Here is a 565,955-nt window from a genome sequence, read left to right on the forward strand (position 1 = left end):
CTCTCAAAGAAAATAAAACTTTGTTTGGATGAAAATTTTTCATGTGTTCGCTGTGATGTTGGTATTGCAGCTTTGTAAAGTAGCTTTGTACTGATGTTTTCTAGCGCAAAGGTCTAATCATCAACTAAAACAGAAGGGTTTCGTCTAAATTGGTCATTACTTCATAATTGTAATGCCGCAGTTACAAAGTCTGTCTATTTTACTCCATTTTGAAGTCGTGGAAAGACAATGAGGATCCATTTGAGTTAAAATAGATCTCCTACAAGGTTTACATGTTGTCTTAACCAATCTGAATAAAAGGCAGAAGAGCCTGCGACTAATACGTTGGTTGTTCCAGATTGCTTGGTTTGCTCCTTCTTTTCCATTCAAACTACACTGTTTTTGAAAGGCGAAAAATCTGAGCATGCTTGTAAGATGGTTCTGAAAAAGTATGGACGTGTACATTTCAGTTTATTAGCACGATACCTACATGTCAGGAGAAATTCAAGACCTCTAAATCTATTGAAATACAATATGCTGTGAATATATTAATAGTGGAAGCCATTTCAGTTTAAGGGCTTTGCTTAATGTAGATAAAACAGGTATGCCAAGACCCCCTTCATTCTTATCAGCAATGAGCTTTATTTTTATTTATTGTACAACACCATAACATTACATAATAGTTATAATATATAAAAAGGAATCGACGGACTCGTAAATATATTTGTATATTGGGATCATGTTCAAAAATGTTTGACATGGGTATAATGTGTTTTCCCAAAGACTTTAGGGAGAAACGCCAAAAGCAACAGCAAACAATAGAAAATGGCCCAAGACAACAAAGTTGTCAATTTGCAAGAGGCAACTATTGAGGGCGCTAATTAGCGTGATCATAAAAAGGTGGAACGTCGACTGATACCGTGGCAGAGGATGCTACTCAAAGACAACACCATGGCGTGTTTAACTGTACTGGACAACGAGGTGAAAAGGTTGACATTATGCAGGTGACACAACATAATGCTTTTACATCCCTTGACAGTTAACGGTGTAAAGTTTGGGCTGGGAGTTTGAGGTGCACTCAACTCTATTCAAGGTGGCACTCACACCTAGAATCTATTTAAAATAGCAGGAATTGAAATGACAAAATTTATCAGCAGATATTATTTGCTTTATCACTCCCTGAGATCTCAAGAAATACGCAGTGTGAAACAGAAAAAAAATCAAAATGCACTTGATAGGAACAAGTTCGCCCTTCAATCCTGTGTTATGTAACTGGAATGCCATTTGTCTTTATGACTGAAAACATTGTACTTTGTTTATAAGATTAGGAACAAATGTGATGATCTTGCGGCATAATTTAGCTTGGTTAGACTTGAAGTTAATTTATGCGGCGTTTACTTGTTCAGTATATTCTTTTCCCTCTGAAATTCAGCCCCCTGTTCTTTTGCGCACTTACAGGCTTTAACATCAGTGCTGTTTGATCTTTGACGGTCGACATATTTTATTTTGCATGGAATCACAGTTTCAAAGTTTCATGACATGATTTATATCAGAAAAGCTGCACATTATCAGTGCTAACAAATCAAAGCTGTTAAACAAACGCTCGTAGTTGGTTTCAAAAGGTCGCCACCAAAACAAATATCATTTATCAACTTTTAACACCACCTACAAATAGAGTGGTACGTCTCAAACATATAAATGAGAGTGCAGGGCTAAGAATCCTTTTATTTCTGTCTGAAGATTGCAGGATGCATGAACCTTAAGTAACAGATATTATTACTTTGTACTTTAAGTTATTTGTGTGTGTATGTATATATATATATATATATATATATTATATATATATATATAGATAGATAGATAGATAGATAGATAGATAGCTAGATAGCTAGATAGATAGATAGATAGATAGATAGATAGATAGATAGATAGATAGATAGATAGATAGATAGATAGATACATGCATACATACATACATGTTTACATACATGTATACATCATGACAGTAGGAGCCTCTGGGATAACTTAGTGGTGGTCGGCTCTAAAATGTTGGCAGGAGGGAGGCCACCAAAATGTTTCTTGCCAACAGCGCGCAGCGGGGGCTTTGAAATTGTGGCTAACTTCTTTGGGGGTCGCAATATAAATACATTTATTAATTTTCTTACACTCTAGCTATGACTGATATCGCCCTATGGCCCCTTGGCTCTAGCAGGGTAACGTGCCTTCGAGCGAAACAGTTTACACCATGGACTTCTATGGTCTAACACGGTAATGGGAACTTTATTCTGTCAAATCCTGTTTGATGAACGATTACATAGAAAAAGACAGCGTCATGATTTTGTCTTCTGAATACATTTTTCACAAATTATATAAAAATATCAAATATACATTGGTTGAGATACTCTTATAATGTGTAAAGGATGTGATTGGCAATCATTTGACAATGTGTTTCGAATGTAAATTCCTAAAAAAGTTTTCGTTCCTAAATGAGGTGGCCGAGGTGTTCAAGGGTGTGGCTTTATTTATTGATCATATTCATAACTTACAATTTATCGATAATGATTAGACTTATCAGGACAAAAGCCGTCGACTCAAGGTCATTATTGAAGTGGAATAGAAGGGCGTACTGACATAGCAAAATTCGCTCATGTTTTTGGATCGCAACTTCCTGTCAGTAAAATACTGTAAATGGTATTTAGGAGAGCGGCAGAATTTCATTGACAACACTAGAAATGTGTGTAAAGTCGTAAATTAGCAGAGGAGACTTACGAGAGAAAAGAAAGTTGATACGAATGAAGGGCAGCCGGGACGCGGGAGTCAAATCTCTGCGTCCCCCCCCCCCCCGCGTCTACAACGCCTACTACACAGTTTCCCGTTCGTGTCTGCGTGTTTATAACGAACCACACTATCTACAACAAACAATTCTTTCCGTAATAGGCCTGCTGGTGAGGTCAGCTTCGCAGAAATTATGACTTAAGCTGCATTAATTTACAAACTTCTCTGGAGGGGGATTCAAAAAAGTTCTCTGATTTTTTTCTCATGGAAGGAGGGCGCTATTTTGTCATATTTTCTCTTACAGGAAAACATCTTGAAACACAGAAAACTGCGATCACAAAAAAGGTCTGGAAACAGGATGACTTCCCTCAGCTGTCAGGAAAAATGAATGTAATTAACATGATTGTATAAGGGGAAATTAATTGTACTTTTTGGCCAATTTTTCTGTACTTTTTGTTCTGTGTGTATCAGCTGCAGTTTCGTGTACTACTCCCCGCAGCATGCCAGAATAATCATTCTGTCTGGCAAAATTTTCAGAATACTTGTAAACACCGTAATCGATATCAATGTTATTGATGATAGATGAATTCTAGTCCGGACTTGAATTCAATCTTTAAAAATAACAATGCTGACTTTACACATACGGCTTTGTTGATAAGCTAAAAACTTGACTTTTCATCACGCTTCAGCGCGTAGAACAAGAAACTGCAGTAGATACACAAAACAAAACCACTAAAAATAGCCGAAAGCTACACCTATAATAATAATAATAATAATAATAATAATAATAGTTTATTTGTAAAGCGTCTATATCCACTGTGATAAAAAGTGATCAAAGACGCTATAAAATTACACCACTATTTCAAAAATGTTAAATATGCAAGTAAAATGAGAAAAAAGTTCACAACTAAAAGAAAAATATACAAGTAATAAAAACTTCAAATTCAACAAAAACAGCACTTTGCACAACAACTCATCTGGAGTAAGGCCACCCTTAGTCTCGTAAATGGCCTATTCTCACCCACAAATCTGACGTGTACCCGGTCAGAGTGTGTATGCTGTTCTATTTGTGTCCTATTAAAAGTGACCCGGTGTGACTTCCTTTGTTCCTGTGCCAGGGAATTACGGTTATCAGTAGCTGCCATTTAGTCTTATAACTTTAAGCTCAAACTTTCGGTTTCATGTCTCTGCTATAGAATGCTGCAAAAGTTGTGGACGGGCTGTTTCATATCCTTAAATATTGTGCATTGGAACAAGCGGCTCACTGCAATCTTTGCACTGCTCTATAGACATAAGGGAGCATTCGTTATTTACGGGGAGGGGGGGGGGGGTTGGTGGAATTTGAGCGACAAATGAAACGTAAAAAGCGACCCCCCCTCCAAATCAAATTTCTAAAATTTGACCCCCCCTCAATTCATCAATTGTAAAATGTGACCCCCCCCCCCCCATGAAAAAAAAATTTCATCAGATTTGATTCATTAACCCTTCGCACCCTGTGGCCCGGGCTGAAAAAGTTTCCTCACATACTAGAGAATCAACATTTTTGGTGAAATGCCAAAATCAAATTTTTTGCACACACATGAACTTGTAATCGCTCTAGTCTAATCAAGTACACTAATATCAATAATCAAGAGTACATAAATACACAGATTTACCTAGTTTTATATTGGAAAAAAATTATTCATAGTTTCCATATAGACAAGATAGTGAATCAACATTTCGGTGACATTCCAAAATCAAATTTCTTGCACAAACATCCACTTGTTACCACCCTAGTCTAATCAAGTAAATTAATATCAATAATCAAGCGTACATAAATACACAGATTTAACTAGTTTTGTAATGGAAAAAAATTATTCATAGTTTCCTCTGACAAGATAGTGAATTAACAATTCGGTGAAATTCCAAAATCAAATTTCTTGCTTACACATGCACTGGTAACTACCCTAGTCTTATCAAGTACATTAATATCAATAATCAAGAGTCTATAAATACACAGATTTAGCTAGTTTTGTATTTAAAAGAAATTATTCATAGCTTCTCTTAGATTATGTATGGAGGACCTGTGTATTTTCTATTTTGCCTGGGAGTTCTTGTGTGTTATCACTGTATACCTAGGAAGTCCAAGACGGGAAACTTTCCAGAGAGTGTTTTACATTGCATGCTGCACTGGCACTGGAAGGTTTGAGTGTCAGCGTGTGCTCTTTACTCTATTTTGAGTCTTACTCAAGTCAGCAGATATGTAAAGAAACCGGTGAGTGGCAGAGATCGAATTTTATGCGGATCGGACTGTTATTTAAACCCTACGCCATCCTCTACTTTAGTTGATGGAACGAACATTGCTCACACAAGTGAAAGCCGTGCCGTATATTTGCAATATACGCACTGGCACGCTAAGATGATAATATCACCACAAGTTGAAAGCTGATCTTTCTGCAGCAAATTGTGTGTTAACTGTGAACTTTATTCCGTTTATGAGTTCAGTCAGATGTCTGAGATTGTCATGAGAACATTATTTATGATCGTTCCATTGAACTTTTGTCGATGCGCGGAGTTAGCAGAGGAAGACTTCAGATTAGTTTGGCATGTCCCGACCGGAAGTAAACAAAAGATCTACGATGGCTGCTCCCGAGGTAGCTGAACTGGACGCTGCTTAGCAGTGAATTGCGTGTGTTGTCGCCGACTTTCATGTGCAGACATTACACGGGACTTACAATTGTGCTCATCATCGAACATTAGTTTAAGTCGCATGTGAACTATTTGTGTTTCCCAGCCGCGTGGTCAAGTCTGAGGTACCTCTGCGGTAACGTTAAGTTTTCCATAGAAATTGTTAAGCATTTAGAAAGGGTTTGAACGGAGTTTTGTTCTGAAATTGTGTTCGACTCCTGCCGTCGGGAGGTCGATCAGTACGGTTACTGTTACCATGGAGTAATATTATAGTTTTGAAGTACGGTTTTACTATTTTATATGTAGACCCCGATATTTGACACAATATAGTAATATACAGAAGTTGTTTGTTACATTATATGACTGTGTGTTGTTCCTCATTTCATGCCCCATGCTGTGTAGCCCTGCGTACAGGTGTGTGCACGTGTGTTCCCAGCATTATATGGCCTCTACCAAAGCCCTGCAATGGTCTTTGAACAGACTTGAGGTCTCTGCGGCCTGGATCTGGACCGCAATGAAGACTAAAGGGTCTTTTTGGCCGAAATTCTGCTCTATTGGGCAAAATCCTTTCCCTGCCTACCTTTACCTCCTAACCAATCCCAGAAAAGATGCGATTGACTTCTCCTAACGTCCAAAACCGCTCATTTTCTGAAACATAACATACTTGACAAGTTGTTTACCCATGGAGATCCCCATTTTGAATCTCGCTGCAGAGACCCCAGTTGTCTCCACAGACCTTTGCAGGGCTGTGGTGGAGGCCGTATACGCCAGGAACACACAGACCTGTACTCAGGGCTACATGCTCCGTTGCTGCTCTAGAGAGGTTAACGCCAGTCTCGGACTTGTTGGCCCTGCCAGAGAAATAAATTTGGCTGAGCTTCGGTCGGTTATTATTCTGCCGTCTCGAAACATCGGTTACACAAGCAACATTTCGGTGAAATTCCAAAGTCAATTTTGTTTTCCATAACTCAATACAAACCTTTGTAAAATTTGACCCCCCCTTCAATCATTGATTGTAAAATTTGACCCCCCCTAAAAAGCGGTTTTGTAAAAGTCAACCCCCCCCTGATTTCCACCAACCCCCCCCTCCCCGTAAATAACGAATGCTCCCTAACATTAATGTTTCCGTTGACACATAGTACTGGTCCCTTTATACCCTTGTGGTGGTTATGTCTTAGTACAAAGCTCTTGAATAGTGTAGCTCTAGTCCCACGGACACAGCTCTCTTCTTTAGTGTGATACCAGTTTCATTTTGGTGATGTCTACATGACTAAAATGTGGTTACATATCAACTAATTCCTAATTTCTACACACGAACTCTCAATAACTTAGTAATTCCAAACTGTAGGTTAAAGTGGCCTTGGATCAGCGTTATTGTAGTTCATGGCTGTGGCGAAGTTGACAGTTTGGCAAACAATTCTTTTTTGATTCACGGTTCTCAGAGCGCGCTTTCTTATTTTCCACTGATTGTAGCTTTTTTAGTTTATTTACTTGTAGACAAGCTGACAATAATTGAATTGCATTACTTCGCATATTGCAAAGTTTAAATCTCAAATGATTCAACAAACTGTGACCTCAGTAAAAAGCAGCGATTTATCATTGTAAGGGTCAAAGGTAAATCAAATTGTAAATATTACCTAGCTCTAACTGCAGATTCATTCTGTTTTGTTCCTTTTCCTCATTGGATTCACCTCCTAGGTTGGTATTCCTTCCCTGACATTATATCGATTCACCTTTTGAGTAAAAAGCTCTGTCGTTGACAACGTAACGTTTGTGAAAGTTGCTGCGTACTACTTAACGACCAATAAGACTTTTTTGACCAACCTGTGCATGCGCACTTGCACAAAACTGGAGTGGTTGAACAGTTGAAACCCCAGGCGGAAACGAAATCAACAATCTTGTCGTTTCTAAAGATCTTGTGCACAGTTGATTGTATCCACACGGCTGAGGTCCTGCAAACCCACATCTATCCTAATTGTTGCACAATCTGAACGGTGAGTACAAGCATTTAAGCACATTCTCACACATAATGACAATATGTGGTTACATAGCAAAACTTCCTAGTTTCTACACATGAATTGTAAATAACTTACCAATGCCAAAGGTTAAAGTGGGCTTGGATCATCGTTATCATAGATTACGAATGTGGCGAAGTTGCACCAAAGCATATCGTCAGTTCTACCTCTACTATGCATACTAAAGCCTTATGTACTTCTTCACGTGATTTTGTCAGAAAATGAACACTTCGTCGGCGCTGGCAGATAGGGCAGCAAAACAGTGCTGTAACCCAAGGAATGGCCATAGTGAACTTCGAACTTGGGATGGGAAATTGTGAGGGCTTGAAAATTCCTGAAGAAACTGAGGAGAGCCGCCAAAAACTTTGAACTTTGAGTAAATTGTGAATGAATGAATGAATGAATGAATGAATGAATGAATGAATGAATGAATGAATGAATGAATGAATGAATGAATGAATGAATGGCAAATGTTTAGAATCTGTTAAGAAATACTGTGATCTAGGGTGACCCTACATCCAACCTAGACTGAAACACCAATATCGATGGCATCAAGTCCAACAGATGAGAAAGCGTACTCGCGGTTATAATATAAGAGGGACACAAAAACTATTAGAGTTCTTTATTGTTCACTAATTACTAGCCATCTGGAGTATGGGAGTGTTGTTTGGACGGCACATTCTAAACGAAATCTAGTCAAATTACAAAGGATCCAGAAAGCGGCGACTAGATACATGCTCCAATATCCTACAGGTGTTGATTATAAACAGAGATTGGTTTATTTTAACCTTTTACCATTGTCATTACGCAGCGAGGTGCTTGACCTTATGCCCTTCATGAATGTATTACTGGGCTATTGTTATATAGGTATTTTCTCATGTGACACTATATTCTGTGAATATATACAAGTTTGTTGAATTTTCATCTTCTAACATTCATACCATACGCCTATTTATTGTAAGTTGGGGCTTAAGCCTACCGGCTTTCTTCTCCAAATTTGATATTTCCCCGTCATATTATAGCCGATGCACCAACTTTTTCGACTATGTTGTTAGTTACAGCGTATACCGTCTGACGGAAATGTTAGATTTAATATTTCATCAAAACATAATTTATTTTCGCATTTTCTTGAATATGCATGGTTGCAATAGTATGCACCTCGAAAGTGAAAGACTTAAACTTTTGCTCTAACTTTCCTCAAGGAATCTTTCAATCATTCTCTTTCAAAATCAAGAGTAAAAATACGGGGTCACCGTGCAAATTTTGGTACTAGAGAAACAAATTACCCAAGATTTACCGATATTAGAAATTCAAAATGGCCGCCATCCCTGTGTTAACTCTATGGAGAAAAATAAAATTTTCAAATATCGAAAAACTAAGCCGGTGAAAAGTTTTCTTTCACCAAGTGCTTTAAAATGAACCCCCACATGTGGTATATCAGAAGAGAATTGTAAAAGTTTGAGAGTCCAAATGTCTTCCCCGAGGTGCGTTCTACCTAAGTTCAATAACGTTCTTGAACTTGCTGTATTCCAGAGCATCAGTAAACATGGTCAACAGAACTACATGCATTAAACAAAAACAAAAGATGCGCACTTACAGGATCTTTAAGTTCTTGCAAAAATCAGGGATGTATCTTTTTTGAACAGTAATCGTAAACAGACAGGCCATGGAAACGCTCTCGTTCCTCTTCGTCGATAGAGGAAGGTCGACAAGAGGGAATCTTTAGCATACAATGCAACACAGGTAACGTTGTAAATGAGCATTACTGCAATCATAGAATGAAATATGGTCGTTTAAATACCACGAGGTGCTTAGGTTTTATTAAATTTGTTCGATATAGGAATTCTTTTCACTGTAGATTTGGAAACAGTGTAACGGGGCGATGGGAACAATGTCCTTTCCTGTCGAATGTAATATGATAATGTAAAATTGCAACTGCTTTAAGTTTTGTGAATTTGTAAATAATTTAACGAAAAGGAAAGGTACGATAATTTGCAGTATTTTTTGTGTGAAATAAAACAGGATCAATGTTAGCCACTGGTTGAGTGTATTTCTTCCTATCAAGGAACTCAAGTATAAAATCAGGGGTCACCGTGCAAACCTTGGTATTAAAAATTAATTGCCCAGTATTTCCAAACATCTAATATCGAAATGAACACAATCAAAGAGATAAAATCACGGAGAAAAATGTAATTTCCGATTAAAAACGTTATTTACTCCAAAGGTTTCAAAATGAAACCTCACAAGCGGTAGACAAGAAAAGTACTTTAAAAGTTTGAAACCCCGAATATTTGTCCATTGCAACGCAGCCTATGTACTTGATAATTCGGTAATCTTAAATTACAAATTAAGTTTATTGATTTCGATACTGAATCGTATAATTATTTTCTTCCTTAAATAAAAATCCAGAAAGTTTGAGAAACGCGTACAAATATCCTGATGTGTTTAGAGCAATGCGTTTGTGTATACGTAATCTCGTGGTAATTTAAAAAAAAAAATAAATATAGCTTGCCAATTAAATAATTTGTCAGGAAATCCAGGACCCTCTTATGATCTACTTAGCTAAATATGTCAACAGGAAAAGTTGGCTTATCGATAAGTCTTGTGAGTTAGTATCGTGCTATTGATATGTAACTTTATTTCATTTTCCCCTTCTCTTTGTGTTTATACACTGCGAAAAAAACATGTCACACTACACACCTTATGGTGGAGTAACTGTTGTCATAACATAAATAGAACAAATTTTTATGCTCTATCATATCCCGATACTACAGTGTAACTAGCTTTTGCAGTTCTCAAATTTTCTCCCACAAACATATACCTGCCCAACTCCCCAGCTATTTCATAAGTACTCTGATAGTTTTTTGTGTGTAAATCAGCGCACAGATTACAAGAACATTACAATCATCACCATCTTCGTTTTCACTGTGACAGCATTTGTTCGCATTATTAATAACTGTCTAAATTTTATTCTGATTTTTTAAATATTCTTTTCTATTGAAGACAGTTAGCCATCATTGATTTCATTTCATCTAACCTTCCCCGCTGTCCTTGATGCTTTTCAAAATATTGATGAAGTCTAATTATTTGACTTGGGCATGCGTCTCATCTCTAGTCATGAAGGTCAATTGAAATGTTTATATATTTCTATCCGCTTTCTGTTGAAAACCATTGATGAAAAGCAAGAAGATTTTATCAATACATTCTTTGAAAATTTCAGATTACAATAGTTATACGGACAATTTACTTTACGTAAGAATAGCTATAACATGAACGGCCACACCATACCCACATCTGAAATATCGCTACTATACAGATACAAAATATCGCATCACAGAACTTCTACTGGCAATGATGCCGACAGTGAAATAAAAATACATGTTTTTGTTAGTAATTCCACATGTGAATTTATAATCGTAATTTGGTCGAAATGAATAGCAATGAAGTTTGACCTGAGAATATACTTTAACTATCTTTAACAATTATTCAGCTAGAAACTTTGGTATGTCATCTTCATCGTCCCTGGTAACAAGTATTTGCGGCCACGCTTCATATCAGTGACCTACAAAACGAGTATTTGAGTAATCGTGTACTTGTTTGACTTATCCGATGCCCATAAATCTATTTTGCAAACTTGACCCCTGTATTGATTAGTGTTTGACATCTTAAAGTGTGGGCAGCCGTTAGTCTGGCAGAGACCCTGCGATTCGCGTTCTTCCCAGTGTCAGTCAGTTGGAACACGCGCGCGCCCTTCAGAGACGCGACGCGAATCCCAGGGTCTGGACGTTCTTGCAAGCGACCGGTCGGATTTCTGCCTGATCCGGGTACTTTGTAGAACTCCACACATCTGTTAATCGAAACAACAACGACACGTACCATAGCCAAATAAAATTAAAAATGAAAAATAAAACCATACCGCGTATATAGGTTTACTAGCTACTAGTACAAATTCTCTCCGCCCAGTTAGATAGGTGTTTCTTTTGAAGTCACAACCCTTATGAATATTCATATACTTGCAAGAACCGACAGTCGCTGTGTCTGGCAGCGCGTGCTCACAGCTGCACAGCGTCGCCTTCGAATGCAGGCCCAACTTTGGCGCGCACAAAACAAGGCACAGCGACTGTGGAAAGTGTGGGCAGCCGTCTGCTTTATTCCATGCTTCAGAGATTCAGTAATTGTCCTCTTCACCACCGTATTTTGCAACACAACACCTGAAGTTGACCTCAAATTATCGAGTTGTCGACTTCTTTGCTACCTTTAATGTTTTGAGTGAACTTAGTCCATTTCAGGGTTATTGTAGGTTGTGACTTGTGTTTAGCTTAGAGCAGAAGCAATTTGGCTCCTTGGTAACTAACTTTTCTTCAGTCATTTGACATTTATGGAAATTTGTGGTTAATTAATCAAAATCCTGAAAATATGATCAAACCTCGAAATATCTCGTATGTATTTACCTGCTTCTCCAAGCATAAAATTTGCGAAGTCGTTCATTATATCATTGCGAACTAAAAGAAGAGTATGTTCTTCAATTACAACTGAGTTTAAAGGTGAATCGGAATCTTAGACACTGAACAGAAAATACAAAAGGGCCATCATTTTAGAAAAAAATTGTTTTAAAGGGACATGAAATATTGCCCATGCATTGAGGGGTAAGGCATTGTAATTCAAACATATTAATAAACATGTATATCAAATCACTTAAAACCGGTCCGAAGGACTGATATATGAATTGAGGGAGGTTGACAGGTTCGAATGTTGACTAACAGGGAACTAAGATTAAAATCGCGTGATTTAACTTTCAGCAGTTTTGTGCGTGGCAGGTAAAGCGGTCGTAACTGTCAGAGTATGTAAACGGAAACGAAATTAATGTGGGTACCGGCACAATTGATATCAACTCCCACTTCAGCACTGGCTCTACTGACGACTGATATCATTCTGGCGTCTCTGTTACAAAAATCAAACCGGTAAGTAAAACACTTAAACTTTCTCAACAAAACATTACTGCATGCAAGGATGTATTCTTTCTTTAAAGCTTCAGTATTCTTGCTGAAAACAAATTGTAACTTCATAACCCATTACATTTCTCAGTTCGACATCATCATATGTTGATATGCGTTGGTACAACAAATTAAACTTTAGAACCGTGTAATATGGTTTTGCACAAGTTGAACAAGAACGAATACGATCAAGGCTTTTGGAACTTATTTTCACTCATTCTCAGTTATACGACGTACATATTAATGAAAATTCTCTGCAGCACAAAGACGTTATTTAGTTCAACAGCAGGCCATTATAAATACCGACGTTGTTAGGAATCATGCTATGAGTAGGAACAAGCAGTTCACTAGATTTTCATAAATGTCCATGCAGTGAATCACCTCTTGTTTTCTGGAATAGTTTTACACTCTCCAAGAAGGCCTTTTTAACTGAAGATTGTGCTCCCCGAGGCTATTTCACCGTGGTCTGCATATGAGTATAACTGTCTTATGAAAGTCTAGCTTTGTCACGTCCCTAAAGGCTTATCACAAATCGTGTCATTATAGTTAGATTGAGATGTTTGTAGCAGGCTTCGGCTTTGTAAGGCAAGCCCACAGGTGCAAGCTGCATATTAAAGGAAGACCTGGCTTTGTTTAGAAGCTAGCTCTATCTTGCTTTATTGATAGCTGAAACGGTAATACGAAACCGTTATTCAAGAAACAGAAGAATATTTTTCTCAAGAAATATAAGGAGAAAACATGTAAATTATATAAATGCTAAAATGAATAAAAGATCTAAGACTTCGTTTTAATTGTTGACTGATTTAGAACACCATGTGAAAGAAATATTTTAAGTGTTTTTGTATTTTAATCCCCCATTTCATTAATATCAAATACACAAATATATTGTTAACGGTATTTCGATGGCATTACCCTGCTGTGGTTAAGTAATATTCTCATGACAGCAATATTGCGTCCTTGTAAGTGATAGTTGCTTCACCTCTCTCTTTTTCTCACCCATTAGTAGATGGTAGCTTATGTCACCGTCATCAGTCATTTTATGATCCCTACATTGCCTTATATTCTGATAGTTTCGCTGTTAGGGCGTGTATTCAAAATTGGTTTTTTCCGAAGGAAAATGAAGCTATATGAAAACGCAAGGTTTAATTTTGCTAGATAGTGCCAGGGATGGTGGCCTGGAATATTTAAGTGATAAACTATGACCTGGTCAACGCAGAAATACTGAAAACAGGAACATGACGATGCAAAATCTTAAATGCAAAGTGTCTATATTTACAAAGATATTTTAGCCATTCAGAGATCTACCAGAACGACGATGACGTTACCGTGATCATGGAAAATTGGAACAGCAAAAAGCGATGAAGGAATATTTGAACTTTTTAGACATACTGCACTATATTTTATACTAGAACTGGAAGAAGAGCAGGCTTTTCAAAAAGAGCTCTGCGATGCCGAGCCAAAATGAGGGACGGGTCTTAGATTTTTATCGAGTAGGGAGCTCACTGATTTTGACAAAGACAGAAACAAAACTGGCCGTGACATAAAAATCGAATACTCTCGCACTTAAGGGAGTCCACCAGCTAAACACGCAGTGAAAAAGTAGTGGAGTATTTGTTACTTGAACGAGCTCTTGCAAATTAAGCTATTGAGTTGATAACACTTTTCTGTGTGTTCACAAGGTAAAGTTATTACTCAAGTATTTTCTTGACCTTGAAAGTTATACTAAGTCGCTATAACATCGAGAGTACATTTCAGTAAAGCTCTATAGTTTAATTTTACTTTCGTTCCCGCGATGGAATCAATTCACTTACCCTTAGTGTCTTGTTTATATTCGTAGGCACAAATCAATGTTTAATGCTTTACTTGTCAGTTCAGAAGCATGGCCGATAAATGACCTAGTCCCCGTAGCCAACCATGCTTGAAGAATTGTAAGGTTCCAAGAAAAACAAAATTGTTGTCACCCTTTCGCAAAAGAATCTGAAGAGAAATTTGGATAAGTAAAAGAAAGCAAAACAATCGTTTGATATTTTTCAAGAAAGTCCTAAAACCTAAGCAGTCGCAAGAAAGAAAATAACAACATAGGCAAAAAATAAAAATGTAGATCTAGCACTTTGAAATCTCAGTAAAGTAAAGAAACCTCTACCACAGCATACATTTTGCTGTACATTGTATATATGCGTTTATTCTATGCTTTAGTCTACACCACACCCATACGCTTCAATTCATTTCCTCCTCTGAATGTCTGTGTGAAAAATTTATTTTATTAATCAAATAGTAATTTTTCTAAAACAATATTCTATGTTTTGTTGGGAAGCAGCTTAGAGATTTAATTTTGACATCGATCAGAAGCTTTAATTTGAATGGAATTGCATGAATTGAATTGAAGTGCATGAATTGAATTGAAGTGCATGGACAGTGAATAGGAGATCTATATACCATCATAATTTCACCAACAATGTAAATGGTAATCATTGCTGTGTTAGAAAAAAACTTGAACAGTAATATCTATACTGTCTGAAGACAAAAAGTCCGATACGTTTGCACACGACTGCTACGTTGCATCAGAGGCACCTCGGTATAGATAAGGTACCGGTAATTTTAGCATTTTCGGATCCGACAAGATATTTAGGTGTGTTGTTATGTCCTGCACTAACATTTTAAAGTGCACTTACTGTATTCAGCCGCCTTTTGGGATTAATCCCTAGGACTTAAATTTAAATGATTGTGAGTGGTCCCTTTTGATCATGACATCGCAATCCAAAGTCGCTCGGTACTCGGACTAAAAATTACGAAGCTGTATAGGTAGGGACTCTACAAATGAAAAGCTAGAGTGGTAAAACGAAAGAATGGCCCTATCTTTCGCCCAATTCGGCACAGGCCCAGTCAAGCAGCGCCATTTATCATTTTAGATATCTCTGTTACAAAATCTGACCTTTGTTACGACTACCAAAATAGAGTCTCGCGCACACATGCCAATACGATGAAAATAAATTCACCTGCATATCACCAAGGCGTATCGCCATGTATATTTTCTCTTTAGGAAAACCTCAATCACGAAAACTTTCCAGTACCATTTATATTCGGTAATGCGAAATAATACTCATGTCAGGTATAATCTAATCAGGAGATGTCGCTGAGTTAACGGTTTAACACATACTTGTGCATAAGCTTTTTCTATTTTGAAATAAAGTGCATATCTCTTCCTTACATTGAGACTTTAAAGTACATAGTGGAACATGAATACCGATAAACTGATATAACAGCTAGTTTGTACACGCATGCCAATAAAAAAACCCTCTACAACAAGCTTCTCTGAATTTATTTCATTTTCGTTTCCAAGGGAAGGAATTGCTGCTAAAAACTCTTTGGTTGATGCAATTTATTTTAAGTATTACTATTCCTCAGCGGAATTGTCCATAATCCAATAAGTTAATATGACTGGCCTGACTGTGTAGTCACACCAGCGCACAGTCCTGCCAAATGTGACATCATGCTTATTGTTGTGTGTGTCGCAGCTACTTGTGTTAGGTTAAAGTTCGACGTCAATGAAGGATCTAAACGAATTGTAGTTGTATGAGGTTAAAGTACGAGTGTATCTCTCGTCTTCGACCAAGTAATTTTTTATTTCATTTGTCATTTTCCAAACTCAGGACGCCGTACCTAATCTTGGACAGAAGTAGCACGCATTTCTATGGCCTGCTTTTCCTAAAATTAAATGAAAATAAAGGCGAAAATGAAAGTTAAGATTTGAAGCGTTTCTGAGTATTGACTGCATTGGATAAATACAGCAGACAGTCCTCAAGGGCTGGGCGACTCGTCAATTGCTACTGTAAAGTGAATTCTATTGATTCATCACCCTATGACGAACCCTGCAGATGAATCTTTCCCTCACCTAGGGGGTCCTGTACATGCACTATATAGCAGGCGACCCAATACACATCCTCTGTTACTGCCTCTGTAGACTGCTTAAGTTAATAAACGAGTAGGACCAGAGGGAAGTAAAAAGGGGCGAGGCAAGAAGGAACCGTTATGACTTTCCTAGTGTACTATCTAAACCGTCATGACTCGCCTCTCACTAGCCATGAAAGGTCATTGTGACTGGGTATTAACTTTCGCATTTTCTGTTCATGGATGCAAAATAAATCAAACCGGTTTGACTATACTAAGGATCAGAGTTGTTCCACATTTGAGAAAACACTGCTAATTATACAGAGCAGTATATGCGATTATCCGTCTTGACGCTGCTTGCATTATTTATTCAGAGAGTTTGAATACACAAAATGTGGTTTGATTTTTTTGGTCATAAAAGCATGTTTATCGACCAAGAGAGAGATTTTCATAGAGAGTTCAACATCACAAGATTGATGCTGATTAGATGTATGAAATGTCCAAGCATTGCTTGCTTGTGGTATTGCATGCTACACAGAAGAGTGGATACAGTGAAAGTTTGTATACAACCTAATTATCAATCGTTAAATATAACAGGACTGACGCTATATGTACCACTTCGTTTACCTGAAATTATGAAGACACAAGCGCATTACGTTCGTAATGACTGGACGTGAAGAACGTAAAGCGGATTTACAACTCCAAAGTCAGCGATCAATTTTCACTCAACACCTGCATGTCTGTCTGTCCTTGTGTGTCTTCAAATATTTGCTGTCATGATTTTGTCGTTTTTTCCCTTCTTCTGGCTTGACCGCAAAATCTTTGTTGTGATAATTTGAAGTGTATTTCTAAGGTTTAACGATTACATGTGTTTTGACTGGAGGAAACCATTTGATGATGTACTCGCAAGCTGTTGTTTTGTTATGTCAGTATAGCATGGCCATGGTATGCTAGAACTCGTAGCTACGCAAATTACTTTTTAGGGGAAGCCTAGAGCTACGTCTGACAGCATGTAAACACGATGACCACCGTTCGTCTTTGGACATTACCAGTCTCACAGAACTGTCTTTGGACATTACCAGTCTCACAGAACTGAAATGACAGACTGCTGACGACATTGCAAATGTTAAGCCCTAGAGTCGGTGCAAGGGTCATTCAAGGGGCGCAGATGCTATCATCTCAGGTTGTGTTTCGAAGTGGAGGTCACGACTGAGGTGACTGTACTGACGTGGCGCATTGGTCTCGTCCTATAGTTTTACGTAAAAATAACGGTTTCCGGATAGTCATGTCGGTAAAAGTTAGAAAAAAGGTGGTATTTGATGAAATTTGTGCAGATTTCTGGTCGTATTAACCAAGCTGATGAGTGTTGGCAATTTGTTATTTGGATGTAAACTTTTCGAAATGTCGCCGATAAGGGTGCTATCCGGCGGATTTGGACGTTTTTCTGCGGAGTTTCAAATAGTTGTGGCTGTGGGTTTAAAAGTTGTTAAAGTCAAAACCAGCCCCCAATAGGCCGGAATCTCCTGTGAAAACACCACAAATATGGACCCATAGGCTAGGTCGTGTGCCCTGCCATACACGTAGAATACGAATCAATCTCAGTCCCGAGCTCAGCTATTCTTGATCATTTATATGTAGACAGATACATAACACTTCATTGGTCTGAAGATATCGTGAGACAATCGCAAGTTTAGGGTCAAAGGTTGAAAAAAGAAAATGGAAGAGACAGTGAAAACGATTTTTGATTCGCAAATCGAAATCGAAGTGGAGATGAAAGTCAGTTTTGAAAGTGAAAGTGAAATGTATTGTATGTATATTCATATCGAGAAAAAGGCGGAAGAAGATGACTTACTTAATGTGAAATTCGGTTACTATTCTCCATGACTTCTGCATTCCGTTACATTTCTCCATGACTTCTGCATTCCGTTACATTTCTCCATGACTTCTGCATTTTAGCGCGACCCCGGGGTCGGGAAATAGGATGGTGTTAAAAGGGACACACCAATTTAATCTAATTGATTTTATTCTAGTAGGGTAGAGTACTGTGTCATTTATGCTAGTCATAGCTCACTGAATGTGAGTTTTGGAATGCTCCATCGACTGTCGGACAGAAAAAATATTCAGAAGTGGGTGACAAAAATACCTATTAGCTTGACTTTCTGTTCAGTATACAGTATTTTCCAATTTTTTTACGATCGGGAAGTGAACTTCCTGTTTCAGCACGTACGCAGTACTTCCAGGGCGGCGCATGGCCTCGTCTTTGCCATCTTCCTTTGAAGCCCCGGTTACCAGGATATATTTACATGTAAGCTCTAGGTATAGCAGGAACACAACGCCATGTGGGATGTCTGGCCAGAATTTCATCATTAAATTTGATCCGTTGCGAACTTGCTCAGTCTGATCATTTGTCCACCGATGTCGTGTGATTGTAATGTTGGCAGATTGTTGAAAACGTTGAAATGGTAACGAAAGAATGTGAATTTGATTTTAAAGTGAAAATAAAATCAAAACGCAAGCGAAACTGTATTCCAGATGAGGGTAAATTTTGTCTGTAAACAAAAATAAAAATGAAATCAGAACATTAGGTAAAATGGCAATCGGAGCAAAGATCAAAATGAAAATAAAAACAGAAATTACTTTAATTTTGAAACTAAATATCAAAATGAAAATCAGAACGAAATTCATAATGAGAAAGATTTTACGCATGAAATCAGCACAAAATCAAAATAGAACTTGCAAATTAATTTCATTTTGAAAACATAATTGAAAATAAAACTGAAAAGTAAAACGTAAATAACTTTAATTTCGAGAAAAAGTCAAATTAACAATAAATTTAATTTTGAAAAATGAAAATGGTAGTAACTTAAAATGAAATCAAAATGTAAAGGAAATCTAAAATCGCCATTAAAATAAAAGTGAATTTAATTGTGAAACGGACAACAAAGTTAAGATGAAAATGCAATTTAATATTCAAACAAAAATGACAGCTAGAAGAATTGTCAATGCTAAATTTTGAGTAACTAATAAAAATGATTTCATTCTCATTCTCGGTTGTCGTAGACTAAGCAGCCGGACGCGAATCATAACGTCACAATGATACTGTAGACACATGATCTCTTTACATTCTAGTCACACAATCACAATTACACGGAGACAAGTAAGTACAAATACCGAAACGGATCTCATACATGGCTGTTCGGGAGGAAATTTATTCCTGTGGGCCGACTTTAATTTCAAAGTATTTGCACAGAGGTTTTCCCATATCACTATATCTTTTCCTCGAATTGATGAAAATAAATTTATGTGAAACAATCGCACAATGAGTAGGTATATTTATTTGCCATTTTTCAGGTCGTGATGGTGTTCTGACAAAGGCTTAAGTCATTGGCACAGATGAGTCAGGTGCATGAATATCTCACCTTGACATCACAAGCAAATGCATCAACTATGCAAAATACACTGCCATTGGAAGAGGGTCACTATTTTTTCCGTAGACGGGTGAGCTACCGACCCCTGTAATTCTTGTCTAGCTCCTTACAGGTTGACCCTCGCTGCATTTTCATACAAATTTTCCATCGTTTCCTCGTTCGAATACCCTCACGTATGCATTTGATTTATGTTTGTGCCAGGGGTTTCTTGTCTCATACCCTGATTTTACGCTAGGCTTACAGCGACTTGCCACATCAATAACAATGTACACTGTGAGTAAACATGCATTCTTGACAACACCACAATCTGTACTCCCCGGGTCAAGATATGTTTGACAAATCAGTGCATGGAGCCTTGCACACTTATGTTGGTCGAATTGTCTGCTTCGCTGACGGAAACAAGCGATCGCACGGTCTGTCATTCATCTGCCACCCTCGGCCCTACCGACTCACATGTCTGTCGATGTCATAGTTACACAATTTGACTGGTGAGTACAAACACTTAAACATAATCTAACACATATGGCTTTTAATATGCGTTGACTTTTTAGCAAGAATGCATACGCCAGTTTCTTTCCACGCATCGGTGTTCTAGCGTGCCATAACCTAACCTACTCACGTGATTTTTGAAATGGATACTCTGTCTCTTTACGTTGGTGTCCGCATATTGGGAAGGAACACGTACTGGGATATGTGTTAGTAAAACAAATTTTGCGATAAAATGAATGAAACGTTGATCACCATCTTATTTGAGAATACCTTACAGACTGAAATATTCTAAAGCTTCGGGCATTTTTAAACCCCGGTATATGAAGGGTTAGCACTGTGCAGCAGGCGGAAACGATTGACTATTTGAGCAAAGCTTACTACGCACCAATAGAAATCCTTCAACAGCTCGTTCTTAAAGTGACGTGGAGATCATGGCAACTGAGTATAATTGTCATTCCTAGCACGTTTCTGTATGTAAAGTTGTGGCGGATCTCTTTCACCTTTTAAATGTTTAATCACATATCCTTAAGGTTAAAATCTGTGAGCTAAAAACTGAAAAATGCTAAAACCACCAGCAACCAAGAAAGCTGTTCACTTGCATTACCCAGGGGTAGTTGAGTGTGGACAATACGGAACAACATAAAATTATGTATTGTAATTCTCTACTCAGATAAGCAATGCGCATTTTGTGATTAAAAGCCATGGGGCTTCTTCTGATTGATTGGTGTAAGGAATGAACTGACCCTGCCTCTAATACATACACGTTCTTTTCTTTAACGGTAAATATTGGAACAAGCGATCTTTAGGAGTGAGCGCTTGCCTTTTCAGGAGCTTACTCCTTTCTATATAATGATTACGGAGCTATAACAAGAAAGTATTTTTAATGCAGTCGTCGAGCGATAGCTTCTCGACGGTCGACTTGCGACACTCCTGTTTTCTAGCGTTAAATTTTTAACCCGCGTTAATGCTGTTAGTAGGCAGCCTCTAAGGCCGAACAAAAAAAATTGTGCTGTTCCGATAACCCGACCTACCCTATTTTTACCTGCCGACCCTAAACTTTTTAGAGCTACGTAAACACGGAAGTAAAAAAAAAAAAAGAAAGAAAAAACCTGTAAAATCACGCGTTCGTTACTTGGCATGTGATTTTTGCTTGAACGAGGATGTCTTTTATGTTTCTTTTCCTTTTATATGTATGATACATTTTTCTGGAAATGTAGTGGCCAGTGTTTGACCGCCCTGAAACCCTGAAAAATGCATATTTAAAAACAAAAATATTTTGGAAAAAATCCTTGCCGACCTACCTACCCTATTTTTGAAAACCATGTTATCGGAGCAGCAGAATTTATTTTACTTTTTGACCAGAGAGTTATTTTGTCAAAATGCTTACCACGGTATCGAAACACTTACGATCAACAGTGTCGAGTTTTTTTTGAAACTGTATTGCATTAGCATCTGGTATGAATTTTTTTTGTACAACAAAAATGTTCTGAAAACCTTTTATTAATAAAGTCCGTTTTGGATCATTCATGTGACACAGTGTCTCGGTTGGGCTGTAGTGCATGTCAAATGAGTTTAGCAACAATGAATGTTTGCCAACAGACTCGTGCAACAATAGGGAAACGGCCGCTGTGAGTTAAAAAGTATGATATGACGGGACAAGGCACTCAAAACGTCTACTTTCATTATGAATCACAAAAGTTTAGGGCCTTCAGTTACCAGCATGCACTTTTTCGTTGTTTTATGCACCAACTGCTCGAGCGTGTTTGTTTGGGATTTGGTCGAATTCTGATGAACACATTGAAATTGGATTTTCGAACACATTTGCAAATTTAAAGAAAACATGATGTTAATTGACGCTTCTGTTTCGTTATATCATGTTCTATCACATATACTTTGTAAAATCTGATTTATTTGGTTTTATAAATTACTTTTGACCCGGACAGATTTGATAAGGAGAGATGGCTGGTGCTTGTCAAAAACCAGTTGCATGTAAAATACTGACCCTCCCCGATAGTTTGCACAAAACAAATGTTGACCCTCCCTTCTCCTTTATCAAACAACAATGACCTCCCCATTGTTGCGAACGACGACGTCACGACGTCACTTTTTTTCTCGTAAATACACGAATGTTTGTTTGAAAATTTACATGACAACTTTGGAAATTTATATGCAAGAACGACAGAAACATTGAAGCGGCTGCTGATGCTATGATATACACTTGACAACATATCGACTACTCACACTACAAGCGGCAAAAGAAGAAGATGCAGCATTGAAAAAAATTGTCGGAATTGCTAGCCGCAGTGTCCGAGGTCTCGTGCGTAAAACTAGATTTACAAATATGCCACCACAAAGAGCCCCATAGCGAGCCAGGTAGACTTGGTTCAAGTCTGTGATTTGTTAATGTCTGAGAGGGGGTGAACGCAATAACTTGTCGTCTGTTTTCATGTGAAACGCGTGACTGGGGTGAAGGCAATGAGTGGGGTGAACGCTATACAGGCAGAGGAGTTTCTCCCGGAATCCGGCAGAAACTTACTCACTGCTGCGCAGACTCAAAGGTGACGCGTTTAATTAATCGCAAGGAAAACCTGGCCTAGGCTGTCATAGTCCAAATAGGTTTGTATGAAATAGGAGAGACACAAGAGAAACCATTAAAAAGGTTTTTTAAAGAAATTCACCGACTTGAACCAAGTCTACGAGCAAGGATGTATTTCCTTATTTCGAGATACCAATTGTAGCCGATTATTTACCTTGTCAACACAGTCTGTACATGTATGTGTTGCCAGTCAGCCCGATTATTTACCTTGTCAACACAGTCTGTAGATGTATGTGTTGCCAGTCAGCAAATTCACATTAAAGTTCAATTATGACCAAGTATGATATGTTTTCATTCCAACCATTGTACTGTAATATTGTATTGGGAGAGGAAGAGAACTTCTTGTATAATAACAGAAAGCTAAAAAGTCATCAAAACTTGCAAGTTTGCTTTTAGATAAAGTAATATTGTAATCTACTGATCAATGTTAGTTTTCGTATGAATGTATATATTCGAATGGTGATGTAATGATGATGATGGTTGCGCTGATGGTTGTGTGGTGGTAGTGGTGATGATGGTGATGATAATGAGGAAAAGGATTAACTGAGGAAAGGCAATGGGGAGAAGGAAGAGAAGGAAGGAAGAAGGGGAGAAGGTGGAGTGTGGTGATAAATAGGATATCGTGAAAGTAATGATAGTGACAGTAGTGATGCTACTGAAGTGATATGGCAGTTGCGATTTTATGGTAGCGGTAGTAGCTATAGAGATCGATCCCGTAATTATTTTTTCACGCTTTTTGTAGTGAGGGTGATGGAGACTTGATTTTTGTTCACTAATTGATGTAACATTCCTAAAGACTGACTCAGTAGTTCATCGTGTGTTGTTTTAGCAACGCCAGTGATTGAAACTGATTGAGGAATTTCTGTTTTTGGCATGGTCACCGACACTAATATATATATATATATATATATATATATATATATATATATATATATATATATATATATATATATATATATATATATATATATATTTCCCACAAGGACATCTGTATATACAGGGCTAGAAATTAACTTTTTCCCTAGTAGTCCACTTGGGCCAACATTTTCTGAAGTTGGTAGCCCAGTGACAAGGGCTGGTAGTCCATGCATATTTTAGTTAAGGGATTTTTTTCATTAACTAGAAAAGAAAAAGCTATTTTCAAGATTCTGCCCATGAAGTGAATATGTTAGTCATTTTATGTGAATACCTGCACACCTTTAATACCCAAAGAAACTGGTACAATTGACAAGTGACACTCAAAGGTTTGGTTACCTATCATTGTATTGACAACCCGTTTCATTGTATGCAAATTTTGATAGTCGTCATTGCAACGACCATGATCGTCTTAGCACAACTCTAGCAGGACTAAAAACAGACCATGGGCTTTCTGTAGTAGGGAGGAGGCACAGTTTTCGTATGACCGCATTTAGCTCATCCCAAAGAGATGGTCCAGACATGGCATGCCTAGTACTGACTGAATTTCATGTGCCAGGCTTTGGTAGTCCGTGTGGGCTACCATTTCATGGACTTTGGTAGCCCCAGGGAAAAGTTGGTAGTCTGTGGACGCGGGACTACCGCTAATTTCGAGCCCTGATATATATATATATATATATATATATATATATATATATATATATATATATATATATATATATATATATATATATATATATATATATATATATATATATATATATTATGTGTATCAGCGTTTTCTCTGCATGTGCACCGAAGGGTCGATTTCTGCCCCATTCATCAAAAGTAGGGGCAGACTTGACATTTTAGGGGGCAGTATTTTTTAATGCTTACTAATGACATTAAACAACATATCCTATCAAAACATGAACATAAAATGGCACTAGTATCCATGGAGACTGAACCACAACTATGTCCTTGGCTGTTCTTTTCGATGCGTACACTCCACGTTATGCACGTCACTAAAGTTGAATGACAGGCGATATTTTGTCTTTTCCGAGGGAGTATGCTGACCAGAAGCAACAGCAAATTTACAGGTCACTGCACTATGCGCTAGGGTCACCATCATAGGGGCGTATTTGCGCCCTGTGTCGCTTGCGTGATTTTCGCGTAGTTCATTAGCTTTTAAAGGGCTGAAAATGGCTCGAAATGCGCAATCCCGCAGTCGAGAGAAAAACCTGATATATATAAGAAACTGTAGAACATCAGACGATCCCAAGTGGAGCATGGAAAAATGCATATAGAAAAAACTTGGTTGAAGCACACTGTCTACCTCACTCACAACGTTTAGCTCTAAAATTAGAGCTTCTTCAGGTGTTTTCCACAATGAAAAGTACGAACAGAAAAATTAAAATGGTTGGACTGTTTAAGAAAATGTACAATGCAGAAGTACAAAGATATGATAATCTGTACAAAAATGACAGGAAAGAGACTAACTCGAGGCTGCAGAAAAGGTCAAAACCTTCTGGACCGACGCAAAGGGCTGGAACCATGCGTACAGATGTCCGGGCGTGTACCTTTAATACCCATTATTGACTTGTGGGGGCGCTATTGAAATCTATTTAAATCTTCGGCGATACTTATGCAAACATTCCAACTTTTCCCCACACAGAAACTGGCAGTTTGGATTATTCATACCTATCTTAATCCTACTGTTCGTAATGTTTATGTCGTAAACACATCTATCGCACACTTTTAACACCTTTCCCGGGTTCTTGAACCCGGTTGGTCAAAATTGGCTGTTCTGGCCTTTTTGATCACCCCTCTGAAAGTGCTTGGTAGTTGACTTTTAAAACAATTAAAATTAAAAGTTTCATTAGCAATTAAGCCAAACACCGGAAAACACAGAAAACATGGCTCATTACGCGTTCTCAGTAGGTGAAAAAGTTGAGGCCCTCGATGACCTTTACTGGTGGACAAAGGGTGCAGTGAATAGCCAAACACACAAATCAAACACAAACACCAATATCCAAACACACAAAATCAAACACAAACACAGAGAACGAAAAAATAGTGTAGTGATGTGTGCAGCCGCTTTCCCTTTATTACATTCCTAATCTTCATTGGAACTGAACACGAACTCCACGAATTCATTACACTAATCAACAAAATGCATCCCACTTTCAAATTTTCATATGAAAGTTCCTCACACGAAATAACATATCTTGACCTAGTCATTTACAAAGGTCAACGATACAACAAGGAAAACATACTAGACACCAGAACACACACAAAACCAACAGATACATTCCAGTTCCTACATAGAAAATCATGTCATCCAAAATCAACCTTCAAGGGCCTAATCAAAGGCGAAACATTAAGGTACATGAGGACATGTAACAATGAAGAAGACTTCAACAACAAAGTCAAAACATTTAATGAAAAGCTATTACTGCGAGAATATCCACAACAAGAAATATCAAACATCAATGCGGAAACAAATTACGCTACACGAAGAACACATTTAAATCACAAACAAACGCACAACAACAACAACACAAATAAATTGATATTTGCTACCAAATATAGTCCACACATCAAAACAAAAGACATCAAACAAGCACTCCTGAAGAACTGGGAAGAAATAGAAAAAGACCAAACACTAAATAATTTATTCACGATGAAACCGATCATCGCTTACAAAAGAAATCCAAACATTGGCGACACACTCATAAATGCACAAGTACACAATCTTAGAGAAACGACCGAACAAAATGCAACACAACAAACGGACCCAAACATAAGTATTCTAGCCTCCTTGCTAGACAAACAAAACACTGACAATAATTAAACCACGAACAGTGAAACATAAATCTAAGGAGAGCAATCTCCAAAGAAAGCGACTGAGGAAGAAACCACACACTGGTTTCGAAACGTCAAAGTATCACCCTGTCATTCGACAGCCAGATTACGGCTACGTCTCGCCATGGCTTATATCTACACCAATAGCCAAACACACAAAATCAAACACAAACACAGAGAACGAAAAAATAGTGTAGGTGATGTGTGCAGCCGCTTTCCCTTTATTACAATTCAGTTTAGGCTACCCTCGGCTTTTCCAGTAACCGCGAGTTACTGGTAGTGGTAGCCTGCGGTAACTTATGCACTCAAATACGATCACGGACGTACCACGCACGTACAAATACCACGATAGTAAGCTTACGATGTTGTGTGGGCCGCTGTGTGCATGTTTCATTCACAGCGTTACCGACGAACATATCACTGCACACGGGCACGAGCTTTACAGGGATGCTCAACGGAAAGTAGACGATGAGATTAAATGATACCTTACTCAATTACTAATTTACATCAGACACTTTATTTCTAAAACTACACTAGTACTTCACAATATTGCTTGCGAGCGGCAAGTATTCAAAGACAAGAATAACAAATACCAGACCTAAATGATTCCTTAACATAACAGTCGCTTGCCTGCTTCTCTGCCGACATGAGTGCCTTATCTCTTTCCACTGGTTTATTGCCGTAATCTTATACCACGATACTAATTACACAGCGGGCCAAAAACTGCAAGTGAATGGTGCAAAATGTGGCTGGTACGATGCATTTTATGCTAGTATGAGCAAGTGTCTAATTCAAAAACAAACCGAACCCATCCCGATTTGAGCATTTCAAAACATAGTGACCCTCCTCACCAAAGTCAAAAACAGGGTGACCCCCATGAATCAACCGCCACCAGTCTGAAGAAACTGACTAGTTCCCTAGTGAAATCGGGCTTAGTTCACCAGTGTTGTCAATATCCGAACGGACTAAGAGATCGTTGAGATTTACATTGCGGCGATATGATATTATTTGTATATTGGGGATGGCTTCTTTACATTTAGATGACTTATGCAGTGTTGTAAAATTGGAGGACATGATGAGTTTCAAGTTAGGATGGCAGGGAAATGTAACTAGTGGCAGTCTGCCTGTTTGTCTTTGTATTGAAGTAGAACTGACCTAGGCATAGATTTTGCTCGATTTACTTGTTCTTTGAGGAGACTGTAATAATTGGTCGAAATGGAATGCCCTGTTTGTGAATCTTTGGTAGTATGTAAAAGTTGCCAGGTCGAGGGTCACTACAGTTGAGGAATCGCGGGTCTGTTCAGTAATATTACCTCATTTAAACTCCTCATTTATAGCAGCTTTGATAGCAGTATTGATTTATTTGTTGGGTCAGATTCGAGTCTTCTATAGTGTCCTGCATTTTTCAGGATCTAATTGGATTCTGTGATGTAGTGTGCTTTATTCATGGTCACTATGGCTGAACCCTTGTCGGCTGGTTTTATGACTTAGCCATTTCTGCTCGTTATTTATTTGCGGCCTCTTCGTTCTGATTTGGTGAGACTGTCCTTAAATTTGGTTTTCTAGTTTGAGTGTTCCGAGATTGATTCGTTTGTAGTGGTGACAAACATTTCGAAAAACTCACGATTGGGCTGTGGCATGATAGAACTTTTTTACGAAATGGATTGTCTTGTTTCTTCATATATATCTCATCTGCGTAGCTATGATAAAACTCGGCCAGACGGAGGCGATGATGGAAAATGTTCACATCAGTTTCTTGTAGAACCTTGTTTATCTTCATAGGGATGGGAGAGAAGGACAGGTCTTTTCTTGCAAGCTCTTTTCAGCATCTGTTAGTTGAATTTGGGCTAGGTTGACGATGGTAGAGGGTTTGGTGCCTGCTGTGCGCTGCGCGGTTGTCGTATTTGGCGCGCTAGAGTCATCTCTACCTATAGTGGTGCTTGCTAGTTGCTTGCGGATATGTTTGTGAATTCTTGGGGTTTGGAATTTGATATGCATACCATCCTGATATGATGTACGCTATTTTTGAAATGCCAGTCTATTGATAAGTGGTTTCTGCAGCCTCTAGGTTAGTCTTTTTTCCATCATTTTTGTAGGATTTGATTTTGTAGGATGTAAGATTCGAACCCACGTCGCCCGAATTCAGTTCGGATGCTCTACCAACTGAGCAAACGGATCAGTTGGTTTTCGGCGTGAGGTAACCTTGTTGGGCTTTTTGCACGACAAGTCAGTGGATTTGAACGCGACTCAAACACCCCAATTAGCTCATGTGCCTACCACTAGAGGCGTATTGCCATATATGTAGGCTACATTAGGAACACCCTCGACCCCAAGACGTTTTAAAATATGTAATGATATGAAATTATAGTAACTGACTGAACTGCTGCAGACACTATTATGTTAGATTGCACTTTACAATGTAAAAACTATATATGTCTATACCTTGTGTTCAAACTTTGCAGTGATTGTTGAACGCAATTATCAAGAGACTGGTATAAACCAACTAATCTTTACACAGATATCAATCAAAACTCCATTGAAAGCAAGCCTCAATGCATTTCCTCGTGCGTGTTTCATAGTATTGATGTATTGGTGTTAAAACGGTGAAACTTCATGCAAATTAAGGTAGATCGCGCCTCGGTGGACAGATATTCGGACTCTCAAACTTTTACAATTCTTTTCTGATATACCACTTGTGGGGATTCATTTTAAAGCTCTTAGTGTAAGAAAACTTTTCACCGGCTTTGTTTTTCGAAATTCGAAAATTTAATTTTTCTATATGGAGTTAACACAGGGATGGCGGCCAATTTGAATTTTAAATATCGGTAAATCTTGGGTCATTTGTTTCTCTAGTACCAAAGTTTGCACGGTGACCCTCGATTTTTATTCTTGATTTTGAAAGAGAATGGTTGAAAGACTCCTTAAGGAAATTTTCAGCAAAAGTTTAAGTCTTTCACTTTCGAGGCGCGTCCCACCTTAAGACAGGTGTTACCATTTGTTTTCTCAGCAGAATCTTTACTTATTCTCATAGATATTGTCCCTTCACCCACCTATACACACCCTTCACCCATAGTCGGTGGGTGGAGGGACTGCGTCATAATTGTAATTTTTTGTTCTCATACCTAAGCGTTGTTTCTCATGCTACCAGACAGTGTAGTTTCACATGGACAATGGTCAGGTGAATAGGACATTATGTGACTTCTTAAATTGAAGCGTTATGCTTTGACTTTACTATCCCACTCATAAATGGAAATAGTAATAAAACAAAGGCTAAGGATGACTTGAAGAGTAGATGAGTATCGATCGACAACAGGCCAAGGGTGCAGTCACATAATTAGGAATTTTGGTGACATTTATGCTGTTAAACTCTTACTTTTCAAAACACTTCAGTATAACGCTACCTCCAGCAACTTTTGTTTCAACACACTCAATACATGGAATGGTCGGTGCTTTTAATCTGTTGTTCGGGTTTAATTAATGGTGTTATACGGTAAAATATACCACATAAGGATGACTTTGTAAGGAAAACGCATTCTGATAATCAGTCAATGATTTTGCTGTATATATTCGACAGGTGTTCTGCAGAAGCCTGGATATGTAATTTCAACTAAGGTCACAAGCTTTGCTTTTGTATTAAAGCATATGAATAATCATTAAAGCCATGGTGGGCAAGCATACAAATAGGTAATTGTTTTATCATTTTGTTAGAACAAAATTTTGGTTATAATACCTGTAATGTCTAAAGACACAAACTGCAATTCATGTTGGCGTATCGGCGTGATTGTAATCTTTGTAGACGCTTTTCAAATGACAGCGATGCAAGTGAACAATGTCAACAGCTATTCAGCGTTCGTGTATAGAACTGACAAATAGTGGGATAATGGTTTGCTGTCCCCTACGCTGATCTCTTGGACAACCTTATTCACCCACCCGTTGCAATTTGATCACATGCATGCCAAAATTAAACTTTCGGTAGACATTTGCTATTGACAACGTCTGACCCTATAGTCACATGGTTCCAGAACTAAATTGTACATGACGAAGTTGTGAAGCGGCTTTGCACACGACAAGGCAGAGTGGTTATAGTCAGCCATATTTCTACACAGTCAGAAACGAAAGATCGGTAGTGATAAAGTAAATGTGGCCGCGACTGGACACCCAGATCACCTCATGCTCCTGTAGTGCTCATATTACGCTTGAAATCTCTGTCATCTACAGTAATAGGTTAGTATTAATGCTTCTACAGATTAAGACTGACATGGGTATTGTTCTGATTCATCTGTCTTACACTTAGGCGTGGTGTAGTCTTTATAAGTACATCTTCGTCAACAAAACATTTTCCACTACATATCTAATGATATGCAGTCATAGTTACTCAGTCAACTGTTGCAGACACTGTTATGTTAGTTTGCAATGTTTTGGATAAAGCAAATATGTCTATCTCGCATTGATGTCACTGACCTCAAACACATACCTCTCGCAGTGCTAAAGTCAGTCAGATAATGGGGTTATACTCAACTATGGCAATATCTATCCTTTAATGGGGCACTTTTGAAGTCATATCCACTTATAGAAGTCAAACTTATGACTGCTATTTAATACTTCAAGTCGGATATACAAATACAAGATAAGGGTAAGGGACAGAATTTACAATTCGGAGGGGTAATATTTATGTAAAAATAAATCTCCTCATTTGAATCCATATGGGCATTTTTGAAGTCATGCTTATCACTTCTTTTAATACTAATTGCCTCTTTTAAAAAACAAGAAAAAACAAAAAAGCCAGGAAGGGAAATGAGAATAAAAGAATATGGCTCGAGACAGATACGGTAAGATTTCAATCGGGTTCGAACTCACAACATACGACAACCAGTCACCTAGCGGAGAAGCAAAAGACATTCGCTCGGTCAAATCCCCACTTAGCAACTAACATTTGTGAAGTTAAGATATTTCCTTCCCTTAAAGATAAGTAGTGGATTTTGCAGTGGAAGCATATAATCATCAGATAATCAAGAGGTCATTTTGACATTTTGAAGTCAAACATTGTTTGCATTGAATACAAGTTGTTGGATAAAACAGTGGAACAGAGCAATGATCAGATCACAAATGGTCAATTTTGGAGATTAACTTGGATCTTGGACATTTTTGAAGTCAACGAAATTTATGGGGCCGGATATTTGCCGAGATTTTTGTTTCCACTATCATCATAATGTCCTGAGAGACTGTGTTTAAATTCTCTTTCTCCCAAATTCAAAAGACAGGTATACCAAATCAATCTAAATTGACCAACAGAGATACGACAGCAAGGAGAGCATACGTGTTTTTAACATCGCTGAATGTTAATGTTGTTCCCAATCGGCTGCCTGAGCTTGTACTGCGCTTGATAATACCACTAAGCCCTTAAGCCAGTGAAAAAATGATGCGTAGTAATCACAAAAGATGCAGACGAAATAGTTTGTACAAACATGTCAAACAAACCCCCTTTACTAAAACTTCATTTCATTTCCTCGATATTGCCTCAAGAAAACGATGCAGAGTTAACACAGATTAAGCTCCGTGTTTTTTCTTCTGAACAATTGCTTTTTCTAAAAATATTTTGTTTCTGTACCACAAACTCGCATGGTTGTTACTACGCTACCAGAAAATGTACTAGGAATATAAAACGTTTTTTCATGCGCGACGACTGATTACAATCTGTACAAACTTAACAAAGCCTAATTAAAGGTATACCATGACACTATGATTATGACTGATGACACCCCCCGATTATAATGTAAAATTATTAGTTTTTTTTTCATTCCGCACAATTCCTCTCACGTATACCCTCGTACAGCCTTATGAGGGCGCCAAACTACTACATATATGACTATGCACAAATTAGATTGTGGCAGGTTATTTATTATCGTACACCTACTTACAGCACTGGCTCCTGTATTCTTCATCTCTTAATGTATTTCAAAGAACAGTCCCTAACTACATAATTAACTGATTTTAGGCATGTGTTCTTCATGTAGGGTACATCTCAGCACACTTTCGTTGAATATTCTCCGAATTCTTCATGCTGATTTTCAAGAAATTAGCTTATAACTTAAATATTTCAAAACCAATAGCTTTCATTTTGAAGGTGTCAGCATGACGCTGATGGAACCTTCATTATTTACGGCGGGAGAGTCAGACGTATTGTCTCTGGCAGAAATTTCTTGTAGCCCTTGCCTCACTAGTGAATCATTAACAACCCCTTGTTGGTGGCTTGTTGTGACAACCTCTCTGTTAGACTGCCGACAATCCCTTGTGCATTTTATTTTGTATTATTGGTATAGTCTTTCTCACGTATGGGCCCGGGGAATGCCGCAGGCATAAGCGCAAGTGCCGAAGGCACGAGGGACTATTCTAAGTTGCACGGCTTGCGCTGCTGTTAAGTATTGATGAGATATTACGTCGAGAACAGGGTAGAGGCATTTCCTGCCTGATTTTTCTTGTAAGTCGTCTCAGCTTCTTTCAGACAAGCACAACGCAAGATCGCGCAGGTCCAATCCCGCGCTTATCTAGGCGAGAGTAAATCCGTCTGACTTCGACGTCAGTAGTTCTAGCCCTTACTAATGGCCATTGTTTGGCTGGCCCCAGGTTTTCAGGCATATGATGCAGACGTGTCTATCTAGCTCAGTGTCTCGAAAGCTCGAAAGTGATTGCACTGAGAGAAAAGTTCTATCTATAGGTGATTTTATTATGAGTAAATACATACGTTTTGATTTTCTCTAAATCACTAAATAACTTTCTCAAACCACAAGACAGTTTACTTTATTCTAAATCAGAAATCATAATCAATGGATTCTGTTTCGATATAGCTTGTCTCTGAATGTCTTTGCAGCTCGAATATCCGAGTTCCTCCAAGGCTTTGCTGTAGTCAAGCTGCTTCGCCGTCGCCATGTTGTGTTGGTATATTGTTCGGTACCTATTGTTTCCAGCCTGTCATGCCATGACCGGCTGACCTACGACCAACTTCACGTGTCAATCATTTCATCTGCGTTAAGTTACAAAAGGTGTTTCCCTGTTGTTGTTAGCGAGGGGCGCAGCGGCTGAGAACTGTACAAATAATAGAAAAGAACAGGCACAAAGGACTGTCGACAGTTTAGAAAACGAATGTTGTTCACTAATGTTGTCTATTTCACCTTTATAAAAAAATGGAACAATCACTCAATTTCATGTTGCTCCAGGTACTAATCTATTTGCCTTAACTGACTTGTCAGTTGCCACTCGGTAACTCGCCCGAACTTATCAATACAGTTGAAGTCATTTTATCGACAATGTTGAACTCTTTAGTCACTCGGTTCTAAGATATTAGCAAGGAGATATCATCTGGCAACTTTGAGCATAACAAAAACGTGCAATAATTGGTCATGAAACGATATTCTTTCTCAGTGCTGACAAAAAGGAACGATTGACACTTTTTTTGGGTACTTAAGTTGTTTTATTGGTAAGATTTTCTTTAGTAACAGTAACTTAAATTAAAATGAAGTACAGTGCGTAGTTATCTACAATTTTGTGTAAACTTTAAATCCATTTGCTGCAATTTCTCTCTAATTGTCTTTTTTCCAGAGCTACTTCATACTCTAGATGGTACTTGAATTTCACTTGCAACATAAATGCTGCAAAGTGTGGTTTACTCTGTTTCATTTTCATGGCATAGATGTGTCTTTTGGCTTACAGTAGCAAGTAATTATTAATATTTGAGCAACCGTCAACACCAAAGAGCACTTCATTTAAGTTATGTCTCGTTAACAAACTGAAAGATTCCTCGAAAAATGAGTGAAACTTGTTCCAGAAGGTCTCAGTGAATTTGCAGGTGTAGAAAAGATGATCTAGTGTCTCGTTGCTGTTTTGGCAGAATGAACAGAGCGGTGATTGGTCCATGCCTCTAGATAGATCGTAGTTTGTGTACAGAATATGATGAAGAAGTTTGAACTGGAATTCATGTGTTTTTGTGTCTATGGCTACCTTAAATGGTAGGCTATATGTAGGAGACTATTGTCCAGTAAAGTCATATTCTCTTTCATAATAGCGTTCATTAATTGGACTTAATTCCTCTTTACTGTACATGGCGTTTCTGATGCTCTCCCTTGTAACTTTGTGGGAGGGTCGAAAGTTACAATTAAAAAACACATATTCGTACTCATCTTTAAACACTGGCTCAACCAGCAATGGTTTTGGCCACTTAATTCTGAGACATGTGATTGCTCCATGAAGAAGGAGAACTTCGTTCCCTTGGAGGTTTTTGTTTGCTAACTTATCCAATAATAGCTACCCCTCCTCGGTAAGTAAATCAAATATTAATTCAAACCCTTTCTGTCTTAGCTTTGGATTATAGATAGAATTCCCTCCAATTAGAACATTTCTGTTGCTCCAAATGTCTGACAAGTAATGTCATCTCAGAGTCATTGACCGCGACATTGCAGGCCGACCAGGATTCAAGCATTTCTTGGTAGAATCTCGGTAGGCGCAGGCTGAGTGAGTTAATATCGAAGTTACACTGAATAGGTACTTTCCACCCACAGATTTTAGGCGATGGTCTAGAAAGTGTTTCCAGGGTGCTCTATGTTTTCATCTAGATACCTTTTAATAAGGTTTATACGCATAAGCTTGTGTGTAGTTTTCACATCGGGGGCCTTTAAGGGACTGGTCAGTTTCTTCGGCCTGGGGGGGGGGGCGGTGGATTATTTTTTGCCGACGTCAAAAAGTGGCTGACCCCCCCATTCCAAATTTTGAAAACAGGGTGACCCCCCTATTCCCAATTTCGAAAACAGGGTGACCCCCCCCCCGCGCGCGCGACATAAGTAAAGCAAAAGGTGGACATAAATTATATATATATATATATATATATATATATATATATATATATATATATATATATATATATATATATATATATATATATATATATATATATATATATAATATATATATTATATTTTACATTTTATATATATTTATATTTTAAATAGTCATTCTATGTTTTAATGAAATTGTTGACATGTCAGTTGTAAGATAGGAATTTCAAAGTGTCAATCTTAAAGTTTGAATACAGTACATTTTGAATGAGCTGTGAATGTATTTCACACTTTCTATGCTTAACCAGATGTCCTGAACTGTTGTACAGAAATGGATGTCAATCATTAATATCAAAGAGGAAAAAGCAGTGAATCAAAAACTTTGATGGGTGTTAAGACTTGCCAACTCCTGAGGAGCCATAGAGAGCTTTTTTAGCCAAATCTGATGTGTACAGTGTCTGAGAGGACCTTTCTTGTAACATTGAAACCATAAAAGCACAGCTAATAATGACAAAAACTGCCTTTTTAACTGTTATTTTGTTCATAAAAAAGCATCTTTCTACAGAAAACCTGAGACACAAAGGAAAATAATTGCATCAATGAGAAGGAAAGATATCTTGTCATTTTTCTATCTCTAAAATAAGTCATTGTATCAAATATATATTGTGAAATATTTGTGCATGTTGCTTTCTCATACTGAATTCTCATAGAGAGAACAGAAAAGTATCAGGAATTTGTCATCCTTTTCATATGAAATGCAGATTTCATAATGGTACACTTTCACTTAGCAAACATCAAGATATCTCTGACATATATCTCTGAATTATTAAAGTATGGCGCCCGAAGGGCGCGCCGAAAAATATGAAACATCCTGATATCTCTGATATATATGCCTTGTATATTAAAGTCATGCACCTGAAGGGCATGCTGAAAAATGTCTGATATATTAAAGTAATGAGCTTGAAGAGCACGCTGAAAAATATTGAACATACAGATATCTCTGATGTATGTATGTTTGATATGTTAAAGTTGGGCGTGCTGAAAAATATGACTGATTATTAAAGTTACGCGCCCGAAGGGCGCGCCGAAAAATACAACTGAATGATGAAATTTGTGGCTGACACTAGCATTTTAGGCAATGATGAGCCTGTGTCAAAATTCAAAAACACACTGACCCACCCCTATTGGGCATTTCAAAAACATGGTGACCCCCCCCTATCACCAAAGTCAAAAACAGGGTGACCCCCCCATGAATCCACCGCCCCCCCCAGGCTGAAGAAACTGACCAGTCCTAAGCCCCCCCTCGGAAACCCCTCTGACCATTACCTTCTGGTTATTCTATCTTTCCCATTCCAGAGGAAATTGAAAATAAGCTGTTCAAATCTCTTAAGAATTTCAGGTGTTATTGTGGTCATTCTCATGACGTAATTAAGTTGTGATAGGGCGAAGGTTTTCAAAATCTGAACTTTGCCAATGAGTGTCAGGGATCTCTTTTTCCATGTTCGCAGAGTTCCTTCGATCTGCTTGAGTGGTGTTGCAAAATTGAGAGTGGTGTTCAACTCTTGGTTATACGGAATGTAAATTCTGCAATTTTGATCGGTGATGTCGGCCATTTGATGCCAAATGGTTTTTTCTTACGTCTTTTCCACTTACCAAGGCAAATAGCTTCTGTTTTGGTAGGGTTGACCATCAAGCCTGAAAGTGAGTGGAACTCATGCAACATTTCAAATATTCTCTGACATGACTGTTCATCTGCTACAAAGGTTGTCAGGTCATCCGCAAATGCGGCATATTTGCATTCACCTATCCCTGTGCTGATATCCTTGACATTGGCATCAACATTCAAGCTAAATAAGATTATTTCTAACGCTAGGGTGAACAAATAGGGTGACAATGGATCTCCTTGTCTCACCCCCTTTCAATGTTAAAATATCCGGTGCTGTAACCATTGTTCATAACGCAACTGCTCAAGTCTGTGTAAAATGTAATGAACCATTGTTTAAAGAGTGGGCCAAACCTGTATTATTTAAACATTCCATAATGTAATCCCATTCTAAACTGTCGAAGGCTTTCTCAAAGTCTATGGCAAGCAGTATTCCCGGAGGTCGTTTCGTCTGTATGCCAGAGAATTTCCTCTATCAGCCTGATGTAGTCGCTTATATCTCTGTCTTTGACAAAGGCACTCTGCTGACAGTTAATGAGGCTATAGGCAAAACATTTTTAGACGATTGGCGATACATTTTGCAGCTACTTTAGCGTCGGCGTTGATGAGAGAGATCGGTCGCCAATTTTTGATGTATTTGGTATCTCTCCCTTTCTTTTCTATTAGTGTGATCACACGTTGTCTCTGAGAGTTGTAAAGACTCCCGTTTTCGAACCCATAGTTGAGGGAGTCAACTACTGTTGGCCCTATTGTCGGCCAAAATGTTGTGTAGAATTCTGCTGGCAATCCATCATTGCCAGGGGTCTTATTTCTTGGCATCATGGTGAGGGCACAGTAAATTTCATTGTGGGTTATTGGTGACTCACAATTTTTCATTAGCTGATGCCCGAGTTTGGGGATGTTGTCATTTTTCAGGAAGTGGTGGTCAGTAATATCCCTTTCTGGGTTGGTTTTAGAGGAGTAGAGAGTACTATAAAATGTCTTCAGCTCAGAAAGAATGTCTTTCTGCGATGTTTTCAGTACATTGTTTGCGCCAATGATTCTTTTGATATGCCCTTTTCTCCCCCTCCTCTTCTCCAGCCCTAGAAAATACTTATTGTTTTTCTCGCCCTTTTCATGCCATCTAACTCTTGAACGAATAATTGAACCTTCAGTTAAGTAATCATATTCCTTCTCGATCTTTGCTTTTGCATTTTGGAGTCTTAGGATGTCGTCCTCTGGTGCATTTGGCCTGAGGGAGGCCTCTAGATCGGAAACTGCTCCCTCAAGTTCATTGATTCGTTTCTTTTTGAGTTTCGCAATTTGTTTTGAGTATGAGATTGAAATCTCATATTTCAGGAGGTCCCATTTGAGGCCTTTGTCCTCTATTCCGTCATAATCTTGGATTCATAGTGTAAACTTTTGGGAAAGTTCGTCAATGTAAACACTGTCCTGTAATAAGCTGGTATTTTGTTTCCAAAATGACAGACCAAATGGGGTGGTGACAGGGTCAAAGGTCAGAGTCACTGCTGAATGATCTGTGCTAACAGAAGGGATAATCTCGGTGGAGCTGATATCTTGTTGCAGTTAATCGCTGATAAGGAAGTAGTCTAAACGACTTTGTGTAAAGGAAAGGCCTGTGTCGACACCAGGTGAACTGAGTGACCCCGGGATTACATACTAGCCATATATCAATCAAAGTGTGATGTTCTAACAGTTGCAATATGCTCTCCTTGGCTTTTTGCCAATTAGGACCACTGGAGCCCGATCTGTCGATTTCATTATTAAATGTAAAATTAAAGTCTCCGCCAATGACAATTTCTGTGTCTGGTTGAACTTCATGAGACGACAGTATGTCAAGAAGTTCCTGTGTGAATTGAACATGTGATTTTTCATCATTGGGTGCATAAATATTTAAAAGCAGGAAGTTTCTGCCATCAATTGTTACATCTAGAAAAATGTACCTTCCATGCTCAGATGTTAGTGTTTTGTTCACAGTATGATTACAGTTGTGTAAAATAGTCATGACACCTCTACTATTGTGTGTCCCATGAGAATAAAAACAGTCGCCCGAAGCCTGAGATGACCAAAATTTCTCGTTATCTGACGTGCTGTTTGTTTCCTGAAGAAAAACCATATTTGGCTGTTTGTGTTTTAACCATGTTAACACCTTCTTTCTTTTCTTAAATTCCCTGAGACCTCTCACGTTAAGTGATAAGAATTTCAACTTCTGCATGCTTGATGAAATTGGAATATTTTAAAAGCACACTTACTTCCATTCTGTTGGTTGTTACCTTGTTTGGGATAGAATAGTGAAGACTAAGGATAAGAAAAGGACAAAAGGAGAGAAAACAGTTCCTACTAAATCTAATAAAAAAAGTTCTGGCAATAGTTAAAGATAGATGTTGTCGCATGACTTGAGTGAAGATGATGTGGCAGTGTAGCTCTCCAATCTGCTGGTCGAATGTTCATGCAGTCGCATGGGTGGTCTGAGGCGCGGTTCTTAAACCACATCGAGTGTTGGTGGGGGTCCTGAGTACTTGACTCCGTCGATATACAGCATTCCATTCCGGAAGATTGGTTTCTTTCCGTCCTTGTAAGCTTGCGCCATGATCTTGTGGTACAGGCGTTTTTCTTGTAATCTGCGGGAGCAGGTCTTGTTTGATGTAGATTTCTGTTCTGACTAGGGCTTGCTTGGCTTTGCGTAATATCTGTTGACTTTTCGCCAGTAGAGTGAATTTCACAATGATAGGTCGTGACTGATTGTTAGTGATGCTCCTCTTACTGGGGCTCGGAAGGCTTTTTCTATTCCGTGATCACTTATTTTGAACTTGTCCATTAGCAATTGTCGGGCACCTCCATTGGCTTTTCGTTTCTTTCTTCCTTTACACCGTAGAAGCGGAGGGAGCATTCTTTTAGTCGACGTTGTGCTCGAGTACTTTCCTCCTGAGTGTTTTTTTAAGTTTTCTGTAAGTTGACAGACTTTCTGTTCGAGGGAGGCGATCCTGGTTTCATTGTCGTCGGCTTTGGTAGCAGCATATTCACACGATTTCTCGAAGTCTGTTTTGCCTCTCCTCGAGTTTTGTTACTCGATCTTCGACATCTGATAATACCAAGAGTTTGGTTTTGATCGTGGTGACATCTTCTTGCAATTTTTCCAGGCTTCTGTAGAGTATTTCCATGATGGTTTTATCTGCAAAAGGTTCCTCCCCGTTGCTGGACTCATGTTCGTGTAGCTGTAGGGTGTCCGGTTGGTCTGAAGCAGTCCCAGTGAACGATGTGATGCTTCTTTGCTTCATATTGCTGCCTGAGGGTGGTTGAATTTTCGGCATTTCGGTCTGTGGGGTGACTGGGTATTTTCGGAGGTTATGATTGAGTATTGGTACTCAGACTTTCTGAGATGAGCAGAAAACTGTGGCAGATTTGGAGAGCTGAGGGGTTAACGCACTTGCCTAGTTGCACATGGTCACGTGACTCCACGATTGACACTTTCTAAGCTGATATCAATGTTCTGTTTGACTAAGGTTCTGTTACTTGGCCGTAGTACTCTTCCCTACCTTCACATTATTGCTACATACATATCCAGTAAGCATCGATTTTCAAACATGATTAAACAACTTGACTTGCAAAAACATCGGTTTTTCTCTTTACTTGTGATTTAGAATATCTACACGAGGCTTATTGTCAATGCTTTTGTTTTTCCATTATTACTTAAAAGTGCTCTGTGCTATAGAATACAATTTGCTGCCAGTAGGCCATTTTGATAAAGAGTATTTGTTCACAGCTATTACATGGGGCTGAACCGATTTTCATAAACATGAGCACGAGAATACGTGAGTTTGTCAGGAATAAATGTGCAAAAGTTCACCTACAAAGAGGATGCACCAGTTTGGAGACATGGACTTGATATAGAGTAGATTGAGTTTAATAAATGAAACAAGTTTTGCCATTTGCCTCTGTTCACCATCATAGAGCTATCATTTTCAAAAACTTTCTATTATTACCTTGGAGAAAACTTCCCGAGTGTGGTCGAAACGTTGGTATTTTAATAAAGGCTTACCTGTAGACTACCAGACTTGTTTGAATCATCAAAATCATGAAAATTAACCAATTAAATTATTTGTCTCAAGGTAATTCGCTCGAATAAGTTCATTTGAACCAGGCAAATGTCTGTCTGTTCGTATGTCTGTCTGTCTACCTGTATGTATGTATAAATACGTAATGTATAAACGTAAATATGTATCAATATTAGTTTTCCCAATTTGAAGGTTTGCACCTGTCAAACATCACCTTCAATTCCGAGAGCTGATAACAATGCCCGACAAACAATTAAAAAGTTCCTTTTCTCCTTTTACCTTTCACCCTAATAAAGTGGACATAGGTATTTATACAAATTTGCACTTATTTTTTCACACATTAAATATAAATCATTTCTGTTAAAATTGTCTTAATCAAAATGCGAGCGGAAAGTCGTTGACACCGTTCAATCCAGTTGTAAAATTTGCTGACCCTGGAGGCAGGCCAGGTTACAAAAGAAGTTGTCATTGCATTACGTCATTAATGGGACACATCATGAGCAGTTCAATAAAATAGACGTCGTTTTGTTACCAAATCATCACATCATATCACCAAGAGATTTCAAAGAACAATCACCTCTATACAAAACGATTGGCATCAAAGGCTAACATTTAGCAATAATAACTACTATATCAATATGGGACATTGGCCCTTACTTCAGCCTTGGCAATGTAATTTATTTTTCATGATGTGAGAGAGCGTCCAACAAAGTAGGTCCACTCAGGAGATGACGGATCATGTCTTTCGGGTCTTGCTTTGAAAACTTTATTCTGTGTTACCTTTCATTATGAAAGTAATGTCGATTATATGACGGAGTATATACTGCTAAACTAAGGCCAATGAATTGTGTCTCCAAATTCTTAAATGACCTTTATTCCTACTTTTTTCTACTCTAGATCCTTCAAAGAACAATCATTATATTTCTTTTAATGTGGATGCAAAACTAACAATGGCGAGCGGTGACCTCAGCAGACTGCGTGGGGAGGCTACTCGAGCAACAGAAAGTATCGCAATGGAAGAACATGAAAATAAGTCAGGTACGATATATACATATATTTACATATAGTACAAGGGAACCAAGACTGTTTTGACATAGGTGTTGTACTACTGGACATGTTGATGTATAAAGAACTTAGAGTCGTCAGATACCATCGCCTAGTGCTAGAGTACTTTACGCAGTACATGCTGCAAAACCTCAACTGTAATATATATATATATATATTATATATATATATATATATATATATAATATATATATATATATATATATATATATATATATATATATATATTATATATAAAGTGAAAGAAAAATTTAAAAAGGAACAAGAAGTGTTGGTAAAACCACAAATTATGAGATACTTGCTCATGAATATGGTGCACAATCAATTAACTGAACCAATAAATTCCTGGATTGACGCTTCATCTGTTGTTGATCGGCACTATTACATTGATATTACTTCTCGTAAAATCTCACCCTCTACAACTTGCTCGCTGTCTCATACTACATGTTAAAAGTGGATTGGCACTGTTACATTGATATTACTTCTCGTAAAATCTCACCCTCTACAACTTGCTCGCTGTCTCATACTACATGTTAAAAGTGTTAGCAATCTCTTTTGATTTCAATTTCAGAACCTGAAGTGCATACGTCAAAATACGTTGCTGGCCGTGATGCTTCTGGTGTAAAATCTGTAAGATTTGATTTTACAATATCTAACTATTTGTGATCTTTTGTGTTCAAAAAGTGAGACATTAACTTAGAACTTCTATCGTAAATCACGTAAACAATTTTATGACAAGGTACAGTAGTAGTAAAGGGTACGGTATAGCACCGTTGGGTAAGTTAGGGGGTCTTTTTTGGGAAAGATATAGAACACTTGGGTAACTTAGGGGGTCTTTTTTTTCTTTTTTTCATCATCTAGGGGACGTACTTCATTTCACATGCTAGGGGCCCTCATTAACCCGCCTCTCCCATTGGTTCATTTAAATGCCGCAAGGGATATTGGGATAGCAATGTGCTTTCCTGATTGGTTAGTTGCTTAATATATGCAAAAATGAGGGTATATAAGTTTTGAGAGGGCCATCAAAGGGCCAGTCTTGCTCTAGAAGTCCCACCCTCCACAACAACAACACTCAACTCTTCATAACCATGGCAACTCCAATACTGTCACCAAGACTACTGGAAGAGGGATGGCGCAAGTGTTATTCAGTGAAGGCAGAACTGCCGTACTACTTCAACGTTAAGACTAACACCAGTGTCTGGACAATGCCCACCGTCTCTGACCAAGATGAGAGGTATGCTGATGTTCCAGGAAGGAAGAGCCCTGACTTGCCAGAGCCTTCTCAGGAAGTGCCCCTGCCTCATAAGACTCCGTCCAGTCAGCCATCAGCAGCTGCTTTGGTCCCTCCACCTTCCAAGCCTGGCACCACCAGTCAAGCAAATTTCTTCTGCGTGACACAGAGACGTCAGCTCGGATTGTGAGTGTGCAGGTGTTCAAGGAAAATGTGTACGTGGGGATACGTAAATTCTTCAAGAAACCTGACACTGGAGAACTGATATCGACAAAGAAGGGCATCAATTTGAATTTGGATCAGTGGATGGGTCGATTGAAAAGTATTGTGCAGAGTATCGATGAGGCTGCCAAGACACTGATGTGGAATTGAACTGGTACTCACAGACCCGTCTTTCATCCCTTTTTCAGAGCCTTCCTTCAGCGATATGCCAAATGACTTGGACAGGAAAGTAGCAAGAAGAGTGGCAAAATATGTCTATGCCAAGTTTATCCTGGACCAAGTCAATGCCATCATCAATGAAAACTGTGAGGGTGCCGAGAAGACTACCCATCTCAGAGGGACCATGAGTGCCTGTACTATGGCGATACCCCTGCAGGTCAACGAGAAGTCATCATCAAGTACTTTACGGATGCTGCCAAACGAGTCAACATGCTGGCTGTGCAGAAATCTATTCTTGCCATGGCTGAACTGTGCTACATCACCCTGGATCATAATGTTCCCCTTGGATTACTTGATCTTGATGACCTCCTGGAGTTGTTGTACTACCGCTGGAGTGAAGACCCTGAAAGATGTTTTGAAGCTCTATCGGACAGTCTGTCTATTTATGGAATGGTCTTGTGCAACGACATGATCACTGCAGTTTGTTCCAAATTTAGTTCTGCAAGCACTTAATCATTTCAATTTCCTTCACTTTATAAATGTGTTTTTCTTCGGACATAACAAGTTTGCCAAGGACACTGAAAGACACTTGCAATAAAAAAGGTGTTGTGTTTCATGTTTTTTGCCTTGTTAACTTTGAGAAAATAAAATTTACTGTTATTGTTTAAAATGAAAACCAATATCTTGTCTGTCTATACTCTTTGTGAGCTAGTGAAGTATGATTGTGTTATGAATGAGTATGATTGATTGCCCCTCCCCTCCCCTTCCCCTCCCCCCTTTATACCCATCATCCTTGAGAGAGAGAAAAAAAACACAGACGCACATGCTTTGTATTTTCAATTGAACAAGTTTGAAAATTTATTGAACACCAACAGGAAAGCCAACACAAGAACTAGTAACAATGTAATGAATATGACTTCTAAGTCAAACGAGTCTGTAAAAAGTTAACATCATAAATGTCAAAATCAACACCAGTCAATTTTTCAATGAAATCATTCACGAGAAAGTCATTAAAAGTCAAGTCCTCCGTAAACTGCTTCACAATGTTCGACATGGACCATCCCCGGCAACGATGTAGCAGATAGTAAAGGACGTATTGTCCACACACTGAAGAAAGAGGTCCCTGGAGCCTTTGTCTGTTATAGATCCAGTCAAGAGAGTTCCTGTTGAGGAATGCCTTGAAAGGTGTCCTGTTGGGTGGACGTCCGTACGAATCGAAATATTCACCACGGTTGCTATCGGCAAAGTAGAAAGCCACCCAGTGTTTCCCTGGTACTTGGGTCCACATTGGCCACAAATACAGCAGGATAGGACTTTAGTCTGGTCTTAGGCAATCGGTCTAATGGTTCCACCCCGCCAAAAGATGATGCAGTGTATCGATCTGTACTCAAGATCTCTTTCAACTTTAACGTGTCAATCTTTCACTGGAGTCGATGAATCAACTTCAGTAATCAAAGAGGACGTTGCGGTCTCTGTCGATTTCAATGATGTTATCCAGTTCGCAATACACCAGTAAATTAACAGTATTTGGCAGGGCTTGTCTGAACTGCAGTTCGATGCCCAGGTTGCCTTCTTTGACTAGGTTCAAATGTCCTCCGTCGGCAGACAAGTCCGGTGTGAGATCAAATGCAAACAGTGTGATCCATTGTCGTATTCATAGCGATTGATGTTGATTCCTTCATCCCTGCCTATTTTATTAGTCCCAGTGAACAGGGAATAGTAGGCCATGATGAATGATTGACCACCAGCTTGGGTGAAGTCCAGTTTCAGGGGTTTGCTCGGAACTTGCTTTCCACTGACATTAAGGACCAGCGACGTCATGTCGTAATGTTTGAAGTTGAAAGGATTTTTCTTGTATGAACCGTTGAAGGCATCATTGTCCACCAGACCCAAGACCACACGTTTCGGTAGCTGTCCCAGAAAGATGTGGTCTTTGTTGAAGGACATGGTGCCTCCAGGAATAGACAGAACCTTCATCACACAACGTTGTATTGGATACTTGGACGGTCCCTGCTTTAAAGCTTCTGCATTGCCCAGCTGTACCGATGAACTGAGTTTTATTTTCCTGACCAGTAGTGTGGCTTTTGTTACTACAGCTTTGAAACCTGGATTTTCTGCAGCGCTCACAAGGGAGAAGGCATTCTTGCTTGTAATGAGTTTGAGACGTAATTCGACACTGTTCATCAGATACTTGGGCTGAAAGAAGAGATCCGAATGGATGGGTCCTACCATATCAACAACTTGACTGCCCGACATGAAGGCATATCGGTTTTTCAGTCCCTTGTTCACTTCTCCACCTTCTTTAGTGGGGTCCACTTCATCCATTTTCAAGTGATAGTCCTTGAAGAATAGGGCTGAACCAATATGGGTTTCTTTGGCCTGCTTAACATAATTCAACAAGGTCTCCAACACCACTCGGCAGGGGTAAGTAGGGGAAGGTTTGGATATCATTTTGCCATTGAGGTGTACATCCACCTGACAGAACAGTGAATGGAGCCACAAGTTGACGGTACCCACTGCTGCATCTGCACCGAGGTTAGTACCATCAACTTTTGTAATCTTGGCCTTGATCAGAAGGAGTGTTGAGGACAGATCGATGTAGTCTTCCCCTGAACCCGAAATCACAAATTCGATGGGTCCCGATTCCACAATGTGGGTCAGGGGATGCACTTCTTCCCATTGTCCCTCTTCCACTCTGGTCTGCGTTGGAGGAACTGTGAACAAGTCAAGTTCACTCTTGGTACACTCGCAGGAGTGTTCGTGAAGAAATGCCATGTTAGTCAAAAATGTCAGGAGATCTTCTCTTTCGCTTGGCTTTGGAGGAAATGACTCTTCGTTTCGGAGTTTTACGTTTTATACCACCGCCTTGGGGAACTGAGTATCTGGAACCCCTGCCTGCCATTAACTGTTTCCCGGCTTCCACCAACCGTCGTTTTGCCGAGTGCTTGATGTTACGTCCATTGAGTGCATCACCTGCAATGTTGAGTCCCGTTTTCAACATCTGTCTCCCTAAGACTTTGGCACCTTGTTTGAGCAGTGGTGTGGCTGCACGGAAGAGGCCTCCCAAATACCGCCCAAGCCATATCCTCTCTGCACGGCTGCCCCCTGGAACGATGCTCCATTTCCCACCTGATCCAAATAAAACTTCTTGTATGTGGCCGGATTGCTTTCATAGATTTTACGTCTATACGGCATGGTTCAGGCTACAATAGTGTAGGGCGTCATTTTCTGAAGGCTAGTGTCACGATCACTTTCCCACCTTGAAATGGCACTTTCTGACCCATGTTGTCTCTTATGTAGACTTCTACCGTATCAAAGTCGCGGTTTCTCAGGGGAAGAAAGTATGGCGTGTGGAAGGTGCGGTTGATCATCTGTCCATGGATCCCTTCCACATTTTCTATTCTCAACAGGGGTGCAAAGGTATCTCCCACCAACTGGTCGTCCACTAGGTCGCAATACACATACAGAGAAGAGAGGTTTCGAACACTGAACATGAAAGGTGCATCGTTCTTCTGCCTCAAGATGGTATTGGGATAAAATCCCTGATTTCAGCCAGACCTGGTAGAAAGTAGAGGCTGGTACCCTCACTCACATCAGCGGTTACTTTTCTTGACACCAGGTCGAAAGTCAACTGGATGTTGTCGGGTAAACCTTGCTCTCTCAGAGTGGTCAGTATACTTCCAAAATCATCGTAGTAACCTGCAGGTATTTTGACAAGTGTTTTTCTATGGTCTTGAATTTTGTACGCCAGCAAGTTTCTGCCCTCGACCACATTGTACCAAGAGAAAGGGTAGTGTATGTCCATCAAGGCCACTTCCCAGTTGCCCCGCAGAGAAATGTGTTTGGGTAATTTCACAGTGTAGCCTGTCACTGCATTGTCTGGGAAAACATCCATGGATGCATTGCTCGGTAGTGTCATGAAAAACGGATGTTCAGCCATGATGAAAGTGGGGGTCAGACTGTGACTCTCCAAACAGAGTCATCCTTCTTATAGTTTTGCCAGATCCCTGACCCAACTATTGAATTTGGATGGCCAACCATACCACTTGACCAGATATTCAGTCTTGCCTTTCTCTTTCTTGTTTTTAGTATTTTTTCCACTCTGAAGACATCGTCCTCTTTCTTGACGACTTTTTGTAGTTCTTGTTCATAGAAAGTACCTTCTAATTCCTCTTCATCAAAATCTTTCAGCTTGTAAAGAGGTGGTCGACTGGAAATCCTTTTCGACACAGTGAAGATTTCTTCTGTCCAATTTGGCAGATAACCTTTCTTGAACATACGTTTAGTTTTGCTGATTCTCACTTGTTCTCCCACACTGAATTTGAATTTCACCGTTTTCTGTTCATAGTCACTGTACAGAGTATCCCACACCTCTTTTTCATTGGTCTTGTTGACAGATGCTGGTTTTCTCTTGATGCTGCGATGCCAAGTGTTTTTTTGTAAGATTACATTAGCTGAGGAAGCACCGATAGGTAGCTTAGGGTGTTGTTTCTGGTAAAGTACTTCCACATTTTAGTTTTCAGGGTACGATTGAAACGCTCAACCACAGAAGCTTTGGTTTCGTTTCCGGTAGTGAAAAATTGAATGTCTTCACTCTTCAGAAATTTCTGAAATAGGTGGTTCACGAATTCTTTGCCTTGATCCGTTTGTAGTTTTTCTGGTTTTCGTCCAGTCTTCAAAATCTGTTCAAACGCTGCACCAATGTGGCCCTCGTTTGTCTTTCAAGGGAATGGCCCAGGCATACTTGGATAAAATGTCAATGCAGGTGAGGATGTATCGGAACCCTGAATTGTATTTTGCTAGTGAACTGACATCTGCAAGATGGGTTTGCCACTGTAGATCCATTCCACCGACAATTACTCTAGCCCTTGGAAACTTCCACCTCACTGGTTTGTGTAATGTGTAAGTGTCTGATGTTGCATCCATTCTCTCACTTTCTGACGGGTGGTCTTTATTCCCTCCTCTTTTGCAGCACGGTAAACAGCATCGATTCCTCCAAAACTTGCGGATTGACTTGGATCGTAATACACCTGGCTGAGGTGCTGATCCAAGTCCGTCAATTTGGTCACAGGTTTCATGTTTGATGACGATGGATCCAGAGCAGCAAGCACAGAGGCACCTCACCCGTTTGAGGACATCACCAAGGGATAGAGAAGGTGGACAACACTCCATGACAGAGGTCTCCTTTGGAATGACTGTCATCAAATTGTCGAGTGATGTTTTAAAAGTTGAGCCAATTACCTGTCATGGATGATCGATGTCGTGGTCTTGCAGCAGTTGAAATGACAGGACGTATCTCCCTCCTTATCTTTTTCTTTTTAGCAGATGATTGTCCAGCAAATACTCCATGATCACTTTCTTCATCATCATCACCTCTAGGCTGAAACAATCCTTTTGATGTTCGCTGAGATTAAATCCAGTTCCATCTTTCCTTGTTGCCAATCAGATCATGGGGTACATTCATGTCAGACAGCACTCGGGCAAATTGTTGTCACCCTCTAGGAGTGAAGGTTTTTCTCCGATGTAAGGTGTCGTTGATGAGGTCTACCATATAGTTTCAGGTAAGGGATTACCATCGTACGTTAATTCCCTTTTCTCATTTCAATCCACAGAGTCATGCTGTTTCACTTTCTGAAGGAGCAAGTGTGCTTTTCTTCGGAGGGATTTTGGCACACTTTCCATCACATCCTGCTCCACACTACCTAAGGGCTTTGGCTTGTCTATGCCTTCCTCTTCCGTGCCCTTAGCTAATGGAGACCCTGAAGAAAAACACGGCGGTAGTGGTACCCGTTGAAGTTTCAGAGGGGAGGATGCTGATTTGAACAGGTTCCTTCCTTTTATCAATGTAAGCCCTGTACTGCTGAAGAGTCTGTTGGTACATTTTGCCTTTTCATCATCGATGATGTCTCTTCTTTCCAAGATTTGTTGCATTTCCCTATCCAGAGAGGACAGCATCTTAGTCACGGGGTTTGTTGTTTGATTCTGCTGTAGTTGTATGGTATCTAGTAATTCCTGTGGCACAAGTGCCATCTTCTTGGCATGTTCCATGGGCATGGTGACAATTCACTTAAAGAGGAGACTTCCCAAACACAGACAGCACAGGCCCTAGGACGGCCGAGAGAAATCCACCCTTTTGCACAAGTATCTTCTTCTTCTTTGATGTTGAAACCTTTTTATTTGACAGTGTGCGAAGATGATGTTTGTATTTGCTCAATTTCTTCTTTTGAGCAGATGACAGTGGAACACTTCCCCGAAGAATGTTCAGACAACATTCACAGAGGCAATGGATTAAATCGTTACTGGCTCCCTCGATGATCCCCCTCTGTTGCTTTGGATTGCCCTTGGCTAACACAGAGAGAAAATGAGCATGTTTTCTCATTGCTGAGACATGATTAAATGATGGCATTCATCTCATCATGTCTATTTTATGTTTTCCTGACGTAAACAAAGGCAGTCTCTCCTGGAAAGACGTTCGTGCGCAGGCGAAGGACTTCCGGTGTGTTGGGTTTCAGGTCAATGAGGAGATAACCATAGGGTTCACGGGAGGCATCGGTGAAAGCTTCTTGGATGAAACGGGTGTGTCCTGGGTACATCTGTTTGGCTAAGTGAGTGATCTGTGATCCGTCTCTTGGATTTTAAACAAGACCAGATAATGTGAATTCAGACTCATGGTTCGTGTCTCTCTTCGTTGATGAAACAGATTTTGTAAGATAAGCATGACAGAGAGATTACGATGATGAGAACCTTTGGTGAACAGATTGGTAATTCTCTTGTCATTTCCAGTTTCTGACATCAGATCATCAATAATCAATAAGTTGGATTGGTGGGGGAAAACATACTGTCCAACTCTTCAGGAATGCCGTCAACAAAATGAATGCTAGGGATAAGGGCAGCCAGTTCCGTATAGGCAGGTTGATATTCTCCATAGCACCAGACAATACGCTCAGGAGATGGAAAAATCATAGTTTCCCGTTCCTTCAGCAGTCGTTTGACGAATTCGGTTTTGCCAGACTGGTGGGTCCACATATGAGCGCAGTGAATGGATGTTGTAGTCTTGCATCCATGATTGACTTGATTGATGTTGTTCAGACAGAAGACGAACGATTCGTATCAACTGGCACATCAATTGATGAGTGTCAGATTGTCTGGCCAGTTTCAAAAATCTCTGTCTTTCAACTTTATCTTCAATATTATGCACTTGTGTGAGATGATTTGCCAGTCTTACGAGATGTTTTGCATGACAACCAGGGTAAGGACAGTTCTTTCGCATTCGTGGCATGGTATACCAAGTTGACCAACTTGATCTTCACCGTGATGGGACTTTTTGGTTGATTTCCTTTCAGTCAATCTCTCCACTCAGATCAATGCTTTCATAACATGAAACTGGCTTCCTTTTGAAAAATTTATCATAGATGATGTATGGCAGCACACACAAATACAGGAAGAACATAGGATTGGAGAAATCTCGATTATTGATGATCAGCTTCAAGAGTGTTTGCAGAATGAGACCCATCACGTCAAATGAGCCTTACTCTAAAATGGTACTAGCTTATACTAGAAAGGATGTTCTCATTTCTTGACAGAGGGAGGGCAAAATAAGGCCCGAGGGGCTGAGGGGCCTTCAAAGGGTCAAGACGGGTGGAGGGAGTCCATAAACAGGGAAAGTGTGATCTCATTCATCGACAAAGACCGATCTTCCTAGGTGGCCCTCGGGGCAATAGGGCCCATTTTTTGGCCTTCGGGGCAATGGGACACACACACACACACAAACGCACACACACACAAACACAAAACAACTACTTCCTCACTCAACAAAGGTTTACACATAAACATGCACATATAAATTCAAACAAACCTCAGAATCATTTAAAGTAAGCGAAATTGATGTCAGTTTATTACTTTACAAAAAGATTAATCAGGAACTTTTGTTTGGATCACATATAAGAAGTTTTTAAAGATGAAAGTTGACATCTACAGATTATTTGATCTCTCTCTCTCAAAAAACCCGAAAACAAATCCAAAGTCAATATTAAAGTTTCATGGAGTAAATGTACATTCTTATCTCTTTCATTTGCAAAATTTCATTTCAAAACTTCTTTCTCAAAAATTCAAACACGTACATTTCAAGACTTTAAAAATGAATGAAATTTACAACTCTAATAAACAGAATGATCAGATTTCTTTTTTTTCTTTAAATTGCCGAAACTACCTGTATACAAGATCACAAGTTGACATTTTTTGTTTTTGTTTTGTTTGAATAGGATTTATACAATAGATTCATTGATTGCTGAAACACGCGAGAATTGTGAAAACAGCTTCACTAAAATTCTTTACATTATTCTCCTAAAACAACTTGAAATGCAATACTAAAATACAACGAGTTCATGCCTAAGTATAAACATTTACAATTCTTAAATTTTCTTTAAATGAGATCTTTAAAACCTCTTGAATTGCAAAATACAATACCTGACAAAGCATTCAAAACTAGTTTGATAACACAATGTTTTGAAATACTAGAAAACATTTGCCAAATATTTAGTGACATTCATTAATTGATATTTCTTGGGGGGGGGGGAGGGTTTCAAATACAATGTACAGTTTAATAACCGTAGGGAAGAGTTTTGTAATTTCCAATCAGAGCCCTTTTATCATAAACTAGGGCATACTTTTTACTTTCGCTTTTGGATACTACATTACATCCAACACGTCGGATTTTGACGGGGTCATTCACGGTGATGGTTGATGTTGGACAGGTGGTGACAAGACGAGTGATGGCATCAAAGTTGACGTCTAAGCTGTTGCGGTAATTTAAGGTGATTCCCCTGACTTTACACAGAGTGGTGTTACCTTTCCTGTCGGGCTGTGCTAGACAGAAGGCGTAGTTTTTTGCTCCCCCTGACACGAACTTGGTGATGAAATTGCTGGGAGGATCCAGTTCGTTGGTGAGATCACCCAAGTAATCACCAAGAGGTGGTTCGTACTGGTCTGGTTTGCTTACAAAGATGACTGAATCAGTGTCAAAGTGCAAGACCCGTTCACCATTGGCCTCAAGGAGATCATACAACTTCTGACTAGCATATGCAGCGGTAAATGCAGCAATGACAACATTGGTGTTGACAGCCCCCTCAACACATCATCGAAGTGTATGTTGAACAGCAACCATGTCGTCATTGACGAAAGACAAGTTGTTGACAATGTGTTGTTCACTTGTAAGCAGGCGGAAGAGTTCTGCAGGTTCTTTGATATACTGCAGCTGTGGAAAGTTGTTGCGTTGTGCAAACTTGCCCCACATAGAATTCATCATTAGTTTTGCCAACGCTCGTTAGCCTGGATTTTGGTGAATCTTCGTCTTGTCAAGAAGGATTCCCTCTCTGTCATAGTACTCACGGATGTACCGATCTTGGTCATCTTCTGTCTGACACCATGAAGGCCAACCACTACTCTCTTGTTTCAACTTTAAGAAAGTGTTGATGTAATCAGTAAAGAGCCCACCTGTGTGCGATTCTCTGTTGTACACTTCTCTTTCTCTGTAGTGCCATACCTCAAACACTTTGATGATCTTGTACCCCTTCTCGACAGCTTTGGCTAATTCAGGTGTTGTCCAAGTTCCCACGAAGGACCGTTGTTCGTCATATGCTCACATGGTGACTGTGTTTGGTGTCAGCACAACTTCTGCAAAGGGGAAACATCAGCTTCTTTTCCACTCGGAGGGGGAGAACAGGAAAGTAGAGTTTTCGAGGAGGCAGAACTCGACATTTCGCCAGACCAAAGTATGATTGAACGGGGAGTACAATGTTCCTGGTGCGGACTACTGGATGTTTGATAGGGTACTTACAGTACTTGTTGACGTAGGGGTAGAGGCTTGTGAAATCCACGTAGTGAATTTCTTCATCATCAACACATTTGTGGTATAGTGGCATTGGTTCTACCGCCAAAGAATGCATCTCGTGGATGAAGGGGCTCCTGTAGGTCAAGTGACTTGACGAATTCTTGCAGTTCTTGGTTTTCATGAATTTCTTTCTTGAAGTCACACTCCAACTTTTCGATCACTCTAAAGCCATGGCAACGTAGAAATCGCATCTTATCTTGGTACTTTGGTAAAGGTCTGCCATCGTCTTCTCGACTTTAGTGTTGACAATGTCATGGTCTTCATAGCATCGAGGACAGCCATGGTAGCAGCAACCGTGCATCTCATACTACTGTGTTGCTTTCTTCGTCATAACCATCTACCCAATAGCGGTCAATTTTCTTCTCACCTCCATTGTGGACGTGTTGGATGTTGACATCATTCTTGAATGTAATCCATTCTAACCACTGCAATGCAATGACAGATTGATTTCTTCGTTGGATGTAACCATGGTCTGGAATGACCCCGATGGTATCTTTCTTGAGAAAATTCTTGCGTAAAACGACATTGCAGGCTGATGCGATGGTCACACAATCTCTGAACGGATCTACACCATTCTGTTGTTTGAACATGTCTTGAAATTTCAAACAACTTCTCCTCAGGATGTCTACATCACTTCTGCAGTAGTCTTCAAGCTCTTGTCTCAGGTTGAAAGGATGGTTTTCAATCTTTCGTCTTCATACCACTTTAGGAATTTCTCTCTCGCATGCTGTTTCATGCCATCAGGGCCGTAGTATCTGGAATCTGGGAGAGGACAGATGTAATCTTGATTCTCTGCTGTGTTGAAGAAATGGGGGAAGTAGCCTTTGTGCAGTTCATTCAGCTCAAACATGTCAGGAAGTTGAGCCAAAGCCACAGGTAGGAAATTATAAGAGTCAATGAACTTGATGTTTAAGTGGGGGATGTAGATGCGCATGATTTTGGTTCCATTGATGATGACTTCAGGTTGAACGTTGTTCTCATGGCAGTATTGCAGTATGAATTGTCCGTCATAACCTTGTAGATTGTGTGCGATGAAAGTACTGACGGCGTTTTCTTCTGTGAGGGCCCAATCGCAAAACTCTTGCTTGGTGTTGGGACCATAGAACACCTGCTCTGAACATGACTCGGACTGGACAATGCACAAGTTGGGTACATGGACGCCCTCATCTTGGGTACATTCAAAGTCAAAGAAATAGTACTTCATCTCTTCTTCACTGCCTTCTTCTTCTCCTTCTTCAGCTTCAAAGTCGAATAAGTCAACATCATCGTCATGACTACTATCTCTAGTGGACTTCTTCTTCTTTTTAACTGGATGGGCTGGATGTAGCATAAATGACACTGTCTTGGTACTGTTTACATACTCTGCAGTATTTTTCACCACAATTGTGGTCATTATCTTTTTTTCGTTTTCCCATTGATGGTAACACCACACAATTGCAGCGACGAATGATTTGACATGTTGCATATTGAGCGAGGGGACCATGTGTTTTATGTTGTTGAAGCATTGTTGACCTCGAAAGTAGCGATGACAATCTTGGCAGTAGACCTGATTATCTGTTGCTGGACATACAGATGGAACATAGCAACACTTGCAGAAAACTTCACAGATGTGATCATGTTTTTTTGGTACCCTTTGTGACAGTGATGACAGTAATAGTTTCTCTGTAGAAATGCGGGCATTGATGTGATGACATCATAGTGATTGTTATGATGGTACAGGTAAATATTGTGTTCAGCGGCGGCCTTTCCCTGATAAGCAAGTGAACCCGACGTCTCATCTGAAATAACATGGATTCGATAGGATGGAAGGACAGCTTGTAATTTGTCAAGTTCTTCATGTCCGCATGGCCCTGGTGAAATACCTGCTTTGGCCATGAGATTGGATGCACGTATTGTCTGCTCTTGTCGTCCCGTTCGCACATTGTCCCATCCTGGATCACTGTTACGGTTGATGTGGGCAGTTGCTGTCACTATTGCTCGTGCACAGCATAATTCATCGGTGTTAGTGATGCGAATGATACTTCTCATCAGTCGGAGGCGACGGGCTATGTTGACAGGTCTCCATCCCCACGTCTTTCCCGTCCCAACAGGCATGTGCACATGAATGAAGTTGATATGAACACTGTCATCTAGGGTGAATTCTTCATAGGACTGCAGTACACGTTCAATTTCGCCCAACACTCTGTCCACAGTCAGTTCTTGAACAGGGGAAAAAGGTAACCAGATTTGATAGGGAAGGGACGAACTTTCAAGTGTAATGCGTACTCTGTCCCTGGGAGAGATGCCATGGGTGAGTCGGCTAATAATACTCTCAAAGACATCTTGTAGCACCACCATCACTTGCACGAAACCACGCACCGGTTGGATGTCATTGAATTGTATCTCGTAGTCATGAGCTGTAGCATTGAATTTCTTCACTTGTCGTTCACGGACACGTATGATGCTGTAATACTTTGCGCCGCTGTCTTCATCTGATGGCGAATCTTCTGACGGCAGGTCATCAGTTGACCCCCGCCAATCTGACGTGTTGGATGTGATGAGGGGGAAGAACTTTGTGTGGAAGGCGGATGATTATTTAAGAGGAGGGCCTGCCATTTGGTATTAAATTCTTGGGTATTCATGGGGACAGAAGAATTGGATGAACGCTGAGTATCTTGAATATTTGAGGGGGAATGAGGAATGTAGGAGTGTAGGAGGTCTTTTAATTTTACATTGAAATCCTGTGTGGCAATATTATCCTCGCTTTCTGTGATTTGGCTATGATCACTATAACAACTATAAATATCTTCGCTTTGACAACTAGAACTATCACTATAATGACTATCAGTACTATCACTATCACTATCATGGGAACTATGACTGTCACTGCTATGAGAATTATAACTACTGCTACTATTACAACTGCTATGAGAATTACAACTACTACTACTACTACCAGTTAATGTTGATGTTGATGTTGACCCACAGTACCGTTTTCTTCGCTGCTGTTGGTTTCTTCTCCCCATGGAAAATCCCATGTTTTCTTGACCATGACAAGATTTCTTCTGAGTTTGATGTACTGCTTTCTGGGTTTATGCGGAATTCGTCTATAAAAAAAATTATCAGAAAAATATTACTTTGGCAGAAAAGGCACAGCAATCATGAATACTGATTTTCTAACATTACTGTTTTGTTCAGTAAATATATAATACAAGTTTGTCAAGAAATAAAATTGGCTGTTTTTTAACCTATTTCTTTTTCTATTATTACTTTTTAATCATTAAATATATAATGTAGAGTTGTCAAGGAATACAATTGCTGTTTTTCCCTATTTCTTTTAATGAATGAATGAAAATAAAATTTTAACTTACGGAAATTGATTGAGACCACCACCATCCTCCTCCTCCTCCTCATCATCATATATCATGCATTTACTGAGGTCCTAGAATAGAATAAATGTAATCACACTCAGTATGATATACAAAGCTTTTAAAAAAAAATATGATTTTTTTTTCTCCTATACTTTTCCTCTTTAGAAACACATACACACAAAATAATACAAAGAGCAATCAGAACAAAACATATTTTGTTTACTCAAAACAGTTGGATTGAACCCCAACTTGAGTTATATGTACGGTCTGCAGAGGTCAACGCATGATGAAACCATAAACAAACGTGCACTGTGTATATCCGTGCAGGCGAGAGCCCTGTTCAGTGCATAACGACGATTTCCAATGAAACACGTCTGAAGAGATTTCAAAGACCGATCGACAAAATTTATTGATCTGTTAAAATGTCTATGCGTAGTTTACGAACACACTACCATTACAGAACTCCCTGTGATCATGTCCGGACGCACACTGAGTAACTATCGATCAGAAATTTACACCAAAGTTGAACTCTCCATACAATAACAAATCATGACCTGATCGAGGTCGCCTGTGCGCGCACACAGAAATTCTCGAGCACTGTACACTACGGTACTTCAACAGTTCAAATTCCAAGTTGTTTATAAACATATTCCTCGTGGTCCGGTGGAAGAGGTGATATTTTTTTAGTTAAATTACTATTTGCACAGCATACTCCAGACTTCGTTTTTTATTTATTTATTTATTTAGTTTAGTTTGGGGGGGGATCCCCGCTCAAAACAGAGCCAGATACGGGCGAGAAGGTTTGTCTGTTGCAGAACAAAAGACGGAATTTTACACTTCCCCCAGGGCCGGCCCAATACCCAAACAGCACGGCAATCTTTGACTGTCAATCAAAAATTTGCTACAAAGTTTCTGCATGGTAAGATCACGACCTGGTCGCACGACCTAATTTTGAGAAGGTCATATTTACGTGTGACTGGCTAATACAGTATTGCAAAAGATCATTGACCTCAACCCAGTCGACTGATCACGCATCGAGTGACGGGTCAATGGCACTATGGCTGATGACAAGATCGACAGAGTGCAATTCACGCACCATATACACCGCCACGCAGTGTTTACATGCACGGCGGCATCGAATTTGAAATGAAAATTCTATCCAACTTCAACTATTTTGCCTTTGGTTCTTTTTTTTACAGCGAGGAAAACGTTTCCGTGTAGGGGTAGGGGTAATCAGACAACACACGACAGAGTGCAATGCACGCACCGTATACACCGTTACGCAGTGTTTACATGCACTGATTTTGATCACGCACGGCACGGCGGCATCGAATTTGAAATGAAAATTCTGTCCAATTTCAACTATTTTGCCTTTGGTTCTCTGTACAGCGAGGAAAACGTTTCCGTATAGGGGTAGGGGTAATCAGACAACACAATAAATGTATTTGTAAATGTTACTTACATCATGATCATGATTTTTCGGCGATCCCAATACTGCCATTACTGGTTGTTGAACGGGTTGGTGGGACTCCGACAGAGGCGACTCGTTCTGTAGAAATGAAAAATGAAAAATTACATGAAATATTTTCCTTCAAAGGAATCCCTTCTCAATTTAAAAAAAAAGTTTACATCAAATATATAGGGAAAAAAAACGGACGTGAAATTAAATTATGTCAATTTGATTACATGCACATGCAGCACGGATTTGTCACTTCTAACACAACAGTACGGAACCCCAATCCCTGAAAAGAAATCACCGCAAAATAAAAAAAAATGAAAAGAAAATCGATTAAATAAACAGAAAAATAAATGAATAAATACTTACAGCATTTTCATAGTGTTGGTCTGCCAACGCAAATACTGCGTCCAATTGGGAATTTGTCAGCGAAGGTCATCCCACTCGGCGTCCATGGTTACATTCTGTAGAAATAAAATTTTAAAAATACACATAAGACAGATTTTCCTTGAAAGAAAGGGGTTTACGGTGATTACTGCGATCAGCAAATTAATATGTACACGAAGCACGTCTTTTCGATGAACATTTGGACTTTATATATTCTATTACTAATGAAGCTTAGCTAACAAAGACAAAAGCTACTATTTACCTTAAAAAGGGGCTGAGTTAACCTCCGTGTCAAAGGTCTTGAGTGCACCCAGAGTTCATAATTTGACCTCTATTTATAAACTTTGGGCGGATCATGTCCATATTTGCCAAGATTAAACCCTAAACGGAAACACTCATTGTCAAAGTCAACCCTAAAAGGAAACACTCTTTGATACAAAGTATCTGGATTTTTGGAACTCTGCCAGTGAACGATAAAATCTGTCAAATCTGGCCGCGCGCGCGAGGGACTAAAGGCTAAGGCAATGACGTAATGTTGTAAGCCTCACGCATGCTCAGACTGATCTATCGTCACACTCGTAACAGATCGATAAATACTTACACAGTGTTCATAGTGTTGGTATGCCGGGGCAAATTACATGACAGCCAACCAACTGAGACACATCAACACAGCCGAATGTCCGCCTGGAATGCCACGGCCCTGAAGGTACTCCATGTTTATATATAGTGTACAAATGAGGGCCCCTAGCATGTGAAATGAAGTACGTCTCCTCGGTGATGTGATGGCAAAAAAGACCCCCTAAGTTACCCAAGTGTTCTATATCTTCCCCCAAAAAGACCCCCTAACTTACCCAACGGTGCTATACTGTCCCCTTTACTACTTACAGTTTTTCATTCTATGTATTTGCATCTCGATTCATGTATCCTCATCAGTTTGTCTTGTGTATAATATGACATTTCATATGCCCAGGGGTACCTAAGAAAGTGTAGCTTTTGAATGAAAACGATAGCTTTGACACCGTGCAGGATAGCTTGGGTAGGGAAACGATAGTTGCTGGAATGGAATCCGTAAGTTTGGTCATCTAAAACGATAGCTTTGAACATATTTTGATGTTGAGGGCATAAAACAAGATGGCTGACAGCAAAAGCAGTGGTAGCGGCGGTAAATATTTTACCCGTTTTCGACAAAAAATCAGCAAGTTGTGTTGTGTAAGATGCTGCGTTCAGTGAGGTTCAGGTTCGATTACACCTCTGTAAAGTTTCCGCCCCCATTTTACAAAACTTGCAAAGAAATCTTCTTTCCCGTTTTCGAAGTGAACAAGCTATTAGGACGTCCTATTCTAATACATGTACATGGATTATGTTGTGATAGTGTATAAAAAGTGCTCGTGCATACATTGAGGTAGAGAAGATAACTATTCATCTTATCTGAAGCTAACTTTGAAATCTTGGTAAGTCTTAACTCTGGAAAACAGACATTGCCAACACTAACGACTACGTCTTTACACTATCATATACATTCTCTTCCCTGTACATGTATTAGAATAGGACGTCCTGATAGCCTGTTCACTTCGAAAACGGGAACAGTGATTTCTCTGCAAGTTTTGTAAAATGGGCGCAGAAACTTTACAAAAGTGTAATCGAGCCTGAACCTCACTGAACGCGGCATCTTACACAACAGAATTTGGTGATTTTGTTGAGAAAACGGGTAAAATACTTACCGCCGCTACCACTGCTTTTGCTGTCAGCCATCTTGTTTTACGCCATTAACATCAAAATATGTTCAAAGCTATCGTTTTAGATGACCAAACTTACGGATTCCATTCCACCAACTATCGTTTCCCTACCCAAGCTATCCAGCACGTTGTCAAAGCTATCATTTTATTCAAAAGCTACACTTTCTTAGGTACCCCTGATATGCTAGATATTTCATTCATATTTGGCTCTGGACATACTCCTGTAAATCTGCTTTGTGATTCCACTCAATAGAGCCATCGGGCAGTTATTTTTGTTATAAAATTTTTACTTATTAAAAGTTTACGAAGGTATGCCTTCCGTTCATAGTTTGCACAAATATTACAAAGTACTGTACCTGAAAATGTGACTTGAAATACCGATGACAATGCTATAAAAATATTTAGCCTACTGGCCGAAATTTAGGAAAGCGTTTGGATACAACAGGTAGAGTGACTTGTACAGGTTTTGATCACAGGATTTGTCATGCAAATTTATCAATTTTCCAGCTGCATTATTAATCGCCTTGCTAAGCAAGTAACCTGAGGTAAAAAATGTAAATATTTCAGCCAGATTGGCTGCTCCTAATTATTAAAACTTAATAAGGTGTATCTTTTGACTATTTTTTCAGAATTTTTTTTTAGTGGTCTCCCGTCACTTTCTACAGTGAACCCCTAAACTGTAATTTAATCCTAAGTATTTAGCATATCAACACAACCTATATGAGTATAATCTCGATTGGTATTGTTCGAAATTGTATTCAAGTCCGGACTAGAATTCATTTGTAAACAATAAACAATGATCACTACACATATACAAGCTGTGTTGACAAAAAGAATACTCGAAATTTCAGCATGACAAACGGATTAGGGTCAGACACCGTAGTTGATATACAGAAGCAGAATACTGAAAAACTTGCCACAAGTTACAGCTTATGTCCCTTCAATACCATCTGCTGACCACATTGTCACCTATTACAACCATATATTTATTATCAATATCAGCTGATATTTTTGAAACCGAACTCTGAGACTTTATTAAATGTTTATAAAATCAAATACTTAGGAAATGCAGATGTCTCTTTAATATCAACTAGGTTCGTTGATATGGAAAAGTGAGAAATTAACCGAAGGCATAAATGAAAAATTAAATATTAATGCCTCGACTTCCTTTTTCGCTCTACATGCACCAAGGTTTTCAATTCGACTTATTGTTTTATTTCATGTGCCATTTAGTAGAATCAACTGTGTTCGTGACTCTTGATGTAGTAGAATTCCGAAATAATTTAATTAGCTTCTAAACGACTACAATGCCAACCTATCCTAGGGTCTTGTAAGCGGATTTGCCTCACTTCTTCCTTACAATAACGGAATACAGGATTGCTTTGACTTTGAAAACCTGATTGGTTCAGTAAACTCAGTTTTCAAAAAACATCTAGACCATGATATTCCCAATGTCGCCACCATAATTGATGAACAAATTTCTATTGATATTGATATCAATAGTGTCAATAGAGAATTGCTTTGCATTAACACCAGCCAAGCTATTGGATGTGATGGCACTCCCAGTATATTTTTTAGGTAATATGCAAATGATATGAACTCGATATTACAATTACCATCTTATTAATTATGTCAATTAAAGGGAGATGTATCCTGACATTTGTAGACGTGCCAACATCATTCTGATTTTAGAATCAGGAAGTCGTTCAAAAGTTGAAAACTACAGACCTATTTCTATTTTACCTCGTGTAATCTTAAATCTTTGAAAAGATAGTTCACAGACAACTTTCATATCACGTTTCTAAAGTCGTATCTAGCAATAAGTGTGGCTTTGTTCCGGGCAGATCATGTGTCACAAATTTATCTAACGTTATGTAGGTCTCCTCTTAGTAATTTACAGCAAATCACAATGTGATATTATATACACTGATTTTGCTAAAGCATTCCATAGTATTAATCATCAATCACTGCTTTAAGTTGATATCTTTTGGTGTTCAGGGCACTTATCTGAAATGGTTCCATCTATCGATCATCATAATAGGCAAAACAGAGTGATTATAGAAAATGCCTTTTCTGAGTGGACACTTGTTGTTTCAGACTTTCACAGGGATCTCGCCTCGGTTCGCTTTTATTTGTTCTTTTCATTAATGGATATGTAATTACTTCGTGTCAGACCCGTTACGTTTTGCTGATGACATGAAGATTTATCGTATTATTGATTCCAATAATGACTCTTTAGCCGCAATCTGATATATATAGAATCGTCGGCTGGTCTGGCACTTGGTTAGGCTGCGTTCATAAATACTTGTGAGCGAGGTGGGCCAGGGGACTCGTGCTTGTTGTTTATTTGTGTCTGTTTGTTTGTTTGTGTGTATGTGTTTGTGTTTGTTTATTTGTTATTTTTAATAAAATAACAGCGAAAAGCTGTTTTGTTAATATTTGTCAATAAAGAGCAGTTTGTTTGTTTATGTATGTTTGTTTGTTTGTTTGTTTGTTTGTTTGTTGATACGTATTTCCAATGGTTAGGGTTAGGGTTAGGCTTGAGTTAGGGTTAGGGTTAGGGTTAGGCTTAAGTTAGGGTTAGGGTTAGGGTTAGGCTTAAGTTAGGGTTAGGGTTAGGGTTAGAGTTATTCACTCCCTCTATATATTGAGACAAGGGGAGCAAGTGGGATTCCAACATCTGTATTTTCAAGTCAAGAAAAACACACCAAATAAACGCCAGACAATTGAAATATTGGGTTCGTGGTTGCATCATGTCCTGTACTTACCACACCTATCCTTTAATTCGATGGAAAGGGCAAAAATCGGCGATATTTAGCATCTTTCTCCTTTGATTCGTACAGTTTGTACGGCAAAACGTAAGTGTCACACTTTGGCGGGTTAGTACGTCAGAGAAATTCAAATCGGACCAATCAGGCAGCTTGTTAGACTCACAACACTACGCGAACGCCAGTTCTCAAGCGACTATACCACAGCAAGATGCAGTCGTGCCTGTGACTAATACGTGTTCGCAGATAACGAGAATGCAACAAAAAAGTAGTTGAGTCACTGTTCATGACAACGGATCATACTTTAAAATAATAAAGAAACCATTAAAAGATGTTAAAACATTGGGAAACTCGAGTTCCCTTGACAGCAACGTAAGGAAAATGACACGTTTTCTTTGACCCTGCTCACCCCGTCGCCTAAATAGAATAGTCTCACACACGTTCGCCATGGTTTATTTTCATTGACGGCCACGATCTATGTTTTCATCTTCTGCTTTTGTTTGAAGCAATTATCCTTTCATTTGTGAAGCCTTTTTCCTGGCGACTATTACAATCACTGCTATGTTGTTGTTTTCACAAGATGTATACGGTTTGATACAGGAATATTGAGTTGCCTTTCCGTGTAGGCAATATACATGCCATGCCAGTTCACATTTACACTCAGATCAGCAGCATACATGTACATGACGTCTTTGTTTCAAGTTTGGGGTTTTTTCGACGCTGAAATTTTACCAAAATGTCACTTCTGTATTCAGAGATTGTGTAATCAATACCTTTGGATAAAGATGATTTGGAAAGCGATAGACACATCCAGAGGAGTTGAAAAAATCGTGCATAAAATTAGTAAAAGTTAAGCGTCCGTGGCAGATGCTCGAGCCCCTCCCATAGTTTTTACCACCGTTCAGTGTTGCCGAACCGGGGGCTTATAGTCACAGGCGCTCCCTAGCTGGTCGTCTGCTAAGTAGCTCGATTTTCGGATCGATCTATTGATCCGTAGGCGATATGCCCGCCACTGCAACCTAAGGTTGCAGTGGCGGGCATATCGACTACGGGATCAATAGATCGATCCGAAAATCGATCTACTTAGGGGCAACGTCAAAAGTTCAATGAAGGATAAAAAACTTAATTCTTTTAGTTTGGGGGTGGAGGTGGGGGGTTTTGACCTAAAAAAGTTTCTATCCTACAAATCGATTTAAGGTAAAAATTTTCAGGGGAATGAATATTTTGAAAAAATAGAGCAGAAATGCACACTTTCGTGTTGAATCCAGCGGAGGGAGTTGTTTTAACACAGTGCAGAGCTGCACCTGGCCTAGTTAGTGTAAACAATGCAGGCTGTTGGCTTCTGTTGCACCATAGACGGTAGTTTCTCTACTGTTTCTGGTTGCACTCGGAATTTATTTTTAATTATATCTTGCTACATTTCTGGTGCATGTGTAGTCCGCCTGAATGGAGCAGTGTGAACTGAGTTGTTACAACCACCAGGACAGATGAGATAGTTTTTATGCCTCTGGAAGGAGAAACCTGGACTTTATTGTTGTTGTTCTTGTTCATTCATTGATAAACTTCAAGTTTGTTGTTAGTATGTTGTATTTACATTGGATGAAACACAAAGTGTGTTCCCAATCTTAAGCCCCACTAGCTGTATCTTTTAGCATTATTTTTATGATTTTACTTTCAAACTAAAATAAGTTTGTGACAATGTAGTCATTTAGGTCTGTGTACACACTGCTGGGGCTATATATGCAATTTTGAACAAGATAAAGATTACACTGCGATTAAATGTTCGCCCAAACATTAAATCACAGCCCCATGCAGAAAAGCTAAAACCCTTGATACTATGCATATCTGCATTTAAATCTTCATATAAACTGCACAGAGTAGTCAATGTAATGCATAGGGGTGAATGTTTTCAACTATGACATTGTATGTTCTGATTCTTTTTAATATTACCAATTTTTGAAAATGCCAGGAAATCAAAATGACCGTTAATAAATTTTATTTACATGTCAAATGTTTCTGAAAGGAATGGTTTCCTAATGCAGTAAAAGCTCATATCTCTTCAGAGGGTAGAATTCAGAGAGGAAAGAATAGGTAGATAATTTGACGTCAACAAATTTCAAGAGTTACAGCTAGTGGGGCTTTAACGATGCGTTACTTTATTTCACCTCTAAATTGACTGATCCTTAGCTTCGCTTTACATAGAAAGAGCCTGGCAACAGGTTCAATATAAGTCAATTAAGTTTCTAAGGGGGATGGGGGGGGGGGGGGGTTTGGGGGAAACTAAGGGAATTAAGTTTTTTATCCTACATTGAACTTTTGACGTCGCCCCTTAGCAGACGACAGCTAAGGAGCGCCTGTGCTTATGTATACTCCGGACGAGTACTGTATTGTTCGTAGTTGGAAGGTTACTGCCCGTAGTTTACTTTCGATAGCTAGAAAACTATCAGAATTGAACGATTACCAAGAACAACTTTTCCAGCCGCGGAAATTCAACCGTGGCGACGTCTCTCTGTATTTGTTTACTTCCGGGTTTACGCTCATGTTTTTGCATTTACCACCATAGGCTCGTATATCTCACGAACTGATTGGAAAAGAGTGCGTTCCGCACAGATGTATAGTTGAAGTACTCTAGTGGAATCTTCTTCTCATAAGACAAAAGTGAATGTTGCGGCATACAAAGTTGTGTCGACGATTCGTAAAGGGAAAATGAACATGGCAAAATGCGCCAAAGTAAAATCATCCTGGTTCGAGCCCCACAACGGTAACGTCCCCAGTTCGGGCCAAGGCAGGGCTAACAAGCTGCCTGATTGGTCCAATTTGAATTTCAGTGTGACGTACTAACCCGCCAAAGTGTGACACTTACGTTTTGCCGTACAAACTGTACGAATCAAAGGAGAAAGATGCTAAATATCGCCGATTTTTGCCCTTTCCATCGAATTAAAGGATAGGTGTGGTAAGTACAGGACATGATGCTGCCACAAATCCAATATTTCAATTGTCTGGTGTTTATTTGGTGTGTTTTTCTTGACTTGAAAATACAGATGTTGGAATCCCACTTGCTCCCCTTGTCTCAATATATAGAGGGAGTGAATAACTCTAACCCTAACCCTAACCCTAACTTAAGCCTAACCCTAACCCTAACCCTAACTTAAGCCTAACCCTAACCCTAACCCTAACTCAAGCCTAACCCTAACCCTAACCATTGGAAATACGTATCAACAAACAAACAAACAAACAAATACATAAACAAACAAACTGCTCTTTATTGACAAATATTAACAAAACAGCTTTTCGCTGTTATTTTATTAAAAATAACAAATAAACAAACACAAACACACACACACAAACAAACAGACACAGACACAAATAAACAACAAGCACGAGTCCCTGTGTGTGGGCTTGAGGAATTGCGACCCTCCCCTCAAAACGTATAGGAGCCTTCACAGTTTTGAGTTAATTTCCATCCTAATAACTTGGTGAAAGACCATTCCATCACTCAGTATCAAAAGCTTTATGAATGCTAGACTGCACATAAAGACTTTCCACGACGCTCAACATGGTGGTCAATAATTTCTTTTATGCAGAATGCTGTCGTGACATTGCTCAATTCAGGTTCATATCCTGCTTCAAGTTGATGGGAAATCTGCATTTTATGCAAGATATGATTGCAAGGCATTCAATATACACAATTCCAAGAGCTTCTGCAAGGACGACATTAGTGAGATGCCACGATAATTATTGATATCATAGCTGTCTTTGTTACCATCCTTTAACAAACTGGCATTAGAATGCATATTTGAAGCTCGATGAATGTATTCAACATTAATCATGGCATTATAAATGCTTGTAAGGCAGTTAAGTAATACTCGTCCACCGTAGGTAATGTGTTCGTATGTGATAAAATCCGGGCCATCAGCCCTTCCACGCTTTAGTTTGCGCACTGCAAGTACTATTTCATCGGCTGTAAAAACAGATGACAGAATATATTCTCATTCGAAAAGCTGTTTTCAGCTAATATATCAAAGCTACCTTCCACTGTTGCATAAAATTCGGTAGAAAAGGTCCGGTCTTCGAAGATGTTTGAAAAATTCGGCAAATGAGGTTACAACATCCTCAGGTTAACTGAGTCTAACATCGTCAATCTCTAGAACTGGAAAGCGGATTTTTGCGATTTCTAAGAAGATTTACATGATGTTCAAATGAAACATGATCAATTTTCAATGCCGTTACAATAAAATCATATTTTTGCCTTTTAGATTCCCTTTGTTTTTCCCTTGAGTTCTCTTCGAAAATTGCATTTAGCTTCCTTGTACAAGCGGAACGTTTCATGTTCATCACCTCTCGGTCTTATAGCTTCAATCCAGAGTTTCCGGCATTCCCAAAATTTACGATGAAATAGTTTCAGTTGAGCCAAATTGTGATGATGGTATATTATCATCAGCAGCGACACGCATAGAGTTAATCAAAGATGCAGAGTATTATTCAATGTTGGCTGGGTATGTTAATGGGCTGTTCGGTTAAAGAAAAATTAGCTTATTTCACAAGTGAGTTTCCATACGTCTGCTCAATTACACTTGTATCTACCTTCGACCGCACTAAGGGTGACCGTGGTGAAGGAAGTTGTAACATTGGTCTGAGTAATTTCAAGTAACAAACAATAGGAAGATTATCCTATTAATTTAACACATTGTCACTTATCACCTCGCACTCGACTTATGCATAATGGCGTCGACGGGTCGACACGCACTCAGTCAGGCTCTGACACTTTTCACCGTTTGTGTTTTATGTTTCGTAAAATGTACGGTAAATACTGACAAATGGGTAACTTTCTGGCAAGAAGTTCCTGGTGATGCAAACTTTTATACCAACCAACTGGTAATTCTGCAATGTACGGGAATCGAACAGCGCTATCGAAGTACATGTAAGTATGGTGGGCCACTGCCATACTATGCAAATCACTGTGCAAGTTTCCGTCTCCTACTTAGTGGTGATATTCAACAAAACCCTGGTCCAGTAAGTAACAGTAATCGCCCAAAATTGCAGCTCTACTACCAGAACTGTCGTAGCATTGTACAAAAACTTGACGACGTGAATGTCCATTTCAGTGAACACAACTTCGATATAGTTGTACTAACGGAGACGAGGCTACGGAATGATATCTTTGACTCAGAAATAATGGATCAATTTTACCTGATCCACAGAAGAGACAGATCAGCAGATAACAGCAAAAAGACACGGGGTGGTGGTGTACTGTTAGCCATCCGACATGATCTCATTTCCATCCGTCGAATGGACATCGAAACTAACATGGAGATTGCCTGGGTGCAAGTCACTCTACGTAAGATCAACATGTATATTGCAGCTATGTACATTCCACCAAATTCACCGTCGTCAGTGCTGGAAGAGCTGGAGAAATCACTTGAAAATGTACTTTCACTTTGCAAACCCGATGACCAAGTCCTCATTTGTGGTGATTTTAATTTATCGGACATTACTTGGGACAAGACTAATGGCGGCCATAATATCCAGCCTTCTTGGAGCAGTCGGAACTCCAACCTTTTCATTGAAATGCTCAATGAATATAATTTATTCCAAGTCAGTACATTTAACACTTGCAATAACCATCAACTGGATTTTGTATTGTGTAACGACCCTGATTGTGTTCAGGTCTCTACAACTGATCCAGCTATTTCATCAGACCATCTCGCATTATCTTGCTCCATCAACATACCTGACACTGAAAAAGTGTTAAATGTCCGGAGAGATCGATACATGATTATCGTGAAGCTTTTTGACCATCTTTGGGATCTCATCAGCGTGTGTCCATGGACTTATACTCATAGGAACAAACAACATCGACGAAACAACAGATCTATTCTACGACATGCTGACTGCGTGCATCGACGACTGCGTTCCAAAAATTAAAATTCGCCCAAGAAAATATCCGCACTGGTTTACATCTGATATTATATGTCTGTTAAGAGAAAAAAATGCAGCACAAAAACGATACAAAGCATCAAAAACAGAAGACGCGTACACAGCATTCAAAGAACTACGAAAGGAATTTAAACAAGCCAAGAAGCTCGCATACAATGATTACCTCGATGACGTACAAGATCAAATAGTAACAAATAGTAAACGCTTTTGGTCTTTCATAAATAAAAAATGCAATTCTCGTTCTTTCCCAACGTCTCTTACGCATGACGGGATCAGTGCTGTTACACCACCCGATATGGCTGAACTTTTTAATAGGTATTTTAAGTCTGTTTTTAGTACTGATGATTGTGATGTTGTCCCTGAATGCGAACCTTTTGTTAACGATTGTTTAAACAATGTCATTATTACTGTTGATGAAGTGACTAACATTTTGAACAACTTAAACCCTAATAAGGCTCTAGGTCCTGATGGGATACCCGCCAGAGTCATTCGTACTTGTTCACAACCGCTTGCTCTACCGCTTACATTGATTTTTAACAAGTCACTTCAGACTGGTGTTTTTCCGTCTCTGTTCAAAAGAGGTAATATTGTTCCGGTCTATAAATCTGGCCTTCGTAATGAGGCCTGTAATTACCGGCCAATCTCACTCCTCCCTATTTTTAGTAAAGTTTTTGAAAAAGCTGTCTTTCCCCACGTGCAGAATGCACTGGCCGACAATCAGCACGGATTTGTTAGGGGGCGCTCCACTGTCACCAACCTTGTTAGTCATACACAGACCATTTATCCAGAGTTATCAATGATCGTGGCCAAGTTGATTCTATTACCTTGATTTCAGCAAAGCCTTTGACTAAGTCAATCATAGACTTTTACTGCATAAACTCTCCCACTTTGGCATTCATAGTAACATTTTGAATTGGTTCTACTCATATCTTAGTAATAGAGTGCAGAGTGTGGTACTGGTACTTAATGGGCACTTCTCCTCATGGAGTAAAGTAACTTCTGGTGTACCTCAAGGGTCTCAGTTAGGTCCGCTTCTATTTGTTCTCTATGTTAATGATATCAGTTCTTCAGTTTCAAGTTTCATGTCATTGTATGCAGATGACTCAAAATTGTATAGGCAAATTTCTAACAACTCGGACTGCAGTTCTCTTCAACAAGACCTTAACCACATTGAGAGATTGTGCACGACATGGAAACTAAAACTGAATTTTAAAAAATGTATGGTTATTTCCTTTACGAACAAGAAAACTCACATTATGCATGATTATAGTATTAATGGTGACAATTTATGCAGAGTAACATCAGTTAAAGACCTTGGTGTTCTTCTCACCCAAAATCTAAACTACTCTACGCACATTAATACAATTACTGTTAAAGCTTTCAAGCTGCTAGCTTTTATAAAACGTAACATACGTAATTTTAGCAATGTCAACACTCTCAAAACCCTGTATATAACACTTGTCCGGAGCCAGCTTGAGTATGCCAGTCAAGTATGGTCTCCACACCAGCTGTATCTCATTCACCGTCTCGAAAGAGTTCAGTGTAAATTTCTCAAATACTTGTGCGGTAAAACTGGCATAACCTACTCATCTGGCTACTACAACCAACTCTGTACCTTTTTCAAAATCCCATCTCTACAAGAGCGTAGGAGTTTTATGGATGCCACCTTCTTTTACAAATGTATGTTCTCTTTTTATAACAGCTCCGAAATTCTAGCGCGTATCTGTCTGCATGTGCCTTCTCGCACTCTGCGCTCAAAACAACATTTTAAACCTAATGTATCAAGAGTCATTGCTCATTCTTCAGCATTTTTACAAAGAACTATGAAAAATTTGAATAGTATTTTAAACAATGAGACTTTTGATATTTTTAATTGTAACTATAGGCAATTTCGCAGATTTTTATTTAATAATGTTTATTCTTTTTAGATCTGTATTTTTTTACCAATGATTGCTTTTTTTAACTATGATGTTACTGTCTTTGTTTCTTTGTTGTGCTCTTCGTAAGTTTCTTTTTCTTTTGCTGGAACTCTAATTGGGCGAAAGCCCGTTGTTCCCAGCCAGTAAATAAATAAATAAATGAATAGACAATGGCATCCATGATTTATCAGTTGGCAGTAATATATAGTCGATTGTTGAAAGGTATAAACTTGCGTGATGAGCCTCGACAGAAACTCATGGCTGGTTTGGTTCATGGGATGCTGCTTCAGTTGGCGATAGGATGTCATCAATTTGGTGTACCTGCAAAACTTGAGGCTGCCTGGGTTTGCTTTAATTTCTTTGTATATCGCTTTTTATTCAGTTCCAGTATATTCCAAGCTTTGTCGCCATTGGCACGACAGATATGTTTTCACACATGCAGGTAGCTTCGAGTGAGTCGTACAATGATCGAATTCTTTCGTTATGTTTTAGTAGACTCCATAATGCTTTCATATGACTCGAAATTATCTCGTGCTGCTTACCATACCGGTCTTCAAGAATTTTCAGTGTTTCCTTGTAGTAGCGTTCAATAGTTGAAGCCCTTCTATGGTGTGAGCTGCATCACAAGCTAGCTGTGCTGTTATGCACTGGAATTTCCATGTATCTTAAAGGTTTGGGTCGACGTCAACGGCTGCCTTAAAAGTATCGATGAACGTGGTCCATTTCAAACAGTCACCACTTAATATCGGCAGTTGAAGTTTTGGTAGTTTTACCTTTCGTAGATATGCTGATAACGCGTGCGCGGTCTTCAAGCTCCATTCTTCTCTCCATATTAAATATGGTTGTGGTCAGTAAGTCTAGGTTGCTCTGCTTTAGCTTGCTTTTACGAAGGATTTCATCAGCTTTCTGCAGCTGTTTAGCCATCTGAGGGGGTTGCTTGATCTTTTTCTCGTAGCTTGCTGGACATCCTTATAGGGTTGGTTTTCTTGCTTCTCACCTGAGACGCTAGGAGGTGGGTGGGTCCCTTAGATATGTACTGTTGTCTCTCAAAATTCCACAAGCAAGGCATATCCTCAATCGTAGCCAGCATATAGTGCACCTCCATTTATTAAGCCGTGCATTTTATAGTACCTGATCTCTGTAGCTGCTGCAATGGACAATTCCATGGCAATTGCAAACGACCTCACATACGGAGAGTTTTCAACCTCGCCATCCACTAACAAGTGATGATGAGCCTGACCGTCGATGCGAAGTACTCCCTATGACAGGCAACACTGATTTAAGATACATCATCTAGGAAGAAATCACCACAGTAATCATAACTTTTAGTCAAACATTACACTCTGCAACCACAACACAAAGCTAAGCTTACCAAAGGGAACAACACTTTCTCACGCATTTCAGTCATCAAGCTTACTATCGCCTGCCTCTGTGTTTCTCTGATGAATAACCAGCATCGATCCTCCCAGATTCATGTGGTACAATCTCAGTGCAGTATCCCCTTCCTTACAAAAACAGAATATAAAATTTTAATGAGTTCTATAGCTTATAGAAACTCTATAGATATGTAATAAAGATAGGAAAACAAGACTGTAGAGAACTTTATAGAATTCTATAAAGCGTTTTCTTGAAACAGATGTGGACCCTTCTGTAGTAGCCAATCATCCAATGGGGTGAGACAATACCGTTGCTCGTGAGGGCACTAGAAAATCGTACCTTCCTCTCCTGTTTGCTCTTTGAATTTGAGCTGGGTGTCCGGCTCACATCATGTGACCTCATAGTGGACTTGCTGAAGATACTCTCTTCATCTGGAGCAACCAAACTGGCCACTTATCTGCCTGTAGTCCACATAATTCAATGCATACATTCAATCTAGACAGGGCATTCCTTTAACAGGTACTTTTTCTTTAACAGTGATACGATTGGATGACACCTTGTAATCGATGGTCTGCTCTCACAGGACATTGCTTTCTCAGTTAATTAGTTACAATGTCTTGACTGCTCACTACAACAATATCCAGAAAATACATTGGACAGTGTGTTTAATAGCAGGCAGCAAACACTACACAAGGCGATGAGGTAACCTATTACAATTTAATAGGGAGAACATCGGTAAAGAGATTCTGTAACGTTCTTTTGACATGACACTCGCCACAGTTTATCCCCTATTTGGAAATAAAAATGAACAAAAACTACGGTGAATGTATATGCAAATTGCATGAGAAATGGTGCATTTATTTATCATCTACCAAACTATACGCACAGTGTTTCTTCGGTAATTTGTCGTCTTAAGAGTCTAGTGGTCTGGAAAAAATTAAAGTCATTTTAACAGTTAATCGTTGTGTGAAGAATCCTTCACTCCATTTTTTGGTAGCAGAGCATAGTTGAAATTCGCATGGAAGATTTGGCCGAGAGGAAAGCTAAAAGTGGTATTGAAGAAGCATTATAAGAGGAAAAGGGTGAGACAACAAGTAAAACAAAAACATCAACATCATGAAAATAAAATAGATATGGTGTTTTCATATGATTATCAAGGTATAAACAAACTGATCCAAATGTTGTGAATGTTGACGATGATATGACATCAGAAACACTCAATGCTCTTTATTCTGCAAACATTAATATTGTGGCAAACCAGCCAGCATCTTCAACTGCTATTGAACACGATCCCAGGAATCAATTACAGCGAGTATCGATTCGTATGTTTTCTGGTGATAAACGTACATACAAAAGTTGGAGAGCAGCTTTTACTGCGTGTTGGCTAAGCTCCCACCATTCAAAGAACTAACCTTTACAACCGCGTCAGTGCCTTTATGATGAAGCACTCAAATTATAGTAAGTCATGGACACTCAGCTACTGTTTACGAAACTAATTGAAAGTATGGAGGAAAACGTCGCAAGATTGCAATTCAAATTGAAGAACTTCAAAACTTTAGACCAATATGTTCAGGTCATCGTAGACATGTTGAGAAGTTTGCTGATTTTGTTAGACATTGCAGTCATATTATGAGTTAGGTCAGGATGACTGTCATAATATCGTCAATGGCCATTTGAAAGGGGAAAACAGAAACTGTAGACGTTCTGACAAAGTAGGTCAATCAAGAGACAGAATTCTAAACTATTACATTTGATACTGTGGAGGGCTTAAACTACAAGGCTGCTATTGGTGAGTGTAAAAATCCGAAGAACACTAATAAAGCAATCTTTGGACATATTAAAAGTGATGCAAAGTTCCAAAAATAGGTCAAGAAATGTACACAGACTCTATGAAGTTTGCAACAATCAGTATGTTGTCTGGAAATGTGATAAACTGGATAAATGATGTCGGTGGCACACGGGACTTTACAAAGCCATCAATATTGTGTTATCTTTGTTTAAGAAATGCTCAATATGATAAAATGTGTCCTATGTGGTATAAATGGCTGAAGTGACACCAATAATACTCTGTTATATAGAAATAGTATTCAGAACTGGCATGCAAATCCGAAAAAACAGAGAATGGTACGATTTATGATAGTGGCAAAAAGGTGATGTCTTACATTGCTTCAGCGCAAAGAGATGCTGCAACTTCTAACAATATGGCTGCATCCTTCAAAGAGGAGGAACATCAACACAAATCAGATCAATGACCATCAACCACAATGGTGTAAAACATTCCTTAGCAAGAATGTTCTATGGCACTTTGTACTGTTCCAGTCATCCTTTAAAAACTCAATCGAAGAATTAAAGCAAAATGTACGATTAGATGATGTTGGTACGAAGACTTACATTCATGCTGACATTGCTGTTGATTTTGTTCTGCAAAGTAAGCCTAAAAGGTACAGTCTATCCATGTGTTAAATGGACATATAGAAAATTTTGAGACAATGCAGGTTAAATTTTTCTTGAAAGCGTATATTGTAGAGTTGATATTAATGTTAGGACATTCAGTACATATAAAGTAACAGGCAATATGGAACTGACGGGTTGGAATAAGTATGCAGTAAGATGAAAACATCTTAATTGTATAAACTCTCCAAAGCTTGCTCCACATTCGGCAGTTGATGTTCTTACTGGTACTGACTATGCTATCTTCACTATTCCTTTCGAGACACCAGAGGATAACATGGGGAGGCAATAGCTAGACTTACTCCTCTAGGTTGAACATTTCTAGGCAATACTAAATGCAGTATACCAGGTGACGTACTTTGGTTAAGTACTCATCAGAACTTGCGGAAATTGACAATACTCTTAGGCAATTTATGGAGCAGAAAAACCGCAGAGAACACTTATATTTAACTTAGTCATGAAGACCAACTTTCGTTAGACAAAGATAAAAGGTGCTCAGATTTGTAGATGGAAGATACCAAGTAGCTAACCGTGGAGAAAAAATGTCCCAAAACAAGCAAATAACCATGAAATGGCACAACAACGTCTACAGAACACTGAGGAAAGTATGTTAAGGGATGATGACATTGCAAAAGCCTATGTAGCAAATATTGAACAGTATATGAATAAGATCAAGTCGTCTGAAGAGAACTTGACCAAACGGTTTCTCCTCACTTCATATAAGAAAGACTTGCATTATAGTTGATCCTTCACCTTTGTATAAAGGTGTATCTCATAATGATGCTATTCATCAATGATGAAGAGTACAAAATGAGCTCTTTGATGTCGTCCTTCGTTTTCGGAGAAATCCAGTTACACTGGCTTCTGATATTTTTGAAACGTATTTGAAGATATAGATAGCACCACAAGGCCGGCCATATTATAGATTCCTTACGGAGAGAGTTGGAAACAGACAAATCACTGGTGGTATATGGATCAAGCGGTAAGTCTTTTAGAGTAAACTGTTCACCATTTCAAGCAGTTTGTCACTCAAATACAAGCAAAAGCAAATGAAGAAGAGTTTCAATTGGCTGCAGGAACAGTGTTAAAATCGACATGGACTAATGATAGTGTTGACTCTGTAATGAATGATCAACAAGGCATCGAACTTAATCGATTGCCATCTGAACTTTGGGAGAAAGCTTGTATGCATGCTCACAAGTGGCTATCGATTTCAGCAACAGTGTTGGCACAGATACCCACAGAAGACAGGGGATTTAAAGTAGACTTTGACAACAACCCAATAAAAATGAAGACTCTTGATGGCCCAAAGAGGATACAGATATCACCACAACCATAATCAATCACATTACATTTCAGGTCAATCTACCATTGATGAGTTTGTTTTCACTTAACGCAACTTCCTGATGAAGATTGCTATGCAATTTGATCCACTTGGCATGTCTACACATTAAATCGGTGCAAAATCCCTTTCCGAGAAATTTGGGCAGCTGGAATTGACTTGGATGACCCTCCTGATAGATATTTGGAACTGAAATTGTCTCTGCCCTTGATATGTCTAATATCATTGTTAAACTCCTGTAACATTAAACTCCATCTCAGCAATCGAATTTCCACCATTTCATCCTAGGATTACAGACCAGCTTTTAAACATATCATTAAGCTATCAGGATGTTTTACATGAGCTAAATATTATTGATGTTAACAAAGCAGTAGGGCCAGATCTTCTGTCTAGTGTCATCCTGAAAGCATGTTCTCATGAACTTGCTACTCGGATTATGTATCATCTTCAACAGGTCTTTGCATTTGGGAGTCTTTCCTCAAGCATTCAAAGTTGCAAATTTTACACCAGTTTATAAATCAGGGGACAAATCAAAGGTAGTTAACTACCGTCCAATATCTCTTTTGCCATTAGTATCTAAAGTTTTTGAGAAAGTAGTTTATGCTCGCCTGTTTCCCCATGTCAGGGAATATATTTCAGAATCCCAACATGGATTTATGAAAGGTCGGTCAACTCAGACAAATTTAGTAAGATATGTTGATTTTATTACAGGAGCTATCGATCAGAAATTTCAGGTAGACAGCATTTATACTGATTTCAGTAAGGCTTTCGACACTGTATCACATTCCTTATTGTCACATAAACTGAGCAGATATGGTTTCACCGGCAGCGTTTTGTCCTGGCTTACATCGTACCTCCGTAACAGAACACAACGTGTAGTTATCAATGGTCACATGTCATCACCATGTGATGTCACGTCAGGTGTACCCCAAGGTTCATTAATTGGGCCACTTTTGTTCATTCTGTATGTCAACGACTTGCCAGACATTGTTCATTGCCATGGATCATCATCACTGTGCTCAATGTATGCTGACGACGCTAAATTTTTTCGCACAATTAGCACACAAATTATTGTATTTCCCTCCGAGCAGACATTGATAATGTTTACAAATGGTGCAATACATGGAAATTAAAGCTTAATGTCGGAAAGTGCAGCATCATTACATTTACAAACAAAAAGAATCGGATCACCTACAATTACAGTATTGCTGGTGGGCCACTGGCCCGCGTTCATAGTGTTAAAGATCTTGTATTCTTCTTACCTCGAACATGTGTTTTAACACTTACATTGATAGTATTGTTAGAAAAGCTTTTAGAATGATGGGTTTTATTAAGCGTACATGCGCTAACTTTTCAAATATTTCTACTCTGAGGTCTTTGTATGTGAGCCACGTGAGAAGCCACCTAGAATACTGCAGTGTTATATGGTCTCCATGGCAAGTAACACAAATTGATAAAATCGAACGAGTGCAGCAAAAGTTTATTAAATTTTATGCTTTAAATCAAATCTGCAATATACTTCAGCAGAGTATTATTCTCTCAGTACCAGGTTTAAGCTTCCCCCACTGGTAACGAGGCATAAATTTTTAGACGGCATTTTTGTTTCAAACTTGTCATGCACACTATAATTGCTCGTCCATTTTGTACAAAATACCTTTTAACGTACCATGCAGACAGCTGCGTAATAGCTACATTTTCCGCATCAGTGCCTCTAGAATTAATCTCAGGAAACACTCTCCAATTTAAGAAGCTTAAATACTATCAATGGAATTTTAAAAGATCAATTAAATCTTGATTTATTTAGTTCTACTTTCACCTTTCGGCAAGCACTGCAGGGTGCATGTTTTTACTAGTTTCCTTGATTGTTGTTTTTAAATATTTCTTTGTTTGTTAGTTAGTTTGTTATGATTGCGAGATCACTTTTTTTTTTGCGAATAGTTTTCTTTTTTATATGTTAAGTTTTATTTTCTAGGTGCCTGTAAATGGGCTTTATGCCCTATGGTTTACCTAAATAAATAAATAAATAAATAAATAAATAAATAAATAAATAAATAAATAAATAAATGATTTTTGCCTTTTAATTTCTGCAGAAAAACAAGGAGTTGTGATCAATATAAACTACTATTGACTGATTTGAAGAAGTAACATAAACTTCAAGACGCTGTAAAGCTAATATCAAAGATAAATACTTTTTTTCAATTGTAGAGTAGTTTCTCAGGGATTTGTTAAATTTGCATGAAAAGTAGCAAACAGGATGATCTATCCAATTCTATCCTTGTGCAATAAAACAGCACCAGCAGCCGTATCACCAGCATCTACAGCTAATTTGAATGGCAAACTGTAATCTGGTGCAGACAAGACTGGGGCACTTTGCAGTATGGCTTTAAGTGTAACAAATGTCTGTTAGCATGGTTCTGGCCAAACAAACTTTACTTTCGTTTTAAGTAAGTTAGTGAAAGGGTCAGTAATTGTAGAGAAATTTAAACAGATCTTTCTGTAGTAACCATGCAGCCATACCGAAAAAGCACATCAGTTGTCTCTTGCAGTTTGGTATGGGAAAACTTGAAATGGCACTAAATTTGGCATAAAGTATGCACTGCGAACTCCAGTTACTTTTACTTAGTTCAATTAAGTCATTGTTCGGCAAATTTTGGACTTCTTCCTGGAGATAATTCGCTTTCGTTGGATTCAGTCTATATGGATGTTTTCCACAGGATTACTGTCGCCGACATCAACATTGTGATAGATGATGTTTGTCTTCGTTGGAACATCTTGAAACAGGTGTTTATATTCATGGATCAGTTCTTTCGACTGTTGCTGTTGTGACTGCTGAAGGTGTGCCAGCTTTGTAGATTCAAGATTCTCCAGGATTTCTGGATCCTGGAGTCTGACCGAGCCCAGCTTTGAATTTAGAGTATTTTCACTCAAGTCAGTTTCAGTATCGCTACTTTGATAATGGTTTGAACTGACTGCACTGACAGGTTGTGTTACAGTAGGATTATTCCTATCAAAATATGGCTTAAGCATATTTATATGGCATAATTGTTTTTGTTTTTGCCTGTCAAGTGTTGTTATTATGATGTAATTTCAATCGCTTAATTTCTTATCAATTAGATATGGCCCAAAGTAACGAGCATGGAGCCGGAGTGGTTTGCCAGGAACCGGAAGAAGAATAAGAACTTTTTGACCTGGTTCAAACTTCTGTTTTGAAGTGTTTTATCGTATTTGACTTTCATAGTCTGTTGAGATGACTCAAGGTTTCCCTGGCTAATTCACATGCCTTAGAGAGTTTTGTTCGAAAATCTGAATCATATTGTAAAATGTTGAGACAATCATTACCGTTTGATAGAAATTTCTCTTTAAAGAGCTTAAGTAGGCCAAGGACTGTATGTCCGAATACAAGCTCAAATGGGCTAAAACCAAGAGACTCTTGCTCTTGAATTTACTCTCTAACAGCAAAGAGCAGAAAATGAATTCCTTCATCCCACTGCTTCTGTGTGTCAAACCAGTAGGTTCTAATCATATTTTTCAAAGTTTGATGAAATTGTTCGAGAGCACCCTGACTTTCTGGGTGATAGGCGGATGATCTATACTGTTTAGTGCCAAGCTGATCCATGACTTGATGAAAGATTCCCACTTAGGGAGGCTGAATAAAGTGAAAAATTTGAATAAAGCTTTCACTATGTCTTTGTCTTTATATTTCTCAGTGGTATGGCTTCTGGGAACCGAGTAGATGTACACTACACATAATTGTCAACATGTACTCATTTCCTGATCTTGTTTTTGGTAGGGGCCAAACACACTCTATTAGTATTCTACTAAATGGTTCTTGAAATGCAGGAATTGGCTGCAAAGGGGCTTTTGGAATGGTCTGATTTGCTTTTCCTACCATCTAACATGTGTTACAAGTTTTACAGAAATGTGCTACATTCTGCCTGAGATTAGACCAATAAAAGTGACTGAGAATTTTATGATAAGCTTTCCTGACTCCTAAATGACCAGCCCAGGGGGTTTCATAAGCCAGGCTCAATACTTCAGCACGATAGGACTTTGGAACCACTATTTGATGTTTTATAGCCCAATCGTCATCAACCAAGACATCTGGAGGTCTCCATTTACATATGAGAACACCGGACTTTGTATAATAAGAAACAGGACTATTTGAAGTTTCACCTTCGTCATCAATCCTGTCAAACAAACACAAAATATTTGGATCTTTGTGTTGTTCTAGAATGAGATTTGATCTAGAAAATGTCTGACCTTGGTCAGCTGAAGTTTTAATGGAAGTTTCAAATCCTCGAGTGATAACGGAATGATCCGTGTCAAATACCTGACTAAGAAAGGTGTTATTTAAGTCAACGTCTGTGACATCATTTTTGAGAATATTTTGATTCTCGGAAGTTTTCTTTGACATGGCTCGAGTAACAGCACATGAAGGATACAGCAGGGATTTCTTGCTCAATTAGCTCTGGATCCTGATCTAAACTAGGTTTATCAGTCACAAGTGGATTAGTTATGACCTTCTCCCCAGCAAGGTTGTTTCCAAGGAGAAGGTGAATCCCTTCAAAAGGCAAAAAAGGCCTAATACCTAAATTCACAGGTCCAGAAACAAAGTCCGAAAGGGAATGTAGTCATTACAATCTACCACCTTAATAAGAACTTCAGAACCTGAAAATGACATTTCAGAAAACGGCAGGGTATCTGCAAATAAAAGAGACTGGGAAGCCCCGGTATCTCTTAAAATTTTGACAGGGGTAGATGAAGACAAATCACTAGAAAGTGATATAAAACTATCATGAATAAATGGTTCAAAAATACCCATAATGCTATCTTGAGAAGAATTGACTTTGACCTCATTAATTGAGGATAAGAGGGTTTAACCTCGGAAAGTGTGTTGCACATTGAGATGATGAAGAAATAAGCCGGTGTGCTTAGATCCACTTTGACCACTTTGACGTTCATGTTTTCTTTTCAATTTGAAACAATCTGACAGTAAATGGCCGTCTTTCTTACAATAATTACAAGAAATTGTACCAAACTGTTCCAGAAGGAGATTGACACTTGGGATCTGATGGTGTGGGCGTGTTACTTGAACTTTGTGAGCTGTTGTAATTTGATTTTCTACTGTCGTTTGAAAAATTCTTGCATGAAAAGGAGGATTTATATTTTCCTGCATTGTTTCAGTATAAAAAGGACTGGATGGTTTGTTGACAAATGAAGTTTTGTGGGTCAATGAATAATCATCGACCAAACGTGCAGCAACCTCTGATGTATCTGCCTTTTGTTCATTGATAAACGTCTTGATTTCTCTCCGGATGCACCTTTTTAATTCCTCAATCAATATAAGTTGACGTAATTTTTCGTGACTTTGACTGACCTTTTCAGGAGCACACCATCGATCAAACAGATGTTCTTTCGTTCGAGCAAATTCGACATAGGTTTGTCCCTACATTTCTGACGGTAAGCTTCAGATACCAACTCATAATGCTTGAGAATTAATTCCTCCACACAATCATAATCTAAAGCCTGCTCTACTGACAACTGAATGTAAATTTATCTGGCTTTACCCGCCAAAGCACTCGGCAAAAGCATAGGCAAGGACTCTCCAGGCCAATTCAGACTCTGAGCAATTTTCTCAAAATGAAGGAAATATTTGTCAACATCCTTTTCTTGGAAAGGGGAACTAACCTGAAATGCTTAGTGATGTCAAAATTGTCTGAAGGGAAGAATTTTCCTGACTGTCCAAGCTCTAAACGTTTTATTTCTACCTGTAGTCGATGTTCTTCTAATTCTCTTTCCTTTTCTTTTTCCTCTCTCTTTCTCTCTTTGTCTTTCTTCCATTTGCAATTCTTTTTCTCTCTGTCTTTCTTCCATTTGTAATTCTTTTCTGTCTTTCTTTCATTTGTAATTCTAGTTTCTTAAGCTCCAAATTTGCCTGCATTTCTAATTCTAATTTTCTGAGTTCAAAGGAAGACTCAGGCTCATAATCATGCAAGATGGATTCATCAAATTTGCCTACACTGACTAAATATTTGACAATATTGTACTGAATTTCCTTCTTGCGCATACATCTTTTAACTTCTACTTTAAGGAAATTGGCCAGTGCAATGAGGTTGTCTTTTCTGAGGGAATCAAATGCCTTATCAAGGTCTTCCATCAATTCGTCTGGTTTGAATACCGCCATGATTAATTTCACCAGGTTCACAATATACAGTATTTTGGAAAAGGCTGGCAAAATCCTGTCAAACGGCTCAAATGTTTGTATCCCGGACAAGCCCCAAATCTTGTTACATGAAAGAAAACGAACAAAAGGTGAACTCAGCAAATTCTGTATAAAAACCAAATTTATTACAAAAAAACTAATTGCTAAGTCAAGGGATAGAATACAAACTGTAAAAGTGTACAAGGCTACTTATCTCAGCTGGGACGGCAAAGCTCCAGTCTCAGAGTTGTAACAGTCAGTCGGATGAATGAACAGTCCTTTGGCTGTTTGCACAAAGTAAACAGTATAAATCCAGCGTGGCAGTGAAGGTTTGAAAAGTCATGAAATTAATACCGCTGGAGTTTCCAAAGAGTATCACGCAAGAGACACAATCCCAAATGTCTGACTGCAAGCTGCGCCGGTTCCTATTTATACTCATGTGGTTATATAAGAGAATATAAGATCAATCTAGAACTTTTATTGACATGCTAATTACTGCTCTAAAATTATCTCTCTTACACAACTAATTGAATTTCTAGAACATTCCAAACATGACTAATTGAATTCAAGGTCGTGAGGTCGTGAAGGGCAGTGACCTTGAGAATGTTCTAGACTACTTAAACTCAGGTTGTGAGTGGGGGAAATGACCTACATAACAATATATATATATATATATATATATATATATATATATATATATATATAATATATATATATATATATATATATATATATATATATATATATATATATATATATATATATATATATATATATATATATATATATATATATATATATATTATATATATATATGCCAACCTGTACAACAGGATGCTGTCTCAAGGAGGAGAACAACATAAACTCATGAGACCCATCATAAAGCTATGCCAAGATATCCTCTTCTTTAAAAAAATTTAAATACAACACCTAAAGACATCATACATCACATCAGATTCCGAATAACTTAAGGTGTGGTGGTACTTGATCAGTACTGCTTGGGGAACAAAGGCAGTTGACTGTATATTTTTCAAATCAAAGAAACAGTGGCCTCGGTAAATAAATGATTAACAGTTATGGAGCTTTAATGATGTTCATTCTTTGCTATTTGATAATTGTTATATCTTAATCATTAACTTGATACCAACTTAGAGAATAAATAATGATCCACCCTTTGCATTTGCATGACGTTACCATACATCATTGCTGTAATTAAGGCCGTTCGAGTGAATTTAAACTGTATGGCTACTTTTGAATATATATATATATATATATATATATATATATATATATATATATATATATATTCAAAAGTAGCCATACAGTTGTGTTAAGTTAAATTTCGGTTAAATATATTCAAGAACATGATTCCTATTGCCATGTTGATTTGAATGAAGCGGCTCATTTATCTCATGAGAGCATCATTGACGGGCAGCATTGGGCACGCGAGTATGACCCTGCCTTGACTAATTCCTTATCAAATCATATTTTCAGCACTCACGTGGAGGTCTTGAACCTTTGCCTGCAATTGAAGGACACACTGAAGTTCTAGAGAATTCTGAGTAAGTGCAAGTCAGCAGTGTTCTCTATTATTGACAAAACTACATTCATACACGTATTGATTTTTGATTGGTCACATTTTATAAATCATCATGAAATGTAATTAGGCTCACATTGCATTTCTTGCTTCAATAACGTTACAGTAAAAAATCATCGAATTAGATCTTTGGATCAGTTTTAAGAGTCTGTCTAAAAACGCCTCGAATTATGGTGTATAGTACATGACTACGCAGAAGTAAGACTACTATCATTTTTTGTAGTTACATTTATTTAAGATAGCAGTTAGTCAATTCAAAAGTCTACGAAAATGTGGTTTTCTCTTCTGGAATTTTAGATACATCGCAAGGGCAATAGTCCTACTGTATAATTTTGTGCAGCCTACATTTCTTAAGGAGAAATTTCAGTTTCCAAAGATGTATGATCCTACTAAACACAATCATTGTCGTTTCCTTTCAAAGTTCATTTATAGAAGCTTTCTCTCCAAATGCATTTCATAGTCTAATGACATTAGCGGGTTACCTACAAAACAATGGACATAATAAACGGGTTAATAACAAAACAATGGAAATCTCCGTTATGCAGCGCATTCTTTCATGTAGAAATTCTTGATTTTCCATTTTATTTTGAAATCTACCACCAACATTGCTTGACTGTATATTTGAAAATAAACATCAATTTATAAAGTGGTTTCGTCCATTTCTACAAGCCATGAAAATAGCCTTGAAAATAATCACGTTTCACCGATAATTAAAATTTATCTCTTTATTCTTTGTACCTTACAGGAAGATGACTATAAATCTACATATAATTTTCTGTAAAGACATATATGTCCCTAGCTTTGAAAAACACGAGGTGATAGCTTACATTTGGAAAGGACTGAAGAGGCCCGAACAGAAAGAAGACAATCTGGTTCACATGGTCAAAATGGGTGTCAAAAGGTAAGCAAAAGCAAACGGTACTTATGACAGCTTGAATTTCGAGTTTTCACCAAGGAATACATATGCATGCTATTTCTTGATTGTGCCTTTTCCATGTTTCAAGTGCTCCAAGTTTCTTACACTTAGATGACGAGATGCCTTGTAGGCACATGTGGACAAGTATGTTGTCCGTGACCTTCTTTGCATGCAAATATCACAATGAAGATAGCTGAAGACAGTACTTTATGTTTTTGTCACCTGTATTTGGTGCTTGAATCTTTGAAGATTCACACATGTATTTATTACTATTTAGGGATACATGCATTTCGGTGATTTTCAATATGGAAAGTTGATATATGGATTTTCCTTGCCATGCATATCTGGTGTAAAATGTTTTTATCAATCTCCAGGGCAATGAACGGTTACACTAATGTAATACTGCAATTTAGATCCCTGTGGATAAATGCATCAAGATATGCACATTTTAAATTGACATCCATAAAATAATGGGCAAAAAACAATATGAGGTTATTACCAAACTACTACAAAGGATGCTTGAGAACTTTGGCGCAGTCGATTACCCGCCCTGAAGCGGAGGGTGATGCGCGGCGCCGATGTCCGAGTGTATTCTTTGCTGTATTTTCGTAATGACCTTGTTATTATACATCTTACATTTGTAACTTGAGAGAGCGAGACGTAGCGTGGCACACGTCCAAAGAGTACCTTGAAATCTTTCAATAGTGAATATGCAGATGTAGCCGCAGGGGATGGGGCGCCTGGAAATGGTAAATGTGATGGAACGGGCGGTAAAGTGTGATTGTATAGGTAATCGAGCTAAAAGGATACTGAGATCATCCTTGTTTCTTCTTGTTATCGAAAGGATCATGAGTTCACCTGTTGTAAAATAAGATACAGTTTACATGTAAATAATTGAAATGTACCCAAGACAGGTATATTACAATAACACTATCCCTTCTTTCCTTGCCAGTGAAAGATATTTATGTCTTACTATTACATCAACGTTACTATTGGTTTTTTCTACTTAAAGCCAGTTAGCAGGACATCATTTGAAGTCATATTCATCTGCTGTAGACACTGGTTGTGTAATCATACGGTATTCGGTGTACATGATCATCTGGCTACAGTGACCTCAATGTCTGTAAACACACCAGGCCAGGCAATTTATAACATTGCTCTCGTGAATGATTGCTATCCTGCATTTCCTCCATGATGTCGGTATTAGCATTACGTCACCAACAAATATTAGTCTATCGGTTTTATTTATTTCATTTTTCATAGTATAGTGTGATCTGACAGGACCATATATCTGGTACTTGTATTGCGACAATCTGTTTTTGACAATCTACGCAAGTGCTTGAAGGATTTCATCCTGCGAAGTGGCGGCTCTCAACTCTTTCAGCTTGTCGGGTGCGGCTTGGAAATTTTCGACCACGCCTGTACAATGAGATCCGTTTCAGCTTTCAGTTCTTCGTGTTGTTGTATTTGTCCTACGTCTGCTCGTGTCAGCTACATACAATTTCTTTCCTGGCATATGGGCTTGCAAAGATATCAATTTGCTGTAAGATGTATGCCAGGAAAGAAAATGTATGTAGCTGACACGAACAGACCTAGGACAAGTACTGAACGCTGAAATGGATCACATTGTACAGCAAAACAACATGGTCCAATATCAACCAGTATACAAGAGTCACCTCTATGTTTAGTGACTGCCTTTCAGCGTATCTTCATTATCATTCTGTCCCATCATTGGGTCTTGCCTTCGTTTAACCAAATCAGTCTGGATTGTCCTTGTTGACCCATGGAAGTTTCACTTGTAAACTCTGTTCTCTTCCTTATTTAGCCAGTCTAAGTCTTTTCCCGGCACAAGATTACGTCAAGGGGGCGCAATCACAGCATTTCCTTCAACTTAGCACACATATCAATCATAAGATTCGACATGAAATTTGTACCCTGGTCTGACAGAATTTCACAAGGTAGTCCCATATGACTAAAAACGTGTATCAATGCCGTCGCAACAGTTTCTGCCTCTTGGTGTGAAATAGCCAGGGCCTTGGGATAGAGAATTGCATTATCCACAATGACTAAAATAATCTTGTTTCCACGTCAAGTTCTTTTCTAAAGTCCAACAATATCCATTGCGATTAACTCAAACGGTATATTTGTAAAAGGCTTCGAAACAAAAGGTGCTTTCTCAAATGCTCTCCATCTAGTAAATTTTTGACATGGGCCACAAGTCCTGCAGTATTCTGCAACATCCTTGGAAATACCAGGCCAGTAATAGTATTGTAGCAACCGTCAGTTAGTCTTTTCAATACCGAGGTGTCCCGACAGAGGTATGTCATGTGACACTCTTAGCAATGCATTGTGACATTCTGCAGGCACTACAATAAGTCTAACTTCACGCACCTTATGTGAAGAAATCCACTTACGATACAATAATTTCTCATGCAAGAAAAATTTGATCTGATTTTCCAACAATTGCCTTGCATCTGCATGCTCTCGCCCCTCGGCAAGAGTAGGATCGGCTAGTTGAAGTTCTCTTAACTTATCCTGATCTATAACCTTAATATTTCAGCATATTCCTGCTGACATTTTAATCCAGTGGAAATGTTCTTTTTTTCTTTCGATGTGACGTCATCACTTGCCTCATCATCACTGATGTCACTCATGTCTGATGAATTCTCATCAAACGGTTGGTCAAGGGCTGATGCATCATTGAAGGTATCGTTACAGTCACCCCCACTATTTACATTTGAATAGTCTTCATCAAACAAGCTAGAGATACCCAGTGAATCATCGTGTTTGTCATGTGACCCATTTACCACTTTTGTTTCATTGACAATGTCAATGTGTCCTGAAGCGCTGTTACTTTCATCAGATGACTCAACTTCCTCATCGAAGTCATCATCTATTTATTCCGCTTCAACAAAAGTTGGCAATTCATCAACAGGTTTTGCTCTCACGCCATACGCCATTTCATTTTTCTTGACTATAGCCTCACGCTCATCTTGCACTTTCTTTTGACTTCTTGTGACCACTAACGCACAGGGATCCTGCAAGGCAAGCGCACCCTGACCTAGCTGAGCATCTTTAGGTATACCTTTCCATACCGCCATACGTAAAGGTCCAGTCACTTTCAATCTGGGCTTTGACAACAGGCGTTTTGTGCACTGTTTCATCTGCACAACTGATATTGCAAATCTCGCCACGCAAATATGAGAGACTGTTGTAAAAATTTTGGCTTTACCAAAGTGTTACAACAAAGTTTTATAACAAAGTTTTACAACAAAGTTTTACAACACCCTGTGTCTCTCTGAATACCCACTGCTTTACCGTCTAAGCAACCAATGTAAGTATTTCTCAAAAGTACATACTCATTACAGAATTCAGCGCAAATGGCATTACCTTTGTCATCCTGACATTACCAACTATCTTTGTATTTGCTGAACCAGCATTTTTATCCGACTTTATTCAGGAAAATTCTTGCCATATGACCAGTCTTCCCAAAATATAACATGCACCTGAGGACTCAGACCTCTCACTGTCTTGGGATGAATTATCAATCTTTTTCCCCTCACTCCTTTGCTGCTTAGTTTTATTGTTAAAACTTTTGAAACTTCTCTTCCGCTGAGTGTCATCGCTAGCAGCGCCAGTTTGAGCAGATTTATATTTCTCACCAAGTTTTATCAATTCTTTAAAGTCTGCGGGACCCCTTTCCTTAAACCACGCTTGCATTATTGGTAACCACTTAATGAAAGAATCCCACTTGTTTTCATCCTGTGGTCAAAAGTCTTTGCAACAATAATCACCCAACATACAGAGTGTCTTTTCATCTTTGTGTTTGCAAGCTCTGAGTTTAACTAAGTATAACTCTCTGGTGAGCTCGTACTTCCTAAGTATAGCCACTTTAAGCTTATCATAATCTAGGGCTTCATCTTCCCTCAACGTACAATATGCCTCCAGGACCTTAACAACTACAGTCGGAACTAATTGCTTTGGCAAAATCCTTTTAGACCAACTGTAAGTTCGGATAGTGTTGGTAAATCGTCACTTTCTACTTACAAGAAATTAAGACTTGCTCTGTGGTACTTATTGAATAACTTTCTTAATTACTCGCGTAAGTACTAACATAAGAACTAACGTAAGTACTAACGTTAGTACTAACGTAAGTACTACGTAGTTCTAATAATATTTTCCTCTGGCACCCAACTATTGAAACTTTCTGGATAACCTTTCCATTTTATCAGGTAGTATTTCTTTCCCCTGACTTTTTTCCTCTTCAGAATTCGTTCGACTCTGTACAGCTTGTTGGCGCCAGCTCTGCCAGTTACGCTCTGCAGTTCATCGGAATAGAAAGTGCCGAGTATTTCCTCTCCATTCAGATCTTTTATTTTGTAAACGGGCGGCGTTCCCAGTCCAGCTGCATACACCACTTTTGTAACTATGAAGATCTCCTCTGTTCAATTTGGTAAATATCCTTTCCTGAAAGTGGTCTTGTATTTTGTAATTTGGACCCGTTCTCCCGGCTTGAATTAAGGCCCGCGGCCGCCAACTCAGGACCGTATAATGTATAAAATGCCTGCAAATCGTTGTCCTCTGTTATGTCGACGGGTTTCATTTTGATACTTGTGTGTACAGTGTTGTTGTAGAATAGAGAGCCATTCACGTGTCTGTCAGTATGTGAGTATTTCCACATCATGGTCTTCAAAGTACGATGGAATCGTTCCACAACACTGGCTTTTTTATCACTAAACATGTGAAACCAGTGAATGCCCGACTACTCCAGCCATTTCTGTATTTTCCGGTTAGTAAATTCCCGCCCCTCATCTGTCTGAAGTTTGTAGGGTTGCCTCCCACTTTTCTTAATTATGTGTTGTAGTGCCTCCAGAGTGTCATCTGCCGTTTTTTACTGTATTGGCCTGGCCCATGCATATTTACTGAGTACATCAATTACTGTTAGCATGTAGCGAATGTTGTTATTCTTTTTGCGAACGAGACGGGCATCTCCACAAGATCTGTTTCCCACTGGGCGTCTATCGATGATACAAAGATGCGCCGTCCACCACCACTTCGACTGTGAGGGACCGGTTTATGTAGATTATAAGTTAGCTGAGTTTGCAACCAGTCCTGCACCTCTTTCTTGGTCACTTTCAATCCGGCAGCACGCGCTGCCTCATGTAATTTTTGTACACCTCCGATACCAGTTCTCGGGTTGTAATATAGTTCTCTTAGAGTGCCTTCGGCGGAGCCTTTGGCCTTCGGGTTCCTTCGGCAGAGCGTTCCATGATTGTACATCATACGGTTGCCGTAAATGAAATACTAGTTTACTGAATGGTGTATTTTTCAATTGTCTGACTAGGTCCGAGGCCTCCCGTTCTGACACCTCCATTCCATATTCTTTTATAATAGTCTTGTTGACTGTCTTGCTTGGTGTGTAAAAAAGTACTAACATCTGTATGTTTTCCCTGAAGGGTTTACTGATACTAGTATATTGTTGGGTCAGAACCCAGACAGATAATCCGTCGTGTCTTGAGCTGAAACCAAGTTTGACTAAAACGTCACTGCGCTTCTTCATATCTTTGGACGAGGCGCAGTCATCTAGGATTATGAGTGTTCGTACCGGCCCATTCCTTATGTACTAAGGCTAGTGTATCATCCACAGCATCAAGTCCGACCTAAAACACAAATACATTATCATCCATGAAAATGAATTTTTAATTATACGTTTTGTTGTTCATGAATGTTGGACAAATGAATACTACATATTCAAATTTCCCTAGGTACGGTCCGGTGAGGAGATTCATTACATACTCCATTTTGCCAGAATTTGTCGGTCCAGTTACAATCATGTTGAATGGTGGGGTCGCGTACAGTTTATCTATATACTGTACATAAATGTAATGAATATGACTAAAGATAATAAACCGATTTTGCCAAATTCGTGAATGGGAACCGCGCTAGCAGTTTTTGCAACAGCAGCGATTGCTGTGTTAGGCGGTGATCCGAAGCGTTCCCCTAGTGGAGCCCCCTTTAGGAATGGTTCCGAAGGCGAAGGCGGCTCGTCCTGCCACTTCACAGCATCCTCGTTCCCATCCATCTCATGTTTAGCACTTTCTCGGCTTTCTGTATTTACATCTCCATTTACCCTGAAGACCATAGATTCTGTTGCATATTGCAATTCATTATTATAACCTGTGATTGCTGGGCCCGAAAGGATTACCATTTTAGACGGCAAGAGAAGTAATTGGGCGAAACGGCCATATCAAGTTTGACACCAGTATTCATTATTGTGTCTTGATATCGCCTATAACTGATTACTTTGTCGGTACTACGAATTTCATCTTCAAGGAGAACGCCGAATTCTTTTCGACTTGCTCTGCACTGCCAGTATTGCCCATATGGTACTACAAATGTTCGCATGTGCGCCGAGTGTGCAATATACATATGCTTCAAGGCTTTCATTAAGGCGGGCGAGACCGGCCTTTGTTAATCCCCTCAGGGGACCCGAGTCTCCCTTCAGAGGGATGTATCTATTGCATTGCCCCTCCGATCCATCATTTCTGAAGAAATAATACTGTGATCTGTCTTTGTCGGGTAGTACATGGCTTTTCTTTCAAAAAATGGTATGTGTGTAATAAACGCCTCCGTCGGCGGAGAGGAAAAGTTATGACCATTGTATACAGCGCCAGGCTGCCGAGCGGGGCCGCGATTAGTGTAATATTCGTAACCATAACCAAGACCTGAGTTCTGCGACTTCCCTTGGCGATATCGAAAGTTTGACTTCGTGGGGCTTATATTTCCAAATTCGGTACAGAGAAGTTCATATTTCACGAGATTGTATGGATTGTCGCCGGCTTTGAAGACCCCTCCAGTATCGTCTGGAAGTGCAACCTCCATTTCATGAAGGATGCGACGTACTGTAAATACATGAAAATGACAGAATGAAAGTATTTGCGGCGGAAATTTGCTGTCCAAGAGATGGGCGAATGATATACCACAACCAGTAGTGCTGCACCATACGGCGAAATTTAATTGCTGGTCCCAGTATTTCATGTGCGGACCGCCCAACCACACATTACTTTCTTTGGCTGTTCAATGAGTGATAACATTATCTTTGAATATATCCCGCAGATGAAAACTAAATTTATCTGTCGGCGTTACATATATTTCTAAGTCCATGAGAATAGGTTTTATGTCGTTCGGTTTAGGAGGAATATCAGTATGCTGTAATATCAGTATATGTTTTTTATTCAGTTGAAAAGCAACCGGGAATGCGTCTTTACTTATGATTATATGTGTTTCTATTTCCAGATAGATTTTAATGGAGGAGAATTTTCATATTCATTATCTACTACCGTATTTTACCTTCGGAATCCCTATCGGAACGGTCCTGACATTCCAAACTGTGTTAATACTGTATTTTAGGTTCAGGTTTAAACGGATTTTTTATTTTTACTAAGAATGGATAACATATTGCATACCATGGAAAATTTAATAAAGTCGTCGGCAGCAGTGAATACATCGACAGTGCCTTCGGAACGAGCACCGACTGCAGCATCGGATGCCCGATCCATAATAGAGATGAAGCGTGAAAAAATACTCTGTGTCATCGCAAGTGGTCAAAGCAAGTTATTTTTTGGTATGGAGATTTCAGTTGGAGACGTAGAAAAATGGGAGATGAAACGGTGATTAAAGCCTTTAAAGTCTATGAAGCGAAATACAGTTCTCTTATAAGTGATACCGTCACTCAAAGTTTCATAGACCTAGGAGCCTGCGCAATCAGTCAGGTAGTTCCAATCGATGACCGAGAAAACTATGCCACTGATCTTAAAAAGGATTTTATTCTAAACAGTGAAATAAAACAATTATCAGGATGGATAGCATACACGTGGGGCCCCATACTTGCTCTAGTTTCCAACGATTTAATTACGGGTAACCATGTAGATTTTAAAAAAATCGGGTTTAATAGAATACCCGAAATAAATTGATTCAACTTTGCCACCGACCCCGCAAACAAAAACAGCTCCATCAACTCTGATGGCTACGCCGCAGCACAACATAGAGAAAATTACATTACTTACAAAGCATCCAGGGAGAGTGGCTGCAGGGAAGAGATTAGCAGAATGGAACAGACAGAACAAGAAGAAGAAGCAGTGCCAACCCTTACCAAATTATTTGGCCTTTGGTTGCACCCAGGGTGTACTTCAAAGGCACCACAATCACACCATATTGCATTTTATACACCTTATACACATATCAAAGACACCATATCAAAAGTGGGTAGTTGGGAGTGTATACACAATCCCCCCAAACAGACCGTTGTAGCTGAGTCCACCCCTAATACACATCAGCACAAAGGATCATGGAAACACCCACCCAAAACACACCAATACATGACTTTCACTGCCATTTCACTTTAATGATAACCATCCCCATCACACCTACTTTTTTCTGAAATGGTATACACCCCAAACACACCAAAACTGGATTCTCTTTGTAATTCACTGTGTCTGACAACAAGTGACTTATAGTGGCTATATAGTGACCGATAGTATTGTTGCCACTTTTAGTCACAAAATGTATTTATCAAAAAGTACTGGTCTGATAGCTTTGAAATTTGGTAATAATAATAATAATAATAATAACAAGGCAGTATTGCTGAAGGCAATGAGTACTTGGGCCGAGATAGAGTAATTTTGAGGACAATATATACTACTATTCAAATATGGTCTTGAATTTCCTCCTGTCAATTAGGCATTTGATTAACTGGTTATTAAACGAAGCAATCGCATGACAACGGCAAAATATGTCTAGCAACTTTTGTGGAGTTTGAGGCAGGGGTTCTTTATTTATAGTGAAATTGCTTAAACTCCTTAAATATTCAAATTACAGCAAATTTCTTTTGTTCTCGATGGTAGATGTCTAATATTTAGATGGGCATATTTAGATTTCTACCCTAAAGTTATCCCTATATACCAAAAATCGGACATCTAGCTCTATTGGCTTGCTCAGAATTAGATATGTGAATATTAATGAGGTACAATATGTGGTGTCATAAGGTGTCCCATCATACCAAATATGAAGGGTGTAGCACTTGTGGTTACTGAGTTGTGGACAAATATATATATTTGAGGTCAAAGGTCATTGAGGTCACATGACATTTTGTCAAAATAATTGTATTGCTAAGTTATTCCTATATACCAAAAATCAGACCTCTAGCTCTATTGGCTCGCTCAAAATTAGATATGCGCATAATTAATAAGGTACAATATGTGGTGTCGTTAGGTGTCTTATAATACCAAATATGAAGGATGTAGCACTTGTGGTTACTGAGTTGTGGACAAATATATATATATATTTGAGGTCAAAGGTCATTGAGGTCACGTCACATTTTGTCATAATAATTGTATTGCTAAGTTATTCCTATATACCAAAAATCAGACCTCTAGCTCTATTGGCTCGCTCAAAATAAGATATGCGCATAATTAATGAGGTACAATATATGGTGTCATAAGGTGTCCTATCATACCAAATATGAAGGGTGTAGCACTTGTGGTTACTGAGTTGTGGACAAATATGTATATTTGAGGTCAAAGGTCATTGAGGTCACGTGACGTTTTGTCAAACAAATTATATTGTTAACTTATCCCTATATACCAAAAATCAGACCTCTAGCTCTATTGGCTCGCTCAAAATTAGATATGCGCATAATTAATGAGGTACAATATGTGGCGTCATAAGGTGTCCCATCATACCAAATATGAAAGGTTTAGCACTTGTGGTTACTGAGTTATGGACAATAATGTATATTTGAGGTCAAAGGTCACCAAGGTCACATGATATTTTGTCAAAATGTCTGAGATATCTGCGTGAACTGATGGACTCACGGACGGATATGACCCAATCTATAAGCCCCCTGGACTTTATCCGTGGGGACAAAAAAATGTGTCACTGCATCCTTTAGGCAATATGAATATGATGAGAAACTAAACTTTCATTTTTCTTGGCCTTATACATGAAAGTCTATGGAGAACTGCCTTATACATGGGAGTCTATGGAGGTGTAAACTAAAAAGTCCTCTAACACGGCCAAATTCGATCGCATTGTGAAACAAATCGACATGCATCTGTATGGGGTTGGGTACTATTCTTGTGCAAAGTTTGAAAGAAATTGACCAGGGCATGTCTGAGATATCTGCGTGAACGGACGGACGGACGGACTGACATGACCAAACCTATAACTCCCCCAGGACTTCGTCCGTGGGCACTAAAAACAACGCAACAGTTATTACAGCTACACCGGCGGTAGGTTCATATCCAGAGCCCCGTACAGTCTGCCGCCGTCGCTTGAAAACAATCTCATAAACCTGGCCATATGGGCAACTGTGTATGAGCAGCTGGATACTTGACTTCCCGGAGAAGGCGAGCTGTCACGTTCAAGCTCAGGATTATTGTCGATCAAATTTCAGTAAATTTACCTTACCTAGATGAAATTTTGTCTATAGGCTGAAATTTCGCCGAAGTTTGACAAAATTGCATCGATTTTTCAGGTTCATATCCGACATTTTTGAGTATTGAGTGCAGACAGAAATAAGTTTTGAGGCAACATGGCTGCGACCCCATGTTGACCCCTAGCCCTGCGTACGATGCTATGTGCTACAGCTAACACACAGCATCGTACGCAGGGCTAGCGAGAGAGTTGCCGACATCGACGGTTATTTACGAGAAGTGAATAAAAGACTGTCATTTTTGGAAGCGATCGAGTAGCTGAGGTAGGCTGGGATACAACTTGGGCCCAAGAACGCTGAATTTCGGCAGTAATTTGGCTTTTTACGTCAAGTCCCAAAATGGATTTGAAGTCACCGACCCTACGTACGCGTACGGGTCTTTGCAGGGCTGTGGTGAGCGGGGCGATTAGCTGTAGCGGAACACACAGCATCGTATGCAGAGCTAGTTGACCCCAAGTGAAAATGTGTTCGCGATCAAATCTTCCTATATTTTTTTCAGAATTTTCGACAAAATCATTGCTTCTTACATCTTTTGTAAAATATAAAATATTAAAATAAAAATGCGATGTGCCATGTCTCCAGATTTCTAAAATATCGTTCGTTGACCGTTCGACGGAATACTCATTTCGCAAACTGTTGTGACGCAGTTGAAATTCAATACTGACCGCCAAATAATCTTAATGAGACGAGATCATTCCAGACATCCTCCAAATTATCCAACCATTCGCGTTAGAGTTCAGCTCGCTTAGAGGATCATAACATTCTTCGGCCTTCGTTTAGATCGACCCTAATCTCTCCCATTTAGGAAATAAATACACAAGCTACCTTGACAAAACTTCGTGCACCATCCAGGACCAAACACACTACAAATCTGTCTTGACGTCATCATCTCCTTACATGGTAATCGGCATACCGTATTTTTTAGCAAAGGAGACACAGAATACGTCGGAGTATTCAGTTTCAAAACGTATTACATTGTGTGATGTTGTCAAAAAAAGGTAATGTTACTGCAGTGGTATAAATTACAAAACACAAAAGTTCAAATCAGTTTATTTTGGACTGGCTTTACCCAACATTTCGTATTGTTTCTTACGCCAGATTTGACCACGTGCTTACTGGCGACCCCTTTACATGCAAATTTTGTGTCAAATGGTGTGTTCTCCTGGAAAAACAAACGTACGATTTCTATATGAAGGAGGCGAAATTTGCCCTCAAAACTCGAAACCACCCCTTTATGGGGTGTACCTAGCTATTTTGAACGAGCTTCTCGAATCTGCAGCTCTATTTCGAAATGATGGTCTGGTTTTCTCAGCTCAAGGATAAGTGTTCTCCATCGCTGTGGGCATTACTATTCTCAACTGGGGGTACAGTTTCCAGTCGTAATGTTTTTCATTGTGTCCGGGATATAAAACCTTTCCTTTTCACAATTTTACTTCGATTAACACTAGTCCACATCTTGTCAGCGATTAAACATGTTTCAAGTTTATATGTTAAATTCTGGTCTCGAGCCCTCTTGTTCGACCAAACTGAAATTACCCCTCCCACTTTGGCTCGTCCAGTGGATGTAGCAAGGGTCGTGCCATCGCCTAGGAAACGGAGGGTGCATTAATTGTTGCATTTCGATGCACATTTTGATTATATTCAGAAGATTTTGTGGCAAAAACTCAGATAGAGAAGCATTAATATTCACATCTCACTTATTCAAGACTGGCTGAGAGCAGCACTTCCATTCAGTTAACATCATTACGCCATTTATTATGCCAAGAAAGATGAAGCCAAGACATTTTGCCCTCCCTGGTCTCAGCCAGGAATGGTTATACCTTACAGAGTTTTTTCCCACGGAATGAAAACAAATGTACTTGGGCTGAGGCCCAAGTACAATAATAATAATAATATTGGGTTCTTATATAGCGCACATATCCACAAGTACATGTGCTCAAGGCGCTTTACAATTATTATTACCCCTGGTCACTGGACCTTATATGATACCACTCAACTCCCTGGGGAGCAAACTACAGCTCGCATCAAAGGGTCCTCAGGCTCCGATGATGATGATGTTGTTGTTTTTATTATTGTTGTTGTTGTTGTTGTTGATAGTATTTGCAGAAAAGAACAAAGTATGTGCTGCGAAATTCAATACAGCCTAACTATACATGTGCGTTGCAGCCTAAACTATGCGTTGCAAATTCAATACAGCCTAACTATACATGTGCGTTGCAAATTCAATACAGCCTAACTATACATGTGCGTTGTTGCCTAACTATACATGTGCGTTGCAAATTCAATACAGCCTAACATTACCCAAGGGTTGTCACTTCATTGCCACACACTTTTTTTCAATCGCCAAAAATGCACCTAGCAAGCATCGAAATCGGTAAAATTCGACGTAGGGTCAAAGCACATTAGTCCTTCTCAATCATACTCAGACATTTTTACTTCTTGCCGATGAAAAGTCGACAAATCGGCAGGTTTTTCAATGCATCTAGTCGTCTCTTGATTCCAGATTTAAAAGGCCCCGCGAAAGATCTAGTCACGTGGGCGCATTTCAAATCAAACCAATAGCAGAGCTGGATGGGCCCAGCGTGAAAACCCGGCAGTAACGTAAGTTTCTTATGTCTTTTGAAGACTATGGGTGACACTGTCTGCGTTCGTCTGCGTATGAAATTCTGGTAACTTTAACAGTTCCAGTTCACCCATAGCAAGAGAACGTTCTTTCCAAAGACGTGAGAAACTTACGTTACTGCTGGGTTTTCACGTCGGGCCCATTCGTTCAGTACGTGCTCTGCTATTGGTTCAATTGAAATGCGCCCACGTGACTAGATCTTTCGCGGGGCCTTTTAAATCTGCGGGGCCTTTTAAATCTGGAATCAAGAGACGACTAGATGCATTGAAAAACCTGCCGATTTGTCGACTTTTCATCGGCAAGAAGTAAAAATGTCTGAGTATGATTGAGAAGGACTAATGTGCTTTGACCCTACGTCGAATTTTACCGATTTCGATGCTTGCTAGGTGCATTTTTGGCGATTGAAAAAAGTGTGTGGCAATGAAGTGACAACCCTTGGGTAATGTTAGGCTGTATTGAATTTGCAACGCACATGTATAGTTAGGCAACAACGCACATGTATAGTTAGGCTGTATTGAATTTGCAACGCACATGTATAGTTAGGCTGTATTGAATTTGCAACGCATAGTTTAGGCTGCAACGCACATGTATAGTTAGGCTGTATTGAATTTCGCAGCGCATACTTTGTTCTTTTCTGCAAATACTATCAACAACAACAACAACAATAATAATAAAAATTAAAGCTGCAAGCAGCGTTGGCGGGGCCCAAGCGATTAACCTGGTTTCCAAATCTTCCACTGATTATATTATGTGCAAAATTTTAGCTTGAAGACAGTCAAGTTCTTGTAAAGAAGAATTTTGAACATCATCTCACATTTATCTGTTCCATGCAAATACAACATGGCGGCAAAAACATGTGAGCGATCTAATTGCCTTTCACAAACCTGAAAGAGCTCTCACTAAGAATGACAAAAGTGGAATTTCAGTTCCATCAGTGTTTTGGTTCAGGAGAAGAAGATTTGTAGAGATAAATTGCGATTTTCAAGAAATCAAATATGGCGTCTTAAACTGAGCACGGTGACCTACCAAAAATTTGTTTCAAAAGTACAAGACATATATGATTTAGATACTACTCAAAATTTACAATACGGGAAGGTTAAAATATTCCATCAAATAAATGTATTAATCTCTGAAATTTTTGGCGTAATAATTGCAAATTTGGTTAAAAAATAAATAATTAGTCATATATTTTTTCATTTCATCTTTACTGTTTAAAGTTTTACTTTTGTATAATGTTTTGACAAAACTGTGAAAATTTAGAAAATCAAGCACAGTGACCCCCTCTTTTTTCTTTATATATTTGATTATTCTCATATGCTAGAATGCAAAAATTTTCATGTGTTCTTCCTTGTGTTGCTTTCTGGCCTGATCTTGTTTAGGTAATGTTTTACTGTCATGAGACACAAACTCTTCTTCAACTACAATGTATATCGGAGTCAGAGCTATCTCTGTCACTGCTCACGTATATACTACAGTAGCAGGGCGGTATCTGATAGTGACAGTTGCCCATAGGAAGAAGTTGTATTAACTTTGATAATTTTGACACTATTTTTGTTCAGTTTATCATACAACTGCGTTCTTGCCTGATCTGGCCTGATCTTGTTTAGGTAATGTTTTACTGTCATGAGACACAAACTCTTCTTCAACTACAATGTATATCGGAGTCAGAGCTATCTCTGTCACTGCTCACGTATATACTACAGTAGCAGGGCGGTATCTGATAGTGACAGTTGCCCATAGGAAGAAGTTGTATTAACTTAATTTTGACACTATTTTTGTTCAGTTTATCATAAAACTGCGTTCTTGTTCTACTCTCTACAGCATGTTGAACTGTCCAGTATTCAGCTTGCTAGCAAAGCCTGTGTATGTGTACCACGTATCAGTGCTGACAACTGACTGTCAGTCTGGACTCTAATCAAACTATCACCTAAATACATATTTATATATACAGGTTTTGTCGACAAACTGAACATTGTGTGTTTGAGCATGCTGTAGGGAGACAGCAGGAAACTGTAGTTGATATATTAGATAGATTGCAAAAATCATCAACGGTTGCAGCTTCTGCCCTGTTACTAGGCTCAAGTTAGATTTTTTTACGACAATCACACATGTTTAGATTTTTTCGAGATATAAGTCATGGAATGTGACAAATGGTTCTAGATTCTGTTAAATTATTACTAACATAACAACATTTGAATGACATAAAAATGGTATTCACTTCATTAGATTACCTACAAAAAAACTTGGAATCGGAAAATGTAAAACATAAAAGGGAACCAATAAATTTTCAAGTGCCCCCTGCAGGTAGAGCAAAATTTTCAAGTCCCCCTCTACTACCCCCAAAATTTTCGATTTCCCCTTCCTGAATGAATACCTCCAGCCCCCCCCCCCCCACCTTTTTTTGTGAACGCAGCCTTTGTAAAAAACCTGCAATCGCTATCACTGCTGGACTGTACATATCGCACTATAACGGCACGAAACCTGTTTCAGCATACCAGTTTTTCAAACGAATTATACGTAGATATCCATTTTCATAGCAGTTCAAAAGTAAAATACTCAAAGACTTGACAAATTTGTGCATGTTAGACTTTCGATACATTTGCTTTACGCTTGAATTTAGCATGGAGCTTTGGTAGCTCCATGAATTTAGCAAGCGATGCTCGGACAGCGCACAGCGTATCGATGACACTTGGGTCAGGGGTCATCACCAAAAAAGTCAGTGCGTATCCACGGCCAGGTTGAATCATGCCACGGATCGCGGAAATCACGGATCATAAATCCAAATGTTCATGTCTATTACTTAAACAGAACCCTAAATATAAAACACATAATGTTTTGATATGGAGAAACATCTTTTTGTTTCACTGACGATCAAGTTAAATGCTCAAATATCGCGACAAGACTTGCGGATTTGCACAATATGAATGCGGAAGTACGTTGACTGTACTCGGCGGACGAGCGGGCGCCTTCTCTGAAAATCTGTTTCCGATATAACGTCACAATAGCTGAAAAATCTTGCGAATTCATCTTCAAGGAAGCCATTCACACAAGTTTCTAACATCAGTAAGGATATTTGCTTATTGGCAGCTATACACCATCAACATTTTCGCCGTTCAGGAGTGCCTTACTCGCTCTACCTTGTTAAAAAAGCCGTATGCTTTGGCCGTTTAAATTTACCCATGGAGATCGCCATTGTGAATCTCGCCGCAGAGACTCAAGTTAACCACAGACCGTTGCCGGGAACAAACACACCTGAACGCAGGGCTACTTTTGCACTAATAAACTTCACAAATTAAGGAAGTACATGTTTACTGAGTGTTCCCACTGTAATAAGTTGTGCAAACAATTCTTCTGAACAGCTACACTATCAACTGAAATGGTCACACCTATTTAGACCTAGAACTATGGCAAGAGCGTCCAGCTTTGAATAGCAATTTTACCGACAGGCTGTGAGTGAGCAGCCATTTTAAACCTAGTTTCCTTCCCAACTGACAACAATCAATAAACTATTTGTAGTTGGTAATTGCGGCCGCCTGCTAGCCGCATCGTAGACTGTGATTTGTGAATATTTTAGTGGGGTGAAGGCGATGTGAGACACCTGAGTGTGGTGAACGCGATAGGCGGGGTGAGTGCTATATAATATCCCGGAATCCCGAGGACACCGCGACATTGCACTTTGATATGATATCCGATATTTACGGCTATTAGACTATACAATACCGAAGTTAGATTGGCTCGACTAGATCTATAAGATGGTGAAATCTCCAATCTATATCGGATATTCACCCTCGATTTGACAGAATCTAGTATCGCCTGGTATCGAAGTTACAGTCGGTCCTTCGCAGTCGGGTTTGTAAGGTAAGGTGATGAAATGTCCGAATATATATATATATATATATATATATATATATATATATATATATATATATATATATATATATATATATATATATATATATATATATATATATATATATATATATGATATTTACCCGCGATTTGACAGAATCTAGTATCGCTTAGTATCGAAGTTAGAGTCAGTCCTTGGAAGTCGGATTTGTGAAAACCTGTAAGGTGGTGAAATCTCCGATATATATGTCGGATATTTACCCGCGATTTGACAGAATCTGGTATCGTCTAGTATCGAAGCTAGAGTCAGTCCTGGGAAGTCGGGTTTGACAAGAAGTGTAAGGTGGTGAAATGTCCGATATACATATCGGATATTTACCCGCGATTTGACAGAATCTGGTATCGTTAAGTATCGAAGCTAGAGTCAGTCCTTGGAAGTCGGGTTTGACAAGAAGTGTAAGGTGGTGAAATCTCCGATATATATCGAACATTTACTGGCGATTTGAGAAAATCTAGTATCGTCTAGTAACGAAGCTAGAGTCAGTCCTTGGAAGTCGGGTTCGACCAGAACTGCATGTAAGGTGGTGTATTCTTCGATATATATCGGACATTTACCCGCGATTTGAGAAAATCTAGTATCGTCTATTATAGAAGCTAGAGTCAGTCCTTTGAAGTCGGGTTTGGCAAAACCTGTAATGTGGTGAAATCTCCGATATATACCGGATATTTACCCGCGATTTAACAGAAAGTATATAGTCTAGTATCGAAGCTAGAGTCAGTCATTGAAAGTCGGGTTTGACCAAACTGTAAGGTAGTGCAATCTCCGATATCGGATATTTACCCTCGATTTGACAGAATCCAGTATCGTTCAGTATCGAATTTACAGTCAGTCCTTGGAAGTCGGGTTTGACCAGAACTGCAAGGTGGTGTATTCTTCGATATATATCGGATATTTACCCGGGATTTGACAGAATCTAGTATCGTCTAGTATCAATATTGGAGTCCCCAAATCGCTGATAAATATCTGGTAAATATCGGCAATTTCACAGACCTTGTGTGCCGAGGCACAGGGCAAGTCATTCTAGTATTGTGTGCTATTTATATTAGAGTCCCCAAATTCCCGATAAACATGCAGTAAATATATCGACGATTTCACAGATCTGGCGTACCGATGCATAGGGCAAGTCATTCTACTATTGTCTAGTATCGATATTAGAGTCCCCGAATCGCTGATAAATAAAGGGTACATTTTGGCGGTCACAGACCGGGCGTGCAATGGCACACAGCAATTACAGTGAAGTTAGATCAAGCTGCAGAACTTTATTAAACAAGGTGTTGTTTTAATAGATGTGTATCAGCGATTTTTATGACATTTACAGCTGGGCTTGATGTGGTCTTGTTTACATTTTTAATCAGGTACATGCTCTCAGTTACACAACACACCAGGGCCACTCCATGCATGTCAGATAGAGAAACATAAACAAATCACCACACCTTGCAATGTCATGTATCTTTCTTTTTTATTAGTGATGAACAAGTGAGCGTGTATTGAGACAACTACATATAAATTACCCAAATAGCTTCATTTATGATCCTTGACACTCACATATCAGCTGTGCGTAGACCCCAGTAATTGTGCCCTGGCGGGACCTTGTCTCTTATTCAGTCAATCACAGCAGTCGGCCACCCCTTAAAGCTAGTGGCACACTCCTCTAAGTACTTCCGTGGCAGTATACTCGACAAAGTCACCCGGCGTACAAAGCTGGTCGCCAAAGTTGCCTTAAACAGGCGCCGATATTAGGGTTCGTGTGACTGCTAGCTGAATTTGACAGCGGGCATTGCAGTCTGTTGTGCCGTCTTTGACTTTCAAGTGTACAATATAACATACATCACTGATCGATCTTCTGACTGACGAGGTTTTACACTGCAGCCTTATGCACATTGTGGCGACTTAACCGATCCAAATGCCTTTCGCAAACTTGAAATTGCTCGCACTAAGAAAGATATGAGTAAAATTTCAGGTGAATCTGTGTGTTGGTTTTTGAGAAGAAGAGTTTTAATGATGAAATTGCGATTGTCGCTATATCCAATATGGCAAACAAACCACTTGACCGACCCCAACGCCTTTCACAAACTTGAAAGTGCTCACACTAAGGGTGACAGAAGTAAAATTTCAGTTGGATCGGTGCGTTGGTTCTGGAAAGAATAGTTTTAAAGATGAAATTGCAATTTTTCACAAAATCCAATATAGCGGCCAAAGCACATGACCGATCCAAATGCCTTTCGAAAATGTAAAAGAACTGCCACTAGGGATAATGAGTGTAAAATTTTAGTTCAATCTGTACATTTGTTCTGGAGAAGAAGATTGCTAAGGATTAAACTGCGATGTACATAAAATCCAATATGGCGGCCAAATACGTGACTGATCAAAATGTTTTTCTGAAACTTAAAAGGACTACCACTAAGGAAATAAATGTGAAATTTTAGTTCAATTGGTGTATTTGTTCTGGAGGAGAAGATTTTTAAAAATTGCATTACGATTTCACAAATTCAATATGGCGGCCAAACCACGTGACCGATCGAAATGTTTTTTGCAAACTTGAAAGAGATCACCCTAAGGATGACTTGAGTAAAATTTGAGCTTAATCGGTGTTTTGGTTCTAGAGAAGAAGATTTTTAAAGATTAAATTACGATTTTTGCAAAATCCAATATGGCGGCCAAACCACGTGACCGATCCAAACGCCTTTTGCAAACTTGAAAGAGATCACACTTAAGATGATATATGTGAAATTTTAGTTGAATCGGTGAATTTGTTCTGGAGAAGAAGATTTTTAGAGATTAAATTGTGATTTCACAAAATCAAATATGGCGACCAAACCACGTGACCGATCAAAATGATTTTTGCAAACTTGAAAGAGATCGTTCAAAGGATAACATGAGTAAAATTTGAGCTTAATCGGTGTTTTGGTTCTGGAGAAGAAGATTTTTAAAGATTAAATGAGTATTTTAGAAAATTCAATATGGCGGCCAAGGTCACGTGACCGCATGCGATTTTATGTGCAAATTATGAAGACCTTAGGTCATGCTTGCTATACAAAAAAATTCAAATCGACTAGACCCCTAGGTCTTCTGGAGAAGCCATCTTTAGGTTTTTGGAAAATCCAATATGGTCGCCAGGTCACGTGACCAATCAAAATTTCAAGGGTCAGGTGCACGAGTACTAATTAACACCTACTAGCTCTGCAAATTTGAGAAGTTTTCATTCAGCCGTTTAAGAGATCTAGGTCGACAAAGAATCGGCAGAAGAAGAAGAAGAAAAAGAGGAAGAAGAGGAAGTAGTAGAACTTGAGCAATAACAATAGGGTCCCAGCCGGTCGGCTTGGGCCCCTAATAACAACATCATCATCATCGGAGCCTGAGGACCCTTTGCTCACATGTGCAGCCAATAAGCGCAGCAGAGGTAAACACACACATAACAACCACTGTCCTACCAGGTACCCATCACTCCTGGGTGGGGAGAAGCAAAGAGGAATAAAGTGCCTTGCTCAAGGACACAACACCATGGCCATGCTGGGGCTCGAACTCACCATCCTGTGATTGTGAGTCCACTGCTCTAGCCACTTACCCATGATGCCTCCAAATGTTTTTTATTCAGTTGAAAAGCAACCGGGAATGCGTCTTTACTAATGATTATGTGTCTTTCTATTTAACGATAGATTTTAATGGAGGAGATACAGGTTTCTACTGATGAACTTAGTAATATATATTGAGTTTTGATGATAGCTGTAATTTCTATTTTTGGGGGGCAATTTTTGCCTTATTTGGTGAAAAAATGTGTATTTCCGAAACTACTCATCTGATAGCTCTGAAATTTGGTATACAGGTTTCAAGGAGTTATTTTAATATGATATAGTGAAATTATGATGAAATGTGCAATTTCGGTATTTTTGGAGCAATTTTGGCCATTTATGGTCAAAAAATTATATTCTCAAAAAGCACTTGTCTGATAGCTTTGATTGACATGTTCTTAGGGATGATCTTAGTGTGATATGTTCAAATTATACTAAAATCTTCAATTATGTATTTTTGCAGCTATTTTTGCCATTTTATCTCAGGCCATCCTAAAATGAGGTATCAAAGATTTCCACCTTCATCAACACATTTGTCACAAATAGCTATTCTCTACATAACACAGAGGAGCTATATTGGCTGTTAGGTTGCTTGTTTGTGTATTTACGATATTGCCTTTTATTACAACTATTGTTTTGAAAATACCATTTACAGAAATACATTATAGCTTGATCAACCTTTTACAGAAATACAAAGTAGCTTGAACAACCATTTCAGGAAAAACAAAGTAGCTTGTCACTTGTGACTACATGGTTTACATGGACTTTTTCGAAATATAATATACTACACAGTCTATCTGTGTTGAAATACGGTTACTTTATATTGATAAACAGTAAGTGTTTTCCTTTGTTCCATGGGTATTATTAGAATATCCTCACCCCTTCTCTTGATCTAATATTGTTGTCAAGCAAACAGGTACTTTAGAAGGCAAAATGGCCCAGTAAATTAATGTAAGATACATGAATCTGGGGTCTCTAGATGACAGTCTAGGTTTAAAGTCATAAGTGTAGGGCATCATGAAATTTTCATAGCAAATTTAAGTGGGTTTTTGATCAAAACTCAAATTTGCCGTGGAATTATCTTGATAAGACACCCCAAACACACCTGATGCAAACACCTCCAATACACCTGAAAAGGCACCCAAAAGACACCTAAAGTGCCAATTCAAGGTGTTTCAGCTGCACCCAAAAGACAGCTGTACTCTTTAAGTGGGTGCCTTTTAGGTGCACCTGAACCACACCTATGAACACACCTAAAATACACTCCAAAAAGGCACCCAAAAGGCACCAAAGGTGGCAAATTCAAGTTAGTTTTTGGTGTGTTGGAAGGTGTATTTAGAGTGCACCTACATGCCACCTGGTTATGCTCACTGAGGTGTGTTTCAGGTGCACCCAATTTTGGTAAGGGAAGCAATAGTGCAGCGTCAAGCGATATCGGTGACGGCAAAATCTCACTCGGTGGCTAAAATTAGGGGGAGCGGCTGCTTCTGCAGTTGCTACAAAAGATCTCCTTGAACAGTAAAATATTATTCCTGCAGAACCTTATACTTTGTAATGTTTATAGAGACAATTAACCAACAACCTGGCTGCAGCTGTAGGAATCACAGTTCTCGGTGCTGTATTTAATGCAATGGCTTTATCTTTCTTGTGTGTGGTATCATATTGGACTTTGCACAACAAATCATAAAGACCCTTTTCACTGATCCCTGTGCTGTTTTAGGCCATTCCATATCTGTGAGTACATGTTTTGTAGTTAGGAAGTCTATAGGGGTATTAATCACTATCAATAGGCCATAGCTCTCTTATTAAAGCCATGCATCCAAATCAATTACAGCTAATGGTTAGACTGTACTTGTTGGCAAGAGACGCATTGTTAATCTTAAATCTAGTATTCACAGGAGATATTATTATCGGTCAAAAGTTTAGCGGGTATGGTGGGGCTCTGATGGAAGAACAAATTAGACATGATAAGGCATTAGAAAAATTTGAACATGATCGTGCCGTCTGGTCAGAAAAAAGATTACTCCAGGCTGATTAGGAAAGAGAAAATCAGGCTAAAGATATGCATGCTGTGGCCGAATTAAGAGATAAAGATGCAGAAATCCTCGAAGAAGCGGCGGCGCATTCCGAAGGGCAAGCCAACTCTGCATCAGCGCCAGTTCAATTCTCAAATTATTGTCAACCCAGTCCCAAGCAAAAAATATTAAATGATCTATATTGCTGTGGAATTGGTCATAGGATGGTTAATATGATGTTCCGATAGGGTGCTACAGCAATTTGATACAAAATCTAGTTGGCCAGTTATTGAAATTGACTATATTTCCGACGAGATCTGTTATCCAAATAAACATTGAACTCATCCATCCTGAGCCCTTTCTCAATGGCATGGTGATAGTAGAGTTGCCACTTTTTAAGTCATAGGTGACCTTTTTGCTTATTTCTTTTGTATCTCGGACAGGAAGTTTTTGTAAACAGTCCGAGGTTTTTCCTTGTATGTATTCACCCGAGCCGCTTGTAACGTAAATTCCAGTCACATCGACGGTATCTGATGAACTATGTATTCGGTGACTGTTATAAAATCCACTTGTTTTGGACTCATGTTACTTTTTGTCACGGGGTTGTCCTCTGGACTATCTGAAAAGCCGACAAGGTTGGCGAAGCTACCTGTGGCATTAAAATAAACTTTAACATTTTTAGCCAGTGTTAGATAAACGCGGCTTGTCGCCAGACTTTTTTCAAAATTAATTTTTGGCTGCATCCCGATTGCTTTATTGAGGGTATCAATATTGTTGTTACCTGGACGAATTGCTTTAGTCTTCTTCGGTTGGTCACCTTCTTGATATTTTAGTACATTATTCGCCGATGTTATGTTATGCCTTGAATTATAGAGTCCGCACTCTGGCAGTCTTATTTAGTAAACTGTGCTGTGTCAATGCAAGGATTAAAATTAACAGTAACGGGTTCGCCCGTTTTGCTTTCAATCCAAATGATCATCCTTGAGTGATGTATATTATTATAAGGTATGTATTAAAATTTTCACTGTTTATACTACAATAATGTCAGAGCCTGGTAGGTGTAATTTACGGACAAAATCTTGAGCTACAAGATCTGAGTGGTGTTAAAGTTAACAATAATACTAAGATCGCAGGTAACCCTAATAAGGATTACGTCCTTTGATACAAAGTTCGCGAAAAAGTTTATTTTAGCCACTGCCTCTGTACAAAACATGAAAACTCTGTAGAGTTTTCCGAACTGAAAGATGTAGATGAAAGTATAGACACTACAAAGGCTGCACATGATCCTACTCCCTTTGCTCTGACATTGGATGGACTTAGTCAGAAATTTAGACCGTATAATGTGCCACGTAACATCGTAGAAATATTTGATAGTGAAATTGCAGGTAGGGTGAGTGAACCGCCGGGGACTTCAAGTGTGTTTTATTTTGACAGTAATGTTAATAAATATAAGTTGCGAGATTCTCGCCATTGGCTTACGCCTAAGAACCCATACACCATTTTACTCGGTATACCAATTCACCTCAAAATAAGTTCACATACAACAATAATAAAGTCAGATAATAAATGCGAAGGAGGATAAACTTGGGCAACAATTAATGTTCATATACAGCTAGCGGAGTTCCAGTAAGATCATTTTGGGACACAACTTTGCAGAAACTGGGCCTGAAAAGTATCGGTGAGGAGACAGCTGAATTACCTTTACAGACAGCCAATCAACAGATGACTGATAATATGAAAATGCTTCAGCATGGTACAGTCCTCATTAGATTTGTAAAGCTAGCTACAGGAGGCGAGTTTGATGATTTGGTTGGATTTTACGCTATGAAAACAGATAACAGAACATCTTGTAATATTATCATAAGTATCGATAAAGATCATAATGATATAAATATTGAATATGTTTTGTTTGTGGGAATAGAGTAGAGAACGACTCCCGAACTACGTTTGTACTTAAAGACAAGAGTGTAAACACTTTAGATATCAGTGTTATTCACTTGAAGCATCTCATTTTATTTGAACTAATGGTTGTCTGGCACATTTAAAGTTCAGAGGAAATTTCTAAAATTTTATCCATCTCGTGAGCAAACGTTCCAAAGGTGAAATGAAAGTTCAGAAAAAAAATTCGTGAAAGCCATAGAATGTCAGACCTCCGTCATGACATCACAGGCTGCTAAGCAACACTTATTGCAAAAGCAGTATTGCGCAACACAGACTCCGTAGGTCTACAGAATTCTGAAGACACTCCATAGTGTTCCGAAGGGGACTCCGTAGGGATAATAAATAAAAATTATATATGTTTACATCACAGCTAGAAGAGCTAGAATGTGACTCCGTAGGGATGTACCATTCTTTTGCAGGCAGATTTTTATACTTACATCACAGCCAGAAGAGCTAGAATGTATAGTCCGCTCCGTGACTCGGTAGGGGAAAATGACAAAATGGCCTCTGTTGTAATACTTATTCGCATGAATGTTGCAGGGGCTGGAGGCCACTGGGCAGGGGCTGGAGGGTTTTCCCCAGTGGCCTCGCTTTTACTTCAAATTCACTATGGCCACAGGAGGGCGGTAGACTTATGAAAAGGGTCTATACCCAACGTGAATACATTCCCCCACTGAGTCATATATAGGTCACTCTGACTCCGTAGGGACTTGCACAATGCACTGGCTATAACTCACTGCCAATGTTTGCTTGCTCAATCCGCTACGCGCAAGCCATTTATGTGTCAATGACCATTGCTATGTATGCGTGGCTACAGGGAGGGGGATTGTCCCTCCCCTCCCTGTAGCTATTTTCGAATAAAATGGGGAAAAATATTATCACAAATAACACATAAGTCTTACTACTTCCATCGATTCTATTACTTCTATGTGTACTGCTGTTGTGTAGAGTGAGACAAAGATCACTGTCCATCTCTTGGCTTCAGATGTGCGGGCTCTGGTTTTGTGGGAAGCTACAGCCCAGGGGCCGTCGCAATTCGTCCATGACAACGTTGGTGAATGGTGGGTAAGTCGAGGGTAGGTCGGCCATGAGTTGAGTGAGTGGTTTTGCTCTTAGTCTTCTACATATTGCACATTGTGTAATATACTTATTACCATGTCATGTACACCCATGATGATATAGCCATTTGCTCTGATGTTCGACACGGTGAGTTGTCTGCCTTGATGTTGTACTTGTCGATGTACATGATCAATGATCAGTCGTGAAATGTGGTTGTCCTGTGGGAGGATGGGGTGCCGGCCGCAGTGGTTGAGGTCAGACCGGCGAAGTCTTCCTCTAACAGGGATGAGTCCTTTTTCATCAATGAATGGGTTCGTCTGGTTTATGGGGTTTCTGTGGTTTGTTGTTGTCAGTGCCTGCTGACTTTGCTGCAGATAGTATCTCATATTCTTTATGAAACACCTTTTACTGTACTGAGCGCAGGATAACGGTTTCTGCTTGTGCCATCATTTCAATTTTCATTCTTCTAGAGACTTTTCTTTCTCCCTTTTGTTTGTCTTTCCTGGTCATTTTCTTTGTCTGATTTTGCCTATTAAGTTAGTAATACTTCTCTTCAAGGATTTCCATGATGAGAATCGTTGAAATCGGTGAGCACCTAAGTCGTCTTGTTCTACTTCTTTTGTTGATGTGTTGAGGACAGTAAGTTGTTTGTTGACCTCAGGGTCTTCGTCGCTCACTGTGTAATTGTGTTCTGTTTCTTTGTGGTTGTCTTGCTCGTCTCGTTGCCACTGGAATGCTGATCCTGATATCCAGGTAGTTGAGTTGAGTTTTGGGGCTGGCACGCTGCGTGATGCGATGTCAGCTGGATTTTTATGTGTAGACACATGTCGCCACTGGTGTGGTGATGAAATGTTGTGGATCTTTTCTACTCTGCTCGCTACGTATTTGTGGAAACGTTTCGAGCTGTTGTTGTTTTCTCTGTCCGTGTGATGGCACTGTCGATGTTCAGGCCGATTTCTGATGAGCTCTTCTGTGCAAGTTCTGTCGCTAGGACGGCTGCACACAGTTCTAGGCGAGGTATGGAGACTGCATGAGTCGGGTTTACTTTTGCTTTGCCAAGTATGAATGATACATTGACGTTGTCTTCATGGTTGATCAACCGCAAGTACGCTACAGCACCTATGGCTACATTGCTTGCGTCAGAGAAAATGTGACACGTACTCAGTTTTCTTGATGGGTCCGAAGGTGGGTGGAGCGTAGCATTGCCGTAGCTGTACCTTTATGATGTAGTTGAGGTTGTTGCACCAGCGTGTTCATCTGGGCAAGTATTTCTCTGGTAATGGTTCATCGCAGCCAAGGTTAGATGAGTTGCGTCCTTTAGTTCCTGTCATGAGGCCTCGTTGTATTAGTTTACCTTCTATGGAAACCAGTGCGAGTATACCGAGTGGATCGTATATTGAGTTGATGATCGCCAGTACTCCCTGCCATGAGGATGGCTTCTCCTTCAAGTCTACTCTGAATGTGAATGCATCTGCCTCTGAAGACCACCTGACCCCTAATGACCTCTGTGTCGGTAAGGTGTCTTGGTTGAAATCCAAACTCTGTAGATCTTTGGCTTGTACTTTGTTTGGTAGTGTGGTCATGACCTCTTTGTCATTAGAAACAATCTTGTGAAAGTTGACGTTTATGGTCGTTAGCAAGTCACTTGTTCTGTTGATGAGACTGATAGTTTTCTTTGCATCTGGTGCTGAGGTTAGTTCGTCGTCGACGTAAAAGTTCTTGTCTATGAACTCTTTCACGTCTTCTCCATATGTAGATACGCCGTCTTCAGCGATCTTTCTCAGTCCGAAGGTAGCAATAGCTGGTGAGGAGACATCGCCAAACAGGTAAACGTTCATTCTGTACTGAATTACTGGTTTCATGGGGTCGTTGTCTTTTAACCAAAAGAAGCGCAGATAGTTCTGGTGTTCTTTGTTGACGTGGAAACTGTGAAACATTTGTTCTATGTCACTCATTACTGCTGTCTGCTGGCGTCGGAATCATAGCAGGAATTCAAGGAGGCTGTTCATTTTGTCAGGTCCCTGTAGCAATGCGTCGTTCAGGGAGACTCAGTTGTACATACTACTCTGATCTGTTGTTTCTTGGGATGGTAGACACCGAAGTGAGTAAAAATAGGCTGTGAAATTATAACAAGAAAATCGAAAATCAAAATCGAAATCGAAAATCGACTGCACTAATTAAATGCATTTACTACTTTGTTGGCCATTTGAGCAAACCATATGATGTGACTGTTGGTTATATGGGTATTGTTGACCACATCCCATGTTAAAATGCTTTTCGATCATTTCCATTCTATTAGGATAACTAGGATATCTAAGGTCAGAAAGAGTCTTCTTGGAAACCACCAAATCCTTCTATAATGACAACTATACTATGGCGTTTCCTCCCCACAACTCAAGACAATGACTAAAAACTTTACACGATTGATGTCAATTACTTGATTTGAGTGTATTACAAGCTATGTATTGAAGCCTAAAGTTGATTGTGTTTCATTTAAGAAATATATGCAAACGTTTTCCATGTTATCACTACTCACATATGCAAATTCGCCGTCAAGGGAAATGGAGAAACAAAAAATTAACAGAATATTTCTGCAACCTGTATCATATTTTAAACAGCTGATCACGCAATGAAAGCAAAGAGCCCGTATTTTAATGAACGCCCTCCGTGAGTTTATAATGTGATATTTTATGTTGTCTTCTTTTTTGCTCTCTTTTCAACGCTTAAGAACATCAGACAATGAGACCACATACTATTTAGAAGGCAAATTCAACAGGGACATTTTGGGCCATGATGATGTGCTGTGTTATAAGTACTGCCTCCTACCAACAGACAAGTATTCAGAGAAGAAGTTTGAGTACCTTCACAGTAAAAAGCCTCATGGACAAGATACGCTTTTCAGATGGTTGAAATTACCTAATAAAAGTCAAGGTAAGTTAGGATGGTGAACAAAAGCTCGGTGAAAGGGTTTTAAAAGCACCATAAAATACATTTGTATGCCTAATATGACACTCCATTGTGTTGCCCCATTCTTTAAAAAATCTCCATATATCTCTTTGGTTTATTATTCTTTCTCTATACACACAAAAGGTTGCTAGCATTAGAATAAGATTTAGTGCCGCTATACCGTTCATATTTAATGCATATCCATATATGACACACTGCCATACCAGCTTTATATGGTTTCTGTAATTTATATTGATATTTCCATCAATTTGTTCCAAACGTTATTTACAACCTTTCAGTCAAATAGAAATTCAGACAGTCATGTACAACATGGTATAATTTACATTATGGGTATTGCACTTTTTCCATTTCCATAAATTTAACTTCTGTGGTATTTGGCATTCAACAAAATAGCGATACTTTATGAAGGAGAGACTCCTTTTCATTTAAAAAAATGTACAAACTCTTGATGAAACTCTGACTGGAGTCATTTTATGAAGCAACATATTAGTTGGTAAAATATTGTGCGTTAATTTCCACTGGAATCAACGTAATTGTTTGTCCAGGGTTAATTTAAATGGTTACTGGTAAATAGATTCTCATTCCCGAATAAGGCTGTCCAGTGCATTGATGAAAACTATTTCAGACCTTGGAGAGATAAAATGCTGTTTCACAATACCTGGGACTGTGTGTTTTGTGGTAGACTGATCGAGATGATAGTGAATATCTTTACTGTGAGCTTTAAATAAAATACCTAATATGGGCTTATTATCCTGGTCAACAGTAAATTTCGACATATCAGAATTGTTTTTCTAATTTTTTGACTGTGCTGAGACTATAGAATACCACTTAAAGATATTCCTGGTGTTGTGCTCCCCTGTGAATTACTTAAAGCCCCCACTCAATTATCAGATTTATCTTATATCAATATTATTTACTTGATAAAATATTCAATGGAAAACAAAAGAATGACAAACTGTTAATGGGCTGTTCACTCATTCGCTAATGCGAGAACCAGGGATTGAGAAGGGCGTCTTTAAGCTCATTGAAGAACGTTGCCATGGACATCAAATAGGTGTCCAACATATTTGAAGCCCAATTCAAAAAGATTATGGTGGAAAATACTTTTCTCGCCCACTAAGATATGCATCGGTTTAAGTAATGAACCTCCGTTACTGGAGGGGATGTCACCATTTTCCATGTGTTTGAAGCATATTGCAGAGAATGATTCATAAAAACAGGCAAAGATTTGTTATTGAAATTTGAGCGCAGCACAAGTTCAATATCACCTATACGTTGACATTGCATGGCGAAACCACTGTCAAGGTTGTACAACAGAATTATCCCAAAAGCGAGCCTTGACAATTACGAATATATCAGGCATGCCTAGACCTCCATCTTGTATGTTCCTAATAACAGTTTTCCTGGCAACTCTATAAGAGCCGTTCCAAAGAATCTTAGATAGGAGGGTGTTAAATTCTTTGACATATTTACCATGATTGTCAGTGAGATTTAGGACGTACAGGACTTGAGAGATTCCCAGTGCTTTCATAATTTGAACTTTTCCGAGTAAGGTCAGACCCCTCATTTTCCAAAGGTTAAGAGAAGCTTGTAACTTGGCCAAAGGACAGATAACGTTCATCTCTAAAGCTAAGATTTCGTCATAGGCTAAAAAGATCCCTAGGAGTATTTGGCCATAATAATATTCAGAGGTTTGTCTTTTCGGAACCAGTATTTTCCAAGCCAAAGGACTTTTGTTAGGATTAACTTTAAGTCCAGAAATCTCATTCAACTTTTTAAAAATGGTTTTACAAGAGGCAATGTCACTGAGGAAACATGTCAGATCATCCGCATATGATGTTGATTTAACTGAACCGAAACCTGGCACTTCTATGACATTAATAGTTTGTTCTGACGCAGGGAGCTTAGAAAAACTTCAATCACTAAAATAAACAGCATGGGAGAGATAAGGTCACCCTGTCTCACTCAACGACCCAGATTAAAGTAGCCTGTACTGAAACCTTTGTTCATCACACAACTTGACATGTCAGTGTATAAGACTTTTATCCCATGTAGGAGAGAGGGGCCGAAATTAAATACAGAAAGTGTTTAAAAGAGAAATTGCCATTCCACTGAGTCAAAAGCTTTCTCAAAATCGATGGTTAACATAATACCGGGTAGATTGAAATCTTTTTTATAATATTATTATAGGATGTTTTCGGCAAGTCTGACAACATCAACAATGAAGCAATTTTTGACGAAAGTTTCTTGAGTAATATGAGGGAGGGCCCTTTCCAGTCTTTTGGCCAGGCATTTTGTGCCGATTTTGTTGTCTGAATTTAAAAGGGATATAGGTCTCCAGTTTTTAATCAACCTCCTCAGCTTCTGTCTCTGCCCCTCTTTTCAAGCAACGATTGTTTGCGAATTGTTTACTGTCCAGACCAGCGACAGCATACTTCAGCGAGCGAGTACATTACCATTAATTGTCAAGACTGCTTGTCTAAGTCAACTGAAGATTCAGCCACTGCCCAGTTCATCACATTTATGCCAGGGAGAACATGCCTTGTAGATCTCGTCGCGTGATAAATACGCAAAGACGTGTTTCTGCGCCGGCAGACCAGTCACACATCGGAGCGATGAGGACGCCCGGTTAAGCCATTACATAATCTTAACTTCGACCGTCATGAATATTGATGCTGTATGTGGAGGAAGTTGGACCAAATCTTTTTCAGTGTTTCCTCTGCCTGTCAGCTTTACCTTGTGAATGCACAAGCAGACGAGCGAAGGTCACATCAGGATAGTCCTTGAAAGATTCAGGGTCTCATCTTGGTGGTCCCTGAAAGTTTCAAGGACTCATCCGAGTGGTCCCTGAAAGTTTCAAGGTCAAGTCAGTGTGGTCTCTAAAAGATTTAGCGTCTCGTCTGAGTGGTGCCTGAAAGCTGCAAAGACATCTCTGTACAGTCCCTAAACATTCCAGACAAAAACTGTCGGTTCCTGCCGTTAATATTTTAAAGTTTCAACAGACAGATGATATTGATTACATTTCTTTCCATCTACCAAAAATAGTTCATTTTTAATAGAAGGGCTAAAATAGTTCAGTGATTTTTTGATATTTTCCAGCATTAATTAGCACACTCACAAGAAAAGGGTAGTTTAATCAAATTTACCAGGTCTCATTTCCTTGTATATGAAATAAATGTACAAGACATTTTCTTAACATCTAGCAAATCATTTTAAAGAGAGATCACCAAAAAAACATAAAGTGCAGCAGAACTGATTTGGGTAAAGGTAGAAGGCCATTTTCCCATCGAAAAGTTAAAATTTTATCATGCATCGTTTGGTTAGAATAGCAAAGCCTAATAATCAATCAGTTACATTTAATGGGTTCTCCTTTCCTGAGAGTGCAAAAAGCTAGACAAAAATGAAAAATTGTTAGAGATGTATTTGATGATTGTGCAATTATCAATAATTTATGACATTTGTCCTCTTCTTCACACAAAAAACACTGTTAGATTGATGATTTTTTATAGATTATAACAAAATACTCAAGATCTTATAATTACAAAATAGTTGTAATTGTGTTTTCGCTTTTTTGAAAAGCAAAATGTAAAATAGAAACAAGAAAACAACAAATTCCCCCTCCCCAGAGACCAAGCAAGGGTATCAACGAAGTTTACATTGGCAACTGCAATACGTAAGACGGTACGTACAATGACATGTTTGCCCCACAGACTAATGTGAAAAATGGAACATGGTCATGTTTATGAAAACATGGCACAGCCAGAGCAAGCAAATCTCCCGCCCCACCTCCACCCAACCCCAAGTCTAGAAATGTAAAAGGGGACAAAACACTAAAGTGTTCCTTCAGTAAACCTATAAAACTGTTGTTGCTATGTTTGTTTGGGGGCGGCGAAGCGGTGAACCAGCCGCCAACGGCTGGCCAAATGTCACACAAAATACTTCGGGACCTAGTTCATCTACAGAGTCCTGAGAGTTTATAGATAGTATCGTTCACTGGTAGTAGACACCAGAGCAACGGGTCAGCATTACAGAGTCTTGTCTATCTTTTACTTACAGTTTATTAGAACATGAGTTCATTCACGATAGAGGCGACCATCTATTTAAAGTTTGCCATTTGTGAAACGAGGACGTTTTCCTTTCTTGAAGGCTTCTTGCATCACTGATTGCAGTTGGCGTTTGCGTTTATAATCCTCTGGACAGTAGTCTTCAGTTATGAAAACGTTGGAGTCCTTCAAGACATTTCTGGCTTTCCATAGTACATATATTTCCACTCTGTCCGAGCGTCTCAAGAATTTGGCAATAATGTGAGGTGGAGATGCAATGCTGTTTCTGCGCGTTCCGGTGATGGGGCACTCTATGGGCGTTTTCTATCTACATGATCGGGTCGCTGATATTAAACTTTGTGGCCAGTAAATCTGACACGATCACCAAGCACCGCTCATCTTACTGAACTTTGATGCCACCGAATCGCAGGTTGTAGCTTCTCGAATATCTCTGTAGCTTAAGGATTTTTTTCTTTATGTTCGGTGTGTAGTGCTTCAAGATTCTCAATCTGAGCTGTTAGGTCGGTCATGCGCCTTTTGGTGTCTATGCCGCTATTGCATAACTCCTCCCTTTCGTTGTCTGCATGGTTGAGAGCCGTTTTAATCTCTGCTTGTTTTTCTTCAACATTTCTCAGACGCTCGTTTATCGCTTGAATTTCTGCAAGTTGTTTTTCACCAGTCTGCACCAGTGCCGTCAGTTTTTCAAAGGTTTTTCTAAGTATTTTAGATGGGGAGGTCAGAGGTCACAGGCATGTAATTGTTTCTCTAATGGGTGTGCTCCACGAACTCACCAGAATTTTGCCACTGAGAGTTCACCTTAGGTGGTTTAAGTACTTTACATCTTAGTCTAACGTTCCTGGCTACGGGCGGAGATAACCGATGGTACGGAATGCCAACTGGTTAATCCAAGGCGAAGCAACATCATAGGGGAAACTGAGTTGTTTTTTGATAAGTTTAATGCATCTTGTGACATATAATCACTCGCTATGTACACCTGTCTTATGATTGGTAGAATATGTCTTCTTTATCATGTTACAGGTGACATTCACTATTACGACGGTATTATCAGAATTGAAAGGCCTTCTAGTGCCTGGCCTGATCACAGACGAAAGGATGCAGAGAAGGCACTAAAATTGCTAATTCCGCCCTGGACTGGATTCCTACCTTCTGGTGGTAATAAGATGAAAGCGGCTGATGCTCTGAGGATATTATCTGATGTCGTGACAAATATATCAATACGCCGGCGAGTAAAACTTAATAAGAGTGGAAGTAAAAGGTCAACAGAAAAGGATATAAAAGGAATAAGAATTAGTGAGGTAAGACCGTATAACAAATACGCACGCCTTTCATATACTAAGTAGCCTTCCAAATGTGACGGACTTTTTGAAGGGAATGATTCGTAAAGTTCAACTAAGCAAATTTATCATGAAGGTTTTTTAAACTTTTGAATTGGAAGATTTTGATTTTTGGAGACACAACGTGAAAATTTCATTTTATCTTCATTCCTACCAGATATTACTGGATCTTGTAATGACGAAATGTGCACTCTATCGAGCAACAAGAAATGTCCACAGGGAAAGGGCTGAGCCAACTTGTGCAGAAAAGGATAGGATCGACAATATGGTTTCGGCAATTGCAATGACGTTAGTGATTGAACAACACTGTTACAAAATGATAGATCATGCTAGTTTGCAAATTCTTATATGGTCATTAAGCATATTTAGCGATTCTGCAGAAGAACAAGAAAAAACTGTACAAGCAATTAATCAAAGTTATGATGACACACAAATCCGGTAAGTGTGCATCTGATATCGATGTGTTATGTTCATTACAGCTAGGAAATAAGCGACTGCGAAGTTTAAAATTTTATTTCAACTTGCTAAAATTTATTTTCAACAATTTAATTTAAACAATATTCAGTCCTTTCACGCTTGATACCATAATTAACTCCCGTTTACTGCTGCTGTCACAAATACATTATAACTTTAGAAATCCAGAGGAGGATAGAGTATGCTGATCAAGGCGAAATTATACAAATAACATTACACATACCATTATTCACGGAAAACCGCTGGTTAGTTGCACATGAAATATCGCTTTCCTACTACTACCTAATTGCAATGGCAAAATTAAAATGCCGAAATGGTACCACTGTTAGTGTTGAGAAAACCACACTATGATCTTACCCTAATTTTAAGAAATGTACTACAGTTACGGGAATTCATAAAACACTGCTAATAAAAAGGCAACAACAAACAAAGAACCCCAACACTCAACATAATGCATCGATCGAGTTGGAAAAGCCAAGTATGTGGCAAAATTTGATCTAGTCAAGGGCTTCTGGCAAGTCCCTACGACTGATTGTGCTTATCAAATATCTGCCTTTGTTACACCTGACTGATTGTTCCTATACAAGACAATGTTATTTGGAATGAAGAACTTGCCGACTGCATTCCAAAGGATGATTAATTGCGTCATATCCTCTTTAGAAAAGATGTTAACCACCTTTATTTATGTTGCATCATCATATCTTGACTGTACAAAACAGTTTTCTTCAACTTTGGTCTAGTCAACTCCGCTAATGTATTGGTAGTCAGGAAACTTCGAAAAATATGCAAATGAGCAGTGCCGTGGTCATTAACTTTGTACGAACTTGTAACGTTTCCTTGGAATGTGTCATCTAGTTCCTTCCTTAACGACTTTAATACGATTCGTGCGATTTGATATGGTCATTTGGCAAACTCTTATGCAAACCCGCCAATAATTAATCTGCATTTTGTCCTTTTTTAACCAAATGTATGCAAGAGAAGATGGCGATCTGAATAGACTTTCTCGAATGCAAACATAGAGACACAAGAAGAGACACGTGAAAAGCCACGTCGCTGACAGATATCAGTACGACATTAGCTCAAGCGCGTAAACACGTGAGCTAAAACTAGGGGGTATACTCAACGATTTCGGATTTTCAAGGCCACTTCTCTGATCCCGGGTCTAAAATAAAGACAACTCCCTAGCTACAATCAGTCAGTCTTAGTACGTGCAAATCTGTGATTTGGTGGGGCCGGTTACGTGTTTAGAATACAGTTTGATTCAGTATCAACAAAGAGTCCTACGAGATTGTGTTTAATCTCCTTTCTGCCCGATCCCACAGATAGGGAGAACAAATAAATCTAAGTTTGCCAAAAGAGGTGGCAACATCATTAACAGCGCTAACGCTTTCACATAGCAAAATAATCACTCCGTCAGGTCGATGGATTATTCGTGCCTTATAATTTGGCTCGATTTGTTATGGAAACAGTTGACAGTGCTGGCAATGACAAATATTTGACGTCAGGGACACTTTTGGAGTTTTATACACTCGTCTTTTCGGAAAGATTCTAACGTGTCCTGATTAGACTCTTCAATAAATTGTTCTGGCTTGAATTCCGACACAATATCAAGGCACACAAAAGGCTCACAAGGCACTGTGGAATGAATTCATAGGATTAATGAAGAATGGAAACCAGTGTTAAGATTACACAAAATCGTTCTATTCTCGGACGACAAAAAACGCGATGAAATCAGGATTTTCTTTTAAAAAAATTTAATAAAAATAATATCCAAGTCCAGGGGATATCAACAAGATGATATAAAAACATCTGATAGGTTACAGTACTTAGCTTAACAGGGACCGTACAAAACTCGCTAAAACAGTCACCCAGTAATTGAGTACAGGCAGACACTGTATTGTAAGAAAAAAAGACTCCTTCCCTGGCAAAAGGCTTGATTAAAGTTTTGAATTCAGTGCTACATTCACAGAGTGAAGAATACAGACTGAAAGTCTCGAAGTCGATACACAGCGAAATTCCAGTCTAATTAATCGACTGTGCCTTCCCGCATTCATATAGGGAAAAGGAACTAATGCTGAGGTCACTGTGAAGTCAAGAAGATGTCACAATCTAGCCTTTGTTAAGATCCTTATAGATGTATGACACAGGTCAACTGTCTTTTGCACAATCGCATTATGGCAGCCATATTAGAGTGCAGTGCGCATTTCTTATGAAGCGTATTTAATTTACAAAGTGAATCTCAACTAGAGCTTTATTAACTCTTGTGTACAATTAACGCATATTTCTTAACAAATTTTAGTTGAAAGTAAATTCATGAATAAAGGCAAACGTTGCAGTTGATGATTTTTTGAGTGAGCTTTCATAGCTTAAAGTGGCACTCCCACTTGGTTACATTTTTAAAACACCTTTTTAATGCCAACGGTCAGTATCTGACGTGGCGACTGCGCACGGATCGCGAGATATCGATAAAAACATGTCATTTCCCAAGCGTATTTCACATCCCGACTATGACCCGAAATCCTCCGAAGGTTTGTTGTCGTGCTGATTGATGATATCCTAGGAAGTCCATAATAAGTTTGAATGATGCAATAATTTACCTCCCACTGCAAAGACTTTATGTACAGCATTACGCCTTTATCTCAGGTAAATTTTTAAAACTTCTCTTTTGTTTTGTCGTTTCATTATTCTCAATCAGGTGTATTATATTTTAACCAATACCACAAAATATTTGCCTTCTCTGATTTTACTACATTTTGTCGTCTGCCAGTGCAGAAACAGCCTGTCAGCCGAAACAAGTTCCGTTTCGTAAAATATTTCCAATCCAATTTGGAAGAAATGTACAGTTCAGATTTATATCACTGATATCATTTCCTACCGCATCAATGTAGTTTTGGCCATATTCAGTTTCAACATGTTGAAATCCTGTCAATGTTCATCGCCACTGTATTGTATTTTATGTCGACTTGAGTCAGCTATCCGTGCAGTACGCTCTCAGCAACTTGAAGGCAAAGATGTGTTGTACTTAGGTGTGCCGACCTAAGTATAAAATGTTGGTTTTTATCAAGTCAAATGTACTCTAAATATTTAGACAGTTTAGACAGAAGGGTTAATCTATGTGTGACCAGAATTGAGTCGCAGACCATCTATGCATCGATTATCAATGGTTGAATGTACCCCGGGTTGGTCGCGGCAAGACGGATGCATTGACCACCTCAGCAATAGATTTGGACACGTATGATAAACTACGATTCCTGACACTTATTTCCCGTGCTGTCAGTTACTTTATCTAAATTGCCCCTAGAAGATTGATAAATGTTATAAATTTATACATTGACTTTGGTTTTCGAATTGAATAAAGCCTGTGCAAGAAACATTTACATAGGGCTTACCGCTCACAATGTACATTTGCGAGAGTTTCAGTTCTTGGTCTTGGGCCAAGTCGGGTGCCAAAAATATGGTCAATCCATGAAAAATAATTAATGATGATAACAATATGATAAAAATAATGGTCAGAATCCGAGCTGTCAAAAATCCCCACAAAAATGGCCATCGAATTCAACTCAAACGCCGTGACTTGGTAGGTTAACAGAACTCACCTGTCTAATAACTGCTTCGCAAAATCTCTATGGGTAAGAATGCCAAGGCGCTCCAGATTGTTTTCCCAATGGCTATGCGAATAATTCTGGTGGAATCAGCAAATTTTCTCTTTCGTTTTTTTACCGAGTCAGTAAGACTTGGCTTTCTCCAATGGGCTATGACTGATCACCGACGCGAGTGGTACTATTGCGTAAGCAGCATCAGCGTAGACTAGTATACTCCCTAGCTTAGTTGACAACGGCCCCAATGTTGAACGTTCGATGTTCAGATGCTGAATTTAGGTGGGCCACCGGAATTCAAACTTTTGCTTTACTGAGGACATGTTTTTATCGATATCTCGAAATCCGCACGCAGTCGCCACGTCAAATATCGAGCGTTGGCATTAAAAAAATGTGTTTTAAAAATGTTACCAAGTGAGAGTGCCACTTTAATGATCTTGTAGAAAATGTTACCGAAATCATGAACTCACAGCGTAATTGCATATAAATCAGCATGACAAAACACTTAACTATGTGTCATTAGGGAGTGCTACTATCTCTCAACCGGAGACAGGCATTTTAATTTGCGCTGTTTTTAGTCCCCACCGACGAAGTCCAGAGGACTTATATTTTGGGTCATGTCCGTCCATGCATGCGTGCGTGCGTCTGTCTGTCCATTCACGCAGATATCTCAGACATGCCCTGGTCAATTTCTTTCAAACTTTGCACATGGATAGTCTCTACCCCATACAGATGCACGTCACTTTGTTTCACAATGCGATCAAATTTGGCCGTGTTACAGGACTTTTTAGTTTACACCTCCATAGACTCCCATGTATAAGGCAGTTCTCCATAGACTGCCATGTATAAGTCAGTCGCATAGAATCCCATGTATAAGGCCCAGTAAAATAAAAATTTAGTTTCTCATCGTATTCATTTGCAAAAAGGATGCAGAGACACAGTTTTTAGCCCCACGGATGAAGTCCAGGGGGCTTATAGATTGGGTCATGTTCACGCAGATATCTCGGATATTTTGACAAAATGTAACGTGACCTCGGTGACCTTTGACTTCAAATATACATATTTGTCCATAACTAAGTAACCACAAGTGCTACACCCTTCATATATGGTATGATGGGACACCTTATGACGCCACATATTGTACCTTATTAATTATGTGCATATATAATTTTGAGCGAGACAATAGAGCTAGAGGTCTGATTTTTGTTATATAGGGATAACTTTTTTTTTTTTTTAGCAATACAATTTTTTGACAAAACGTCACGTGACATCAGTGACCTCGGACCTCAAATATACGTATTTCTCCATAACTCAGTAACCACAATTGCTAAACCCTTCATGTATAGTATCATGGGACACCTAATGATGCCACATATTGTACCTCATTAATTATGCGCAGTATCTGATTTTGAACGAGCAAATAGAGCCAGAGGTCTGACTTTTGGTATATAGGGATAACTTAGCAATACAATTTTTTGACAAAATGTCACGTGACCTCGGTAACCTTTGACCTCAAATATACGTATTTATCCATAACCTTGGTAACCACAATTGCTACACCCTTCATGTATAGTATCATGGGACACCTTATGATGCCACATATTGTACCTCATTAATTATGCGCATATATCTGATTTTGAGCGAGCAAATAGAGCTAGAGGTCTGATTTTTGGTATATAGGGATAACTTAGCAATACAATTTCTTTGACAAAATGTCACGTGACCTCAATGACCTTTGACCTTAATATACGTATTTGTCCTTAACTCAGTAACCACAAGTGGTAAACCCTTCATATTTGTTATGATGGAAGACCTTATGACGCCCATACTGTACCTCATTAATAATGCGCATATCTAATTCTGAGCAAGCCAACAGCGCTGGATAGTCTGATTTTTGGTACATAGGGATAACTATAGGATAGAATTTTTTGACCAAATGTCATGTGAGCTCTTTTACCTTTTACCTAAAATAAACGTTTATGTCAATAATAAGTAATCACAAGTGCTATGTCCTTTATATTTAGTAGGATGGGAGACCTTATGACAACACATGCTTTATCTCATTAATTATGCACATATCTAATTCTGGGCAAGCGATTAGAGCTCGAGGTCTGATTTTTGGCATATAGGGATTGATTAGCAATACAATTTTTTTCAAATGTGACGTGACCTCGATGACCTTTGACCTTGATTGTACATATAGATGCATAACTCAGTAACCACAAGTTCTATACCCTCCAATTTTTATAGGATATTAGACCTTAAGAAATCACATCTTGTACCTCATTGTTATGCACATATGTATTTCTTGGCTTGCCAATACAGCTAGAGTTTGATCTTTTTTTTTCCGATTTAGAACCATTAATTTAGACATGCCTCATGTGTTTCAAATTGTGAACAACGACATAGACCTATGTGCCCATAGATCTCAACATATACACTCCATTGATATCTTCTTAATGACCATATTTCCCTGGCCCATCAATGACTTGTGTATTGGTATTACAGTAGACGGTTGTGAACCCATTTCACCTTCTTTCATTTCTTGGTGTTCACTATACTGCCACACATAAGAATATAGATTAAGCTGCGGCATGGCATTAAAGCATGATCTTATTTTTCTTACAGCAACAGAGTTAAGGCTGCAGTTATAAGTTTATGTAATTTCCAAATTGAGGACAATAATCTACAGTGGCTATTCTGCCTACCGGTCATACATATCCTCGACGGCTCATATAGGTCATTCAACCAACCAGCAAGACTGTCATCAGAAGAGGTCATCATAAAACAACCATGGTGGGGGCTTGAAGGCATACATGCGGAGAAACAGGTTTCTAAATTGAAGCAACAGCACATAAAAGGTAAACACTCTCATCAATTGTGTACAATTTATAGATATGTCTATGCTAGTCTGTCTCTGTATTTGAATTGATATTGTTGAGGTAGGTGCGTAAGCGAGGAAATACGTACCATGTACGAAATTAAATATGTATTGAATACGACACCTCTCAAATCCAATTTGTAGTTTTAACTTATTACCTTATTCAGATTCGCATGGGAAATGTAGGAATTTATCAATAATAAAGATGGAAGTGTTCAGGCCTAGTCAACACTTTTGGTTAAAATATTAATCATCCAAAGTACTTGATTTTAGGCTTTGAAACTTTAAATCAAGTTATTTTGGAGCGATATGTGAATCTTCATCAAATAACAATGTCTGAATTTGCATTATATAAATGTTTGTGGCTTATATTTCAGTTTTGTAGTTTAAAATATAAATTCCGTCAACAAAAATACTTTTATAGCGTGGTTATTTGGCTGTGAGCAATTCATATATTAGCAAATATTTCACTTAGGTGTGAAATTATTAGTATTTCACAACGCCTTTGAATAAGTACGAGTATAGCCCAAACAGAAACAAAGTATAGCAACAAGGATACTGTACTTTATAGATCTCAACGTGATTTCACCTTTGTATTCTGCTTTCACATGTTTTGTACAATGATCTCTTAATGCTTTCTTCCTTTTAAAGGTGCAACATATATCATTAAAATAAAAAAAATCATTTTTATCTTTAATAAAAACAGCAACTTCCGGGAAATATTGCTGAATTTGGTACCACTTTACAACATGGATGACGTGTTACCACGATCATTAGCATTTCTTGTGAATTCACAGTCAGCATTGCTCCAAGAAATTGCAGAACACCAACATATTCCAGATTATGTTGTGTGTGCCAGACTCATTCTCGGTATCCAAAGGCAAGAATTAATAGAGGTATAGGTCTCTTTTGGCATTACATACATACAAACAATCCTGAATTTTGAGGGAAATAAAGATTTAAATACAATTTCAAATATTTTTGCTACACATTGTGCTATTGCGTCTTACATCAATTTTTCTCGAGCGTACACGGTAAGAAATACAAAATACCATCTCAACGTTCTACATGAAGTGTTCTGAGCACTAATTACAGTTAAGTAAAACAACGGAACCTTATTCTACGTGTTAGCGTATTGCGTTAATATCAATTGAAACAGATGCATGTTTCAGATAGTTATTCCGATGATATCGCTTTTCCCTTCCGTTACAGTTCAACGGAAACATGGAGGTTGTTATCAAAACACTAACTAGCAATGCAAGGAAACTTTTGCCGTCAGAGTCTCATGAGAGGTAGGTGAGATCCTAAACAATTATTTACTGTGAATCCAGCACGACCTTACAAAAATCAATAGTTTGGACAAAGCATTTATGCCTGCAGTTAGTAAGTAGGGTGTAGATTCTCAAAGAATCACAAAGCTGTTCAGAGACATTCTGTAATTCAAACATCTTATCATTTGGAATAACCTCTACCTCAGGTCAACATATGTTGCCCCAGTTATAATTACCTAGTTACATGTCAAAACCTACAAAATATAAACATACGATTATGAAATAAATTCCTAGCTTCTTATCTTCGTCAATGCCTATGCAATGTGCATAAAAAAAAACCATGGCTAAATAAATGCTGAAGTTATGATCATCCCCGATTGTTGTTGAATATGGACTTCAGTACGTTAATGCTTACTTAGGAACATCTATAAAGTGGTTTCAGCTGCCATGTGAAGATGTTGTAAACATATCAGGTATTTTAAAAGCTATTATCTCAAAATATATAGCGCACAACACCGTTCTTCAATACGGCTAACCCTTTCCGTCTCATAAGAACAAACAACAATCGATGTCGCTTCAATAAATCAAAGTGATATGAACATCTGCAAGAAACCTTTAGTAGGCTGGAAGATTCTGACACGGTTGCCATAATATATACATGTTATGGCATATTATGTACTATAGCCCAACATGGGACTCTGTGTCCTTGTTTAGGCTGTAATATTTTTATTACATGTCTCTCTTGCACAATTTTCACTCCAAATTTTTGGGTTTACATAAAAATGACAATCATATGCGTTATTTCCATGTCATGTTATACGAAAATCTGTTGAAAAATTTAATGATTTTCATCATCGAATAACGCATTGATATATTTAAATCCCCGTTATGGGGTTTGTCGAATTTAATGTAAAACATGTAATTTTATCTTTTAAAACCCGAAGTTGTTAAGTTGAAAATAGTTTTGGTTTACTTTCAGTCAATTCATGACTATGCGGCCCGAGACGTCATCAACCAGTTACCATTGAATCCTATGGAGCTCGCGGCATTTGATATACGAGGCATGTAATAAAGACAACCATAGCTTGCGACTACTTCTGAAATACTTCTGAAAAATCAACTGATTCAACTCTTCATTGCACGACTATTTCTTTCAACATTTAGACCCCGAATCTAAAGAATGTCAACAACAAAGCTGTTGTTTTTATTTTTCCGAGTGTCCTCTTAGTTTTATGAAATGACGGTTTTACTATCGTTTAGCTACTTGTCTCTGCAGCCACATATAAAGAACAACATAAAGAGAAGAGACCGTTTCCCGTTCCAAGTAAACTTCAAATGGTAATAGATATAATTATAAAGTTTACATGTAAATGCCTAAGGTTAAGTCAGTAACATGGCTATACTGAAAATGATTATTGGACCAGTTTTATGTCATATTATTGCACTGAGCACACTGTTCGCGTTTTGGTCGTTATATTATATGCAATAAATTGATAAAAGGTTGGCTGACGTAGCCTGCAGGTAAGAAATATGCTTTGCAGAATATGAAACACCACGGCGTACAGTCAGCCCACAGTGCTCTTGTTGTAGTACCTGACAAGAGTCTATTTGACATAAATCCAAAGCTCCTCCATGAAAGTTCTATTATTTTGTCTTGATTAATTCTATTATCAATCCTATCATCGACTGCCTAAATGTCTTTCAATGCATTTTCACCTTGTCTAAGATCAATCAATCTGTCCTATGTCTCCCTTTGTAAGCTTATCAATAGTGTGTTGTCCTTGGCTACAATTCCTTCCCACTTAGTATTTCTAGTAAATTTAGCACCCATGCCATTCGATTTGACGTACTCTTCCCCTTGTTGTACATTAGCTTCATGACGTCTGTTATTATGGTTTATCTGTCAAGGAATTCGTAGTACTCATCTTCAGGAAACGGTTCATGGGGGTCTCAAAGTTCGATTTATCTCCATTTTGAATATAAATGTTATAATGGAAATAAATGCCATATTTCATTACTGCATGAACTCGTAAGGACAGTACATCCTTAATCGGTATCGATACCAAAGTGAGGCTCATGACGTCAGAGCTCGTGTACTACATCTTTCCAGTATGGCGTTTCAATAAAGTTCATTGTCACTGTACTCTTTTGTTCAATGTGTCATGTCCGACCACCAGTCCACAAATCTAAGCATGAAAAATGGTGGCCGTAGTCAGCAAAAAGCCTAGGATGCCTCAACAACTAGATTAAGACTGAGAATGAAAAATCGATCTGCCAAAATTGTAGAAATCGTATACTGAGTAGACACTTAGTGGAAAAACATAGCTGCACACGTGGTCACCCCTTATTGTTGTGTCTGAAAGACAGACGCCGTCATGTCTTCTCCTCAGGAGAATGTATAGAGTAATGGCCCCTCTCCAGTTTGGCTCCTGGAAACCCATTTTACCACAAATTCAACATCGACAATGTCTGAACCTATCTAGCTGCACATATATGGTTGGGAAATGAATACTTTTGACAATGTTGGGAGAACTACAGTATTTCTGCACCACTATATAGTCAGGCTTCAGCAATATCAGCCTGCTTTATTTGTACACTCGATTGCTCCAGAATCGTTCAACTATATAAGAGTCACTGCATAAAATCCTATAATACTTACTGTATTAGCATGGATTAATGTCTGTATTTTAGCTGAAGAGTGCATATACAGATGAATACAGTCAAGAATCCATTTCTTGTATTCAGCAAGCCTGTATTCATGTGGATTCATGTGAATTCACGTGTATTATACTATAATACAGACAACTCATTAATGTGAATTTATCTGTATTATTGCGTTTTCATGCAGTGAGTTTTGATTATTTCCTGGCGAAAGCAAAACTCTGCTCGCTACTTTACTAAGGAAGTTTGACAACCACTTTATTGGCTGGACCAATGAAACCTATGAGCGATATTTGTCCAACAAACAAGTTCAAGACGCGGGTGAAACCATCGTGCTTACGTCACCGCACCGAAACAACTTCAGGTCTTGCAATTTCTGTCAGTGTTTGCATTATTTGCTTGTCAGAGACCGAATTGTCATTGGTATAAGAGACAACGCAGCCAGAAAACAGTTCACAGAAGAATGAAAACTTACTCTAAGTAAAGCAATTGACACATGCCGAAGTGCTGAAGTGACCAACTCACATATGAAAACTATGGGGGACAGCAGAGTCTACCTATATATAAAGTGAAGATCAAACAGAAACCTAAGAATCCCATACAGAGGAAAGGAAACAAGAAAGAATGCACTGAAGAGTCAAACGTGCTTCTGAATGTTAATTTTCTGGCTAGACTCATGTCTTTAAGAAAATAGAGTGTCCAGCTTGGGTTAACATATCGAAATCTGGCACTGCCAAAACCCACTTTGCAAAAAAGAATAACAAGTCACATAAGACTGACAATGTTCATGAACCAGATAGATCCAGTGACTCTGATCAGCCTTAGTAGGCAAGCACTTTGAACATAAACGCATTCAGCACAAAGATAAAGAAGATCATGCTAAAATGATTGTCAGCGGGAAGGCAGTAAACTTCTAGTTGGACTGTGCAGCTACAGTAAATATCTTGCCTGCAAAGTACCTCAAAGAATAAGAGATGAAACCCTGTGAGAATACACTTTCCATGTGGAAAGGTAAAACTGTCAAACCGTTGTGTGTGCCTTGTCTGAAAGAGTGCAATCCGAAAATAAGCAAGAATTACTCAGTGGAGTTATCATATATAGTCAATGGAAACCTCACTTCATTTCTTGGTCTTCGTGCATCTGAGGAGATGAAATGACTATCTGTACACCGAGAAAACTTTAAAGCAATTAGGTAAAGGGCGCCGAATTCGGACGCGCACACACGCTTTAGAACGTTTCTGCGCAGATTTAACTCAGGCCTGCCGCAAATTGTTATTTTGCAGTGCATGTATTTAACATCACCTGTCATTGTTGAAATTGCGCTTTTACCAATTTTTTGACCCAGTCTCTTAGAAATACATGTGACCTATAACCTTGTCATATTTTGACCCCCTAGGAAGCTGGTTTTTATTCAATATGAGCGAAAATTAACATTTCTCTCCCATTTACATGGCGCATATCACCATTCAACTGGAGATATTGTAAAAAGTAGCGTGGTGACACCCTTTTATTAAAGCGTAAACTAAATGGAATTATGTCAGGATTTTATTCGCCAAGTTTGGTCAAAATGACCACCATTCAAAGCGACAGGAAGAAAGTTCGAAAATTATGTAGTGATATGATTTCGATATCGTCATTTTGTAATCGATACTTATGTTAAAATATCTTTACAAACATCATGAAAACTATACATTCGATAGATATGGATCTTAAGTCTTGGTATTTATTAAAATTAACTCATTTGTTAAGCGTTTTATAATTGCTGTCTTTAGTTTAAGTGAATTATATCATTTTTATCTATTTCTAACGACGCATTTTAACGTCCGTTTCCATGGAAACGAGCGTGGTGACCCCCATTTTTATTTCATTTTTGCACTTGCACAACTTCCAAGAATATTTGTGCAAAATTTCAAGAAAATGTCACCACAACCTAATTTTGACATAATTCGTAGTACTTCACCTTAAGTGTGTAAGTGCTCACTACAAAGAAGAAAGAATTACTAGATATCCTGATGTAAGCAACATAAGCCTGAAAAGCTAGACGTTTAGGCCGCATTCAAAAAAAATGGAGGGGGCTGGAGGAATCGCGATTGAAATCATTAATTTTTCATATCCCTCCTCGATACCCTAATAAATTTTAAGTCCCCCGTCTAATTGTAAAAAATGTTCAAGTCCCCCAAAATTATCATATAGCCGCATATTTATTAGGAATGCACGCCGAGTAAAAATAAACGTGCATGGTATAGTTCTGCACACAGATATTTGACACTACCTCTTATGGGCAGAAAGACTAAGAGCCATATTCCTAAGGTAAGTTCTTAAACCATTCCTTTCAAGTTCATGCAGTGAATAAAATTTTCTCAACTCATCGTACTATAACACAAAAATAAAACTTGAAAAGTGAAGACTCTAAATTCAATGAAAAAAATGTGCCACTAAATGGAATCATTTATTTTTTACCAATTTTGCCATTTTACACCCACAATTCTGAGATTAAAACATTTATATTTGTTTGATTATTGTAACTTCCAGTATTGTAGCATTTAAGTAGCATTTAAGTTGTATATTCTTGTACTTTTGAAAAAAAAACTTTATTGTAGGTCACTGTTTTCAGTTTTTCACACTTTGGTAAAATGTAGCAGGAATTCACAATTTGCATAATCTCTCATGATTGTCATTTTGTGTGCTCTTGAACTGATGCCATTAACCTGACCAGAGTTGGATAAACTCAAGTCGGCTTAGACTGATAAATCCAAAAAGTCCACTGATGCATTGAAAAATGAATCAATTTATATATTGATATTAAGTGGTTTGAGAAAAATTGACTTTTCCTCATACATTTGTATAACATCAAATATGATGATTCCATCTTTTTCTCTAGTATTTGATTATTCTCTCTTTCTCATATGACAGAATTCAAAAATCCATGGTAACTGTCAAGTCTCGTGGTCTTTTATATGTTGCTCTCTAGCCTGATCTTGTACCCATCACTTTGCCAGCCAGATTCAGATCAGTCTCGGTGAGAAAACGATTTAAGGCAGAATTTGACTGCCTTACAAAACTTGGAGTAGTGACTACAGTAGACCAGCCTGATCTGTGGACAGCCAGTTTGTCATCACTAAAAAACAGTTCTGAGGAAATCAGAATCTGCATTGATCACAAACATTTTGATGAAGCCCTAAATCGAGGGAGATACCAGCTCCCTTCCTTGGGACGAATTCCTATCAGAGTTGTCGAACGTCAAAGTTTTCGCAAAAGTTTATCTGTCATCAGCCTATTGGCACTTAGTCTTTGATGAAGAATCTAGCCTGTTAACTACCTTCATTACACTATTTGTAGATTTTGTTGGCTCAGGCTACCTTTTGGTCCGAAGGTCTCCAGTGCGATTTTCCAGAAGAAGTTAAAGACGCCCCTCGGGTACTTCTAGCGGATTACTTGAATGGACTCTCATTATGCAAACGACGCTGAACGAGTAAGACAAAGGGGAGCTCCCGAAAACGTATCATTTTCATCGTTTATAAGAGACTACTTGCCAAATTTAAACACCTACGGTAGCGTGAATATACTACCCAGCAGTTGAGGGTCTCAATTTAGACACTAAATAAGTTTAGAGGTAGATTTCGATGTCTAAATGTAAAAAGGACAAATGTCGTCGATTAACATATCAATGCATATCAGTACACGTCAATGACATCGACTGTCGATCAAACGCTTCTTCAAACTCAGCCTCGTATCAACGCAATGTTTGTAAAATCTCTGGAAGCGTTTGTTCAGTAAATCTAGAATAAACACTTGTTACCACTTTGCCTTGCTTGATCTTCTAACGGTAGCCAGAAACATAAATGTTCCTAAGATCAACACGGTTTTGTAAACTGTTGAGGTAAAAAAGTCCATCCGACGAACATTTCCTGGACCTGCAAAGTACCTATTTTCGATGCATTCTGAAAACAAAACGTAGTAACATTAGCATCTAGGTCAGTATAGTTCGGTATACTCTTTTTGGAGATGTGGTGGCCCTAAAAAGGGCCGTTTTGGTTTGGATTGAACGTAAAGAGCAGTGTTCATAACCACCTATGGCCAACGTACGGTACCCCGGGCAAATTAGGATACAGTGACCGTACAAGGAAAGTTACACAGAGGGGCATAACTTCCCTCATTGTGACGACGACATCATCTGCCTGCATAAGTTGTTGCTTTCGCAACAAATACCGCTCGTCCCGCCAAGCATTTCTCCGATCCAACGTGTTCCAGAATTTTCGATAATGTCGATGTCGATGACCCATATGGCCTATAAACTCAAGTGGATTTTTCCTGTCTCTTTGGGACAGGATTTTAAAATCCCAAGTCTATATGGTTACTGGTCGTTTCGGCACCAAGTCGTTTCGGCCCGAGTCGTTTTGGCCTCTCGATTTCCCGCCCCAAGTCATTTCGGCACCGCAACCCAAGATGTTTCGGCATCCCTGTTTCTATTTTTTTTGCAAACTATTTAGTAATTGACTGACCGTCACATTCGTAAGCATGACCTTTGCGTTCTGACCAGTACTTTTATGTGCATGTTGTGTGACTTTTGCCGTGCTGTACGGCACCGCGTTCAAACTTTTGCCGTGTTGGCGGCTATTGCTGTCAATAAACTTGTGTCACAGATTTGAAAATGTGAAGCTTTTTCTTACGGTCTCTTACCATGTTCTCACAAAGATTAAAGCATGCACATGAATGTTTATAGTTGACCCTATACTTTTTGTACATTAATTTGTAAAATTACGCTCAAGCACTAGTTCCCACAGGTATTTTACAATTTACACATGGTGTGACTAAATTCATGCGACGTGTCATGTGGCATGCCAAACATGTAGCTTGGGGCCGCAATCCCAATACTGGTGCTTTCAACGAAGGTCCTGTCTTTTCGGTTGATGTTTCTTTTTCCGATTTGTTCGATGATGTAAATTGCGACAACAAAGCCTGGCTAAACCGACATGCAGAGAATAGCTACCGATATCCAGGCGAATACCCTATCCGCTTTCTACCAAGAAGTACTCCATAAAATTGCTATAGTTTAGGCAAAATGTGTTTCCTCCATGAAACCACCATCCTGTGGAGGGACGGTGACGAAACAATTAGGAATGGCGCTGTTGAAGTCGCAATACACACAAAACACGCTCACGCCACTGACATGCTAAAAAGACTCGTGCGGTGCGAAATCGGGCGCGTCAGTGGCATGCAACGCTGTAATTTATAATTAACACGTGTAGATTCTAATAACACCAACCGAGCGAGGTAGTTGCAGTTTCTATGAACTATCATTTTCAACAAAATGTCTCAATGAGATAGTTTGGCTGTTATAATTGTCTATGTTCAAGTGATCAGCGTCTCCTCAAACTGATGGATCAGCATGGCTTGTCGTCGTCTACTCACCAACGACCTCGCCGTAACGCGAGCGAACCTCAAACAAGATAGAAAATAACAAATGTAACTTAGCTTGCTCAAAAATCAATGGTTACAAAGCGAGTTTTTGAAGTTCATGGGGACAACTGGGGATTTTACATATTGATCGATCAGTTTGTGAGGTCATAACGCAGGCGCAGACAGCTGACGTATAGTGACAATGAATGGCACTGGATTGATAGCCAGGTATAGGCGTCATATCAACTCAAGTCTCTGATCACCTCTACCCCAGTGTTAGCCTACTATGATCCTGCAAACACCTAAAAATACAGTATGACTGCAACAAAATCTGGTCTTTGGGCAGCAATTATACATGAAGGACAACATATTTCATATGCAGCAGAACTTGGCAGCAGCTGAAGTCAAGTGTGCACAAAGCAAAAAAGGAAATGTCAGCTGTTGTCTACTAGTCCAGTCAAAATACAAAATGACCCACGACAAATTTCAACAGAATTTATGTTCTCACTACTCACCTCAGAAAAACCCATAGAAAAACATATCAAAAGTCTTCCAAAATCCAAGGAGTGGAAAATGGCCTAATTTGCATAATTCCAAAATGGCCGCCCCGGTATTATAGGTTCATTCTTTTGGCCACTTACTGCCCAATATTGGTCCGATTTTGAGAATTTTTTTTTTATTTCCATGTACCTTGTACATTTTCATGATATTTTAGACATGTTTAAGATAATTCCATTGTTATTATTTACAAAACAGGAATATAAGTCTGAATTTTACGGTAAAACAATCGTGTTCTCACACACTATGTCTTCTAATCAATAATTGTTTCATGATTTTATAATGTGCAAATGTCAGTAATGTTAAATCAATCAATCAATCAATCAATCAATCAATCAATAAATAAATACACAAGGAGTGGAACAATGTGTAATTTGCATAAATCCAAATGGCCGCCCCGGTATTATAGAATCAACACTTATGACACATTTTGGGCGATATCAGTTCAATTTGGACATTTTTTTTATTTTCTAATAAATTGTACATTCTCTTCTAATTTCCAACAATTTTAGGGCATTTCTAATTGTAGTTATCAATAAAACAGGCACACAAGTCTGAATTTCAGGGTAACACAATGGTACAAACACACACTTCACCTTTCAATCAATACTTTTCTAATTTTGCAAGATGCTAATGTATATGGTGTGAAATATATAAATAAAATTGAAAGCAATCTCAGTATAACTAATACAGAATATGTATCCATTTTGTTTTTGGTTGTTAATTTGCCAATAACCTATTCCCTATTTCACATTAAAAGCCACCGGCTGAACTTACGTATTGTTTAGAACGTTCGTTTTATAAAAGTGGGCGGTTTATTCATATCAAACACAGTTAACATGGTTTGAAGTCTAGTTATATCTAGTGTGGTGATATTGTGTTACCAGGGTACACTGGTTGTCACCACAGTTGTGAAACTCAACATGGGGTTCAATACTAGCTGGTAATTGTAAAATTACCAGTTTACCAAATGCTGTTTATTTTACCCCAAATTGTAGATAAACAGCCGTGCCTGAATTGACAGGGTGTGCCAGCGCGGGAGAGCCGAGCCAAGGGAGATGGGGTTTAAAGTCTCCTTGAAGGTGTACAGATCACACGGGAATTAAATAGTATTGGTAGTAAAGGGAAAGCAACTCCACACATCGTTCATATTTGGGTTGTTTGCGTTTTGTGTATGATATTGTTTATAATATAAGTGTATATCATGTTTAGCTGTTTTATGTAAAATGTTGCTTAACCATGGCGAGACGTACCGTTATCTACATGTCTTGTGTTAATCCGCATTGGAGCAGAGAGATTGCTGCGACACTACGATCCTTCGGCGCTACGTTTCGAAACGGAATTTTCTTCATCAGCCGCCTAAAATTCATTTTTGATTGGTGAGACGTGTTGAATGGTTGATTGTTTTTATTTGGTAATATGTTGTTCCACTTACGTTTGTTGTTCAAGTAGGGAAGCTAGAATGTCTACTGTTTGATCTCGTTGTGGTTGTGTAGGTTTGAACCTGAGTTTGAGCTATTGTAGTTTTTGTGAAGTCTGGCGCTTATAAGTGTGTCGCCTATATTTCTGTTCCTTCTATATGCGATTATTGGTTGGTTTTGGAACAGTTTTTTTAGTGTTTCGTCTTTTTCAAGTTCACTCCAGTTTTCTGTCAGGGCTTGCTTGATTTTTGTCATTTCTATGTACGGGCTATATGTTGTTATGAAGACTATTGTATTGTTTGTGGCGTTATTTCTTTCTTTTTGTTGTTCAAGCAGTCTTTTTCTGCTTTTATGATCTGTCTCTCTGATAATGCGTTCTATTTCATTTTTTTGTATTGTCGGTCTTGAGCGATATGTGAAATGCTGGACTGGAGCATCCACTTATGATTGGCCGTCTTACGAACATAGCTCCTGGTGGCGGCATTTTGTGTATTTTCGGTAGAAGGTACCAAAGTGGTGTTCTTATTTTTCTATTGACTGGATTCAAATATTCATATGTGTGATGGTCAATATGTTTTTCATTGTACATTTCTGTTATGAGATTGTGTATGTCTTCTATTGTATTTTTTGTGTCATCTATTGCCAATTTTGTGTAGTATTGTTGATCGTTAAGTTGACGTTGGCATTATCTTATGTAATCATCAGTGTTTAAAATTAGTGTCCCCCGTCCTTTATCAAAGAGTTCGATGGTTATGTTCTTGTTTTTTGATAGCGTTTTCAACGCTACGTGTCATGTTGTTTTTTGTGTTTCGAATAGGTGTGTTAACAATAGCAAATTTTGTTGCTTCCAAATAATTTTCTAGTCTTGTCTTCTCGGTTGTATGAGGGATTAATTTACACTGTAGAGTTCATTTTGAATGGGTGTTGTACGGTCTGTTTGTGTCTCATGATATATCGGAGTCTCATTTTCCGAATGTATTTTTATGTCCCCTAACAGGTGGATTCTGTTAGGACGATATGGTGTGGGAATGAATTTTAAGCCTTTGCTAAGTACTTTGATTTCAATGTTGGTGAGTTTGTGTGTCGATAGGTTCTTAATGAATCTGAGATTGTTGTTTGATACAGTGCTCAATTTTGTTCTATTGCGACGTTTCATTATTTTTGTCATACTATGATTCTTGTTTCTGTGTTTCATTTTTTTAGCTTTGAACTTGGTCATACTAAGACACAATACAAAGCTGTCTCCGGCCATTCTGTCTCTCTCTAACCCGAACCTATCTCCAAGTGTGTACCCCAGAAAACTCTGTTTTCGAAACGTAGCGCCAAAGTATCGTAGTGTCACAGCAATCTCTCCGCTCCAGTGCGGATTAACACAAGACACATAGATTACTTGTACGTCTGGCCATGGCTAAGCAACATTTTACATAAAACAGCCAAACATTACAGGGCTCGAAATTAACTTTTTTCCCTGGTAGTCCACTTGGGCTACCATTTTCTGAAATTGGTAGCCCAGTAACAATGGCTGGTAGCCCATGCATATTTTAGTTTAGGGATTTTTTCATTAACAAGAGAAGAAAAAGCTATTTTTCAAGATTCTGCCCATGAAGTGAATTTGTTAGACATTTGATGTGAATACTTGCACACCTTTGTTACCCAAAGGAAACTGGTATAATTAACGACAGTGACACAAACGTTTGGTGACCTATCATTGTGTATTGACAACCCGTACCATTCTCAGAGAACTTTGCGTGCCAATTTTGATAGTCTTCATGGCAATGACCATCACCTTCTCAGCAGGGCTAAAACAGACCATGGGCTTTCTGTAGTAGGGACGAGTTTGTGATTGATACCTTTTGATCAAAATGCAATGAGAATACGTTTTCATTGGCTATCATTTTCTGTGCCTGTCATCCAAGTACATCGGTTGAGATATTGAAACTTTCTTGCAAAGTTCCATCGCAAGGTCGTCTTTGTAATTTGCAAAACAAAGTCATGGTCTGGCCTTACTGTGTCTAGCTTGGTTTAGCTCGTCCAAAAGTGAAAGACCGGACATGGCACGCCAAGTACTTACTAAATTTCATGTCCCAGACTGGTAATCCATGTGGGCTACCATTTCATGGACTTTGGTAGCCCCAGGGAAAAGTTGGCTAATAGCTGTTCCTGACCTGTAAATTATACTTGAAGTATTGTTATTTTCTTTATCACGTGTCCGTGTGTATTTCCTTTGATTTTGTAAGTTTATGGAAAAGATGGGTGGTGGCCCTTGCTTTTTGAGAACAAATAAACTGTTATGAAACTGTTATTTTTGCTTGTTGCTGACAAACCTTCACCGCATGTTCTTTTGCATTTCTCCAGAGAGCTGCTACGCTCAAAAAAGTCCTCTGCGTGGTCATAATAAAGTTCCCTGAGACACAGCTCGACCTCCAGCACTGCCTCATTGCTCTGGGCCATGCTGTACCATTTTTAGACAAAAGGTGCAATGGAAATCTTTGAAGTTGGTGAGCTGACTGTCGTGATTTCTAATCCATAGCCTGATACTGCTGAGGTTGCTAACCCAATTTAGAGGGGATTTCGAGGGGGTTGCTGATATCGTAGATTTGGGTTTTTGCAGATTCCTTCAGTGTATTTCAGGGGTTGGGTTTGCATATAATCTTTCAGAGAGGTGCAGGCGTGTGCCAACTGCCTTGCAGTGGAGTTTTGCCTAAAGGTAGTCCCTATCAGCTATGTTGCAGTGGATCACATACTCCTCGGCATTAACAAAATCCGCCCTTCAGTGGCTCTCTCTGTTTCTATCCTAAACCAAGTAGGACTGTAAAGCTCTTGTCAGCACTAAAATTGATTTTCCATTCTTTGGCTAGTTCTAGGTAGACTTTGTCCGTTGGCTTTATTTTACAGAAGGAAATCTTGTCTGGCAGCCAAATGATCTCGCTTAAGGTGTCGATTTTGCAGCTGCCAGGTCTCAGAGTCCATTTTCCCGTTGCCAAGTTGAAATGTGATAGTGAATGGTGTTGTTCTCTTCTGTCATATTGTACCGAGAGTTGGGCAATGCCTCAGCCAGAAGCAAGTGAATCGATACTGGGGTCAAAGTGGACCACTCCACTTGTCCCATACTTATTATTACCAATGATGACCATTCTTGCTACGTACATATATACATAAAACATGGCAAGCAACTACGGGCTTGGAGCGGCAGTGTTACCCTTTAACGTCAAGCATGATGATACGAGATATCAGCATGGGATACCCCATTGAAGACGCAGAGAAACAACAACAAAAACTTTCCCTTGCAATACAGCAGGACATTTGTTCTCGTCCTGGCCACTGTTGAGTAGAATAGCCATCAGACTGCTTTGGCGGACCTGTCCGACATGACTTACTTTGCTGGAACTAGACAAGCGGCTGGAGACTCAACTCCTTTTCTCTTAATCTGATGGGAATAAGTGTGAAAATCTATGAAATTAGTCTGGACTGTGTGCTTAAAGTCAAATAACTTTAAGCTTAACACTTTCAAAAGATAGATTTGCAAGAAATGGTGCCTGACTATCAAAAAGTGATAAAGTTCAGAATGAAAACAAACAGCAGCTCAAATACAAAGAATCAATGGCTTTCAGTTCACGTAAAAATACATTGCATTATGCACACAATTTCAATATCCTTAGATAAATTGCCATTCTGGCAAACTAGCATAAGGCTGAGCCTCAGGCAAAACTTGACTAACGCCAAATGCACTGTATTGTAGATTTGTCGTTGGTTACAAAATTGTCCCAACTGTATTAGAGGGTACTCAAACTGTTATGGCCTAAGGCAACCTTATATCTTGAATGATGTTATCTTTATCTTCAACAGGACATGCGACAAAGACTTCAACAGGGAAGTGAAAACTACAGCCATGATGACCAAACTGCTTTTAATGTACTTGCAAGATGTCATTTTCGGAATGAAAAGAAAAGAGAAAGCATTATTCGATTTGACAGCAGATGGTGTTTTGATGTTGAAAGATTGTGTTCTCTTGCGCCTTCAATTAAAAAAGGACATAATATCGGACATGGTTACTGGCAGAGAAGCAGAAGAAGCAGAAATTATTTGCGATGTAGCTGTGATTAGTATAACACTTGCATATCTCCTGGACGGAGTGCTGGGTAAGGTTCCTTTGGATGAGAAAACTCAAAGGAAAGAGATCTCAGTAAGTAAATTGTACTCCTCACTAACCGAATAAATAGTATTCAAGACTTTCAGCCGGCAATGTTAAATGTTTACATGCAAACATAGTCGAGCAATCAATGCGTATACAAAATAGTCATGTGCTCATAGCAAAGGTAAATTTATACATAGCTCCCTCTGATATTACATTAAGCGTTTTCTTAAAGAATCTGTTCGAAAGTCTGTTTCCGATTTACAGCAGACAACAACCATCTTGCCGTGATTGCATTTGCGAAACACACGTAATACAGTACATGTTGTGCTTATTGATGGAGGCCATATTGTTTGTAACGTATTTGAAACGATGAATGACGTCACATGTTTTGCGCTAATTCTCACCTGATTTTCTCTTTATTTTTCGCGTGCTTGATATTGCAGGTTTTTCTTTCTTTTTTTCTCTTTTACGTCTACATAGATCTAAAAAGTCTAGGGTCAGCGGGTAAAAATAGGGTAGACTGGGTTATTGGAACAGCACAATTATTTTTGTTTGGCCTAATGAAGATTCCCTTTGTGTAATCTCAACGTCAAAGTTTAACTCTATTTTGGAACAGCCTTATTTCTTATCCTCTCTCCTTCCCTTTCTTGTATTTCGTGCATATATTACTTGTAATAAATTATAAAATTGATTTCCACTTTCTGTAAAAAGATCACCCTTATTGCCTTGCATGGGTGTTCCTTTAAACTTTCCCCATTAGTTTGTGTTAGGATTTCGGTATAACTTCTTTTCCTATCTATTTAATAAACGAGGCGGTATTCCTAGAACCTGATGACTAGCAAGGTCGCAGGAAATCTGACAAAGCTGAATTATGTTAACATTGTAATAATTTTGTCCAAAGGGTTCATGTAAGCTTGCATATTTCAAGTTGAGCAAACAAATGCTTCATGTATCAATCTGTTGCCGTAATCAAATCGATCTACCTCATGGTTTTTCTTATTAGGGGCCCAGCCTAGCGGCTTGGCCCCTATTGGTTTACTGGAGTTCATATTCTTCTTCTTCCTCTTCTTCTTCCGTCACTTTTTTGTCACTCTTGTTCTCAGAACCGCTTAGCATAAACTTCTGGAAATTGCAGGGCTAATAGGTACTTATGAGTATAAGTGCATATTATTTTAAAAATTTTGATTGGTCATGTGACCTGGTGGCCATATTGCATTTTCCAAAAACCTACAAATGGCTTTTACTGCTGCCCTAGGGGTCTAGTCAGTTTGAAATTTTTTGTATAGAAAGCATGACCTTAAGTGTTAAGAATTTGCAAATAAAATTGCATGCGATCACGTGACCTTGGCCGCTATATTTGATTTTCGAAAAAATACTGAACTGAAATTTTACTCATGGCCTCCCTAGAGTAATCTCTTTCAAGTTTGCAAAGACATTTGGATTGGTCACGTGATTTGGCCGCCATATTGGATTTTCAAAAAATACCAATTTAATCTTCAAAAATCTTCTTCTCCAGAACTAAAACACTGATTGAGCTGAAATTTTACTCATGTCATCCTTAGAGTGATCTCTTTCAAGTTTGCTAAAGACATTTGGATTGGTCACATGATTTGGTCGCCATATTGGATTTTCGTAAAATACCGATATGATCTTCAAAAATCTTCTCCTTGAGAATTAAAACACCAATTAAGCTTAAATTTTGCCGATGTCTCCTTAGAGTAATCCCTTTTAAGTTTGTAAAAGACATTTGGATCAGTCACGTGATTTGGCCGCCATATTGGATTTTTGATAAATACCAATTTAATTTTCAAAAATCTACTTCCCCAGAACCATAAACACTGATTGAGCTGAAATTTTACTCATGCTATCCTTAGAGTGATCTCTTTCAAATTTGCAAACGACATTTGGATTGATCACGTGATTTGGCCGCCGTATTGCATTTTTGAAAATGACAAATTTAATCCTTAAAAATCTTCTTCTCCAGAACCACACAGTTATTAAGCTGAAATTTCACTCATGCCATCCTTAGAGTGATCTCTTTCAAGATCGCAAACGACATTTGGATAGTTCATGTAATATGGCCGCCATATTTGGTTTTCAAAAAAATACCAATTTAATCTTTCAAAATATTCTTCTCCAGAACTAAAACACCGATTGAACTGAAATTTTACTCATGTCATCCTTAGAGTGAGCCCTTTTAAGTTTGCAAAAGACACTGGGATCTGACAACGGTTTTGCCGCCATATTGGATTTTGCTTAAAACTTATGTTTACTAGTAAAACCAACAGTAACTATGAAATCATGTTCAATTTCCTTCTTAACAAGAAGCAAAAGACTTTACCAAGCTCAAATTTTGCACATATTATGATCAGTGGAAGAACTTCAAAACAATGTTAACCGCTTGGGCCCCGCCAATGCTGCTTGCAGCTTTAATCTCTTCCTCTTCTTCTTCTTCCGTCACTTTTTTGTCACTCTTGATCTCAGAAAACGCTGATCATACACTACTCAAACTTGCAGGGCTAATAGGTACCTATGAGTACTCGTGCATATTATCCCTAAAATTTTGATTGGTCACGTGACCAGGCAGCCATATTGGATTTTCCAAAAACCTAAAAATGGCTTTTCCTGCTGACCTAGGGGTCTAGGCAGTTTGAATTTTTTTATATAGCAAGCATGACCTAAGGTCACAAGAATTGGCAAATAAAATTGCATGCGGTCACGTGACCTTGGCCGCCATATTGGATTTTCGAAAATACGTGATTTAATCTTTAAAAATCTTCTTCTCCAGAACCAACACACCAATTCGACTGAAATTTGACATGTAAGATCTTTAGTGTTATGTCTTGCAAGTAAGCAAAAGGCGATTTGATCGGTCACGTGGTTTGGCAACCATATTGGATTTTGCAAAAATCGTGATTTAATCTTCAAATATCTTCTTCTCCAGAACCTACACACCGATTCGACTATAATTTCATTCATCTTTGACCCGATTCAGCATATTTTAGACCTGGCAACATGAAAACACCTTGACTAATCTGCAAATCTACAGCTGATCAACTGGGCCCCGCCAACGCTGCTTGCAGCTTTAATTAAAGTTGGTATCAATACCCTTGAAATTGAATCCCATAGATATATTTTATCGTATGCCTAGTTATTTTGTAGGATCGGATGGATGACGAGTCATTGTAAATGACACAGTCTTCGAATGCCATTAGGTGATTATATAAAATGGAATAAAAGTCAAAATAATATGGTACCTAGAGTGTGTGACTTGGGGTATAAGTTTGTATAGTCATAGGTATATTTAATGACATCTTGTGGTTGTGCTACAATAAAATTAAAGTAGTCTTGTAATCAATCCAGCCTGACACAAATTAAAACAAAACAGCTAAGGTTGCTGTCATATCAAACAAAACAATTGATGTGCGTCTGTACTATGCCCTCGTGCCAAGTTTTATTAGTCTTACAGCATTTCCAGTAATTGCTCTGGACAGACAGATATTAAAACATTGTGACCACCAGATGGTTATATTAAATCATCTCACAAATGCATTTTAATGTCTTTGAAAACAGAATGACACTGCCTTCTTTCTATAGAGATATCAAGTGAGATAAGCAAATTATGGCATGTCACATTCATCAAACTTTGAATCTAACTTGAGATATGTGTAAAAGCGTATCTAAGATTTTGATCAAATTCAGAGTGTGCATTTTGATGTAAGGCCTAATTATAGAAAGCATTTAATATGCAAATGATAACTGTAACCAGCTTTGATGTATTTTGATGCCTGCGTACAGCAAGGTATTAAATATACAAAAAAATTAATAATTCGAATACTGTGATCATTGGTCATTTTGCATAGCCGGACCTAAAAATGATCAATCAATATAAGATGTTTAAATAAAATAAGTGCATTTAGTATTGATATTTGGCAGAGTATGAGCAATTCATTAAATATGCAAACGAGATTAAAATTACAATGCCGTGTTCATCAAAGTTACAGTAAAACTGCGCCTTAAATGATCAATAAATAACAGGTGTTTTCAAAATCACTGCCGTCCGTATTGCAGTATCATCCTATTACAGAAATTCACTAAATATGCTAATTGAGCTTAAAGTCGGAATCCAATGCTTATCAAACTTATTGCATAGGTAGACCTAAGTATGATAAATAACAAGAATAGGCCTTGTCACAATTAATGCATTCGTTATTGATAAATAGCCTAATTATAGAAATTCATCTATAATCTGAATATCGTATTAATCAAACTGAAAGTATTAGTTGGACTTATGATGACAAATAAACGGCACAGTATGGCTTAATTATAGAAAGCCATCAAATATGGAAATGAGAAAAAGGTCAGTATGTCAAACTTTCGGCCTAACTTTACCTACTTATGACCAAATTCTTCAGATGTTGGTGAAATTCAGTGAATTTAATTTCAATGTTAGGAGTATTTTAAAGTAATTCATTAAATTTGCCAATGAGCTTATAATCAGTATGTCACACTCACCAGAATTTTAATATAGTAAGATCACAGAACATTTTTACTGCCTGCACAAATACATCAAATGTCCATGGGTTTGAAAGTTTTGAGATACAGCCTTACAGTACAAATTCATTTATTATGCAAATGACATTATTTATGGCGATCACAACCATCAAGATTTAATCAGATTATCCCTTTTTCTAGCATAATTTTGTAAACACGGAATTTCCTCAGTTGCAGTTAGATCTAGTTGAAATGATTCCTTTTGCAAACGAGAACAAGGGTATTCGATATTTGCTGACTGTAATCGATGTGCCTAGTAAACATGGAAAAGCGAGGCCAATAAGGATAAAAATGGCAGATCACACTCTTGCTACCATACAAAACATAGTTCACAAAAGTGGCTGCCAGCCTGATAGACTTCAGGCAGATGGGGTGGGAATTCACAAACCAGAAAGTGCAGAAATGGCATGAGGAGTTTGGTATTCATGAGTTTCATAAGTACAAAAAGGAAGTGTTGTTTAACGATTCCATTATGTTTGGCAGTGAAAACGTGACCTCTTCCATAGATTTGTCGACATTATGAAGCCTGACTTTGAAGGAATGTATTTTTCATTTTGGGGACCAGCAATAATAGCCCTTTGTGTATGTGGGGAGGGGTTAATAACACCTTTGCATTCTGTAAACCGGTAACTGATTGCTCGATGATAACTTGTTTGCTTCATTTACATTTCCATCTTTTCAGTTGCTTGGACATTGAAATATACAGGCAGATATTTTGCTGAGTCATAGGAAATAAAATCTGGCTATGTCAAACTTAGTATACAGAGAATTAAAGACCAGATTCGATCACTTCTTTTTTAGTCGTCTCATTCCAACTACGGAATGACAGCTCGGTGTGTTTTGGCCGCTCCCCTAACCATAAAAGCGATGGACAATGTGCTCTTCAACTTTTCTGGTCATTTCATTAATTCTGAGAATACTCTCACCTCTTTCATCTGTACACTATTACTTTAGGTGTCGTATCGCACAGGCATTGGGTTTACACTTACTATTCTCTGACATGAGAGATTTTCGATGGTCCAAGAGCATTGAACGGATGACACGGATTCTCTTCTCGAAGTTCTCGGCAATGCTCACGTCAGTGCCTTAAATTTTGCTACAATGGGCTTGTATCCACGTACAGAAGGATTACTTGTAATTCTACGAACGCGTCAAATTCCACATCTTATGAAATCACCAGATTTGTTTTCAGAACTCTCGCCTTCTCTTCCAATGTATTCTAACTTTCATTATCATCTTCCTTTATAAGCCCATAGCAAAGAACATTGTTTCTTCGTGACCTGTTTTCCAGTTCGTCCTTCAGTTGTTTTAGCTTCTTTCATAAGTTATTCCACCATAATTTCAGCTCCAGTTGTGTTTCTTCTATCTTCGTCATTGTTCTCTTTTCCTTCATGAAACCATCTTCATGGCATCCATGCTTGACTGCAGCCGGTTGCGTTTGTTTAAATATTTCCCTTTGTATTTCCCTTGTGACCAACCAGATATCGGTTGAAAGCTCTTCACATAAAACACACTGCAATTCGTTTTCACGACACCCTATGTTTGTTTGTATTACTCAAATATATTCTATTGCTTTGTTCAAGTATGTTGTTTTCAAAAGTTTTAAGTAGGGTGAATATATGCGATGATTTGTGTTCTATTTTGCAATTAAACGTATGAGTTGGGGTGAACGCGATTGGTTGGGTGTATGACAAGGTAGTTTAACCTGAATATGGGCAGACACTAACACACTACTGCGCAGACTCATAGGTAACGTGTTCGGTCGCTGGGAAAACTTGACCTGGGCCGCCAGATTTCCAATTGACTTACATTAATTAGAAGAAAAAAGAGAAACTGTTGCAAATAATTTAATTTTTGAAACATTCACCATCGTGAACAAAGTCTAACCTATCCAAAGAATAAGTTTATGCATAGACCTTTAAAAGAGGAACTGGCAAGTAGCGGTCTTTTCTTTTATGTGTTGGTGTTATATCATCCGAAATTGAATTATCATAATCGCCTAGTCCGGCTAGGACGGGCCGAGATGGTCACCTTGCTTTCTGTGCATCCATGCTTCAGACTTGAACCAACCCAAATAAGTTAATATGGCGACTTCCTCAACATGCATGTTCAAACCACACAAACTGTTCTCTGATTTTCAAGATAATTATGCATTTGTTGATTGGGCGAATCCAATATTTTCTGCGAATATAAAATTAAATAATGAAAAACACATTCCTAAACTGCCACGCATTATTTAAAATAACTAAAAAACCCTACAGGCTAATATGGCTTCATCAACATCAATGTACTAATATCGAAATTATGCATAAAATTTGTTTTGATTTGTAAAACCGTTATGATTTCATTCCAAGAAAAATATGTGCCCTAGTCTCACGTAGTTAAGGAAATACCCCAGCCTGTATCGAACAATACGGTAGCTTTGATCGTATGGACCTGCGGAAGTTTTCCATATGTCGAGTTTCTGTTTCGTTTACCCGGGTTACTTTTCCTTCTAATGAAATTTACTTGAATTTGAATGGCAGGTTGCGCAGAAGAGGTAGGCTTGTTGTTATGTTTATTTCCCATAGCTTGCATCCGAGTGTCCGCATCCTGATTTGTGGGACTTGGTACATGGCTGCTGATGCTGTTGTAGCATGAGGGCATGACTCGATGCTGTGGTACACACGAGGCATGATGCTTCCTTCCGCAGCGGAGGCATTTTCATGAAGTTTCGACTTTTAGTCTATTAAGTGGAAAACAATTTATTCTGTTTAATGATTTCTTGCCGTCAGTGACTACCGTGCAGTAAATGCCAGTTTTGGGCTTTTTCGGCCTCGGTGCTTGACAGCTTATTGCTTTATCCTCGGCATTTGCAAAGGAAGTCAGGACAACTATTGGCGTTTCCGTAGATTTGGTTTTCTCTTCGACGTAAAGTATGTGTCTCCTTACTGCTTTTGGAAGTTGATCACTGTGCCACTTTTTGTTTCCTTAATGCTCATTGAATACACCAAGTGTTTTATCCAGATGGCCCTTATATAACATCATATAAGTCGACAGTAACTCAGATACTTTCCATAGCACAAATGTTATTTTATATGGTATCGCATAATCTTATTAGACCTTCCAATCGTAACTTGGTTTCTGAATAGCTAATGGCGTATCCATGTATTCGGAAATTAGTTTGTGTTCTTGTCTGCACCAGTATCTTTGCAGATCAATGGCGCTTTTGTAATTATAGACCGTAGAGCTAAAACCAGCCATGAAGTTTGCGGCTTCACCCGTAAATCGACCACACAAATAATGAATTTCTTAGCAGATCCGAGAGCAGTATCGCTATCGATCACCGACTTGAAGCTATCGTTGAAATTCATCCCTTAATGAACGTCGCCATTAATCGTAGACAGTTGGAGTTTTAGTAGACTTACCGTCTTGTGAGGTGCTGAGAAATTGGGTGTGTGTTAGCTTGATGGTCGAACTTGGGATTGCTTCGGGGATGTGGGTTCCTTTTCTTCGATGAAGTGCTGGATTCTCTATATTTTCTCTTGAATATCGTCGTTGTATTGCTGGACGTCGGTAAATAAGTCATCAGTGTTTCCTCATTATCAGCCTTAGCGTTAATGATGCTGTGCTAGTATCATTTGAGTACGAACAATTGTTCGGGCTCATCCTAGCGAAATGTAGACATGGCATCGGCTTTTTTAGTCGTCACTAATCCGTTGTAATCTCTTCATGACGTTTCTGGGTTAGTAGCTCTCTCTCTGTTTGCTTTTCCTCTGTCTGCTCTGACTTCGACTGTCCTTTGTTTTATTAGTCACGGCACCAAAAATGTGTGGAATGTTTTTTGAAGCAAGTAACTTTAACTTCAAGTGATAGCGACACAAATCGCGGCTCTGTTTCTTCAAACCTTATCGCCAGAGCTATGTTGTACAACTGCTACGATAACTATAGCATGTGGATAGATAAGTGACGACCAGTTCCTGTAGATTGTGATGTGTCCCGAGTGTACCCCTACGCCGTGATAAAATACGTTCACTAAACATACAGAGAATATTTCAGGCAGTGATAACCTTTTTGGCGAAAAAGTATAGGGGTGTGTTTGACTTTCATTGGTTAAAGATGAATCAAATCAGAAAGAATTACAAATATTGGTAAATACGAGATATCTCGAAGGAACTGAGAAAGTGGTAGTTTGTCTTCATTATCAAGGAATTAAGAAGTAGCTATCTTTGTTTAACATTCTCAAGAAAATATTATTACTAGTGCAGTTCAAGAGATATACCATGTAGAAGGTTATGTGGAATATGTCACGCGTTATGCTTTGTGTGACTGCTATAATATAGCATCAAAGATGGAATGGTGGCCTCTAACTGCCTATATTACTACATAGGAGGTTTTTCATTCAGTCACAAGTGAAACAAAATGATCTGATATGACTGTTCGCTTTGTTGACATTTCTTCCGACTGAGTTAACATTTATGTCAGCAACGGCTGCTTGCAGATTCTGTACTTCTATAACAGTGCAGCTAAGTCTTTGAAAAGTTTTTGCATCTTCTTTCCATCGTATTACGAAGTTACTATCTGCTGTGTCCAAGTATGATCTAGCCTTATGCTTATGTGATTGTCATACCATGTATGACGTAATGCTACATACGGGTCATTAGAATAAAGTGGGACATCGAGGCTGAGGCTGTACCACGAGGTCATAAGACATGCCGTACCAACTGTCTGGGTAGTCAGTTATTTCTTTATTTATATGGATAACATGGAAAGTCTGCCATCAATGCCAGGTTTCCCTGTTCATACAGACCCAACGACCACAAGCACCAGATGTTACGTGCAGAGAAAACGAACAAAAGGGTGAACTCAGCAGTTAACGTTTAAACAAAATTTATTACGAAAATAAAACTAATTGCTAAGTCAGGGATAGAGTACAAGTATTAAAGTGTACAGACTACTTATCTCAGCTGGGACGGCAAAGCTCCAGTCTCAGAGTTGTAACAGTCAGTCGGATGAATGAACAGTCCTTTGGTTTGCAGGCTTGTAGTTGCACAAAGTCCACAGTATAAATCCAGCGTTGACAGTGAAGGTCTTGAAAAGTCTTGAGAATGACTACTGCTGGAGTTTATAGTAACACACAAGAGACACGATCCCAAAAGTCTGACTGGAAGCTGTGCACGTCCCTTTTATAAAGGCATATAAGAACAATCTAGAACTTTTATTGACATGCTAATTACTGTTCTAAAATTATCTCCCTTACACAACTAATCAACTTTCCAGAACATTCCAAACATGACTAATTGAATTCAAGGTTGTGAGGTCATCAAGGGCAGTGACCTTGAGAATGTTCTAGACTAATTGAACTCAGGTCATGATGAGTGTGGGGGAAATGACCTACATAACACACCCCCTCTTCAAAAAAGAAAATTTTTCAATGAAAATCTTTCTTTTACAAATGTAATCTTAAAAGTGTGAACAACAATAAGTTCTAAATACGAGAGAGACAGTCTGCAATTAAATTGTCTCTGCCTTTGATATGTCTAATGTCAAGATTAAACTCCTGTAACATTAAACTCCATCTTAGCAATCTCTGATTTTTGCTTTCTGCAGAAAAACAAGAGGGTTGTGATCAATATAAACCACTATTGGCTGATTTGAAGAAGTAACATAAACTTCAAAATGCTGTAAAGCTAATATCAAAGATAAACACTCTTTTTCAATTGTAGAGTAGTTTCTCTGGGATTTGTTAAATTTGCGTGAAAAATAGCAAACAGGATGATCTATACCATGACTATCCTCTTGCAATAAAACAGCACCAGCAGCCGTATCACTAGCATCTACAGCTAATTTGAATGGCAAAGTGAAATCTGGTGCAGACAACACTGGGGCACTTTGCAGTATGGCTTTAAGTGTATCAAATGCCTGTTGGCATTGCTCTGACCAAACAAACTTTACTTTCTTTTTAAGTAAGTTAGTCAAAGGCTCAGTAATTGTGGAGAAATTTGGACAGAATTTTCTGTAGTAACCAGCCATACCGAGAAAGCGCATCAGTTGTCGTTTGCAGTTTGGTATGGGAAAACTTGAAATGGCACTGATTTTGGCATCAACAGGTTTTACCTCACCCTGTCCTACAGTATGTCCGAGGTAAGTTACCCTTGCCCAACCAAACTCAGATTTGGCAAGGTTGACAGTCAACATTGCTTTGCTCAGTCTCTCAAAGAACTTCCGCATGAGCTTGATGTGTTCCTCCCAGGTGTCACTATACAGGACGACGTCGTCAACATAGGCTGCACACCCGTCTAGCCCGGATATGACGTCGTTGATCATCCGTTGGAACGTTGCCGAGAGTTCTTCATTCCGAATGGCATCACCTTGTACTGGAACAATCCGTCTGGTGTAACAAAGGCGGATATTTCATGAGCACGATCCGTCAGAGGGACTTGCCAAAATCCCTTCAGTAGGTCAAATTTCGTCACATACTTGGCTTTTCCCACTCGGTCGATGCAGTCATCAATCCTCGGGATTGGGAAAGTGTCTGTCTTTGTTAAAGTGTTGACCTTCCTAAAGTCCGTGCACATACGATAACTGTGATCTGATTTGGGAACAAGTATGCACGGCGAACTCCAGTTACTTTTACTGGGTTCAATAAAGTCATTGTCCAGCAGGTATTTGACTTCTTCCTGGAGATATTTTGCTTTTGTTGGATTCAGTCTGTATGGATGTTGTTTTACAGGCTTACTGTCCCCAACATCAACGTCGTGATAGATGACGTTTGTCCTCGTTGGAACATCTTGAAACAGGTGTTTATATTCGTGGAGCAGTTCTTTCACCTGTTGTTGTTGTTCTGGCTGGAGGTGTGCCAACTTTGTAGACTCCAGCTTCTCCAGGATTTCTGAGTTCTGAAGCTTGACCGAGCCCAGCTTTGAGTTTAGAGTATTTTCACTCAAGTCAGTTTCAGTATCACTATCTTCATAATGGCCAGAACTGACGGTACTGACAGGCTGAGTTATAGTAGGATTATCCCTATCCAATATGGCTTAAGCATATTTATGTGACATAGCTGTTTTTGTTTTCGCCTGTCAGGTGTTATTATGATGTAATTTAAATCACTCAATTTCTTATCAATTAGATATGGCCCAAAGTAACGAGCATGGAGTGGTTTGCCAGGAATCGGAAGTAGAACAAGAACCTTTTGACCCGGTTCAAACTTCCGTTTTGAGGTGCTTTTATCATATTTGGTTTTCATTGACTGCTGAGATGACTCAAGATTTTCTCTGGCTAATTCACATGCTTTAGAGAGTTTCGTACGAAAATCTGACACATATTGCAAAATATTCAGACAATCATCATCGTCTGATAGGAATTTCTCTTTAACGAGCTTAGTGGGCCACGGACTGTATGTCCAAATACAAGCTCAAATGGGCTAAAACCAAGAGACTCCTGAATTGACTCTCTAACAGCAAAGAGCAAAAAATGAATTCCTTCATCCCACTGCTTCTCTGTGTCAAAACAGTAGGTCCTAATCATGTTTTTCAAAGTTTGATGAAATCGCTCAAGAGCACCCTGACTTCTGGATGATAGGCGGATGACCTATACTGTTTAATGCCTAGCTGATCCATTACTTGTTGAAATTTCCAGACATAAAGTTGGAGCCTTGATCGGACTGGACACATTTAGGTAGGCCAAATAAAGTGAAAAATTTGACTAAAGCTCTCACTATAGTCTTTGTCTTTATATTTCTCAGTGGTATGGCTTCTGGGAACCGAGTTGATGTACACATAATTGTCAGCATGTACTCATTTCCTGATCTTGTTTTTGGTAGGGGCCCAACACAGTCTATTAGTATCCTACTAAATGGTTCTTGAAATGCAGGAATTGGCTGTAAAGGGGCCTTTGGAATGGTCTGATTTGGCTTTCCTACCATTTGACATGTGTGACAAGTTTTACAGAAATGTGCTACATCCTGCCTGAGATTAGGCAATAAAAGTGACTGAGAATTTTATGATAAGTTTTCCTGACTCCTAAGTGACCAGCCCAGGGGGTTTCATGGGCCAGGCGCAATATTTCAGCACGGTAGGGCTTTGGAACCACAATTTGATGTTTTATAGCCCAGTCGTCATCAACCAAAACATCTGGAGGTCTCCATTTACGCATGAGAATACCAGATTTTGTATAATAGGAAACAGAGCTATCTGAAGTTTTACCTTCATCATCTACCCTGTCAAACAAAGACAAAATATCTGGGTCTTTGTGTTGTTCTGCAATGAGATTTGATCGAGAAAATGTCTGACTTTGGTCAGCAGAAGTTTTACTGGAAGTTTCAAATCCACGAGGGATAACGGAATGATCCATGTCAAACACCTGACTGAGAAGGTGTCATTTAAGTCAACATCTGTGACATTATTTTTGAGAGTATTTTGATTCTCAGAAGTTTTCTTTGACATGGCTCGAGTAATTGCACACGAAGGAAATAAATCGGGTATCTCTTGTTCAATTGGCTCTGGATCCTGATCTAAACTAGGATTATCAGTCACAAGTGGATTAGTAATGACCTTGTCCCCAGCAAGGTCGTTTCCAAGAAGAAGGTGAATCCCTTCAAAAGGCAAAAAAGGCCTAATACCTAAAGCCACAGGTCCAGAAACAAAGTCCGAAGACAAATAGACATTATGGAGAGGAACAGGAATGTAGTCATTACAATCTACCCCCTTAATAAGAACTTTAGAACCTGAAAATGACTTTTCAGAAAACGGCAGGGTATCTGCCAACAAAAGAGACTGGGAAGCCCCGGTATCTCTTAAAATTTTGACAGGGGTAGCGGAAGAGAAATCACTAGAAAGTGATATAAAACCTCATGAATAAATGGTTCGAAAATACCCATAATGCTATCTTGAGAAGAATTGACCTTGACCTCATTAATTGGGGATGAGAGGGATTTAACCTCAGAAAATGTGCTGCACACATTATTAGACTCTAATTGAGTTGATGAAGAAATAAAGCCGGTGGGCTTAGATCCACTTTGACCACTTTGACCTTCACGTTTTCTTCTCAATTTGAAACACTCTGACATTAAATGGCCGTCTTTCTTACAATAATTACAAGAAAGTGTACCAAACTGTTTGTCAGAAGGAGATTGAGACTTGGGATCTGATGATGTGGGAGTGTTACTTGAACTCTGTGAACTGTTGTCATTTGATTTTCTACTCTCCTTTGAAAAATTCTTGGATGAAAAGGAGAGTTAAATTTACCTGCATTGTTTCTGTATGAAAAGGACTGGGATGGTTTGCTGAGAAATGAAGATTTGTGGGTCAACGAATAATCATCGGCCAAACGTGCAGCAACCTCCAATGTATCTGCCTTTTCATTGATAAACGTCTTGATGTCACTCCGGATGCACCTTTTAAATTCCTCAATCAAAACAAGTTGTCGTAATTTGTCATAATTCTGACTGACCTTTTCAGAAGAACACCACGATCAAACAGTTGTTCTTTTGTTCGAGCAAATTCAACTAAGTTTGATCTTTCGCCTTCTCACAATCCCTAAATTTCTGACGGTACGCTTCAGGCACCAACTCATAACCCTTGAGAATTAATTCCTTCACAGAATCATAATTTGAAGCCTGCTCTACTGACAACTGAATGTAAATTTCTCTGGCTTTACCCACCAAAGCACTCTGCAAAAGCATAGACCAGGACTCCTTAGGCCAATTCAGACTCTGAGCAATTTTCTCAAAATGGAGGAAATATTTATCAACATCCTTTTCTTGGAAAGGGGGAACTAACCTGAAATGCTTAGTGATGTCAAACTTGTCTGAAGGGAAGAATTTTCCTGACTGTCCAAGCTCTAAACGTTTTATTTCTACCTGCAATCGCTGTTCTTCTAATCGCAATTCTTTTTCTTTCTGTCTTTCTTCCATTTCTAACTGCATTTGTATTTTTTCCTTTTCTAATGCCTGTCTCTCTTTTTCCATTTGTAATTCTTTTTCTTTCATTTGTAATTCTTTTTCTTTCTGTCTTTCTTCCATTGCTAACTTTTCACGTGCCAAATCTGCCTGTATTTCTAACTCTAATTTTCTGAGTTCAAAGGAAGACTCAGGTTCATAATCTTTTAAGGCAGACTCCTCAAAATGGCCTGCATTAACTAAATGTTTTGCAATCTTGAACTGTATTTCTCGCTTGCGCATAGATCTTTTGACATCTACTTTAAGGAAATTTGCCAGTGCTATGAGGTTGTCTTTTCTGAGGGAATTAAATGTGTCCTGATCAAGGTCATCCATAAATTCGTCTGGTTTAAATTCCGCCATGATTGAATTTCGCTGAGTTCACAGTATACAGTAGTTTTGAAAAGGCTGTCAAAATGTTGTCAAACGGCTCAAAATATTCGTCTCCCGGACGAGCCCCCAATTTTGTTACGTGCAGAGAAAACGAACAAAAGGGTGAACTCAGCAGTTAACGTTTAAACAAAATTTATTACGAAAATAAAACTAATTGCTAAGTCAGGGATAGAGTACAAGTATTAAAAGTGTACAGACTACTTATCTCAGCTGGGACGGCAAAGCTCCAGTCTCAGAGTTGTAACAGTCAGTCGGATGAATGAACAGTCCTTTGGTTTGCAGGCTTGTAGCTGCACAAAGTCCACAGTATAAATCCAGCGTTGACAGTGAAGGTCTTGAAAAGTCTTGAGAATGACTACTGCTGGAGTTTATAGTAACACACAAGAGACACGATCCCAAAAGTCTGACTGGAAGCTGTGCACGTCCCTTTTATAAAGGCATATAAGAACAATCTAGAACTTTATTGACATGCTAATTACTGTTCTAAAATTATCTCCCTTACACAACTAATCAACTTTCCAGAACATTCCAAACATGACTAATTGAATTCAAGGTTGTGAGGTCATCAAGGGCAGTGACCTTGAGAATGTTCTAGACTAATTGAACTCAGGTCATGATGAGTGTGGGGGAAATGACCTACATAACAGATGGAAGAAATATCTGAGTCGAGTGGAAAATGCATTGATCGCATTCAACTTATTGATGACAAGCGACCACGTGCATTGCTACTGCACTGGTCAGATGAGGAAGTTTCCGAAATCTTTGATACATTACCAGAAACTGGAACTGATTTTGAAACAGCAAATCAAAGCTAGCATCATATTTTTCACCGAAAAAGAACATAGAATATGAGCGATTTGTCTTCAGAGACACGATGCAAAACAGTGGCGAATCGATTGATGCCTATCATACTCGTCTGCAACGTCTTGCAAACACATGTGACTTCACAAATAAGGACCAAGAGGTCAAGTCGCAAATAATACGAGGTGTACTTCAGCTTGTCTAAGACGTCGTGCCCTAAGGAGGAGACGACACTTGAAAATTATTTAGTATAGCTCGTTCATTTGAAGTGTCAGAAGTTCAAGCTTGTGGGATTCAAGAGAAATCAACAAAAAATACTATCACCGACACAGACACGGTAAACGCAGTAAGAAAACAGCACCATCAACAGTCGAAACTGAACGAATCAAAACAAGTGCAACGCCTCCAATGAGGTCGTCAACTTCTATAACTGTGGATGTAGCTTTCAACATGAATCGGTCTGCCCGGCAAAAGGCAAGTCATGCAGGAAATGTGGCAAACCAAACCATTTTTCCAGATGCTGCCGTTCAAAGGGTAAAACAAAGAAGTCAGACAAAGGGGAAAATGTCAAAACTGTACACACACAAGTGGAGAGTTCAGAAGATGAATACTGCTTCACTGTACAACAGACAAATGGCAATAGACCTAGAGTAATAATACACATGGGAGAAACAGAAGTAACTTCTCTAATTGATACAGGGTCTACCGTAAACATTATGAGTATGGATACATAAAATACCCTGAACAATAAGCCAAAGTTACAGAGACACAGCAGCAATATCTATGCTTACTGCAGCAGCAAACCATTGAACATAATTGGTTCTTTCCAAGCTAAAATAAAGTACAAACTTCATGACACTGAGGCTAAGTTTCTCGTTACTGAAAAGCCAGTAGATACGCTACTAGATTACGATACAGCATCGAAACTAGGCTTAGTTTACATTGCAAACCAAATATCACCAGGCACATCATGCTGTGATCGAATTGTAGCTGAGTACGAAGACAGGTTTCATGGCATTGGTAAGCTGAAAGGTGTACAATGCAAACTACATAAAGACAAAACAGTACAACCTGTAGTACAACCACACCAGAGAGTCCCATTCCATGTTCGTAAGAAAACTGAACAAGAATCGGAAAAACTACTGAAACTGGACATCATCGAGCATGTTGGGAATGAACCAACCCCGTGGGTGTCACCAAAAACAGTGGTTGAGAAACCAAACAAACCCGAAGAGATCAGACTTTGTGTCGACATGCACCGAATAAGGCCATACAGAGGAAATGTCACATCACACCTACATTAGACGATGTAATTGCTGACCTAAATGGGGCAACTGTATTTTCCAAACTTGATTTGAATGCAGGCTATCACCAGATTGAGATAGTACCAGAGTCTCGTCACTTGACTGTATTTTCAACACACAAAGGACTATACAGATACAAGAGATTGAATTTTGGGGTATGCTCAGCAGCGGAGAAATTGAGAATATCATCAGCTCGGCATTTTAGGGCCTGAATGGTGTTTTCGACATAAGTGATGACCTCCTGGTCTATGGTCAAGGTCAAGATAAACCATGATACTTACCTGGAAGCATGTATGAAGCGAATATGTGAGAGAAACTTACCACTGTATCGACAGAAACGTAAGTTCAGAGAGAGCACTGTAGTGTTCTATGGCCATCTATTCGGAGGTGGAGGAGTGTCTCCAGATCAAAAGATGGTTGAAGCACTGAAAGAAGCATTAGAACCACAGAGTGTAGCAGAAGTAAAGAGCCTACTTGGCATGGCGTGAACTGACGAATAAGGATACACCTTGGCAATGGGGCAAACGCCAACAACAAGCACTCAAACAGATCAAAGAAGAGATCACAAGCAACTGTGAGATGGCATATTTTGATCCACAGAAATGCACAGAGCTACTGGTAGATGCTAGTCCCGTTGGACTTGGTGTAATCCTGACTCAACGGGATGGTAAGGGTGATGTTTCGGTAATCACACTTGCAAGCCGATCACTGACAGAGGTAGAACAGCGCTACTCACAAATAGAACGTGAAGCTCTAGCAATAACATGGGGAATTCTTCATTTCCACCTATACCTGTATGGGCATAGCTTCAATGTTATATCAGATCACATGCCGCTGGTACCACTATTTAATACACCAACTGCAAAGCCACCAGCCAGAATAGAGCGTTGGATTCTCAAGTTGCAACAGTACAATGTTCAAGGTGATATACCACCCTGGTAAATTCAATCCCGTAGACTACATGTCTCGCCATCCATTATCATACACCAGACCCAGCTGTAGAGAAGAATTATATGGATTGCCGAAAAACACATCAATGTTGTAGTACAGCACGCTACACCTAAAACCATACAGCTAGAAGACGTACAAGAAGCAACAAAGTGTGATCGTGTTCTACAGTCGTGCATACAAGCCATGCAGACTGGTATTGGCACTAAGTAAAGTTACAAAGCATGAGCACTAAAGAAAGAAATGCTTTACACAGTCTCTACATGGTACGAGATGAGCTCACTATGTTACCATCGCATGATCTAATACATCGGAAAGACGTATTATTATCCCTGAGTCACTACAGCAACATATCATTGATTCGTACATGAGGGACACCAAGGCATCGTGAAAACAAAACAGCTCCTTAGAGAGAAAAGTTTGGTTCCCTGGAATTGACAACTTGGTACAGAAAACAATCGATATGTGCATTCCTTGTCAGGCAACCACAGTGGAAAACAAGCGAGAACCATAACAAATTTCAGAATTACCAACTGGTCCATGGGAGGAGGTCAGTATCGACTTCAGTGACCCGCCAAATGGTAAATATCTTCTTGTGATAACAGAGGACTAGAGTCGATATCCTGTTGTTGAAATCGTCCACTCTACATCAACAGCAGCAGTATATTCGCAATATTTGGGATACCTACAATTGTCCGTTCTGATTATGGTCCATCATTCTCAGGTAAAGAGTTCACAGCTTTTGCCAAAGACTTAGGCGTCAAGCATCGCAAAACAACACCCAGATGGGCTCGCGCTAACGGGGAAGTAGAAAGATTCATGCGTACCATCAAGAAAATCTATAGTACATTACACGTCGAAGGAAGAGCATGGCGTCAGCAGCTTTATCATTTTCTATGAAACTATAGGACAATGCCACATTCCACGACAGGTGTACCACCAGCTCTATTACTATGTGGTAGACCAATTAGAACAAGACTACAAGAATATACTACACAGCAGAAGGATGAGGGAAATCTACGCCTTCGTGATAAAGAAAGAAAAGCAAGTATGAAGTGCTATGCAGATAACCGTGAAAATACCCAGAAGAATCAAGTTAAAGTGGGTGACACTGTTCCAGTCAAGCGTGATGGACATGTTAAGAAAAAGGTAACTCCATGCTTAACACAACCATATCGTGTAATGGATACCAAAGGCTCCATGGTAACCACCTCAAAAGGTGACCATGCAATAACTCGAAACTCGTCTCAGTTTAAGATCCTAAAAGGAGATCATAAGGTTAAAGCAGATAACACAACGTCATCAAGTAGGAATCGCTGAAGACTTGTAATTGGTGAGTTAGACACATCTTCACCGTCACCTGATTCATTAATCAGTACTCAACACAGCAGCCGTCCACAACGTCATCGCAGACCACCCTCCTATCTGCAGGATTATGTGAGATATGTACAGGTGGATGCTGAGGATCTACCTGAGGGGTGAAGTGCTAGTAAGCTCTTCCCCTCATAGTGTTCAAAGCCAAGTTGTGTTTTTGGCACTTGATTTTTATGTATTGATAACATTTCAATGAACCATCATTTGAACACTTGCAGTTGAACACTTGTTTAAGACAGGCACTTTCGGCTGATAGTTTATTCTTTATTCGATATGTTTGTGTTTGAAATTTGCATTCCGGATATATGGCACCAGAGACAGTTCAAAATGAACAATGACATTCTCTATCTATTTTCGTGGGAAGGGATGTAGTGTCCAAGAATGATATAGCCTTATACTTTATGTGATTGTTATATGTATGACGTAATGCTACATACGGGTCATTAGAATAAAGTGTGACATCGAGGCTTAGGCTGTACCACGAGGTCATAAGATATGCCGTACTCACTGTCTGAGTAGTCAATTAGTTATTTCTCTTATTTACCAACCCACTATTCTATACTATCATTGATGCTATCAGTTTTTGTATCTTTATAACGTTCTGGGTTAAAAGCTACCTCGTTCTTTATTGCTTGCCGTGTGTATTTGTTTCTGTGTTTATCTGTCCATTGTATCGACTAAATACAATGTATTTGGTGAGATTTTCTGCAGGGTAAATAGTTCCTGTATCTCAAATGAGTGAAAAAGTGAAAGTAATAAAAATCTCTGATTTTAATATACAGTTACGTCGTTAACTGTAATTCCTCTTTATGGAAAGCAAAACATTTCAGTAGGCTTGTTAGAAACAATTTGCTTCCAGATTTTTCATTGTAATTTACGTGAATAATCTCAGGAAAACGTAATCATATTAATGTATTAAATTTCTCTCACAGGTAATTTTACCTTGTGAAATTTTTTATGTATCTCACTGAGAGTAAAGGTCCATTAATGTATGTACTGAAAGCGGACATTGTTGGACCACACAAACCATAGACTGTAGGCCATACATATGTTTTAGTTTACTTATGGAAAGGAACTGTTCAGCATCTGATGATATGATTTTAATATCGTTAAACAACTGAATTACACCTGGTGACATATGTTTTAATATTGAGAAATTTTCGCTGTTCACATATTTGTTCACATTTCTGTGTAAACACCTTGATCACACATTTAGTTTTGAAATTTGCGATATCCGTGCGTGTTCAATCAAGATCTTAAGAAGAATGTGTTTTATACACATCAAGATTAGAGTACAGTTTGTCGTCAACTTGTTTAGTGAGGTAGCGGAGATTCATATTCATTAAGAGCAGACTTCAAGAAGTTTTAGTTGCTACGTTGTTACTGAGTTTCTAATTCTAACTTATAGTATAGTGTTCAATGCCATTCAAACTTCATGCGTTGCAGCCATTCATCGTTTCCCGATTACTTTCTGTAACAGTAATCATTTTTCTACTGCAGTATTTTAGAGTTAATTTCCGATTTATTAAAGCATTAAAACTAATTTCAATTTCATACAGATTTGGTCTAAGATATCTGATGTTGGCCATGGAAATAACGATACCGGCAACGGTAATCACGATACCTTTTGGTCTTTGTGGGCAGAGAAGGCGATGGTTATTCTTCATTCGCGTTTGTCACGGGTATTGTATACTGCTGTTAATGTTACGGTTTATCTCATGTAATAGATGAAGTAAAGACACAACATTCTGAAACATTCTAATCGATGATTTATCGAGAAAAAATAACTCCATCAATTCATTCATTCTCGAATGTTATGATGCTGACTGAAGCATCATCAGATTGTCCCCTACGAAAGACATTGTGGATTGTTGATTGGTTTTCTTCAACATAGCTAACGAATACGTATTCCAAAACAGCAATTAGGTGAACAGACTGACTTTTATGGCTCAGGTGATGTCGAGTTCTCACAATTAAAAGATTTGAAATATTCACCATTCCTGATCTTACCCGATCCCCGATCTTACCCTTCACAGTTGAATGATTTGGAGTCTTCCTTACATATTTTGCTCGGTATAGTGGACGAGATAAAATAAACATAAATATATTTTTTTCCAGTGATGTAGGTCTAAAAGAGTGCATTAGTTCAACTTCTACAAGTCTTTTAATTATCCCTGGATGCAGAAAATCTTTGACCCAATGAACAGAAGGAAGTGTAAATGTCTGCTTCGTACTATTCTAGAATTTACCATGTAATTTTTGGCGATTTTTTTAAAAAGCAAATTAACGGGTGATCCATTTTAAATTTTGTCTTGTAATCTGAAGGTCTTAAACGGATTTCATTAGGTTTTATGGTATGTTGATGCTATTCCCAATTGCTGGAAAAATGAATTATCATGTTCATATTTATCAACATATCTTTTGCTTATATTACACCATAACTTATTCAATGTGCATTGCAGTAACTGTACATGATTTAACTTACGTATGTCAATGTTTCTAGAGAAGTAACCTTTTTGAAAGGCCAGATTGACTATCCATATTATCATATATATATATATATATATATATATATATATATATATATATATATATATATATATATAACCATTATTGCCCCGGACAGAAAGGCTGGCATTGCATGTCAACGTCAAAATATTCTCTATTTAAATCGACCACAGATCATTAGGGAGGGAGTCATGAAATAAAATATGAAGTTATGAATATACATCGGATAGCAAGACTTATCTACTCGGTAGCTACAAAGAACTGCTTGAAGCCAAAGCATGTTGTGTATCATTTGAGAAAAACCGCCCCAGAGACAGCATTAGTGAACTTTTATATACCGCAATGAATTTGAAACAATAAATATACAGTAGTCCTAATAAATTTGCAAATACGCTTTATGGCAACATACCCCCTACATGCACAAAGTGTCTGCAGCTGACTGAATCGAAAACGATATCGCTGACAAGTTAACAAAGTCGCTCGCTAATTACCAAGTGAATTCACTATATGGCCAGCAATACAGCTGGGTAATTTGCAAATTAGGTGTCCCATTTCCAGTTGCCTCAGCAGTAACATATTGAAAATAATCAAAATCATACCCTTCAATAATCCACTAACATTAGGTCAAAATTAAATGAGTCGTGTTTTCAATGTACTCAGAGCTATCTATGCTCACTTGATATGCAACAAAAACAGCTGAGCGAACATAACTTATGACACTCCGAAACGTCATTTCTAGTTATCGTCAAATATTGATTGTTTTAAGTTTTGATGGATGGTACATAACCACGTGCACAGTTTTACCCAAAACAACTAAACGAATGCACTATAACTTTGTATTTTTTGCAACCGACATCTCAGTGTCGTCGCCCTTGGTCGTAGCGTGTTTTTGTGTCATCCATGCTGTTGAAGTGAAGAGTACAGTCCTACTCGACAGTGTATCATGACAGAAGCGCTATACGACAAGTTTCCTGTTGACGAGTTAGGAGTTTTGATATCAATATGAAGAATTACATCAAGTACAGTTATAAATGATCAACAAAAAATAAACGACAAAGAAAGTATACAGGCCTTATGTTTCCGATTCGTACAGTGACCTTGGGAGGTAACGATAGTTTTCCGTGTCAGTTTCGGATAAGAAGTAGAACATACTCCTAAGAAAGTCAAACTCGCGCGTAGGTAGTTTATACAAGCTTACTTCTATTACAGTGTCTATTCTATGCCCCAAACAATATTCCTTACAAAGCCTGGAAATGTTACACGGTCGGCCTTCGGCATTGTTCGGCATTGGTCGGTTACCTATAAGGCTTTGGTATTAATAATACTTATGGTGGCTCAGTTACGATGCGGCTTGAAACTACGTTTAGTTTCCATCGGGTGCTTGTTCATCACGCATCTACTAATGCTGGCGAAACTGTCACGTCGGAAGATAAATAAATTCCTCTAAAAGAGGGAACCGTGCTTTGCCTCACGTCCATTTCGCTTTAGCCAATATCTCATTCACACCTCTACCTTGGCAATAGCATTGCCGTCGTGTCAATCGCTCAAGCAGGGCGAGCTTTGAAAGTAGGAACATCGACTGTAGCCTATGATCAATGCAATGCGACGTTATATGGTTTAGTACAAAAGACGCTGATTTTACGAATAGGTCATCGGTTGGTTGATAAAGTATCGGCAAAAATTAAAGATATCAGGCTCGGTACTCTAACAGTTGCGGTTGACAAGATATATGTCACACCTTGACGATTTAGCCAGCGTATGCCGCCGTATCAAAATTTCTCTAAAATTCTGGCTTACACGGAACTTTTGGGTGTATACATAGTGTATTCATAACTGGAAGGTCGAGCTGATTAAAACTTACAAATTTAGTGGACCTACCTATATTGAAGAAATGACAGGCGTCCGGTCAAAATCGGTGAACTCAGTATTGATGTAGGGCCTAATTACAGAAAGTCATTAACTATGCAAATAATATATGAATAAGGACCTACTGTTCATAAAATTTAAAGCAAAAGTAGACCTATGTATGATCAAAATATAGCAGACGTCCTGTTAAAACATCGACGATCTCAGTATTGATATATAGTCACTTTACAAAGTCTATTAAATATTTAAATGAGCGAATAATTAGAACGTCTTGCTTATAAAACTTAATCGCAATCATACCAATCCATACTCCGAAGACATTAGGTCAGAATTCGTAAGACAATAGTTGTAAACATAGACACAAAACAGCACAAAACAGACAGTAAATAGACGGTACACAACAAAGTCATATTCATGAAAGAAAGATATATGGACCTCTGGCCAGAAGACCAAGAAGTGATGTCAGGTGTTTCGAAAATAGTAAGCGCATCCTGCCCCACATGTGGCACCCGCCATATATCAATCTGTAAGTCAGATAGGTAGTGGTCACTAACTAAGGCCCAATGTCACCGATGCCATTAGCAATCATTTGTCGAAGAGAGATATTGTATTTATCTACCAGCTTGCGATACCTGCCAAAAAGGGTTTGAATGTAGAGACAAGTTACATTATAAGTCGACCTACGTACTATCAGTATATACCATGGGTTCGTCATAATTTGTGCACTAAGTATTGATATACACTCAATCATAGAAATTCATTAAATAATGTTTTTTGTGTTGCTTAAATGCTTTTTGTGTTATGTTTCGTTCATTTGTTTGTTTTGTATTAAAACGGTTTCTGTGCATGTACTGTCCCTAAAAGCTGAAAGCATAAAATTTTGACATTGATTAGTGCCTTAAGTTCTGTTCTCTCAGCTGTTTTCTGTGATTATAGGCATTCTAAAGCGTACGCCTGACAGTAAGCGGTTCTGATTAGAGTTAAATATGACTCATATCCTAACAGTCACGGGTTCATATCAGTGCTCCCTCACAAAATGAGAATTTGAAATACAGGCGTAGCATGTATGACAAAGTACAAAACAATACCACTTAGTTTGATAAAAAATTTTTATTTGATCTGTATTACAGTTAACAGTTGACGGCCTGGTTGCGATGTATCTCATTAGCGAATCTCTTCAGGTGAATAGATTTGTGCATGAGGCGATCGAAACTTCAGTTTTTGAATGCTACAATACAAAGGAAGAAGTAAGTTTACATTGTATGTATGTATGTATGTATGTATGTATGTATGTATGTATGTATATATGTATGTATGTATGTATGTATGTATGTATGTATGTATGTATGTATGACGTATGTATATATCTATTTATCTATGTATCTATGTATCTAGGTTATGTTATGTACGTATCTATGTATGTATGAATATATGTTTCTGTTTGTAAGTGTGTATGTATACATGCGTGCAGGTTTTTTGATTTGTCATTTATTTTTTTCTGATTCCTTGGAATCACTGGCATTTATTAGGAATGATTACATGGCTACTATCGCTTGGATAGTAAGAGGCCGCCCTGCATGCGTGTGTGTATGTATGTATGTATGTATGTATGTATGTATGTATGTATGTATGTATGACGTATGTATATATCTATTTATCTATGTATCTATGTATCTAGGTTATGTTATGTACGTATCTATGTATGTATGAATATATGTTTCTGTTTGTAAGTGTGTATGTATACATGCGTGCAGGTTTTTTGATTTGTCATTTATTTTTTTCTGATTCCTTGAAATCCCTGGCATTTATTGGGAATGATTAGATGGCTACTATCGCTTGGATAGTAAGAGGTCGCCCTGACGCAATGCATGCCAGCTTTACGAAATGTGTCTCAAAATACTGACCTCGTCAAAACTAACATCAGTATCATTTAGAGAATACGAAGGATTTCTCATATCAGGTTGTGAAACATTTTTATCTGAAAAAAACAAACAAATTAATATAGAAGATTGACACTACTCATGTCGCTCATTTCAGATACGTTTGACCAGAATTATGTAGTTTTTGGTCGCAATTTACTTCCTTTTCTTTAAAACAATTATAGTGTATCTGTTACAAAATTACTTCGAATCAAATGAAATCAACCACGTTGATTAGCGAAGGGACAAGGGGACCAGGAATGGAAGATGGGCCACTCAATTAAGTAATGTCAATCAAGAAAACTTTTAAAAAGTAATAAACACACCAAAAGTAGGTAAATAGAGGCAAATCAAAATGCATTTCTCCTTTACACTTCGTGTGAAAACAGCTGTCTCACTTTTATCGTAAGAAACTTAACCTCCAGTAACAGAGACAGGTTTCTGTGGCCTCTTGAAGCAATACCAATCTGACATTAAAGATACGTTAACCAAACATCAAGGCAGTATACTTAATTCTCTTGAATGTCAGAGATATTCCACATTAAAAATGAAATAATGTACAGATATTTGGCAGACACGTCTGCCAATTATTTTAGTCCTATCCAGGATGATACCTCTGATTTTATTATCAACACGTAAAAAAGTAAATTGTTTGGAAATCAAGTATGATTATGTAGACAAAGGTTTACCCTGTATATTCAGTAATCCAAAGTCGTTATTGCTCCTGCAGCTGACTGACTACGTGTACGTCGATTTAATATACTCAGCGAGTAACCGAAAGTGTACCCATCTAAATTTATGAGCGCTACGTCCCTTATAGAAAACAATGGGTTTTTATCATGGAATCAATGCAAAATTTTGGACAAAAATTGCCGTTTATGTCCAACTTGTTGAAAAATTGAACCGAAAATCCTTACCTTTTCCAGGTCTGACAAATAAAGCGTATAGCTGTGCGCATTAGTGAGTAGCCAAGTACACCAGGCGTTTGACTTCAATGTCTATGCAATGCGTAGTGGTACTTCTAATATATATATAGCAAGAATAATTACTTCTTATTTACCATTTCTTATCACGAACCAATGTTATTATTTACCATGTAAGCGTTGACTTGTGCATCCCTAGACGAAAATAAAATTTCTAATCATAACCTCTCTCGCATCACCAAGGACTGAGCTCTTATGACAGGGGAAAAAGAAGAAACAATCAAACCTTTAAGAATTATTAGTTATCTGCATAAAAAGAATGTTTTACTTTTTATAATTGCACAACAAAATCATCTATGTAAACGATAAAAAAAGCAAGTCAAAAACTGAACCGAGTGGTTCCCTCACTTAACAATAAAATGTGGACAAATATCACCTTTTTACCTTTTGAATGATTTCGTTACAATAAATATAATATGGTGAAATGAAGAAAATAATTTTACAATTCTGCAAAGGCTTTGGAAAATTCGAATTCACTTTTCTCATCCAAGTTATACATTTCTTTTCTTCGGTGTCGTCTGCTTTTTACTATAAGTAGAAAACCATGCCAACACTCTTAGGCTACTGTTCAACATACAGCTTCAGCTGCTTGTGAATATGGATCTGAGAACTTTGGTACAGATAGGCGAAAGGGCAACAGATATTTTTACATCGACTGTTACACCACTTTTTAAGTGGTGACTACGATGGTATATTTAAAATTACTGTTTCCTCGTAAAATATCCAAAATGTCAACAGAATGGTATACAAGAGGGAAACAAGTGAAGAAAATTAAGTTTCATGAAGAATAATCTTGTTTTTTCAGGATATTGAGGCTAGTCTTCAACAAGCCCCTATGGAAACAAAAGGCGAGCCACTCGTTAAGTTGTTTTCAGTATGGCTATCAAAGAACCGCCCTGAAAGTATTTCCAGTATGTCTGTTGGTGATACGATAATGTGCCTTCTCAACAAAAAGCTGTGGCCAAAATGCCTTGGAGTTCTAGGTTGGTGATCGATCTATGTTTTAAGAATGTGACTTACTTTCACTTTGCTAACGTTAAGTAACTTTATGCCCTGCTAGGATTATTGACTTGCCATATGTCACACGGGCATGATCGATTTTGATACTGCAGGGAAAAATTATTTACAGTAATTGCGATTGAAATGTCCATGAATAGGAAGGTTGTAAATGCTGATTGTATTATTCAAGATTCAAAGAATCAATGACTGTGCTATATTTTGTTATGTATCCTACCTTCTAGCTTTTCGTATTTGCATCGAACCGCCGATCTGTCCAATGACAATATTACCACTATTGTTCAAGAGAATTTTATGTAAGGATATAAAATCGTTCACGCTTTCTTTCAGAATACTATAAAAGAGGGGAAAGAGTGTTTCTATTTCTTTGAAGCATTATTATTAGTGATCGGTAATTGCACCTCGTCATCTCAGCAAGTAAAACCCGAACGATACACTTCCTTCCTTTTTTCGCTTAAAATGAGTCAAATATCGACATTGCGTTCAAATTATGAGGTTACTAGATATCACTTTATTTGATATATAAGCTTACATTACAAATATAACTGTCTTTAGTTGTATATCACTTATTGTAAACGTTTTTTAATGTCAATGATTAATTAGTTGACGTAAAAGTAAAACATGACTGTCGCTATCGTCATATCACTGCGTTATCAATAGCGGAGAAAGTTAAATCACTTTTAATCAAGTTCATCAGTAACCGTGAAAAATATGCAAATGTACGATGACATGGGCAACAGGTAAATTAGCGTGAAATTAATAACTATGAGTGTACTGAATCATGTAAGATATATCATGGAACTAATGACATGCATACTATACTGTAATTTAAAATATAATAACAAATCAACATTGAAGTACCAGATAAAGGGCGTAGCTTATGCTTTAAGCAACAGGTACCATTGCTCAGGACGCATGAATACATGAATATCTTTAATGAGTACATGTTTGTAAGAGGCATAATTTCTCTACATAAACATGTGCAAATATGACAACGGGGATGAGTAGTATACACACTGTCGGTTCTGGACTACTTCTCCTATTTTATGCTTTGATTTTAAATATTAAGCCATCAACTTCATTTGGCTGTCAAGAGAGGAGGTTCTGACGCTTCCTTCTACTCCCCAAGCCCTTGCAGCCTGCGCCCCTCCTGCCACACACAGGGAAAACCAGTTGTACTGTCCTTCTGCTCCATCATTTCTGAAGAAATAATTGTGGGCCCTCTCACTGTCTGGCCTCACGTCTTTGTGTTTCCAGCCGCAGAAGTCATTGGTGTAGGAATAGTTGCTGTCGAGGCTGCTGAAAAAGTCCTGGCCATTGAACTTTGTGCCTTAGCTCAGCAAGGGACCTCTGCTAGTCAAAGATGTAGCTGTTGCCAAGGCTCCCATTTGCCCTTCTTGTACCTGAAGTTTTCATTGTTACTGATGCGCACTCAAGGCAGGGGGGCTTCATAATTAACCTTGTCATAGGGGTTGTTCCAAACCGTGAAAGTGCCATCTTCAGCCAGTGCAACCCTGATCTCATGGATAACGTGCCTGGTGGTGAAATACATATTGAAACGGAGAAGGGATCTGATTTGAGGGGCAATGGTGGAGGCCAACAAATGGTCTTGGAATGTTATGCCACAACCAATCGTAGCACACCAAACAGAAGAGTTTAACTGCTGGGGCAAATACTAGATGTGTTGGTTGGCAAACCAAGCATTTGCCTCCTTTGCATTCCCGGGGGAGGGGGGACGAACTTTTCTGTCCTGGTCATGTAGATTTTGAGCCCTGCCAGCAGTGCCTTGAGATCACTCATGAATTATGCTTCTCCCTCGATGGTTGGGTCCTTTCCTAGTACATCTCTTAAAAATTATTTCCCTCTTCTTTCTCTCCTCAATGTCGAACCTTTGTATTGTCTTATTCCTCCTCTGAAAGTCAACCTCAGGTCCTTGTAGTACTGCACTCTACCTATAACCCGTGCATTGATCCTTAAGCATTCTACACCTGATGTGTTGATACCTATTTGCTCGGCATAAGTGTCAACTGCCTGTTGTTAAAGTCCTGCGTATAGTGGTGTCAGTCTGTCTATCTCAGGTGCAGTCAAAGCCACCCCTAAAGCAGTGTCTTCCCCCAACGGCTTATTCAGAGCAACCTCATAAGGGTCAACTACAGTCCTGCGAATTTGACATTTTTATCTGCCTTTTTATCATATGTATTCAGGGCTCGAAATTAACTTTTATTTTTATTTATATCTAGACAATGAAAGATTTATTTAGCATGATTCTATCCAGGAAGTGAATTTTCTAGTCATTTGACATCAATACCTGTAGATCATAGCCTTAGGACGGTATAGCATGTGTAGTGGACAACGGTGACGCCTCAAAGTTTGAGGACCCGACCTATTCACACATACACAGAGCTTATATGCAAATTCTGATGTTCGCCATGACAACGACTTTTCACTCTGCACATGCAAACATAGCATGGCTAAATAGATTGGCTATGAATTTCAGGATGACAACTTGGTACAGTCATGTTCTCAATACTTTCGTGGCAATTTTGGCTATATTTCTCCACCATAGTACACTTTCATGGGATGGTCTCGTACACTTCGGAAAGCGTAATATCTGGATGGCCCGATAGCTTCTTTCATTGCAGTTTGAATAATATTGTGTTTAATTGTGATCGATACATTGTGATTAAATAACTCTGAAAACGAATTTTCATTGGCCATCATTTCCCGAGCCTGTCATCCAAGTACATCATTTCAGATAATGATATTTTATTGAAAGTTTGTCGCAACAAATGCGACTGCACTGATGCCTTTAACTTGCATAACAAAGTCATGGTCTAGCCTTTCTGTGTCTAGTTAGGTTGACTGTATGTGTATGAGCGTCGGTCATCTCACAGCGATCAAAATCATGTTGTCCACTGTCCAAGGCTTTGGTAGTCCATGTGGGCTACCATTTTATGGGTTTTGGTAGCCCCAGGGAAAAGTTGGTAGTCTGTGGACGCGGGACTACCGCTAATTTCGAGCCCTGTCGTGTATTATATGCAAAAATGCCATACAACAACTCTCTAACCCCCATGTTTAGCAACAAGACTAAGTAAGGAACAAAAGCAGCTAGGACTCATCATGTGATCACTCATTATTCCAGCTAAGCACAGCCAGCGACATGCTATACACCTTGTACCCGAAATTAGAATCTACTGTCATGCTCATGTCCAATTCTTCCAACCTGGTGTTTGACCTGGAGATAGAAGGCCATTCAACAACAGTGTGGTGCAGAATGTGACCAAAGTATAGTCTGAGGCTGGCCTTTAAGTTCAAAGTTGTTATCCCCCAAAATTTGTTGCAATACCATGCGATCGGGACATAGAGAGCTCTAATATTACCCTTTTTGGCATCCGGACCCTAAACCTGAGAAAGCTGAGCAGCAATACTGGCGATGCCAACGGCAAAGACGATGATTACAACCGCTTGCATGGCGTTAATCTGAAAAGGTATGCCATCATGCTCTTGCACCCGCTCACAAGCGACCATGGCTCAGTGCCACATTGACTTGGAAATCACCCTGCCGCCGGCCGTTCAAATGGTAGTCTGAAGAACCCATTGATTTGGGATAATCACTATAAATATCCAGATTAAATATGAAAGGATCAAAAACGAAGGTTTCGCCCAAGAGGTTGCTTGCAACTATAACAGCAGCAAGAGTTTCTTGTTCTGGCATGTGCACCATTTTTGTACGTCCCCTTTTAGAAAGTGACACCACCATCAATGAGAATGTCAACATTCCCGTTGAAGTATGGAAGGCTGCTCTTTCTGTTAACAAAGGCAAAGGGGCAAGCTCGGTAAGACAATGGGCTGTCAGTGAATCCACGCCTTGAAACCCCCAGTTTGACAATCAAAGGGCTTTCTTGAACAAAGTCTATGCCTAGGATATGCTTCATTGGCATTTCTTGAAAGAGGCTTTGCAGAGTTAGTTGAAGATAGGACCTTCTTCTTTGTGAGATCAATTCGTGAAGAACAGGTCCTGTCTGTTCGTTGACTTGAGAAGCTTCAAGGATAAAGTTTTCCATGTCAATGGCCCGAAAGTGAAGTACATTAAGGATAGGATGCAGCTGGAAATATGACCACAGCAGATAGTGATGACAGGCTGCCTGTGCAAGTCTACGTGCTGGTCGATGCATAGGTTTCATTGGAACAAAACCATCTCAGCAGTATCATCTTCTAAGTATTGGCGTGTGTGGCTAAAATTGGATGGAAGAGAGATGGATGGTGATTTATGGGTAGAGCTGCCCTTCAACATGATTATTAAAGGGCCTACCTGTTGCAGCAAAACAAAATACCTGATAAGCCTGTTGACTGGGCCCTATTGTCAGAAGTTCGAGCACATTGTTTTCTTGTGCCCCACTTATCTAAACAACAAAACCCATGACAAGAGGTACCTGTTCACAGATGATGACATCATCATCATCCTGATCCCTGCAAAGGTATGAGTGACTGGCTAAAGATTGTCCATAAAAAATATGGTCAGATACTGTCGCAGATCGTTTTAGATGACTACACCGCATCAAAAGATGAGGTCGCTACCTCACTTGAAGGGGCACCAAGAGGAGTTGCTGATGTCTTAGACCACTTTTGTGTAGATTTCTTTATTGTCCTTCAGGGGGAGGATTTGCAGATAATCTTTTGAGAGGTTCAGATGTCTGCCCACTGCCCTGCAGTGGATGTCAGCCCCACTGTATAATTGTTGCCCCTGTAGACCAAGTTGCAATGGATCATATACTCCTCGCCATGGACAAAATCAGCCCTTCTGTGGCTGTCTCTGCTTTTATCGACAATTATGTTCTTGAAAGCAAGCAGGGCTGCAAAGCTCTTGTCGGTGCTAAAGTCGATCTTCTAATTTATGGCCAGATTTATGTAGACTTTGCCTGTTAGATATATTTTGGAAAGGCTATCTTTCTGGCAGCCAGATGCCCTCGTTAAGGGTGATGGTGTTGTAGTTGCTAGGTTACAGCATACACTTTTTATCTTGCCCATTTAAAATGTGATAGCAATTGGTGTTGTTCTCTTGTGTCACATTGTGCGTAGGGTTGTACAGTGTGCAATGGCCCAGCTGTATGCTGTTGAACCTGATATGTTGATGCTGGGTCAAGGTGGACCACCATGTTTATACAGTGTGTCATAATGATTATTCTCGCTCTCTCTCTCTCTCTCTCTCTCTCTCTCTCTATCTATCTATCTATCTATTTATATATATATACACTATATATATATATATATATATATATATATATATATATATATATATATATATATTTACGACCACGAGCAGTCGACAAGGCAAAAAATGAAAGTGGTCGTCTAGTGCTTTTTTTAACAAGTGAAACGACTCCAAACAGACCCGCTGGCCGCAACAAAAGATGGTCAAATAAAGGAAACTATACACAATAATTATGGTTAAAAATGTCTTATCCTTATTTAATCACAGAGTGTCTCGTAGTGACAGCAAAAATAAACCCCAACTATTTACAATATTGAAATTATTTGTACTACGAGCGTGACCAGGCATGAACAAAAAAAACTTGTTTAAACTTTAGAAAATTAACAGAATGTTCACAGACCCGACGACGAGAGCTCTCTCCTCACTTTAAATCACGCTGGTTCTCAGTGCCCACTCCGTTCCGCGACGCGTCAGTCCACGGGAAACAGCCACAGAGCTGGACACACAAGTTCAGACAATATTCAGCAGCTTGACCCACAAGTTCACACAATAACCCACGTGGAAGTCGCAACAAGAAACTCTTACCACTAAGACGTTTCTTAATTACAGGAATGTACTCACAGGCAAGTTACTAGAACTTCTTTTGACGTCTACAGCCACACAAAGTTATTTCCAGACCGCAGTCATAGTTTTCAGCACCAGCAGGTCGACTCAGACAAAAGCCAGTCACAACCGGGCTCTGTCTTCAAAACTGAGAGGCTCCGCTCCGTGGACGTGGATATCCGACGACGCTCTACACGTGGTACGTGTAAACGTTTATATACGGCAAAAGAAATAAATTATTCACAACACCTGGTCACGCAAACATACGGCAAAAATACATTGTTTATCATCACCTGGTCACGCAGATAAGCAAAAGAAAACAAAAGAATCCAACTATGTCACATGGTCACAAGAAAAAAAAAGTATAGAGGGCGTTTCTGTCGTAACAATATATATATTATATATATATATATATATATATATATATATATATATATATATGAACATGGCAAGAAAGTATGGGCTGAGAGCAGCAATGTCACCCTTGAACATTGAGCTTGTGGACATAAGAGATATCAGAGGGGGACGCCTGCTGAAAATGCAGAAAAAACAACAAGAAATATTTTGTCTTCCAATACAGGCATGCCAACTGGAATTTCTCCTCGCCCCAGCATCAGACTGCTTGACAGACCTGTCAGATGTCGGTGACTCAGTCGGAACTAGGCAGAAAGCTGGAGAATCAAACGCTATATGTTCTATTAGTCCCCATCGGACAAAGTGCAGAACTGAAACCTATGTATAAGTTACCCATCCATCCTTGTGTCTATATGTCCATATGTCCGTTGCTTTATTTTTTCATTTGTCCGATATGACCGCCAGGCGGCAACTATGTGCGAAATGATACACTTTACAAAGGCCAGACATGATTTTAAAATCGTATGCCAGACTGTTGTGAAGATTGGCACACAGTGTAAACATGAGGAAGTCTACATACGATAACATTTTTTTCTGTATGTCCTGCATAAATAATGTTTATTTGGATAATTAATGAATTTGTGCAATTACCTATATCTCGAGAATAACCGAACAGAAATTTGATGTAACTGCACAGGCACCCACTCTGTTCTCTGATCTCATGATGCTAAACGTACTATGCTCACCTGTGGTCGTTGGTCAGTTTCAATCGTTACACTTCGACCAAATACATACTCATGGAAACATTCCAGGCCGTATACTATGCCTAGCAGTTCTCTCTCTATGTTTGAGTAGCGCGTTTCTATATCTGTCAGTGCTTTACTCGCGAACGCAATTAGGGGTTGGTCTTGTATGAGGGTGGCACCTTGCTTGACGCGTCTACTTGCAACATCAGCGGTTTCGTCGGATAATAGAATGGGAGGTTTCGTGCAGTGCAGATCTCAGATTTTATACGCTTGAATGCACTGTCATGTTCAGGACCCTATTTGTATTCTAAATCTTGCTTGCAGAGGTCATGCAGAGGCGCGGTAAGCTCTGCCAAACAGGGCGTGTACCTGTTCAGGTGATTTACAAGTCTGCGAAAGCTGTGCAGGTCTTCCACGTCGCTGGGGCAGCTCACATCTCTGATGGCCTTCATTTTGTCCGGATCGGGCGAAATGCCATTCTCGCTGATGATGTGACCGTAGAATAAGATGCTTGTCATCGCTGAAACGTACGTTCTTCTCTCTTGCATATTGTAGTATGCGATGAAGTGTAGGCATCGTGATCATGACCGTCCTGGTCCCAGCCTGCGACAATAAATCATCTGCGATTCCGAATACACCTGGTATGTCACAGATGTCTTATCCATCTGTCCTTGGAACACGTCTTGGGCACATTTTAGTCCCATGGGTAATCTGCGATAGCAATACCTGCCAAACGGCGTGTTGAAGGTAGTCAGTAGAGCGCTTTTATCATCTAGTGGTATATTCCAGTAGCCAGAGCCGGCATCGAGAATACTCAACCACTTTGCACCGTGTAGTTGATTGACTATTTTGTCAAACGTCGGTGTTGGATAGTGCGTTTGTCTGATGGCGAGGTTTAAGTGCTTCGGATCTAAATATAGACGAATTTCTCGATTTTTCTTTGTGACAGAAACACAACTGTTGACCCAGTCGGCTGGCTGTGTGACCAGCTTAATTCTGTCTTTCTCTACCAGTCTATCCTCTTCATTCTCAAAGCGTCTCGTAGTGCGAGCGGCACACGTCGCGGAGGGTGTTTTACAGGTGGAATGCTCCGGTCGACTTCAATGAAGCTTCCTCAAAGCAACCGATCTCATGAAATACATCAGTGCACTGATGAAGTACTCTTTTTCGTATGGCCGGGTCACCTTTCAGGTTTTGGTCTGGATGGTTGTGACGTTATGTCCGACCTTGTGTCAGGCTCAGGATTATCGTCAGCAATGTCAATGCTGTAGTGAAAAGTAACCAGCTGTAGTACAGGGCATGTGGGTAAGCCTAGTAATGGAGGACCCTCTGATTAAATCACGTGTAATAGGCAGCGTTCAGTAAGACATACTGTACGACTCGATGGTATCACCTCGAAAGGCAACCAGCCTTGTCTGTGATGGTTGTAAACCTCGTAATTTTTCTGTGCTATCTTGTGTGGGCGCAAGCAATACACTGACGCAGGCATGACATTTCCCTCTGCGCAAGTGTTTATCTTACATTTGATGACCCTTGTTTCGTACTCAGATTTGGCAGTAAGAGTAACAAAGGACTGTTTCTCGCTGTTTTTGTCTATCTCAAAGCGCCGTTTCTGCGTGGAGTGTGTGGAAATAGATGACATTGTCAGCTTTTCCATCGCCTGTGTGAAAACGAGCTGTTGGTTTAGTCTTTGCTGGGTGATCTGCACATTTTTACCCGGTGATTTCTCTTGCCACAGACCCTACAGGTATATCCTCGAGCAGACATCTTCCATCTTTCTTGTGGGCCACAGTTGCTGCACGTCGGGGATGGGGCCAAAACTGACCTTGTATTTAGCCTCTTGGCGCCCTTCGCCCGGAAAGCATATCCTTTGTTTTTCGGTGCATTGTAGACTTTATGTACTGCTCTTGTGCACGCTTATATTGTCCAACTGACGTGATGTAGCCTCATTTAATTGAACGATACGAATGGCATCTTGAAGTGTAGTTTTCTCAATAGTTTCGAGCAGCTTTGACTCGCGAGTCGATACCGTAGATTAGCGTGTCTAACATGTGTTTGTCTGGTTCTTTGTACTCACAGTTGGCGTAAACAAGTCTGATGCGTTTCATGAAAGTAAAGTATCAACTGGTTTGTTCACCTCTTGCTTCAAGGTGCGCAGCTTGAATGGTGCCACTCTGAAGTTGCAGTGTGGTTTGAGATACACCTCAAATTTCCCCAGTGCTTGCTCAGGTCATCTTTGTTGGCACCTGTCAGCTCCCACGAATTCACTTGGTAGCGACTTTCCTGTCCTATCCAAATTAGTAGATAGCGGATTTTCTTCATGTCGTCGGTGGACGCTAAAGGACCTTCAAAGTATTGCTCGCACAGCTTGGCCAGGGCAGTACTGGGATCTGCCGCATGCCAGTCCATCTTGGGCGTTGGTATTAACCCACTAAGTTAAGCCATGGAGGGCAGTACAAAGGGTAACTGGGTAACTTACGGGTGTCTCAGGTCACATTGCAATCGTTTACAGATCCAGCAATGAGGGACAGTTTATCGGCTGGATCCCATCCCTGACACCATGATGTGTTCTCATCTACACATTCAGCTTCGACTCTAGTGACGTCTGGACGACTGACGTATAGTTAAACAAAACAAGTAAACTCTATTCAAGAGACTACATACATTTGCCTTGTGATGTGGGAAGAGAGTGCTCACGGATGGTAGGGAAACTTTATCTTGTGACTAGATTTGAATATATGAAAAGATACATTCAGCATGCATACATTAAAGGTATACAGTCACCAGCAATCTATATATGCCCATATATGGTCAAAGGGGCGTTCCTTGGCATTCAAAATGCCCATGTGAGGGCGCCGTTTTTAAAAAGCGGCCACCCGCTTAAAATCTGTGATTGGTTAGATTTTCTCTTTCCATGGTAACCGTGGCAAAATTAGAACAGGTGACAGTATACCTTTAATTAAACCAATAAACACAACAGAGCTTCGTCAGTATCCTTAGCGAGGGACTCGGATTTCGTATTATCACTTTGTAACCTCTTTGTATTTATTGTTCTCATTACATGAACTGGCCCGCATCGCCACCTGTGTGAAATAGAACAGGACGGATAAAAAAGCTGAATTACCCCTGTTCTATGTCATCAACTGGAAATATTTTCCTGTGATGCTTTTGCACAGACCTATCTGTTGTGATCCGTGCTGTGCTCTCATGATATTTTTACGAAAAGCAATGCGATAACTTCAGACGTGGACACATGGAAGGCATGTCCAGCTTTTGTACCTTTTTCACATAAACATAGAAAGGGGATGCTGTTTTGGCTAAGCGCTCCTGTCTAGTCGTACGGATGGCTCAATATAGACGTTGGACCTGGCAATAAACCTGAAAGCTACATCTCAACATAAGTTCAACTGAATAAATAAGTACCGTAAATATCTTCAGAAAGTGATATAGAAAGCAAAACTATATTAAATCATTCGACGAACTGCAGCAAGTTTCCTTCATCACATAAAATTCTCGATCGGAATTGAACCTGCAGCGTAGCGCTGTAGTGAAGACATCAGCTGTCAGCTATCTGTAACCTGAACTCTTCAGTGCAGCACTATGGATGCGTTTTCAAAAATTGACTGACAACAGAGGCACATTTTCCGTCAAGTGACAAAATTTGGAGGTATCAAGGAGCGAGATATGTTTCACTGCAAACATCACTGTTCGTAAGACATAAACATTGAGAACTGGGATCGGGATTGATGAGTTGACATCGGCGGAGACCAGTGGTGACGGCATGTTGTGGCCACGTACTTAGTCTGGGTCACAGCAGTGAGTGCTATCTAACTGAACTTTTCTGGCTCACCAAGATCGTATGCGGCTCCGCGAAAACACGAGTATACGATGACGTAAATCAGAGAAAAATACCATAGGATTATATATAAACATATCAAACTATAACACAAATTTAGTTATTAATTTAACTATTTTCATCCGCACTTGTACATCAATATTGAACATTCACAACCATACGACATTGATACTTTCTGAGATAGTTTTTTCGACTATGCTTTGTCAAATTTCACTCGCCAATGATTTCTGTCAATGGTTTCCGGATTTATTTACCGAGCAGGGAATGTCTCGTCTTTTGTTGCACTCTGCCTTGCTAGCAATGCTTGAAATTTTTGTAAACTATTGTTACTATTCAGTGTTTTTAGTGTGATGTGTAACTGCTATTACCATTTGTGATTGAAGCACTCTCTGTGGTTCATAAATTAATTTCCTGTCTTTTTTTAAAAATTATAAAAGATGTTTTTAAAAGGAATACAACATTACATTCCGCTATTTAATACAAAAATTAAAGTTTGGTAGGGGTTTGACAATTATGTAAATGAATATTCTATATTTCCTGTACAGAATCCAGAATGCAACTCCTCCCTGAAGACGTAAAACCATGGGTTGAACATATTTTCTCTGCTTTAAATGAGCTTGTGACCACTCTGTTTGATGGCACTATTCAAATTCATCTTCTGGAGACTGTTTGTAGCAAAGACAGAGTGGATGCCTTGTGTAATATCATAGCTGGGTCAAACATTTTTGAGGACCCCAATGGATGCATCAGGCCTGGATATAGCCAAGACGATCTGAGAAAATGCATTGATACCAGACAAAAAGAATTATCTATGCTTATTCAGCACACGAGCAGTTTAGAAAACGCAATCAAAAATTGCCATGATGTAAATCCAGAAGGTAAGAACACAGTACAGATACCTCTTTGTAGTTGTTCATCAGTGACATAATAATATGTAAACGTTTAAATTGACTTAAGAGGAAGCAGTCAGTATCAAGGAAGAGCCACAGAAAATCGAGGATTGTCCATTATGTAAAACGAAATACTCATTTCTCAAAATGTGATCCTCTCCCTTTAAAATAATGTAGACCATGAGTCCCCTCACCCAGTAGTGGTCGGAAAGTTCAAACTACATGTATGGCCATAATTGTCTTAGCGTTAGATACACTCGCACAGATTTTCAGACTGATAACAGGACTTACAAATTTATTTGATATATTAATTCTGCATGCTATAACTGGAGGTTTAGAGATCAGTCACACAAATAAGTTGATTAAGACAGAATTATTATAGCTGATCGTCAATTAGGAAATATCTTAGCGACACTTGTTTGCATAGGAACAACTGAAACAAATTATATGTATGCATCACACGTGTACTAGCCATTGTTTGTCAACATCTATTTATAGCATGTAATGACTAGAATTCAGCAGGCGTTTGTCATTGGTATTTTGATGATTAGGAATTTTAAGATGTACCATTTTAAAATTGCAAAGGGAATCAGTTTAAGTCTACCATTTGTGTTTATACCTTGCTCTAATTATCGCTAATAGCATCTGACGTATCCCTTGAATGCCAAATAGTATATTCTGTTCAAGGTTACTGTATGAAAGAAATTTTTTGTTTCACGTTTTTAATTTTATAGTGGACGCAGCAATACTTAAAGACGCAAAGTCAACTTTTCTTGCCAAAGATCACCGACTTGCCTATGTCTGTGATGTCACAGTGTTTCCTGTTGAGGTACCATTTGATGTAGCAGACTACCGACCTTCGGTTAAGAAAGAGCTATTGCCTAGTAGTGTCCTTGTTGCTTTAAAGGATTTTCCTCAGTTTTACATGATCAAGAAAATTTTTGAAAGGCAGCAAATAGAGTGGAGAGATACGTATTGCCAAAAGGGATGCTGTGTTACATTCCAAGAACAAGGTGTAAAGCTCTGGGAAATGGTAGAAAAGGCAGCCACAAAACTGGTGCAAGATATAGAACAACACAGTATCACTCTCGGAGACGTTAATTACTATTTCAAACCTCTCCATGACCAGCCTAACAAAAGCATTTCTGAAGAGTTGGTCAAATTTGTCGATCACATCGGAGGTTATGCCAATGGCAGAAATGAAATCGCAAAATTTGCTGAAACTGTCGATGAATATCTGATGTCGGATCAGGCAATTCGATCTGCAGAAGTGGTTCTGAAATGTCGAGATGTCATGGATCTCCAGGGCGATTTCAGATGTGTTTCAGCCCTTTGTGGATTGGTAAGTATTTCCAATATGTCAAGCATTCACGCAGATTATTTGCTTGACTAACAAACATATTTTTCTGAGAGGCTGATTATGATCTGATATTGCATCATATTTGAAGTTATTTTTAATGATAATGATTTCAGGATTTGCACGTGACAAACTCACATCTCATCATTATACAATGTTCAAATGAGCAAATGGCTTATTATATTACCTTCCACAGCTTATCCACATTATCATCATATGTACCAGGCAAACGTTAACGTACTTACTCTGTTTTTATGCTTCCCCATGTTAGCTTAACTTTCTAAAATTCCCTGCAATAAATAGTTGCATGACGAAATCCGTAATATGCCAGAGACATACTGTCAGGCACTTTAGGACATAATCGTTGTTGTTACGACTTCAGTACATTTAAGCTATATCTTACTCTATCAGTGTTTTGTTCAAGCAAAAAGAAGAAAAGAATATACCTCTCTCCAGCGTAACAGAGGATATGTTGAAGACAGCCAGGGTACTAAGAAGCTATGGTGAAGAAAAACGCAATTGTTTATTCGCACTTTCAAGTTGCGAAAATTTGATAAACTGGATAAGGAAAGTTATGAAGGGTAAATATCAATTTCCACTCAGTAATTTATGTATAATTGAAATAAACTTCAACGACAATGAATGTAGTTTGTGAAGGAGCAGTTTGGTGCATACTATTTTTGCAAGCATTGGAATGCGCAAATGCTTGAGAATTCTTGCATTCCATGCAGTGTATGATATGTCATACTTTGTGAGTTATGGAGTCGACATCTTCAGTTGTTCCAATAATATTTATCTCTGTTCTTAAGACGAATCTCAGGTGGCGCCATTCATGAAGTTACTGTTTGACGCAGTTGAGGAAAATGATGTTGACATGGGAAAAGTCACAACATTTCAAGCGGCCGTTAATGGATACAAACCCCTTGTGGTGGCCTTACCAAGATCGTCTGGTTGGTTCAAATTTGACAGGCAATGCAAAGTACTTTGGGAATTATTAGAAGCTGACAAACAGCTCCCTAAACATTTGGTAAGGAACTACTTAATATTCCATATATCTCGATTTACAAGATGTTAGCATTTAGTGGTACATCCTTGTTTACATATATGCAATAAGTAAGTCAAGACATTAAGCAAATCTCTCTCAACCAAGTAAATATTTTCATCTCCATTCATTTGGCTTTTTTACAATTTACTCCCGATGTATATTTGCAATGTGCAAAATATCATTTTGTTTTGCTTACGAAGTGGCATTTATAGTTCTCCTTTGTAAAGAACTTTCCATGTTTTGTTTTCGATACATTAACGAATGCCTATTAAAATCGCAAAATATTTATTCTTTGTGATTTGACACAACAGCTTTAAAGCTGTTTTAGAATTTTTATAACTATGCTATGGGTAGTCCTTTGTTTTATATATATATATATATATATATATATATATATATATATATATATATATATATATATATATATATATATATATATGCAAGCATTCATTGTATGCTAATATGTGTACGTGTGCAATCTTAGGTGATCAAAAAAATTCGGTTGACTTAAAGATGAAGTTAAAAGCATTGAAAGAGATATTTCAAAATAACATTTGTTTCTCTTTACAATCTTAAATTCTGTGACCATTGTAATGGCCATTTGCAATATGTGGTTATAAATACCAGGTACCAAGAAAGAAACCCATTATGCCAAGAGAAAGTGCAAAAGTAACGTGAACATGATGCGGTGTTTTATGTGCTTTTAGCGAATAATTATTGAATGGAAATGTCTACACCACCGTAAATAACTTATCAATTTGTAATGACTCCATATATTTCAAACCGATAAGGTTTATGGACAATTTAGTGAGTCACAACAATATTATCAAGCCATAATCTACATTATAGTCCAAGTTCCGTAGTGAGTAATTGGTAATTTGGATATCACTGTCAATCCAACTTTGTGCAAATTAAGACATGAAGCAGCTAATTTTGTACCTAATGTTTTTGGTGTTTCGCCTTATCTGCAAACGGTGACAAATAAATGAGACAGAGTTCTATGTAAAAAAAGTGTACTGGATAGTTTGTTCACAACTCATTGATAACAAAACATAGGTACTTACCTGTCACATTTCTTGAAATAAAACGTGGTCACATAACATTCAAGTCTATAACATGAAGAAAATGTATTATTCTCGGAAATTCTCCTTTTGAAAACTTTGATACCCATGATGAGAGCCATTTGCCTTGGCTTGGTTTGGTGACTCCTCGCTTACATGGCAAACGTATGATACACCGAGCAAAATGAGATAAAACGATCGGACGAGGGAAGTGATGCAAATTGCTCTACATCTCATCTCGTGACTACGTCATCGGCCGGCATCAATCGCCTCTAAAAGTTTGTTTGCCTGTATACTGCAGCAATATTAGAATCGTTGACATGGTATGAGTTTTCTATTTTGTCATGTCATGTACTGTCCAGCATTGTGAAGACACCGTGTTCTAACATATACCTTATACCTTGGTCGCTATCCAGAGTGGTTACCTTTGCTATTACATCTGTGCATGATCTTTCAAACAGGTAGATTTTGTCTAAGTAGCAAAATATTGCATCAGTCATTTGCACCATCATCACCAAACGTTCCTGTCGTCATGTTTGTACTCATTATGCTATTCGATCTTTTTCAACTGAACATTTCACACTTACATTCCGTAAACGCGATCCAACTAGTGATGCAACTCTTTCTTTAAATGCATTATGTTCACAATTCACATAGCGGAAATATTTTACATGTTTTGACTGTGATGTCTTCGCTAGAGGTAACTTGGTGCAGAACATTGTGAGTAAGAGTTCCATCGAGAATTTTCTGAATTTCCTACCCTGGGTTGGTAGCTCGGCTGGTGGACAGGACTGTCTCTGAGGCTGCCTTTTGGATGTCTTGTTAAGCGTTGTACATATTGCTTTGATAAATGTTTTGAGCGAGTACAGCATGTAGAGGCGTAACAGTAAAACAATCCTAACAACTATAGCTCGATTATTGGATTTAGCTGAGAGATATTGACTATGATGTTTTCGCTAGGTGATTGGGTGCCATACATTATGAGTTTGAATCCCATCGATAATTTACTGAATTAGCATGGGTAGAAGCTACAAAAGCAATGAACAGTGTCCCAAAAATATCATTCCTCCATCGCCGGATGGGCTCACCTGAAATGTAAATACATATTAGTCTTCTTTTAACCACCACAATATACTTCGAGTATGCATTTTTTGTGTGTTGTTTTCCAAGTCTATGATAGCATTATATCTTTAAGAGTGCATTTGATTATGCAGTATAGGTAATTTAGGCGACTATTTTAAACTTCTGCATGAAGACAAAGCATAGTAAGGTAACTGGTATGTTTTACTTTATTAACGTATTTAAATTCATGAACGGGTATTGTTCATATCATGTAAAAATTCACATCGTTTGGCAAAAATGTCATTCATCATAATGTGAATCTGGCTTATTGTCATATACTGACAGCTACATCAATGACCCTTACGAAAATGTCTTTTAGGACGCCTAAAAGAAAATGTCTTTTAGGATCTAAAGTAATCTTAAAGGAATATTCTTATAAGAACCTTCAGTATTTTGGCCCCTTCCTAAAAGAATCTTTAAGGAATATGAAAAGTATTACTAAAAGATTATTTTTGAATCTTAAGGTATTCTTTAAAGAATACTATTTAAATGGCAACAAAATTCTTTAAAGAATACTTATGGCTTTAAAAGTTTTCTTAAAAGACAATAAATAGTATCCTGAAAAAATACTTTTAATTAGAATTTTTTAAAGTATTCTTTAAGGAATACTATTTACAACCCTGAAAATTTCTTAAAAGAACACGGAATACATTAATGTACTTTTTCTCTAACATTCAAGGACACAAAAGTCATATTTATACATTCAGCTAGTATTTTTATACAAAGAAACTTTATTTCTGAAGTCAAAAAACAACAAGTTGCTGAGATATACAAAATATTATGCAAAGCTGTATGTAACAATTCAAATTGACTCTTATAGCTGGAACTGCACAAGCATTCCAAGCATTGAAATGAAGATCTACCTTTTAGGATGTTTTTGACTTGCTACCTCATGCTATAATTGTGTAAAACTGATATCTTGACCTTTGTCAGGGGTGATCAATTCAGTAGATGCTGCATTATCAAGTATCCAAGCTGATGACACAAAACATTCAATTTTCAGTACCATGATTTTTTACAATTCAATAGCCAAACAAGGTCTTAGTGACCAGCATAAAAAGAATTCAGGCTTCATGAGGGCAATATGTGAGCAGAAAATTAATTACTATCCACTTCCTATTTTGTTATGTAACATGGTTGAAACCCTTTGTTTCATAGCGCCTTTGTGTCACCATAAAGGTCTTTCGTTTACCTCAATGGTCTCACTTAAATGTCAATGCATTGTGGATAATTTGTATACACAATCAAACCCCTAACTACATAACTACCTTGCCTTTAAACTGCACTCCTGTTTATGCCATGGTCAACAAGCTACAATTTACACAGTGGCTTATAATACACTGAACAGGCATGTAGACAAAGGAACATTGTGAACCTGACTGTATCTGTAACTTTTCAGTCTTCAAAACCAAAACATTGACATATAATAATCTGTCCTACCTAACCTTGCCATAATGTAGAGAATAAAAGCTGTCAAACACCTGGTTATGTCGCTACACAGTCATTTTTAGAGCTGCAACTGCCTTGTGTCTTTTCAGTGGCGGCCATATTGTTTTGATGATGCCTACCCATAATGCATTGGAGCCCCAAATGCATTCTGGGCTTAAAGAGCATCCTATAGAGGACTTAAAAAGTGTAGAATACAGCTTCATGGCAAAGATGGTGGAGAAACAGGATAGAACTAATAAATATTAAACTATTTTTTTGTGTGTAGATTAAAAGAGAAGTGTATGTCCACTGACTACTTTCTATACTTTTTTGTAAAGGATAGAAGTTCTGATTTCTTTCTTTAGTATTCCTTAAAGAATACTTTATACCTGTATGAAACATTTTTATAGTAATACTAAATGCATAACTGAATTCCTATAAAACGCGTCTTCAGTATTCTGACCGAATACATACTAATGTACACATATGCTTTAAAGAATATAATACAGTAATCATACGATATTACATGTATGTGTGACTAGAAATTAGGTGATTATATGAGTTTATATTAAATATCCTTGTCTGGGAGTACGTAACATAATACAACTTTCAAAGAAAAAATTTTGGGAATATAAATTTTGGGAAAATAAATTAAGAATTCTCAAAAAACAGCTACAAATCAAAACAATAACATTATATGACAAGAGTTTTATTTTCATGTTACTAAAGAAATGTCCTATAGGAAAATGTTATCCTTTAGTATTACTAAAGGACAGTCTTTTAGGACAATTTTGTCCTAAAGCAGTCCTTTAGGCTGGCTAAAGGTCTTATAGTAATCGTAAAGTAGTACTAAAAGACATTTTTGTAAGGGTTCTGTCAACACAATTGTCAAAATTAGAATGTTTCATGTTTACTATATATGGACAGATATTTTTACCACAATTCCTACAACCTAATAAAATAAATATTTATGTTTACTTTTCAGTGTAACAGTGAAAAACAGTTGCTCTGGTTAATGAATCGTTTGGATGTGTATGACCACTCACAAGTTAAATGCTTTGAGCAGATCGAAGCTATAAATGATCATGGTTGTTACAAGACTACAGCTCCTGATGTCTCAAACGAAAGCTTGGATAGGTATATTCAACTCGAGTTATCTGGCGTCATAAGGAACAGGGGAAAAAGTGGAAATGAAGCCGAAACAAGTTCAGCAAAGTGGTCTCTGAATGACCTCAACAACCTAAGCAGCAGAATGATTTTGATCACTAGGAAAGGAGATTTAAGCCAGAAGAGAAGAGAAACTGAAATTGACAGATATCTAAAAGTAAGACCTCTAAAAGCAACACTTTGCGATACCCAAATTCTATAGTAAGACAACATAACATTGTATTAACCTTATACCACTAGGTGTGCACCTGTGTGCATCTGTGCACCTGTTTGTTTGCAGGCAAAACGGGTCTTTCCCAAGTAACTAAAAGCGTTACAAATTTTTGGTCAAAAACGTACATTTTAGAATAATATGGCAAATTCTAAAAGCTATTACATATCACTGCATAAAAACCCTATAATACTTACTCTATTAATATGGATTATTAACTGTATTTTAGCCGAAGAGTGCATAGACAGATGAATACAGTCAAGAATACATTTTTTGTATTCAGCAAGCCTGTATTCATGTGGATTCATGTGAATTCACGTGTATTATACTATAATACAGGCAACTAATTAATGTGAATTTATCTGAATTATCGGGTTTTCATGCAGTGATATCACGTGTGATTTTTCGTCCTCGCGGAAAAAGTCTAGGGGACTTTTAGATTGGTTGCCGTCAATCCATCCATGCAGATATCTCATACATGCCTGTCCAGTTTCATTCAAACTTTGCATAAGAATAACACAATACAGCATGCATATGCATCCCAATTTGTTTTGTGATACGATCCAATACGGCCGCCAGGCTGCCGTAATGTTGCTATTGTTTAATGTTCAAAGCCATTAGTAAGACATTCCTTTGCCCAATTTATTTTAGAGTTGGCACAAGGACAACGCTCTATGACTTACATAAGCATGCCAAGTGTCTTTATTATACAATCCAATATGGCCGCCAGGCTGCCATTTTCTTGTGATTTTTTTAAGACACGCTTGGCCCCGATTTCTTTTAAGCTTGGCACATGGATAATACATTTTTGCATGCATATGCAAGTCAATTTGTTTTGTAATACAATTAAATATAGCCGCCAGGTGGCCAATTTCTTGCGATTTTTTTTTCATGTCAAGAGCCATTACTAAAACAAGCTGCAACAGATTTCTTTTAAACTTCGCTCAAGGACTACATTATAACTTACATGTGCATGTCGATATTTTTAACGATACTACCCAACATGGCCACCAAGCAGTCATTTTGTTCTGATTTTTTCGTGCTCACTCTAATTACTTGCGTATAAAATGACATGTAACATTCTGCATCATGACAGAACCCAGTTGTTTTGATCATGTGTTCAAATATATTTCATACATATATGCAGTTTAGTGAAATGTATGTCTTTATTACTGCATTACTGGATACCATAAATCTCGATTTCTATCCCAAAGGCATTTTCCTGCAAGTCCTCTACAAAACGCAGGGACCCTGTCAACATCTTTAACTTTAGTATGGCACAGGTATTCAAGTTAACCCCATCCAGTTCAGTTCAGAACTCTGACGTCATCAATGCTGGAGCGAAGGAAATTGTGGCCTACAAGATCGAAGGGCCCCCTGCAAAGACAGACAGGTTCACCAGTGATGAGCCTCCTGCTAGGGAAAAAGAAAGCCCCTTACTTGCACCGCCGTTGCCTGTCCCTATGCTCACAGGCCAGGGAGTTGCAAGCCGCCACACCACAGCAGAGCCCAATGCCGAACATAAAGCAAATATAACAGGAGTGTTGTCTGTCGTAGTGGCTCTGGGAGAGCTGTTTCATTATTTGCCATAAAAGACGTCTCAGTTACTTTAGGACGATGGACAAAGACAGGCTTGTTGCATGCTTGAAGGACAGACTGGAGAAGTATGAGAAATCATACAAGTTGCCGTACCAGCTCAAGCACAGCATATATGCGGGTCAAGGGGCATTGTCCGCCAGTCTTCTCCTTATCCATGTCCCCACTCTGGCACTCTCGTTGGCAGCCTTTGTAGGACTACTGTGTCTGCTGAAAGTGGGACTTCTGATGCCTGTGGCCCACAAACTCACTAAAAGGGAGAAACTGAAGGCGCGAATGAGATAAGTTGGGACAATGGTCTCCAGAGCAAAAAAAAAAAGCAGAAGAAGGTGACGTCCTTTCCTTTAGAGGCTGCAAACTTTTTTGGAGAATCTCATGTTCATATAACCATACAGAGTTTATCATAAGAAACGTCTTTACAAGCTATACAGATGGCCCCCTTTCAGCATCAGTTCTGCTGTGGCCGGAGCTCCTTTTTTTGGCTTCTTTGTGTACAAAAATTGCCGCACGATATTATTTTTGCAAAGGATAGAAGTGATAGTCAAAAAGGTGCAGGACGTGTTGAAGGATTCAGGCTACCCAGCAGCCTCGCCCCCATGGAAGAGGAAGAGGAGGATCCGATAGAAAGGAAAAGCCAGTGCCTGCTGTGTGTGGTGGTGAGCGGCCAGAGCAAAGACTTGCTTGGCAAGCCTTTCACCCTACAGACCATCGGGAAACAGAAGCCTAATCTCGTCAGCAACACTATGTCATCCATGAGATTGCATTCAACGCCCGTGTGAGCAGGAAAATCGTCAGATACCTTGCTTGTTTGGCTAGTAAGGACCTGGGCTACTTGCTGCGATCGACAGTGCAATGGTTCGGCCCTGGCTTACGCTTTGCGGCTCATTCTCACTGTTGTCAGCACAGGCCTGATCACGACCAAACACATCGACATAAAACAGGAGGCAAAAAGAATAAGGGTACAAGCATAGACGGAGATGGCCATAACCCCAGCAGTGAAGACTGTGAAAATAGTGACAACTGAGCCTGCAGACACGGCAAAGATGAAAAAGATTACATTTCCAAAAAAGATAAAAGGCCCTGGTTGAGTAGAATGGGGGAAGAAGTTAGCCGAGATCAGCCGGCACAAAAGCAAGAAAGACAGAAAATGGCCCCTAAGGCTGGTGTGATTCCTCTTGAGATGAGGCTCAAGGCACCAGAAGCCACATGCTCTCAAACTTGGTACAATGATTATTAGGTTCTCCTAGGGATGGCCAGGGTCGCTTTGATAGTCCTAGACTTGTACTACACATAACACCGTGCCCTCCAGCCCGTCCACCAGGCATGGCATAGGCAGTGGGCCAAGGGGGCTCTCCTCCTCCTTCTCATCCTGCTCCAAGGCATTCTCTTTACAAATTGAATTTATTCCCGTCAATATGCCTGTTAGGTGGCCTGGAAATGTATGCCGTTCAATTTTTATATTTACATATTTATGGCCATATTGACAACAAGACCCTTGTCACCACTTTGTACGATGGGGCTTTGCTGGCAGAGCTGACCATTGTCTACTTGATGGGTGTGGAAAAAAGACTGAAGACAGAGATCGGCAACCCTAGGAAACACACCTTAAACGGAGGGCATTGGAGAAGACAGAGAAATCAAGACAGAGAGGTGAACAGATACCAGCTGCAGAGAATCCAAAACTGGAAAAGACAGACACAGAGCCCAGAAGACGGTGCCCAGAGAAAGCTGGCTTTGACAAATAAAGACTTGCAGCTCTTTGCACAAGAAGTGGGGGACACGACCCTTCTTATAGCTAATAAGCCCATCGTTTCAAGAGTAATACACGCTGACTGCTGGACAGAAAAAGATGAGCAATGATCAATGTCATAATAGGCCTTGTCGGCAGCCTCTCAGTGTTTCTCCTTCGACTTTGGCAGGTCTCTTGCTGGTGACTGGCTTGTTGTCTTTGAAGACATTCACCGTGACTTACTGTATTTGGAAAGGCTGTCTTCTGGTCACTTGCTACAGACTTGCGGCTGACTTGTTGGCATTGGGTTTGTTGTCTTTGAAGAAATTTCCATGACCTGCTGTAGTTTGAAAGGCTGTCTTCAGGTCAATTGCTGTTGACTTGTCACCGACTTGCCTCCAGACTTGACATATTTCTCTATTCTCCAACTCTTTTGGGTTGGAAGCAGTGGCCGACTGGTTTTGTGTGAGGCCTAGCAGCTAGGCAATGTTGCCGTGAGTGTGTGGGGGTTCGAATCCCGTTTGGGTTATAGTAAAATTTATATTTCTTTAACCTGAGTGGACAGTTCTGCTGGTGGATATTTACTTGTCCCGAGTCTGTCTGATAGCTCAGTAAAAGCTTCGTGCTTTTCCGATTACTATATATGTGTGTACTGTGTGTTTGTACTGTGTCTGTGTGTCGTCTGCTCCACGCATACGGTGTTGCTCGGTCGCGCATAGAATTGAAACATCTAAGTCGGTTACTGTGACCAACTCTTTTGGGTTGGAAGCAGTGGCCGACTGGTTTTGTGTGAGGCCTAGCAGCTAGGCGATGTTGCCGTGAGTGTGAGGGGGTTCGAATCCCGTTTGGGTTATAGTAAAATTTATATTTCTTTAACCTGAGTGGACAGTTCTGCTTGCAGCTCTATGCACAAGAGGTGCCTAGTAGTAGGCGCTAGCCCTCCTGCATCCAGGAAGTAGCGCCATTGTCACTAAGTGAGTCCATGCGTTTTAATTGGTTTGTAAAGTTCTTACTGTTAAGGTCCTGGAGCAATAAGGAGTACGTGAAAACAGACATATGATAGTGCCTATCCTATAAGGGGTGTGTCTAACGATTTTGCAGGGTTTCTAAAGCTCTTAATTAGTGTTAAATTTCATGCACGTGTGATAAGGAGTCTGCATCGTTATCATTAACTTTGACATATCTGGTGGTAATCTGAAAGTTGGAGATTACTGACAGCCAAAGGAGTTCGCACAGCCACTCCATTGCTGTCGTATTATGTGACGTGCCAGAGATTATTTTATACATGGAGGTGGTATTGTCCGTGTATACCACTATGTTGCATTTGTCCCAGAAGCGATGCCACCATCTGCATGCAAGCAGGATGGTTTAAAGTTCCTTGCAGAAGTTGGATGGCAGACTGACCATCATGTTTAGAACCAGTCATTTATGTAAATGCCTGCTCCCACTGCTGAGCATGCTTAAGTGGTGAAATCTGCTGGGCAACGGAGTTTCCTCTACGAAGAATGGCGTACCATTAAAAGGTTTTGCTGAGATTCGCCCATCAGCTGATGTCCGCTCTCACTTGCGTGTTAAGGCATGTGTGATGAGACTGTCGTGACACCGACTTTGTCACATCAATGAGTCACCGCTTTGGAAGCCAATATTCGAGGAAGTCACTTAGTTCTTGTAAAATGTTACCGTCTAGGGACGAAGTCCATGTGTGTGTGTGTTTATCTCGATCCCTAGCATTGCATAGGCTCGACCATCTTCTCCCAGATTATGGAAAATCCAAGTTGCTGAAGTAGGTTAGCAAAGCCTTAAAGGCTTCTTTGCACACGATATTAGAGTTTGCGATGATTAGGAAATCGTCGAAATACATGATTACAACACCATACCCTTTCGTTCGCATTATTCTGGTAATACTTCACGTATTGCGAGCGAAAATTTCTGGGTTCTTCGCCTCACCTAATGGAAGGCATATGTCGACCCTGTACGTCCAAGTTTTATGCTTCGCGAATTTTAAACATAGGCCTGTAGCAGGCTGTGAGTCAACACTTTTAGGTACAGAGTGATAAGTGGATTTCAGGTCGGCGTTGGCCAGGTACGATCCTAGCTTGCACAGAGTGACGGTGTAATCGATAGTTTCGTATTTCAACGACTTTGTAGATGCATATGAGTTCACGTTGACTGCATTCGCGAATGAGTCAAACCTAGTTTGTTTCTTGGGTATAACATCGAGGCTGCTTATAATCATGACCACCCCATACTTTGCTGAACAGTGAGTTATGGCGGTATTGTGGGCGGTCTTGGTGGCAGCCATCCTCTATGCACATGTGTACAAAATGGCAAGAAGTGCAGCTGCAGCTGGCTGGTTATTGAAAATCAAAGCAGATTTCAGTTTCTTGTGTGACAAAGCTACGGTGCATGGCGTCCTTCTTAATGTTTTTCTTGGTAGTATTTCCGTTTGCCTTGTGAATAGTTTGTCGTTTATCAATGATGGAGGTCCACGGATCCCCATCGCCTGTTTCTTGCGATACTCGTAATCATACGATAAAACTGATGACGTCGTAAATGATTGTCCGTAATCGCCGATATCAATTGTGTGATCGAGGTAGTAGCTAGCTAGCGTGTCCTTCATGGACAGGCTACGGTTAATGTCTTTAAGATATTGGCATCGCCTGATATCCACTGCCGAAGGGAAACTTGGTCAGGTTTAGGTCTATGTTTGGTGGTCTGCATAGTGAGCTTCATGTCCCATTCAGCTGAGGGCTCCATCTCGTCAGTACAGCAAAGCAATGTTTGTTATTGTATAGTCCAGAATCAGTAATGGTTTATGCTCATCCTTTGCTGGATTCTGGGAAGTGGTGCATTGGTCCGATACAATGTCTTTATAGTTGGTTCAGCTCTGCATCTTTGGCAAGGGACTTGTAGTCACCCCTGATGTTTCTGTTCCATGTGCAGTTTGGTCTTGAAGTGACTGTTGTTTTGCCGGTTTTGTGTGTAAGTTGTTCCGTGCCCAGCGGACCAGTCTTTGTTGGCCAATAGGCATGTTAAGTCCGATGATGTATCAATTGTTGAGGCACTTCAGGACATTAGTTGATGGCATGCCTTGTGTAGTTACTAGCATGTGGTCTGTACCCTCCGTTAGGCCTGCTGTCTAACAACATTTGCGGAAACTTATGCTTTGACTGCCATTGTTGCTATTAGTTGGCGGGAACAATAGCTTTGTGGACGAAGGCTATCCACATGCAAACGCCCTAAGGTCAAATCCAATTGTGATTAACTCTAAGGTGACCTCGTCCCGGGACCGTCCCACTCACAGTCCATTTAAACTACAATAAAACAAGTATTGTTGTTCACTTCAAATAGTTTGCAAGACCTATAACAGCATAGACGAAAAACCTTATTTCCTGGTAATTTTTAACATGCCAAACCACATAATTCTTTAAAGGTAGTTCTTGATACACAACAAGTCACATATTCGTGCAGTCACCGTTTGTCAATGTAACAAAGAAAGTTAGTTTCAGATGCGTTGACTTTCACTCATGGGGAATAAAAAGATAAATTTATCACTTCTTTTTTACACGAAAATATGAATTATCTTTACAATGTATGGTCGGCAGTTAAGCTGCATGACCTTAAATCAGGCTGACACCCCTTCCATCGGAGGTCTCTTAATGAATTTTCGTTTTGCAATAGTGTGATTACCACCGATATATTTCGTATTGTTTACATCTGATGTAATTTATGTTTGATTTCGATGCTGTTTACAATGTTTCAACGACGCCGAATTCTAAAGGCAGTATAAATGTTTTGTTCTTTATTTTGTCCCCTGAAGATGCTGGAGGGGATTGTACTTATGACACGTAATGTTGCCAGGTTGAGAGAAGATGGTGACTTGTTTTATGAAGATTGGGAAGCTGAAGTACATTGTAAAGCTTCTAATAGCACCCATACGATTGGCGTCAAAGTAGGTCGAAGTTCATTCACCTTCGATGGGGACCCATTGAAAGTATTACCGGAACTTGGGGAATTCATGGAAGACTGCATTACTCAATGGAAGTCTATAGTTAACAAATCACGTGAGGAATACCCAGAACTAAATGTATACACAATCAAACAGATCAACTTGATGCGAAAACAACTATCATGCATGCTTCCACACAGGAACAATGCCCGTGACTGTCAAATTCCAGGCGAGACAAATGAACTACTGGGACTGATCATATCAAGAGTCAACAACTACCATCTAGCAGATACCATCAGTAGATGTGTTGATACCGCTAGAAGAAATGCCATTGTTCAGTCTCATTCCCATGGATCACAGATAAATCTTAAGGAATTTGATGACTATTTGAAACACATGATGCAGTACGATGGAGTAACAGATATGATTGCCAAGGCATCATACCAAGCTTGTGAAGGTAATATAGACGAAGGAGAATCTTGGTGCATCGAGCACATAGACATGGGTACAGATGAAGTTGAGGAGATGTACCAGAAGTTCAAGGAAACTGCATATGCTGATGTGACAGATGTAACATCAGATTGTCCGTTGACGAATGCAACTTGGAAAACTGCACGGAATGCTGATACGGATGGAAAGTATCAGAGGTAATGCCCTTTATAAAATGTCCTTTAGAAAAGAGTTTTCATAATTATACCTCGAAGGCCAGCTCCTTAGAATAGTGGAAGATTGTTGCATGTCAGTTTAATTTGAGGTCGTGTTCACTTCTTCAGCACTGTAATTTGCTTATCAGAGTGACTTCTGCTTGTTTGCCAGTAAAGATCGTTATATAGCTATAGCATTAAGTAGTTATTCCAGTAACAGGTAACAATTGAATTTTCTAGAAAGGAAGTTTTTGCTATAAATAGTAGATGGCGTAGTGCATACATTGGACTTAAATTTGAAATTTTGACGTAGACTGAAATGTTTAATCGAGTTTTGAGGCAGAGAGGGATTGGGTTGTTTCTGTCTCCTCCAACTGTCATCTTAAGTGTTTAGACACTGTTATTGTGCTGTCCTTACACTTTGTAAACTTAAAAAAGAACTTCACCTTTTAATTTTATCTTCGAAAATTGTAAAACAAAAGTCACTCAGTGAATTCGGCAATCTTTTTGTCGCCACAAGGTCATGTACTAATGGCCAATAATTTATATGCGCTACAGTTATAATTATTGCATTTGTGATGAGTTTTGTCGAGCGAGGGACTTTCTATCGCAACAAAGAAATAGCGTCATGCACATAGCATCGAGTGACATTTTTGAGAAGTACTAGTCATCATGTGATTGACCGGTTTAATCATATAAAGAAAGTATTTTAAATTTAACATCGGATTTAGGAAAGCATCGCACCTCTAACACAACAGAAAGTTATTAAAACAACTACTTTATACCCCAACTTATTCAATAATCTGGTTACAAACACGCTTTTAAATTTGCCAGTAAAATAAAAAATAAGGCCTTCATGACAGATTGATTGCATAAGCGCATTACAGCTTCAGTGTTTGAATTAATTTATATTTATTTATCAAAAGGGTAAAAGTTGTCACAAATGAAGCAAAAATGAGACCCAGTGTCAATTGTTTTGTGGTATTCATTTGCATACTTTCAACAACTAGAACTTTGACTGAAGACTTTCATAGGAGGGATGGAACACAACAAAAACTGATCATGTCGTGTTACAAAGGTTTTGTTTTTAAGCAAACTACTGTGATAGGTGAGTGTAGATATCATCTGACACAAGGAAGTACAGAACTCTAGCTTGTTTGATATTAAACCTCTTATTTTACACTTTCAGCTCTCTAGTAAAGCGACTACAACAGACATGGATGCAATATCAAGAAGACCAAACCATGTTGGATGAGAGAGGAACGGATCACCTAAGTATTGAATTATTTGGGTTACTGCTACGTCATCTTGTAAAGGAAGGTGAGCACGTTTTGTCGTGTAAATAATGAAAAGCTGTACAATTATCTAACCATCAAATGAATGGTCTAAGATAACTTGTTTTTACAATTACATTCAACATAATCTAATCCATTTTGACCTTTTTGCCTTTTTGTTACTTGTTTAGGTAGATAGCTGCAAATTGAATCACTGGTTAATTGTGTACATGACTGTCTATGATACATAACTAGACAAAAATAGATGTTTTGATGTTGATCGGCCATCCCTCTGTCAAATTTGTGATAATTTTCGACTTTTCGTCTGTAACCACTTATCCTGACCACATCCTTTTTAACAGAGTCTGCGGTTGTTGAAATTTCCTCGTCTCCATTATCTACAACAATAATACGTGACAGGCCTAACTTCTTTATCGCACCAGTCAGTAAGTATACTCTAAAACTTTCTTTAACAAGAGATAAATTGTTAGATAATCTGACATTACTAAGGGAATTCTGTAGGTTACCTTATCATACTTTAACTATTATTGACTTAACAGAATTTATATATTCTATTTTAGCTTGCACGTTCAGAACCTGTATTTCACTGTATTGCCATCAGGCTAAACTGTTGCGACCTGAAGCTGGCGATGTGCTCATTTGTTCAAAATGTACAACTGCTGAAGAGGTAGGTTATCTGTGCCATAAAATAACATAATAAAACACCGTTATATACCTTATGAGTCTTCTAACATCATATACAGTTTCTATAAACATAAACTGTTTGATTATAGGTATGAGACTGGACATTCTGAACGAAGAAAACATTTAATTTGTGAACCGTAATAGTAATTTTTATTCAATAAAAGTAATTATTTATATACTTCTGTTCATTCCGATGAGATACATGCTTATATAGTTTCATTTTAACTGTAGATTGATTTGTTCTTGAAACGCGCCCTGATGAACTCTGATGGTCTAAGGATGTTCTGTTTGTGTCGGCCTGAGGTTTTACCAAGTCATATATGCCAGTTTGCTGTTGAGAAATTCCATCTATATTCCCATGGAACAAAGAGTAAGTGAAAGTAATTGATAACTTACATTTCTAGGGACACCAAATTAACAAATATCACCGGCATCAAATATTGTAATAGAGGAATTTCTAAGGTCTAGTCTGCAGTCATGTATTGCTGTGATTAATAGTTATAACAACATGAAAGAGAAAACTCACATGTACGAAAAGGAGATTTTTTCAGATATATGACCATATATAACAATTAATACAACGGCATGTATATACCTTTGAGTAAGTGGCTCATTGTCAATTACAGCGAAAACGGAGTCAGCGTGGACTCTCTCTTGTGCCGTGTGACAATATGAACGCAGCCACTGACGTTTTTACAGACAAAGCACACAAACAATGTAGCAAATGTCATGATATCTTTTTCTATTAAAAAAGGCGTGCTGGCGTTACCTGGACTTACTTTTTGAACGTACTGATTTCGTCATGGATGTGTAAGACAAATATTTCCACGTCTTGAACAAAAACAAATTGAAAAAAATCTAAATTTCAATATCATCGATGACTTTATCCAACTCACACTCTGAAGCAACGGTTTTCCGTCTTTAGGAAGAACAACTGACATTAAAAGCGGATAGCGTCCATGGAAAAAGACAGTACGGATCCGACCCTAGTACGGATAGTCCCTTGTGGGTGGGGAGTGGTGGCTGGGATTTTGAGGTGTTGGTCAAACAGTCGACGGTGTGCTCGCTGTCATCGAAATTACATCTGGACGTTTATTACAGACGTACGGTGATGAAGGTGGCATCGAATAACATAGATAAGGTGTATAATACTGGCGATTCCACGGCAGCAATCTATATTGAGCTACTTGATGCAGTGTTTGTCCGGTTGATGCTGTCCCAGTTTCGCTGAAGTTGCTACCTCGATTGACGAAGGAAGTCTGTGTAGATGCAGACGCAGGAAACGTGATACTGCGCCATTCAAGCTCTTTCTTGTACACAATTTACGGCATTTTTTGTTTTATTCTCAACTCGTCATGAGGAACTTTTTGTTACAATAAGAATACAAATTGAATCTTTTGTTTGATTTATGGAATTGATTGAATAGGCGGTGTGCCTTTGATGACGTTTAGTTTGGGTTTTCTGTCTGAAAAAAAGTCTATGGCTGCGTTTATTATGTTGCGGCGCACAGGAGAAAGTCCATACTGACTCGCTTTTCGCTGTAATACATCTCAATGTTACCACAGGTCTGATATGTTTTCTTTGACCTTTTTCTTTTGAAATCATGACTCTTTTGTATGACAGAACGGCAAAATTGCATCTCTTTTATTTTGGGGTATTGTTATAAACGAGAGCATCTTAACTTGATCAAATTCACTTTCAACGCATCGGAGGTGTGAATATTCAGGATGGACGTGCCCATGACGGGTCTTCCTTTGTCTACACTCGTGAGTATTTGCTGAGCCTTCTTGAATTCGCCAAGGTGCTCAAGTATATGCAGAACAGTATTCCGCTCGAACTCCTTCGTACGTCATCACAGTCGAAAAGTAACGACAGTTACATCTCAGGTCAAGGCAAACGAAGGTAAAGGGGTAAGAAAGGATGGACAGAAAATAAAAGAAAATAAAAGGTTTGAAATGATATTCGTCCCGTTGTACTAACTACTCTTGATATAAAAACACTAGAAAAAATTATAAAATTCATTATTGTTTCTAAGGTAGAACACAAACTCGACCCTCTTCAGTTTGCGTATCGTTCTGGAAAAGGGGTAGAATTGCTAAGCTGTTCATTTTAAACACGCTGTATTTCGTAGTGTATAAACATCTAGAAAAACCAGGTGCACATGCTAGAATACTCTTTGCAGATTTTTCAAGTACTTTGAATACTATTCAACCGCACATTCTCGCACTGCCATACTACGTAAATCTGTACCTGATGGCGATAATCAACAAAACCCTGCTCTATTAAGTAACTGTACTCTCCCAAATTTGCAGCTTTATTAAATACCTTACGTAGCATTATGCAAAAACGTGACGATGTGTAAGTCCATTTAGTGGACACAATTCTGATATAGTTTTAACTATCGGAGACTTGGCTATGAGATTATATTTTCGACTCCGAAATAATGGATCAATTTTACTCGATCCACCGAAGAGACAGATAAGCAAATGCCAGCAAAAGGACAAGGGAAGGTGATGTACTTTTAGCCGGCGGCCTACAAAACTCTGTGCCAGTGTGTGTGGATCGGGTGATGTTGTTTTGACTACGTCTGACCTCCTTCTAGAGTATGTTTCGATTTTTGCAGACGGAGTTAATTCCTCTATTACTGGCTAGCTGATAATTGCACCTGACAGTGTAATGTGATCGTCTTTCCTCATAAAATGCAATTAAAAAATTGTTGACAACATAGACTTTAGTGTTGTACCACATCGATTTTAATGTTGTTTGAATCAGTGATTCCATACACTTGTTTTACAAAATTTGTGATGTCACAAAATAAGTTTTTGTTACACTCAATAACGCTGTTAAGGTGATTCAGGGGAAACGTATGTCTTCAGGCCTAAATATGAATTATGTGGCATAACAATACTGATCAATTGTTTTATTTCGACTAAAAAAAACCACGTCATGAACTTTTCGACGAAATCCAAGAGGTTTTCATTTGTTTTCGTGAAACTGAATGCTCTAAAGTACAAGATGATCACTTTTGAAATATGGCATGAAAAGAGAAATAAAATGTATTTATTGAAAGCCAAGAAACCAATATTGTGCAATTGTTATTGCAACCTGCGCAATTTTGCCACATCCGATTGAAAATTGTTAAGTTTGCTGTGGAAATTGAGGCTTTGAACTTCAAATTGGTTGCCTTGGTAAGAAATAACATCGTAGGTGATTTTTATCAACCCTAGATACTCTGTTTTGACATTTTCGAGCAATCAAATTTTATTGGGCTTAGAAAAATTTATATTTTGCCATTTAATTGCTGCCATGGAGATGTGTTGTATAGAGATCGATTTTGGTAAATTGGGACCCATGAATCTTTTCGTTATTTTTTCCTGAATCCTAAGCGTTTGTGGCAATTTGCAAAAACGGATAACTTTAAGCACAACAGGGTTGCCATGGAAATATTGATATACAACGGACAAAATGTTATTTTTATTATTATTATTATTATTATTATTATTATTATTATTTTTACGGCAAACTTGAGGAGCACTTGCTGTTGTGGCTTAACTATTTCTACTACCATGAAGGACATTTTTGTCATTATTTTGCTCCTTTGGAAGTCAGTCAATAGTAAAGTCACCAGATTGATTTAAGCTTTCAGCTTGAGCGTATTTTCAACAGAGTCATGAGATAGTGGCATAATTTTTGGTTTGTAAATGCCTTTCGTGTGTTAAAGACAAGCTGTGATGCTGGTCGTGTCACTTTTTAGGGTACCGCTGTACAATCGTATGCTCAGAAGCGAGCCTAGCGTCGTCATTTGGTTGTGATGTCAAAGACATCCAGGGACTGAATTTGATATCTGACACAGAACTACAATCTCACATGCTATCTCTTCTTCGGGAAGATAGTGAATATGCTGCATCTGTCGTTGATCCGCAAAGGTAAGAAATGTGTCTTTCGTTCCTATTTGCTACAGAAAATATATGAAATACACGTACGTTGTCATGCCTTTTAGCTTGTCAGCCTTTTTACCCGTTGATTATCATTATAGTTGACGTTACCCAGGCCAATAAAAATATATGTGTTTTCCGTAACCCTATCGATGCTAGACATTTTTCCACATGTCCAAAAATATCGAGTAAATTCTCTGAACTGTACCGTGGTTTAAATACGGATTTTTGCCAACAAAAGGAAAAGTTAAAAAAATTCGGAGCCATATACCAAAAAGCACAATGTTTCATTTGGACCATGGGACCCGTAGGGGTGGCGTGCTTTATGATGAGTACCTACAGTTCGTTCAAGAGATTTACTGATTGCAACGTAGCTTGAACAGCCGTTCATCGTTTGCGCAACGGAAAATCGAGCGTATTTCACTAAAGTCAATAGAACATGGTAGGATGACCGCTTGTAAAATATCAAATAGTGTTCCAGCATATCTAAAACGAGTGCTTTTGGGTCGACTACATCACGGACAAATAAAAAGACAGACTAGCAATGCGTTTTGTTCAAGGTGTGAAGCGGTTGCATAATTCCCTTCATGTACACCTCGCCTGAGGAAGCGCTCGACTCTGCTTTCCAAAGCGTGCCGAAATGTTGTTGTTGTGTAGTGCTTGGCGGAATTGGCATGCCGGCGAAAACGGGAAAAGGTTTGAGCTTCGTGGAGGTGAGTTTTACCGTTTTAGAAATTCATCTCTCATTTTTATGAATATATAATAATTGTGTTTGAACCAAATTTGAAAGTCTTTTATCGATACTGTCAGATTTTACTCAATGGTTTACGATCAGTTATATCGTCTTCTACAAGTTCGTCATGGGTGGGAGGAAGTGTTTATGAAACTGCTGGCGTGTTTTGTTTTGATTGGCTGAACAATCTTCTGTATAGTCAACTTTTATCAGAAAAGTTGAAGTACATCGTAAAGTATAGCGTTTTGTGAGTGTCCTGTCGTACACTCCATCTTTCGATTCCAAACTTACTGGGTCAGTTGGAGCATGCAGCACACTCGTTAAGGGTGAAGAACAAACATTACTGCGGAGGTGACTGGATATGGGACACCTAATTAGCAAATTACCCTGCTGTATTGTTGGCCTTATAGTTAAATCATTTTTGTTGAAATGAGACTAATGTTACTTTGACTCCACTGTACGATATTATTCCAGATAATTATTATTATCTTTATTCATTTTGAATCCCATGAGACAACAACCAGCCACCCCTATACTGAATTATTCAAACCCAGATAAGCTTTATGGCAACATGCCCCCTGCTTGCACAAAGTGTCTGCACCTGACTGAGATGTAAAACGATATCTCTGACAAGTCAACAAAGTCGCTCGCTAATTACAAATGGGAATAGCGATATGCCTTGCAATACAGCTGGGTAATTGGAAATTAGGTGTCCCGTTTCCAGTCACCACTGCTGTAAACCCGCGCGCACACACTGAAATTGTAGTTCAGCAGTATTTCACGGCAATTAACAGTTAGACTTATAATCGTTCACTGTGGGACGTAGTGATCATTGGATGTATATTTGTTTGAAAAAAGTGGCGAAATCTCATCTTGTCAGTGTTTACATGAAACTTATGAAGTCAAAGGTCAACTAGAGTCCAATGACACCAAAGTTACTCTGTATCAATGTTATTGGAGTCCGGTCCTTGTATACTGAAATACACCATCAAACTCCGTCGGTTACAGATATAGATATAGTTATGATTGTTATGAAGGAAATGTTATAACAACTGGGCAAAGCCCAAAAGCTCACGCAGACGATGGAGGTAGCAGTAGAGAGCAAGATAATAAATGTTAATTAGATTGAAAGAGATAGTTCACAGTTCATAGTCGTTGTTGAAACGTGTGGTTCCAAATTTTGATTTAGGTGAAATATTGAAGCTATGACCGTGATACGCGATGACGCACTTATAAACATTGGATTGCTATGGTGGCGACTATCAGGTCAAACATTTGATAAAGGTTATGGTGGAGTCCAGTTACTTTTGTATCCGCTAAGTGCCAACCACTCCAAGAAATAACCACCCTCACTTGCTTTAGTTTAGATTTATTCAAGAAGCAGTGTAAACTGGGTAAATAAAGACATTAAAATACAAGGTCATTCATTGTCTACATCGGAGAGTCCAGGCAAATTAAGTTCAAAGTAAACGGATACTAAATTCTACTAAAAATATCTAAGTACTGCATTCAGAATGGTCCTCTAAATAATCAGAAAGTCATAAAAGGAAATCAACTTACATCGATGCGCCTACAGTCCTAATTTTGGCTGGAGTGTTAGTGGGATTCACGTGGTATGTCTACTTGCTTTTAAGAGAGTGGAAGAAAAATGTGTCTGTGTAGGTGTAATTTAATTTTTAATCTTTTAATTGTTTTTATCAAAAGTTTCTTGACCTTTGTGTCAGAGGGCCCTAAGAAAGATAGAGGGCGATCTTCTGAAAATCTAGTAAGGGTCATGAAGGGTCAATTCAACACACTCCCCGTCTAAAAATGAGCGGTAAGCTGAATTTTTACTAATTATAAATATCAAATAGAATAAATACCTACTAATATTTTAGGTCCACTGTGGGCCAAAGGCCCTCCACTTTGTTTCATATTAGCGTGTCACTTTTTCGCCGCACATACGTCGAGTACGCGTACAGAGTCAAATCGCCTTCAACGCTATGTATAAAATTTCACGAATTTCCACGCTGCACAGCTTAATATTGATGAAAGAGTTGCAGATTCAATTTCCTTATATGTTGACCTTTCCATTATGATATTTTGGCAATAATTTCATGAAGGAATTATGAAAATACATATATGATAATTATTCATATACAAAAATAGGTGAAAACACAGTCAACAGTCAAATGATTGTTAACTCGTCATTTCATAAAAATAAGAGGGAAATCAAAAAAGTAAAACGATAGAGTTTTAGTTAACCTTCATGAGATGTGCTATTTCAAATATCGTATGAAATTACAGCGAAATGAAAAAGTTAAACCAATGGGTTTTTTCAGATATATTTTTCATTTTACGACGCGGTGAATAAGCTTGATTTCCCGTAGAAAACAATGGCGTGTAATATACCGAACAGATTGCACACTTCTCGTCGGTTCAAATTCCTCAATTTTGAACGAATAATGATGAAAATTGACTTGGTGATCCTTTGATTAATATACAAAATTCCTATTGTTTTAGATTTTTGAATTTCTTCACGAAAATTGTTTTATTTGAATTTAATTATTCCGATCACTGAAATATACTGTTGCCGTCAATGATTTGGCGAGCTGACGGCGTGTACATATGCAGAACACGGGCCTTAAATTGACGCATTTTTATCAGTATGCGTCTCGTAAGATGTACAGACCAAATGCATGTCATGTTGTTGTAATTTATACCAAATTTTGGCGAAAATCAACGATGAAAATTCCAGTAAATTTGAAAAATAACACAGAACGGAGGCGAACGGGCGCAGACTCTCCACTGTAATCGTGCAGTGAACGTTATCGATCGATATCCTTTTATCGGAAATTGATACATTGTTGTCGTGCTCACTCGCAGGTCATATTCTATAGCTTCATTGCTGGCGTCAGAGAAAATGTGACACTCAGTCTTCTTGATTGGTTCGAAGGTGGGTGGAGTGTAGCATAGCTGTAGCTGTATCTTTGTATTGTAGTTGAGGTTGTTGCACCAGCGGGTCCATCTGGGCAAGTATTTCTCTGGTAATGTTTCATCCCATCCAAGGTTTGATGAGTTGCGTCCTTTAGTTTCTGTCATGAGGCCTCATAGTATTAGTTTTCCTTCTATTGAAACTGGTGCGAGTATACCGAGTGGATCGTATATTGAGTTGACGATCGCCAGTACTCCCCGCCGTGAGAATGGCTTCTCCTTCAAGTCTACTTCGAATGTGAATGCGTCCGCCTCTAGAGACCACTTGACCCCTAATGATCTCTGTGTCAGTAAGGTGTCTTGGTTGAAATCCAAACTCTGTAGATCTTTGGCTCGTACTTCGTTTAGAAACGTTCTTGTTAAAGTTAACGTTTCTGGTTGCCAGTAAGTCTCTTGTTCTATTGATGAGACTGATAGCTTTCTTTGCATCTGGTGCTGAGGTTAGTCCGTCGTCGACGTAAAAGTTCTTGTCTATCGACTCTTTCACATCTTCTCCATATGTAGATACGCTGTCTTCAGCGATCTTTCTCAGTCCGAAGGTAGCAATGGCTGGTGAGGAGACATTGCCGAACAGGTGTACATTCATTCTGTACTGAATTACTGGTTTCGTGGGGTCGTTGTCTTTGAACCAAAAGAAGCGCAGATAGTCTCTGTGTTCTTTGTTGACGTGGAAGCTATGAAACATTTGTTCTACGTCGCCCATTACTGCTGTCTGCTTGCGTCGGAATCGTAGCAGGATACCGAGGAGGCTGTTCATTTGGTCTGGTCCCTGAAGTGATTCGTCGTTCAAGGAGACTCCGTTGTACTTTGCACTGGAGTCGAATACTACTCTGATCTTCTGTTTCTTGGGATGGTAGACACCGAAGTGTGGTAAGTACCATGCGCTGTCGGCATCTATTTCGTCTTCTGGAATGGGTTGTGAGGTTGCGTTCCATAATTTTCTTCATAACCTGAAAGTATTCTTCCATCATTTATGGTTTATGCTGAAGCTGACTCTGTAGATTGTACAATCGGTTCAGAGGTGCTTGTCGGTTGTTCGGTAATTTCTTCTGGTCTTGCCTGAAGGGAGAGGAAGTTCTAGCTTGCCTTCGTCATTTACGTGGACTTCTCGTTGCATGATGTCCAGGAATTGTTGTCTTCAATGGAGGGTGCCTTTTGTTCATCGTAAGGTGTCCGCTTGAAGACGGTTGGTGCCAAAGTGAGGTTGTGCCAAAGTTGATGGGTTTTGGGCTTATTTGTCTTTGATGTGGATGTGATGATTACATTCGAGTGCTGATTCGTCGTAGCCGTTCAGGGTTGCAGTCGTGTGTACTGAAGTGCGGATTACACCTCTTGCTGTCTCTAGGCATAGTTCGCCTGAAATTGTCCACCCTAGGTTGGTGTGTTGAGCCATAGGCGAGTTTACAGGTCCTTTCCTTGTTTCTCTGACTTTCAGTGGTTCTGGGCAGTTTCTGCCAATGAGGAGGTGAATTCCAACGTTCTTTTTCGGTTCCGGAATGTTATCGATGATGGGCTTCCCGTAGGAAACGTGCAGATCTTCATTTAGCTGCAGCAGATCGGTTTCAGAGCTGTGACAGCTCAAACCAGCTTTAATGCAGATCTGCAGAGAGCGTTTGGAGCTGTCATTTGTCTGCTGCAGATTCGAGTGTCTTCGGAAGACAAAATGCAGACTTGTGCAGCTCTTGGCCGATCGGTCAACAGCTCTTATGCAGCTCAAAATCGTTGAAGTAAAACTTTGTTGACACTACAATTGTCACAGCTCGATGGCAGCTCGAAACAGCTCACTGGCAGCAAAAACATGAGCCAGTCAAGGTATACATATAGGCACCACCGTAGTTGAGTTTTCTTTTCTCGCAGAGTGATGTTATAAGGACGGTCAGGTATTAATGAGTTCAGTCCATTTTCAAATTAAAATTTTCGTGCGTCCGTTTTGCGATCTCGGCTCAGAAAATTGAGTACGCGTGTGCGTGTACATGTAGTCTATCAGCGTAATCCTATGAGCATTTTATTATAAAAACGCCGGGAAAGCCCTGGGCATAAATGAGAAGTTGCCCTATTAGTATATCAACGTGTCTTCCTCAGAATCATTGTTCATTCGATGTTAAGCTGTGCTCCATTTTACCTTGGATATTGTAGGTCCGAGCACCTCTACTTTTGCTACTGCCCACAGGTCCGAACATCAAATTATAAGACCTTCGAGAAAAACGTGTACATTGCATGTCGCATTGTTCATGTTGTTGTTGGGTAGGCTTCATCACGCATGATAATGTCATCTATCATGTGAAAAGTCGTCCGTGATTGGTCAGATTCGCTAAACGACCCAGGTCACGCAGGTCAAAGTGTTAGCGGCAAGACACATCGACAGTTAATCTACGCGTATTGAATTAGCTTCAGGGTTACTCTGTCATGTTTCTCTGCTAAACTTTGGATGAAATTTCGCTGATAACAGTATCCAGACATTGATAAAATGGTAGCAATTGAACGAGTATACTTGATGACATATTCAACGTACCAATAGGTCTCGCCGTCAGGAGAAATGACGTCAAACCATGAATATATTGCCTGCAATCGCAAATGGCATTACAAACCGCATACCGATCCCAATGATTATAGGTAAGTTACTTTGACATATCTTCTTCAAATGCGTTTTTTATTTGTACAGACTTTTCTGAAGATTACATTCAGTATATCGAGGATATCTAGTTGCTTCAAAGTTCAAGCCTGGCATCAGTAAAACTGCCGATTTTCGATTGTACGGTTCAAGAAGACAGGGTGCTGAAATAATATGCACAGTCAATCCAACACAATTGTCATCAATAAAATTGCCGATTTTCGATCACCATGTAATCAGTGTTTCATCTAGGCTTTTGATCTGCTTCATGAAAATGCTGTTGAAACAATATACCACGTGTAAATTTTCCGTACGCTGATTTTGCACATGAAAGCCTGCCAGTTTACGCATACGTTCACAAAGTTCATTGCCCTAGCCTGATACGGTTTCTGTGTCACAATATCTCTGTACGATTGAGAAAAGGAGACAAACTGAAGTTTTTATGCATTGTATGGATGTCCATAACACCCTGAAAATAATTCTGATAGCAAAATCGACACGAACAATCGGACTTTACTGTCACAGAAACGTGTTCAGTGCAGACGGCATGCAATGAAAGTCAAAAGCAAACTATGGTGTCAATGGCCAACACGATGGGTCCTGTTTTTGAATTAAGTGAACAGACAGACTTATTTTTCGGGGCAAATAAACCCTTACAAGTTACAAGTTAAGTTCCCAAAAATTTTAAAATCCCCTCAAAAATTCCAGTGGAAGGGGACCAATCCCCCCACCCTGGTGTAGCATCGTAGATGAAACACTGTGTAATATGGTTCAGTCTTTGTCAGCCTGCAGCCTTGCTTCACTTTCTTTTTCATCGGCAGGCCTTAACTGGCTTATTGATAAGTTTGCTATGATGTAAATTCTCGCTAGATTTTTAAAGCTACGTGAATCTTTTGTCTGCACTTTAGCACTGTAAATCATATATTTTCACATTTCAGTAACTTGTGTTTCTCATGCTTCTATCATTTGAGAGTTCATCTGTGACTGGTATTAAGGCTTCACGTTGAAGGAAAACTTCACAGTTTTACGCTATAAAAGTATCGAAAAAGCGAGAGATTAAATTTAGAGCATAGCCCTACATGTAGCATTGTGTCGTTTCAGCATGGAAATCCCTTGGTTTGAGTGAGTAAACAGAATTTGTAAACATGTTTGCTGCAAAGTGATTTTACATAAAGTAACACTTTTATTTCCCATGGTCCATCTGGGTGAATTGAATCTATTTAATTACACCCTCGCGATTCTTCTTTCTCATTAAATGCCAAAACAAATGTGTATTGCTTGATGTATAGTTTGATGTCCTTTCCATATAGAGGATCTCAATTTCATTACTTCTACCGGTATTTGTTCAAAGCATGCAGTGTTACCTATATTTATTCTATACATCAGAATAACTTTTATTGGAATTGATGAGTACTGGAAATATTTGAATAAACTACAAGAACTTTGATCTATTTTACAATGCTGAGATTAACTCTTCACAATTTCTCAGAAGAAGTTTGATTCATCAAGCAATGCTGAGGTAAACATCTCACAATATCTCCAACGTCAGTTGTTCATGACAGTAAACTTGGACTAGTTTGTACTAGTTTTGATATAACATTATGCTAGCTTCATAAAGGTTTTAGACTTTTTTCCTTTGTTGTATTCAATGCAATTTTTCCCGTAACCTTTAGTAATAAATGAGTGTTTCTTCATCCTACACCAGGTGTTATCTTTTACTCACGTGTGAGCTAGTTCACTGGTATGGTAACTTTGATGAGCTGTGTCACATTTATCTAACAGGGTGATGAGGATCTCCAGCTGCTTGTGTTGTATTGTTGTGAGCCATTGAAGTGAGCATGACATGAGGTAGAAATAAATATATTTTGTGTGTACAAAGAAAATGTGACCCATTACATGTAGTATGATAATGGTGATTATGAGCAATGTCCATTTTGAGCTGTTTTATGTCTGCAAGTGGTCTAATATGAGCTTCTGTATGTCTGCAGGTCAAAAGTCATGGGCTGAAAGTTGTCTGCAATGAGCTGTGGCATGTCTGCAGGTCAAAAGTCATGGGCTGAAAGTTGTCTGCTATGAGCTGCTGTATGTCTGCAGGTCAAAAGTCACGGGCTGCATTTGAGCTGTCATGTGTATGTCTTTGATCTGCATACCATGCCCCATGAGCTGCAATTTACAGCTCAAAGCTAATTATATATGCACAAAATCAGACCATTTGCAGATATCTGCAAGTGATCTGCTACAGCGGAGCTGCGAAGATCTGCAACAGCCATCTGGCAGGTCTGCAGGTTTGGTAAGGGTTCAGATATTTGAAGGCCTTGCAAAGTCTGGTGTGGGTATTTTGTTCTTGTCGCTCGAAATGTTGTCGTTTTCTGGCAGGAGGGGAAGAGAGAATTTTTTCTTTCCGTCACGTGATTCTATGATGACGCGGTTGCTACATCATCCCTTTCTGAGTTCTCCTTTGCTGCTGCATGTTGACTGTTCGTATTTAAGGTCTTGGCCGAGTATCTCCAGTGCGTCGAAGAGGTGGCTGTCACCCATACAGGAATTGGACTGGTTGTCTAGGACTACTACGGTTTTCTATGTAGTCTTCTGGTCGGTCTTGTGTATTTACCTTTGCGAGGACTATCTTCCCACACGAACGTCCGGCTAGGCATTTCGTGAGTCTGGTGCATTTTGTTGTAGCTTCTTGGGTTTCCTTTTCTTTATCTTCTAGTTTGGCTTTGGTTGCTTCTGCCTAGATCTGTCACCGGGTGTAGTGTGGAGACAGGTGATGTGTTTTTTGCTCTTGCATATAGCGTATTCGATGGCCGATGTGCAGTCTTTGGCAAGATGTTTCTCAGTGCATATAAAGCACAAACTTTCTTCTTACACAGTTCGATTCTGTCAGCCATTGGTTACTTTGCAAATGTTTTGCAATCTTTCAGGTCGTGTCCTGTAGCCTCTTGAAAGAGACATTGTTTTTCTTCATTTGATGATTTCGTTGCGTGTACACACGCTCTGGTCTTCGTTTGTTGACTGGATTTTGACTTACTTGTTCCAGGGGGTGTGTCGTCTGGTCTTGGAATATCAGGATCGCATGCTGCTTTTGCTGTGTCTTTCAGGAAGTCTGTGAAGAACTTGAATGGAGGAAATATTATGCGATGTCGTTTGTATGATGCCACGTTATCTCTCCACTTATTGAGGACGAATCTTGGTAACTTCTCCATGACGGGCTTAAGTCCCTTTGGTGTCTTGAGGGATGAGAGGTCAGGAAGTTTTCCCATGTGTGCCTCTGTGTTAGAACACAAGTCTGATAGTTTGAGTAGCTTTTTGCATTCGTCTGGTTTAACTTTCGGGAAGGACTTCAGTCTTTCCAGGATTACTGTGGTGATGACTGCAGGGTTGCCGAATCTGTCTTATAGTTCTATCTAAGCCTCTAAATATGATATGTTTGGGTCATCTACATGTCGTTCTAGATGATCTTTGACGATTTTATGCGGATCTCCCTGTGTGTATTTATGCAGGAAATCTAGTTTCTCAGATGTATGTATGCAGGCCGTTGTTACAGTGGCTTCGAATGATCTTTTCCATGACATGTACATGGTTTGGTCGCCTCCAAATTTTATTATTTGTTGTAGTGGTAAACATTGACGGGCCATCATTTGGGCTATCTCCGTCAGAGTTGCATGTTGTAGTTGTTCTGGCTTGTTGTAGGTGTCTGTTGATTTAAAGTAGGTGTGACTGTCTCACCTGATTCTGTTGGTGTTCCCTGTCCTTGTTGTATCAGTAGAGGGGATGATTCTAAGCCTTTGTTTTGTGCTTTAGGTAAGAACTCGGTAAAGTTCAGTGCTGGTAATGAGATACATGGTCGTTTGATGACTGGTCTGGTGTAGTAAGTGTCTGCACTGGTAAGGAATTTTCTTCGGCTACTTGTTGGTGGGTTTCTGCATCTATCCTTGCCTTTTCTGCTTTCTTTTCAGCTTCGATAACTTTGATTTTTGCTTGATAGTGAACTATTGTCTTCATATACTCTGCCTCTCTTGCTGCAGAGCGTGCCTTAATTGCCTTGTGCTTTTAATGCGTTTGCCCCGGATGATGTTGATGATCTGGTTCTGTTTGAACTACGCAGGCTGCCTAATGAGGATCCACGTTCGGATAGTGATTTGAGGTTGAGGGCGCTGTTTTCAGCTCTCCTTGTCTTTACATCGTTAATGTATTCATTCGCTTGTTCAATGTTCCTGCTGAAGCTTATTCCCGTTAATTCTGCTTGCTCCTTACCTTCTGGTGTCTTGTCTTGTTGATAAAGTGTCTGAAGTTTGTTCCAAGTTTGTTCATATTCCTTGGAAAGTGCCTCTGCTGTATCAATTTTCCTTTCTGTTGGGTCCTGCATTCCCCTAAGGTCGATGAGAACTCCCCTTATTTGGTTCCGAATGCGAGACAGGGCCTTTTCAGTGTTCAAGGTAGCATAGAGTAGTCCTCTTTCGTTTTTTTACTGTCCTGTAGAGGGCGCCCTTCAGTTCGGGCAGCAGATCCACCTTCAGCAGTGGCCGTCCCACTGGGAACCGCCCCTTTATTTGTTTGTTCTGGTGTACTTTCTGCCTTAGTAATATCTCCTTGAGTATAATATCTCTTCGAGAGTCCGTGTAAGCTGGTTTTTCTGCTCCTTCAACTTTATATTCATCCGTTATAGTTTCTTTGAGTCAGTTGTAGTTGGCTGTATATATACAGTGGCCTACCTTGTAGCCTATATATGCCAGTGTCAGCTGTGCACTCGAGCCAGTGTCTTGTCCAATGGTTCACTGGTTTTCAGATATTTTTCACGCGACGATTTTTCACTGTGGCAGAGTCCAGTTACTTTTGTATCGGCTAAGTGCCAACCACTCCAAGAAATAACCACCCTCAGTTGCTTTAGTTTAGAGTAAATTTATTCAAGAAGCAGTGTAAACTGGGTAAATAAAGACATTAAAATACAAGGTCATTCATTGTCTTCATCGGGAGAGTCCAGGCAAATCAAGTTCAAAGTAAATGGAAGGAAAGAACTAAATTCTACTAAAAATATCTAAGTACTGCATTCAGAATGGTCCTCTAAATAATTGGAAAGTCATGAAAGGAAATCAACTTACATCATTGCGCCTACAATTCTCCTTTTGGCTGGAGTGTTAGTGGGATCCAGGTGGCATGTCTACTTGTTTTTAAGACAATGGAAGAAAAAGGTGTCTGCTTAGGTGTAATTTAATCTTTAACCTTTTAATTGTTTTATCAAAAAGTTCTTGACCTTTGTGTCAGAGGGCCTTAAGAAAGATAAAGGGCGATCTTCTGAAAATCTAGTAAGGCCATGAAGGGTCAATTCAACACAAAGGTAGTGTACACGCGCAAAGAGAGTAATGCCACGTGGGTGCAAAAATTTGCCATTTAGATATTGCCTAAAGAAATCCCTAACCCAACATCCCTTACCCTAACTTGTAACTGCACAATCCATGTGACAAGTCTCCAAAACACGCATACCGCTATCTAACAAAAGTGTATTTTACTATACTGCAATGACGAATACGTGTAAGTGAGCAACTTGGGACCACAATCCATCGGCGATTAGCTAAAGTATAACGCATTGAATCAATAATGTACATCACTTGACAACAATGAAGATCAATCAGATCAAACATACAAAAATTACTAATAACATATCTTAAAGAAGAACTATATTTTGTCATTTACTTGATGGATGCACTTGAATAAGTTACGCAAGAATGAGAGTGTACGAAAGGATGCATGACAACTAGAAAGGGAATGATAATGATGCACATATCATTGATCTCGTACCCTACCTTTGGGCTACGTCCAGAAGATATACATTCTATTGTTAAGAAAAGTGACTAGATAGAAGTAAACCCCCTATCAAAGGATTACTAGTGTAATTAAGTATATTACATAGCTGACACCTGATGCTTTCATTTACAGAAACATTCGTAAGATTAAATAAAAGTTACCTTTTGTGATAGAATGTTGTTATCACAAATACTAGTTAGAGTCAAGCAAATACCCACAGAAATGAGATTTTGCGAAAATAGACAAAAAAGGTTCTATTTATTTATTTATCTTTTCATACATCATTTGATTTTTTCCTTATATGAAAAAGAAAGTCTTGTGTGACATGAGCTACCACAGCCTGAAGTTTCACAATGCTAAACAATAGTGAGGACAATTCAATGCCGTTATTCCATCATGGGCCATAAATAATCTTGTTTACCTCTTTGTCCGGTATCGTTGACATATTAAACGGTGTTGTGCTTTTGGAATGCCATGAACGAATGTACCCACTTGATATTCATACTTTTTGAAAATATCAAGGATGTCTTTTTCATTAAAAGTGGTGTAGTGTGAGCTTCAGATTTCTTCTCTTCCCATAAAATATTGTTTAATGTGTTTTGTACATGTAAGTAGTGCGTTCTTTGAAAACGAGATTAGTGGTAACATCAAAAAGTGCTATCCAATGTTAAAAGCGTAGAACGTAACAATTGATCATAGCCTGTAACTATAGTACTTGTTTGGAAAAGTTTCAAATTTTCGAGAATCCAAACGATTAATAGAAACTATTTCATCTGACGTCTTCACTATCTGCATTCAGTAGTATTTGTAGGAATGTATAGTTGGTGTGGTTTTAATGTATTAGCCATCACCATAGTAATAATAGCGAAGAGTTGTTACCTTTCAGAGAATGATAGAAACATGGCTTTTTTATTGTTTTTTTATATCTGTAATCGTAGAATGTGCCTGCGGATTGTTAAGTCATCGACTTCTGGAAATGGGAAATCTTTCTTTGTGGACCGTATTAGAGAGAGAGCGAAAAATGAATTCTCCGATTGCAATGCTGATGATGTTTACATAAAGATACCTGTAAGCACCAAATCATTGGATTATTCTGTCATAGCAGAAAGGTTGATAGACAGTGATGACCGAATACGTAACAACAGACAACCCAGAATCTACCACATCGACATCTCGCCACTTGTAAGTTATTAATACTAATTATTTATAATATAATTCATTGTATATCAGTCAAAACCTTTTATTTTACTATCTTTTATTACTAATGAACGTCGTGCAAGGATTAACATTCCCGGTATTCATTTTTAAGTCTTGTTAGCAAAATGACGCAAGACGAAGCTGAAAGGTTGACATGAAAACTTGATGTTTGTAGACATATATATTTCAATTGTCTGACCAAAATTAACGAAACTTGATATATACACAGGTGATACTGCGACTTACATTCATGAAAGTTGGTTACGCATTTTGAGGTCAGATAATTACCAAGTTTTCTACTTAACGAACTTTCTTTGTTAGTTATCTGTAAATTTATTTACCTTAGTGAACACTGACAAAACTTTGTATTTACATAGACGGATCTATGATAGTATTTTTGTTTCAGTTTATTACTAAATTGTAATGACTTTCCTGATTCGGGATATATATCTAGATTAGCTTGATCAAAGTTAAAAAACTTGCTAGGTACATTGATGGATCTATGATATAACATCATTGAAGGGCCCTAATTTGCATAATTAAAGTAACTTCCCTAATTAGAGATATATATCTGGATCTGTTCGATCTCAGGTTACTTAACTTGCTATGTACATAAAGATACTATGATATAAAAAAATGAAAGTCATTAGCTTCATTATTTTCCTTTTTAACGAACTTTGCTAATTAGGGATATATTTATATCTCTCTTGACTTGAGCAATAATGACGAAATTTGCAATGTAGATTTTAGAGTCTTTAATAGTCTTGTGTCAAAACCAAAAGTTTTGGTTTAACTTAATTTTTCCCCGTCCTCTTAGTGATTTTGTTGGTTTTTGTGTATTCAAAGCTAACTCAATCAGAATCTGCCTGATGCCATCCTGACGCCCTTGGGTATTTTGAAATATTTTGGTACTAGAGAGTAGGTATTTATTCCTTTCCAAGATAAGAATTTTTACACCATTTTATTCAAAAAAGCTACAGGGAGGGAAGGAAATTCCCTTCCCTGTAGCCCCCTTCGGAATGGCCACTGATGCATATAAGCCTATTGTGCAAGAGGTGAGAGATGGTGATCTAAAAAATAACTCTGAAGGGGAACTCCGTGGCATGGTGCAACACGTTCCATTAGGGCTATTTATAAACTCATTATGTTCAAACTACGTATTGTAAAGTAACGCGACAGCGACATGTATAGACATGTACTTTTGAGTCATAACCGTCGAACTACGTCTATATAAAGGAGGTTTTTACCAGTGTTGTCAGTCAGTCGACCAGACTACCAGTAAGTATTACGGAGTACATTCTAGCTGATGTAAGTATATAGATGTGAATTTTTCCTACGGATTGTCATGACGGAGGTCTGATATTCTGCAGTTTTCATGAAAAATTTCTACGGAGTTTTTTCTGAACTCGGGAGTTAACTTTTTCATGCGATAGATAAAATTTTAGAAATTTCCTCTGAACTTAAAATGTGCGGGAAGACCATTACTTCAAACAAAATGAGTCGTTTTAGATAAATGGTACTGATATCTAAAGTGTAAGTAGTTGTATCTTTTTTAACAAATGAAATGTTGCTACTTTCTCGTTCCCATGTCAGAATGGAAGGACTACTAAGAGCAACAATATCTAATCCTTTTTTTGTTTTATCTAAGGTTATGATAATATTGCAAGGTGTTCTTGAATCTGTTTTTATAGCGATATTTCCAATTAAATCATCAAACTCGTCTGCTGTACCTAATTTTATGCATTTGATAAAAACTGTACCATGTTGAAGTATTTTCATATTATCTGTCATCTGTTGACTGGCAGTCTGTAAATTTAATTCAGCTGTCTCCTCCCCCACACTCTTCAGACCCAGTTTCTTTAAAGTTGTGTCCCAAAATAATCTTACTGGAACCCCGCTAGCTGTATATGAACAATAATTCTCCCCATCATTTATCCACCTTCGCAGTGTATTATCTGACTTCATGATTGTATTAAGAGGACTAATTTTAAGGTGAATCGGTATACCGAGTAGTGTAATGTATGGATTCTTAGGAGTAAGCCAACGACGAAAATCTAGCAACTTGTACTTGTTAACATTGCTATCGAAATAAATGACATTTGGAGTCCCTGGCAGTTCATCAACCCCACCTGCAATTTCACTATCCAATATATCCAAAATGTTACGTGGTACATTATAAGGCCTGAATTTCTGACTAACCCTATCCCATGTTAGAGCAAAGGGAGTAGGATCATTTGCAGCCTTTGTAGCATCTATTGTGCTTTCATCTACATCTTTTAGTTCGGAAAACTCTAGAGCGTGTTCGTGTTCCTGTACTGAGGCAGCGGCTAAAACGAAATATTTCTCCCTGTCTTTGTAACGAAGGATGTAATCTTTATTATGGTTACCTGCGACCTTAGTATTATTGTTAACTTTAACATCACAAAGATCTTCGAGCCCAAGATTTAGTCCATAATTTACACTTAGACCAAAGTTACCAGGGTTTGACATGATTCTCACGGTACGGTAGTATATACAGTGAAAATTTAATAAATACCTTGTAATAATATACAACGCTTAAAGATGATCATTTGGATTGAAAGCAAAACGGGCAAACCGGTACTGTTAATTTTAACCCTTGCATTGACATAGCACAGTTTACTACAATAAGACTATTACAGTGTTCACTCTATAATTCATGGCATAACATAACAGGGACGAATAGTATAATAAAATATCAAGAAGGTGACCAACCGAAGAAGACTAAATCAATACGTCCAGGTAACTACAATATCGATACACTCAACAAAGCAATCGGGTTGAGGCAGAAAATTAATTTTGACAAAACTTGCCGACAAGCCGCGTTTATCTAACTTTGGCTAAAGATGTTAAAGTATTTTTTAATGCCACAGGTAACTTCGCTAACCTCGTCGGCTTTTCAGATAGGCCAGAGCGGATTTCTTAACAGTCACTAAATACATAGTTCATTCAGATGTCGTTGATGTTACCGGAAATTACGTTACAAGCGGCTTTGGTGAAATTTCCCCCACGAAATGTCAAATGTGTTGTACTATGGTCAACAAGGTATTTGATGGTTTTTTTATGTTTGACCGTGAACTACCATGGTTTGCTATGATATGAGACCACAGTAGGCATTCCAATACTATGATCTACCACAGTTGACCACGGTCTATCATGGCTGACCTGTTTAAGGATATCAGCTACCATTGTTGACCATGGTATTTGATGACTGATTGTATTTATGACCATGGTTTCTGATGGTCAACTATGGTGGACCATTATATTTGATGACTCATGGTAGTTTAATATTGATGCCCAATTTCTTGATGATCATATTGATAATAGGCTGTACGTATATACACTCATATATTTACATAGTTGAGTCTCTTGACATCATTCACAGTTGTTAGCAAGAATTAATGTCATTGCCCGGGAAGCTTAGACCAATTTGCTGTATTCTTGTTCATGTCAGAAGACTGTGGACAAATATTGAGCTGAATTTCTTGGAATTATTGACATGGAGGGCATGAAAGCACTGCTGCAATGGCAGGAAGTTAAGACTATCTCAGTCTAACTCTGTGTTTGCCTCGAAACATGATATCAACATAGGCAAGGTCATAGGTCCATTGCCATTGGACCTTTGACCCTTTACCATGATGTCACATGTCATAAAGCAATGCATTTGATTGGCTCATTTGAAGCAGCCATCTTCAAAATTCACTTCAAACGGATTGTCTGTTCAGTGAACAACTGGAAAAGTAGCTGTGTTTTTAACATCGATTTTGGGAGAAATTTTGGATTTTTTTGCTCATCGAACATTCAGGGAAACACTCAGAAGATGTTGGAGGATGATCTTTGATAGAATCTGAAGGGCTTTTCTGTTATTGCAGTGGACACTATAATGGAGGCTAAGTTTGCTGATCCTTAAGCGAGTCTGTCAATAAATAATGACACCCGTCAGGGATCACTGGTGTTTGCAGAGGTTTGGTGAGGTTTATATCTTTATCTTTTTTTTTTTCCATCCTGACAATTTTCCACCCAAGGTTTTGTTTCAAAAACCATCAAATACCATTGGTTGGTGATCATGGTTGACCAAGGTTAATAACATGGTCAACCATGTTTGATGCCTATGGCCAACTATGGTTAACAATGGTTAACTACCTTGGTTTACATTGGTTGACCATGGTTGGTGACCATGGACAACCATGGTAATTTGTGCCATTTAATAAACATGGTCGACCATGAACTACAAAGGTTGACCATGGTCATATGACCATGAACTAACATGGTAGTCCATGGTAGACAACAGACACTTTCGACATGCAGGGGAAAACCTCAGACTTTTTACGAATACTTCCATCCAGGATACAAAAGAAATAAGTGAAAAGGTCACCTATGACTTATAAAACAGCTCAATTTCCATGCCATTGAGAAAGGGCTCAGATTACATGAGTTCAATGCGTATTTTGATAACAGATCAGGACGGAAATCTAGTCAATTTCAATAACTGTTCAACTAGTTTTTGTATCAAATTATTGTAGCCGTTCCAGAGACCCCATCAGAACGCAAACCATCCTATAACCAATCCTCCAGCAATATAGATCATTCATATTTTTTTTGTTCAGGACTAGGCTGATAATATCTGAGAATTGAACTGGCCCTGATGCAGAGCTAGCTTGCCCTACGGATTGTGCAGCTGCTTATTCAACTATTTCTGCATCTGTATCTCTTAATTCAGCCGCAGCATGCGCATCTTTAGCCTGATTTTCTCTTTCCCAATCAGCCTGGAGTAATCTTTTTTCTGACCAGACATTGCAATCATGTTCAAATTTTTCTAATGCCTTATCATGTCTAATTTTTTCTTCCATCAGAGCCCCACTATTCCCGCTAAGCTTTTGACCGATAATATTTCCTCCTGTGAATGCCGTTGCATTTAATACAGCACCGAGAACTGCCAGTCCTATTGCTGCAGCCATAGCTAATTGTACGTTGATATATATTACTAAGTATAAGTTTCTGTAGGAATAATAATATTATTATTTTCGACTGTCTCTCTATACATTACAAAGTATAAGGTTCTGCAGGAATAATATTTTTCTGTTCAAGGAGATCTTTAGTCGCAACCGCAGCAGCAGTCGCTCCACCTAATTTTGCCATCGAGTGAGATTTGGTCGGCTTGGATCGCCCATATCCATTTTCAGAAATTTGCTGGAGATCATTAGATATCCCATCGTAAGTCCAGCAATTACAATACCATCATACATTGTGTTTACAACTGTTTTAGTATCCATGATTGCTGACACGTATATAAAATAGAAAAATAAAATAATTTTACTCCACGTATGTTACAGTGTGGTAACATAATTGGAGGAACGAAATACAAAACAACAATCAAACCTCCCGTATGGCTGCTTTTGAGCCCATTGACAATGCACTAGGCTCATCAAACTTTGAGACAGGGCAAAGCTCCGTAAATATATTATTGGAAATATACTTTTTATCATTTTTTGGCATTAGAAATATGTACTCTTGCATAACAGACAATAAAAATCATACTAATGCACGATTTAAAATTCTTGGCCGACAACGGTAAATTTGTCAGCATACGGGAAGCTGGCTGGCTAACCGGTACATCGTGTCACCTCTCCGTTGAACACGGCCACACGTACCCCTGGTCAGCGAGATGGAAACATTTATTTGTAGACCTTACTGTAATGCTTTAAATTTGATTTCACCATACTCACACAATTCACAGAAAAAATCCTTATAAGTATAGCTCGGTTTTTTCTAAAATCACAACTTTCATCCTACCACACATCACTTATGGTCTTGAAGTTTGGGGTTCAACATATTCCTCACATCTCAATAGTATCTTTCTTTCGCAAAAAATGGCAGTCAGAGCTATAACTTTCAGTGACTTCACAGCAAACTCAGCTACTCTTTTCAAACAACTTAATATTCTCGATATATACAATTACATAAATTACATATCAGTACATCATGTATGATCTTATAAATAATAACTTGCCACACAGTCTTACACACATACTGTCAGTTGCCTTCTCATTGCTACAGTACTCGTCATAAAATTAATGGTAACCTTTATGTCCCAAGTGTCAACACTTCCTTGGGTAAATTCTCGATATCATATACAGGCTGCATCTATTGGAATACATTACCTAAACAAATTAAAACAAAAACACTAGAAGTTCGTTCAGACACTCCCTTTCAAGTCTCCTCATACACGGTTAGTGTTTTACATGACGAAGAGTTATATTCAACTTTACAAATATGTATATCATAGATATATAAATATATATATTTCACTATACATTTTGGTTTTGGGGTTTTTTTTGTTTTTGTTTGTTTTGTTTTTTTGTGTTTTTTTATTTTACATATTTTCTACTTATTCGTAATGTATTTTTTGTAGTTGTTCTTATTTACTTAGTTAGTTACTTAGCACTTTCAAGTCTACTTTTACACGATTGTTTTTTGGGTTTTTTTTTAAGTGATGAAGAGTTATATTCAACCTTACATATATGTATATCATATTTAAATATATATATATTTTATATACGTTTTTTTTTTCTCTCTTATCGTTTTCTTTTTTACGCATTTCTACTTACTCGTAGTGTATCTATTTAGTTATATATTTATTTATGTAGTTGTTCTTTTATTCACTTAGTTACTTTGTTACAATTAGGGTACTTTGCAATCCCACTACTTTCATGTACACTACCCTCGATATACTTCAGTTTTCTTTTTTCTTCTTCGTTTCCTTGCTTTAACATCAAATGGCTTTGGGAACGGACTAGACTAGCATTTGCTATTTTCCGTTTCCATTACCCTTTATCACCGCACAACTCAGATGTACATTCATCATTGAATTGTAATATTATTATGATTAAGGGTAATAAAGATTATTATTATTATTATTATTATTATTATTATTAATATATAGGTCTAAGTCGGATTGAGTGAACAGGCGAGCGGGTACTTCGCTATGTCACTTACAGTGCGGTGTGCATGATCAATGCAAGCACATAGCCGGTTGCCGTAATCGTAAATTGTTCAAAAACGTAATTTACTACAACAAATTGAGCAAGCGTGTTGAGTTGTAAAGATGGTATAAGCATTAGTTTTTGACATTTTGCTCTCAAATATTATGTTTCGTAATCATGATACGGCATAGAATTGCCCTCGCTGTCTGTTTTGGTAGCCACCTAATTTCAAAGATGGCGCCCGTGGGTGACACAAGGCTACAGCTTAGTATAGTAGCCGCGATCGTAAATTTCTTACAAATACCAACGATCTCAACCTGAAAAAAGCTAGAATTCGACTTCACTTGTGTAATATTCATTAGTTTTTAATGTCTTTGCTTTCGATTCGCTTTTGAACATTCACGCTGCAACAAAGATTTTGCCGATGCCCCATTCAAGTTTAGGGGTTGCGCACTGCCCTCGTATTTCAAATAAGGTAATGTTGGTAGTTGCCGTGATCGTAAATAACTTTCAAATGCATTTTATATCAGAATTTAAACATTAATCTTTGACATTTTAGTCTTCGGTTTTGCTTCATACTGTAGCGGTCCCCTGTAGAATTTGCCGATACTCACTGGGACTTGACTCAAAAGAGCTTATGGTAGCGTACGCGGTCGCATAAGGATCAAATAAAGTCAACAGCTACGTACCGTTGCTGCGATTGTAAATATGTAAGAAGTATGGTTTGATATCACAATCCTAACAACAGAGTTCGACTTAACGGATGTAATTTTCAAGAACATTTGACATCTTAAACTAAGTTTGGTTTTTTACAGTTACACTTTGACGTCGATTTTGCCAATGTCGATTGGTGCCGGGCACAATGTCAAATATGGCGCCGATTTCTGCCTCACAATAATAAAACACTCGATCCCTATAAATCGAGTGCCCCGAAAATCAAGAGGTTGCCCCAGTACGAACACCTATCACATACACAAAATGTTACCTATAGATTAAATTAAAATTATGCTCAATTATGGGAAAATTTATTTCAAATACATTATCATAGAAATTCCGCTGTGACCCTGATGGCAAAAATTTTGAAGCAAAATTAATGCACGTATTTTTGCAAACATCGCCAATTATTAAAAAAATCATGAAGTTCTCAACAAAATGGCGACCGAAAATATTGCCAAATAAATGCGGAAATGACAACGAAACCTACTGAATTTCGGGTTATTCTCTAATATGGAACATTTTCAACAGAAAGATGGAACACAGAATGTTCTGGAATTAAAATCACGTTTTCTTCTCGCAGGATTAATGAGACTTAATGAGACCTAAATTGCCATACGCGTGTTGTTCGTTGTTTGTCGGCTCCAACTATTTTATCGATTATCGCCAGAAAAAACAGACGTGACTCAAAAGGCATATTAATCCATCTCATACAATGTAGAGGGACCGGGATTTGGTTGGGAAAACTTCCTTTCCGCTACCATTCCAAAGGTGGGCTCCGTAGGCGTCGCTTTCTGAAGCGGCTCACACGTGGGGACTGGTTTGCGTAAGAGGACAAATATGCTGAGCACGCCCCCAATATAGTCCTAATGTAGTCAATGAAACCCCTTTAATTCCAAAAACAAGATAAACAATTATTATACCATTTGTCATACTGTTGTGGAGCCCCTTGGAACGCGCTGGAGGGCAGACAGAGCTGTCACAGTCTACCTCAGTCATTGCTATTGATTCCCGCTGCACTATTGCTTGGCGTTTCTTCTCTTGTTCTGTCTGTTCCATTCTGCTAATTTCTTCCCTGCAGCAACTCTCCCTGTATGTTTCATCAGTAACGTAATTTTCTGTATATTGCACTGCGGCTTGTTCCGAGGGGTAGTCATTGGGGCTGTTTCCGTTTGCTGAGTCGGTGTTGGAACAGTTTTGGGTGCTTGCGAAGTTGAATCCATTTATTTCAGGTATTATATTAAACCCGATTTTTTTTAAATCTACATGTTTACCCGTAATTGAACTGGTGGAAACTAGAGCAAGTATGGGCCCCATGTGTAGGCTATCCATCCTGATAATCGTTTTATTTCAATGTTTAAATTAAATCCTTTTTAAGATCAGTGGCATAGTTATCTCGATCATCGATTGGAACTACCTGACTGATTGCGCGGGCTCCTAGATCTATGAAACTTTGAGTGACGGTATCACTTATAAGAGAACTGTATCTCGCTTCATAAATTTTAAAGACTTTAATTACCGTTCATCATTCCACCTTTCAACACTTCGATTGTAATCTCCTTACCAAAAAGTAACTGAATTTGACTACTTGCAATGATACAGAGTAGTTTTCCACGCTTCGTCTCTATTATGGATCAGGCGTCAGACGCTGCGGGTGGTGCCCCCTTTGGAACGCACTGTCGTATTGGCCGCTGCCGATGACTTTATTAAATTCTCCATTGTTTGCAGTATGTTATCTATTCTTAGTAAAAAATAAAAAATTCGTTTAAACCTGAATCCGAAATATAGTATTAATATAGTCTGGAATATGACGAGAAAATATGGTAGTGTATTATGAATATGAAAATTCTCCTCCATTAAAATCTATCTGTATATACTACTACACATATATAATCATGAGTACAGACGCATTCCAGTTTCTTTTCAACTGAATAAGACAAGCGTATCGACAGTACAGCATGCTGATGTTCGTTCCAAACCAAACGACATAAAACCTACTCTCATGGATTTAGAAATATATGTAATGCCAACAGATAGATTTACTTTTTATCCGCCGGATATATTCAAAGATAACGTAATCACTCATCGATCGGCAAAAGAAAGTAATATATGGTTGGGCGTCCCGCACATGAAATACTGGGACAAGCAATTAAATTTTGCCGTATGGTGCAGCACAACTGGTTGTGGTATATCATTCGCTCATCTCAGGGACAGCAAATTTCCGCCACAAATACGTTCATTCTGTCGTTTTCATGTATACTTTACAGTACGTCGGATCCTTCACGAAATGGAGGTTGCACTTCCAGACGATACTGGAGGTGTCTTCAAAGCCAGCGACAATCCGCACAATCTCGTGAAATATGAACTTCTCTGTACAGAATTTGGAAATATAAGTCCCACGAAGTCCGACTTTCGATATCGCCAAGGGCAAAACTCAGGTCTTGGCTATGGTTATGAATATTACAATAATCATGGTCCCGTTCAAAAGCCTGCAGCTGAATACAATGGTCACGACTTTTTCCTCTCCGCCGACGGAGGCGTTTATTACACACATACAATTTTTGGAAAGAAAAAACTTGTACTGCCTGACAAAGACCGACCATACTATTATTTCTTCCAAAATGACGGATCGGAGGGACAATACAATAGTTTTGTCTCTCTGAAGGGAGACATGGGACTAACAAAGGCCGATCTCGCCCGCCTCAATGAAAGCCTTGAAGCCTATATTGCATACTTGGCGCACAAGCCTATATCAGTAGTACCATAGTGGGTAATAGTGGCAGTGCAGAGCAAGTAAGAAAAGAATTCAGCGTTCTCCTCGAAGATGAAATTCGTAATAGTGATAAGGTAATCAGTTATTACATGGCGATATCAAGACGCAATAACAAATACTGGTGTAAAACTTGATATGGCCATTTCGTCCAATTTATTCTCTTGCCGTCTAAATGGTCATTCTTTTTGGCCCGGCGATCACAGGTTATAATAATATAAATTGCAATACGCAACAGAATCTATGGTCTTCAGGGTAAATGGGGATATAAATACTGAAATTAAAGAAAGTGCTAAACATGAGATGAATGGGGACGAGGATGCTTGAGAGTGGCAGGATGACCATCCCGAGGCCACTCCAATGATACGAGTCGGATTCCCCTCCATCGGAACGGAAGGCAGCAGACACTGCCGGCTCGGACCCTATTCACAAATTCGGCAAAATTGGTCTATCTTTAGCCATATTCATTACATTTATGTACAGTATAGATCAGATGTACGCGACCCCACCATTCAACATGATTATAACTGGGCCGACAAATTCTGGCAAAACCAAATGTGTGATGGATCTCCACACCGGTCCGTACTTAGGAAATTTGACTAGAAGTTTTCATCTGTCTAACATTCATGAACAATAAAACGTATAATAAAAGATTCATTTTCACAGATGACCACGTGTTTGTGTTTCCGGTCGGACTCGATGCTCTGGATGATACACTAGCCTTCATACATAAAGAATGGACCGGCACGAACACTTTAATAATCCTCGACGACTGCGCCTCATCCAAAGATATGAATAAGTGCAGTGACGTTTTAGCCAAACTTGGTCTCAGCGCAAGACACGACGGATTATCTGTCTGTGTTCTGACAATCTGTACAGAGTAGAACAAATTTTGAAGACGAAAAAAATTAGAGGAAAGAAATACTATCTGATAAAATGGAAAGGTTATCCAGAAATTTTCACAGTTGGAAGCCAGAGAAAATGTTATTAGAACTTCGAAAGTACCCTTCGGAACGCTATTTAGTTCCTCCTGGTACTTGGTCAAGTACTAACGTAAGTACTTACGCAAGTAATACGAAAGTTATTCAATAAGTACCATGGAGCAAGCCTTAATTTCTTGAAAGCGTAAAGTGCATTATTATTCCATCCACCTGGCCAATTATTTATCATGTATTGTCGTAAGTAATGTTCACTTATTGCATCCTTGCGGGCTGTATGTGGATGAGGTGGTACCCCGGATGCACATATTAAGTTTGCAAGATCTTCAAAGCGACTTCTCATGTTGTTATGAGCTGTTCTTTCGAGTCCCCCTTGTTCAGCTTTATCGATAAGTTCTGGTTGAAGTATAATATACACAACTGACATGAGCCATAGACAAGTAACTCCAAAGTCTTGCCTCTTCATCATGTCAAGTGCATTGTAAGCATTGTAAGCACACACAGATTCACAAGCATTAAGAAGTTTGTGGAGGTTCTTGAGTGACACCTTAGGTTGTTCTAGTTGTTCTTGACCAGGTGGATAGTAAGCTTTTTCAAGTTCCTCCTCTTCAACATCATCGATTAAAAATCCCTGTCTGCCGCCGCCCCAGGCATTTCCAAAGTCAAAAGCTAGTGGAAAATCTACTGGCCCAACTGTCTCTGTATCAATTGTAGGATTAAGTATATTCTTGAGAAGGGCAGACGTAAGTGGTTGACTAATTACCAAACATGGAAGTCTGTAGTCATCGCAAATTTCTAAAAAAGTCTGTTTGAACCGCTTATGAATCTCTTCTAGTTCTTTTAAGGCGAACTCGGTTATTTCATATTGTCTTGCTCGAGTCAGAATATTCCGCCTGCAATAATCCCAAGTCATGTCTTTAAATATGATAATGAAACCGTGTAAATGGTCGAATGCCTTTGAAACAATCTTTTTTTCTTCCGACTCCATGTCAACACCACGGATTCGAGAAAAAGTCAGGTGTTGGATTATACTAGAGTTACAGATGGTATAATTGTCCCGTCCAGTATACAACTTGCGCTGCAAATTAAGAGTATTTTCTATAAAATTATTCTGAAAATCGGCGCTCTCCACTTTTCCATTATAAAAGTCGGCAATAGTGTTAGAAAAAATGACGGTGTCAAATGCTGGCATGTGAGTCGCCGCCAAATTTATTGCATCGTAACTCTTACCACTTCCAGTTGGGCCATTTATGAATATGAATGACATTTTTTCGATATCTATATCATAGAAAATGTTTTTAAAATTATTTTTTTGCAAAAAAAATTACGATAAGACAATGGCAATTCTTTTCTATTTCAGATGCAATAAAAATACTGGGAAGTGGAGAAAACGCTAAAATTAGTGATGGAGGTAAATTAGTATTTGGTGAATAAGTAGATTCTATTATATATGTCGACAATGAGCTAGAATTAATTTTGCCCATCAACCCTAAATCTGGCTCAAAAGATCCCGCTACATGCGATGAAATGTGTGTGTGTTGGCGACCGAGTCTTCAACAGTTTACCGATCTGTTAGTATCCCGTACCTTAGGTGAAAGTTTCGATGCAAGCACCACTAAAAGCTATGCTGCAAGCCTGGCCGCTCACGCCAAGAATGCTCCGCAGGTATTATTTTACAATCCTTCTAAAGTGTATCAGAAGCGAGGGAGCGACACACAGACAAAGTATTTTAAATTTCGGTTTAAAAGAGGAAATTATAATGACGATTTCGCTACATGCATTGATATAGTTCAAGAAATCGACTGTGGTTTTAAAGCAGTGAGCCGATTGCCAGCCAGAGAAAATCCTGCTATTGTACCTCGTAATATCCGAAGGGGTAGTAAGATAGAACTCTTAGCATTTAAATCGCACTTATTTATGCGTAATCTTTCTTTCACTATAGAGAGGTATTTTGTGTCACACCTTATAAACCTGAAATTCGAGACGTGGAAGAACTAGTCGACTTAGAAAGATTAGGCGCGATATATAAACAAATAAATGCTGACAAAAATATTATAGTGGATTTTGATTATCTAGCATAAATATTTCTTTTTAATTTTTTCTATGATATATATAGGATAGTACGATGAAGCCAGTCATGAATGAATATAAGATAAGCCAATTGGCCGATATACATCAACTTGATTTAAATAGGAACCTAGACACTAAAAACTACTCATACACGATGACTCACACATATATAACAGATTCTTCAGGCCAAGGATTTGCTCTAGAAAATCCATTCGGCGAAAGACAGAGGGTAAATTTCAATGATCTTAGAGACGAATTAATAAATAAATATGAAAAGGTGGTCACGCCTTCGGAAAGGGACGCACCAATCCTTCGGAAACTTCGAAAACTTACATCCAATTTCCATAAAAATCGGCGTCGCTTATAAAAAGCATTCGACAGGGTAGTTTTATGAAAAGAATTTCCTGAAGTCAAGCGGGGCGAGGACATCGCAACGATCGACATTGATGGTATGGACAAGGAACCGGAACGAAAGATATACCATGTTTATACAGAAATGAAAGTCAAATTGGTTGATCCAAAAAATAACAGTTCACAAATTCGTACATTGCCTGTTATATTAAAAGATACATACCCAAAAGATTTAAGAATCGAATGTGAAACAACAATTAATAGATCGCTTTGACCATTATCTTGATACAACTGAAAATGTTGAGGGTTCCGGTCTCGTTCTCGAGAAGATACTTAATTTGAAGTAAACTGGTAGAAGTTCGACTTGGTGCTGGCAGCTCACGCGACAGCCCGATTCAACTGCCATAATGGTTAAAAAATAAGAAATGTGTGAGTGATCTGGTTCTACCTAGCGGTCCTGGCGAGCATTGCTTCCAATATGCAGTCGTAGCAAGTTTAAAGTTGGGTGACACCGAGTCTTGTGAGAAGAAATGTGGCCAGGTAAGGAAGAATTGGAAAACGTACTCCTCGTTTGTCGCAGATTACTGTTGGGATGGAATACCATTTCCTACACCCGCTGATCTGACCGTGTACAAGCGCTTCGAGCAGCAAAATCTAGGCATGAAACTCCAAGTATTTCAGATTTATGAAAATGATCCCGACCCGTCCGGCATAACTGTCTTGTATAGTGGTTGTTCTGATCATGAGAAAACATGCCGCCAGAAACTGTCCGGTTTCGCAGGCTCGTTATGTATTCAAATATATGGCATAAAATCAGCATAATGAGGCGTTAGCTGATGATGTAGGACTATCAAGTACGGTTTCCCTGGATTAGTGGGAGGAGAACTTCGATGATTTGCTTAATGGCCCTCGTTAATTGGGATTAGCTGATGAACAAAAGCGGGCTCCAGATCCATGACGCTCTTTTGTACTCTTTGTATAAACACCAACTGGCACAAGACCACTAATTCATTTCCCATAGGCCACCACAGTAGCGTTGAGCTCGATTTTTCCTATTTTAAAAACATTCAGCGGCACGAATCCTCTTAACAGGTGTTAGGTCAATGTCAGCTTGACTACTGATTAATTTTTCATGTGGGCAAGTCTACGGAAATTTTGAGATAGTGATGAAAATAGCGCCCTCAGTGGTGTTTTTGACAAATTTCAGGCTTATTGTTATGATTTCTATTAGCCCTAGAACTCCTCATATTATCACCAAATGCTCCAGCCATTATTCACAACAGTCTGCATTTTGATTCAGGCAGAAAAATATCTTTTCAAAAATTCTTGACGTTAAAGTTCAAACTAAACAAGCATCCATGCAGATATCAAAACTTCAAGGTCTGCACTATTTTTCTTCCGAACTATCTTCGTGGGTAACGAACCCGGAAGTGAATTAGTGATCTTGTACCAACTGCTACTTCAGTCGACCGAACGACGGTAAAATTGTAGTTCTTATTCCATTATTCTCTGTGACAGCGAATTCTCGAGTTCAACGTTTATGCTGTATATATATTTATCCGATTCATTTTACTCTTTTTGCCATTTTTACTTGTATCGTTACTTGTATACGTTGGCCGACGATGTTCTCTCTTCCACTAAAACAACAAGACTGGCAAAATTAAATTGTTTCGCTTGTTTCCTTAAAAATTTGGCGTTTTAACTAATCGAAAAAAACTTAGAAACACACACAAACAAACAAATAAACAGAAAAGAGAGCTGCCTATCGACAACATCACTGCTCGACTATGTTGAAGTGTCATGTACGGTTATACTATTCCAGCCTACAGTTACGTTCAACGTCGTTGTCAATGACCGACTGACTAAGCACCTTGACCTAGCTGTGTAGAATCAAAATTCCCTTACAAAATCTTCTAATATAACAGACGTAAGATAGTCGAATTAGGTAAAACTTAATAAGACAAAATTTGATCGCATGTGCATGCATGGCTTTTCACAAAGAGAGAGTACAAACATATCAAGAGACTTGTAAATGTAGCGATTTTGTCTTATAACAACACTTGATGTGTTTAATTTCAACAAACAACTCCGGTCGCCATGGATTTTTTTTCTTTTGGGTGAAATGGCTCCAAAGCCCCCTTTCTGGGGTTTTGTCAGTTCGTGTGTTTTATAGTCCGCTTGCCGTATTTTCGGTTGTTAAAACTTCGAGAACAAAGAAGGTGGTGTTTAAAAGTCATGGATACCTCCAAAAGGCTGTTTCTCACTCCGTAAGCCTACATTGAATCAACTCTTATTTTAAGCTGTAACACTAGCCTGTCAGCATGGCAACGTAATTTTGACATTTGTAGACGGAAAGAAATCACGAAATACAGAGACTACATTGATTACGCTTTCATGTTGTGTGATCAGCGTTGTTGGCCATCCAACAGTACCGTAACATAACAGCTCCGCGATGTTATTTTTCATAAATATGTTTATAGAGATTGTAGATGAGGATAAAATTGTTGTGTAATGTTTGAGAGATATGGTTCAAGGGATTTTCAATTGACTATACACCAAGACACTGTGGTCAAGATTAGTATACACATGGTACATTGTTGCCTTATTAACAACCTATTGTTTTGTATCAATTGCACTTCTTCGTTTGACAAGGTATCCTCGGGGCCTGGCTGTCGTGCTTTCTGTCGCGTGCCCGCAGCACAGGTACGGTCGAATCGAGTACCTGGATTAAACCATTATTTCTTAAGACGATGCTCTTAGTCTGTTTTTGGCCGATTTTTTGTAAAAAGAAAATATAAGTATTTTGTTTTGTTTTGGCAGGGACAAAGACAACGTACAACTGCTGAACAGCCTTTTCCGGGGTAATAGCATGAATCGCACACACACAATTATTTGCATTAGTAAAACGTGCCCGATTAGCGTTTGCCACTCGTACCACTGCAAGTTGACGACTACAATAATTCACTGTTGCGAAATATTTCACAATGCCGTGATAAAATTTGCAATTTGTAACCTCCACGAAAATGATAATTGTTATTACGTTGTTTGATTAACGGGCGGCCCTAATACATGATAAAACAACTGTGAAATTGTCTTCGTTGTATAAAGAAATTTGCACTCTAGATACTTGACAAAAGTATAGCATTGTCTTCAAAGACAGGCTTATCAACAGCTTTGAAACAGGTGGTTTTCTCGAAACACCGTATTTAATCATTTAATGGGGTAGGCAAAAGTAAAGTGTAGCGAACATGCTGAATATACCATTTAGCATTTAGTAGTGATTGGCGGGTTACTCCCGTCGACGTCATATGCAAAGTAGGCCTAAAACCAACACCGCCAGAGTTACTGACAGCATTTATGAATGCGGAATGAGCCTTGACTATGCAGAAATTGCGTTCTCAAGGCAGACTTAGCCGGTCATTTTCTCTTGGGGTAAACCGTCATGCGATCGGAGTAATCTACAAATCCATACCAAACGGCCCTTTCAGGGCCAACACTTCCTCCAAAAAGAGAAATACCGTAACACGCACATCAATTACACACCACATTGTTTCGCTCTCGTCGCATCAAAATGAACGGGAGAAATCCAGCATAAAATTACATCAGCTTCGTAACTGTGATTTGGTAGGCTTAAACTTGATTTACTTGTCAACATAGCATGAAAAGTTACGCGTTCCGTCAGAGTATATGTGATCACCATTTACAACTACTCACGGTTTAAGTACTTTACAAAAAAGGCCCATCATTCATTTTTCTTTTTACAAACGGCTTAAAACAAGTTTTAAAAAGAGTTGTGAAGTATACAAACTGTATCAATGGCATTCCATTCTCTAGCTTCGCACGGTGTTCTGGTAATTAAATGATCAACATTAGCGTACAAAGAAACTTTGCGTAAGATCATCCTTATCAACGTTGCAGGGCGACGATAATTATACTAGATTTGTTGTTTATTTGGCCCCTTTCCTGTATTCCATTCTTGATCGCAATAAATCTTGATCTGTGGTTTGGTTGGCAGTAAGTTATGTCTGTGCTTTATGCTTGTTCACGCAAGTGTGCCCAGGCTAATCAAACGTAGACACAGTGCTAATTGACAAGATGAATAATCTTTCAACCGATCCAGCTGATGAGTCTACAGGTGTGAACAACGAAAGATTTGGATTTTTTTGTTTCACTCAAGGATTGACACTGATACTTGACTTCTTTTGTCACCAAAGTAAACAATCACTGTCTTGAGTGACAGCTTACGCTCTGCATATATGCATAGAAAATGAACAATTCATGGCTAATCCATGCAAAAATGCATGTCAACTAATCGGGTTACCCGTGATTTTCACGGGTTGAAGCGGTTTGAAACCGGACACTTCCTGGCGGCAGTACTTGGCATGATAGGGGACCTTCGGAACGGACAGGAGCACAGATAACCAATATCTTACTAAAAGTTGGTGACAGCAGCTCACACGACATCGAGTCCCGAAGGGGCCACTATGTACCAATTACTGCATTAAATCGTCGTCTTAATTCTAACAGTAATCATAAGAATAATCACAGGCAGAAGGTGTATTTGTATGGTTTGTAAGCGAGGTTTTGCGTCAACAGAAGAATTGGAAATACATCAGGTGTACTGTGGGACAGACACTGCTCAGCCAGTTTTTCCTAAGGAAGTGTGTCAATTCGAAGGCCACCGGAAAAAGGTTCCTTGTCCCTACGTTGTGTATGCAGATACTGAGGCAATAATTGAGAAGGACACCAGCCTGCACATTCCAATTTGTCTTTCATATGTTATGATTGAACGATGGCCACCCCTGCTCGACAGTAAGCCAAAAATTTACCATAAAAGAACATTCACAGGCCTCTCATGTGTTACAGAATTTCTAAAGGATATGAAGAAAAGGGCTGAGAATTATTCGAAATCATATTATTTGAAAATAAAACCGATGAAAGATCCTTCTAATTACAAGAATCCATACAATATTGCATGTGGAGATCCCGCAACACACCAAATAGTGAAGGATAAAATATTTTTTATTGTGAAGGATGTCGCCCGTCGAGAACCATTCCTATCTACTTTCACAACCTCAAGGGATACGATGGTTCTTTTATTTTGAAGAAGTTACATGAAATAGATGTTGACATTCCAGAGCCTAAAATCATAGCTAAGACGGGCAATGGAGGCACTATGTGTCTTATGAAAGCATTTACTTTTCACGCCTCAATTGTTGTCGGCGGAGAGAGAGTGGCTGAATAAGAATAGAGGGAGACAGTGAAACGTTTCTTTTATATAAAGTTTATGGACAGTTTACAACTACTCGGTCCGACCGGATCGCTTGATAAATTGGCAAAGATAGTGCCAGATGATGGATGGATGGTGCCACTTTCTTATCCAAAGATTCAGCGGGAGAAAGGTTTCTTCCCATACGAATATGTAGACTCGGTTGACAGACTGGAAGAGGAGGAGCTCCCACCGAGACACTAATTTATAGCGAACTAAAGGAAGAGGATATCACAGAGTCCGAATATAAACTTGCATTGGATGTACAGAAAAAAGTGGGATGCCAGACCATAAAAGATTATATGGAATTCTATTGCAAGACAGATGTTCTCCTTCTTGCGAATATATTCGAAATTTTCCGCAACACATGCTTAGAAGCATATAAGTGCCAGCTCACTATATGTCAACGCCCGACTTGACATGCAATACTATGTTACTTTACACAGGTAATAAGTTTAAGCTCATTCAAGATGCTGAGCAGATGAATTCATTCAGAGAGGAATTCGAGGTGGTATCAGTCAGTGTAATATTCATTACTTATAGACAAATCATTCAGCTTACGCGACAGAAGAGATAAGTGGGAATTACGATCCGGAGAAGCCACTGTCCAAATAAAATATCTCGATGCTAATAACCTCTACGGATGGGCAATGAGTCAACCAATGCCAATGGTGGGACTTCATTGGAAGACTAGGGAACAGTGGTTCCGTCGAAAGGCTGACTTGCCTGACGGTGGAGCGTATAGCTTCCCACCCTGTTTTCTAGAAGTAGACTTAGAATACCCTACCGAATTACATGAAGAACATTCCAATCTACCTCTAGCTCCGCATTACTATGAATTTCCAAGGCTGGGCAGTCGACTGATTACAAGTCTAATGGACAGAGAGAGATGCGTCTTACATTACAGGTTACTCAAATTCTATATTCAGATTGGAGTGGGGCTGAAAAAATACATCTGGCGCTCGCATTTGAAGAGGCTCCGTGTCTCAAACAATATATTGACTTAAACACTAAAATGAGGACAAAGGGAAAGACAGATTTTGAAAAGAATTTCTATAAGCTGATGAATAATGCAATGTTCGGCAAGACAATAGATGTTCGAAAGTACAGAGACTTTAAATTTGTGGCGGGTCACAGTAGTACCGATAGTGGTCGTAAAAAAATTCAGAAGTATAATCCAAAGATGAAACATATAACTCTCATAACTAGTGAAGAGAATGGCGATTCCTGCGACAGTGCCCTTCTGGAACTAAAAATGGATAAATATGAATATAAAAAGCCAGTTTTCATTGGCGCAGCAGTGCTCGAACTTTCTAAGCTGCTTATGTATGAGATGCATTACAATTACTTTCGAAAGCGGTTCCCTGGAATACAATTAGCCTACATGGATACTGACAGTTTTATTTACAGTGTGCCTCTTCCTTCTGCAGGCTCACGCGTCAGCACTTTCAATGATATAGTCCAAGAAGATGTAGAACAGAATGGTGAGGGGTCGATATATGATACTAGTGGTATGAAAGACGTGATGGGAGTTCCAAAGATTAATAAAAAGGTGATAGGTAAATTTAAAGATGAGTTGAATGGTGAACCTATTCTTGACTTTGCTGGCATTCGTTCGAAAGTATATGCTTTTCAGACTCCAACTTCAGAGACGAAAAAAAAAAGAGATAAAAGATGTTTGTGTTAGAAAACATTTGAACTTTGAAGACTATAAGGATCTGTTTGAAACTGGTGCATTCCGAAGGAAGGAGACCGAGCGGGCACAATTTGTACAGTTTGTACGAAAAAAACCTGGTGAATCCGAAATGGAAAGCGTAGTAAAATCATGATGGCACCAAATGATACCTGACCTGTGCAGTTGTACAATCCAGACACGGGCAAATGGCTAGCAGAAGCATAGCCGATAGGATGGAGTCCATTAAAATAGTATAGACTTTAATCTACTATTCTCAATGGAGACCTGAGCATCACTGATAACATAAACATGAGCAAATATATTATCATCGCGAGCGTCGATACCCTTCACTGATGTATCCATTTATTATTTCAAGTTGTACACCATCTTTTGTGTTCATTATTTTAAACCATTTCCATGAATTCAATATCTTTATAGCTACGCAGATCGATAAACAGACAGAATTTATTCTTCAAATAATCGACTTCATCCATGTCAATTTCACACCAATCTTTATCTTAAGCAAAATACCGTTGTGTTTCTTACCAAAATTGTCTCGGTAACACCTTCAAAGCGTATATTTTGTTCGCAATACCCTAAATTATCACAGAAACAGATTCAATAGATGGATTTATGAAAAGTTCGCTATTCAGTTCTGACTGATTGTGATTTATAGTGAAGAGTATCAGGACACCTCTCATGCTACAACGCGGTACATCAATATATTCATTGATAACTGTGGTCGATTCTTTGAATGAGATTGTTCTAAAATAATGTAAATGCTCGTAGAAAAAACTTTTTCCATTGTTGTAATATCTAACAGTATCTCTCGCAAGGGTGGGATCCGTGATTGATTCATATTTCATTTGAATGTTTTTCAATTTATAATTGGGTGTAGTAAGATGATTACTGACAAGTAATTGGGTGGCAGGTGCAAGCGTAATTTCCCATTCAATATGACTCCCTAACGCTGATGGATATGCAACCCCATGACCTGTGATGAGGGGGATGAGTCAGACGAATGGCATATTTTGTTTTATATGTGTCTAAAAGTAAATAATCGTCGGCGACAGCAGCATCTGCATTGGCAGCACCACTCCTCAATTTTCTTAGTTTTGTTCTGAATTCGGCACAGTGTCGTATTTGCTCTCTCTTTTTGTGTTTGAAGAGATTGCGATAACATTCAATTAGGTTATATTTATTCAAATTGGGAAGTACCTGCACATGTCCCTCAAATGTGAAGACCATACGCGCCACCATTTTTTTTCCAACATTTTGAACTACTCGGTTATCTTCATGTCCCGTTACTTCGAGATCAAAAACTAGGTTGAAAGTATCCGGAACTAGGACTACTCAACTTTCTAACTTTGGACCTGGATCTGACACACTTGGATGACTCTTATTCGCAATCCCTAATTAATCAACAAAAGCTTTGTAGTCATGGTTTAGATAATTCCATTCATCGATCCTATTTTCGATAGCATGTATTCTATCTGTATTATCGCTAAAAATTATTCGTAAATTTTTATTTATTTCATCTCTGAGTAGTCCCATGCCGTTTGGTGCTAGCTTCCCGGCCGGCAGTCTCAATTGTAAAACATCTTCAGAATACAATGTACGACTCACATATTCGGGCTCTGCGCTAGAGCGATATCTGACGGCCTCATCACCGAATACATTTCTTACAAACTCAGATCCGCCTGGCTTAGTTTTTATTGTGTTTTATTGCATAAAATGTCTCTCCAAACTTTCTTTGTAGCGGGATATTTTTGAAATACAGTTTTCTATCCTTAATTCTAGTTACTTCAATCATATATTCTCTTACTGACTGATCAGTGATATTATGATATTTCATGAATTTATCAACCAATTGTATTCTAATTTCTCTAATCTGACTAGTTTCTGTATAAACATCCAACTGCCGAGGGCTGTCGCGTGCGCTAGCCTGGAAAGGATCGGCTTCTGCAAGGGCATTATCGTCGTCTATAAAGTATGTTTCAGCAGTAGCATCATCATCATCATCATCATCATCAGTGCCACTTATAGTCGGGAGTTAAAAATCTTCTCCTCCTGTTGCCATATTGTCTCTCTATATTACTACAATTATTTTTATCATTCCTTACATATACAGTAAAAAAAAATGCACGTATCAGTTGTTGAAAGCGTTGAACAGTTAGCTGACTATATCGAAAGAACTAGCGCTGCATATCGCCGCAGTTATAAATTAATGGGTCGAATTGATATGGCTCTTAATGTGACTAAGGGAATTCTTGTAAGCTCTGCTGTAATAGCGGCAATTCCAGCAGTGCCAGTCTTGTTAGCCTTAACTCCTATACAGGTGTTGTTATTGATGTGATACAAGGGAAAACGGAGTATCAAAGAGGCGAGGGTAATATGAACATTATTACGTTCAATATAAACAGCTGCTTACACAAATACAAGAAAAAGGTGCATCTATAAAGAAAGAAGAGGATAAAGAGACCCTTTCAGAACGCACCTCAGAACTTATTCAAAACATATTTCATCAGGCACTAGAAAAACAAAACAAGAAGGGTTTAGTCCTCCTTTAGAATGATACATGCGACATTACGGACTAAATGGCTATGAAATTTAACTCCCGAGTTCAGAAAAAACTCCGTAGAAATTTTTCATGAAAACTGCAGAATATCAGACCTCCGACATGACAATCTGTAGGAAAAATTCACATCTATATACTTACATCAACTAGAATGTACTCCGTAATACTTACTGGTAGTCTGGTCGACTGACTGACAACACTGGTAAAAACCTCCTTTATATATACGTAGTTCGACGGTGATGACTCACACGTACATGTCTATACATGTCGCTGTCGCGTCACTTTACAATACGTAGCTCAAAAAGTGTGTTTATAAATAACCCTAACCGAACGTGTTGCTACATGTCATGGAATTATTTTTAGATCACCATCTGTCACCACTTGCACAATAAGCTACATACGCATCAGTGCCCGTTCCGAAGGGTTGCTATGGCTACGCTCACTGATGCGTTTGAATGAGGTTACAGGGAGGGGAATTTCCTCTCCTCCCTGTAGTTATTTTAAATAAAATGGTGTAAAAATTCTTATCTTGGAAAGGAATAAATATCTTCTACTCTAGACAAAAAAACAACCAAAGCTTGCCTTTCAAACGGCCGCCACTCTATGGATAAAAGTGAACTTTGGATTTTCGAAAACTAAGAGGGCAAAAATTTCTTTCACCAAATGCTTTAAATTGAACCCCAACAAGTCGAAGATCACATGAGAATTGTGAAAATTTGCAAGTCCGAACGCCTTTCCCCGAGGCCCATCATAACTTGAGTATTACCTGATCACACACTTCAAATATAAAATTTACTATTACCCAAGTGGGATTCGAACCCCCACACACTCACGGCAACATCGCCTAGCTGCTAGGCCTCACACAAAACCAGTCAGGCACTGCAAAACATACCGATAAGCAAATGCACTCTTCCTAGTCTAGAAATGAAATTAGAACTATGCATGAGACAGCACCGAAGTTCTTCTAATATTACTGCATTTCCATATTGACAGTAGACTAAACTCTATCATTTTGATGGCATGTGCAATCTCCTATTGAATTCATAATAACAACCAAAACACATGCAGAGATAGAGTTACCACAGCTAGGTGTTCATATTGTGTCCTGTTGTAATGCAGTGGCTTACTTGTTGGCAATTATACAACAGCACACTACGCAAAGTGCTTTGGAAAATATCACACACTTATTGAGCGTGCCTACTTGCACGTATACTTATAAAGCAATGTTCAGTGGACGAAGATCCAAGCCCTTCATAGCAAAATAGGACCCAGAAAATGCTGATTAAGTTAAGATAAGACTGAATAGTGTTGTTGCATACTTCTAAGTGGCAATCAAGGATACTTTCTCTTCATTTGTGATATTAATGGAGATTTTATAGATCAGGTAAGAAAAGGTATTCGTCCTTCGACGAATGCAATCTTACCAAAGACCCAAAAATAGATCTCACTAATGCGTGGTAAGTTCATGCGACTTAATAATATCTTGATGGGTTTGTGGCAACAATTTTGAAGGGCATCCTGGAATTTGACCTGACCACAAAACACCCAAATTATTCTTTGACTTGAGATGCGCTTTGAGTTATGTAATTGCCACCATTAAGGCGACCCTTTTTGACTGTTGACAACCAGTTTGGATATTTATGATGGATATCGCGGTTCATACATCAAAAGATTGTTCACAACATCCAACCAAAGTTGTTCCTGATGTGATCATAACAAGCTCAAAGAAGTTGCAAAAGTTTCATTTCGACACACGGACAAAAGGATGGACAGACGAACAGGTGGGCGGAAGGACGGTGTGTGTAATTAAACTATGTCTTTGTATATCTGTTTGCTTTGATTTTCCATCCAAGGATACTCTTCGAAATAACACAGGCAATAACTCCAATGTGCTAAAGGAATATAACCTTTAATTTGTAACAGAAAAGTAGTTGACTGAAAGTATTTATTGTAATTTGTTGAAGAAAGTTTGACAAGTATAATTGTTTTCGCGTCGGTATTGGAGACGAACTCAGAATGCGTGTCTACAGATGTAGATTATCTACATTAAAGCTGTATACCTTCTCTCTAAGAGATTATTTCAGACAGACAGACAGAAAAGACAGACAGACAGAGACAGAGAGGCTTAGACTGTGTGATTCATATTAATCGATACTACACAACAAGCACCAAGTGGTGAGTTCATTATTTGATGTCAAAACAAACGTCTGTACCTAGTCCATGTGAAGTATAACCCCTTTGAATCTCCCGATTCGCTAGGTATTTCCACCATGAACGACTTCAAGGCAACGCTCAGTGCTGCGGAAAGATATCACACAAACTTACTCGAATTTCGATTTATTGTCTCTCCCTAAGATGAAGACAGTCTATAATTTTGTTTTGATTTTTGCAGGATGTCAGAGCAAGATCCCAGGAAAACACTGTAACTCAGCTCAGAAGGCTGAGTTTCGTGTTTTCCTTACTCCTTGTGCATAACTCAGGGATACATTGTTTGTTTTTCCGTTTAGCTTGTCATGCATATGTATTAAAGGAGTGTTTTATCCGGTATATCAACAGACAAACTGACAACCTGAACACTAAAAGTACCCAATCCTGTGCTACCATCCTCTGACCGCGGAGTGTAAAAATTTAATGCATTTCGGCGTTTTTTACTTTTACTTTTAGAGTTTTCGATGGTTTTTTTCTCAGAAGATATTCCTAATCGCTTGTGATCGAAAGCTTCATCACATAGGGACATAGTTCAAACTTGTGCTAAAATGTTTTATGTGTCAGATTTCTCCATCACAACTAATAGAGGAATGTTTTGCTCTGTGGACCTTGTGCTTCAAGCATTAAGCATATGGCATAGACAATATGCTACGATGTCGCCGTAGCATACGTGTTTAACATTGATTGGAATTTTTTCAAAATGCTGTCAGCACTTTAGCTTCAAAAAGCCTTTTTTCAAGAATTTATCGTCATCTGAGAGGTTCCAATGTTAATTCAATCTTTACGGATTCGAGCTCCCAAACGTTATTTAGTTGAGCGACTCTAGAATAATTGCAATTAGTTTCAAGTGTAACGACAGAAAAAGATGGTGAAGGCCGCGATTTTCATTAATTTATAAATAAATTATTAAAACTAATTTATAGTTAAGAGGTGAGTTTTTAAAAGGAATGCAAAATTTATTGAACTTTGACGGGCTGGCACAAAACTCCTAAATTACGTCTACATGGAGTTGAGTGAAGGCAGACACTGATGAGTTAGGAAGTGAGTCCTCTGGCTACAGGCAAGATGTAGGTCTGACCGTGCAGATTCATAGAGAAAAATTCTCAGCATGGAGGTCTTGAAGTCAAAACTAGCATGAGGATCTTAATAGTTTCGTGACAATCTGTGCCGCTCCATATTTATACTGGAAAGACACCATCCAGAGAATACAAGAATATTTTAGACTATCTATTGAAACACTAATTACTGTTCTAAAATATGATCACTTTTGGTAAACATGACCTCCCAGAACAGTTGGAATTATCATCGATACATTCTTAGCAGAAGTTAGACGGAAGAAATTCTTCCCTTGATATTCTTTACAATTACTAATTCTAGTCTGTGCAGGAGTCTTGTCCCACAAAGTTTCTCAAAGGTTGCACAAAGGAATCTTGCAGTTTAATCCTTATGCATGCTGGAATCCTATCTGATGCTAGCCAGTATAGCAGTTGTCGTATTGTTGATCATTACTGGCATGGGCTTACTCTAATTGAGAAGAGGATATAAGTTTTTGTGGATGGCGGTTTTGTTGTTTTCGTTTTTAGTTTGTGACAAGATAATCAAATGTGGCAACCTGATAGCAAATTTATTGACAAAGTTTCAATGTTATGGCATACTCTTAGACAACTTTGTAAGAATATTGTGATAGAGCGATGGAGTGAATTTAAATTTGAAATATAATCACTAAGTACAACCGTGTTTTTAGCTTCATTTTATCCTTAGCTCGAATATAATTGGGCAATTTGCTAGATCGTAACAACAAAATGCCTCAGCTGACGTCTATGAATTCAAGTTTAGCAACAGAGGTATTGTGTGTTATAATATAAATCTAATTGAGACAATGATACAACTAAAAAGGCCACAAGGCTGGAAAGTTTATGCCGAAATTTATAAAATGTGATATAATTACTATGATTGTTCTTCGATAATTGGCACAAATAAACGAACAAGCGCCTAAACATTCACTGCATGAAAACGCAATAATACAGATAAATCCACACTAATGATAAACTGTATTATAGAATAATACACGTGAATTCACATGAATCCACATGAATACAGGCTTGCTGAATACAAGCAATGGATTATTGACTGTCTTCATCTCTACATGCACTCTCCAGCTAAAATACAGGATTGATCCATGCAAATACTGTGGGTATTATTGGGTTTTCATGCAGTGATTGCGACAAGTATGTTCCACAGAAAACATTCAGTTTGATTTGAATGTAATGTTGCCCTAATTCTATTCCTCTTTACGTTTTTATTTGCAAGACAAGCATTTATGACAACAAATTTCTGTATGTGAAATCTTAGTGTTCTTAAATCTTTATTTACTTTTAAGTTATATTTTTTGACAAACAATGTATTTTTATTAAACATCTTGTCTAATATTCTAACATTGCGATATTCTTGGATTTAGGTGGACCAAGGAGTATCTGAATTTCTCTTCAGGCTTGTTGTTCTGAAAGTGATCTCTGATAGCAAAGGAAGAGTCTGGAAGCGAAGGTCAACTGACTTGTATCTGATTGAAACCACAAGTCTTCCAAAGGTGAGCTGAATATTGAATGAATGTTTTTCTACGTTTTTAGGCCCTTGTGCTATACGTATATATAGCATTTTTGAGCCATTCTGGTCAGTTTAGTATGTTCATATTATGTATCTATCTCTTTATCTGCTTTTGAGTTTTTGTCATGCTATTTTAATCGTGAAACTAATACACCTATAACCCTGAACGTTTGCATAAATATTGTGTACTTTGTTTAATGACATGACTTTTAAGACCCTTAAAAGTCATATCCCACAAGTTATGATAGTTCCACAAAATAAAAGCAGACAAGACTGCTTATCAATTAGCATTGCTACTCCTGCAATGCATAACGTCTAAAATGTTACCTGTTTCTCTAGGAGTATGATACCAGCAGTAAAAGTCAACGAAGTCAATCAGCTTCCATATTTCTTTTTTCTACAGAAGGCTTACTTGGCTTCTTGGTAATACTGCAACATGTCCTTTGGCCACTGTGTACGTTTGCTAAGTTTATAACACGGTGCTTATGATATCTTGAATTACTGGTATTAATCAATAACATTTTCTATAGGCAGACTTCCTGTGTGTTAAGACAGATCTTCAAACTTAATTCAATTCTACACAGTGGAAATAATTCTGGCCAAGAGTATATTCCATATGCCCGGAGGAATGTACATCTTTCAATACAATGTAAAGCATGACTCGTGTATTTTGCTACCCTGATAACGCATGTTATAAAAGGTTCTTTGGTATGCTATTTGCAAATATTTCAAGCCCATTAGCCCAGTTCAGTATTTCAAACCAACCGCCTCAAACATTTGGTTTATTTAGCAGTCATCATCCGGAAAAAGTCTATGAGACTCTTAGTCAAACTAAATGATGTTACATTATTAAAAGAATAAAATAAAATAAATAGAACCAAACTAGTACACTTCCTAGGAATTACGTTGTTTCATAGTGGTAGATATTCATAAACTATGACCTTGTGCCATACACACCAGCCTATCAAAAAACATATATAACTCCCCTTGGTATTTAAATGGCTGTATATCGTTTGATAGAATCCAATAATACTAGGTCAAAATTCGTTACTACAAATTGTTACAAAGTCAGACACAAAATAGCAGAGAACAAACAGTAAAGTACCGGTACGCACAACAACGTCAAGTCCGTGTAAGAAAGATATATGGACCTCTGACAAAAGGACAAAGAAGTGATGTCAGGTGTTTCGAAAATAGTAAGCGCATCCTGCCCCACAGGTGGCATCCGCCATATATCAATCTGTAATTCAAAAAGGTTGTGTTCACCAACTAAAGACCAATGTCACCGATGTCACCAGCGATCATTTGTCAAAGAGAGGCACATTACTTATCTACCAGCTCGTGATACCTGCCAAAAAGTGTCTGAATGTAGAGTCAAATCTTTCTCTTGTGTAACCTGGATTTAAAAGTTTGTAAGAGAAATGGCTATGTCTCTCTGTAAAATCACCATACGAATTGCATGCTCTTGCATATCGAATAAACTTGGGATTGTATACCTCATAAGCTGGTGATAATTTAATATTATATTGAGATGTGGAATATTGATGATAGTAAAAATGAAACCATCTCCCTATATAGTCTAGTAGAAATGTGACCATAAGAGTCAAATTCAAGGAAAATATGCAGACATAAAGCAAAAGAGGACGTTTCTGTAGTTTCTTTAATCTCTTATTCTGAAGGATAAATCATAGCGATATAGTAACTGAATCTGGAGTTATTCATTGAAATGACATCGCATATGTATTTAATGGAAGGCTGAAAGTTTCTTGACATTTGTCATGGCATGGCAGTCGATGTATTTATTTTAGGCCGATGTAACGCCTATGTGCATGACTATGTCTTCTACGAACATAATACTCGAAGAGGCCAATCACATTCACTTCGGAACAACCAGGACTTGAGAGATTGCATATATCTGTGATATTGCCATACAACAATAAGGCATTGCGGTACCTGTCTTATCCAATAGTGTTCTCTCTATCTATGGAATAATAAACTAAGTGTATGGGACTGCTGGTAGAATGTATATTTTTCCAAGAGTAAGAATACGCATAGACAAAGAGTGATCGTCGTGGTTATAGTACCCGTCAAGTTGTACTTCGAACGATCGATTCACTCCACTGCGATATAATATCACAAAATCTTAAATGGTGTTGCGTTTGCATGTTTGAAAGAGGCACAGAAACCGATCTCCAAATTAATATATGACCCATAATGCGTCACTTATACTTATTGACAAGATGTAGCTCGTGAAGCAAGCCATACAGGTGGCTGTATTCGCTACATGGTGTAATGCTATGAAAAGTCTAGCAGACCAGACCACTGAAACCAAGATTTTAATACCGACCATTTCTTACAAGGCCAGACTTCTCATTAAAAATTGTCATTTCGAACTTATTGTTACAATGATAATTACAATATTTTACCTAAAGGGCCTGTGACATTCTGTTACAACAACTGATTACTTATACTAAAAATCAGAACCCAAAACACTGTAAAAAGGGGGGAAAATACGAAAAGATAACCCTTAGTTAATATTAATAAATACAAAATTACGAGATACGAAAATTGATAGCATATAACATCAAAGTCAAAACCTTTATATTATCCATATGACTATGATTGCAATCTGCCTGTGAAAGGCAAATATAGCGACTCCCTTCGTCATTGTATTGTACATTAATTTTCCAAATGTCGAAAACAAAACACACCAAAACTCAAACTCAAAAACATCTAGAGTCTGATGGGGTCACTGAAAATAGTTCTATCAGAACTGGTCTAGTTCATTACTAGGGGAAATAGTACATCATAATGTAACTAAGAAAGTGTGGATCTGTGCAAGCTACTGACGCTTACATTAAAAAGAGATGGGACATGAGTGCATCACTTAGTACACATCGTATTTGCAGAAATTCAGACGCCTAAAAATAACAGTATGCAAATGACATCATCTCCTTAGAAAATAAGTGCGGCTGAGAGTTACAGGCCAACATACTGTACATACGCCAAATATATAGCTACACATATGTAAAAGGAAACTATAAGGCATTTTAAGAATAATGTTTATCACGAGCATGATTGGTAAGGTTAATTGCAATATATTGATAAAATGACAAAGGCAATGTTTCAGCTGTAACTTCAAACAACTATCCCTTCCACACATTAATTTGATACATTGTTTTATAAACGGTGATGATAAGAATGCATAAAATTTTCTTTCTTCAGACAGAGGATATTCTCAGAGAAGCAAGTCTTAACTTCTTACCAACAACATATTGTCTTTCACCATCTGAATCATTGCAATATATTCAAAACAAAAGGAAACAATACCAAGGTAGGTTTCTCTTTTGTTACATTCCCATTTAACTTTTGTGTAACATACGGGCGTGTACCATGCACCTGTGACTCAAAATACGGGCGTGTACCATGCGAGGGTGACCCAAAATGGTTGTCCCCAACGTTTTTTAACGTTAACAGCGTTCATTATCTCAACATTGGCAACGTGAGATGTAACCTATATTTCAAGAGTCAGATTTCAACATGATCCCGTTGATAGAGAACTTCACGAATTCTGACAACAATTACATAAAAATTCATTTACCTGTGCCTTGATCATATACATACGGTGATATTGTGTTGCTAATCAAATGCATTATCCAATATCGCCTGTTCCGGTGTCGTATCAGCACGAGTGTCATTTGCGCTGCGAAACAAGACGAAATCAAATGTCTGACGCAGTACATACTACACGGATGTTTATAATACTGTCATGTAGCATGGTTAGTGGCGGGTAGTTATGGGTTGCTTTGATATGCATACTCCGGGGTAGGACAGAAGAGACAGCAACAAGTAAACGGATGCGTCGTACTTTATTGACTGAGTAACAAATAAGTTTCATGGTATTTTTCTTTGAGTATGCTAGTCTAACAATAGTCGTAAAGTCAGGGTCGTCTGTCGTCTCGAGGCGTCTCCAAGCGATCTCCGTAAGTTCTCCGTCTACACACTATTAAATGCACAGAAAGGTTGATCCTATCTAAGTACAATGTCGAACAGGATGAAAGTATCTGTCGACGCTCGCTTGTATAGGTTTATATTCAACATCCAGTCAATACTAATGACTTACACAGTTGTTAAAATAATACGGCTACTCCAAAGAAGTATCTTATTTATCATGTATTCAAACAATGATGAAATGTTCAATTTTTAATTCGGGGGCAATTTTTGCCATTTCTAGTCAAAATATGTGTTTCTGAAAAACCGTTTGTTTTGTTTATAGATTCCTAGCTAGGGGTTATTTGATATGACATATTGAAATTATGATGAAATTTGCAAATTTACTTTTAGGGATAATTTTCGCCAGTTTCGGTAAACAAATTTGCTCATCAAAAAACTATTCGTCTCATAGCTTTGGTTAACATATTATTAGTGATATTGATAGGGATGTCATATCTTCAAATTATGATGAAATCTTTAATTGTATATTTTTCAGCTATTTTTGCCATTTTTGCCAGGCCAATGAAATGAGCAATCAAATTGAAGATTTCCACCTTCTTCATTATCACATGTCACAAATGGTTATTCTCTACATAACACAGGGAAGCTATATCGGCTGTAAGGTCACGTTTTGAAGCAATTTCTTCTATTTTTGGTAAAAAGGTACTCTGAAATCACAAGACTGATATTTTTGAAATCTGAGATGTACAGCATGTTGTTTAATATGTGTCATTTTAATATGTGTCTTACATAGTTTCTTATGAACGGTCTTCATATACATTTGAGAAGGTGCTGGTCGATCGAGGGGCAAAAAAATGTACTCGCTGAATATTCATGATATCACGCATGAAATAAATTTACTAAAAGAGTATAAAGTGTCACCGGATTAATTGATACGTTTCTCTGTTTTTGCTAGATTTCAAACTTTCGGTGTCGCAGACCTCAGATACTTTCTTTGGCAATATGACACACACATGCTTATTTCGTTTTCATGATTCTCTTTTACATAATCTTTAGAAAGTAATTTTTACATTAGCATGGCTGTTATGATAGATTCAGATACGTTAATCACATTTGAGTACTGTATTAAACATTTTTTCTTCATTTTGCCTTGCCTATATTACGTTTCTTAACAGAAAGCGATGTTCAGTCATTGGTTCTTGAACAATTTGCAAGCGAGTCATTTCAAAGAGTCCATCACTATCTACAAATGTATGAACATCAGGATTCTCTACCCTTGCAAGCACCGATGCAACATAAGTCTACAATCAAGGCAAAATTGAAAGCTTTCCTTCAGCGTAAGCCTAAAGAAGTTGTGCAGGCCAGTCCTTCCTTTGATGATAGCGTACAAATAGGAGAAAGGGAAATGGCTGATCGTCTCTCATTGATTTTACGGTAGGTTGAGCAACCACATTTCATATGTACTAGAGAGTTTACAGCTAATTTCGTGGACAATTAATGTTTTATACGCGGTCTTATGGTCCTAAATATCATATTTCGTTGGCTTTAGAAAAACTTAAGTCAAAATAACGAGAGAGAGAAGAAAAATACAAAATATCTCACATTTTAAACAAGTTTGCTCCAAATACTAGTTTTGCAGGTAATGGAAAATGTTTGGCACCTGCTTTTACTTAATATGAAAATATGTATTATAGTGTTGTTTCTGAAATGCACCCCAAAGGAGATAAAACATCAAGCTTATTTGTTATTTATTTGTAGCTTATTATTTATGTCTGAACTAGTGAAGAATTCGTAGAATACATAACCCATACATGCAACAGCTGAAGCAACTCTACATATTCACTTGAGTACCCTTTATTGCTGTAATTTTAAGTTTGCGACCTTTAGATATTATACATCCAATACTCAAAGGGTGTAAAGGACTGACTCATATTGCCATATATATGCTCTGGAAATATGTATCAATTCTTTGCAGTTTAATCACTCTGCCACATACAAACGTTTTTAAGTGATGCTTTGATGTTGCATATATTCCTAAATATAAGGGTTTTGAAGTATTAGTATTTCCATGTAGCCATACGAAGTTGCTATGTTATTAGGGACTTCATGGAAAACATTCAGTGCAAAATTTCGTTTTTACTCAAAATTCAGATTGAATCTTGTTTTTTTACTGCTTCGTATATATTCAGCATTACAGCGTTTAATGTCCATCTTTCAAAAATGTAAAATGAGCAATCACATCGCTCCTTATTCTATGTTACGCAACAGACACACAGGTTCTAACAACCCATCATGGGCCGTCATCAACCAGTTTGTCAAGTTCTTTAATTATCAGCTGATAAGTTGGGAAACAAATCCGTTCTGCGACAACACATTTGAAAATGATCTACCTGGTTTTAGGTTTTGGGTGATGAAGTCTCAGCTTTATTTGTCACAGGTACGTGAAGTTCTTGTTCACATCAAGTAATTACCGAATTTTAGGAGATCTTGGTAACTTATATAAATTCAAGATGATAATTCTGTAAACCACAGTCAAGAAGACAACATGGAAGATTTGATGTTCCACAATGATCTTTACAACTAATAAAACAAACATTATTTTGATGCACTATATACCATTATATGGGCGTCAAACAGAGTATTGAACAACACGAATTACTTACTGAGTTCTAACGATTTTCTCAATCATGCCAGGAAATGCCAAGAGGATTTGACCGGTTGACCTCGCTGTTAATTTTATGCAGGAAATTACAATAACAATGCTTGGTCGAATGACGTATGCCTTGAGGGCGGGATCGCCAGTGGTATAGGGGGAGGAGTACCTTCCCGATGGTGATAAGTGGTGCGGATTACCGTCGCCTAGGTGACTGGCGTATATGTTGATGATATAGTTGTGCTGACCAAACTGATATCTCTCCTACAATTACGACCTGTTTTAAACATTGTTTGACCAATCAGAAATAACTCTATTGTTGTACTATGTTAACACCCCCCCCCCCCCGGCGCGCCCGCGGTTTCGGCAGTTGACGAGTTACGTGACAACGCCTTCACGGTGACCACAATAGAATGATGGAAAGTTACGCACACTTGTCAAAATAAATGACACACACTTGTTAATTTGTGGAAATTTTATTGGGTGCTCCGAAACCGATCGTCACTTCGGCAGTTTTTCTTCTCATGTTGAGCGTGCCGACAAAGATCGGTGTTTGATTATGAACTTACAGAACATTCATAAAAAGAAATTGTTTAAATTGATGCGTCCATTTACAAGTTCAATGACATGATGGCAAGGGCAAAGACGCGGCCCGTGCACAATAAGCCGTGAACCAGACAGCTTGTAAAGCTCAACAAAATTTGATTCACGAATCCCGTTCGTGTCCCAGTTAGTTTTTCTAAAAACTTGGACTATGGTCTTGTATGCTTTTTTTTCTCGGCCAGACCAAATTTAATACCTACCCTGACAAAAGTGTCGTAATGTTTGTGTATCCAACAGGCGCACTGCAGAGTAAATCAAAGTTCTATCGCCCAATGGCCATGAAATCATTCAGGATCACCATTTTGCCTTGACTTTTGACAATGAACGGACATAGACGAATAGAACTTTGCTTTTAATACTCCTTTATTTCCCCGTATGATCGACTTCACTATTACGTACATTTGGTCACAGGTCACCCAGAAAAAAATGAGTGGGTTCAATGATACTGTGGCCGGAAATTTTTTCAGAACGAGAAATTTTAGCAAACTTCGCGAGGGCAAAAAACCCTAAAATTAATCCTTGCGATATATATATATATATAAAAAATTGCGTGATTTACATCATGAAATGTAACACACTCAGTGCCATGATCACTGAACTTTTATAGTAAGCCTGTCACCTTGAAGGTAATACTGTAGATAACACGAGGGCTTCAAACGCACAATGGTACAAACAACACCACAAGTGTGGCCGTCCCCGTCTCGGGGCTGTTCTCGGAGCGGGACCGTTTTCTCTGGTTTTCCGTCAATGTTTTCCACCATGGACAAATGGTAACAACACTGAACAAAAACCTAAATTATCTGCTTGTCAACCCAGTTTGTGTCAGTGCCGCCGGTCACGCGCACCACCCAAAAGTTTGACCGTCACTTAATATCGAACAGTATTCAAAGAAACGGTCCTACTAATTACTGCCGTCCCTGCCCGTCATTCTTCTAGCACTGCCCGTCACGAAATTGGCCTTTTCAATACAGTAATAGGTCGATATCTTAATATTCCACAACATTTACTTGTGATATAAACTTATAAAATCATAGTCCAGGCCCCCAAACCGCCGATCGATTTACGACCCGATAGTTATGCCGCTGACGCTGATATTCACCGGTGGTTGCCTGTGTGTGCGTACATGGACAGTCTGCATAGCCCTTGAATGTGGTCTCGATTTTGATCAAACTTACAATTGAGGAGTATATATCAAAACTGATAAATGATTTATGTTTTCACATGGATTCACAAAAAGTTTCTCCCCGGTGTTCATTTTTGGCCCTGGAATTCCATCTACCCACCCTTTGCAGAGTAGTAAGCTTATGGGGCAAGTAAACATGGATGCGCCGGTGCGATTCAACGATCAACCTGTATATCGGATCGAAAGTCAACAATTTTACGGCTCGAACTATGATTTTACAAGTTTATATAAAAAGTATAAGGCGCGGGGTATTATATATTGACTGATTACTGTAGCTATGATAGGCTACATTCAGGACGGGCAGCGACGGGCAGTAATTAGTAGGCAAAACAGATGGTTTTCACCATGGGCAGAACTCGGTGCAATGATACTGAACATTAATAGTGAGCCTGTCACCTTGAAGGTAATGCTGTAGGTGAAACAAGGACTTCAAACGCACGATGGTACAAACAACACCACAAGTTAAACGTACACTACGTTGTGCCCACCCGGCCACGCGATTAAAATATGACTGATACTGCTGGATAGTGTTAATTGGGTCGGTAAACAGTCAATTAATAGTTTGTTTGACTACCTGGGTGATTGGCAGGTCGTGTCCAACGACGCATATGCAAAGCAGGCCAAAAGACAAAAGCCCCAAAGATATTGACAGCTGGCCAGGGGTCACCATGAATACGTAATGACGCTTCACTACGCAGACACTGCGTAGTCAAGCCCTTCTTAACCGGTCAAATCCTCTTGGCACTTTCCCTCATGAAAGTGTAAATTATGTTTTCAATAATTTGCGTTATTACAAAACAAATTGTAAGAAAATGCAGCTCCTCTGTTATATCCCATCGGCCAAGAAGATGCCTTAATTAACGGGAAGGTACAGTTTTATAAAGCAAGCACAGAAGATGAAAGTGTGGTTGTAAATTATTCTTAATTTCTTCCTCAAGCTGCATGATGTCAATGAACACAGTTGTATTCTCTCGAGAATCTCATTAAGACTTTGAACCAGCTTAAGTATTTTCAAAACCGTTGATGTCATTTCTAGGTTGATGTAATCCTGCTTTCAATATGATGAAACAATGCGTTCTTGTATCTATAAATGTTTTTATTCGAGTCTTTTCAAGAAGGAAAAAAATTACATTACAGTCAGAAAGGTGGAATTACATGAAGTGGTTAACATGTTACTTTGTCATAAATAAATCTTCCTATGTGCCAACTATTTGCAAGTATTTTCCCCATTACTGATGTTGATGTCATTTCTAGGTTGATGTAATCCTGCTTCCAATATGATGAAACAATGCGTTTTTGTATCTATAAATGTTTTTATTCGAGTCTTTTCAAGAAGGAAAAAAATTACATTACAGTCAGAAAGGTGGAATTACATGAAGTGGTTAACATGTTACTTTGTCATAAATAAATGTTCCTATTTGCCAACTATTTGCAAGTATTTTCCCCATTTCTTTATGTGTATTTCAATTTTGTTTTTCTGTTTGCAATATAAAATTCAATTTTTTGTATGTTTTGCACAAATTCTGTAAAGTTTATGAAGTACAATTTCTTGGAGTTACATCTAGCTATGTAGATATACATCTTGGCAACCAAAATTAAAAAATGAACTAGCTTTGGAAGATCAGAACTACCAAGTAAGATGAGCCTGTATCACCACTATTTGTAACAATCAACCCTATTTGTAACAAAACTTAATTTTCAAAAAAACTTTGTCGTATTTGTTGAAATATTGATAAAATATGCATATTTGTATGTTTGGGGGCATTTTTTTTACCTTGTGAAAACTCATTTTTCCGAAACTGCTTTTGTTACCAATTGGGTTGATTGTTACAAATAGGGGTGACATGTCAACCCTATTTGTAACAATCAACCCTATTTGTAACAAAACCTATTTTATGTTTGGGCAATTTCCTTTTTTTTCCTTGTCGAAACTCATTTTTTCTGAAAATGCTCGTTAGATTAAATTTCGTTGTGCACGTTCCTGGGGATAAGAGGCCTACTCGTAAGATATAATCAAGTCGTGCAGATACATGCCAAAAGTTTGTTTCGGGGCAATTTTCACCAATTTCGGTCAAAATGTTAAGGAATCTTGATTTCTGACATAAATATTACGGAACCTATATTGGGTTAACTTTTGTTACAAATTGGGTTGATTGTTACATATAGGGGTGACATGTCAACCCTATTTGTAACAACAACCCTATTTGTAACAAACCCTAATTTTCAAGAAAAAAACTTGGCCGTATTTGATGAAATCTTGATGAAATATACATATTTATATGTTTGGGGGCAATTTTCTTTTTTTTCCTTGTCAAAACTCATTTTTTGCCCGAAAATGCTCGTTAGATTAAATTTCGTTGTGCAGGTTCCTAGTGATAAGAGGCCTACTCGTAAGATATAATCAAGTCGAGCAGATATATACAAAAATCTTGTTTTCTGACTGAAATCTTACTGAACCTATATTGGGTTAACTTTTGTTACTAATTGGGTTAATTGTTACAAATAGGGGTGACGTGTCAACCCTATTTGTAACAATCAACCCTATTTGTAACAATCAACCTAATTTGGAACAAAATTTAACCAATTTGTGACAAAACCTAATTTTCAAAAAACTTGGCGGCATTTGATGAAATCTTGATGAAATATACATATAAGTACGTTTGGGGGTTCTTTTTTTCCTTGTAGAAACACATTTTTCCCGCAACTGCTAGATTAAATTTCTTTGTACAGGTTCCTGGGGATAAGAGGCCTACTCGTAAGATATAATCAAGTCGTGCAGATACATGCCAAAAGTTTGTTTCGCTGCAATTTTCACCAATTTTGGTCAAAAATGTTAAGGAATCTTGTTTTCTGACCGAAATCTTACCCAACCTATATTGGGTTAATTTCAACAAATACGGCAAAGTTTTTTGAAATTAAGTTTTGTTACAAATAGGGTTGATTGTTACAAATAGGGGTGATACAGAGCCCAGGGTTTAATTGGGTCCTGAGACCTAATGGTTTTCCCAGATTTTCAGTGAACGCATTCCAAAAAAACTTTGACATGGTTACAGTTACAAAACAAATGAAGGAGAGACTCCTCTTCATTTTTACAAAATTGACGAAACTCTGGGTGGAGTCATTTTATAAAGCAACACATTAGTTGGTAAAATATTGTGCGTTAATTTACACTGTAATTCACGTAATTATATGTCAAGGGTTAATTTAAACGGTTACTGGTGAATAAATTCCTATTCCCGAATTAATGAGAAATATTTGAGACCTTGGAGAGATAAAATATTGTTTAGCAATACCTGGGACTGTGTGTTTTGTGGTACATTGATGGGCAGATGATAGTATTAATGCCTTGGCGGATCAGATGCCTTGGCGGATAAATTTTTGCGAAAAATGTGAATATTAATGCGCATCTTCCCATTTTTAGTTAAAGGGTGCCCAAAATAGGAGTAAAGGCCAAGCAGATAATGGCATGCGTCTGTCCAATCTGCCCCAAACCACACTTTTGAGGCTCATATTTCAAAATGCGCAATGTTCAGATGATATTTAGAGTTGAAGATCTTAACGGAGTATTGCACATTAACTTTTGCTCACCCTGGGTACCCTTCATTCGCTCACTGAGTGTATAGGTATCTCGTAGGTTCAAATAATTCAGAATATTACCGTCTTCGATTATGAAAATAGATTGACATATAACGGGAGCTCACTGTAGCACGTGTTATCACTTCTTGATTTAAGCAGTTCAAACAGCCTTTTTCATAGGTTCGCAGGCCAAAGCTTTTGCAACTGATATCTGACGATTGAATTTAGTTTCGGTGAGCTAAACAACATTTAATTAGTTTCTTACATAGAACAAAAAATAAACGAAATGATAGCGACTTTGTCCTTTAATTTATCATAGTAATCTTAGTGATATCTGAGACCTTTTGTGCTGCGAAAATACTAAATATATTATGTACGGACAAACACATGATACTCGTCAAAATGGATTTTGAATAACGTCATAAATGGTTCCCAGACGTAAACTTAGTCTAAAACGTTTAAATGTCCCTTCAAACATATGCAGTCTATGGTGTTGCATAACGAATATGTTGCGAAATTTATCGACCAAAAGACTTGTGAATGCGATATGTTGCTTCCAACGTTCATGAATGGGGACTACCTCAGATGTTAAAACACAATTAGAATTCCGATTTGTACTTCCTGTGACCAGTGATTTTCACAAATCGAAAACGGCGAACGCGGTTAAGACAATTAAATTGGTAAAAATATTGGTTCTATGAACAACACTGGCATGGCAGTAAATAAATAGCAAATAATGTGGGAATTAATTACTCCTGTTGTTTTTTACTAGGATTTTGCAACACCGAGTCTTTCAATATCAGACAAGAGTGTGGATGATATTGGGAACAGTAACGACGACATCTTCAAGCTGTATAGCTTTCGCCGCCAGTGGGAGACAAAGTATGTTTTATAAATAGATAAGATTACCTTTCCAAGATTTTGAAAGGCCACATGTGTTTCACTTCGTTAACTTTGTGATGACAAGTGAATAACGTTTACATCCATGCATTCATTGTCGCACACAGAATCGTAAATAAAAAAGACAACAACAAAGCAAACAATATTAAATTAATACAAACCTTGTAAATACTTCGTCTTTCCGTGCAGGCTCAATCCCCACATCATATTTGATAAAGATGGAGAATGTGTAGTATTTCATGGATTTAACGTTAAACCAGGTGGCACTGTTGTAAGTTGTTCACATCCTCAAGTGCCTATTCCTGATTTGAAGATGCATTACAGGACCAGAGATGCACTTATCAGCAACAACGTCAATGTTCACTCAAATTTTGATACCCAAGACAGGTAATGAATTGCCATTATATTAGGTACAAAGCACCCTGAAGTTATAATGTTTATTCACAGAAAAGTTGTGAACTTTTCCGCTAAGCTTTGATATCCACCACAGCACATACACAATATTTAAAATGGCTCTCATGCTCTCATAAGGTCAAAAGATAAAAATACATTTATGGTTTAATGCATTATACGGTTTTATCGGCCATCTGCTGTCTTCCAACTTTAAAACCTTTGAAATTTCCAGTTCCTTCGCCGGACCCCATTCATATTTGTTTAAATGTTGATGAATATGCATATATGGTAAATTTTTCCCTGTCTTAGGAAACATTGCAAACAGTACAACTACTTTATTGAAATTTAGTTAGACGCTTCGTCATTATGTATCATTTGTCACCTTTTCATCGGTGCCTGTCATTAATATCCGTTTAACTGTGTTCGTCAATTGTGGCAAAGTTAGGTAAATTTTATTATTTGCGTCTTTGTTGATTGTTTCTTGAGAATAATATGCGACATATTTGTTGAAGGTATTTTCAATACATCGCCGTAAAACAGTACTCCAGGAAATATTGCACAAGTAAATTTCCATTTATATGTTGGTACATTTCTAAATTTGTGATGGCATATTTTCCTCTTATTTGATCTACCTTATAACGTGTTCAGTGGACGCAGACAAATCAATAACTGAGCTTGATCAAAAGAACAACTTTTCTGCAGTCTGCGATGTAATCACACGTGGCATGCTCTGACTTACATTTTCTGTCAGTCATTTTATTGGGACTTATTGATACATAGAGAGATAAATGACACGAGGGTGCTTCAACGAGCACTGTTCAATATTAATGCTGTCGTACACTCTTTGTATTCCAGTATGTTCAGGGTTAGAATTTCATATCATGATTACTTGTCATATGAAATGGATGTGGGTATTCTAGCAAAATTAGTATCATCTGTATAACAAGGGGGGGTCTGTTGTCGCAGCTTGAAAATAATATCATATAAATAATAACAGATTGAAAACATCTTTTTCGGCGTGTTAGAGCTCTTCCTCCCCACATTCATTAAATTTCGTCATTTAATAGTTTACCATTGCAGCGGGGTAGGGATGTTTTCATTAGTTGGGTCAAATGTATCATTTACAAATTTCTTTTTCTATAACCCGTTTGTCTTATTTTGTTTACTACACATATTATGTGTGCGTACTGGTAAAACAGGGGGAACTGTATGTATTTATTACTTTTATTGCTCTCTTATTTGTGTATCATCAATCAATTAAACAGGATTACACAACTAGAGCATATGCGTGTTGTACTAGGTCTCAAAGATTCATTTGATCCTGACCCAGATTATCAACTGACAGTGGACTCGGTGACTAAGATGATTGCGATCCTAATGAGATTCAGGTAATTATAAAGCATAGTTATTTCAACACGTCTTACTTCTAGGTATGTTACAATAACTCACCACTGAAGAACTTGATCCGGTAGACATATTCCTTAAAATGCCTAATTTTAATAATAACTCATACCTTGAACACTGCTTTTATTGTTTTATGGATTACTCTACCAGAAATTCTCTCAACACGAAGGTCCAGTATCTTACCATCAAGGTTTTAAATTGGATGCCAAGCTCCATTGTTCACACTGATGACCTAGCAAATATGCTGGTGTTTTCTTCTTTAGTAACTTGTATTACGCCAGGTCAGAATGACAAGAAAGATCCAATTTTGATAGAGATAGCAATTGTTCTCATTTTAGCTAATCTCAAGTACGACCCATACCAGGCTAACCATGATATTTTACTAGACACAGACAATTTAAAAGCTATGCACTGATGTAATTCGTTGATACATATACTCCGTCGACTGTTTTGGCTATGGTAAAAGCTTTATATATGAAGATAAACGAATAATACTTCTGGAACCATTTCTAGTTAACACAAGTGCGACAAAGGGTAATTGATAATGATAAATTTCAGGAAGAGACCTCAAGGTTGTATATTTAAAAATTTTGCATCATCAATAAGCATAACCTTACGAATATGTATTAAGACAATAATGTAAAAGATCATCGGAAAATATAGACTGGTTCGCTTTCAATCGCTTCGGCCTACGGCCTCGGTGACTCTAAACCAGAAACCCATCGGTGTTGGTCGTTATTTATCACACGTCACAGTAGTGTTCTCAGCAGTGTTTATTTCCACGAACTCCTCATTTTGCGGTATTTCTGTCAGAAATACCAGGCGATTCTGTCAGAGCCCGTCAGGCGGTTCTGACTCTACTACATCAATCAGTTTATGAGTATGTTTCAGGTTGCGTAATATAAAAACTTTTTGTCACTATTGTTCAGCGGCGGTTATACTTCCCGCCTGCTGAGTAACTATTGAATACCTTCCTACCACTTTTTTCGACCTAGTCGAACCTCCAAAGCCCACATTAACATTAAAACAGAATAAACTGGACTGAGTAAATCAAATGAATTGTACAGAGTGCAAGATACGGCAGATAACACTTTTTAAGATATGTCGGATAAACACTGCACAGATTAAGATACAGCTTAATTGATAAAAACACACTTGTTACCTCAAATTGTATCAAACTTTATACTGCCCTATGACACGACATCAAAAATATTAACATTTAACTGCTTTTTAACAATGCCTTCTTTGGTGAAAGAATACGTCGACAGAGGTTTAATACTCAACTGACCATCTATGATCTTTCAAAAGGTGCAGTATCCCTGTTCTTATAATGGGTGACACAGGATGCGGGAAAACGCGACTTGTACAGTTCTTGTGCAGAATGATGGCAGGCAGAGTAGAAGCCAATAATTTCATAGTCTTAAAGGTATGGCCGTTTGGTTGGGATTATTCATATGCATAATAAATATACACTGCAAATACTGCATTTTGATATTTCGTAGGACATTTTTGTTTATCATCACATTTAATGATTATTGTTGCCACAATAGTTAACCAATTCATTTACAGGATCATTTATCTTGAAGTTACTACCAAAAACACAATCATGGAATATAAAAGTGTTTTTTTTATTGTTGACTGATATCTTTGGAATACCCTGGTAGATCATACCTTCTCGATGTATTTTCCCCCTAGGTCCATGGTGGCACAACATTTGCTGACATTGAAACAAGTGTGCAAGAAGCTGAAGAAATTGCAAAACAAAATGAGGCAAATGATGTTGATACAGTGCTTTTCTTTGATGAAGCAAATACAACTGAAGCTGTAGGTCTTATTAAAGAGGTCATGATCGATAGGACTGTCAATGGAAGATCCTTGACAAGCAGCAGACTGAAGTTTGTTGCTGCATGCAATCCATACAGAATGCTACCTAAGCCAGCTATTAAGAAACTTGAAGCAGCAGGGCTCGGATTTCGAATACATGCAGACGATTCAAAAGACAAGCTTGGTAAGTGCTGATAATCTAATGGCTAAGTATTATAATACGCTTCGCCTGCAATTGGTCATTTTATTTGCTGAATGGAGAGTTTATATTCTGAACAAGACCCAGCAATATTTCTGGGCTCCTGCACATTTCGAAATGCAAGTTTGGGAGCTCAACACACCATAATGTTGGACAGGTCTACAGCTTGAGGTTAATTTTGATTGTTATAGTTTAGTCTGGTGCAGGTCGATAAAATCACCAATGAAGAGTTGAGCTTATACGTCATTTATAATTCACTACAAAAAGGCCACGCAAGGCATCGATTAATAGAGCCTTTTTTCAAAATAATTATTTTAGCTCGATGATATTAATCGATGACTTGCGTTACCGTATTGTAGGGAATTAACTTTGCACGGATCGTACTGACAAGTTCTTTTAGAATGTGTACTAGCCCTTGTATCAAGTTCGCGTCAGAAATATCAATTATATCCACTTGTACTCCATCAACTTTAATAGAGTTATAACCAATGTGCTCCGGTATTTGGTTGCGGATAAAATACTTCTTGGGTAAAAATTGGCATATTTTGGCGGGTCATAACCACCAGGAGAAGTCGTTTATAACCTGTGATTGTGTACATTTCATGTTTGTAATGAACCTTTACTTTAATCAACCCAAAATATGTATCTGACCAGGTGTGATACCTCTTCGCCATCTTGTTTATCGTGTGTACCAGCTACCACCAAGCCTAATCTCCTGTGTATGGGACTTTGGCACATTAAGCCCAGAAATCGAATACTTGTACATTTCAAGTATGGTGAGAAATAAAGTAAGTGTCTGTTGTTTGTTTGTCAAGAGTACAACATGTGTGTTTAAAGTGATTAATGAGGCAGTATCTATAGTGTTTGCTGATTTTCACTACATTTGTTTATACGTCAACTGTTCATGCTCTTTTCCCAAACGCATGTTGGGATATATGATACTCAGCTTGTCACTTCAGCCTGTACATGCTATTACCGGCATTACTATTGTTGACAGAATAATTCTTGTCTGTACCAGAATTGAAATGTCAACAATAGCAGTACATTCTAGCACAGAACTCCATAGCGTCATTTAAATATTAATATTGTTCATATTTGTATGTTTTGAATAAAAATTGCGTCTGATATTGTTATGCTATTATTCTCATACCCGAAAAATGTGCACAACATTGCAAATTTTGAGTAGACTTTTTGTAGATGGTAAGCAAAATAGAGTAATAGAAAACACATTTTTTTGGAAAACAATCTTCAAATCCAACTATCCAAATAAATTCAAATCATTTTTGCATTATAACAATTTTACGAACTAAGCATATAATTTTACAGCTGAAGCAAAATGAACTTTGTTCTGAGGGGATAGAACTTCTGATTAATGTTATAGCTGCATCTCACCAATTCATGAGGAATCAAGAGGTAAGAATGAATTGTGTTGTATATTAACATAAAATAATAAAATATCAGGATACATGTACATTTAACGTACACTTTCAAAGAATTGTTATTTTATTTAAATTGAACACTAATTTAAATTAAAATAAACACTAATGAGAACTCCAATATTATTATGACCTACTTTGCTAAATAATTCTAACATATGTTTTCTGTACATTTTACGCCAATACACACACCTACAGGAGGAGTGTAGATTTGTTAGCCTAAGAGACGTAGAAAGAGTGATAGAGGTCTTTAAGTGGATGTATCAAAATTACAACATCTATGGTTCCAAGATGGTTTCATTACAAGGTCCGTTGTGTGCCTATAATGCAAGCAATAGTGAAGAACCTTATGGTGATGATGACTCCATATTTGAACTCGTCATATTGGATGACGAGGTAAGTGCTACAGCCAATAGTTCATCAATCTGACGACAAATTATTATTGTACAATGACTAACCAACTGATAATTCACCTAAAGATTCAACTGCTATTGTGGATTGAATATGACCCGGTGCTCTGCAAATCATTCAATAGGGGTTTAAATTTGTACCGAGTCTCCGGTAATTAAAATATTAGGCAAAATATGACCTATGATCCATGTTGCTGCTCCTTTCCAGTGATAACTTTTCTGCTGCAAGTTTTCTGGCGATAAGTCCTTTGTCGCAAATTTAAACGGTTATTGCAAGGTCAAGGCTAGCCTTAAACTTCAGTAACTCCCTCCTGCAAATTATAATGTGATAGCTCCAAGTCTGCAGTAAAATAATCATTAAAGGTGTACTGACAGCAAGAAAACAATAAATAAACCCCTTACTGGATTTGACTTGCACATACTGACACTACAACAACAATTCAGTTCTATGCTATCATAACTGCTCAAAACATTTGTAGCCATACACTGCAGCACGTTCTTTGTTGAGCATCACCGGCATGTGTATTGCAACACTTATGCATAGATACTCTAAAATGTGAATCAAATTACAAAGCCAGTCTAAGGGAATCCTGTCATTATAACAGAGTATACTTCTACATTTTACTCGACCTTAGTGTCCACTGCTTTCAAAAGGTTGACAGAAATATCAACGAGGCAGACAAATAAAATCAGTAGTGGTCTGCAAGTCAAACTTTTAATGAATCTCGCCAGAAATTACAAGATTCCCAGTTGTGAATGTCCAACAGATAGCCCAGCATTGGCGGCATTGCACACACTCTTAAGTGCTAACAGGTACTCACTTGCATCAGGGAGGTAGATATATCACCTATATATAGCATGTAATTTAATAAAACTGCGGAAACAAAACATGTCCGTGTTTACATTCATTAAGTATGAAAAAAATACTTTACTATTGAAAATTTAATCAACCATAAACTGAAACATAATTTGGACAAACATTTCTCGGTAATATTATCAAGAAACGATAGGGTGACAATTGACAACAGTGCTTGAATCAGTTCTGTCTGCATAAATGCTGTCAATAGAACCTTGGAAGGTCATACTTTTGATGTATTTTTGTCACAGTCAACTAGTTTAAAATCTTATTCAAGTGTAGAACCTTATTTAAATGTAACTTGTTAGGTCAGTTTATTGACGTATATTCTGATTCTTGTGGATGAAGGTATATTGCGGATTATGTCGATACCAACAATGCCCTATCTACTACACTCAATGCAATGAGCCGTGGTTCATTTTTATGCATGTTGCTGTGTTTCATGAATTTATCGATGTAATGATTTGCTTCTTCTGCACTAAAGGAAGTGGCAAGAACAATACGTGCTGTTATACTTACCATGGGAGTATGCTATCTGTCATCACTTGTTAATCGCCAAAAATATAGAGACTTCATTGATGAGAAGAATTGCTTTAATGGTCAGTACAGCCTTGGCAATGTATCTGACACCATAAAGGCTCAAATTGAAAGGTAAGTTCTTTCTTCAATGATGTATCCAAGCAAATACTTCAACACCCATTTACACATGATAGAATGGCATAGAATGTGTGGAGCAGATCATTCAGCGCAAATGATATAGAAGCTATTTCTAAAGATATTCCCTTCTTAATTAATCTTAAGAAATATGGATGGCAATGTTAAATGAACAATCCAACTCTGTCATGCATGGCTCTTCCAGTACTCCATTCGCCAATTCTGAAACCTTTATAAAATCGAATGGCCATTACAACAATCGTTTGTAAAAGTTTTTAACATATTATTTCATTTCTATTCTGACGTGTTTCCCTGTAGTTGCCACGATGTTTTCATGGACCAGATTCAGCTAAACCCCAACATTGCGAAGAATGATGCATTGAAAGAGAACGTCTTCATGATCATAATATGTTTGGAGTTGCGTATCCCAATATTTCTCATTGGAAAGCCTGGAAGTTCTAAATCTCTCGCCAAAACCATAGTTGACAATAACATGAAAGGAATAGGGTCAAGCAACCAATTTTTCCGAAACATGAAATTGGTAAGCTATATTCAAAATATTATTCATATTACTCTTTAACATTCAAATTTAAAACATAATTCAAGCCTTTTGTAATCCATAAAGAAGTAGTCATGGAGACTAAATGGTATTTCTTTGTTCATTTTTGTTTGCAGGTGCAAATGTGGTCTTGTCAATGCAGCCAGCATACAACCCCACAAAATATCATTGAAACTTTTAATCAGTGTGCCAAGTTCCAGAAAGAGCAACTCAGTGATGGAACTATTGGTGTTGTAGTCTTGGATGAAGTGGGTCTAGCAGAAGATTCACCTTTGTTGCCATTAAAGGTATTGTACCCACCCGGTGCATGCAGTTACAGTAAATAATCACGCGCAATCGAGAGAAAAGACGTATTTCAAGGAACTAGTCGCTAATTTTAATACTAACGTACATGCATTTGTTAAAATGTATATTTAATATGTAAGTATCTCTGAGTATTTTCGAGTTCCTGTTCATTGTTTCAAAACGAAAGTAATTATTGGCATTTAAACCCCTACTCTTCACTGAATTTGTCTTCATACACGCGGAAATATCACGTTATTTAGGAAAGAAAATGTCCACACAGGTTTATATATTGTGCGAGATTATACTTTGACCAGTTCTCTGCTAGCCATCCAGGCAGTTGCTTGATGTTAAATGACTTTCTTACATTCTGTACTTCTTACCAAAAGACTCTTCATCCACTACTTGAATCAGGCTGCGCTGAAGGCAGTGACACATCTGAAAAGTTGACGAAAGTAGGATTTATAGGAATGTCAAACTGGGCACTTGATCCAGCTAAGATGAATAGAGGTATATTTGTCATTCGAGATGTACCCAGCAGAGAAGAAATCAAACACACTGCAAGGTAAACAGACATTGAAACGATTTACGAAAGCATGATCTGTATGACATGCTGCTGTAAACAGGCGGTCAAAAAAGGTGAAAAAAGAGCGTACATTTCCCGGCGGTTAGTACTTTCCCCATCTGAGCATTCATGTGGATATAGTTTAGGGTCATCCTACATTACCTGAACCCACTGATATCAGACAAAATTATGATTATTCATGAAAGCATATAAGCATCAGCCGATCGGCATAATTGCAAGAAAGTCAAATATACTGTTGCACGAGAATTGGTGAGATTTCGCATTACAATTTACCTTAAAATACTTTGACTAATGTTTCCAGGAAATCAACAGATGTGTTCGTTTTTCGTTCGTTTTTGTAATAAAGATTATTGTGTATATAAGGTATGTAATCGAAATTGCTTCCAAGGCAATGCCATAGTTGACAGCTCATGTCAATGGATGACCTATTTTTATTTATCACTCAGAAAGCCTTGAAATTGACAACATATAGAAAACTCTGCTCCATACCGATGTACAAATAAGCAGAACATAGGATTAATAGCATTATTTCGTGCTTTAACTTCCATTCCTACTCCATCAACTTGTTAATCTGTTTACCAAGGCAAATCAGTGCATCAGCAGAAGAAATGGAAACCCTCATAGAGCCTATGTCTGAAGCTTATGCAGAACTGTTTGAAAAGTGCAAGACAGAGCGTGAATATTATGGTTTACGAGATTTCTATGGGTAGGTGTCAGAATGAAGAAGGTATATAATCGCTTCTTTTCTCTATATGGAAATATAAAAATTATATTGCTTTGGACGACGTCTATATTATGGTCAAAAGATTTTCTCAAAACCGCCTTTCCGATAGTTTTGAATTGGTTTAATAGAACTCATACGGTGATCTGTCGAACATGTACTAGATGACCATATTGAAAACAGTTTTACTCTGAGCATACTTAAGTGAACGGATGACATACTGGATGTATGGCAATATTGTTCTGTAATGGAAAATATACATATTTTGTTCAATATTTACTTTAAAATAATGTTTTCAATCAAAGTGCTCTTAATATATCTTAAGTGCCTGTTATCATATACCCATGCCTATATCGCCAAAGATCGTCAAAATATGCCCGGTAAACTTCATCAGTTTTTGAGTGTTCTCGAACTGCTAAATACGGGAATAACATGTTGAATTTGGTAAAGTTATACTGTTGTTACTTTTTTGTTTCTGTACACTGAAAGTTGCCATGTCAACAGGTGTCGCGCGCGCGACATTGTTGTCACGTCACACGCTCACTACCTGGTCGGAGATGGACCGTGCCTTGCCAAAGGTTAAATGTTTGCTAGAGCTTGTCTGAAACTTTCAAGGAATAACCACAGGATCACATTACAAGATTCAACAAATAATAATTCCCTTATTTAGCTACCCGAATGCATTTGTTCCTCAAAGCCGCTCAAATTTTTGTAAAGGTAAGCTCGCATTGTAGGCGGAGAGTGGTAGCCATCTTTTTTTCTTTTTTTTCTTTTTTACTTTATTTACAATCACATTGCAAATGTAGTTCGTGAACACTCAAAAACGGATGACGTTTAGCGTGCATGTGTCGATGTTTACCGTAAAATATCACACCAGATATTTAACAGTAAACGTCAAAAGGATAGAGCGATATGAACATGGGTATATGATAAAGCAGGGTAATTCTCACGTCTCGACCAATCAGATCGCTGTATTTGCACTATCAATAAACTGGTTTGATAATACCCAATATTGCCCAGTACGTGCAAAGTATCGGCATGGCGTCATTTTTGCAACGTCAGACACTCGACTTCGTCTCTGTCTTACACAGCACAAATGACACCCATGCTGATACAACATAGGAACAGGTGATATTGGACATTGTATCATACCAGAATATGATGGTACAAATATAGCGATCTGATTGGTTGAGACGCGAAAAGAACCGTTGTGTATTCACGATATACCAAGGCTGGCGCATGAGCGGGCTCTAGGCAAGAGCAAAAATCTATTTTTACGTTCAATGCCCGAATTCCAATATACTGTTATGATATAATAGCAGTAAGTCACACCTTGCGACGGTACGCCACTCAGTTTTGACCAGTGCTCTTCATATATGCACTCTCGATCGCTCGTGCATACTTGTCGTGAACTGGTCAAAATCGCGAGGTATTTTTTATACTGGGCGTGCTTTATTGATTAAAGAACTTCTAAATATCGTTTCCAATGACCTCAGGCGATAAAATTCATATTTGGTTCGCTGGTGCCTAAAGACGAGTTGTTATAATTTCAATAATATAGTAATGAAATTGGTATACGTAAATTATCTGGACCGTAATTTAAATTTAAGCGCAGTCGTCTTAATCTAATCTTTCATATTTCATCCGAAGGCGTCTTAGAGTTATTGGATTCAAGTTATATTTAATGATTATGACATTTCATACGTTAATTTATTGCTTAAATTTCGAAATTTCTGTAAAACATCTCTTAATTTCAGAAAATTATGTCTGGCAGCTCTTGGATGGTGACTTATAAATTGGAGCAGAGTAATTTGACGGTTTACTTTTTGGTTTACAGTAAACAATATTCTTGAAGGTTACAATATGCAAACATTTAGTAGGAAGGTTTATAAATCATGCCTGATGTCATCTCAAAAAATGCTGACAATCTTATTTATATTGCATTTTCAATGCATAGGCTGATAAAAATGCTATCCGCAGCCTGCAAAAAGACTAAGGAGAAACCAACGTGGGAAGAACTCAAAGAGTATGTATGTCGAAACTTTGATGGGCATAAAACCATAGACGCCATCAGTTTCTTTGAAACAAGATGCAAAAAACGTTGTCGTACTGTTTCTGGAAATGAGGTAAGCTTCTTGGTTTGGTGCAGTCACGAACGCCTGAATATGAATTTTGAAAGTGAATTTTGAGGATATGACCATATGCGAAATAGATGAATTTAAAGTTTCTATTGATACTTTATAGCATACTCCATCTATACATGCTTAATTTATATACTAATGTTGATGACTTATATCATATAGGATTCACAAGATATTCCAAAGTTGGCTGTTAATTCAAACTATGGCCTTGTTTGTGCTAATTTAAAGAATACACCTTCCGTTGGGTAAGTCAATAGCTTGAACTCTGTCTACTGAAACATTTGACGAAATTAATTGACAGGTGGTAATATCCGTTTGAAAAGTCAAATATTGAAGTATCGAATTTTATTCGCAAACCACATTGTCGGTCACTCGGTCAAAAGTATATAAATCCTCTTTTTGCAGAAATATATACATTTATACCGACTACATGTATGCAAAAGATGAATGTTTCAATCGCAATTTTTCTCTGAGACTACATGAAAGATACTCTGTCTTGCCTTTTTAATTTACAGACGTCACATAACGTTCTAATTTTTACATCGTGAACAAAGTCTTTCAAAACATCGGAAGACAGCCTAAGTAAAGGCATGTGATTACATGGTTTCATTTGTCATCCTTTTTATGCCATCACAGAGAAACCAGGTACCTACTTCTCATGACGAAAAATAGTGCTGGATATGATGTGATATGGCATTTGAAAGCTGACACAGAATCATTAATCAATCAAGAAAACACAATAGTCATCTACGGCAGTCCGTTTAAGAGGGACGAAGAATACACTCAAGTAAGCAATTTTCACTTTGTTTCCTTTTCACACGCAATCATTGCAAACACAATAATATTTTGAGGGTGTAAACTAATGCCATGCTCTCCACATGTGATCGAACATCTACTGACTGTAAGCCTGCTTCAGATAGTAGCAATGCCTAAAGCTGTCAGTAATATGCAATATGAGTATCACATTTTTGTCTACTGAGGAAAGCTGTGAGGAAAAAGTATACGACATTGTCCTCTCTTTGGGGAAATATCCAATTAAATTAGTATGTTTAACGCCACAGTGTTGTGCATTAGAATAGTTTTACCCATGCCTTCTTGCTACGAAGTTGAGATGACCCTCTTCATCTAAAACATGTCAAGATTGTTCAATGTTGAAAAGCTTACTTTTCTTCATTCGAGAGTCAAAATGATGCGTATATATCGTATATTGAACAAAATATTGAGTGTCCCTTGTCATCCCGGAAGTCATTATGCGGCATATAGGTAACCTTCCTTCAACAAATTAGAATAGTTGTACATATAGAATTTAGAGAGAAAAAATAATCAGAAAGTAAGGATCTTAGACCGATGGCTTTCAATTGCCTTCACATGTTTTTTTTTGTAAGATTCCTAGAGACGGGGTTATTCAGCTGTTTCAACATGTTATGACAACATGTGAATATATAAACAAAAGTGCTTTTCCTATTATCAGAACCACGTTGTGTGTACCTCAAGACTTGTTTTCCAGATTCTTCCGTTTCGTTATATAAGATTTATGTTTAAGTAGTGTATGTAACTGTGCAAAACGCATACATTCCTTTGTCAATCGATGTTTCTTTATTTGCGAAGCTTATAAAAGTTGAATTTGTCAATCGATGTTTGTAGTTGACATTTCATGTGTGTTGCTTTAACTCGATGTTACAAGGAAATGTTGGTTGTTTATATTCTTGTTGATTGTACATATTGCCGCGTTCAGTGCATCACTTCCATTCAGTTTTGTCATATGAGGGTGCATATCACTGACATGCATGATTTCGAATAAACAAGATCAACTTTAAAACAATCGGTTTTAAAGGGATAATTAAGTAAAACATACAGTTTGCAAATAACAGTATGGACGAGCTGTTAGAAACGACATCAAATCTCAAGTTATGTCTGCATGTCGTAGATTCTCCAATGCAATAGATCTTTATACTTATAGATGTAGTAGTACTATCACACAGTTGTTTATGGAATTTTATGACGTACATCCTTTGGACCGTTGGACTCTGAGTATATGTTGTATCAAATTATTTTGTATTATGTAATAGAAATGAAAAATCCCACAGCATTTTAGTTTCTGTCAATAATACTTACCATTTTATATAACACTGCTGCCACCCTCCTCCCCATGCTTGACATTTTAGTCAAATTGTAATGGACTTACTCTTTGGAGGGCAAGCTAGGTAACTGAGGTTAGGTGGAGGGGGTCTCCTACTTTATAGTGCATATAAAGGACCTCCTTATATGGACTGATTCATCTGTAGCGTTCGTCTTTGGGTAAAGAATACGTAGAATCAGTATATGTGATAGTGAGTATGTCAGTGCGAGTGCTTCATGAAATCTGCAGCGTTTGGAGTGGTCGCAGTCAGAATAATAGTAACAATTGAGCTCTCTTAATAACCTCTCTTTTTATGAGTGGGGATTTGGTCGATCGGTTTTGACCGTGATGTCTTCGCTAGATGACTGGGTTCCGTACGTTTTAAGTTAAAATCCAATGGAAAATCTACGGTATGAGTAACGTTCTTAGTGTTTCAATCACTAGACTTTATATGATTTTCAGAAGAGCTACAAATTATGAAAAGTGTTTGCCCATTTCGTAACATTCACCTTGGATGGTATTTTCGCCAAATGTTTTCCTTAACAATATATCTCCGACAGCTTCAACCTTCTAAGCATATTCCATTAGAGTGGTTGTAAAACGTTTTCATGTTGTAATATCAGACTTTCCCCTCAGTTCTGCTTGTCACCATAGCCTGAATGAATGCGATGCTCACTGTTGATATAGACTACTATTTTTTTCTAGATTGTATAGTACACTGAATATTGTGCATAGTGTATTTGCAATTTAATACTATTTTGGGGAGGAGAAGAAAAACGCGAATGCTTTTAGAATAAACATGATAAAGATGTTATCAAATCTTGCAGCTAACGTCCTCTTTAGCAATAGGCTAAGATGCTCTGAAAATAATTGTGCGACAGTGAATCACCTCAGGTATACCTATCTAATAAGAAAGTCAGAAAGACATCTGTATTCTCTTGCTATTCTGTAAACACATTATTTGAGTAAAAACGTTTAATTATTTAAATTTAAATCAAAGTTATTGGGACAATTCAAATGGCGCATTATGTTGAAATGTAGTATATGCACTCAAAACAAATTTCACATAACTCTCAGGTAAAGCTGACAAGAGGCAATGTTGTTTTCTCATTTAAGTCCTGTATTATCTTCAGGGTTTCTTTAACATACATTTGAAATTAGCGAAAAGTATTTGTCAAATAAAAAAAGAAACTTGGGCATCTATACGGTACATAAACATGTAAGAATGAGTCACATGCAGCGTCCGTCAAAGTTTTTCTTAAAGATGCTCAGACAAATAGATTGTAAAGTAGGTACAAGGTCATTACCCTATGTCACACATAATGTTGTCAAATTGTCCAGGCAGTACTATCCATTTTTAATGCCAATCGAATGTGGCCCCTAAGGGTTATTTTGTTCGATTTTCATGTCTAAAGCTCTAACTAGTCATGTGGGGACTGATTTCTTTCAAAGTCGAATCGATGCACAATCCAACTTACATAATTTACATATGTCGATTTCAACCATTACCAGACATGCCTGAACAGATCTAATTCACAGTTGACTCAAGGACAATGTACAGTGATATACACATGCGTGTCAGTTTGTGTCAGGATAACATCTTATATGGAGGCCAGTGTGTCACAGCTTTATATAGTACGAGGATATTGTTTTATGATTTTAATATGAGGGTGAACTTTTTTGTTGTTATTTTTTGTTTTGTTTGTTTTGTTTTGTTTTGTTTTGTTTTGTTGCTTTGATGCTTTCGCTGAACACAAACACATGCAAAAAACTATTTTAAAACAGAGCCCAACAACTGCCAAAACGATTTGATTATTGTGAATAATTTTCAGGTCTGTCGCAACATCAGACGCATCAAGATTTCCATGGAGACCGGACAGACGGTTGTTTTGATGAATGCTGAAAATTTGTATGAATCTCTGTATGATACAATGAATCAGGTATGCTTGTGTCTTACAAGAGATTTTTTGTTTCCTTGTGTTTATCCCCGAAAGCTTTAAACAATGGTAAAATTGTTACTTTAGCAGTATCTGATATGATATAATATCACTGTAATATAATTTCTAGGTAAAATATTTCGTTCCCTTTACAGTATTACTTTGAATACGGTGAGCGTCAGTATGTCAACTTAGGCCTAGGAACACATCGCTGCAATGCTCTTGTCGATAAGAATTTCAGGTAAGGTCAGATGTCATTCTCATCTTGTTTTACAGTATCTCTTGAGTTATGAATACTTGAGTTACATTTCCAGGTTAGTGTAAATCAATGTTCCACTCTGAGCTTATAACATCCCGAATATTTCGAAAGGAGTAAGCCCTTCTTCATTTGGTCCACTACAATCACTGATCTCGAACAAGAGGGCAAAGTTGCTTCAGGCCCCCACCCCTGGAAATCACTTTAATTGCGGACTTTCCTTGGAAAACCAATTTCACATCAAATGCAACTTTTGGAGGTTTAATAATTAGGGTAACGGTTAGCCTTAGGGTTAGCATACTTTAAAGTATTGTTTGTTCTACCTAAGAAAACAAATCGGGTGGGGGAGAGCGCTTAAGGAACTCTTTCCTGGTAAGGTTCAGAATATTTTACATCCTTGCATGGCAATAGAATAATTATGTTACAGTTATGTTAATAGGCTTTTGGTGCATGGCAAAATGCCAGGGTGCCCTCTTCTCTGTTAAATTCGTTAAGCCATGCACCAGAAACGATTACATGACTATTACATAATTATTCTTTTGTCGTGCAAGGATGTTCTTAACAATGGCAGTTACACTTGCTCCAAGTCTGTGGGCAATAATTGTCGAAACATATAATACATTGAAGGACTAGACATCAGTAGACCGTCGCGCTGAGTGGTAGACTGTTTTGTTGATCCGTGCAAGATCAGTGATTGCAGAGAACCCGAGGAAGAAGAAGGTCTTAGTCCCTTCGAAATATTTAGGATGATATAAGCTCAGATTTGAGCACTGATTTATACTAGTACATTATAGACGATTTTCAGAATAAATAGTTAAAACTTGCCTTATCTTTTTATGTATTCCTGTATTGACCAAGGCTTATCATTGCTGCTGAAAGAGATATTGTTATTGAGAAGTATCCAATACCACTCATCAATCGTCTCGAGAAGCATTTCCTAACATTTGATGATATTCTGACACCGGAAATGAAAGACAGTGTTCGAAAACTAACTGAGTGGACTCATTCATTTGTGGAAGTCAAGCTACCTGAAGATATTAGGAACAGGTGACTACTCTATCATTTAGTATCCATTTGCCAAATGTACACCATGCTTTGGACTCTGATACTACAAGTAGAGAAAGTCGTTTACATACATATATCTGTCCCATAATAAGAGTTATTGATATATGTATATGTGAAACATGGTTGGATTGGTGACATGCGTGTGTGGAGGGAAGGGGGTTGATTGGTAGGTGGGTGAGTAGGTATATCGCATATTTAACATAAAAATCAGGGATTTGTGACAGGAAAAAATCGTCAATAGCTACTGGAAGTTGTTATTTGTATTAATGAAACAGTTTTATAACAGAAGTGACAGTCATTCAGCATCTTCCCATCTACTTATGAGATACATGTACTTTTAACATTGCACGCCAATTAGGGATAAAAAACTTGGCCAGCGTTGATAAAACTTTTTAAGTGTATCAATGATATGATGATATAAAGGGTCTATGGATGCATTTACCATTTCCTTTTCAAATACTTTGTACTTTGATGTTTAATTATGTTTCATAGTCAGGCTTAAAATTCAATTTGCTTCTTCTCAGCGCATTAGTCATTTTAACTACTCCTCTGCTTAACTTTAATAATTTACTTTTGTATTTTCATAGGATCACAAGTTAGCCAGTGCTTCCCCTAAATCACTAATCTTATTAAATACCTTGCTCAGCAGACAGAATATGTCAATATGTCAAAGCGAGCGAGTGTTACCTCTGTTCGGATGCTGTGTGTAAATTACAGTACTCGCCGTTGATGATGTATACTGTAACATTGCTCGTCTAACTCTCAAAGTAACGTTTCCCTCCGTATTGTACAATTTACTGTAAATGACGAACATTGTGTGGATGGACGGAGGTAGAAATAGCATTACAAAGCTATTCAAATTCATTTGTGTAGAGGTTCATCCTTGGGTCTCCTTTTTGCCATCAAATGAATTTTACTTAATATTATGTAAAACCAGTAAATGTGTGATCGATTTTGAACTCAAATTGTAATATGATTAGCTCGAATTTAGTCATCTGTTTGGCTGGAGCCTGGGTTTATATTCTCAACAAAAAGTTCACTCAAAATTGGAACTCTAGCTTGAGAGCTCAACCCACAATTACAGGGAGAGAACTCAAGCCGTGCAGTCTGACATGGCGCAATAGCCTCGTATCCGCGTACCTAATATTGAGTAAAAGATAAACAAAACGAAAGATCAGATTGTGCGGTCAAAGATATAGGGGTAATTTTAATAACGGTGATCACAATGAGGGGAAGCCTAATTCAAGCGCAACGTGCCACGATTCACGTTCTGCAGTTTATGCTAGACACAGATGCATTTTCAGTCAAATTAACTTTATCGATACATGTACACTGAAAAATTACCATTAGGACTTCAACGGCGCCTTTATATGCATAAAATGGTGGCCTGCGAAATGTGTGTTGTACAAATTCTACACGAAGGGGCCGAGGTTATCACAGTAGGGGGCTAGAAAGAAATTATAGGGATGGAGAGCCAGTGTTTTTCAAAATAGTGGACCTTTAAAAAATTTTGCAAGAAAAAATTGACGCTCCCTAATTTCAATGAGCACAAACAGTGACCCTCCCCTGTGTTACAATCACATCGATTATATTTAGACCTCCTCTCTCATCTCCGATTTTAAAGTTGACCACATTCACATTAAGTTGATCGATCAAATTTCTTAACAAATTCTTTTAGATCATAGGGCCAGGTTCCTATGTGCCAAGTTTCAAGATCACAGGCCATGTCAATTTTGAGAAGATTTTTAAAAAGTAATTTTGCATGATTTTCTATGACCTTTGACCTACCCTAAAGTTCTGCAACTAATCTATGGCTTTATCTTTTCCTATATAAGAGTTCAAGAGGGCTATTGTCTAATGAAGAATGACCAGTAGGGAACCAAATTGCACATCCAAATTTTGTGGTCGTCCCTGACTTTGGACCCTTACATCATCCTGTACCTAAATAATTATACACATATCTTTTGAAGTTAGCGAATAGAGCCAGAAATCTGATTTTTGGTGGACAGGTATAAGTATTGAAGAAAAGTTTTTTGAAAAAATGTTACAAGACTAGAGTAACCTATGAATTCGATTTCACTACCAGGCCTACAAGCAGTAACCAGATTCAGTTCCGCATTTAAAAGGGGAGGATCACTATTTTTCTTGAAAACACTCTTGAGGGGTCACTATTTTGCACACTGCGTCATTTTAAAAAAACACAGGTCCTCCCTGTAATTCTATCCAGTCCCTTACTGAAATAACCTCGGGCCCCTTCATGTAGAATCCATAAACACCCATATTGCAGGCCACTAATCAGACATACAGAAGGCGCCGTTTAAGTCCTACTGATGATTTATCAGACTAATAAAGAAAATCTGGGTGAAAATGCATCCGTTTCTTGCTTGAACTGCAGAACGTGAATCGTGAATCGTGGCACATGGCGCGTTAATTATGCTTACTCCACAGGGAGATACTTTGTTTCCTGCCTAATTGATATGCCGTGACAAAAAGCAAAGAGAATGATTTCATGTGTAAACATATTTCCTACCACAGAAACGAAACGTGTGATTACACACGTAAACACAAGCGTGAAGAGGTTTTCATTGGTATAGATGATGACACAATTTCCAAGATCGTTCACGACGCCTTCTCTAGACTGAAGATATCTGATCAGAGAGAGGTATGTGGATAAGCCAAGCTACCAGCGCATTGACTGGTTGAAGTAATAGAAGTTGATTTATACATGACAAAAGCCTAATCTGACCTTTGTGCCAGAGAGGAGAAAAAGGATATGAAGTACTCTACCTTGTCACCGTCACTGTAATATGTAAACTTTACATTACCGTTGTTGTATATCTTTACATTATTGTGCTAAAATTTACATCTTACATTCTTCCCCAAGGCAATGCAGAAAGTATTACAGCATGGGAAAAATACCTTAATACACTGCTGTACCCCAGATGCGATTGCAAGAATAAGAATGACTTCTCTCCAGGAAGAAGAATTTGATACGATTGAGAGGGAATATCAGTCTTCACAGCAACATATAAGTTTGGCACATTACTTGAAGATGCATTTAGAACGACCAAGTGAACAAAATGAGGGTCTCCTTGCACAGGTAATCAGTTCATCTGACGTAGACTATGCAAATAATATTGTCTTCCAAATATGTGTACAATGATTTTATTTATTCATTATTTAAATGTTTAACTCTATTCTTGTTCAAGCAGTGATTTATTATCTGAGTATATGTTCTAACATAGGTGACAACTCATGGCAAACTACTGTTGGATAGCAAATCTGTTTCTGAATATTTGATGCTTCGAGACGGACAAGTACATCTGGTGAGCTTGCAAAGATTCACCTCTGAAGAAGAAATCAGAAATGTCCTAAAGTAAGATGTCCCTCCTTGCTGTTTTTCTTTGTTTATATTTAAGACATGTTTCAGAAATATTTGGAGCACTAACTTTGTAAAGGTTACATTGAACGGATAATTGAGACATGTAAACAACAAGAATTACAGCTTTGAAAAATACTTCAGAAGTTTTGAATCTTCTAAAATAGCTAACATTCATTTAGAATTCCACTGCATCTAAAAATATCATCCCTTTGGGTGATAGTTGATACACAAATCAGTTGCAGAGCCGGGTCTGATAATGGACACTGAAGGTATAAAAGTCAATGTGTTTTTTCTATCCAGGCCCATAACCCTTATTGGAAATCAGGAAACATTTGTTGAGCCTAAAAGTCGATAGTGACCCAACTCCGAGGCATGCCCAAACAGATTTTATGAAAGGGTGACATAAGGACAATGTACACATGCATGTCACTTTCGGTCATGGCACAATCCGATGTTGAAGCCAGGCGGCCATTTTGTGCTCTTCTTTTACGACCATAATCATTACTTATTTTACTTAGACTCTCTGAACCTATTCCATCCAACCATATTACACGGACAGTGTACTATGACTTGAAATTGTACTTCGATATCAAATATCACTTCTTCAATAGACCTTTAATATACTTCTTTGGTAGGGTGACTGAAATGTGATGAAATGACCTTACTGTGTATACAGTTAGAATGAAAGGCACTAATGGCATGCCTTGTCCGTGTGTATATTTCAGGAGTTTCTACAACAGGGACAGTGGCGACCCCGAAGTATTATTACTGCAGTATGCGCCTCACAAACGAGATCCTCGCTTTGTGCCTTTTGTTCGATTCTTGATTCAAGATGAGCGATGCAAACGCCCAAATCATTTTGCCCACGTTGTGCTTATCCTCCAACTATCACGATCAAGGCCAAATATAGTTACCAATCTTCAAGTTCACCCTTGGGTATCAATGCATATCGACGACCTACAACTGCCAAGTGATGACAGTCCTGATATGTGCTCCCTAGTGAACAAACCCTTGAGTGGCATATTTAGTGACAGGAAGAGTGATGTACGTACCACGGCTGTAATAAAGATGTGTTTCCTAGATGCTATTGCAAGGCTTGAGCCACAGCAGAAAATATCTGAAGAGACCATCCAAGAGGATAACTCAAGTACAAAGCTTGTGCCAGTTCTCGAATGTTTACTTCAGGAAAGCACAGCAGAGAAGTTTTCGGGTTAGTTTCTTAGAATCACTCTTCTGCACTGCATTAATTTTAGCACTTCATGGAATATAAAAATTATGTTGAATACATCTTAGTAGAGTGTATAATATATATATATATATATATATATATATAGATATATATATATATATATCACCTTAATCAAATGTTTTCAAAATTCAAAATTACCACAGATCCTGCAAATGTTTGAATGTCATGACTATATCATTTCTGTCCCGAAAACCTTCAAAATGCTATCGAGATGAATGTGTATGTCAATCTTGATTCGAAACATGTGCGTTGATTTATGGTGGAACTTACAAGCAAAGTCTTCAATTTGTCCATTTCAGACTCGCTGACATTTTCTTCAGTTTTGGCAAAACGGATTGGCATACTTCTCCAGAGGAGAGAAACAGAAGATGGTAATAAAGGCGCCAGTTGGGCTTTTGATGTTCTCTTTTCAGCAAGTGCTCTGACAGAGTGTGGCACATTCAGAAGAACACTAGCTCTGAAGCTTGTAAAAGTTGTAACACCTATTCTAGCTGAACTAATTTCTTACATGGATAGGAACAATGGTCTCAGACAGCTCATGAGATTCACACCTTTGGAATGGCAACATCAGCTTTGGCTGGCCATGTTCAGTGATGAAAATCTCACAACATTAAATAATGAGGATGTTATCAGTGGGTCGGTGCATAACCGCATTGTGCCATATAAAGGAGAAGTCGCAACAAGTGCAGAGATGAAATTACCATTTTCATGGATAATATATGAGAAAATCCAAGAACTCATCAAAACAACACAAGAGGGTGAGTCAGAAACGTACCGTTTTAACAGCCTAGTTATGACACTTACATCCATTTTAGAAAGATGAAGACTATTTTTTTTTTGTTTTCTATGCATTTTAAAATGGTTATAATCATGCCTTAGACATCTGTTAAATCTGCCTTGTCGAACTATTTGAATGACACAACTAATCCCAATGTCAACCATGAAAAGAATATTTTGATTGGGAGGGCTTTTTATGAAAAATAGTGCAAGAGATTATCAAGCAGATTACTTAAAATCAGTACATTCAGTAGATTTTCGGTCGGATTGGAACTCACAACGCACGGCACCCAGTCACCTAGCAAAGACATCACAGTCAAAACCACTTTGCCAAATCCCCACCCTTAAAAAGGAGTGGTTCAATAATCGAGCTAAGTTGTTACAATTTTTCTGACTGCGATCCCTCCACACGTTGTAGAGTCCATGAAGAACTCGCTCTTACATACTCGCTATCGCACATCGCACACTTTTATCACAGCAATGAATACATCGCTTCACTGGGCGAAAGGCAGCCTCGGGGACAATTACATCCGTAAAGATTATTAGCCAGTTTATCGTTGTTCTAGTCATTAATTCTAGGTGCTTTGGCTTCAGGTTTTGTAGTTGTGCGTTCAGATGATTTTGCCCCAAAAGTGCGGAACATGCAAAACTCGTGTAATTTTTGAGTATAATTATTTTTTACGGGATGGCCACTATTGAAACTCGCATAACGTTTCTTAAGAATCGCTAGTTTTAGAGATAATGGGGAGTTTAAAGAAATCTTTGTCGGATCGCCCGTTGGGAAATTGAGTACTGTAACTTTGTGTTCTATTGGGGAAGTAGGACATGCCCTCCAGACAGTTCAGGTGTAAAATGTACCAAATATTCCAACATCGAAGATGCTAGACACTTAACTATGACACATGACAAACTTGCCCGCCTTTAGTGAAAAACAATCAGCTCACGTACTAGTTTTCGGTTCGCCGTTCCGAACGACCGTACCAAAACAGAGACGATGGCTTCTTATCATGAGCGAACGTGGTGTTTATAGGAATCATCGCGCAAACAAAATTTTCAATGATATCGTTGTGTTTGGAAATTACATTTAGAAAGATGTTTCTATTAATCCTGTAGGGCCCTGACCCCAGCAAGCTATGATGCTCTTTGTGTAACTAAACTAAAGATGTTATTTCTGTTAAAATTCGTTTTAATGCTTCCGAATTTATACTTTAATTCATACTCTCTTTTGGCAGGTAATCGTCTTTGGAGTATCTTCGAGAGTGGTCCGATGGGGAAAGTTTTGAAGAAAGTAATTGATATGAATGATGGAGTTGACAAGAACACCCTACTGAATTCTTATTTACATGACTTTGTACAATTGGTATACAAATCAAGCGATTGCAGAGAATTTGAGGTATAACATTACATAATAACAGAGTTTCTCGTTGATCACCCATCATGTAATTGGTGATTGTATTCAAGTAGCTTTATCATGTAGATAGTAACGGTTGTGAAAACTTACACTGCGCCAAGTCCTTGCAATGGCAAACACGACTGTTCATAGGTTTCTAAAGAGCAGAACATTTGACACGTTACTGATATGTCAGGCCGTAACAATTACAATACGTGTACATAAAGGGAGGAGTCTCCGTCTGCAGCTTCGCGTATGTGGTCCCTTCATTTGGGTCTATTGCGTATGCACAACATATCCCATCATCCCTTGCGCTTATCCAAAATATTTGAATGGCGGCTGTAATGAAACTGGCCACCGCGGCCGAAGCAGCTTCACATAGAAGAATGGACACAACAACATTTTATTTAGGCAAGATGTTGCTGTAATTGGAGAGTCACAAACTGGCAATTTAAGAACATGCATCATTTTTCTTTCATTTTCACGACGATCATCGTCAATTTCAGTAGTATTTGTGCAACAAGAAAGCCGCTAAGCCGCAAACGGGAGGCTCCCTATCTTTAAGTATTTATAGCCAGTACCTTAATATTACTTTCAGATCAGTTCTATGTTATTGATAAACAAACACAACTAAGCTTTGGCAATGGTTCTTACTGAGTAAAACGTAACATCCATATTGCAATAAGCCATTATAAAACTATAAGATTTGGGATAATAATTTATTGTCATTTCTAATTGTTCTGTCCTTCATCAATGTTACAAAGCTAAACATTTACAATTTATGACTGATTTATTTAGATCGTGTACCACTCAATCCGTGTTGCATTGCAAAGTAAAGAAAGAAGTAATACCGATGGAACTTCGTCAGACGATGTACAACTCCCAAATCTGACACTTATTCACACAACATATGATTCTATCGAAAAACGTATTCAGCGTTTCAAACAGATGGTGGATGTTATGCCACATTTACTTGAGAAACTAGGTACAGTTCTTCAAGAAAATGAAATGGTAGGTGGTCCTGTTTGCAAAAAATTAGATTTATGATGCAAGATGCCAAAAGCCAATTGTTGAATTCATATCTCAATCTTCTGTGAATTTTCATCAAAGCGCTACAGTATATGCAGACTGGAAGTGATTCTAACAAATTTCTCCTCATTTTCTCAGTTGTTTGTAACATTACATACTTTAAAATCGTTCAAAATATTCAATATGTTGAGAAATACTACAAAAAGATATATATATATATATATATATATATATATATATATATATTATATATAATATCCTACACTAATATTTGTTGGTAAATTTCAAGGTATTGTTTCTCATAATAAGAATACTTAAGTTGATTGCATCCATATCTGAGTCTAATTTTCTTTTCTGGTCAATCTTTAGACTATCGATATTGATGCTCTCAGATTTGGCCTGGAACTTGTATTACCTGATAAAGCTCACCTTGGTGACCCAGACTTCAGATCGAAATGGATCAACCAACAAATACCAGGAGTCAGTCTTGTCGCACAAGAAGTATTCCAGACACAGAAGGAAACATCATATGGGCCAAAATGTCTTAGGATGATTAAAGGATGCAGGTTAGAATGCTTCCTTCAGAAATTAGTGTCAGACATCTGAAGATGCCAACCACTATTTTGTCGAATTATGATCTTATGTTAGTATTGACCTGATTTCTTGATTATATACCTTGTATCGCCGATTACTTTTTACACTGTACGTGAGAATTGTAGTATTGGAGAATTACAAGTGAATCTGTCGATGCTAATTGATGAATTAGCATCTAAATCTTCCCACCCAAGAGTAAAACATGTATAGTCTGTTAATTGAAAGGCTTAATTCCACATTGTATATTTAAAGTCGTCTGTTTTCAACATATGACGTGACATAATTTTCAAGTATTTCTACATAAGTTTAGATCTCTAAAGCGTTGTTAAGGGGGAACTAGTGTTTTGAAAAACACATCGTAAAATTGAGGGAAAGATTTAAACTAATATCGATGTTTGGGTTCATATTGATTTCATTTTACCTAATTTTTCATGTTGGATATAAAGATACAAGAAAGACACATTATTACAAAGGGGTGGGACTGGTGTTTTTCATCAATAAAGCTCCAATACACAGGGACGGTTTTGAATTCATAGTATTTGCTGATATTTACACTTCAAACAACGCAAAATCATAGCTTAGAATAGAACTAACAAGGTTAATGGATTGGGGTTTTTTCCAACATACATCTCTTATAGAGGGATGTTTGAAGGTTGATAAGTTTAACTTCAAAGTCAAAGAGATAAATACTATTTAATAATTCAAGTTAAAATTAAATATTAAGCTTACTTGTACGATTAAACAATTTGCTTTAGTTAGACAAAAGTAGTTGGATAGAGCAATGAGGCATACAAGTGTAATCATCAGAATTATCCAGTGACACTCTTGATGTGGCACACTTTGGAGTCAAAGATATTTTTCAATTAAATATATGTTGGACAAAGTCGTGGACGTGTACAATAATGCTACTCGTAACTGACAGTTTACAGGACCTCAAACATAATTAAAGATAAACACATTCCTTTAATTATTTATAAGTAGTTTAATATACCAGAGGCAGCATATATCATGAGATTTATCCGGGACACCTTGAAGTCATGGGGAAACTTACGGGTCATATGTATTCTTTTCAAATTCAATACCAAATGTTAGACAAAGCAGTGGAAGTGTATCATATCATAATTCTGCAAGTAACTAAAGCTTGACAGGTCACCTGGCACATTTCAGAAGTCAAACCAATCCTCCAATCAAATTACGTGTTGGTAGTTTGATTTTGCAATGGGATTGTATAGCCATTAAAATTATCAGGGGACACTTTTGAGGTCACGAGGACACTTTTAGAGTCACATATATGTTCTAATAATGGCCCTAATAAATGCAGCAATGGATGGATGGATATCCACGTTCTCGGCCTTTAACCTTACTGATTTGAACCTGAATTTAGCGACTCAGAAGTGATGGACTTGGAAACAAACGATTCTGATGATTGATCATTTCAGTCACCTCTTGAGCACCTCTATATTATTGACGTTGGTGACGCCTACTGATGTAGGTTAAGTGGTATGTTGCTCAGGCTTATATTTTGACGATGTATCTTTCGAACTTGGCACAAAAAGACATGAAATGGACGCGAAAGATGACACGGGATGGTCCGCGTGGCCATTTGGGTTCAAGACTTTGTTCTTTCCTTGCGTATCTAAGCACGTCTCTATGGTGCGCCTGGGCGCAGAGCAGAATTTTAGAAGACAGGAGATTATGTTATGACGTATATTTGGGTGTCAACTTGCTTTGCCATACTATCAAACATGGCCGTTGGGCGGCCATTCAGATGTTTTCTTTTTTGTCGCAGATTGATTTCAGTCAGTTACAATTTACTATAACATACATATGCATGAGTAAATTGCCTTTAGGTTAATCATCGTACACTGCAAATGTAAGACAAGAGCTAAGTAACGTACCCCTCACAACAGGTCAGGCAATTGTAATTATAAGTTGCCAGGAAAGGGTATTCTTTTTTAAGTGCAAATCATTAGTAAACACCTTCGAGTAAAAGGCAATGATGTGAATATTGTTGTTTGTTGTATTTGTCAACACGGACGGTAAATCTTATGCCGCAGAAAGCGTGAAGGAGGCTGCAGTCATGTAGAAGGTACAGCCAGCAGGAAATTACTAGTATCAACTAGAATGTGAAGGAAGGTGAAAGCCATTGGCCAAAGAGGGGACATTTTTCAAATCGCAGCTATGTGCCTTTTGTCCGAATATAGAATGTAAAATCAATAATTTGTTACTAGAGATATTGAAATAATCGTACATTTATAAATTTAAAGAATAAGTTTGAAGCAAAGTAGGAGCATAAGCCAGGAACTATAAGGAAAGGGTCATCCAATTAGCAAGAAGAATCTTCTTGCCATTTAGCTTGCAACAGTTAAACTTTTAATGTAATTTCCAATGAAAATTTTCAAATTGTCAATTTGCTTTCATTCACAGGACAACATGGCAAGCCTTATCTGTGATTCGTCTTTTTATCAAACATCTGTCACCACCAGAAGAACCGTTCAATGAAAAAGATGTAAAGATTGCATTAGCATTCTTTAAGGTATGTATTGACAATTCGGCATCACGCCGGTAGAATCAGTCAGTACAATGCAAATAAAGAAAGACAGTTTCAGTTTCAATGTATTGTCGAAAGGACACGATTATCAATAGAACTGATATTGCCCCTCCAAAATAAAGCCTTTATCAGGGTCATCGGGGTCAATCTCTTCCAGCCAGGCATTAAATTTCAGAACTGCAACGGTGTTCTTTCTCTGAAGGTTCTCCTTCAATTGTTGATGCAATATCGCCCAAATATGGGTGATTAATTTTAGTGTGCATTTGTTAAAATTCAAGGCATATATGACTGTAGATGTACTTTGTAAATCGACGTACACCTTTGCTAACTCAAATACGAATGGGTGAATTATCTTGGCATCAATCGGAGTGGCTACAGAAGATTTACCTTATTTTGTCTGATTAACCCGTGGCTCACCATTATTAAGAGCTTGCTATCGTTCCCTGACAAGGGTTGGGACTCTAACCCACCCCCACCTCCACCGGATGGAAGACCATAAACTGCTTGTAATTACCGGTCTTTGAACTTTATGTAAGAGTTACAACTTTTCATAACAATTATTTCGGGTTCATGTATATAAGTTGCTGTGCGCCTTCCTAGAAGGCAAACATCTTTTGGTTAACCATTTTGGTCGATGAACAAGCAATATTCTCATGTCCCAGTGCAAGGTAGAGTGAGAACACCAGTGTAAGATCTGTAAGACTAATATAATCTCACACCCCCAAGGACCTGGGATCAGATTTCTCACACGACTTGGGGATATTTTGTCTCACACTCGCCTGCGGCTCGTGTGAGACAATATATACCCGACGAGTGTGAGAAATCTGATCCCAGGTCCTTGGTGTATGAGATTCTTTTTCTCACATGAGATTCTTTTTCTCACATGACCACAAAATGCGTTAAATTCACATTGGACGCGGACAACATTATTCAAAATCATGACAACTCTGTCGTCTGCCACTGTACTCTTACCTGCTTACTTTGTAGTTCCGGACCGTGTGTTACTCGTCGTGCCATTGGATAACATTTTGCGCGTGGAACGAAACAGGCTATTTACCATCCAATCATATCTCCTGTAATATTTGCTGCACAGTGTGGGACGATTTCTGAGAGTGTGGGATCAATTTTTCCCTCACCGTCGATCCCGCACTCCTAGCGTCCAGGAATGTGATAAAGTTTGTTCCAACACTCTGTATTGTTGCGCGTGTAAAATCTACATTGTTCCTTTGTTATACCCGCTTCCAAGCTCCGCGTATTGACGAATGGTCGATCACATTCACGGCACACTTTCTTTAAAGTGAATGGATTTGTACCCCTCCCCCGCGTCCAATATGTACGAAGATGAAGCAAAGTGCGATGCCATGTGGTTATTTTACCAATGCATCAATCGGCAAATTATTAATACGTAATGCTCTTTGAGCAGTAAGAAGAAAACTTTCATCAGTATAAAAGTGGTATTGCATTATATGTGAATGTATGTGGGACTACGTTTTCTCGAGTTGGAACGACATAAACTAAAGATAGATGATGACGATGATTTAACATTTTCTAAATTGAAATACGATAACTGCAATATATCCAGTATTGAAGGGACGTGAAAAACTTGGGAATTTCTATCTCATACTCACTTCCGGATCATCAGAAATAGCAACTCTCAGTCCATTGGGTCACACGGTGATTCCCGCTTCAAGAGACTATACCTCCTTGCGAAAGCTCATTTAGCAAAGAGCTACATAATACGTATTTTGTCGTAAATTTACAAGAGAGCTCGACAACTTACACGTTTGACCATATGCCATTTCTCCTCGATGGCGCACCTCCGATGGCTGTGTTTGGCAATTGGTGATATATCATGATATATTACATTCATCCATAACTAGCTTGGGAAATGAGACAGACTGAGAAAAAGGTTCAAACGATATCAATCTTAAGCGTAAATCTGTGTCATGCAAGTGAGTATTTCTTCAAATGCATACATTAGTCCGAAATTCATGAAACTTAGTTTGGAAAAGATTAAAATGGTCCACTATCAACAGATCATCAACTGAATAACCAATGTTCTAATAATTTTGATGAATAGCACGCATTTTACTAGGAATGACTAAATTCAGGATTGTTCACATTAGCATGCCACCAATATATGTAAATATATAAAAGTTTTGTTTACATTTGACTTTAAATAAATTCAAAATCTTCCTCATTGCCACTTGTAGATAGTTCTAAATTTATGTTTAGGGTTATCATTTAATTTCTTCATATAATCTTGTAATATGGATGTATTTGCATTCTTACACATAATTGTTTTTAGTCGAAACGCCTTGTGCAAAAAATTTATCCCAAAACTTCCCAAGTATTATCCTCTATGAGAGTTGATCAAATGTTCATGAGATATTCGGGTATAATTTTTGGGGGTAATTTTTACCGATATTCGTTTGAAATGTTTCAAAATCAGGTTAAGCATTTGTTCTAAGATTCAGAGTTTTAATTAGAATTTTTGTAGGACGATTTTATTCTGATTTCTGAGAATGGTAATGGCATTTTCATATGTGAATTTTGGGGCCAATGTTTAGGTTAATGGTCAAAACATCTTACTTTCTGAAATCAGTATTCCTAAATAGCGTTGATATTTTAAACTTAGTATTTCCTGAAGATAACATCGATCAGATTTTGATATTGCCGATTAGAAAGTAGGCTTTTGTAAATTATGTAGCAAATATTCCCTATTTGGTTATTAAAATGTTTATCCAAACGTACAGTACAGCTTTCGCTAGAGTCCTTGCGGCACTTCATATCAGCATCATTTCACCTCAGCATCGCATCAAATTAAAGATGATCGCATCACATTGCATAGAATCGAAAATCCCTTCACAATGCATTACGTTCATTTCCGCATCACACCATCTGTAGATGTCTAGTAAAAAAGAGTTGAATGCTCATACTAAAAATAGGATGTTCATTTGAAGAAAATCCGCCAGAACCCTGCCCAAAAACAGTTTATTTTAAGAGGCCGTAGGCTAAAGGTAAGATATTGTTTTGGGCAACTCTCAAGCCTAAAGGAAGAAGCGTAAGTTGTTTTCGGGATATCGACCAATCAATGTGCATTTTGCATAAACCCTCATCCAAATTTCTCTACGAAAAATCAAGAAAGTCCTCAGCCGTCATCACCTGTCTCGGTTCTTGACAACACTAACATCTTCATTGCGCTTTCAAGATCTGTGTTTGCATATGGCACTTTCAAATTCCCACGTCAACTATTGCTTCCGACTGTTTATCAGTTAACAGTCACGGAAACTATTAAGCAGTTACTTGCTTTTTATGTGTATCAGCGTCGAAGTAATGCATACCACGTGACCGGGGAGTGGGGCACAATTCTCATTTATTGCTAAGATATCAATAAGTCTGATAAGGCTTATCCAATGCCTTACTTTCTATTTTATATGTCTTCCTTACATTATTTCAGATTAAGTTGAGAGTACAGTGTCATACTTCTTTAACCGGTTCCATGATGCATTGCGCACTATGGTATACAAAGCGTACATTTCTCATAGAACTTTTAGCCGTAGGGTTATTACGCATGGTATGTTACTCATAGAACGCTATGGCAGGTTAAACCCTGACCTATATTTTCGTGGCCGATGAATACAAAATAAACAAGGTATCACTTATTGTTATTATGGACAACAATATATGACTATATCGTGTTAAGGTAAACTCTTCTCATTACAGGTACTTCAAAATGACAAAAAACAACTATCCAAAGCTGAACACATGGTAAAAATTCAAAGATTGCTGAAAACCTGTAATAAGAATTCAATACTGCGATGTTTCGGGTAAGTTATTTCTTAACATGGAAGTACTTGTTAAAGCGCATTCAAATGTACGTTGTTACGATTACAATTAAATTGATAGATTCACTTTCTCTTTTATTTAGAGTTACACACTGTGCTGCTGGCAAACATGATGTAGTTGATCCAGTGTGGTTGTTTTGTGGCCACTTGTGTTGTGCAAAATGCTTCAATGTTCTCACAGCTAGACCAGAACACCAGCGAAAGTGTCCAATGGACGACTGTCAGAAAGAGCTGCCAGTTAGCTTCCTTGCATCAGAGTCACCTGAAATAAGGCAAGTGTTATGAGCATCAACAGTTCAATGAGTATAAAGACATCATGCAAAAAGTGTGTTTGACTGCACAAATCATTCAGACAAAATTGACATTTGCTTTGAGTTTCTTGTGTCCATGCATCACGGGTTCAAGATGAGATATTGTTCAAATTGTCTATATGGACTTGCTAAAACAAAATACAACCAGATATGAACTGAAAATGATCACATGTTTTAGTATATATTTGCAGTTGTCTGTAATAGTGGGCTGACGTCTTGTTTTAGAAGCATGCCGCTACGCTGTCACAGTGTTAAGTTTGTTTATACTGGATCCCAAGTAAATAATAACACATCAACTTGACCTGTTGTTGACCTCCGCATAATTACTTGAGTGACTGGTTATATGCACAGGACTTATGTTACAGATTTTAAGTTTTGACAGAATTACATACTGAGTAATCAAGTAATGACAATTACTGCTGATGACTTGACAATTATTGCATACTTTTGGACTGTTATGAAGTTGTGTAAGAGAATTGTACCTTGACCTGTCTCACCTAGTGACTAGACAAAATTTACAGAGAGATATTATGCAGACTTAATCATGATGATCATTGCAGTAAACAGTAAAGCAAGATGAACATTGTCAATTCAAACGAACACTCAGTTGAGTAGAATGGAGTAGGGGGGGGGGGCGTTCTTCAGGGTTCTCACCTTAGTCCACTTTTATTTATTCTTTTCATTAATGACATCTCTGATAATCTTGTGTCAGATTCGTTACTTTTTGCCGATGACATGAAGATTTATCGTATCATTGACTCTTTAATGCTGCAATCTGATATCGATAGAATTGTCAGCTGGTCTGACACTTGGTTATTGAATCTTAAGGATGATAAATACCTTTTAGGCACTTTCAGATTTTTATTTTTTTCTCCATTGTACATGTCCCAAACCCCATTTTCTGAAAGCCCTGATATAGAGCTATCCGACCAAGCACAGTGCACGGTCATTATTTGCATAAGAGTCACGTGACAAGCGTTTTGCTGAACCTTCCAAAAACGGTTTTCCCGGCCTTATGCGAACACGCTGCAGATTTCCGGTTGGAATTTCTTCATTGACAAGCCTTGACAATATCCTTCAAAACCGTGTCTGCGATTTTTTCTCGGAGGCTCCATTCAAATTATATGGCGTGATAATTAAAATTCCTTGAAAAGCACCTTCGTCCAACACCTTTAAGAGCGCATTAAAAAATAACAAAGGCATATAAAGGAAATCCCAGACACGGATTTTGAGTTCATTATGTTTCCAATAGACGGTGTGAATTTCAAGCAGCTAGTGTTTGTGAGCGCGAATTGACGAGGTGCCAAAGAAGGGTACTTCATTCACACATTGAATTCGAGAAAAACGCAAAAAACATGTTTTGATACTTCTACGCTACGGCATTTGATAATTAGACGTGCACGAGCCTCAACACGGACATACTTTGTTACCAAGTGATGATGTCGGCCGGGAATGACAGTTGTTCAGAGAAAAAGTCCCAGGAAATAAAATAAATCGCGGAAAACTACCAATTTTTGGAGCCTTGCGTGTCGACACATCGCCACAGCGAATGGCTTCAGTGGGAAAAACAATGACGTCAGCAGTCATTACTGATAGCGGGCGTGTCCTAAATTCATATGCAGATAAGCTTGTTTGCGTTCCCCAGATCACACTCCCCTCACACGCTATATGGACATTGCAGAACCGTAGACTTGATAGCGTACTATCGCACTGATTGCAAAGTTAATTCTAGGACGCGCCATTGCGCAATAAAATCTCGAATGGCCCTCATTTCTACGTTTGACGCGCCACTATTAAGGGCGCAACATTATATGAATGGGTCGATCACGCAGAGTTCACGTAGTTCATACATTCGCGTAGCTCCCCGAAGGTCATTACCTCAGTCATAGTGTGACATGTAAAACGATTCAGTTACCTATCAACCTTTGCAATTAAATACCCACTACAGCATATATGGTGGTACATAGGAAGCTGGGTAGAAAGGACTGATGTAGGGGCAACGGTGTTTTGGAGCCGTACGCATGTGGCATGGCCGATGAATATCACGGCACTGGCCGCTGCGTAAAGGTGGAAAGCTAGTCGACACTCGGATTTTTAACGCCGGTATAGTGATGACCCCAGGATGATCGGGCAGTCCCTTAAATTGAAGCGTTTGCAACGTCTACCGTCATACAAACGAAACGTTGAACACTGCAAGGAAAACGTCCATGATCGTTTTGAAGAGCAACACATTTTAGGTCGACACATCTCGTTTTCCAGAGTAGCCAGGTCTTTGCATAGAACAACACCGCTGTGTAAAACCCTTTGGCCAGAACCAATGATCGTAAATTTGCTAATACATACGTACGAGTTATGTTTAAAAGTTGATGTATCGATCACTTTATTTAGGTCGTACGGGTTACAGTCTCGTGCTATATCAGTGTATGAGTAGCCTAATTGTCGATGCGTGCAAATCGAGGGCCACTCTCGGAGAAATCCTACCGGTGCGCTAAGCTTTGATCATGATCGTTTCCACAGTCAAAATCACAGTCCTTAGCAATTTGTACAGTTGTTCAAGTCCGACATATCAATAATTCATCACATAAGTTACGTAAACAATTGAATCAAACCAAACGATTTGCTGTTGCCATTATTGGGCCTGTTGCGTACGTACAAGCATGGAGGTAGTAGAGAGGGACACCTTTGCAGTAGGCTTGGTTGGTTACGGGGGCCCGATCTCAAGTATTCTCCTTTTCTTGACTTGATAGACTATTGTATTTTCTGCAGAAAATTCAAGGTTTTTACATGTGTGATGATGATGGCCCCCGATTTTCTAAAATGGCCCCCTTGGGACAGGAGTTGGGGCCAACAGTGGCCCGTTGTTTTTAAATCCTAGAATGAACACTGTGTAATTGTTTATCTAACATTGCGAGAAAGACGTCAACCACCGTAAAGCGGCGTGTGCAAGCTCCGACCAACCCTAAGCAAAGAGTGATAAAACGTCGCACTGCTGAGAAATCGTCGTTGACACGATGTCTTGACCACACTAAGAAAAATGACTTGCTCTCTGGTGTAGACTATGTCTGGAACTGTACGAATACTTGTTTATTGGACTAGGCTTCGACAAACATTTAATTACGGTTTATTGTTTACAGACGGAAGTAATCCTGGTGTTTGGAGAAGTCACAGCACGTCATTATGTAAATTAGCTAGTGCAACGCAACGTTGTGTCACTCAAGATGGATTATGGAAATAGCAATGCAAATGTGTCCACAATGTTTAAAAAAGCTCCCCGATTTAACCGGGATAGCCACGTGCATTTGTTTTGATTTTTAAAAATCGTGAATTACACGGAAACCATTCCTTATCTTGAACTGGCGACACATCTCAATTCTGGGTCTTACTTCAAGGCGTATTCTCTGAGAATTTTGAAAATTTGACAGAAAAATGAACAATTTGGTATTTATCTCCTTAATCCTACTAATTGTAAAGTTCTTACTGTTTCATTGAAAATAAATGTTCATATTTTCCCTTACAAACTCGACACTCATGCATTGAGTAGAGTCAGTAGCATGAGATATCTCGGTGCTATTATTGACCAAAGATTATATTTTGTGACCATGTAAATAACATGATTCAAGGTGCTAGAAAAGCTCTCGGTTTTATTATGAGGAATAGCCATTGTATTAACAGTGAGCACGTTTTAAAATTATTGTGCTTTACCTTGGTAAGGTCTAAGCTTGAATATGCTTCTGTTATTGGAACAGTATAAGTAAACACCCAGTCTGATAGAATTGAAAGAGTACAGCCATAAATTTTAACATTTCTTCATAAAAGAATTATTGGTTTTTACAGTGATGACATGACTAGTTGTGCAATATTTACAATTTACAGTCATTAATATCAAGAGGACTATTTTTGACCATATATTTTTATATAAATGCATAAATTAATGCGAAGTTTAATGTTAATGCTTTAGCTTCATTTTTTAGTCTTCATGTACCAAGGTTTTCAACGTGGCGTACTACTTTGTTTCATGTGCCATTTGGTAGAGTTAATTGTGTTCGTGACTCTCTTTTTAGTAGAATTCCGAGACAATTTAATTGCTTTTAAACGAATACAATGACATTGATCCTTTTTCTGTAAATCTAAATGGTTTTAAAAATGTTTTAAAACATTGTTTCTCAGTATTTGTTAAAGTTTGTTCGTCTTGTCTTCATGTTTTAACTTTGTATCTGCACGTTTACTAACAGTCTTCCATAAATGGCCTCGGCTGTGGATGTCATTATTAATAAAATAAAATAAAAAATAAAAAAGGACTGACATTGAACCACAGTGGAGGCACTGTGATTGAACAGACAAGATGTGTACTACATAAATGCCAAAGTATATATCTGTAAGGACCATCTATTGTGTGTCTGGATACTTCTAGCAATAAACCCTGTGTGAAGTGTGTAACATTTACAGCTCTGCAGTGTACTGATATGACTGCCGAAGACTTGGTGGTCAAGATGGACCATCCAAAATAGAATCTGGTGTGCGAAATCAGATAATTGTTGATGGTCTTTTGAAGCATGACCAAGAACCTAAAAACCGTTAATTGCGTCACAGAACATCTGTCAGATCAATATCAGTTAATCTGTAGCAAGTTTCATCAATCACTAATTACAAAACTTTATTTAATATGAATTGAACAGTTTATTAACTTGACATTGCTCAATGCTTCATGGGACAATTATATGTCTATCAGATCAACATCTGTAGCATGTTTCATCATATGTAATTCTGTAATTTCAAAATATGATCACTAATTACAAAGTGCTTCACGTGACAACTAGATATTTATCAGATTAATATCTTCTCAGTACAATAAGTTATCTATGAGATCAATATTTGTAGCAGGTATCGTCAAATTTGGTGAAGGAATTTCGGAATTATATCACTGATTACGGAAGTTTATTTGACATGTAAATGAAAAGGTAATTGACATGGCACTCACAGTATCATCACAATGATCTGAGATTGTCATGAGCGAAAAATTTGATAAAATGCTGTGCAGTATTTATTGATATATGTCGACACAGTCATTACTGTCTCCATAGGAAACCATTATGTGAAAAACATTATATTTCATAACTTCAATAATTTGCAAGCCGCAATAACCAAAATCTTATCAGTTCTTGTCATTAGCATATGGTACCTTTCTACCCAATCTCACTTGAATCCGTTCAGGCGTTTTTGTAATATTGCGTAAAAAGACAGACAGACAGACACTGACAGACATACAGACATCGCTACGACATTGGCTCACATGTGTAATCACGTGAGCTAAAATTGAGCTGGAAATGAAATTTTGTGACAAATAACTACATACACGTGGTCATAATGGACAGATGTCACAGCCAGATAAAATGCAGAGTTGTCAATTTTGCATCAATAGTCACAGTGTGCTTTTTTTTAATTTTAGCATTTTGTGTAATTTCTGTCAATTTAGTTGACAATGTTCTGAAACTCAGAAACGCCTGACTTGCTGTTAAAATTCGTATGCTAGTTACTAAATTGTCTTCATTTAAATTGAATGTAACAAATGATATTGTTTTTCTTTATGTTGCAAGTTCAAATTCTTCAACAAATCCTCTTATACAATAGCTTTTGTATATTTGGTATACATACTTTTGAGATATTCCAAATGTATGTCAAGAATGATGAAATAATTGATGTTATAATATTGAGTGGTTAAAAATCACCTCATCACGCAAATCACTTTGAAACTTGTTGTACAGTATATGCTTGCTCTCAAATTGAAATACAACTAAACCACAAATATAATTGCAGCTTTGAGTATTTTCTGATCAGGTTTAGCTAAAATGCCTCAGAAATGGTCTGCTGTTTTAGCACTTTAGGCAAACCTAAGAAGCATTCTTGAAAACTGGTTCTCAAAGAGTAAAGTTGACAACGAGGAACAGTTTGTGACCACAAGTAAAATGTTATGATAGATTGTCAAAAAGACATTTTGAGTTATGCGGTTGTCTTGTAATCAGTTAATCATTAATTATATGCAGGGGTCGGATACAGTCACATATGCCACGTGGAAAATCGGCTTGTTTTTTAAAATTGTGACCAGAAGTTGTTTAAGATGTGAATGTTTTTATGTAGTTTAAGGGGATGTTAAATCCCTTTCGTATCTGCCCACCAACTTTGTAGGACAATCCCTCTTTCAAAATTTCCCCTTTTCTCACCCCTTCATACTGATTTTCCCTCTACCGATCACAAAAGCCCCGCCTTCCCTTACCATATAAGAAATTATTTCCTCTGCCACAACTAGCATATGTATACTATGGTGTACACAATAGCATTTTCACACTTGTTTGTACAATTATCTTGAAAGTGCAAACCCATGCGAAGTGTGGAAGCTTTCCCGAAAACTGTTCAAAAGCTTACTTGCTGCCAATGGACTGTGCTTTGGCTATTGATTGAAGAAACAATTTGGCAATCTTAGCAAATTTTGTCTCCAAGGACGTTGTTGGTGAAAACCAAACGGTTTGCCAATGTGTGTTGGGCGGCCTAATAATAAGCCAATAGGTAATTTTGATTGTCAAAGGACAAAACTACACTCAAACTTTGAAATACCTCAATCATATCATAATAACAATTGTTTTTGTTTTTAATAAGCATACATAATGATTGTGTTCTGGTTTTCTTAATTAATCAATAGGCTAGCTGTCAAAAAGCTGAAGGAGTATCGTAGGAGATGCAACACTTTCTTCCTTGAATTGGTATCATTGGTGTATCTGCAAGACGATAAAGCTCAAACTGAGAAAGAAGTATTTGACAACTTATTCCGCTATGTCATTGCACCATATGAAGATCTAGAAGGGGAGAACCCATCTGCTCCATCTAGAGATGTCGATATTGAATCTACACTTCCGGTTCGTTCTTTCATTCTTCGACGACTCCTGAAATGTTGGTAAGTATCATTGTTCAGCACAGTCTTTTAAAGACACGGCATCGGAGCTATTAATCGAAAAAGCTATTCAGGGAGCAATTTCTGTAGGCAGGAGAATTTTACTCTTGCTTGGGCAAGGGACATATTTATAGTTGGCATGGAGCAGACTTTAGTTTTTGTCGGGCAGGGCAGATATCGATTGATTTGCCTGAGGACCAGGATTTGAAACGAGGAGAGGGGGAGTTACTTTTAAAACGGGGACAGAGGAAGTTGAGCCTATTTATAAAATGAAATGTGGGTATAGTCTGACTCCAGTATATGTCTGAAGCGGAATGTTAATTTTAATGTGGAAATTTTCTTACACGGCAGATTTTTATCATCGCGAGGCAGGTGAGCTTCATTTCTGTAGGGAATTGATAAAATTTAACGAGAGATTTTTCAAGGGAAGGAAAAATTGAAAGCTGTTTTCGCCCCCAGGGCAGGGGAGCTTCAAAAATTCATAATGGGGAGGGGAAACAGGCAAAAATATGTGGGGAGTGGGTAAAAATGAAGTTCGAGTGCGGGAGGGTAAGTCGAACATTTTTAGTTGGAGGGCAAATCATGAGCAGCTAATTAATTACCCTCTTGACTTAAAATTAGTCGTGCTGCACAATATGTTTAAACATAACCAGATGTGAAATGAATGTGATAACGTGGTTTCCAACAGGTTCATTACACAGTAGTACGCCCCACAGAACAATCAGATATGTAGTAGATTTCATCATTGAATATGCAAATGAGCTGTTTAATAAATTGACACTGCTCAATGCTTTATTGGACAATTAGATATCTATCAACATCTTTACCACGTCTCATCAAATTTAATGCTGCATTTTCGGAGCAATATCACTAATTACAAAATTCATTAAATATGCAGATGAACCCTTAATTAACTTCATACTACTAAATGCTTCACAACACAGTCAGATACCTGTCGGATCAGTATCTGCAGCAGATTTCATCAAATTTGGTGCAGTCCTTTCGGAGTTATATGACTAAATACAAACCTTCATTGAATATGCAAATAAGCTATGTATTAACTTAACACTGCTCAGTGCTTCATGTGACAATTACATATTTATCAGATCTATATCTGCAGGTTTCACCAAATTTGGTGCCGTAATTTCAGAGTTATATTATGAGGTTATTACGAAAATACCGCAAAGGATGCACGAGGACATTGGCGCAGCGTATCGCCCGACGCGAAGCGGAGGGCGATGCGCGGCGGCAATGTCCGAGTGCATCCTTTGCGGTATTTTTGTAAGAACCTTATTATTATACATCTTACATAACTTATCGGGGCATCAAAATGTCAGAGTAGTGACCGTTTTCGTCCAGTGTGGAATGCTACCTCGGACGCGCTTCTGCAAGTTTTGGAGTGTGTGCACTACAAACATACCTACGTACAGAGCGTGCGCGAGACTTGTTCTGGCACTCGTCCAAGGGGTCCCTTGAAACCGTTCTACAGTGAACGCGCAGATACAGCCGCAGGGAATGGGGCGCCTTGAAACCGTACGTGTTACGGAACGGGCGTTCCGTACGGCTTTTTTAGCGCACGCTAAATTCTATTGTTCTCGATGGTAGATGTATAATAATACTAATTACAAAGTTCATTAAATATGCAGATGAACCCTTAATTAACTTCATACTACGAAATGCTTCATACCATATTCAGATATCTGTCGGATCAGTATTTGCATCAGATTTCATCAAATTTAGTGAGTCATTTCGGAGTTATGTGACTAATTACAAAACTTCATTTAATTATGCAAATAAGCTATTTATTAACTTGACTCTGCCCAATGGTTCTCAGTACAATTAGATTTATCAGATTAATATTTGTTGTAGTTATCATCAAATTTTGTGTAGGAATTTCAGATTTATATCACTAATCACAAAAGTTCATTAAATATGCAAATGAGCAGATAATTCACATGACATTCACAGTATCATCATAATGTTCTGAGATTGTTATTTGTGAAATGTTTCATTAATTTATGTGTAGTATTTCTTGGAACCCATATATGACAAAAATGATATTTCGTCATTGATATGCAAGCCACACTAACCAATATCTAATCAGTTCTTGCACATAGCACATGTTACCTGTCAACCAAATCTGACTTGAATCCGTTCAGGCTTTTTTGAGTTATCGTGTAAACACACACACACACACAGACACACACACGGACGGACAGATAGACATCGCTGTGACATTAGCTCACGTGTACACGTTAGCTAATAAGGACCCCTTTAAAATGCTTTGTTCGTATGCTGCACCTGGGCATGTCCACTGAAAAATCTATATACTAGATACTATATACTAATCTGTACATCCGCAACCCTGTTAAGATGTTTAAAATGTTGACACTTCAGACTTCACTTAACAGTTTTTATTGATTAATCGTGCAATCATTCAAAGTTTGTGTGACGGTGATGATGAAACGGTCTTCCAAATAGGCAATGAATTCGTAAGAAGAGCCATGTCATTCTTGGGATTACAACTAGGCTGTACCTGTTTATATTTTTAACTCATGACTGTTTTTAGATGTTGATTTGATATCCCCGATTTAAAAGTTTAATCACTGTTTTCATTAGCCGCAATGAAGTGGAACATAATCTGCAGCGGTATTTTGAAGAACCGAAGGAACTCGAAGAGCAGACCAAATCTATCATAAGTTTGTCCATATTATATGTGCACTGTATAGAAGTAAGTCAAGCCTTCATAAGTCAAGTCATTAGCATACTTGTCAAACAGGGCACCATGTAAGCGATGTGATCTTTAGAATAAGAACAGACTCATTCACATGTGTTGTGGTTTTTGTAGCTTGTGTAATAATTTGTTTCATACAAAAAAACAGAAAATCCTGTGATAATTTCTGATTGTCTACCTGACGTGTGTTCGGTTGAGTATAATGGCTGATCAACTTTTCCCGATATCTTAGCATGAAATCATAAACATGTTTTATTTGACACCAATCCTATCATATCATGCACCAATATAATTAGACATAAGTTATATCAGATTCTGGGATGTCTTAGAAAAACGTTGATGTATTTCTTGATATTACAATCAGCCAAATGATGTACTCTTTAGCTTTACATATTACTGACACTGTTTTCGTAGTTTGTATGTTTCCAAGTGTTAAAAGTCATAAAGGATATGCTTGTTTTCCAAAGTCTTATGTCAGTGATATGAAAATGCTACCTTCCGAGATGAATGTTTATGTACAGAAGAAAGAGAAGTCGTTTTACCAGATGACGTTACTACTATTCCCCTAATTAGGCTTTCGAAACAATACATACCAGTGGAAACTATTCGCAGGGAATTCATAAAAGGCAAACTATGTTTTCAAAACCCTTTTAGGACTCTCCGACTCTTCAAACACTTGCGATTGACGATGTTAGGAGTGCTTGGAAGAGGATGCAGGGATCTATAGAGATTGCCAAGACATCAAATATATCATCATTTGGACCAGACGATTTGAACGACGTAGCTGTGTTGAGACGGTTTCTTACAAATGTTGCTGCGACAATACAAGACAACTACAGAGATGAAAGATTTAATGAACAGCAGAAGGCCATGCTGGAAATATCAGAGGATTTTGTACAGAGATCAGGCAACAACCTATGTTCAATATTTCTTCTCAAAGTTCTCTGCAAAAGATATGGTTATTACTTCCTGAGAGTAATAGTGCAAGATGAAAAGCTCAAGTGGATAATTCCACAAAACATGCAGTCTGCACAGGTAATGCTAAATTCATACTTGTCTAAAATGTTTGTTTCTTATTCGAGTAGACCAAAAGTGAACAAATGTCTGTACGCACAAAACGCTAAAATGCGGTCACTCATATTGACTTCTTAGCGATTATACAGAAAACGAATTGTTCACCATCAGCCTTCTCTTTTGCTTTGAACGCACCGTACGCCTCGATGCCTTGTCCTATAAATCGTTAGTGTCAACTGTCAAATTGAGTACACAGTTTGCGTAGTGGCTCATATTCTTGAACATTAACACGATTCGAAATGCTACAACATTTTGCGGGGAAAGCTCGGGAAAATAAGTTGAATTATTTCATTAAGCTTATAAACATATCCTATATATTAAAGATGTGGGTTTTTTTTGACGAGTACATTGTGTCCCATACTTGAAAAAAATGTTTTAAAGGATTTGTTGCTATATGTGTCAGATAAGTACAAAAAGTGAAACGGAGGCAAATTTGAGCCCAAATTTACTTTTTATTTGAATTCCCATTTAAGAGGGTTGCAGGGGACGTATTAAATGGATTCGTAACAGTAAGTTTTCAGCGAGAAGTTATCTGTTTCCTCACTTAGAGTCACGAAGTTGATCCATTTGCGATAAAGGGCGAATCGTACATGGCAATGAAGGATCAGATGTCATCAATGGGTAAAGGTGGTATTCAGACACTGAAGAAGGTATGAACAAAATCTGCGCAATTAATGATCAGAAAATTAAGTTTGTGACTCAAATGAAAGGCGATAATATTCTATTAAGAAAGCAGACCTCTAAGGTTGGAGAACATTCGAACTACCCCGAATTTAGAATGCAGCTGTATCTCAAAACAGTATCAAATCATTGCATTTCACATTTTAAGGACTGCCCTGTGAATGCCTTAACTTGTTGAAATAAATCCATCCTACATTTTGTATGAGATAACTTTGGCGATATAATTTCTTAAGTCTTTTGCGTAATGACTCACGTGTTATACCCGTCGATGTATTGCACAGTTTAGTAAATGCTAACACAGGAATCCACAAAAATATTGTTATCATTTACTAAATTGTGAAATACATCGACGTGTTATACCCGTCGATGTCTTACACAATTTAGTAAATGCTAACACAGGAATCCACACAAATATTGTTATCATTTACTAAATTGTGAAATACATCGACGTGTTATACCCGTCGATGTATTACACAATTTAGTAAATGCTAACACAGGAATCCACACAAATATTGTTATCATTTACTAAATTGTGAAATACATCGACGTGTTATACCCGTCGATGTATTACACAATTTAGTAAATGATAACACAGGAATCCATACAAATATTGTTATCATTTACTAAATAGTGAAATACATCGACGTGTTATACCCGTCGATGTATTACACAATTTAGTAAATGATAACACAGGAATCCATACAAATATTGTTATCATTTACTAAATTGTGAAATACATCGACGTGTTATACCCGTCGATGTATTGCACAGTTTAGTAAATGCTAACACAGGAATCCACAAAAATATTGTTATCATTTACTAAATTGTGAAATACATCGACGTGTTATACCCGTCGATGTATTACACAATTTAGTAAATGATAACACAGGAATCTATACAAATATTGTTATCATTTACTAAATTGTGAAATACATCGACGTGTTATACCCGTCGATGTCTTACACAATTTTGTAAATGATAAGAACATTTATGTGGATTCCTCTGTTAGACATTTAATCACATTTCCATTTTCTTCTGATTCGCAGCGATTGTCTTCAAACAACTCTGATGCCTTGAAGGTAGAAGTTTTACTCTCTGTCTATGCCCAAGCGACCCAAGAATCACAAAATGCACAACTGGATAGAAACGTAAATATCTATGTTCGGCTCAGTGTTGATTACAAATGTGTAATTTTAATGTGTTCATGCATTTTATGTTTCATTTACATATGTTCTATTGAGAGTATCAACAGTAATGCATTCTAATATCTTATGCCTTATATGCATTATTTTATGCATATCTAACACCAGTTATGGAAACTTGTCAATATAGGCATGTTGTGTGAATACCAAATAAATCACATAATTTTTTATGATTCCCATTAAGAATTACAGCAAAGAGTATATAGATCGCCATTCTCAAACTTGCGCAGACCGATTCCTTTTTAAACGTAGCACAGAGGACGTGTCAATATAGTTGTATCAACATAAGAATGTACAAATAGATACAATGGTAACACAAATGTGGCAATCACATACTTTTATTATATGCTTGAAAAGGACAATCGTGGTACTTTTCTTATTAAACATAAAGTAGCTTCTTCAAATTAGAACATATACTAGCCCCTAACGGACTGGGTCATTCACTGACTTCTCATCACATGCTTGCCATATGATTGACAAATGTACTACAGTTTGCATTGATCCTTGTATTTTTATATTTTCATTTACCTACAGAGAAAGCGTGTTTTCAAAGACGCTATATCGTCAACAAGATTATCAAAGGAGGTAAATACATGCACAGTCATAGCCTTCCTTTTCAGGACTGTAAACCAAATATGATAAAATATTACAAATATGCTTTTGATATCATTTGAATTGTCATAACTAATTCGAGGTATTTACGTAATATTTACATCCATTCTCCCACAGGCACAAGATGACTTCAATCATTTTATTGAAATGATAAGTGAAAGCCAGCCTTCAGGCTTGATGAAATTGATGAAAAACCAGCAATATCATGAAGAAAGTTGGCTGATATCAATCTTGATACACTTTTATGCAGTTATGGCTGTTTATGGCAAACATACAAAAAAGCTAATTCCGTTGGCTGGTCTTATAAATTGTCCAGTTAAATTGAAGGTAAGATTTGTTTACCAGAGCTTTATAATATCAAAGTGTTTATTAGGCAGACTGTTGCCTCACATACAAACATCAAGTAGCAATATAAACTAAGGTGATTCAACAATAATCGAAATATCAAGTCGAAAAGTAAGATGAGCAACAAATGACATTTTAAAACCATACCGAATAATGAAGTCTGTTGTATTTTGTAGGAGTGTTATTTGCCAGGCATGCCTGATGATCAACGGCTCAAAATTCAGCAGTTTCAACAGGTTCAAATTGAAGGATGGCAGAGTAAGTTACAGACTCACTATAGTTAATTGTACTTTGAGTAGTTGATTTTATGTAATTCTTAATGTCCATTACATCTGCCAGTTTGCTGCCATTATAAAATCATAGAATTAGATTCGAAAAGTTACTGCAGACGTAGTCCCTCCACCGTGTACCACACCTTTGCATTAGGATCAATTGGACAGAACTGCATTTATATTGTTTTCAAAAGGTTATTGATTGTTATGTTTTGGATCTTACAAGCATTGTAACAAACTAAGATGATGCCATTCACTTAAACAACAGACTACTAGTGAAGAGGTAAATCAAGATTAATTCAAGATCCCATATAATACATTTCAATTGTTTGTTATTTAAATGTGTTATATCTCATTTAGTCATTAGGATTCTCTATTTCCCACTATATGTCATTGCAAAATGGTGGCTAATAAATATTCAAACAAGGATAAACTAGTTTCAGATACTGTGCCTTTGTTCTTTGTTCTTTCAAGAATGCAGATATGGTCATCCGTACTTTGTGGACAAATGTAGAAGACCATGGGAGCGTGATACTTGCTATTGCGGTGCAGGCATAGATGAGGAGCCCACAGACTACTTATCAAAACAGTGTGTGAAAATACGGCTAGTCTTCAATCGGGTTCGAACCCACAACATATGGCATCAGTCGCCTAGCGGAGAGGCCACAGAGAACCGCTCGGCTAAATCCCACTCCCAAAAAGGGTGGTTCAATAGCCGCCTAAGTTGTTACATTTTTCTGACTGAGACCGCTCCACACGTTGTAGAGTTCGTGAAGCACTCGCGCACGCATGCTCACTATCACACATCGCACATACAAACTTTATCGAGGCGAAGAAACGAATTTCATCGCTTTAACTGGGCGAACGATAACCTCGGGTACAATTCTGTCCACCAGCAGAGTTACCAACCCAGCAGAGTTACCAAAAGTCATTACTTGCATAATAGCACATTAGGGCTTAGCCATTGTATTGTTGCAAATCTCAAAATGATTCTACTTCATCGTGGAAATGCTAATGTCATAGTACCTATGTTATCACAATGAGACAGTGATCAAAAACATATGATGATGAAGCCGGGTGTTACAACAGATGCACAATGCTATTGGGATAACGATGGCGGCGGTTACATGTACCAAAAAGAAACTAAATATATGGTATAGTGAAGACTTTGATTATAATGAAGCCGCTGTGTGAGGTATTAGTCAGAACAGATCTTATAAAATTTTGCCTTGCATGTGAAAGACCAATAGAAATATTCAGACATGTGACATGAATGTCATTGCATTTCTTGCAATAATTTTGCTTTGATTATTTCACATTTATATGACACTAATCATTTGTGGCATTCTTTTTATTGGCAACTTACCGTAAGTTAGATAGATTGTAACAGTTAAAGATTGTACGAATTTCTTCCTTTACCATCTACTTTCTTAGGACACAGTTGGTTTTGGTTGGACACATATTAGGGAAACCCGAAGACCGCGAGAGTGAACTATCTGTAGGACCTCGGACACGTCCACCAATTCAAGTGGCTGTTTCACGATTCATGACCCATGCGGCAATGTTATTTGCTAGTTACAGAAAAGCGGAGGTTGTAAAAATGAATTTAGAATCTTCTCTCTTGCCCAAGATATCGTATATGCATTAGTTCCCAACCATTTCACCTCAATTTTGTAAAATTCATGTCGCCAAGAATTACTATTTCAGTGTTAGCAGTTTTGTTTTCCATACATTACTTCTGTACGTGATTATATTTTGAATGACATTCATGGCCAGTCCAAATTATTGCAGAGTTTTACTCGTACGTTGGTATAGAAGGTTTTGGGATGAACCCAAACTTTGATTAGACACACACTCTGCGAAAATTCAAGATGTTTAATATTAAAAACCCGAAGAACAAAATACAAGGTTGAAAAAGTTGGCTTTTGATGCAAGTCTCCCGAAGAACGTTTGTATCTAATTCAGAACAAGCCAAAGAAGATCACTATCAACACAAACTCTGCATTTTTTGTCATACGGTTTAATAGGTAGAAACCTTTTAATCATAAAAAGTTTGCTCTGATATTTGAATTTCAACGTTGTAGTTTGTGCGTTACATTTAAATGTTCGTACACCTAACTTTCATGAGTACAACCACGAGTAGAGTTAGCGCTTGCTTGTGTTCATTAGAGCCAGCGTGACCAATATGGTGTGTTTGCTGTTGAAAATGAAAGATTTTCCCCGAGATCACCACTATTTTCTAGTTGAAGGGTAATTTAACAATACCTTGAAAGCGAAAAATTTTAAACTGTTTCAATTTTACCATATGATGTAAAAGGTATGTCTTTGACAACATTTACCCATTATTTGTTGTGCTTCCCCTTCAGGATGTAACACCGGCAATACAACGAGATTCCAACGACAGTACACTTACCAACGAGACAGTCATAGACTTTCTTTACGGCCACTTGCGTAAAGATATCTGTCTATTGTCCAAAGCTGCAGGACAGAGTATGAGCCATGCACAAACCATTTTGCACATCGTATTAGATGAAATAGTCAAGCTCTGTGACCAGCAGGATGGTGAGTGCACCTGTGCCTCTTATGGACCAATATATTTAAATTATTGACTGACATGTCTGTCTATCTGCGTGTGTGCATGTTGGCGCGATAACTCAAGAATGGATTATCGGATCGGAATCAAATCTAATATATAGATTGTTTTTGGAAATGAATAGAATTGATTATTTGTAAGCGGATTTAACCCGCATAACATACTCATTTCCATAAAAAATTGTCCAGAAATCAGATATTAAGAGAAAAAGACTGAAAGACTGTCAGAGAACGCATATGTTTCAAAAGCGTGTTCCCTGAACGATCATTTGGCGAAAGTAAGCGAAATGATTATAAATATAACTGTCATCACCTTGTAGTTGAATTTCCACTTTGTGTTCGCACTGCATGACGGTTAGGCAGACCCTAATTGTTTTTCCTTCTATGTTTTCAGATGATTCGGAAGCATTCAGTTTTGACAGCAGTGAAGGAAGGGCAGAGTGGGAGTCCAAAGTTATGAATTCTGTGCTAAGTCCCCTGACAAAGGTACCGGTATTATGGGTGTCTACTTTCTCCACAAACACTCTGCATCCACTTTAACAATTATCTAAAAACTTGAAAGTGAAAGGATCCTTAGCTCCACACTCTCTTTATATCTTTTGGGACGCACCTTTGTATTTGTGGATGGTGTTAAAATTTGATAAATAATATTTGTTTTAGTGACGGCATTTTCGAAACCAACTCAACCACTTGATTGTAATTGCCGGGACAAATCTACATGCCCCTTGAAGGTAACTGTCAAGTCAAAAGCATGGTTCACACGGCCAAAGTATCAACGGAAGACAACACGGTGAAGATTTACTTCGGCTTCACTGATAACACCTTCAAGATGCGCTTCACTAACCATATGCAAGCATTCCGCAACGAGAAATATAAAAGTATTTACAGAACTATCAAAATTTGTGTAAGAACCAAATCTTTGACATTTCATGGTCAATTATTGACAGAGCATCGAGCTACTCTAGCATAAGCAAGCGATGCAATCTCAGTATATCAGAAAAGCTACAAATTATCAATGCTGAGAAATCTAAGCTGTTAAACAAACACTCTGAGTTGGTTTCAAAATGTCGCCACCAAAACAATTATTATTTATTAAAGTTTAACACCACCTTCAAATAGAATGGTACGTCCCAAAGATGTAAAAGAGAGTGAGGGCCTAATGATCCTTTCACTTCATCTGTCTGATGATTGCACCGAGGATGCACTTAAGTAACAGATATTATTAAAGTAATATTAAAGTAATATTTCTTGAAGTAAATTGTATTATATATATATATATATATATTGGATACACATATATATTTCTTTGTGGGGACCATCAAACGTTTTCTCGCCAATGGCAGGGGGATCCAAATAGTTTGGCTAACGTCATGGGTGACACGAAGAAAAGCCGATGAAATATTTTCTCTTCAGGCCCCCTGCCATTAAAAATGTTCGTTCTCTTATGAAAAGACGAGCGTGACTTTAAACTTTCCTTTTGTGATTTTAAGGACTTGGAAAGAAGACTGGAGGATGCAATAGCAAGAACTATAAGCGCTTCTGGATTAGGTATAAAAAGCTTTCATCAGTAATCGACTGTTTCATCAAATAATTCTTAAAGATCAGGGCCATGATCACATGCTCTTCTCACTATGTCTCTGTCATTTATCTCAAACATCTAGTCTTCGATTCGTTATGCCTGATTTCTTTTGAGATAGTTTTTTGTTTGAAAGTTTTCTGTTTCAAACAATTTACCTAGATGGATTCTCAACACTGAAGATGGCGTTTGAACTGGAGGAAACAGATCTAACCTTAAGTCAGCCAGTGTGTTGGACCCCTGTATTGTGGGGATATCGTATCAAGCCTTCTTTAGAAACAGTTGGAAGGGTGATTCAAGGCATTGAAATGGACGCCACAGAGAAGCACAAGTATCCTGTGTTGTCTGAATTCATTGATTGGGTAAATATTGATACATAATATACAGATACGTGGCAGTAAATGCTGAATAATCTCACAATATCTTGAACAATGATGGAAATTTACAAAATTGCAACATACTGCAAGTCTTGAAAGTTGACGTAAAACAATGTTTTATATAAAATACCCTCAACAGGGTTCACCGAAATAATGTTCACAGTGTCTTGCGTTGATCCGTTGGCAAATTTGAACGAGGCACACCATCTAAATTGAGACGCGTTGCCAATACTGCCAGGCGTGATTAACGTATTATCAGTCCATAACAAACAAATTAACTCTGCGAAGGAGGGTACCTAGCCATAACAACACCACACATCTACACTCATACCGCTCTCCACAACGCCATCATTTGTAAACGCAGTTTGTGCAGATCTAATGGCGTTTTTTGCCATGTCTGACCTCCTTCCAGACATTTTTCAACTTTTGCATATAATCCATAGTCCATTTTCTGCACCAAGAGTTTATGTTTTGGAATCTGACAAAGTAAGCTTGGCAGTGGTGAATTTGTGGCCCAGTGGTTTTAATCGTTGACTTGTTTGTTTTAGGTATCAGAGTTTGCAAGTTCCAATATGATAGACTGATTTTTTAAAGGATGAATTACAAATATCTTTTATACATCTACAGATCAATCGTTAACCTCACTACTTATGCTAAAATCTATTATCTATCCAAACTCTATAGGAATGCCATTTGCGTGTTATTCGTTATCTACCAGGCATTATTCAACTGCAAAAAATACTGAAACGAGCTTATCATCTGAAAATAAGCAAGCAAGATGCTGATGAGTGGCCTGTGTCAAAGTTCATCGATGAGTATGGTAGGAAATTGCTGTATTTTTACATAACTACCACAACACGACTTATTCCGATACATGTCTTTCACTTGTGTGTTTTTACTAAATCTTTGTTCATCGATAGTTCATTACATTTGTAGATATTCTGTTACATGCTGTAGGCCTTTTTTGTAGTGTAGTATTCATAATGTTGAATATCAATCGTATCATTTTGATTTCAGGCCCTTCTAACCAAAATATTGAAGAACTTGTCACCAATTTTTGCAAAGCTTGGAAATTGCTAATGTTTGAAGAAGGTACGTCGTTTCTCTATTATGCATAAGGTAGCAGTGTGATGTGTTTGTTAAATTGATTGTTATGCTTATCTAGCGTTATTATTATTTTGACACAATAGAGACGAAACATGCTTAAACATAAGACTTTATCACAGCAATATTTAATGATGAAATACACGATCAATAAGTCTTAACCATTTTGGTCATTTTAGCTTCTGAGTTTCACACATTAGCTTCTGAGTTTGAACTTATTTCCTACCAACGCCATCTGTACGTCTGTGTTTGTCTATCATTTTGTTCAATATCTCAAGAAAGGGATAAGTGGAACAGTATGTCAGTATGTCTATTTGCATTTGAATATAGTTGAATATACCCAAAATGTCTTTTCCGTTGTTTTCACTACACAAACTTTTTTCGACTTAGGCACACAAAGACAGCATTGTTTGAGATGCAGCACACTTGGATGATACATGTAACTTTCGTGCAATAGTAGCCAAGATAGTAACCAGATAGTTTTGTTTAATGTGTGAACATTATCTCTCCTTATATATACAAACATTACCTGTTTGTATATGGAAGGCGTTCTCTACATTCGAATAGTTAAATGGCTCTTTATATTGACTATATGATTTAATTCTACTTTATATCTTTAACAGGTCTTCAGAAATGCTTACCGCATGAATTTCAAATGAATAATATCAATGATATCAATCCTGAAACAACAAAATTATCGGCGATACTGCCTACAAAACGTGGAAGAGGACAATGTGTGTTAAGTTTGGTAAAGGTTATAGTTGACATCCAGAATAGATTCCTTGAAAGCTGTTCTAGAATCATAGATGTCAGGTGTGTATACTTTTTTTGAAGCATTCACAACATTGACAGTATTTTCATGTTGCCATTGATAGTATTGCAATATCGCCTCTGTGTGCCAAACTTACACGCCAGTTTGTAACCGAAGAGTCCCGAACTGCTTCTGTTAACCACTCCGTTTTCCGATCGCCATACCATAACTGCCGGTCGAATAATTTAGTGTTGTTTGTTGCGTCGTGTAAGCTTACCTTCCGTCATATTTACAAGAATGTCACAGCGTTTTTGAGCTTAAGTTGACATACATGTCATAATCATTTTGCGAGCATGCAAATCTCTCTCAACTATCTTCTATCATTTTTCTTGGCCACGTGACGACTGATTTGCCGGTCAAAATGACTTCATAATACGTGAGATGTTACAAACACCATTGTTGAATCATTGCTTTAACATATTGTACTTAAGTGTATAATAAAGAAGAACGAAGCTTTTATTCATACCAAGCACAGTATGTTTATTTCATTCTCGAGTTTGTGAAGAAGGCATTTATTTTGTTTTCATGTATCTTCTATATTGTTTAACTCCATGACTTTGTCCTGCTGTTCTTGACTATTCAGCATAACAGATAAAGTTTGAAGGTATGGCAGAGCAATGTTGTAATCCTAAAAGCTAATTCTAAATCTTTTTTTCAGCAACCAGAAAGTGAAACTATCAGATGTCAATGCAGTAAACCTCATCATGTATGACCCAGACATAGACTTAGAACAACTTTTGATGCTGCACTCCGATTATTCACTGGAGTTCGGGAAATTGACACCCTTTACGTATTCTTTGCTATCCTTTGAAAGACAAGTGATATCGTCATTCATTCATGGGAAAGCATTGGTTGAGAGAGAGGCAAGTATACGCTATTTGCCACACTGGGTAATATGCTTCAAATTCTTGTCTGCGCTTTTTTCTCCAAGTCTCCATTCATATTATAAGGCACGACAATTTCCATTCCTGGAATGTTCCTTCGTCTAACACCTTAAATAGTGCATAAAAAACAAAGGCATATAAAGGAAATCCCTGACACGGACTTGAAGGATATTACCAAGGCTTGTCAAATCATAAATTTCAACATGAAGTCTTGCAGCGTGTTCGCTAAACGGAGAAAACTCCGATTTTGGATGGAACAAGGTCATTTTAATTGATTCGTTTATTTTCTTTTGGGTATCGCATTGAATGAATTTGTTATTCTTCTCTTATCAAAACTATCGCAAGGGCCTCGGATCATGGTAGGTATACTTGATAGGTTAAATCAATTGAATTAGGACTATATTACAGAAACCATAATTATAAATCTGGCAGTTGTATTGTTTTCTTAATATTCAGTCAACTTATACAATGTTCTGTCAACAGGACTTGTCCCTTGAGTTCTTGGACAGCATATGTGACAAGACTGCCTTTGATCGACTGAGAAGTAGTGCTGCAATAATACAAGTAGGTTTTCACATTTTAGTTAGATAGTTTCATTCATTACTTTACATTGTTCTGTTTTCTTGTAGAATTTAGAAAATCTTTCATCATTTGCTCGTTTTCAAGTAAACTGCCATCCTGATTTTATGTTGCTACAAATCAATCCTTTGTACATCTCTATTGCCTGTAGAAGGACCTTGCACCACAAATTGAGAATGACATAATCTCAGAACTACGAGACCAGCATAGTCTGCCAGACTTGTGCACTTCGTTAAGGAACATTAGTCTGGCAATCAACATAATAAGTACTTCTGGTGGAGATAAAGAACAGTCCATTCAAGATTACCTTTCAGACGTACTTCATCTTAAATCAGAGGACAGTGTCTTATGCAAGCAGGTATTAGAACAATTTGTACTCCTCGTACTCTCTGTACACTTCGGACCAATACCTGGTCATCCTTTTAATCTACTGACCTTAAATGAGGATTAGATTTATTGTACAATGTCTTTTATTATGAAAGAGTATGAAATCACAACGCTACTCACTTGTCCTGAGTTATTTCATGAATATTTTTATCTTATGACTTGGAAAATTACCGAGTACATTGCACTTCAATACTAGTCTAAACATCCCGATTTCTTTTCTATAATTATGTACCTATACTCTTTCAGGCAAGGAAGAACTGTACCCTATCGCACATAAAAGCTTTGTGGCACATACTTTCTGTAGAAAGAGCAAAACAGTTCTTACAGAGTGAATTGGTAAGAATATAAAGAGACTATTTTGATTCACTTATCCAATAAACATTTGTATTTTTTCATCTAACTTTGTAGAGCTACAACTACTGCTTCGCATATTTAAAGCAATGGAAATGCCGACACTGGTACTTCTATTCCAAAGTCTGTTTTCTATGTTCGTTCCCATCAATGATTATTCAAAATATACTTCCAACCATGCTCTGTAAAATTTGTTGACTTTGATGACTACTTTTGCCCATATTAAAGTGAACATCATCCCGAACGAGAAGTATGTTAGGAATCACCGCAATTACGTCCTGTGTAAATCAGAAAATTATCTTGTCCTGTAAGGTCTGGACAAAATGCTCTGCGTATTTCCATGAATATAAGCATATATCTTCTCATTGATACCATACCTCTCAGCAGTAAGAGACCCGCAAGAAAAATTTTGGATCATAACATAAATCTGGTCGTTCAGTTTTTGCGGTAAAATGTGGTATGCAGATTGTAATAAAAACCTAGCGCATTGTATTTTGCCCAGCCCTTACATTTCTTCATCCCAGGTATTTCCTTGCGAAATGTACTTTAGCATTGTTTGAGTATGCAAATGAAATAATACCTTTTACTTTATTTACATAAATGCTCATTGACCTAATTTACAATAAAATCTAATCGATTTAGTCACAGCAACCTTTCCTCTTAAATTTCATGCTTTTATGCCTTTCACATTTTATTTGAAGGAATTTATTCAATTTTTAACAAATGTGTCTATTTACATGTAGGGACACATTGTGTCATTTTTGGTATAAAACTAAGTCCTTGTCATATAGCTTTCATTTTGTCCACAGATTCCTGCACCAATTACACCATCTGTAAATCGATTTATTAGCTAGGCTTCTTTCATTAATATTTGTCTACCAATGTATTGTTGATGTCTTATTTTTGTCAAAAGTAAATGTTCAAATAGCTGTTCCAGTTATCTTCCGTATTTGATTTTCTGTTACAGATAATTGATTTGTTGATTGTTTAGGCTGTATTCTGGATTAGCACACATTTTCTATTCATTTAAGATCTAACATAAGTGCGTTTCTTGTTACAATTTTGCAGGATCCTTTTGAGGATGTCTGTAGTGACTTCAAAGCTCCCATCCCAGGCATTGCGGAAGAAGACCTTCAAACATATGTTCCGAGTATCAATTTTCACAATGGTGACTTATACATGCTCGTTAAGGTGCTGTATGAGTTCATAACATTAGAACTAAAAGAGGGCGTGCAGACTGAAGTCAAGGCATCCGAGAGGTAAAACGACTTTATATTATCGCCATAGAAGTGACCCATTTTGTCTTCTAAATATGTAACTGTTGCCTACCTCGATAGGTTGGCAATACCTTTTCTCACAGTGGTGAGAACAGGAACGTTAACTGACTTCTTTACAATGATTGTTGGTTACCAGTCCAGGGCTAGTAAGCTTGATAGTGTATTATTTTTCATGTAATCATGTTTACCGTGCAGATATGTTATAAAATGTTATAATATTATATACTTGTCTGCCACAACAAAAAGGCCAAACGAGATTATGTTTTCTTGTAAACATTTCTTCCAGTTTACGTCAACATCTTGGATACTACTGTAATACTTTGAGTGCTATACAGACATTGCCAGGGACTGTACGAGTTTCACAATCTGTTGAACTTTGGAAGAAGATCAATGATGTCCATACTGACCTTGAGAAAAAACACTTAAAGTTTTAGAAGGAGACAGGTGAGGCAAAGAAAAAGCACTAAATTTTATCAATTACGAAGATAACAGTCCGACAAAGCAAATGGCAATACCATACATTTTGGACATACTGTTGTGAACTACTACTACTACTACTACTACTACTACTACTACTACTATGGTATTTCTACTTATACTCTTTGCACACACAGACGCTCTTGTGCTATACAGTTCTTGTAATTATGATTTCAGGAAGCTATTATAACCTGCCTTGAAACTACATTGTTTATTAAAACTTGGCTTTTGATAAAATATTACTGGTATATCAGTCAAGAACACATTAGTTCAATAAATGCAATGCCTGTTAAACCTGTTTCAGAGAAAATAAAGCTACGCTATATCTCTATGATATGTAAACTTTGGTTACACATTTCAATTGATACGATGAATTATAACAATGTCAGTATAGTGATTTTAATTTCATATATTTCGCAGGAGTTTCTACTTGACGGGAATAATGTCAATAATATAGAAACTACTTGTACGACTTACTTATTTCTCCGATACCGCTCAAATGATCTGTATTTAACAGGGTCCTTGATGCGCTGCAGTTCAATATTGTTAACACTGGTCATGTCTTCTGAATGGAAATCCATACAACGTATCTCCAAAAGATATCAGCCATACGTATATTTCTGTCCTCGATCGACCTCTGTTTCTCACAGTATGTTACTTAAAGTATCTAGTATACTGATAAATATTGGTGCCTAACTTAATGATTGAGATTCTTAACTTCTATAAAACTATGTCGATCACACCGAGGACATTTAAGGAAACAATGTATCTCATGTGTCTGTCATAGTTTAGGCAACCATATAGTGGGCACATAACCGGCGTTAAAATCTGATATTTTTACACTTCTTTCATATTCATTGACTTTGTCTTCATATCATCCTATTATCCAGAATTTGTAGCTGTATATGTTCGTTCTGTATTGTTATCCTTACTTTTTGTCACTTCAGACTTTATTTCAAAATCATTGTTACAAACAGAAATTGAATTAAAGGTTCATAATGGATACTTAAAATCATTAACATAATAATTATCATCGGCAGTTTTCCATGACTGCAATGGTTATCACTGATAAAACATTTGTATTCGCGTCTATCTACTCATTCCGTCGATTTATACATATTCTTATACTTTTAAGTCCACAATTCTTATGTACACAAAGGGCTTTGAAGGTTGCATCGGGAAGAAATGAAACATGTATGGTATTATTATTAAATATTAAACTGACTGTTGTATTTGATCGGATCACTTCAAACATTCCAATTACTTTATTTCATATTTGATTGTTTTGTATAAACATGATAAAATGTACATCAACTGAAATACATGTACATGTACAATTTTTTATATCTTTTATTCAGCTGCAATGTGAATGTTGTTATAGTCACAAACAGTTGTCTTGATTGATACAGAGATGAAAATGGGCAAGAATAAAACTTTGATACTTATACTAATGATTGTATCATAATTCAGTTATGCATCTGTTCGTTGATTAAAACGAGTTTCAAAATGCTGTCATTAACCAAATGTAGAGAGTCACAAGTAAGCAATTTTGTGTATCACACAATATGCGTTTAATTTTCAGATGTTTAATCACGGTCTCTCCACAAGTGGAGGGACAGTGGTGATTAAATTATACTAGCTGAATTGTGCAGACATACAGCAAAACCCATACAATAAGTGATGTGTTTACTATATGTACTGTATTGCTTTCATAAAGGCATCAGCACAAAGAATGTGTGCTTATATACTATCCGGCTACTTTCTATTGTTACCGATTTGCGTTTCTATTAAACATTAGCTAACATGCTGAGAGTTTCTCATATTTTAATTTATGATATCATTCAAAGTAGATTTTTTCAGCTATGTTTTACATACTTCCAGATAACATAGCAATGCACCTTATACTTCGGTTGAATTTGAAGTACGTGTAATTGTAACATCGGATATGACAAATGAGATAAAAAAGGAAGTAAGAGATATACATGGTGAAATACTTTAGGGAAATGTGATTGGGTTAATTATTCTAATGGAACTGAATGATGCATAATGTGACATCTTTACAAACAAACCGGTAGATGCATTTGATTGAAGTTATCATGAAAGAAGGCACTGTCTTGTAGCTTAGTAAAATACTTAGAGATAAACATGTATTAGAAAGGTTTGTTGAATGACTAAAACTTATAGCCTACTGGCATTAAAGTGAATAAGCAGGATTTTGCATCATTGTATTTTAACTCATAGTTACTTTTATGATAGCTTTTTGGGTTTTAAGGTATAGAAGATTTAGAAATTTGATGTAGACCATAGTGAGTGTGTACAATGCGGTCATTTGAGGATCTGAAAAACTTAACTTGCACTGTACAAACTTCAAGAACAATAACGCTTATCAAGAGGTCGTACAGTTGTTGTGTTGAATATACTGGCTGTGGCCGTACCTTATTTGCCGACATTTCAGCTGATAAAAGGCGCAAATAATGTTAAGATGCATTTTCTATGTATTCCTCTAAGATTACGTCTCTGTTCTATGAAGTGTTCAAAGTTCGTTTGAATTTTGTGATCTAAATCTTTTTGTTTGGATCAATCAAAATCTGACCTAGCGAAAATCGTAAACCAGAAGTATTTTTACGGTTGTCTTGAAGAATGCGGAGTGTTAAAATGTGGTGGTTTTAATTCCCCAACAGGTTGTGTAAATCACTTTCCACCAGCGGTATTGTCATGAATTTAATAATAATCCAGAACTACTTCATACAGGTGATGATATTGTGTTTGTACTTATATATACCCAAGTCTCCTTGTATGACATTTGCACTCAGGAGTGACCCATAATATGGAAGCAACAATAAAATATAAGCATGCTTGACTGACCTCCGGCAAGTAAAGTCTTGTCACATCTAGTGATTCACGTATTTCTCTCTCAATTTGACAATTACATAAATGATAGTTTCCTATTAGCACATAGATCCGAAAAGCAAAGATGTGTCGATATGGTCATTTCCCATCTGCTTTGTATTCAAGGTTTATTATTATACAGATATATTTCATGTGGTTTATGGTACTGTTCTTTCTTTGTATATCTGTGAATAAATTGGCACATATATCGTAAAGAATTATGTATTATTAAACTTTCTCTTTTTCTCTTTACTGAAAGAGACGTTTTTGAGAAATAAACTTTATTAGAATGTAACACATAGTTTGGTTAAAATCAAAGTACGTTTATTGTATAAATTAAACGCTTTATTGACAAATAAGAATAAAAAGAAGTAAAGATTATACCTGATAAAATTACTTCAGGGAAATGTAACTGGATTGAATATTTTGATGAATAACTAAATTAAATGATGCATAATGTGACATCATCCAACAAACAGATGGATGCATTTCATTGAAGTTATAATCAAAGGGGTAGTGTCATGTATCTTGGTCAAATACTTAAAGGTAAACTAATGGAGGTGTCTCAAAAAGGTTTGTTAAATGACAACATCTTGTATACATAGCTACTTACATCTACTTACATAAGTAGGATTTGCATCACTGTATTTCAACTCATAGTTTCTTTTATTATAGCTTTTTGGGTTTTAAGGCATAGAATACGCGGAAATTTGTAGACCATAGTTTGTGTACAACACGGACACTTGGGAATGATTCATAACTAAGAGGAAATAAAGAACTTTACTCGCACTGGGCACTTCACGAACAGTGGCGCTTACTAAGAGATCTCACAGTTATTGGATACAATGTTGTGATCATATCTGGAGCAATCAAAGTGTGACTTAGCCGAAATCGTAAACCAGAATTATTTTTATGATTGTCTTGAAGAATGCAGAGTGCCAAACAGTGATGTGTTAATCCTCCAACAGGTTATGTCAATCACTTCCCATCTGCGGTGGTGCCATGAATTTTATAGTAATTTAGAACTATTTCACACAGGTGATGGTATTGTGTTTGTACTTTATATACACCCAAGTCTCCTTGTGGGACATTTTGCATCTAGGAGTGACCAATAATATGGATGCAAAACTACACCCAAACATGCTTGACAGATTTCGGATGTTAAAGTCTGGTCACATCCAGTGATTTATGTATTTCTATCTCGGATCAATCACAATGTGACACTACCTTAAATAACAGTTCTTTGCCAATGGGTTATTTTCTTGGAGCACATAGCTCCAAACAGAAATGTTATGTCAATCCTTTTTCATCTGCTTTGTTATCACAAGGTTCATAATAATGTATTTCATATAGGTGATGGTACTGTTTGCTTTTTGTATAACTATGAATAAAGTTGCAAATATATGGTGAAAAGTAATGTATTATTGGGTTGAAATTTTCTTTTTTCTTTATACCTATACACTGACACACTGGATAACAACAGAACTACGACCGACCGACCTACCTACCTACTTATATACCTATTATTCCAATGTGTGTTTTATTGGCATATATGTGTTAGACAATACATGCATCTGTGTGCTTAAATCTCGATACACACGTAATCACATTTTCGTCAAAGTAAAACTCTATTGCAATGACAGGTTCGAACTGGCTATGACACCAACCTCCATCACCCCTCCACCCAACCCCCCCCCCCCATCCCTGCCATACGGTTGTAGGAACTGCATTGTCCAATAGTTCCATCGAAAGTAAGAAGTGTAACTTACATTTCACTTGAATAAAACCTTCTGTCAAATAAATACTGAGTAGAAACTTACGAAGACGTGTGGATAAAATAATTGTTTGCACGCACACACACACACACCCACACACACACACACACACACACACACACACACACACAACACACATAAAGGGTATACAGTCACCTGTAATCTAAATGTGCCCGGCGTATACGGTCAAAGGGGCGTTCCTTGGTATTCAAAATGCCGTGTGAGGGCGCTGTTTTTAAAAAGCGGCCACCCGCTTAAAATCTGTGATGGATTAGATTTTCTCTTTCCATGGTAACTGTGGCAGAATTGGAACAGGTGACAGTATACCTTTAATTCGCTGATGCGCGGCAGACAATCTTAATAATAGTATCCTCCAGCGGCAACTTGCCGTCCTAATGATACGATTGCATCTTTTCTCGGGCTAAATTAAAATGGCCTGTTCTTCAAAGGAATCTTCCATTTGGATTTAAGAAAACATACGCTTGGCCGCTAACTATGATCACCTGAAGTGGATGTCCAAATAATCAATGCATCAGTCAACTTTGCGAAGAAGAACTTTTATAAAATTATGGACGGTTCAGTGGACAAGGAAGGTCATGAAAATACCTTCGTCATCGGGTGCCAATTGTTACGTGAGCTGGTCTGGCATGGCATTTCTACTTAAATCATCATCTTATCATCTTATCTGCCACCCCTGCGTCAGTACTGGAAGAATATAGGCTTAAGTGCAACATAAACGATAGAGAAGTCAGGCGAATAAAATGAACGACTTGTTAGTGTTTTTGTCGTTTGTTCTTATCATGTCAATATTCGCTAATATGAGTACATGTACAACATTTCCTCAAAATCACGCCCCTCTTCCTAATAAAGATTCAGGACTTCTCTGCTCAGGTACTCATGCCTTCTAAACAAAGTCTGTCCAATTTTACGTGGTTGACCAAGACACAAATATGCTGATAGTACCCCTTGTGGTGAAATTTGCGATGCAGGTTTGTCAGAGCAATATATACGCCCCTCTTGCACTGGGCCGTGATGATACACACGATTTTTGGTATTGGTACATCTTGCATTTTCTGCCGTGCCTAGAGAAAGATTATGACAAGTTTTATTGATTTAGGAAACAAGTTGTACCAGCATGTATTGAATGAAACTTGATTTTTTAACTGTCTGATTTCTACAATTCTATCACTTTTGAAAAGCAACGTACCGCCCACCTACAAGAGATAACGCCATACTTGACTGCATCATGCCAGGAAATGCCAAGACATTTTGACCGGTTGACCTCGCTGTTAATTTTATGCAGGAAATTACAATAACAATGCTTGGTTGAATGACGCAGTGCCTTGAGGGTGGGATCGCCGGTGGTATATGGGGAGGAGTACCTTCCCGATGGTGATAAGTGGTGCAGATTACCGTCGCCTAGGTGACTGGCGTATACGCGTGCCAAAAGACACCTATGGTTGATTCCTGTTGACCAGTCGGATGGCAGAGTTGCAAATACCTGGACTGAACCATTTGTTTTTTTGTGGATGTCGGTGGTACTTTGACAATATAAGTAAAGATGCACATATATTGAGTTTATTGTCTTGTTTATGAGCGGCCAGTATTTCCAACAGCATAAATTATGTGCATTTGCCCTTGAAGAAATAAACAATTTTCGAATAAAAACATCGCGAATGTAACTACATTCCTTAAGCTCGACGTACACTTAAGTGCCCCAAAGAACCATGAAATCGCCCGACTTTCGATTGAAGAGATGAGTTTTGCCAAACCGCGTATACAGAAAAAGTGGCAGATGACTTTATTTTTAGAATCATAGACAGTATAGCGAGATGTAAAAAATGTGAAACAGGCTCCCCACCTAACTATCCTAAATATTTTTGTGTCGAGTTTGTGTTTGATTCGTTTCGAAAATGAGTTCCTACATTCTTATCCGATTGTTTGTGTTAATGAAATGTTTGTTTCGCTTTGGATATTTGTAGAGAAGTTTGGATTAGTGTGTACGGTAATGTTTGTTTGTGTGGGGAAAGCTTATGGCGAGACGCAGCCGGACCTATGTTGTTACAAAAGTTGATAGAGTCGCCCTTTGACGCTTGCGTTTCGAAACCCGAGTGTGGTTTCTCATCAGTCGCAGTGTAGATTCTTTCCTTAGTTTGTGTTTGTGAAAATTTATTTTAATGCATTTTAGTGGTCTTGCTTTCCGATTAGCTAGGCAAGTATATTAATTTTGGTCACGTTGTGAGTCCGTTTGGTGGTTCGGTTTGTTTGTTCTATATTTCTTTACTTCGGTAAATTTTGTTTTGACTGGTGTGTCTTTTAGATTTTTGCGGAGGTTTGTGAATTTTTAGGCAATAAGTACCACTGCGGGGTACGGATTTTATGTTTATTGGATCAAGATACTTACAAGTATCCTGGTTGATGTGCTTGTTCTCGTACATTTTAATTAATAGTTCGTTTACTTTGTTTACTGTTTGTTCTGGCTTGTTGTGTATAATACTGAGTGTTACGTAATTGCCTTTCGCATTCGAGTACGTAATCGTTTGTGTTGACAATAACGAAAAACCGACCCTTGTCGAAGGGTTATTTTCCCAAAATTTGTCCATTGTTTGCAAGCTGGTTTATCGCGATTCTTTTGGCACGCGACATGCTTTGTTTCCTTGTTTGAAAGGGTATCTCTAGAAGTGCGAGTTTAGAAGCTTCAGATAGCTTTCAAGTTTTTGTTTTTTTTGTTGTTCGTGGAGTCCAATTTGACTTTTCTTGAATTTGTGTTGCGATTGTTGTGTCTCACGATGTAGCGTAGTCACATTATACGACTTTATTTGTTGAAATCCTGAGGTGGTTTTATTCTTTTTGGTTTTGTTGGTGTCCGAATGAATTTTAAGGTTTTTGCCTAGTACTATTTTTCGGAGTTTCATAGTTTGAGCGATGATAGGTTGTTGTTGAATTTCATGTTGTTGTCGGCTTTTCTTTAGAAATAGCTGATTTATTTCCACGGCCATGTTTTCTGTTACGTTACTGTGATTGTTTATTTTGTATTTAATGTTGTGTTACAGTTGTTTGTTATGTGTACGATTTTTGTTATTTCTTTTAAGTGTTTGTGTGTTCTATGTCATTTTATCGTATTTTTGGTAGTTCTCTTTTTGGAGTATTTGGTGGCCCTGAAAAGGGCCGCATGGTATGGGTTTTGTTAGCGTTTGGCGCGTTTGTTTTGGCGATGAGCCTAGCTTTTTTATGCTTCTTTCGCCGATTCGATGTGCTTGGTGAGTAGGTGTTTGCCGCCTTCTTGTCACTGTGTGTGCGTATCATGGACAGTCTGCATAGCCCTTGAATGTGGTCTCGATTTGATCAAACTTACAATTTAGGAGTATATATCAAAACTGATAAATGATTTATGTGATTACTGTAGCTATAGATAGGCTACATTCAGGACGGGCAGCGACGGGCAGTAATTAGTAGGCAAAACAGGTGTTTTTCACCATGGGCAGAACTCGGTGGCAATGATACTGAACATTAATAGTAAGCCTGTCACCTTGAAGGTAATGCTGTAGGTGAAACAAAGACTTCAAACGCACGATGGTACAAACAACACCACAAGTGAGACGTACACATAGAAATACACGCGTTCCTACGTTGTGCCCACCCGGGCCACGCGATTAAAATATGACTGATACTGCTGGATAGTGTTAATTGGGTCGGTAAACTGTCAATTAATAGTTTAATTGACTACCTGGGTGATTGGCAGGTCGTGTCCAACGACGCATATGCAAAGCAGGCCAAAAAGACAAAAGCCCCCAAAGTTATTGACAGCTGGCCAGGGGTCACCATGAATACGTAATGAAGCTTCACTACGCAGAAACTGCGTAGTCAAGCCCTCCTTAAACGGTCAAACCCTCTTGGCATTTTCCCTCATGTGCTTTGAGGACATTTATGGACTATTCATCGTCGATGATAACTGTTGCCATATGTGGTGTTGTCAGCTACCAGTTATGTTTGTAAATCTGATTTTTACAATGAGTTTTGAGAATGCTGCTTTCTACATTTAGTATCGGCAGCGAATATTGATGATGTGGACGATAAAACAGGTGTGTATTCGTTTATGAAACATAGCACTGTGTACTGTAAGGTAGGTTTCACTAAAACCCGATTGCCTTTTTCAGGAAAAGGCAATTGGCCAGGTAGTGCAATTCCCCAGGCGAAACAGTAATGACAGTGTCCTTAATAGCGTCCATAAAAAACAAATCCAGCAAACCATTGCCTTCAATGTAATGTGTAGTCATTGTTGACATGGGGATCATGTAGCGGTAATTTTGAATAACCTCTAAAGAATTGGTTTCACTTTCCCATGTACAGCCGCTACAGTGTTTCCGATCAAAATTTCTGTTGACAACATAATGAACTTGAGAAGAGCATCTGGGATTTCATTTTACTGCCGTGGTATTTGTGTTATAGACTTTTCAATGTGGAAGAAAGGGGTCAATCACCAGCCGAAAAATTGTCTCGTTATAGAAAATTAGAACCTCACTTTCACACACTCAAAATTCGACTGGAAGAACTGCGGCGTTTAATTTTGTACAGGGGAAGGTGAGAACTGATTTTTTTGAGGATACTCAAATTGCTGTCACGCGATCTTTATGTCAACAATGATTAGGAAACATAAATCTTAAAGGTGAAATGAAAAGGAAAAAAAATAGCCAAAACGTTACCCTCTTCCACGTATTGAGTATATACAAGAAGATTAGAGACAAGAAGTGCAAAGAAAACGCCTAAAAACCACCTTTTCGTTTCGCCAAAAACTCGATCTGCAAGACTGACCCCGGAATCAGTTTTGTCAATAAATTCTCAAAGTCGCCATCAAGAGCTCATCTCAAGCTGACACACATCATGATGTCGATGTTAGTACGGACGTTGCATGCGACATAGATGACGCAAGTGAACTGGGTGACGATCGTAATGATATCGGGAAAGTGCTTCCTAGATTAAGGCAAAACCAACATCAACAGTGACTGCCCCCTAAAATGTCAAGTCTGTCCCCTAATTTTAATGAATGTGGCACCAAGTGCCCCTTTCAATGCACAATCCCATGCAGAGAAAAAACTGGGCTTTCAGAAATTACATTCGTGTTCTAATTTAAGAGTAAACAGCTTAAACTTCCAGCGACGTCGTAGTTTCGCTTCTCTAAAGTTTCGTGTACGGGAACGATATCAGCATACAGCAGCAAGTCAAATCGAATGAGTTTCGAATACCATGTGTGTGTCTAAATCATCCACGGTCCCTTATGAAGTTTCTGAAAACCCGTTAACTGTGTGATGTCAATTGGTTTGTTAGACCACATTGTATTATACATAAGTGTCAGTGTCAGATAGCATCAGAATTGAATGTAGAATGACAGCCCAAAAGCCACTCCTCAGCTGAAGGTTTTTTCATCGTAATGGTGAGGTCTTTCGATTCTCAAAATCGGGAAAACCGCTTGATTTCAGAAATGTCGGTGTCTCAATAGTAAAAGGAAATACCTCAACACTGGGAAAATGAAAGGCTCCTTTTCCTTTTTGTTTGTTTGATTCCCTACAGACCTCAAAGGGGAAAGAAAGTGCAACTACATGAATAAAATCAGCAACACATTTATGTCATACCTGCCGCCAGCAGGTGACATAGGGATGTAAATATCATCATGCCATAATAGCATATGTGCGGTATATTTCATATCTATAATGTAGCCCCAACATGATTTTCGACTTCAGATAAAATGCGCAATGAAAGTGAAAGACTTAATTTTTCTCTGAAGTGAAACTTTCAATTATTCTCTTATTAAATCAACAATAAAAATTTGGGATCACCGCTCAAAGTTTGGAACTAGAGAAACAAATTATCCAACATTTTGCGATATAAGAAATTCAACGTGGCCGCCGTCCCTTTGGCTACTCTGTGGAAAGAAGTTATTTTTTGGATTCTCGAAATACTAAGCCGGTTAGAATTTTATTTCTCCAAGAGCTATGACAAAGCCCCAAAAGTGATATCTTCAGAAAAGAACTGCAGAAATTTTGAGAGTTCGAATATCTGTTTTCGAGGCGCGATCTTCCTTAAAAGACACCTGTGATGTTTGAGAAAGATATGTAGTTTACGGATTTCCCACCAATTCCCAGTGTTTTCGACTGTGTGACATTTTTCTACAATAAATTTTGACGCTTCTTCCTGAGGACACAAAATAAGCAAAAATCTTATTTGCACACTATTATTTGTTCAGGATAAATTATATTCAACAAAATAAAGAGGTCAAACCTTGCAACAGAAAGAAATTATTGTTCAATGAAGAAGAGTTGCCTGCACTTCAAAATTACAAACGATCTATATTGAGTACTCTTATAAATATTTAATAAATTATGTACGCATCTATGCATGTAAACTTAATGCTCTTATACCGGTGGACTGTACTGTTAATATCATCAGCTATGTTTTGCGGCTAAAGGGAGGGTATCGTCGGAACTGCACTTAAGGCGGAGCCTCCCTTTAAAAGGGCGCGAAGCTATGGCGGCGTTCACTATGTGTAAGTGGACACCAAACAGGCAACACGCGGGCACGCGCTCCAGAAAATGCCACTTTTTAGTTTTTTTCTGGCCGTAAAAACCCAGACAGACTGCCAAGCGGTCAGCGCGAAGCTGCTGCCGACCGAACTCTGTGGTTATATTCAAATTCTAACGCGACTGGAGGACGATGTTTTTGGAAATTCGAGCGTTGGTGGTGGGGAATCAATGACCGTTGGCGATTTGAACCGACCGTCAACCAAACGCTTGTATAAACTATGTTTGCAGGATTAGCAAAATGTGATAAAAGGTTGAGATCAGTTTATGTAATTAATGTTATAGAAATTAAACATAGTACTGTCCATGTGTTTGACTGGGAAGAGAACTCCACTATTGCGAGAACCTGGAATTGAAAATTGCGGCTTTAACTATGGGACCCGTGGGCCCTATACGACCAATCTAAACTTCGTATCCAAGATTGGCGACTAATGAAAGTTTAATGTTTTTCACAATGAACACAGTAAAATCAAAATGCTGCGGCTATTTTGCGTGATGGATCTGGATACCGTGCGTCAAATACATCGTTTGTCAGCAAGAAAGACGCACGTGCGCAGTTCCGAAGACCCCGCTGTTTTTAAGGTCGAGATATGCATGTTAAACTTCAGACAGCGAACAAATAAGTAACTGTTTTCCCCCTACAACCATACCGACTGCTAAATTTACAGAACTCACCTTCGGCGAACATATATGTGTGAGCTAAAAAACTTTCATACTTTATACTTACTCTGGAGGGGGGCTGTTTCATACCTTATACTTACTCAGGAGTCCTGGTCTATTGCAAGGGAGGGGACGACCACATGTTGCTTCTGCTTTTATACTTTGGTTAATTAGCATAATGCGGAATGATATCGCTCTGTGACACGGCTTTGACTAGGTATTCAAAGCCATATCACTTCGCTCACGGATATGCCTATTGTTATAGGATTGGGTCCGGTCTTTGGGAGGCGCATCCGGACTACAAGCCTGTTCTCCTTATGTTTGAGTCTACCGATAACAAGTTAGGTAACCCCCCAATCCTTAAATAATATCCAAAACTAGAACCAAGATCTACCACTTGCACTACAACGCACATACAGTTCCACAAATGAACAGGGAATCGAGATGTTGCTGCAAAGACATATTTTTTATTTTCATTCCATAATATCGTGACAACTGTGTGACAGTGGTTTGGTAAACCCTTCTTGACGAGATATTGAAAACATACTGGAATAATGCACTGTCGGATACCTTAGATCAGTAACTCAATTTTTCTTATCAAAAGCCTTGGAAAATCCAAGTAACTCATTGAGGTTGTCATATCCTTTTGTATCCTGTTTTTGCGCGTTGGCTAGCTCAAAGTGCTAGCTGGTGCTCCACAACTCATAACCTTTCCTAGCTGCATATAGTATTGTGCTGTTTCCTCCGCCCTCCAACCAACATGGGACCGGTGATAAGCTTATTGTGATGAAAAAGGCTTTTGCTCTGCCATCCCTTGCGAGTTTGTAGGGCGAAACAGGTAACCCGTTGTAAGATCGATATCAAGGCGGCATGCAAGCCTAAAATATGCCTCTAATGTATTAAAGTGACAAAGTCGCCCATTTTTCATGGATTTTGTTTGATGCAAGATACTTCTTATATTGTTTGACATGTTGAAAGATACTGAATAAATGGTGACCATGCATATATTCAACCCCGGTTTTAGACAAATTAAATGAAACCATTGTGAAAATGAATTAATGGTCATGACCATTAATTCATTTTCGCGATGGTTTTATGTATCGTGTCTAAAACTGGGGTCGAGTACATGCATGGTCACCCATTTATTCAGTATCTTTTAACGTGTCAAACAATATAAGAAGTATCTCGTATCAAACAAAATTCATGCAAAATGGCCGTGTCCCTTTAATCGGACACATGACAATATCTGGGCAACGCTTAACAGCGAAGAAGAGATTCCTCGGAGAGTTTTGCCAAACGTATGATTAAAGAGAAACCCCGAATTATAAGGAAATCGCAGAATCTCTTGTGTTTTTACGTGGCCTAGGTCATGTGCCCTATCGCCAGAAAAGGCTAAGAGCTTGAAAAAGGCCATGTCCCTGGCCAGGATGTACAATTGTTGAATGGATTGTGGACTGTTCATTTTGCTTATAATGTGACGGTAAATTAGCCGCATTTTATCCTGAAAAAGAGGTTTCGCCTGTTTGGGCGTCAATAACGCTTTGGTTTGTTCTTCAGATATTTTTTAATATACCTATCTATTATTATTGATTCCATTTGGTTACGGGTGAGCTGACCAGATACAACGGCCTGGGATCGATAAAACGCCTTTGATTTGGAGACCATATTTTTGACAGTATTGACACGGAGCCTTTTTGGACAAGTGCACTGTTGGAGCTTTGTGGTCCCTAAATTTACACAGTTTACGTCATGTACTTGAGTTTTAGCGTTTTTGTCTTTAAAAATGAGGAACCTACTGAACCTAGTGATATCTTGGGGTGTTGCTGACCATATACTTTTGGAGCTATTCAACTTAAAAAGAAACGACTCCAGTTGTTGTACAAGACCGTCTTTTTGTATTTCGTGTTGCGAGCGATCTCCAAGAATCACTTGCATACGCTGGTCAATTTCTGGTACGTTGATTTCGGCAACAGTTCCTTGGATTCGTTCAGGTTGGCAGGGGTTGCAAATCTTTCTGCACGATATTTACAGTGCTTTGCGTTACCACTGTTCAATCCGCACATCCAGCATTTCTGTGTGGAGATAGGGAAAAACCAGGAGAAAATAAAATGAGTGATTTGGTCGATTCTAGCTTTTTCTTTAATATTATCGAAGCTATCTTGAGTTTTATGTTTTATCTGTAGCTACGACCTAAGGGGCAAACGTAGCGACATAAAGGTCACACTGTAGCTTATCCGAGCGACATCCGAAGCGCGTCGGTGCGAGCACGATCCCCACTTCCCCTCTACTGGCGAATTTGCTTAGCCTACGCGCCGCACTCTAGACTAACGACCAGAAGGAATGTAGTGATGTCGGGGTACGAGCACGGATGCATTAAGTTCATTTTGGATGATATGGTTCACGACTGCATGTACAAGTGAGAAGGGAGGGTAAACCTACAGTTTATCACTCGGCGAAAACTGATAAGTGAAAAAATTTATGCCGACACTCTCTGGTTGAGGGAAAGGGGATACAAAGTTGGGTATTTTCGCGTCACACTAGTTGGCCATGGCGTCGATTGTGTGTGTGGACCAAACTCCCTGTCAATTTTGTCCCATGCCTCATGGGAAAGCATGACTTCTGACAATGACAGGTGCCTAGACGGTTGATCCGCGAAATTATCCTCCGATTTTACGTGCACTAGCTTTAAGCACAGACAAATAGAAAAACAGACAAGCAACGCGGCATGCCTATTGTTCCATGATCGTCTCGGTAGACTATGGCCTTTTCATATTAAAATGAGCTTCACAGGTGTTAGATTTTTTGGAGACTTTGTTCGTGGTTGATAATTGCACGAGATTATGCGAAAAGTACGACGAGATGGCATCGTGTTGCCAGTCGCGTAGCAACCATGCTTACTTTGTGAGCTCTCAGGGCAGAAACACTGCTTCACGCCAATCAAAACATAACACACCAGCAGTTTCATAAAAACGTCCTTCCATGGCCAACTTTTGAAAACGACATGACTAACCGTAAATCATTGAGTAAAACCAGACAGTATCGATAAAAGACTTTCAAATTTGGTTCAAATACACTCATTATATATTCATGGCCATATAAAAGGGGGAGCGTTACGTACAATTTCGAGCCAGCATAACAATTCATCATGAAGGGGCCTTCAATGCGCACTATTTTGTGCCGAGGTTTTTTGGTTCAAACACACTCATTATATATTCATAAAAATATGAGAGGAATTTTTAAAACGGTAAAACTCATTTTCCTGAAGCTCAAAACACTCCCGTTTTCGCCAGCACGTCAATTCTGCTCAGCACCACACGACAACAACAACACAAACTTTGCCGAACATACTTTCGCTTAACAATTGGCGAAAATCCGAAAATTACCGAAGGATTCATGGTCGGCACTCTTCGGAAAAGAGAGGCGAGAGCAACCTGAGGCGAGGCGATCATGGATGGGTTACGTAACCGCTTCACGCCTTAAACAATACCCGTTGCCACTCATCTAGGTTTCTCTATGGGCAAAATAAGTTTGTTTTCTTCTCCTAATCTACACATACACACAGGGGCAGGAAGACATGCAAATCACCGGTCCAAGAGACTACCATCAGTCCAAACATACACATTCTATAAAAAAAACATGACACCAAAACCTGTCGAGTGCATATTTTCTTCTGAGGACCAGCTTATTCGGTTCTTATAGAGTTTTTTAAGTAACCCGAACTGAATTACATTCCACAATGCTAACATAGCAAGGTTGGCCCTCAGGTTGGGTGTGCAATCAGTGCATGTTTGTGCGAAAGTGCATGTGCAATTATGTGAGTGTGCGTGAAGGCGCAAAGTGGTGTGAAGGGAAAGGGGTGTAGGGACCGTTCAGTTTTTACGGCCGGGGAGCCGGCAAAATCCAGGGGGGGGTCATCATAATTTTGGAATCCGCAAAGGGGGGGGTCATCACTTTTTCACTGGTAGGAAAGGGGGGGGTCACCACATTTTCAAAACATAATACCAACAATAAAGTTCACTTTATGCCATGGCCATGATCGACCCTCTTTACCGGCGGGCCGCCTTCGGCGGCCCACTACAATAAATATACTTTATGTATTACCCATGACCCTCTTAACGGGCAGACACCTTTTGCGGCCCACTCCAATTAGGGTTACTTCATGAAATGGCCATGATCGACCCTCTTTACCGCAGGGGGGTCTATATTTTTTTGAACACCGGCGACAAGATTTTGCCGGGCCCCCCCCCCCCCGGCCGTAAAAACTGAACGGTCCCTAAGGATGCAAGAGTCGTGGTGTATGCATGCATGTAGATGGATAGTTTTCTCCACTTTTCACTGAAGCACCCCCCTGAGGCACAAATGCGAATGGGCAAAATCACTAATATGATGCAGCATGGCGTTGAACTACTTTCTTCTTGGGCAAACCCTAGCTAGGGTGACCGGACGAGAGGCCCTCCTATTCCTACAATGGGGCTGACACAAGTTTTCTGAGAGTGAATGCTCGAAATCGAAGGCATAAAGGGGGGCCAAGGTAGTGATAAATTGTACAAATTCACCTTAAGTATGCAACAGTTGTGCACATTTATGTCTATGAACAAGGTAATGACGTGAAAATCTTGAAGTTTATGAACACATTTTGTCAAATAAATGTCAGACGGGACGCCATCTTGGAAGTCGTCTACTCGCACGCAAATGGTCACTATGAGAGATCGCGCGAACGGAAACACTTGCATTTCACAGTGAAGGTTGTGAAGACTAGGAAGTCAAGATGAGTGCAAAAATTTCCTAAAAAGGTCTTTTTTTCTTCCGAGAAACTGCTGACGAAATTTTTACTTTGAAACGGCTATGACTTTTGGCATCATTTTCCATGAGGGAAGGAATGGCCATGCGGGCAAATTGTACCTTAGATATTTTTCTACTTGTTTTGTGCTCTAAAACAGCTCAGCTATGCAGCGCAAATTAGCGCCCACGGTTTTTCCAAAGCAGGAAGTAAAGTTCGCAATAGTCTCGTACTTGAACAATGTACTTTTTCACCGGTGCGCACCTGTCTCTGACTGGAAACAATGGCTTGTATCCATGATACTGTAAACACAAAGGTCAGCGTGAGGACAATCTTCCATTTTCCTTCACTGGGACTCATCAACCCATACAATATTCTCACAGAAATAATTTGGAAACTATCAATGCACCTTTCACCAGACTCATTATTGTACAGTTAGTCATCTTTGAGCCATTTCAACAATATTTGATCCGATTTTTGGTCATATTGTCTCATTATTCCTCATTACAATATTCTCAGGGAAAGAATTTGGAAACTTTGATTTTCCAGAGGCTGCCAAATTATGATCATGCTAATTAGCCAAATTATTTTTTCAGATTTGGACTTTGTACCAACACTTTCAACAGGTGCCATCAAGATTTTGGCAAAAAATTTCAGTTTTAAAAATCGTCCGGTCACCCTACCCTAGCTACATGACCTTTTTCACCGCAAACAAAGCAAGTTACGGGCTCATCTTTATTTCTTTTGTCGTATGGTGTAAATCGTTCATATTGTGGATTTGGGCGACGATGACCACTGTCACGCATAAACTTGGACACCGAGGCAATTTCTTCTTCTTTGTTTTCCAGCAACAGCACTACCAATCTTCCTGCTTCTTACCAAAAAATTATTGGATTCGAACTGCGCTAGGACAGCCCGAAAACGTAGCTTCGGATGAGCTGCGACTGTTGCCCTATCCACCAGGGCTCTCAGGGCGGCGATGAGATGAGAACGTGTCTGGATGGTATGTGCCAGGTGCATGACTTTTTCTAGAGCGTCACCCACAGATGCGGTCTCCGCTAATTATTGCAGCTTTTCTTGTTTCTTCAACGTCTCCAATTCCCCTTTTCTGCAAAAAGAATACTCGTACCCAGATAATGATTTTATATCTGCTCAATACCACAGGCGGAGTGTAGACTCACTTTTTGTGCTCAAATAATCCCTTCTGGTTTAGAGGCGTGGCGTATATGGACATCTCTAAGTTGGGGTGAATGTCCGTCCACCATATGGAAAAAATTCACACAGCCACGGTGCCACATTCGACACTCTCGCAGTCACAAATGGAATGAATTGCCTGGCCGGTCTCCTGGGCACTCGCGTGGTTATAACCCACCTGGCCAGACACAAAATATGTTGGCACTCTTGCAGTATCTCACATGCCTGGCCCACTGTCCGCTTGTAAACAACCACAATTTACACAGTATTACATGGAACACTTTGGTCTCTGGTCTGTTCTACCTAATGTATGGGCCGGCAAAATTTGTTTTAGTTCGTGCACCATGCATCTCAGCGACACAGGTGGCGCCAGGTGTGTACAGGTTTTTCTTCCCTTTTTAGTGCTAACGGAAGTCGGTCTTCCACTCGCAAAAAGGACAATTGAAACCAAAACGCAGTGCAATGTAAGATTTAGGCTGGCCAAAATACTTGTGGAAGGGAGACTACAACACAAGACACTTACTGCCAAAGAATATCGTGAACGAGACTGACCGCATGCAAGGGGAAAATACTCACCTGGTTTGTACAGCCACTGGCGCTAGTTGCCTCTCCACTTGCAGATGTTTGATTTGTAGCCTGGCGCTACCGTGGCGGTTGGCTGCGTTACGGTGGAAGTGCAGGGTCTCGGCTGACGGCCGGATGGTTCCGCAGAGTCCTGGTGACAGTCCACGAAAGCTCGGGCAGCAGTGCTTGGTTGTGAAGCCATGGTGCTGACTGTCCTGGTCTATTGCAAGGGAGGGGACGACCACATGTTGCTTCTGCTTTTATACTTGGGTTAATTAGCATAATGCGGAATGATATCGCTCTGTGATACGGCTTTGACTACGTGGCTTTATTGCAGACTTTGATACAACACTTATTTTAAAAGAACTCAGAATCAGAAATGATGTAGTATTTGTTTGTAATTTTACTTTGTACAGCTTTATCAAAATTACTTTTTTGTGTTATTAACTCGTCTTTTCTCGTTTAGTATCTCGCTGAATAATTTGACCACAATGCAATTGTTCTGACTATAAATATCGTGCCGCGTCAACAATACAGCAGTCAACCCTTGCAGCCATCATTGACAGTTTAGCCATGCTGCCTCTGGTCTTTGCAGACCATGAGTTCTTCAAGTTGGCGTATAGTTACTGAGTAGGAAAAAGTTTGTCTCCAAGAGAATACCATTGACTGACACTATCATGGTGTACAGCATTATTCATTGAGATGGGGTAAGACGTAATTTTCTTGTGAAATATTTCCACCGGTATAATTTTGTGCGTACTTGAAAACTTTGTTATAAGCCCCACGAAGGTGACGTGTCACTTGGACTTGACACGTGGCATTACTCTTACTTGAAAAAGACAGATTTTTTTATTTTTTCATTCGCATGTTCGAACCCTAAAATTATTCTGCTTGGAATTTACAATGTTTTTCTGAAATTTACGAATTATTATTGAGCTTGTCGACAGATTTTCTATCGATTTTTCAACGGTTTCTTTGTTATTTTTCAACTGATTTCCTTACAATTTTAATTTCAGGGTTTTTTGTGTATCTATGTTCCAGCTGATGTCCAAACGGAATAAAGGTTGATGTCTACATAGCACGTGTGTGTCATACTCCGTTATTATTTGATCCGGTCACATATGTTTGGTAACCAAATACTAAGATTAGGGTGACCGGACGAGAGGCCCTCCTATTCCCTACAATGGGGCTGACACAAGTTTTCTGAGAGTGAATGCTCGAAATTGAAGGCATAAAGGGGGACCCAGGTAGTGATAAATTGTACAAATTCACCTTAAGTATGCAACAGTTGTGCACATTTATGTCTATGAACAAGGTAATGACGTGAAAATCTTGAAGTTTATGAACACATTTTGTCAACAAACGTCAGACGGACGCCATCTTGGAAGTCGTCTACTCGCACGCGAATGGTCACTATTAGAGATCGCGTGAACGGAAACACTTGCATTTCACAGTGAATGTTGTGAAGACTAGGAAGTCAAGATGAGTGCAAAAATTTCCTAAAAAGGTCTTTTTTCTTCCGAGAAACTGCTGACGAATTTTTTACTTTGAAACGGCTTTGACTTTTGGCATCATTTTCCAGGAGGGAAGGAATGGCCATGCGGGCAAATTGTACCTTAGATATTTTTCTACTTGTTTTGTGCTCTAAAATAGCTCAGCTATGCAGCGCAAATTAGCACCCACGGTTTTTCCAAAGCGGGAAGTAAAGTTCGCAATAGTGCCGTACTTGAACAACGTGCTTTTTCACCGGTGCGCACCTGTCTCTGACCAGAAACAATGGCTTGTATCCATGATACTGTAAACACAAAGGTCAGCGTGAGGACAATCTTCCATTTTCTTTCACTGGGACTCATCAACCCATACAATATTCTCACACTCTACATTGATCACGCTGGGCTTCAAAATACGGACGTGCGCGATGAAAGTCATCGTCGGCAAAGTTTGTAAGTCACGAGACTGCTATGTCGGAGCCGTTTTTGTAGAGTTTTGTGTTGATCTAGAAAGGTTATTCCATGTATTTGTGTCGTTTTGGTTTTCAAACGCAAGCTCGCATGCAGCTGAGCTCGAGCTCGATCAAGCTGCTTGCTGAAGCAGGGAGACAATGCGTGGGTCAGAACAGACTTTGAACCCGGAACTGTAGAATCACGCCTGATGATGTCATAGATCATGTGAAGACTTCTTTATGATTGGTCAGATTGTTGTAGATCATGTGAAGATTTCTTTATGATTGGTCAGATTGCCAAAAGTCATGGGTCAAATCCTGAGGCGGCAAATTAAATCTGATATGCACTGGTAGGCCGTTAGGGGCGACGTCAAAAGTTCAATGTAGGATAAAAAACTTAATTCCCTTAGTTTCCCCCCAACCCCCAACCCCCCTCCCCTAGAAACCTAATTGAATTATATTGAACCTGTTGCCAGGCTCTTTCTATATAAAGCAAAGCTAAGGATCAGTCAATTTAGAGGTGAAATAAAGTAATGCATCGTTAAAGCCCCACTAGCTGTACTCTTGAATTGTTAGCCTCAAATTATCTACCCATTCTCTCCTCTCTGAAATCTATCCTGTGAAGAGATGTGAGCTTTTACTGCATTAGGAAACCATTCCTTTCAGAAACATTTGACATGCTAATTAAAATTTTAACAGTCATTTGATTTCCTGACATTTTAAAAAATTGGTAATATTACAAAAGAATCAGAACACAGTGTCACGGCTGAAAACATTCAACCTTATGCATTACATTGGACTACTCTGTGCAGTTTAAATGAAGATTTCAGTGCAGGTATGCATAGTATCAAGGGTTTTAGCTTTTCTGCATGGGGCTGTGATTTAATGTTTGGGCAAACATTTAATCGCAGTGTAATCTTTATCTGGTTCAAAATTGCATATATAGCCCCGGCAGGTAGTTAATAATACGTGTGTACACAGACCTAAGGGATGGTCAGTTTCTTCAGCCTGGGGGAGCCCGGTGGATTATTTTTTGCCGACGTCAAAAAGTGGCTGACCCCCCTATTCCAAATTTTGAAAACAGGGTGACCCCCCCTATTCCAAATTTCTAAAACAGGGTGACCCCCCCCCCGGGCGCGACAAAGGTAAAACAAAAGATGGACATAAATTATATATATATATATATATATATATATATATATATATATAATATATATATATATATATATATATATATATATATATATATATATATATATATATATATAATATATATATATATATTATATATATATATAATATTTTACATTTTACATATATTTATATTTTAAATAGTCATTCTATGTTTTAGTGAAATTGTTGACATGTCAGTTGTAAGATAGGAATTTCAAAGTGTCAATCTTAAAGTTTAAATACAGTACATTTTGAATGAGCTGTATTTTGAATGAGCTGTGAATGTATTTCACACTTTCTCTGCTTAACCAGATGTCCTGAACTGTTGTACAGAAATGGATGTCAATCATTAATATCAAAGAGGAAAAGCAGTGAATCAAAAACTTTGATGGGTGTTAAGACTTGCCAACCATCCAATAAAATCTACTGAGGAGCCATAGAGAGTTTTTTAGCCAAATCTGATGTGTACAGTGTCTGAGAGGACCTTTTCTTGTGTAACATTGAAACCATAAAAGCACAGCTAATAATGACAAAAACTGCCTTTTTTAACTGTTATTTTGTTCATAAAAAAGCATCTTTCTACAGAAAACCTATGAAACAAAGGAAAATAATTGCATCAATGAGAAGGAAAGATATCTTGTCATTTTTCTATCTCTAAAATAAGTCACTGTATCAAATATATATTGTGAAATATTTGTGCATGTTGCTTTCTCATACTGAATTCTCACAGAGAGAACAGAAAAGTATCAGGAATTTGTCATCCTTTTCATATGAAATGCAGATTTCATAATGGTACACTTTCACTTAGCAAACATCAAGATATCTCTGATTTATTAAAGTATGGCGCCCAAAGGGCGCGCCAAAAAATATGAAACATCCTGATATCTCTGATATATATGTCTTGTATATTAAAGTCATGCACCTGAAGGGAATGCTGAAAGATGTATGATATATTAAAGTAATGAGCTTGAAGAGCACGCTGAAAAATATTGAACATACAGATATCTCTGATGTATGTATGCTTGATATGTTAAAGTTGGGCGTGCTGAAAAATATGACTGATTATTAAAGTTACGCGCCCGAAGGGCGCGCCGAAAAATACAACTGAATGATGAAATTTGTGGCTGACACTAGCATTTTAGGCAATGATGAGCCTGTGTCAAAATTCAAAAACACACTGACCCCCCCTATTGGGCATTTCAAAAACATGGTGACCCCCCCTATCACCAAAGTCAAAAAACAGGGTGACCCCCCCCCCCCCATGAATCCACCGGCCCCCCCAGGCTGAAGAAACTGACCAGTCCCTAAATGACTACATTGTCACCAACTTATTTTAGTTTGAAAGTAAAATCATAAAAATAATGCTAAAAGATACAGTTAGTGGGGCTTAAGATTGGGAACACACTTTGAGTTTCATCCAATGTAAGTAACATACTAGCAACAAACTTGAAGTTTATCAATGAATGAACAAGAACAACAACAATAAAGTCCAGGTTTCTCCTTCCAGAGAATAAAAACTATCTCAACTGTCCTGGTGGTTGTAACAACTCAGTTCACACTGCTCCATTCAGGCGGACTACACGTGCACCAGAAATTCAGAGTGTAACCATAGACAGTAGAGAGACTTCTGTCTATGGTGCAACAGAAGCCAACAGCCTGCATTGTTTACACTAACTAGGCCAGGTGCAGCTCTGCACCGTGTTAAAACAACTCCCTCCGCTGGCTTCGAAAGTGTGCATTTCTGCTCTATTTTTTCAAAATATTCATTCCCCTGGCAATTTTTACCTTAAATCGATTTGTAGGATAGAAACTTTTTTAGGTCAAAACCCCCCCACCCCCAAACTAAAAGAATTAAGTTTTTTTATCCTTCATTGAACTTTTGACGTTGCCCCTTAGGACGTTTGGGGCGAGGAGTATATCGTCGCCGTTTTTTCGCTCTGATTTTTGTACAGTTTAGCATAAAATTACAGTAGGACATTATCATTCAGGGTACGTAAAGGTTAGCTATGAATTTAAAACCAACAAACAGCGTTTGCGATGCGTTGATGGCCCTTGGATGACCGATTCTGAGACCGCGATATCGTCCCGAAGAACAACGGTCACGGACACACCCATAGTTTGATCGAAGAGCTACAGATCGTTTAAAAATTCGTTTTGCAGTTTTCACTGTCTTTGGTCGTGCTATATTGATGTTGTTCTTGGCGAACCCTGTTCAAGTATGCCAAATGAACGTACGGTATTGGCAAAAATAATATACCGGTATAGTTAATCATGGAGGTTGGCAGCCCTGCGAACGATGCTGTGTGTTCCGCTACAGTTAATCGCCCCGCTCACCACAGCCCTGCAAAGACCCGTAGCGTAGGTAGGGTCGGTGACTTCAAATCCATTTTGGGACTTGACGTAAAAAGCCAAATTACTGCCGAAATTCAGCGTTCTTGGGCCCAAGTCGTATCCCTGCCTACCTCAGCTACTCGATCGCTTCCAAAAATGCCAGTCTTTTATTCACTTCTCGTAAATAACCGTCGATGTCGGCAACTCTCTGCGTACGATGCTGTGTGTTAGCTGTAGCGGCCAACACACAGCATCGTCCGCATTTTTAGATTACGCTTTTGAAAATTACGAATGCAAGAACGACGAAAATACAACTCAGTGGGCTAACTGCTAGTGTAACAATGAATACCAATAGGCATATCCATGACTCAGAGTACAAGCTGCAAAAACAGCAATGTATGCAACATTGATAAAATTTGTCCGCATTTCAAGCTGCGTGTCCGATATCGCGCGCGTACAGCTATATTTAGTAACAAACCTGTAACCGTGCACTGCGCTATTATAAAGGGATACTTTTTGTTTTAAAACAATTTATGAGACAGTTTTCCATTTACATTTCTTCTGTTTGAGATGTGCTGAAACCCAATCACCGCTGGTCAATAGTTGTAGTTTGGAGTGGTGTGTCACAAGTAAATAGTGAAAATGAGGCTGAAAAGCAATGATTTGGTAATCACAATAAACATAATGTATAGATATGTCATGAGTTTGTATCATTAGGTAAATTATTTAATATTAATTATTATAATTTCTTTCAAGCACATGAATGCTCTTTTCCGTGAATTTTGTGTTATAGTCGTATCTCGCCGGTCTGGGGAGCGTACTCACTGCTGAGAGGTACTTCGAGATCTTTGACAGAGTAGAGACTCACAAAGTTGTTGGATATCAATGATGGTGGTTTATTACTGAAGTGTAAAGTTTACACATCAGATGCCCAGCTATCTCCGACTGACTATAGTGGGTGATTATCCCTTTTTTTAAAAGAAATTGTAGCATCCTAATTAGATTAAATTAGTTAAGCCTCCAATCGCTAATCGACTAGTATTTCTTGATTGGTTCAATTAAAGAAATACATTACTAAACTTTCTCTGATAGGACCTTGATCATATAAAATCATACATGATCTGCATAAGTGACATCATCGTTATACAACATTTCCCTTACGTAATCGTCCCAGGGTCCTGTCTGGAATTTAGATATTGATGGTAAGAATTCACTTTACTGCCTTGACAATAGATGTCACTAGTACAAGTTTCTATCTTTATCCTTGATACTTAGGTATCAATGACGCAAATACATTGAATGTCCCTGACAACGGAGTTTTAACCAAGATGAAGGAAAATTCGTAATGATCATTAACCCTTACACAGACTTGGAAAGTTCAGCCGTCTCGTTCATTGACCCTTGTACAGATTCCGAAATTACAAAAACAATATCAATAAGCCAGAGAAAATTTAGTCTGTAACACTCCCCTCATTTCAAGGAATGCGTCCCGCATTCGAGTATACTAAAACAATTTAACATACAAGTAAATATTATTAGATAAAGTGAATAAATGCGATAAAAAATACATAATCGACAAAGTGTTTTGTTAACATACAACATAATTCAAAAATAATAAAACCCATAAAATACATGTCAAGGCTAAAATATAGATGGTATACATACATATAGAATAAGACTGAATATATATCATGAAAGTAATAAAGTAACTTAAGAGACTGAAGTTATTTCCCTATTCTTTCTTATGGAGGGGTCAAGGAAGTAATTCAATCGAGGCATTCGGTTCAAGTCTTTCATCCATTCGAAAGAGAAAAAAACAACTCCTGAATCTGATATAATATTTCCAAGGTTGAACTTAATTTAACTAACAATAGGCGAGCCTATGTCTGACCTGAGTCAACGGTACACACCTTGAAGTCAACACCCTGATTGCAAACAGTCGAGATATTGCTAACTGAATCCAAACAACAAGAAGTGTTATGTAACTCGCAGGGTCAAGGAATTGGGTCATTACATCCATACACTCGGTCAAACTGGAGCGCTCCATTTTCACAAATAAACACACAACGATTCACGCGAAGTCAATCTTTTCACTCATTCACCTGACCACAGTTCCGAGGCCACCCAAGGTAAAGTTAACTTGTCTAACATACCTGGCTATTACGGGTTTCTCTGCTATTTTTACAGGATGTCTCTTAAGAAGTTCCGACAAAAGTATCTTTCACTAGTTTCAGGTTCTCAGCATATTTCCATGTATTTTCCTTATGGAACAACCCTTTCACTTTACCAAATACATGTCATTTACCATTTCTATACCGGCTTATCAAAACGTTATCAACTACAGTCACAAAAATAAAATCGTTATTGGAGGCAGATTGGGTTTTATCGCCGATTTCTCAATTCATAGTTTCAGAGAATGACAGCTTAAACTATTCCCGTCCTTTTAACCTCGTGCTCCTCCCTTCTTGCGGGGGCGAAAAGTTCTCAATTTCTCTCTTCCCTCTTTTTGGAAAGCTATTTACTGAACGCAAAATAGCAAATTCAATACAAAATAATTTCTCGAGGTAAGTATTCATTAAACCATCAAATAATTACCACTCACAATACACATCGTTTTCTGTATAAACAAGACTCAAATCAATAATGTCTTAGCTGCTACACGTCGATGCTTCAACAAGTGCATCCTCAAAATAAAAAATAACACATATAAAATCTTCTCTTACATGAAGTTTCTCCATAACTTCGTACACAAAGAGTCACTTTTACTCGTCGTGACTGTATAAAATTCCCTTTAAATCTCTTAAACTCGGCTTCTAAATAAACTCAAAAATACCAAGACATTATTCTTTTTTCAAGTACCGTTTACACAGGCAATGCATCAATTACAGAAATACGTTTCGCATCTGAATTCCATAAAACATTAAACATATGAATGATAAAAGTAATTGGCGAATTACAACCAAAGAAATCCAAGTTAATTCAGCAGGTAGGATTACACTACACACAAACATTCATGCTGCTAAGCCGGCCTCATAACGTATATACAGTTGAATCCTTCAACCCATGACTTAATATCGAAATTTCTCATGTTTCAAAAATTAGAAACGTTTGTAAATTGGTATACGATAGAAAGCGCTCTTTGATAACGTAAAGCAAAGATAATCTGTCATGAATTCCAATCATACATGTGCATTACAATCGGCTAAACGCCGGAAATGATATCTCTTACCTTATAAGTTATTACACACTAACTGTTCCATCAAAGAAAAGATCGAAGGTATTTCAATAATTGAACCATAAACCGTGAAATACACTATACGTGATGAGTCTTCGTGGGAATCGTTTGCCTAGAGTTTATCGAAAGTTAGTCAGTTATATCATGCATAGAGTCCTTGATTGATGCTTCGAACGTCGATACGTTACTCACGGATGTCTTCACTGAAGAGGCCGATGATGTGCGCATCCGATCGGTCTTCGCCGTCCGGTTCATGCTGATTAGTTATCCCATTTCGTGGCCACATCATCGGTGTTCTTAGTTGTTCTTAGTCGTTCCTCGAAGTTGGCATTTTTCGAACGTCGTCTCCTCCCTTAAGTTATTTGTAGAGTTTTCAGTGTCTGTCATGTTTCACAGAATCAGTTCTTACCGGATTCTTATATCTCGTAGTCGGTTTCCAAGCACCAATTTGTCGTTAACGGATATTTGGTCGTCGTCATCGTGGTCGGCTGCCGGTTTTTGGTCGGCCATCGTCAGATAGTGTCTTCCATAATGAGTTGTCATATACTTCACGATGTGAGCTTGCTTGTTACCCGTCGGATATCTCCACCAAGTGTTATAGTCTTACCTCGCCGGTCTGGGGAGCGAACTCACTGCTGAGAGGTACTTCGAGATCTTTGACAGAGTAGAGACTCACAAAGTTGTTGGATATCAATGATGGTGGTTTATTACTGAAGTGTAAAGTTTACACATCAGATGCCCAGCTATCTCCGACTGACGATAGTGGGTGATTATCCCTTTTTTTAAAAGAAATTGTAGCATCCTAATTAGATTAAATTAGTTAAGCCTCCAATCGCTAATCGACTAGTATTTCTTGATTGGTTCAATTAAAGAAATACATTACTAAACTTTCTCTGATAGGACCTTGATCATATAAAATCATACATGATCTGCATAAGTGACATCATCGTTATACAACATTTCCCTTACGTAATCGTCCCAGGGTCCTGTCTGGAATTTAGATATTGATGGTAAGAATTCACTTTACTGCCTTGACAATAGATGTCACTAGTACAAGTTTCTATCTTTATCCTTGATACTTAGGTATCAATGACGCAAATACATTGAATGTCCCTGACAACGGAGTTTTAACCAAGATGAAGGAAAATTCGTAATGATCATTAACCCTTACACAGACTTGGAAAGTTCAGCCGTCTCGTTCATTGACCCTTGTACAGATTCCGAAATTACAAAAACAATATCAATAAGCCAGAGAAAATTTAGTCTGTAACAGTTTCATGTATTAATATATAATAAGGGTAGTCGACAAAATACAAGCAATTTCACTTTGCACATGTAATAATATCCTTGTCTGTTATTTATCATTTTTATTCTCAGTGTATGGGCAAAGGCCATGAAGCTGAACAGACCAATGGATCAACAGGAACATTCAATGTGAAGTTTTAGAACAAGATCGTAAACATTAGGATGGCATCGAAAACAACTTTGGATAATGTGAAAAATCAAATGCAGACTTTTAGACGTGTTCTGTTATGTTTTTCACATGAACCTCATTAGATTATTGAATTTTGATTTTATTTTAATTTCTTAGTGGTCCAGCCTAGTGTACCAACATCATTGTTTTACATATCAAAATAAACAATGGGGTATTATCGTGAAGATATGTGGTAAGTGTTTTTTTTTGTTTGCATCTGTGAGTAGGCGGTTTAAAAGGCAGTAGCTGTAACTTAATTTTTATGCAGTATTTTTATACTGTTATGTGTCTTGATTTTTGCCTATTTTGCCAAGTGAGTAAAGTGAAAAGTTACCTCAACACACAAAAGTTAAAAGAACAACATCATAAGTTACAGCTACTGTCCCTTAAAACAAATGAAGATGTGAAGTGTATGGTAATCTCCTGGCTAGTATAAAACAGGTAGGTACAAATGCAGGTATGGTTTGGGAGGGGGGGGGGTAGCACAGGAAGCATGCATACTAGCATTTTACCATGAAACCTTTCACCCCACCATTTTTTGTGGCATATTGTCTGCAATCACAGCGGGCTCTATGCCGCTAAAAGCCCCGCCCCATTTTTTTGCGGCATATCGTCTGCAATCACAGCGGCCTGTATGCCGCAAAACTGTGCCAGAACAGATCTTTGCATGATAAAATATGAATAACCTGCTTATAAGCCACAAACAGTTGCAGCTTGGTATCCACAACTATTGTGGGTTAGCATGCACAACTATATGCCAGAAGCCATATTTTTTCGTAGGGTACGTGTACCGTGCATTTGCATCATTCAATTATCGCCAATATTTAGACAAACGGGCTTTGTTGACCAACTGAATATTGTGTTTTTCAGCAGCATGCTGTAGACAGACACCAAAAAACTGTGTTTGATACATTGCATAGAAATATTGAAAAATTATCAACAGTTGTAGCTCCTACCCCATTACAAGGCCAACTTGTTCTATGAAAATTTAATGGCATTCATACATTTTTAGACTTTTTCGAGATTAAAGACATAAAATATGACAAAACAGTTCTAGATTTTGTTTAATTATTACTAACATTAGAACCATTGGACGACATCAAAATGTTGGGAGTCAAAATATTTTCAGGTCCCCCCCCCCCTATAGGCAGAGCAAAACTTTCAAGTCCCCCCTCGACTACCCCAAAAATTTTCGAATCCCCCCCCTGAATTCCTCCAGCCCCCCCCCCCTCACCACTTTTTTTGAACGCGGGCTAATGAAAGTTTCAAGTGTTAGAATCAAGATATTTAGTTCAAATTTTCAGGGTAACTCCCGACTTGATACTTTCTCCAATGAATATAAAAATTGTATATTTGTAGCCATGATTTTGAAATATGACACAAATCAATATTAAAATTTAATTTTTCATATTCTTTTTACATTAATAATAATTGGATAGTATTAATATTACCAAATTAGTTATAAATATGTTGACACTATTAATTGTAAGATTTGTACGGCAGGATTTGTAAATAAAATTGTTTTTATGATTTTACATGGGTTTACATATCAAAAATTATTTAAAAATTCTTTCAAATTTCAAAATATGATTTTTCGAAAAGTACTTCAAATACAGGAAAATTGTGCCGTATAAATCTTATCTGTAACCTTGTTAATACGCTGTCAAAATTCCATGTCCATATCTCATTTCAAAGGTTGGATTAAATTGATATAAAATTATGTACGAAAACTGTGATTCTGTCAAAAATGATGAAAACAAGCCATATTTGCACCCCTCTTTTGAAATCACAGAGCAGTCTTTTGGTTAATCTCACTTTTGACACCTCTTTGACACTCAAAGAATCTAAAAATGCATTTACAATAGCAGTCACGCATTCTGAATGCAAGCACTGCCTTGTCAAAACTTTCCTGAAAACAGTAAAAAATGACTTTCCCTTTTCAAACATTTTTTAAAAGCTAGGGGACCTCTACCATAGTTAATACACTAAGGACTCGCCAACTTCCTCTTATTTTGTCAGTTTTTCAGAAGTTTCAACGGGCTATAACTCTGCAATGCCTATGACCCCAAATGTCTAGTTTTTTTTATTCCACAGAGAATTTTGACTACTTTTATGTTTTAATAGTTTTATTGAAGTTTTTAACTGACGCTCTAGCTTTTACCGCCACCTTAAACAACCAATAAAATAACAATCATTATTTTTTCTACATTTTGTTCATATTGACATCCTTCATTGTTGACTGTGCTAAAATACTTTTGAAACAAAACAAAGCAATAAAGATTTAGTTCTAATCACAGTAATTGTGAGGACTGTCATGGCAACTAAAATATCACTGAATATCAGCAAAGCGTAACCCAGTAATAGCTGAGCCAAACAATTAGTCTTTCCTTTTGTAACAAACAAAAGGAAGTAGACATCTTGTTGAGAATGCCATTTATTTAGTAACATAAGGGACTGGTCAGTTTCTTCGGCCTTGGGGGCCGGTGGATTATTTTTTGCCGACGTCAAAAAGTTGGCTGACCCCCCTACTCCAAATTTTGAAAACAGGGTGACCCCCCCTATTCTAAAAATTTCGAAAACAGGGTGACACCCCCCCCCCCCCCGCGCGACAATGGTAAAAAAAGGTTTACATAAATTACATTATATATATATATATATATATATATATATATATTATATTTTACATATATTTTAAACAATCATTCTGTGTTTTTAATGAAATTGTTGACATGTCAGTTGTAAGATAGGAATTTCAAAGTGTCAATCTTAAAGTTTTAATACAGTACATTTTGAATGAGCTGTGAATGTGTTTCACACTTCTATGCTTAACAAGATGTCCTGAACTGTTGTACAGAAATGGATGTCAATCATTAATATCAAAGAGGAAAAAGCAGTAAACCAAACACTTTAATGGGTGTTAAGACTTGCAAGCCATCCAATTACATCTCCTGAGGAGCCATAGAGAGGTATTTTAGCCAAATCTGATGTGTGCAGTGTCTGAGAGGACCTTTTCTTTTAACATTGAGACTATAAAAGCACAGCTAATAATGAGAAAACTGCTTTTTTTAACTATTATTTTAGTCATAATAAAAAAGCATCTTTCTACAGAAAAAGCTGAGACACAAGAGAAAATAGTTGCATCAATGAGAACGAAAGATATCTTGTCATTTTTCTATCTCTAAAATAAGTCACTGTATCCATTGTGAAATATTTGTGCATGTTGCTTTCTCATACTGAATTTTCACAGAGAAAACAGAAAAGTATCAGGAATTTGTCATGCTTTTCATATGAACTGCAGATTTCATAATGGTACACTTTCACTTAGCAAACATCAAGATATCTCTGACATATATCTCTGATTTATTAAAGTATGGCGCCCGAAGGGCATGCCGAAAAATATGACACATCCTGATGTCTCTGATACATATGTCTTGTATATTTAAAGTCATGCACCAGAAGGGCGTGCTGAAAAATGTCTGATATATTAAAGTAGTGTGCTCAAAGAGCACGCTTAAAAATATTAAACATACAGATATCTCTGACACACAGGTGTGCTGAAAAATATGTCTGATTATGAAACTTATGCGCCCAAAGGGCGCGCCGAAAAATGCAACTGAATGATGAAATTTGTGGCTGACACGATGCATTTTAGGCAATGATGAGCCTGTGTCAAAATTCAAAAACAAGATGACCCCCCTATTGGGCATTTCAAAAACATGGTGACCCCCATCACCAAAGTACAAAACAGGGTGAAACCCCCCCCCCCATGAATCCACCCCCCCCAGGCCGAAGAAACTGACCAGTCCCTAATTGATCTAATTTTAATAGAAATCTTTCAGGCCGATTTTTTTAAAGACAAGTCATCGTTGATGACACAGTCCCCACTTGTTAATGGGTACTTTAATTACAAGTCCTCAGAGAGGATAGAGTCCTCTTCATTAATTAGGTCTGTGATTAAAAATACTGTAATACAGATGGGGCTTAATGGCCAAGAATGAGTTCCATGGTGGTGAAAACATAAAACCAATGTAGGCCGCCATCCTAATTACAAAAGGTCATTAAATGAGTCAATTACTAATCAATCGACAGGATGTTGTCAGACATAAATTATCGTCCTATTATAACACTGAAGATAATCACCGGTACCATATTTCATAAAGTTTGATGCAGTGCTTCTGGACATTCACCCTAAAAAACAAACATTCATTATGCAAATGTAAACTAGCAATTAATTTAAATGATACCACTAAGTGTCATTGAATTGTATTTACAACACTATGAGATCAACATCTGTACCAAGTTTCATCAAATTTGACGCAGTATTTGTGGATATATCACTCTAATTAGGAAAGTTCATTAATTATGCAATTACAAATTAATTAACATGACACTGATAAATGTCTTTTTACTGTTAAAGCAATGTGAGCTTAACATCTGTATCAATTTTCACGAAATTTGATGCAGTATTTCTTGACATATCAGCCTAATTACAAAAAATCGATAATTGACATGAGACTGCTACATGCTGTGAAACACAATTGATGTGCATATATATAACATACATGTAGTCAATGTCCTTGTACCAACTTTGAATGATACTGGTGGAAATATGTCTGAGTTATGGCTCTGTACATGAAAAATTCGTAACAAAATGGCCGCCACGCAGCAATATTTGATCTTACCGTCTAAAAAATCAACATGCATATGTATGACATAAGTCAATGTCCATGTACCAACTTTGAATAAAATCGGTTGAGACTTGCCAGAGTTATGGCTCTCGACATGAAAAAAAACATAACAAAATGGCTGCCATGTGGCCATATTGGATCAGATCATGAACAAATCGATGTACGTTTGTATAACATAAGTCAATGTCCTTGTACCAACTTTTAAATACCAGATATGAACTGAATGGCCTCGCGTGCACATTTTGTAAAGTACTTCTTGGGGTATTGGCTTTTATGAAGAAGGAAAATGTGTCAATAGATGACAAAATTTGTTCCCGAATTTCTCAAAATCATCTGTGCCGCGCCGTGTAGCAGCAAAATGAGTTCGTGACCTTTGAAGTACGCGTTTCAAAAAATAAATACCCATGGGAACCTGCTCACCACGCCACGCAACTCATGTACAGCTGACTATGGTGCACTTGTCAGGCGATGGTCGATGATTCTGGTTATTGCCTATATTGTCAAGTTCAATGCCTAATTTACGGAAACACGAACTCTGTCTAGTGTATTCGAAGCTCTGCGTACAGGTTGTGCACACGGCCTCTACCACGTGGTGTCCTGTGGACAGTGTGGTACAAGCCGTCGGCCTACCACCGTACCGCCGGGAAACGCAGACCTATTGTACGCAGGAGCTAGCCTACTGCTGCTGATTTAACATCAATGCCAACATGGAAATCTCATGAAAAATTTGTAATTGTTGGTTCTGTAGCTAATACAATCTTGAAAAGCAATTTAAAAGACACAGACTGTCAATACGTCGCCATAATATTAGCTGATCTCAGCGGAACCATGCCGGAATATAAATTCGCTGACACACACACAAGATTGAAAAGTGTCACTCTACATCTCATTCTCAGAGAAAAATGCATTGATCAAATATTATGACGCTTACCTTCGATAATCTAGCTTTTGGTTCGCTATGTCCAGAGTAACCCACACGATTCTTAAAGTCAAACGTCGACACGACGACATCATCAACAGTCAAAACTCAAGATTAGCGATCAGCGCGGCCGAGTGACTGAATTCAGAAATCACTTTGTGTAAAATGGTTTAGTATAGCGCCCTCAAACATACTTATTTAGCCTCCCCATAGACTTATACAGGCCACAAATTTTCTTTTACTCATAACTTGATAAATTCGCAAAGCACAACCACCAAAAACTAATCAGTTCTTGGAAATTTGAAGAACAAATTGTGTGCGAAATGTGATCGGAATCTGCCAAGCGTTTTTTGAGATATCGTGCTAACAGACAGACACACACACAGAAACGCCTAAGGGACTGGTCAGTTTCTTCGGCCTGGGGGGGGCCGTGGATTATTTTTTGCCGGACGTCAAAAAGTGGCTGACCCCCCCTATTCCAAATTTCGAAAACAGGGTGACCCCCCCCCATTCCAAATTTCGAAAACAGGGTGACCCCCCCCCCCCCGCGCACGCGACAACTGTAAAACAAAAGGTGGACACACACACACACACACACATATATATATATATATATATATATATATATAATATATATATATATTATATATATATATATATGTGTGTGTGTGTGTGTATATATATTATATTTTACATACATTTATATTTTAACAGTCATTCTGTGTTTTAAAGAAATTGTTGACATGTCAGTTGTAAGATAGGAATTTCAAAGTGTCAATCTTAAAGTTTGAATACAGTACATTTTGAATGAGCTGTGAATGTATTTCACACTTTCTATGCTTAACCAGATGTCCTGAACTGTTGTACAGAAATGGATGTCAATCATTAATATCAAAGAGGAAAAAGCAGTAAATCAAAAATTTTGATGGGTGTTAAGACTTGCCAGCCATCAAATTAAATCTCCTGAGGAGCCATAGAGAGGCATTTTAGCCAAATCTGATGTGTGCAGTGTCTGAGATGACCTTTTCTTGTAACATTGAAACCATAAAAGCACAGCTAATAATGACAAAAACTGCCTTTTTTAACTGTTATTTTGGTCATAAAAAAGCATCATTCTACAGAAAACCTGAGACACAAAGGAAAACAGTTGCATCAATGAGAACGAAAGATATCTTGTCATTTTTCTATCTCTAAAATAAGTCACTGTATCAAATATATATTGTGAAATATTTGTGCATGTTGCTTTCTCATACTGAATTCTCATAGAGAGAACAGAAAAGTATCAGGAATTTGTCTTGCTTATCATATGAAATGCAGATTTCATAAAGGTACACTTTCACTTAGCAAACATCAAGATATCTCTGGCATATATCTCTGATTTAAGGGCGCAGAGAAAAATATGAAACATCCTGATATCTCTGATATATATGTCTTGTATATGAAAGTCATGCACAGGAAGGGCGTGCTGAAAAAATGTCTGATATATTAAAGTAATGCGCTCGAAGACCATGCTGAAGAATATTGAACATACAGATTTCTCTTATATATGTATGCCTGATATGTTAAAGTTGGGTGTGCTGTATGCCTGATATGATATAAAGTTGGGTGTGCTGAAAAATATGTCTGATTTAAACGTTACGCACCCATAGGGCGCGCCGAAAAATGCAACTGAATGATGAAATTTGAGGCTGACACGATGCATTTTAGGCAATGATGAGCCTGTTTCGAAATTCAAAAACACACTGACCCCCCCTATTGGGCATTTCAAAAACATGGTGACCCCCCCTATCACCAAAGTCAAAACAGGGTGACCCCCCCCCCCATGAATCCACCGCCCCCCCCCCCCCAGGCCGAAGAAACTGACCAGTCCCTAAACCATAACCTCGCTGCGCGCATGCGCACGCGAGGTAAAAATTGGTTGATAATGTCTGAGCTATGGTTCTAAACAGAAAAAAAAGTTACAAAATTGTCAACACACACCCGTATTCAATCTTTTGTAAATCAAATCAATGTGCATATGCATGACATGCATATCCATGACACAGGTCAATGTCACTGTACCAACTTTGAATATAATCGGTTGAGACGTGCCTGAGTTATGGCAAAGGACATAAAAAAATTGTAACAAAATGGCAACAATGCAGCCATATTGGATCATATCATGAAAAAAATTGATGTGCACATATATTATGACATAGGTCAAAGTCCTTGTACCAAGTTTGAATAAAGTCGGTTAAGATGTGCCTGAGTTATGGCTCCGTACATGAAAAAATGGTATCACAAAACACATTGACATGCATATGTATGACATACGAAGTAATCTTTGTACCAAGTTCGAATGAAATCACTCCAGGCATCTCTGAGATATCTGCGTGAACAGACAGACGGATGCATGCACGCAACAAGCACGCACACACGGACATGACAAAACCTATAAGTCCCCCCGGCAGTGTCAATGGGGACTAAAAAGACATTTAATTTCTTATTTTCATAAGAGTGGACATGAGCTATTGCATGCAAGTGTAATTTACCTGTCAGAACTGACCATGAATATTTCTTCATAACATGTCCTCGCATTAAAGGCAATGTTGATATCACTGGTAATATTTTTGTCACTATTTGCTTAGTCTCTCATATACAGTCAGACCTTAACAAAGGTGCGGTTAGGTTATTATAACCTGCCTTCTTAACCACTTAAGGTAGAACAAACCTTGGGGACAGATGTTCAGACTCTTAAACTTTTACAGTTCTTTTCTGATCTACCACTTGTGGGGTTCATTTTAAAGCTCTTGGGTAAGATTAACGTTGTCACCATCTAAGTTTTTCTAAATTCAAAAATTTTATATTTTTCCACAGAGTTAACACAGGAATGGCTGCCATTTTGAATTTCAAATACCGGTAAATCTTGGGATATTTATTTGTCTAGCACAAAAAATTTGCACAGTGATCCCAGATTTTTATTCTTGATTTTGAAAGAGAATGGTTGAAAGATTCCTTTAGGAATATTTGAGCAAAATTCTTAGTCTATCACTTTCGAGGCTCATACTACAGCACTTTAAGGTGAGAACAGATAAAAAGAATTCTAGAACAACAATAATCGTAAAGTACAAATTTGAATCACTGCTGAACAGGAGGAGAAGACCTAAGAGGACAAACTTCTTTAACTGTGATATCAAAACATGACAGAATTCAGTGTAGCACATGTAAATTAAGCAAGATTGTACTGATCATTCAACCTGCCTCATCATCATTCTTCTTAAAAATTGTCAATTTTTAAAGACAGTCTACAAACACACTTCTGGGGAAATTTGCAACAAAAGTGAAATGCTCAGTTGTATTGATATTAATGTCCAAATTATGATGCATTAAGTTTCACAATATCACTCAAAAAATGGAAACTCCTTTTTCCAACATTTTTGATGAGACATGGAGGCAGTTTTTTTGTAAGCTTGACGTCATTGTCCTTCCCTTGTTGATCTCAGCATCAGGCAACTTGACTCTTGTGACTCCTATACGTTCAGAACATCTATCTATATGACAATTTTGCGGCCCACACTGTTTATGAACATTATTGTAATTATGAAATTGAATGCCTTTTTAACTTCAAAACACTACAGAATTATAAATCTTTTATGAAGGTTGATGGAAATATTCAGGCTATCAGTAAGGCAAAATGTTTTATAAAAAAATTGTAATTAATTTTCAAACATATAAATATACATTGCATTCACATTTCAACTGACATGTATCAAGATAATATGTTGTTTTTCACCATTAATCTTTTATGAATTTCTGCTTAAATTTGAATGAGAGTGTCAGATATTATTGATACCAATAGCCTCTGCAGCACAAAAGGCATTTAATCATGATAAATTATGAACCTTTATGCCACAAACACAATTAATTTATTTGGAGACAAGTTTATGACAACTTTATGGACAATGCAGTGAAAACATCTGCAGTTTAAGAATTTGTTTTCATTTTGACATTATACCCCTATTCTTACAATGGTATATTCCAGGTACTTGAGACTGTCAATCAAAGCAAGTGATGCTAAGTGCCCTAACCAGCTATACATGTATCTCTAGAATTTCCTAAAAGCAGACTTTAACAGAGAAACCAAACCTGCATTTCATTTCTATATGAAGCGTTATTTTTCATTCAGAGACCAACTTTCTATTTCAAGAATTTGACAGTTGTATCCAGACAAAAACTGAACCAGTAGTTTCAGTATTCGTCAACTGATTTCACTGACAATACACCTGAAAATGTAAGACTGATGACGAATCCAGTGTGTCATTCAGCTTGACGAGTACTTGCAATCTGTGGAAATGTCTTTACCAACATCTGATATCGGAGGAAGTACAAAATGTATTTTCAGTAAGTCAATGAATGTTGGCTTTCTCTGACCCGTTACATCTGTAATAAAAGAAAGCTACACACGACACAGAGCTCAGCTTCTGAAGTCCAGGTTTCGTCAGTGTACAATAACTCTAAAACATTTCGAAATGACATATCATGGTACATGTGCTTAATTATTTCACTCGATTTTGTTTACCATCTAAGCATACAACTTTGACATAAAGAGCTTGCTATTGTTGGTATAGTGTGAAACATTCCTGGCAGATTTTGGTGTAAATTTGACAGTAAGATACATGAATTCCTAATTCCTTACCGTATACAGTAATTTATCTAGGCTGCGTAGTATGTATCCACATATCAATGTGTAATTGAAATTACTTGCAGCAATTTCTGAGGGAGAAGTATAGCATTTACAATTAGCTCAATAATTGTGTGTTTGCCATTGATAATTGTTCCATTAGAATTATTCAGAACAGCTGATAAGCAACCAATTTTGATGTTTATGGCCCAAATGACCAATTGGTTTTGCATATTTTTTTATGAGCAAAATCATATCTTTTGATAATGTTTGCATTCATTACCATAGTCCAAGAATCTACTTTTGTAAACCTTCCCTATGCTGACCGGTATGTTTATTTGCTTAAAACTTTACAGACAACCACACTAGAAGAAATTTTCACAATACTTTGTGACTTCCATGAACAGAAACGTGGTAGACAGTAAGATAAATAAGATTTTTATGGTTAAACTTTGAATTCAAACTTAATATGTAGAATGGTCTTGGTAAAAGTATGTATGATTTCATGAGATCTGAGGTTCATACAAAATGTGGCATGTGCAATTATGGCTTGGCTGACTTCTAATTCACCTCTCATAGGTTGGGCTACTTAGACATTGTCAATTAGACAAAAGACCATGATTGGTGTCCCTTTGACCAAATTCACAATGGTACCATAATTGAAAGTTGTATTTGTACAAGTATGGCACACAAAACCAGCAACACCATGTATTAGCATCTGCATTTATACACCAGCAATCTGATGAAACTTTAATGACTAAAGCCATAATGGATCGGATGGCATAAATGCATAGAAAGCTTTTAATTATGCAACAACTGTCACAGAGAAAAATCCAGTCATTGTACTGGATAGATGAAAATTCTAGGAGTGAAAATGAAATATCACAATAATGACATTTCAGCACAAATATTGTTTTTGAAGTTCAATTTGAAAGATGCTTTAGAGTACAGGTACAGCTAGAATGGAAAGTCGATGACACAAAAGGATGAGTGGTATAACAACACTGTGCTTTGTTGTATTAGTTGATAGAGATAGCTATGTATCAGTGCTCCTTCATTATCATTAATGAGTGGAGATTTTGGCATGTCGGAACCTAAAATTACTGAAATACCGGCGTATGTGGAATTAACGTAGATTATATCAACACATCTTTGCGATACACAAGTCTTTTTAATACGCTAATGATCCTATGATGCAGATGGTTAGTAAAATGTATAACTTGTAGCTCAGTCTGTCTGTCCCCCTCTCTTTGTCTTTGTTTCTGTCTCAGAATTCATCCAAAACAGACAAGTTGAGTCTGTACAAAGTGTATCCCCACACATCTGATAAAAAATCTTGTAATTTTTGTCATCGAATCGCTTTACTTTGCAATAATCTCTATCATGCATAATGAATGTCGTCATAACAACCAACTCAATCAACTTTTAGTTCATGGGCCTTTAAGCAATTCATTTTTAACACATTCAGTGTGATGGATTAGCAAAGTTTGTTGTTGTTTAAAGAAATATTTAATTTGATGCATGAAAGTTGCGTCATTGTTAACACTTGATATGTCAAATGAAGGTTTTTAAATGGCTACTTTGTTGAACTTGTTCTCAGTGGCAGGTGTAGTAGATCTGATGGCTGGTATACTGGTACATGTATGAGTAATACCTGTAGGAATACCTTATTCCCCTGTGATCAGCTGTCAAGTTTTACAGGATTTTAGCGAAACTAAGTGCCCCATGCTTCTCAAAATGTTTCATATAGCCTTCTTACACATGAAATTATGGACAAGGCACCGTAGACTTTACTGTATACGATGTTGCATCAACGCCTGTCTGACAGTAGACAGAATCCGGCTATTGACAGGCGCCTGTCAATAGACAAAAGTTGGCTATTGACACGCGGGACTTTTTAACCAAATTGTACCGGATTTTAGTGAAATAAACTGCCTCATTGCTTCTCAGAATGTTTTCCTTTGCCATTTTGTTCGTAAGAATGAACAAAGTCGTCGTCTACCTTACTATCCACGGTGTGGACTGTGCATATGCACCAATGATCGAATGCAGCGCAGCATCCGTCTCGTACTGCGGTGTGCAGTTCTCTGACTTGAACTACTGAGATTTTCCGACTTTTACGCTGCAAAACGGACTTCATCATCACTAAAAGTACCAAATAAGTATCACCAATCGGCAAAAATACGCGTATGCAGGACCGTGATTATGCTAGCGTGACACGGTGAACGCGTACGATGTACCGTGCGTGACGGCTTTCGCTAGCATTGCAAAATGCTGATTTTCCGATGTATTAGAACTTATATATTTTGTAATTATTACATGGCAGAACAATGTGTTCTTCATTTACGTGGAAGAAGAGCACTTTATTTCGCTAAAATGTGGCGAATTATGGCGAAGAACGTCCCGCGTGTCAATAGCCAACTTTTGTCTATTGACAGGCGCCTGTCAATAGACACCCGAAAATTATAAACTCTGGGTGCACTCAAGACCTTTGACTCGGAAGTTCAACGAAGGTCAGCCCAGCCCCTTTTAAGGTAAATAGCAGCTTGTGTCTTTGTAATAGTTTAGCTCCGTTAGTAATAAAATAAGTCAACTTGTTCATCGAAAAGACGTTCGTCGTGTACGTGTTAATTTGCGGGTTGCTTCCTCGCAGCAATAATTAAGTTTTCCAGAGTATTCCCAGCGCGGACAGCGAACACAAAGAGTGAAACGGTGCATTGGTGAGCAGCGGCGGGTTGGCGAATACGGAAAACGAACTATATGTAATAGTTCCATGTACACGATTTACGTCTTTAGAAACCCTTCGATTACAACGGCAACGGCCCAGCGATAGCATTGTGTATATTCTGTATTGTTTTGACGCAAAGTCCTGCACAACGTTAACTTAAAATGGCGACAGCAATTTTTAGCGACAGCCTAATCGAACCCACCGGCGATGTCGACAACGATATAACATTCAACGTAAGAGAACACCGGCAACGCAGCGAGACTACAGCGGACGCAGAGCGGACTGCGGATAAACCGATAGAGGCAGTTCCCGAGATAAGGAGACAGGGCGTTTTCATTGGTCGCAATGATAACGCCCAGGTCGAAAGCGTTGCAGAGCGCATGCGCAGATTATCGCCGCGCTGCCTTGCGTTTTGAGAGGGCGTACATATACATGTAGGCCCACGCTCCCTGCGTTTGATTGATTCTTCAGGAATCCTGCCGAATATCACGGTATGTTACAATTTTTCAGTGTACGAAGTGTTACCCAAGCAGCTGCACGTCATGAAATGAAAAACTGTATACGATCTTTAACAGTGGACCGCAAGTGTAATGTAACTTAGCTAGCAAAACCCACAGGTAAGTGGAGTTGCCGTGTACGCATAGAGACACGCGTACGGTCCCCACATTTGTGGAGGGACCGTGATAGAGAAACTACTACACGGCAACTCCACGTACCTGAGGTATAACCAGGGTCCCTCCTCAAATGCCATGGGACCTAGCTATAACGTGTGCTACATCGATTCTCAGAGTGCTGTTCTGCGCGGTAGGGAGAGAGGCGGTAACATTTGATAATTTTTAACATAATGATGGGGTTGAGTGGATGTCGGACAGTGAAAATTGTCCGTAAACGACAAGAAGTCAACACTGCTGAACAGATTGTGTTGATATTTGGTACAGATGTTTAGACCATGTTCAAGGTTCTGATTCCTCAAAATGGTGCCAAACGAATCAGCGGTTAGATAGATATGAGAAATTGTTGACCCTCTTTTTCAACTAATTTATTTTAGGGGCCTTGCATATGTGTATTTTGGAAGGTACACCAATACTGCACTTTGGACTGTTTTATGAGTTATGGAACAGAAATGTGTGTACTGTTAGATGAATGCTAGAAACATGGAATGGAAGTATCAGAGATTTCCATGCTCTTATGGGCATCAAAAGCGATAAAAAATAACATATTTCATATTTTAGTTTCTCACATTTGAGACGACCCTAGGCATTTGTTATATTATATCATATCTGCTCTCTTCAGTCTTGAGTAAACATCCTTGAGTCAATATACAGACTTTGACATTCACATTCTAGAGATTAGCCTGGTTCCCTGGAAACAGGTCCAAGATCACCATTCTGATAACAATGGGTTTGGGTAAAACCATTGTGGTGAAAAGGTTAATTATCCAGGACATCACATGTTACAGTCTTTACTCCTACACAATGAAGTTTCAAGTTTTAGGTTAGTTATCAAGCTAGCACCAGCATCTCTCCTGAGCATCTGTCCGTGTGTTCTCAAAGGGACATAGTGATGATTTATCCGTTCATATCCATTTAGTTGAACTTGTCTAGGAAATTTCAGCATATGTTGCCTTTGGAATGTGCCATCTGTCAGACCAGAGTGACCAATGCTGAACCCCTGTGTGCTTTCAAATTCTGATTAAGTTTTCTGATTAACATCAATTATGTGCTTCCGAGACTAATTTTACTGTTTTTGAGAGAATGGGTCATTATCCCTTTTCCTGCAAAGTCCATATTTCACCACCAGGTCAAGATGGTTAAAATTAATGAAACACAACATATTCCATATGGTGTATTTTAACATAATACTGTACATTTGAAAGCTGTTCAAAACATAAATACTGTATACTTGATTTTTTACTAAAGATGCTTTAACAGGCCAAGCCAAGTGGGTGAAAATACATCATATTTTGGCTCTATACGGCTTTTAACTGACTTGGCTGATGGGGAAGTGATACTGTCTAGCATGAAAAGGGTTAAACTTGCAAGAGCCATGCTCCTGTCTCTTTTCCAATAAGAGTGTTGTTTTTTGGATTTTCTTCAATATATTCATACTTGAAACACTCTAGAACTTAACTAGGATAAAAATTAGAGGAATGTTGACATTACTTCGGAGACTGATTGTATTGTGTTTGAGAGAATGGGCCATTATAGTTGCAAGAGCCATACCCCTGTCTCTTTTCAAATTGAAGTTGTCTCTTTGGATTTTCTTCAATATATTCTTACTTCAACCTCTCTATTAAACTTGTCAATACGATACAAATAAGAGGAATGTTGACAAAAGTGGGCTTCGGAGACATATTCTGTTGTTTTTGAGAGACTGGGCCATTATAGTTGCTGGAGCCATACCTCTTTCTCTTTTCAAATTAAAGTGTTGTTTTTGGAATTTTTTCAATATATTCTAACTTCAAACACTCAATTGAACTTATCCAGGATACAAATGACAGGAATGTAAACAATAATGGGCTTGGGAGACAGATTTTATTGTTTTTGAGAGAATGGGCATTATAGTTGCAAAAGCCATGCCCCTGTCTCCTTTGAAAATAGAGTGTTCTGTTTGGAGTTTGCTTCAATATATTCTTACTTCAAACACTATTGAACTTATCTAGAATATATATGACTGGAATGTACACAAAGGTTGGCTTCGGAGACTGATTTTATTGTTTATGAGAGAATGGGTCATTATAGTTGCTGGAGCCATACCTCTTTCTCTTTCAAATTAGAGTGTTCTTTTTGGAGTTTATTCAATATATTCTTACTTCAAACACTCTATTGAACTTATCTAGAATATATATGACTGGAATGTACACAAAGGTTGGCTTCGGAGACTGATTTTATTGTTTATGAGAGAATGGGCATTATAGTTGCAAAAGCCATGCCCCTGTCTCCTTTCAAAATAGACTATTCTTTTTGGAGTTTATTGAATATATTCTTACTTCAAACACTCTATTGAACTTATCTAGAATATATATGACTGGAATGTACACAAAGGTTGGCTTCGGAGACTGATTTTATTGTTTTTCAGAGAATGGGTCATTATAGTTGCAAAAGCCATGCCCCTGTCTCCTTTCAAATTAGAGTGTTGGTTTTGGATTTTCTTATATATATTCTTACTTCAAACACTCTATTGAACTTATCTAGAATATACATGACTGGAATGTACACAAAGGTTGGCTTTGGAGACATATTTTATTGTTTATGAGACAATGGGCATTATAGTTGCAAAAGCCATGCCCCTGTCTCTTTTCAAATTAGAGTGTTCTGTTTGGAGTTTATTCAATATATTCTTACTTCAAACACTCTATTGAACTTATCTAGAATAAGGAGACTGATTTTATTGTTTATGAGAGAATGGGCATTATAGTTGCAAAAGCCATGCCCCTGTTTCCTTTCAAAATAGACTATTCTTTTTGGAGTTTATTCAATATATTCTTACTTCAAACACTCTATTGAACTTATCTAGAATATATATGACTGGAATGTACACAAAGGTTGGCTTCGGAGACTGATTTTATTGTTTTTGAGAGAATGGGTCATTATAGTTGCAAAAGCCATGCCCCTGTCTCCTTTCAAAATAGAGTGTTGTTTTTGGAGTTTATTCAATATATTCTTACTTCAAACACTCTATTGAACTTATCTAGAATATATATGACTGGAATGTACACAAAGGTTGGCTTTGGAGATAGATTTTATTGTTTTGAGAGAATGGGTCATTATAGTTGCAAAAGCCATGCCCCTGTCTCCTTTCAAAATAGAGTGTTCTGTTTGGAGTTTGCTTCAATATATTCTTACTTCAAACACTCTATTGAACTTATCTAGAATATATATGACTGGAATGTACACAAAGGTTGGCTTCGGAGACTGATTTTATTGTTTTTCAGAGAATGGGTCATTATAGTTGCAAAAGCCATGCCCCTGTCTCCTTTCAAATTACAGTGTTGGTTTTGGATTTTCTTATATATATTCTTACTTCAAACACTCTATTGAACTTATCTAGAATACATATGACTGGATTGTACACAAAGGTTGGCTTCGGAGACTGATTTTATTGTTTTTGAGAGAATGGGTCATTATAGTTGCAAAAGCCATGCCCCTGTCTCCTTTGAAAATAGAGTGTTCTGTTTGGTGTTTGCTTCAATATATTCTTACTTCAAACACTCTATTGAACTTATCTAGAATAATATGACTGGAATGTACACAAAGGTTGGCTTTTGAGACTGATTTTATTTTTTTGGAGAGAATGGGCATTATAGTTGCAAAAGCCAAGCCCCTGTCTCTTTTCAAATTAAAGTGTTCTTTTTGCCATAACTCTTGATTTGTAGGTCAGATTAGGTTGATATATGTTTCATAGGTTCTTTTTCACATTCCTGTGCAAATGTGTTATTGTTGTTGGGATACTTTTGAATTTTGTATTTTATTATGAATGAATTGTTGTTTCTGACGACCTTATATGACCCAGAGCAATATAAAACATGTTATTAGTGTAAGATAGTCATAATTGGTAGTGGTACAACATGCAATGACTTGCATATTCATGTCACATCGTGTATATATGACCATACTGGAGAAGGTTTTTGTTTAATTGTGTCATACCTGTGCATATGTCTGTAATTGAAAACTATAAAAATGACACATCAAATAAACCTGAGTGGTTAAACTGATGATAACAATAAAAACGTTTTGTTACAGGCAACAGATCAACTTGTGACCTACCTGTACAGTACTTTTACAAAGCTAAAGAAACCAGCAAGGCAAGTGAATCAACACTAAAATATGTAATATAATTAATTTTAAGAATGCCATAACAAAAATTATGAGTCTAGCCAATTTGTGATTTCAAAAAGTCAATTCATATTAGAAGTTAGTCACAACTTTTTATAAAGGCATGTATTCCTATCCGTTGTCCGTATCTAATGAGGATGTTCAGTAAGAAGTTTTTTTTCTTTTGAATATGCTAACAATGTACCTGTGACAGTAAAATATTATTCCTCTGAAAGACGGTATGTTAAAGCTGTAAACTTGTTATTATGTAGAGTCACATGCATGCATGGGTTAATGTCTAATTCTATAATCAGATTTATCTTTTGATATAATTCGACACAGCAACTTTTGGCGCAAGATTTTCTCAGAATGTTTTTAAACATTATGTACTTGTGTTCCAAGTGAAGAGTATGACTAGTGTTGTTTTATTTTCATGTAGAGTAAGGATTTTTGTGTTTTCCTCTGGTTTTATGAGTACGTTCTCGAATTGAAGAATAAATAAATTATGGATATTCTGGCTGCAATAACAGAATTGAAATGTGCACAGTTGCCCACCGACAACCTGTGTTGAGTTTTCAGGGCAAGTTTATCATATAAGATATCCATCCATTACCTCAGTGTGTGTAAAAGGTATAAAACGTGTCAAAAAAGTTACAGTAATTGTATATGTCATATTTCTGTTGCAGTCATGTGAAAAACACAAGACCCTTTAACACATACACCTATGTAGACCGCGCAGTATACAGCAATGTCATCACAGCCCTGAGTTAGCTTGATTTGTTTGACCAATGTGCCATATTTGCTGACATATATGTGGGAGACCTAGTACAGATATGAATTGTAATCTGTGTTAGCTGGGTATTTAGTTTTAGCTATGGAATATTATGGTACCTACTGTATGAATTAATAAACAAATAGTCATAAATATTGACAAAGTAAAACATTGCCCTGCAATAGCTATAAAGGTTGAATCACACAGGTTATAAAATTCATAAAACCGGAATTTAAGGTTGGAGATTTGTTTCAATAAAGAAATGATAATAAATTGACAATAAACCAAGACAACTTCACAAAAGGACTGTAGGTGTGTACCCAAAATTAAGCATGCTTTGGTCAAAAATGAAACTGTTCTATCTTGTCATATAATTGTGGTATGCTTTTGTGTACATGATAAAGACTAAATTATAAAATAAATATTGGCATCCACAAATCAGGAAATTGATGAAGAAATGCATTTACCTGTATGTATGTACAGTTACAACAAACATTTCGGGATCCAAATTACATAGTACCAAGCATGGCGTTTAAAGCAATCTCACCCAGTCCAAAGGTCAAAGGTGAGAGCCTATCATTTGTACCACACTAAAGTATTTGGTAATGTTAATTGAGTATTTAATTTTCAGTCTGTAAAAGTTTTGCACTTTTTCTATCACAGTCTGTTTTCAGGATGGGAAGTATGCATTACTACAAGTGACAAGAAAACTGTACATAGTATGGAGGAGCAATCCATGAACAACATACTGTGAGTGTTTCATACTGTATTTAATATCATAGAAATATGTTCGCTTTCTGATGTTTATTGTACAGTATTTTATAATTTTTCACAAGGAATTTATTTTCACATGTATTTGCTGACTACATGCAAAATAACGGAAATTAAATTTTTCACTTTAGCTTCATTGGACTGGAGGGACTGTTATGTTCTTGTGTAAGAGGGCATTATGTATATTTTCTAATAGCATGACCTTATGTTACACCAGAGAACACCACATTAACCTGTCAAGCCATTTAGCAAAATGCCTAGTGAGACAGGGAGTCATTTGGCCAGATAACAAATAAATTGGCGATCAACTTCACTGGTTGGGTACAGCAATTGCAAACACTAAAATCAGCGGGTAATCTCAATCGGTGTCAATTGTGAATTATTCTTCATTCAATTCAGTTTATTTTCTAAGATACACCATGAGAGAAATGGAAATGGTTGTACCACTGTGCGATGTTTACGCAGCCTGTAGTATCAGTATCAATTTTATGGCCAGAGTTGGGCTTCCTGCTGACTTTGTATTACAATCGCTGTACCAGACCACTGAAGGCCAATTTACTTGTTATCTGGCCAAATGACTCTCTGTTTTACAAGGCATTTTGCTAAATGGCTTGACGGGTTAATGTGGCGTTTTCATCCAAAAAACACTGAGAATAGATTGTGAAGTTCAAATGTTGAAAAACTCATAAGTTGTGCCATGGCCATTCAAATGCCTCTGAAATGGCTGGTCCAATAATCGCAATCATACCAATCCATAATCCAATGACACTAGGTCTGAATTCGTAAGACAATAGTTGTAAACGTTGACACAAAACAGCACAGAACAGACAGTAAATAGACGGTACACAAACGAAGTCATAAATGGATAAACACGGGCACAAAAAGTTATGAATGGATGCTCAGAATTGCTTCTGAAACGTTTCAAATGTGAGACAGTTCAGCCGGCCAGACCTGAGCCTGTGTAGGTATTAACTCTATCTGCAACTCATTGTGTGGACGGACTGACCCGCTTCAGAGCCGTTTTAAACACCCATACGCAACAGCTAAATGTAACGTATAACAAACAACAACCAACATTCAATTTCTTTCGTCACGGCTGCCGAACAGAGCACTACATTCCATGGCAATAATTGGTTTGACGATCAGTTTGCTTATCTCAGTCTGGGCAGATGACAGTATACAGAGAATGCTGGGTGGAACCTGTAGAGACAGCCTTGTTTACAAAAAAATTTGCTGAAAGGGCTGTACAAAAAGATATAAACAGGATAGCTGATCAGTTCCAGAGCAAGATAAAATCACTGAAAGTGAATTACAAAGAAAGTTGTTGACAGCAACAGGCAGTATGAAAGTACGACAGCACTCACGTTAGCCATCTTGTTACAATGCTGTATGCTTGGCCATATACACCTTTTGAACTCGAGAGAGCGCGTTAAGGTTCCAAGACAAGAAATTGACCTCGTTAATCTAACAATTCTCTGATAGTTAATAAGCTCAGAACCCCCGTAAATTATACATTTTCTGAAGGCCAAGATATAGGGTAAGATTTTGGTAACCACAGTGTCACCATTGTTTACATAACTATCACATGGCAGGTAATTTGCATAACCTTTCAAAAATCGGTTTTACCCATGTTTTGTCTCAATACTTAAAAATATCTGACTCAAACTTGCTGGAATGCAAGCTGTCACAACGCTACTCCAAATTGTGTCTCAGATTTTTTATATCTTACTTAGTTTTTAGTTGAGCACAATTTAAAGATATCAACCAGGGTTAAATTTACCGCTCTGTAAGTTTTCCTGGCGTAAAAATTGTTTAAAAGGTTTAAAAAATTTTCTGTCATCTCAGGATGGTGAAAACGCAAATGTTTAATCTTTGTGACAATGTTGCATATTTAGATATAGTAAAAGGCGACTGCGATTTTGCTTTCTTGAAAAGTGAATAATTACACTGACTCAGATCAGGGAATAGAACTTAAGTCACATACAATATCAACTGAAGATTGTGGCTCATTCTATGCAGTACATGTCACAAGTTGTAAACAGTCACTTACAACCACTGGTTAATGACAATGAACTCATTGTTAATGTATCTGAGTAAAGTAAGAGTGAATGCTGAGTAGCATCACACAAATATGCTCTGGCAGGCAAGAATGTGTTAATTCAGAGTTAAGCAAAGGCGAAACAAATGTGTACCCTAGTAACATGACCAACACAAGAAAGAGCTGCAGTCCCTGAATATTTTTCTCACATTTCGAAACAGGTTGTGTGTGGTTTCTCATGCATCTTGAACTGTGGTTTTACAACTTATCCGGACACCAAACTTGCTAATTACCCAGCAACTTCGCTGATGATATTGAAACTTGGGTGTCCGGATAAGTCATAAAACCATGTAAAAATGTGTGGCTTAGATGTAATGATTGATTGATATTTTTCACCAATCCTCAAACGAACACATTAATGATACATCCTGTAAATTTTCTGATTTTTTACAGATTGTTCCACAGTACATGACGGAAATCCTATATAAAGAAGCCGTTACATTTCTTGTATCAAAAATAAAAGAATCTCATTGAAAGATGCAGACATGCTCTGCCGACAGACAGAACAATTAAGTGCCTTAAAATAAATAACAAAGTATGGTTTCTCTGTCAGGAGTCTGGTGATGCAGATTAAGAACATTACTACTATCCTCATGGTATGCTTTATGGGGTCACTTGTCAGTTTTGGTCAAGAAAACGTGTTCTCAAAATTACTTGTCTGATAGCTTTGTTATTTTTTACAAAAGTCTGATGCAAAAGCTCCCAAACTGCTGACCTATCTCTGGCCTGATATTTTGTATGAAAGCAGTCAATGTCATGAGCGTCAGTCACATGACCCACATTGGGAGTTCTTCAACTCTTAAAAGTCAGAGCTATCTCTGTCACTACCCATAGGCAGTAGAAATCTTAACTTTGAAAATGTGAACAATACCATTGTTAAGTTATCAAGTGCGTTCCTATTCTACTGCATATAGCATGTTGAACATTCCAGTATTAAGCTTGCAAACACAGCCTGTGAATGTGTATAGATTTGCATCATTTACAAATGACTTTCATTGTTGACTCCAGTTTAATTATCACCTATATTTTAAAATATACAGGCTTTGTTAACAAACTGATTGAATGTTGTGTGTTTGAACATGACAGCAAGAAACAGTATTTGATATATTGTATGCAAATATTTAAAAAATGTCATCAGTTGCAGCTTGGTGTCCTGTGACGAGGTCTACTTGTTGTTTTGCTTGTGAAAATTCAATGGCATCATGAGATTGGAGATTGTTTTAAATAAAAAGTCATGAAATGAGATGCAATGGTTTTATATTGTGCTTACTTTTTACTGACATTAGAATGGGAAGAGTATGTAAAAATGTTCTTATTTAATTACCTGCGTACCAAACTATACAAAAAGTATGTAAAAAAGTACTTTAAGTAGCCCCTCCCTTAGACTCAGAGTAAACCCTTCATGTCCCCATTCAAGCTCTTCTGAACTGAAATTTTCAGATTCCCCCTCCCCTGAATGCATGCCTCTAGCCTCGATCCCTGCAGTATTCATGAATATAACCAAAAGCATGTTGAAATGCATAGTATTTAGCTCACCAACAAAACATGTATATGTATAACATGCAATCTTATTTTATAAAATTTAAGTCTGAATAGTGGGTGTAAAGGTGGTAGACATAATACTATCTGAAACTCATTGGATACTCTGTAAGCAGTGACATGCATGAAAGTGGGAGTAAAATCAAGCAAACTGAAATCACATCTGGTTCAGTGTTTTTGAGATGGGGATACAAATTGAATGGTGTTTTCAGGTAATTGGCACTTATAACAAAATTGAAGGAAGTTGCATATTTTCATTGCAGCAGCTATACAACTATCAAGGCTATACTTCTCCCTGCCCTTTTTAAAGTAAATTAACAGTAAAAAATTTAGGTATAAATACTGAGTGATAGACCATGACATGCATTTTTCAATACGTTTAGTCGCAATGACTGACTAAATTAAGGTCATAGTCTTACTGATATGTTAAAGGGTTAATTTATGTTTAAGACTACTGGAAAACTTGTGCTATGTAGATAAAACTATAGGAAAGTATCATTATTGAAGTTGCTTTCTGTGGCACTCTTGATATATTCATGACAGTTTATTAACTATGAAAGTCTCTGACTGTTTTAATATTGCTTGACAAAACTAAAACAACATATAAAAGTTCCCATTTGCATTACTTTTGAAATCCCATCCTCCCTCACGAAACAAGAAATATTGTCCCAAAATTTATTTTATTACATCACAGGACAGAGGAAGGGTAGTCTGTAGAAAGAAATTTGAGTACGTGATGTGCGCTGCCCAAAAAAGCGAAATGTTTAAGCCCCCGCACCCCTTAAGTCGCCTCCTGTAGAAGAAGTATTCAACTGCAACTTTTACATCCCCTTTCATCTCATCACACGTACTCGGATAAATATTCACACACTCCCCGTTTTTACTCTCGCACCATCTTTGACCCACGATCACACAACTTTGACCCATATAATGTATACATGGTTAACGAGCGTAAATTCAAGTGTCATTTTCCCGATCTCAGAATCCTGCTGGTTTTCTAGTGGACACTAAAATTGAAAATATCTTACCTGACTGTATAGTAGGCGAAATTACTTTCGAATGGGTTCCGAAAAAGAACAATTGTAAATTGTTAAGTTTGTTCGCAAGTCACATTTATCTGTAAAATATCTCACTGAATCAAAGATTTGTTTTTATGCAGTGATCGTAAGCTATAAACCATGATCTCATTGCCGTGTTGTTGATATTATTGTAATTCATGACATTAGAATGGAGCAGAAAGTCTCGATGAATGAAATATGCTAAAATCGTCATCATTAAATACAATAAAACTCTCTCTCTCTCTCTCTCTCTCTCTCTCTCTCTCTCTCTCTCTCTCTCTCTCTGTATATATATATATATATATATATATATATATATATATATATATATATATATATATATATATATAATGAATAAAATTGCACACATCTACTGATCTGCTTGTATATTTTCTGTTTATTCTGTTGGTAATTTTGTTACAACGTTTCGTCCTAAAAGTAGGACTTTCATCAGGTTGAAGATGCAGATCAGTAGATGTGTGCAATTTTATTCATCCGCTATTACCAAACCACGCTACGAACAACACTGGGAGCTATCTGTACATCTCAAGTATACATGTATATATATATATATATATATATATATATATATATATATATATATATATATATATATATATATATATATATATATATATATATACTCTGAATTCAGTAAATATCTCGCTATGATTTATCCTCCAGAATTGGAGATTAAAGAAACTACAGAAACGGCCTCTTCTGCTTCATATCTGGACATTTTACTTGAATTTGACTCTAATGGTCACCTTTCTACTAGGCTATATGACAGAGAGATGATTTCAACTTTAGTATAATTAATTTTCCACACCTCATCAGTAATATTCCACTCTCACCTGCTTATGGGGTATACATTTCCCAGCTTATACGATATGCAAGAGCATGCAGTTCATATGGTGATTTTGTAGAGAGACATGGCCATCTCTCTTACAAACTGTTAAATCAAGGTTACACCAGAGCAAGACTTGTCTCTACATTCAAACGCTTTTTTGGCAGGTATCGCAAGCTGGTAGATAGATACAATATCTCTCTTCGACAAATGATCACTGATGGCATCGGTGACATTGGGCCTTAGTTAGTGACCACTACCTATCTGACTTACAGATTGATATATGGCGGGTGCCACATGTGGGGCAGGATGCGCTTACTATTTTTGAAACACCTGACATCACTTCTTGGTCTTTTGGCCAGAGGTCCATATATCTTTCTTTCATGAATTTGACTTTGTTTGTACCGTCTATTTACTGTCTGTTCTGTGCTGTTTTGTGTCTATGTTTACAACTATTGTCTTACAAATTTTGACCTAGTGTTATTGGATTATGGATTGGTATGATTGCGATTATATATATATATATATATATATATATAATATATATATATATATATATATATATTATATTATATATATTATATATATATATATATATATATATATATATATATGATGTATAGACATTAAATTTCAGAAGGTAAATAATTAATATAAGTATTATATAGAAATAATAATGCGAATAATAATAGGTTTAATTTCCATGAAAACTTCAGCATAGGGGTATTTTGGGTCGAAAAGACCAAATATGATATCGATTTCACTGCCCCATGTTTCCATGGTAACCATTTTAGGGGTTGAAAATTCCAGTTTTTCTAATATCCCATGAAAAGTTACTTTGATTGATATGAAAATTACCTAGTGGGGGAGTTCGGGTCAGAGAACATAAAACCCAGACTTATCTTAATGTTTCGAGTTGTCATGGTAACTATTTTGGGATTGAAAATGTTACTTTTTCCCTAATTCCTATTAAAGAACTATTGATTGATGTAAAAAAAAAATTGATAATAAGGGTTTTTAGTCCCCACGGACACCGTCCGGGGGGACTTATAGGTTTGGTCGTGTCCGTGCGTGTGTGCGTGCGTGCGTGCGTGCGTGCGTCCGTCCGTCCGTTCACGCAGATATCTCAGAGATGCCCGAAGCGATTTCATTCAAACTTGGTACAAGGATTACTTCATATGTCATACAGATGCATGTCGATTTGTTTTGTGATACGATCCAATATGGCTGCCAGGCGGCCATTTTATTACGATTTTTTCATGTACACAGCCATAATTCAGGCATGTTTCAACTGATTTTATTCAAAGTTGGTACAAGGACATTGACCAATGTCATAGATATGCACATCAATTCTTTTTGTGATACGATCCAATATGGCCGCTGTGCGGCCATTTTGTTACGATTTTTTCATGTACAGAGCCATAACTCAGGCATATCTCAACCGATTATATTCAAACTTGGTACAAGGACATTGACCTATCTCATACATATGCACATCAATTTGTTTTGTGATACGATCCAATATGGCCGCCAGGCGGCCATTTTATTACGATTTTTTCATGTACAGAGCCATAACTCAGGCATGTTTCTACAGATTTTATTCAAAGTTGGTACAAAGACATTGACTAATGTCATAGCTATGCACATTAATTTTTTTTGTGATACGATCCAATATGGCCGCCGTGCGGCCATTTTGTTACGATTTTTTCATGTACAGAGCCATAACTCAGGCATATCTCAACCAATTTTATTCAAAGTTGTACAAGGACATCAACCTATGTCATACAGCATGCACATTGACTTGTTTTGTGATACGATCCAATATGGCCGCCGTGTGGCCATTTTATTACGTTTTTCATGTCCAGAACCATAACTCAGACATGTATCAAGCAAATTTATTCAAAGTTGGTACAAGGAGATTGATCAATGTCATACATATGCATGTTAATTTGTTTTGTGATACGATCCAATATGGCTGCTGTGCGGCAATTTTGTTATGATTTTTTCATGTACAAAGCCATAACTCAGGCATATTTCAACCAATTTTAATCAAAGTTGGTACAAGGACATTGACCTACCGTATGTCATACATATGCACATTGATTTGTTTTGTGATTCGATCCATTATGGCCACCATGTGGCCATTTTATTACGATTTTTTCATGTCCTGAACTACAACTCAGACATGTATCAAGCGAATTTATTCAAAAGTATTTTTATCAAAGACCTAATGAAGAGGACTCTATCCTCTCTGAGGACCTGTAATCAAAGCACCCATTAACAAGTGGGGACTGTGTCATCAACGATGACTTGTTCTGGTTAGCACACCAAAAAAATCACACTCATTTTAACTCATTTTCCATGGCAACCATCAGGATTAAAAATTACTGGTGTTTTAAAGATTCCACCGAAAATCCAGTAATCAACGGAATGTGTTATATCAAAGGGATATTTTGGGTTAGAAAGACCAAATATCCAGTGTAAAAATCCATTAAATCAACAGAAATATTATACCAAAGGGTTATTTTAGGTTAGAAAGACAAAATATGATATCCATTTTTACCTCTCCTGTGTTTCCATAGTAACCTACTTGCGTTTTAACATTTCATTTTTTTTTTCAAAATTCCATTGAAAGTAATCCAAGTAACTATGCAAAGGCTCTCCTAAGTGTATTTATCATAGCATGAACTCAATGTTCATTTTTGTTTTATGTTGCCATGGTAACCTTTTGGGGAACCACAACTTTTTTTTATTTAAAACAATAGACCCTTGAGTGGGTCTATGTTAAAACATAATTCACTGTTTTTTATTTATTTTATGGATTTCTAAGTAACAACTTTTAACGTTTGTTCTATAATAATAATAGTAATTGTAATTTCTTTGCCTCATTCTAGGAAGAATATAAAGATAATGTACATTGAGGCTTGTCAAAATTGTTTTCCGTTTATTTTTTGTGTGTTTGAATTAATTTTATATAGTTCAGAAAAATTTTTCAAGCATTTTTAATTTTGTTTCATACAGTCATCCCAAATAAGTGTTATAGAGTATAGTACCAACTTATTATGCATTCATCGAATTAATTTTATGCCTTCAAATTAATTTTATGTGCTAAAATTAATTCTACTTGTATCTCAAATTAATTTTATGAACCCAATTCCCCTTATCACCCAATGTACCATTATTTATCAGAAGCAGTAACAGTTTTTTTTGTTTTATTTAAAACATAATTCACTGGTACTTATTTATTTTATGGATTTATAATTAACGACGTATAACAATGTTCATTTTATAATAATTTATTTGATTTCTTTGCCTCTTTCTAGGAAGACTAATGAAGACAAATTATTTCTGATTCTTTAACTAAAGTAAAATTATGGCCATGTAGTGGGCATTATTTTTTGTGTGACCTGGCGTGACCCCATAAACTCTATGATCTGATGATTAGCTAGATCTCCCCTTTCCATGGTAGCAATGGCTAAATTTGAACATGGTCCCTGTATACCTTTAAACATTTTTTTTTAAACCCAGCAGGAAATATTATAAGTTAAATGTTTCATGTTTAATATTGCCCAGGGCTCGAAATAAACTTTTTCCTGGTAGTCCACTTGGGCAATCATGTTCTGAATGTGGTAGGCCGGTGACACTGGCTGGTAGCCCATGCATATTTTAGATCAGGGGTATCTTTTTCGTTAACCAGACAAGAAAGGGCTATTTTACAAGGTTCTGCCCATGAAGTGAATTTTCTAGTCTTTTGATGTGTATACTTGCACACCTTTAATGCCCAAGGAAACAGGTGTAATGGACGACAGTGGGACTCAAAAGTTTTGTGACCTATAAACAACCCGTTTCACTCTCACAGTTGTATGCAAATTTTAAAAGTCGCCATGACAACATGACAACAATATGGCATTTTCAGCACTGAGATATACTGTAGCAGGGCTAAAAATAGACCTTGGCCCTTCTGTTGGGAGGAGGCATAATTTCCGTGTCATTGTGATTGATACATTATTATCAAAATGCAACGAGAATGCATTTTTATTGGCCATCGTTTCCTGTGCCTGTCATTCAAGTACGTCAGTTCAGATATGGAAACTTTGTTGCAAAGTTACACCGCACGGCCGGTCGTCTCTAGAACAAAGTCATACTATGCTATGGCAAATTTCTACGCCCAGCTGGGTTTGACTGCATTTATCTAGCTCGTCCCAAAGTGACGGACGCATCTTTCAACCTTTCAGCTTGGTGAAAAACGCATTTATTGATTCGCCTAAGGCCTGTGGACTCGCTTATTTTTTGCACAAGTGCTACATGGACATAGGAAAAAGTTGTTGAATACTCACTGTTTCAGTGAATCCGTCATGATCAGAGTTCTCAAATCAAAAAATGTTGCCGAGCTCGAATACAAAGGTCTTCTCATTAAATTACGTCATTGTTATACAAGAGTTAGCCAAAGTCTGTCACCCTGATATTTTCAAAGTTTGGAGAAGGCCGGCATTTCCATCTGAATGACTGAACGACGTGAAACGCAAAATTCCATCGCATATTATCTGGCAATATTTACAGTAGAAATACCGTATACCGTCGCTCCAGTCCAGGTTCGTATAAGCTTATACTCCACAAAATGGCCACAGGCGGCGTGAACTTTCTGAAAGGATTTCCTAAATGTCCTACTTGTTACCTTAGGGACTCACTTGTGATCTCCTGAAAGTATTCTCCGCAGTAATTCCAGTTTCTGTCAACATGCAAAGCTCAACGACAAGATTATAGCACGAGACGTAGTGTACAGACGACACATTCACGCGCAAACGAGTGCGCATGCGTGAAGTTATATTTGCAGCACAGATTTCGCGGAAAAACTCATGCTTTTGCTCTATTTCCATCCCAAAACTTCCTCGATCGCTTACAGTAAATGCACATGAACAAAATAAAACCCAACAACGTCAGCACAGGGAGAGGGTTTATGGTTTTCGCCACAACTACAAATGCCACGCTGAAGATACATTTAACATTCCACTGGCATACTCTCCACAGTCGCTGTGCCTTGTTTGTGGGCGCCCACGATCGCACGACTGCCACGATGGGCCTGCGATCAAAGGCTACATTGTGCAGCTCAGCAGCTGTGAGCACGCGCTGCCAGAGACAACGACTGTTGGTTTTGCAAGTATATGAATATTCATAAGGGTAGTGATGTCAAAAGAAACACCTATAAACTGGGCGGAGAGAATATACGTACGATATACCCCTATTGACAAAATTAAAATAAACAACACCTTTTTCCTTTTTTTCAGAATTCCCACAGCGTCAATGCATTGTTATTAGATTTCTATATAATACTTATAGCCCCTAAACTTGTAATAATAATAATAATAATAATAATAATAATAATAATAATAATAATAATAATAATAATAATAAGATGATGATATTCTTAAAAACACTCCACAAACGTCTCAGTGCGCTGAATACAACTTTTTAAAGGATTCAGAAACATGACAGCAAAAACTATAATTACGAATAAAATTTAATAAAAACATGTGTCTTCAACAACGTTTAAAAGATGTAAAGATTGCACGTCGAGCCTTCAAAGGGTGTGCATCGTGTTGACTGAATTCCATAACTCGTGAGAAGTACAGGCCTCCCCTTGGTACTTTCTGAACAAAATTGCCTCAAGTTTGTGTCTAAGGAAAAGGAAATTACATAGGATTGGAATAACGCTAACTGCCTGGCGTTACCGTATCGGTTGATTTTCTCAACCAATAAGCTCATCATGGAAACTGGTAACTCTACCGTCTGCGTATAACCCTATGGTCAAGTGATCTGCAACAATGGAATTGGGCTATCGATTTGCCTGTACAACGATAGTTGTCTCGACCCTGCTCGTCATTGGTGCTGCTCTTTCAGACGGTACGGTTCATAATTTTCTCAGTTTGCCTGTTTATGTACCATGTATATTTGTCAGATAATTTTTTTTAACAGTCATGTCCATAGTACAAGATCCGGACCCTATTTATTATTATTCCAGGTGGGGCTCGGTGTTTATCAGAATAGTTTTGTATATACAGCTATAGTGTTGAATGGAACAAATTTCCAAAAATATACTGAGTATTACTTCAAATTCTCTCTTTAAAATAAAGTTAAAGAAGTATTTTTATGAAGCAATGAATCAATGATTTTGTTTTTTATTAATTGTTGTCTTGCCGATTTGCAATTGCTTGTGAATTTGCTTTTCGTGGGACCACAGTGGAAATACGGTTTTAACATTTCTGTGTTATCCCAAAACTTTTTCTTTGTCCTTTTCCTTGTTTGTATTGTGTGGTTATTATTTTTAAATAAATCAAATCAAAATCAAATGTTCTGGCCTAGCAAGAGCGTTACAAGACAAACTGGCGTTTGAAGCTTTGTTGCGGTCAGAATATAGTTTGATATGAGTGACGGCTTGTCTGGTCATTTCAAACGTGAACTGAGCCACTGCCTGACGCCCTCACGTGTGCCTTATATGTGTTGTCTCCGATAATTACTTATTCTAAGTGGCGATATAGAATCTAATCCCGGGCCATAGTCAACTAAGCCAAAACAGCCTAAAATTACAGAGACAATGTCTACCAGGGTGCGAGTACTGTGCGGTCGCTCGATATCGCTTGAAGAATTGAACACTGACAGCGGCAAAACCGGAGAAAATGATGATACAATAAAAGATATTATGGATGAACTTGGTACTATGAAATTGACTATCTCCGGTCAAATAGAATCCCTTTCTCATGAAATAAATAACAAAATAGGACAAATTGAAGCTGAAATGAGAGAGGTCAGGTCAGAGCTACAGCGGGAATGTGAACATGTTAAATTACTCAGGAATGAAACTGAACAACTACGAACACGAATGTTTAAACTCGAATCTGAAGCCGACTGTACTACATCGCAATTAAAACGCAATGATTTCATTATTTATGGAGTTCCTGAGCCGGCAAACGGTAAAGAAAGCTGGGATGATAGTGAGGAGAAAGTGAAAGCCCCAGCTATTTTTCTGGATCCATATTTGCCTTTTGCCTATTTTCAGTTTTTGTAATAATGAACTTGTCAAGATTTAAAAAAAGGTAATAAAATGAATTGAATTGAATTGAATTGAATTGAATTGAATTGAATTTGAACGTCCTCATCGGCTTAATACCCCTTCCCTTCCGCGACCAATCATTGCCAAGTGTACAAGTTTTAAGCAGAAGGAACAGGTGTTAACAGCTGCACGGAAATGCGAATACTCTGAAACACAATACCGTGTTGCTGAAGATTTCTCTATCCGTGTTCGTAACATTAGAAAGAACATCGAAATTTGTTAGACAAGCCCGGCAAAACAACCAACGATGTAGGCTTTCTTTATATGATAGAATTATTATAGAAGGTAGAGTGTTTGTGTATGATACAATGTTAACGATGATATCAAACCAAAAGGTATATCAAAATAGGGTCTAGGCCAAGGTCTAAAGTGTAATAAAATAAAAAATGATAAGGATGTCTACTTTAAAACTTGTATCTGTGAAAACCAATATAATACTGCTGTTGATATTTCGACTAATGTTTTGAAGACGCTGACACTTAAAATAAGAGGGCTAAGGTTTTCACAGATGAGTTTCAATCAACAATTGCAAATCACAATATCCTTGGATTTGTAGAGACCTGGCTTAGTGGATCTGATGAAATGCCATGTATTCCTGGTTACGTTGGTTTTAATATGGCAAGAGTAAAACGTTGTAAACGAGGGCGCAGGGCGGGGGAGTTGCTCTCTATGTTAGTAATAATATTGTAGACGGTGTCACTCAATTGAAATGCAATTTGCAAGATGTAATTGTACTACTGTTTCACAATGATTTCATTTTAAATCATCTAGAGTTATTGTTTACTTTGTGTTTACACTGCACCAGAATACTCGACTATATACCAAGTTTACTTGACGTAAACGGAATAGTGCTCCTCGAAGAGTGAATGTCAGATATATTGTCTGATTATCCTGATGTAAATGAAATTTTAACAGGAGATTTAATGCAAAGAACCTCTTCTGAGGATTGCAATATTTTAGATGATTCTATTGATTATTTACCATTGGAATCATATTCCTGTGATACGTTTACCTTTCAACGCAATCAAAAGACAAATTAAGTCATCAATATCTTTGGTAAGTCTTTTTATCACTTTGTAAATATTTGATATTCATATCGTCAACGGAAGTTTCGAACCAGACATTCCTGGAGAGTGTACATGTATCTCAAATAATGGGTGCAGCACTGTTGATTATTTAATCATCTCTACTGATTTATTTAGACCTGTAACATATTTTTCGTTATTGATATTGATCTGTCTGATCATTTTACCGATTGTATCAAACATTGAAGTGAGTATGTGTATTCCTAGTCTTCAAAAGCCCTCTGTAAATGAATATGAGGGTACACGAAAGGCTGTCAAATTTAAATGAAAATTAACTGGAATATATTTTTATTGAGCGCATGAGTGCCTCAGAAATGTGGGATAATGTACGTTTTGCATTTGATATTTCTGATATTTCTAGCTGTATACGTATATATGTGATATTTTTGAATCTGCTGCTGAAGAAATGAAACGAAATTCACCAATATTCATCAGTACACATGCCCCATGGCCGGTTTGACCTGTGGTGTCAACAGCTGAAGTCTGTGAAAAACAAAAAATCTTCGTAACTTCGAAAATTCAAAGCTTTGTGTATGCAAAAGAAACAAGAGTATCACGATAACATTAAATTATCATTACTGAAGGAATGTAGATATAGCAAAACATTGTCGGATACACTATAGGAAAACATTGCGAGACTGAAGAGAGAAAATGACGCTTTCTCGCAATTGGTGAGAATCTCTTGTTATTCTCACCGCAGTCAGTGAGAACTTGAGCTGCGAGAAATACACTCCTTGGTGAGAATAAAGTATGATAACAGATTCTTACCGGTGAGACTGGAAATTCTCACCAAGCATGCGTGGTGAGAATGTATCATACTCATCATACTACCTTATGAGCTGCTAACGAGTTATTTGGTCAGGGCGATAAGCCCTCGCGTCAGTGATCGGCATAAGAAATTAATGAAGGGGATTAGGGAGGGCAATTAACAGATATAGACTGTTTTCTTTGAAATACTATACAGGGATAGCTAGCGTAAAGTAATAGGCACACACTAGACACAGGTAAGGCTTGTATAAGGAAAATAGTTTAATACAAGACATTTATTGATCATATTCATAACTGCTACACTAATAATTCTCGCCAGGCCCTGTGCTAATACGCGCTTTCACAGGTAAACAGTGTAAATCAATTAAAACAGGAGTGATGTGGTCATATTTACGTGTACCTGTGACTAGACGGGCTGCTGCATTATGAAGAGACTGCAGACGATTTAGTTGGTCATTTGAAATACCATAGAACAGACTGATACAATAGTCTAGTCTGGAGGTAACGAATGCATGGATGAGTTTTTCAGTAGTGGGCTTGTCCACTAATTTTAATACGAATTTTACCTAAAAGATAAACTTCAACGTTTGATTAACATTCAAAGTGATATAAACCGTTGAGTATAGGGCCTTCATTTACATTTAAACAGTGATTTTACTAATTTGTAATGAAGCCATGGCAAAAATAATTTAATTGTCATGACCATTAATTCATTGTCACCATGGTTCATGTATCGTGTCTAAAACCGGGGTCAAATATATGCATGGTCACCCATTCATTCAGCATCTTTCAACATGTCAAACAATATAAGTAGTATCTTGCATTAAACAAACTTCATGGAGAAATGGCCGACTTTGTCCCTTTAACATTATATGGATACGTTCATATTCAGGCTTATGTAGCAAGAGACTGACAAGAGCAGAAGTAAAAACGGAAGTGAGAGCGCCGCCACTGTTTGAAGTGTGGCAACGATGTCGGCCGGGCCGACATCGTTACAGCGATGAAAACGCCCTGTCTCCTTATCTCGCGAACTGGTGTTCTGGATAAATCTGTTGTTCATACCCGGAACGAAAATAAATTTGAACCGAACACAGAAAGCGGCTACCGCTCCGCCAAACCCAAGCGCTCGGTAGGCCAAACACCGGGCCGGTTCTCGCAAGTATTCAATAAAGTAAGCGACACCGTTCGACGTAGTTTTTGGCGAACACCAACCAGTATCAGCACACCGACCCTTCAGGATCAGCACAAATCAGACACCGCGACTTTCGCTAGCACTGACAGCAGCAGCGAATATAGAAACACAAAAGCCAAACGAGAATTTATTGAAGGAGAAATAAAACCCGATATGAAAAATAAAGAGACACACGGTACCATATTATCAACGAAGCCAGAACTAGATGAGCACCGACTATCCCCACTAGACACACCTCGAAGAGAGGACAACGGCACACGTCCACACGGGGCTTCCGGTATCGACTCCCGGGCGTTGAGCACGCAAGCCCCGGGTGACGTACGCCAACCCCGTACCCCTTGTTTCCCAGCAAGTGTTGGACATCAGAGAGGAACCCCAGAGTGCACAACTAAACGATTTGAACACCCCGAAACCCAACGAAGTGTAGATTTCAACAACGGGGAGACATTTTTGGGCCCCCTTCCGACAAAAGTGGGTGACAAAATGGCGGAATTTTCTGGCGTTCAGTCGTTTGGTCTAAACAGCGGACCGCGACAGCGCCTCCATGCGGTCAACATGGAAAACCCCATACCCAGTCCTTCACAACGCAGCGACGCACATCGTACGATCATTAATCAACAAGCAGCAACTGATCGTTCAACGAATGAACCTCACCCTAGTATTCTCACACCCTTCGATGCGAATCACAGACCAGAACCTGTGCACAACAGCTACGTCCAGGACTATTTTCAAAACGAAGGCAGTCCCTATCCTGCTGACAGAGGGCGCCCTGACTCAGGAGACAGCATTTCTCAGCCGAGGCCAATGCTCAGGCGTGATCATCGCCTTATAGGGCGCGACCAATTTGAAGAGAGGGGGATCCCTATCCCTCATAAACCCCTAGTCACACCTGATAGGTTTGATGGTAGATCACCATGGCGGGAGTACCTGAAACATTTTCAGTCTTGCTCAGCAATCAATGGTTGGTCCTCCCTACAGAAAGGACAGTTTTTAGCTGCATCCCTTCGTGGGCCAGCTCAAAAAGTCCTAAACAAAATCTCCAATGTGGGTGACATCAGTTTTGCTGAGCTGGTTGACCACTTAGAACAGAGATATGGAACCAGCGGCCAATCAGAAAAATATCTCTGGCAACTGAAAAGCCGTAAACGCCGACGTGATGAATCCCTTGCTGATCTGGGACAGTCTGTATTGGAACTCACAGAACTTGCATACCCTGAATTAGGCTGCAAAGCTATTGACAGACTAGCTCGAAAATACTTTGTGGAAGCAATACCTGATCAGAATGTTCGCATGGATTTGCACCGTGAACGACCGCGATGTTTAGAGGAGGCCATCTGTGCTGCAATCTCCATCGAAGCATATCTACACACGGAAGATGATCGCTCAGGAAAACGGAGACAACACATACATGTTGTTAAATCTGACAATGAGTACAACACTCCCCTTCCTCAACAGACAACAAGCACCCCAAATCTAACAGATATTTATGGCCTGGTTCAAGCCATACACAGAGACCAGATAAAAGAGCAGAATCAACGAGATGAGCGCAGAAGGCGAGGAGAATGTTTTAACTGTGGTAGAACTGGGCACATTCGCCGAAACTGCCCATCTAGGCCTCAACTGGGAAACGACAACAGACTGGGCGGAAGGGTCGACGTTCAGTCAACCAACCAACACCGACCCCATTACGGCAAAGTGAAAAACCCAGGCCTTCTCGGGCCTGGTCGGGCCCTCTAGGTTGGCAATCTAAATTTTACAGCGAATTCATGTGTGCGCCCTCGCTAGTAGATCGCCCGGCTACACGGTTACACACGTAAACATATCGATGCGCCTATCTGAACGTATCCCATATGCTTTTAGGCATGTCTGAGTTTACAGTTGTACTGTCTAAAAATGGGCGGAGAATGGCAGGGAAAGACATTAACCCCAACATGTGCGGTTAATTCTCAGAAATATCTTTTTTATTTGACAGAAAACTAGTTTGTATGCGTAAATACTTCCATGTTCGGCACACAACACGATATGAAGACGGTAACAAGTGAGAACTGCCCCACGCTACGTACGTTCGAGAAAACGGTCCCGGGACATAGAGCATGTCGAGCACACGTGAATCGTCGCGATGCGAAGTCTGCTTGTACCCGGAAGAGAATTACCGTAAAAAACCGTATCAATTAGACCACCCTTGTACGACCACCCAATTTTTTTTCTCAAAACATAATTTTATTTTGCCCCTATCCGACGGAAACTGACTTTCTCAATCCCTATTAATTCGACTGAATGACATAGCTTTCAAAAAAACTCTTTCAGTTGGTGAATGAACGACATTTCAATACATCGAAAACAACGTAAACAGCGTTACGAATAGAGACTCTTTCTGTGTGTGAATCAATATTGCTTCCTAATTTGACAGATATTATGTTCTAAACCACGTGTTGTTTGTTTCTAAAACGCATAGACAGATGTGCCCCGTGCACTAAAAGGATAAGTTTGCGAAACGCTAAAAAAATTGCTGAAGAAAAATCGGTATGTTACATATCGGCAGTACGGCCGACGCCGCCCCGTGCGTTCTTACCGACTAGGAACAGACTAGTATTTTCAAACGCAAATGGGGACAGTGTCAAGGAAAGACGACGACTTATTTTTCAAGCTGAAGAAAATGCTCTTTCTGGTTGTGTTAATGAATCAATCGAATATTTTTGTTCCCAATTAATAAATCATAGACAATCTCGATTCTCGGTTTATGGCAATTTTTGTCGACCGATAAGTCTTTTCATCTTCAATATTCCATTATAATATCCTAACCTCCTGTGACTGGTTCCTTCTAAACGTTGACTTGCCTTGTGCACCAAAAGAGATGCTGTATCTTATGCGAAACGATGAAAAAATAGCTGAAGAAATAACCATGTATCAGTCAGTGCGGCAGGCGAAACCCGGAGGCCAATCATACCAATTGCGGACAGAGTAGATCGAAACGCAAACGGGGTGTTATTAAAGGAAAGGTGGTGACTTACTTTTAAAGCTGAATAAAATGCTCTCTCTGGTTGTGTAAGTCTGTCAATCGAAATACAGTTCCCAGTTAATTAATCGTGGAAGTCTCGTTCTCTTCTTTATAGTTCGATATTTACTGACTCGTTCCTTCTCATTTTGTCAATCGATGAAAGCGTTTTCGTCTTCCATATTCAATCTTACTTTAAACAATGTTATATTCTGACCTTTACTGCCATTAGTTTTGACCAACGTACAAAGACATGGCCTATGCGCCCAGTGACAAGATGTTTTGCGAAATGGTGAAGAAATATTTGAGCATGGCCATATATGCGTGGGGGCCCGGGAGACATCGATGTCACTGTCTTTCCGGACTACTGTTTACATGTAGCTTAGGGGATGTCAAAGGAGATGATCAGTTTATAGTAGAATAAAACAAAACTTTTCGGACATCGTATTTTTATGTCAATTTTGTCAATGTCGGACTTTGGATTTGATTGAGAAACCGGAATCACCTACAGAGATGTTTACATTAAACACGGACGCACAATTCAGAATAGTTTGTTGTGCCGCTACTGTCGATCTCAGTCATGACGTCTCTCCCATAAAAGTTCGAAGCTATAGGCCTACACTTGTCGTTTCGATGCAAAGCGGTACACAGATGACCAGATATTGTATTGTAATAAAGGGAAAGTGGCTTCACACATCAGCCATCTCGTCTTGTATGTGCTTTGGTGTGTTTAGTGTCTGAGTTGTGTTTAGGCTGTTAGTGTGGAAATTAACAAGCGAGTCGTTAATTTTCAAATTAGCCATGGCGAGACGTGGGCGTAGTCAGATGTGTCCTTGACAGCGGTGACTCTTTTTTATCCCCACGTTTCGAAACCAGAGCGGTCTCTTCCTCAGTCGCCTAAGATATGTGCATATCTTTTTGTTTTATGTCATGTCGATATTGTTGATCTCCTATGCTTCTAGCAGTGAAGCCAGAATGCTTATGTTTGGATCGTAATGTGTTCGTTCGTTCATTGACTTGTTTCTGATGCAATGGACTTTAGCCTTAATCAGTGTGTCGCTGATGTTCGTATTTCTTTTGTAAGCGATGATCGGTTGTTTAGGAAATAAATTCCTTAATGTTTCGTCCTTTTCTATGTGATCCCAGTTTTCACACAGAGCTAGTTTGATAGCTTGTGTCTTATGTATGGGCTATATCTTGTTGTGAACACAAGTGTGTTTTTCGTTCTGTTTTTTGTTCGCTGGTGTTGTAATTGCGTAATTCTGGTGGCGAACTTTGTTTGTGATGTAATTCTAGAGATTTCATCCTGTTTGTAGCCACGTTCAACTAATCTTGCATTGAATGACTTGACTTTAGCACAAAAATCATTCTCATTGTTGCAAGTTCTGATGTACCTTAGTGTTTCGCCTTTGATCAGGCCTTTAAAGGTAGATTTTGTATGGCATGATGTTCTATGTAGGAATTGAAACGTATCTGTGGTTTTCGTGTGCGTTCTTATGTCCAGTATTTTCTCACTGTTATGTCGTTGACCTTTGTATACCACAAGATCGAGGTATGTTATCTCATGTGTCGAGCTTTCAAACGAAAATTGAAAGTAGGGTGCATTTTGTTGATGCCTGATGTGAATTCGTTCAGTTCGTGTTCTGTTCCTATAAAGATCATGAAAACATCGTCTCTGAATCTAAGCCAGAGTAATATTTTCGATTTGTATTCACGTATTATTTTCATTTCCGTTTGATGAAATGTGATATCAGCGACATTCGGTGAAGACGGAGAACCCATGATACACCCAGGGTCTGTTTATAGAATTCGTTATCGAATTCGAATGTGTTGTTTTTGAGAATAAGTGTTAGCATGGCTAACATATATTCTGTTGGTGGCATTTTCATTGTTGTTCCCTGGTTGCTGTTTTGGGATCGTTCTACGTCTAATGCTTCGCCTATAAGTTGAGTGGCTTCGTCGTGTTGTGTGTTGGTGTACATAGACACCACATCTAATGTGACTAATATTGCATCATCCGGAATTTTGATAGTTTCAATTTTCCGGATAAATTCAGTGGTGTCTTTGATGTATGTTGACTGTTTTACCACGACTTGTTTAAGGAAATGATCGACGAATTCTGACATGTGGAATGTTGGGCTTGAGCACCCGCTTATGATAGGGCGACCTGCGAATTTCGTCTTTGGTGGCGACGGTTTGTGTATCTTAGGTAATAGATACCATCGTGGTGTCCGTATTTTGAAGTTAGACGGATCAAGATATTTGAATGTATGATAATCTATATGTTTTTATCATACATTTCTGCTGTCAGACTGTGTACTTGTTCGATAGTTCCATTAAGGTGCGGAATTGTGTTTTTATCGTTTTTAGAAAGTTAGCTGGAAGTTTATAAAGCTAAATTAGAATTGTCTAAATCTAAATCTAAACTTAGAAAGTTTAGCCAGAAACGATAATTATCGCTTTCTAAATAGCGTTCTAAGTTTAGAAATTAGCTGAAGTTTAGAAAGTAGGGCCTTGGGTGAAAACATTTTTCCAAGGATATATCGGATAAAAACGATAATTATCACTTTCTAAATAGCGTTCTAAGTTTAGAAATTAGCTGAAGTTTAGAAAGTCGGGCCTTGGGTGAAAAAATTTGTTCGAGGATATATCGGATAAAAACGATAATTATCACTTTCTAAATAGCGTTCTAAGTTTAGAAATTAGCTGAAGTTTAGAAAGTCGGGCCTTGGGTGAAAAATGTCTTCCAAGGATATATCGGATAAAAACGATAATTATCACTTTCTAAATAGCGTTCTAAGTTTAGAAATTAGCTGAAGTTTAGAAAGTCGGGCCTTGGGTGAAAAATTTGTTCTAGGATATATCGGATAAAAACGATAATTATCACTTTCTAATAGCGTTCTAAGTTTAGAAATTAGCTGAAGTTTAGAAATTGGGCCTTGGGTGAAAAAAAATTGTTCGAGGATATGTCGGATAGAATCAGGAAAATACTGTATCAGTTTTGCCAAGCGGCAAATCCAAGCTCAAATGTGATTTTTTCCATAAACCGCGAGGAAAGCACCCCTTATTGAATTGACCATTGCAACGGGCAAGAATTGAATGTCATGAAGTAGAAAAATGTGGCTCTGAGTGAGCGATGACGAAAAATTGTGAATGTTTATTCTTTGACCGTCAAAAACAAAGACTGTCAAATAGCCACCGCTAGTGTTAATGACAAATAAACCAGATGTGTGACATGAAGACGAATGTAAATAACCATACTGCCACAATTCGAATGACCAAGGTGAGTTCAGACACAGACAAGAAGAGGGTCAGATAGTTCCACGACAATCGTGTCCATTGTGATGCAAATTAATGCTAATAGCCTTATCAATGCCTCATTAGCATTAACTTGAAGCACAAATTTACGCGCGCGATCGTAATTGAACACACCTTGGTCATCAGAACTGTGGTAGTATTGTTCCATTTTTGGTTTATTGGACAAGCTCATTTGAGCTTTGGATTTTAAAACTTACTTCTGGGGGAAACTGATAGTATTTTCCGGGTTCTACAAGAAAACTCCTACATACTCACACTTTTTACTTTAATAAAAACACTTGGGAATATACAGATGACAACAGAAACGTTGAATCAACCTTTTTTCCGACATATTCTTGGAAAAGTTTGCGGGACTTCATCTCACGCACTCCACATTTCACTGTGAGCACGCAGCCTGGAGATGGCAGCCTGGCCGGCAACACTTTTGATAGGGCCAATGCATTAATTTGGAGGTACTATCTCGTCGGTCTATTGGACAAGTCACATTTCAGCTTTGGCTTTTAGAACTTGCCTCTGGGGAAAACTGATAGTATTTTCCAGGTTCTACAAGACTGCTCCTACAAGCTCACACTTTTCCCCTTGAAACACTAGGGAATATACAGATGACAACAGAAATGGTGTACCAACGTTTTTATTCGATATATCCTTGGAAAATTTTTTCCACTGACTCCGACTTTCTAAACTACAGCTAATTTCTAAACTTAGAGCGCTATTTAGAAAGCGATAATTATCGTTTTTATCCGATATATCCTTGGAAAACTTTTTCCACTCCAACCCCGACTCTCTAAATTACAGCTATTTTCTAAACTTAGAACGCTATTTAGAAAGCGATAATTATCGTTTTTATCCGATATATCAAGGAAAAATTGTTTTCACTTCAGGCCCCATTTTCTGAATGATTCAATCTTTTACTGTGAGCACGCAGCTGGAAGATGGCGGCCTGGCCGGCAACACATTTGATAAGACCATTAGCATAAATTTGCATTAATCAGCACAAATGGACGCGATCGTTGTGGACAAATCTCAACACACCTTGGCAACCACAGGGGCAACACGTTTAATAAGGCCATTAGCATTAATTTGCACAAATGGACGCGATCAAGATAATCTCAACACACCTCGGTCATTTGAACTGTGGCAGTATGGTTACTTTTATGTACATTCGTCTCCACGTCAAATATCTGGTTTATTTTCATAACACGTAGTGTAGCCGGATGGTTATTTGACAGACTTTGTTTTTGACGGACAAACAAATATTTGCAATTTCTCTTCACAAATTGTGTTTATGCTGACTCACTGTCACATTTCTCTACTTCGTAATATTCAACTTCTTGCCAAACGCAATGGTCAATTTTATAGGAAGTATGCTCTCTCGGGGTCTATTGGACAAGTCATATTTGAGCTTTGGATTTTAAAACTTACTTCTTGGGGAAACTAATAGTATTTTCCTGGTTCTACAAGACTACTCCTACAAACTCACACATTTTCCCTTGAAACACTGGGAAAACATTACAATAGAAATGCTGTACCAACGTTTTTATCCGACATATCCGGTGAGTTGTTTCTCAACGTAAAGCTCAACTTTCTAAACTACAGCTAATTTCTAAACTTAGAACGCTATTTAGAAAGTGATAATTATCGTTTTTATCCGATATATCCTTTGAAAAAAAATTTCAACCTAAGCCCCGACTTTCTAAACTACAGCTAATTTCTAAACTTAGAACGCTATTTAGAAAGTGATAATTATCGTTTTTATCCGATATATCCTTGGAAGAAATTTTTCAACTTAACGCCCGACTTTCTAAACTACAGCTATTTTCTAAACTTAGAACGCTATTAAGAAAGTGATAATTATCGTTTTTATCCGATATATCCTTGGAAAACTTTTCCACTCCAAGCCGACTTTCTAAACTACAGCTAATTTCTAAACTTAGAACGCTATTTAGAAAGTGATAATTATCGTTTTTATCCGATATATCCTTGGAAAAAACTTTTTCCCCTCCAAGCCCGACTTTCTAAACTACAGTTAATTTCTAAACTTAGAACGATATTTAGAAAGTGATAATTATCGTTTTTATCCGATATATCCTTGGGAAAAATTTCAACCTAAGGCCCGACTTTCTAAACTACAGCTAATTTCTAAACTTAGAACGCTATTTAGAAAGTGATAATTATCGTTTTTATCCGATATATCCTTGGAAAAAAATTTTCAACCTAAGGCTCGACTTTCTTAACTTTCTAAACTTCAGCTTATTTCTAAACTTAGAACGCTATTTAGAAAGTGATAATTATCGTTTTTATCCGATATATCCTTGGGAAAAAATTTCAACCTAATTCCCGACTTTCTAAACTACAGCTAATTTCTAAACTTAGAACGCTATTTAGAAAGTGATAATTATCGTTTTTATCCGATATATCCTTGGGAAAAAATTTCAACCTAAGGCCCGACTTTCTAAACTTTCTAAACTTCAGCTAATTTCTAAACTTAGAACGCTATTTAGAAAGTGATAATTATCGTTTTTATCCGATATATCCTTGGGAAAAAATTTCAACCTAATTCCCGACTTTCTAAACTACAGCTAATTTCTAAACTTAGAACGCTATTTAGAAAGTGATAATTATCGTTTTTATCCGATATATCCTTGGAAAAAATTTTCAACCTAAGGCCCGACTTTCTAAACTTTCTAAACTTCAGCTTATTTCTAAACTTAGAACGCTATTTAGAAAGTGATAATTATCGTTTTTATCCGATATATCCTTGGGAAAAAATTTCAACCTAAGGCCCGACTTTCTAAACTACAGCTAATTTCTAAACTTAGAACGCTATTTAGAAAGTGATAATTATCGTTTTTATCCGATATATCCTTGGAAAAAAAATTTCAACCTAAGGCCCGACTTTCTAAACTTTCTAAACTACAGCTAATTTCTAAACTTAGAACGCTATTTAGAAAGTGATAATTATCGTTTTTATCCGATATATCCTGGGGAAAAAATTTCAACCTAAGGCCCGACTTTCTAAACTACAGCTAATTTCTAAACTTAGAACGCTATTTAGAAAGTGATAATTATCGTTTTTATCCGATATATCCTTGGAAAATATTTTCAACCTAAGTCCCGACTTTCTCAACTTTCTAAACTTCAGCTAATTTATAAAGTTAGAACGCTATTTAGAAAGTGATAGTTATCGTTTTTTGGCCGTGTTTATCGATTTTAGCTACTTAAGCTCCCATAGGGGATACACGTTTTGAAATGGCTTTGAGGCAAAGACACAATTCCGCACCTAACTCTGTAATCTATTGTGTCAATAATTGCTGTCCCTCGACCTTTGTCAAAGGGCTTAATTGTAAATTCCTGTTCCGTGATAGCGTTTTAATCGCTATTTTTTCTGCTCTTGTCATGTTTTGCCCAGTGTTGTGGAAGGGGATATTTACTAGAGCTAATTTTGTAGCTTCTAGGTATTTCTCTAGATTTGTGTTTTCACTTGTGTGTGGAGTCCACGTGGACTTGATTTTAAATTCGTGATTTTCAGTTTTTTTGTGTCGCATTATGTATTGGAGCCTGATTCTCCTAATGAATTTGTTTGCGTCTTGTGCGAGATGAACTCTGTGAGGACGATTTGGTGTTGGGATGAATTTCAACCCTTACCCAGTGCATTGATTTTTGCTGTTGTTAACTTGTGTAATGATAGATTTTGATGAATCTAAGATTCGTGTTGTTATTTATGTTTATGCTATGTTCGGCATTTGTATGGAGTTGAGTGTAATAAGGGAAAGTGGCTTCACACATCAGCCATCTCGTCTTGTATGTGCTTTGGTGTGTTTAGTGTCTGAGTTGTGTTTAGGCTGTTAGTGTGGAAATTAACAAGCGAGTCGTTAATTTTCAAATTAGCCATGGCGAGACGTGGGCGTAGTCAGATGTGTCCTTGACAGCGGTGACTCTTTTTTTATCCCCACGTTTCGAAACCAGAGCGGTCTCTTCCTCAGTCGCCTAAGATATGTGCATATCTTTTTTGTTTTATGTCATGTCGATATTGTTGATCTCCTGTGCTTCTAGCAGTGAAGCCAGAATGCTTATGTTTGGATCGTAATGTGTTCGTTCGTTCATTGACTTGTTTCTGATGCAATGGACTTTAGCCTTAATCAGTGTGTCGCTGATGTTCGTATTTCTTTTGTAAGCGATGATCGGTTGTTTAGGAAATAAATTCCTTAATGTTTCGTCCTTTTCTATGTGATCCCAGTTTTCACACAGAGCTAGTTTGATAGCTTGTGTCTTTATGTATGGGCTATATCTTGTTGTGAACACAAGTGTGCTTTTCGTTCTGTTTTTTGTTCGCTGGTGTTGTAATTGCGTAATTCTGGTGGCGAACTTTGTTTGTGATGTAATTCTAGAGATTTCATCCTGTTTGTAGCCACGTTCAACTAATCTTGCATTGAATGACTTGACTTTAGCACTAAAATCATTCTCATTGTTGCAAGTTCTGATGTACCTTAGTGTTTCGCCTTTGATCAGGCCTTTAAAGGTAGATTTTGGATGGCATGATGTTCTATGTAGGAATTGAAACGTATCTGTGGTTTTCGTGTGCGTTCTTATGTCCAGTATTTTCTCACTGTTATGTCGTTGACCTTTGTATACCACAAGATCGAGGTATGTTATCTCATGTGTCGAGCTTTCAAACGAAAATTTGAAAGTAGGGTGCATTTTGTTGATGCCTGATGTGAATTCGTTCAGTTCGTGTTCTGTTCCTATAAAGATCATGAAAACATCGTCTCTGAATCTAAGCCAGAGTAATATTTTCGATTTGTATTCACGTATTATTTTCATTTCCGTTTGATGAAATGTGATATCAGCGACATTCGGTGAAGACGGAGAACCCATTGATACACCCAGGGTCTGTTTATAGAATTCGTTATCGAATTCGAATGTGTTGTTTTTGAGAATAAGTGTTAGCATGGCTAACATATATTCTGTTGGTGGCATTTTCATTGTTGTTCCCTGGTTGCTGTTTTGGGATCGTTCTGCGTCTAATGCTTCGCCTATAAGTTGAGTGGCTTCGTCGTGTTGTGTGTTGGTGTACATAGACACCACATCTAATGTGACTAATATTGCATCATCCGGAATTTTGATAGTTTCAATTTTCCGGATAAATTCAGTGGTGTCTTTGATGTATGTTGACTGTTTACCACGACTTGTTTAAGGAAATGATCGACGAATTCTGACATGTGGAATGTTGGGCTTGAGCACCGCTTATGATAGGGCGACCTGCGAATTTCGTCTTTGGTGGCGACGGTTTGTGTATCTTAGGTAATAGATACCATCGTGGTGTCCGTATTTTGAAGTTAGACGGATCAAGATATTTGAATGTATGATAATCTATATGTTTTTTATCATACATTTCTGCTGTCAGACTGTGTACTTGTTCGATAGTTCGTGGTGTGTCGTCCGCTAGCAGTTTTGTATAGTATTGTGTGTCGCTGAGTTGCCGTTCACACTCATTGATGTAATCTATTGTGTCAATAATTGCTGTCCCTCGACCTTTGTCAAAGGGCTTAATTGTAACATTCCTGTTCCGTGATAGCGTTTTAATCGCTATTTTTTCTGCTCTTGTCATATTTTGCCCAGTTTTGTGGAAGGGGATATTTACTAGAGCTAATTTTGTAGCTTCTAGGTAATTCTCTAGATTTGTGTTTTCACTTGTGTGTGGAGTCCACGTGGACTTGATTTTAAATTCGTGATTTTCAGTTTTTTTGTGTCGCATTATGTATTGGAGCCTGATTCTCCTAATGAATTTGTTTGCGTCTTGTGCGAGATGAATTCTATGAGGACGTTTTGGTGTTGGGATGAATTTCAACCCTTTGCCAAGTGCATTGATTTCTGCGGTTGTTAACTTGTGTGATGATAGATTCTTGATGAATCTAAGATTCGTGTTGTTATTTATGTTTCTCTGTTCGGCTTTTGTACGGCGTTTAATTGTGTTTGAGATCTTATTGTGTCTCCTGTTGTACCGTGTTTTTCTGGCTTTTTTCTTTTTGTGGTATTTTCTGTTTCTGTGTTTGACACTGTTTTGTGAATGTTTGTGTTTTGCCATGATGATTATGTTACGGTAGTTCTCTTTTTGGAGAATGTGGTGGCCTTGAAAAAGGCCGTTTGGTATGGGTTTTAAAAGACGGGACCGATTATGTTCGTTTCCTGGAACGTTTGTGTTTCGGGTTTTGTTTTGCCTTCTTTTTTGCCAATTCAATATATTGGCTTAAAAGGCTCTTGGCTGTCTTTTGTGTTGCTGGATCTTGACTACTGTTGATTTCGGTTCGCAGTTCGGCGATGAAGGTCTCTATGGACTGGTTGTGCTGTGCCTGATGTTCTTGAATGTACTCTAAGTACAAGGTGACAAATAAATTACCACACTTGCGCTCGAGATGTTGCCACTTTTTAATAAAGTCAGCACTGGGTTTTGGTCCTGGCAAGTACGCTTTAAGGCGTACTTGTAGGCTCCTTGGTGTAGTTTCGCAGTGTAATAAAGGGAAAGTGGCTTCACACATCAGCCATCTCGTCTTGTATGTGCTTTGGTGTGTTTAGTGTCTGAGTTGTGTTTTGGCTGTTAGTGTGGAAATTAACAAGCGAGTCGTTAATTTTCTCAGCCATGGCCATGGCTAATTTGAAAATTAACGACTCGCTTGTTAATTTCCACACTAACAGCCAAAACACAACTCAGACACTAAACACACCAAAGCACATACAAGACGAGATGGCTGATGTGTGAAGCCACTTTCCCTTTATTACACCACAATTAAACGCCGTACAAAAGCCGAACAGAGAAACATAAATAACAACACGAATCTTAGATTCATCAAAATCTATCATCACACAAGTTAACAACCGCAGAAATCAATGCACTTGGCAAAGGGTTGAAATTCATCCCAACACCAAAACGTCCTCATAGAATTCATCTCGCACAAGACGCAAACAAATTCATTAGGAGAATCAGGCTCCAATACATAATGCGACACAAAAAAACTGAAAATCACGAATTTAAAATCAAGTCCACGTGGACTCCACACACAAGTGAAAAACACAAATCTAGAGAATTACCTAGAAGCTACAAAATTAGCTCTAGTAAATATCCCCTTCCACAAAACTGGGCAAAATATGACAAGAGCAGAAAAAATAGCGATTAAAACGCTATCACGGAACAGGAATGTTACAATTAAGCCCTTTGACAAAGGTCGAGGTACAGCAATTATTGACACAATAGATTACATCAATGAGTGTGAACGGCAACTCAGCGACACACAATACTATACAAAACTGCTAGCGGACGACACACCACGAACTATCGAACAAGTACACAGTCTGACAGCGGAAATGTATGATAAAAAACATATAGATTATCATACATTCAAATATCTTGATCCGTCTAACTTCAAAATACGGACACCACGATGGTATCTATTACCTAAGATACACAAACCGTCGCCACCAAAGACGAAATTCGCAGGTCGCCCTATCATAAGCGGGTGCTCAAGCCCAACATTCCACATGTCAGAATTCGTCGATCATTTCCTTAAACAAGTCGTGGTAAAACAGTCAACATACATCAAAGACACCACTGAATTTATCCGGAAAATTGAAACTATCAAAATTCCGGATAATGCAATATTAGTCACATTAGATGTGGTGTCTATGTACACCAACACACAACACGACGAAGCCACTCAACTTATAGGCGAAGCATTAGACGCAGAACGATCCCAAACAGCAACCAGGGCACAACAATGAAAATGCCACCAACAGAATATATGTTAGCCATGCTAACACTTATTCTCAAAAACAACACATTCGAATTCGATAACGAATTCTATAAACAGACCCTGGGTGTATCAATGGGTTCTCCGTCTTCACCGAATGTCGCTGATATCACATTTCATCAAACGGAAATGAAAATAATACGTGAATACAAATCGAAAATATTACTCTGGCTTAGATTCAGGGACGATGTTTTCATGATCTTTATAGGAACAGAACACGAACTGAACGAATTCACATCAGGCATCAACAAAATGCACCCTACTTTCAAATTTTCGTTTGAAAGCTCGACACATGAGATAACATACCTCGATCTTGTGGTATACAAAGGTCAACGACATAACAGTGAGAAAATACTGGACATAAGAACGCACACGAAAACCACAGATACGTTTCAATTCCTACATAGAACATCATGCCATCCAAAATCTACCTTTAAAGGCCTGATCAAAGGCGAAACACTAAGGTACATCAGAACTTGCAACAATGAGAATGATTTTAGTGCTAAAGTCAAGTCATTCAGTGCAAGATTAGTTGAACGTGGCTACAAACAGGATGAAATCTCTAGAATTGCATCACAAACAAAGTTCGCCACCAGAATTACGCAATTACAACACCAGCGAACAAAAAACAGAACGAAAACACACTTGTGTTCACAACAAGACATAGCCCATACATAAAGACACAAGCTATCAAACTAGCTCTGTGTGAAAACTGGGATCACATAGAAAAGGACGAAACATAAGGAATTTATTTCCTAAACAACCGATCATCGCTTACAAAAGAAATACGAACATCAGCGACACACTGATAAGGCTAAAGTCCATTGCATCAGAAACAAGTCAATGAACGAACGAACACATTACGATCCAAACATAAGATTCTGGCTTCACTGCTAGAAGCACAGGAGATCAACAATATCGACATGACATAAAACAAAAAAGATATGCACATATCTTAGGCGACTGAGGAAGAGACCGCTCTGGTTTCGAAACGTGGGGATAAAAAAAGAGTCACCGCTGTCAAGGACACATCTGACTACGCCCACGTCTCGCCATGGCTAATTTGAAAATTAACGACTCGCTTGTTAATTTCCACACTAACAGCCAAAACACAACTCAGACACTAAACACACCAAAGCACATACAAGACGAGATGGCTGATGTGTGAAGCCACTTTCCCTTTGTTACACTTTACGGTAATCAACCCCGCGCTCGCAGAGGCATGCCATGCTGCGATCGATGCTGCGATCGATGCAAATCACAAGTGGCTATTTCGCCGCACGAATTTCAATAAGACAAATAATAGCAAAAAGCAACATCGAACCTGCACAAACTATACTCTGTGTCGGTGCAAAAAAGTAATCATCAATCGAGGGTACGCAAAATGCTTGCGACAGGGCCAGCTGAGGCACATTGTAGCTTGGTGAACTGAACCCATGAGAGACGTTTTGGTGCACTCTCATTGGGGCGTCTTTGCACTACCACTTCCCTTCTTCAATTTCTCGCCCTGAGCAAAGTCAGCGCAGCAAGCTTCACCTGCATAACTTCAGTTCAATGTGAACTTTAAACTATAAATGTTCATGCCTGTACAATGCATTGATTCCAGCCTCTGCGGGAATTTCCAACGTGTTTGAATTCGCGCTAAATTTTAGATCGCCAACCTAGAGGGCCCGGCTAGGCCCGACTAGGCCTGGTTTTTTCACTTTGCCCCCCATTCCATGGCCAGCTAAACCAAAACCACGCAGCAAGAGTCACTGGTCGACACGCAAGCAGCGCAGTCAACAGTGAACTGAACCCATGAGAGACGTTTTGGTGCACTCTCATTGGGGCGTCTTTGCACTACTACTTAATTTCTTCAATTCTTCGCTCTTAGTAAAGTCAGCACGGGTAGCCGGAAATTCTGCGTGTTTTCCCAGAGATTTGCGCCTCTGCCCTTGGCCAGCTAAACCAAAACCACGCAGCAAGAGTCACTGGTCGACACGCAAGCAGCGCAGTCAACGGTGAACTGAACCCATGAGAGACGTTTTGGTGCACTCTCATTGGGGCGTCTTTGCACTACCACTTCCCTTCTTCAATTTCTCGCCCTGAGCAAAGTCAGCGCAGCAAGCTTCACCTGCATAACTTCAGTTCAATGTGAACATTTAAACTATAAATGTTCATGCCTGTACAATGCATTGATTCCTACAGGCTGAACACAATAGATAATTCGACGTTAATGATTAATCATCGTTCTTCGATATTTCCTTTCTTTTATGCAACAGAAAGATGAATCTCGGATACCACATTGATGAGGACAAAATGAGAGTGTGTGATGGGTGCGAAGAGAGATTCTTTCACACGTACCAGTGGAAGTCTCATCGATGCAGAGGCGCCAAAGACGCACAATTAAGTAAACGTCCCCGGAGGGAAATCTCCTTGGAAGATGAGATAGGTAAAGAACGCCCCGACCCATTAGCCCCGCTCTATGCATCGGATAAACAACATACCACAACCACCGCAGACAAGAGATCGCCCAAACCAGCTACTTCAAGGACAGCCCCTCGGCTGATCCCTCTGGATGGACCCGCTCGGTTTGATCCACGATCCACCTAGGCCAGAGGCAGTAGACCGCCTGATTAATGACGGACTGATGACATTGTCATCAGATTCCGTCAATCGGGTGGTCGAAACCCTGACCGTACGGTGGTACCAAGACACCACCATCAAATCCGAGGTAGTAACCAACAGAGTGTACTATCTGAACAACCACTCATCTGCAAAAGGAAAGCGACGTAAACCATCCAAAAGGACCAGCCCATTAAAGTCTGTCATCGCAAACAACGGCCGGAAGGTCATCATCAAGAAAGGGAAGAAGGCCTCTACGCGAACGGCGGTCAACTACATGGTTTAAACTTGCTATTTGAAACGCGGACTCATTACTTGTTATAAATTTAAAAAGAGTATTAGTAGACAGTTTAACTTTTGGAAACAGTGTTATTACATTTTTACTTGACAAAATATTTTACGAAGTTACCTCAATGAACGAGTGAAACCCTTACGGACATTTGAACTCTTCATTCGAAACGCGGACTCTTTATTACCACGGTTTTACTCGATAGAATTTAACAGTTGTATTGAATAGATTTACCTTTGCGGACAGTGGAGTATAGATACAAATAGTTCAAGTCGGACACTTTCATCAATTATTCTACTACTGAGTTCCGAACGTTTTAACCACCTACCTGGAGTGACGATGGATCCACCAGTTTTAGCAATGCAATTTTGAGTACCATTTTACACTGTAGTAAACTTTTAACTGAGCAATGTATCTTTTTTTATATATAGCTGCACATTGGGTATTGCTGTCCCACCCAGTTCTGAGGGCATTGGATAAGGGAAGTTAAGTATTTGTACTCTTCACCAAATTCACTTAAAATTAGATGTTTTTGTTTTCACCATAGAATGACTTTAGTTGGAACTTTAAAGTCTCGGAGGAGGGCTGTGTGACGGTCGACCAGTTTGAGCATGCGTGAGGCTTACAACATTACGTCATAGGTCCCGCGGCCAAATTTGACAGATTTTGTCGTTCACTGCCAAAGTTCCAAAATCTAGGTAAATTGTAGCAAAGAGTGTTTTCTTTTAGGGTTAACTTTTGGCAAACATGGACATGATCCGCCCAAAATCTATAAATAGGGGTAAAATTATAAACTCGGGGTGCACTCAAGACCTTTGACTCGGAAGTTCAACGAAGGTCAGCCCAGCCCCTTTTAAGGTAAATAGCAGCTTGTGTCTTTGTAATAGTTTAGCTCCGTTAGTAATAAAATAAGTCAACTTGTTCATCGAAAAGACGTTCGTCGTGTACGTGTTAATTTGCGGGTTGCTTCCTCGCAGCAATAATTAAGTTTTCCAGAGTATTCCCAGCGCGGACAGCGAACACAAAGAGTGAAACGGTGCACATGTAAAGTTGAACAGCCAATGACAGCGCCCCGATTCAACCAATCAGATTTCGTAATTCGATACATGGCGGTTTCCCGTTACCTGCCTCTTTGTGCTTGTCACTGAGGCGGGGACCAGCCACGTTTATAACGAAGACATGGGGGCCCGTTGGACTAAGCTAACTAATCTGTAGGGGTCAAATAACTTCTCAAGATGTGCTGCTGCTATTCATGTTAATGTTACCCCTAAGCCCTCCGACCACCCTGGGCGAGTGTCGACGCGTCCCTGTGTCTTGATTCGCTGAAAGTAAGATTCTCTGTTGCGTCACAGTGGAATGTTCTGTTGCCATAGTCTGTTCGTCGATTGTTTAGACGACAGTTCATTCGGGACATCGATGCACAGTTGTACTCATCAAACACCGCTTAATATAAAACACTCGTGTTGGAAACTCTTCTTTTGTGCATTTCCCCCATGGAATTCACGACAAGAAACTCCGGCCCGACCGTAAGTTGATGTGCTCTTGAATTGTTTACCTGGCCGTGAATGTTTCCGATACAATCTGTCTCCCCGAGCAAGTGGCTAGTTTGTAATGCGCCAGTCACTGTAAACCCCACCCACCCCCCCCACCTCGGGCGATACGGGAAAAATGTGGGGGATTAGACCGTGTGTGCCATGAAACTGTGCCCGAGGGGGTGGGGCAATTGCCTCGTTTTGATCCCCCTATTCCTTTGACGGACAGGCCCAGATGTTCGTAAATAACTACGCATGCGCACGTATGCAGGGCCTGAAAATTACCCGAAGTCCCGGACCAGTGATTTTTTATCCCGAACCAGTACTAATTACCCCTAAAAAGTCCGCAGACCAATACAAAAAAGGAGCCAATTTATTTTGCAAGGGAATGTCCAGTGCTTTTCCCAGATTGTGTTCTAGTGTCTTTTGACGAAAAATTAGAAACTACGTCCCCCCAAAATACCGAAGTTACTGAAACCAAGGAGGTAGCAGAGACGCACTAAACTTTAAGCCAGTTACACTAAGACCAAGAGGCCCATTCCATTGAGAGACTACGTCTTTTAGCTACAAAATTACAATAATTATCGCGTCTTTAAGTCAATCAAACATTTAAAATTTAGTCTATTTCTTTCATCACAACATAAACTCTAAAGGAAAATCAGTTACTCTATTACAGTTTGCGATTCATGATATGAGCCAGGCGATGAGCGTCCACTAGCCACTGCACTGCAAAAATCAAATGACGGGCCACGTACTCATTTTACATGTAAAATTTAATGTGGTAAAAACCAGACCATAGCCTCAGCTAAAAATATCAGCAACCCCAAAATTGTGTGAAAATATTATATCTCTGTCTATCAAAGTAGTATTTTGCAGTAAAATCTCTGGAAGGAGTCTCATTACAACTTTCCGATCGTCCGTGGCAAGCAAGCTTCTGAATTTAGAAGGTCACCATGCTGAATTCCTTATATAGTCAAGACCCCCTAACTCGATTGTAGTTGACCTTAACAAGAACCGCCTAGCTTGTCAAAACAGCGTTATGGCAATTTAATATTGCTATCAAAGGAAAAAGAAGTCCCTCTCAGATATTTGGTGTTTTAAACCTATTTTTTACAATTTAAAAATGGGAAAGAATCAACCGCTGGGCAATTATAAAAATGAAGTGAACTTTTATAGCAATAGTAAAAAAACATGTTAAGTATGTGGTGCAAGAACTTGAGAAAATTACCAAGTAAATGTTTATGCAGTGTGTCTATATTAAAAAGATTGGCAGTTTATGCTGTATGTAAATCCCAAGCAAATCTGATAGAAATGCATATATAACATGAGTATGAGAAATGAATCATTCTTGTATTGTTATGCAAATTTTTGAGGACAGTGGATTTTACCTTTGGACCAGTGAAAAAAAAACAGGTCACTGGTCCTGGGACCAGTGGGAAAAAACAGAAATTTTCAGGCCCTGGTAATGGTATGTTGTTGTTCAGAGCGGTAGCATGGCGAAAGGTGGATGTCAAGGCCATGTGGGCCGGTAAGCAGCTTTTCAACTGGCTATTGATGAACGCGATGCAGCAATATTCAGAGGTGTGCATGAAAGTATATTTGTGATTGATGGCTTAAATATCGATAACTAAATAAATGATTTTCATCCGCCGTGTATTCTTATTTTTGGAAAAACTGAACATACCATACGCAAAATTTCCCACATTTTCCCACGTGAGCGTGACATTTCGGATGTTCACGATGCCTCATCGACATGGTCCAGCACTAAAAAGACCTCCGGGTCAACTCTATTTTTGATAAAGCTTAAAGGGACAAAGTCAGCCATTTTTCATGAATTTTGTTTGATGCGATATACTACTTATTTTGTTTGACATGTTGAAAGATACTGAATGAATGAGTGACCATACATATATTCGACCCCAGTTTTATACAAATTAAGTAAAACCATCGCGAAAACGAATTAATGGTCATGACCATTAATTCATCATTTCGTGATGGTTTGCATGTATCGTGTCTAAAACCGGGGTCGAATATAGCAGGGTCACCCATTCATTCAGTATCTTTTGACATGTCAAACAATATAAGTAGTATCTCACATCGAACAAAATTTATGAAAAATGGCCCTTTAAATTGCTTGTGTATTTGGAAAACATGTTCGGTCACGACGGGATTCTTTTTATGTCCGCTAAATGTATTATCAAATTTATTCATGATGACCCATATAGCTAGGGAAACAGTTCTGTTTCATCAGTGTGATCATTCTGATCATCTGTTCTGTTGAGTTTTACACAGTATCTTTGTGGTGTGTTTTGTGATGAATAAACACGGACCATTGTGAATTTTCATTCCTCTGCTTGTTTTAAATCAGTGCATGACTGATGTAGAATGTGTCATTGTGCTCGTAGCATGAGAGCGAGAAGACAAAAAGCTGCACTTGTGAGATTGGACATCATGTATCTTGTTTAATTATCAGCTTTAATTAGTTTATTGAGGCGACAGGTCTTGTATGATACATCTGGTGTTTTGATCTAATTGTTCTAGCCTGAAATATGTTTATGCCTGACAACATACAAGCAAACTAGACTGAAAAATATTGTAAATTTTTGCTCCAAAATAGGTGACGTGACAGTGACACCTCAACACTTAAAGTCACAGTATAAGTGGCTGAAAAACAAATGCGAAAAGTATGTCATTATCCTGGATCTATTTGTGTTGATTGTGATAGACATTTGTGAACAGCATAAATGTCACAAAACCCTGTTTTAAATGATAAAAATTGTTCTGAAGTTGAACATGAACTTTTTATATTGATGCAGGTTGTTTACGACATGAAAATTCCAAAGAGTGGTTGTGTGTAGGAATTTACAAATTCCCCACCCCATATGTGGGGGATTTACTTGGTTTAGGTGGGGATTTTCCAGGTTGTCTTGCCCCAGGGGGTGGGGCATTTGGCAGATTTCACAGGACTAATTTCCAAATCCCCCACTAAACCCCGAGGTGGGGGGGGTGGGGTGTTACATTGACTGGCGCATAAGTTTGTGATTCGGATTCGACAAACACAGCGTGTTAAAGATACAGTAGACAGTATAAATTGGCGAATCGAACCATGAATATCCCTTTTTCTCTTCCGATTTATCATGTATGAACACAATAATTAAATGTAAATTTATCTGTGCATAATTGTTGGTCGGTGTGAGTTATAGATTGACATTATTTTACCAGACTAGTGATGGCAACAACGGAACTTGCAGTGTTGCTACTGCACTCAGACGAGTATTATTCATTCATGAACAAGTTCTCGTGTAAACAGCATTCTTATAAATGATTTGAATTCTTTAATTATAGCATTTTATTTTTCATTGCTTGATTTTTTGTTAACACAGTGTTAGATTCGGGCATACGTCGTGCGGCGGTGCTGTTCATGTTATCTAGTACAAGAATACATAATAATCATAGACTATCAGTGAAATGTTTATAGTTATTTCAAAAGATTATCTTATTTTTTTATTTTAAAGGGTCAGTGGAAAAATCTCCTGTGGTATTATTCGTGAGTGTGTGGGGGTTCGAATCCCGTTTGGGTTATAGTAAATTTTATTTCTTTAACCTGAGTGGACAGTTCTGCTGGTGGATATTTACTTGTCCCCGAGTCTGTCTGATAGCTCAGTAAAAAGCTTCGTGCTTTTCCGATTACTATATATGTGTGTACTGTGTGTGTGTACTGTGTCTGTGTGTCGTCTGCTCCACGCATACCGTGTTGTTCGGTCGCGCACAGAATTGTAACATCTAAGTCGGTTACTGTGACCAACTCTTTTGGGTTGGAAGCAGTGGCCGACTGGTTTTGTGTGAGGCCTAGCAGCTAGGCGATGTTGCCGTGAGTGTGTGGGGGGTTCGAATCCCGTTTGGGTTATAGTAAAATTTATATTTCTACAGGAAGGTCCAGTTACGTCAAAAGACAAAGGCTTGCTGAAGGTAAGTAAAACATAAAGCACCAAGATCTTTGACATTTTACAATATTTTGATGATTTTATTTCTGAACTAATATCCAAGGAAGTTGTCGTTGTTGTTGTTGTTGTTTCAGTGGAAGTTTTACACAGAATTTTGATATCTTTTTAATGGAAAACAATGATTATCTGTGTTGTAAATTTTGTTCTAGTGTGCATGTTGGCAAAAAAATCTTTGGCTAAAGACTTCTAGAATTCTAAGCAATTATCTTCAACATAATGCTGACTAATATTTATCATTTAATAGATATTTGACGGGTAGCTGTGTTGATCTAAGTAGATAATCACTGGGGTTTACTCCCGTTTAGTTAGCACATTCAGACCACAAATTTGACATACAGAACAATAAGACATAGAACCGTGTTGGTGAACACTTCACTCTACCAGAACACTGCATCAGCGATTTCAAGGTGGCTGTATTAAAAAAAAGATGAGATACAAAAACAAAATGCAAAGAGAGGAACTTAAGAAATCATAAATCATTTTGACTGTGTAAATAGAGGACTCAACCTAGACTATGGGTTTCTATCACACCACAAGTAACTGTTTCCTCCTGACTACAGTTTGCCTTTTAGCCATTGGCTCTTTATTGCCTTTGTTTATTTTTGACACTTCTTAATTGCACCTTCGTTTTGTTTTCACACCATCTGTTTGGTATATTTTCACATGAGTATTCTTGGCCCTTCTGCTTTCTTATTCATTCCACTTTGAAAGCTCATGATAAATTCAACTAAAGTTGATATCAGTGTGCTACCTAAACCCCAGTGTTTATCATTTAAGTCATTGTTAATTTCCTTACTTGCCGGACAAATGGTCATTCCACAAGTATTAGGTGGTAGATTGTAAAATACCTTAAATCAAATAAGATGTGAGGAACGAAATAATTCTACAGTATAAAGTTGAGAATGAGTTGCAACCAGACTCTTCAAGGAAAAAATATGTAACACAATCTTATGTAATTATAAATGTAACACAGTTGATCATACTGTCTGTGCTTTACAAATGATTATTTTCAATGCCATAATGTTTGGCTATTACCTATAATATGTATTCAACTTTCTTCAGCAAAAAAAATCGTAAAAATTGTACTTTTTTAAAGAAGAAAATTAATTATGTTTGGCACATGTCACAGTTATTATTATGTTATGGCATATTACAGTTATTGTCCTATGAATTATGGAAGGTGATGGGTGACTGACATTTCTTTTATTTCTACAATTGCAGTCACCCGAGCCAGCAGGTACAGAGAACATCTCAATAAGCCTAATGGATATCTTAGGCAGACCTGCTGGCAAAGGTGACGTTTCTAAGAAACTGCTTTCTGGGCATCAAGATCCAAATGCCAAATGTCCCCCAGCAATGCCCAGTAAAGCCCAGCAAGCCATGCAAAGGGACCAGGAATTCCAATAACACCTCGGATTCCAAAGTGTTACACACCTGGCAATGTGAAAGACAAGAACCTCACATTGACCATGGGAACAGTGTATCTCAACCGTTACGAACTCAGGTTGAAACTTGGAGATGGGGGATTTGGAACAGTAAGTATGCACTACATAATTTATACACTGGGACAAACCTTATGTCTATAGCACTCTTCTGTTGTCAGTTTTTGAATAATTTGAGCAGTCAGTATATTTTTGCAGCTTGAAATGTACTGAAAAGTGGTCAACAAAACAATACCCTCTGTCTTACAAACAAGTAGAATAAACAAAATGGTGACAATTTCTAGAATGTACAGGAAATACATTCACACGATCTAAGGGCAAAAATAACCATTAGTTTTTGTTAACACACATCACTTTTAAAGTTTGAACCCTGCACATCATATCTTTTTTCCACTTCTTGGTATTCAACAAACCTTTGCCATATTATTTCTGCATTAAAGGCTAACTCTACTACCTAACAATTAACAATTTTTGCCTTAATACAACACTCCCTGAGTGTGTTGTTGAGCAATAAAGTAAAGTAAAGTAATATTGACTCCATTTCATAAATTGGAGAATCACAGGGTCACCATCGAGTGTTGTTTTACATGGAATATCTTAATGATGGCATCCGCACCTAGAGTATTCACAAAACTGATGCAACTGGTCATTGAAACATTGTCCTTTAGGTATGACCATTCCAGCACGACATCTTGCTGTTCAATCAATCCAAGGAACAACTAGTGGGAAATAGAAACATCCTGACATTTCTCCTTTGACTAGTTGCTTGGGATTATATAACTTCACAGATTTAGAAGTATAATAAAATATATAAAATAATGGTTTAAAGGTTTCCCGAAACACTCCAAAACAACAATGTCCCTTCCTCAGGGCAAAATGGACCAATCTCTATACAAGTCTAATGCAATAAAAAGACTGTCATGGCATCTAAAGCTTCTGTCAGAGCATAGACAGTACTGTCTATGCACTGTGAATTTGTGAGAGAGTCGCTATTGTCAGATTTCGACGACACTACGAGGTACTTGACTCACTATCACTACAAGAGCACTGTTGCTCGCATTTCACTGCTAAACGAATTTCAGCTCCTTCTCCAGTTCTCACTCTCCATCATTCTAATGGGCATCACTGCAAGCTGCACAAGACCTATCATAGTCTTTACCATGTTCGCTCTGGTTATTCTAAGCTCAGTTCTTTTCTTGCATCGAATTACGCTTCAGACAGCAATTTCTGACCGCTGATAATGGTGGATTGTGGTCATCTACCATTGCTCGATTCTCGTCCAGAATGCAGCCATGTTGGAGAAGGCTAGACTTATAGTATCGGGGATGAGCTATTATACTCTTTGACTGGCTGATCGTTGAGGGCGCTATAGTCATATCTGGAAAGTGCATAAACGGAGTTTCGCGGTGCGATAGAGACCTCTGACATTTGTCAGAGGTCTTAGATTGATAACATTGCGGCTATTGACAAAGGTTGAGACGACCCAAACTAGCCAAAATTAGCCAAACACCATAAACCACCATAAACGACCCATATCATCAAGTAAACGACCTAAAATAAGCACAGGGATGAAATATGTCTCAGATTTCTGGAGAAAACCGCCCCAAAAACGGCGAAAACCAGCCGGCATTTTCGATCATTGCAAATTCCTATACATGCCATCAACGAGTTAAGGGGTTCGGTTTGTTTCTTCAATAGAGGGCGCTGTGCAAGATTGTTACTGCTTTTACAACGTAAAGTGTAGCACAGGGAATTTCCCCGTTGTCGTGTTTAGTGGCTTACCAAGGAATGAGATCAAAGTTTTTAGTTTATTACATTTTTACAGCTCATTCACATTTTTTTGATACCAACATTAATTTATTTGAATAAATTCTACAAACCAAATATTAAGATAACATGTGCCGTGGCCCTGGTTCCATACATGTACATACACATACCTGCATATATGTGCATGCATGCATGCATGCACACAAACATATATATGCGTGCATGCAGGTTACCATGGAAAGTTGAAGATCTAGCAAATAAATAGCAAATAGATGGCATTGATGGAAAATCATTAAAGAGTCTCTCTTGGAGCAAAAAAAAGCGCAAAATCTTCCAAAACATAGTTAAACACTAAAAATCGTAGAACTTAACCTTTTTTTCACTCACCTGCACATTATTGGCCGGTGAATGAGAGTCTGGAGACCACATGTTTTCGAAAATTCGTCAATTATGCCCCACTAGCACTGCACTGCACAAAGTTTGAAAAGCGCCCTCCTTCGGTGAGCCAGTTACGATGCTGAAGTTATTTTCGTTTTCAGTTGTGTCATCGAAATGAGCCCCACAACTTGGTAATTGATAGTACCAACAACATGGCTGCCCGCAATTCTGTCGACGGTTTCTCCAGAAGGTGGAGTTTTATTGTATCCCTGAATACCTAGAATGTTTGTTTTAGGTCGTTTACTTGATGATATGGGTCGTTTTTGGTGGTTTATGCTGGTTTGGCTAATTTTGGCTAGTTTGGGTCGTCTCAACCTTTGTCAATAGCCATAACAATGCCAGGTAGAGACCTCTGACATTTGTCAGAGGTCTTAGATTGATAACATTGCCAGGTAGAGACCTCTGAGATTTGTCAGAGGTCTTAGATTGATAACATTGCCAGGTAGTTCTGTTTTTTCTTGGGTAGAATTCTTTCATTTCATGCACCTTCAATATATCTGTCCTATTTATGTCTACAGCAATAGCTCAAAGCCCAGTATAGATTTCAAGGAAACGCTTGCTACTGGAATAGTGTTACAATGGAATAGTGTTACAAACTTAAGCATCTGTTTGCTGATTTTAGTTTGTGACTCCCTTTAATTTTGAATTCATTGCAGGTGGTCAAAGTATGGGATAATGAATCTTGCCAGGAGAAAGCAATGAAAATTATTAAACTGGGCAGCAACAGACGTATGCGCAAGCTTATGAAAGTCGAAATTAAAATTCTTAGTTGGATTCAAGAAAAAAATAATATTATATAGGGCTCAGCCTTTTGTGTCGCGCCAGGGGTTATTAAGATTGGCAATGTTATTGTATTGATTCATGATAAACTGTAATTGTTACTTCATAAACGTTTATATGACAACTACCGGTATGCCCAGTTTCCCTCTGATGAAAGCAGTTCACGTACGTACACGACGTCAAACCCTGCAGCAGGGCAGGTATAGATTTTCTGTAGCGTGTAAAATTTTGGACAAAAAAATTGGCAATTTTACAATGATAACAGCCTATTGCGATAAACAAGGGACGTATTATGCAATCATTATCATTGCAATGGTAACCGCACTGCCCACCTTCCACTTGCAAGCTGAAAACTATAGCGTTCCGTCTAAAAACTGGCAATTTTTGAATCTAATTATTGACACAGGGGGCGCTCTTCTATAATTCAATCCAGCATTCTTTATGTATGCCCCCGTTCATATGCACGACAGTTTTCTCCCTTTATCTATATTAACGATATTTTGTATCAGCGACAAGGTGCATAATAACATTACTGGCTAATAAAAGAGGTATATTTTATAAAAGGCATGTTATATAATAGTAATTTGTTTCGTTTTTGTTTATTTACGAGTACTCAAATAAAAAACATGGCGGCGCCCATGAAAGAAGGGTACACTTCGGTTACTCGCATAGTATATTATGAATAAGCGCATGCGTAGTCAGTAAGCCGCTGGCGCGACTATTACAGGAGAGAATGTACATATAGGTAAGCAGAGTTTAGTCACACTTCTTCATCTTAACAGTGCTACTGTTTCACAAGGTATCACACTTTTTGTCAGTTGGGTCTTACCATTCCAAATCCGAAATCCCATTCAGTTCTTTATATTCCAAAAATAAATTCCTCATGAAGTATTATGTGTGTGTGTGTGTGTATATGTATGTATGTATGTACGTATCCTAACCCTGTGAATGACAAACATTCTTAAAGAAAAGTCCAATTTTACATTTGTTCAAGACACTTACTTCTTCACTGCTTTCCAATGTATATTATATGCACTGCATGTATCGGCAGAGTTACTCATAACATGGATACTTATACCCACCTGAACCTGGCATTTGCATTGTTCCCTAAAGTCAGCTGTTTCATGAATATGTGCAACAGTCCAGTATGTTATAAACACTAGCTGAACATCATGTAAATACTTGTTTTTCTGTTTGTCTTAACAGTGATGATGGATTCAGCCTTCAAGTACAAAAATGCATTGTGCCTGGTTCTGCCATTGTATAGTTACGACCTTCGTGCAATGATAGATGATACAAAAGCAAAGGCGCTTTCTCTCAACAAGATCAGAATAATACTGAGACAGGTGTTGGCGGCACTTGTCTTTCTGAGCAGTACAGATGTCGGGATTGTTCATGGTGACATCAAGCCAGAAAACATCATGATCGCCAATCCTGATACATGTGAAGTCCAACTTATTGACTTTGGCCTCGCACTCCATCGCAGTAAATGTGTAAGTATCAAGTCTAATGTTAACATAGAATGCATCTCAAATTGAAAGTTTTCAATTTTATGCACATTTCCTAATGAAACATTCAAGCATTCTATGAACACAACATAGATAAAAATAAGGGGGCACATCATGCAGAATTTGCAAAGCAAACATACCAGTTGGAAATTCAAAATGGCTGTGCCATCCCTGTGTTTACTCAAAATTTACTTTCTGATTTCCATAAAACTGAGACAGTTAAAATGTTAAATTCTCCATTTGCTCTAAAATGACCCCTAACAGTAGACCAGAAAAGAAGTGTAGAAGTTTAAGTCTACGTAGCTATCTTTGAGGAGCATTCTACCTTGAAAAATTGTACCTAATCAGTGTGTACGAGTCTTGTTTTAGGATCTATGGTCTAGCTATACTCTGCGTTAGCAAAATTTAAAGGTCAGAAATTCACTGTCTTTATAATTTCAATTTCAATTAAAAGAAATTTTGATCATTTTGAGCAGAAGTTGGAATGATGTGATGTACTTCTCTCTGCTGTAATTGGACAATATTCTGTCCCAACTCTTCAGTTAACATTGCGCAATAATCATACTAAAATGCCTTTTGGTACTTTAATATTTAATCTTCACTATAGAGATTAAAGGACTCGCCCTGGGAACTCTGCTTTACCGGGCTCCAGAGTTCTTGTTTGGCACCAAGTTTGACCACGCCATTGACATGTGGAGCCTGGGAGTGTCCCTTTTTGAACTGTACACAGGGAATGAATTGTTCTCTGCACATGATGAGGTCAGTATTTCTCCAAAACAATACCTGTCATTCAGTGTGTTTACAGGTATGCAGTTTCACAAATTTTCTGATTGTTGGAGGTTTGGGACACATAAAATTGCTGAACAAGTAAATTTGTATTTCCACACCTTGCAAATGCTGAGGAAATTCTAGGATAGACTATGACCAGGATAACTTCATTTTGCATGACGGTTACCAGATGTACACTGATGCAATGCTCATCAGATCCATCAAATACTGACAACATGGTTTTGCAGAGTCATTATGGCATAATGTAATAGCCTTGGATGACTCATAAGATAGATTTCAGTGTCAGTATGCTGTACTATATTCTTGGCCTCAAATGTTATTTCAGCAAAAGTATTGATGACAATACAGTGATGTTATTCAGAACCAGCTTTATTTTTCATTATAGTTTACAAGTTTCTTCATTCGTTTATTTATTTATTTATTTATCTATTTATTTATTATTTATTTATTTTCATTACCATTATGGGATGAGCTGTTATTGCTTTTATTCACTGACGAAACATTATTTACTTGTTCTTCTTTCGGCATTTTATGACTTTTTTACTGAAATCATATTGCGAATCATTTAGGTTGCATAGTTTTAGTTTATTCAGCAATGCTGTGATGATTTAGATGGGCATTTCAAACAAAGGCAAAAAAGACGTGATGTACATGTCTTAAAATGATGTGGGCATGAGCAGAAATAAATCAAAGTTTTTTATCTTCTATAATTGTGAAAATAATTTTTGACAAATGGGCAGTTGTGTAACATGGATACCTCACTCCCTATTAATTTGTAGTCTATACCTTACTCCCTATTAATTCATAGTCTTCCTGTCTCCACAGCGAGGTCTTATTTTACAGTTCATTGACAGTTCGGGTGAAGTTCCTCAACATATTCTCAAAAAAGGAAGATTCAGAAAATGGTATTTTAAGAAAACCAACGGAAAATATGAACTGATGATGAGAGACTCATGCTATAACACACCTGTGAGTATCAGACAGAGAATATCAAACTTAACAGGTATTCAAGTGTGGTAATACCTCACTGATGAAGTTACTTCCAATGGCGTGAACGCTTTTATATTCACCATGTGTGACTTTTGATTAAATGACTTGTTCAGGATAGTTTTGGCAAGTGTTATATGATGATATTAGACTAACTACATATATGGCTCTTATTTGTAGATGATACAGCCCTTGGACAAAATCATAACATTTGACCAAGCTGTTAAGAGTGAGCCTGGTACAAAGCCCACTCATGAGGAATTTGATAAATTCTTTGACTTGGTAAAAAGGTTAGTGGTAGTCAGGAACTTTACCCTAGCTCTTAGTAGAGGTGCAGATGTAGGTCTACTCTAGAAAAATTATATATATATATATATATATATATATATATATATATATATATATATATATATATATATATATATATATATATATATATATATATATATATATATATATATATATATATAAATTTACTTTATAAAATTGTTATATTTTTAAAATTAAAAGAAAGATAGAATACCACGGGTGATATATTCACAATACACAGAACAGACAAAGTTTTGAATAATTAAGAAAGATTTATGCTTATATATATTTTGAAAGCATGTATGTTATATAATTTTCTAATGTATGTGGCTTAAAACACTTTTAACATAATGCTTTATTAGTGATGTTTGATGTTTATTTAAATTAAATGTTTTTAATCTAGCTAAAATGATGTCCTTATCTTAATAAATATTAGGAAAATTCAGTGGCATCTGAGTTACTTAGCGAATTGATAGACTTTGCTAAAAAAGTAAAAGTTTGGATCAAAAAAGATGTATTTTACAGAAGTTTGTTGAGCTAGTTAGCACAAACTAATGTACAGTGTAACAGTTACTCCATTCTAAAACCCTCATGGTAGTACTACACAGTACATATAGTACTGGAAATGGTGACTTCTCTCTGCTGATTTGACAGAGTACTGCTTTGTATGTCTTTTCTTTGACTTGTTTCAAATTGGATGGATAGGATGAGTATTCATTCACTATGAATGAAAGATGCAATGATACACACAATATACTGAGTGTAACAGCAAACAGCATTTCATGTCAAGTCTGTTTATGAACTATTAACTTGTCCTATGTTCCAGTTTGGTATCTTTGCAAGTATAATCATATTTATAATCACACACTATCAATTTCAACTGATGAATATGCATGGTGATTGGCAGCTTGCTTTTCCCTGTAGATATATATAGTCCTTGTTTGGATTATCCAATACTGTTATAGCCTTTCAAGGTTTAATATTTTACTTGATAATAGTATTGATACTATAGATAATTTTTACTGGTATGACTGCAGAATAATGGATCCAAACTGAACAAACTTACAAACATATTAATCCTATGTGTTCATTAGCCTATGAGCAGACCCCTTAACTAATTCAAAAGTTTGTGTAACAAATTTTGAGCCAATATGTTTTCAGAAACACAGTATGTAGCAACTTGTTTGAAAGTGTTCACCATAATCTTGGATCAAGTTTTAGGAAACATAGAAAACAAAATTGCTTGTTAACAATTCTACAGCATACTGATATATGATCCCATGATAGAATTAATAAACAGACTAGTGTTAAATGATGTTGCATCACTCTCAAGGAAAATAATATTTGATTTCATTATACTTTTACAGAATGCTGACATTTGATCCCATTGAAAGAATTGATGCACGGACTGCATATTATCACAATTTTTTTGATCCAAAAGATGAGATACCATCATTTGTCAGCAAGCAAATACACCCAGAGACTGAACCCAAAGCAGCAGAATCAGGATCCAAAGCACAGACTAGTGTTCAATAATGTTGCATCACTTTCAAGGAAAATAATATTTGATTTCATTATACTTTTACAGAATGCTGACATTTGATCCCATTGAAAGAATTGATGCACGGACTGCATATTATCACAATTTTTTTGATCCAAAAGATGAGATCCATCATTTGTCAGCAAGCAAATACACCCAGAGACTGAACCCAAAGCAGCAGAATCAGGATCCAAAGCACAGACTAGTGTTCAATAATGTTGCATCACTTTCAAGGAAAATAATATTTGATTTCATTATACTTTTACAGAATGCTGACATTTGATCCCATTGAAAGAATTGATGCACGGACTGCATATTATCACAATTTTTTTGATCCAAAAGATGAGATACCATCATTTATCAGCAAGCAAATACACCCAGAGACTGAACCCAAAGCAGCAGAATCAGGATCCAAAGCACAGACTAGTGTTCAATAATGTTGCATCACTTTCAAGGAAAATAATATTTGATTTCATTATACTTTTACAGAATGCTGACATTTGATCCCATTGAAAGAATTGATGCACGGACTGCATATTATCACAATTTTTTTGATCCAAAAGATGAGATACCATCATTTGTCAGCAAGCAAATACACCCAGAGACTGAACCCAAAGCAGCAGAATCAGGATCCAAAGCACAGACTAGTGTTCAATAATGTTGCATCACTTTCAAGGAAAATAATATTTGATTTCATTATACTTTTACAGAATGCTGACATTTGATCCCATTGAAAGAATTGATGCACAGACTGCATATTATCACAACTTTTTTGATCCAAAAGATGAGATACCATCATTTGTCAGCAAGCAAAAACACTCAGAGACTGAACCCAAAGCAGCAGAATCAGGATCCAAAGCACAGGTTGCTGGGGAAACAGGCTCTTCTAGCAGACAGCGTGGTAAGAAAGAACTTCTAACTCGCAGATTTTAAAGTATTTCCAATATTTCCATTCAATGATGCAGTTGAGTGTTCATTGAAGGTGACAAGATGAATTTTGCTAATAACCACAATGAAAAAATTGGGGGGGGGGGAAATTATAATGTTTACATACGGATGCCAGCAAAAACCAATGTTTGTCATGAACTTGTGAAATTGATGCTGTAAATTGAATGGCTCCAAATGCAGAAGTGTTTCAATTTCCCAAGTCAATAATTATTCATACATTTTCCTGAACCAAGGTATCAATGCTCTCAATGTAGTACATGGATCACTGAATGATAGCAGTTAAATTTAAGGCACAATAGCTGTCACTTTTTGTCAAATATTTTCAATATTATTGGACTGGAAAACATCCATACCAAAGGTATTTCATTCTCCTTACAGTGAGTTGAAATGAAAAGTACTTGCAGTTAACCTCACAAACCCAGCACATTGTGCACTATGTGTCATCTTTGACAAATGAATTCCGGCTGAACTAAAATTAAGTTTTCAACAATAACATTATACATAGCACACAAGTTGAACATTTGGCATTAAATAATCTAGGGAGAAGAACAATTAACTTCTGTTCACAGGAAAAACAACACTACCAGAGAATTTATAAAACAAACAGAGATAACAGAACTTTAAGTATTTACAGTGTCAATGCAAAGTTACTCATGGACAATATCTCTCTGTAAGCGCAGAATGCTAATTTTGGAAAATTTTTTGAATTTCAGGTTCAAGTAGGACAGCTGGCAGGAGAGGCGTTTTCTCTGCTTTGAGAAATTTGATGCGCCGTTTATTTCGTCGATCTTCTGCAAATGATGAGAAAGGTAAGTGGTAATATTCATGAAATCCTACATGGAACAGCTTAATTCTGAAACATACCGGTACATTGTGCAGCATTAACCTTTCTGATTCCAGCCCTATTCACAACCAAAATATTTGGCCTTGCATGAATGATATCAACATTGAGTGCTGTTGCCATAATGCTTTCTTTGTATTGCTCAGAATGGCTTGTGAACAGAATAGAGGGCAGAGAGGATTGTTTTTGATGAGGAGATGGGGGATGGATGGTTGAGGGGAACATTTTAAAATCACAGTGGGAAGGGGGTCATGAATAGTTTTTATTTTCCCCTCCAAATGTTAACTATATTCATAAACAAATAGAGTAACATATTTGCATGTAAAAGCACCTATGTTCACAATTTCTGAAAACTCACTGTATGGCTGCCCCAGATATTGTATCTAACACACCTTTTGATTTGATTTTAATACATAACCAATTGAATTGCAGATGAAACGGCAACTGTGAGCACATCACAGGTGACCCTAGAGCCAGTGATTGCCAGTGCTTCAAAGTCAAATACAGGAAGTAACATCATCAAGAGAAAAAAGAAGAAGAAAGCAAAGAAAGCTAAACTCATTGAGAACGAAAAAGGTAATCATTTCATTTTTCTGTTTTTTTGTTCATGAAATTCCAGGTGAAAATGAGATTCGGGTGAGAGGAGAAAAGGCATTACTAGAATGTGACAGACTCAAGATCTCTGTGTCAAAAAGTAGAGGTCACAAGTTCAAAGGAGAAAGTGAGAATAATTTTCTGACATCTTATTCCTTACAGAATCAAGTAGTCAAACAGACTCACCTTCACCAGCAGTTCTTGAAAATGATGGCCACAAGGACTCTGGGACGGAAACTGCAAAGGAACGTATTTCAAGTATGTAATTTATTCCTAATACAAGCATGATATAAGGCATTCAAATACCGATGCTCATTTGGTGTCCCTGTAAACTGATTTCAAAGGAAGACATCTGGGCCAATATTTATCGTCCTATCAAATTATTTTCTTTCGTTGCCGGTACTTTCTGATAAGGTTGTATTTTTAAGACACCAGCTAGACTGACTTCAAGAACAAAGTTCTGAAACTCTCTCCTTTCTGATAAACCAAAATAATTGGGAAAGGATTGCTAAATTATTTGAATGCTCTAAATACCAATGATATGCTACTTGAATGATGCCAGTATTGTGGACATAGCTGTTGGACATAAAGATATGTGTTTCATCACTGTGCCTGCTCCCAGGTCATTCATGCACATCATATCAGTACATATTTTGTTTTTCTGAAAATTTACAGTCATGAAGAAACTTCGCAGGCGCTTCCTTAAAGCCTAAGGCCATTGAGACAATCAGTGGGGCACAGTACATCAGATATCCCATAATCAATAATGATTTGTACTCTCATTAAAAAGGGCCCCATGAGATCTGACATATTGTCTCTCATTGTTAACAAATTGAAAGACTTGTTCTGAAAGTTATGAAAAAAAACATACATTATATCTCTCGATTCCCATTTTGAATGATTTGAAAAACTATGTTTGACAAGGCTAGGTAAGAAATATTAGCAATGCACAGAATCTAAATGGTCAAGATGGCCATACAGCTTGTTAAGTTATGAAATCTAGATGAATTAACTGCGCAAATGGGTAGCTAAGGAATGAAATCTAGGATAGTCCAGCTAGGATTTATGAAATTTTTCAGCCATTGGCAGCGTTTCAACATGGTGACTAAAAATGACGACCACATCAACAGTAAGTTTTCCGCCATATTTGCTTATTTTAAAGCAGAATATATTTATAAAAGGTTGCGCGTTCTAGGACCAATTTGTTTGAAAATAGTTGCGCGGAATGATTTTGTTGAACTCCCAGTATTTTTGAAGTTGATAGCAAAAACACTCGGACCGAATGGCACTGACAGGTATAGACTATAGAGGTCGCATAATGGATGATAATGCTTATGTATGCTACATCGTCGTGACATGGAGTCTGCCAGTTATTGGAGCCATTGACATTTGTTTCAACCCCTATTACATGACATTATGAAAGGATTTTGTCATTTTCATGTTTTAATCTTCGGGTTCAAAATACCTGATGCAATATGCAGCACTCATGGCCAGAGGCAAAGCCATCAAATATGGTACAGAATATCTTAGAAAGGGCCAAGTCACATCCTTGACTTGTCTAATGGACGTTTTACCTATAGTGTTGTTATTTTATACCATGTCAGTAATGGTGCACATTCATATACTTTTTATAGTGAAGAAAATATCCATATATAGACTTCTCATTTCTGGTGCATTTGAGAATATACAAAGTCCAGTTTATTTCCTTATCCTGTTTTAATAATAGAAGCATTGATGCAGTTGTTACAATTTGGGCCATTATGACCATTCCTTGCAAGGATATAATACATACAACCAATCTGATGTGGATCCTGGGATTGACCAGGAGCCTGGATCAATTAGATCAGAGAAAACCATAACCATCTTCACCAAAAACTGATGAATCTGACTGACCAGACTAATGTGGATCCTGTGGGTGATCAGTGGCTCAAATCAGTAAATACAAAGAAAACTCTGCTATCGACTTCCCCAAAGCCTGCAGATGCCAGGGGATGATAAACCAGCTGCTCATCTGACACAGGAACCTGATAAAATCTATCCATATGACATTTATTCCAAAGTCTACAGAAGCAAATCTGATCTGAGAAAACAACAGAAAACATACTGGCCTGTACCCTTATGTGTGTGATTATGGAAAGGGGTTTTCTGAGAAGAGAAGTATACATACAAATACGTGGCTTGAGGAGATGTATATGGTATATATTGAACCACATACTTGGCTTGAAGTCGCATGAATAAAACCAGAGTTCTGACAGCCACAAGTGTAGAAAGTGTTCAAAAGAGAACAGATCAAAAATGTGTCTCAAGCAACATGAAAAATCAGCCCATGACATGAATTTCATTTGCCAAATATGTGGAAAAGCATTTGGTATCAAGTCAAAAACAAGAATTTCAAATCATATTTTCCCACTTGAAGTCAGTCATTATAAGAATATTCTTAGACACCTTAGACTTTGTACTTTATGCAAAAGAGATGTTGGAGATGAATTTCATTGTATTATGATTTGTCAAAGTGTGCCTGGTTTAAGAGATACTTACTGTAAACACTGTCCAAAATAAAACTTCATTTTCCAAAGAGCAAAAAATTATCAATTTTTCATTAAAATTGTGTGAATTCTTCCAAAAGTTATTGATAGGGGTGTGGTATTTCATCAGAAAAAAGCTTCTCTTTCTCCAAAAGATAATTTGAAGGTAGTAAATCTAGCATAAAATTAACAATTAAACTTCAAAATAAAAGTGATAAGTTTAAAGTGCAACTTGAAATAATTTACCAAAGAGACAAGATTCAACCATTTTAAATTGACAAGTTTTATTTAACACCAACATTTGAAATAAAGTTCATTTTTGTCCAACATGAACTATAACTGTCAAACAAAATCATTGCAATTTACAGTTTCTAAGGGAAAAAAGCACATTTCAAATATTGAACTCTACAAAATCAGACTGATCTCTTCCAACACGAATAAGAAATATATAACTTTATCCATTTCAATGCAAAGACAACCAAAAATTAAGAGAACACCAAAATAATGGTCAAAATGACCCTAAAATGCTGTCACATTAGGTATAGAACCTGAAATTGGTAAAATGCCACAGCAATTGAAAGGACCCAAGAAATATGTTTCTTATGAGATGTGGTCAAATTGTTGAGGTATAAAAAAATCTGGTACCTTTCGAACTTGGACAAAAAGAATTGTTTATTTTCAATTTTTATTTTCAGCAAAAAATTTTTTTTTCTTGGCCTAATCTTCACATTTTATTTGGCCAAAAAAAAGAAAAAGAAATGTTTCTGGTCAGGTCTTCCTTTAAAAAATGGTGCAGCGACGTGTATTTTATTTTATTTTTTTATTTTTATTTTTTTTTCCCTCAAGGGAGGGAGGAGGGTCAGTTTTATAGTTTTATCAATATAGTCACATATATACTGTTCATGCAGTCACTGATCATGCCCCCCAAAGAATTTTCTCTTTCTCTTCAGCCATTTTGGTTTGGTGTCAGCCACGGCCAAAGGTCACAAACAGGAAAAAAAAGGGTGACGTGCTGTTGTTCAAGTGACACGCGCTGACCAGAAACATTTCTTTTTCTTTTTTTGGCCTTTCTTGTTATGGACTTCCTCAATAATTATAAATATGTAGTGATAAACAATGCAAACTGATTACCTCTTTAAATATATCCATCTGGACCAGATAGCCGAGGAAACCAAACACGTAGCGATTTTTGTTTTCCCTGAAGCAATTATCAAGTTGGGTAAACATTACATCAGGTAATGTGTCCAAGCTGAGCAGAACTTGTAGTATAATGTTCATTGTTAGATTGCTATCATGGCAGTATTGCATCACATCAAAAAATCCAAAAGCTGCTCTCCCATGGGCGAGGACCCCAGTAAGGTGTATAAGCAGTAGCCATAAACCACTAGTAGTCTTTCTTAATTGAAGCAATCTTGGAAGAGCAAACCATTTAAAATGTAATTTTTTTTTTGCAAAATGAAAGATAGAGTTCAGCATTTTGTTTCTTGGCCAGGGTTGCAAATAGATAAAAACCCAGTTTTGTTGACATGTAATCTCTTTTTGTGTTGTATTAAAATCAAAGAAATTCACCTTTACTTTTGCATTTTAATTTCTTTATGATATAGTATCAAATATTAGGGATTGTTTACACCGCCACCCAAATAAAAGAAAAACAACAATAGACAAATTGATATGTCTATCATTTAGCAAAAGTAACTTTTGTGTAGAGTGGATACTCAAAACAATAATTTAAGTAAATGTTATATGCATCAATGTCATTTTTATGATCATAGATAGCACATCTTTGGTACAATTACAGTCCCTCTGCATGTGATAAAACAAAAAAAAACCAAAACAAACTTTGATACAACTTGCACAGCAATCTAAAGTAGAATTTATTCCCAGTACATTTTCTAACATTTGGAAGGAAAAAATTGCAAATTTATGACAGATTTTAGTAAGCCTGCTTTTATTAATGATCGAAGCAACTACGTTAGTCTCTACATCAGTAACAGAAAATTCTGATACTTTTGAGAAAGAAGGAAAAAATCTTCCAAAATATAAAAGATTGTAATAAGCCTATTTTTTTGTATAATCAGGGAGACTGTTAAAGAGACAGTAGCTGTAATGTGTCAAGTGCTTTTACAAATGAATTCAGTCCAGAGTTACATTCAAATGTAAACCATAGTAGTGAGCTTTACACACATTCACTAATCAAAAGCTGAACACTGGACATTTCAAAATGTATTTGGATATGAACAAGAAATTGAAGTAAATACAGAGAGCAGAAATCTGAGAAATAATCATCAAAAGTTACAGCTACTGTCTCAGTAATGTCTCAATCTGTGACAAAAATTTGGTATTCTTGGTTAATGACAAAATTTGCCAAAACCTTACAGGTGTTAGTGAATCTGTTTTTATTTAGAACTGATGAGGCTAAATTAATATCCAAATTGGTAACAGAAAAATCTTGTACTTTTGATATGCAGTAGTGATTCCATAAAGTGACTGCACATCAGAAATAAAAAACCAAGTTCCATGTACAATTGGAGATTGCGTTTTTAATATTTGACTTTGTACAACATTGTGCTTATGTGACACAAATTAAATAAACTCAATGTTGTGATGAGGAATGCCACATATTTAAGTTTACTACTTGCAAGAGTAACCCTGCAGTATTTCCTTTATTCATAAATAGAGAGGGATTCTCTTTTTATAAGATCGTTTTTATTGACTTACACTCAAATTTCAAGATTGTTTGTCAGGTAATTGTAAAATGATATTTAAATTCACATTCTAATATTCCATTTTGGCCAGATGTGAAAAGACTTTGAGAAAAAGTTCTTTATTTGATTCATTTCTTTCCAAATTTTTTTGGTGTCCTGCAAAAATGGAAAGAACACCATAAATCTCAAATTTTATTAAAAATGTCCACCTTTGGAAAATGAAGTTTTATTTTGGACAGTGTTTGTAATTCTATTTTTGAGATTCAGGCACAGCTGAAACATTTTAACAAGATGTCCTTCTTCAAATACATAATGTCTTGTTCAGATGATTCCTTAGTGCATATTACTGCAAATTTCTTTAATGAGCTAATGAAAGCTCATAACATGTACATTTTGAGATGACTTTTTTCATTTCTTTCTTGTGAAGTTTTTCAAACTTGTAATTCATTTGTTTTGTATTTCATTTTATGCCAATGTATACATGGATAAATAAATAAATATTTATCTAAATAGTTATCCTATGAGTCACCACCCATTCGCATATCTGTATCTCAACGCCACGATACCGTCATTCAACTCAAGCTCAAACCATGCTCAAGTTCATATCAACCCAGACAATCCTTGTATAGCTATATAATGTTCACCACCCAGCTAAAACGTAAAAATGCTGATCCTTCAGCCGTGGCTCATGCAAGACTCCATGCCGAAATGGGAGACTATAGATAATGCTCTGTGTGTAATGCAACTAACCACAATGCCCAGCAACGTCACCACAACCTCTCCAGTCACATTAGAGCCCTTCCAGCCCCTCCAAGGGGCGACCACACCAACCAAGCAACCATCAACCTAATGACACTCGCAACCCTACAACCAGCCACACCAATCAACCTTACAAACTCTTTGCCATGTGGTAATGGCCATCAACATGCACAACTCACAGCCTGGCCCATTCATTGACAGCCTCAATTGAGTGGAAGGAGAACTACCCTTTACTCATTGCTGTTCAATTTTGGGGATGACTTGATGTTCAATTTGGGGGCTCCATAGTACTTGTTCAATTTGGGCACTGCATTACTTGTTCAATTTTTGCGGCTCATACTTTTTCAATTTGGGGGCACTGCTAAGGTGGCTGCCTTGGGCTGTTCCACCGTGACAATCAAATCAAACTGTCCATACATATCTGGAAAAAGGCTCGACCAAATGCCTTACATCTTGCAACCTGCCAGAAGCAACTTTATGAGCTAGTAGCGGGATTTCCACGTCTATGCCAATGTCAATGGTACAGAGAACTCTATTGCGGACTAAAATTCTTGCTCCATGATGGAGAGCTTCAGAGCCCTGGTACCTGAAGCAGATGCCGGACTTGTAAAGATAAAATACGTGTTATTCAAATGTACAGGATGCATATAGATCGTATAGCTCTTCCACCACTTGGACACTCTGACCATAATTGGTACAATTGCCTCCCCGATACAAACCTCTTGTCAAGTGTGAACCTGCTGTCACTAGAACAGTCAAGAAATGGTCAATATCAGCATGTGAGGAACTTAAAAGTTCCTTTGAATGTACAGATTAAATGTATTTATTGACAGTTATAGCCTTGATGAACTGACGGATACCATGATTGACTATATTAACTTTTGCGTGGATTGTACCATTCTGACAAAGCTTATGAAGGTGTTTGCAAACAATAAACCGTGGATCACCAGAGATATTAAAAAAGAGCTGAAAACGAAGATAGGAAGCTTTTGCCAGTAAGAATAGTGATGATCAGTTAAAAGAGGCACAAAGAGAACAAAAGGTGATAAAAATCGGTAAAGATGAGTACAAACAAAAAAATGGAACAGAACTTTAAAGGTAACGATTTGAAAAAAGTTTGGAAGGGTTTGGAAACTAATGAGCAATTATACGAATAAAAGTTAACAATCCAGTTCTGTACAATATGCAAATGAGCTAAACGATTTTTATACAAGATTTGATCAACATGATTTCAGTGATGATTATTCATTGATTCGCACCACTCTTACTGACTTGATCAGGAACAATGATGATAGAATAATCACCAACGAGGATGAAGTCTGTCTGATTTTGTGTAAGTTGAACTCCACCAAAGCCGTCAGACCTGATAATGTGTCCCCTAGAGTTTTGAAAACTTGTTCAAGTCAATTACCCAATATTTTTAGCTTTATTTTTAACCTATATGTTTCAAATTATGTCATGTGCCACTCTTGGAAAATATCATGCATTATTCCAGTCCCTAAACAGCCTTCCGCAACCACTTTGAATGATCAGACCAGTTGCTCTTACGTCAGTGGTGATGGAGGTCTGTGAGAGGACTGTTTTAAACCATTTACAAGGACAAGTTTCTCAATTTATTGACAACTTCATTTGCATATAGAACAAAGAGAGGTGTTGATGACGCCGTATTACAGGTGTTAAATAAAGTTTATGCCACTTCGATCGACGTGGAAATTCTGTCCGTCTGATGTTTTTTTATTTTTCTAGCGCACTTAACACTATCCAACCATATAGTCCAAAAGTTGCGGAGAATGAATGTGTCTCCTTCAACAGTCGTATGGATTTTTGATTATCTCACCAACAGGCCCTAGTTTGTTAGACTAGGCTCTGGTAAGCATAGCACCATTATTTCCAAGATTCTGTACACATATTGTACAGGTGCACCCCAGGGCACGGTACTCCCCTCATTTTTGTTCACTCTTTAAACAGCAGACGCGAGACATAGTCATAACTCGTGCCCCTTGTTCAAATTCGCTGATGACACAAGCTTAGCTGGCTGTATATCTAACAACGATGATTATAGCAGGTGTGAAATTGATAATTTTGAAGGTGTGATCAGTTTCTACACCTCAATCTTATTAAAACTAGTGAGATGGTGATTGATTTTAGTCAAAGGCACGATAAGCCACAACCAGTGTGCATTAAGGGGGAAACAGTTGACAAAGTGTGTACTTAAAAATGTACTTAGTCAAATTTTGGACAATAAGTTAAACTGGAAGGAAAACACTTCAAATATCAAAAAATAACTCACCTTGTCTGTAATGCTTGTGTAAGTTACGGTCTTTTGAGGTAAAGCTAATATTTTGTACACTTTTATTCATCTACTGTACAAAGTTTTGTTTGGAGCTATTTGTTGGGATGGTAACATCTCTAGTCCAGGAGAAACTAGATTGGAAAAGTAATTTAAAAAGCTAGTAAAGTGTTAGGGCAGAATTATGCTCCTTTGATGAAACTTATACAGATAAAATGATTTAAGAGAGAAATGCCATCCTCAGTAGTGCGATAATCCTTTGTAAAAAGAATTTGATAGTCATCGTAATTGAAAGAAGTGTTAGATTTAGAGTGCACTTTGCACACACACGCGTTTTAAGTAGTTCTTTTATACCAAGAGTTCTTTTAAACTACGATTTCAAATCAAGCAGAGCTAAGATTTTTAAGCAAGTTTGTTTTCGTCACGTTTTTATGTTTGTGTGTGAGAACGTGCTTGACTTGTTATTGTTAGTAATTGCCGAATTGCTTTGAAGCAGATACATGTATTGTCATTTCTCCATGGAGATCAATAAAGTATTTGTTATTATTGGACCGGATGCTTTATTTGTTAGCACAAATACCAACCCTAGGAATGTGATAGAGGAATTTTGAACGGACACTGCTTGACATACCACTGCTAAATGTCACCCATGGCACTCGGTCATCTCACCAGCCCCTGGCAGGGGGAGGGAGGGGGCCACGTGGAGCTGCAGCAGTGCAGCCACTTGTGCCTCATGTCACATGAGGTTTGGTCATAATGCAGGGGTATTATAGTGGGAGCCTGTTCAGTTGGAACCTGTGAGGGACCTTATACCATTTCCCAGGCCGCTATGATGCCTTGACTCCCACACTCCCTGTTGGCAGCTAGTACCTGCATCCCTATTGCTGTCCACCCTGAGGCAAATCTGCAAGCAGCCTCAGGGGAAAGGTGGTGATGTCGCATGGATGTACCATCTTCCCTGGATTTCGGCCAAACCTTTGTCTCTGTGTCGTTTCTTTGCATTAATGGGTGATCATGGCTTTAAATTTGCTATAATTATATAATGCTGGAAAGAGGCACGGAAATGAAGGCCAAGACCACTGATCTGTGCAGGCCAGTGACCAGTTGATTGGTCTTATCCTCGCTATATTTACCCTAGATGTAACACAATCCATGCCTATAGGTAGTTGCTCCCTTCTCTCACTCATTGCGTGTCATATCCTATCGAATCATAACCCATTCGCTAAATATATCTGTATCTCAGTCAACGATCCCGTCATCAAGCTCCTACCATGATCAAGTTCACATTTTAAAACTCCCACCCTTCCAACATAAAAAAAAACATACAAAAAACAAAAATGCAACATCACTGCAGGGTAGCAACTCACAAATAAAGAGAAATGTAACTGGTTTCATATTTTGACAAACTAAAAATTAACTCAATAAAGTTCCATGGGGTATACTGTCATGGGCCCACAGTGGGTGCCCAGTAGCATGCTGCCTGATGGGATGTGAGGTTGGATCCTGTTAGGGCCCTATATTGCCTTCAAGGCCACTACAAGGCCTTGACTCCCACACTGTGCCAGTATGTGCATCCCCTGGTAACATGCTGCCCTCCCTGAGGCCATGAAGTTCAAATCTGCGAGTGGCCTCAGGAGAAAAGTGGTGATGATGCTAGGATGTGCCATCAGCCCCTGAATTTTGGCCAAACGTTTGTCTCTGTGTCATTTCTTTGCGTCAATTATAGATGTTTATCTTACATTTTGTTCATGAACCTTTATTTGCCAACTGCTTCTCAAAATCTGATAAAAGTCTCAATGACAAGTTACTACATTAGAGTGTTATATTTATTCTTTATTTTATGAAAAATGACTCAGTTAAATACTCATAAAAGTGTGTCCTTTTGCTGCTCAGGGGTGAGTAGAAATGTGATTTTGTAAAATCACCTGAAATTTCAGAACGACAAGTTACCCACAGTCTGACAGTGAGTGATTGAGGACAGTTGGTGTTTGGTAACTGAATAATTTTTTTTTTGGTAAATGTTAGACCATGAAAAAGGAACAAAGTTCATTTTAACACAAATTCTAAAGCTGTGCCTTACTGTCTCTTCCTTTTTTGATGGTAGAAAGTGGCAAGATTCTTGCATTTTCAAGAAATGAATATTCCTGCAGACTATTAATGTGATAAAATATTTATCCATAATATTTATTAAACATATGTAGGTAAAATTATATGAAAGTTGTGAGGGACAACAGATCACATGATTTGGCTTTGATCAGCATCTGTTTTTGTAAATGTCACTCTTCAGGGCAGTAACATGCAAATAAAAATGTTGGCACCTGTTGTGGCTGATATTTATTAAAGACATATACTGTTCCACTGTAGATTTTCAGCAAATCGGTAGTCCTCCAAATTTTTTCCACACTTTTTGATATAAGAAATATTTCAACCACTCTTTATCCTCGTATAGAAAGACAGCAGAAATCTTTTGCTAGAGTGATTTTAGATCAAGACTTTAATACTCCTAGTCATGTTTTATTTAAATCCTTAAGGTGGTTGCCAATTATGAGTTTCATACGATGAATCAGTTTTAATGTACAAAGTCCTGAATAACCTTGCTCCTGATTATCTTAACGTTTTTAGAGGTGTAAAGCAAGATCACGGACGTAACACAAGGTCTGCAAACAGACAAGATCTGTATATTCCAGGGCATAGAACCCAATTTTCCAAAGAAATTTTATGTACAACGGGGTTAAAATATGGAATACTTTACCTGGAGAGATCAAATCTAGCTCTTTACTTCTATCATTCAAAAGAAATTGCAAGTGCCATTTTTTTTAAATAGATGGGATTATCTTACTTTTATGTAATTTTTTAAATCTGTTTTTAGACTTTTTTTTTTACTTGAAGCGTTTTTTTCAGTATAAAGTTTTCTTCCTGAATATTTTTTTAATGTAAATATTGTAAATGATGTTTTACTCGACTCTGTGTGAGAAGAGCCTCAGGCTCAACAGTTTATCGAGTTTAAATAAAGTCTAATAATAATAATAATAATAATAATAATAATACAGTTATTAGGATTCTTTACAAAAATTAAGGAAGTAGGGTATCTACTATCTTGTTTTCATGAAAATCATAAGTTAGGGGTTTTCCGTGAATATTAAGTGTGATGACCGCTTTGAATTCAAAAGAGTTTGGTTCCTAAGTCAAACTTTGGCATCATGACTTACAATTTTTAATCTAAATTTTAAAAGAGAATTTTCAAATGTTGCCTCAAACACAATATGAGCAAAGTTAAATACTTTGACATTTGAGGTGTGTACAACCCTAAGTTCCAAGCTGTACTGTAATTGAAATTACTCAAACACTTCTCTGATTTGCACTCACTATCTCTCTTCCTGTATCAATAATGCATGCTGTTTTCTCTATTATCATGATCATTAATATTGAATTTTCTAAAATGATTAAGTTTATCCAAGGTTTACATATTCTGCAGAAATCTCTTCCACAGTTCAAAACCTATCTAATTTCAACACATCAAATAGAATCATGGAATTTCACTCTTTGAGTGCACTTGTTTTGCATTAGGAATGTGACAGTCAATGTTCAAATGAAGTCAGACTTTGGTATTTGAACTTCTACCAACCAAAATACAGCACTCAGTGATCGGACACCTGTCATACCTTTCGCAGAAGTTCCAAACCAAAATAGAGACTTTACTTGGGGATTGTTTACCGCCAGATTTCAGACATACATTTATGCATAATGCCAATGCCAAAATAACTTCTACCAAGCATAAGGAAGACCGCTATAACAAAACTACTAATGCCAGAGTACTGAATACAGCTTGAGGCTTTTTCTGTTTTCTCGAAAAGCATAGCACAAGCACTAGTATTCTCTCATTCTCTAGCACATGGCTCCTGGAATGAGTAAATATTGGAAAAAAACTCACTGTGAATGTTGTCTTCACAACTGGTCTGCCATGTAATGCAACCAATGGCGGGAAAATCTTGTAAATTACAGCTGGACTATCTCAGATCCGTTGCTTAGCTACCCTGTGCTTTGCTAATACCGGTATATAGGCCTGTTGGAGTGAGAAAGGAAACAGCATCATTCGTCAATGTTTTTTAACCATTGTGTTACCTTTTCCATAGAGATTTGTATGAGGAACACTAAGGGAGATTATTTTCTCCTATGTTATCAAGCAAAAGGATTATATTTTTTGAGTAGACATGATGAAAGAAATTTTTGGTTGTTTTCAGAATACCAGTTTAGTCAGAAAAAATAATCATGTCTGGCATATTAAGCACTAGGCTGATAACTTTTATCATAAGTTTTGGAAGTACTTTTATTTAAATATAGTTAAATAATTATTGAGATTTTTCATATCAGTATTAATGCATAGAGAGAAAAAGTCATTTGATAGGAAACCTCTAAAGGTACAAATCAAAGAGCATTATGGGTTATCTGTACTGTGTGAGGCCATTACCTGTACCCAAGACACATTGCATGAGGTGATGGAAGATGGCAATTATACAGTGCTGACCAAGGTAAATGAAAGACAATTGTGATCCTAGCTCAGTGTGGTTTCTTAGATCTAAGAAACCACACTGAGCCAGGATCACAATTGCACACACTGTATACAGATGCAATCAGTCAAAGTGAAAGAAAGACTTTCTTCACATATGATTGAAGGGTAAAATGCTGTTTTGTTGTTCTACTATCTTTTGCTCTTTTTTAAATTTTGAGATTAGAACTCATAAATGTGTAGTTTCCCCATAGAATGGCATCATTGCAGGTATGGTGCATCATGTGCTTTAATATGCATATATGTATCTTATATATAACAATGCGCACCGTTATCATGGCCATAATTGTTGGCAACATAATTCATATTTGCGTGAGTATAAGCCCCAGGTTTGGAAACGCAAAACTGGATTTATTCTGTAGGAGAATAAATCCAGTTTTTCTTATTCTGTAGAAGAATAAATCGCCCCAACGGTTCTTCCACTTCCGCTGAAATTATGCTAATGCTTGTTTATTGAGAACCACACAAGCAATTAACTTTCAAGGAATTTAAACAATCTACCTCAAGCAGAAATTGTGGAAGGCAAAAACATACCAACAAGAACCAACTGACTATTCTGCCGTTCTTAGAAACTAGCATGGTCAATATAAAGTATACTGACGAACAACCACTGCCAAAAAGGTAGTAAAAAACCTGGGATAATTTTTTTCTCAGAGTATAGGAAAAGTGTATCATGCATTTCTTAACATTGGCTGACTGTCATGCTGATCAGCTGAATTATCATACTCTCTGTTTTCTAAATCTTGCAGAAATCATGATTTTAGAGTATGTACAAGCAACTAATTATAAACATGAAATGTGATACCAAAGTAGAATATGTATAGGAAAAATATGGTAAGCCTTGGTTTGATGGTGCATAAAAAAGCCAACTATTAATTAAAATGATGACAGTGTATTCAATTTTACTTTGAACATACTTTTCCATATTTTTTTAATTGTAGGAAAACACCCGACACGTGCAGGCTTCCAATATTGAGCAAGACAGTGCTAATTTCTGCAGTTGCACAACCCACTAGTTCTTTTGATCATCTGAAAGTCATTTATCAAAGAACAAGTCAGATCTACTCTGAGAGGAAATGGCAATGCTGATCAATCAGCTTCAAGTGCTTAGAGCAATGTTAGCTGGATTAAAAGTTCAAGGGTGCAGTGCCGTTCTTCAAGATGTATCTCAAAAAGTATATTAAAATTGGAACAACAATTTCTCTCATTGCATTACATTTCTACTCTGTGTTAGCAAAAATGTATAAAATATTTTAATAATAAAGTTTCTGTATTTAAATATAATCATAGCTTCCATAATTGTTCATCAGCTGTGTCCTAGTGTGAGATCTTGGTATCCTTTAAAAGAGACAGTAGCTGTAATATTTGATGATGTTTTCCCACTATTCTTGGTTTTAATGTTAACCACAGATACTTATGTAATTACCCCAGAACCTGTTGCCATTCAACTTGTCAATCAAGCCTGATCCACAGTGCAAACTGCATTGTCACTGTTGAGAATTGAATTCTACTCCTGGCTAGAGTTCAAATGTAAACAATAATAAGTGCATTTTAAATAATGTGTAGATGCTACGGTATGTTGACAAGTTAAATAGTAGGTGTTTCAACAAGAAATTGTTGACATTAAAAACAAAAGATACTGAAAAAAAATGTCAAATGTTACAACTACTGGCCTTTTAAATGAAAATTTGGAGACCAACTGAAGGGTGTGTGCACTAGTCTGAAATACGGCCAGAGCAGCAATTGGCAGTTTGGACAGGATAAATGATAAACTAGCAAAGGATAGCTGCCTGATACACACAATGGGCATAAATAACTTAACATTTTGCATATAGACTTTGAAATCCTCACAGAAACATATTGTCCATCCGAATGGATGGCATTCCATGCCTCCCCCTTGGTTCCTCATTCTTTTTTCATTCTGGTATGACCTGCTCTTTAAAATTGCACTTAATTTTTTTTTTAGTATAAAGTGAAAACTTATAATCAAATGCCCATTCTGTCTCAAGTAATGTTGTTGTACTGCAGCAAAAGGCAAAGTGCATTAAATGGGTTACTGAAAGAATAGCTGCAAGATTTTTGGATATCAACGATCCCACAGTTAATGAGTTTGTAAGAAAAAGAGATGGATCTTCCATCCAGTGCAGCTTGTGAAATTGGAACAGAAGGGTCAAATGTGGCATAACACATGGACACTATGTAGATATCCTTTAATCAAGCAAATTGATCCATGATATTCTCTGTAGGTGACGTACAATTCAAATGCCTTTAGTAGTACTCAGAATAACTCCATTCACTTAACTCCATAGGATAATTTGTAAAAAATTTTATTCAATGCTGTTGACACGTTCCCTTTATTACTGCATGACATTTTATCCAAAATACATATTTTTTGAGACTCACTTTTAACAATATCTATCAACTTTTAAAGTAGATCTTAAGTTTATACTAGTGTCCAAGATAAATGTTTACACCATAAAACTGTGAGGGAATGAGTTGTAGTTGCTATAATAGTACAACAACAGAGAAAATGTCAGGCTAACACTGCAGTGTTAAAGTATACATCCACACATCATTAGAATCAATGAATTATTGGTTTGAACATGAAAGTGAGATGGAAAGTTGCAAAAGAGCATTTTCTTTGGTTGGCAGCGTTCCACAGGAAGACTGCAGACAATGGTTCTTCTAAGAAGAGACATCGCACACTGTCATGTAAGTTTCACACGGAAATTGATAGTGGTAAACTTAAAACAAGATGTGAAATGAATATGCTCCTTTGTTTCAATGACTGTACTGGGTGCAGTTATCTATAATTGACACTTTCACTTTCTTATTTTCACAAGTTTGCCATTCAGTCATTAAAGGTATACTGTCACCTGTTCCAATTTTGCCACAGTTACCATGGAAAGAGAAAATCTAACCAATCACAGACTTTAAGCGGGTGGCCGCTTTTTAAAAAACAGCGCCCTCACATGGGCATTTTGAATACCAAGGAACGCCCCTTTGACCATATATGGGCATAGTTAGATTACAGGTGACTGTATACCTTTAAGGGTAAAAGTCTATAAATTATGCAGTAAGTGATTAACTGGCATAAAACTGCAAAATGGCTTTCAATATGCCTATATCTGGTTATGATGAACATCTCCAGTGAATTCATTGACTTGGGTGCAGCCAATCAGATGTAGTACACAAAATTGAAAAAGTACATTAAGTATGGAACTTACAAATTTTTAATTATTTGATAAGAAACTGCAGTATGGCTTTCAGTTCTCACATGCTGTTATGAGAAATATCTATACTGAGTGTAATCAGATTTGGTGAGGCCATGATTGATACATGGCTTCAATTAAAATAAAAATGAATATACACATTATCAAAAAAAATTTTAAAAAATCGCGTCAAGCACATACTCACATTCGGTTTGAATTGGTCCATTCAAGAAATATTTAAACCAGAAAAACAAGAATGACAAAAGCAAATAAGGTCTGCAACTTGGGTACTAGAGGTCAACTTTAGGAACATGCATATGAACTTCTTTAGCAATAGGGCATGCAGATCCTACATAGATAAGCAAATGTTAATAAAAAAAATCAGCCAAATGTACAAAAAGAAAAGGTTGGAGAGTGGGGAAAAAATAATGTACAAAGGATAAGGAAAAAAAATAATGCAACCTCATCAATCTTTTAGATCTCCCCCTCAGCTGTACTACCTACAGCAAAAAAAGCCTTAAACACAGTCCATAAAGATCATAAAGATTGGGGGTATACGTGAGATTTGTGTAACGTACCCAATACAGTGCAAAACACTACACATAGGTGAATGCTTCATGGATTGAATCATCCACAAATCAAGTATATGCATGTTTGCATAGGGGTTGTTGCCAATATCTATCATAGAAAAATATGTCTTCCTGGCATTTGAATGGAGCTTTAGCATCAAAATGGCAGACAATAGTCAGTAAACAATGTCAAAGAAAAAATTCAGAACTACAAATAGAAATGCACGTGATTGCCCATATTTGGGCCGGGGCGTGATATGTTAAAAAAATGCACGGATCTGAGGGCGCTTTTGCTTCATACTGTCCTATGGTTGCAGCCTGGTGGTCACTTTCTTCAGTGCATTTTTGAAATCTTTGTAATACACAGTGTTTTTTTCTTTTTCTTTGTCTGTACCTCATCTTCACAACTTAGAAAGAGTCTCTCGAATTTACGATCACAAGCTTTACAAATACAATGTTGGATTTATTTCCTTGTCAGAATTCATACATTGCTTTTTTATAAATTTTACTAAAGGTTGATTTTCTTTCCGACATAAATGAAGATATTTTGTCTTAGATCACAAGCACACACCACACATGGGCCACATGGTTTGCCAGGATGGATAATCTCAGCAGCTGTTTTGACCCCACCTTTACCACATATGTTCATGACAATGTTTGAATTGATGTCATTTTTAATGATGCTATCTGGAGTTAGCAGTCTACCATTGGATACTAACTTGAAACATTCTGGTGATATACTTGTTTTAATTTTAATAAATTCAATCAAAGAAGAAACTGGAACAGAAGAAGTTTTTGAATCATAAGTAATTGTCAATCCACTTGGTGAAAGAATGAAAAACTGTTGTAATGGTGAATCCTGTACTTTTTTCAGGATAATAAGAGAAGAAATGACACACATTCCGAGACGTAGAAACACAAAATCTAAATCAGAAAAATTTGAACTAGTGTGGATTTCAGAAAGTGTAGCAGGTTTTGTCTCTGTTTGAAGGTTAAAATGTCCAGTATTTTTATGACTTTGCTCGACATAGCTATTATTTCCTTCATGTATATAGGATTTTTCTTTTTCATTCTGATTCATCTGTTGCTTCCTCTCTTTAAATCTATCAACAAGGGAATTAAATATCTGTGTAAGATGAAACGTTTGAGGTAAAATAAGAGATTTCCAACAACAGGGTTTCTTCTGACATAGAGATATCAGTTGACTCTGTGCTTTGCTCATTCTTTTGTGTAGTATGAGAAGTGCTTGCATATTCCTACAGCTTTGAAGTTCAGAGTTAATGTTATTCATTTTTCTTGTCAATCTCTGTTGCCATGAGGCCAGCCCCCTGAAATTTGCACAACATTTGGATTTAAGTTTCAGGCCGCAGTCCCTTCTGTGGTCTGACGTATGCAGGGATATCTTTTCCTCACTGTTTTTAGGAGCTAGACATCTAAAAGTCAGAAAACAAGAAATTGTTTCGAATATACACAGCCCTAGGCTAAAACGGAAACTCCTGTCATAGTGAAAATCTATGATATGATCAAATATAGTAATAGACAGGAAATAAACTTCTACCCATGGTTGTAGATTTGAAATCACTGTCATGACATCAATGCAGTGGAACAGTATACAGTTAAACCATGTATACTGCATAGACAGTATTGCAGCTGAGTAAGTATTGCAGAAAGCAAGTAGTAGGCATATCAATTGTGTAGAAGTGGACGAGTCATAGAAAGGCTTTTTACTGTGTCTTAAAAATGAAATAGCTGGAAATTAGTTGAGAAATAACACATGTAAAATCATATGGACCATCATTACAATGAAGAGTGCCACTATTGGTATGAGGATAGGTAGCAGAAATATAAATAAACACCAAGAGAACGTATACCAAAAAGAAAATATGAGATCAACATCAATGTCCATTTTATATGGATCAGGTTGACCAGGTCACCATTATACAAATTGACACCAATCTGAAAACAATATGTTCATCACCATATTCCAAAAACAGACCTATTTCCTCACATAAAGATTTCAGTAATTTCTGCCTTTGATCAAAGTCAGAAAACTTGTACAGTAATCTAATGCGATTGACAGAATCTGATAGAATATACATTTGAGAAGGGAAGGCGGATGTTGATTTTGTAAAATGAAAGCCAGGTATAGTTTGAACATTTTGAGTTTCGGACAGAAAGCATCAACAGTCAGCAGAGATTGTTTTTCCCCTTGAGGTTTGTTAACAAAGGGATTGACATGATTAACATCAGCAATATCTTACACAACAAGGACGTTATGGACAAAGTACCACCTTATTTAACATTTCAAGACCCTCCTATAGTGTCCTATACCTATTCTAAGACCATAGGTTGGAAATTGTTTAATTACAATAGGGTCTTGAAAGAAATTGATATTAAGAACAATGTTCATGATGGTACTTGTGATTGTATGTCATCTCCCTTTTGTTACAAACCTCACGGTCATATAATAACAGTTGACATGAAGATAGTTACATATCATAAGCTTCGGCAGCTGTTCCAGTTTGGCCCAAAATATCGCGAGCCACCCAAAGTAAACTGGAACTTTAACTTTAAGTTAATCATGGATGCTGCTGAGGCTTATGCTAAGAAGTGCCCGCTGCCCTCGAAGACGAAGACGAAGACGTTGGATGTCTTTCGGACTGGCTTCGCACAGTCCGTGATAAGGTAAAATCTCGCATTTCACGTCTTCGTTCTTCACATACTGTCATCAACACTACATCTGTCTTTGATGACCCTTCTGTACGGGAATGTCTAGATGCTTTACACGATAAATATGTTGTGCCTGTAGACAAAGCATCAAACAAATCATCTTGTCTGCAAGCAATATTACATTCAATGTTTAAAAAACGAACTTCAGATTAACTCTGATGATGAGAGTAGCAGAACCATTGAACAGTTTTGAGTGAATTTGGCATCAAGTTAGCGCAAGATGACAAGGTATTACCTAATCTATATTGGATTCCTAAGATCCATAAGAATCCGTATAAACAACGTTTCATAGCTGGTTCCAGTAAAGTGTACAACAAAACGCTTGTCACAACTTTTAACCATCATTTTATCAACCATTAAATCTGGTTTGGTACGGTATTGTGACAAAGTTTATGAAACTAGTGGGGTCAATCAAATGTGGATATTAAGAACTCCAAAGAATTGTTACATATTTTACAAAATAACAAAAAACATGTACAATTCAATCCACACATTTAATTTTTCAACGTTGTACACAGCCATCCCACATAACACAGGCTATCATCTTTCGTGAAGAAAGCCTTCTTTTACAAGAATGGTAGTCGTAGGTATGAATACATTGCCATCAAGCGCAACTTGGGCTATTTCACCAACAACAGCGATGCCAAACTCAAATACGGTGATGTTGAGGTGATTCAAATGCAATGTTTCCTAATTGACAACATATTTATCAAGTTTGCTGGCATGACATTCAGGCAAACCATATATAGGCATTCCCATGGGCACAAACTGCGCCCCACTTCTTGCAGACTTATTTTTGTATTCGTATGAAGCAGATTTCATACAATCACTTCAGAAATCTGGGTGTAAAAGGATTGCCAAGCGATTTAACAACACCCACAGATATATCGATGATCTCATCAGTTTAATTAATCCTGGTATATCCAATTATCTACACCACATCTACCCAGATGATTTAGAAATAAAAGAAACAACTGAAAGTGTGGACTCGGCTTCATACCTAGATGTATTGTTTGAAATTAGACAAAATACACTATATACTAAGCTGTATGACAAAAGAGACGATTTCAATTTTGAAATCATAAACTTTCCCTTTTTGTCGAGCAATATACTATCATCTCCAGCTTATGGTGTGTATATTTCACAACTCCTTAGATACAGTAGAGCATGCAATTCATATGAAGACTTTCGAGTTAGACACAGCCGATTAGCTCAAAAGTTAGTGAGGCAAGGATTCTCAGAAAGTAGATTAGTGAAATCATTTAAGAAGTTCTACGGTAGATACGGAGATGTTGTATCAAAATATGACCTGTCTGTTACTCAAATGATGAGTGACAGCATACCAAATTTTGACTCACAAAAGTAATTTGGTGAATTCACCAAATAACAATGGATTTGTCGCTTTGGGTCAATCTTGATAAACAGAATATAGAAAATACAACTGTGACAAGCTTCATATTCGTTGGAAACTGGAAAATAAAAACTGGACGTTTATGACGTAAAAAACCCTCAGACGAGGCTAAGTCAACTACTGAACTGTCGATGGTTACACGTGCACCTCAGTGTGATTTTGTCAGAAAGTTAATGCAAATTGTACATCAACCGGTCAACGAAGCGAAGTGCAATTAAGTCAGTTCCTAACAACCGTCAACGTACGTAGCTTCTCAATAACTTTTTGAGACCGCAGAAGTGTACAGCGAGTAACCTATAGTGGCCCTGTACTATTAGCGGTCAAACCAGAACAATAAACTTGAAAACACTTGTACTGAAAATTCCACAGAGACGCCTCTCAGATTGGAGAGATTATCTGTAGAGTCTGTAGAGTGGAATACTTATACTATAACAAGCCCACCACAGCAACACCAAGTCAGAAAAGATTTAAACAGCAGAAAAGCCCAATGAACTACTCACTAGTGAAGTAGCCTAGACCTTATTTTCCGCCTTTGGCCTTCGTGAGGTTCGTCCACACTTCAAAGGCAAAAAATCTCCGAAGGCAAAGATACCCCGGCGCAAGACTACCACCAGTGAACCGACAGTAACTACTGTGATACACAGGGGGACTGTGTGTGATACGATGAAGCGAACTGAAAATCGCCCCGTTCTGACAGAAAACAGTATTAATAATCCACGAAACAGGATAATACTGTTAAACGCACTCGGAACAGCACCAGTAAAGAGAAAATGACACAAACGTACGGTAAATGTGACGTTTCGATAAATGTTCGAGGAGCCACGAACACAAGCGTCTATGCGGAGACAAGGCTCAGATCAGACTGATTTTGAATTTGAAATTGCGCAGTGTATCATGGGTGTTCTCTAGATTTTTTCCCCGAAATTCGCAGTTCAGAATTCAATCTTAGCAAATTAATGTCTCATGACCGATCTTCAGCCTGTATATAAAAATGTTACACTTCAGAAAATGCGTAAAATTCATAATTTTCAACTCTGAAAATGCGCGTGTGCCAGATTGCTTGATTAGTCGGAAGAGGTTTTTTCGAAATCACTGACAGAAAAATTTGCGGTTAACCGCAAATACAGAGTAAACCACAAACATGACAAAGGCGGGTATTTTGGGTAAAACTGTTGCAATTTGTTACAACGTTTACGTCATAATCATGAAAGGGCGGGAAATCGTCATGCCTTTATGCGCCCCCTCGTACTGAATAGACCCGGGACGCGCAAACCTAAAGAATGCGTTCTATAACGGAGCATTGAGCGCTTGCGGTCCCACTGTGTATAGTTGCAGCGCATACTTTGTTCTTTTCTGAAATAGTATCAACAACGACAACAACAACAACAGCAACAAAAAATTTACTGAGTCCAAATGTATTTCTGTTTTCGGAGCTATTGACACCCGGGTGTCAATAGCCAGGAGCTGCCCTATATCCTCGGCCCGCGACCCTTCTCGAATAACTTCAAAACGGAGCTAAGTTACGTTGTCCATTTCTTGTTTCAGACAAGTTGATGCCCACTTTTTTGCTGTCGTGGGTACAGCTTTAATGGGGTAAAGTAACTGTGTGATGTTGTAGAATCATATCGACAGCTCGGGGTCAATAATTTTTATCCGCGGGCGAAACTTGTCGAACAACATTTGACCCAAGTTGCGGAACCTTTGAAAAACATGCGGACATACTATACACCGACAAGCACCGACAAGGACCGACAAGTGACCGACAAGTTGAATTAAAACCATTCTTTTTCGATGTTTTGTTTTACAATGTCATTTTCTACTATTTTGGTGAATATAAACGCAATTGACAACGGCATTGAAGAAAGAGAACGATTGGCCGACAAGGAAATCGCGTATTGAAGCAGCTGTATTGGCCTTATAGGACCGACAAGTTGCCGACAAGTTGAATTTAAACCATTCTTTTTCGATGTTTTGGTTTTAAAATGTCATTTTCTACTGTTTTTTGTGAATATTTACTCAAGTGACCGAACTGAATTGACGAAACTAAACGAAATATTGGCCGACAAGTAAATCGCGTATTGAAGCAGGTCTATTGGCCATACTAATAAGGACCGACAAGTGATCGATAAGCTGGATAATTATCATTCTTTTTCGATGTTTGGGCTTCAAAATGTCATTTTCTACTATTTTGGTGAATATTAAACAATCGACTGAACAGAACGAAGAAAACTGTACGAAATATTGGCCGACAATGAAATCGTATCTTGAAGCAAGGTGTCACATATGCCGGAAACCAAAAAAAAAATTAAACTTGTCAATGACTTCGGTCACTTGTCGGTTTCTTTCTTTATACTTTTAGTTGTCGTAGCTTCAGATCTCTTTGTCGCTGTATTTTGTGATTTGAAACTGTTCTTTTATTTCGAAACTGTATATATTTACAAAGATAGTAGAAAGTAGAAAGTAGTGTTTGAATGGCGAAAGTTCGAAAAATCGTTTTTTATTTTAACTTGTCGATGAGTTTTTGGTCACTTGTCGGTCCTTTCTTCTCTTCATCTCTAAAGTTGAAAGTGAACTAAATGCGTCCATTATATAGACAATGTCAGGTCTCCGTCGTCCGAGGATTGGTTTAGTCTATCTAGTTGATTCAGTTACATTCTAGCGAATGGGATGTCGGAGGAGGCAAATTATGGCTCAGTTTATGGAAGTCTATCGTTATAGGAGTGTGTTGTGATGGTCGGTTATCACATTAAGGCTCTGTGTGATTGGTTGTTATTTCAAGCGATTTGATTGGTTGGAGTGTCGGATCCGATGATCCTGATTTTTAAGGAAAGATAGGTGACTCGGGTTTTACATAACCTATATAGCATGTTTTCCCGCCACTTTTTTGTATTGTTGTAATGATGGTTTGTTATTGCTTTCGTGATGATAGATGAGGGATACTGAAGGGTATTCTCGGGTTTGCCCACTTTCGACTTAAGTCTCAAGGCAGAAATAAGAACTAAAATCGAATGTAAAAATGTGAAAGAGGCTCCCCACCTAACTATCCAAAATGATATTGTGTCAAGTTTGTGTTTGATTCGTTTCGAACAGTCTTTCTTATTTGGTATTGAGAGTCCTATGCAAAGGACTTCAAATTGTCACCAAGCTATGCAGCAGGAGCCAGTTGAAATAATATTCATCAGCATAAGATCACAAAAATGCCACAAATATTTTATATGGAATTGTTTTTTCTTAAACATCGAATACTGTGAATTTTTAAATGAGATGTGCAGTACAATTGTTTGCCCACATCTTCCAAATTATATCAAATCTATCGACACAGGGTTCCCTAAGCTATTCAAAGCTATTTCCCTGTTTAATGTGAGTACACACTCCCTTTTTACAGTGAGCTCATTCCTGTTTTATTCGTTGTCAATCATACATACTATTTCAATACATTCCTGATGTGAAAAATGGAGCTAGTACAGAATATGGCAGTCTACATGAGGGATTATGATAACATTCTTTATCCATGCAGGCACTAATAATGTGAAGAATATCATAGTTTTCCATAATGTTTTTGGTAGCAAACAAATACAAACTTTATCCGACCGTGGTTTGTACAGAATTTAAAATGGCAATAAATGAAAGAAAGAAATCAAGCAGGAAACAGACAAGTGGGTGAAGGAAAGAATGGGTGAAAAATATTAAACAACTACATAAGTAAGGTGACACCGAAATCTCAATAATTATAGAGGTATTTTATTGGCTAAATTATTGGAAAAATGTACAATAGAATCATACAAAAAGAGGTAACAAATTTAGTTGAAATGAAATATTTTTGGTGAAATTCAAAGATTTTTGAAAAATGGGCGAACCATTGATCAAATTTTCATTTGCTTTTTTAGACTTTTGGAAAGCTTATTGTTATGTAGGTCATTTACCCCACACTCATCATGACCTGAGTTCAATTAGTCTAGAACATTCTCAAGGTCACTGCCCTTAATGACCTCACAACCTTGAATTCAATTAGTCATGTTTGGAATGTTCTGGAAAGTTGATTAGTTGTGTAAGAGAGATAATTTTAGAACAGTAATTAGCATGTCAATAAAAGTTCTAGATTGTTCTTATATGCCTTTATAAAAGGGACGTGCACAGCTTCCAGTCAGACTTTTGGGATCGTGTCTCTTGTGTGTTACTAAACTCCAGCAGTAGTCACTCTCAAGACTTTTCAAGACCTTCACTGCCAACGCTGGATTTATACTGTGGACTTTGTGCAACTACAAGCCTGCAAGCCTAAGGACTGTTCATTCATCCGACTGACTGTTACAACTCTGAGACTGGAGCTTTGCCGTCCCAGCTGAGATAAGTAGTCTGTACACTTTTAAAGCTTGTACTCTATCCCTGACTTAGCAATTAGTTTTATTTTTGTAATAAATTTTGTTTAAACGTTAACTGCTGAGTTCACCCTTTTGTTTGTTTTCTCTGCACGTAACAGTATGACAGCTAGCTTTTGGAGAGTTGGGTTTGGTACAAATTGTAGATTAATGGAATCAAAGGGAAGTTGTGGCGTGTGATTAAAAACATACATACGATCATATTGAAAGTAAAGTGTCTTTTGATGACATTGAAAGAATTTTGACCAAAATGAGGGTGTCAGGCAAGATGTGTTTAAGCCCCAATTTTAGTTGCAGTACTAGTGTACATCAATAAATTCAAGAAGCTACTTAATGAATCACTGCTTGGGGTATACATCAATTCAGAACTCATAAGTGGCCTGTTTTTTTGCTGATAATGTAGTCCTTATGGCACCAAATGAAAAACAAATGAAGTCTATGCTATGCATTGCTAATAAGTATTGTGAACTATAGGAAATGTCAATTAATGAAGAGAAGTCTAATATTTTAATTGTGAATGAGAAAGTTGAAAAATACAAAAAATGGACGATCGGTGAAGTTAAAAATAAATAATCATCGGTGATAAGTATCTAGGCTAATGGATGTCACGTAATCTCTCTCACCATAATCATTTTATGGAAATACATCACAATTGACCGTTTGTTTCCTCCCATGAAAGCAATCTTTGGAAATCTTGCAAACATTAAAGGAACTGATTATGATTTGACATTATTATACGTCAGAGTAAAAATATGCGGGAAAAATGTTGATACTTAGAAAGTCTTCAAAGAATGCAACGATTAGTGGGTAAATTCATCCTAAAAGCATGCAGCTATACATCAAATGAAGCAATTCTTGGTGAGCTTGGTTTGCACTACTATGAGAAGTAGACTTGATATCATGAAACTTAAATAGTGAAGATTATTGTACATGGCCCATTGGTGTAGACCTATATGTTGTTAAGAATAACTAAGCTAAGTTTGGCTGAATTTGGAGGCCGTCTGGCGAAAAAACGGGAGGGGTGTCAACAGCCAAATAGAGGGCCGGTTGGCTATTGACACCTATTGGTATAGGCCGCCTGCAGTAGCACTATGGGACTGCAAAATGCTGACCAAAGAAGCTTTTTCGAAGGATTTTTTTTGGATTTCTAGTGAGAATATATGTTGATCAGAATAACTAAGCTGAGTTTGGTTGAATTTGGAGGCCGACTGGCGAAAAAACGGGAGGGGTGTCAATAGCCAAACAGAGGGCCGGTTGGCTATTGACACCCATTAGTATAGGCCGCCTGCAATAGTACTATGGGACCGCAAAATGCTGACCAAAGAAGCTTTTTCGAAGGATTTTTTGGGATTTCTATTGAGAATATATGTTGTTCAGAATAACTAAGCTAAGTTTGGTTGAATTTGGAGGCCGACTGGCGAAAAAACGGGAGGGTGTCAATAGCCAAATAGAGGGCCGGTTGGCTATTGACACCCTGGCATTGGTATAGGCCGCCTGCAGTAGCACTATGGGACTGCAAAATGCTGACCAAAGAAGCTTTTTCGAAGGATTTTTTTTAATTTCTATTGAGAATATATGTTGTTAAGAATAACTAAGCTAAGTTTGGCTGAATTTGGAGGCCGACTGGCGAAAAAAACGAGAGGGGTGTCAATAGCCAAATAGAGGGCCGGTTGGCTATTGACACCCATTGGTATAGGCCGCCTGCAGTAGCACTATGGGACTGCAAAATGACGACCAAAGAAGCTTTTTCGAAGGATTTTTTTGAGATTTCTATTGAGAATATATGTTGTTCAGAATAATTAAACTAAGTTTGGTTGAATTTGGAGGCTGACTGGCGAAAAAAACGGGAGGGGTGTCAATAGCCAATAGAGGGCCGGTTGGCTATTGACACCCATTGGTAGAGGCCGCCTGCAGTAGCACTATGGGACTGCAAAACGACGACAAAAGAAGCTTTTTCGAAGGATTTTTTTGGATTTCTATTGAGAATATATGTTGTTCAGAATAACTAAGCTAAGTTTGGTTGAATTTGGAGGGCGACTGGCGAAAAAACGGGAGGGGTGTCAATAGCCAAATAGAGGGCCGGTTGGCTATTGACACCCGGGTGTCAATAGCCAGGAGAAGCTCTGTATGGCTATTGACACCCGGGTGTCAATAGACACCCCTATTTAATAGATTTTGGGCGGATCATGTCCATGTTTGGCAAAAGTTAACCCTAAAAGAAAACACTCTTTGCTACAATTTACCTAGATTTTGGAACTTTGGCAGTGAACGACAAAATCTGTCAAATTTGGCCGCGGGACCTGAATAGAAATTGCATAAAGGCTAAGTCGATGACGTAATGTTGTAGGCCTAACGCATGCTCAAACTGGTCGACCGTCACACTTGGAAGTAAAGTTTAAATTATCACAGTTTCATGATGCGAACGTGGCTAGAATTTAACAAAGGATTTAATTACCATTCTTACAAGTTTTGAAATATTGGCAGCTACCAGATTAGACTAAAAAGCACTCCACAAAAATGATACACTATGTGCGGGCATGCGCAATTAACAACTTCCGGGAGACCAAAAACTGTCTCATTTCAAAATGGCGGTTTGCCGGTATCTGCGTCTTATTACTACGTGCTGCGTCTAGTCAAGTCACGTGAGACGCAGTGATCAGCGAACGTTATAAACGAAGTATGTCGACGAAATGTACCATAAGAGAAAAGATGTAAATAAGTAATAAGCAATTCAGTTCAGGTTATACCCAGAGACCAACACAAGTTGCATACAATGGGGAATTATTTACTTGTCTTGTATACAAAACGTCGTGACTTGTCGAAGATCTTTGTGTCGTCGCGGTGTAAAATAAGGGAACATCCGTCTTGTAATATTTGTATTCCTAAACTGTGATTACCTTCTGAAAGTTATATTGATGACAAAATTAATGATATATTCCGTAGGAAAGAATGTAAGACAACGTAACGTAACGGCCACCACGGTACGATCCCCTCTGGTCATAAGAGCCACCTCTTCATGACTACTATTGGCAAATAAAAACGTACATGACCACTCGCCCCGCGAAAAAACCGTCTGGAACTCAACTTGTTCCGTATCCGAGAACAGTTTGCGACCAAATACAATAAACTAGTACTGTATGTTCACTTACGATCAGAGTTTCTTGTTGACGTGAATTCCATGGTGAAATAAACTGTTCTTTGTCGGTAAAAAAGAGGTTCTAACACGAGTTTTTCGTAGGCGATGTTTGATGAGTGCATATCCACCTGCTTGTCTAAACAATCGACGAACAGACTATAGCAACAGAACATTCCATGGATACGTGTTCACACTGTAACCAAGTAACGACGCAACAGAGACTCAAAAACTTTCAGCAAATCACGGCGAAGGGACGCGTCGACACTCGCCCGGGGTGGTCGGAGGGGCCGTGTTACGGGGTATATGAGTAGCAACACATCCCGAGAAGTTCTTTGACCCCTACAAAATGTAGCTTAATCCAATGGCCCCCTCGGCCGCCGCGCCGACGACAGAGCGAAGTCGTCGTCAAAATATTAGAATTGTGAAGAAAAAAATTATTTTAGTTCAAATCATACCTAGAAAACAATACACGTTGAACGCAACTGGTGGATTATTCACTCGGCCCGTATACAAAAACCAGTGACTTGTCGCAGAAGCTGTTGGGCGATCGATCGTGAGACAAAATAAAGGGCCTTCCGCTCCCTCTAGGCTCTAAACTGTGATTACTTCGAAAAGGTACATATGGTTGACAATGGCTATGTTATATTCTCTGGGACAGAACGTAACGTAACGAAACGTCCGCCATGTCCGATCCCCTCTGATCACTAAAACCGTTGGTTCATCATTACTATCAGCATATAAAATCGTACATGACCACTCGCCTCGCGAACCAACTGACTGCAACTGAACTTTGTCCCTCTATGCGAGAACATTTTACGAGCAGATACAATAAACAGGTAATTACAGTATGTCCACTTACGATCAGAGTTTCTTGTTGTGAATTCCATAGTGAGGTACACACAATTCTTTGTCGGTAAAACAAGAGTTTCCAATACGAGTGTTGTACGAGCGGTACTTGATGAAGATCATCAACACAATGTCGTGAATAAGGACTGCAGTGTCTAAACAATCGACGAACAGACTATGGCAACAGAACATTCCATGGATACGCGTGTAAACTGTAACCAAGTAACCGGCATGATGCAACAGAGACTCAAAACTTTCAGCAAATCACGACGAAGGGCGCGTCGACACTCGAGGGAGGGGGGTCAGACTGATTGCTCAGGGGTAACACGCGCGTATACTTATTGATTCTCGCTAGCAAAACAATCTGATTAGTCTTTTACCCGTACTAGTATTAGTGAGCTTGGTCCAATGACCAGATACATGGACAAATTCGACTCTTAATCTCGTTTCCCGACTGGGCAAAGAAGCATGTAGACAAAATAAAGTATAAAGGAAACTAAATAAACATCATGTCTTCACAATTCAGCAATTCACTTCAGCCTCAACCAGATTGCAAACAAGGCAATACACAAAGTAGTGACTATGCAAGGAAGAAATAGAGCCTTTGGAATTCCTAAATTGTCATTAATTTTTGAAAGTGATATGGATGACAATGGATGCATACGTTATGTTCACTAAGACAGGATTGTAAGCTCAGACAACGTACTGCAACGGCAACCCCGTGATGAATCGGTGGCTTTAGTGATCAGAGGGGTCGGACCACAGGTGCCTGGAGTTGCCAGAATACTATACATTTCCAACGCGAGTCTTTTGTGAACTTTGTTTGATGAGTACATCAATGTCGCACATCAATGTCGCGAACGAAGTGCTGTCGACCGATGCGATGTAGACTATGGCAACAGAGCATTCCATGATTGATACGTGTATTAACCAAGTAACCAGCGTGACGCAACATAGACTCAAAACTTTCAGCAAATCACGATGAAGGATGCGTCGACACCCTGGGAGGGGGGGATGGAGTGGTTGCTCAGGGTAATGCACGCGTAAAAATGAGTAGCCACACATATGCATCCTTTAAGGAATACTTGTATATTTCGTAATGAGCTCAATCCAATAGCGGCACGAGGCGCGCGGCAGAGACTTCTAACGCAAGTCTCAGCAGGGACCCAGACCTATCAGAAAACACGTAGCAGGATGCGTCAGCGCATGCGAATGACACATCCCGGTGGTCCTAGTGAGCATAGTCCCAAAGGCTCTATACGTTTTGTTCTGTGAACGACATTGAACCCCTGATATCCCTAAAACTGTGATTAACTTGTGATGGTTACATGTACAATAATGACAATAGGTATACTGCTATACTATATTCATTTAAACAGACTGTAAGACAAACGGAACTCTCTCTTTCTGATGACTGACGTCGTCACTGTACATGAGAGATTGTCATTAATCGGTTTGCTGCCCCTCGCCTGGGTGTTCCTAATGGATCACACTATAGATAGACTGTATATGGATCAATCTCCTTACGTCGGTCAATGTTAGGCTTAACTTAAGCCTTCGTTTTTTACGGGGAAGGGGTTTAGCTTTACGAAACTTATGGAAGGGTGTGTCAAATTTTAATATAGACAGTTTGAGGGCTTTATTTTTACAAAAGCTATACTGTACAGTGATAGTCTGACACAACGGTGGATGTTAAGGGTGAAGGCTCAATATTATGTGTGTGTTTGCTGATTCACAGGTGAATTTTCGACATGGATTACATGTTACTAGTACATTTATCCAAGTTAATTATTGGAGTGGGGAAAGTTGCAATACGTAACCAATTATTGTATTGTTGGCCTGAAGAAGAAAAATTCATTGATACCCGGGAGTGATGATGCAAACCGCCCGCCCCCCTGTAAATGCAAATGCAACGACAGTACTTTATAGTTCGTAGGATGGAAAATAGAATTTTATATCAGATTTCGCGACTTATCCACGAGTTCTATCGATGAATTATCATTCAGAATCGTATTCCGATATTTTACAATTATTACAATTAGTAACCACAAGCGATTGTGGGAGTAACCATATTGTAGTTATGTAAAAGAAGTTTGTCCATATACAAAATCATTTTTTCTTGATTTCATGAGAAAATGATCCAGTGAAAAGGAGAACTCTGGCTACAAAAGTGGACGTTGAGAAGGTATGCTTTAAGAATTACGAGGTTTCTTCACCTAAAGAAGGCATACAAAATTTGTGTATTTCCTTTAACATGCCATCAGCCTCAAGGAATAAGACAGGTCTGTCGGGAACTATTTTTCTTTTCGTTTCATTTAGATGTGACCCATCAAACAGGGCACAATTTGGCAAAATCATTCGTGAATGTTAAGAGTGAGAAAAAACTTTAGGATCGGAAGGTTTATAAGAAAAGTTAGGTCGGGTTGCCGGAACACACATATTTTTTTCATTTTGGCCTGAAGTTTAATGAAAGAGGTGCCACATGTAATCGCAGAAGCCAATCATATCTCAGGCAAAAGGAAGAGAATCTGATCGAAAGCAAACGGGGTAAAAACATTCGATTCATTTGGCTGAAATGAACGATTTTCCGGGAAACATGTATGTATCCCTCCACCGCGTGGTTAAGCCTTTAAACGTCTAGTAGCTTTTCATGTGGTTCAGATCATAGCAATTGAAACATACGTAGATTAAGACAATCCATTCATTAGTATTTGCAGTGTAAACGGGAGTACTAGTATCAAGATGACGTTTCATGTTTCTGAGAATGAATACCGTTGCGGTGAAAATTGAAAGCCCGCTGCACTTGCTCGCTAATTACTGTTCTGTGGTTTTGTTATTTTATTATATTTTTTACTTGTTACTAACAACACTCTTTGGATCCCATTTTATACATCCCGGTACAGAGCCGTTAATTATAACATGACATATACTACACCAATTCAAGATACTGATTCCGCGCTTTGCATACGGACAAAAGTGCGTTGCTTTTGTACTTGTCCTTCTAACGCTGCGATACATAGGCAATGCTGTGAGATGAAAACACGAGGCCCCGCTATTTTTGTAGGTGGACAAACTTCGATTTATTTTTGCATTTTGAAGGGCCAGTTTTCTCTTATGAATCTTAAAATAAGCCGACATGAGAAAAGTTTATCAAGCTATCAATAATTTAGTGACAAGAAAATCAGTGAAGTACAGTGGCAGTCCTATTGAAGACTAATATTCTCTCGGACTGATTCGATCGAAATCTTAAGGAACTGCTACGAAAGGTAGAAAAGGTAGAAAGATAGTACACCGCCTCGCAATCGAAAAAATTCCCAACAAAACCTATGTGACTTTCGCTTAAACTTTTCGTAACGAAAATTTAAATCATTTCCTTTTGAAACCAAGAATCAAATCACCCACTATTTTACGACTCTTGAAATGGTCGTAATTCCTGTATTAATTCTGTTTGAGAAATTTAAATTTTCAATATTCACAAAATGCTTGCACGGTCAGTAAGCCGGTGAAAACTGTAGTTACCCCGTGAGCTTAAAAAGGTATTGTAAAAGTAAGAGAGCCAGAATGTTCTGTCCCAGGGCGCATTCTACCTAGCTTAACCTTCCACTGGTCACAAGCTTATCTGAAAACATCTGTTTTGTGATATACATAATATACATTTTGAAGTAGTTTCGGGAGAAGCCAACATGCCGATTTTAAGAAATCGTGAGGTGTTTTACAATTTTGAATTTTGTTACTCTCATTTCCGAGTTGCGTGCCTTTCCCTTAACAATTGGATATTATTCCGCGATATTTTTCTTCGTTCGGCGAAGGACAATACGAGTGCATGACGTAATGACAGTGTCACCACTCCTCTTCGACTCGTGGTGACAGGGTCATTACGTCACTAGCATTTTCCGAGCTGAACGAAGAAACATATCAGGGAATAATATACTTATCATATGCACAAGCCAAGTTTAAACTTTTGAACTACTTTAGGATAAGCTTATCAATACGCCGTCGGCAAGTTGTCAATCATTTCCATTCGTCCGTCGTGTGAGCGAAGAACTCAGCGTTCACGTTCGTGTGTGGAGCAAATACCAGACGACCTCTTAGTCTACACGTACCTACTACCGTGGACGAAAACGACAATTTTCCAACATACGAAAAGTTAGAAGTTTGAAAAATTAGCCCAATTTGCTAAACACAGGGGAACTCAAGAAACAACGACATTCGAAAACTAAAAAGTGGAATAAAATTATCACATTCGCTCGCTAAACACAGGATCCTCCGATGGATTTTACAATGATCAGTGTCGCTGTGTAGAATTTCGCCTAAAAATGTCATTGACGTAAACACTATAATATGATATTTTCATGTCTCTGTAGACTGTTGACAGTCCCTTGTGCCTTTTCTGTCTCTTATTGGTGTAGTCTCTCGCACATACGACGGTGGGGGAATCGCAAGCGAAGCGCCGAAGGCGCAAGCCGCGAGTGCCGTAAGGCACGACGTATGCTTTCGGAATGCCCAGCTCGCGCCTTCGGCGCTACGCTTGCGATTCCCCCACCGTCGTATGTGCAAGAGACTACACCAATAAGAGACAGAAAAGGCACAAAGGACTGTCAACAGTCTAATTTCTCCCTTCACCAGACAGATAGATGGAGAGATCAAAAGGTGAAATATTGCATAATAATTACACTGTAAAGTTTAAACCTCCTTTTATCAACTTTCATAACATCTTCATATATATATATATATATATATATATATATATATATATATATATATATATATATATGTATATATATATATATATATGTATATATATATGTTTATATATATAATATATATATAAACATATAATATTATATATATATATATATATATATATATATATATATATATATATATATATATATATATATATATATATATATATATATATGCACACATATAAATAAAGAGCTCTGGACTTACCTTCCGACCATATAAGTTGAAAAACCAAACTCATTCATTATTTCAGGTAGCAAAGTCAAATTAAATTGAAGACAGGTGGAAAATAATCCCAAGCTGTGTCTATGAAGAAATGTTTGAAAATGGTAAATTGTTTGTTGAATAAATTTGTCTCCTGAAATTTAATTGGTACGAAACAGGGATTTGTAGCAATTATAATTTCTCACACGAGTGCGATTTATCAAAACTACAATCATCCACTGCGTGAGACTTCATGGGAAGGTTTCAGTCAGACAAATAATAAACGGGTGCCGCACCCAAACATGACCGCCTCCATATAACTACATGATAAACAGCGTACATGGTGCATGTACACATTTGAATCTTTATAAATACAACATGGTGCAATCGACTGAAAGGACAGGAATTGGATTCACTCCACTTTTGCAAAAAATTCTCCGTTTTTCACATAACATGCCATGGCAAGATTTGAAAATGGCGGGGAATTTAAAATGAACTAAAATTTGTTCAATTTCTTGCCTATTCTGCCACAAGCAAATGTTGTCTAGAAAAAGTTGACGACTCTACGTTCAATTGTAGATGGCAATGAATATCTATCTAAAGAAATTGGAGGTACTTTGAAGTTTGGACAAATTTCTCAAAGTTGCAGCTCATGCACGCGTACGGTAAAGTGTTCTCAAGTACGCTCAAGCGTTGAAGCGATAACGGTGTCCAAGCCCAATTCAAGAAAATGTTGGTGGGTGCATGGGGGGGGGGGGGGTGTCACCCTGTTTTGACTTTGGTGATGGGGACCATGTTTGTGAAATGCCTAATGGGGGCGTCAGTTTGTTTTTGAATTTTGACAAAGGCTCACACTTGTCTAAACTGCATCGTACCATCGTACCAGCAACAAATTTCATCATTCAGTTGCATTTATATATATATATATATATATATATATATATATATATATATATATATATATATATATATATATAATATATATATATATATAATTTTTATATATATTTACATTTTAAACAGTCATTCTGTGTTTTTAGTCCCCACGGACACCGTGGGGGGGCTTAAAGGTTTGGTCATGTCCGTCCGTCCGTCCGTCCGTCCGTCCGTTCACGCAGATATCTCAGAGATGCCTGCAGCGATTTCATTCAAACTTGGTACAAGGATTACTTCATATGTCATACAGATGCACATCGATTTGTTTTGTGATACGATCCAATATGGCCGCCAGACAGCCATTTTATTACGATTTTTTCATGTACAGTGCCATAACTCAGACATGTTTCAACCGATTTTATTCAAAGTTGGTACAAGGACATTGACCAATGTCATAGATATGCACGTCAATTTGTTTTGTGATATGATCCAATATGGCTGCTGTGCGGGCATTTTGTTACGATTTTTTCGTGTTCAGAGCCATAATTCAGGCATATCTCAACTGATTTTATTCAAAGTTGGTACAAGGACATTGACCTATGTCATACATATGCACATTGATTTGTTTTGTGATACGATCCAATATGGCCGCCGTGTGGCCATTTTTTTACGATTTTCCATGTCCTGAACCATAACTCAGACATCCACAAGCAAATTTATTCAAAGTTGGTACAAGGACATTGACTTATAGTATACATATGTACGTCGATTTGTTTCTCGATATGGTCTGATATGGCCACATGGTGGCAATTTTGTTATGGTTTTTTTCATGTCGAGAGCCATAACTCTGGCAAGTCTCAACTGATTTTATTCAAAGTTTGTACCTGGACATTGACTTATGTCATACATATTCGTGTCGATTTTTTAAACAGTCAGATCAAATATCCTTCTTGCGTGGGGGTGATTTGTTACGATTTTCTCATGTACTGAGCCATAACTCAGACATATTTCCACCAGTATCATTCAAAGTTGGTACAAGGACATTGACCTATTTCATACATGCTTGTCAATTTGTTTCACGTCATGTAGCAGTATCATGTCAATTATTGAAGTTTCATAATTAGGCTGATATGTCAAGAAATACTGCATCAAATTTCATGAAACTTTGTACAGATGTTAAGCTCACATTGCTTTAACAGTGAAAAAGACATTTATCAGTGTCATTTTAATTAATTTGTAATTGCATATGTAATGAACTTTCCTAATTAGAGTGATATATCCACAAATACAACGTCAAATTTGACGATCAGATGTTGATCTCATAGTGTTGTAAATACTGCATTAAACTTTATGAAATATGGTACCGGTGATAATCTATTAGTGTTAGGATAGTATGAAAAAATGTTTTGCAACATCCTGTCAACTAATTCCGAGTTGACTCATTTAATGACCTTTAGGATAGTGGCCTAAATTGGTTTTATGTTTTCATCACCATGGAACTCATTCTTGGCCATTGAGTGAGTGCCATCTGTATCACAGTATTTTTATCACAGACCTAATAAAGAGGACTCTATCCTCTCTGAGGACTTGTAATCAAAGTACCCATTAACAAGTGGGGACCGTGTCATCAACGATGACTTGTTTAATTAAATTGTCGACATGTCAGTTGTAAGATAGGAACTTAGGCCTGCAAGTGTCAATTTAAAGTTTGAATACAGTATTTTGATTGAGCTGTGAATGTATTCCACACGGATGTCAATCATTAATATCAAAGAGGAAAACGCAGTAAATCAAATACTTTGATGGGTGTTTTGACTTGCCAGCCATCCTGCGAAGCTATAGAGAGCTATTTTAGCCAAATCTGATGTGTGCAGTGTCTGAGAGAATCTTTCTTTTAACATTGAAAACTATAAAAGCATAGCTAATAATGACGAAAACTGCCCAGGAATTTGTCATGCTTTTCATATGAACTGCAGATTTCATAATGGTACACTTTCACTTAGCAAACATAAAAATGTCTCTAATATATATCCCTGATTTATTAAAGTACGGTACCCGAAGGGCGCGCCTAAAAGATGAAACATCCTAATATCTCTGATATATATGTCTGATATATTAAAGTCATGAGCCGGAACGGAAGGACTTACTGAAAAATGTATGATATATCAAAGTAATGCGCTCGAAGAGTTCGCTGAAAAATATTGAACATGCAGAATCTCTGATTATAGGAGGCCTATGTATGTCTGATATATTAAAGTCAGGCGTGCCGAAAAATATGTCTGGTTATAAAAATCACCAAAACCAAAAAACAGGGTACCCCTATGAATCCACCGTCCCCAAGGCCGAAGAAACTGACCAGTTCCTTATTGCGGTAAGCTTATTTATGAAATTTTTACAAATACTTGTATTGGTATTAACGTTTCTAAGTGGGGGAGGGGGGGTCAGTCAAAATTTCTGAGTTAGAGAGGGGGGTTACTCAAATTCATCATGGTTAGCAGGGGGGTTACTCGAAATTTCGGAGTTCCGATGAAATTTCTCCGACACCCCCTCCCCGGGCCGTAAATAATGATGGCTCCTTAAATACACCAGATGCTCTCACTTGGCCCGTGCTTTGCAGTAACCGTTCAAGCACACAAAAATCTACATTTATGTTCGCTGGCTTTTCGATTCAGCGTTGTGATTGGTTTGGCGCATCGTACCACTATCCTTAGTCCCTCACCTGATGACAATGCGCATGCGTACTTCTCATTCACCCCAGAGGTCAATCATAATCTTCCCGTGATCGTACTCGTCTGCAGTACTGTACATACAACCGGCAACCGGCGCGACGTTTGACAGCTGCAAACACACCGAACAACCGGCTTCAAAGAACACATTCTTTCACAGGTGAGAATACTTTGTGTTACGTATCGATTTCCTCCACTTAGTGAATACGAGAACCCCTTCATTCTTCAACTACATCCGTTTTCGTATGAAAAGCTAACATTTCAAGTAAGTGTTCCCTGCACGGCTGGTTTAGTTCTCTAGCGAACTCAAGTTCACTGCGACCCTCCCGAAGAGAAAGCCTGCAAGGTGCCCATCTCGATATGGATCAGTCGCCCTGTGCCATTGTGTTTACAGTGAAAATCATGCCATGTTCGATCTTCTCCCAACTTTATTCTCGTAACCCGTGGTTGAACAATATACTACCGCCCATGTTGGCGTATGATTCACGATTGACCTCAGTAGTAGGTGAAATTGAATCGCATAATTAACGTACTTTCCCTGTGATGCTGTGAATGACGAGATTTCTATATTTGCACATGATTTTATCACACCTGATTATATCAGGTGTGTATTATTAAACTAAGGCAGTGGGAAGGAATATCGATAGTCTCACGTGCCATGTCGCCGATGTTCACTTGACTTAGTTGATTTCACCACAGTCCCTCCATTATAACATGGAGGGACTGTAATTTTACGATGACAAATTGACATTCAGTCGACCCTAACTGCCACTACGCGACCAATTTTCTTTGCATATGAGGCCTGTAACGACAGGGACTGGTCATTCCAATGTGTATTGGTCGCTCTAGGGGAGGGTAATTTATGATGTTCAGTTTTGCAGCCAACCAACTTCCATTCAAGATGTTGCTATGCATTTGTCAGACATGCGAGTGACGTCACTACTGGTTTCGTCTCCATATGTGTCTAGCCATATCACCATTGTGTTTGTATGCGCTATTTTATGCATGTGACGTTGTGTACATTCGAATCACTCTGTAAAGTACAAATCCCCCTTTCACAATCTGGTTAAAGATGATGGGCTAATTAATATGGGGGCCTTGAAGTATTGGGGTGAAAAGGGCAGACAACGTGTATACTACATGTTGGCACTTCACAAAACGACGAAAAATTTAAGAAAATCGGTTTTTAAGAATATATTGAAAAATGTTTAGCAAGGTATTTCATTTAATGTCCCCAGTAATACAAATGGTTCACTGCTAAAAAGGAAGAGTAGCTCTTTTGAAAGAATGATCTAATATCACAAGTAGAACCATGTTTTATTAGGTCATCTGACTGAGTGTAACCATTGATTACGCTTAGAGGAGTGACTTTGTATGGATACCAAAATACACAGTGATATGTGAGACTACATCCCATAAAGCAAGGCATCAATTCATAGTTCTTGTGGCAAATCAGATGCAGTTCCATCCTTTGGACAATCTGCCTGGTTTATCTCATATGTCGGGTTTTGCATTAACTTGCTTGTCTGGAACACCCAAAGTGAAGTGCAACGGTTCCTTGGTTATCATGCCGGCTTTGCCAGACAGCTATTTATTAAGTGGGAACACAATGCATTCCTGGGAGAGGATATCAGTCAGCATCTGTGATATACAGTCCCTCAATACTTGTACTCTGATCCCTTGTACATCGAACCACCTTAATTGAGGACAAGATCCTATTATTTGGTATTGAAACCTAGCTTAAAATACAGGGACCTCACATCAGCTGACAAGAAATTCCCCATACTTGATTTCAAAGGTCTCTTATTGGTAGACTGATCTTATCCAGCACATATCTCACATTTGTGCTTCTGTATACACCTCACTACAGGTATAAGCTAAGGCCACTGTTTTTCTCATTAAAGTAATAAATTCTGTCATACTTCTGGCGGCTTCCCATTCACTCATAAATTAACATCCACATCTTGCCAAGACAATCTCATCATCAATATTCTCCCCAAGACATCTTTGAAAAGATTGCAATGTCAAGGTCAAATTAACTATGCTTATGGTAAATATTTAAAAAAAAAGAACCACATATATGGTGAAACTGCTGGTGGGCATTGAGTACATGATAGAGTTTTATTGAAGCAAAGGGAACTACCTTTGACTTAGAGCGTCTCATTTTCAATGAAATTCAGCTTAGCATTTGTGAATTGTAACTCTTCAGAATTCAGTAGAAAGAGGATGAAACCCACTCCAGCTATATCATGCACTCTGATCACTGAGACGCCTCCCTGTACTGTCTCCATCATATCAATCAGGATTGTAAGCAGCAAGAAGGTATAAAGGGACAGTGAGAGTTGATGATTCATGTGTTTGACATGCTAGTACCCTATATCCATTTTATAACAATGATTCTGGTTGGTTACGTCAATCTTCAGAGACTGCAATTAATACACCATTTGTCAACCATTTAACATTTAATCACTTCGTAGGTGCTGTACAGAAACCAAAGCACAATGTTGTTTATGCTTTTGGTGTGAAAGCTTATTGTGTCTGCCTCTCAGAAGAGATGTAGCTGTAGGAATGTTTGTCTTGGTTGTTCAGAATGAACTGCAAAATCTAATTATTCCTAAATTTGCACTTTAGTTGTCACAACCTGGCAACATATTCATTTGAATTTACAATTGTCCAAGTCACAGTAAAGAAAGACTTTCATATGATCTTTTCTAATTCCTTCAGTATGTAACACTAACTCAAATTAATAGGTGTGCGACTAAACTTTCTGTGTGGCAAAAATTGTTCCTCACCTAAGTGAGCTGCCTATTAAAGTGAGATTTGAAAAAGTTCCCACAAAATACAATAGTGAGCACGCTGCTTTTATTACAACTGTACATCATAGATTCCAGCATTAAGGTGACCTACATTTAACAACACATGACAAGCTACTGTACGTTTCAGTGGTCCGAACACGATACTCATCCTGATAATTGATGCGACAGTGTTAAGCTGCAAGAGACAATTGTATGTTAATTTCCATTGTGATGTGTTGTTCATGATGCTACATGTCCCATATTCCAAAGTACCATGCAACAGGATGTGTCTATTGATTGATTGACAAAGGAGTGTCATAAACGATGTGTGTTTCTTTTTATTCACTGTTATGCACATGGCTGCTTTTCCTAACATTCATGGATCTTTTGAGGAATTCATCTGTGGTATAAGCTACCCGTCATATCAGAAATTATTATACACTCTGCTTTTCCACATTGGTTTCGGCACAGTCCCTCTAACTGTGGTTTCGGCATACTTATCTGCTCTTCCACCAAGCTCCCATTCCTCTCTCTCCCCCCCTCTCCCCCTCCCCCTCCCCATTCACCTGCCTGTTATCATATCATGAAATCACTAAACGTTCCAGTTTTCTCTGGAACAGGTTGCTACGACCCTGACATGAGTCAATAAGTATGATTCCATCAGCTCTCAGAATTTGAATGAGAATAAAATACCTTTTTTTCACCAGCATAGCAAGTGTTCACCACCTTCAGTACCCTAGATTTTACATGGGGCTGTATTGATAGCTGTCACATCACATGATATTACATTCTATCTCTGTTCCACTTTTAACAATCACAAATACTTCTCACAAAGATGGCAGTAAACTCTGCAGTACACGTGCAAGATGATAATGATATGGTTTTGGAGGCCAAATTTTGATGTGGGGTGGTTGATACGGCCAAAGGGGAGACTGCTGACAGATTTTTTTCAGCTCCCAATCCAGTGCATCATTGGAACAGAAGTGTAGTCATGAGGCTCTATTGCTAACATTGGTCAATTGGAATGAATCATACTTCAGTATTTTAACCCTGACGTTCTCATTGCACCATTTTCTGTCACTCTCATTGCACCATTTTCTGTCACAGTCTCTCATTGCACCATTTTAACCCTGACGTTCTCATTGCACCATTTTCTGTCACTCTCATTGTAACATTTTCTGTCATCTATTTGTATTAAGAGAGAAGATGAATGTGAAAACATTCAATAAGCATGACTACTTGGGCCAAGAAAAATAATATTGTTCTCATCCTAGACATACTGCATAAATGATGCAGTGACGCGTTTTTTTCCTCTCAACTTTTTTTTTATATTCTTCAACCAACGAGAACACACAAAAACATGAAAACAACATAGGAATGCACTCAGAGATAAATGCACAGCAGTGTTTCTTCATTATTTTTGTACACAGCAACAGTTTTGTGGTTTGACTTTTAGTTCAGCAATGCACAGTTTTGACAGAGTAATATAACAGTGACATATGTGTACAGTTCTGAATGGAATGTTAGTGTCAATTATTTTTTTTACAGTTCTGTTTTATACAGCACAGTGTTATGCACTATCCTAGCGTATTTTTATGTGTTTTGGTTTTTTTCATTTCATTTCCTCATGAGCGTAAAAAAAAGGTTGATGCAGCGGGTCTGAATTGACGCGTGCAAGGATGAGAAACAAACTTTATTTTTCTTGGCCTTTACCTTAATCTTTATAAAGCCAAAAGTGTATACATGTATCATGGTGTACAATACTGCATAATAAATGCAAGGGCTTCCACTATCCATTCTTATTTAACGCCAGCAGGAAAGTTGGCACTGCTTCCACATTGTTTCAAGGATATACAGGTAGTACCAGTATATGTTCCGATTAATGCTGAGAATACACCCTAGTATCTCAAATAAATATATAATCCTGGTAAAAGTTCACCCACTGAAGTTACTCAGGAGAGTAATTATTTCATCCTTTTCATAACAAAAGTGTTCAATGTTGTGTAAACTATTAACCAACATCACCAAAGATGTTGAAAGATGTTGTTCCTGTCACCTGATCAAGGACAACAATGCAACAAGGTACTACTGCAATGTAAGTTGAGTTCTGATTGGATAAAGAGTTACTGGATTCACAAAGTCTGATGACAGCCGACCAATCAGGTTGCACCAGTCCTAGTTACATAGATTACATGGTAAAATAGATGAACTTTACACCAGATCAGTTAGTTACTGTTTAGTCAGCACGTGAGGGGAAAGATTCATTCAGATTATACCTGTTCATTATTTAATAATGTTTAATTAAAAGATCAGCAACCTATCTTCACGTGTAAGTGGCATGATTTTTGGTGGCTTACATTCAGGCAGCCGTACTGCGGACATAAACAGTCAAGCTTTTTTCTTGTACCATTTTACCTCTTACTGGTTGCAACTTTCAATATTTCAGAAGAGTTATTTTCAGTATTATGTGCTTTCAAATACATATTTATCGACAAAATATGAGGTAGTTCCAGACCACTCTAAATTTAGACAACCTGAGACTGTCTTTGGCCACCAGCTACTTCTAATACTGGGAGTTATAAATAACATTGTCACTAGTACAGCATGTATGACATAGAAACAAATGATTCCTTGTAATTCTGTGGCAAGAAGCCTTTAAATGGCTAAATGTTTCCCATTTATAAAAGCTAATGCTGTCAACTGCACATTGTAAAACTCCGTCGAGTATCAAAAAACCTGAGGAAATGGGCTTGTGACTGCATGTCAATGAAGAGCTGTTCTAAGGATTTTCATAGAAAGGTGAATAAATTACTGATGTGTGAATTTACATAACATTAATACATCCTGTCAGAGATATGGCCATATCCTGCATTCCATATTTTACTTGTTTACACAAAACATACTTCCGCTCACACCTAAACACAAAAGTGAATCTATTGTAAGTATGTTGAATGGAATGCATTGAAATTAAAAGTTCATTTACCTAAACATGTAATATGTATTTATAAGAATTACTGAATGAAGCATAGTGACACTTTTTAATCTATACATGGCAATCATTTTGCAACTGGTGATGTAGTGATGTCACTTTATAACAGATCTAAGATAATATAAATTTCATCTCCTTTAATCATTGTTAGTATGGAAACTAATAATGTTAGGTTTAGCCGAAAATTCATACGGCAAATGCTGTACATTTTTCAACTTTACATTCACAAGTCATCATATTGCTATGGAGTCATTCAGTGAGACCAAAATTCCATATTTTTGTAACACTATTACAACAGAGTGTTTAAGCTATTCCCCTGACAGGCTGATATGTGAATTTACACATCATGTGCTAGGGGACAGTAAACCCAAAGCCTTTCATTTCGAAAGAACTAATAAATGAAGTAGATGGAATTAAAATCAGTCTTTATATTCTGGCCATTCAAATCACTGTTGTAATTTTCTCAAGAGTCAAATTATTTCCATCGTATATTCATGTGAAGTCTGCTGTCAGAATCTACCTTTAGCTTCCAATGTCAGGCTGCTGTAATCCGACAGATTGGCTTCCCTCTACTGATTAAATACCAGTGGTTCATTCAAGAGTTGTCAATCAGGCTTTGAAGCTCCTCCCACTCATGTGAGGCCATGTGAATATCAGAGTGTATGATGTCAAATTATGTAAATACCTGGCTTTGTTGGAATGGGCAGGAGAGACATTGATTAGTGAAATCTAAAGAAAAACAAGCCACACACTAGCCACTGGTCTGTCCTGTATGAAGCACGTCTTTTGCTGTGTCTTATAGTTGATGCCCTGTTCTGTCAGCAGAATATGTAAGTTTGTCCACATATCTAGTATCACCTGACATAGATGTAGAGTAGGGTAGGATCATAAATGTTTCGTATTCTTACATTTATCTTGATTCGAGTTTGACACGTACCAGTAAGACATATTGCAGCTTTGTGAATGTCCAGTTATTTCAGAGCTGATATACATGTATCTGTATAATCTGTGAAAATAGGTCTCAAGTGTCATGACATATTATCAGGGCATTTCACTTAGTTTTACTTGGAGGAGATATATTTATCAAAACTATTGAAGCCCAGTGTCTTTAACCAGTGTCACATTGTTACTTTTCCTGTGTGAAATAACTTAAAATATAAAGCTAATAATCATTTAAAATTTCATTGAATCACAAATTATGATTATGTTTTTTCCATAATTTTCTGTCGTTGTCCCTTGAATCTGATTGGCAAATCTTGTCTTTTTTGACTGATGGATGATCTGAGTGATTATCAATGACACACTAATCCATAAAATGTTTGATGTTGATATTTGCACAGGGGATTAACCCCATCTGCCTCTCCCAGGATCTTCCTTCTAAAGTCCATGTTGTCTTTCCTAATGTTGAAGGTGGAGAAAAGTGATATTCTTGGAGACTTTCAGAGAAGACATAATCACTAAAAAAACATGTACTTAGCCAACCACAAAACTACATTGCTTCTTGCTTCATGATTGTCAATGGAGCTAATTCCTTACAACATGACAGTTCCATGAATATGCAAAAATAAACATTTATCTGAAATTTACTTGCCTTTTAGAAAGTACTGTACAGAAATAACGATTTTAGCACTCTCATACGGTGATACCACCCAAGTTATGATTGAAACTAGGATAATTCACATGTTGAAGGGTTGGAACACTGCTGCAAAAATTAACCAGGCAAACAACGACAAACTTTGTCAACATTTTTGTTGGCAGCAGTGGATGTGGATGAATTATCCACGAAGAATTCTCTTTCAATTTATAGACAAAAACTGAGTTTCATCATACATTCTATGTCTGAGATGTGAATGGCTTTAAAGATACCTGCCAACAAGAAGAGGCTAATACACAAATTCATCAAAAAGTTGTATTTTCTAACATTTGAACAGTGTATTCTAATGCATTTGATTTCATTAGGTTTATCTGGACGCCAAATGTAGTCTATAGGCTTTGTCTCATTCAATTGCAGACTGCCTTCACTGAGCGTTCAGTACACACTATGACAGCGTCTCTCTGTCTAGAAATTTAATTGGCAGCCTTTATAATTGAATTTATATCTGTTTGCTTTGTAGGTCTCAAGAAGAAAGAAACATGCCTAGCTCAGCAGACAGCCGAAAAAGGGGCGGATGGCCCGACGATGTTGGTATCTTAGCTCTGGAAATCTACTTCCCATCCCAGTACGTAGATCAAGTAGAGCTTGAAAAATTTGATGGCGTGTCAGAAGGCAAATACACCATCGGTCTTGGCCAAGGAAAAATGGGGTTCTGTTCCGACAGGGAAGACATCAACTCACTCTGTCTGACAGTAGTGCAGCGACTCATGGAAAGAAACAAAATCACGTACGAAATGATTGGTCGTCTTGAAGTCGGCACGGAGACAATTATTGATAAATCTAAAAGTACAAAGACTGTTTTGATGCAGCTGTTTGAAGAGTGTGGTAACACCAATATAGAAGGTATAGACACCACCAATGCTTGTTACGGTGGAACTGCAGCTTTATTCAATGCACTCAACTGGGTAGAATCAAGTGCATGGGATGGTAAGTTCACAGTCTTGTCTATTGGCTTTACTGAAATGATATTGGATATCATAAATTGTTATAGAATGTATATTATGTGTTTGTTAAGGTATTCTATAATGAGATGTTGATTTCAGCAAAAAGGGAGAGCAACAGACATGACATGCAGAAACATAGTGATATGGCTATATTCAGAAGCCAACCTTTAATCTTTTCAATCAGTTTCATGCTTTAGGAATTTCAATGATATGACTTTTGAACTACCAGGTCAAAGGTCATTGGAGTCTAAAATAGGGTCCAAATATAACAAGATTTTGAAATGGGGTATGGGTTTTAGGGTGCGGCCGCATTCCCTACTATTTCTCCAAACAGATACAATGCAATCCCCTATAAGCTTGCATTACAGAGTCCAGTCATCCATGTAACCTTTGCCTTATACATATTACATATTCATATTTGATATTTGATTGTTCAATATTCTCCTTGTTCATTATATTTGATGCCTATGGAGATTTCTTTTCCTATGAATTAATGCTGAATTTCAATATGCATAAACAGAAATCATATTCATTCTCTCCCCCCCCCCCCCCCCCCCCCCCCCCCCCCCCCCCCCCCCCCCCCCCCCTGCTATAGGTCGTTACGCACTGGTTGTAGCTGGAGATATTGCTGTCTATGCAAGTGGAAATGCCAGGCCAACTGGAGGTGCTGGGGCCGTAGCCATGCTTGTTGGACCAAATGCTCCTCTTATAGTAGAAAGAGGCAAGTGTTGACATGATATTCTTTTAATAGTCTTCCCTTTTTACATTCCTCCAAACAACAATTGCAAATTGTACCAACATAATTACAGTGTGTGAACAAAAGCACTTTGATCCCAGGGCTTGATTATGCATACTTATTTCAAACTGGATGTGTTTTATGACTCCAAAGGAAAAAGAACCTTTTACACTTTGGCCCATGAATAATTTGTGACAGAGTCCAACAAATAAATAGCTGTATAAATCAAATTGACAAACACAATTTTTTACAACTGAAATAGCGTCAGTCCAACCTTGATTCATTTTATGATAAGTCTGTTTCCTGAATTTACATCTGTTGAAATAAAATAACAAAACTAAAATAACTTCAATTCATTTCGCATAATTTTTAGGACTTCGAGGAACCCACATGCAGCATGTATATGACTTCTACAAACCAGATCTGTCATCTGAATTCCCTACTGTGGACGGTAAACTGTCAATTCAGTGTTATCTAGGGGCATTAGATAAATGTTACCAGCGTTACTGTGCAAAAGGCAGAGAAATGTTAGAAAAAGGTGAGTAGTATGGGTAAAAAGATTTAACTGTGTGGTCACTTTCTTTTAGACATGATTTTACAGGTCATCCAAACATTGTCCCATTGTGTAGTTTCTGAAGTTAAAAAATTTCTAACTTTGGTGTACAAGAAAATAAAATAAAATAATATAGAAATATTTGATTTTGATGTTCGTTAAAATTAGGCTTCACCCTTGTTTTTTTGCAACGACCTTTCCAAGTCAGCACCGTCAAGGAAAGTTGACTGTACCATTGAAAATAATATGGTTGTAATATGAATTTCAAAAAGTTTGTCTCAGCTTGAACAAAATAGGTAATGTGATTCTGAAATAGCATTGTGGTGACATTGTAGTCTGCTGTTATAAAATGGCTGTGAGTCTGAACCTTGTATGTTGTGTCTTCATTTCAGACGGTAAATCTGGTCCATTCAGCCTAGACAATATAGACGCCATGTTGTTTCATTCACCATTCTGTAAGCTGGTTCAGAAATCGCTAGCCAGGGTGATGTTCAACGACTTCCTTCAGGATCCCAATCCAGACATGTCAGAGGGAGGCAAGTATGCTGGACTAGAAGCATTCAGGTGAGCTGAATTGTCTGAAATTATTTTCATCATGTCCTAAAAAGCAAGTTCTTTCCACTTCTATGCAGGTTGATATTGTTCCGTATGGAGGCACCTGTCCCATATTTGCTTTTGACTATAGAAGAATGAGAAAATTGAATGAAAAAATTTTGTTATTCCATTTGTTTTTATACATCCACAAAAGTTTTATCCAAAAACATAGCATTTTCCATTTCAAAGATTTTCAGTCCACTATGGAAAGAGCTTAGGGTTAAGGCAGTTTGTGCCTTGAAAATAAAAGACTGCAACTTTTGCTCAAACTTTCTTTAATGAAACTTTCAACAGTTCTCTTTCAAAATCAAGAATGAAAATTGGGGTCATTGTGCAAATTTGGCACTGCCTGTAGATATTTGAAATTCAAAATGGCCACAGTCCCTGTGTTATCTCTATGGGGAAAATGAAATTCCCCGATTTTCACAAAATTAAGGCGATGAAAACTTTATTTACTCCATAAGCTTCAAAATTAACCTCACACAAGTATTAGACCAAAAGAAATTATAAAAGTTTGAAAGTCTGAATATCTATCCCAGAGGCACATTCTACCGTAAGAGTCTAAGTCTAGGTTTCCCTATCCTTGTGAAATTTCAAAGATGTACGGTATATAAGTAGTGGGTGTAAATAAATTTTCTCAGATATTGGTAGCAAACTTCAAATGTTTCCCCATCAGGTATTCCTCAAGAAACATTCCATCCTTTCAAAACAAGGCTCTAGACAACGTTATTGTTCTTCCATGGACAACTTTGTCCAGTTAATCCACTTTCTACCAGGTTCCATAGACAAACCATAGAAACAAATATAACTTGGGAGAAAGAGGATTAATCTGAAACTCTTGTAAGATATTAACAAGTAATTATTTCAATTTTCTCCCAGGGACCTCAAGCTTGAAGAAACCTTCTTTGATAGAACTGTAGAGAAAGCATTTATGACTAGCAGTAAGGGTATTTACGAAACCAAAACCAAACCGTCATTACTTCTAGCCAATCAAGTCGGTAACATGTACACACCATCTGTGTATGGTGGTCTTGCATCATGTATAGGAACGTAAGTTATTGCAATTACTTACATATTTTCTATGCATCCATACTGTGACCATGGAAACCTGTAAACAACTGCATCCATATTCTCACCATAGAAAAGCCTATATGTATGCTGTCACCATTAAAACAAATGAAAAGCAATACTATATTTTCACCCACCACGGAAAACAAGTTTGAACAACTGTAAGTTGAACACAAGGTCCATAGTTTGATTTTCTTTACCGTAGAAATTGAAAAGAGTAGCTTTTGAGAACAACAGTCATTCAATTTTTGATATGCAAAAGAAAATGTTTTTAAAGTTTTAAAATAGTACCTTCATTTAAATGCAGTCAACCATTCCACAATCCTATCATATATTAACATCTTATATAATAATATTTTTTAGAGAGATTGTTTGAAATAAAAAGTATATTCCTGTAAGTTTTAAAATTGTCCCCATGTTATCATCGCTTGACAGGAATACTGCAGCTGAATTAGCAGGCAAGAGAATAGCATTATTCTCCTATGGATCTGGTCTAGCCTCATCTTTGTACTCTATACGAGTGACAGAGGACATGGCTCCAGGGTCTCCACTGATCAAATTGGTGGATAGCCTGTCTGATCTGAAAGAGAGATTAGATTCCAGGAGAAAAGTTGACCCAGCTGTGTTTGCGGACACCATGAAGCTGAGACAAGATACGCATCATCTTGGTGAGACTTGTATTGATTCATAGGACTGTTTGCACTGCAAAGAACACATCTTCATCTTCACTCGGTGATTTAGTGCATGTGAAATTGATGATTTCTCTAACTACATCTGTTGTGTGTATACCAAAAATGTCAGATAAAAATTTTCTGTCATCTTTTTTTATTCTTTATTCTCTTAGACATCAAAGTACACTCTCATCTGATTGTCAGACAGTACCAAAATCCACACGCATAGCTGCTAGTCGATTATTTTCTGAAAATCCACAAAAAAAATACCCCAATACACCTTCATACCTCAAATTACAACTCATTCTAGTTGGAATTGTAATTTACCTTCTGTGTTTAGGGGAAAAACAAGAATTTACTGACAGAATATTATGATTTTCTGGTTATTTCTGATACATGTGTACACTACTGTACCAGTACATCCTGGTTGTTTCTCTCATCACACTGTTTGTAACTTTCATTGCAGCAAACTACAGTCCAGTTGGCTCTGCTGATCACCTATTCCCAGGTACCTGGTATTTAACACATGTAGATGCAATGCATCGTAGACAGTATGAAAGAACACCACTGGTTCCAAAAGCTGATCACGTCATTCCAACTGAAATCATGGTAAGTCTGATGTAACTTTCCACGATTGGCAGATATGTAGTTGACCACAGTTATCAATCACATCGTCACAAACCTCTACCTTCTTTATTACAACACCTTGATATATTACAACAAGAGGCCACAGCTCGCTCATTGATATAACTGGGAAATATCATGCAGCACCTGTGCCGTTCAAATATAACAAATCAGAGAGTGCTTTCATAGAGGAGCACAGGAATAGTGAAATGATCAGTGGTTGGCCAGTGCTGATAATTGCAATACTGATAACTGAGTTTGTACATTAATTTGCAGTTTTAAAACTGGCATAATTTTCAAAAGCTTGAATTTCGCATAGTATGCTGCTGCAGGAATATAGGACCGACTCCTTGGAATGGATTATCATACAATGTTGTAAAGTGAATTTTATAATGAAAGTATACATTTGATCGCTGAAGGGTATTCTCAAGAAATCTAACAGGCTTGCATCATGTTTTACTTACAGGACTCAACGATTCCAAGTAAACGTCAATCACCGATGTCCCTGGAACCTACACCAGTGGATAAACCAACTATATAATTATTAAAAATAGACTGAATTTTCTAGTCTCCAGAACATATTTGTAGGGATAAAATAAGATTATCGTATTTCAAAATGATAATGCCATTATAATACCATAAGGCAATGAATTTGACCTCACTTGAATTAAGCATTGAATTAAGCATATGATAGTTGAGTGACAGCAGTGCAAGATGTCCAAAATCAATGTAAATAAATTATTCCTTTCTTAGCTTTGTAATCAGTGGTAAACAAAAGTATTAAACAAATAGTTTAGGCCATTGAAATGTGGTACAGGATATAGCAACAGATATAGATAGTTTAATATTACATTTTTTGCAAATTTTCTTTTTTAATATGTCATATTGAACAAAGTTTACCACACTGAGAGGAATCGGAGGGAGTGCCAGAGCTTTGAAGTGATCTGTTGGGTTAAAACTCAAGTAACAGTGCAATGAAAAGCTCACCAGTACAACTTCCATCCTCGCTGAGCGTAAATTAAATCATTCAAAGTGGCAATTCTAGCTTTGAGTCCTGATGTAGTCGCATGTCTGGACTCCGTGACAACATTACCTTTAGGAATCATGCCAATTCAAGCAAATGAAAAGTCTGGAGCTACAAGTTGTCCTGTACCGTATTTTTGCAAGCATACCGCATTTGGTAATAGTAAATCTAATATATTATGATTAAAATTTCCCATTCTTTTGAAAACCAACAATGCAATCACGCTATAGCATTTATATCATCATGTTTTCACGCACAATTATATTTATTATGCAAATGCATATTGAAACATTTAGTGTAACTGGAAACAAGAAATGACATTCTTTTTTGTAAGTTTTGAAGTGATAAATTCACACAATACGTTTTCAAGCACAAAATGTAGATCAGTAAATCAAAATCTCTGCAGGGTAAAACAGGGGCATTCTACTAACACAGCTGTTCTTGTCACATTCACTGAGCACAGTATAAGAGTTCAAGTTTTGTAATCTTTGACAGTTTATGGGTACATCACTGTCTTTCCATCAGGGTACTAATAGCTCCACCCTTAGAGTCAAGTCCAAACACAGTCCCTCCACACACACAGGGATAGTGGTCCAACTCTATTGCTGACAATCCATTGGTTGGACCTTACAACAGGACAGTAAGGATAAATAGGCAATTCATTTTCATCAAAATTTTCTGACTCCAAATATTCCAGGGCTTTGTGAATTTTAGACATACTCCAATGATCAATGATATTTATCAACTTATAAGGTATGGTATTATCATAATCACATGGAATATGGAACTTATTTTATAGTAGTTTGACCAAGAAAAACAAGACCAACTTTTCAGTGGAGTTGCATTGCGAAATTTGATGTGTATTATCTTTGTCATCACAATTGTGTCTCACCTACGTCAGTGCTCTATGTCTCTAATGAAGGAACTGTGTAAATCCTTTCCTTCAAATTGTTATTCTTGAGTGCAGATATTCTAGTCTTGTACTTGTAATGGCTAGAGTTTTACGGATTTAATGAAAGTGTACCCAAGGAATTGTCCCTTCCTTTATGATCACTATCTCACATATATCCATAGAGACTCTGATGGATTTTTGCCACATGTTCTGAATATCAGCTTGGAAGAACTCCAGTCCATACTAGCATCACCAGTCATGTTCTCTGTCATTTGCTCCTCTCAAGGCAAGTTCATTAGGAGAGTTTTCTACACATGAGCAGCTGATATTACATCAAGTGTAAAAGTGAATTTAGAATTCTTCTGTTTTTCAGATGTGCATGCATGCAGTAAAGTTACATCAATGTGCCCGTCTTGTGATTTTTTAAAAATTTTTATGCAACTTTATTTTCAGTTTTACATGTTACAACCATATTTAGCAAATTTAATCCTTTGAATTCCAAAGTCAGTTTTTCAGAAATTTTGATCGAAGACTGTAGCCAATAAAAAGTGATGTCCTTTCAGTCCAAAATTGTCAACAAAATTTCAATAATTAAGAAAAATTGGTATTTTTTGCACTAAAATTGTGTCGGGAACATTTACAACACTCAAAGGGTTAATTAATTTCAGTCAATTGTGGTTTGAATTCTGAATCCAAGTGCAGTTTCTGAAAAATGAGTTTCGAAAGTCTTGCTTGTACATCAGGGTTGTGTAGATTTATTGCCAGTGGTGATTCATCATACAATAGAAGATTGGATTCAAAGTTTTTGTTATGACTGTGCCGTGAAGATCGGTCTTTACTTTCCTGCTTGACTTTGTTGAAGTTAAAACAAAGACATTTAAAATCATTTGTGTGACTATGCTCTGTGTTGATTTGGCAAGCATTTGCAAGCTTCACAAGTTTTAAGGGTTCTTTTGGAAGTATTGCAAACAGAAATGCAACACAAGACTGAGTGTTTGGCAGAGATAAGTTTCTTTCAAAGTTACAAATCCTGAAAAAAATAATTACTATCTAGATATGGGTTACATTAAAATCGGGATCATAACCATTGCCCCAATGAAGACCACAAAATACATCTGTGCAATTTTTTACACAAGCATTTCTGATGTTTCAACATTTCTTTTAATTTTTAATCTCATCCAAGCCTATTTTTTACTTTTTTACATTATGCAACAACTGTAATGAACTACCTCTTCAGAAAGATAGCTTTGTTATGATTTATTCAGACAACTTGACTCTATCAGCTTGATTCATCATCTTAAATGGACATTGATTGCGATGTATTTTTCAGTGCATATTTTTATTATTTGTTTGAAGACTTTTTGTTTCACGGTCGTTGATCCCAGTATGGCATTAAAGCAGTGCAGGCTGATCATATCATCATAATTTAGAGGGAAGGTTAAGTCTTTATAAGTGTGCTGGCATAGTAGCATCAAGAGATTTGTATTGCCTGACTTTTTATAACTGAAAATTATGAAAATTGGTGACATTTTACAATGTTCATTGTGGCAATGTGCTCCAACTTTGTGTCTCACTGTTTGTTATATTTGTTCATTATCAGACAAGCATTAGAAGACAAATTTCACTGCATTAAAGATGAAAAGATTTTACCAAATGACACCTTACTGAAATGTGCAATGATTTATTCACCCTAGACCATTTCCAACAGCTCTTTTGTTTGCCCCGATTTGATGTCTCATTTTCAATAATCTTATCCAAGACGACATGGTACACCATTTTACTTGTATACAACACATAGGATAGAGGGCAGTGTTTTACGAACGTGTCAGGCTGCCACCAGATTCATTACATGTCATGATATGTTACAGCAATATTACACTATTACTGCCTACAAGGTGAGAGGCTCAACTAGTTTTTTATTCAGGTCTCAAATTCTCGCATTTGATACCAGAGGAACAAAATATCCAATTTTTCTGACACCTGAAGATCAAAATAGCTGCCAAACCTCTTCCTGTATTGCCCCAATGGGGGAAATATTAAATTTTTGGAGTTCCACAATATGAGCCTTTGAAAACCTTATCCCCCACAAGTGGTAGATCGAAAAGGTGTTGTAAAAGTCTTAGAGTCTGAATATCTGGCCCTGGGGTGCATTCTGCTTTAAATAGTGGGGAAGATATAAAGGGTGAGCAGATAACAGACATGGACTGTTTTCTCTAAAATGTGCTGTACAGAGGATGAATCAGACACCCTTGCGTGTATCAACAATTAAACCCTCTCATTGTCCCTCTATCAAATTTATTGATTCTATTGGTGAGTGTTGGATCCTGTAGTCTTGCTGGAGAATGACTTTTATATGAACAGTTGCATATGATTGAGACACATTTCGAGGGCAACTCACCATGTTGACATCAATAGTGGTTCTGCAGTCCATAAATGATCATCTATCAATTGACATGTTCCTTGTTATATAAAACACTTCATATAAAGATATTTTTACAATTCATCAAATGTATAAGTCATTTTGAATGAGATATTTTCATGATTTTACTTGTTAAGGGCTTTAGTCAACACGATTTGAACTAATTTGGGATGATTGGATTTTCATATTTTTCAAATTTCTAAAACAGTTGTAGGTGCTCTATAGCTGAATGTTGCGATATTACAAATAACTCATAAAAACAAGTGTGTACCTTGAAAAGAAAAGCTGAGATGAGATTACATTTGAGGATCAAACAATACTTCAGCATCCAACTACTAGTATCCCAACTATCCCAAATTAGTTCCAAATAGAAATGACGACGTTTTGCTCTATCTTATCAACCGCTTGTTTTTACTCAAGTAAAATGTTGAGGTTTCTGATGATTTCAGACAAATGGCTATGAAAATTACCCAAAAACTACCCGGTTAGCTGCGGGTTAGCCTAATTCAAGATTCGCGATTCATATTCTGCTGTTCAAGCTAGAAACAGATGCATTTTCACTCAGATTTACTTTATCGATCCATATGCACTGATGTGTTTCACGTTATTGTGATCTTCAGACGAGAATGATCAGTTATTCGACATGGCAAGCCTTAGCAGAGAGGGGGTTACTCAAACACGTCATGGCTGGCAGGGGGGTGCTCGAAATTTTGGAGTTTGTAAAGCAATTCCTCCGACCCCCCCCCCCGGCCGTAAATAATGACGGCTCCCTAATTATCTTTCAATAACGTTGTAAGGAAAAACATGAAAAGGTGTCCTTATCCCGTTTTACATTTAAATGTGAGATTAAAGAAAAACTCTTTGACTCGTTTTGCCGTGGATTGGTACAGGATAACATTCACAACTTCAATGTTGTAAAAGTATAGCGCAACAAGGGAACATTGTCCGTACGTTTCGCGGTCAAGTAATGTGCTTAATTAACGTTGGAGGCGCACCTCGTGTCAAAATATAAACGAAGGCAACTGAGCCTTTGTGTGTTGGCGTTTCACAGCTGCAGACGGACAAAATGGCGGACGACGTCGAAGTGGATATCGAGGGTATCGAAGACGATGGACAGTAAGTAATTTGCGTAATCTTACATGATAACTTGATGGAGAAGTCGACGGTCATGTTTAATATGCACATCAGTTACTTGTGTTATTCGATACGACTTTACGCACTGTGCATAACATACCAAAAATGAACGTAAACTGGGCTTGCGTTTTCACTGTTTGAATTCCAATTTCAATCCACAGAATGCACGAAAAATTCGACACTTGCTTAGCTGCCCATACCTCTCGTGTACAACCATGCACACGCTAATGTCCACCGACTTTTTCCAGACTTTTGTTATTTAGAAAAGTCGACCATAAATAAAATCGCGCAAGTTATTCGGGAAAGCTCGTAGTGGAAGTCTCAGTCACTGTTGGACAGTGATGTTATGTGCAACATACGCGATGAGGATCATGATGGCGTTGATGATGATACACGTGAACTTTCTTATGTGCCCGCAAAATTTGTCTCTTAACCAAAAAAACCTGGGCATCATTTTACAAACTGATGACGTCAAATCGCCATACACAATACACAGTGCCATAATTACAAGGCGTCTTTGTTTAGTGTAGTGATTTGACGTCATCAGTTTGTGGCTATACCACTTGTAAAATGGTGCCAAAAAACCGTGGTAAAATTAATCTAGTTAAAATGGCCAAGATATTAATTTTGCACCGTTTGGAGCAGTGAACTACGTTAGAACATGGATCCATCATCCTATATGAAGTTCATATCAGTGTCAGCATCACTGTGCTATTCGCACAGATTTTTGTTGTAAACATAATTTGTCAAAGTGACAAGATTTAGGATCAGTCCAAGCAGGGTTGTAGGAGACTGAGAGATTCTGTCATGTAAGGTCTCCGCCAACTCCAATCCCGACGTTGGAGTGAGCAGACTCATGTACAACAAATCTTTCTGTCTAGGTTTTTTGCCCTTCTATCTTCCTCCCCCCCCACCCCTGCAATAAAATCATCAGAGCAAATAATAACACTTAGTGACCTAAAAAATCACCTCAACGTGAACTGAATGAAAAAATAATACTACCGTTATTCTGTCAGACTGTTGTTCCAAATCTTTGCATCAGAGAGCGTGTACATGGATACAGACACACCCATACACTTAACCTCACAGGACACACGTTAGACAGGCTGCGATGAAAACCTGACTTCATTACTAGTTGTAAGTTGAATGCAGGACACAATAGTCCACGCTGACATGTCATTGCAATGCAAATTTTGCGGTGACTTTTTTGCCATGATGCTTTGGTCATGAAAAAAGCCTGTTTGGTTGTTGGAGTCAAGCGCAAGAGAACATACAACATATCTGGCAGAGAGAAAAACTGACCAACTCTCCCTCATCAAAGGCAGGGCTCACAGTGATTGCCAGACCACCTCCATCTACTGATAGAAATCCATCTTGCTGTTTAGCACAGTAGACTTAAAAGTTTAAACAGCATGTACAATGTACCTCAACCAGGATATGCAGGCAGAACTTTTGATACACGTGACATTTTAGACTAGTCCAACCTGACCATGATTGTAAATGTCAATATTTTCAGACCGAGCAGTTTGGATTTACATGCTGACCCAAATGTACCACCCTCATCAAGTACAAATCTGCTGTCGGAGTTTGCTGATCCACCCTGGTTGTTGGAACAAGAGCCGGTGAGTGTTTTACTAATAAATCTGTGATGTATTTAACTTTAGAGAAGTCTCTTGTGAATTCCTTGCATATCTTGGTTCACATTCAGAAGCCTTATTGTAATAAATTTATAAAAAGTTGTGTACTCTCATTTCTGTTTTCCGTGACAGAGCTGGTCATTAAATGATGAGATTGATGACAAAAGTAGAGAGACAATAGAGAAGATGTTACTGGAAGAGGAGTATCCTTTAGAATTCTGTCTGTGTGTAGGGACAGTAAAATCAACCCAATCACCCCTCATGTCTGTGTGTGGGCTCATCCATTCTGTTGGAAACAATGGGAATGTACCAAAATCAGTTGGTTAAAGGGTCAACAGTGTTCATGAAGAATGAAAGATGTTCTCCAAATCATTTGATTTCACCAGGTAGAATTACAATATTAGGTCACAGCATGCCATAAAATTGCAGCATAGTTCTTTTTGTACCGAGAACACACTGCGCATTTGATCATTTCTGTATATTTACCTCAGTCCTCTTCACATGTCCAATTTTGTGATAGGGAGCAATCGAGTTTCAGTTTCACCAAACTATGATGGTGAGAGTATTGTTGATTTCATATAGCTCAGTATTCCATTGGTAGTTTGTGACCCTTGACCCTAAGTCACTTCCAGGTTATATTTCCAAGGTAGGAGCATTCCTTCTGTTGAGTCCAGCCAAGCCACTGATAAACCAAAGTCTTCCACGTCCAACAAACCAAGCAGGTAAATTTGAGAGAATCTGTTTTATCCCTATACCCTGTTACATTTGTCCAACTACTCATGTTAAGTTTTGACATCACAAGATCAAGGTAGATATAATGAGGTGGGTTTTTTTACATGTATAAAAAAAATTTGACATCTCATGCATTTTTTGTGAGCATCTTAGGGTGAGTGTGATTGATCAAGTCATTTAAAAGTCCTCATTTGATTGGTGAAGTCACTTGAATGTCCTTATGTGAATGGTCAATTTGTTTGACTTATGTATAAGGAATTCAACCAAGGAAAATACAAAGTTTACATAAAAGTGGATTAGATCTGTAGTATTCCCAAAATTGTAATTTCAGTAATTATCTTGTACTCTGAACTGATTCAGGAAAACTTCAGATGCATTTTTGTAATCTAACACTACGCACTGTCTAATAATGTATTCATCCTATCTGTGATATTCATTTGATTTTTTTCTCACAAAGCTCAAAGAGTAGAGGAAGAAAACCACTCTTCTCTGGTAGCAGGTGGGCATCTCTCATTATTCCTTGCAGTGTTTTTTTTTTAAATTTTACGAGGAAACTCTCAACCCAAGGGATTGAGTACACCTCTGCAAGAAATTGTCACCATTGTCTGACAGACACAAAACAAGGTCAAATGAAATGAAATCAATATCTTTTTGATGATACAGTTGAATAATTCAGCATTTTGAATTCATTTGCTCTTATCACAAGCCAGGGTTTTCACTGACTAGTTGCATAATTTTCATGAAGTGTGTCACATAATTTTTCGACGCCTCTGTGAAACATAAGAAGCATATTTTTACTGTAACTTGTGCCAAAAAGCATTGAATTGTGTTCACTCTAATATAGAAAATGTAAGTGTAATTGTAGTTGCATGTTCCACTTGCCAAACAAATGCTAACATCATAACTTTCCGTTTCACCTTTGTTGTTGTTCCATTAAAATTTGTGGCTAACTAACTGTTGAGATAAGGATAGTGAGCAAAATTACAAAAAAGAATCAAATACCTGCATTGTTTGGCTGCAAATCCCTCAATTTAAGATTTTGTTTTGGTACTGTCAATTTCAAAATACCTTGAAATTTGATTGCCCCTACCAATGAATTGATATAGCTGTTCAGATTCAGTAAACCTACATCACCTAACTCAATAAAACTTGAGATGCCTACCATTTTCATTTCCATTTTGTCTCCACAGAGCAAACAGACTGCCATCCCACAAAATGCCATGGACGGAAGAGGAGAAAGCAATATTTGAACAAGGAATGGTGAGAGACTGGTTACCCGGAAGAATCTTTACCAACCACGGCTATTCAGCCATGCTGACACACTCAGATACATTATCTATATCATATTCCATGTACATATGCACAAACACACATTTGAACATACAAAAATTTGTATAGAAAGCAGCTGTCGCCATCTTGAAAAACACCCTCGTGTGGCCACTTGACACTAGTGGTCAACTATGGAGTTTTGCAGGGTATGCAGGGGATCCAGTTGTCAAATACAGGATTTTTCCTATGTACCACAGGATTTAAGTGGTCCAAGGAGTGGTTGGTATCCCCCACCCCTATTTCTATGCTACCTCTGAGGTAGGGCAACTAGTCACATCATTTGATGCCAGTCTAAACAAACAGAATACTGAAGGGACTGTCTGGTGTAAAGACTTTCCAAATGTAAAGACAGTATTCCACACACATAACAATTATGGATGAGATAAATTTCAAATGGCTTAATAAGTTTAGGTTAAACCTCATGCCAATTACATACCAATTTGTACACGTGTCCTTGTCTCTATTCCCAGGAAATCTATGGTAGAAGCTGGACTAGGATTGCACAGCTGATAACCACCAGAACAACATTACAGGTCAAGAACTATGCTAACCAGTACTTCAAAATCAAGGTCAGTTGACATCTTGAAAAAAGATCTAGTTTTTATGGAAAGAATAATAGATTTCAAGAAAGCAATTCATTTTTCAAGTCTCCCATTTGCCATACATATATGGCAATTGGGAGGTTATATGGTTGAAAAAAGTCTGTATGTGAGGTGTCTGTATGTCTGTATGTATGTATGTATGTATGGATGTCTGTCCGTCCAACGCAAAAACTCCGAAAGTATTGCACGTATAAAGCTGATTTTTGGTGTAGTGATGCCATATGTGGTCTAAATGTGCCGTTGTTAAAATGAACTTGTTAGTCTCATGGATATGCAAATGAGGTAGAAAAAAGGGCGAAAATGGTCAAAAATCAATAACTCAGGAACTACTCTTCTGATCATTGTCATATTTGGTTTTTAGGTACCTTGGGCCCCACTCATTCAAACATATAGATTTGGTGTCAATATTGGCTGCTTTCTATTTTTAATGATTTTTTTTCTCTATTTTTTTGCCATTTCAGTAAAAAATTGTTTCCTCTGAAACCAATGGTCTGTTCGCTTTAAAATTTGGTTTGCAGGTTTCTTGTGATGACCCAAAATAAGATTCATCGAAATTATGGCAAAATTTGCATATTTGTATGTTTGGGCAATTTTTGCCATTTTTGGTCAAAAAAATCTTCTTTGAAACTGTGTATGCCATTACTTTCCAATTGGATGTGCAGGTTCCTAGGTGTGACCTGAAGATGACTCCGTGAACTAAAGGCTAAATTTGCAAATTTGTGGTACTTTTTTGCCATGCTTTCAAATTTGGTACACAGGTGAAATGTCTGCTGATGTGCAGCTTGAATAAGCTCTTTCTCTGATTGGTCCATTTTCACTATTCACAACCACTTAGGGAGTCTATTTGTATTGTTTTCATTATATTGGTAAGATTCAGCTACCCAATTGGTCAGATCTTATTCAGCGCTGCACATTAGCCCTGAAATGTAGTAGGTCATTCATTTCAAGTCAAGTACTGCCTGCGTTAATGAGCAGATTATGATTGTGCTGTTCCAGGCTGAGGTGTTATTTATAGGAATGATGCAATGTTAGACGGTAATTGATATTTAACTGAATTTGACTTACATTGTATGTAACTCTTGTACTGTATAAACCCTATCAATTCACCCAGAAAAAAATAATTAATATAATTTTAAATAATTGAATTAATTAGGAAATCAACAAAGCCAAAATAATTTTAGTGTAGAATTATTAGAAAGTTCAACATTTTTGACAGTTCATAGTGAAATGTTTACCATTTTGGATGATTAAAACACGTAAAGGCAACTTTCCTGAATCCCAACTTTGACATATTCTGTACCGTCATGTATTGTTCTCTGTATGTTATCTAAAAGAAATTGCTCATAATAGTTTGTCATGATAGGTTGGCCAAATAAAGAGAGATAGAGACAGTTCCTATTTCCAGTTGTGATCAACTTGATAAGGATTAAATAAAATTACATTTTGAGGAAAAAATAGAGTGGTCAATTAAAAGAGTGGTCAAAGTGATAGGGTTTTTATGGTAAAGCTGGGCTATAAGATTCCTCATGTTCTATTTATAGCAATTATGCAATCTGTGTAAACAGTGCAATGAAAGTGTTACATGATTCCTTATAATGCTTTTGATGACCTTGAACTTCTTACGTTGAAAACATTTGTCTCTTCGGTGTGCTTTCTCTGATTACGTACAGTCTCAACTTATTCAACAGAACTTACTTGCAATGTTAATTTGAGAGTTAAAATGTGCTTGGTTAATACGATGAAAATACTGATAAAGTTAACAAGCTGAAGATTCTTTATAACATGACAGATATTCTGGGGGTTTTTTTTGACATAATCTTGATAAGCAAGGCATGTTTACTTTAATTAGAATGTAATTAACTCTTGTTTATATTATTATAAGCAGTAGTACCAGGTATCAAGTTGAACAAGCTGATATTGATAGGTTGGGCGGCTGTTGGAGGTTAAAAGCTGTAAAAATAAATGTATGTATGCATGTCTATCTGTCTGTCTGTCTGTCTGTCTGTCTGTATGTATGTATGCATGCATGCATGCATGTATGTATGTATGTATGTATGTATGTATGTCCATCCACATTAAAAACTCCTAAACCGCAGCACCTAGGCTCTTTATAGTGACTTTAGTTACATTTCTTCAAATTGTGGTGAAATGTTGAAAGTTGTATTTTTGGGCCGATTTTCCCATTTTTGGTCAAAAAATCTTATTTTCTGAAAGCGCTCATCCCATTGCCTTGAAAACTTGTATGTTTATCCCAGGGTTTGCCTTTGTCAGATTCGTTCAAATTGTGGTGAAATTTTTATATTTGTATTGTTGGGGCAATTTTTCCCATTTTTTGTCAAAAAAATCATTTTCTCCCAAAGTGTTTGTTGGATTGCTTTAAAACATGGTAGTCTTGATCCTAGGGTTGTTTTCTGTCAGATATGTGAAAGTCATTATGACATGGGGCATTTCATATTGCTGGGTATAAGATTAATTTGGACTTACAATGGAATTTTCTTAGTAATCAACCTGTAAGAATGCAATGTCATGTGTGTACTGGTACTTAGTATTTCTGTAAAATGGGAGCACAGTGTCATTGACAATTCATTTTTCAAGTGTCAAATCTGTGCCAAGCTGTATACAGTAGTATCTTGAAAACAAAGATGAGGTCGAGGAGAAAAAAACACACAATTCATTTTAATGTTTCTGTCCACAGGCAAGGGAGAAAGAAAGAGCTGACAAGGACTTGGACATGACCTCTCCTTTGGAGACAGAATTCCAACCACAGTATCTGAACACCAATGACATTGAAAGCCAGGAGGAGGCACTGGCTGCAGTGAGCACTGCAGTGCCAACCATCACAACACTGCCAAAGATAAGCGACAACCATGGCCTAACTAAGTCACCCAAGATGAAGAGTCCAAAGCTTGGCAAGAAAATTGGACGTCCGAAGAAGAGCAATAGCAGAGACGGCGGTCAGAGTGTAATTTGTCATGAGGAGATCCAGGGATTGGAAAATTCTGGATTAGCTGTGGAGGACCAGAGTGCTGAGAAGACACTGGGTGAACTGCTGGAGGTAGCATCAATGGAGGCAGAGGCTGCAGATGCCAGCAAGGATGAGACAGATCAGAAAGGAAATCAAGAAGAGGAAGAGGTTGATGTTGAGGTTGACATTGATGGAGACGATGAGGATGAAATGAACGACAGTAATCTTCTCAAAGGTAAGTCAGGCGATATGACCAGGGATGTACTGTGAAATTGCTTCATTCCCATGTGATAAACTTCTTTCAAACTTTTGATCTAGATGAAAGCAAATGTAATGCCATAATAGGTAACTGTACTAGGTATCTGATTTGTATATTGTTCCAGGACATCGAACTTCTTAGACTTTCATCCAACTAGCATGTATCCTAACCCTATCCCTTATACTCTCCTTAATGTGTGAATGAGAAATATTTCTGAATGATAAATGTCCAGCAGTGCGGACGCAGATATCCGAGACGGGCAAAATCAATTTTCCTTCGTGGGTGGTATGGAATGCAAAAGTTCAAAAATTTCACTAAATTACATTCACTACTAACAACCAGGCGAATTGAAAGATAGATAGTTAGATATACCAAATTGTACATTATTTAGTGTCTTATTTGTATATATTGCAGAAAAATCATAAAGTCAAAATGTTGTCTCGTATGTTTTGACAAAAAATACAACTCATTCACTCCTGAATTTTCCGGTTGTGCTCCCTACATTTTTCTTCTCCAAGTTTGATTTTGTCACTGTCCTTTTACTCAGACATCAAAATTAAACGCTGTGCCCTCAGTTTTGGCGATAAGGCCGTGAGACGGATATGTTAACTTAAAATAGCACTGACAGGTACAGGTAGTCCTTGCAAATCCCTGAAATAAAGTCAGAGCGCATGCGTGAAGGTTGTCTTCTAATGACAATACTCATTGTAGCGTTTCTCAAAGAATCTCATCCTGAACGTTTGCGCTGGAGAAAGTATCTCCCCTATACAAATGTAGAAAATTAAGCATAAAAAAATGAGGCGATTCACTGAAGCCTTGTATCTCTGAAGTGGTCAATTTAAATTTACAACACATAAATGAACTGTTACTCATTTACTGATTGATACCGATTGTTTCCAAAATGCACACATGCATATTTAGCCATAAAGGAAAAAAAAATATATGAATCACAACTTCAAGGCTATACCTGAGTTCAATTTTTTAACAATTATTGTTCTAAAATTACAAATTTAATTAATGATAGGATAAAGCCCGAGTACGAGGGCTCTTCTGGTATATAAAGTCCAACCCAACGATAAAATGTCGAGGCCGCAGGCCGAGACATTTTATCGTAGGGTTGGACTTTATATACCAGAAGAGCCCGAGTACGAGGGTTTTATTCGACTTTTAAAAAACTATCTACTGTTGATTGACCAATCAGAGTGCTCAATTCAGGTGTTTTATCTACTCGTAAAGCCTTGGTCACCAAATTCCAGAAACGAATGACAGCGCCATAGTAAAGTACTGTCCAATCTAAAGTGAACATGTCATATTCTGTAGACATCTGGTACGTTTTAATATTCAAATTTGGTAACACAGCGGAAACCAGCTGCAACACAAAATCTGCTGTGGTACAAACATAAACTAATGTGCCCTAGGGCATTTAAACTAATGTGCCCTAGGGCATTTATAGGATGTTCCATTACATTGGAAGGCTATTTCACAAATAAAAGTTTTAATTCATATCCTAAACATGTTACATTGACAAAAGGGACGGTTGACGTAAACACATTGAAAACGAAAATATATCAGTTAGGGGCGATAGTTTTTAAGTCGGATAAAACCCTCGTACTCGGGCTCTTCTGGTATATAAAGTCCAACCCTACGATAAAATGTCTCGGCCTGCGGCCTCGACATTTTATCGTTGGGTTGGACTTTATATACCAGAAGAGCCCTCGTACTCGGGCATTATCCTATACAAAAACTATCGCCCCTAACTGATATATTTTCGTTTTCAATGTGTTTACGTCAACCGTCCCCTTTGTGAATGTAACATGTTTAGGATATGAATTAAAACTTTATTGTGAAATAGCCTTCCAATGTAATGGAACATCCTATAAATGCCCTAGGGCATATACCTAGGGCACATTATATAAATGCCCTAGGGCACAGCAGATTTTGTCTTGCAGCTGGTTTCCGCTGTGTTACCAACTTTGAATATTAAAATGTACCAGATGTCTACAGAATCTGACATGTTCACTTTTGATTGGACAGTACTCTACTACGGCGCTGTCATTCGTTTCTGGAATTTGGTGACCAAGGCTTTATGAGTAAATAAAACACCCTAAATTGAGCACTCTGATTGGTCAATCAACAGTAGATAGTTTTTAATTAATGATAAGATTATGCAATTTACCTAACTAAAATACACATTTTTTAACATCTTTTCCCAATTTGATGCAATAAATATCTTATGATAGAACTTCAAGTTGGGTTCATTTTCAATCAAAATTCATAAAATAGCAGCAAAACTAGATTTTAATAATCATTAATGTCTGTGATTGCAATAAATCATTGTTGCAGTGACATACCAACAAGAAATTTAAATGTTTCAGTCTTGTCACGCATCACGCTCAATGGCCATCAGAACATGTAGTGTTGATCTGAAAGAATAAGTTCACACCATTTATTAGGATACGTGCATATAAAAAACCAGCAAATTTCACATTAATTAAACATATATTTTAAAAGTACTCGGCAATGATTATATACCAAATCCTCAGTCAATTGTTAGGTCACTTTAATGTGTGTATTTTCATAATGAATGGCATTCTTTGAAAATTGTCTTTTCATTGGATATACATGCATGATATTTTAACAGATATCAGTAGCAGATATTATGTTATATAAAACAGAGGATTTTTCTCTATCTCAAAACATTCTTCCATATCAGCTGTTCTGTGGAATCTTCCGACTTAATATCAACATGCTCTCATTTGTCTATGATAGGATTTTATTTCGCAAACTTAATGCACATCTGAACTCCCAATAGACTCCCTGTACTTGAAATGAATTTCAGCCTACTTAGTATACAGCATTGCCCTCTAGACTATCATACCCTGTAATGTTTACAGGTGAGGCTAAAGTGAATAGCCATTGCTATGGCTAAAGATACAGGTAATAGGAAGGGGACTTTATTTTTTTTCATAGTACTATGTCATATTTTAGACACTCAGAGAAGAAGCAATTGATTTACTTTCACAAAATCTTTGTCAAGTGTGTCATTCAAATCAACTGCGGGTCGAAAGCGTAGGTCCTGTCAGAAATCATACCCAAAAATGCAAAGAAGATGACAATTCTAGTCTATTAAGTTAACAGTGGCTTTTTTGTGAGAGAAATCCGTCTCCAAACCCGGCGATACATACGTATAGCGGCAATTCCATTTCCGAACTTTCTATATTTCTAATGAATAAAAATTAATATCAGTGCGGCCAAGCGACTATGGCTCAATGATTACTTGCATGTTATTGTTTTTGAAATACTGCAATGATTATAACTATACTGCACAATTATAACTTACATAAGTGACAGAAGATTGTCAACTGGATGTATTCGTAAAAATTACCTGGATTAAAACGACCGTATGATAATATTGTGAATGAAGTTGTCAATGATATTGCTTGGAAAGTTAATGTACTTCCAGTTTTCAGGTGTCTGCATTTTAAACACTATCGTACTGTCAAATGACCTCCTTCAGAAGCGATATTCACAAAATCCATTCCTTTACATAAAGTTGTATGAAAATTACTAAATTATTAAATTGTACTAAAATTAATGCTTTAGCTATTGTTCAAGATAGGCCGTGAGACGGAAATATTAACTTCAGAAAACAGGTCATACTACTAACGACTTTCTTTCGATAATGCAATCAACTGTCGTTAGCAATGTCAATTTCCTTTGGTCAGATTTTTATTATTTAACGGGGATTCAAAACCATTATTCTTAAAATTACGTGCCATAAAATACTGTATCTCAAACTTACTGGGGCAAAATTGAACGAAAATTTGGAGAGCTCCACCTAGCTGAACCGTCGCTCAGTCAGTCTGATGTTGCTCAGAAGTGCACGCCAGGACCCCTTGGCAACGATGGAAGTTGGCATAAGCATGCTTAGCAACAACGGCAAAAATGCATATCTGTGTCTGCACTGTAGAGTACAGGTACATGTTAGAATGTTGTCACAGCGCCCTCATGAGACCTCAGTTAAGGCATTCTCTTGCAATCCTTCAGCTAGTGTACAGTCTTCTGTGAACATGCCTTGTGTTTTTTGAAACATTTATAATAGATCTAGTTCAGCAAAGTCAGTCCACCATATGTAGGTATACCTGTTCACAACGTCTTCCTTTTCACTTCATTGATCCACAGGCAGCAGTCTGTCCCCAGAAACAATCTACTCCACTTTGTTGAAATCAGCGGAAGAAGACAGCGAGGTTGGCAACACAGAAACAGACTCAGACTCCCTTCAGGCAACAGAATACGACAGCCAAGGGAAGTCTCTCAGCTCATGTGATTCTGTTTTGAGTGATGAAAATGTTGCAATACTGAGACAGGACAAGAAAGACAAAAACACCCCAGGTCAGAGAGATGCAGAAAGTGATTTGCAGATGATGTTGCTCAAATCAAACGACAGTTCGGAAAATATTGTAGAGCAGACAGACAGATGTTCCTCTAAAGCAGAAAATGAGCTTGGTAGAGTTGAACTGCACTGCTCAACAGAAAATGATCATTGCAAATCAGAAGACAGTCTGGTTAGCGGAAGGTGTGGTTTAACAATCGCAGATAACAATGCAACTGAGTATACCTCTGCAGAGTTTTCAGAAGACGATAATCTTGTGGACTTTGCAGAAAAAATTTACAAAGAGGAAAAACCAGGTGAGAAATACTTGACATTTAACAAGTCACTCATTTTTCCTTAAATCTATCTTCTCATTCATGTAGTTTGCTGGTGGAAGTCCTACAAACTATTTGTTGCACTGACTTTATAATTCAATTTCACTCGGCATTTCCGTACGTATAATGAAATCATCAAACCCCATCTTGACTCAATCATTTTGATGTATCCTGGAGTATCAGCTGAAGTTTGAACAATCACTGTTATTCATACAACATCAATCATTTTATCTGCTAGCCGGCCTTTGTTCCTTTCACGGTATTTTTTTCCAATTCTGATTCATTTTCAGATCCCTGGGCTCACATTCCCAAAGCAACAGAGGAAATATTTCTTGAAAGAAGCATCATCACTGAGGATGAGAAATCGGCGCATCCGGAATTCTTCAATGGAAGACAGCTGAAAACACCTCAGAGATACTTGAAAATTAGAAATTATATCTTAGAATCATGGTAAGATTAGATTCATTTCATAACACAAAAGCTAGTTAAAAGTCCAAAACTTTTCTTATATGTTCAACAATATTGTGCTTCTTCCTTCTTCAGAGAATCATTCATTATGTAGTAGTTCTTGTTAGTGTTAGCACTGTCATTGCAGTCACTACCATATATTGATTCCATCAGTGGCAGTTTATGGAGCTTGTGTTATTTCTGCATTGTTATGTGTTGAAGCTTCATTTTACGTTACTTGGTGACATAAAGCATTCTGGGAAGCAGTGTAGTTTTAGCCACAGAAAACCATAAAGTCGTACCAAACTTGTACCTTTGACTGAGTAACATCCTATTTCAAAAATATTCGCAATATGCCACTGTAAATCACATCTATCTCCTTCTTTTGTTGCCATTCAACAAAATATTGTGCATTCTTGATTTGACACTAAATTTTCCATGGTATATTTTGTTTTCAAGGGACAAAACCAAACCAAATTACCTGACCAAGACGTCTGTCAGACCTGGTCTAAAGAACTGTGGTGATGTCAACTGTATCAGTCGAGTCCATGAATACTTGGAACACATCGGTGCAATCAACTTTGGAATTGGTAAATAGCATGTTCCTATAAATCACAGCAGATATTTATTGTTCCATAGTATTCTTCACACACCTGAAGAACGCTGGATCCAATCTTCAACATGAAAACATAAAGATTTTCTCAGGGGGCCTCTCTAACCTTATGAAGCAACTGGAACCCCTAGAATTATGGTGATTTGTAAATTTATTCAGTTTGGACCCAGCATTCTTTGGGTCTTGTCACATCATCTGGCATTGGAAGAGTTTTGATGACAGTCCAACTCAGTAATGCATTGTGTGTGAATTTAAACTCATCATTAGCTGACTTTAGTCAAGCTCCATTGTTTTCACTAGGGCTGCATGATCTGGATATACTGAAATAAGCATTACAGTCATGTGTAGACCTTTTCCCGGTTATCCCATAATGCATTGCTGTGGCTGTATCAAACATCTTATTGACAATGACAGTAAAAACAACAAAAACATACTGATTTTGTGTTGTATAATGGATTGTCCTACAAAAATGACACAAATTGCAATGCCAAAAAATTACCTGTGTGTTTTGTATCCATTGGTGACGAAAATACGAGGTGGAGTGTTACCTGCCATAGTGTTCTTTAAGTAACATACCCTGTTCATACCCTACAGCTAAAACGTTCTATGAGTAACATACGCTTTGTATACTCTGGCATGCATCATGGAACTGGTAAAAGGACTATTGAAAGAGGTCAGTAGTGAAATGTAGCTAACAGTGTAGCAAGTCACATACAGGGTTATAGACTGATAAACTGTACTGAGATGCTGGAGAAATACCAGGGTAGACCTTAACATTTTCTGAATCATTTTATTTCTTTTTTCAATTGACAGAAAACCCATACAGATCTACCAAGGCAGCTGCCAGTACAAGTAGGAGAACATTTACAAAAGATGAACTCATAGCTTATCAAGCAATAAGAATGCAAACAATGGTAGGTCATTCACAGCTATGGTATCTATGAAAGCCATGTCCATCAGCACACTGGCATCAGATTTCATTCATTTCCATATGCTGTCCCTGCCCTTTCCCTCTTGGCCAATTCCTGTTCTGACCACTCTGTTCCCAAACCATCCATCTGACTAAAAATTCTGCAAATTCCTTGCAGATCCCAAGTCTTGCCAAGTCTTCTGTGTTTTCAAAATTCAAAATCTCATTCTTTTGCATGGATAATGCCTACCGTACTCGTCTGAGTATAAGCCCCCGGTTCGGCAACACTAAACAGCGGTAAAACTAGGGGAGGGGCTTATACTGGAGCAACCCCATGTTATCTGGCATGGATGCTTAATTTATGCTAATTTTATGCACGATTTTTTTCAACACCGCTTGATCTTTCCATCGCTTTCAAAATCGACTACACATCCAAAGAAATTGATTGTACAATCTCTGAATACAGAAGTGATATTTTGGTGAAATTTCAGCATCGAAAAAACTATACAATGCAAGAACCCGAGGTACATGAATATTCCACATTGATTAAGGGTCATTAGCATAGAATTTTAATACCGAAACAATGCTCATTAATGTAATCTGCATATTTGAATATCATTATACCTCGCATCTTGAACTAATAGGTTTCAAGCATGAAAACATCGTGGCCGTGAATGAAAATAAACAATGGCGGACGTGAGTGAGACTATTCTATTTAGGCGACGGGGGTGAGCAGGGTCAAAGAATCAAGATAGTACTGGAAAAACGTGTCATATTCCTTGCGATGCTGTCAAAGGAACTCCAGTTTCCCATTGTTTTAACATCTTTTATTAGTTTCTTTATTATCTAAAAGTAATTTTACCAAGTTAAATGACCAAATATACTCTCCTAACCTTTCTGTATTTGAGTTACACTAGGGTAGGGGCTTATACACGGATGTTATGCATTTTCTAAAATCCTCTGAAATCAGTAGGAGGACGTATACACGAGCAGGGGCTTATACTCGGACGAGTACGGTAAATCAATCAAACAATACTACCCTGCCTTCCAATTGTGTAACTTCTTACTATCCCATACTCCAATTCCACATTTTGTTTGATGGTAAATGTTTTCAAAGATGAAGATGGACACTCAATAAAAAAAACTGAGATACAATGTTTTAGGAAGAACGCTACCAATATTGATATTATTTTGTTTCATTTGTTGCTGAATACAGAGCTAAGTAGAATCATAACTCAGACTTCAACCACAATCAATATGTGTGCTGTCGTATTTGTCACAGCTAAAAAGTTTGAGACGACAACTGATTTACCATTACACTTCACTTTTTTTTCAACATTTGATAGAGGCCAAGAAAAAGAAAAATTCGAGATGCATATGGCAACTGGATAGATGCAGATGAGGCAGAGGGTCAAACCATTGATCATGATGGTGGGGAGAGGCAGTCTTCAGAAGACAGTAGATCAGCAAGGTGCGTTATACCGCCATCTAGAGGCCAACTTCTGAAATACTTTGTTATCAATACCTGTTGTACAGTGATCTGTAAACACATTATCTATTTTGTAAGGTTTTAGCTTCAGCTGGCCCAACCAGCTTTACAATGATGTTTTGTCAAAAAATATATGAATTGCATTGAAATAAAAAACAAAAAAAATTTAAATGATACTTTAACCAAAGTGTAGGAAAATGCTCAAGATGTTAACCCTTTGAGCGCCAAAGTCAATTTTTGTCGCCTTTATAAAATATTCCCCAGTCAATATTTTCAGATTTTTGCCAAAATTTTGATAAAAAACTGTAGTCAATGAAGTGTGATGTCTATTTTCTCCTAATTTATCAAAAATAAATACAGAAATAATCTTAAAATTGGTACAATATTGCACTAAAATTTTGGTGGGAAAAATTACAGCACTCAAAGGATTAAACATTATACAACTCCTTACTATCTTCCTTAGATTTCAACCTGTAACCCACTCTACCAAATAACACATCAAAGACATTAGAGCTAAGAACCACTTATCCCCATATCTCAGTGTCCATTGTTTTTGTGAGATTGATGTACATAAATTTCTTCAAACAGTCACTGACTCTTTGCTCCACTTTTCTACTAGATGGTTGATTTTGTATTTTTCAGAAATTATCAAACCTGCCCGATCAAGCCAGATACTTCTGTACCATTTACAAGTGTCAAGAATTGTGTCCTCATTATATTTTGTAAATTAATGTATCTCAACATATTCCACCAGTATATCAGGCATGAAGAAAGTACACATTCACATTGATCACTTGTGATATTGATATGTCTTTTACACCTCCAGATCGAGACCAAAGTACAACAAACTGACCACCTACGATCCTTTCAAACTTGTGCCGTGTAACAGCTTTACTGCTGACAAACCGGTAGGTAGAATGAGGTGCAAAATGATTATCACAAATTAACTTAGACTCTCATGTCATTGTGTAGCATACACTGTCTCTAAGTGTTGCAGAACTTCCATGTGGTATCATCTTTCTCTAAGTGGATGAATCATCTCTCTTTTATAGTCAGCTCTGCACTCACAATGTAATGTGTTCACAATATCTATTATGCTATATTTGCCGTTACATGTATACATGCGCCAATGTGGGAGAAATAGAAGTACACTTTGTTCAGGTTCATAGGACATACCCTGTGTCCCATAAATTGTATCATGTCAATGTCGAGGTGACATTCAATTTGTTCAAGTCGAAAACAAGCTTTTGAATGGTAAGCTAGATTAATGTTAGACTTTGACAAGGGTTTTATTCTTAATAATCTACAGCCAGCATGGCATTCCATGAGTGTGAAGCCACAGACATAGCAGTATCTTATTGTCTGTTGGTACTTTGGTCTTTCTCCATTGTTATAAATGGAGTGTAAGAGATAGACCCTGGCACAGGTGGATAAGGGATGAGTTAGCTGTTTGTGATGGAACAGACTAGGTCGATATTTGCATTGTAGCCCAGAGATTCAACCATCTGTAAGAGATTTCCACTGTAATCAAATTCTCGCGAAGATTTTCACAGTAACCAAAGTAGCACACCGCCAGTGATGGGACTTTGTTTAGATTCAGAGTTCAGGCGTGTCTAGGGTCTGCTTTGGAAACAATGACAGAGACAACTTTGGTAATAAATAGTTTACTTTTCACACTGATAAGAAAGGTGAATCATTGTCCTGTAATTTTGTGCAGGGTGCTAGGTATGTGCCCTGCAAGACAGCATGTAACCTAAATCTGAAAAGTACAGAGCACAGTAGTGACATCTTTTTGTTTATCTGGTTTTTGCATAATCAATAAGTCAGAGGCAGGGCCGATGAGGACTTATTTAATTATTCATTGAATTACTGCCACATATTGACATGGGCATTCAGGCATGCTGCTTATACCATATTGTACCAGTGACTAACGCCCTCTCTAACAGAAAGGTAGTCTGCATTTTTTTCAGTTCAAGGTATAGTCAGCAAAAACAGTGATATAATATTGAATGCATACTTCTATGTAAAACTTATTTTATATATTTGTTTATGTATTTATTTATATCATTATTTATTTAATAAGTCCCACAGGCTCAAGGCCCAGTTATCAACTCTGACAAACAAAGAAAATACAAACAAACAAACATCGAAAAACAACTTTGAAAAGACTATAAAAGTTTTATAAATAAAGTTTACATAGTTTAGCAGGAAGAATAAAATGTCTTGACAGTACTTTTTTAAAATTTATCTGATTCAAAAATATGTCAACAGAAACATTGTTACATTCTGTAACAGTCCCAGAGATAAAAGCCAACTTCCTCGTATTTAGTCTGTATCATGCAACTTGCAAACTAAGATGGTGTTGAAAAGTTAAGGACATGATTCTACTCAAACAAGACAGATCTAAAACTTTCCACCAAAGTAACAGAGAAGGAAAATTAAAAAGTATACAACTTGTAATCACTCACTGGTATAAGGCTGACTCAGCAAAATTTCCAGAGATTTCTAAATCAATCACTGTTAGCAGACCCAGGAAACTTACAATTGTACTAAGACCAGTACTTGCCAGTAAAACTTTACAAAACTATACTGATAGTGATTACGTGATTAGAAAGAATTGTTAACAACTCCATGAGAAAGGCAATAGACTGAAGCCTTATACGGCAGCATGATTGTAGAATAAAGTCTCTCTGAAACAAGACAGACTCTGTTCATTTAGAAACAAAGTGTACTATTCAGTGAGATACAGTGTGCCCTCTGAGCCAAGTGATGTGTCACTCTGACACAGAACAACAGGTGAATAACATGTGCTGTATGTTACATGTATTGGTATAGGGTTGACTATATATGAAATGTCCACTCATTCCTAAATGGACCCAGACAGTCGAGAAATGTCATAATTTGCAAGGTACACTGGTTAGATTACAAAAAGTCACATTTGATGGGTACAGTACTAAGGAGTCATCCTCTCACTGTCGATGGGATGACGTAGCCTACATACTATCATCCAGGGCAGGTTGATAGCTGTGAGCTAGGCAGGCAGTGAATCAGGGCTTTAAATACATATGAGACTTGCTATACTGAAATTAGATATTTGATTTGAAGGAAAGACAGCCAAGAAGGCTTTGATGTCCTGAGTCATAGATATATATACAGATTATATATAGAAAATGACACAAGGTCTTAAAGATAGCTTGCTAGGTACCACATCACAACATTAACAATATAAACTTTTCACCCTGGCAAATGCCTTTTCATATACGAAGTGTAGAGGTGAACCATCACCCCTGTTTTGATAATAATCAGTTCTCATACTTTATCGTAATAAAGAAGACATTTACAAATGTAGTTAAGTAAAATGACAGCTCTGTTGTAGTCATGGTTGTGATAATGAAGGCTCATGATAGACCTCAGGTAATTGATTCCAATCAATGAATTGCTGATTTCATTGGTATTTCAGAGAATGTGTAAAGATACTGGTCACTGAAGTTAGTCGGAAAGTAACTGATTGGCACCATTTGAAAGATAAAAATACTTATATCTGACATTATAGAATAATATGATTGACAGATACAGATGTACAACATGACAAAATTGAGATATTAGCTGATTAAAGTAATCATCAGAAATTGATATCTGCAGTATTTTTTGGACCTGTGAAGTTTTTTTATGTTTTTTCAAACCAGAGGATTGTGTAATCGAAAATGACATATCCAGCGTCTTGATAATATACCAGCTTTTTAGGAATTTGGTCACATTGATCTATTTGGTTTGTCAGAAAAAAGCCGTTTGGCAGAATTGAAGCGATAAGAAAAAACAATAGGATGTGATAAATGATGGATGTAGTGATTGGCAGGTACAGAGATACCTGCTGATTAAGCAGACAAAGGTAGTAGCTGGTACAGGGATGAGCTGAAAGAGATCAATTCAGTGATAACAAAGATAGCAGAGATTTTGTACTGTATTTGAAAAATGTTAGAAGGATATGAGTTTTCGAAACGTTCAGGGGCTACTGTCTTGAAAAGTGCTTTTACATGATGATAAAAAATCATTAGTTAACACTGGTTTAGCAATGCTTTCGTGAATGATGGTATTTGATCAACATCTGGGGACAAAGCCATTGAGCTATAAATGTTTTAACTCTAATGACTGCAATAGGCCTGAAAAAAAACACTCAGAAAGCTGGTTCATACTCTCACACATATGTGTTTATATCATAGGTAATGTGCTTTCATTTGGTTCAGAGTGTCATAAAATTTTAAAGGTTGTTTGTTGATTCAGTATTAACATACTGTTTGACAATCAGCAACCAAAAGTCTGCACTGGCAAAGCCTTTAAAATGTTTGTTTATGCTTGGTTTAGAAATGACTGGGATCTTTTTTCTTTTTGGAAATGGTATATAGACTTTGTAACAATAGTCTACATCAACATGCCATGATCATTCCGATAATTTCATTATTAAGAAAAAGATTTTGTCTTTTATTCTGATGCCAACAATGTTTCTGGTTTCATTTGAAAGAAACTATTCTATTTCAGAGACAACAAGTCAATGAATCCCTCCATTCACAACGATATGTTTGCCTGTATCATGTTATCTTAATTACACTGTGTAAGCTAGGAAAACCTGTAGTGTACTCCAAATGGCATGCTTGCCAGTACTGAGTTATGTCAACTACACCGTGTAGTTGGGAGAATCTGTTGTGTACCCCAACCTGTACCCTTCTCCAATTTAAATACACTGGCCATAGTCCTAAACTTTGGTAAATATGATCTTACTCTGTACTAACACATTGGTGTCTCCCAGCCAGCACACATGTACATGTTACAACCCACCAGTCACCTCGACACCTACCTGTTCATTTTAAATCCTCACGCCTAAAACCCACATCCTGTCCCACCTGTAACACTACTTACGCACCTACCACCTTCATACCTGCCGCTTCCGACACCTACAGTCTTAAACTGACTAAAAATTAGGCCAATTTCTCAAAATATCACAATGATGCATTCAAATTCATAGAAGGGTGTAGCAATACATGTAGCTCAAAGTGTGATGTGGCCACTTTTATCCATATGAAGTCATGCTTTAAATGACTCTGTATTTAATTGAACCAGAGGAGGTTAAGACTAATACCAAATGCTGTAATGAGCAAAAAATATGTCAAATACAGTGAAAACATTTACATTATTCCCATTTCAAATAATCAAGACTGATCTTGACATATTTGTACTGAATATAATAGTAGCTATAACAGTTCGTATGCATATTGATATGAAGTGAAATATGCAAGTTGATCAAAGGCATAAAATGGACTGATATATATATCCAGTATAGTAGGAGAACTGAAAGTGTTCTGGACTTATAGTCTGGAATGAGCACCAATTGTGCTTAATGGCTGAAGAATCCTTGTCATTAAAATAGTCAGTCTTGATGCCTGACACAGCCAGGGATAACTGTGTCAGAATTTTAACAAATAAATGTTACATGTAGAGTTTATACTTCTTCAACAGGCACCTTTCAATGTCAACATTGGAACAGATGCTCTCCTGATCATGGACGTGGTGAGTAATCGATCTTTTCTAGAATCTACCAGACCTTGTCAGACTAAGACCAGTGTTTTAATCGCAAAGACAGTTTCAACTTGACTTTATTTGGAAGCTACAGATTTGGCAAGTTCAGAAGACGTTTGGGTGTACCTGAATAACTCTGGGCCCAGTCCCTACTACAAAACAATAATGTTAACTTAGGGGGCCTCACTGGCTTAATAAAGCAACTTGACCCTCTAGGATTATGGTGATTTTTACAATTGTTTAGTATGCGTCCAGTATTCTTCAGTCTTGCTGTCGTTTGCATGGAAAGGTCGACTTAAGGGTCTGACCCTCTAGGGTTATGGTAATTTTTAAAGTTCTCCAGTGTAAATCTATTATTCTTCATTGTTTCTGCCTTCGCTTAGACACATGGTCTTGTTCTTGATAATAGAGATATTTGTAATATTTTCAAACACAGGAATATATGACATCCACCTTGTTGGATGTTCATTTGTGATATATGTAAGTTTTTCCAGACTGGTCTTTACATCAGTGACTTTGACGAGCCTCGTAGCCCTCTCTCTACTTAAATGCCGAACAGGCACCACTTTGTTTCTCTACAAACCCATCTTCATTTAAATTTGGAAATACACCATGCTATATTTTATAACAGAATTACAACATTCTCATTAAAACTCATGGTTACTGCTAAAATAAGGAAAGCTATAGATTTATCTGTCGCCATTGTTGCAGTTCACAGTGTTGTAATGCCATGGACACAAATTTCCATCAAATCTAACATCTGTATATTCTTATTGTTAATCAGTGGTGTCTCCTGTCATGTTGATACCGGTATATATATATGCAGCAATCCATATGAATGTTCAAATCAAAGCTGTATTTGTATGAGAAAGGGAATGCTAATATGTTTGTGTATTTCAAATCCGAGCATTCACACCTTGCCACTACGGAGGTCATAGGGTTACTAGGAGGGACATACAGACCTGATTTGCATCACTTGGAAGTTTCCTTAGCAGAGCCCTGTCAAAGCTTGAGTACTGGCCTGCAGTGTGAAATGGACCCAGGTAAGTAACGGCAATCTGAAAAGATTTGATATTCTTTGTGTCCAACCATAGTTCTTGAGTATAAGACAGAGGTAGGCAGGTTGAGCGCTTGTTTTAGGGAAAAACAAAAAAAACTGCAAAAGGTGAAGTGAAATTGGTCAACTTCTTGACCTTAAGGTAGAACACGCCTCTGGGACAGATATTTGATCTACCACTTGTGGGGGCTCATTTTAAAGCTCTTGGTGAAAGAAAAACTTTCCCCATCTTAATTTTTCGAATATCCGAAATTTAATTTTTCCCCGATAAAGTTAACAGAGGGATGGAGGCCATTTTGAATTTCAAATATTGCAAAATGTTGGGCACTCTGTTTTGCTGGTTCAAAACTTTGCATGGTGACCCCTGATTGTTATCTTTGATTTGGTAAGAAAATGGTTAAAAGTTTCATTTAGAAAAGTTTGAGCATTAGTTTAAATCTTTCAATTTCGAGGTGCATACTACCTTAAATGATAGTATCGTTTAGCAGTTTCAAATAAATTTTAAAACATCTCAGCTGTCTAAACAGTGAATATCATAGTGAGCTTGTTTTGTGTTCTCTTTTTCATGTACAATTTCTGTCTTGCATGAGCATACTCTAGGTTTTTGGGCTGTGCACCGTTGCACAACAAATCAATTATTCATTCTATGCTGTACTTTATGCTGTTTACCATTAATACCTGTAGTATCCCAAACTCAAGCCTGTGAACTCATCAGAAAAATGGGATATGACATCGTTGGTTGGTATCACAGCCACCCAAGGTTTGCTCCAAACCCTTCAGTCAGAGATATTGAAACCCAGTCAAAATACCAGGTCAGTTTTACAAAGAAAAATAGCTTGATATTTATTTTTGTATTGAGAAATATACTGGTATATGTATATGAACATTGAAATTCAGAGAGGTACTGTGATATTTGTTTTGTAAGGTTTTTTAGAAATACATCAAAAGAAATGTACCATAATGTGTCATGTATTAGTGACAGTCCTATCCCAGGATATTGATTCTTTGATGTGCAATGTACTATCATTTAGTGTTGACCATGATCCTGTTTGTTTGTTGTACTGCAATGAACATAAACTGACAATTCTTTGCAGTCTCTTTATAATCATGATTTCTTCCCAAACCGATTTGTGTTAAGATGAACAGTAATACTATAGACTTATCTAAACTAGTACAGTCCAGATGCAGTGTTCTTGGATTTCCACTATGAGTTACAGGTAAACTCTGGAACCTAGAACACTGTCAGGAAAAATTATTTGTGATCAAATGTAGAACAAGCAAAACACAAAGGAAAATGTGTGTCAATATGTACTGTAAAAACAAATATCCCTCCAGTGTCTTTACAAAGGAGAAGTGAAATTATTGACTGTAATCACCAGCTCACTGCTGTAATATCACTCTAATCTCCTTACTGTGTGTAGGAATGGTTTGGTCAGGGAAATGCCCCATTCATTGGTGTCATTGTAAGTCCATACAACAGACTGAATACCAGGACCCAGTCACAGTTCAGATGCCTCACAGTCAGCAATGAGATCAGTGTCATGGATAAACACAGTAAGTTCTTGAATCATGAAGTATTGTCAATAGACACCACAGATGACCCAATGTCCATACCAACAATTTGAAAAGACTGCTGTTGATCAGACGCTTTTTAACAGAAGATGGTTTTACCATTTAGTATGACTCTAATAATTGCAAATTTGAGATCCAGTATGTCACAAAGAGTTTATGGATTTTCCATTGATACACAATAGAATACAATACTTCAGGATTATTATATTCTCAAGACATTCCAATATTCTCAAGACATTACAATAATCTATAAAAGTGAACATTCAGATTTTGTTTTTATATGTTAGTACACTTGTTTATCATGCACAACTCTACCTTTTAGACCCCATATTTCACTTTGTGGCATTAATAACTGCATTCGTCTTCATCTTTTCACAGGCCTGATTTCATTAATGATGTGATCATTGACTTTAAAGAATTACGACAACAAAATCGTTAGAAATTAAGTGAAAACAATCAAGTTTGTGTCAGTAAATGTTATCCATTAACCTTTTCATCAGGTCCACAACCACTATTGATAACAATGGCTTTGGGATAAACCATGGTGGTGGAAGGGTTAATATCAACTGTTTATATTGACACTATTTCTGTGATTTGGTTTGATTTCAGGACTTCCATATCAGTTTGAGTTCACTGTCTCCAATCAAGGATCAGTAAACCGTGGGCAGTTGACAGTCAAGATGGTAGAGCTCATTGAAAAGTTTTCCACATACCACCAGTGAGTGTACATCTTTGAAGGGGAAATTTCTGTCCGTCATGTTTTATATCCAAGATACACTTCTTGATTTGTACAACGAGAATTTGATATTTTCAAACCTTTCCTTCCATCATGCATCTCACTTCCATCATGCATCTGATCCTAATTCAACTGATGCAATGCAAATGAAAAATTGATATTTTCAGAGTAATATTATTACAGCAGACACCAAAGCTTGTGCAGTCAATGCAAAATCTTTGTGAAACTAAACTTTCCTAACATGTTACCAGTATACTTGTTATGTAATTATAATTTATAACCGTACTTCTTCAACTCATTTAACTCCTTCAACACTGACTGAGAACAGAGAAGGTCAGACCTAGGGAGACTGCATCTCAGGGACAGATATCTTGACTCTCAAACTTTTACAATTCTTCTTTTGTCTACCTGTTTTGGGGGTTCATTTTGAAGCGTATGGAGTAAATGAAGTTTTCACACTCTTCTGTGAAAATCAAAAATTTAAGTTTTCCCCCCATAAACTTAACAAACGGATGGTGGCCATTTTTAGGGTTTCGAGACCATGGGTCCGAAACCCTCTAGTAATCGTTCCGTTTTTTATTATTATTATTATTATTATTATTATTCTTTTTCTTCTTCCACCCTCTAAATGCCCCTGCCACGCGAACACCGTTGCACCTAGAGACTTCACATTTGGCATATAGGTAAAACTCCTCACAAGTAATTTTTTGATCACATGACCATAACAATGGGTCACGTGACCTGGCGGCCATATTGAAAACAATCTTTCAAATTGACCTAATTTGCATAAAAATTAATCAATCAAAATTCTGTCCTAAATTTTTGTAGACCATAGGGCTAGGCTCCTTCATGCCAAATTTCAAGGTCACAGGCCTGGCCGATTTTGAGAAGAAGATTTTTAAAGTATTATTTTTCATATTTTTCAGTGACCTTTGACCTCCCCTATAGATTTACAAATGCCCATTACAGGCTAGCCAATAGAGCTAGGAGTCTGGTTCTTTTTCGACATAGACGATCATTGGCTGTTAATGTTCACCGAAATATTTTGGGTCAGGTCATGTGACCTTGACCTCATTATTTATGCGCATATGTAATTCTAGGCTAACCAATAGGGCTAGAGATCCGAATTTTGGTACACATGGACTACTATGGGATAGAAATCTATTGCAAATATGTCACGTGACCAGACCTCATTAATTATGCGCATATCTAATTCTAGGCTTACCAATAGGGCTAGAGATCCGAATTTTGGTACACAGGGACTACTATGGGATAGAAATCTATTGCAAATATGTCATGTGACCAGACCTCATTAATTATGCGCATATCTAATTCTAGGCTAACCAATAGGGCTAGAGATCCGAATTTTGGTACACAGGGACTACTATGGGATAGAAATCTATTGCAAATATGTCATGTGACCAGACCTCATTAATTATGCGCATATCTAATTCTAGGCTAACCAATAGGGCTAGAGATCCGAATTTTGGTACACATGGACTACTATGGGATAGAAATCTATTGCAAATATGTCACGTGACCAGACCTCATTAATTATGCGCATATCTAATTCTAGGCTTACCAATAGGGCTAGAGATCCGAATTTTGGTACACAGGGACTACTATGGGATAGAAATCTATTGCAAATATGTCATGTGACCAGACCTCATTAATTATGCGCATATCTAATTCTAGGCTAACCAATAGGGCTAGAGACCCGAATTTTGGTACACAGGGACTACTATGGGATAGAAATCTGTTGCAAATATGTCACGTGACCAGACCTCATTAATTATGCACATATCTAATTCTAGGCTAACCGATAGGGCTAGAGATCCGAATTTTGGTACACAGGGACTACTATGGGATAGAAATCTATTGCAAATATGTCACGTGACCAGACCTCATTAATTATACGCATATCTAATTCTAGGCTAACCAATAGGGCTAGAGATCCGAATTTTGGTACACAGGGACTACTATGGGATAGAAATCTATTGAAAATATGTCACGTGACCAGACCTCATTAATTATGCGCATATCTAATTCTAGGCTAACCAATAGGGCTAGAGATCCGAATTTTGGTACACAGGGACTACTATGGGATAGAAATCAATTCTCAATATGGAGCATGACAAGACCTCATTAATTATGCACATATATAATTCCAGGCTAAGGTGATAGAGCTAGAGGTCTGATTTTTGGTATAAAGGGATAACTATGATATTGAATTCTTTTAACAAAATGTCACATCACCTCGACTACTTTTGACCTCGATTTCAAAAATACTACCATAGAATCCCATCTTTTTGCATATGTATATCTCTATTGCCCCTGTTGACCGAGATGTCTCGAAACCCGGTTGATTGCTGCTTTGCAGCTATATTTGATTTCAAGTGTTGGTAAATAATGGGTCGCAAATTTTGCAAAATGACCCGCAATTGCTACTCTAAGTTTTCTTACTGAAATTTTGAGAAGCGTTTAAGTCGTTCAATTTGGAGGGGCACACTAGCTTTAACTGCCACACCAATATATCAAATATTCAGTACTCGTAGAGGGCATACCACTGAATATACATATAAAAATTAAATTTTGGTTCACTTCTTTTCCAGCCGAGTTAATATGCTTAGACAGTACAGAAGTGACTTGAACATTTCCTACTTGGAAAAGGTAAGTGACTGAAATAAGGATATTTTAGAAATTCTGCTCAGGAGTATCTAAATGAATCCTCAATCCAAGGTACAATACCATATTATCATTTGTGTAGACTTTATTATGTACCATGTAAACTGTCCGACAAAGCATAGAAAGAAGGTAGCTATCTCATCAAGGGACAAAGTTCTACCTTTTGACATTATATTTGTGTTATTTTGGTTTCATACAGAAAGGCATTTAACCCTCTGAGCACCAAAGTCAATTTTTGTCACCTTTAGAAAATACACTCCAGTCAATTTTTTTAAAATTTTTCTCAAAATTTTGATAACGAACTGTAGCCAATGAAATGTGATGTCCATTTGGTCCAAAATTATCAAAAAATTACAGAAAAATTCTTAAAAATTTGCAAAATTTTGCACTAAAATTTTGGCGGGAGAAAATTTTAGCACTCAAAGGGTTAAACTTTTCTGCAGACTTGAATATGCTCTGCCATAAGTTACATGTATCTAAGGGGCCGTGGATAATTAAAACATGTGCATATATATAAGTAAACTTGAGTTCTGAAGATAGCTCCCAGTATTGTTCACAGCGTGGTTTGGTAATAGCAGATGAGTATATTTGCACATGCCACTGATATGGTTGTATATTTTCTGTTTATTGGTTTATTGCATTGTTTTGTTTTGTTTTATTGTCTGTACTTTGCTTTTGTAGATATCTCTTAACCTGATGAAGTCCTACTTTTAGGACGAAACCTTGTATCAATATTACCAATGCAATAAATAGAGAATATACAACCAGATCAGTAGACTTGTGCAAATATATTTATCCGTTTTATATATATATATATATATATATATATATATATATATATATATATATATATATATATATATATATATATATATGTGTGTGTGTGTGTGTGTGTGTGTGTGTTGTGATAAAATAGCTTTTTTCATAGTCACAATAAAGTATATCAGAGATTTGATCAGTTGGGTATCAGTAGTGCAAAGAAATTGGCTTGGCCTACTGACAAGAATAGGTTTTATGACTGAAAATCTGTCATTGAAATATTTGTAGGCCAGGATTGAAGGATGATTAATTAAAAATGCAACGTGTGTATGAGAAATATCTACTTGTTGTATCAATTCATCAAAAGTACGTCTGAAAGAGGTGAATGTCTCATCTGTGGAACATTGAACATTAAACTGTTGGTCAATGGTCATTTATCATGCCTGGCTTCAGATCAATATTGTGTGTAGGGTTACTCCTTGTTGTTTGTGTCAAATTTCTTGGTTACCACGTAGGGCTCAGTTTGTTTGTTTTAAACATCCAGTCTTTGTATATTAAAGCATACCATATTTGGAAGTACACACAAGATACCACGTATGAATTTTATTGAGTTTTATGAACCAATTGGTCTTTGAAGTGGATTGTCTAATTCTAGTCTGTATTGTTATATGCCCACCTTTTGTGGTAAGGATTTTTCAGATCATAAACAACTTTCTGTCAGGAATGAGTTCTCTATTTGTCGGAGGATCTAAGATGTGAGGGTGCTGGACGAGTCCAAGAAGGGGCTGCCTAATCATCAAGGCATGTCTGGACCAGGTGAAGAAGTTTAAGGTTATGTGCACCCAAGACAATGGTAGGCCTTTGGCCAACCGTACCAATGTTTGACATAAATCCAGTACAACGCTTTGCCAGAAACGGACTTTTGTCCATACTTGAAAATCTCCATGACAGGTCTATTATACAAGTGTCATTGCCCTGTACCCTGTAATGATTGGAGTTGGTTCAGCTAAAACAAGACTGGTGCCAAAATGTTATTCAGTGCCCTTCAGATTGTCACAGGACATATTAACTTGTAGTGTAAAGGTTGCCACTGGATACGAAATGCTCCTACGTAGTCCCCATATGATTCTGTCAGCAATTTAATCTGTTCAATACCAAACTAGAGAAAAAATCCGAATTGTTTTCAATAGGATGGGTGGACCTATCTACATGGAAATGGGGACGGGCTGTCATATAGTGAACGTGTTGAATAAATGCCTTGACTGTGTCCATCATTAAAAACCCATTTTGAGTTGATGACTCTCGGTGAGACCATTTTGTGGTTTTTGCCTCAGTGATTTGTGTGAAGGATTTGTTACTCTGGATCAGTCTATTAGTTTTGGTGATGATATTTACAGTATTGAAGGCCTATGACAGTAGTCTGGTACTCGGGGATGATGACATTTGCAGTACCATTGGCCTATGACAGTAGTCTGGTACTAGGAGCTCCATTCATGTCACTTTAACAGGTCATATTAACAAGCAAGTCAGGCTTGTCTACTGTACATGTAAATCATATGATATTTGTAATTCTCTCCATTTGATTTGTGCTAATATGTCAAGACATTGCTGAATTAACCAACTGAATGAGAACTTTAGTATAGGATAAAGCCCGAGTACGAGGGCTCTTCTGGTATATAAAGTCCAACCCAACGATAAAATGTCGAGGCCGCAGGCCGAGACATTTTATCGTAGGGTTGGACTGTATATACCAGAAGAGCCCGAGTACAAGGGTTTTATCCGACTTAAAAACTATCGCCCCTAACTGATATATTTTCGTTTTCAATGTGTTTACGTCAACCGTCCCCTTTGTCAATGTAACATGTTTAGGATATGAATTAAAACTTTTATTTGTGAAATAGCCTTCCAATGTAATGGAACATCCTATAAATGCCCTAGGGCACATAATATAAATGCCCAAGGGCACAGCAGATTTGGTGTTGCAGCTGGTTTCAGCTGTGTTACAAAATTTGAATATTAAAACGTACCAGATGTCTACAGAATATGACATGTTCACTTTTGATTGGACAGTACTTTACTGTCATTCGTTTCTGGAATTTGGTGACGAGGGCTTTAAGAGTAGATAAAACACCCTGAATTGAGCACTCTGATTGGTCAATCAACAGTAGATAGCTTTTTATTAGTGATAAGGATCTGCATTATACCACACTATTCACATCCTAGCAATGTACAGTACATACAATAGCCCTTGTTCCTGATGTCACTATGATCGTAACGATGAAGTTGGATTTGGTCACATAGAATGATGTAACATCTTGTGTGTACCTCCACATGCACTTATTCATAAAGTACCGGTAACCCAGGTCCCTGCAAATCTGGTTCAGAAATAAATCTTTCAGCGAACTGGGTTTGGCAACTTTTCCTCACACTGCATGATCAAAACAAACTTCTTTTGCATTGTGTGTCTGCAGTATCTGATTGTGGAAGCAGAGTAAAATAGTATGGAATAACTCAATGAGTACATACCATACAAATGGTGCTTGGGTGAGCACAATAATGCATTGTTATTAATGGTGAATATCTATAAATCTGCATTGTGCATCCATTGTCATTTCCCTTTTAACAGTTATGCTCAACGGAAAGTAGACGATGAGATTAAATGATACCTTACTCAATTACTAATTTACATCAGACACTTTATTTCTAAAACTACACTAGTACCTCACAATATTGCTTGCGAGCGGCAAGTTCTCAAAGACAAGAATAACAAATACCAGACCTAAATGATTCCTTAACATAACAGTCGCTTGCCTGCTTCTCTGCCGACATGAGTGCCTTATCTCTTTCCACTGGTTTATTGCCGTAATCTTATACCACGATACTAATTACACAGCGACAGAAAGACAACTGTAAGTTGGCTGAAGCATGAAGTAACATATGTGCCTCTCAAAGAGATATATAAAAGGCAAATAATGAAACATCTTCATCATTCATGAATCAAACGTTTTGTCTGAAAAGCTCTTGCAAAGATATCTTGAGACAGACAATAATTATATGGTTTCTCTGGTTTGGCGAGTAAATCTTGTAGAGGATTATACAAATCTGTAATTGACCCTCATCAATTTTGAGCCATTGAATAACAGATAGACAAAGTCTCATTTGATTGGATATAATAAACACAAAACGTTAAACATCCCATCAAATGTACTTGGAAGAGTATGCATGAGAATAGTTGCACCACTGTTTGACTGCTAGAAGAGATACACAGAACAGTGGACACATAGACAGTATTTCACATTAATCATCAGTAGCTTAGGTAATTGTAAGAGACCCCCATGCGTGATAACATTGCCAAATTAAGTCAGTTTTATCCAAATGTTTTAGTCCACACTTATCTTCACTCTAGCACAAATTACAGAGTGGCAGTTGATTGTAACATTTTCACCACCATGGTTTGGCAAAATACCCATTGTTATCAATCGTAAGTGTGGACCTGTTTTACAAAGAATTAGGGGGGTTAGGTCGAGGCATTTTCATACAAAGAATTAGGGGTAATCTGTTTAAGGCATTTTAGTGTCAAAGAAAATGAAAATTGGCAAAAGCAGAAGTCATGATTTTAAAGATTGAAAAATCCAATCTACTTGACACTTACTGAGCAGTGTCTCAACAATGTCGGCCGGTCTACCCCGGCGATGACGTTCATTTCAGCAAGAACTACAGTTGTCTTTTTGTCGCTGTGTAATTAGTATCGTGGAATAAGATTACGGCAATAAACCAGTGGAAAGAGATAGGCACTCATGTCGGCAGAGAAGCAGGCAAGCGACTGTTATGTTAAGGAATCATTTAGGTCTGGTATTTGTTATTCTTGTCTTTGAGAACTTGCCGCTCGCAAGCAATATTGTGAGGTACTAGTGTAGTTTTAGAAATTAAGTATCTGATGTAAATTGGTAATTGAGTAAGGTATCATTTAATCTCATCGTCTACTTTCCGTTGAGCATAACTGTAATAAACAAGCTCATAAATTTCAATTGAAGTTTGTTCAGTCTTTGATGTTCAGGAAAATGAAAAACAATGAAGACAGGGGTTACTTTGTTTGTGGCTTCACCTTTTACACAGAGTCTATTTTTCATTTGAAGTAGATGTGGATGGCAGTTGTAGTCAAAAATAAAACCGATGACGTCATTACAAACAGCAACCTTTGTTACTTCAGTACATTGACCAGTATGTCATGCATCTGTGTTCACAACATGCCTTATCTGCTAGAGGAATTAAAGATGTCCAACGGCCAAACCAAAGTACATGCAATCTATTCACTAATGACCTAATTTGGTCCAAGAACGTGGTAACTTCATTAGTAACAACACGTGTTTACAGGACGAAATCTTTCTATTAAAGAACATTGAGAGGATTATTCCATGTTTGCCTGTTTTCAGCCATCCAAGTCCACCCATGAAAGTTTGGAGTACTTCAGCTCCAAGGGTCTCTTGTTGTACGTACAAATGGTATATTCAGTATGGTTTTGCAGTATTCCCAATTCACATGCTGTACAAAGTGTTGTTTTTTTAATGTGCTAAAACAAAGCTAAATGAAAGTTAGAGGATAACCTACTGCAACCATTGTAATTACCACCATATCTATGGGGTACATGTAAACTGCTTTCTTTTCTGGAAAATACGTTGGAAAATCAAATAATCATGATTCAGATAAAAATTATTTTCATGCCTACCCTCTTCTTATAAAGGACTCCTACATGTATTCTTCAAGTTACAACATACCATTCACCCACCTGTATTGTTCTCACTGAATGTGATGTATTGCTATGGCCATCCAATCCACCCACCTACCTCCCTCCCTCCCTCCCTCAGCAGAAACTTTGGTATGGTCTGATTTACTAGCCATAGCAAGACTTCAGATCTTCATTACTTTAACCACACTAGGCCGGGCTCTGCTTTTATGTTTGCAGTGTTTTGTTCTCACTTCCATAACTGATTGGAATCAGTCATGGTAACACAATTACACACCTTGTAGAGTCCTTTATTTATGCCAGTATTTTGGGGGCAGTTATCTAAACTACCAGTACAATATACAATTTTGATGAAAGGACACTGCTCAGCTACTATCGTGCTATGTACAGAGATTAAGTTTAATGGAAAACAGTGTCCTGACATTATTGAATCTCAATATCAAAACCAGGTATTGTGAGAAAGGAACCATCTGCATTGATTTGAAATTTCCTTACAATCATACACTGATACAGTGTGCAGGTTCACCCTAAGCATGCATAAAATAGAGTAAACGCACAACCAACAGTCTAGTTCACTTTACAATGTGACATTTATTGACTGCAGTGAATTGTTTTAAATAGAAGTCTTTGATAAACAAGCAACTGAAATCATGTTTTCAAGTCTTGATAATTGTTTGTCACAAGATGGCGGTCCTAGTCTGCTCACAGTGCATCACAAAATCTACTTTGTAGATGCCTCTGTCATTTCTAACTCAGGTGTACATATTTCTGTACTTGTTCATAACAGATGCTGGAATCCATAAAGTCATACTGCCATATCAACGACGAATCTGACGAGTACACCGGTCTCCTTGCTTCAATCAGAGACACTGTCATCTTGTATTTCTCTGAGAAACACATCAGCAAGACGATTTCCTTGAGGAAACACATCACAAAGACGATCTCCCAAGTTTCCCAGAGAAAACCGATTCCACCCTCCGAGGTGATCTTCACAGTTTCTTGCAGAAACCAGACCAGAATGAGCCTGGCAACTCGGCGACTTTCTCAGGTGAAACAGATAATGTCCAAGTGAATAATACCCTCCGCTGTATCATCACAGAAGTAGACCACAACCAGGAAGAAAGTTTTCATCAGGTACCTACAGATATGACAAATGAAACAGCTTGATCAATTTTGACAGCCTTTGACAGTAACACACTTGAAAATGTGACACTTTGTAAACACACTGAAAGGTGAAATAACAAATATGAAGTCTGGAGCAGCATGTTGCCCCAGTGTTCCACTTCAATTCTTGGTCAGTGCAACATTGTTCAGCATTCAGCGGCAACCATTACACAGTGGTTATCGTTGCATGATGGGAATGGTGTTTTAGACAAGGATAACAGACAAATTGCTTGACAGCAACTTACATTTTGAAGCACTGAGCAGATAAACGAAACCGTTCATCAACCAGTGATGTGAAATTGAATCTGTACATACAGTACTTGTTGCAATGTACTATTATCACCCTTTAATTACGCATTGTAATATTGCCATTACCATAAAATGGTAACTTATGTTTAACTTACTTTCCATAAAAAGTATTTATTCTTTTATTTGTCTTTGTCTGCCATTGTGCGATACTCTACAGTTTATGGAATAAATATCAAATTTTCAATTGCAAATACACCTTGTGTTGTGATGCAGTATAACAATTTTTGTAATCTCTATGTCAGATGTCCCTAGGTAGACTAATTTGACCAACAAAACTTGCGTAACATATAAATATTCTGCTTTCCTAATATCCAGCTAATCATGACTCAGCTAATTTTTATGATTCTGTAAGTTAATGACTCTGTAAGTTAATGGCTACACAGAGGTTTACATGATTTAAGGGACCTACACTGAGCATGTATGGTTGATCTGTGTTAATTTGTAAAGATGTCTTTGTGGTGGATTTTCAAATGACAATCTAGAGCCATCACATAGTGTACAAGGACACGTCTAAATCTCATAGTTGAATAACACTTGAACCAGAGTTGGAAATGTTATTGGTACCAAGCACTAACTGATGTTAACCACTTGTGATTTGACAAGTAACACTGATGAGTGTGATAACATGGATGGGTTTGGAATAACACACCGCACATCCTGGGTATTACTATTAGCACACGTACACGATACAAAAATTTTTGGTTTGACTTTTTCTGGTCTTTGGGTGCGCCTGCTTTGATTAATGAATACAAATGACTGATGCAGTGCCTTCATAAAATTCAATTAAAAAGTGGAGATTGGTGGATCCTGTAGCCACACCATCTCCAAATCATGAAAACGTACATTGAAAAACGCATGTACTACTGATGATGAACCATCACAAAACTTTCAAGGTGGTTATTGAATATGAAAAGTCCTATCAGTCAATATTCCTGTGAGATATTAGAATTATAAAGAGTAGGAAATTTATCTCCAACAGGGATCTTGAAAGGATGGGTTCTAATCTGTTTGTGTGACGCAATTGTTCATCCTATCAGGTTCAAAAGAACAATGATCAAAAAGAAGTCACATGACATCGCTACTCTGAGTGATTGCTGTTATCAGCACGTGGCAAAACTTCATTGGTCCTGTGCATCTCTGTAATCCACATGTTTAGAAACTTTTACATCTCTGATAAGAAATAGTGAAGTGTGTATTGTAGTACAGCAATCATTGATTACCATCCTGAAAAAAAAGAACCTTTTTCCACTGTTCTCCTAGACCTTATAAATATAAAGTATGCAGTGTTTTTTTCAAGGGTATTGTGTACCTAGGTGAATTTTACCAAGGTTCCTCAGTAATGTTATTACCAGGGTTCTTCCATGGTGAATCAACTCAACAATACCAGGCGACCTTAGAAATAGGACCAGGGTTCACCATTCAAAAAGCAAGTACTCATGTTCCCAAACCATACTGAAGGCACTGGTATAGAAAGAAGTCATTCCCTGCTCCATTCCATTGCAGAGGTTTATAGTGAGATACTGCTTGTATGTATTGGCGGTGCTAGCTCACCATCTACAGAAAATACTGGTTGATTTTCCTAATCAATGATTTTCTTAAATTTTGTCATTATCTTGAAATATGCGATTTTGATTCTTTGGTATTAGTTCTTGAGTCAAATGTGTTCTTTGGCTTACCCTTCAAACCAATAGAGGAAAAAGGGAGTCCCCAAAAAGTTCTGGTGTCAGAGAGACACACTACCAAAAATTAGTAGACTTGTGTGACTTTATTGAAATTGGTTGCCATGATGGTGAATGTCTAGTTTAGTTTAACAATTGTATTTTTGAAATGACTACACTCGTTTTCAGGAAAGAGATCAAGTGGTTCATGCTCTATTCATCGATCTGAAAAAACAGCTCTGAGATGTACTTTCAATTTTAGAAATTCCATGACGGAATGGTTTCAATAATGAAGGAAGGCTTACATACTGAAAATACAAGACATGTGTTGGTGAAATGTACATGTTGGGAAACTGAAATTACTTTACAGAAGGGCTGGTAACGTACTTCATGTCTAACATACTTTGGCGACCTAATCTGAAGCATGCACTCGCCTGCTGAATTAGCAGCACAGTTTCCTTCAGGACGCCAAAATGGAACACTCATACCCTATATTGTGAAATTGATACAATCTTTTTTGTGTCTTGGCCAATTTCATGAGTGCCGGCAACAAATCTGACATATTGAGTAAGCAATACATCTGGTAAAAATCTTATCAGGTTCAGAAAAATAAGTTACGGCATTTCCAAATATGGTAATCTTATATCATGTGTTTGCCCTGAAATAGGACAGGGTCACCAGTATCTTGGCAAGGACGATACTTGAGTCTTATTAAACAGTAATCAGCTCCTTTATGGTTTGCTATTGATTAGTACTTTTGTTTTGAGACGTATGGATTCATTCATACAAAAGAACGCTGAAAAATCAAAAAAGTACATTTTTCAAGGAGGATAAACTTGCTTCTGTAATGGCTCAGATTCTTAATGAGCGCCCTCTATCGGCATGTCTCATCCGTATGAGTCGTAGCTGAATAGATTGTATTGGTGAGGATGTTCGTTTTCCTACACTATGAAAGTTAAACCAAGGCTTTTTCTGTACCCAAACATCTACATATGAACTTTCAAGAGCCAAGACCAGTTTGGAACTCACACTTACATGTAACTAGTACGGTATTCCTGGCCCTGTGCACTTGTATCACTGTATTTTCATAACTTTTTAAAACCCATTGACTCAAATGGTTTCTCTGACTCTCAATCAAAAAACATCCTTTGGTTGAAATTAATATTCTAAGTGTCTCTGAAGCCAAATTTACAAACAAATACACTGATACATAGATCAATGTGAATCAAAGTATCGAGAGATTTCAGACATGCATTACACACATACATGTACCGTACAAAGGTAACCTAAATTGATCATTTGCGTGTTAATACTGTCCTCATCACTTGCACTCTTACTTTAATACCATCATCTACTGAATAAGAAACACTATGTACTCTTTCACAAGAGAAATCTGAGAGAAGTCTTCAATAGAACAGAAAGGAACCTTGTCTGATGTACAGAAATGCTCCGTTTGGAATACCCTCGAGAATTAAAAATCTGCATTGTTGTTGAGGAATGAATGTTACTGAGTACAGGAAAAGACAAAGGAAATTAAACAGTGGTTGAGTGAAGGCTTTGATTCAGTGATTGTTGAAATCAATTTGAAATTCTGAAATGACAGTACAGTTATTTCAAGTGGTAAAATTCTTGCTTTTTAAGCTATCTCTGACTTTGGGTCTAACCAGAGTTACAACAGACAAGAAAATAACCTTTCACCTTCCATAATACTGAGTGACGTCTGAGGCAATTCCTATACCTTATACAGACTCTATGAGAAGTTACGTTATATGGCATGTCACTTTACACGTATGTGCAGTAAAACTGAATTAACAGCAATTGCGAAAATTCAGATCAAAGTACCCCAATCATGACTAACCCAAGGAGTGGTCCTGGACTTTGAAACTGGAGAATTGTGTTTTGCAATTGGTAAGAAATCATTCCTCTGTAGGCCAGGTGGCAAACTGATATAATTTGTACGTTGGACTAGATAGACATTGACATCTTCTAAATGCCAACTGATTAAATCCTATGCATATGTACTATCCTTTGCATATATGGTACAGTAAAGAATTTTGAAGACTATATTTTGGACCAATAATTTTTTTTGAAATTTTTTTTTTATCAGACATAATTCATAAAAGCTTGATTGAGGAACCCGATAAGGTTTTCCATGGAGGGGGACTTATGCCATCCTCAAATTATTTGTCTGTCAAGCAACCATGTGCCCTGTGACGTAAATCTTCCACAAAATCAGATAAGACTTCATTTTGATGATGAAATGTGTGGCAATGGACATCCGTGTCATATCGATCATATCTTACAGATTTACGTAATCTGATTATCTGTCGACTTTTCTAGTATATCTTTCAAAAATCTGTTTTCATTTTGTACACAGCAATAGGCTTGCACTACAAGTGATCATTTCTTTTAATCTTATGTAACACAATTTTTCACAGTGTCAAAACTGTGATAAGTGAAAGGCACCTCCGAATGTTAAATCACAATCTGTTGAGGCCAAAGTTTCTTTTCCTGGAAAACACTTTCTCTAGCAGAGCCAGTAAAGTGATGCGCTTCATACAAATGTCAGTGTACTGTGTTTTAGGTTTACAAAACTTGAAATAAACCACATGCATACGATTACAAGACAAGTTTGCAATTCATTTCAGTCAATGCAGGCTGATGCAGTGGTTTGGTATCAGACAGCAGTGGGTTGGTATAGATAGCTATCAGTTTTTTTTTCCCTTGTGGTTTATAGATCACAAATCAAAATGAGCTCCGAGGTTGAAATCATTTATTGTCAATGTACCCCCGGTACACCTTTCCAACTTGCTGCTTTAAGAAACGGTTCTTCAACTTAGAGTGCATATTCCATTTGCAGTATGCCCATGGCCTTCAAACATAACATTGCAGACATCTACTGGTGTATTCAAGTACACAACAGTAAGGCCATTTAGCATGAAAATTGGAAGATGCAATGTCTTCTGTGACAATCTAGTTGCCTGATCAACCACTCTACAATTTCTCTTCAAGCACTCTCACATATACCAAAGGTTCAAATTTGTTCAGGGGATCTGAAGAGTTGGGGAAACATGAAAACGCAATTTTGAATTGTGCTGATCGACTTATGATTGCATCTCTGATGACATCTTCTTCAATGTGTCCCATTTGTTCTTATCAGTGGTTCAAATATTTACCATTATTTGCGCAGATGTACACTTAATCTGATGGTGACAATGAAATCTAGCAAAGCAAATATAACGCTGTTTGTCACACGACTTGTTTGTCGTTTGTTTCTCTGAAGGCCAGCAGCAGAGAGAAAGACCCTTTCTGAGGACATGTGAAAAACAGCACTATACAAAAGACCTCTCCAAAATTTCATAAGAAGAAACTGATTTGCAAGTGACAGTGTGCGATTAAATCTTTTGGTGATTTCATTTTTTCCCTATCACATATCCTGCACTAGGTGACATGTCCGAAAACTGTATTATTCCCAACGACAAAATAAAACTTAATTTTCATCAGCGATAAACAGATTATTCCTTGACATAGCTTAACATGACTTCTTTCATCCAAAACATTCTCTTACTGTGTCCCTAAATATTCAGGGGAAGAATTCTGTAATTAGCAGTAAATTGAAATCTTGATCAATCATCTTGAATTCAAACTACATACAACGCAATGCAGGATAGCTATTACATCATATCACATCATTTTAGTTGGCACTGGGAGCAACAAGTAGTTTAATCCTCTTTCTCCCAAGTTGTAGTTATTTCTGCGGTTTGTCTATGGAGCCTGGTAAAAAGAGCATTAAGCTGCTAGCAGCTGTTATTGCAGCAATCAAAGAAATTTTCACTCAACTACTGAGAGCATGTACATCAGGGCAGAAGATTTACGAAGTAACTATCATTAAAATCTCAATAGAAGACTTTTGGGCAAAAGGAAAGGTCTGTCAAACACTCCAGATATAAAAATCAACAGAAAGTTATGCTGTTCTCAAAATATGACGACACCCTACAGTGTGAAAAAAAATAAAATGATAATGTTCTCTTTGTCATTATGAGATAACATTCTGTAAACAATCAGCTAGGAAACTATCTTCAAATATTTTCTGGCACACTAACAAGTTGGGAAGAAAAAGTGCTGAATCAGCAGTCTTTCTTCATCGTCTGCCACCGTGAGTTTGGCTGGTTTTCCCATTGGGACATGGTACAGTCACTTGACTTCATTTGGGACTTTGCTCATCATAAACACAATGGTCACCTTGCTCTTACCATGTAATGTAAAGCCTGAACACAGATATCTTGTAAGGTATCCAAGCAATAACGTCTACATCTTTGCTTTATTACGAACACTTGAACATGTGTAATTGTAAGGAAAAACAGTGAATTCCCCACAGTATTACTTTTTTCTTGCCGACAATATTTCTGACGAGATGCTGACAGAATAAACAACAATCACTTGAAAGCACTCTATCAACTGTCCAAATAATCTGGTTTTACTGTCAATATTAGGACACAAAATTTGTATGAACTTTCCTTTCTACAAACACGCATATTTTACCATAATGAAGAAAATACACCACCTATCTACCCATGTCGTATATTCACTTCCATAAGAACTTGGGACGCTGACACTTTTAATTATTGTGAAACTTACTATAGACAGAAAAATAGCACTTTGCAAATATATCTGAAAGAACAATGAGTGTTAGCGCATGGTTATGACATCATAGCATTATAAATGTGTGAACAGGTAGTGTTTTTCTCTGAACAAAGGAACAGAGGTGAAAAGAGCCTGCGCGAATTCTCTGTCATGATTTCACGTACTTTACTTGAGTGTACTGTGTGGGATATTACATTTCTCATTTACATACAATGGCTACACCTAACTGACCTGCAATGACAGCCTTATTAATTAAAAGTACGGTTGCTGTGATTGCAAGGCCAAATGACCTAGTCTGGACAATTCCAATATAATCTTTTACTTTCTTTGGATGGCAAATCGTTTGTCCTTTCAAAATGCATCAATCCTCTAGTTGTTTTCAAGTGTGTGATTTCAATAGTCAAAGCAGACACACAATGCAAGGCCAATAACCACTCTCTCAGTTTTAATACTGAAATGGAAAAAAACGTAAATCAGCTATTTAAGATCCTTTCTGATTATAATGGTCTGATTTCTCAATATCATTGCCTCTTTAGTCAAAAAATATTCCTATCTACCTTTTTTTTTGCCGTACTTTGCGGTATACATCTCAATAATCAAGCTTGTTTCTTTTCTTTAGTACACAGAATTCATTCTTCAGAACCGATGAATGATAAACATAATACTTATCAACCATAATTTTATGACTGTTGGCACATTGTTCTGAGTTTGTGTTTACTTAATCTTTAAATTTCCACCCCCACAGAAGTTTCTAGAACATAAATTTTGTTTATATGGCTCTCTGTTTTTCAAATTTGTGGCCATCGCCGGTTGCTATGGCTGTCAAGATTTCGTAACACTTGGCTGGTTCATCATTAGCGAGGGTGGATGTACTTTGATCTCGACTGACAATACCTTTGATACGTTCAATCTATTTCTGGATCTGATTATTACATTTACTGATCAAGGCAGGATGGAAATCCGGTTAATCATAAATGGAACATTCAGACGGAAATTTCCAGAAAGACGTCCAGATTTTACTCTTTGTCCTTTGTACACCTCATCATAAGGATACAGTACGGTGGCTGCCAGACTCCTGTTGTTCAAAAACTATCATGTATAATACATTATGAACGCGGATTCAGCATTAGAAATTACTGGTATTGCTCATTCACCATATTAAACATAATACTTTCACTCCTGGCAAAATGACCCTCATTGATAAATGCTCTATGAAGTCATTTGTGAAGACTAAATGCAGAATTCATAACCTCTACATATTTTGTGTAAATCACCCACTTGAAAGTTGACACAAGTTGATAAAGCTTTAGCAACCATGTTGAATTATAAATCATTAGGGTAGTTAGTTCTTCATCACACATGCACCTTGACAATTATTTAACACCGACTTGAAATAATTAAAGGTTTGATCAATATTGACATTGGTGAGTTTTGGTCGCATGTTCAGCATTTAAATGTCTGCTGAAACATACAGTGTGGTTGTTAAGTTCTACTACAGCAAGAACAACACACCATACTGTTGCTTTGCACAATACCATCCTTGGCAGCGTTCACACATTCCGCTGAATCAGAACAACCATTGCATGCTCCGAAAAAATACCAAAATTACATTTGATATAAGGTCAATTATTAGTAGTCAATTATAGAATTGTAGTACAAGTTATACTAAACTTGTTCTTTTTCTAGCACACTGAGACAGTTCTAATCTTACGAATCTTGCCACTTTATTGAAAAGCTCTGCAAGCCCTTTATAAAATCTTTTTTCCATTTTGTATGGGGTTTGCTGACGAATCAAACCACAGTGATTCTGAACTGAAACAATTCTGTGTACTGTTTGTGAAATGTTTCGTGGCATTTATAATAATTTGAAAATTGAAATTTTTGCCAAGAAAGAATAGTATAGAATCTAATGAATATTAATGACCTTTTTTTAAAGTTTAAAACTACATCATTAGAAACTCACAATTTCTTTTGGGCTCTGCACATATTCTGCAGAGTTGGGATAAACTGTTCTGACCCATTGTTGAATCGCACAAACACAACACAGTTGTCAGTTGCTCAGCAAGATTCAGATAAACAACATTTTCACAGGTTGCCTGGATGTCTCTATCCATCGGAATCGCTGTACAAAGGTGACTCCTTAGTACTTTTACTGTGAGGGACAGTTAAGTTTCACCTTCATTTGAATAACTATGTCAAGGTTACCAGCTGGGTACAACCCTTGACATTGTGCTGTGAGATCATCATTGAAAAAACACTTGTACCTCTGCTGGTCCAAACCAGTTTTTTTATTAAGATACCAAATACGCAGTTACTGCGCACTGATTTTGAAGTTTTACAGGACACCATCCCACTAGAATGCATAATAGTAAAACTCAAAATTTAGTAAACTTTTAAGGACATAGCTGCTAAGACATTTATTTGATGAATTGATTTCACCTTCACATCCTAATGATTTGAATTCCTGTATTGCAATGAGTTTTCATGTCAACGGAATTGAATACTGAGATACAGAGAATTTTTCAGCCTGAAAGTTTGTTGTACCATCAACAAAACTGCAAGTGGATTGCATAACGTCATCTTGGCTCATTAATTATGTATTCAGAGCATAATTTACATACAATCCCCAGCCAGCTGAAAACACTTGAGGCTTAGCCAAGGTTTCCCACCATGATGGGACACCTCCACATCAGACAATAAACCCCCCTGTGGGTTTTCAAAGCAGACATGGAAACTGTCAAATAAAATGGGGTAATAATATAATAGTGAGAGAGACTGTCTGATGGATTTGAAAGGAAAACTGGTCAGTTCACTGACATGAAGTACTGTTAAGTTGAGACTGGACAAACTACCCACAATGCAATGCATGTTGTTGAATCTTCACAATTTTGACAGCTCAAACGATGTGTACAATGGACTTATTCAAATAAAGCCCCATTGGCACAGAATTTTGTTTTCAAAATTCCATGAGAATGCTTTTTGCCACTGTCCATAGTATTTTACTTTTGCAAAAAAAATTAGAACTGGTTACCTGTCTACAGATGTCTGAAATTATATCTGCCTGACTTGTTCAAGACAGAAATGAGCTCAAGCTAACATTGAGTGAACTAAACCTTTGAACAGTTGAACAATCAGCGGAAGTCATGAACATGATGCAAGCAAATTAGTATGGCATTGGATCTTTGTAAGCCTTCTTTTATTCAAAGTGTACCGCTGACAAAAAGAAACTTTTTTTCCATCTGTGTCATTTAATTTCACATCTACATATAACTGCTACAGACAACTGTAGAGTGAAGATTGCTTGTAAGTAATCTGCACCAAAACAGTCAAAGTAACTCCAACTTTTCCCAACCAAGTTAAGTAGTCTTGTTATTCACTTGCTCCACTTACTATATCAGTTGGCCTTAGGACTTCTCTGGTCATTCACTTGACCCACAATTTATTTAATTCCATTTACTTCACCACTCAAACTGCACAAGTCAATGGAAATAAAACAGACCTTTGGAAAATTCTGATTGGTTAGCTTTCTTCATTAGCAAATGGCAACATAATTTTTTCTGCTGTGTTTTTAATATATCACTACAATTGCTTTAATATTGATAAATGTTGGGAAAAAGTACAGACCATTTAAACAGGACAGTTACTTTTGTTTAATGTCTGTGTTTTTCTAATCAAACACACCCATGTTTTGAAGTCAACAGAATACCAACATTTCTATCACAGTAATTCTTACATCAAAATTGTACCCTATCTTTTGCAACTTGTAGACGCAAGCACTGCCAGTGATACAGATGGCCTACTTTGCAACTATCCAGGGCATGGCAAAACTTCAAAATTCCTGTCTAAAACATTGAAACTCTGCCACAGAGTATCCAAATACCAAAGGATGCTTTATTTAGCTTGATGACATTTACAAGGTTTCAGCGGAAGTATCAGCCCTGGAAGGTAAAAGATGTCTCAGTAGACATCTGAAATCTGTATACAATTACAGTCTGAGTACATCAGCCCCATTTGAGAGTCTGGGTTTTCTATGCCACTGAAACCACTCACTACTTTGCACCAATGACCAGCTGACACAATGGTAATAAATATCAAAGATACAGAAGACTGTCTTGGAGCGAAACTACTGACCCAATTCTTTCTACGCAGTATATATTCCACGTTTGTGATTTGCTTTATAGGGGCTCATATAGCGGTAACTTTTGATTTTTTTTCACTGTTTTTTTTTTTGTTTTGTATCTTAATTGCAAGTTATTGTTCTTCTCCCCAAATCAAGTTGAAACATGGCATCTATACTGTATGTGTTTAATGCACTGATATTGTTTTCAACTGAATTCAAGTCCAGACCAAACTCCCTTATTAACAATAACAACGCAGTTTACACATGTACAGTCAGGAGTTGACAAGCTGAATACTGTGTATCTCAACACGCTTTGGGAATAGGTTAAGAAACTGTATAGTAGTTCATATCAAACAGAGTTCGCGTTTACGCAAAAATCGTGCGTATATACGCATTGAAATTGACTCTCTACGCATTTTTTTCATCGTTATGCGTTTTCTATACGCAAAGGATAACACCGAAAGCACTCCCCGACGAGCTTGAGCTAGGCGACAACCAGACTAAATTTGTTGCAACACATTTCTGTCAATCACTCATTTTGTGTGGAAAGTTTCGGATTCTCTGGACGTTGTCTGAAAAATCGGCATCGTAGTCCACACGTTATCACGTTAGGCACGTTATCATGTCAGCTGTGCCTATGAATTACGTTGCTAATTTTCAGGCGAGCGATAGTTTCTGAAAGTGAGTGATTGACAGAAATGTTGCGACAAATTATATAAATGCCAACCGTGCACGATCATCGCTGTTCCCCAATTTTGATCAAGCACACATGCAGCATGGCGTCGAAGCAGACAAATCTGTTTTCTTTCAACTTTGCTCTACGAGTCCGTGAAAAAATGATTCATCGGTAGAGCTCGTCGGAATCCCGATAAATTTTGAACACTGCAGAAGTGTCTGGATGGCAACTGGTCGTTCCGGCACCAAGTCGTTTCGGCCCAAGTCGTTTCGGCCTCTCAATTTCCGGCCTAAGTCACTTCGGCACTGCAACCCAAGACGTTTCGGCATCTGTGTTTCGATTTTTTTCAAACTATTCAGTAATTGACTGATCCGTCATATTCGTAACCGTGACCTTTGCGTTCTGACCAGTACTTTATGTGCATTTTGTGTGAATTTTGCCGTGCTGTTTCGTCACCGCTTTCAAACTTTTGCCGTGTCGGCGGCTATTGATATCGATAAACTTGTGTCACAGATTTGAAAATGATATGAAGTTTTTTTTTTACGGTCTCTTCCCATGTTCTCACAAATATTAAAGCATGTACGTGAATATTAGTTGACACTGTACTTTTTAGTACTTTGATTTGTAACATTACGCTCCAGCACTAGTTCCCACAGGTAGCCTTCAGCGGTGCCGAAACGTCTTGGGTGCGGTGCCGAAACGTCGGACTTGGGGCCTGAAATTCGAAGGCCGAAACGTCTTGGGCCGAAACGACTTGGTGCCGAAACGTCCAGAAACCGTCTGGATAAGCTGCCATAACTCAAACTTTTGGGTTGCCCGATGTGTTTTGACGGTCGCATGTCTAACCTTCGCTGTTACGTTTCAACATTGTTCAAGTTGTTCGTTAAACTGTTTTCATTAAATAATGTTACATCGTACAATCCGAATATGTAGTGTAGGTTTATTCAACGGCACATTGTATTTTGCAGTCAGTTTTTTCATCAATCGAGTGCGGAAGTGAAATTACGCACTCAAATCCAGCCATTACGCAATTTTAGCAGACTAATGCGTATGCCGTACGCGAGGAGAAAAAAGTCACCGCGAACACTGTCAAAAACAAAAAAATAGAGGGGAAAAAACAGTACAGACCTGAAGTCACTTGTCAATATAATAATGATGCAATCTACACATAACATACACAGGCTGAGTTGACAACTAGCCTGTGTATGTTACGTGTAGATTGCATCGTTATTATTGACAAGTGACTTCAGGACTGTACTAGAATTCAAAAGGTTAAGTTAAGTTTATCATAAGAAATTTCTCTTTGGTATTTTTTGACTGATACAGAACAAAATAGATGAGAGCGTGGAGACAAATTGCGAGCAATATGTCAGTATTGGCAGAGTATAACTCCTTCACTCTGATACACCATACATCTCTTCTCCTTTACTTTGTTTCACTCTATTAGCAAGATCATGTTTTGTCAGACATGGCACCTTGTATTAGGAAGGAAGAACACTTAACACAGACTTAGGCATGTACATTGGGATTACTCATTTCAAGTATGCTTTCAGTGTTGTTTTGTGTAGAGAAACTTCCCTTTTGAAATGTGAGTAAAAGAGATTGTAAAATTTCCAAAATTACTACTTGGCTTCCTTTGTTGCAATATCCGAAGAAAACACATTATTATCTGTTGTATACTCTATGTGAGTCTTTCTTCGGCATTTTACATTATTGCATCTGATCAAAGTACCCATAATGCATTGCTCTATTTGTCAGTTCACTTCTTGCGGATTATTGATACTTATTATCAACAAAATTATTCCTCTCAGCATCTATTCTTACTTGAAGTGTCAAATGTTGTAGAATGAGGGTAGTCCTACACAAAAGGAGAATGTTAACGTTTGTGTTGGTTTTGACTTTTTGCTACTTTTCCACAACTCAACAGCACTAGTGTGGAATGCTCAGTGAATTAATGATTGTGGCTGACATTCATCATCCCTTCAAAAGCCATCTGCCACTTGTATAAAATTCTGACAACCAAGATGCCAATCTTCAAGACCTACCTACATGTACCAGTCCAGTGACCGGGTATTCTATCTTATCATATTTTGTCATTACAGATGACAACTGTCTGACTGCGTGGGTTTGATTTACAACTTTCAAAACAAAGTCCATACACTTTGATGGTTTGTTTATGAATTTCTCCCATCATTCACAGGTTGAAGGGTTGTTTTTACTTGTCATGTGATGCCAAGGTGAGCTTTACCAGAATGACTAAGTTTTTCAAATAAATTTTGATTTCATGCATCAACAGTACACTATGAATATGAACTGACAATGTTACTACTCAATATCACAGCAGGAGCTACCTTGCCACCAATCCTGGCTTTACTGAAGGTCAAGACTCTAGATGCAAACCTTTCTGTACAATTTCAAATGTTTGTTTGAGTTCCCTGGATAAGTTGAATGCCCTCGACTGTCAGGCACTATCAAATATCACTGGATGGTATGCTGTTTGCCTCTGAAACAGAGTCAAGGTTTTCCATCCCTGACAAACAATGAAACCAGATACGTTGCATTACCATTGCCATTTGCACATGGATGTGTTGTTTCATTTGAATCTGTCTGGATTAGACAACATGACAGTAGCGCTGCAGACAATGCAAAGGATCATCCCTCACTGTTGCTTACATTTATCTGCCATTTCAGACCAAAACAAGATCTGAGCAACCTTTATTGTGGTTACACTCATGTAATATACACTGGTATCCTATACAGCTGACAGTTACCTTTATCATAGATGGTCCATTGCCTCTTGCATTATCATGTAAATTTTGCTTCATTTCATTCTAAAATAACTCAACCGCATCCCATATTAATATCAAAAGTTGACTGTTGAAAACAAACCAGACAGGTTGTTTTCACATTGTGGAAAACTTAAAATCACTAAACCATCAAAAACAGAGAACAAAATAAACATTTAGTTCCATACCATGTGACCCTCACTCCCCAAGGTAAACCCAGAACTTGCTGGATGTAAATCTATACAGTACAGTTTGAAAGTAAAACTGAAAATAAGAAATGTTAAGTGCTGCTTTTACGGCACAGGTGTCGATGACTTGAAAGCACAGAATGATGAATTCTTTGGCTTCTTTTCAAAGGAAAGCAAGCATAGCATTTTCTAAGTGCATGCAAACTTCCATACCACAACAAACTGGGCTGTATCACATCTCATCTTGTGATCATTGAGTAACATGGCATGTGAAAATCCATGACTCATTTTCACTTTTATTGCTTTAACTTAAAACTACAAACTAAAGGAAAGCACATCATGCATAATCTGTTTGCTGATGTTCTTTCATTGTTGATTGGCATTAAAATCGTTTTATCAATTTTTTCTTTGTTGTTGTTTTGCCATCATGAATGCTGATGAAATCATACAATTATGGAGTCATTTCCTAGCCATTTCTGTAAACTGTCATTTTTCACAATATAACATATAACTTCTAACTCTGGATACAATTATTTACAAATCCTTTTGCAATAAACTTCAAAAACAACCAAGGATGCAAATTTGCAACTTTTAAGAGGCATTCCAAACCATAGCTCTTTACGTCACATTCCACTGGACAAATAAACCTTGAATGGACACTGTACAATGGTAAACACGTAGTTCATCATCGAACTTGTCAAACAGAAATATGTGACATTTCAGCATGATAGAAAGATCTGACAAAGAAGTTCCTCAACCAAAACAAACCCTGAAAACTGCAAGAATCAAAAGAATTAGCATTTGAGTAAAACTCAAGCATCACAGGATTCATTTGCTGAGAAAGACAATTTGTATCCTGTTTTCAAAACATGTTGTTGAATAAATATATGATGAATACTACTCACAACAAATGACTATTACAACTTCCATGGAAGTGCATACAGTATTGTGTAACCAATGTTTTGGTTTTGTTTTGGTCAAAACTTTTGTATAAGGGAGTTGATGACTTCACATCCATGAACTTCACAATTGAAATGTCAACAAACGCTGAATAAGTACTCTGATGCCCAAGGAAGCATTAATGAGATGAGCAACTCAGTTTCGATGTAAATATTGCACTGGTCAATCATCAACATATCTGTCTAACCAGACAGTTTTGATGACCACTTTAACTTGTAAACAAACACCTGTGATCAGATACCACACAAAGATTGACCATAAATTTTAGCATGATACTCCATGATTCAGAAGCACCTACTGACAGCAAGACTGTATCTGGACAGTAATATACTAACATATGAAGGGTGTCTTTGGACAATATTTTATGATATGACTTCACGTGGCCAGTACTATGGATATTTAACTAACAGAGATATTCCAGACCTCTAGCAATGTTGTTGAAAATGTCAAATTTTGTATTCAGAAGAGACATGAAGAGTACCCTACAGAGCCATTTTCTTTATTCATTCAACAGTGTTACTTGTACAGCTGCACATTTCCAGCACACAACAACTTGCTTGGCCCAGTAGAGCTCTGTTTAACAAATTCACTCCCATTCCCTGGTAAATGGGCCCAAAATCACCATTGAAAACAATGGATTTGGGCCATACCATGATGGTGAAAGGGTAAACTGGTGTTTTCAGAGGATGCAGTCTGTCAAGCTCACATGATAAACGGGGATGAACATTTGAAGGGTATACTTGCAGATTATACACACTTATCCTGCCAAGTTCATATTTCACAATCAGTTCGAGTTGGTTAAAACAAGTGAAGTACCATTACACCAAGTCCTATATGGTGGATTTTAGCAAAATATGTAACATATACCAAGCCGGGTGGGTAAAAATAATTGTGATTTTCGCTCAATGACACTTACTGACTTAGCAGAGGATGTAAGTCTGTCTGGCAGGAAAAGGGTTGATTAGCCAAAACTTATGCTTTGTCTTTGTGTTAGATACATGGTAAAAACATTTAATCAACACAGCACAGCTTCAAGAAACACATTTAATTTATAGCACATTTTGGGTTACATGTATATTATTTATTCGAGTTGCTTTATCAGTGTACTACTAGCAATGGACAAACAGTCAGTGCTGCAAAGCACAGGAAGCTACTCCAAAGCTCTGAATAAATCACTTCAGCTATCGAATCATAAAATAAAACCTGCCGTTTCAATGTGGGACAAACACAACCCACTGAGCAAATATTGAGCAATTCTCTTATCTGAAATTCTCTGTTCATAAATGTAGGCATCTCAACAACACAATTGTGTTGAGGAGGTCATGATGCCTCTAACCGAAGGTCAAATATTTTATGGCAAGGCGAAGATAAGCTATTTCTGTGCCATGACAGATTTATATATTTTCTTTCCAAAACTTGTTTTGACCAGCTGGTTTCTGCAAGCATTCACTAATTCATTCAACTGACCTCCAACTTCCCATCATTGTATGTAAATGACAACTTTCCCTCTTTTGCATATCAATGTTTGTTTTGCTCCTTGGTGCTAGGCTCAGTACGTTGAGCTACTTCTGTCCTGGCCAAGGTTGGGTACCCTATGGCACTTTAGATATCAAAAACAAAAAGCACTGGCATGTACTTGTTCATAAATTCTTCATGAAAGATATCTGTAATGAATTTTTCAAAGGATCAAAACTCTTCCTACACACTTGTATAATTATTCCTATGGAACTCAATGTGGAAGAAAAGGTGGCCTTTCAAGGGTGTAATAAAATGGGTTTTTACACTGAAAGTAAATGACAAGTAACAATACTGTTATGTGTTGGGCATTGTTCTACAAGGTCTCAAATGTAATTAATTAAACAAGGACTCTATAAAGCTGTTTACAGCTGGCAGCAATCTTGCCTTGCAAGTTAACTTCTACAGCCTTGCTGGTAATCGTTCAATTGGAACTTTTCTCTTTATGTATTTCTAGCTTCTTGATGTTAGAAAGTATTTTTGAATGAATTTTGGATGATCATTTGTTTATATCTATGTATTATCAATTAGCAGTTGATGTTTTCTTTCCCACTGTGCAACAATGAGGTCAAGCTAGCTGGATAATTATCAGCAATTAGCAGATTTAATGAGCAGCTGTTCAGATATCTGAGCTCTAATGCTGAATGATTAGCTTTCATTTTCTATTTTATCTCTTTTGTCGGTCTATGAAACTGTCTTCCTATCCTTCGGAGAGCAAGATAATTTTTTTTGCAATATACACAATTTACTTCTTATTGAACGAGCATATGGATTCTGTAGTTCAAAGAATCAATAGACACGCAATATAATTTTGCTTTCTGTTGCATATCAGTATACTGTATTCGAAATTCAGCCAGGGGAGAAAAAATATGTTGACTTGTCAAAATGACTACGATTCATTTTCCAGTGTCGGGATATGCCCTCACAATTAGAGTTGGAGGTACACAGAAAAGCTGCTCATGTGTGCGCCGCCAACTCTCACTTTAGTCAATCTTCTTGTAGAGTTCTTGGGTCATTCATATTTCAAAATGTTATCTCACAAAGTGTTTTGAGTTAAAACTTTTTGTAATGGACATGTGATCAAGTTTGCAATTGATAATACCAATGACAGCCACAAAGCAATAGAAAGTGGTATTCAATTACTGCTGAATGGTCCGAATTTTTATGTTGTAATTTGAGAAATAAAATTCGCAAGACTGTGTAAATCTATTTGCTTAGTATTAGAGGGTAGTACTTTGTACTCTTCACAATGCTGCTTGTCAAGGTATGGTATGGCAAAGTAAAATATTCTACAAAGAAAAATGTTGGCGGAGAAATCAGTGATAAAAACTGATCATCTAATATTCCCAATAGGATTCTCAATTCTTTTCATATCTTGTATAAATTACTCCAGCTTGTGCCATACTGAGCAAACCTGCAACTATCTTTACACATTACTACAGACTACTCTATCAGTATCAGAATTAAAATTCAGACATCGTATCAGTGATGAGTCATTTTCTAAATTTAACCCAGCATCAGCAACAAGATCAATCTCTGAGTAGTCATAGCCCTTCCTAAAATCTAAATGCAAGTTGATTGTGAACCGCTGTAAAGCCAAGACAACAGAAGATGATGTATATCAAAGGAGTGTACAAGCAGCATGCAATTCAAATCCTTCATATAGTATAATAGTGTAGTGGAGAGAAAAAAAGATATATTACCGATACAACTTGTGATTTATAATTACACTGAGACTGTGTTGATAGTGTATACCAGTTTTCAGTTGCTATGGTGAAACCATAGACCCTCGAGAAAAAAGTTTTTTCTCGAGGGTCTATGCTATGGTGAAACCATGAGAACTGCACTCCCGAGTATGATTCTTACCTTCTAGATGATTTGAGTTCTCTCTGTCCACCATTTTCACAATTTGACTCCAGCAATGGAAGTATATCCACGATATATGTCAACTATATGTATCCAATCATTGTTATATCATTTGGCTTTCTATATTTCCTTCAAAATATGTCTCACAGTTCCAATGGGACATATCTTTCATCCAATCCATGGCAACAAGAAGTCATGACAAAGTTACATCACCAACTAGCCACATGCACGCAGTCAAATTCAGTTTGTCCAGTGCTTGATAACTTTATTAATATGGATGTGCTTTGTAATCCTCTGTGATATTTTCCTGAATTTATCTTGATGATTATCCTGTATCCATAGAGCAATGTTTGAGGATGTCCTCCAATTTCCATGTCCACTGTAATTGCTGCTGCAAGTGCTGAATAAGTATTCTCTGCTATCCTGAAAGTTTGTTGACCTGGCAACAAACTTCACAGACATGCCTGTTCGAAACGCCATTTACCACTTTTGCGCAGTTACTTTTGAGCATTTCCTAGCATCCTGACTTCCTTTATTCATATATGGTGTTCACTGATATCACTATGGATGGATGGATGTTAGCAGTAGTATTTTCCACTTATCAACTTGTACGATATGCTTCCATCTCTGGACATACACGTATTATTGCAGTATGTCAACCCATGCATATTCTTGCCAAAAATAACTATTTTCTGATGAAGGAACGAGTTGACCTGAATGCCAATTGTTATTCTTCTCATCATTACTAGATGATTTTATCCATTGGTTTTGTTCTCCTCCACATTTTCACACTTCTACCAGTGACTTTGTCACTGACATTTTAAGTCACCCAAAGCCAGCATGAAAATATACAGGACTAAAATATCCAAAATGTTTATTGGTTACAACATCAGCATCACTACTGCTCATTTCAACAATAGTCATCACGACAGTTTCTTTCATGTTTGAAGTTTCTTTGGTAGTAGTGTGTTGCAATATGATGTAGTCAAGATACAGTGTAGCCGGTATGCAATACAACTTGATGGCCACACGCTGGCATCTACCAAGTACCTGGAACTGGGAAAAAGGGGGAGTATCAGTGATATGAATGACTTGCATGTCATTTAGCAGGCTCAAATAAAAACATTTCTGTCCCTCTGCGTGGGTCGTTCACACCCCCGCCATGCGAGTCCAGTATTCATGTTCTGCATTTATAAGCGTGGTGTGACATCAGTGAGTAAACAAATACGGCTACGATCACACCATATCGTGTCATTGTGAGGACACGATGTATCCATGTGTTCAGCATTCTGCGCATAGTAAGGCCGCAAAAACTATCCGACGGAAATTCGTCGAATCACATAAAACCCTCAACATTTCAACAAATTCCAACCGTTTAGATTCAGTTGCGAAGGCGAAACGTATATCTGTTGGAGAATGCAGTACATTCACAGTTGACACGCGGACGTCTTGTTTACTACTGTATGCAAATGAGCTGTACCCAAACCACAACTTGGGCGGTTGTAATTTTAACAGTATTTCGAGACATGATGCTTAAAAGAGTTACGCATTTTCCTACAAATTATAAAGGTAATCTTTGAAGAGTATTCAACAAATTATGGATGATTTAGTCGGCCCGTCAGTCACCAAAACTCGCGGCGAATGTAAGTGCTTATCGAATTTGTTGTTATTTTGACCGATACTACACGAGAGTTTCTCCAGGTCAGAATCGGAGTTTCGCGACAAAATTTGACAAAATTCGATAACTTACCTCTAGATGCTATACCTTACTAGTCTTGGGTCTGTCGGCAAGATTCGGGCATGAAAAATACAATTTTACAGCGAAAATCTGCAGTAGTACATGCCTACATATACAGTCTTCAATCGCAGTATCGTCAGTTTGAGAAAACCGCAAACTGACTGCGCACGCGTAGTAGAGGGCTAACCAATCAAAATTCGAGAAAGATGATGACATGTTCAGGCGAGGATAGTGGGGTGATTCGCGTCGACCAATAGCGTTGAGCTAAACGTCTGCTGTAATTTGTACACGCAGTGAGACCACTTCCTGGATATGGGCAACACGTGATTGCCAGTGAAGTGACAGTGAACAACGATTGAATAAAGTTATTTCCATTTTATATTACTGATTTTTATTTATTTTTCTTCCTTTATTTATTTTATCTTTTCGGAAATTTGATGCACGGGAAATGTTAAATAATATTAATAATAATAATTATTATGAGAAAAGTTCACAACTCAAAGAAAAATATACAAGTAAAAATTTAAAAATCAACAAACTTTGCACAACAACTCATCTGGTAACCTTAAATAGCCCCAAAAAAGTACATAAAAAGATTAACTAAAGGCTAATTTAAAAGAAGAGAGAGTAGGGGAGCATGCCTAACAAACACAGGGACGACGGCTTTTCGTCACTCTCTTCAAAGTATGTGTGCACTGATCTTGTCTTGTAAAGTAGAAAACGTAAGGGATTGTAGGCCCTATATAATACGCAACATTCTCAGTCACAAATTATTTCTTGTCAACAATAACACGGACTGCACATCAATACATGCATTCTGAAAAGTTGAATACTGCATTTCGAGTGGGATTTTAAACAGGGGTTCAAGATGATCCTATTGCTATTCTCATTTTCTACTTGTTCCTGGGACCTTGTTAAATTATTCCTTACCTTGAAATTGACTGATACTGCTTATTTGACCTGTGTTGATGTCTGATTACGTGAAGTAATACCAAAAATAAACGGAAACTTTGGGAAAATACTACAAAGTCACGGGTAGAAGATCTTTAATCTCCATGAAGGAAACTCTAGAGACTTTCACTTTTCTTCACCGAACAAACTTTCTCTGCAATGCACGAATATTTTAGTGACCATCAGAAGGCATCCCTGATATCCCTTTTACTGCTCATCCCCCATTATCTTCGGAATCATTTACTCACATATTAGATGGAAGGAAGGAAGCACCTGGAATTAAAGATTTATTTATTTATTTATTTATTTATTTATTTATATTAAAGGATAACCCATTTACAAATACCAATTGAGTGAAAGTTTCCCAATTGGGCCGTAATCTTCCATGGGGTCCTACAAAATTCATAAAAGAGCTGCACAGATCAGAAAAAAACTAATAAAAACACAAAAAAGTATGGGGGGAAAACATGACATAAAATAAAGAGCAGCAACAAAATAAAAATTATATTTAAAAACAGCTATTTGTCAATATTATCTTTAATACAATGCTTCAGTTCGGTTTTAAACTCGCAAGACTTGGGCTACATCGAAGATTCTCTGGCAGTGAATTCCAAATCCTGGAAGCACGCATAACAAAAGCTCTCTGACCAGACTCGGTTCGAAGCTGTGGAATTTGCAGTTTGCGCGTAGAAGAGACGCGTGTAGGATAAGTATGGACAATCATTACATGCAATGGAACAAACATGTCAGCAATATACGTTGGAATAGAATTCTCGAAATATTCAAAGACTAAAATACAAGTAAAATAAAAGTACATTGATTTACAGAGAGAACATAGGCGGTTTCCAAAAGGTAATTACTCGAAATGTTAAAATTTACATTAAGAAGGACTCTTAGAGCCCTTTTCTGTATTATAAACCCTGTCGATATTTTTCATGGTTGCATTTCCCCAAACTATATGGAATGATTGACTCTTTCTTTACATTTTGTTTCTTGCTTTTTGTTCTTCTGTTGTTTATATCTCTCAAAAAGACAGAGTCAGTTTCTTGTTGGGAGGAAAAAGTAGCAGAATGAGAAGAAATAAAAAAGCAAACAGGGTATAAGACACACTTGCTTTGTTTAACAAACAGGAAATGTTACAACAAGATCTGCCCATCATGATGACATGCCAATTCTGACCATTGAATGATGGAAATTTCGGAATTGTTCACGGAACCAACATGCTTAGAATTTCATGAATCGAAGGGATAGTCGTTTGTGATGTGTGTTATACTCTCTCGGCATTTTTACATACTTGTCAGTTTTGCCTTGACGTAGAATGATAATTTACCTGATTTTTGAAGTCACACTGACAGTGCGCATGCGTCCTTACAATGACTGGTTGAAAGTTGGTAGATCAACATACAAAGTGGGTTTTAGAAACATTTTGCAAAATCTTTGGTCAATAATAATAGAATAATCTGCAAAGCGGAACAAATTACTTCCAGTTAGTCTGAAATGAAATTAAATGTTAAACCCGGACATTGCACGCGGAATAGCAATATTATTCCTATAAACTGTTTTACCTTGGGGATTTTTGAAAACTGCAGATGTGATGTAAATGAACTGCAATAGATGATCGGAACAAATGATAACGCAAAGGCATAAGTATTTTAACTTATGTGTAAAGACCACATAAACATTTTCTCAGACTGGTATTGACATTGTAAAATGACATTACTGTAAGTCAATCACCAAATCTTACTACCGAATAAACAGAGCGCTCAAGCCTTATACATCTGACTTTATTTACGTCTTTCCCAGACTGGTAGACTCGAATGTATGCCATGGCTTGATAATGACCATTACTTCTCTTTTGATGGAAGCATCATCTGTTAATAAATTTCTTTATGAAATAAATGAATCTGACAATGATGCTGGCTTCTTTAGTGATTACATTAAAATTCAAAGTTATGGTCACGTGAGAAACTTCCTTAGCTGCATTGAGTTAATTTACATAATTTTCGAGTGTCAGGGATAAAATTTTAGAAAGAAGAGATAAAGTAAGTCATGGGGAAATATTACACGTACCTGGTTTTACTGATACCTGATACGTGTATACGTGTGGATAATGTCTGCAACTTTTTAATTTTTGTTGATACAGTTACTGTCATCGTGTGTCTTAAATTGAGAAAGCCATAGACCTCGAATTGCTTTCTTCATTTTACAATGAACAGGTCCCAGACAGTGAGAGGCGTGTCGCGTTCACGTCTCACAATATTACGAATTCAAATTTCTCGCCTAGACTCAGCTCAGCGACCATGTTAACTTTCAGATTATAATTATGACAATTTTATTTTAATATCTAACAGTTCACAAGTTGACCCACATCTGCCTTGTTCTGTGTTATTTTACGGCGGAAAGAGAAAAATTGTACATTTGGACAATAAGCCTTATTTAAAATTTTCATTTTCGATAAGTGCTATTGTAAGCTTAACTGTTCTGGGCTCGAAAACAAGTTGTTTTAAAGGTTGACACCTGTTTCTATGACAACAGTTTATATCGACGTGTACATGTCGAGTAATGGTACATAGAGGTACTGAAAAGTCCACTCGTAACTATTATAAATTATAAAGACTTCCTCCTTTGGACTTTAGGACCGAAGTCCTCCCAAATATAATGTACTTATCTACGTGCCAGTTTACGGGTTTGGTCTTTATCACCTGGTTAATACGTAACAAATAATTACGACAATATATTCCATTGTACTTTTTCGTTCCCTCTTCCCCCCTCTCTCTCTCTGTCTCTCTCTGTCTCTCTCTCTCTCTCTCTCTCTCTCTCTCTCTCTCTCTGTCTCTCTCTCTCCCCCCCCCCTGTGTGCAGCATCGATGCTACATTTCGATGATGAATATGCAGGATGTGGACAATCTTTATCATGCATAAGCTTGTGACCGATAACGACTGATTTGCAGTCTGAATATAATTGCCTCTCACAATGGGAAAGTAAAATGTTCAAATGTTCTGTGGAGTATAAGCCTTATGCTCATACACAGTCCTGTACACTCACACTTAACACTAACGTCGCGAAGTCTTCTTTCTTTAAAGCCCCGCTCGCTGTATCGTTCTGCTTTTTCTGAAATCAAATGTAACTTACGTAAAACATGGTCCCTCAGAGAGAGGGACTGTGCGTAAAATGCTTATCGAAGTGTGGCCACAGAATGTTTTTCAAACAACGGCGACGAACGTACAACTTAGCTTTTAACGCTTACATGATTTTCGATCGAGTTGAAACTCAAATAAGGTCGCAGTAAATATACGCCTAAGCAGCTGAATTTAATCAACCAAATCCATCACCGAGGTTTGAAGTAGAGACATTTTCAAAGACAATACGGCTTAATGACGCTAATCCAAAAAATCTCACCTGAGATCGGATGGTATTTTGTTGGTAAGTAAAATACAAAAAGATACAGCCAATGGGGCTTTTAATTCCTGGCACGAACGACGACAACCCACACACACGGCCAAACAGCATGGGTGTAAAACAGACTTGCCATGATTTGGCCTTTTTGGGGTTTGAGAACTTGGCTCCAATACCTGTAACTTTTAATATAGTCTAAAGCAGCCTCGTTCTGCTTTGCAGAATACAGTTTCCTATGACATTCGGAAAAACATATCGAAATGCCTGCAATGTTCAGCTTGTTAATACAGTCTCTCTCTCTCTCTCTCTCTCTCTCTCTCTCTCTCTCTCTCTCTCTCTCTCTCTCTCTCTCTCTCTCTCTCTCTCTCTGTATGTTTGTAAAGTCAAATTATATCGTTGACATTTGGTAAATTTTAGTCTGGACTAAAATTTGTCGACGCCAACGTTTGATATTGCACCCAATGCACTGTTTTCATGAGGACAAACATTTGTAATTCGTGTTGATGTACTCCAGGAACAAAACTTTTTCCGTTTTGTGGAACAAAAATGATGAAGAGTTACAGCTAGTGTCCCTTTAGTCGACGTCATCAATCTTATGAAACCATGCCTACATCTTGAATTTGCATGGTGATGTCCAAAATTTCAATAATGACAGTCATCAAGAAGCTCTGTTATGGATTGTCGACTAGGGCGTATTCATGGCTTAGCTATACTTGCAGAATATTCCGTGAAATATTCCGGACCAGTGCTAAGCATAAACAACTGCTTATTATACTTTAATTATTGGATAAATCGTCTGATAAACTGTTGAGTTGATAATTCTGAACAGCAATTTGACATTTGTTCGTCACATTACATGTATAAAAGTCAGACACAGAACATTCGTGTCGCTCGCAATGAAAGACTTTGCAAATGAACAGCGATTTTCCCATTCCAACGTAAACTGAATGTTTAATATCCTCCCAAACTGTTATGTGTACCACCATTATCACTTTCGCCAGGTTACAATTTTAATTTGGTCTTGAAATCTCGCCATAAACTTGTTCTAAGCTACAACTCTTGTCACCGAACGAACGTCTCAAGTCCGATGAAACGGCACTTTGAAAGAGCGTCAAACTGAAGTACTCTGCGCATGCTCAGTATCCGGACTATTTCAATCATCGAATGGCTGCTTTGCAACTTTGCAAAGCCGTACACAGATCGGTGTACTTCGGTGTAAAACAATACTTGGGGGTGTTCTGGATAACCTTTAAATACAATCAAATCATCAGCTTCCAATACCAACTGTGTCATCTGTTCTGTTTCTTGCACTTTTGTCTACAAGTTCCGTTGGACGACGCTGGTGTATAAATTGCGGAAAGTGGCACTTGTACTATAATGTCAATATTAAAGTCGGTTTGAACGTTTTAATAAATAAAATCGTCAATTTCCTGGGAGTTTTTAGAAAAGAGTATAATGACTCTTCGTCCAATTTGACGAAACCCAAATTATTCTCATATTATCGACTCAAAGGGGTGCCCAGTAGAAGACAGAGTAGACGACCTCAATAATGAAAAATCCTCTACAACAATCACTGTTTTTTAACACGCGTGTGCAAATTCAATCAATATTTTGAAGACCTACAACCAGTCTCAAAACTTGTGGATATAAAATGTTTGAAAATAGAATAATTGTTTTATTCTTGGTACTGATGCCTCACTTCAGTGAATACTGGACTGAGGACATGTTTCCAGCGTTTCTGACTCTCAGTCCGTTTCCTGGGCTGGATATCCTCAGGCCTGTGAATAACAATAATGTAAAAAGCAGCTATATTTTTCTGTTTTACTCCAACAGCACGCAGAGGCCAGTTCTACGCCTGAACACGTACACGAACCTGTACGACAGGCTGGTTCAATTCTTACGTTTATGACAAAAGCCCTTCGACAGCAAGCTCCGATAATCACGATAATACGAATCGCCTATCACGTTCCCATTTTGACAAGGGGTCGTCTGCGCGACCTTTGGCGCCCATCTTCGCGCCCGAATTCCATGGCCGATGCGCAAAGTTGGCAAAATATCACTGCGTTCTTTTCTAACCCTTGCGAGAAGGTGAACATTGTTCATGTGAAAATAAAGCTGGAACGCTTATGAATTCAAATCGAATTCAGATCCTCGTGAAAACAATGATGACATCGGTGACCAGGTCGGTCTGCCCGTACAAAGGTACGGGAAGTAGTAATATGATACGGTCGAATGGCACTATCTTAGAGACGACAATTCACCTGTCAAAAACATTAACAGATTTTGAAAAGCCAGTGCGACGGCATAGAGGTTCACTTATTAATGGATCAAGTAATCTGAGAAGTTTGTGTAACGATTGTTAGTAGGGGCACTCCAAAGACCCAAAATGGGGATTATCGAAAAATCTGGCTGATCGACTTTTGCTCTGTTGATATTTCATATTTGTTCGATAGGACAATTGCTCTGTTTGTCTCCTCACGTATCTTCTCCATCTTATCAAATGTTTATCTTGATAAGCAGCTCTGTTCACAGTTGGACCCCCCTTCCCGGCAGTTTTATACATCACTATTCCTTCGTGTCGGAGGAAGTCAGTTTAACGCTGTTAGCTAAAAATCTAACCCATCGTCTTGAATCAATCACAGTGTAATTGCACTGCCTCGATGATAGTAATGTATGAACATTTACAGGCTTGTCACTAAAGGTAATATAGAAATAATCCATTCTAGTCGCTTTCCGATTACGAAATAACATGATGAGCGATGATAGATTTGATATAATTGTTTTTTTGAAATTATGTACCATCATTTTTTGAACTCGGAAGATATTTCCTGGCATGTGTTCCGTATCATCGGCTACACAGCTGAAGTCACATTGTGACAACGCCACTCTCTGATGTTCAATATTAGCAACTTTGAAGCCTAGGACACTGCAAACAGTATAGTGAAACGACTTGGCTGAAAATTACGTCTCAGTCGAATCCAATCTTTTGTTTGTCTAACTGGACCATATCGCATTATCGATCGGTTCTAAACGGATTAATCTCTGCCAACAGTGCCCAGTTCTTTTATGTTATGGTCAAAACCTGCGCATGCCAGGTTTTCAGTGCATGTGTCTTGTAATATAAGGACATTCCCAGGGAAGGAAATCAGAGAAGCGACTGTCAAAAGATCTATTATATCAATGATAAAGCAACAGAATGCTTAAAAATCCCCAGCTTTCAGCTTTTACCAATACCGTGCGTTCTCGTGTGCGTAATGTGTAATTTCGTTTTATTTCTGATTCCTTTGTGTCAACAGGAAGCTCAGTTAATTGCTTTCATGATTTTAACGACTCTTTCATGATTCCTTTTGCTACTTTTGATTCGTGACAGAATGAAGTAAAAAACACGCAGAAATGACATACATACACTTTAACATTGTTAAGAATATACACCCTTTCCATGCCATCAAACCATGCCACGACTTGCTTACACTTACCAATATTTCACACTTTGACAAAAACATGTATTTTGGATGATATCTCTACCCGCCGTCCCTCTATATACCTTCATAGCACGTGTTAGCACTTGAGTGTCCCTGCTGTACTTTACTATCTAGCCAGTATACGTACGATAGATTACTTAACACGATTACGAAACCGCATGCTTTAGAATTCAACCTTCTCAACTGTAAATTGCTGACTGAATCTAAGTATATTGCATATCAAAAATGTTTTCTTACGTGTGGATTGAAAGAACCCCACTTATAACTGCTGAACGTTACCAAGGTCGGGGAACAAATCAGTCACCCGTTGGTCCCATTTCATTTCTGTGCCACAGGGATTTATCTTAACTAGACAAAGTGCTCCTGTATCCTGCCATTTAAAATCATCCGGGCAGCTATATTTGCACAAGTTTCGATTCTAGTTTGTCGTTCACGTAAACTAAAAGTGTTTGTTTCTGTAAATAACTGTTGTGATAAGAGAACGATAAACCGTCGCCAATATTCGCCAAGCCCAGCTGAACGTCATTTCCCATGCTCCACGTACCAGGCTATATAGTGTGCTATACGTAGGTGCTTTGGCACGAACGCAAATGTGTATAGAAGAAGGCAGTCAAAGTCTCGTTTGCAGGCACTGTAAATTCAATCATATATATCAGTAGATTCTTCTTCCAGTATTTAAGACTGCACATGGCAAGCACATCATGTTTTTCAGGTCAAATTTTAAGAAATGATTTCCACTAAAGCACCCTACACTTCGGGTCTCAATGAATTACGTGGCGTCGATTTAATTTACCATCACGCTGACTCAAGCGCGAAGAGAGCTTTGTTCATGCATAGGATTCGTGTTGATCTTTCCATTATGTAACTTCAATTTTAAACAATTAACTGTTTCGCAAACGGCAGCAAACAGGGCTTTATTTAATTGAATTTGGTCGATGAAAGACTCTGTGTGTAGTTACAGTAACACCTTGTACCCGTTGGTCGTCGTTACCTACGTACCCATATGTGCCAATTGTACTAGCATTTGAAGCGAAGGATTTAATTCAATATCCTATATGCTGTTTTAACATTTTCTCGCCTGTGGCAGTAACACTGTAACAAGGGCTTTTTGAAATTAATTACTTAGCGCATTGATTTCTTAATAAGGCTAAATTAAGCATTATTATAAAACTAACATGGCATATCAACATTCTACCCGAGAGGTATCCACTAATAATTTGCTGGTAAGGACAGAGAGTGAGTAATAACTACTGAGAAGTGAATTGTACACGCAGGGAAAATATGTCGACGGTAATGCGACGCAGAAAAATGCATCAAAATCACCAGAAAACACCAGCTTTGATAGTTCGATTGAATAACAATGATTTTGGTCAGTACCTGCTTCTTGAACTTGTCCTTTCAAGCAGACTGTACAAATCACAGTTCTGCAATAGACTGAGAGTGCTGTCACAGAAGGCTACGAATATAGTGAAAATAAGTCGAAAGAAAACGGAACTTCGATTTCTGTATTGCAACTGAGAGAACTCACAATACCAAGGGAATTGTAATACAGATATTGCATTAAACGTTATGTGGATATCGGCCATAACCATGTCTGGTCCTAAATCTCTTACAATTACTCTGTACTGGTGTAGTCTGGCTAGAGTGCGAGGGACCCGAGGTGTTGTCCTTCAAAACCATCTCACCTGGACAATCACAACACATAAGGGTGGTCTACAATTAAGACAAAAACGCGTATCAGTCCGCGCCTTGACGAACTAAAGTCAAGAAAGACATTTTATGTAAAAAAATGCTCAGGGTGTTTGGAGTGCTCGATGTAATGATGACTGATGGATTTTGTGTAATGGTGATAAACGTCTTCTGTCGGTAAAAGTTCGAGATCTCTATTCTCTGTTTCGCCGTTGTTATCAGCCTGGTTTTATGCACGTTACACACGATATCTGGAGAAACTTGGCACGTTTTATATCCAGTCATATGCATCTTTGTGACGGCTTACTTTTTTAATTGACCACCCGTCGAGTCCTGTCCTGTATTTCCGACGAGGACAAATCATTAACAGTAGGAAGTAGACCATAGTGAATGTACAGTCATTTCAACAATACAATTCCTCAATCTTTTTCCAAGCCACGGCCACGATTGAAAAATGAAATTCGCGGTTTTGTGAAATGCTAATCACTCAGATCACATTCTGACGATACAATCGATATGACAGACCACGACGGTAGCTCAGGACGTAACACGACCCTGTCTCATCATAAACCAGAACTCAAATGTTCATTCAGTAGAATATATTATCCAAAATCAAGATCATGATTTAACAAAAAGGATATCTGTTTAGATTGCTTTCTTTATCAGAAATTTATAAACATAGAACAGTTGAATCAAGAGAGTTCAAATGCCCGATGAAATATTATTGTGCTGGCCACAGCATTCATGTACGTGGGAGACAAAGGGAGTCGGAACAATGGGCGACCTTCGCGTTCAAAACAACATAGAATATACCTGTGTATGAGTCATCTGGAGTCCTAGAAGTGTGTGGGAAGTTGAGTTTCTTCTCTCAACTAACCGACTCCTTCCAAACATCGAAAGATGGCTGAAATGCGGGGAAATGTTTTACTTTTTAGAATAACTGATTCTACATCTGCGTTCGTTCTCCACTCAGTCGCAGAGTATACTTATAATTCGAATACGGCCTCTCATCTCAAGTGGGACTATACCTCTAACTACAAGCAAGGTCGAACCTTGGAGACGCATTGAGACTTAGATGTTGCGATCACAGAGGCAAAAGAAATGTTGTTCTCGATGGATCGTGAATAAGAGACTTGTGAACTTGTGTTTGACACAGATATGGTGTGAAGTAAACCCACCACCGTAATCACGCCCGGGGTCGCTGATTCACTCCCGTGCCTGTTTTCGTATACGTAACGATTTGAATATGTTAATTAACTAAATCAACAATGACTAGATCGGCGATAGGCTGGTATTTCGAGATGCGGTCAGCAGAAAATCATCATCTGTATGCCAATCAGTGCTGATTATACATTACGACTTTTGACCTCTATTGTTTGATCGCGGTATATAAACGGCTACCCCTCACGAAGACTACATTATACCGCATCCTCCGTGAGGACCTTAGCGAGCCAACATGCATCTGAAGGCGGTATTACTCTGCGCCCTTGTCGGCACAGCTCTAGCGGGTAAGAAAATGTTTCCTTTATTCAGGATTTGACCAATAGGACTTCACTTTTCCTTCATTAGACGATTTATAAATCAGTGACTGAATTTTGACATCGGCGATTTTTTCGACTATTTTAGATGTGAAACAGCAACCGAGATTTTTTTGGTCTTTCTGTTCAGAACAAAGAAATGTGGCGCCTTGCTTGCATTTGGAAAACATTCGTACCATAGACCCTCGAGAAAAACTCGATGGTCTCTGTTCGTACCGTGTGACAGGAATCGCTTTAACAATCATGCATTTAGCGACAAGCTACTTTTATTCCACTTTTCGACGCACCTTGCTTGGTTTCACAGCTGTACAGCTGATGATGTTTGGTCCTGCGCCAATACACCGGCGCATTGGATGTCAAAACACGTTCTTGGGTTTCATGCTCCTTAGGGGAAGCGGGAAAGAGTAAACGTCCCTCTACTGACTCGGAGCTGCAGAACATCTCTCTCTAGCGGGTATTCATTTGTTATTGTCAGACGTGTTAACTTTAAAGAAAATATTTGTATTCCGTTCTTGTCTCCACAAATTACCGAATTGTGTAAAAGCGATTAGATCTGCTAAAATCTGTCAATATTATCAGTTGGCAAAATTCTAAAATCTCTTTCTCTATTTTTCAAACAGGTCCCCTGAGGTCCGATTCACGTTGTGCACGAGAGTGCACAGGTAAGTGGTGTTTTCTGTCAAACTTTTAGCGAGTGTTACAGATGGTGGGAAGTTGGCGAGTGATCACATCTGCCCAACCTATCGAAGTATTCGTGTTTCGACCATAAGTTGGCGCCGTGCGCACTAATCTTAGCTTGCCAGCTGATTCTTATTCACCACTCGATGTTGTTACACAGTTCAAAGTCCGTGTTCAATTCTAATTTGCATTCTGTTTACAATTTTGAAGTGCGGTCTTATTGGCTGACCATTCCTTGTTTGCGTGTCGAATTAGCGACTAGCAAGAAAGGATTCTATTGATTGACAGTTGTTTACGACCTCTACAGTTTATCGTCTTTTGAAGTTAATCATTCCCCAACGCTGGATTCTCGTTTGCATACAATGGTTCTCCGAACAAATGAACATCGACCAAAGTTTCAAAGTTTCAGTCACATGACCATGAGGCGCGTTGCATCATGGTAACTCAATAAATTCAAGATGGCGGGTGTTTTGATTTGTTTCGCGAGAGGTACACTTACGAGAGGAAACTGCGTTGCGTGGAAAGTGACGGCAAGTTGCCGAAGCTGTTCACTTAAATACGTTACATCGAGTCGTTATTTTCAATGTTGATCACATTTTTGATACGGTACAGTCTATTCAATACTTCATATGCCGTGCATTATTTTCCAAACCTTTGTCATTTTCTATGCGTCACCGAACAACTCGGCGAGAACCCTTCGAGTTCGACGCATCGTAATTCGTATTAATATGACCAGTCTGACTGTAGAGCTGCGAAATGTGGATTTGCAAACGTCTTTTCTCGACTTAACGGGAAATAATATGAACGACGTTTGCAGTTTTTAGTGTAATCTTTATTTTACGGGACCTTGCCCGCTTTAGTAACACGGCCCATGGATTTCCATGCACGGCCCCTCCACAAAGAACGAACTGAATGACGTATCACAATCAACATGATCATGACCCACTGCCTCAACCACGGTTTTATTTTAACACTGAACTCGCAGAGCAGAACAGGGCTTGCATGTGCGTAGCGTAGCTTGTTTGTGGAATTACGGTAATGAAACTAAATATGACCACATACAGAGGAAAGTGCAATTGAGTTACAATGTAAATCTGTTTCTATTCAACCTGCAGACGAGAGCAACCTCAGGTATGAGAATGGATTGACGTACAAATACAGATACAGCACAACATCATCAAGTCTCATCAATGGCACATCTGACGATCAATCTGGCTTCCAGATCAACGCTGACGTTGAGATTGAAGTGCTTAGCAAGTGTGACATGAGCCTCAATGTAAGTTAATTACAATATGTGATCATCGAAAATAGATGCATGTATTGCTGTAAGATGGACCAGTATCTGTTGAACTTGTTTCTTTCTTTATCTTGTCAGAAATAATGAAAATAATGCTATACTTAATTTCCCAATACTAATATTCAAAATCCCACGTGTGCACTTGACATGATAATACTGTTTATTTTAAAAAATGTTGTAGATATTTTCTCACAACATGCTATGACTTATTATGAAAATTGAGTGGATCATTTCTCACTCCAAATGGCTCTTATTTCTTACAGCTCAGAAATGTCAGGATTGAAGAAGTGTCTCCAAGCGATGAGATGCTCAACTCCGACAGAGTAGAATTCTTCAGGAGGACCCTGGAAGAGAAGCCGCTTGCTTTCTCCTTCCAAGATGGTGAGATCCCTGAAATCTGCCCTGACATGGAGGAGCCATCTTGGGCTTTGAACATCAAGCGTGGTATCTTGTCTCACTTCCAGAGTTCCTACTTCAGGAAGCAAGAAAAGAGTGCAATTGAGGTAATGTGAAATCACGATATGGACAATGGAAAGAAACTTTATATCAAAAGATTGTGGATTGAATTTTGTGTTTCAAAGCTAGAACAGACTGAAAGAATACAAGTTAAAGAAATTACAGCGCCCTGACATCAGAAAAGAAAAAACAAAAACAAACTGAGATAACTCTTAGCTTACAGCTAGCGTAACATTATTACTTGACTTATAATCTTTGTATTGCTGCAGACTGATGTCACCGGTAGCTGTCCAACAAAATTCATTGTGGAGAGAGGTTACTATGGCTCACAAACCATCAGAAAGTCCAAGGACTTTATGGGCTGCAGTGACCGCCATCACATCGAATCAGCTATTCAGAGCAGCATCTACGATCCCCGTGCTGTAAGTATCAGTCGATGCAGTTAGCAAATTACTTTGGTCTAGATTGTTGTCAAATGACTCAGAAGCAATATTGAACCTATTTGTATTGTGGCAAAGACATTCTTTTTTTGCCCCAAATAGATATACAACAGAGAGAGCTGATAAATGAACAACTCTGGAAACTGCAAGTGTAAAGGAGAAAACATTTTGCATAAGATCTTTGCAAACTTTTCAAAAAATTAAAAAATCAACTTCTTACTTAGTGTAAAGATTTCCTTTTATTAACACCAGCCAACTCAGTCCCTGGTAAGCAGCAGCCAAAACTGTGACCAAGTGATTGAAGATGACCGTGTTAAGAGTGTTGCGTGCAAGGAAAGCCACATCAGCCGTCCATTCGCCAACCATGAGAATGGCGCCCTCACCAAGATCAGGACTACTCTTGAATTCTATGACATTGCCCGCAGGACAAGCTCTGCTTACAGTAAGTGTACTGTATTGTCACAAATATCCGGTTAACTTACTTTTCAAAGGAAATAGATTAGTGCAGTGCTTTATCTCAAAGAACTGTACCTTTTTTAAGAATTCTATATATTGATAAAACATACTTAGTGAACCCTCATATATGTTCATAATTCGCTTTAAACTGAAAGGAAATGGCATTGCTTACTTTTTGTTGGTAAAAATCATTTAAGGGATGTGGTAGTAATTGTGACAATTCCTGTCATCGGTTTTAAGTCTCGTCCACTGAACAAGTATCTAAGGTCTACGGTGGATGTATGAACTTGTGCGTTGATGCAAGTAGTCACTAATAAGTAACTTCCAAAAAAATCAAAAGCCATTCAACAATTTGCTAATTATCCAAACATTTACTTCACAGAGCTTGAATCTCAGGTCCAGACACGCAAGACACTGCTGTTTGACCACAAGCCAAAGACTGAAACCGAAAGCGAGGATGAGTCAAGAGTTGAGGAAGTTTTGGATGAGATCTGCCGTACCGTCCGTGATGACGTCCGCCCAGAGACTGCTGAGCAGTTCACCAAGCTGGTTTTCAGAATGCGCAAGCTGAAGTCTAACAGCCTCGGCAACATCCACAGACACATCCAGGAAGGCAGAATTTGCAACTATCAGAAGGAAAAGATTGAGTTAGTAAATTCCTCTTTGAAATACTTGAAATCCAAAGCAAATCAAGCATTGTACCATGCTGTTTACCCACTCAGAGTAATTAAACAAGGCTTTACAAATTAGTAAGCTTAAGTGCATAACTTTAACTAGCCAGTAAAATAATTTTGTTTTTATTCAAATAATATGAATTATTATTTTACATGTAAATTCCTTTTTACACCCTCTTATCTCTTCCCCCTTTTTTTGTAGGAAATTCTTCATGGATGCCATCCCAATGATGAGCACTACTGCTGCTGTAACTTTCATGACAGAAAAGATCTCCTCAGAGGAAATCAAAGGCGTTGACGCTGATATGTGGCTCCTCTCACTGTCATTCATCACCCACCCAACCAAGGAAATGATCAAGGAAGTTAGAGTAAGTGTGCATTTCCCGTGTGGAGATCTTTAAGACAACATTTTTTGTTATCAAATATGAAGATCAATGCAACAATAGATGAAATAATATGCGCTTCCCTTGTGAATGAAATTCAAGTGAATAGTGCAACTAAAAATAAGTGTTTGGTCAAAAATTTTCATACTTGTCAAATGTGAAAAGAACATCAAATTTTAAGTTCCATTCTATCCATTCACACATTGTTTAAGATTCTGTGTTTTTGGTCTTCAAGCCATGGTAATGTGTAATTTGTGTGCATCCACAGGAACTGGTCCAGTACTCCAACCCACGCCGCAGCACCTACCTTGCTATCTCATCGATGATCCACAAATACTGTGAGTCTGAGGAGAGAGACTGCTTGAAGGATGACGAAATCACCTCCACACTCAGACTTTTCGAGGAAAACCTCGGCTGGAAGTGCTCTGCCAGAAACACAGATGATGAAGAGAAGGTAAAATCTATGTTATATGTGTAATAGTATTCCCTTTTCTACCATCTCTTTTCTCAGGAAAAAGAGAAATTCAAGTGATTTCTGTTTTGTAAAGAAATATTTGTTTTCTTCAATGGAAACTTGTTATCTCATGGCCTGCGAATGAATTCACAGACTAAACATAGACTGCAGTAATACCAAAAACCTATTCATGCTCACTTGGTGTATCTTCTTTTATCCCAGATTCTCCTGTCTCTGAAAGCTCTTGGCAACTCTGGTCAGATCAGCAGGGCCACCAATGTTTTGACTCGCTGCTTCCAGGAGGAGGACAACTCCATTGAAATCCGCCTTGCTGCCATCGAGGCTTTCCGTCGCATGCCATGTGAAGTTGAAGGAGTAAGTTGAAGATTAACTTTAACCATACAGACTTCCCTTAGATTTTGGTATGAACCTCAGCTATGACTTTCTATTTGATGTTATAACAAGGAATGTTTTTTCTAAAGAATTTGTTACCTTTGTCTGTTCACAGCGTGAAGAACAGATGAAAATGCTTGAGGACATCAAGGGCAACACTGAAGTCCGCATTGCAGCCTACCTGGCAGTTATGAAGTGTCCAACCCCCAAAGTTCTCAAGAGAATCCATGCAGTCCTTGAGAAGGAAGAAATTAACCAAGGTGAGTGTCTGGCAGCTCTTTTAAACTAAAAAAAAATCTGGAGATGGAAGTGCCTTCACACATTCCCTTCTGAGTGAATTGCAAAGTGGACTTCATCAAAAATTCATTCAATGATACAGGACTTATGTCAAAACGCCTACTGAGACTCGCGGGATTACTTCATAATAACAGAGCTGTTTTCCATTTCCACACAGTTGGATCATTCATGTGGAGCCACCTGAAGGGACTGAACAGCACATCTGACCCACTGAAGCAGGACATCCGCAAGATGCTTGAAGACACAAAACTGATCAGAAACTACAACAAGGATCCAAGAAAATTCTCCCGTGCCTTTGAGGGATCTCTATTTTCAGGTGAGCCATTCAGTCATTATTTGCTTGAACAAAACAGAGAGAGAGAAATAAATGTCTTAAGATAGTATGTGCCTGAAAATAGAAAGCCTTCAAAGTTTACTGAAAATTCTTTTGAGGAAACTTACAATGACTGTCTTTCAAATCAAGAAGAAAAATTTGGGGGTACCAGTGCAAACTTTTAAATTATGGAAACACATCAACTTGAATTGACTTAGTTTGCGATTCTGAATGGCCATCATCCCTGTGGTAATTCCGGGAAAAAATCAAAATTTTTCATTTTCACAAAAATTAATGATGAAAAACGTACTCCAAGAGCTTCAAAATGAGCAAACACAAGTGGTAGATCGAAAAAGTATTGAAAAATAAGAAAGTCTTAATAGCTGTCAAAAATTCTGCCGTAAAACAACTATTTTGTGTATTATGGAATGTGATATCAGTTTGATATGATTATTTTATATCTCCTGCAGAGGATATGAACCTTGGTGGCACTGTTGAGAACCATCTGATCTTCTCTCCTGAATCCTGGATCCCACGCTCTGGAATGATGAACCTCACTGCTCAGGTCTTTGGCTACTCCATCAATCTCTTCGAGGTAAGTCTTCCAACCCTTCAAGCTTGCAGACATTGTGTTATGACTGACATCAAATCAAACAGGAAGACTTATTCATTTCTAGAGAAAAATTCATCTTTCATTAGTAATGCGACGGTACATGTACATTCTACAACAGCATTAGATGACTGAAGAGGGATGTCTGTCTGTCATGTTCCCTCTTTCCACTGAAATTTACTGTTTCTGTGTCTTATTCTACTGTAGTTTGGTGGCCGCATTGAAGGATTTGACTACTTGTTGGAGAAGTTCTTTGGACCAAAGGGATACTTCCCAGACAACAACCTGTTGGAAATGGTCAAGGCCCCAGAAATGGAAGCTCGTCAGAAACGCTCTGCTATCAAACCCAGCAAGCTTGAAAATCTCCACAACAGGGTGAGTTTTATGTTCCTTTCTCCATCACTGCTTTTGTATGGTTTGTCCTTTAGATACTAGTATTACATAAGCGACAAGTAAAGTTTACAAAATGTCACTACTTTGTGAGACGCAAATGCACACTTGCAATCCAACCTTAGAAAGTACATCTCTATATCAGCTTATGAATGACAAGCATAAAATCTATTCATTGGATGCCCTCAATAATATAAATACAATGTGTCAAAATTTTTTTTTATGCCATTCAAAGTAAATTTGTTGGTCTTTTTATTTCAGTTTGACGCCAAACAACCCAACAGTCCCAAAGGCTCAATGTACATGAAGATGTTCGGCAATGAGCTGAGCTCTGTTGACTTCCAAAAGATCGATTGGCTTAAACCAGAGAAGGAATCTGTCAACCTCCTTGAAATGCTGATCAAGCTGTCCAAGGAACAGACCAAGGAATTCACCAAGAACATGATCCTGATGGAGAGCTCATTCGACACCCCAACCATCATTGGTTTGCCACTCAACTTGGCTGTCAACAGCACTGCCTCCATGAACCTGAAGGTCAGCGGCAAAGCTGATCTCCGCAAGGTCATGGTCTCCCCAAGAAGCTTGAACATCACTGGAGCCATCCGCCCAAGGTATGTGTTTATTCTTAACTTTTACTTAAATCAGTGATGGTGTCTTTTCACTGCTTTGTCCATAGCTGTAAAATCATCAAGCAAGTTTGTCGTTATGTTAGGCATATTTTTTTTCCATTCAGGATAGACTAAGATAAAAAAATGATACCAGCTACATGTAATTTGCAAAAAATATGGAGGCAATATTTTAAGATTGCTCTGGTTTTAAACATTGTTAGGAAATCAGATGATTGCTTTTAACAAGGTTTTCTGTTCTGTTAAACATCTAGTGCTGTCATTGAAGTCAGCAGTGAGATGAGCCTGTCTGCCTTCGTCGCTCGCAGTGGATTGAGAATGGTCACTCGCATGCACTCCTCAACAGCCCTGGATGGTAGCATCTCTCTTGACAGCAGCGAGACCTTCAAAGTCAAGTTCAATGTCCCAGACAACCGCCTAGACATCATTGACGTCAGGTAAGGAATGACAACTTTCATCCACATCCACCAACTTTAACGCTGTAGCTTGTCAAGCTAACTATCATCGTGGTTTCGGCACAGTGCAAAAAGTCACAACAACCTGACCTCAACAGGAATTGTATGTTTAGGGGACAATGCAAGGACATCTAGGACAATTTGAGTATCATATTCCTGATGAAATTTTCCCTTTTAATCTTCCAGCAACAAATTGTACCTTGTGAATGCTGAATTCCCCATGGAAATCGCAGGCATCACTGAGAACTACCGCCAACACAGCAAGTGTACTGGACACATCGTTGAGAAGTGGGCTGGTGTCAGACTGTGCGGTGAACTGAGATACCCCAACGCATCCCAGAAGGTGAGTTTCACAACATGAATTCCATCTTTTGTAATTGTATTTAAATTTCCATGAAGTTCTGTAGCCTTCTCAAACTTGAATCCAGTACTCTCAGTCTAATCATAGTGTGTTTTGTTGTATCCTTCAGCTTGACACTCCATACTTCCCATTGACTGGCCCAGTTAGCATGAAGGTCACTCTCGACAAGGTCGACCCAACACTCAGTTCCTATGAGATGGAAGCCAAATACCAAGTCCAGAGGGTAAGTTGAGTCAATTTACTTTGCAAAGCAATACATTATTTTTTACCTATGTAACAACACCTAGAGACACCAACAATCTTGCTACTCTGCAGTACTCCTTGTTACCACAAACAAAAAATACCCCCTTCCCCCAAGTATAGTGGATCCAAATCCAATAGCACATTGTGTTTAAGTAATATCATAAAGTCATTTGAAATAATACATTGACATAAATTAATTTATATATGTACGATAAACTTACCAAATTGATAAAACAGAAGAATTGGAAACTAACCAATATGCATTTTATTTACTTTTTTCTTTTTTCTTTTTGAACAGAAACGTGTCAATGCTAAGACTGAAATCAGTGATGTTCTCCGCTTCATGATTGGTACTCCTGGCACTCATATGCCACGCACCCACTCTGTTGACGTTGTCTTGAACCGTGCCCAAAAAGCCCTCAGTGTTGACCTGGTCAGCCTGGACAAGAAGGTGTTCATCCAAACCAAGATGGTCAACGAGAGTGACATCAAGAGACTGGAGCTCAATGTCAACTACAACAACATGATGCAGTACACTACCAGTGCTGAAGTTGTCATTGACAGAGATGAAAACAGCAATTTGGTCAAATACATGCCAACCATTGAAGTCCGCCTGCCCAATAGAATTGGAATGACCCTCTCTGGTACATTCAGCCATGAGCCAGAACGCAAACTGGAAGCAGATGTTACCTACAACGGAATTGGAGGAAAGAGCCGTTTTATTGGCAAGGTGTTAAATGAGACCGACATGAAGAGCCTGGCCCTTAGCGTTTCATACAACGATGGCACACCATACACCCTTGAGGCTGAAGTTGGTGTAGACAGAGGCTACCAACAAATCCGTTTCAGACCATCTGTTGCAGTCAGCTTCAACGAGAGAAATATGCGCATGTTTGGTGCCATCACCCACCAGACTGACCGTAGCCTAGACATTGACATGACCCTGCGTGGTGTCAGAGAAGACGACATGTCCCTCACTGCCAACATTGTTGGTGAAAAGTGGCGCAGCCTCAATACTGCAATTACCCTCAAAGGAATCAAGACTGAAGACATCACCTTCAGCTCTGCCATCAGAAACGACATGTGGAAGAGTTTGAATGTTGACATGTCCCTTACTGGCCTCACCGCTAGACCAATCTCCTTTAGCAGCGACATTGAAGGTGAGAAATGGAGCCGCCTCAAGGTTGAGTCCAGACTTGGAGGAGTCAGGGAAAACGAGATTGTCTTCACCAGCACCATCACCGGTGAAAAGTGGCGCCGCCTTAATGTAGACATGGCCCTGAAGGGAGTTAGAGAAGATGACTTGGTTTTGATCTGTGATGTCACTGCCAACAAGTGGTATTCCCTTGATGGTAGCATCGCACTGAAGGGAATCAGAGAGCGTGATATTAGCTTTGTTGCTAACATGGAGAACCAGCCGTGGACAAGACATGACAGCACTTTCACTCTGAAGGGTGTCAGGGAGCAAGACATTGTCCTCCAAACCACTGTGAGCGGTGAGAAGGGACGCAACTTGGATGGCATGATGACACTGAGAGGTGTCAAGAGCAACGACATCACTCTTTCCACCAGACTGAGAGGCGAGTACATGAGCTTCTTTGAAGGAAGTGTCACATTGGCTGGCATCAGAAAGGAAGAAATGAGCCTTAGCACTACCCTGAGGGGTGAGATGGGCAAAGAATTCTATGGCACTGTCAACCTGAAAGGCATCAGGAGAAATCCTATGACTCTGACAACTTCCCTGAGCGGAGAGCCTTGGAAGAAGTTTGAAGGTGACATCGAATTTACTGAAGTCAACAAAAAGAGTATGCGTCTGAGGACCGTCATCAATGGTGAGAAGTGGACACACCTGGATGGCAGCATTATTCTGACAGGTGTCAAGGAAAATGAAATCAGCCTCACCACAAACATTGACAATGATCCATGGCGCTCACTCAATGGTCACATCACTCTGAGAGGAGTAAAGGAAAGCGACATCAGTCTGACTGCTGCCATGAATGGAGACTACATGCGCAGTTTCAACAGCCGCTTCCTGTTGAGAGGTATCAAAGAGAGGGATATCAATCTTGATACTTCCATCAGTACTGACAAAGAGAGCAGACTGAATGCTGAGGTGACACTCAGAGGCATCAAGGAACGCGAAATCAGTTTAAGCACAGACATCACCGGTGCGAAGTGGCGCAGCCTGAATGCCAACCTGGCCCTCAAAGGAGTTACAGAGCGTGATCTCAGTGTTAACACCAAAGTCGAAGCAGAGAAATGGCGTAGACTGGACACAGACCTTACCATCTCAGGTATCAGAGAACATGACATTGTCTTCAGCAGCAAAATCAATGGCGAGAAATGGCGCAGCCTGAATGCCAACCTGGCCCTCAAAGGAGTCACAGAGCGTGATCTCAGTCTTGACACCAAGGTTGAAGCCGAGAAGTGGCGTAGACTGGACACAGACCTTACCATCTCAGGCATCAGAGAACGTGACATTGTCTTCAGCAGCAAAATCAACGGCGAGAAATGGCGCAGCCTGAACGTGGACATGTCCCTCAGTGGAGCTCATGAGTCAACATTCTCCCTTCAACATGGCCTTACCATGGAGTGGATGAGGAGTCTGGAGGCAAGTCTCAGAATGCATGGCCTTGGCAAGATGCTGGAAATCGAGCACAAGCTGGTCAACAATGAAGCACTCAAGCGATTTGAACTGGACATCAACGTCAACAACGAAAAGAGGTACACCACCAATGCTGAGGTAGCCATTGATGTAAGAAATGAGATGGTACAGTACTTGCCAACATTTGAAGTCCACCTTCCCGAAAACAAGAACTTGATCTTGAGAGGCAGTGTGGGATACCAACCCAAGCGTGCCATCGACATCTACTTCACTCTCTCAAGATCTGGTGCCGTTGAAATGACTCTTGAAGGTGGGTATTGATACAAATATTGTTGCGAACTGAAATTATGTACAAAATATTAGCATTGCCAAAATAGTACATTATATACAATATGCAGTGTCACTTTTAATGATTGTATTCTATGGGTGACTAAACTTGACTAAACTTCAGTCAATGATGGCATTTAACCAGGCATCCCAATTGTTGAACACTGAGTGTTTCCAGAGGACTTTGAGAATAGAACAAGAAACATCTGCCAGAAAGATCAGAAATTCTTGAAAACAGTGATAGAAAGTAACAATGTGGATTGTAACTTTGCCTGTCCAGTTTTCTCAACAGTGGCTGATTTGTCTCTGTTCATTACAGGTAACTTCCTGAATGAAAACAACGAGAAGTTCAACACTGCAGTGACTTTCACACATTCCAAGATCAATCTGGCTATCAGAGACATCTTCCAGCACACCAGAGAGATCTTGGGCTCTGACTTGGAGATCGAATACACCTTGGCTGGCAAAGCAACCCAGACCATGCGTTTCTCAGATACCATTCGCAACAAAACCACCGAGGTTAGTTTCTTGGGCATTATTGGCAAATAATGGAAATTCCTTGCGCTAGTGTTGATCTACATCTGATTTGCCATGTTGAAATTTGGAATGAAGAAATGGTAGAGGAAAATTGTCTCCAACATATGACAATAGGGCCAGTTAGTAAGCAGAATAAGCATATTACCAATGCTCTATCTCTCACAATATTGACATACATCTCTGTGCATCTCTTCTCAGGTAAAGCACAGCTATGAATATGACAGCAGTATGTTCCTGTCTCAATGGCCACAGTACAACTTTGAAGGTCAACTCGCTGTATCAGGTGCTGCACGTCGTGAGGGCAGTGTTGATTTGACTGTCTGCTATGGTGAGAGAACCTGTCAGGATGACGACAAGAAGGTAAGGGGCAGATGACTGATTCATAGCATTTACTATTCCATCCGTTTGAGAACAAGCAATTTCCTTACAGTCATCAATTTTTCATGATGTATGGTAGCTAAGGACACTTCCTGTCTTGTTATTTTTCCACAGATCACCTTCAGCATTAACATGAAGAATGAGAGCAATGTCTACGTCAACAAGGCTAGTGCTGCCATGGCTGTGGCACACAAGGGTTCCGATCTTGACTTCAGCATGGACATGAGCCACGAGAACACCGATCACTTCCTGCAGACCCAGGCCAGTATGAACTACAAACCAGGACGCCGTTGTGGCATGCTGGTTGAACTCAGAAACAACACTCGTGACTTGAAGAAGCTGACTGGTGAGATCAGGATCAACTGCCTGTCCAGTGAGATATCTCTGACACAAGACTTTGAAGAAGTCAGACCAAAGAACTACAAATCTGACACCGTCCTGCAGTTGGACTCCAACACCAAGTACAGTATTGAAGCTGAGTACAACAACAACACCGATGAGTTCAAGTTTGACCATGATGGCAAAGTTGTCCTGAAGAGCCCAGAAAGCAGCATCGTCCTTCAAGGCAATGGATTCAGAGATGAGAAGAAAATGAATGGAGAGGTGGAGTTCAAGTACGCACCAAGCAGAATCATCTCATTCAGTGCTGAGTACAAGAACAAGAGCAACAAGAGAAGGAACAGCCGTGAGGCCACTGTCAGGTTTGACACTCCCTTCCGTCTCTTCCGTGACATGCAGCTGACTGCCAGCCTGGACAACACCGATGTTTTGTATGAGAGTGAAGTTACACTGCAGTATGCTCCAAGCAAGACTGTGTCAATGCAGGGTCGCTACCAGAATGCGGGTGATGAAGCCCTCAGCCGACATGAAGTTGAGGTTTCCTTCAACATCCCAAGACGTGAAATCCACATCTTCACCTATGTGCAGAACAGCTCCAGAGAGTACGAGCTGGGCAGCCAGTTCAAACTGATGCCTGAGTTCGGTGACAAGAAAGAGCTTACTTTCGCTCTTGGCTATGGTAACTACACTGACAACACCAAACTCCACCATGAAGTCTCCATGGAGGTAAGCACCAACAGCCGCAACATCCTTGCTGAATTTGGTGTGGAAAAATCCGAGCGCGGTTTCGTCACCGAGACGCTGCTGAGATGGAGCCCTGAGAAGCAGATGATCTTCACTGTCAACCTGGACAACAAGAGCAGCAGAAGACAGACTGAATTTGATGTGAGTGTGAACTTTAACCACCCAAGTCGCCAGGTCATCCTGGAACTGCACCATGAGAATACAACCGGCCACATCAACTCAAAGGTTGACCTGTCATGGGAGCCAACCAGCAAGATGACCACCGAGCTGAACTACAACAAGAGAAGAGCTGACGACAAGGATGAGCATACCACCAGGTTCACCATCACACACCCACAGAAGACCATGATTCTGAGCTTCAATCTGGCAAAGAATGAGCGCATGTTCAGCAACGAATTCGAAATGGTCCTTGACGGCAAGAGTCAGCTGAAGCTTGGCAGTGAGTACCACAATGAAACCGACAGCCGCAAACTGAAACATGACATCATCGTTGACTTTGAAAGCGACATGGTCTCAGAAGACCCTGTTCACTTTGAATTCCATGTTGACAAGATGGAATGGGACATGAGCATGGAGAGCAAACTGACTTACCAGAGAGATCAAGAGGTAAGCCATTCTGCAAACATATAAATTCAGCATGCTAACTTGAAAACAGCAATGTTCTGATCCAAGATTTCAAAAACACTTATTCCACCTTTGCTGCAGAGAAAGAAGTCCATTTTGTCAAAAATATGTAATCAAATTAGTCAAGATGAGTACCTAAACGTTGTGTTTTCAGTGGTTCTGTCTGTAGTACTTCTGTTTTACATTGTTTCTCATCTATAGTAATAACAATTTTGGTACTGTTCCAATTCTGTATTTGCAGATCGAGCTTGAAATGAGCCACACTGTCCCACACAAGACAGAGAACAGCCAGCGCAATGAGGTCAACTTCAAACTGGACACTCCTCTTGAAAACAGCCACCCACTTACAACCATTGAGGTTGAGGGAAGCTGGGAACGCAACTATGACAACAACGATGCCACCCACCACGCCGAAGTTGAACTGCAGTGGGGCCGCAAGCGCAGAAGCCAGAGGGTATCCATGCAGGCTGAGTACGAGCGCAAGATTGATGGAGACAGGAAAGAGCACAGTGTTGAGATGAAGGTGAAGCACCCAGTTGAGCTGCCTTTGATCCCCCGGGAACCAGAAATGAAAGTCAAGCTGGTCTCTACTCCAAACTCAAAAGAAAGCAAGGTGAGAAAAAAACAGATCATTTTCTTCACTGTATTTTACCATGTTTGTCCATGTATGGCAGTGCAAGTACACATCAAAAATCAAGTTTTTTGTTACCAGAGAACAGACATGCACAGACTTTTGCTTCCTCTCATGTTTTTAATTAAACATCTTGTTTTGCTTTGCTTGCAGGTCACCTACCAGTGGTCCGATGATGTAGATCCAGCAGTTATTGAAACTGTCTATCGCAACTACACCACCTCTTCCAAAGTCCACCATCTCCTTGATGTGATTGTCAAACATCCAAATCTTGAGGAGGTGGGTGTCTGTATTTTCTTCACAATACAGTGGTTCATATGACATCCTAAGGACATTCTCCAATCTTGCTTGTGATGTTAATTTTTTTTACCCAGGAAAATATTTCCCACAAACATTTAATTTCATATTTTTTATCTGCAAGCTTAAACACTTGTTCCAATATGATTATATTCCTCTTGATTGCTATTCATGTGAACAGTGTTGAACCAGGTATTAACTTATATGGGAAAATAATCGCAATCATACCAATCCATAATCCAATAACACTAGGTCAAAATTTGTAAGACAATAGTTGTAAACATAGACACAAAACAGCACAGAACAGACAGTAAATAGACGGTACACAAACAAAGTCAAATTCATGAAAGAAAGATATATGGACCTCTGGCCAAAAGACCAAGAAGTGATGTCAGGTGTTTCGAAAATAGTAAGCGCATCCTGCCCCACATGTGGCACCCGCCATATATCAATCTGTTAGTCAGATAGGACATCTGAATTCTACACGCTGAACAGAAAGTTTCTATGCTACATTCAAACAATATTGATACATGCCTATTAATTCCTGTGTGAAAAGTTTGTCTCTACAAAACGTTTGCAACTATGTAAATCCACAACTTCAAGTATAGAGTGAGAAAAATGACCTTTTTATGTACATCTGTTACAGGACATCCACCTGACCACTGAGACCAAACTCTTCAATGGACCAACTCTGCTCAACACCATGGTGTCTCTGATCTACAGCACTGACAAGCAGAAGACCCTCTTCTTCAGAGCTAAGGCCATGAACAAATCTGACGAGAGTGAACTCCGTTATGCTTTTGAAACTGAGCTGCGCCACCTGTACAACAACATTGATTTCGTTCTTGAAAGGTGCGTTTTGTTAAAAATGTATTTGGTCTGTGAAGTGTAGTTGTGTCAATATGAAGGTTGTAGGATCCTCACTTCAAAACTTTAAACCACCCTCTTTCAAAATCAAAGCCAGAAAGAAGAAAAGAGGGGTCAATTTGGTTCCAACCAAACTTACTACCTAAAAATACCAACATTTCATATCCAAATTGCTACTTTCCTTATGTTAACTCCCATGAGGTACATTGTATGCTAAGTTTCCTTAAATATATACAATATACCACTAAATATGATTTTGACCATGTAATTATTTTAATTTTGTTTGCAGTCAAATGGGCAACACCAAACAGAAGACAGATGGACGTTTTGAGATGACTTACAAAGGCAAGGAGAAATACAACTCAGTGAAGTTCAATGGTGAAGTGAACAAGAAGGACAAATCTTTCTATGTCAAGGCAAGGAAATAAATCAACTTTGGATAAAAAAATAAATTATTGTGTTTGAATAACTAAAAAGTGAAAATCAACTTTTTGACCAGGGCTTATTCAGTGACAAAGATATCCTTTTTGATGAGAATGAAGTTGTTGTCTTCTAATATCTGAAGAAATTGACCAAGTATAAATGTTTTGTTTGAATCACAGGCTGATATGCCAATCAAGACCATTGAAATGACTGGCAAGTTTGAGAACAGATCCACTGCTGAACACACTATCTACTACATGACTCTGGACAACAAATATGATGGCTGGAAGGAAGTGCACAGCAGCATTGACATCAACACCCAGGAACGCCTCTTCGAAGTCACAATCCACCACAATTCTGGTAAGCAGCCTTCCTGGTCATGAATTTTACACATGAAATTGCAGTTCCAGAAAGAAAATGATCTCGCCATTACATTTTGAATTTTCTTTGCGTGTTTAACCAATTCCTTACTTCATTTATTTTTACTTTTGCATTCCTACAGAGAGACCTGAAGATTACATGCGCCTGACTGCCCAATTCTTGAACAGAACCGCTGTTGAAGTCAGAGCCCACCGTAACATCCTTGGTGAAATGATCACCGATGCTTTGATCTATGCCCGCCTCAACACCTCTGAGATCCTCCACACACGTATCCACTGGCGTCCTCAGATGCCACGTGAAGTCAAGGTAAATAAAAAGACAAAAAGTTATAACTAACAATAAAATGTCAGAAACTTTGACCCGCAGGCAGTAGCAAATTCATCCAGAAGCTCTACATCAGACATTGCTTGCTGAAAATTTTTGAAATTCTGAATTTCGTTGGCATTGCAGTCAAATAATATTGTGAACAGTGGTATAGTGAAATATGTCATTTCACAAATGTGCATTTCATCACCAGCTTCATGGCTCCTTTCCTTTGAAATTTATCAATCAGGAATTTACCTTGAAAGCTATTGAAAAGATGAACCATACCCTCAGAGTTGAACTTGTTCAAGCCCTGAAAGAGAAATACTGGGAGATGAAGTACAGCGTTCAGGATGAGATCCGTAGACTCAAACAGGAGAGTGATGCCCTCCGTGAATGGGAGAAGGATTTGAACAAACTGGGTGAGGAACTCAAGAAGAAGGCCATGGAAGTGTACGATGATATGAAACCAGAGTACAAGGTGAGGTATTACTCGCAAATTACAAAATGAAAACACTGGAAAGAATGAACATGCAGAGTGTGTGTATTGGGACTCTAATTTGCGACTTTATGTCTAGACAAAATGGTTTGGTTGAGAAGCATGTCATGAAGTGTTACCACCATTTAATTCACAGGAGACTTTGGAAAAAATGAAGCAGAAAATCCAGGACAAATATGAAGAAATCCGCACTGATATCACCAAGAAGTACAAGGAATTCCAAGAGCAACAGCTCAAGGAGATGAAGGAGACCCTGAAACAGAAATGGGATGAGGTCAAAGAGCAGGCCATTGAATACTATGATGAGGAAATCAGACCTGTCTGGAATGAAATCAAGGACGCCTTTGAAGTTGTCGCTGATCTGGCAAGAAAAGACTTTGAAGACATCAAGGAATTCTGGATGGAGAAGTATGATGAGCTCAAGGCTATCCTAGAAGAACACACTGAGACTCTCAGACAAAAACTTGAAGACCTCAAAGCCAAGTTTGATGAGCTGTACGAGGATATGAAAGGTACATTCCTTGAAATATATGTTGATTTGTATAATTATCATTCACAGACACTGCTGTGTAAACACATGATTAACGTGGTCACTTGACTGAAGTTTTGAATTAAGTGAAAGAGTCTGATAATGATCACGGAATTATGTGTGTGAATGTATGCTCTATGGTTTCTGATGTTCATTTGTCTACTTTTATTCAGTGCGAATTTCAAGTCTTGTTTGCTAACATTCTGTCTTCAATATATCTTGTTGCAGAGAAAATGGGTGAGCTTAAGGCCGACGCTGCACTGAAACTCAAGGAGTACAGACAGAAATGGGAAGTGACCAAGGCAAGAATGGTGAATGCCACCACCCAAGCCATGAAGGCTATGGAAGCCAAGTGGAACGAGACCAGAGAATTGGCCATGAAGCAATGGGAAGAATACAAAGCAATGGCTGAGAAGATGTATGAAGAATACAAGGCTATTGTCATGGAGAAGTGGGAAGAGTACAAAACCAAATCCTTGGAAAAGTATGAGGAGTACAAGGCTATCGTCATGAAGAAATATGAGGAATATAGAGCCATTGCTATGAAGAAGTGGGAAGAGGCTAGAGACAAGGCCCTGAAAATGTGGGAAGATGCCAAGACCAAGGCCCTGGCCAAGTGGGAAGAATACAAAGAAGAATACAAACCACAGATCGAGGATCTGAAACGTAGATACGAAAATGTCAGAGAGGTGATCAAGAAGAGGTACGAAGAGGCCAAGGAGAAGTTGGAGGAATACCTGGATGATATCAAGAGCAAGTTTGAGGATCAGTACAGAGAGATTTTGAGCATGAGAGAGGTTCAAGAGATCATGGAAATGAAGGCACTCAAGGATGTCCCACAAATTGTTGTTGAGGAGGTGAGTGTACAACTCTCTTGTCTTAATCAGTGGTGGTAAAATTGAGGAAACTTGTGTGATTTGTGAATACTCACAATGCTCATATTCAATCAATGATAACTTTCTGGAGTTCCATCATTGCTTTCATCAGATAAAAGTTCAGTGGGACTTGTCCGTTGTTTATGGACCGCCCTATATCTACCTTTCTGATTAGCACTGGCACATTGAAAGGGAGTTGCCCTTAACTTTCCTGGGTATTGCTTCTCCATTTTAGGCCAAGTGGGCATGGAACTACTGGCAAGTGGAGAACAGCACCAAGGAGCTGTACCACAGAAGCATCAACACCACTATGAGACTCATCAGAGAGCTCAAGGAAGAACTGAAGAGCAAGTACATCCTCTTCGAACCCGAGAACGGCAACATCTTCATCACCATACCACTGCCACTGAAACAACACAGTTTTGATACCCTGCCTGACATCCGCGGTACCCACCTGGAGATGTTCTACAACGTAGATGTAATGGACATGTACTACAGATACAAGCCATCCATGGATGTCTGGGACTGGATTCCACCACACAAGAGTAAGTCTTCATGCTTTTTAACATCAATAGTGCAGTCTGGTATTAACCATTTCATTACCCACATTGAGTTTTGTTGAATTTTTCTCTTGTGCCTACCTCCTAAAGAATGGAATTAGGATCAAAATTACTGCAATTGTTTTGTTCAGTAATATCAATGTTTCTTAGATAAAAGTCTGTATGCTGTGTGTCAATAAATACACATTTAACAGATGTTGTATCAAATTTAATAGAACTTGTGAAAGATGGTACAACCTGCTAGTTCAGCCAAATTTTAGCATTCCATGATCTGCATACACTGGTATATTTAGTCTGGCAAACATAAACTTGAACCCCCTGGAAACCTGCAAAGTTCAATCTCCTTGAGACTTGCAATGTCGTATATATATATATCATCTGGTTCTTAACTTATATTCCTTTCAATCTGAACAGGCCACGCCATGGTTGCTGGCTTGCAACATTACATGACCTTCGACAAGAAATTCTATGAATTTGCTGGTGCATGCAGCTACATCGTTGCTAGGGACTTCATCGATGGAAACTTCTCTGTTGTTGTCAACTACGATCGTGACAGCGACGAGCCCATTAAGAACTCACTGACTGTCATCTCCCAAGATAGAGAAATTGAAATCCAGCCAGACTTTGAAGTAAGTGTTTCACCATTGTGGCTCTCATATTTAAAATTATCAAGTTTTGAAGAACTTAGATATTAAAGAACTTTCGAGTTATATCAGGAATAATTTCCCAACATAGAACACTAGTGTTGTAAAGGATCATGAATGTACTAGACAATGCGATGCACACTATTTATTTGTGAAACTCAACACTTGTTGACATGCAGTAACATTTTATGCAATACTTACCATCCAACAGGTCAAAATGGACGACACCACAGTAGAATTGCCAATTCAACACAGAAACACCACCATCACCCGTGAGGGCAGCACAATCCGTGTCCACAACACCAATGGTGTTACTGTCATCTGCAACCTGCCACGTGATGTCTGCACAGTTGAGGTTTCAGGATGGTACTTCCATAAGACTGCTGGTCTTGCTGGCACCTACAACAACGAACCAAGCGACGACTTCCTGACATCTGACGGCAGTGTTGCTGACAACGCCGAGAATCTGGCCCGCAGCTGGGAAGTTGGCAAGCAGTGTAGTGACCACAGAAACAGAATTCGCAACTGTGACAACATCAGCGAGAGCCCAAGAGCTGAAATGTGCAACAAACTCTTCATGAATGATGCCTCCCCACTGAGGAAGTGCTTCGGTGTGGTAAGTTACAACCATGGTTGTCAACTATTCACAAGATCAGATTATACATACCTGAGTGTTTTATTAAGGTACTATAGACCTCGGAAGTGAAAGACTTTAATATCAAACATTCCTTGATAAAACTTTCCATCATACTCTTGCCATGTCAAGAATAAAAATCAGGTGTTACTATCCAAAGTTCAGTATTAGAGAAACAAATTACCTGAGATTTTCTGACTGATATTTGAAATTCAAAATGGCCACTGTTTGTCTATCCATGTGTAAACTCTGTATGGGAAAATAAAATTGTTGATTTTCAAAAAACTAAGATGATGAAAATGTTTCGTGCTTTCAGAGCTTTAAAGTGTGCCCTCACAAGTAGTAGGTCAAAAGAATATTATAAAAGTCAAAGAGTCAGAAAACCTGTCCCCAAGGCGTATTCTACCTTAACTAGTTTTGCCCATGCACTAACCGTAGTATTTCTCATCTGCCACGTTCACAGGTTGATCCTCTTGCCTTCAGAGAAATGTGTTTGAACGATCTTTGCAATGGCAACGAAGTTGACACCGAGGAACTCCCATGCAACTCTGCTGCTGCCTACGTCAGTGAGTGCAAGATGCGGGGTGTGCCAATGTACATGCCCAAGACATGTGGTAAGTAGGCAGTCTCTCACTTCTCCATCTCTTCAAGGCATGCAAAGGCTCTGACCAACCACAAGGTGCCTCAAATAGATATCCACCTTAAATAGAGCCGTAGACAAAATATGTAATGTGTCAGTTGTCAGATACATAATTATGAAGTATTTGTCATTTGGAAAGTAATCACATTAATCAAACAGTAATGGAATATCATGTACATGTATGGCATTTGAAGATATACTGAACAACAGTAGATCCGTCTTGTCTTATGCCTAATTCTCTATCCTTGCCTTTGTTCAACAAACAGTCTCATGCGAGAAACCAAACGGCGGCATTTTCCACAAGCACGAGAACATCAAATTGACCAGCACAAAGGACAACGTACCAAAATCTGCCGACGTTGTTGTCATTGTGGAGGAGAAGAAGTGCAATGAGGAGGTCGCCAGGGAATTGTCTGACTTTGTCCGCCAGTTGGATTCTGAATTCAAGTCCCAAGGTGAGTGACATTCAGATTAGTACAATCTAGTTCCGTTAGGAACCACAGATGTAGCATTGTGTTGCATGCAGAGCCAATGCTTAACATTGAGAGATTTTAATTTACACTGAGTGAGACTTTATCAGTTGGACATATCAAGGTATGCTGGTCCTGAAATTTTTTTAAAAATATTAATGAATTTAAAAGAAAAAATTACTGAAATTTTTTTAAAAATATTAATGAATTTAAAAGAAAAAATTACTTCTTGATTTACTGAGAAATAGATTTGTTTATCATTTGCAGTGACTCTTGAACCAATGCATGTACTGTTAAGGGAGAAATTTTTTTATAAGCTGATTTCCTTTATTCATCCATCAGGTCTCCAAGACAACCGCTATGGTCTCATTGGTTTCGGTGGTGAAGGCGTCCACTCTGAGGTCCACTCACACACCATTGACTCCAAACTCTTCAACAAGGCTAGAAAATTCCTGCTTGGTAGTGACAGTCTCATCTTCTCTGAGGCTGAGACCGCTAAGAACAACGATACCTTCAATGCAATCCGGGCTGCCACTGAGTACCCATTCCGCACTGGAGTCGCCAAGAGCATCGTCCTGCTGGCCTGCAATGACTGCGGTAAATCAAGATTCCACTATGATGAGATCATCAACTTACTGAGAGACCAGGGCATCAGCCTGCATGTCATGACAGACAATGGATTCAAGATCAAGAAGTCATCAGTAGTTATCTATGGTGAGTGATGCTTCCGAATGCTAAAATGATGGGTCAAAAAACAAGAAGGGGAGGACTAAAGCTTCTTTGCCAAAAGTAGATCATATCACCTGTAGAATGTAGCTGCTGGTAACAAGTAGTGGTCATAATTAATTTTGAATCAAATAGTTTGGCTAAAAGCCTCAATAAATGTCATTTAGGATTCCAAACTCTAAAAATGGTCTCCTCTCTTTATTGCAAAATACTAGGTGTTGATGCCAAGACTGTATTCACCAGCAAGGATGTGGACAACCCATTCGGTACCAAGGATCTCCGTGAATTTGTGAGAGGCCCAGACAACCAGTGCACTAGACTCGCCATGGCCAGCAACGGAACAGTCTTTGATGCCGGCCGCATGCACGAGAAGTCCTTCTCCGGCGTCTTCTGTCCACGCATGGTTTTCACCACCAAGCCATCACCCTGCCAAATCTGTGAGTGTGTTGAAAATGTCTATGGCATGGGTAGCTCCATCTGCAGACCCTGTGAAGAGCCAACACCAATCAGGCCAGTCAAGGTGAGTTTCTCAGCAAATTCTAAATTTCACAACTTTCATAAAATAAATGCCAGCTCATCCAATTTAGCTGCCATATGCTATGTGAACATAGGAATTGAAGAAGTTATTAATCAGCATAGGTATATCATCGATGGTGTCTGCATGTCAGCATATATTTATTTTTACTGTGCTAAGTGTTTATTTTGTGTTTTTTGTTTCTTTTTCCTACGACAGCTTCAGCCCAGCATTTCATCCTCCAGTTTGGAAGTCAAGAGCAGCAAGGAAGTGATCAAGGCTGAACTGAAGAACACAAAATTTGACGCCTGGTTCAAGAAACAGAAGCAGTAAAGCACAACAATGCAACCTTTGCTCCCCCAGTTGACATGACATGATATACGCTAAAGGGCTTTCCAAAGCCCTTTGTGGACGTTTGAACTGAAATTAGGACTTAAAATTGCCAAGGTTTTATGAAAACAAAGAAAAAAATGAGACAATTTTCAGGGTTTTTTGTTGTAGAAATTTTATGAGTAGCCTCATTTTCTTTGCCATCATTTCATGGGGTTTTAAAAACGGTCTTTTAGAACATAGCTGTTTTCTTCTGCTCTCTTTTCCCCATAGATCTCTCTATCAACAAAACGGCAGTTTAAATTTTTAACTTTGTAAACTTTCTCTGTAAGTTTGAAATGATTAAAGCAATGCAATTATTTAAGAAAAAAGCAAAACTAACTTATAAATCGTGTTGTGTGTTACAATTGTTTCCATAGCTTTGGCAACGGAACTGGGAGGTGAGCTGAGGTGCACCATGACCTGTCACTCAAAAAACACCCAAAACAGAATAACAAGTTAATTTATCAGTACAGTGATCAATGGTGAGAAGTATCACCATAATTTTCATAGAACATCCCAGTTGAATTTGCCACAGCTATAATTTCTAACTCCCCTTTGTGTTTTGTGACCCTACCAAGTGTACCATACTTTTCTGTTACAACACAATAAAGTGGTAGGGAAAGTTGCCAGAGCTTTCCTTCCTCAAATGCTAGCCACTAGCAATATTAGCTTGCTGCAGGCAGATATTTTATTATTTTTATCAGAAGTTTTTGGATGTGAAAAAAAAAGAAGATTGGAACTTCGTAGCCACAGGTGAAACATTTACAGTAGATTTCCTTTACATAAATCTACATCAGTACTATTATATCTGAACTAAGTATATTTACTACCAAGGTATTTTTTCAAGTCTGTGTGTTTTATGGAGAACCTTAAAAACTCAAAGATGTTTTAACTTTAACCCAAAGTAGAACTGGGAAATTTGACTGATGGGTGTGAGAATTACTCTGAAGCATGAAGTAAAGTGATTTTAATAAAAATATGCAAATTTGAACTCTATTCAGTATCCCCCTTGTCTCTGTTTTAGCTGCATGTTAGAAATACTCTAATCAAAATACCAGTACTCTGAATCTCAAAATTCAGGCAATCTATGAGCCAGTCCTTTGCTTTTAGTGCAGAATCCCCACTAGGCAAACCACTCTTGATTACCCCTCTTGACCTTAAAGGTATACAGTCCCCTGTAATCTAAATATGCCCATATATGGTCAAAGGGGCGTTCCTTGGCATTCAAAATGCTCATGGGAGGGCGCTGTTATTAAAAAGCGGCCATCTGCTTAAAATCTGTGATTGGATAGATTTTCTCTTTCCATGGTAACTGTGGAAAATTGGAACAGGTGACAGCATACCTTTAACACTTGTTCCCTTATCACTCCCACCCATGGAATGAATGATGCCCACGTACTTGCAATTTACTGATTTGGAAAGGGAGGAGAGAACACTGAAAAGCAAGGTTACCTTATCCCATTGGTCTTTCACCACGCTACCCATGATAAACTTAATCAAACAGATGTTCAACCTCCCCGTGATATGAAAAAGAAAAGCTATGTTTTCGATCTTTCAAGAATCAGCCAGCAGTGTACTTAACTTGCCTATTCCTGGAACAATGCCACAAAACGGGATGTCAGCAATTCATCTACGACACGAGAAAATTATATAACTCGTCAAATTTCACTTTTTGTGGAGCTTGATCAAGTCCATCCTTTGTCCCCATCTTACTAATGCCATTGCTAACGTCTTAAAAATTACATCCTCAAGTCTATAAACTTAAAAAATCGCAGGAGGGCTAAAGACTGGATAGGTAAACGCTCACATGGTATAGAAAACTGGTTGCAATTAACTCTAAATCATCCCTCCCATCAACTTTTGCTTCAAAATAATACCATCATTAGAGGTTTATTTGTTATGTATTTCTCAATGGTCCACGGTCCTTCAATTAATATGTACGTTTTTGGCTTGGACGTGTTCTTACAGTAGATATGCACTCCCTGTCCTAGATCAGTGCATCACTCGGTGACATTTCATTCCGTGGTGAACTTCTTGCAAAATCACATCCCTTGTTCTGAAAATATAGAAAGGTAGAGGATGGGGTTTGAGTGAGCAATCGGTTGCCGCTCACTGTATTGCTATCATCTTCTATTAGGTTAGGCCTACTAGTAATTTTGTATGTTGCCATCAAGGATAAGCGATTTTTTGCACACTCTGATAACTCAAGCTAGAAAGGTTATGAGCTTGACAGAGATAAACTGTTTAAATAATAACACATGAGAGCGAGGGAAATATCACGATTTATTGCCTGTCCAAGGGATGGTGGTCATGATCGAAATATTGATGATGCCCGAGCCGTAGGCGAGGCATCATCAATAGGCCTATTTAGATCATGAACAGCAGCCCGAGGGCAGGCAAAAAATCGTGATATTGCCCTAGCTCTCATGTGTCATTATTTTTATCAAACCGAACAAGAAAACATGCAAAGACACAAAAACACAAAGACTTCTTCGAGTACAGTTAGCCTTTCTCAGGCTGAGTCCGGACCTCAGCGTAAAATGTTGTCAGTGCTGAGTCTAGGGTTGCTGCTGAAAGTTTGCCGATCTCCTCGGTGGCGTATCCAAATTTATTGCTTGCATAGTCGCTGAACACAGAAATTGCATTCCTTGTTGCTATTTTCGTTCGTTTGCTGTTAACGTGTAACTGTGACGGTGACAGCTCTGCATGACGTTTCGCAGTTGCCGACTGTAAGTACAAGCGAACGACAATTTGTTAAGCGCAGAAAGGATGCGCAGTAAGTAAAATGACGTCATCCATGTAGTACCAAATGCAGAGGGCATCATCAAGTTCGCACAGGGCATCACCACGTTTGCAGAGGGCATCATCACGTTCTTTTACATGTCACGTGAGTCGTGTTTAACCAATGGCAGTGCACGCTGAATGAGTGAGGTGTAATAAAAACTGCTCCTCATATTACAATTACCTTGTGAGTTGCATATAGGTTATTAAAAGTCCAGATTTGACTAAGTAAGAACAGTTCCAAAACTTGCAGACTAATGTATCAGCTGTGGCATAAAACAACCTTATTTGACGTTTAGTATCATCATTATCATCCCCATTTAAAGTTAAAAAAGACACCAAGGTGAGAAAGCTCTTTGTCATACAAATAAGCTTACACATTGTCATGCGGAATCTTACAGATATTTAGCATATCAGGCAAAATGGCAAGACATTTACATTGTAGATTTCAATGCATTAAGACAATATCATGGTCATTAGCATATTGAGTACAAATATTCAAAAGGTTGTTGACACCCTTTACACTAGGACAAATCAGTACTATGTCATCAGCATATAAAGGTGATTCATGTTCTTTACAAGTAATAGACTAAGTTTGTCAACATTAACTGAAACAAGTAATTGACAATGACACAGTCCCCACTTGTACTTTAATTACAAGTCCTTTGAGAGGAAAAGTCGTCTTCATTAATTAGGTCTGTGATGAAAAATATTGCGATACAGATGAGGCTTAATGGTCAAAAATGAGTTCCATGGTGATGAAAACATAAACCAATGTAAGCCGCCATACTAATTACAAAAGGTCATTAAAATGAATCAATTAGTACTTAATCAACAGGATGCTGCCAAACATTTTTGCATCCTATCCTAACACTGACAGATTATCACTAGTAAAGTTTGATACAGTACAATTTGTTTAGACCTGCCTGAGTTATGGCTAAGGACATGAAAAATTGTAACAAAATGGCCGCCATGCGGCCATATTGGATCACATAGTGAAACAAATTGACATGCATATGTATGATATAGGTCAATGTCCTTGTACCAACTTTGAATGAAATTTGTTCAGACCTGCCTGAGTTATGGCTAAGGCAATGAAAAAATTGTAACAAAATGGCCGCCATGCGGCCATATTGGATCACATCGTAAAACAAATTGACAAGCATATGCATGACATAGGTCAATGTCCTTGTGCAAACTTTTAATAAAATCGGTTGAGACGTGCCTGAGTTATGGCTATGTACATGAAAAAATTGTAACAAAATGGCCGCCATGCAGCCATATTGGATTATATCGTGAAACAAATTGAAGTGCATATGTATGATATAGGTCAATGTTCTTGTACCAACTTTGAGTAAAATCAGTTAAGATGTGCCTGAGTTATGGCTCTGTACATGAAAAAATCGTAACAAAATGGCCGCCATGCGGCCATATTGGATTATGTCACAAAACAAATCAATGTGGATATGCATGACATAGGTCAATGTCTTTGTACAAACTTTGAATAAAATCGGTAAAAACGTACATGATTTATGGCTCCGTACATGAAAAAATTGAAACAAAATGGCCGCCATGCCGCCATATTGGATCATATTGTGAAACAAATTGACATGCATATGTATGATATAGGTCAATGTCCTTGTACCAACTTTGAATAAAATTAATTAAGATGTGCCTGAGTTATGGCTCCGTACCTGAAAAAATCATAACAAAATGGCCGCCTGGCGGCCATATTGGATCGTATCAGCAAACAAATCGATGTGCATATGTATGACATATGAAGTAATCCTTGTACCAAGTTTGAATGAAATCACTCCAGGCATCTCTGAGATATCTGCGTGAACGGACGGACGGACGCACGCACGCACGCACACACGGACGGACGGACGGACATGACCAAACCTATAAGTCCCCCCGCACGGTGTCCGTGGGGACTAAAAAGACGTGGAGAAAGTATACCTCTTTGTCTCACACCATTACATATTTTAAAATGTCTAGATAAAATAGAGCCCGATCTTACAGCAAATTCTTGATGCATATATACCAATTAACCAAGATGTAAATACGAACTATAAAATTTGTAATACCTCTATCAATCAATTTGCATAATAGTGTCCAGTGATTCACTTTATCAAAGGCTTTTGTTGCATCAAGAAAGGAAAAGAAAACGGGTATTATGACACTTATAAAATCAATTATTTCTTTTATCATATACCTAGATGCATGTGCCTGTGTAAAAATGAGAAAGCGCCCTCACATCCGTGCATTTTTAAGCTCACGTGTTCACACACATGAGCTTTACGTCGCAGTGATGTCTGTCTGTCTGTGTGTGTGCCTGTCTGTCTGTATGCCCGATAACTGGTGCGTAGATTAAGTTTGCAAATGACAAGAACTTATTAGTTTTTTGTGGGTGTGGCTTGCTTACTTTTTTCTCATTTGCATAATTAATGATTTTAGAAAAAATGGATATGTATTGAGAACGACTGCACACAATTTGATGAGATTTGCTACAAATGTTGATCACACCAAGATATATCAACTGTTATGTAGGTCATTTACCCCACACTCATCATGACCTGAGTTCAATTAGTCTAGAACATTCTCAAGGTCACTGCCCTTAATGACCTCACAACCTTGAATTCAATTAGTCATGTTTGGAATGTTCTGGAAAGTTGATTAGTTGTGTAAGAGAGATAATTTTAGAACAGTAATTAGCATGTCAATAAAAGTTCTAGATTGTTCTTATATGCCTTTATAAAAGGGACGTGCTCAGCTTCCAGTCAGACTTTTGGGATCGTGTCTCTTGTGTGTTACTAAACTCCAGCAGTAGTCATTCTCAAGACTTTTCAAGACCTTCACTGTCAACGCTGGATTTATACTGTGGTCTTTGTGCAGCTTCAAGCCTGCAAGCCAAAGGACTGTTCATTCATCCAACTGACTGTTACAACTCTGAGACTGGAGCTTTGCCGTCCCAGCTGAGATAAGTAGTCTGTACACTTTTAAAGCTTGTACTCTGTCCCTAACTTAGCAATTAGTTTTGTTTTCGTAATAAATTTTGTTTAAACGGAAACTGCTGAGTTCACCCTTTTGTTCGTTTTCTCTGCACGTAACAAATTGGGGGCTCGTCCGGGAGACGAATATTTTGAGCCGTTTGACAACATTTTGACAGCCTTTTCAAACTACTGTATACTTTGAACTCAGCGAAATTTAATCATGGCGGAATTTAAACCAGAGGAAATGGATGACCTTGATCAGGACACATTTGATTCCCTCAGAAAAGACGACCTCATTGCACTGGCCAATTTCCTTAAAGTAGAAGTCAAAAGATCTATGCGCAAGAGGGAAATACAGTACCGTATTGCCAAACATCTAGTTGATTTAGGCCAATTTGAGGAATCCACCCTGAAAGATTATGAGCCTGAGTCTTCCTTCGAACTCAAAAAATTAGAATTAGAAATTCAGCAGATTTGGAGCTTAAAAATTGGCATTAGAAAAAGAAAAAATACAAATGCAATTACAAATGAAAGAAAAAGAATTGCAAATGGAAGAAAGACAAAGGGAGAAAGAAAGAGAGGAAAAAGAAAGGAAAGAGAATTAGCTGAACACCGACTGCAGTTAGAAATGAGACGTTTAGAGCTTGGAAAGTCAGGAAAATTCTTCCCTTCAGACAGTTTTGACATCACTAAGCATTTCAGGTTAGTTCCCCCTTTCCAAGAAAAGGATGTTGATAAATATTTTCTCCATTTTGAGAAAATTGCTCAGAGTCTGAATTGGCCTAAGGAGTCCTGGTCTATGCTTTTGCAGAGTGCTTTGGTGGGTAAAGCCAGAGAAATTTACATTCAGTTGTCAGTAGAGCAGGCTTCAGATTATGATTCTGTGAAGGAATTAATTCTCAAGGGCTATGAGTTGGTGCCTGAAGCTTACCGTCAGAAATTTAGGGATTGTGAGAAGGTGAAGGATCAAACTTATGTTGAATTTGCTCGAACAAAAGAACAACTGTTTGATCGTTGGTGTTCTTCTGAAAAGGTCAGTCAGAATTATGACAAATTACGACAGCTTGTTTTGATTGAGGAATTTAAAAGGTGCATCCGGAGTGACATCAAGACGTTTATCAATGAACAAAAGGCAGATACATTAGAGGTTGCTGCACGTTTGGCCGATGATTATTCATTGACCCACAAATCTTCATTTCTCAGCAAACCATCCCAGTCCTTTCCATACAGAACAATGCAGGTAAATTTAACTCGTCCTTTTCATCCAAGAATTTTTCAAAGGAGAGTAGGAAATCAAATGACAACAGTTCACAGAGTTCAAGTAACACTCCCACATCATCAGATCCCAAGTCTCAATCTCCTTCTGACAAACAGTTTGGTACACTTTCTTGTAATTATTGTAAGAAAGACGGCCATTTAATGTCAGAGTTGTTTCAAATTGAAAGAAAACGTGAAGGTCAAAGTGGTCAAAGTGGATCTAAGCCAACCGGCTTTATTTCTTCATCAACTCAATTAGAGTCTAATAATGTGTGCAACACATTTTCTGAGGTTAAACCCCTCTTATCCCCAATTAATGAGGTCAAGGTCAATTCTTCTCAAGATAGCATTATGGGTATTTTTCGAACCATTATTCAATGGTGTTATATCACTTTCTAGTGATTTCTCTTCCGCTAAACAAAAAAAAAAAACAAAAATAAAAAAAAAAAAAAACTAAAAAAAAAAAAAATAAAAAAAAAAAATAAAATAATATCATCAACAGCTAAAAAACCCCTGTCAAAATTTTAAGAGATACCGGGCTTCCCAGTCTCTTTTGTTGGCAGATACCCTGCCGTTTTCTGAAAAGTCATTTTCAGGTTCTAAAGTTCTTATTAAGGGGGTAGATTGTAATGACTACATTCCTGTTCCTCTCCATAATGTCTATTTGTCTTCGGACTTTGTTTCTGGACCTGTGGCTTTAGGTATTAGGCCTTTTTTGCCTTTTGAAGGGATTCACCTTCTTCTTGGAAACGACCTTGCTGGGGACAAGGTCATTACTAATCCACTTGTGACTGATAATCCTAGTTTAGATCAGGATCCAGAGCCAATTGAACAAGAGATACCCGATTTATTTCCTTCATGTGCCATTACTCGAGCCATGTCAAAGAAAACTTCTGAGAATCAAAATACTCTCAAAATAATGTCACAGATGTTGACTTAAATGACACCTTTCTCAGTCAGGTGTTTGACACGATCATTCCGTTATCCCTCGTGGATTTGAAACTTCCAGTAAAACTTCTGCTGACCAAGTCAGACATTTTCTAGATCAAATCTCATTGCAGAACAACACAAAGACCCAGATATTTTGTCTTTGTTTGACAGGGTAGATGATGAAGATAAAACTTCAGATAGCTCTGTTTCCTATTATACAAAATCTGGTATTCTCATGCGTAAATGGAGACCTCCAGATGTCTTGGTTGATGACGATTGGGCTATAAAACATCAAATTGTGGTTCCAAAGCCCTATCGTGCTGAAATATTGCGCCTGGCCCATGAAACGCCCTGGGCTGGTCACTTGGGAGTAAGGAAAACTTATCATAAAATTCTCAGTCACTTTTATTGGCCTAATCTCAGGCAGGATGTAGCACATTTCTGTAAAACTTGTCACACATGTCAGATGGTAGGAAAGCCAAATCAGACCATTCCAAAGGCCCCTTTACAGCCAATTCCTGCATTTCAAGAACCATTTAGTAGGATTCTAATAGACTGTGTTGGGCCCCTACCAAAAACAAGATCAGGAAATGAGTACATGCTGACAATAATGTGTACATCAACTCGGTTCCCAGAAGCCATACCACTGAGAAATATAAAGACAAAGACTATAGTGAGAGCTTTAGTCAAATTTTTCACTTTATTTGGCCTCCCTAAATGTGTCCAGTCCGATCAAGGCTCCAACTTTATGTCTGGTATTTTTCAACAAGTAATGGATCAGCTAGGCATTAAACAGTATAGGTCATCCGCCTATCATCCAGAAAGTCAGGGTGCTCTTGAGCGATTTCATCAAACTTTGAAAAACATGATTAGGACCTACTGTTTTGACACAGAGAAACAGTGGGATGAAGGAATTCATTTTCTGCTCTTTGCTGTTAGAGAGTCAATTCAAGAGTCTCTTCTTGGTTTTAGCCCATTTGAGCTTGTATTTGGACATACAGTCCGTGGCCCACTTAAGCTCGTTAAAGAGAAATTCCTATCAGACGATGATGATTGTCTGAATATTTTGCAATATGTGTCAGATTTTCGTACAAAACTCTCTAAAGCATGTGAATTAGCCAGAGAGAATCTTGAGTCATCTCAGCAGTCAATGAAACCAAATATGATAAAAGCACTCAAAACGGAAGTTTGAACCAGGTCAAAAGTTCTTGTTCTACTTCCAATTCCTGGCAAACCACTCCATGCTCGTTACTTTGGGCCATATCTAATTGATAAGAAATTGAGTGATTTAAATTACATCATAATAACACCTGACAGGCGAAAACAAAAACAGCTATGTCACATAAATATGCTTAAGCCATATTTGGATAGGGATAATCCTACTATAACTCAGCCTGTCAGTGCAGTCAGTTCAAACCATTATGAAGATAGTGATACTGAAACTGACTTGAGTGAAAATACTCTAAACTCAAAGCTGGGCTCGGTCAAGCTTCAGAACTCAGAAATCCTGGAGAAGCTGGAGTCTACAAAGTTGGCACACCTCCAGCCAGAACAACAACAACAGGTGAAAGAACTGCTCCACGAATATAAACACCTGTTTCAAGATGTTCCAACGAGGACAAACGTCATCTATCACGACGTTGATGTTGGGGACAGTAAGCCTGTAAAACAACATCCATACAGACTGAATCCAACAAAAGCGAAATATCTCCAGGAAGAAGTCAAATACCTGCTGGACAATGACTTTATTGAACCCAGTAAAAGTAACTGGAGTTCGCCGTGCATACTTGTTCCCAAATCAGATCACAGTTATCGTATGTGCACGGACTTTAGGAAGGTCAACACTTTAACAAAGACAGACACTTTCCCAATCCCGAGGATTGATGACTGCATCGACCGAGTGGGAAAAGCCAAGTATGTGACAAAATTTGACCTACTGAAGGGATTTTGGCAAGTCCCTCTGACGGATCGTGCTCGTGAAATATCCGCCTTTGTTACACCAGACGGATTGTTCCAGTACAAGGTGATGCCATTCGGAATGAAGAACTCTCCGGCAACGTTCCAACGGATGATCAACGACGTCATATCCGGGCTAGACGGATGTGCAGCTTACGTTGACGACGTCGTCCTGTATAGTGACACCTGGGAGGAACACATCAAGCTCATGCGGAAGTTCTTTGAGAGACTGAGCAAAGCAATGTTGACTGTCAACCTTGCCAAATCTGAGTTTGGCTGGGCGAGGGTAACTTACCTCGGACATACTGTAGGACAGGGTGAGGTAAAACCTGTTGATGCCAAAATCAGTGCCATTTCAAGTTTTCCCATACCAAACTGCAAACGACAACTGATGCGCTTTCTCGGTATGGCTGGTTACTACAGAAAATTCTGTCCAAATTTCTCCACAATTACTGAGCCTTTGACTAACTTACTTAAAAAGAAAGTAAAGTTTGTTTGGTCAGAGCAATGCCAACAGGCATTTGATACACTTAAAGCCATACTGCAAAGTGCCCCAGTGTTGTCTGCACCAGATTTCACTTTGCCATTCAAATTAGCTGTAGATG

General features: G+C 38.1%; 7 protein-coding genes and 2 long non-coding RNA genes across 14 annotated transcripts; 7 read left to right on the forward strand and 2 right to left on the reverse strand.

Annotated features, from left to right (window-relative positions):
* Nucleotides 1–7,273: 7,273 nt before the first annotated feature.
* Nucleotides 7,274–127,354, forward strand: LOC139139198 (uncharacterized). 3 transcript variants are annotated; one of them, XM_070708023.1, is made up of 11 exons: nt 7,274–7,415; nt 42,031–42,171; nt 42,770–42,828; nt 84,119–84,186; nt 84,967–85,122; nt 113,475–113,677; nt 118,795–119,072; nt 119,269–119,549; nt 125,810–126,042; nt 126,769–126,958; nt 127,275–127,354. In XM_070708023.1, the coding sequence occupies exons 2-10, from the start codon at nt 42,084–42,086 to the stop codon at nt 126,789–126,791; spliced, it is 1,389 nt and encodes a 462-aa protein (XP_070564124.1). In that variant the 5' UTR covers nt 7,274–7,415; nt 42,031–42,083; the 3' UTR covers nt 126,792–126,958; nt 127,275–127,354. The 3 variants fall into 3 exon arrangements, with proteins under 3 accessions (XP_070564124.1, XP_070564125.1, XP_070564126.1); XM_070708024.1 differs by lacking the exon at nt 7,274–7,415 and adding an exon at nt 20,116–20,234; XM_070708025.1 differs by lacking the exon at nt 7,274–7,415 and adding an exon at nt 30,670–30,814.
* On the reverse strand, nt 52,066–58,955 carry LOC139139196 (uncharacterized). Of its 2 annotated transcripts, none has more exons than XM_070708021.1 (4): nt 58,875–58,955; nt 58,512–58,598; nt 57,050–57,120; nt 52,066–56,785 (listed from the first exon to the last, which is right to left on the reverse strand). In XM_070708021.1, the coding sequence occupies exon 4, from the start codon at nt 55,180–55,182 to the stop codon at nt 54,361–54,363; it is 822 nt and encodes a 273-aa protein (XP_070564122.1). In that variant the 5' UTR covers nt 55,183–56,785; nt 57,050–57,120; nt 58,512–58,598; nt 58,875–58,955; the 3' UTR covers nt 52,066–54,360. The 2 variants fall into 2 exon arrangements, with proteins under 2 accessions (XP_070564122.1, XP_070564123.1); XM_070708022.1 differs by having other exon boundaries at nt 58,875–58,953.
* LOC139138094 (uncharacterized) lies at nt 126,812–182,463 on the forward strand. The gene is made up of 9 exons (XM_070706318.1): nt 126,812–126,958; nt 127,275–127,354; nt 141,220–141,556; nt 162,358–162,480; nt 166,303–166,419; nt 168,880–169,057; nt 180,408–180,740; nt 181,487–182,094; nt 182,413–182,463. The coding sequence occupies exons 1-9, from the start codon at nt 126,812–126,814 to the stop codon at nt 182,461–182,463; spliced, it is 1,974 nt and encodes a 657-aa protein (XP_070562419.1).
* A 5,293-nt stretch (nt 182,464–187,756) lies between these two features.
* LOC139138095 (E3 ubiquitin-protein ligase rnf213-alpha-like) lies at nt 187,757–316,898 on the forward strand. Its single transcript, XM_070706319.1, has 66 exons — nt 187,757–188,089; nt 195,289–196,064; nt 197,251–197,381; nt 197,698–197,781; nt 197,917–198,023; nt 198,272–198,410; nt 201,795–201,966; nt 215,036–215,279; nt 243,327–243,455; nt 246,698–246,806; nt 248,602–248,860; nt 249,695–249,863; nt 256,214–256,323; nt 256,531–256,728; nt 258,000–258,122; nt 259,447–259,564; nt 259,834–260,146; nt 260,816–260,949; nt 261,488–261,574; nt 261,796–261,993; nt 263,348–263,514; nt 263,836–264,058; nt 264,193–264,363; nt 264,748–264,923; nt 265,528–265,650; nt 267,623–267,791; nt 267,969–268,051; nt 268,443–268,593; nt 271,758–271,865; nt 272,018–272,103; nt 272,977–273,165; nt 275,719–275,845; nt 276,068–276,283; nt 276,429–276,559; nt 277,291–277,775; nt 278,114–278,572; nt 279,824–279,984; nt 280,780–280,992; nt 281,380–281,576; nt 284,032–284,140; nt 287,882–287,985; nt 288,087–288,275; nt 295,009–295,260; nt 297,877–297,988; nt 298,646–299,026; nt 299,614–299,715; nt 300,793–300,894; nt 301,483–301,533; nt 301,678–301,887; nt 302,082–302,163; nt 302,652–302,766; nt 303,612–303,768; nt 304,544–304,739; nt 305,164–305,255; nt 306,260–306,317; nt 306,508–306,707; nt 307,407–307,542; nt 307,740–307,814; nt 308,450–308,639; nt 309,296–309,500; nt 310,005–310,085; nt 310,252–310,458; nt 310,734–310,823; nt 311,907–312,097; nt 312,402–312,559; nt 313,013–316,898. Exons 1-65 carry the CDS (start codon nt 187,781–187,783, stop codon nt 312,547–312,549), a joined length of 11,379 nt encoding a protein of 3,792 aa, XP_070562420.1. The 5' UTR covers nt 187,757–187,780; the 3' UTR covers nt 312,550–312,559; nt 313,013–316,898.
* Nucleotides 316,899–354,590: 37,692 nt separating this feature from the next.
* Nucleotides 354,591–360,937, forward strand: LOC139139199 (uncharacterized). 2 transcript variants are annotated; one of them, XR_011553747.1, is made up of 4 exons: nt 354,591–354,670; nt 355,228–355,304; nt 358,922–358,983; nt 360,429–360,937. It is a non-coding gene; the product is annotated as an uncharacterized lncRNA (long non-coding RNA). The 2 variants fall into 2 exon arrangements; XR_011553748.1 differs by lacking the exon at nt 355,228–355,304 and having other exon boundaries at nt 354,592–354,670.
* Nucleotides 360,938–448,397: 87,460 nt separating this feature from the next.
* LOC139139201 (hydroxymethylglutaryl-CoA synthase 1-like) lies at nt 448,398–464,597 on the forward strand. Of its 2 annotated transcripts, none has more exons than XM_070708029.1 (9): nt 448,398–448,556; nt 456,295–456,761; nt 457,374–457,499; nt 457,888–458,052; nt 458,460–458,631; nt 459,541–459,711; nt 460,165–460,397; nt 460,867–461,009; nt 461,491–464,597. In XM_070708029.1, exons 2-9 carry the CDS (start codon nt 456,314–456,316, stop codon nt 461,563–461,565), a joined length of 1,533 nt encoding a protein of 510 aa, XP_070564130.1. In that variant the 5' UTR covers nt 448,398–448,556; nt 456,295–456,313; the 3' UTR covers nt 461,566–464,597. The 2 variants fall into 2 exon arrangements, with proteins under 2 accessions (XP_070564130.1, XP_070564129.1); XM_070708028.1 differs by lacking the exon at nt 448,398–448,556 and adding an exon at nt 454,871–455,010.
* A 1,772-nt stretch (nt 464,598–466,369) lies between these two features.
* LOC139139200 (histone H2A deubiquitinase MYSM1-like) lies at nt 466,370–500,971 on the forward strand. The gene is made up of 21 exons (XM_070708027.1): nt 466,370–466,475; nt 468,010–468,115; nt 468,263–468,333; nt 468,763–468,852; nt 469,320–469,361; nt 470,053–470,122; nt 470,662–470,760; nt 473,489–473,993; nt 478,200–478,706; nt 479,015–479,174; nt 479,631–479,761; nt 480,598–480,698; nt 482,041–482,165; nt 483,010–483,091; nt 487,695–487,745; nt 488,662–488,797; nt 489,496–489,623; nt 490,233–490,365; nt 490,993–491,101; nt 493,732–493,789; nt 500,095–500,971. Exons 1-21 carry the CDS (start codon nt 466,426–466,428, stop codon nt 500,377–500,379), a joined length of 3,039 nt encoding a protein of 1,012 aa, XP_070564128.1. The 5' UTR covers nt 466,370–466,425; the 3' UTR covers nt 500,380–500,971.
* LOC139139202 (uncharacterized) lies at nt 499,879–521,111 on the reverse strand. The gene is made up of 3 exons (XR_011553749.1): nt 520,944–521,111; nt 519,194–520,249; nt 499,879–500,445 (listed from the first exon to the last, which is right to left on the reverse strand). It is a non-coding gene; the product is annotated as an uncharacterized lncRNA (long non-coding RNA).
* A 10,693-nt stretch (nt 521,112–531,804) lies between these two features.
* On the forward strand, nt 531,805–556,429 carry LOC139139204 (uncharacterized). The gene is made up of 39 exons (XM_070708032.1): nt 531,805–531,958; nt 532,609–532,650; nt 533,782–533,942; nt 534,227–534,466; nt 534,689–534,841; nt 535,112–535,301; nt 535,698–535,962; nt 536,192–536,357; nt 536,641–536,826; nt 537,049–537,201; nt 537,335–537,479; nt 537,674–537,832; nt 538,300–538,424; nt 538,647–538,814; nt 539,091–539,440; nt 539,710–539,892; nt 540,097–540,253; nt 540,381–540,494; nt 540,813–543,429; nt 543,766–543,965; nt 544,182–544,343; nt 544,476–546,050; nt 546,310–546,681; nt 546,853–546,978; nt 547,643–547,848; nt 548,153–548,279; nt 548,466–548,646; nt 548,789–548,973; nt 549,221–549,451; nt 549,606–549,981; nt 550,227–550,855; nt 551,109–551,418; nt 551,848–552,062; nt 552,289–552,693; nt 553,175–553,325; nt 553,618–553,806; nt 554,164–554,535; nt 554,763–555,067; nt 555,281–556,429. Exons 1-39 carry the CDS (start codon nt 531,907–531,909, stop codon nt 555,392–555,394), a joined length of 12,057 nt encoding a protein of 4,018 aa, XP_070564133.1. The 5' UTR covers nt 531,805–531,906; the 3' UTR covers nt 555,395–556,429.
* Nucleotides 556,430–565,955: the final 9,526 nt, after the last annotated feature.

The sequence above is a fragment of the Ptychodera flava genome, chromosome 8 (assembly GCF_041260155.1).
Source record: "Ptychodera flava strain L36383 chromosome 8, AS_Pfla_20210202, whole genome shotgun sequence".
Classification (NCBI taxonomy): Eukaryota; Metazoa; Hemichordata; class Enteropneusta; family Ptychoderidae; genus Ptychodera; species Ptychodera flava.

What these genes read in the sequence shown, in the direction of transcription:
- LOC139139201 (XM_070708028.1), top strand. An exon ending in AGAATCAAGTGCATGGGATG is followed by an intron (nt 456,762 to 457,373) that starts GTAAGTTCACAG and finishes CCCCTGCTATAG; the next exon opens with GTCGTTACGCACTGGTTGTA. An exon ending in TCCTCTTATAGTAGAAAGAG is followed by an intron (nt 457,500 to 457,887) that starts GCAAGTGTTGAC and finishes CATAATTTTTAG; the next exon opens with GACTTCGAGGAACCCACATG.
- LOC139138094 (XM_070706318.1), top strand. Translation starts at nt 126,812, where the DNA reads ATGGATGACGTGTTACCACGATCATTAGCATTTCTTGTGAATTCACAG. An exon ending in TTCATTCGCGTTTGTCACGG is followed by an intron (nt 162,481 to 166,302) that starts GTATTGTATACT and finishes TCTGTATTACAG; the next exon opens with TTAACAGTTGACGGCCTGGT. An exon ending in AAAATGCCTTGGAGTTCTAG is followed by an intron (nt 169,058 to 180,407) that starts GTTGGTGATCGA and finishes TTTCCTGTACAG; the next exon opens with AATCCAGAATGCAACTCCTC.
- LOC139139196 (XM_070708021.1), bottom strand. Translation starts at nt 55,182, where the DNA reads ATGGTCCCCTCGCTCAATATGCAACATGTCAAATCATTCGTCGCTGCA.
- LOC139138095 (XM_070706319.1), top strand. Translation starts at nt 187,781, where the DNA reads ATGAATCGTTTGGATGTGTATGACCACTCACAAGTTAAATGCTTTGAG. An exon ending in AAGAATACACCTTCCGTTGG is followed by an intron (nt 268,052 to 268,442) that starts GTAAGTCAATAG and finishes ATGCCATCACAG; the next exon opens with AGAAACCAGGTACCTACTTC. An exon ending in TGTCTGAATTCATTGATTGG is followed by an intron (nt 306,708 to 307,406) that starts GTAAATATTGAT and finishes CAAACTCTATAG; the next exon opens with GAATGCCATTTGCGTGTTAT.
- LOC139139198 (XM_070708023.1), top strand. Translation starts at nt 42,084, where the DNA reads ATGGCGAGCGGTGACCTCAGCAGACTGCGTGGGGAGGCTACTCGAGCA. An exon ending in ATTACCTAATAAAAGTCAAG is followed by an intron (nt 113,678 to 118,794) that starts GTAAGTTAGGAT and finishes ATCATGTTACAG; the next exon opens with GTGACATTCACTATTACGAC. An exon ending in GAAGCAACAGCACATAAAAG is followed by an intron (nt 126,043 to 126,768) that starts GTAAACACTCTC and finishes TAATAAAAACAG; the next exon opens with CAACTTCCGGGAAATATTGC.
- LOC139139200 (XM_070708027.1), top strand. Translation starts at nt 466,426, where the DNA reads ATGGCGGACGACGTCGAAGTGGATATCGAGGGTATCGAAGACGATGGA. An exon ending in ACGTCCAACAAACCAAGCAG is followed by an intron (nt 468,853 to 469,319) that starts GTAAATTTGAGA and finishes TTTCTCACAAAG; the next exon opens with CTCAAAGAGTAGAGGAAGAA. An exon ending in ACATTTCCTACTTGGAAAAG is followed by an intron (nt 493,790 to 500,094) that starts GTAAGTGACTGA and finishes TGTTCATAACAG; the next exon opens with ATGCTGGAATCCATAAAGTC.
- LOC139139204 (XM_070708032.1), top strand. Translation starts at nt 531,907, where the DNA reads ATGCATCTGAAGGCGGTATTACTCTGCGCCCTTGTCGGCACAGCTCTA. An exon ending in AGTGTGACATGAGCCTCAAT is followed by an intron (nt 533,943 to 534,226) that starts GTAAGTTAATTA and finishes TATTTCTTACAG; the next exon opens with CTCAGAAATGTCAGGATTGA. An exon ending in GTACATGCCCAAGACATGTG is followed by an intron (nt 553,326 to 553,617) that starts GTAAGTAGGCAG and finishes TTCAACAAACAG; the next exon opens with TCTCATGCGAGAAACCAAAC.